At 42.7% G+C, this 539,221-nt stretch overlaps 12 protein-coding genes across 20 annotated transcripts; 7 read left to right on the forward strand and 5 right to left on the reverse strand.

The window, feature by feature from the left end:
- The first annotated feature begins 26,881 nt into the window (after window positions 1–26,881).
- On the forward strand, window positions 26,882–28,707 carry SNU13 (small nuclear ribonucleoprotein 13). The gene is made up of 3 exons (XM_075286906.1): window positions 26,882–27,012; window positions 27,130–27,250; window positions 28,180–28,707. The coding sequence occupies exons 1-3, from the start codon at window positions 27,010–27,012 to the stop codon at window positions 28,440–28,442; spliced, it is 387 nt and encodes a 128-aa protein (XP_075143007.1). The 5' UTR covers window positions 26,882–27,009; the 3' UTR covers window positions 28,443–28,707.
- A 7,257-nt stretch (window positions 28,708–35,964) lies between these two features.
- XRCC6 (X-ray repair cross complementing 6) lies at window positions 35,965–107,820 on the reverse strand. 2 transcript variants are annotated; one of them, XM_075286835.1, is made up of 13 exons: window positions 107,789–107,820; window positions 73,805–73,898; window positions 58,708–58,817; window positions 56,152–56,290; window positions 54,985–55,239; window positions 54,465–54,648; window positions 52,680–52,866; window positions 52,170–52,338; window positions 46,864–47,025; window positions 45,378–45,507; window positions 38,022–38,122; window positions 37,151–37,264; window positions 35,965–36,268 (listed from the first exon to the last, which is right to left on the reverse strand). In XM_075286835.1, the coding sequence occupies exons 2-13, from the start codon at window positions 73,884–73,886 to the stop codon at window positions 36,066–36,068; spliced, it is 1,836 nt and encodes a 611-aa protein (XP_075142936.1). In that variant the 5' UTR covers window positions 73,887–73,898; window positions 107,789–107,820; the 3' UTR covers window positions 35,965–36,065. The 2 variants fall into 2 exon arrangements, with proteins under 2 accessions (XP_075142936.1, XP_075142935.1); XM_075286834.1 differs by lacking the exon at window positions 107,789–107,820 and adding an exon at window positions 79,634–79,746.
- Window positions 80,225–96,003, forward strand: DESI1 (desumoylating isopeptidase 1). Of its 2 annotated transcripts, none has more exons than XM_075286896.1 (7): window positions 80,225–80,287; window positions 80,816–81,080; window positions 81,344–81,365; window positions 82,742–82,811; window positions 87,488–87,597; window positions 91,148–91,270; window positions 94,952–96,003. In XM_075286896.1, the coding sequence occupies exons 2-7, from the start codon at window positions 80,990–80,992 to the stop codon at window positions 95,043–95,045; spliced, it is 510 nt and encodes a 169-aa protein (XP_075142997.1). In that variant the 5' UTR covers window positions 80,225–80,287; window positions 80,816–80,989; the 3' UTR covers window positions 95,046–96,003. The 2 variants fall into 2 exon arrangements, with proteins under 2 accessions (XP_075142997.1, XP_075142998.1); XM_075286897.1 differs by having other exon boundaries at window positions 80,898–81,080.
- Window positions 104,522–235,824, forward strand: PMM1 (phosphomannomutase 1). 2 transcript variants are annotated; one of them, XR_012717458.1, is made up of 9 exons: window positions 104,522–104,872; window positions 115,238–115,355; window positions 119,649–119,725; window positions 121,799–121,890; window positions 123,135–123,234; window positions 124,377–124,452; window positions 125,064–125,179; window positions 125,290–126,105; window positions 235,813–235,824. XR_012717458.1 is itself a non-coding variant. In XM_075286877.1 (8 exons), exons 1-8 carry the CDS (start codon window positions 104,792–104,794, stop codon window positions 125,410–125,412), a joined length of 783 nt encoding a protein of 260 aa, XP_075142978.1. In that variant the 5' UTR covers window positions 104,522–104,791; the 3' UTR covers window positions 125,413–126,710. The 2 variants fall into 2 exon arrangements, 1 of the variants encoding a protein (XP_075142978.1); XM_075286877.1 differs by lacking the exon at window positions 235,813–235,824 and having other exon boundaries at window positions 125,290–126,710.
- CSDC2 (cold shock domain containing C2) lies at window positions 137,205–164,698 on the reverse strand. Of its 4 annotated transcripts, none has more exons than XM_075286901.1 (4): window positions 164,602–164,698; window positions 151,379–151,556; window positions 146,439–146,561; window positions 137,205–141,145 (listed from the first exon to the last, which is right to left on the reverse strand). In XM_075286901.1, the coding sequence occupies exons 2-4, from the start codon at window positions 151,546–151,548 to the stop codon at window positions 140,983–140,985; spliced, it is 456 nt and encodes a 151-aa protein (XP_075143002.1). In that variant the 5' UTR covers window positions 151,549–151,556; window positions 164,602–164,698; the 3' UTR covers window positions 137,205–140,982. The 4 variants fall into 4 exon arrangements, with proteins under 4 accessions (XP_075143002.1, XP_075143000.1, XP_075143001.1 ...); XM_075286899.1 differs by having other exon boundaries at window positions 151,379–151,590; XM_075286900.1 differs by having other exon boundaries at window positions 164,500–164,698.
- On the forward strand, window positions 169,020–182,796 carry POLR3H (RNA polymerase III subunit H). The gene is made up of 7 exons (XM_075287347.1): window positions 169,020–169,094; window positions 170,376–170,504; window positions 171,753–171,849; window positions 175,407–175,493; window positions 177,409–177,472; window positions 178,268–178,472; window positions 179,704–182,796. The coding sequence occupies exons 2-7, from the start codon at window positions 170,394–170,396 to the stop codon at window positions 179,755–179,757; spliced, it is 618 nt and encodes a 205-aa protein (XP_075143448.1). The 5' UTR covers window positions 169,020–169,094; window positions 170,376–170,393; the 3' UTR covers window positions 179,758–182,796.
- On the reverse strand, window positions 190,744–204,965 carry ACO2 (aconitase 2). Its single transcript, XM_075286818.1, has 17 exons — window positions 204,875–204,965; window positions 199,008–199,150; window positions 198,613–198,871; window positions 198,415–198,507; window positions 198,026–198,184; window positions 197,299–197,554; window positions 196,425–196,516; window positions 196,029–196,134; window positions 195,789–195,946; window positions 194,591–194,664; window positions 194,388–194,499; window positions 193,721–193,843; window positions 193,327–193,482; window positions 192,447–192,638; window positions 191,540–191,672; window positions 191,343–191,464; window positions 190,744–191,220 (listed from the first exon to the last, which is right to left on the reverse strand). The coding sequence occupies exons 1-17, from the start codon at window positions 204,908–204,910 to the stop codon at window positions 191,086–191,088; spliced, it is 2,349 nt and encodes a 782-aa protein (XP_075142919.1). The 5' UTR covers window positions 204,911–204,965; the 3' UTR covers window positions 190,744–191,085.
- GTPBP1 (GTP binding protein 1) lies at window positions 204,410–348,726 on the reverse strand. Of its 2 annotated transcripts, XR_012717456.1 has the most exons (13): window positions 348,551–348,726; window positions 337,481–337,592; window positions 334,607–334,787; window positions 331,325–331,673; window positions 330,491–330,614; window positions 329,266–329,380; window positions 328,923–329,067; window positions 328,492–328,674; window positions 327,532–327,667; window positions 326,784–326,962; window positions 324,730–324,912; window positions 321,424–322,873; window positions 204,410–204,419 (listed from the first exon to the last, which is right to left on the reverse strand). XR_012717456.1 is itself a non-coding variant. In XM_075286833.1 (12 exons), the coding sequence occupies exons 1-12, from the start codon at window positions 348,707–348,709 to the stop codon at window positions 322,784–322,786; spliced, it is 1,956 nt and encodes a 651-aa protein (XP_075142934.1). In that variant the 5' UTR covers window positions 348,710–348,726; the 3' UTR covers window positions 317,490–322,783. The 2 variants fall into 2 exon arrangements, 1 of the variants encoding a protein (XP_075142934.1); XM_075286833.1 differs by lacking the exon at window positions 204,410–204,419 and having other exon boundaries at window positions 317,490–322,873.
- On the forward strand, window positions 212,488–218,941 carry PHF5A (PHD finger protein 5A). Its single transcript, XM_075287865.1, has 4 exons — window positions 212,488–212,591; window positions 213,821–213,844; window positions 216,856–217,022; window positions 218,815–218,941. The coding sequence occupies exons 1-4, from the start codon at window positions 212,540–212,542 to the stop codon at window positions 218,902–218,904; spliced, it is 333 nt and encodes a 110-aa protein (XP_075143966.1). The 5' UTR covers window positions 212,488–212,539; the 3' UTR covers window positions 218,905–218,941.
- TOB2 (transducer of ERBB2, 2) lies at window positions 253,233–264,344 on the forward strand. Its single transcript, XM_075287125.1, has 2 exons — window positions 253,233–253,462; window positions 258,139–264,344. The coding sequence occupies exon 2, from the start codon at window positions 258,144–258,146 to the stop codon at window positions 259,038–259,040; it is 897 nt and encodes a 298-aa protein (XP_075143226.1). The 5' UTR covers window positions 253,233–253,462; window positions 258,139–258,143; the 3' UTR covers window positions 259,041–264,344.
- Window positions 348,727–361,750: 13,024 nt separating the features above from the next.
- On the forward strand, window positions 361,751–379,202 carry JOSD1 (Josephin domain containing 1). 2 transcript variants are annotated; one of them, XM_075286886.1, is made up of 5 exons: window positions 361,751–361,930; window positions 366,511–367,030; window positions 369,457–369,585; window positions 372,889–373,083; window positions 375,687–379,202. In XM_075286886.1, the coding sequence occupies exons 2-5, from the start codon at window positions 366,849–366,851 to the stop codon at window positions 375,784–375,786; spliced, it is 606 nt and encodes a 201-aa protein (XP_075142987.1). In that variant the 5' UTR covers window positions 361,751–361,930; window positions 366,511–366,848; the 3' UTR covers window positions 375,787–379,202. The 2 variants fall into 2 exon arrangements, with proteins under 2 accessions (XP_075142987.1, XP_075142988.1); XM_075286887.1 differs by having other exon boundaries at window positions 366,516–367,030.
- A 10,637-nt stretch (window positions 379,203–389,839) lies between these two features.
- Window positions 389,840–394,049, reverse strand: TOMM22 (translocase of outer mitochondrial membrane 22). Its single transcript, XM_075287388.1, has 4 exons — window positions 393,911–394,049; window positions 391,970–392,088; window positions 391,643–391,760; window positions 389,840–390,846 (listed from the first exon to the last, which is right to left on the reverse strand). Exons 1-4 carry the CDS (start codon window positions 393,998–394,000, stop codon window positions 390,784–390,786), a joined length of 390 nt encoding a protein of 129 aa, XP_075143489.1. The 5' UTR covers window positions 394,001–394,049; the 3' UTR covers window positions 389,840–390,783.
- Window positions 394,050–539,221: the final 145,172 nt, after the last annotated feature.

The raw sequence follows: 539,221 nt of genomic DNA on the forward strand, positions 1-539,221 counted from the left end.
ACATTCCATGGAGTCTCATCTTCCTCTTAGTTGGTGACCGCTGTATGGGGGGGGGTTGGAGTATAACAGTCCTCTTCCTCTTGTTTGGTGACAGCTGGACACGTATTGGGCAGCGATCTCCACAGTGGCCTCTTCTTCTCCCAGTAGGATGTAGAGTTTCCTCTTCTTGTCTGCAGATATGATGTCTGGGATGTGGGCAGAGAGTCTTTGGTAGTAGACGGCCCTCATAGCTGAGTATTTGGTGCAGTGTAGCAGGAAGTGGGTCTCGTCTTCTAGGGCCCCCTGGTCACAGTGCTGACACAGTCTGTTCTCCTGTGGCTTGTACGTCTGCCTGTGTCGCCCCGTCATCATCTACAGGTTGTGGGCGCTCAGTCTATACCGGCTCAGGCTCTGTCTGTGTTTGTGGTGGCGTATTCTCTCCAGGTAGGTGGCCATGGTGTTGTCCCTTTGTAGGGATTGGTACATGGTGAGTTTCTTGGAGTTATTTATTTTGTTTCTCCATTCTTCAATGTACCGCTCTCTTTTTGCCTCTGTGGTCGCCTTTATTTTGGCCTTGGTTATCATCTGTTGGTGTTTTTGGTTTGGTGGTTGGCTGTTGTTTGGTTGGGGGGTGTCTGGTTTGCTCAGGTGGCTTAGCCATGCTTGGTGGTGGTAGGAGTCGGGGTTCCTCCCCTGGATGTGTGCCTGGAAAGCTAGCGCCCTCTTCTGTATGGTGAGCCATAGGGGGAGTCTGCCTAGCTCTGCCCTGCAGGCCATGTTGGAGGTGTTGCGATGGACATGGAGCAGGTATTTGCAGAACTCCAGGTGGAAGGTCTCTGTTGGGCTAGAGTCCCATTTTGGCTGGTCTGGGTAGGTGGCTGGGCCCCAAACCTCACTGCCATAGAGAAGGATCGGGGCAATGACTGCATCAAATATCTTTAGCCAGACCCTCACCGGTGGTTTGAGGTGGTACAGTTGTCTTCTGATGGCATAGAAGGTTCTGCAGGCTTTTGCTTTCAGGGTTTCTATTGCTGATTTGAAGCTTCTTGATTGGCTGAGCTCCAGTCCCAGGTAGGTGTAGCTGTTGGTTTTCTCCAGAGTGGAGCCGTTCAGTGTGAATTGTGGGGTGGGGGCTTTGTTGTGGCCCTTCTTTTGAAATACCATGACTTTGGTCTTCTTGTGGTTGATGGGTAGAGCCCATGTGGTGCTGAATTTTTCCAGCACTGACAGGCTTTCTTGGAGGTCTTTCTCGGTGGGGTACAGGAGTAGGAGGTCATCGGCGTATAGCAGGAACTTCACCTCCCGATTGTTCAGGGTGAGGCCTGGGGTTGGTGAGGCCTCCAAGGCTGTAGCCAGTTCATTGATGTAGATGTTGAAGAGCGTTGGGCTCAGGCTACAGCCTTGTCTGTCCCAATGCTGTTCTTTTCCCATTCACCTTCACACTGCACTTGTTTCCGGTGTAGGAGCTCTTGATGACGTCATACGTTCTTCCTCCTATTCCACTCTCTAGGAGTTTTAGGAGCAGGCCTGGGTGCCATACTGAGTCGAACACCTCCTTAAAGTCCATGAAGCAGGCGAATATCTTGACTCTTCTGGTGTTGTGGACGTGCGTCTTGGTGAGGCTGTGCAGGGTGTAAATATGGTCTGTGGTGCGGTGGTTTGGCATGAACCCTGCTTGGCTCTTGCTGAGGACCCCGTGTTGTGTGAGGAAGGTGAGGATTCTGTTATTGATGATGCTGTTGAACAGTTTCCCCAGCGTGCTGCTGACGCAGATCTCTCTGTAGTTGTTGGAGTCGTATTGGTCTCCATTCTTGTGGATGGGGGTTATGAGGCCTTTGTTCCAGTCTTCGGAGAAGTGTCCTGCATTGAGGATGAAGGTGAATAGCTTTGCCAGTGCTGCGTGTATTGCTGGAGGGCTGTATTTGATCATCTCTGGTAGGATGCCGTCAGGGCCGCTGGCTTTTTTGCCTTTCATGAGGGCAATTCTTTCCTGTATGTCTTTTATGGTGATTGGTGAGTCCAGAGGGTTCTGGAAGTCTTTGATGACTTTCTCCGTGTCCCTCAGTTTGGTGTACTTGAAATTGCAGTGTTTTATTCACAAACGTAACAAGGTGTAGAGTAATGTTTTGGCCCTATTATATGGCCTTCATCAGACTCAAGTAGAGAAAATCCCATAGAAATATTCACACTATCAGGTAGTTGAAAGAGACTGCAAAACTTAGCAGGCAGATAAGAACGGTCAGACAAGGGTTAATAGCCCAGATTGGGGGTATACTGTGCTTCCATAAGCTCCTTGTTGCATAGTAAAGGTGCATACAGGAAAGTGTTGGTCTCAGGAGTAGATGGGCGCCCATCTGAAATGTATTGATGGGGATAGGGGAGGAGAAGAAGTAATAGTGATGTTCCGTTTCGGAAGTGGTGAAACGGAACGTCACCAGATTTTGAGAAAGTGTCCCTGAGGAAATCACATGACCGCTCCAGGAAAATGGGTAATTATAGATTTTTTTAATAGAAAGTAAAGTTAGGCGGGGAGAAGGGGGTTTAGTTGTTAATTCTGAGTTTATCTTGGACAACTCCTTTAACTATTTAAATTTCCCTATATCAAAAAAAGGTTGCTACCAGGTCTGGCTCCAGGTTTGTGTGGGCCCTTGGGAGACAAAGCCCCAGTGGGCCTCTTTTGGAGTAACTCATGCATACTGCATATCAAAAAAAAAAAAAAACAATTGAAATTGGGTGTTTTTTGCTAAGGGAAACCTACTGGAGTCGACTCTATACAAGTAGTCACAACCTGCTCAGACATCAGAAAGTAAAGAGGAATTTGAGGGCTCTGATTCTTGTTTATTTTCTCACAGTCCAGAACATCATCATTCTGTTGCAGTTTTCCACCACTAATTAGGTCACAATGAGTGAGTCTAATCAGTGGGGACTCTCAAGCATCCGAATCAGAATAAGGGGCAGAATGAGGGAGGAATCTGCTGCTGATTTAGGTGCGAAATCTGCTGCAAAATCAGTGCCAGACTCCACTGTGTGAGCAGAGCTGGATACTGTTAATAGTGCCACTCCACAGTGACCTACACACAGTATCAAATGCTCCTCAAAACCCCCACACAATATTATATGCTCTGCAGTGGCTTCCACACAGTATCATATGCTCCACAACGGCTACCTACACAAATCATATGTTCCGTAGTGGCCCCCACACAGCATCATAGGCTCTACAGTGGCCCACACACAGTATTATATGCTCCACAGTAGCCCCCACACAGCATTATATGCTCCAAAGTGGCCCCCACACAGCAGTATAAGCTGTGCAGTGGCCCCCACACAGCATTATATGCTCCGCAGTAGCCCAACATAGCATTATAAGTTCCGCAGTGTCCCCCACACAGCATTATATGCTCCACAGTTGACCCCACATAGCATTATATGCTCCACAGTTGACCACACACAGCATTATATGCTCTGCAGTGGCCCCCACACAGTATTATAGGCTCTGCAGTGCCCCCACACAGTATTATAGGCTCCACAGTGGCCCCTACACAATATTTAAGGCATCACAGTGGACCCCCACACAGTATTATAGGCTCCACAGTGGCCCCCCACACAGTATTATATTCCCCGCAGTGGCCCCCCAAACAGTATTATATGCTGCACAGTGGTCCCCACATAGTGTTACATACCCCACAGTGGCCCCCACATAGTATTATACAATCCCAAGAGCTCCCCTCCAGAGCTAATGTTATTATTATACTCTGGGGTCACCTCAAACCCCTCAGTATAATCATCAGAGGCCCAGGGGAAATGATTAAAAATAACAAACACTTATACCCACCTTTCCTCACTTCTCCTGGGCATCCTCGCTCCTTTCTTGGTCCTCTTCTGCCTTACAACTGAAATCCTGCTCCCCAGATGTCACTGCTAGGGCCTGTGATTGGACCTCAACGATTACATCTGGCACAATGATGTCATTACACTGGATCACCCCACATGACCGCTGGGGCCCAATCACAAGCCCTAGCAGTGAGGCCTGTGAACCAGATTTCCCCGACCATTATCATGGTGGCCCGGAGCCATCTCCAGCTGGCCGCGGGCCGCATACCCTACGTCACTGCCAAGTGGGGCCCCGGGGCTTGCCTGGGTAAGCCATGTGCTGACGCTGATTCCTACAATAACCCCTTCTAAGTTCTAGACTACCAGGGATACTGGAATAGTCCTTTCTACTGCCCTAGACCCCCAAAGATAATAGATTCATCTCTTCACTCTCTTAGGCCACAGGTATACTGACATTAACCTTTTTACTGTCCTAAACTACTAGGGATATTGACACATTTCAGGTGGGTTTTTTTTTTTTAATTCAAGTAACTTTATTGAACAGTTTTTTACATTTTACAGAGAAAAAATAGCAAAAATCTTACATAACAATGTAAGGGTGCATTCACACTGAGTAAACGCTAGCTTATTCTGAACGTAAAACACGTTCAGAATAAGCGGCGTCTAAAGCAGCTCCATTCATTTCTATGGGAGCGGGGATACGAGCGCTCCCCATAGAAATGAATGGGCTGCTTCTTTCACTCCGTGCAGTCCCATTGAAGTGAATGGGGAGTGCCGGCGTGTACGCTCCGGCATGAGCAGAGCTTGCCGTATACGCCGGCACTCCCCATTCACTTCAATGGGACTGCACGGAGTGAAAGAAGCAGCCCATTCATTTCTATGGGGAGCGCTCGTATCCCCGCTCCCATAGAAATGAATGGAGCTGCTTTAGACGCCGCTTATTCTGAATGTGTTTTACGTTCAGAATAAGCTAGCGTTTACTCAGTGTGAATTCACCCTTAGCAATTACAGATGAGCGAACAGTGTTCTATCGAACTCATGTTCGATCGGATATTAGGCTGTTCGGCATGTTCGAATCGAATCGAACACCGCGTGGTAAAGTGCGCCATTACTCGATTCCCCTCCCACCTTCCCTGGCGCCTTTTTTGCTCCAATTACAGCGCAGGGTAGGTGGGACAGGAACTACGACACCGGTGACGTTGAAAAAAGTAGGCAAAACCCATTGGCTGCCGAAAACATGTGACCTCTAATTTAAAAGAACAGCGACGCCCAGCTTCGCGTCATTCTGAGCTTGCAATTCACCGGGGACGGAGGTTTCCGTCCAGTTAGCTAGGGCTTAGATTCTGGGTAGGCAGGGACAGGCTAGGATAGGAAGGAGAAGACAACCAACAGCTCTTATAAGAGCTAAATTCCAGGGAGAAGCTTGTCAGTGTAACGTGGCACTGACGGGCTCAATCGCCGCAACCCAGCTTTCCCAGGATCCTGAATGGAATACACTGTCAGTGTATTCCCGTATACCCGATATATACCCCCGATACCCGTTCCAACGGTGTGCCCCCCCACCTTCACCCCAGAAATACCCTGCAAGTCCCCTAGCAATAGAATTGGGGCTATATACACCCACTATTTTTGCTACTGCCATATAGTGCCATTGTCTCACTGGGAATTCAAAGAATATATTGGGCTTACATATAACTTCAATTCCAGGGAGAAGCTTGTCAGTGTAACGTGGCACTGACGGGCTCAATCGCCGCAACCCAGCTTTCCCAGGATCCTGAATGGAACACACTGACAGTGTATTCCCGTATACCCCATATATACACCCCAAATCCCCGTTCCAACGCTGTGCCCCCCACCTTCACCTCAGAAATACCCTGCAAGTCCCCTAGCAATAGAATTAGGGCTATATACACCCACTATTTTTGCTACTGGTATATAGTGCCATTGTCTGACTGGGAATTCAAAGAATATATTGGGGTTACGTGCACCCACAATTTTTGCTACTGGTATATAGTACCATTGTCTCACTGGGAATTCAAAGAATATATTGGGGTTACGTGCACCCACAATTTTTGCTACTGGTATATAGTGCCATTGTCTGACTGGGAATTCAAAGAATATATTGGGGTTACAAATACCCTCATTTCTTGCTACTGGTATATAGTGCCATTGTCTGACTGGGAATTCAAAGAATATATTGGGGTTATAAATACCCTCATTTCTTGCTACTGGTATATAGTGCCATTGTCTGACTGGGAATTCAAAGAATATATTGGGGTTACGTGCACCCACAATTTTTGCTACTGGTATATAGTGCCATTGTCTCACTGGGAATTCAAAGAATATATTGGGGTTACGTGCACCCACAATTTTTGCTACTGGTATATAGTGCCATTGTCTGACTGGGAATTCAAAGAATATATTGGGGTTACAAATACCCTCATTTCTTGCTACTGCCATATAGTGCCAGTTTCTGACTGGTAATTCAAAGAATATATTGGGGATACGTGCACCCACAATTTTTGCTACTGGTATATAGTGCCATTGTCTGACTGGGAATTCAAAGAATATATTGGGGTTACAAATACCCTCATTTCTTGCTACTGGTATATAGTGCCATTGTCTGACTGGGAATTCAAAGAATATATTGGGGTTACAAATACCCTCATTTCTTGCTACTGCCATATAGTGCCAGTTTCTGACTGGTAATTCAAAGAATATATTGGGGTTATAAATACCCTAATTTCTTGCTACTGGTATATAGTGCCATTGTCTGACTGGGAATTCAAAGAATATATTGGGGTTATAAATACCCTCATTTCTTGCTACTGGTATATAGTGCCATTGTCTGACTGGGAATTCAAAGAATATATTGGGGTTACAAATACCCTCATTTCTTGCTACTGCCATATAGTGCCAGTTTCTGACTGGTAATTCAAAGAATATATTGGGGTTACGTGCACCCACAATTTTTGCTACTGGTATATAGTGCCATTGTCTGACTGGGAATTCAAAGAATATATTGGGGTTACAAATACCCTCATTTCTTGCTACTGGTATATAGTGCCATTGTCTGACTGGGAATTCAAAGAATATATTGGGGTTACAAATACCCTCATTTCTTGCTACTGGTATATAGTGCCATTGTCTGACTGGGAATTCAAAGAATATATTGGGGTTATAAATACCCTCATTTCTTGCTACTGGTATATAGTGCCATTGTCTGACTGGGAATTCAAAGAATATATTGGGGTTACGTGCACCCACAATTTTTGCTACTGGTATATAGTGCCATTGTCTCACTGGGAATTCAAAGAATATATTGGGGTTACGTGCACCCACAATTTTTGCTACTGGTATATAGTGCCATTGTCTGACTGGGAATTCAAAGAATATATTGGGGTTACAAATACCCTCATTTCTTGCTACTGCCATATAGTGCCAGTTTCTGACTGGTAATTCAAAGAATATATTGGGGTTACGTGCACCCACAATTTTTGCTACTGGTATATAGTGCCATTGTCTGACTGGGAATTCAAAGAATATATTGGGGTTACAAATACCCTCATTTCTTGCTACTGGTATATAGTGCCATTGTCTGACTGGGAATTCAAAGAATATATTGGGGTTATAAATACCCTCATTTCTTGCTACTGGTATATAGTGCCATTGTCTGACTGGGAATTCAAAGAATATATTGGGGTTATAAATACCCTCATTTCTTGCTACTGGTATATAGTGCCATTGTCTGACTGGGAATTCAAAGAATATATTGGGGTTACAAATACCCTCATTTCTTGCTACTGCCATATAGTGCCAGTTTCTGACTAGTAATTCAAAGAATATATTGGGGTTATAAATACCCTCATTTCTTGCTACTGGTATATAGTGCCATTGTCTGACTGGGAATTCAAAGAATATATTGGGGTTATAAATACCCTCATTTCTTGCTACTGGTATATAGTGCCATTGTCTGACTGGGAATTCAAAGAATATATTGGGGTTACAAATACCCTCATTTCTTGCTACTGCCATATTGTGCCAGTTTCTGACTGGTAATTCAAAGAATATATTGGGGTTACGTGCACCCACAATTTTTGCTACTGGTATATAGTGCCATTGTCTGACTGGGAATTCAAAGAATATATTGGGGTTACAAATACCCTCATTTCTTGCTACTGCCATATAGTGCCAGTTTCTGACTGGTAATTCAAAGAATATATTGGGGTTACGTGCACCCACAATTTTTGCTACTGGTATATAGTGCCATTGTCTCACTGGGAATTCAAAGAATATATTGGGGTTACGTGCACCCACAATTTTTGCTACTGGTATATAGTGCCATTGTCTGACTGGGAATTCAAAGAATATATTGGGGTTACAAATACCCTCATTTCTTGCTACTGCCATATAGTGCCAGTTTCTGACTGGTAATTCAAAGAATATATTGGGGTTACGTGCACCCACAATTTTTGCTACTGGTATATAGTGCCATTGTCTGACTGGGAATTCAAAGAATATATTGGGGTTACAAATACCCTCATTTCTTGCTACTGGTATATAGTGCCATTGTCTGACTGGGAATTCAAAGAATATATTGGGGTTATAAATACCCTCATTTCTTGCTACTGGTATATAGTGCCATTGTCTGACTGGGAATTCAAAGAATATATTGGGGTTATAAATACCCTCATTTCTTGCTACTGGTATATAGTGCCATTGTCTGACTGGGAATTCAAAGAATATATTGGGGTTACAAATACCCTCATTTCTTGCTACTGCCATATAGTGCCAGTTTCTGACTAGTAATTCAAAGAATATATTGGGGTTATAAATACCCTCATTTCTTGCTACTGGTATATAGTGCCATTGTCTGACTGGGAATTCAAAGAATATATTGGGGTTATAAATACCCTCATTTCTTGCTACTGGTATATAGTGCCATTGTCTGACTGGGAATTCAAAGAATATATTGGGGTTACAAATACCCTCATTTCTTGCTACTGCCATATTGTGCCAGTTTCTGACTGGTAATTCAAAGAATATATTGGGGTTACGTGCACCCACAATTTTTGCTACTGGTATATAGTGCCATTGTCTGACTGGGAATTCAAAGAATATATTGGGGTTACAAATACCCTCATTTCTTGCTACTGCCATATAGTGCCAGTTTCTGACTGGTAATTCAAAGAATATATTGGGGTTACGTGCACCCACAATTTTTGCTACTGGTATATAGTGCCATTGTCTGACTGGGAATTCAAAGAATATATTGGGGTTACAAATACCCTCATTTCTTGCTACTGGTATATAGTGCCATTGTCTGACTGGGAATTCAAAGAATATATTGGGGTTACAAATACCCTCATTTCTTGCTACTGGTATATAGTGCCATTGTCTGACTGGGAATTCAAAGAATATATTGGGGATATAAATACCCTCATTTCTTGCTACTGGTATATAGTGCCATTGTCTGACTGGGAATTCAAAGAATATATTGGGGTTACGTGCACCCACAATTTTTGCTACTGGTATATAGTGCCATTGTCTGACTGGGAATATAAAGAATATATTGGGGTTACAAATACCCTCATTTCTTGCTACTGCCATATAGTGCCAGTTTCTGACTGGTAATTCAAAGAATATATTGGGGTTACGTGCACCCACAATTTTTGCTACTGGTATATAGTGCCATTGTCTGACTGGGAATTCAAAGAATATATTGGGGTTACGTGCACCCACAATTTTTGCTACTGGTATATAGTGCCATTGTCTGACTGGGAATTCAAAGAATATATTGGGGTTACAAATACCCTCATTTCTTGCTACTGCCATATAGTGCCAGTTTCTGACTGGTAATTCAAAGAATATATTGGGGTTACGTGCACCCACAATTTTTGCTACTGGTATATAGTGCCATTGTCTGACTGGGAATTCAAAGAATATATTGGGGTTACAAATACCCTCATTTCTTGCTACTGCCATATAGTGCCAGTTTCTGACTGGTAATTCAAAGAATATATTGGGGTTACGTGCACCCACAATTTTTGCTACTGGTATATAGTGCCATTGTCTAACTGGGAATTCAAAGAATATATTGGGGTTACAAATACCCTCATTTCTTGCTACTGGTATATAGTGCCATTGTCTGACTGGGAATTCAAAGAATTTATTGGGGTTACAAATACCCTCATTTCTTGCTACTGGTATATAGTGCCATTGTTTGACTGGGAATTCAAAGAATATATTGGGGTTATAAATACCCTCATTTCTTGCTACTGGTATATAGTGCCATTGTCTGACTGGGAATTCAAAGAATATATTGGGGTTACGTGCACCCACAATTTTTGCTACTGGTATATAGTGCCATTGTCTGACTGGGAATTCAAAGAATATATTGGGGTTACAAATACCCTCATTTCTTGCTACTGGTATATAGTGCCATTGTCTGACTGGGAATTCAAAGAATATATTGGGGTTACAAATACCCTCATTTCTTGCTACTGGTATATAGTGCCATTGTCTGACTGGGAATTCAAAGAATATATTGGGGTTATAAATACCCTCATTTCTTGCTACTGGTATATAGTGCCATTGTCTGACTGGGAATTCAAAGAATATATTGGGGTTACGTGCACCCACAATTTTTGCTACTGGTATATAGTGCCAATTTCTAACTGGGAATTCAAAATGCGCAAGGCTCCCGGAAAGGGACGTGGACGAGGCCGTGGGCGAGGTCGGGGGAATGGTTCTGGGGAGCAAGGTAGCAGTGAAGCCACAGGGCGTCCCGTGCCTACTCCTGTGGGGCAGCAAGCATTGCGCCACTCCACAGTGCCAGGGTTGCTTGCCACATTAACTAAAATGCAGGGTACAAACCTTAGTAGGCCCGAGAACCAGGAACAGGTCTTGCAATGGCTGTCAGAGAACGCTTACAGCACATTGTCCAGCAGCCAGTCAGACTCTGCCTCCTCTCCTCCTATTACCCAACAGTCTTGTCCTCCTTCCTCCCAAAATTCCCAAGCTTCACAGAACAATAACCCCAACTGTCCCTGCTCCCCAGAGCTGTTCTCCGCTCCTTTCATTGTCCCTCAACCTGCCTCTCCACGTCACGATTCCACGAACCTAACAGAGGAGCATCTGTGTCCAGATGCTCAAACACTAGAGTCTCCTCCATCTCCGTTCGATTTGGTGGTGGATGACCAGCAACCCACCCTCATCGACGATGATGTGACGCAGTTGCCGTCAGGGCATCCAGTTGACCGGCACATTGTGCGGGAGGAGGAGATGAGACAAGAGTTGGAAGAGGAAGTGGTAGATGATGAGGACACTGACCCGACCTGGACAGGGGGGATGTCAAGTGGGGAAAGTAGTGTGGATGTTGAGGCAGGTGCAGCACCAAAAAGGGTAGCTAGAGGCAGAGGCAAAGGTCAGCAGCTTAGGCGAAGCCAGGCCACACCCGGAATCTCCCAAGATGTTCCAGTTCGTACCCAGCCCCGAAAAACTCCCACCTCGAGGGCACGTTTCTCGAAGGTGTGGAGTTTTTTCAAGGAATGCGCCGAGGACAGATATAGTGTCTGCACAATTTGCCTCTCGAAATTGATTAGGGGCTCTGAGAAGAGCAACCTGTCCACCACTTTAATGCGCCGTCATTTGGAATCCAAGCACTGGAATCAGTGGCAGGCAGCAACGGCAGGACAAAGGCCGCCTGCCGTTCACGCCACTGCCACTGCCTCTGCCACTGCCTCTGCCTCTGCCACTGCCACTGCTGACTGTGCTGGCGATGCACTCCAGAGGACGAGCCAGGACACCACTTCATCTGCCTCCGCCACTTTGTTGACTTCTCCCTCATCCTCCCCTGTTCCTGTCTTATCTCCTTCTCCTGCACCATCAAAGGCTCCATCAGGCGCTTCTTTACAACAACCCACCATCTCTCAGACATTGGAGCGGCGGCAGAAATACACTGCTAACCACCCACACGCGCAAGCCTTGAACGCCAACATCGCTAAACTGCTGGCCCAGGAGATGTTGGCGTTCCGGCTTGTTGAAACTCCCGCCTTCCTGGACCTGATGGCAACTGCGGCACCTCGCTATGCCGTCCCTAGCCGTCACTACTTCTCCCGGTGTGCCGTCCCCGCCTTGCACCAGCACGTGTCACTCAACATCAGGCGGGCCCTTAGTTCCGCGCTTTGCACAAAGGTCCACTTGACCACCGACGCGTGGACAAGTGCATGCGGACAGGGACGCTACATTTCACTGACGGCACACTGGGTGAATGTAGTTGAGGCTGGGACTGCTTCCCAAACTGGCCCGGTGTACCTCGTCTCCCCGCCTAACATTCCTGGCAGGGACACGAGAAGAACACCCCCCTCCTCCTCCTCCGCCACCGCCTCCTCCTCCGCCACCGCCTCCTCCTCCGCTGTTAGATTGACCCCAGCTACGAGTTGGAAACGTTGCAGCACTGGCGTTGGTAGACGTCAGCAGGCTGTGCTGAAGCTGATCAGCTTGGGGGACAGACAGCACACTGCCTCCGAGGTGAGGGATGCCCTCCTCAATGAGACGGCAATATGGTTTGAGCCGCTGCACCTGGGCCCAGGCATGGTCGTTTGTGATAACGGCCGGAACCTGGTAGCAGCTCTGGAGCTTGCCGGACTCCAACATGTTCCATGCCTGGCCCACGTCTTCAACCTAGTGGTGCAACGTTTCCTAAAGAGCTACCCCAATGTTCCAGAGCTACTGGTGAAAGTGCGGTGCATGTGCGCCCACTTTCGCAAGTCGACAGTAGCCGCTGCTAGCTTAAAATCTCTCCAGCAACGCCTGCATGTGCCACAACACCGGCTTTTGTGCGACGTCCCCACACGCTGGAACTCAACGTTTCAGATGTTGAATAGAGTGGTTGAGCAGCAGAGACCTTTGATGGAATACCAGCTACAAAACCCTAGGGTGCCACAAAGTCAGCTGCCTCAGTTTCACATCCATGAGTGGCCATGGATGAGAGACCTTTGTGACATCCTACGGGTCTTTGAGGAGTCCACAAGGAGGGTGAGCTCTGAGGATGCGATGGTGAGCCTTACAATCCCGCTCTTGTGTGTTCTGAGAGAATCCCTGATTGACATCAGGGATAACTCAGATTACACAGAGGAGTTAGGGATAGCATCCGATCCGTCACAGCTGGAGAGTAGGTCCACACATCTGTCCGCTTCACTGCGTTTAATGGAGGAGGAGGAGGAGGAGGAGGAGTTGGAAGAAGAGTTGTCCGATGATGTGATGGTGATACAGGAGGCTTCCGGGCAACTTCGAATCGTCCCATTGTTGCAGCGCGGATGGGTAGACATGGAGGATGAGGAGGAAATGGAGATTGAACTTTCCGGTGGGGCCAGAGGAGTCATGCCAACTAACACTGTGGCAGACATGGCTGAGTTCATGTTGGGGTGCTTTACAACCGACAAGCGTATTGTCAAAATCATGGAGGACAACCAGTACTGGATCTTTGCTATCCTTGACCCCCGGTATAAAAACAACATCTCGTCTTTTATTCCGATAGAGGGGAGGGCCAATCGCATCAATGCTTGCCACAGGCAATTGGTGCAGAATATGATGGAGATGTTTCCAGCATGTGACGTTGGCGTCAGAGAGGGCAGTTCCTCCAGTAGGCAACCAAGTTCTCACCGTCCACACAAACGAGGGGCACACTGTCTAAGGTCTGGGACACCTTGATGGCACCCCCTCGCCAAAGTGCCGCCACGGAGGGTCCTAGTGTCACCAGGCGTGAGAAGTATAGGCGCATGTTGCGGGAATACCTTTCCGACCACAGCCCTGTCCTCTCCGACCCCTCTGCGCCCTACACGTATTGGGTGTCGAAGTTGGACCTGTGGCTTGAACTTGCCCTATATGCCTTGGAGGTGCTGTCCTGTCCTGCCGCCAGCGTCCTATCTGAGAGGGTGTTCAGTGCAGCCGGTGGCATCATCACTGACAAGCGCACCCGTCTGTCAGCTGAGAGTGCCGACCGGCTCACTTTGATAAAAATGAACCACCACTGGATAGAGCCTTCATTTTTGTGCCCACCTGTGTAAAGCACCCCAACATGAAACTCCATGTCTGTACTCAACCTCTCCAATTCCTCCGCATCCTCATACTCATCCACCATAAGCGTTGCACAATTCTGCTAATACTAGGCTCCCTCCACCCTGATTTCCCCCAACTCTGCTGGTTAGAGGCTCCCTCCACCCTGATTTCCACCAACTCTGCTGGTTAGAGGCTCCCTCCACCCTGCTTTCCCACAACTCTGCTGGTTAGAGGCTCCCTCCACCCTGATTTCCACCAACTCTGCTGGTTAGAGGCTCCCTCCACCATGAATTGGTCCAAACTGGGGTTTTTAGAGGCTCCCTCCACCATGAATTGATCCAAACTGGGCTGTTTAGAGGCTCCCTCCACCATGAATTGGTCCAAACTGGGCTGGTTAGAGGCTCCCTCCACCATGAATTGGTCCAAACTGGGCTGTTTAGAGGCTCCCTCCACTATGAATTGGTCCAAACTGGGGTTTTTAGAGGCTCCCTCCACCATGAATTGGTCCAAACTGGGGTTTTTAGAGGCTCCCTCCACCATGAATTGGTCCAAACTGGGCTGTTTATAGGCTCCCTCCACCATGAATTGGTCCAAACTGGGGTTTTTAGAGGCTCCCTCCACCATGAATTGGTCCAAACTGGGGTTTTTAGAGGCTCCCTCCACCATGAATTGGTCCAAACTGGGGTTTTTAGAGGCTCCCTCCACCATGAATTTGCCGAAACTGGGCTGTTTAGAGGCTCCCTCCACTATGAATTGGTCCAAACTGGGGTTTTTAGAGGCTCCCTCCACCATGAATTGGTCCAAACTGGGGTTTTTAGAGGCTCCCTCCACCATGAATTTGCCCAAACTGGGCTAGTTAGAGGCTCCCTCCACCATGAATTGGTCCAAACTGGGGTTTTTAGAGGCTCCCTCCACCATGAATTGGTCCAAACTGGGGTTTTTAGAGGCTCCCTCCACTATGAATTTGCCCAAACTGGGCTGTTTAGAGGCTCCCTCCACCATGAATTTGCCCAAACTGGGCTGTTTAGAGGCTCCCTCCACCATGAATTGGTCCAAACTGGGGTTTTTAGAGGCTCCCTCCACCATGAATTGGTCCAAACTGGGGTTTTTAGAGGCTCCCTCCACCATGAATCTGCCCAAACTGGGCTAGTTAGAGGCTCCCTCCACCATGAATTGGTCCAAACTGGGGTTTTTAGAGGCTCCCTCCACCATGAATTGGTCCAAACTGGGGTTTTTAGAGGCTCCCTCCACCATAAATTTGCCCAAACTGGGCTGTTTAGAGGCTCCCTCCACCATGAATTTGCCCAAACTGGGCTGTTTAGAGGCTCCCTCCACCATGAATTGGTCCAAACTGGGGTTTTTAGAGGCTCCCTCCACCATGAATTGGTCCAAACTGGGCTGTTTATAGGCTCCCTCCACCATGAATTGGTCCAAACTGGGGTTTTTAGAGGCTCCCTCCACCATGAATTGGTCCAAACTGGGGTTTTTAGAGGCTCCCTCCACCATGAATTGGTCCAAACTGGGCTGTTTAGAGGCTCCCTCCACCATGAATTGGTCAAAACTGGGGTTTTTAGAGGCTCCCTCCACCATGAATTGGTCCAAACTGGGGTTTTTAGAGGCTCCCTCCACCATGAATTGGTCCAAACTGGGGTTTTTAGAGGCTCCCTCCACCATGAATTGGTCCAAACTGGGGTTTTTAGAGGCTCCCTCCACCATGAATTTGCCCAAACTCTGCTGGTTAGAGGCTCAATCCACCCTGATTTTCAAAACAAATGTTGGTGCCAACCTCAACTTACTACAAGGGCCAAATTCACTGCTGGTGACAAGCTCTCCTCACTGCAAGTGCCAAATACACATGTTTCAAGGTGTTTTCCTACTGTCAGAGAGGTGGTATTGAGTGTGTAAAGTGTGTAGTTGTTAGGCTGTGATGTTGGGGTAATAGAGGGTCTTTGGTGTGTTAGATGCCCCCAGACATGCTTCCCCTGCTGTCCCAGTGTCATTCCAGAGGTGTTGGCATCATTTCCTGGGGTGTCATAGTGGACTTGGTGACCCTCCAGACACGGATTTGGGTTTCCCCCTTAACGAGTATCTGTTCCCCATAGACTATAATGGGGTTCGAAACCCGTTCGAACACACGAACATTGAGCGGCTGTTCGAATCGAATTTGAACCTCGAACATTTTAGTGTTCGCTCATCTCTATTAGCAATGAACAGGCAAAAAGAATGTATAAACGGCATACAGTTGTATTAATGAACACCAATCAGGTCAGAAATAGAATCATATGATGGGCTAGGTGGATAGCTGATCGGAATCAGAGTATGTAAGGGATATGGGAGAGATAAACTAGTAAGAGGAGGAGGCGAGGTCTCGCAATCTCTAATGATTGTGTGATGCGAGACGTGAGACATAGGAGTACTTCAATTGTCTTCTATCTCCCTCTCTCGTCCTCTCCCTAAGTCCAGTGGCGGGGTTGGGATAAGGAACGGGGGAGTATGGGGGAGGGGGGGAGGTTGTGGAGGGGTGAGACACAAAAGGAGGGGGGGGTAAGACAAGGGGCACAAGAAAGACAATAAGAAAGGGGGGGGGGAAGAGTCAGTAAGTGAGAAGGGGAGGAGAGGGTGGGGGGGGGGGGGGTAGAAATATTAGCACCTTGAATACTCCAGGAATGGTCTCCAGATTTTTTGGAAAGTGTCATGTCTCCTTCGGGATTTGCTCAATAACTCCTCAAAGCGGGCGATTTCACGTGTTTTTTCCCACCAGAGTGAAATTGGTGGAGAGGAAGGCTGAAGCCAATATCGAGGTATAAGCGTCTTTGCCGCTGAGAGAAGGTGTGAGGCTAGAATGTGAGTTTGCGGTTGAAAAGAGGTGGATGGGAGAGAGAGAAAAATAATTTCAGGGGAGATGGTCAGTTTGGATCTCGTAATGCGTCTGATATGAAGTTGTATCGTCTCCCAGAAGTCTCTAATTACCGGGCAGGTCCACCACAGGTGGAGGTATGTGCCCTGAGCAGAGTTGCAACGCCAGCATTTGTCAGTGTCGGAGAGGCGTTTGTTGTATAGCCAGTCGGGGGTGCGGTACCAGCGAGTGAGGAGTTTATAATGCGATTCTTGGATTCTGATGCATGGCGATGGGCCATGGGATTGGCGGAGCACAGATTTAATCTCCTCCTCAGTAAGAGTCCGGTGAAGCTTCATTTCCCAGCTCGAGATGAATGCCAGTTTGGAAGGTTTGGAAGGGTGGATGTGTTTGTGTAGGAGGGTAGAGGTCTTCCTCAGGAGACCTGTTTTGGAAACCAATGTCTTTTCAAAGAGAGTGAGGGAGGTACGTAAAGGAGAAGTGGCATTGAACTTGTCTATGTGGAACTTAAGAGTTCGAAGGTGTAGAAAGGAAAGCTTTCTAGATGGGAGTAGTGGAACGCATTTCTCCCAAGACAATAGGCCGTCTGGAGAGGCAATATCCAATAGTGTGACATGCATCAAAGATCGCCAGGGATCATCGTCTATTGACGAGGGGAACAGCTGGAGGCAAGGTAAGAGTCCCACTGGAAGTAGCGGAGATGGGGACGGCGCAAGCGAGTGCGCCAAGGATCTCCAGATTTCTAGAGCACCACGGAGTAGGAGCGAGGAAAAAATGAGGTTGATATGCGCGGGGGTGGGAGCCAAAGCATCGACAGCGTACGAGCATCTCTTTCACAAGTTGTGGGTCGAATAGGAGAGGTAAGGGTTGACCACCATCGCAATTGAGCGGCCGCATAGTAGTGCGATATGTCTGGTAGGCCTATACCACCTTCAGCTTTCGGTTTAACCAGTAACGCCCATGAGAGTCTCGGGGGTTTATTTCTCCAGATAAACCGGGAGAAGAGCTGCCGAATTTTAACAAAAAATATCTTAGGGAGGAAGATGGGAAGCATATTCAATTTATATAAGATCTTAGGGACTAGATAAGTCTGGATGAGGTTTTTGCGACCAAACCACGAAAGTGGGAGGGAGGAGTACGTGTCAAGGTCTTTTCGGAGATCTCGGAGCAACGGCGCGAAGTTTAAGTTGTAGAGGTCTGCCAGGTTTGGGGCCAGGTAAATTCCAAGGTACTTAAGGGATGTGTCAGCCCATTGATAGGGGGTTGAAGTCTGTAAGGTGGTCTTGAGAGATGGCGGTAAATAGACAGGTAAGATCTCAGATTTTGATAAATTGGCTTTGTATTTGGAAATAGTACCATATGCAGTGAGGATGTCCGTAACGGCTTGAAGGCCAGTAAGGGGGTTGGATATAATAAAAAGTACGTCGTCCGCAAATGCTGACGCTTTAAATGTGCGACCTTTGATGGAGACTCCCTGAACAAGATCAGACTGGCGAACGGCTTGCAGGAGCGTTTTCAAAACTAAAATGAAAAGGGAGGGAGAGAGGGGGCATCCCTGGCGTGTACCGTTAGAGATAGAGAATGGGCTAGAGAGCGTGCCATTGATTCGTATCCGTGCGTGGGGATGGGCGTAGAGCGTAAATATGGCAGCTATAAAGGGCGGTGGGAAGCCAAACTTGAGTAGCGTTGAGCGCATGAAATCCCAATCCACCCTATCGAACGCCTTTTCCGCGTCCACTCCTAGCAGTATCAAGGGTTCTTTGAGGGTGGTTGCCTGTTGTATCAGTGGTAGAAGAATCGCTGTATTATCTCTGCCTTCCCTGCCACGAACAAATCCGGCCTGCTCGTCATGGATCAAGTTTGGGAGAAGGGGCCTAATGCGAAGGGCGAGTAGCTTGGCCCAGATTTTAAGGTCTACGTTAAGTAAAGATATCGGGCGGTAGCTCCCACATTGGGTTGGATCTTTGCCTTCTTTTGGGATAAGGGTTATATAAGCCTCCTGGGATTGGGATGGGAGGGACCCTCCCAGGAGGAGTGCGTTACACAATCTGACAAGGTGCGGTGAGAGAATATTAAGAAACTTTTTAAAATACTGAAGAGGAAAGCCGTCCGGGCCAGGGCTTTTACCTATGGGAAAGCTATGTATGACTCAGTTTAGTTCACTGGCCGTAACAGGGGCTAGCAGGGCTGCTGTGTCAGTGGGGGACAGGGTAGGGAGGTTAAGTGAGTTCAAGAATTTAGTGGTGAGGCGTGCCCTATCCGTCTCGGGGCAGTCGGTGGGGGAGTTTTTTAAGTTATACAGATCGGTATAAAACTGGACAAATGCTGTGGCAATATCCTGAGTGGAGGTAACTAGAGCTCCAGTACGCGACTTAACAGAGGTGATGAAGGATTTCGATTTCGCTTTCTTGATGAGGGCTGACATAAGTTTGTTTCCTCTGTCCCCATGTGCATATAAAAGGGATCGGAAGTGTAGGTGGTGTTTGGCCTGTCTGGCGTTGAGGAGGTCTTTAAGTTCCTCACGTAAGGCAGTAAGAGAGGGCAAGGACTGTATGGCCAGGGATCGTTTGTGAGATCTTTCCAGCTGAGCAATACGGATGAGAAGTCCGTCTAACCTTCTCTGCTTTTCCTTCTTGCGTATCGAAGCGTGTCTAATAAGGTGGCCACGAATGAAGGCCTTATGCGCTTGCCATACTATAGCAGGGGAAATGTCAGGTTGCGCGTTTAGTTCAAAGTATTCAGACAGAGAGGCTTCAAGGTCTGTGACAAGGTCAGTGTCTTCCAATAGGGACACATTTAGTGTACAAGTTCATTGGGGTTTGGGGAGGGATTTGAGTTCCAGTGTAGCGGAGACAGGGGCGTGGTCCGAAATCGAGATCATGCCGATAGACGTGTTTAGGAGGGTAGGAAGTAAATCCGAGGGGATGAAGATATAATCTAGGCGGTGGTACGAGTTTTGTGGGTGCGAAAAGAACGTGTAGTCCCTATCAGACGGATGAGAGGCACGCCAGGCATCCAGTAGGTGTAGATCATTAAGAGCTCGGGCCAAGCTGCCTAGGAGACGTTGAGAGATAGGAGTTGATTTGGATGTGGAGTCCAGGAGGGGGTTGAGCGAGAGGTTGAAATCTCCCCCTAGGACCAGGAATCCCTCCTTAAAGGAGGCGAGAGTAGAAAGGGCGTTTAAGAGCCATGGTACTTGGCGTTTGTTAGGCGCATAAACCGACGCGAAGGTAAAGACAGTGGAGGCTATCGTGCCTTTTATGAAGAGAGCTCTGCCATCCGGGACTGAGTACAATTGACGAAGTTGAAAGGGGGTGTTTTTATGAATGAGTATGGAAACGCCACATGTTTTACTTAGTGGGTGAGGTGAATGAAAGCATTGATTATAGTCTTTAGACGGGAATTTAGGTATATTGTCTGCTTTAAAATGGGTCTCTTGTAAAAAGACAACAGAAGATTTAAGCTTTCGAAGTAGGAGGAGAACATGGTGCCTCTTCTGTGGAGAGTTTAAACCTTTGGCATTGTAAGAGGTGTAAGTAAGAGTCGCGAAGTCAGGAGTCGACATACTCGATGCAAGGGGTAAAGGGTTATTGACCGGGGGGGGGGGAGGATGCGATGTGGGACACAGTAAAGACGCATATGATACTGAAAACATCTAAACATGCAATTCGAGTACGTACGATATATGAGGATGACGATAATATGGCGGGTGGTGGCGACGGAGCGCATGAGCGGGTGCCGCCTTATGAAAGAAGGGGATAAGGAAAGAACAGGGGGGGGCAGAACCAAAAATTAGGGGAAGGAGAGAGCAGGAAGTAGAAAGCAGGGGGGAAGAGAAGAAATGAAGCCAAAGGGGGAAGGATGAGATGAGTAGGAGGAGCTTAAGGAGGGGAGTGGTGAAAGGAAGAGAGGGAGCGAAAAAGGGGAGAGGTAATTGGGTGGAGGGGAGCGAATAGGAAAGTAGGAGAATGTTGGGCTAGGAGAAAGAAAGTTGAAGATAAACAGAGACGAAGATGAAGGCGGGAAAAAGCCCGCTCAAAAAGTGGAGAAGAAGTAAACAAATAACAAAACAACGTCCTCCATTTTGGGACCACACAAAATATGATGAACAAAGTCCAGTGACACAGATCTCCTGATTATTGAATGAAACAGTCCAATGAGAGTTATACACCAAAATCATGCAGTTAAAACACTAATAACACAAAACAACATAAAATATGGTTGAGCGGGGAAGGGGAAGGGAGGCCGGTAGGGGATATAAGGGCAGTGGGACGGTAGAAGGGATCCGGTGGGGCAAGTTCGTAACGCCAGGAGGTCAGAGGGAAACAAAAAGGAAAGAGTTAGTAACTCACATGTCACCTATCTGGCTTTCTGGGAGCCAGTTTTTGGCTTCTCAAGCGGCTTGCGGTTAGCAGGGGATTTCAAGCGCCGGGGGGTTCGAGGGATCCCCGTGTCATGGAGCGGGAAGGAAGGTATCTGCAGCGGGTCATCTTGGATAGGCATCCACGAGGGAAGCTGTATCGGTGGAATCCCAAGGACCTCCCAGAGAGGCTCCAGGTCCGCCGGCTGATGAACGGTGAGACGTCTGCCATCTTTCAAAATAGATATCCCAAAGGGAAAGAGCCATGCATAGGGGATGTTTTGGGCCCTCAGCTTTTCCAGGAGCAGTTTAAATAGTCTCCTTTTCTGCAGGGTGGACGGTGCGAGATCCTGGAAAAGCTGCACCGTGTGGCCATCATAAGAGAGATCCGTCTTTCCTCTGGCAACACGCAGGAGTTCAGCGGTATCGGAGGAGGAAAGGAGGGCGCATATAATGTCTCTCGGAGGTTCGTCTGGGGAGGGTTTTGGACGGGCCGCACGGTGAGTGCGCTCGATACTGATTTTAGTTGCTGCTTCTCGTCCTATTAGGGAGGATATAAGGGACATAGCTACCGTTTGGAGGGAGTCTGGAAAGAACGACTCCGGAAGGCCTCGGATCCTGAAGTTGCGCCTGCGAGCTCTATTTTCCAGGTCTTCCATAAGCAGGTAGGTATTATTAAAATGTGCGGAGTAAGAGTCCATGCGATCCGCCATGGAGACTGCTGTCTTTAGAAGCTCATTTTGTCCCTCCTCTAGATGGTCGACTCTGCGAGTGGTGGACTTGAATTCGGCCCGGAATTCTGCAAACTCTGCGACCAGAGGAGCTACTGCTTGGGTGAGAACTTTACGCAGGTAAGTCTTAGAAATTGGAGCTGGGTTGGAGTCGGTTAGGGATCCTTCCCCATCGGAGTCAATCGCTGCGTCAGCGACATTGGAGATATCTTCCGGCGCCATTTTTGAGGTAGATGCGGCCGGGCTGAAGAGCTGCTTTTTGAGATATTTATGCATGGCCGCCTGGTGTGGGAGCAAACCCTTCGTCTCCTGGGAGTCTGTAGGCTTGTCACGACCAATTTTGACCATGGTGGAGGCTGGTGTTCGCTATAAAATGGCAAATAAGAGGACACACGCTACGGAGCTCACAGGCTAAGCGTCCATAGCCACATTTCAGGTGGTTTAACCACTTCCAGGCCGTGCATAGTCTATTTATGTCCAGAAAGGTGTTGCCTTGTTCTGACAGGACGTACCGGTATGTCCTGTCAGAACACAGCAGCTGCACAAGATCATGCAGCTGCTGATACTGGGAGCCGGCTGTAATTTCAGCCAGAGCTTCCAGAGAGAAGGCAAGGAAGGTTTGTTGCCTTTCCTGCCTTCTCGATTGCTGTGTATACAGCGCTCAATGAGCGCTGTATACAGTGTTGGCCAAAAGTATTGGCACCCCTGCAATTCTGTCAGATAATACTCATTTTCTTCCAGAAAATTATTGCAATCACAAATTCTTTGGTATTATTATCTTCATTTAATTTGTCTTCAATGGAAAACCACAAAAAGAATTGTCAAAAAAACAAATTGGATATAAATCCACAGCAAACATAAAAAAGGAGGTGGACAAAAGTATTGACAATGTTTGAAAAATCATATGATGCTTCTCTAATTTGTGTAATTAACAGCAGCTGTTACTTACCTGAGGCACCTAACAGGTGGTGGCAATAACTAAATCACACTTGCAGCCAGTTGAAATGGATTAAAGTTGACTCAACCTCTGTCCTGTGTCCTTGTGTGTACCACATTGAGCATGGAGAAAAGAAAAAAGACCAAAGAACTGTCTGAGGACTTGAGAAGCAAAATTGTGAGGAAGCATGAGCAATCTCAAGGCTACAAGTCCATCTCCAAAGACCTGAATGTTCCTGTGTCAAGAAGTTTAAAACCCATGGCACTGTGGCTAACCTCCCTAGACGTGGACGGAAAAGAAAAATTGACGAGAGATTTCAACGCAAAATTGTGCGGATGGTGGATAAAGAACCTCGATTAAAATCCAAACAAGTTCAAGCTTCCCTGCAGTCCGAGGGTACAACAGTGTCAACCCGTACTATCCGTCGGTGTCTGAATGAAAAGGGACTGTATGGTAGGATACCCAGGAAGACCCCACTTCTTATCCAGTCAAATATGGCGGAGGTTCCCTGATGTTTTGGGGTTGCTTTGCTGCCTCTGGCACTGGACTGCTTAACCGTGTGCATGGCGTTATGAACTCTGAAGACTACCAACAAATTTTGCAGCATAATGTAGGGCTCAGTGTGAGAAAGCTGGGTCTCCCTCAGAGGTCATGGGGCTTCCAGCAGGACAATGACCCAAAACACACTTCAAAAAGCACTAGAAAATGGTTTGAGAGAAAGCACTGGAGACTTCTAAAGTGACCAGCAATGAGTCCAGACCTGAATGCCATAGAACACCTGTGGAGAGATCTCAGAATGGCAGTTTGGAGAAGGCACCCTTCACATCTCAGGGACCTGGAGCAGTTTGCCAAAGAAGAATGGTCTAAAATTCCAGCAGAGCATTGTAAGAAACTCATTGCTGGTTACCGGAAGCGGTTGTTCGCAGTTATTTTGTCTAAAGGTTGTGCTACCAAGTATTAGGCTGAGGGTGCCAATACTTTTGTCCGGCCCATTTTTGAAGTTTTGTGTAAAATGATCAATGATTTGACTTTTTTTTCATTCTCTTTTGTGTTTTTTCATTGCAAGCAAAATAAATGAAGATATTAATAGCGAAAAGTTTGTGCTTGCAATCATTTTCTGGAAGAAAATGAGTATTATCTGACAGAACTGCAGGGGTGCCAATATTTTTGGACAACACTGTACACAGCTATGCGTGCCACCATGATGGGGTTGCCCTCTGACCCAGCAGTCACGTGATCCGACGGTGTCAGCATCTCACAAGAGCTGTGGGTCATACAGGCCCCAGATCAGCTCTGTAAGTCTAAAGAATAGCGTGCAGGAGGCTGTATTCCTCCTGCAATTGGGGCTAAATGTACCAGCCCCAGTTACAGGGGAAATCAGCCTCCCTAACAAAGAAAAAAGTTATCAGATGTCCCCAAAGGTCTCTTATGACCTTATGGGGACACAATCTGAAAAAGTAAAATGAAAAAAAAAAATATATATATATATATATATATATATATATATATATATATATATATATATATGTATATATATATATATATAAAAAAAGATTAAAAAAAAAACTATAAATAAAATAATATAAATAAATAAATAAATAAAATAATGCTCCAATAAAATGTCATTAGTAAAGGTTATAGCAGCACCCCTGATTACATTATACAAAATAAAAATGACCGTAACGAAGAAGAAAAACTATTTTATAAAAATTTTTTAGTAGCACTTTGTGTTATTAAATTAAAAAAAGAAAAAGAAAAGTGAAAAACAGACACAATTTTCCTCCTATTTTGTTTATATTTTCCTGGATATAAAAAAACCCAAAACACATTCAAATATAAAAACAACATATAAATAAAGCCCTATGTGTCACTGAAAAAAAAAAGATGCAAAAATTAGTTGAGTGAGACATATGAGAAAAATGTTACACCCCTCAAAACTGCACATACAAAAAAAAACCTAAAATGTGTCTGGTCCTGGACCAAAAATGGGCCCGGTACTGAAGTGGTTAAGGCCGTAACGGCAGTATGTTTTACTGACCTAAACAACCAGAAATAATGAACAACCCTTTTACAGCTCTAGGGTATCAGGAATGCTGACAATCACAACTTTTTACTCAAATATGTTACACAGGCGTCCATTCACTGTCCTATTATGATTCACTTCTAGAGAACCATTAATTCCATGATGCTGTACTTGTGAAAAAGGCTTGCCTACATAGTACAAAACAGATATAATAAATTATCTTAGTCAGATTGGTACAATGTGACATAGGAGTTTGCCTGTAAAGACCTAAAATCTATGAGGAAAAGTAGGTGAGAATACAAGCTGTTTGGATGATGGTGGGTTGACAATAGGGTTATTGAAGGTTGTAAGTTTTCCTGAAGAGCTGGGTTTTCAGGTTGCTGTTGAAGCATGCATTTGTGGGGGACAGTATTATGTATCATGGGAGTGAGTTCCAGAGTATAGGAAGTGAAGAAATCTTGGAGATAGTTATGTGCAGATAAGAGCAGAGCAAAGAATGAGGATCAGAGATTATATGTGGTGAGATAGCGGAAGCAGTAGTGCATAGAGATGAGCGATTTCTATTGGAAACTCCCGTTTCTCCTGGCTCCCGGAAAAAAGAAGCGAGATGTTCATTCTTCAGGCCGAGACGCCTCGTGATTCGGCCTGAAGAAATTCCTTCCTAAGGACTAGGCCCATTCATTGGGCCTAATCCGGAGCGGAGTGCGAGGCTGGATGCCGGTACCGTGCACTGGCTTTCAGTCGAGGCGACCTGGCTTTTGGATCGGAACCTGAGGTGGCCTTCGGCTCAGGTTCCGATCCAAAAACCTCCATGTGAACTTACCCTTAACCACTTCCAGACCGCCCATAGACTATAAACGTCCAGGAAGTGGTTGCCTAGTTCTAGTCCAGTCAGAACACAGCAGCTGCACGGAGATTGTGCAGCTACTGAAGCTGGGAGCCGGCTGTAACTTCAGCCGGCGCTCCCAGAGAGATGGCAGGGAAGGTTTATTCCCTTCCCTGCCTTCTCGATCGCTGTGTATACAGCGCTCAATGAGCGCTGTATAAATGGCTATGGGCGCCGCCATGATTCCGCTGCCCTCTGACCCAGCAGTCACATGATCCGCCAGGAGCAGCGTCTTGCAAGAGCTGCTGGGTCCTGCAGGACCCAGATCAGCTCTGTATACCGTGTATAGCAGCGTGCAGGAAGCTGTATTCATCCTGCAACTGGAGCTAAATGTACCAGCCTCAGTTTCAGGGGAAATCAGCCTCCAATACAAAAAAAAAAAAAGTGATCAGATGTCCCCAAAGGTCTCTTATGACCTTATGGGGACACGATCTGAAAAAAATAAAATAAAAATATAATAAAAATATAAAAATATTCCGACGTGTTACCTAGAAAAAATAGTTTTTTAATGGTAGAATCCCTTTAATCCTCCCAGTTGTTTTTGAATGAGCCTGTGTTTATTGATTTGCTGATTATCCAGCACGGAGCACCCAGAAATCTCTGTGATGTTCTCTGAGCTCGTGTGCGCTGTGCATATTTTTCTGCAAGGTGTGGATGGGATTCACTAGAACACCATCCACCTTGCAGTGACTGAAAAACAACTCATTTTCTACACTGAGTGACATCACGTGGGGCCTAAGCCCTTCTATGGCTCTGTGAACAGAAAAATAACAAAAGTTTTGGGGTTTGGAAGCAGGGGAGCGAGTCAAAAACAATAATCAACGAATGCCTACAGCAGGAAGTGGTTAACAGAGGTGTTTAATAAAGATTCCCATCTGCAGGACATATTCCACTTTATACCACTGAAGTATACGCAGGTCTTGGGAAAAACTGCTAAATTCGGGCCTGTCCTGCCAGGCTTACAAGCACGTGAAGTTTACTTTAAATCCTGTTGCCTGCATTAATCCAGACGCCCAGCCGAGGGCGCTGTGGAACAGTCAGATCCTCGCTTTATAGTCTGGCCCATGCATAATATGTACCAAGAGTCACATGGCACAAGGAGAGCACGCGCGTCGCTGTAAGGAGAGGCGGTGCTTATTCCGGACAGTCCGCCGACAATAGGACAAGCTTTGAAAATGGAGAACACGTGGGCGGCTTTAACCGGAAGTTCCTCCCTTTCCGGTGAGGTTGGTCGGAAGTTAGAAACACGTTGCTGGCGCATTGCGATCTTAGAGCACATTTACCTTTCCTCCGTGAAGCTTCCGAGCCGAGGGGACTAGGAGAGCGCGTACCTGAGTACAATCATGGTAAGGGACGCTTTTGTGGCCGGTCCTGGCTGGCTTAGTGTAGAGATGTGTGCCCACTGTACCTCGCACGTTGTAGTTCTATTACTTCATCTTACGCAAATCACTATTATTTTACAGACTGACCCCGAAGTGAACCCCAAAGCCTACCCACTGGCTGATGCCCAGATGACCAAGATTATCCTGGACCTTGTGCAGCAGTCCTGCAATTACAAGCAGCTTCGCAAAGGAGCAAACGAAGGTATGTGTGGACCGGGGACTAATTCAGGCCTGGTTACAGTATACTGTTCCTGTACTTATTAATGAGATGTTATAGGGTCTGGACCTTGCTTTACATCTGGCTCCTGCATGGAGTGGTGGTATAACCTTGTGCTCAGAGCCTCGCTATACAAGAGCCATACAACTGACCATACTTTACCTTATGTTGATGCAGCCCAAACCTGGCCATGTGTATAAGATTGGCCCTTAATGGTTGATTAATGATCATTGCTAATATAGTGAAATTCTTACTGCTCATTGACTGACCACTGCCTAACTGGGTCATACTAGTGATATAAATCCATGTGAACTACTGCAACACAGGTGAACCCAACACAATATAGCAATACACATTTACTGTCACTTGACTGCACCATAAATGGTTTTGTGTGTTAATTTCAATGTGAGGACTTGAATTAGGCATCTCAGACTTATCTGACTGCAGCTTATCTCCCACTAGAACCAAAAGCATTGGTTATCTTGAAATCCATCTTGCCAAATTTTGTTTTGGAAGTCCCAATACATAATCACATTGATATCAAAAAGTTTGGCTAGCTTTTCTGTGTATGCTCAGTATAATGTCTAGCTAGATTTGGGATAATAAATGCCAGAAACAAAGTCAATTGAGCCGCAGTGTTTGACTTTTTTTTTTTTTTTTAACCCTTTCCTAAATATTCTCCAATTCAGTAGTAAACATGAGTGCTCTAGTTATATTGATGAACAATTCCAGCACAGTAGGGTGTTTTGTTTTTTTAAATTCAGAACTGTAAAATCACTTTATCTTCATTGTTAGCTCTAGTATAGGAGCCTAGAACACACAAGTGTTTGCTCTGTGCTACTATTGTAATCATTTTGGCAGTTTCTGTTTATGCAGGTATTGTAACAAACTTTAATGAAATTCTTTATTTACAGCCACAAAAACTTTGAACAGAGGAATTGCTGAGTTCATTGCTATGGCAGCTGATGCAGAACCTTTGGAAATCATTCTTCACCTTCCTCTGTTGTGTGAAGATAAAAATGTTCCTTATGTGTTTGTACGATCCAAGCAAGCCTTAGGAAGAGCCTGTGGGGTCTCCAGACCAGTCATTGCTTGTGCAGTCACCATCAAGGAGGGATCTCAACTGAAGCCTCAGATCCAGTCTGTCCAGCAAGCCATTGAGAGACTACTGGTGTAAACCACATTTTCAGTTTATGGCAGAAGCCTATTCATTTTCATTTGCTATTGTACAGTTTATTAAGGTAGAAAGAGTTAACAGTCTAGCTTGAATACTTGTAACAAATCTACATATGTGATGTTTCCATATTGAACCACTAGGTAGTAGTCTTCAAAATTATACCTATGTTGGTAAAATGTTCAGCTGTTGCAAGTATATTTTTTTTTTAACCAGAAAGGATCTGTGATATTACAACTTTTTCTTTGTTGACTTGTATTATGTATTTTTTAATTAAACAACATACATGTAAAAGTCAATTTGTTTTTGTTTTTTTTTATGTAGACATAGCCTTACAATATGTTTATGATTTACATTTACTTTAATAGCCCGGTTTTGTTACTAAAATATCACTTTCGAATGAATTCTAGTCCACAAAATACGATTGAAAGAAAAATGAAAGAGAAATGTTAAAAGGGTTGTATGACTATTAAATAAATCAAAACTTTTTTTTTTTTATTAGCTATGTAAGATAGTCAGTGTAGTAGATTCTGCTGTTGCCACTGGGAAAAATAATAGGGGTATGGTGAACCTGAAGTGAAGAAAGTGTAAAGTTTGGAGTCCACAGTAAGGTTTGCAGAGAAATTGGGGTTGCCAGTGCTGATTCCAATGTGACCTATAGTGGGCAGTCTATTATATTATGGATAGCACTAAGTTGGGAGAGCATGAAAGCAACATAGTATTTATAGAGGGGCTGATAACCCTCCTAATATCTTATGGTGATACATAATGTTCCTGCAAATACACGGCCCATATAAAATTAAACCTTCCTTTCTGAAGTGGCTGCTATGGGGCCTTTTATTTTTTTTTTGGATTGGCTGTTACCTGTTGGAGCAAACCCAGCAGGTAACAGGCCCTATTTACTTACTGATGCCTCTTACTTCTCATGGCCACCTCTGCTACCCCTTCTGCTCTCCAGGGCGCTCTGTGCGTTCTAGCAACGTGATGTGGGATAGCAACGTGATGTGGGATGCATACCCCCCCCCCCCCCCCCCCCCCCCCCGGAAGGCAGATGGGGAATCTGAGGTATCTGTGAGCAGAAGTGAGAAATGGTGAAGGAAGGTTGCAGTCCCGCAACAAACACCAAGAAAAACTGCTTTTATACTCTGGGGTTCTTCCAGCGGGAGTCTTGCTGGAACCCAGAAGTACCTCTGTTTTTTATGTTAAGTCATCTCTTCTAGGCCTCCAGGCTGCGGTCATTATACGCTGGGTTCTGAAAAGTGTGATGTACACTAAAAATGGTTACAATATTTGAAACTAACACTGTAGGTGTCATGGTATGACATAATACTGAGTAGAGGGGCCGCTATGTAGAGGCAAATTAGATAAATTAGAAGCCTCCCTAGGGCACAGATTGTGCTGCACCTCAGAAGGGATGAGACTAGGACAGTCTGCAATGAGTATATGTTGTTGGTCGAGTATAAGAACAAGAGGGATGTCCTTGTACTGATCACTATTCATGGTAATGGCAGCACCTCTGTTCCCCTATGTGACACCAGTATTCTTACCCCCAAAACAGACTGCATCTTGGAATACAGTAAGTACAGGAGAGGAGTTGACATATCTCATCTAGTCCTGAAGCCATACAGTGCGATGAGGAAAAAAAAAAAGTGGTACAAAAAGCTAGCCATGCATATCAGAGATGGCAATGTACGGTATAATGCTTATGTGCTATTGCAATGTGCAGAAAGGACATGAACTTTCCTTGAGTTTCAAGCGGATGTTATTAAGACACTGGTATTTAGGGACCAGGAAGGGCCAGATCTTAGTACTTCTGGAACTGAAGGTGTCCATAATGTACCAGGCAACCGTTTCATAGTTAAGTTCTACAAGCTGCAAAGAAAGGGAAGAACCAAAAAAGATGGAGGATGTTTCAAAAGGTGGATAGGATGCAATTTATCAGTGAGACACCTGCCCCAAAAACCCATTACAGTGCTTCAGACTACCACACGTCCATGGATTATTAAGTTTATAATGTAATTGCCCTGGTATATCACCACCTTATACCGTGATGTACTCTGCACAGATTTAAAGAGGACCTTTCACCACTTTTGGGCACATGCAGTGTTATATACTGCTGGAAAGCTGACAGTGCGCTGAATTCAGCGCACTGTCGGCTTTCCCGATCTGTGCCCGCTGTAAAGAGCTTACGGTGCCGGTACCGTAGTGCTCTATGGTCAGAAGGGCGTTTCTGACCATTAGCCAGAGACGTCCTTCTGCCTCGCGGCGCCTATCGCGCTGTGCTGTGGAGCGGGGAGGAACGCCCCCTCCCTCTGCTCACACAGCTCGTCCATAGAGCATTAAACTTTTTTTTGCGGTTTTTCAATGTGCATTTAATTTCTAGAGAAATATAGAGACTATATGCTGTAAACCTAAAATATGGATTCATATACCTATGTACTATCATTACTTAATAGGTGCATATTTGCTTATTGCTCGCATGATGGTGTATGCTCTAAGGCAGGGGTGGGCAATTAATTTTCCCATGGGGCCACATGAGAAATTGTAACAGTTCTAGAGGGCCATGCGTGCTGCTGCAAATTTAGCTCCATCCGCTTCTCTGTTGACTCCGCCCATTCTCAAATCATTTTTCCATGTGCCCCACAAAGTAAAATCCTCCTACAGTCACCTTAACATTGTACACCCCCCACATTATAACGTTTCCCTCCAAATGTCCCACAGTATTAAGTCCCTCTCCTGGTTCCCCAGTATAAACTAGCAGAAACTAGAGGGGACATTAAACTGGGGGCAACTAGAGGCACAGATGTCCCCCTCCAGGTACCCCCATGGTTTAATATCTTCCTCCAGCTGCCCCAGTTTAATGTCACCCTCCATCTGTCCATTAGTTTAATGTCCCCTCTCCATGTGCATTCAGTTTAACTGCCCCCCTACTACTGCCCCTAGTTCCAACCTCTTCCTCACACATGTCTCTTCTCTCTTTATCATCCAGCAGCCCCAATGCCGGCAGCTTGCATCAAGCACACAGTCCCGTGTGGCTCTGCCCATTAACGAGTCATAGCCTATTCTGGTGATAGGCTGTGATGACATCATCACAGGTCCTTGAAAAATCTTCCACTAGCTATGCAGGCCGGATAGAAGCAGTCAGAGGGCCGGATGGACGCGTTTCGAGGTCTAGAGGGCCTCTTAAAAAAAGAGGTTAATAAGGTCCATCTGGCAGTACATGTGGTTCTCATGGTCCATCCACATGGAAGAAGTTTCTAAACTTCATCCTGGACTCCATCTGCTTGAAAATCTCCCGCCTCTAAGGTGGGAAAATATCATATCAGCAGGCCATTATCTATAGGTGAAACAGCAGGTTTCCATCCTAACTGCCATAGGGTACTGGGTCTTATGTCAGAGTCTGGAGTTGCAGTTCCTTGAGCCATATAGCACATGCGGCCTGCAGAAGGTAAGTCTGAGGCCTGGAATCACAACCTGCTGGGCCTGGAGGGGCACCATCTCAAGGGCTGGATGTCCATGGTCCAGCTAGTCTGGACTCTGTTGACCACAGATACAGTCCTCTCCGGTAGAGAGCACATCTACAGGAGATTCCCTTAATGGCAACGAGGAATTGGATGGAGGAAGCTGTCATCCAGCTGACAAAAACTCAGAGCAGTCCGGATCAAGTCAATTGATTTAGTTATTCCTCAAGATCCGTCTTTCATACAAGTGGTGTTTCATCTTAAGGACGGGATGCCCAAGGTCCAGCTAACGACAGACCCTGTTGACTATCAATGCCTCTCTCTCTAGTGGAGAGTGCATCTAGAGAAGAGTTCCATAGGAAGAACGTGGAATTGGAGGAAGAGTGCACGGACCAGTTCACCTGGACTCTGTTGTCCACTCATGCATTTCTCTCTGGTGGAGAGTGTCCATGGTCCAGCTAAGGCCGGACCCTGTTGATTATCTATGCCTCCCTCTCCAGTGGAGAGCACAGCTAGAGAAGAGTTCCATAGTAGGAACGTGGAATTGATTGTAGAGTCCACGGTCCAGTTCTCTTGGACCCTGTTGACCACTGATGCATTCTTCTCTGGTGGAGAGAATCCACGGTCCAGCTAACACTGGACCCTGTTTACTACCTATGCATCCCTCTATGGTGGAGAGTGTCCATGGTCCTGCTAAAGCCGGACCCTGTTGACTATCAATGCCTCTCTCTCTGGTGGAGAGCGCATCTAGAGAGGAGTTCCATAAGAGGAACATGAAATAGGATAAAGGGTCCAAGGTCCAGTTCACCTGGACCCTGTTGACCACTGATGCATCCCTCTCTGGTAGAGAGTGTCCACGGTCCAGCTAAGGCTAGACCCTGTTGTCTACCGATGCCTCCCTCTCCAGTGGAGAGCGCATCTAAAGAAGAGTTCCATAAGAGGAACGTGAAATTGGATGAAGGGTCCACGGTCCAGTTCACCTGGACCCTGTTGACCACTGATTTATGCTTCTCTGGTGGAAAGTGTCCACAGTCCAGCTAATGCCGGACCCTGTTTACTACCAAGGCATCCCTCTCTGGTGGAGAGTGTCCACGGTCCAGCTAAAGCCGGACCCTATTGTTTATCGATGCCTTCCTCTCCGGTGGAGAGCGTATCTAGAGGAGATTCCCATAAGGGAAATGTGAAATTGGAGGGAGAAAGCCATGTCATCCAACGGACTAGAACTCAGAGCTGTCCACTGGGACAAGTCAATTCAAGTATCCCTCATGACCATCTTTCACTTAGGTGGTGGTTCCATCTCAAGGAGGGGATGTCCACTGTCCTGCTGGTCAGGACAATGTTGACCACTGTTGTATCCCCCTGGGGAGCACGTCTAGAAGAGATTCCCATAAGAGGAACCTGGAACTGGTTGGATGACCATGTCGTCCGAATGGCACAAGCTCAAAGCAGTCCGCCTGGCGCTCCGGCATTTTGATCCACTTCTCTTCAGAAGAGCAGTGAAGATCTGACTAGGGTCCTCTACCTGAACATTCAGGGGACACCAGATCACCATCCCTTAGAGAGTGGGATCTCATATTCTCTCGGACAGAGAAGAATTTGACGCATCTCTCAGCGGTGCACATCAGGGGATCCTTAAACATTCTGACGGAGCAGCTACTGTATGTCGGGGTTTCGTGGTGTCGGGCGAGTGGTCCATCAACGAGAATATATTCCACTAATTCAGAACCTGGTAGCCCAGGGAGTCCGGCTCTACCAAGACCTGAAGATATTCAACTTGACGGCCTGGAAATTGACCAGTTCTTATGCGAACATAGAGGACTATAAGAGTCTGTCTGGAAGACCTTATTCTGCTCCAGAGCAGCTTCTACTACCACGAGCTACCAAATGATTGGTAGATTTTTTTTCAAGAGTTGGTGTTCTGAGAAACAAGTCTCTCTCTCTCTCCACCACAGAATCTATTTTAGAATTTCTCCAGAGCGGCCTAAGTCGAAGGGCTTACCCTTGCCACTCTGGAGACTCATGTGTTTGCTTTATCAGCTTGCCTAGGCAAACTCCTATCCTGGGAGCCTCTTGACCCTATTTTTTCTCAAGGGGGCAGCTAAGCTTCGGCCTTGTGTGCAGGCCTCTGTACCTTAGTGAGATCTGTCTGCGGTCCTTCAGGGGCTTTGCGGACCTCCGTTGAGCCTCTGGAGGAGGTAGACTTTAAACTCTTGTCCTACAGGATGACCTTCCTCCAGGTGGTCACTTCTGCCAAGAGAGAAGATTTCCAAAGGAGTACGTAGACATGGGTGGCACTACTCACACAGAGATATACATCTGCACGGGAGACAAAGAAACGCTAAATGTGGTGGTGCTCTAAGTCCAGAACAAAGTAGCATATGGAAAAATAAATAGAAAAAATTGCTTGGCACTCACCAACAGTAGCTCGTACGAGCTTGAAAAAGTATATTCTGTATACGAAACAGCTGTCGCCCGGTTGCTGAGCGTGCCTCCACCCGCTTTTAAAACTTTGTATGGACATTCTTCAATAAAGTTTCAACTTTTTACGCTACTGTTGGTGAGTGCCAAGCAATTTTTTCTATTTATTTTTCCATATATTACTTCTGCCAAGAGAGTTGGTGAGCTTCAAGCTCCAGCTACCTTCTCTTTTTTTTCCAGACGGGGTGCAGCTGAGATTCCTTCCTGGTTTTCTCCCTTTTTGTCCAGATGGATAAAGTAGGCATTACCTGCCTCCTTCCGTTCTCAAGGGCTCTCTGTCCCAGAATGTGGGCGAGCCCACTCCACCAGAACGGTTTCTGCCTCTTGGGTAAAAGATGTTCAGTTTTGCTAGTACAGATTTGCGCTGTTGCTACCTGGAAAGCTCATTTAACCTTTTTAGACATGATAGGTTGGATTGGAGTAATTCGGAGGCAACTGCATTCGGACGTTCGATCTTGTTAACAGCATGCCAAGGGGTCCCCTCCCTAAGGGGGTTACTTGCTACATCCCCATGTGTTGTGCTGCGCTTTGGACTAAGGGAAAACAGATTATCTACATAATCCTCCATTGTTCGAACACCTTAGGGCTCAGCGAATGTGACATGGAAACTGAAATCTATTACAGCAAAATATAGTTCTGTCCCACTGTGTGACCATACAGCAGTTTACACCCACTTGAGGGGCATTTATTTAGCACCATTGACGCTAGGAAGTGCCGTATGTTAGCCTATAAACAAAGCTGGCTTATCCCCATGGAAGGGGAAAGCATCGGTAGCTTCATACATCCTTGTTCCCAAAGTGGAAGTACACGCATGCGCACTTCACTCAAACATCAAGGGGCCATTAAAACATAGGGCGCATGCAGCAACATCATACTGCGCATGCCCATATGCTGATTCACCTTGCATGTTGTTATATATATTTGATCAACGGGGTTTCCACTGATTTGGCACCTTGAGAGCTCTGTAAATGGGATATGAAAACTTCCTGCAAAATCTGCCCTCCAAAACCCAATTAGTACTCATTCCGTTCTGAGCGCTGCTGTGTGCCCGTACCTCAGTGTACCAGCACATATGGGGGATTGTTGTTTTCAGGAGAAATTGTATATTAAAATGTGGGGTGCAATTTCTCCTTTAACCTCTTGTGAATGTGAAAACGTTGGGGCTAAGTTGACATATTGTAAAAAAGTAATTTTTCATTTTCACATCTTAACGGTAAAAAAAAAAAAAAAAAAAATCTGTAAAAAAATCTGTAAGGTCAAAGTGCTCAATATCCCCCTTGATAAATTCCTTGAGCGGTCTAGTTTTCAAAATGGGGTGAACTGGAAACTGTTCTGGACACTCTAACACCAATCACTACTGTTTTTTGAGTAACCATTCAGATTTGATTAGCCAATGGCAGTGATCGCCAGAAATCCTAGAGTGTTTTCCAAGTGGGGATACAGTGAACATTGATCGTTGAGTGTTCGTTGCCTAGGGGTTAAACGTATTTATTCCAGGTCTGAATTGATTTACATCTGAATATAGGCAGAAGATTGTAATATTTTGTCACCTTTTATATAAGCTCCATTTATTACTTCTTCTGTGGTTATATTAGAAATAACATAGCATTTGTAAAAAAAAAAACCAAAAACTATAGAATGTCATACAAAAACATATATATATTTTTTCAACATATGGAATGAAGGTTCAATGTTTACTAAAATATTCCACGAGTGCATCCACAAGCTCCTGCTTTTTTCCACCCTTCAGCCCATAAATACGACACGATTCCTTCAACACTGGAACGGTCAGCTTTCCCAACGTTCCATTCTTCACATAGTCTCTAAGTTCTGCTTCAGAAATGGAGGTTTCTGTCTTAGGCTTCTTTCCAGCTTGGCTGTTACCATCACCTACAAAAAGTGAAATACAATTTAAAGTCTTTATGGAGGTATGAACATCTTATGTTATTACACATTGCCAAGGTATGAAGTAATGTTATGGTTGGGGAAAACTGGACTTATGAAACTTCATCAATACTTATCAATAAAAAAAACAAAAACATATCTTGATAAACATTCACCATTTTTTTTTCTTGTAAGTCTTCTTCCTCTTAGTTCTCAATTTGCTTGCATATCTACACTGAGGAAAGTGGCAGTGCTGTATCACTCCATAAGACCACCACTTTACACTACGGTACTCTGAAGCATCCTGTGTCTTCTTCCGACCAGTCCCTACTGATTCCTCAGATTATATAGGGAGAGAGCTACTTTACAGACAAGACAGCCATCCATTATGCAGGCTGCACCATGACAGCTACTGGAGGACGTAACTAGTAGCAACAAGGTGCAAGCTACAAAACAGAATGAGATAATGGGGAAGCATGGCTAAAAACCAGTTTAAATTTTGAAAAATGAATGTACTTGCAGACTTTACTCATTTTGCAAATACTGGACAATGAATTGGGTTTATTATTCTGAGAGTACCCCTTTAACTGACTGAGTGACCCCCTTTATTGTGAGAACTGTGGTAAATTCATGGTAAAAAAAACAACAACAACAAACACTTTTTTTTTTAACCCCTTAGCACATGACGTCCTGCAACTAATTCTCATTGCCTTAAATGCTGGTGCGGTACATGCAGATGGACTCCCACAAATCCGCAGATGACAAGATATCCTATCTAAATAGTATCAATTTCCCTGGGTAAAATAAGTCATCAGATTTCTATTTATTGCATTTAATGCAAAATTATTAACTGAAAAAGAAATATCAATAAACCATGGCATATGTTACCTTGTTTCCGTTTCACTGCTTTGCTTTCTGGGTTATAACCAGGTGGATAAACCAGTTCTTTAAATTCGTCAGGCAGAGAGCCCAAACGCTTATCTATCATGTCTGTCTTTGGCACTAGAATTTAAAAAAAAAAAAAAAACTCATTAAGTCCCATCCCAATCACCACCGTGTTCACCGCATTTCAGGGACTCACTTTAACCCATTGTATATCTTTTTAGTAGAAGTAATACATTTTATTTATATAGCGCCAACATATTCCAAAGCACTTTACAAGTTTGTTGATGTTTCCCTGAACAATTTGGCGATTTTCTTGAATATATCGACTTGTTCAAAAGAACATATAGGCTATATGTGTACTAAATCTTATTCTTCAACTGGATGGTGACCTTTTGGATTTCTAAGAGAAAATAAAAGCTTACCACTCACTGCCATATGAGCCACTGTGATTCCCCAAAATGGTTGTGAGAGGATTTGTGGTTGTAGTGTAGGAGAGGATTCGGGTAGGGTCTAAACAAGACTGAACTGATGACAGTGATACTATCCATCAGCAGTACAAGGCATGTGTGCAAAAGATAATTTGGGAATAAAGGGGTGTGAGGACACTGATGGGACGGTGTGATCAGGTGGTACCTTAGTGGTTTAAAAAGGTGAGAACAAGGGGAGTGGGATGGTTAGTAAAATTTTTGAGTTGCCTGCCCTCACACCTTTACACTAAGGCAGGGACAGCAGTGATGATAAGAGGTAAAGTGTCCCCTACATCAATATATCACCTTCCCTCTATGGGTTAGATGGCAGATCAGCTTAGTGCTGTTGTTACTATTAACACCCTTAAAGGTAAAGACAAATGAGCAGAATGCTGAGTAAATCTTACATGTTAAATCTTCAATGGGTTCAGGCTCCAACATATCAAGAGCAAGTGCTTCCAAGTTCCGAAAGTGTTGTTGTAGCACGGGGTTCTCAAATGACTCACTCCTAGACAGTAACCAACAGTATGGGTTATTTAGAGCAATGTCAGCAAATTATAACACTAGACACTGAAGAAATCTATGTCTTAATCACATTCATATACCCTTATTAAAAATTTCAATAATTTTCAATACAGACAATCTTTATTCATTATAATTAAATACGGTGACTAAAATTAATTTTGCAACCAAAATTTTTCAGTTTAGGAGCCAATGGCTGCTTGCTACTTTTTTTTCCCTAAATATCCCATTTAAAGAATTGCTCAAGCAAAAAAAAATGTCCCCTTTGTTTACAAGAGTCTGTGCATAGAGTATGGTTATTAAATAACTTACAGAAATCTGCTATACTAAACTGTATAACTCCCCCCCCCCCCCACCTGCTGACCCTGACTTAAAGGGATTTTCTGGGCAAAAATACTTTTTGAAAAAAAATTGGATTTTTTTGTACTCACCGTAAAATCTATTTCTCGTTGTTTCACTGGGGGACACAGCACCTTGAGTATAGACCCGGCCTCTAGGAAAACTAAGGCTATCGGCTCCGCCTACATAGTCTATACCCTCTCACAGACATTGCAATAATGCAGTTTTGTGCCACAGTAGTAGGAAAGAGTCCAAAGAACAATACAGAACCAACAACTACCAAAAATCGTAAACCCATGAAGAAACAAACAAAAAACCCAGTGCAGAAAAAAAAAGTGGGATCTGTGTCCCCCAAGGAAACAACGAGAAAGGGATTTTATGCTGAGAACAAAAAAAATCCCATTTTCTCACATATTTAACTGGGACGTCCAAAAGCAGTCCCTGAGGGAGGGAAAACAGACAGATATGTGAACATTCTAGCGCACAGCCGCCTACAGAACCTTACGATCCAAGCTGGCATCGGCAGAAGACACAGATTGGATCTGATAAAACTTAATGAAAATGTGAATAGAAGCCCATATGGAAGTCTTACAGACCTGAGCAACAGAAGACGGATGCCGAACCGCTCACGAGCCACCAGCAGCCCTAGCAAAGTTAGCCGTTGCACAGAAGGGCGGATCGTTAATCTTAAGTCGATAGATTCCCTTTAAGGAAGCTTATCATTGACTATAGTGATTTTTTAACTAACCATATATTTGCATAGCCTTTAGACAGGCTATTTCAGGCATACCTTTCATTCATTAATCCTCCCAACTTTTTAAATTAGCCCACTGGGATCTGGCCACGTAGAGGGGGAGCCTGTGATTAAAATGGGAGGCGAAGAGGTTGACAACCAGAAAGCCCCACCTGGATCATAGCTGAAGATTTTCTGATGAAGGGACCAATCGCCTGGATCGAGACTCTCTCGGCTGAGAGAGTCCACTACCCAACTGTCCACACCTGGGATGTGGAGTGCTGAAAGAGGAGGGACGTGAAGCTCTGCCCACCTGAGAGAGAGAGGCCTCCAGAAAGGCCGCACGGCTCCTGGTCCCGCTCTGGTGGTTCAGGTAGGCGATGGTGGTGGAGTTGTCAGACTGAATTCGGACAGGCTGACCCTGGAGGAGGGAGATCCAGTCACACTGAGCAAGAAAGATGGCCTTCAGTTCCAGCAGGTTGATCTGGAGAGAGACTTCCTTCGTAGACCACTGGCCACGAACATTCAGGACACCGAATACCGCACCCCAGCCCAAAAGGCTGGCGTCGGTGGTGAAGAAAGGAATGAGAAGAAAGGAATTACCCAGATAAATTCCCAGGAGGAGAGCCACTAGAGAAGCTGGTGACGAACCTGAAGAGGCAGAACACAGGGACTGGGCTGTCCATTGTCTCCCCTTATCTTTGCTGTCTGTATAGAACCCCTAGTGTCCCACATTAGTTCTAATTCAGATATTACCGGGGTAGCAGTTAAGAGACCGTAAATTTAAGATTAGTTTAGTTTATTTGCAGACGATGTCCTGCTGACCCACACCAACCCTCATATCCCTTTCCTGAACCTCCTACGATCCCTTTGGGACTATGGGGGCTATCCAGTTATAAAGTAAACCCCTCTAAAACTGAAGCCCTCCCCTGGAACATCATAGATTCCACTCTTTAATTGCTATGTTCCAGCTATGATTTCCAGTGGAGAGATGGTTCTCTCCGCTATGTGGGCATCCAACTCTTCTCTTATTCCTCCCTATAGTCCGTTAATTTCCCTCTTCTGTTCCATGAGCTTTGCTCCCTTTTGGACAGATGGCACTCTCTCCATATCTCACTCATTGGCCACATCACGTTGATTAAGATGACACTTCACTCGAAACTCCTTTACTTTTTTGAGATGCTTCTGATGATGGGCCGGCGTTCTGAAATACGTTCCCTTCAAAAAGCAATATTTCAGTTTATCTGGAACGTTAAACGTCAATGTATTCCTCAATCGGTGATATTGGCTGGCAAGGCAGAAGGGAGACTGGCGGTGCCACACATCCTACATTACTACTGGGTGGCCCATTTGCAAACTATTCCATTTATACCAAATGGGTTGAAATTGAGAAGCTATGTTTGGGTTCCTGTCCACCCCAATGCATTCTTGTAATGCCGCTCCTCCCCCCTCACTTGCCACCCTTCTCTTAGGGCCCATCTGTTTCACATGTGCAGTATGGATCTGCTGCATTAAAATGTTTCCCTTGACCTTCCAACGCTCCTCTATGGTATCATTTGAAGGGTATGGTAGATACGCGCGTATCTAATCCTTTTCCTTCCCACTCCTCCCGGGGATGATTGACTTCTGCCATGATTTGACCATGGAGTAGACTGAGTCTGTTCCATCTTGCCAATTCTTTGACCTTGGAGCTCAGGCTTTTCGTCCATTTTACATAATTTCTGCACTTACCTGCCTCAGAATGGTTCCATTACCAAGCCATTCAATTCTCATTTCCTACGGTCTTTGAAAGACTACGCTGAGCTGGCACCTCTACTAAAGAGCTTATCTCTGACATCCACAGACTTCTGTCTCGTCTGGAGGGAAGACCCTCTCAGCCTCATAAATATATGGATAAGTGGGCAGAGGTTCTGAATAGGCAGATCTCACCCAGTCAGTGGCAGATTACATGGTCCCGAGAGGCTAAGTCCTCTTCTTGTATCACGTTTCGGGAAACCCAATACTTATGCATTAGTATCATACCCCTATTCTGCTCCACAAAATTAATCCCAACATCCCCCTCCTCATGCTGCCAGACCTCAGTGGGCACTATGTACCACATCTTCTGGGATTGCCTGCTAATCCGCCCTTTTGGACAGAAGTTAAACTTCTTACTGCTGCCCTCTTCGTACAAGGTATCCCATTAGACCCTCTTACATACCTGCTCAATTTGGCCCCCAGACACATCAGTAAAAAGACTTCCAAGTTGTTTATCTACTTATGCACAGCCGCAAAGACTCTTATAGCTCTTCACTGGAAGAAAGCTCTCCCGCCTTCTGGGTCTGAGTTACTAGCCAGTATGAAAGATGTCTGTAGTCTAGAGTTCCTGACTGCCTCCTTCAATCATACCATCGATGCCATCTATCTTCAATGTCATCGATGTATTCTACATGGTCTCTGACTCCTGTCCTTATTTCCCGTCCTCCATTCTCTCCTATTATCCTATTTGTCTCCCACTTGTTGCTTCTTGTTGTACTCTCTTTTTTTATAATTTTTCATTTAAAGCGTTTCACCTTGTCTCACTGTTCCGTTTATAGCAGTGATGGCGAACCTATGGCACGCGTGCCAGAGAGGGCACACAGAGCCCCCTCTGCTGGCACGCGTGCTGTCGCCCTGATCGCTCACTAACGGCAAATCCGATGCAGGATACCCTGTTAGTGAGCGATCGCTGCCTTCAGCTGGTTGTGCAAATGCGCATCCAGCTGAAAGCTGTCAGTGTAGCTCAGTGTAGGCCACGCGTACTACGCGGCCTACACTGACTACAGAGTGTGACCTCTGAACAAGCGCGGGCGTGATGACGTAAGTCATCAGCGCGCACAGTGAACAGAAGAGAGAACACCCGGCAGCTCTTCAGGTAACTATATTGTGTTTGTTTGCACTGTCAGGGGAGGGGGGCAACGGTGGACATTTCATGTTGTGTAGGAGGGGGCTACTGTAGACTTTCATGCTGTGTGGGTAGGGGGCTACTGTGGACCATTTTATGCTGTATGGGAGGGGGCTACTGTGGACCTTTCATGTTGTGTGGGAGGGGGCTACTGTAGACTTTCATGCTGTGCGGGTAGGAGGCTACTGTGGATCTTTCATGCTCTGTGGGAGGGGGCTACTGTGGACCAGTTCATGTTGTGTGGGAGGGGGCTACTCTGGACCATTTTATGCTGTATGGGAGGGGACTACTGTGGACCTTTCATGTTGTGTGGGAGGGGGCTACTGTAGACTTTCATGCTGTGCGGGTAGGAGGCTACTGTGGACCATTTTATGCTGTGTGGGAGGGAGCTACTGTGGATCTTTCATGCTCTGTGGGAGGGGGCTACTGTGGACCAGTTCATGTTGTGTGGGAGGGGGCTACTCTGGACCATTTCATGCTGTGTGGGAGGGGGCTACTGTGGACCATTTCATGTTGTGTGGGAGGGGGCTACTGTGGACCATTTCATGTTGTGTAGGAGGGGGCTACTGTGGATCTTTCATGCTCTGTGGGAGGGGGCTACTGTGGACCAGTTCCTGTTGTGTGGGAGGGGGCTACTCTGGACCATTTCATGTTGTGTGGGAGGGGGCTACTGTGGACCATTTCATGTTGTGTAGGAGGGGGCTACTGTGGATCTTTCATGCTCTGTGGGAGGGGGCTACTCTGGACCATTTCATGCTGTGTGGGAGGGGGCTACTGTGGACCATTTCATGCTGTGTGGAAGGGGGCTACTGTGGACCATTTCATGTTGTGTGGGAGGGGGCTATTGTGGACCATTTCATGTTGTGTGGGAGGGGGCTACTGTGGACCAGTTCATGTTGTGTGGGAGGGGGCTACTGTGGACCAGTTCATGCTGTGTGGGAGGGGGCTACTGTGGACCAGTTCATGCTGTGTGGGAGGGGGCTACTGTGGACCAGTTCATGCTGTGTGGGAGGGGGCTACTGTGGACCAGTTCATGCTGTGTGGGAGGGGGCTACTGTGGAGTATACAGGTATAATCCTGTGTGGGGGCCACTGTGGGCCAGATTGTACTGTGTGGGGGGCCACTGAGGGGCAGATTGTACTGTGTGGGGTCCCCTCACTATGTATATCACACAGTATTTGTTTTATAGCAGACGTGAAATTAGTACAGGATGTAATAACATTGCACGGTTAACTATAAAACAGATCCTGTGCGATGTAAATAGTGAAAATTAATTGTTTAAAAGTACAGAATGCAGAGACCTTTACCTTTCAGTACAAGATCTGTAAAGCCCCAGTCACATGACTGTAATTTGTGGGTCCGCAATTGTGGACCCACAGAGTTTTAAGGTTAAATTGCCGTGTTGGCACTCCGTGATAATTTATTTGGTTTTGGGTTGCAGTTTAGGCACTCGGTCTCAAAAAGGTTCGCCATCACTGGTTTATAGTGTTGTAGCACTATATTTCCACTTGCCTACGTCTTATTGTTTACTAGCAGAGGACCCAGCTTCGCACAGGTATATTTCATATTTTGTTTGTGTAGTGGCCCCATAACAATTGGCCAGTTTGTGAATTGGTGTATTTTGTATATTGTATGCATGTGTGTCCATAAGTATGATGTGATCATGTGTATCTCATTTCGGATATTAGTGACAAACAAGGGTTCGGTTGTCCTGGAGAACTGGAGTGAAGCTATATCGCACGTATGTAATTGTTGGGCATGTGGAACTGTGTGCAGACGCACATATATGTAATCCTGCAGCGTGTGGAACTGTGTGCAGACGCACGTATATGTAATCCTGCAGCGTGTGGAACTGTGTGCAGACGTGCGTTTCTAATTCTCTGTGTATCTAATCCTCTTGCGTGTGGTAATTGGGCAGATGCGCTTATGTAATCCTTTGTCATGTGGAACTGTGTGTAGATGCATGTATCTAATCCTCTGGCGTGTGATACTGTGTGCTGACCTGTGTATGTAATCCTCTGGCGTGCGGTACTGTGTGCAGATGTGCGCATCTAATCTTCTGGTGTGTGGTACTTTGTGCAAACGCGCATATGTAATCCTCTGGCATGTGGAACCTGTGTAGACGCGCGTATCTAATCCTTTTCCAATCCTACACCGTGTGGTACTGTGTCCATTGGTGTGTATGCAATCCCTCCGGCTTGTGGTACTGTGTGCAGACGTGCGTATGTAATGCTCTGGCGTGTGATATTGTGTGCTGACCTATGTATTTAATTCTCTGGCGTGTGGTACTGTCTGCAGATGCGCGTATGTAATCTTTCAGCACGTGGTACTTTGTTCAGATACGTGTATGTAACTCATGACCCCTGGCCCGCGTGGCTCCGGCCCACCCAAACCCCTGTAGCGCAGCCCCCTCCTCCCATGCGCACCTCCAAACTCTACCCCCGCAGCATCCCTGGTAAGGAGGCCCTGGGCACCCTTCTGGCTCCCCAAACTACTGTTGCGCGGCCTCCTCCCCTCCTGCGCGACCCCCTGCGTGTCCAAAGTCCTATTCAAAGCACTGTCTTGCGGCCCCCTCCCCTCCTGCGCGACCCCCTCGGCCCCGCAAGTCCTATACCGCGGCCCCCGGCCCCGAACACTAAAGTCCCCCATGGTTACTCACACACAGCGAGTGAGGCCGCATGTCCGCTTCACTCCGCAGCTGTGGGTATGCAGCGTTGTGTCCGGAGCGCTGGGCGGGCACACCTGAGCGGCTCGTCCTGCACCGCACAGCCAGCCTACATGTCAGTGTTGAGCCGGAGCGGGGAGCCGCCGCCATGTTTTCCGGCTGGCGCTTCATCCATTGCACCGCCCACAGGATGCAGGCAGACCTATCGGAGCCCTGATGAAGCCGGGGATGACGTCCTCTTAGGTCCTGCAGCGTAGCAGGACCATACGTTCTCCGGTCGCGGTCGTGATGTCGGGGGATGGAGCGGCCTATGAAGTAGCCTATGTTTCCTTCCCGGTCACCATCCAGGTATGTGTGCAATACATCCAAACTCACAAACATACAAACATCCAAACACACAAACTTTCACATTTATAATATTAGTAGGATTGTAAAAACTTGCAATAAAAAATTACAGTTTTAAAACCCCCCCCCCAAAAAAAAAAAAAAAAACAACCAAAAAAAAACCCCAAAAAACCTGACAACATACTTAAAAAGGGAATGCACCCCAATTTTTAAAGTAGAAATCACCCATCTCATACCTGTATTTAAATCTCATCTTATGGATAATTTCTTTCATCTTATCTGTCTGCTCATCATTAGCTGGCACAATCTCGGGGTAGTCAAGTTTACGAATATCATCAGCAAAAGGGATGAAAATTAAATTGAAACCTAAATGAAACAGACAGGAACATTAGCATTAATGACACTCCTTCAGGTAAAGAAACAAAATATTATGTGAGTAGGTGAATCTCTAAAAAGAAAGACATACATTTCTTAAAGGGGTTTTCCAGGCAATTTATTATTTTTTTTTTAAAAGGTCTGTTAGTGCTATTAATGGGTTAATAAATGCACCCATATACCTTTAACCTTGTTTTAAGTGATTTCTGAGAGCTCCTGGTATCTTCTGCATTTGTTTACTTGGTTTAGCTTCCTGCTATGTAAATTCCATGCTAGCTACCTCTCACCTCACTCCCCACCTCCTCTCTCACAATCCTGCCCCCTACTACTAGCTCTTCCCTACCTACTTAGCCTAACCCCTGACCCCATAATATACTTACCTCTCTTCTTTCCTTCCAGGTTTCTTCCTGTGGGACAGGCCATCCTTCTATTCCGATTGCTGGCGCATGCTCTAGTCTTTGCACTGCTCTGTAGCGACAATCCACCTCTACTGCACAGGCATGTAGGAGTGGATTATCAGCAGCAGTGCGTAGAGCAGTGCTAAGACAAGTGACTGCAGTCAGAAAAGAAGGAGGAGCTGTCCCACAGCATGTCTGGACAGCAAGTATGATGGAGTGGATTGGAAGGTCGGGGGGTAGTAGTAGTGATGTTCCAGAAATGGGGAAAAGGATCGTCACGGGAAAACCAGCAAATGTCCGCCCATCCAAATGACCACCCCAGAGACTTTTTTGCTTATCTCTTTCATCTAGACTTCTTTCTGCAGGACGGTCCCTCCTTTTCTGATCCTACCAGCACGCGCAATAATCCCGATGCTGATCTGTGCTCTGCAGCCGACAATCCACCACTACTGCGCAGGCGTGGGAGCTGCTCCCACTGCACAGTAGAGGTGGATTATCTGCTGTAGAACACAGAGCAGCACTAGGACTTTTGTGCGTGCTGGCAGAATCAGAAAAGAGAGAGGGGCCGTCCCACAGGAGGAAGTCTGGAAAGAAGACAGCTAAGTATAATGGAGTTAGGGGGGTGGGCTGAGTTAGTTGAGAAGGGCAAGTTGTGGGCGGGATAGCTAGAGAGACAGGGAGGGGGTATATGGGAGGGAGAGAGGAAGGGCGGAGGAGTGAGGTGAGAGGGAGCTAGTGTGGAAGCTACATAGCAGGAAGCTGCACAAAGTAAACAAATACAGAAGATGCCAGGAGCTCTCAGAGAAACACAGAAATCACTCAAAACATAGATAAAGGTATTTGGGAGCATTTATTAACCAATTAATAGCACTAACGGACTTTTAAAAAAAAAAAAAAAAAAGACAAAACAAAACATTTTTTGTCCAGAAAACCCCTTTAATGCACTCACCTGGAGGTTTAACCTGTACATTTTCGTCATCCAATTTCTCTTCCTGTGGCACCAATGCAACAAAACGAGGTGGGGTATTTTTGCGAGGGGTATACCTGCAAATGGCCATCACTTGTCGTTCCAGGCATTTAATCAGCAGAGCCTGAAATAATGTACTGCTACCTAAAGATAAAATATACTTCAATTTATGTACAAGCTAGAACATATCTTCAACAAGAGTTCAATATATTCAGTCCATTTGTAGTTCAAGCAGTTTTATTCTACAAATATGAAATCCAATTAAATTCAAAAATAAATTTAAAAATTGGATTTTAGTATTTACTGTAAAATCCCTTTCCCAAGCATGGCCAGAGGAATAAGATCTGAATCGACAAGTGGGTCCTGATGCAATAAGCCACAAATGGATCCTGATGCAGTCAGATGATGCAAACCACCTCAGGTAAAGCAAACACACTCCCTAGGATGGGGGAGGCATGGAGAAAGTAAAAAAAACAAACAAAAAAACAAAAAACAGAGACCCTATACCATCGGATGAAGGGAAAAGGAAGAGGCGTGGGCTCCAGCCAATGATGTGTCAATCCAGACATCCTGTTTAGGAGAGAATGTCAGGAAGGGAACCGGCAGGGTTTAAGCAGTAATTAAGGAATCTGAACTAAGTGCACAGCAGCAGAGTACCTCCAACAAAGGAGCAACACTCCAAGGCAGGATGCCAGAGATATGGAAAGACTAAGCATGGGACCATAAGGAAGCCAGAAAAGTCCCAAAGGTGAGAAAGGCCCAAGGTTCAGCAGTCCCTGTGGCAAACCTAGTTAGTCTGTTGTCATGCTTAAAGGGATTCTATCATTGGGAAAGCTCATTTTTAACGAAGCAAATATTTGCATAGCCTTTAGAAAGGCTATTCCAGACATACCTTTAATTTGTTAATCCTCTCAGCCGTTTTTGAATTAGCCCACTTTTATTGATATGCTAATTAGGCAGCATGTTTATTAGGTTACAAGTCTGTGTAGTGCACGAATATTGTCTTTGATTCACTATGCAATGTAATGGAGGTGATCACAGTGTAAAGGTCATATACTATCTGGGCCTTGTATAGAGGTGTTGTTGGTCTATACATTATGTGTATGGTCTAGTAATCGTCAGTATAGTACTAATAATTCTCCCCAGTATATCGGTACACACATAGCCGTTTCACAACTATATACACTGTCTACCAATAAGTATTTGGACACCTGTAATCCAAGCAGCACAAGCGGCAATTACAGCCTGAACCCTCCGAGGCATGCTTTCCACAAGTCTTTGTATGACGGCTAGTGGTATTTTATTGTATTCGACTTGGAGAAGACAGGTAAGTTCTTTCACCGATTTTGGTCGCCTGCTGCACCCCTTTAGTTTGGCGATCCAACTCGTCCTAGAAGTGCTCGATAGGGTTCAAGTCTGGGCTCTGGGCAGGCCAGCCCAGTCGGTTAACCTGATTGTCACTGTACCAAGCCATGTTAGACATTGCTACATGACAGCTGGCATTGTCATCCTGGAAGTAACATTGGTCCATCCCAAAGAACCGCCATAATGTAGGAAGCACACTGTTATCTAAAATAGTGCAATAGGCGTCAGCATTGAGTTTACCATGCACTGGGACTCTGCAGAACTTTACTGGGTGTCCAAATACTTATTGGTAGACAGTGTATATCTTTACAATTTTTTTGTATTCCTGATCTTTTGAAACTATATCAATGCCGCTGGAAGTACAGCCCTGACTTCTGAAATGACTGAATATGATGGTCTTGGTATGTAAGGAGATGGGGACCCCACTTTTAATTTTGCCCAGGGCCAAACTTTGTCTAAAACCGGACCTGCATATAATGTCCCTACCTAATAACCTGTCCACAGTAACTAAACCTTGATTTGGTTTCTGACAAGTCCCAAACCATAGAAAGTTCCAGCATTCATGGTCATATCTACTGGCACCAACAAAAGACTGTCACTACTACGAAAATCTCTAAGACTCTAAATTTTTTAATAACACATATTTGCAAAAATATTCAACTATTAATTGTCTACAAATTTAAATATGGTTATAATCGTGGAAATACCCATTTAAAGGGGAACATCCAGTTATATAATGAATGTTCACAACATCATTCGTTACAAAATGAGTGGGATCATGTAAATGTCGCACATGGTTGGCTTCTATCCAAGGCTCCAGTGGGGCACAGCAAGAACACATACAAGCTCAGAATAGCAGATAAAAAAGATACTAGGAGTCATAGCAACTAAAAGGAAAAGAAAGACTTCAGGATCATTTAGTTCTCTGTGCAGTGATCTTCACTTAGCCTGATGTTGATTATACAGCCTGACTGCGGTTGGGAGTAAGTACTTCGATAACACTCCTTCTCACACTTGGGATGAAGCAGTCGGTCACTGACAGTACTGCACAGTGCTGTCACAGACACATACATAGGATGGGAGTTGTTCTCCAGCATGGAGCTCCCCACAGACAGTATCATTCTGTCAACCACAACCTCCACTGGGTCCAGGGGCCTCCTCAGGACAGAGCTGGCCCTTCTAATCTGTCAACTCTATTTCTATCCCTGGTTATGCTACTCCTCCAGCAGGCCACTCCGAAAATGGCTGTTGCTACCACAGAGTTGAAAAAGGCCCTAAGAAGTGCCCCCTGGACTCCAAAGGCCCTCAGCCTCCTGTGATCCTTTCTGTGCAGTACATCCAGGTTATCAGCCCAGTCCAGCTTATTATTGAGGAGCACACCCAGATACTTATAGGTCTTAACTATCTCAATGCCTGTCTCCTGGATGTCCACCGGATTCGGGGCACTCCTCCACTTATTAATGTCCACCACCATCTCATTGGTCTTCCCAGCATTAATCCTGAGGTGGTTCCGCTGACACCATTCCACAAAGTCCCGGTTAAGTCTCTGTACTCCCTGTCGTCTCAGTCTGTGATGAGGCCTATTGCAGAGTCACCGGAGTACTTTTGCAAGTAACAGCTAAAAGAGTTGCACCTAAAGTCAGCAGTGTACAGTGTGAAGAGGAAAGGGGCAAGAACTGTACCTTGTAGTGCTCCTGTCTGACACACAGCCCCAGTCTCTCACATAGTAAGGTTGGTTTGTGAGGTAGTCTAGGATCCAGTTGGACTGGTGATGGTCCACTCCAACAAGGTCCAGCTTGTCTCTCAGTAGCCCTGGCTGAATGGTGTGAAAAGCACTAGAACATTCAAAGAACATTATTCTCACAGTGTTCCCTGGTTACGTCACGTGAAAAAGAGCTCTGTGAAGAAGGTGGATGATGGCATCATCCACCCCAATGCCTGGGCGATAGGCAAAGTGGAGAGGGTCCATAGTAGAGCTCACTAGAGGTCGGCAATGTGTCAGGACCAATCCCTCTAGGGCAGGGGTGCTCACACTTTTTCAGCATGTGAGCTACTTTATAAACTGACCAAGGGATAAGATCTACTACCCACTTCTTGTGGGCGAGGCCTGTGGGCAGGCCGGGGCGGGGCGTGAGAGCAGGAGACAGCTCTCTAGTGTCTGCTTGTTCACAGCGCAGGCTGAGAATCATCTCTGGACACTGGCCGGTCGGGGCCTTGCACTCGTTCGCAGTCAGGGCTGCCGCAGCCCCGCCTGCCAGTGTCCAGAGATGACTCTCAGCCTGCGCTGTCAACAAGCAGCACCCTGGCTCCCTTCATCCCTAAGAGCGGGGAGCGCGTCATCCCCCGGAGCTGCTGCTGCCCAGCCTGCAAGTGTCCGGAGTGCTTGTTCACAGCGCAGGCTGAGAGTCTTATCCGGACACTTGCAGGCGGGGCCTGCAGACACCGGGGATCCCTGGCTGCATCCCGCGATCGACCCATACGTCCTTCGCAATCTACCGGTAGATCGCGATCGACGTATTGGGCACCCCTGCTCTGGGACCTTCATCAAGTGGGATGTCAGTGCTACAGGTCTGTAGCCATTGAGGTCCATTGGATGAGGTGTCTTTGGAACTGGTACCACACTAGACGTTTTTTACGTTGTGGTAGCATACCCAGCTTCAGGCTCATATTGTACATGTGTGTAATAACCCCACAGAGCTGGTCTTCACACATTTTAAGAACTCTTGCGCTAATCCCATCGGGTCTTCCAGCCTTCTCTGCTTTTATCTTCCTGATTTCCCTATACACTTGAGACTCAGGGCAGATCAGATTGTAACCAGATGACAGTTGAGTGCAAGAAGGTGGAGGTGGGGCCTTGGTGTGGGGAGGGGGCTGAATGACATGCTGGAGTGGGAGGAGCTGGTATGCAATCAAATCTGTTGAAGAATAGATTTAGTTCATTAAGCCATTTTGTGTCTCCTTCTGCCTGAGAGACTGGTTGTCTGTGTCCAGAAATGTAACTATTCCAAACTTTACTAACACATCCTTCAGCCATTTGCCATTTCCATCCACCTCCTGTAATTGGCTTTCCTCTCCCTAATCTGTCACCTCAATTCCTTTTGCACAACCCCAACGACTACAGAGCTGCATGCAATTGCTTTATTCACCAAGCACACTCTATTATCTTGACGAAACCGTGGAAATCAGGAAAAAAAAACATGAGACACCTGAGAAGGAAAATGGGTAGGTCAGGGCAGAGGTCCTACTGTAGATGAACCCCAAGGAACCCAAAACTGCTTTGAGGACAGTCAAGGACACAAGACCCAAGTATCCAGGAGTAAAAGTACAAGCTAACAAACTAACAGGGCCATGCTAAAAAAATCCCGTTGGGATGGAAAGAGTGACCACAAAACAGCAGGGAACCTAGGAGGAAAGAGGACTATGCAGCAAGGCTGCTCACCAAGGCATGGAGTGCTTGAGGAAAGAGCCCCAGCACATAAAGGGTTGCTGCTATAAATACTAGGTTCAGTGGCACCTTCCATGGAGTTTTGGTATGGGAAAACTACGCACTATAGCCAAGGATGGCAAGGGAACAGGGATAGTTGAAAGAGAGGCCACAGGAGCAGCAATAGCATGCAGAGGTAATAGGCACTCTGGGGGCTGAAAGTCCACCCCTTGGGAGAGTCTGTGTTGCAATATGAAGACCTGCCCCCTGGAAATCATTGATGAGGCCAAAATAACTCCATATAATATGGTCCTGTTCATATACTAGTAATTGCTGAAGAGGTAAAAATAAATAAAGCAGAAATACAGTGGATATCAGAATCACATAGAAGTTTGTAGGTAGATATTATGTAATGCTTTGGTGTTGGTAGTAAGGCTTGTTGCCATGTGATACATAAGAAAAAACAATTGTACGGTTTCAAGTTCAGAATTGAACTTACCTGTAATGAGAGATTCTTCCGGATACACAAACTGTGCGGGTCGGATAAAATGGTGTTTCTTCAGCAAACTGACCGGTTTAAACCCAATGAGCACAAGACCAGGATCATCAAACCTCCTCAGCTCTTCTGTCTCTTCATTCTCCAGCACAATCTGACGATTTCCATAAGTCTGCCCAGAGAGACATCAATGAGTAAAGGTACACCAATGCTAGCATCAGTCACAGATCAGTCCCCACTACCATAACATTTCTGACATCTTCTAATCATCATAAGAAAAAGCATTTATTTTATAACCCATATTTCCAAACATCACAACAAATTAGGATGAAGCCATCAACCCAAACATCAATGCCACTTTTGGGAATTTTCTGTTAGAACTCATTATGTGTAACCTCTGCCTCAGAGCAATATGAAACAGAAAGATACATTTTCTGCTATTTCAGAATCTTATGAAATGAGTGAAAGTGACCTTTGAAAGTTCACTGCACTTCTGCCATCACCCTAGAGTACCTGAGCTTTCTTTGAGTCACTGGGAAGGAGGAGACTACCCGTCTCCCTGTTGAACGTTCTCGTTTTTGTTTTTACAGGCTCATTGCTCTCTCGATACAACTTTACAGGAGGTGGTTTTATAGCTTTTTGGATTAAGTTGTACACTCCGACTGTAAGGTAGAGGTCATCACTCAGCTTTAGAGGGATTCTGCAAAGGGAAAAAAGTTATAGGAAGAAAGTATTAAAGTTGGTTTTCTTATCTGGATGAAATCCACCTCTGGGACCAGCACCTCTCTCAAGATCAGGGTCAAGGACCTCTAAACTACAGCCCTCTCCATATACTGTGATTGTGGAATAGGGATTTAAAAAAACAATTATAGTGTAAACATGCTCAGCTGTTCTCAGACTTTATATAGTGCATACAAAAACACACACATGAAAATTAGATAATTGGTTAACATTTATAGAAGACTGTCTTCCAGCAACAAGACATTCTCTTTAAATGGAACCATACACTACAATGACTCAACTCTCTCTAGACCTCCTCCCCCAATAAATTTAGGGCAAGTGTATTTCAGTCATATTATGCTTGGCATATACAGCAAATAAACTGCTCTCTGGTCATGGGCCTCCAAATGAATTAAGAGAAAGTGTAGTTCACCCATATTATGTGCTAAATAAAATAAGCCTCGGCCAGATGGGTGACATGCACAACCACAATGGAGTCAGTCACACCACAAAAATGCACAAAGTAATAAAACACTAAAAAATAGCCAACAGTGTAGAAAAAGTGATGTCCAGAAGCATGATCAATGTAAAGAGAGGACAAAACAGCTAACGCTGGGTTCATACCAGCGCCCGATCTACGTTTTCAGGTTTCCGTCTTCTGCCAGCAGAAGATGGAAACCTGGCAGACCATGTCCGGCCGTGAGCGCCGGGGAGCGTTTTGTGCTCTCCGCGGCAAAACCGTTTTTTTTTTAACCGGACACAAAGTCCTGCATGTCCAACTTTGTGTCCGGTTATAAAAAAAACAAAAAAACAAAACAAAACAAAAAACAGTTTCGCCGTATAGTGTAATAATTGTTCATGGGTGGTCCACTACTATGGGACTAAATTTTATTTGCTGAAGTGTACAGAGAAAGCCGTCTGCAGAGGTGTAGAGGCTGTGAGGAGAAATATGCCCCTCCCCTTTCCATTCACATTGTAAAGACAGAACAGACCAACCCCTCCCACCCACTGTGAACCTGTATTAAAGAGGTTGTCCAAGCAAAAAATAAAAAATATTTAAAATAGGCCATGGGAGGTGAAAATAAATATATCAAACTCACCTGTCCCCGATGCTCCGGTTCTTCCTAGCGCGGTCCAGTCATGTTGCTCATCTCTCTTATTGAAATTAAATTCCTTGACGGCTGCTGATTGGCCTCAGTGGTTATGTATGGCAGGGACTTTGGTCGGAAGACAAGAAGGTAAGACAGGACCGGACCTCGCTGGGAGGAACCAGAGCACCGGGGACAGGAGAGTATCATTTTTTATTTTTTTTTAATTTTCACCTCTCCTGGCCTATTTAAAAAAAATAACGTTTTTGCCCAGACAACTCCTTTAAGCTTGCAACTTGTCATGATCTTTCAGGTAGCCATTAACTACGGAAGACTATCAATTTTTATGTTTTACTTCTACTGGCTAATACGGTACAAAGACATATTTTTCACTTTATGAATGATTAAAAATGAGTCTCCTTTTCAAATTACGTTGGCATTGAAGGTCAGTTAACTCAACTATGAAGGAAGTTAAACATTGGTCTTTTACCTGCACAAAGATCTCTTCTTGCTTTCCTTGGCTCTCACTTTCCTCATGAGGTCATCTAGCTTACTGGAAGCTTTAAACTGCACACCAGGGTCTTCATCATTGTCAGTATTCACAATATCACAATAGAAGAGAGAGACGTCAAAACCACCTTCTTTTTCAAGATGCATGAGATCCAAGAAAATCCCTAAAAATACCCCAAAAACATGTTAAGCTGAGTTAGCAAACTTGCACCTCCATGGATTTCATCTGCATAAACGTGCATTTGGCTGCTTTTAGTTCTCAGCTTTGATAAGCCATCACAGCTTATATGGGACATCTATGGGTATGTTCACACAGCAGAAACCTTTTCCGCCATGTGAACTCTCCGCGCAGCTAACCGCAACGGGATGCCGAGCAGTGCAAAATCACAGGCAACTGTGATAACTATGATGTAGCTCTGTGTTCACACACTGTCTGCTACTGCTCACCAATAGATTTTCCATTTAAGTGGGGCAAACTAATATGCCTAGCCATTGCTTACCCAGATCTCTCAGGTCTTTTGCCTTAGTTATGGACTGTGTGATTTTGGCAGAGTCTCCAGCATGTGGATTGTCTTCATTAGTAAACAACATTATACGCTTGTGACTCATTTTCATCTTAATGTTGCTGAAGAGTTTCTCACAGCGCCAGAGAACATCCCCTAGTGAGAAGTCCACTGAATGTCCAATGGTTTCAGAAAAGTACAACCTTCCTTTCTCTTCTCTGTATTTATCCAAGTCCAAAACTCGCTTTGCACCTATATACAAATACAAGAGCAAAAAAACGGAACACATCCCAAAGACATTTCTTAGTCCGACTTTATATAAGAATGAATGCACAGTTATAAGATGTAAGGGTTAGTGAAAGGTGTTTTCTCATATCACAGCATATGGACATCCCAATGAATGCCCTATCATCCAGACCCATCTAGTCTATGCATTAGATGGAAGGCTATTCTTTGAATTGAATGAAATTAACCCTTTTCACTGCCAAGGATGTAGCTCTACGTCCTCCCAGAGTGTCCCTTGTCTAGCGGAGGATGTAGCTGCTACGTCCTTACTTCTAATGGCCATATGTCTGGTCTCGTTTGGGCTATGAAGATAATTTTACAATCATTTTAAAGATGAGAATCTCATCTTTAAAATAATAACAAGTCCTTCATGTTAACCCCTATTGCAATTCACTGTTGAAAATGCTATTGGGGATTCAAATCTCGTAGAAAATCTCAATTCCCGACAGCGTTTTTAACAGCAATTCGCTAAAAATCTGTAAGGGTTATTATGAAGATCTTGGTATCATTTTAAAGATGAGATTCCAGAGACCCTTGGCAGTGAAAGGGTTAAATGGTATATATGGCCAAAACTGTCTTCCCATTCACTGAATTGCAATTAGAAAGTTGTTGCCTTCATGAGAAGATCTGTAACCATTATTATTCTAGATCCAACTCAAGACAGAACAATACATTTGTTAAAAATGATAAGGCTTAACCCCTATATTGGGGATCATAACCAAATCCTACCACTACGTATCTTGGCAACAAAGTATATATTTTTACATCCAGAGACTGAGATTTTGTATAAAAAAACAACTGCATTTGAAAGTCACACATTTGACAACCTCTTCAAAATATACAATACACTTAGGGGATTCATTCTAAAATATACCTCACCTGGGGTATCCAAATCATGAAGAACATAAATGTGCTTGATAGAATCACTGCCTTTGCTTTCCCTAGTACCAAAGAACACCACAGCTAGGAGATCATGCTCACTGCTGATGATCTTGCTGGTATAGACACTTCGAATACACTAAGAAGAGCAAGATAAAAAACATGAATAGTTTAATAAGAATACCCCTTAATAATATGGGTATTCCAGCTATGACAAGAGTCAACATATCAGTGGGACTCGCACCCATTGCTAGAATGAGCAACAGCTAGAAAGAGGCTGTTCTGTGAAGAAACAAGGATTCATCTGAACTGTTCCCTGCACAGCACCTTGGTTGTCCAGGGTTTGCGTAAGTACTGTTGTGCCTCATCCTCTTCACCCCAGTTGAAGACATACCCTAGTGATAAGACTTACTGCAGCTAAAATACCCTTTAAACTACAAAGTCTATTTTCACAAAACTGACAAACAAGTTATACAATAAAAAAAAAATAAAAATAAAAAAAAAAAAAATTATATATATATATATATATATATATATATATATATATATATATATATACACAGTATATATACACTGTATATTAAACATTCCAAATATACATTTCCTAACAGCAGATACCTGACATATTGTGAAAATACTGCCCAATTTTTTTTGCATCAAACATACGGTTATATATATATATATATATATATATATATATATATATATATATATATGTGCATTTTTTTGTGGCTAAAAGTCTGAAAAAAACTTTAGGCACTGAAACTACTAAATATAAAACGTACAAGATGGAAGAGTTCATACATTCCACTCAAGAGTGCTCAAGACAGCTGAGGGTCAATGTTAAAGAACAATTACCGTATAGGCCGCTTACTTTTCAGAACCTAAACATCCAGCACACCCCCTAATTTCTCTCTGAAAATCCATTAGTAATTTCTAGCCACGAGGTTCAGTAGCTTGGGAATTCTCATGTGTAGGTTACTACACCACTGTCTCACCAAAGATACCTACCACTACCATAAATAGTACAAAGCTGCAGTGCCAGATTCAGCCACAATTGAATGTATGTTGTTAGCCTATTGAAACATGGTACATAAAGTTAACTGATGGGAGTCTTGGGAAGCAGACTATCCCTGTCATGCATTGGTATCTTAAAGGGGTATTCCCATGTCGCATACTTACCCGTCTTCGTACCTCTAAAATCTTCTGTCTTCTGGCTTTGTCTCGTCATTGGTGGGCGGGGTCACATATGCAAAGCCAAGCGGCGAGATGCTGCCGGCCCTGAGTGCGCGCTCATACACCAGTCTAGCCTTCACAATGCGAATACAAGACCCGACACCCTGCGGGTCTGTATTAGCATTGTGAAGGCTAGACTGGTGTATGAGCTTGCACGCAGGGCCGGCGGCATCTCGCCGCTTGGCTTTGCATATGTGACCCCGGAGCGGAACAGCATCGCTTCTGCCGCTGCTGTCTTCATGCAGGGCAGAAGCATAGCGATGTGCCTGTGCCGGCGTCTAACTGTCCCCAGCATCCGCCTATTACAGCGAATGCCGGGGAGTTAGATGCCGGCACAAGCGAAGCCAGCAACATCGCTATGTGCCTGCCCTGCATGAAGCCAGCAGCGGCAGAAGCGATGCTGTTATTCTGCTCCTCCGCCGCCCCACCCTGGAATAGCAGCATCGCTTCTGCCGCTGCTGGCTTCATGCAGGGCAGAAGCATAGCGATGTTGCTGGCTTCACCTGTCACCCAAAGGGTAAACTACCCCCCACCTCCAGGCTCGCTCTCGTGTACTTAGCCCCTCCTCCCTCCCCCCTGAGAGCAGGCAGACATCACTTGACTCAGGTCAGGGCTGTGGGCACAAAAAAATGAATAAAGTGATATAGTGGCCAAACAAAGCAGTTTTGCTGAAGCAGTGTATTTAGGAAAAGTCTTACATTCACATTTACAAGCATTATAGATAGGATCCTTGTGACGGGACAACCCCTTTAAAGGGGTTGTCCCATCTCAAGGATCCTATTTATACTGGTAAATTGAAGATTTTTTCTAAATATATTGCTTTAGAAATTCTGCTTTCTTTGCCTGCAATGTGACCCTATTCCTCCCATTGTTCCCTTCGGGTTTTTTTGTTTTTGTTTTTGCTTTCTGACCATGTGCAGAAAAAACGGGTGCAAAATAACGGACAGTAACTGATGGCCCATAGACTTCAATGTTAAAAAAATAAATAACAGACACTTGCCATCCGTTTTTCCTAACAGACTGAAAAGTCCCATATGTAGGATTTTTTTGTCCGCTGGAAAAAAATGGACTTCTGACAGATTGGGTCTAAACGGACAAGATGAAATCCCACTGAATGGAAATTTTAACGGATTTCTGACGGTTCAGCTAGTGTCTGTTGCTAAAACCTTGTAACAGACAATATCTACGGACACTGCTGATGGTCACCAATGGTAGTGTGTATGCCCCTTTCACCAATGGTAGTGTGAATGCCCCTTTAATGTCTTAAAATTGCTTACAGATTCCCTTTAAGTATCTCATAAATCCAATGTAATAAATTACCTGCAGAGCGATGTCAAACGGTGTTAAATCATCATCAGTCGTAGTCTTAAACATCTGTTTAGAGGCATCAACAAGGAAGATTAGACTATCCCTGCCTCCATAGCGAAACTCTACTCCGGCATGGAAGGGGGGAGGGGGGGAGAGAAAGAAAATAAATGCTATTTTACAGGGAAAGCTAAATACATACACATTGTATAAACACAATATCTCGAAGAAAAAGAAATATGGAAAGTCCGATTGTTTTCTGAAGAAGAAAATATTCCATGCACACTTGATATAAAACAAAGCACTAAAACAACTCACACATTACCTGGTAAGCAAAGAAAAATCATCAAACAATAACAAGCAAAACCCCTGCTGAAAATGTCACCACCAAGGCTAAAAACTAGTTATAGAGTGTAGCTATAGGAAGCATTATTATTTATACAGTTTATAATCAATTACAAATAAATATCTCAATCGGGTGTAAGAAATCAAAGCAGAGCTGTCAAACACCATGATCCTTTTCTTAACTTATCATTCAGGGCTGTAAAGTCAATGTTGGGGGGGAAGAGAGGTGTCGTAAAAAGAAAAAAGTTACTGACTCCAGCTTCAAAATACAATGACTGGCGGTACGTGGCCTGAAGCTGAAGACAGTCATCCATTAATTATTATTATTATTATTTATTTATATAGCACCATTAATTTCATGGTGCTTTACATTTGGTGGTTACATACAGTACACAAATTATACAGGTAGATATAATACTAACAGTGACCAACTGGCACAGTGGGGTAGAGGGCCCTGCCCGCGAGGGCTTACAGTCTATGTGGGAAGGGGGTAGAGACAGAAGGAGAGGGGGAGACTGTATAGATGGTGGTGCGGTGATAGTGTTATTGGAGGTTGTAGGCCTTCCTGAATAGGTGAGTCTTCAGGGCCTTCTTGAATCCTGTGATTGTGGGGGTCAGTCTTATGTGTCTTGGTAAGGAGTTCCAGAGTATGGGGAATGCAAGGGAGAAATCTTGGAGCCGGTTGTGTGAGGAGCGGATGAGAGAGGAGCGGAGTAGGAGGTCATTGGAGGATCTGAGGTTACGTGTGGGCAGGTAGCGGGAGATGTGTTGCTTCAGCTCAGTTTCTGCCTTGGTTTAATTGCTTGACATTGGGGTCTCCACATGAGTTCTCAACCTCTTGTTTCCTATGACTTCATTGCTAAACCAGCGGGCTTCAGGCGAAGGGGACTGAAAGCATGCTGGCACCTGCTCTCCAGCTAACACAGCATGCAGTTTGTCCATGAGGCACAGCCGCCATCTTGATTACACCGAAGCGGCCCTGACTGATCTATCTGCTGGATGTCCTCCTGAAGTTCTTCTTGGTACCATTGGTCCGCTGCAAGTGTTCTCACGGCATCTTTCTGCTGTGTGCCCGGGACCTGAGTGCTCCTCAGCCACCTACCAATCTGCTTCTGAGTGGCAAAGGTATACAGCTATGCCCCCCTACATCTTCTAGGGTATGTGCTTCTGCTTAAACTATACCTGTGAGCTTGTTGTCCTTAGCTTCCTTCCTCTTGGATATTAAGAACTCCTTAGTGCTGGCTACTGGGTGCTGACAATGCCTTAGCTGTATTGTCCTGCTGCAGGTGACTGACTTTGCACTAATGACTTTGTACTACTAATGACTTTGTACTAAAACCTACTTGATTTCTAAGTGGCTACATGCTTTCAAACACCAGAAACCTGCAAACGTAGAAAAGACTCCGATGCTTGGCACACTCTACCTAAACTTTTCAGATCACTGTGCCAATGGACTTCGCTGGAGGTGGTTCTCCCCACTGCAGCATTACCTCCCTCGCCATTTCTGAGCAAGAACCCATGTTTGGTTTGACACTTGGGCAACTGGTAGACTCTGTTACCCCTTTCACAAAAATTAAACAACTATTTTCTACTAAACTCTCCAAGGACCTTGGCTACAGGGTATCAAAGGTGGAGGATAGAATGGATGGGGTGTCTGATGCTCTGGAAGACTATAAGACCATTTGCTCAGTATGAATAACATTCACAGAGCAGCAGGTTGACCTAAGAACCCAAATGTATGGTACTTTATTCTCAAGTTCTACTATTTGGAGCTTCATAATCAAATCTTGTCTGCAGCCCATAACCACCAGTCTCTAACAGGAATAACGTTATCTGTTCAACTCTTCGCTGATCTGGTACCAGCTACCTTGGATAGACACAGAGTCATGCCCCTGGATACAAAAGGCACAGATGCGCTACCGATGGGGCTTCCCCTTCCACACTGCGTGCTCTCTCAACAACAAGGCCTATACCATTCGCTCCTTAAAAGAAAGTATTTTTCCAAGTGAAGGACTCTAAGGGTACGACCTGGATCCTGCTGACCCTCTTCCTCAGAGACACCTACGTATCTGGCAACCGAAACACAAGCAGCCATCGGCCCTTACCCAATCTCCACATCCTGCAGAGGCTGTTGTACCTCCTCAATAAGTATACGAACACTTGTCTTGCTGCTTTTCTTGTTAGAACAATTAGATTTTTCTAAACTGATCTGGTGTAGAGATTTTAATTTCATCGTTAATGTAACACGAGACCGCTCCTCCCCCTCTGCATATAAACGTTATTCTAAAGGTTAAGCGAGGGATACGTACTGTGCTCCAGTCCCTTTACGTTGCCTATGCTTGGCATGACTTTAATAGAAATAAGAGAGGATATACATATTTTTCTCTGGCCCATCACCATTACCATTGATAGGATACTCCACTCTATCTCAATGCTCCCTGACTTCACATATGCTCGACATGTGCCTAAGTGGATCACGACATAGTCACGATTGACATTAAATTTCCATTCTCCTTCTGCTATCCCTTCCCCTTGGCTGTAAAATGAGCCTCTACTAACAAATCCTGGCACTAAACAATGGATCTCAAATGCTCTTACCGAATTCATTACACACAAGAATGCCTGGGATACAGGTATGTTTAACTTGCTTGTATTTTGCCTTGCTAATTCAATAAATAATTTTGAAACCAAAATAAGATGATTAATTATTAGAGATGAGCGAACAGTGTTCTATCGAACTCATGTTCGATCGGATATTAGGCTGTTCGGCATGTTCGAATCGAATCGAACACCGCGTGGTAAAGTGCGCCATTACTCGATTCCCCTCCCACCTTCCCTGGCGCCTTTTTTGCTCCAATAACAGCGCAGGGTAGGTGGGACAGGAACTACGACACCGGTGACGTTGAAAAAAGTAGGCAAAACCCATTGGCTGCCGAAAACATGTGACCTCTAATTTAAAAGAACAGCGACGCCCAGCTTCGCGTCATTCTGATCTTGCAATTCACCGGGGACGGAGGTTTCCGTCCAGCTAGCTAGGGCTTAGATTCTGGGTAGGCAGGGACAGGCTAGGATAGGAAGGAGAAGACAACCAACAGCTCTTATAAGAGCTAAATTCCAGGGAGAAGCTTGTCAGTGTAACGTGGCACTGACGGGCTCAATCGCCGCAACCCAGCTTTCCCAGGATCCTGAATGGAATACACTGTCAGTGTATTCCCGTATACCCGATATATACCCCCGATACCCGTTCCAACGGTGTGCCCCCCCACCTTCACCCCAGAAATACCCTGCAAGTCCCCTAGCAATAGAATTGGGGCTATATACACCCACTATTTTTGCTACTGCCATATAGTGCCATTGTCTCACTGGGAATTCAAAGAATATATTGGGCTTACATATAACTTCAATTCCAGGGAGAAGCTTGTCAGTGTAACGTGGCACTGACGGGCTCAATCGCCGCAACCCAGCTTTCCCAGGATCCTGAATAGAATACACTGACAGTGTATTCCCGTATACCCGATATATACCCCCGATACCCGTTCCAACGGTGTGCCCCCCCACCTTCACCCCAGAAATACACTGCAAGTCCCCTAGCAATAGAATTGGGGCTATATACACCCACTATTTTTGCTACTGCCATATAGTGCCATTGTCTGACTGGGAATTCAAAGAATATATTGGGGTTACGTGCACCCACAATTTTTGCTACTGGTATATAGTGCCATTGTCTGAATGGGAATTCAAAGAATATATTGGGGTTATAAATACCCTCATTTCTTGCTACTGGTATATAGTGCCATTGTCTGACTGGGAATTCAAAGAATATATTGGGGTTACAAATACCCTCATTTCTTGCTACTGCCATATAGTGCCAGTTTCTGACTGGTAATTCAAAGAATATATTGGGGTTATAAATACCCTCATTTCTTGCTACTGGTATATAGTGCCATTGTCTGACTGGGAATTCAAAGAATATATTGGGGTTATAAATACCCTCATTTCTTGCTACTGGTATATAGTGCCATTGTCTGACTGGGAATTCAAAGAATATATTGGGGTTACAAATACCCTCATTTCTTGCTACTGCCATATAGTGCCAGTTTCTGACTGGTAATTCAAAGAATATATTGGGGTTATAAATACCCTCATTTCTTGCTACTGGTATATAGTGCCATTGTCTGACTGGGAATTCAAAGAATATATTGGGGTTACAAATACCCTCATTTCTTGCTACTGCCATATAGTGCCAGTTTCTGACTGGTAATTCAAAGAATATATTGGGGTTACGTGCACCCACAATTTTTGCTACTGGTATATAGTGCCATTGTCTGACTGGGAATTCAAAGAATATATTGGGGTTACAAATACCCTCATTTCTTGCTACTGGTATATAGTGCCATTGTCTGACTGGGAATTCAAAGAATATATTGGGGTTACAAATACCCTCATTTCTTGCTACTGGTATATAGTGCCATTGTCTGACTGGGAATTCAAAGAATATATTGGGGTTATAAATACCCTCATTTCTTGCTACTGCCATATAGTGCCAGTTTCTGACTGGGAATTCAAAGAATATATTGGGGTTATAAATACCCTCATTTCTTGCTACTGCCATATAGTGCCATTGTCTGACTGGTAATTCAAAGAATATATTGGGGTTATAAACACCCTCATTTCTTGCTACTGGTATATAGTGCCATTGTCTGACTGGGAATTCAAAGAATATATTGGGGTTACAAATACCCTCATTTCTTGCTACTGCCATATAGTGCCAGTTTCTGACTGGTAATTCAAAGAATATATTGGGGTTACGTGCACCCACAATTTTTGCTACTGGTATATAGTGCCATTGTCTGACTGGGAATTCAAAGAATATATTGGGGTTACAAATACCCTCATTTCTTGCTACTGGTATATAGTGCCATTGTCTGACTGGGAATTCAAAGAATATATTGGGGTTACAAATACCCTCATTTCTTGCTACTGGTATATAGTGCCAGTTTCTGACTGGTAATTCAAAGAATATATTGGGGTTATAAATACCCTCATTTCTTGCTACTGGTATATAGTGCCATTGTCTGACTGGGAATTCAAAGAATATATTGGGGTTATAAATACCCTCATTTCTTGCTACTGGTATATAGTGCCATTGTCTGACTGGGAATTCAAAGAATATATTGGGGTTATAAATACCCTCATTTCTTGCTACTGGTATATAGTGCCATTGTCTGACTGGGAATTCAAAGAATATATTGGGGTTACAAATACCCTCATTTCTTGCTACTGCCATATAGTGCCAGTTTCTGACTGGTAATTCAAAGAATATATTGGGGTTACGTGCACCCACAATTTTTGCTACTGGTATATAGTGCCATTGTCTGACTGGGAATTCAAAGAATATATTGGGGTTACAAATACCCTCATTTCTTGCTACTGCCATATAGTGCCAGTTTCTGACTGGTAATTCAAAGAATATATTGGGGTTATAAATACCCTCATTTCTTGCTACTGGTATATAGTGCCATGGTCTGACTGGGAATTCAAAGAATATATTGGGGTTATAAATACCCTCATTTCTTGCTACTGGTATATAGTGCCATTGTCTGACTGGGAATTCAAAGAATATATTGGGGTTATAAATACCCTCATTTCTTGCTACTGGTATATAGTGCCATTGTCTGACTGGGAATTCAAAGAATATATTGGGGTTACAAATACCCTCATTTCTTGCTACTGCCATATAGTGCCAGTTTCTGACTGGTAATTCAAAGAATATATTGGGGTTATAAATACCCTCATTTCTTGCTACTGGTATATAGTGCCATTGTCTGACTGGGAATTCAAAGAATATATTGGGGTTACAAATACCCTCATTTCTTGCTACTGCCATATAGTGCCAGTTTCTGACTGGTAATTCAAAGAATATATTGGGGTTATAAATACCCTCATTTCTTGCTACTGGTATATAGTGCCATTGTCTGACTGGGAATTCAAAGAATATATTGGGGTTACAAATACCCTCATTTCTTGCTACTGCCATATAGTGCCAGTTTCTGACTGGTAATTCAAAGAATATATTGGGGTTACGTGCACCCACAATTTTTGCTACTGGTATATAGTGCCATTGTCTGACTGGGAATTCAAAGAATATATTGGGGTTACAAATACCCTCATTTCTTGCTACTGGTATATAGTGCCATTGTCTGACTGGGAATTCAAAGAATATATTGGGGTTACAAATACCCTCATTTCTTGCTACTGGTATATAGTGCCATTGTCTGACTGGGAATTCAAAGAATATATTGGGGTTATAAATACCCTCATTTCTTGCTACTGCCATATAGTGCCAGTTTCTGACTGGTAATTCAAAGAATATATTGGGGTTATAAATACCCTCATTTCTTGCTACTGCCATATAGTGCCATTGTCTGACTGGTAATTCAAAGAATATATTGGGGTTATAAATACCCTCATTTCTTGCTACTGGTATATAGTGCCATTGTCTGACTGGGAATTCAAAGAATATATTGGGGTTATAAATACCCTCATTTCTTGCTACTGGTATATAGTGCCATTGTCTGACTGGGAATTCAAAGAATATATTGGGGTTACAAATACCCTCATTTCTTGCTACTGCCATATAGTGCCAGTTTCTGACTGGTAATTCAAAGAATATATTGGGGTTATAAATACCCTCATTTCTTGCTACTGGTATATAGTGCCATTGTCTGACTGGGAATTCAAAGAATATATTGGGGTTACGTGCACCCACAATTTTTGCTACTGGTATATAGTGCCAATTTCTAACTGGGAATTCAAAATGCGCAAGGCTCCCGGAAAGGGACGTGGACGAAGCCGTGGGCGAGGTCGGGGGAATGGTTCTGGGGAGCAAGGTAGCAGTGAAGCCACAGGGTGTCCCGTGCCTACTCCTGTGGGGCAGCAAGCATTGCGCCACTCCACAGTGCCAGGGTTGCTTGCCACATTAACTAAACTGCAGGGTACAAACCTTAGTAGGCCCGAGAACCAGGAACAGGTCTTGCAATGGCTGTCAGAGAACGCTTACAGCACATTGTCCAGCAGCCAGTCAGACTCTGCCTCCTCTCCTCCTATTACCCAACAGTCTTGTCCTCCTTCCTCCCAAAATTCCCAAGCTTCACAGAACAATAACCCCAACTGTCCCTGCTCCCCAGAGCTGTTCTCCGCTCCTTTCATTGTCCCTCAACCTGCCTCTCCACGTCACGATTCCACAAACCTAACAGAGGAGCATCTGTGTCCAGATGCTCAAACACTAGAGTCTCCTCCATCTCCGTTCGATTTGGTGGTGGATGACCAGCAACCCACCCTCATCGACGATGATGTGACGCAGTTGCCGTCAGGGCATCCAGTTGACCGGCGCATTGTGCGGGAGGAGGAGATGAGACAGGAGTTGGAAGAGGAAGTGGTGGATGATGAGGACACTGACCCGACCTGGACAGGGGGGATGTCAAGCGGGGAAAGTAGTGTGGATGTTGAGGCAGGTGCAGCACCAAAAAGGGTAGCTAGAGGCAGAGGCAGAGGTCAGCAGCTTAGGCGAAGCCAGGCCAAACCCGGAATCTCCCAAGATGTTCCAGTTCGTACCCAGCCCCGAAAAACTCCCACCTCGAGGGCACGTTTCTCGAAGGTGTGGAGTTTTTTCAAGGAATGCGCCGAGGACAGATATAGTGTTGTCTGCACAATTTGCCTCTCGAAATTGATTAGGGGCTCTGAGAAGAGCAACCTGTCCACCACTTCAATGCGCCGTCATTTGGAATCCAAGCACTGGAATCAATGGCAGGCAGCAACGGCAGGACAAAAGCCGCCTGCCGTTCACGCCACTGCCACTGCCTCTGCCTCTGCCACTGCTGACTGCTGGCGATGCACTCCAGAGGATGAGCCAGGACACCACTTCATCTGCCTCTGCCACTTTGTTGACTTCTCCCTCATCCTCCCCTGTTCCTGTCTTATCTCCTTCTCCTGCACCATCAAAGGCACCATCAGGCGCTTCTTTACAACAACCCACCATCTCTCAGACATTGGAGCGGCGGCAGAAATACACTGCTAACCACCCACACGCGCAAGCCTTGAACGCCAACATCGCTAAACTGCTGGCCCAGGAGATGTTGGCGTTCCGGCTTGTTGAAACTCCCGCCTTCCTGGACCTGATGGCAACTGCGGCACCTCGCTATGCCGTCCCTAGCCGTCACTACTTCTCCCGGAGTGCCGTCCCCGCCTTGCACCAGCACGTGTCACTCAACATCAGGCGGGCCCTTAGTTCCGCGCTTTGCACAAAGGTCCACTTGACCACCGACGCGTGGACAAGTGCATGCGGACAGGGACGCTACATTTCACTGACGGCACACTGGGTGAATGTAGTTGAGGCTGGGACTGCTTCCCAAACTGGCCCGGTGTACCTCGTCTCCCCGCCTAACATTCCTGGCAGGGACACGAGAAGAACACCCCCCTCCTCCTCCTGCTCTACCGCCTCCTCCTCCGCCACCGCCTCCTCCTCCGCTGTTAGATTGACCCCAGCTACGAGTTGGAAACGTTGCAGCACTGGCGTTGGTAGACGTCAGCAGGCTGTGCTGAAGCTGATCAGCTTGGGGGACAGACAGCACACTGCCTCTGAGGTGAGGGATGCCCTCCTCGATGAGACGGCAATATGGTTTGAGCCGCTGCACCTGGGCCCAGGCATGGTCGTTTGTGATAATGGCCGGAACCTGGTAGCAGCTCTGGAGCTTGCCAGACTCCAACATGTTCCATGCCTGGCCCACGTCTTCAACCTAGTGGTGCAACGTTTCCTAAAGAGCTACCCCAATGTTCCAGAGCTACTGGTGAAAGTGCGGCGCATGTGCGCCCACTTTCGCAAGTCGACAGTAGCCGCTGCTAGCTTAAAATCTCTCCAGCAACGCCTGCATGTGCCACAACACCGGCTTTTGTGCGACGTCCCCACACGCTGGAACTCAACGTTTCAGATGTTGAATAGAGTGGTTGAGCAGCAGAGACCTTTGATGGAATACCAGCTACAAAACCCTAGGGTGCCACAAAGTCAGCTGCCTCAGTTTCACATCCATGAGTGGCCATGGATGAGAGACCTTTGTGACATCCTACGGGTCTTTGAGGAGTCCACAAGGAGGGTGAGCTCTGAGGATGCGATGGTGAGCCTTACAATCCCGCTCTTGTGTGTTCTGAGAGAATCCCTGATTGACATCAGGGATAACCCAGATCACACAGAGGAGTTAGGGATAGCATCCGATCCGTCACAGCTGGAGAGTAGGTCCACACATCTGTCCGCTTCACTGCGTTTAATGGAGGAGGAGGAGGAGGAGGAAGAAGAGTTGTCCGATGATGTGATGGTGATACAGGAGGCTTCCGGGCAACTTCGAATCGTCCCATTGTTGCAGCGCGGATGGGTAGACATGGAGGATGAGGAGGAAATGGAGATTGAACTTTCCGGTGGGGCCAGAGGAGTCAAGCCAACTAACACTGTGGCAGACATGGCTGAGTTCATGTTGGGGTGCTTTACAACCGACAAGCGTATTGTCAAAATCATGGAGGACAACCAGTACTGGATCTTTGCTATCCTTGACCCCCGGTATAAAAACAACATCTCGTCTTTTATTCCGGTAGAGGGGAGGGCCAATCGCATCAATGCTTGCCACAGGCAATTGGTGCAGAATATGATGGAGATGTTTCCAGCATGTAACGTTGGCGGCAGGGAGGGCAGTTCCTCCAGTAGGCAACCAAGTTCTCACCGGTCCACACAAACGAGGGGCACACTGTCTAAGGTCTGGGACACCTTGATGGCACCCCCTCGCCAAAGTGCCGCCACGGAGGGTCCTAGTGTCACCAGGCGTGAGAAGTATAGGCGCATGTTGCGGGAATACCTTTCCGACCACAGCCCTGTCCTCTCCGACCCCTCTGCGCCCTATACGTATTGGGTGTCGAAGTTGGACCTGTGGCTTGAACTTGCCCTATATGCCTTGGAGGTGCTGTCCTGTCCTGCCGCCAGCGTCCTATCTGAGAGGGTGTTCAGTGCAGCCGGTGGCATCATCACTGACAAGCGCACCCGTCTGTCAGCGGAGAGTGCCGACCGGCTCACTTTGATAAAAATGAACCACCACTGGATAGAGCCTTCATTTTTGTGCCCACCTGTGTAAAGCACCCCAACATGAAACTCCATGTCTGTACTCAACCTCTCCAATTCCTCCGCATCCTCATACTCATCCACCATAAGCGTTGCACAATTCTGCTAATACTAGGCTCCCTCCACCCTGATTTCCCCCAACTCTGCTGGTTAGAGGCTCCCTCCACCCTGATTTCCACCAACTCTGCTGGTTAGAGGCTCCCTCCACCCTGCTTTCCCACAACTCTGCTGGTTAGAGGCTCCCTCCACCCTGCTTTCCCACAACTCTGCTGGTTAGAGGCTCCCTCCACCCTGCTTTCCCACAACTCTGCTGGTTAGAGGCTCCCTCCACCCTGATTTCCACCAACTCTGCTGGTTAGAGGCTCCCTCCACCCTGCTTTCCCACAACTCTGCTGGTTAGAGGCTCCCTCCACCCTGATTTCCACCAACTCTGCTGGTTAGAGACTCCCTCCACCATGAATTGGTCCAAACTGGGCTGTTTAGAGGCTCCCTCCACCATGAATTGGTCCAAACTGGGCTGTTTAGAGGCTCCCTCCACCATGAATTGGTCCAAACTGGGGTTTTTAGAGGCTCCCTCCACCATGAATTGGTCCAAACTGGGCTGGTTAGAGGCTCCCTCCACCATGAATTTGCCCAAACTGGGCTGTTTAGAGGCTCCCTCCACCATGAATTTGCCCAAACTGGGCTGTTTAGAGGCTCCCTCCACCATGAATTGGTCCAAACTGGGGTTTTTAGAGGCTCCCTCCACCATGAATTGGTCCAAACTGGGCTGGTTAGAGGCTCCCTCCACCATGAATTGGTCCAAACTGGGGTTTTTAGAGGCTCCCTCCACCATGAATTGGTCCAAACTGGGCTGGTTAGAGGCTCCCTCCACCATGAATTTGCCCAAACTGGGCTGTTTAGAGGCTCCCTCCACCATGAATTTGCCCAAACTGGGGTTTTTAGAGGCTCCCTCCACCATGAATTGGTCCAAACTGGGCTGTTTAGAGGCTCCCTCCACCATGAATTGGTCCAAACTGGGCTGTTTAGAGGCTCCCTCCACCATGAATTGGTCCAAACTGGGGTTTTTAGAGGCTCCCTCCACCATGAATTGGTCCAAACTGGGCTGGTTAGAGGCTCCCTCCACCATGAATTTGCCCAAACTGGGCTGGTTAGAGGCTCCCTCCACCATGAATTTGCCCAAACTGGGCTGTTTAGAGGCTCCCTCCACCATGAATTGGTCCAAACTGGGGTTTTTAGAGTCTCCCTCCACCATGAATTGGTCCAAACTGGGCTGTTTAGAGGCTCCCTCCACCATGAATTGGTCCAAACTGGGGTTTTTAGAGGCTCCCTCCACCATGAATTGGTCCAAACTGGGCTGGTTAGAGGCTCCCTCCACCATGAATTTGCCCAAACTGGGCTGTTTAGAGGCTCCCTCCACCATGAATTTGCCCAAACTGGGGTTTTTAGAGGCTCCCTCCACCATGAATTGGTCCAAACTGGGCTGTTTAGAGGCTCCCTCCACCATGAATTGGTCCAAACTGGGGTTTTTAGAGGCTCCCTCCACCATGAATTGGTCCAAACTGGGCTGGTTAGAGGCTCCCTCCACCATGAATTTGCCCAAACTGGGCTGTTTAGAGGCTCCCTCCACCATGAATTGGTCCAAACTGGGGTTTTTAGAGGCTCCCTCCACCATGAATTGGCTCCCTCCACCATGAATTTGCCCAAACTGGGCTGTTTAGAGGCTCCCTCCACCATGAATTGGTCCAAACTGGGGTTTTTAGAGGCTCCCTTCACCATGAATTGGTCCAAACTGGGGGTTTTTAGAGGCTCCCTCCACCATGAATTTGCCCAAACTCTGCTGGTTAGAGGCTCAATCCACCCTGATTTTCAAAACAAATGTTGGTGCCAACCTCAACTTACTACAAGGGCCAAATTCACTGCTGGTGACAAGCTCTCCTCACTGCAAGTGCCAAATACACATGTTTCAAGGTGTTTTCCTACTGTCAGAGAGGTGGTATTGAGTGTGTAAAGTGTGTAGTTGTTAGGCTGTGATGTTGGGGTAATAGAGGGTCTTTGGTGTGTTAGATGCCCCCAGACATGCTTCCCCTGCTGTCCCAGTGTCATTCCAGAGGTGTTGGCATCATTTCCTGGGGTGTCATAGTGGACTTGGTGACCCTCCAGACACGGATTTGGGTTTCCCCCTTAACGAGTATCTGTTCCCCATAGACTATAATGGGGTTCGAAACCCGTTCGAACACACGAACATTGAGCGGCTGTTCGAATCGAATTTCGAACCTCGAACATTTTAGTGTTCGCTCATCTCTATTAATTATATAATGCAATTATCGGGATTGTATAATTAGATGCATAATTTATTGTATAGTTACGGTCATGTGAAGTAGTTCACTAGCTTTTTAATGAATTAAGGGATTTTTACTGTGTCTGACAGCATGGCCATCACCAGGTTATAAAGGACTCTGAATCGGGCTGTTGAAAATTAGAGGTGGCGGAGTCAGAGGCCTGGACTCCAGATCCCTGCTATCATGTCTTCAATGTAGAATATAGAACATATAACAAACCCTTCTAATGTGACACAAAGATAAAAAATCATTTGCATGAAAACTGACCATCACAGAATTATTACTTGTCTATTTAAAAGGTTTGTGCGAGGTGTACAAGCAACCATTGAACATCAGGATAGGTCAATTTCTCACCAATTTCTCTTCAGCACTGCCATAAAGATAAATAAAGCAACAGCACAACATCCTGACTGCACTTCTATTCTGACAGGGTTACAAGGGATCCACATTCTCTAGATCAGGGGTCTCTAACTCAATTTACCCGGAGGCCGCTGGAGGTAGAGTCTGGGTGAGGCTGGGCTGCATCAAGTTTTCCACAAGCTATGTGTGCCACAGCAAATTTAGCTACGCCCACTTTTAGGTTGACTCCGCCCATTCTCATTCATTTTTCATGTGCCCCCACACAGTATAATCCTCCTACAGTCACCCCTACACTATATGTCCCCACATTATAATGTTCCCTTCCAACTGCCCCACAGTATTAAGTCCTTCTCCTGGTGCCCAAGTTTAAACTGGGAGAAACCAGAGAGGACATGAAACTGGGGTAGCTGGAGGGGGACATTAAATAGTGGGAGTAGTTGGAGGGGGGCAATAAATTAATGGCAGCTGAAGTGGGACATTAAACTCTGGCAGCTAGAAGCACATATTAAACCGTAGGGGTAGCTGGACAGTGATATTAAACTGGGGGCAATTAGAGGCAGACAGGTCCCCCTACAGTTACTCCCATGGTTTAATGCCCCCTCCAGTTGTCCCCAGTTTAAGTTCATCTACCCCCAATTTCATCTCCCCCCACCATTTCTCCCCCAGTTTCATATGCTCCTTCATCTGCCCCATTTCATGTCCCCCCTCCATCTGCCCCCAGTTTCATGTCCCCCCTCCATCTGCCCCCATTTCCATGTCCCCCCTCATCTCTGCCCCCAGTTTCATGTTCCCCTTCCATCTGTGGCCCTAGTTTCATGTCCCCCCCCCCATCTCTGCCCACAGTATAACGTTCCCCTAGGTTACTAAGAGACACACACACACTCTCCACCCTGCATCTCACATTCCCCTCCCCTCTCAGTACCTTTAGACGGCACATCCCTTCATCTTCCGGCCGGCACACTAAGACATACCTCCCTAGGCATGTGACGTCTGACGTCACACACAAGTCCTGCAGTTTACAGTAGTACAAGCTTTCCACTGATCACCCATCGCTTTTATCGCTGCTATAAGAGCGGAGGGGGGGGGGGGGGGGTGATTGGAGGAAAGTTTGTTAATTACAACACTAAAGGGACGTAGCGGGCCATGCAGGGAGCTGCACGGGACAGGAGTATAAAAACTGGACTTTCCCGCTAAATGCGAGATGGTTGGGAGCTATGTATTGAGGTGGGGGCCGCAAACTATTGTCCCGAGGGCCGCAGTTGGCCCCCGAGTTTGAGACCACTGCTCTAGATCTATCAGATACTTATTTATCCTGTGGATAGGCAATAAGAGGTAAACTTGGCACAACTCCTTTAACCCCTTTCCGGCTTTCGCCGTACTGATTTTCACTGATTTTGATAACAATTTGAATAATAAGTGATCAAAGCAATAGCAATTCCCCAAAATGATATAACTAAAAAGTACATCTGGTCCTGCAAAAAAAGACGTCCTATCTATCCCTATGACGCCCTATGTATAAAAAAAAAAAAAAAAAAATGTTACAGGTTACAGAATATGGCGACTTTTAGAAAAAAAATTTTGGCAAACTTTTGGATTTTTGTTAAAGGATTAAAATACAAATAAAACCATATACATTTGGTATCCTCGGAATCGTACCAAAACATAGAATACAGATGACGTAATTTTGGCTGCACAGTGAACTCTGTAAAAACAAAGTCCGTAAGAAAGTCACATAAATGCACTCTCTCTTCAAATCCCCCCCCCCCCCATTCTGAATTTTTTTCCAGCTTCCCAGTACATTGTACAGAATAATTAATAGTGGCATCATGAAGAACAATTTGTCCTGCAAACATTAAGACCTCATATAGAAAAATGCCCGCGGCGGGAAGAGGTTAAGGACTCTTACCACCAGAGTCTCCTTCTCCATCTTCATGTTCTTCATTCCCATCACCCTCTTCTTTAACGTAATAGGATTGCCAATCAGCCATTATTTCAGATACCTGCAAGGAATGATTATATAAGAATAAAATTGTGTAAAATAATGAGAACCATACAATACATGGTAAGTTCTTTAAAGTCAGCCATACCACAGTAGATGTATGCACTATAACACAACACTAACAGTCACTCCGACATCTTTTGATTTTTAAGACATTACCACCAATATCAGCCTTCAGCTGTTTTTTTTCCCAATGTTATCTGACCACATTATGTGCAGGATGAAGTCATTCACTTTCCCATCATTGCCTTTCTATAGTCTTTCTGTTGCAGCAAAGTAACGTTATAAATATTTGAAAGTATAAAAGGTCATATGTAAAGTAAAGAAAACCTTTCATGTCCTCGCATATAATACCGCCAATCTGTAAGGACATGATAGGTTCTCTTTAAGTAGTCACAGTAAGCCTAGTTATGTTGTTCACCTATTAGTCAAATGTCCTGGGCATGAACGACATACTCCTCACAGTGTCCCCACCTCTTGATGTCCAAGGGAGATTTCATTCAAGGAAGTATGAAGAATTGCTCTAAGGCCTACCTTGTGTAGTTATTTTTTGTTTTTTTAGGGGGAGAGGGCCAGTGGTGTAATTAAAGGGATTCTACCATAAAAATACTTTTTTTTCCTGGTTTACACGTAGGAAGCCTATTCTTCTCCTACCTTTAGATGTCTTCTCTGCACCGCCGCTCCATAGAAATCTCGTTTTTTGTCAGTATGCAAATGAGTTCTCAAACAGCACTGGGGGCGTAACCAATGCTGCGAGAGAACTCTCCAGCGCTGCCTCCATCTTCATCAGGAATGTCCTCTTCACGTGTCTTCTTCCAGCACAGGCAGTGAAGCATGTAGACCTCGGGCAGAGCTGACTGCGCATGCCCGCGGCCACAAGAAAATTGGCCACTTACACAGAAAGTAAGCAGCCATTTTCTTGTGGCCTGTGAACTGCATTTTATTCCAGACAACCCCTTTAAGAACGAGCTATAGCAGCATTTGAGATATAACGAATTAAAAACATACCGTATAAACTTGAGTATAAGCCGGGGGGCTTTTTCAGCACAAAAACTGTGCTGAAAAATTTGGCTTATACTCGAGTCAGCAAAAAAAAAAAAAAAAATTTTTTTTTTTTTTTTTAGGGGAGGAGGTCTATGACCAGCAGCAATATCAATGTATAGACTCTCCCATAAAATAGTGGGGGAAAAAAGAAGCTTTAAAAAAAAAATAAAAATTAAAAGTTCTAAATCCCTCCTTTCCCTAGAATAGACACAAAAGTAGAAAATGACTGTGAAACACATTATACACATTAGGTATCCCTGTGTCTGAAAGTGCCCGGTCTACTGAATATAGGGTATCTGCAGTGCTCCTGTTCTGTCAGGAAGGGGTTAATAGGAGCACTGCAGATACCCTATATTCAGCCAGACTGAATTCCAATTGGGGAAAAAAAAAACAGCCCTCAAGCTCAGGGAAGGGACAGACAGACAACCAAAACACCCCCTCCCCTTTCCCAGCAACTACTGCACCCAAAAACCATTTTAAGTTTTTAAATTTTCTAGTAGCTGCTGCATTTCCCCCTCTCGGCTTATACTCGAGTCAATAAGTTTTCCCAGGTTTTTGTGGTAAAATTAGGGGCCTCAGCTTATATTTGAGTCGGCTTACACTTGAGTATATACAGTAACTCCAAAAAAGCAGGCGGCACACCAAAAATTGTGAAAAAAGTGAAGGAGGTTTATTGCCTCATACTGCGACGAGCCAAAACATCGCAGTATGAGGCAATAAAGCTCCTTCACTTTTTTTCACAATTTTTGTTGTGCCGCCTGCTTTTGGAGTTATATTGAACGGGACAAATCCTTTTCCCATTGGTGAGCACCCTATGCCTAGACTGGTGCGGTCATATATATGTGTTGTGTAATTAAAAACATAGTCGCAAATGTAATTTTATATGCAGCATGAACTGCTGCATATTAAGTTGTAATTCCTGACTGTGTTTTTAACTAGTGATAACTGAAATTCAGTTATAGCTCCTTCTTAAATCCTGGAAATAATATGAAAGAATCTCCTCTTTCTTATGATACTAGAGGTGGTATAAAACCAGAAATTAAAAGCTGTAAGTCTGGACAGAATGTCTGCAAGACTCTACTGGTGATTTCAGGGGCATTGGAACAAGGCATGCCCCACCCCCACCCTATTACCTATGGATATGGAAAAGACGTATGACCATGTGCACTTGGGTTTCCAGCGAGCTGCAACCAGGTGAGCATAGGACTCTGGTTTATGGGAAAAATCCTTGCCTATATGGGCTCGTGTGAGGGTTAATGGGATTCTGTCTTGGCTCTTTATGGTCCAGAACGGAACCAGCCTCGTATTCCATTCGAGGTGATCTTAAAAGAGTTCCAGCACTTCAGTAACTTTAGTTGACCTGTGTAAAATGGAGGATCTTAATATAACCCTAACTCTGAGTGAAGTTGCGGCCTTGGCTGGTCAATTCTGTTTCCAATGACAAAACACATTAAACTCCTGGGAATTCAGATCCTCGAAACCCGTCCTCCTTGGACTTTTCCCACTTTTAACACCTCAACTACCTCTCATTACTAGAGTCACCTTTAGCAGACTTGAGATAGTACGATTCCCTCAAGTTATCTTGGTCAGGTCGAATTAATGCTCTCAAAATGGATGTTGTCACCCAACTTATATATGTGTTTCAGGCCCTATCCATAAGTCTCCCATGATCAGCCATTGCTCATCTACAGTAGGCCTTTGGCAAGTTTGTTTGGGGCTTGGCCCACAGTAGGCTTAAATTTAGGACAATGCAACTTAAGTGTGATGGGAGACAGACCTTTTGGATCCTAAGCTGTACTATACTGCTTCAGCCTTACTGTGAATGTTCGATTGGCATTACAGATGTTTTGATAGGCAATGGGTAGCCATTGAGTCGGACCTGTTCTCCCTTCTCTTCCCAGGATCCTAGCCTACTAACGCCTGAGGGAGCTCAAACACACACTAGTGTCTGCTCACTTCCTTTCTTTATGGGGCTTGAGGGGTCTGTAGAGGCACCATTTCATGAGTGCCTCTCTTCTGTAGCACAATGTTCCTACCAGGCTGCTCTGCTCAGAAGTTTCTGAAGTGTTCTGCTCACAACAAAGTGCAATTATACAGAGTTGCTGGGAATACCCCCTTACCTTCTCAGCACAGATGCAATCCGCATGCCCTGAGACCCAACTATCCTGACTAGAATACAATCAACTCCTTGCATTCATACTCCCACGGAACTGGAAAGGGTTTTTGCGAACATGGTGACCTTGTGTGAACCCTCTCTCTATGGTATGGTCGGCTTCACCAGGTAGAACTCCCTGTGTTCATCTAACCGATCAGGATCTGCACAAGGACTGTCTTCCCTGCCGACTGGAGTAGATTTTTTTTTTTGCTCACCAACTACCTATGCCATATAGCACTCAAAAGAAGAGTTTCAAATGGTTGACCTGAAGGGACCTCCTCCAGAGGTCTTATCCTGAAGTATCGGAGCAATGTTGGCACTGTGGGTCCAAGAGAGATACCCAACTGCAAAAATGGTGGGAGTGGGCAACAATAAAACCTTTTGGGGACCACGTGTTTGTTCTTTACACCAAGGTTAGTGGCTGTTCTGTCCTTACCTTCCCCTCAACTGGCTCTCCTGTCTATTATCCCAGGAAAGATCTCCAGCAAACCCCTCCAGCAACACTTACTGACAGCTGCCAGATTGGTCATTTCTAGACACTGGCACAATACAGACACCCATTCACTGTTGGAGTTGCTCCAGGAGCTTATTCGCATAAGGAGAATGGAGGCCTTGGCAGAAGACTCTCCTGAATCTTCCAGGGTGAAGAAGCTTGTCCAGGCTAAAAAAAATGTTTTTAATTAGGACAGGGGAAGTGGAAACCCCCCCCCCCCCCCCCCGTGCCATCCCGGGTCCTTACAATGAGGCCGCTGATTAGCCACCATGGTCACATAACCACTGAGGCCAAGCAGTAGCCTAAGGAAGGGACCTGAAGATGTCAAAGGTAGTGATTGGCCTCAGCGGTCACGTGCAGCAAGAACTTCCACTGGAAGAAAACAATGAAGTTGCAGGACCATACCATACTGGGAGACACAGGCTGTTTTTTCTCCCCAAACCTAATTAAAAAAAAACATTTTAGCCTGGATATCCCTTTTAACTTACTCCCCACCCTACCTTGTTGGTTCTCTCCTCTGTATCATTGTCTGTCACCTCTTCTGTTCGTGGCTCCCTGAAAACAGCGAGGGAGCTAATTCCAGCCCTCACCTGTCTCTCCCTCCACTGGTCCTGGTGGCCAATTCAGAACAAGAATTCCCATTTCACTTTCAGAAGACTCCATCCCTAATGAAAGACCAAGCCCCGAAGAAGATTACCTGCAACAAGGAGGCAATGATGGTGCGCCACAGTCAACAGGTATTTGAGGTGACACACTGAAGACAAGGCAGTGATCAGCATGAAGGTGGCAGCGGCACTATCGTTGTAATCTTTTTGGCAAACTTATTAGCTCTGCCACTAATTCCTTACAAGCTTTTGGGCCATCAAAGAAGGACACAGTTTACCACTAGCACAGATGTAGTTTATTTTCTCAGCAGAGCTAGGCATGTAAATAGAAAATCATCCACCAATAGACAATAATTGTTTTCAGAACAAAAAGGTGACGTTTTAGTCACAGTGGACCTTTTTCAAGTTAGATTTGTACAAGAAAAGTTATAATTCCTGCAGCCTTTGGCCCCCTGGACTCAGTACAGTAGGTGGGTGACAGAAGGATACTGCCCCTGGTGAGCTCCATGCTGGAAAACCACTCCCATCCTATGTATGAGATTGTGACAGCACTGGGCAGTACTCTAACTGACTGCTTCGTCCCAAGTATGAGAAGGAGCGTTATCAAAGATCTTTCCTCCCAACTGCGGTCAGGCTGTATAATCAACATCAGGCGAAACGAAGATCACTCCGCACAGAGAACTAAATAATCCTGAAGTTTTTCTTTTTAGTCGTTATGACTCCTAGTATCTTTTCTTATCTTTTAAATATCACACCAACTGTGAATAAATTAGACTTGGTTCAGATCTGTGTTCGGTATTCCGATCGGAGAGTCCACTTGGGGATCCCTGGAATGGGATACCGAATGCATTAAAAAGCAGTGAGCAATGAAAGCACAAGGTCCCCATAGAGAGAAACATACTTCAAGCACTACTTTCCTCTCCGCATGACTCATGTGAACACTGTGCAGACAACACATGGACCCTAATATAGTCTATGGGGTCCATGTGCTTTCATTGCTCATCGCTTTTTAATGTGTTTGCTATTCCAACCGGGGGCTCCCCAAGTGGACTCCCCGAACGCAGATGTGAACTAGGCCTTGTACATACCGTATATGCATCCAGATCTAATCACCACAAAGGACCCATGTAAACAGAAAAATGTAGTTCAGATTCACAAGCTATGGTATCCAGAGAAACACTACATATATAGTAAGTATGGGAAATGAGTCATCTATGGTAGTTCTAGACAGGTTGGGCTATATATATATATGTATAGTTGGTATATATTGTATAGCAACACAAGCTGAGTTACATGATAAGACACATCAGGCACATACAAGGTTGTACACAAAAACCAAGTGTGCAGGTTTATATGGTAAGAATCCACAAGAGGTATTCTCAGCTATGTCAGTACTGACGTCTTAAGTTGAATAGAGCTACGTCATTACTTTCATTTACCTGTGTATAAAGTGATGAATCAGGCAAGATGGAGTTGAACTGTTCATATATTTACTGTGAGGACCTGGAAAGCGTGTGGAAACTAGAAAGAGGCGGCAGGGTATCAGCCTCGGTCCCAGAAGCTATGGGCGTGGCCTACGTGAAGATGCGGCCCACCTGGATTAGCCCATCCTGATGTAATGATCACATGAGCAAAAGTCGGCTGGAGCATGCGCAGTGGTGGTTGGCATGTGTAGAAACAGTGGATGGCACCAGTTAAAGCGTGTAACTACATTAAGGACACCAGAGACGCGAAAATAAGTAAGAAAGCGATTACTGAGAAGTGACAGTATTGGGAAGTATACAAGTATCCAAGAGAGGGGCTCTTATGTTCTCAATGCAGTTTCACTCTTTAACTCTTGGTGCCATCCACAGTTTATACACATACCAACCACCACTGCGCATGCTCCAGAATACTTTTGATCATGTGATCATTACATCAGGATGGGCTGACCCAGGTAGGCCGCATCTTCACGCAGGCCACGCCCATAGCTTCCGGAACCGAGGCTGATACACTGCAGCCTCTTTCTAGTTAGACACGCCTTCCAGGCCCTCACAGTATATATATGAACAGTGTTCAGCTGTATCCTGCCTGATTCATCACTTTATACACAGGTAAATGAAAGTCATTAGTGCTGACATAGCTGTGACACTCAGCTCTTATGGGCACTTACTATATTAACCTGTACACTTGGCTTTTGTGCCCAGTCTTGTGTGTCTTACCATGTAACTCATCTTCTTGTGTTTCTATGCATAATACTATGTATACCAGCATAATAATAGTACCGCACTATAGTGGCTGTAAGTTTATTGGCTTATATAATATTACTACCTTCTTTTGTATGATAGTTTGGCTATTTTATTTTTATTGTTATATTACACCTATATAGAACCACTGTATATATCTTGTACTCTACGCTATACTATACCTATGTAGATCTACCATAGGTGACTCATTACTATTGCACTTACCTGTATATAACGGTGACTCTGTATATGTCTTATTTCTATTTACTATACTTTATATATGTAATCATTCCTCTGGATACATAATGTTTTGTATATGGATTGTTTCTTCACTATTGTGACTTTTATCTCCCATTGGTCACAATGATTGTAATTTATCTATACGTTTTCTTGTAGAGCTCTGATGTGAAAAAGGAAGTTCCCTTTTTGATTGGAAATCATATAAACTTCATTTGTGCTTGGTTTCCTCTACATATAGAGTGAGTTGGAGAACACTATCACGCAGCACCATCAACAAACAGAAGTGTGTGGCACCATTGTCTTCCTATTGAGAGAAATTGTAGCGTTGCCATGGAACCTGGCCAGGGCCCACAGCCGGTGCAGCTCTACGTGTATGACCTCTCGCGTGGCCTTGCCCGCCGTCTTAGTCCTGTCATGCTTGGTATGTTGTGCCTTACATGAGGTGTGTAGGTGCACTTTATAAATGTCAATTTGTTAGTTGTGTTCAGAACATGGTGGTAGGGTTCTAGTGGTTGTGGGTGTGTGTCTTGGTCACTGTCAGGTGAGGTAGAATCCTAGAAAATTGATAAGGAGAGGGACTAGTGTGAGTTAGAATGTTCTGTAAATTATTCTAAGCTTTTTTTTTTTTTATTGATCTGTTTTTCTTTTTTTTTTTTTTTTTTTTTTTTTTTTTTTTTCTTCAAGGAAAACAGCTGGAAGGTATCTGGTAAGTGTTCACGTTTATTACCACACTTGGGTTGATTGTACATAAATGGTGGTGTATTTGTATATATGATGGAAGTTTACTATCAGACAAGCATAACTAACATCATACATACAGGTGTATACTGTTATACATACAAGCATGTCTACAGTTATACGTACAACAGTATATACCTGTATGTATGGTGGTATTTTTGTATGTCTGATAATATACTTATGTATATACTGTGCCCTACTTGGCTGGGATGCATGGGTCAGAATTCTGTTTGAATTTTTGTAACAAATAGTGGACTATATATTCTTGGACTGTAATTCGGAAGACAGGGCTACATGGTAGGAGGGGAAATAACAGGAATCAAATCTTACAAGTGTTTATTCGGCCGATTGGCCCATGGTTAAGGACCTTTCAAGCTGTCTTGCTTTGACCCCAATGAGACATGTCACCAGAGATGACTAGGCGTAGTTGTTTTTTTGTTTTTTTACCACTTGCTGTAAGTGTTAATCCAGAGGAAGACAAAACCCCATGAGACTGATGTCAATTGCCCCATGCCGGAGGAAGGAATTCCTTCCCAACTCCAAATCCATTAATGTAAAACTGTGGCTCAACTTGTTTAAAAAAAAAAAAAAAAAAAAAAAAAATTCCAAAACTTTATAATATTTTTGTGTACAAGAAAGACATCCGGGCCCTTTTTGAACAATCACAATGAATTCGCCTTCACAACATCCTGTGGCAGCAAGTGCCATAAACTCACACATTTTGGAAATCACAGCACTTCTTTAATATGCGGATGGGATTTGCTGTGAGGAGCCTGCCTAAAAATATTATTTTGTAACCTAAGCAGAGTTGCCCTGATAAAGCTTACCTCTGCTGTAAATGCAGTGTCCAGCAGGGGGAGTTTTTCTGTGTGTAAGATGACTAAGCAAATCATTACATTGTTGCCTGGTGTCATGCTACAGTCCTCACAGAATTGTACAGTACTTAGCAGCTTAAGACTAAGGCCCCACATAGCAAGCCGCAGCAAAAAAGAGCTACAGGAAAACCCACGGCAGCAACGCATCAGTTTTTCCCATAGCACAGGAAACTTCTTCAGACATTGTTTCCATTATACCTATAGGGAATCTGCCAGCGTTTCTATAGGTACAACTGATGTGCTGTGACTTCCAAAATCGCAACAGTTTTGGAAATTCCAGCTTGTTCACTAGGCATATTTTTACGCAGATTGTGGATTGATTGACTAGAATCCTGTCCACTTTGCAGAGACTGTAAAATTTTTTTTTTTTTTTTTTTTTCTCCACATGGGCCTAAAGGTGCAATTGAAACTGTTCAGGGAACATAAATTTCCCCATCACACATTTATAATTGTTTGGTTTATTTCCCAGGCACACCTCCATTATTGTTTTTAAAGAGGAATTCTTCTATGGTGGAGGAGGCATCACTAGCTGTGTGCCGGTAAGAACTGATTGACTGCTTTTTATAACCTCCACAAAGCCATGTTGTTTCATTGTTTGTTGCACGTGTTATTAAAGCTGTCATTTTGTTGTAATCATGAAAATGACAAAAAATCAGGCACTTCTATATTTAGATAGATATCAGTATTATTCCCTACCTAATCAGACTCTAAGTGCATTATAACCAGTAGTTCTCAACCTTTCTAATGCTGTGACCCCCGCAATACAGTTCCTCATGTTGCGGTGACCCCAAACAAAAAATAAAATAATTTTGGTGGCTACTTCAAAACTGTGTAATTTTGCTACAGTTATAATTTGGAATGTAAATACCTGATATGCATTATGTATTCTTACTGCTACAAATCGCTCATTGCTATGCCCCCCACACCACTGTTATATAATCCTCATATCACCCCGCCACTGTATATGTTCCTCAGTACCCCCCCACCCACTGTATTATATGCTCCTCGATACCACACACACACACACACACACACACACACACTGTATTATATACTCCTCAGTACCACCTCCCTCACTGTATTATATGCTCCTCAGTACAACACACACTCTATCATACTTACCCATGAAGAGCCTCCGCGCGTCGTCCTCCAGACTGCAGGAGCGATGACGTCGGGGCAGAGGTCACTCTCTGTAGGCTGTGGTCACGTGGCCTAAAATGACAGCTTTCAGTTGTTTGTGCATTTGCACAGACAACTGAAAGCAGCGATCTGCTCACTAACAGGAAATCGGATTCCCTGTTAGTGAGCGATCCAGCAGTGGCGCAATTTGAGAAGTAGAGTAATTGATGATCACATTTATATAAGCTAAATGGCATCAGTAGAGCAATTGCAAAATAAAAAGTGAATAGTGTGTGTGTGTGGGGGGGAGTCAGAGGGTTAAAAGCAGGTCAGGGAAGAGTAGGTATTCATGGTAAGACCGTTTCTTTTTACCTTTGTGTACTCCATGAGGCAGACTGCATTACACGGGCAGACTGTGAGTAATATCTAGCTTGATTGTATTAGGCAGACTATATGTATTGATGAGGTGTGGCTGTTATACACTCAACGGCCACTTTATTAGGTACACCTGTCCAACTGCTCGTTAACACTTAATTTCTAATCAGCCAATCACATGGCGGCAACTCAGTGCATTTAGACATGGTCAAGACAATCTCCTGCAGTTCAAACCGAGCATCAGTATGGGGAAGAAAGGTGATTTGAGTGCCTTTGAATGTGGCATGGTTGTTGGTGCCAGAAGGGCTGGTCTGAGTATTTCAGAAACTGCTGATCTACTGGGATTTTCACGCACAACCATCTCTAGGGTTTACAGAGAATGGTCCGAAAAAGAAAAAACATCCAGTGAGCGGCAATTCTGTGGGCGGAAATGCATTGTTGATGCCAGAGGTCAGAGGAGAATGGCCAGACTGGTTCGAGCTGATAGAAAGGCAACAGTGACTCAAATAGCCACCCGTTACAACCAAGGTAGCCAGAAGAGCATCTCTGAACGCACAGTACGTCGAACTTTGAGGCAGATGGGCTACAGCAGCAGAAGACCACACCAGGTGCCACTCCTTTCAGCTAAGAAGAGGAAACTGAGGCTACAATTTGCACAAGCTCATCGAAATTGGACAATTGAAGATTGGAAAAACGTTGCCTGGTCTGATGAGTCTCGATTTCTGCTGCGACATTCGGATGGTAGGGTCAGAATTTGGTGTCAACAACATGAAAGCATGGATCCATCCTGCCTTGTATCAACGGTTCAGGCTGGTGGTGGTGGTGTCATGGTGTGGGGAATATTTTCTTGGCACTCTTTGGGCCCCTTGGTACCAATTGAGCATCGTTGCAACGCCAAAGCCTACCTGAGTATTGTTGCTGACCATGTCCATCCCTTTATGACCACAATGTACCCAACATCTGATGGCTACTTTCAGCAGGATAATGCGCCATGTCATAAAGCTGGAATCATCTCAGACTGGTTTCTTGAACATGACAATGAGTTCACTGTACTCCAATGGCCTCCACAGTCACCAGATCTCAATCCAATAGAGCATCTTTGGGATGTGGTGGAACGGGAGATTCGCATCATGGATGTGCAGCCGACAAATCTGCGGCAACTGTGTGATGCCATCATGTCAATATGGACCAAAATCTCTGAGGAATGCTTCCAGCACCTTGTTGAATCTATGCCACGAAGAATTGAGGCAGTTCTGAAGGCAAAAGGGGGTCCAACCCGTTACTAGCATGGTGTACCTAATAAAGTGGCCGGTGAGTGTACGTGGATACCTCGTCTGCTTATACAGTGACAGGGTGCCTTATGTTTAACATGGATGACTGTGACCACTTTATATATCCCCCTGTGGGATTTGTTGGTATTTTAATACTTATGTCCAAGAACTTGGTTTTAATGTATCTATTTAAATGTTAAGTTTTATTTGCATCAGTGCTTTTTTTTTTTTTTTTTTTTTTTGTTTAATCTGTTGCATTGCACGTGCCTTCTATATTACAATACTGTGCACGTCTTAGCTCATATTTTGCTTGTTCTGAGAACACTAGAGGATAAAAGAGTATAGGGGAGAGAGGAGTAAACTTGGTTATTTGTTAGTCAGTAGTGGAGCAAGATCAGGCAAGCTGAAACAAGAGACCTCCTGATGGAGCGGTAGGGGGTGGAGAAAAAATGCTGAAAAACCAGGTAAGAAAGAAAGGGTGACTAGTTTAAGTAGTGTGCAGTCAAGCCAAGGTGACAATGCTTTCCAGAATTTGTGGTGGGATCACCTTTGCCAACTAGAGAGTTCTTCAAAACAGGCAATTTGAGAAACTTTAGAAAGCCATAACTGCTTGGTGGGAATGTCAGTTTGGAGTCAGAATTGCAGGATGAGCAGGAACTTATTGGGGATGAGCATTTTAAGATAATCCTTTTGGGATTATCCCACTGTGGGGAAACTTCAGTGTGTTTCAGCAGCATGATATACAGATACAGGATAATAACAGTAATATATTACAGAAGGAGACACACATTGTCAGGTGTTAAGACAAAGGACCAGCTTGTAATTTGTTGGATTGTTACCTGCACATCCTTCCAGAAAGGCTGTATGACTGAGCAATGCTACCAGATATGTGTAAACAGGGCCGCCATCAGGAATTTTGGGGCCCCATACAGCCTAAGTGTCTGGCTCCCCCCCCCCCCCCCCTGCCATTTTAAAACTACTTTATTTTGCGACATACCAATTATGTATTAAATCTACCTTTATTTAGCAGCATTACAAGGCTTAATCAAATTATATTTGCAGGTAAAATCTGTTACGTGTGAAAGTGCCTATAGAGAGCCAACACCATTTATAAGAGCCCTCTTAGTAAATCCTCAGGGCTTTTTCACATTGTGTTTTTGGCCTCCCTTGCCAGGATACGTTGGTAACCAGTCAGAATCAGCTGTCAACTTATCCCTGCACGAAGAACTGGCCATTAAAAAAAAAAAAGGGGGGGGGGCCTGCAGTTCTCCGTGCAGGGATAAGTTGACAGCTGATTCTGACTGGTTAATACTGGCTTATCAGCGGCCCTGTGTGTAAACGTGCCATCCTGAGACTTGCAGTGCCAACAAATATTTGAAGAGGATAGTGAGTGATGAAATAACCGTGCGGGTGTTTGATACACCCAGCTTTTTTTTTTTTTTTTTTTTTTTTTTTTTTTTTTTTTTTGCATAGTTTGCTGCAGTTTGAGCTAAAGCCAAGAGTGACTACAAAAGGAATAGGAAATATATAGGATGTTCTTATACTCCCTTCTGCTCAATCCACTCCTGGCTTTGGCTCCAAAAAAGCTGCATTTTTGCAATGTGGGGCTTCATTCAGCCTTAGTGTTTTATGGGGGTGATCATATTTGTAAAGAACATGTGAGATTTTCCCCAAAAGCTGGGAGGTCGCAGATAGGGCTCTTCTGAAAGGCATGAGGTGTCTCCCAAACCCTTTCAGATGTAGGAGGGAATGTAATCCAAATGGTTCCGATGGAGGAAGGAAAGGTTAAGATCTCCAATAAAGGGATAGTGTTTACGTTGCTAGATCAGGTCCATTTTGAGTGAGGAAGGTGGTCCTTTCTGTGACAGCTCTCTGTATACACAGTCATAGAGGCTCTTCAAAATGAAGAAAGTCAGTGGATAAATGACAAGTTGTTCTGAATCTTTTCTCACAAAACTATATAAATCCATTTGCTCCACTATGCCTTGTCTCTAACTTGCTACCTGCAGATTGCACTGCATTTTCCTGCTGACAGGTTCCCTTAGAATCCATTAGTGGGACTAAAAATAAAAGTGAAAATATATTTTAAAACAATTAAACACTTTAAAGTACATTTCATTCCCAGTTTTACCTATAAAATGAATTGTATATTTAAAAAAAAAAGTAAATCTACGGTAATTTATATTGCCACATCTGAAAATACCTGAGCTAACAGTGTATTAAATTAAATATAATTAAAACATATTTATCTCAGTGCACACTGTAATGGGGGGGGGGGGGGGGAGAATCTGAGATTCCAAACAGTTTTCCAAAATGTTACCAGCAAAAATTACGTCTCCCTGCAAAAAGGCAAGCCCTTAGGCTAGGGTCACATTTGTGCTGGGCGCTCCATTGCATTGCATCATTTGTTAAAATAAAAGTTTATAACTTAGTGACATGTTTTTTCTTAGGGGGGCACAATGCTGGGTGAACCAGACAATGTAATAGACCTTGGTACCACTGAAGTGACAGAAGAGATCTTTCTAGAGTACCTGTCTTCTCTCGGAGAGTCTGGTTTCAGGTAGGCATTTGTCGCTATGAATGGGGAAAAAATGATGTATGAATGCTGATGATGCACTTTCTGTATACATATCTCTTCCACTGAATTTTTATTTTATTTTTTTTTGTTCTCTGTAAAGTCAGCATAACCTCTGTAAACTCATTTTACAACGGCTGATGTGAGGCCCAGAAGAAACACCAATCAGAGGGGGCCACACGGTGGCTCAGTGGTTAGCACTGCAGCCTTGCAGTGCTGGGGTCCTGGTGTTCAAATCCCACCAAGGGCAAAAAAAACATCTGCAAGGAGTTTGTATGTTCTCTCCGTGTTTGGATGGATTTCCATCCCATATTCCAAAAAAAGACATACTGATAGGGGGAAAAATGTACATTGTGAGCTCTGTGGGCTCACAATCTACATTTAAACAAAAAAAAAAAAACACAGATCAGTGATTGTTGAATGGGCATTCACTTAGCTCAATGTAAAGTGTATAGGAGCCAAGTGATCATTAACGCCCTTGTTTATCTCCTATCCATTTTAAGATGTTGGTAGGATAACCCCTATTCATACAGATATGTACAGCTGAACATTCTCCATACATTGTCATAAAAGATGCAATCAGCCCTTGAGTTACTGCTGACTTATTCATTGGCCTTGTCTGGACTGGCTAAAGAGTGCTACTTGAATATGTTGGCACTATATAAATGTTTTATTAGTGCCCCTTTGGACACCTCTTGGGGAAGGTATTACATCAGGGCTGTGGAGTCAGCAGGTCAAACCAGGCTCTTGACTATTTTCCCACAGCATAATTCTAGGACTGGCTCAGCGTTCCTCAATATTATGACAGAACAGTTAAAAATAGTAAATTTTTATTTAAAAAAAAAAATAAAAAAAATAAAGCAAGCAAATTATGTATGAAACTTATACATCTAATTATACAATATTACAAATAGGGCCTAGAATGAACTCTGCTGTGTGCATAGGAGTCACTGCATGCATCATAGTCAGTTATCATGTGATGAGCTCCCAAATGGCCAGATCACTACAGTAATAAACTGATGGCATTATATGATTACATAACTGTTCAGGAGCTCACTGCATCTTAACTATGATGTAGTGACTCCTATGCATATGGCCCAGTTCAGTCCAGGTGTTTCCCACAGATGGGACTCAGTTGTGTTCAAGGGCCCTACAAGTTACAGAACAAACTCTGAGAAATCTCACACGCTTTGAGTGTTTGGGCCTGTTCTCACAAAGTAACGCGGCGCTCATTCTGACACGTAAACGCGCATCAGCGTGAGCGCTTCAAAACAGAATCCCATTTACTTCAATGGGTTAAAAAGCCTCCCAGTGACTTCAATGTGTAGCATGCGTAAGAATGCACCCATTGAAGTCAATGGGATTCTGTTTTGGTGCACTCACTCTGATGCGTGTTTACGTGTCAGATTGGGTGCTGTTACTTCGTGAGAAGGGGTCCTTTAACCTAAGTGTCTAATGCTGTTTGATAAATTGGTCCTCATTATTGGACTGTCTAATCCAGTGGTTCTTAACCAGGGTTCAATCGAACCCCTGGCCCATATGCACGGTTCATTTTGTGTACCAGTGAAAAAACATATACCTGTGTCTTGAATTTTGAAATAAATCATATTTGATTAATCACTAAAGAAGGGTTCGGTGAATGTGCATATGAAACTGGTGGTTTCGGTACTTCAAACAAGGTTAAGAACCACTGGTCTAGTCTAAATAACAAAGTTCATAATGGTCTAAAACGCTTCATAAATATACAGCATGGCATATAGACAGCATTTTGCTGTACATTACACTATAGGGGCCCCTTCATACAGAGTATACGCTCACTGATTCTGAATGTGTAACACGTTCCAAATCAGCGGCGTTAAAACAGATCCCATTGCTTTCTATGGGAGCTGGCATACGTGCGCTCCCCATAGAAATTAATGGGTAGCCCATTCAAATATGGAAACATTTGTTCCTAGTAAAGGTCTTTGAAAGCCTAGGTACACTTTAAACAACTTTTTGCTTTTCTGGCAGCATTTTTGTAATTAAAGGGGTTGGCCACTTTCAGACCAATATTGTCAAACAAATGTGCAATAAAAAGATATACAGTTTTCCAATATACTTTCTGTATCAATTCCTCACGGTTTTCTAGATCTCGGCTTGCTGTCATTCATTCTGTTACTTCTAGTGGATAAAACTCTGACCATGGTCATGTGATTTCCGGTCCATGGTCATGTGATGTACACACATGTGCACAGCTGATTACCAGGCAGATGTCTGATTACTGTGCTGTGACTATAACGAGCGGCACCTGTGTACTCATCACATGACCATGGACTGTAAATCACATGACCATGGTCAGAGTTTTATCCTCTAGAAGTAACAATGAATGGCAGCAAGCAGAGATCTAGAAAACCGCGAGGAATTGATACAGAAAGTATATTGGAAAACTGTATATCTTTTTATTGTACATTTGTCAATATTGGTCTGAAAGTGGTCAACCCCTTTAATGTTGTCAACTACTAAATAGATTTTGGCTCCTTTACATGACATTGTGCTGAAATCCACTCTCTTCAATATTTTTTTTTTTTTTTTCCTTGTTTCTCTGATTATAAACTGTAAAATGATGATGGCTTTGGCATCATATGATGACATTCCAGAGAAGTCTTATGCATGTGTATATATCGAAGATCAGTATGAGACTGTTAACCACCCACAGGTCCAGTGGTTTAGTGTCCCATAGAGGCATCTAGTAATTCCATTCATGCCCGCATTGAAAAAAATGTGTAATTGCCTAGCAATGAGTTTGCAGAAGACTCCTTTCTGGTGTACTTGGTTCCTGAGCAGTTCTTTAGTGAAGTCAGGGGTGTACACCCTGGCTTCACTGTATATGTGCACCGAACTGTGCCAGGAATACAGGAGGTGTGTGTGGTTTTCCTCCCCACACTGACAGGTTCCCTTTAAGGATTGGTTGTGAAGAATATGCATTGCACAAATTGTTAGGGCACATTCACACTGAGCTTTTGGGTGCTGATTTTGACGCTGAATCAGTGTCAGAATCCACGTGGAAAAAAAGCCTCCTCATAGAGTTCTATGGGTTCTGCTTGCTATTTTTCCGCTAGCGGAAAAAAAGCTTCCTTCAGGTGGATTCTGCCTGCAAAAACCAATGCAGTCAATGGGAGGCGAAAAATCCATGTTGCGGAACTGGAAAAAAACACTAGCTTTTTTTTTTTTTTTAATCAAGGTCCATACACTGTTCTGGAGGGAAAAAACGCCTGAAAACTGTTTTCTAATTCCTGAAGCGTATATTTTTTATTTATTTTTTTTTTTATTTTTTCCTCGCCAAAAAATCTGTGTGAATGGACCCTAAGAGGTGGGTTTGTGTGTTGGTTGTGGAGTTTTTGTTTTCCAATTAAAAATTAAAACCTGCTACAGAAATAATCTGAACACCCCCTGCTTTTACCTACCCTTTTCATAAAATGTGCACTCTTTTTGGTATCAAGTGTATTGCATAGAACAGTGCTAGGTGTCAGTTTGCTATATACTCTTTTCACCACAGTGGGGAGTCCTACCAGCTATTTGATCACAACTGTAATACGTTCAGCAATGAAGTCGCTCAATTTCTGACTGGGAGGAAGATTCCTTCATATATTACAGAGCTGCCGTCTGAAGTCCTGTCTACGTAAGTATATGGACTTTTTCTTCAGTTCATGAATATTATAACTTTGTGCAGAGTATCAGGTTGTAAAATATTAAAGTAAGGGACATTCTCAGAGAAATAGTTTCTTCAGTGTAAAAGCTGCTTCATGGTCTTAAAATATAGTCTGAGCGCACTGCAGTATTATAATGCCAAAGTATGGTGTTACTATTGTCTCTGGTGACTAGAACATCTTCTACAATTACAGCACCCTATGTAAGTTACAAGATTTTGCCTGCTGCTGTTTTGTCTCCATTGGAGAGTTGCACTGTTACACCACAGCAAAACGTATATAGTGGTGAATTGGGCTTTTAATTTCCTGTGGTTAGAAAAGAATGACACTCAGGGTACACAGGGGCTGACTTCATATGCCTTGTACACTGTATTCTGGCATAAAGGCAATGTCAAGTCAGTGTTTTGCATGCAGATACATTTGTGCAAATAATTGTGCTACTTTGTTTCACACATTGGCAGTTTTAACATAATTTTCACCAGAAAACTGGCACAAACAATGGCTGAAATCTATGGCAACCCCTATCTGGTATAGCATTTAATTTATGGCACACAGACCAGACTAGATGCGCCAAAATAGAGGCATGGGTCCCTTGATCTATTTTGGCACATCTCACTCCAGTGTGGCTGTTCATTAAGTCTAGCACAGTTTACATTAATCTTAATGGGATTTTCTAGATCTCTAGCATAGGTCATCAACTGAAGATCTGTGGGAGACTGACACATGGGATCCCCTTAGGTCAACTGTTTAATGTAGCAGCTCACTGAGCATCTCTGTCACTGAACATGACATCACTTTCACCAATAAATGGACTGAGCTGTGATGCCAAGCACAGCCCCTGCACAAATGTAAGTCTGTACGCTTGCTAAGTACTAAGGAGGCTGCAGCTACTTCAGACAGCTGATTGGTCAGAGACCCAGGTATTGACCCCTTCCTCTCTTTAATTGATGACCTATCCTAAGGAAAAACCTTTTAATAAATTGGCCCTTCAGTGTTCATTTTGTTATGTTCATACTACAGCATGCCTTATTTATCCATTACAGCTACATTTAGGGTTCCCTGACTTGTTCTAGACCACTCTATCCTGGATAGTGGACCTTCACTCAACTAGCTGGGGTTAGTTGGACCCAGGCACCTGGCCAGTCCTCCTTTTGAACTAGAGTTTTTGTGCTGTGGTGGGTGCTATAGAGTAGTTGTGCTTTCCTGCTGGGCTAGAGTCTCTTTTCTCAGCTGACTGTACTCCCAATCTATATGACTCCTAAATTTCTTCACACAAAACAAATCTAAAGTTTTTACCGAACTCCCTCTTTAATATTTGAAGTTCAAAATCAATTCACTTAGATTTGTGGCCTTCAAGTTGGAGTGGTAGCAGTCTTCCTGCTCTTCCAATAGCAGAACTGGGTCTGCAGTGCCACTTCTCCCTAGTTCAGTTGTTAAAGCTGAAATGTCAGAACCTGGGTTGAACCTGGCTGCATTTAGTTACCACTCCCTGCTCCTGCTTGCAGCCTCCTCTTCAGCCTTCAATGTGCCTTGTGTGATGCACATCAGGTCTTGGTGATGTAATGTGCATTGGGGAAGGGGGGGGGCCTTGAAGGCTTAAGAGGGAAGAAAAGACCTCCACTATGTGTGAAAAAAAAACAGTGAAGATCCATTAAGGCTACCCTAAGGCACTGGGGCCAACAGGTGATTAACTGGTACCCTGGCAGGCCAGTCCAAGCTTGCTGTGGTTAACAGTGCTGGCAGGCTATATATTGTTTTAGACAGGGCCTGCAGGTTGGTAGAAATTTCAACACTGGCTGCAATTGGTCCCCAGGCTGGTCTTTAGGGTTTAGGAACCCCCCCAGGTGAAGCTCATTCATTGCTTTTATATCTGGTACAGAGCATTACACAGATATTTTCTTTGAATTCCCATCAACCTGTAAAGTGTGTGTGTGTGTGTTCACACAATGGGACTGTGGGCCCTGCTTACAATCTGAGATAGTGGGGGTCAACACAACAGGTAGCAGGGGCGGCATCAAAGGCATTACACAAACACAAAACTTTGAGCCGTCACCAGACGTGTCCTTTATAGGTCCAAACACAAGCCACATGTTAGTTAGCCTGAAATGGCATCATATCATGTGGGGGAGCGGGAACAGAGACAGGTTAATTTTAGGGATTCTAATTACAGTACGGAAGGGTTTACATTAGGAATTGTGATAGGCCTGTCTGAAAAGATTTGTCTTAGTTTGGGCTTGAAGCTGTAGAAATTGGAAGTTAATCTGATTGTTTGGTGTAGAGCATTCCAAAGAAGTGGTGCAGCTCGGGAGAAGTCTTGTATACGAGCGTGGGAGGTTCTGATAATAGAGGATGTAAGTGTTAGGTCATTGAGTGAGCGGAGAACAGGTTGGGCGGTAGACAGATGAGGGAGGAAATGTTATTGAGGTGCAGCATTATGGAGAGCTTTGTGGATAAGGGTGATTAAAATATAAAGTTATTCTATAATGAATAGACAGCCAATGTAGCGACTGGCACTGACCGGAGGCATTGCTGTAGCTTCTAGACCATTGGTTCTACACCTTGTTTGAGGCACCGAACCCACCAGTTTTATATGCACATTCACTGAACCCTTCTTTAGTGATATATCAAATGTGGTGTTTTTTTTTCTGGTACACAAAATGAACCATGCATATGGCCTAGGGTTCGCTCGAACCCTAGTTAAGAACCACTGGTCTAGACTGATGGATGAGCCTGGTCGCTGTATTCAGAATAGATTGTAGAGGGGACCGTTTAGTAAGGGGAAGACCGATTAGTAAGGAATTACAGTAGTCAAGGTAAGAATGAATCAGACAAGAAGTATCTTTCTTTAATGTATCTCTGGGACGGAAAGGGTGTATTCTGGAGATGTTTTTGAGGTGGAGGTGACATGAGCGTGCGAGTGATTCAATATGGGGGGGTGAAGGAAAGGTCTGAGTCAAACATAACCCTGAGGCAGCGGGCCTGCTGCCTAGGAGTTATAGTAAGGCCTGAGACTGCAATGGATATATCCGAGACAGCTCTATTAGATGGTGGAAACAGTAGTAGTTCAAGTCTTGGAGAGATTTAGATTCAGACAGAGCGAAGACATGATAGTTGAGACAGCAGAAACACACTGGTGTTCTGTATTAGTGCAGGGGTGATGTCACGGGAAGATGTGTATAATTGGGCATCAGCATAAAGATGGTACCAGAAGCCAAATGTGGTGATGGTTTGTCTAATGGGGGCTGTGTAGAGAGAAGAGCAGGGGGCCTAGGACCAAGCCCTGAGGAACCCCAACAGCAAGGGAAAGAGGGGAGGAAACAGAGCCGGCAAATGATGCACTGAAAGTGCAATCTGAGAGGAGAGCGCAGTGTCGTTGAGGCCGACTGAGCGGAGCATAGTGAGGAGAAGTTGATGGTCAACAGTGTCAAATGCTGCAGAGGTCCAGAAGAGTAAGAGAAGTCACCATTAGATTTAGCCATCAGGAGATCATTGGAGACTTTTGTGATACTTCGTTCCTTTTTATCCTCAGGGGGTGGAGTTATTTTTGCCTCCCTTTAATGTCCTTGCAAGTAAAGCATTTACCATTTCAGGAAACCAAACTCTAATGTACTTATTATAAACTTTTTTTTTTTTTTTTCCCTTCTCTTCCCCAGACCCTTTGGACAAGCCCTCCGTCCTCTGCTAGATTCTGTTCAAATTCAACCCCCTGGAGGAAACAGTTTTAACAGGCAAAATGGACCAAGCTAACCAGGATGGAATGGAGTGTTCCCTGTTGTGGGCAGTGCCCCAGTTCTTAATTTAATATAATTTTATTATATATTTCTGACCACATTGTTGTTTTACAGTCACCTTCTGCAGTAGGAGAATATATTCTGAATGTTCATCTATGGTTTAAGTTGCATCAAACAACTCTATCCAAACAAAAGTAAAGGTGCATCAAATATATATATGGGGGGGGGGGTCTGGTAAGTCACAAAAGTTTGAGGGAAACTGATGCTAGAACAGATCCCATAGTTTTTCTATGGGATCCATTCCTGCGTCAGTTATGAGGACCTGTCCAGGACTTTTCAGGACTTTTTTTTTTTTTTTTTTTTTCTTCTCCCTCCCCCTCAGCTCTTGCAGGCCTGGGTCAGTACTTGGAACAGCAGAAAGATGCTGTGTCTCCATTATTGGCATATGTTTCCCTCTAGCTTTTCTGTACCATGTTGGTGCGAAACTACCACAGGGGGTGACTGATACGTTAACACACCCCAAATAGTTTTAGTTACTGAGCCATCAGTTAAGGTGGCCATACACACTACATTAGATGAATGTAGGCTTAAACCACCAATTTCACTAGGAGAAGCCATCCATCTAATCTGCATGTGGATGTCCAGGGACAGGATGTTGGATTTCAATATGGCCAGCCCTTTTGCTCTCAAGGAAGTTAGGTTGCTGCCAGGCCCCTGGCTTATTATAATCTTCACAATGAGACCATATGCATGTTTGGCTAAGGGTGCATTCACACTACTGATACGCTGACTGATTCTGAACGTTATAACACGTTCAGAATCAGTGGCGTATAAAGCAGATCCCATTCATTTCAATGGGAGCTGTCATACGAGCGCTCCCCATTGAAATGAATGGGCTGCTTTTTGCTCTACGAGCGCTCCCATTGAAGTGAATAGGAAGCGCTCGCGTGGACAGCTTGCCGTGTGAAGGGGCCCGGCGCTTGGCTCAGTCCGAGCCGTACACGCAAGCGCTTCCCATTCACTTCAATGGGAGCGCTTGTAGAGTAAAAAGCAGCCCATTCATTTCAATGGGGAGCGCCCGTATGCCAGCTCCCATTGAAATGAATGGAATCTGCTTTATACGCGCTGATTCTGAACGTGTTAATGTTCAGAATCGGTCAGCGTATCCATAGAAGTGTGAATGCACCCTTAGCCAAATTTGTATGGGATGGGGGGAATTGAAGGAATAGCTGATGACCGATCTATAGGTTTATGGCCAGCTTCAGAGTTTAAGCACAGAACTTACTCCCTGCTTTTGTTTCTGGTGTGTGGTTTTTGTTTTTTCTTCTTCTACCCCTTTTCATTCTTCTTTTCTTAAACCTATTAGGTAAAGGCTGAGTAGTTTTTATTCATTTTATATGTGAAGTTGATTTTCTGGATAAAGTAAGAAGGGTAAAGCGTGTTTCACACTACTTGCCACAAGGCGGTATCAGGAGCCGCCTCAAATACTCCATAAGTTGTAGCTATCCTTTCCATCTAGGTGTTATAGTCCTTGGAACTTAAACCAGTTGAAAAGGCAGTAAAGGGGAGACCTGGACCAATGTGCACACAAACAACCCATAGTTTTACAGCACACAGTGTTTTCGAAGTGGTTTTTCATCTTGACCATTGAGTATCTGAACTTTGTCATTCTGTCTTTACTGAACAATGAAGGAGCAAAGTGCAGTAAAATTGTCAGTGTTTTTCTTCATCCACACGGGTTGTTTTTCTGCAAGTTAATTTTTAATGTATGTTATCTCTCTTCATTGTTCTGATTTATTGGCATTACATTGTTTTGCTAATACAAGCACACAGCACTCTAGTAGCTTTCAACTGTGCAGTGCATGGCTTAAGCTTGATGATTTTTTTTTTTTTTTTATTTCATTGGAAAGAAAAACATAAAATGGCAAGTTGCACATGTTCCTCCATGGAGTTGCATGCAGATCAGTGCAGTGTATTACTGTACTAGAAAAGTGAATGAGACTTTACAGTATGTGGCATGAATGTGATATCTGCAGCGTGTCAGAGTGTTACCGGTATTCATTGTTTGCAAAGCACAAGGTGAGATCTGCAGCAAATCCACAAGTATTACAAAATAAACGCTCTTGTTTTTTTGCCACTGCAGATTTCTTCTGCAAAAAATCTCCAGAATATCAGCCCTGTGTGGATATATGCAAAAGTCATACATACTATCCTTACATGTTCATTGTATTTACCTCAGAACTAACTTAAATTCATTGAACTGTTTCTGTGGAAGCTTCTAATACCTCATTTTCTTCTTCTAAAGGAATGATATGTATTATCGGGATAGGTGGCCATATTTTAATTCTTCTGACATGGCAGTCTTCTATATGAGAATCTTCTTATACTATGACAGTTCTGCTATACTAGACTTATCTCAAGATCTCATGATCTTCATGCTCTCATTTGTATGAATGTTTCATCTGCAAACTAAAACCATATATGCGTGTGCTCTTCCAGTAACGTGGCTTATGTATATACTATATATAGCTAGATTTTGATGCAGGAGTCTCTCTGGGGGAAAAAAAAAATTATTGACATCTGTGCCAACTACAGCATTACCTATCCTATGCTATTAACTATTTGTTTGAGAACCTGTACCACTGTTAAATTGTATTACTCTGATGTGCTTTGGTAATGCTAGGTTCACACTGAACAACAGAGGTGGACCCTATTGACTATATACGATAATAGTCTGGTAGATGTCTGTAGTCTTTAATCTGAAAACGACAGATGAAAAATACTGATATGTGAACGTAGCATAAGATGGACACACTTATGTTCTCAATTTGTATTAGACTTCTCTGCCTCACAATCTATGATGGCATTGTGAATCACATAATTCATCTCCATATGTAATTTGTTGAGCCTTACAGTCCTTGTGTTGAAAGCTAAATTCTTACTTTGTTCAGTGCGACTAGTCCTGATAAATACATGGCCAGACCTATTATTGTGTCTATATAAAATAAAAATCTACTTTTCTTTAGCATCCTGACATGTACTGGCCAAATGTGTGCCAAACCAACACCTTTTTGGTATCATGCGTATGCAGAGATGGAGTGTCTTGTTCATGTTGCAGCTTTCCTTGGGAGTCTGCATGCCCCCTGCTCCTTAGTTTTCTTGGAAGTAAAATGTGACCAGAGGTGTCTCGTAGAAGCTTATCTGCTAGTCTCATGAAGCTATTCCATAATGTGCCAGTTCACATTGGTAGAATGAATAGATCTTCTGATGTGCTTTTAATAAATGTTTTTGATGTTTCCAATAAAAGAAAGAAGTTTATATAGTAGTAATTTAAAATATAAAATATATATTAACTTAATTCTCACTAGTTTGATTGCTATTACTGGATAAACCGTCCACATTAGAGCATGCATGTTTAGGTCTCATGCAGGAATCCTGGCTATATTGTGTACAGGGCACCTATAACTGTGATGCAATATATGGGGCATTACTGGAGGTTTGTCAGATTCTAAACTGATCTGTAAGTTCTCTTATGGCATGCTCCATCATGGGTGGTTGATTCATAGCTTTTCTTCCCTAACTTCTTTTTGAGGAGAATAGCTTTGTACAGAGTCCCATATGTAGTACAAAACCATTCAGGACACAGGGTGCCATAATACAACCTAATTGACGTGTGCATGAGACCTTAGGATAGGGATCAGAAATCTTTGGCACACCAGCTCTTTTGAATCCACAACTCCTAGCTTTAACACTCACTCGGGTGTTCACTGAACTTTCACAGATGGGAATGGAGGAAACTGGAAGTTGTAGTTTCACAACAGCTGGAGTGTCAAATATTGCTGGCCCTGTCTAGTTGTCTGAAGTCTGCAGCAGCTGCTAAAGCAGCGTGTAAATGGGAATCTCAAACATTCTCAAGAAGTTACTTTGTACATCCCCCTTGAAACAGCAAGTGAAGGTGGCATTAGAACGTTGCTGCCCCACTTTTATTCTCCTTATAAATAGTCAAGGTGATGTCATTGTGAATTTAAACCTATTTTTCTACAATACTAGCTCAGTATAAATGTTAATAGATCTTCTCCTTTCTTGTGTCCTGACATAAGTGAAGGTTACATGCTCTTATATACACTTATACCTCTGTCATATCCTTACAACATAACAGTGGATATATATTACATCTTTCATGATGTAGTATTATTATGTGAAAATTATTTTTTTTTTCCCCATGTCTAATTTTAGTATCTGTGTAATATGGTCTCATTCCTTATGTATTTTTATCATGGAAAGATGGGAATTGAATGTATAATAAATATAATATGTTTCACTATCCGAATGTCTTGCTCATTCTTTACATGATACTACGGTATTGAAGATGACATTGAACTTGGCAGTATGACAGCTTACATGTTAATGGTATATCTATAGGCTGACAGCGGTTTCTATTTATTCCTCTTGTGGCTGTTAAGTCAAGTAGGCCAAAGTTAAGATGACTCTAATTTTACACTCCCTGACTCCTCCTGACAGAGGCTGCAAAGCTCCTTATTCACAAAAAAGCTTGTGGTTGATTTTAGATGAAAGGAAATATGCAGCTAACTATATATTGAATTAAACTATACCAATAATTATATAATACAATTAAAAATCACGATTTTGAAGTCTGTCATTATTTAATAAAAAAAAAAAAAAAACTTACACAAAGTCCCTGACCGTCTCAATAATTTCAGTTTGTTTATTTCAAAGGAGAATATGTTCCTACTAGATAATGCAACCTCTATGGGCTCATGGCGGGTGGAGGGGATGGGGTGGTTTCTGTATTTTGTCGGTTTTTGTTTTCTGCGGCTACTGCTTAGGAGTTCACTGGAGAGAGTTTTACAAGTGGTTGCAGAAAAGGAATTGTATACTTTAAGGTTAAGGCCCCACAGGCTGGAACTACTGCGCTAAAGCGCTGCGGGAACGACTGTGGCATGAACTCATTGCGGTTCTTCCCACAGCGCTTTGAACAAAGTTCACTGACCTTTCCTCTGGACTTTCTGTTACAATTATATCTATGGCAAAGCTGCCGGCGTTTCCGTAGATATAATTGACATGCTGCGATTTTCAAAACTGCATAAAGGAGTTTTCCAGGACTATATCTAATCTCCTTCAGGGTAGGAGCCAATATCAGATTGTTGGGAATTTAACCTAACAATCAGCTAATTTAAAGGGATTGTGGTATTTAAACAAGTGCTGTGACCTCTTCGCTGCTTTTTAAGCACAAAACTATATATTCTATAGTGGCTGTGCTTGGTGTTGTAGCTCAGACCTATCCATTAGAATGGAACTGCAGCATGGTCATGTGGCCAATGGACGTGATGTCAAGGGCCTGAGACGTGGAAGCCTAACACTTCAAGTTCTTCAAACGGGTGATCGGTGGGGTCAGACTTTATAGTCTGATATTGAATTTCTTTCCTAAGCATGGGTTATTTGTATCATAGTCCTGGAAAACCATTTAATTGTATGACTCTAAAAGGGAAGAAGTGTGTGTGTGTGTGTGTGTGTGTGTGTGTTCCCTTTATTTTATAGATATCAGAGCCACTGCTGACCCACATGACCTCCTCTGCCCTGCTGCATCAAAATGTATTTTGGTGAACCAAGTCAGGAATCAAAGGAAAGTGGTGTTGGCCAACTGTTGCACAATAATAGTATCTCAAAACACATACATTGTTTGTTCTGCTGGAGTTTGGACCCTCCCAATATCACTGGTAGAGCAACTTTACCCTATTCTCACTCTATTGGCATTTGGTTTACATTTAAAACAAAAAATGCAGCATAAAACATTACAGGAATTGACTCTGTGGTGCCAGTAGCGTGGCTTGTGACCAATGCAGTCATTGAATGCTGTTAACATGTAAACAGACTGGGGGTCTAGTACTAGAGTGCCAGAGAAGCAAAGAGGTGGCACTGATGCAGTTGTTTCTAATGCAGTTTGCTTCTGCTTTTACATACTTGTGAGGTGGATAATCACTTTAATCCTCTTCTGTTTTAACCTTCTCTAAATCCATCACTGATCAAAGGGACTAGGTCAATAACACAAGTATGCTGGGTCTAACATAGCAAAGTTAACCTGTAGCCTTTTACTTTAAGGCTACGACCCCATGTAATGAAGTGCCACTAAAAAAAAAAAAAGTGGCAAAAAACATGGCATATGCTGTACTGCTTGCTTTCCTTTTGTGTGTGTGGTTTGTCTTTTTTCATTTCTTTTCCATCCCCCACAATGTGTAGACCAAGTTTAAAGAAAATGTCATTCCTTTGCTGGTATTGGAAAAACTCAGCATTTTTCCTGCAGTAGTCAAAAACGCTGCAACTGCACGATATTGGGCCAAGTCTAAGGAATGGAAATCTCTAGGGCTAGGTTCACACCTGCGTCTGTATTCTACTTTGGGGTTTTGGTCCCTGAACCTTTCAAATATAATTTTTTTTTTTTTTTTTTTTTTTTTTTTTTTTTTTTTTGTGGAAACTCAGCAGACCTCACCATGATCTGTGGGTAAGCAGCAGAAATGCTGTGACTTAAAAAAAAAAAAAAAAAAAAAAAGTTTTTGTAAATTGCAACAAAATGCTGAGGTTTTCTATAGAAGTATAATAGAGACAAGGTACGCGGATGAGAACTATGCTGACTTTTTAAGAAAAAAAAAAAGTGATGCGTTTCCATTATGGTGTTTAAGGCCACGGCCCCACGGGACGTAAAAGCCACGATCTGCCTGCAGCGGAAATGTTGCGGGAAGAATCGCGGCATTGTACAGTGCAAGCAAAGGGATGGGATTAATGCGAATCCCATGCCCACTTTGCGGAAAAAAACGCAGTGCAGACACACTGTGATTTGCAAAGCCGTTGCGGCTTTGCAAATCGTAGCATGTCAATCCTATTAATATTATAAATGTGAAAGTTTGGATGTTTGTGGGTTTGTGTGTTTGGATGTTTGGATGTTTGTTCCTCAATCACGCAAAACCCGCTTGACCGACTTGGCTGAAATTTTCCACAAACATAGTCACTACACTCGATTGCGCAATAGGCTACTTTTCGTCACAACAGCGCACATACGTTTGTGCCAGGACCCCCACAAAACCCAAACTCACACCACCATCTCTGCAATCTCACACACTTTGGACCATAGCAAGCCACAAAATTCATATTGCCCTCTACAGCCTAGCCCCTAACCCCACACAATCTCATATACATATACTTTACCACTTTGCCCCTCCCCTTAACGATACTCCAGGAGGTTCTCTTTAACGCTCCGGAGCAGCCATGTTTGCCGACCCCCACTGCTCTGACAATCCGTGACACCGCCCACCCATGTCAATACCCCTAGGAAGTCTAATAAATGCAAAAAAAAAAAAGTTTAAAAAAAAGTAAAAAAAAATTAAAAACAAATAAAAAGGATTAAAAATTCAAATCACCCCCCTTTCCCTAGAACACATATAAAAGTAGTTAAAAACTGTGAAACACATACATGTTAGGTATCCCCACGTCCGAAATCGCCCGCTCTACAAAGCTAGATAAATATTTTTCCTGTTCGGTAAACGCCGTAGCGGGAAAAATGGTCAAAAGTGCCAAACCGCCGTTTTTTCACTCTTTTGATTCTGATAAAAATTTGAATAAAAAGTGATCAAAGCAATAACATTTCCCGAAAATGGTAGAACTAAAAAGTACACCCGACCCCGCAAAAAAGGACGCCCTATACATCCCCGTACACGCACGTATAAAAAAGTTACGGCTGTTGGAATATGACGACTTTTCAAAAAAAAAAAATGTTTTAACACAGTTTTGGATTTTTTTAAGGGGTCAAAATGTAAATAAAACCATATAAATTTGGTATCCCTGGAATCGTAACGAAACACAGAATACAGGGGACAGGTCATTTTGGTTGCACAGTGAACGCCGTAAAACCAAAGCCCCTAAGAAAGTCGCAGAAATGCATTTTTTTGTCAAATCCACCCCATTCAGAATTTTTTCCCTGCTTCCCAGTACATTATATAGAATAATTAATGGTGGCATCATGAAGAAAAATTTGTCCCAAGAAAAATTAAGACCTCATATGGCTCTGGGAGCGGAGAAATAAAAAAACTTATGGGGTTTAGAAGGAGGGGAGTCAAAAATGAAAAACCAAAATCAAAAAATGCCATCGACGGGAAGGGGTTAACTTCAAATACCTCTGTCCCAAAGTCACTATGTAAAGTTTCTCACAACACCGTATAGCAGCTCAAATACAAAGTAACTTCAACACAAAAGTCTCACGTGTTCTCTGAATTACAGCAAAAATAAGATACAAACTTACATTTCATATCCCATCCCTTATACACAGTACGAAAACCTTACCCACACCTGTATATACCCACTTCTACAATCACCGCAGACGAAGTCGCGGGTACCAGCTAGTTATATCTATGGAAACGCCGGTGGCTTTCCCGTAGATATAATGTTAAGAGAAAGTCCGTGGAGGAAAACTCTGAACTTTCTCTTAAAAGTGCTGCAGAAAGAACCGCAATATGTTCACACAGTGGTTCTTCCCACAGCGCTTTAGTGCTGTGGATATGGCCCGTGGGGCCTTAGCCTTATATAGCGATTTGCTGCATGTTATCTTAGCCTAAACCTTCCAGTGTTGCCCTGGTACTTTGTTCAACAAGATTGCTGTAAAGAAATGGAAGCAAAGAAACCATACAGAGTCAACATAGGTAAATACATTGAATTTAACAGGTGCATGCAGCCTTCTGTTCTTTCTACATATCCATAGATAATATATTGGTCCATTTTGTGAACCATATTTGCCCCCCTTTGTCCTTAATACACATACTGTGTCCAAAGATTTCAGGAGTGCCCATCCCCCTCTCACAACACTGTTACACATTTACAATGCTATGCCTTTGGGAAAGTTTTCAGACACATTCCTGTGAAAGAACTGGACTTGAAGGTGATGTCTCTTCTGATCAGTTGTTACCTTTCTCACTTGTCTGTTGATTCAATGGGGACCCTTGAAAACAATAGTGCCTGTTACTCTGTACCATATTATTTTGGTGCCCCTTCCATACTATCTCCTAATCTTGCCTTAACCCCTAACCTCAGGATTGTATCTCACTTTGTTCCCTTCCCAGGATCATATCATATATATGTGGTATACAGTGTACCCAAAATGAATACTGTCATTCAATGTACATATAAAAAATATCTCCTTATAATACATTGTGCTTTTTTACGTAAACTATGAAACCACCATATTCTGCGTACAGAAATAATACAACCTTCTACTATATACACATATAATACTTCCATATAGTATACACAAATATCATACTGCTATTTACTATACAACAATCCCCAGCAGTTCTCTACTACGGATTTACAGATGTTTGCGTCCTGATGTTATCGCTCAGTAGTGCACGCTGTACATGGCTTGTGTCGTGTGTTTGTCAGTGGAATGATGAAGAGACAGCGTGTCCTGTATTTTTGTTTGGTTTTTGGGTTTTTCTTTGCATACAGTAGGTGTAAGGTCATAGTCCTCTCTACGCAGTGACCCTTAACCTACTTGGCTCTGGTGTTTTTGTGACATGCTGCAGGAAGAAGTCTGTGCTACGTGATGTCTATCTTGTTTACCATTACCATCTGACTGTAAGGCTGCGGTATCATTGGCCAGGAAGGCTACCACACCTCCCATCCTCCTGAACCAGCCTCTAGCACACCCACATACTTCCATTCATTGCACAGGCAGCGGCCTCTGCAGATGGAGAGGCAATGGAAGATACAAGGAACCAAAAGCAGAGAGACATTCTGTGTCTCTTTGATGTGGACGGGACATTAACCCCTGCACGAAAGGTATGTGATGGCCATAATACTATTAAGACATCAAGCACACTACAAGTTAATCTCTAATGGGCCTGTAATGAAAACACTGTTGTCAGATTCACACGATGAATGAAAATTTTAGCACAGATAAGTCATGGTCCAAAGACGAAGAATTAGAATTACATTGCGGTTACAGGTGGTTGTTTATTCAGATGGTGAAGAACTCTCATAAGATCTTCAGGTCAGTTTAGATATTTCCATCCTGTAATACCAATTCCTTTCCTACATTGTGATGCGGTGATTCTACTTTGTTATCTTCAGGTCTCATTCAGATAGCTGAAACAGGGCAGAAGTTTAGGGTCTTTATTAACTGAAACTAACAATATTATTGGACTCCATGAAGCTCAGTGGATCATTAGATCTGAGAACGACTGAACTGAGCATCTGTAATAGAAACGCTAAAATGTGGATGAGTATTATCTGAACTAAGTAAAAGTTCCTTTTCTTAGGACAACTTACTGCCCAAACCACCAGACCTTCTTAAACAACTTGATATTCTTGGGATGAGTTCATGAGTTTAATAAGGACAGCATCTGCATGGAATTTGTATATTCTCGGTTTTTCCAAGAGTGTTCCCCGGTTAGACTAGATTCAGATGACCCAGTTTCACCTATGAAACTCAGTCCACGTGTGTGCTAAATTTACCAGTCTGATGTTCATGTTGGGAAGGGGACTCCTAGCAGTATAGCTCTCTATGACGCTAGGACTCTGCACGGGACAGTATGTTGCTGGGGGGCAGAGACTCCGACTATAGTACAGGACAGTATGTCACTGGGAGGTAGAGACTCCTAGTATCATAGATAACCATCTGTTGAGCATACTCATATTGCCGAGACGTAGAGGACTGTAAGGGTAAGTTCACACAGAGGAATTTGCTGTGGATTTGGGGGTTGATTCCCTCCCCAAATCAGCGGCAGAATCTGCCCAGATTATTATTCACCGGCAGGTTCTGTAGATTGAGACTCCCTGCTTATTACATCCATTCATCTGGGCTTAATCAGCAGCAGAAAGTTGCGACTGAATGCTAATGCCCTGTATCGGCATCTTGTTGTGGGTACTCCATGGCTGGAAAACGGCAGCGGAAAATGAAAAGTAATTCCTCTTCATTTTCTGCAGTGTGAATTTACCCTAACCCTGCATATCAGGTTCATGCATATCAACTCGAAAACTCTTCTTGATGAGGGATATTTTCGCTAATCTCTGGTTTGTTATCTATAATTAAATTAGTATATACTTAAGATGTATGTGTATGCCACCTGATATGAAGGGCAGAAGGGACTAAACTATCCCCAGACTCTTCTGGCATCGGCTTATCTCCACTAGAAGAAAAGGATTGGGCAGTCTGATCCTTATCTTCTCTGACATCTGCAATTGGGTGAGAGTCAAAAGGTTCCTATACACATTAGATGCTCGACTGGTATATACAGTACATGCTGCTTTAGCTGGAGTGTGTTTATATAGGGTTCAATAGCAGGAAAGCTGATAGCAAGCACTACAGCCAGAGCACCCGTGTAACAGTTCCAGTCAATGTGCCCTTCATAAAAGTTGCAGTTCCCAATAGTTATCATTGTGAAGTAGTGTGCCTTGTACAACAGGAAATACCATGAACAAAGACATAAATGGGTGAATATCCTACCACTAAACCGCATTGATACTGATGAGGCAATAACATGAGTGTGTTTTTAGTAGGTGCTCAGTAACTTCCCTTTCTTTAGCTGATATTTTTTTATGTCTGGAAGTGTTTTTCTTGGCAGATGTGAATTATAACTGCTGACATACACAAAGACAGAAGAGGGGTTTAGTGTACTTTTGTAGATTTGCTGTGCTGTGATACATGAAGACATTAAAGAGGTATCCCAATCAGATAACATTACTGACCTATCCTTGGAGAAGTCCATCAATATTAGGTTGGTGGGGTCTGACTCTGTGCACCCTCACTGATCAGCTGGTGCATGCTGCAGCTCCTCCAGTGATCACAGTTGCAAAATGCCATCAAAGTCCATAGCAGCTGTGAGTGGTATTAAAGGTTTCCCATTCGCTTCAAAGGGGATACGGTAATACCACGCACAAATCATGATTATGTTTTGAAAGTGTGAGCAATGAAGGGGATGCCTCATTCATAAAAACGCTGTAGCCCATACAAACAGCTGATCATCATGGGTACCAAGAGTAGGTCCATTCATCAAATATTGATGCCCTATGCTGAGGAAAGACCATCAATCTTATCTGGTTGGAAAACAGCTTTAACTATAGAATAGTGGTTTATATACTGTACATACTGTATCAGGATAATCAAAAAAGTATGAAATAGAAAAAAAAATGATAGAAGTTACAAGTTGATACAAATAGAAAAAACAATAGATTTTTTTTTTTTACGTGGTATTATTGGTCTAAGTACAACTGGGTGACAACTTATGGGAGAAATAATGACGCTGAGGTTAGGGTCTGTGACTAAAGAAATAATAGGGCAGATTGAATAATTGGGTCTCATTTTTAGACATTACAGCGCACCTGAAAATGCAATAAATGTATCATTTTGACTCATGTTATACTATACTACATAACACACCTTTTAGATGCTTTTGTTTAACTTTATACAATTGTTTAGGTTGGCCTAGTTTTTGGAACAGTGAGGCAAACATTGTCACACTTTAAAGTATAGCTGCCGCTTCATTTGACTTCAGGATAAGCTGTTATATATATGTACATATGTAGTAGTAACACTATTTCTGGTAGGATGCTAGATTTTAGTTCTTTTTGAGCTGGTGAGTGGAAACTATTTGCCATACAGTGCACACAGTGAGTACAGGAGAATCTGCTCTATAAAGTCCTCTCATTCAGAAACAGCCCCAGGAACATGCAGGACCTATATAGAGAAGTACTGACCTGTGCTGATGTGAGTAGAGTGTTTTGGTTGTGATAGCTTTCATTCCAAGTCTTTCTTTTCATATCAGCTGCACTTACTGTTTACTCCTCCCCCTCTACTCTCCAATCTTCTATAGACATGACATGTTATGCAAGTCACCTCCAGACAAATTTAGCAGGGATCTTCTTACTGCAGATTAGCAGAGGAAGGAGGAGCAGGGAAGCAACCTGAGGATCAGACATTGGCATTTCTGTCTGATAAGAAATATCACAAAGTTTCTTATAATTGCTTGTATCATTAATTTATGCAGAGCTTGTTGAAATGACTTGTCTTGGCACATTTGAAAACAGTTTGTCTGTTGGTAACCTCAGGTTTTTTTGGTATATTTGTTTAATTAATAAGTCTAAATCAAAATGTGATATTTTACAACAAAAATGCACCTTATTTAGGTGCAGAGTTAGCCAGACTCACAATCAGAATAGTATGTGTGGGCCATTCGTCCTATGTAGAAGACCAAGATGGCTAGAATGGCTAAAAATATAACCATGTTTTTACTATTATCACATCCTGTGTGTATTGGAGCATCCAAAATACTTTCTCATAACCATAATCCTAGTCAAACACAGCCATTGATAACATAGCGCACAACATCATTAAGCAGAGAATACAGCGATATATCAAATCATTTTCCATCATGGCTGAGAGATTTTACATGTAATTACAAGATGATATTCTGCTTGGCTGCATATATTCAGTGCAGGCAATGCTTTTCCTCTGTATCTTTATTACTCATCCTAGTTTATCATGTATAAAACATAAAGGTAATGTATTAGTGCCAATGTTTTTCATCTATTGGTTATACATCTCTGTTCACACTGACATTATATTCAAGTCTATCACCCATTTAAATAAGTAGATAAAATAAGTCATCACATGCAACATTGCTTCAATTTTCAGTATAATTTATTAGCTTTTATAAGAACATTGCATACAGATTTCAGAATTTGAAACTGCAATATTGTGACATACTGGGCACATGTATGGCAAAAGAAAATCCGGCTTGCAAACTTTGAGCCATTGAAGTCTATGGACACAACAGAATATATAACAAAAGATTTTCTTGACAGCATCTGTGTATCACAGACATGACTTGAGCCTCACTTGCTCTCCAAGCCTTATGTATTCAATTGGATCTTTACTGCATTCTGCTGTTTTCTATAATCTGTAGATTTACCTTGTCAGATCATAATTTATTGCACAGGTTTTGTCCCTTTTGCGTCAGCTATCTAATCTGTAAACCAAAATGATCCATGCTGGATTTATTGAGCTACAACCAATGACAGCAATGCAGTAAAATTGTTACAGCGCCTTCATTGGTCTGTAAAGTGACGAGCTGCTTGCTGTGACTAGGCGTTCTGCTTACCTTTGCCTGCAGTGACGTCCGACCTTTGGACTATTCATTACTTTGTTTTTGTTATTCATCTGGTAAAGGCGTCGTCTCACCTACTTATGCATCATATGTTTACTAAATGTACAGACGCATGGTAACTTTTTAACCAGTATTATGAAATATGTGCTGATAATACATTGATAATGTTTTCTGCATATCTACACTACATACATAGTAAGCTAGCTATAGCCAGCCATCAATCACTATAGAATAGTTTACGGCCAAAACAAGCCTGACAAATGAAATCAATTAAGACTTAGATATATTTTCTGGTATAATCTATTAATAATTCATAGCCAGAGATGACATAAGCGCACTCTTCACTCTCTATTACTGCCTGACAGAATAGTAGTTACTATGTGTTTGTTTCTGGGAAAAAGAAGTTGTCACTTTTCTTCCCTCTAATTTACTGTCACCTCTCCTGACATGTCTTGTATTTACTGTCATAATACAATCCTGGAACATCTTTTCTTGTAACTCTACTTTGTACAGTTCCTGTTATTCTTCCTAGAATGTTCTGAATGAATTAACAATTTGTTGTTACCATTCTCCTTGTCAAAAGGATGTGTCCCTACACAGACAGCACAGATAGGACGATGCTGGACTTTGTATGGGCACCCCCAATTTGTAACCCCTAGTTGTCTATTTACTTATAACATTTTAGCAGGAATAACAAAGTAAAGTGTCATGTAGCGATCTAAAGAAAGATCTGTAAAGACTCCAGTATGTATACCTCTATAAACAATGCATCCTATCCTACTAATATCCTATCCTACTTCCTATCCTACTAATATTATAAATGTGAAAGTTTGGATGTTTGTGTGTTTGGATGTTTGTTATTCAATCATGCAAAAACGGCTGAACAGATTTGAATGAAATTTGGCACATACTTTTTATCCCGGTAAATGACATGGTTTCACTACTCTTATGAATTTATGTTCCCATACTATATTACACTGCTCTTGCAGTAACTTATCTCAGGTCCCAAATCTGTTATCTCTCTATGTAAACACTCAGCTAACCCTCAGTGGATTGTGTACTACATTTGCATATTATCTGATTAGCTCCAGGCAACATGCTGACACACTGACATGGGAAAACACCTTTAATCCAAATTGGCAGTGTGCTACTTTTAAACATGCTGGGAAAAAGAAAATATAATTTGTTACAAAATTCTAAAATAACAAGAGCTATGAAGGTAGCCAGAAGTCACAGAGCTCTCCTCAGGTGGAGCTGACGGGGATCATCGTGCCAACAACACACTCATTATATGGCATCCCAGTGAGCTTCTGAGATGCCAGAACAATCACGGGCACAGCATGAGGAATGTGTTCAGTGGCAGTCCAGCTTAACAGCTGCTGAAACACCGGAGCAGGTGGATCATCAACGCTAACAACATGCTCATTATATGGAGTCCCAGCGAGCTGCTGAGATATCGGGACAATCACAGGCACGGCGTGAGGAACAAGTTCAGCAGCAGGACATCTTAAGAGCTGCTGGACGCCGGAGCAGGCAAACTATCAATGGCAGGAATTTGCTGAATATAGACAGATCATCGACGCCAACAGCACGCAGACGAAGTTGCAGGCAGAGACACACACACACAAACCACAAACAAAATACACGAGTGCAAAACTGGGCAATTGTTATAGGGCCAGTACGCAAACAAAAAATGAAATATACCCGTGCGAAGCCGAGTCCTCCTGCTAGTATAAAATAAATTGAAAAAGCAACATTGAAATAGAAGGTTGTGTTGTCACCTGTCCCCCTGCTGCTGCTATATTTCTTGAAGAATCAAGCTGGTTTCGCACTACCGATTATTGAATATGAGATCGGATATCAGATTTATCGGTCTTTACATTATGCCAGGAGACGGACTCCTAGCCTTATTGTTATCGCTGACTCTTTGCTACACTCTTTCCTGCACTGCAATAACTATAGCACACAAGGACTGAGTATCACATCTAACATGAAACATGAACATAACATGAAAACAGCCTGAGGCCTCACATAGCAAAAAGCAGCTAGAAAAAAACTCTACAGGGAAAAAAATGCTATGAAAGCCATTGACTTTGGCAGCAAAATCTGGAACAAAAAAAAGTTTGTTCCAGATTAATCCCATTTTATTCTTCTCGATTCCACAATTCTCCTTCTCCGCTCTCTGAAGTGAACTGCATGATTTCCAGCAGCAAGCTAACTTTAAAATGAATGATCAGAAGTCAGAGGCCCTAAATATCTGCCTCCCCTGCACTCTGATACCCTCTTTAAAGAGTTTGTTCCCATTCTGCTGGGCACTGGAAGATATTAAATACCTGGGTCTGAGAATCTTCGCCAACCTGTGCGAACTCTTCCCGCTGCACTATTTATGATTTATTTAGTGTTACAGGGCCAGACCAGACCATATCAGATATGCAACACTGGTCCAAAGACCTTTACACCTGGTTCAGGCTCTGTGGTATCTATAAAATGAATGTTCTACTTTCCTCCTTTATACTGTATGTTTCAGATGAATATGTATTCCCTTAATGTTCTTCACAGCACTATCCCATGACTTGCCTCCTAGGCTAGCCAAATCACTGTTATATCTTCCTAAGTTACTTGGTCTTCATTATGCCAAGAGGTGCTATGAGGCTGCTCTCTGTCAGAGGTTGATGGACAACTAACGATGGGAATCTCCCTTTTCTGTCCCCTGGCTTGACTTCTCTCTCCCAGCTGCCCTTAGGACACATCTGATCGGGCCTACACTAGATGTCTCTGTGTAATCTCTTTAAGAGGGAATCAATTTCAACCCCCTTCACCCCTGTTTCCAATACAGGAAAATTCCACTTTTGCTTCAGGACTGGGCCCTGGGCCATTCTGCTCTTGGCGAGAGGCAGACATGTTTCGACAAAGAATTTCTGATGTAGATAGTCCTGGATTCTCTACACAGATCGGGAGGGCTCTACAATTGTCACACTTCCTGCCTTCCCTTGCCTCCCTGGAGGAAAATTACAGACCGCTGACTCTGTTTTGAAGAGGTTTGCCCTGGGATAGGTAAATATCGCCGTGCTCTGTCAGAATTCTACCTGCTTCTGATCTTGGTTTCCTTTGCCCCCCCAAAGCAGTAGGATTCTGGAATTCACTCACTGCACATCTTCTATTACTAGTAAGTATCAAGCAGCAGGGTATAAACTCCTGACATGCTGGTACCACATCCCCTCCAAGTTGCATATGATGTTCCCACATACCTCCCCTCTCTGCTGGAGGCAGTGGTGTAACTACTGCCATAGCAGCAGAGGCAGCTGCCAAAGGGCCCGGGACATTAGGGGCCCGGTGACAGCCGCTACCACTGCTATCATTATACTCAGGGGTCTTTTCGGACCCCCGAGTATAATGATTGGCGGACCGGGAGAGGTAAGAAACATAAAAAACACTGTTACTTACCTCTCCACGATCCTGCCAGGCCTCCTTCCTTGTTGTCTGACGACTCTGACGTCACATGAACCCGGCCTGCGTCCCGGGTCATGTGACGTCCGACGTCATTGCAGAAGGATGGCAGCGGAGGCCGACAGCGTAGGAGCCGGGGGACAGGTAAAAAACAGTAGTTTTTTATGTGTTTATTCCCCCAGGTCTCCGATTATTATACTCTGGGGTCTGAAAAGACCCCAGAGTATAATAATTGTTTATGGGTGTCCACAGTGGGACATAATACTGTGTGCAGGGGCCACTATGGGGGATAATAGTGTTTGCAGGGGCCGCTATGGGGGATAATACTGTGTGCAGGGGCCGCTATTGGAGAATAATACTGTGTGCAGGGGCCACTATGGGGGATAATACTGTGTTCAGGGGCCACTATGGGGGATAATAGAACGCGCAGGAATGCGTAGGAGGGGGTCGGTCGAGGTCTTCAGCGTCGGTGTCGGTCAGGGGGGGGGCCATGTCAAAAGTTTGCCACAGGGCCCCACCATTCCTAGTTACCCCACTGGCTGGAGGTATGGATCCCCAGAGGGCAATCTCATCCACATCTTCTGGTCGTGCCTCTTACTGAAGCTCTACTGGGACAGAGTACATCTTATATTTATAAGAGTCAAATTTCCATACCAAGCACCTGGGCCTTCTTCCTGTTACATGTCTCCAATCTCTCCCTAAGAGCTTACTATTAATCCCTTAAGAATTTTGTAAACGTGGCCAGAACCTGTATTCCAACCCTCTGGCTGTTCTCCACTCCTTCCACCTTGACCCTTTAGATTTGTAAAGTAGAGTAGATCCAAAAAAAAGAGGACTTTATGTCATCCCTCTGGAATACACATGACTCCTTTATTTCTGACTGGCCTCCCAAGTCGTTTTCAAAGACTCGCAAGATTACCGAGACCTTATGTGGATCTGAGGGATACTAGGTGGCCAACTGATCTAAACCCTCGTCATCCCCTTTTTTTTCTTTTTCTTCTTCTTTTTCCTTTTCCTCTTATCTACCCTCACTTTCCTTTATATTCTACATTTCCCCATCTCCAGGATGCAAAAGCGCCGGTAGTTACCTGTATTGAGGATGCCTGTAGTTACAGAAGGCATCTTCCTGTTATTTTCCTATGCTCTTTATTGTTATTTGGCCTTTAAGCCTTTACTGTTCCTTTATGCTGATTGTAAAAAACCAAAAGGACCGCGCTCACAGGTCAATAGATTTATTGGGAAAAAACTGGAGTGCACTCCAGTTTTTTCCCAATAAATCTATTGACCTGTGAGCGCGGTCCTTTTGGTTTTTTACATTTCTTTCACACCTGGTCCTTTCCTATTGGTGTTCCTGTGACGTGCTGCTCCCTCCACCTAGTCATCAATCTTCTAAACGTAACTGTGAACGGGATCACAGTCACATTAGGTGAGAGGCCAATCAGGTCTTTTTGTCACTTGTGGGTTTTTCAAATTGCCACAGAATATTTATGATTATCTGCACTATGAGTGTGCTCGGTGTCTACTTTTTGTTCTAGTTCCCTTTATGCTGATTGGCGCTCACAGGCACATAACACTTTAGTCTACATACCGTATATAATTCTTTTGTTCGACTGTTTTGATTTCCTGTTTATTGGAAAATTGAAATAAAGATTTTTATAAAAAAAACGATAATGGGCCTTGGACTGTTAATAAAATGCATCATTGACTTCTGGGCACTTCTGAGAAACACTACACAATGATGCCAATACATATTCACGTACTTGAATAGAAGCGGAACTTTCCATTATAAAACAACTCCAAGGTTGTGTGTCTGACGTGAATGTAGATTAGCTGCACAGCACCATAGTGAACACACATAATGAGGGTCCATAAGGTCAGCGGACTTTAGCCTTCCTGCTAGGAAACAAAAATTCTCATTACTTAATTCATTTTTGCCATTCTACTTTTATTACAAACATATAAATATAAATATTCACACAAACGTCAAAAACAGCCGCTGGACATCCATTTTTGTAATGGCCGTCACATGGACGTTTTTAGTATGCATTAATTACAATGGGGCTATTCACATGTCTGAGATTTTTTATTTCCAACAAAAATAGAACATGTCTATATTTATTTGTTTTCACAAATCCCTGAATAGACTCAAGTTTTTAAGGAATCCATTAAAGGGCCCCTTCACACGGCGTAAGCGCTCGGCTCATTCCGAGCCGTACACGTGAGCGCTTCTAAACACTTCCCATTCACTTCAATGGGAGTGCTCCTTTACGAGCGCTCCCATTGAAGTGAATGGGAAGTGTTTAGAAGCGCTCGTGTGTACGGCTCGGAATAAGCCGAGCGCTTACGCCGTGTGAAGGGGCCCAAAGGCTGAAGCCCCATGTTGCAGAAAAGCTGCTTGCTTTGTTGCAGATTTTGCTGCGTTTTTTTGAGCCAAACCTAGAATAGGCTACAAATGGAATGAGAAATTTAAAGGAAGCTCTAATACGTCTCCTTTCTGCTCAACCACTCCTGACTTTGGCTCAAAAAAATTCAGCAAAATCTGCGACAAAAATGAATTGAAAACAGGTACAAACTTGTTTCTTTTCTCTGACAGAAAGTAGACCCCGAGGTGGACCTGTTTTTAAAGGAGCTCCGACAAAGAGTAAAGATTGGTGTGGTGGGTGGATCCGATTATTCAAAGATTGCAGAGCAACTTGGAGATGGAGATGAAGGTAAATATTTGAGCTTACAAACAGCATTGTTGGATCTGTGCCCGAGATTTCAGGATATCGCCAGTAATGCAAATATATATGGGCTAGTTCTGTGCAGTCACATTGTTACAGCTGATACATCAGCTTCACCTGAATCTTCATTACCCGAATGGTGTTTGCAGAAATCTAGAAACACAATCCTGAAACAACCCTATTCAGATATATGATATGGAATTGTAGCAAATCTGCCATATGTGATCATACCCTTCGCATTGGTGTTTGTGATGTAGATCCAACACATCCTTGATTTTTGTTGTTCTGGTTCTTTGATGGAGTAGAACAACAAAAATCTCTGGCACTGATGCAACCAAGTCTAGCAAAGTACATGGCAAAGGGGTGGAGAATAATATTCAGAAGAAAAACTAATAGGAGTGTTAATTTAAGGAAACTATTAAGTGGTGCTATAATCTTCCAGAGGTAGAAAGGTAATGTGATGTTCTCATTCTGGCCCTTTTCTGCAGCTTTTCCACCTTTTGGCTGCAGCTCGCTACGTGCGGCGTTAACCTTGGGGTGCTTTCACGCTACCATTATTTGAGTGGACTATAATAAAGGTAGTGTGATCTTCCCCTTGGACTTAAAAGGATAGATTTCCTAATAGTGTGGAATTATTAGACAATGCAAACTTAGACTAACTTAGCCACAGCCCAAAAAAATGCGGTGGAAATGCATCACTTTTTTTCTGCAACATTTTTCATTGTGACTTAGCAGTTTTCCTCTGCGGACTTTCTGCCTCTATTATACCTATACAGAAAGCAGCATCTTTTCTATAGGTATAATTGACATGTTGTGATTTACAAAAATGTCAGCGTTCTTGAAATTGTAGCATTTCCGCTGCGGATATTTTTTTGCAATATTTGGGTGGGATTAGCCAGAATCCCATCAACTTTGCAGGTACTGTAAAATGCTGTGGTTTTCGCAACATAGGGCCTGGGTTTAAACAGTCTTATCAAAGTATGTAATGCTGTTGGTATATCCATCTCCTATCAGTTGACTTAGTTTACTCCAGAAGAACATGCCAAAATTTGGTGAATTTATTGGTGCATGATGTTGCAACTTAGGCCACACCTACTTATAGTGAAGCCACGCCTCTTTCCCCACATAGCCTCACTTTTTGATACAAGTCATAAGTGATTAAAAACACTTGATAAATGTGGTGCTGTTATCCAGAGCTTTATTTACAATACTGCAGACCACATAAGTGAATTTTCCCAGCATCCCTTGAGTTAATCTATATATATATATATAAATCAAAATCTGTAGTAGTCTGCTCTATACAAATCCACAGTTCCCACCCGATTTGGGTGAAAATTGGCATGCCTGCTCTTCACCCACAGGAGCAGAATACTGTGCACGTTACATCTCGTTAGCGTCCCCCGTCATGAGATTTGGGCCCCCCGAAGTTAGGCCCTATACATATAATGGGGAAAAGTGAAGGTGAAAGTGAAAGTGCTGAGGGGAAAACAACAGTTTTGATTGATAGGGTCAGATCATAGCGATGGCACCAATGAGTCGCTGCTAAAGGGGCCCCACCACCACACAGAACACACAAAGACCATATAAACATCACACAGATAACACACATACACCAACCCGCAAGCACAACACCACACAAATGCCACAACACACCACACAAACACCAGACCACTCTAGATACACACAACACAAACACCACCCCAAAAAATACCCCGACATCACCCCATAAATAACACAGGCAGCCCACACACACACACATGCACAGACCACACACGCATGCAAACACACTCAGATGGATGCACACTACGCACACGGACGAACAGAGCACATGTGTACTCACACACAACTACCGCACGCATGTTCACTTGCACTGCCTACGCACAACACATGGATCACATGCGCACACACATACATATACATGGACCACATATGTGCATGGACACATGCATACATACACATGGATCACACACGTACATGCGCATACATATACACGGGCCACACAAGTACATGCACACACGCATACATATACGTGGATCACACGCTTACACACACACATACATGCATGCACTGACAAAACACATCTAGTATCCTTAGTGGCTGCTTTCACACTGCAGTATTTTTCACAGGCCTCCAGGCCATGGATTTGGCAGTTCCATAGACTTCTTTGTGCACAAAGCTGTGAATTTTGCAGGGTCCATAGAAGTCTATGGAGCTGTAGAATCCACAGCCCGGAGACCCGTGAAAAATACTGTAGTGTGCAAGCAGCCTGACAGAATAGCAATATTGGTCAGGTGAAAACTGCCTCAAAATAAGATTGTCATTATTGCTTACTATACAGGGATCTTTCATCACTGAAGCTGCTGAGGTAAAGGGAAAGCTGAGCTCTGATTTGTTGCTATGGGCAACTACACAAGTCTGCCTATAGCTAAAGCCCACATAGTGGAAACGCAACTTTTTTTTTGTTGCAGATTTTGCTGCAGTTTTTTGAGCCAAAGTCAGGAGTGAATGGAGCAGAAGGGAGAAGTATAAGAACTTCCTATATATTTCTCATTCCTTTTGTAGCCATTCTTGATTTTGGCTCAAAAGACCGCAACAAAATCTGCAACAAAAAAGCTGCATTTCTGCAATGTGAGGCCTCAGCCTGTAAGGCAGTTTTCATTACTGAGATGTGAGCTCCTTCAGGTCATAGTAATACTGTGTGAGGCTGCTCTGTATTTACTCTTCATCCTATTACATCTCTTATCAGTGTCAGGTGAATACTAAAGGGTCATAGTTTCATAGCGCCAACCGTCCTGCATTTCACAGGACAGTCCTGATTTTAGACCTCTGTCCCGCACAGCTTACTACATGTCCCACTCTTCCCATGAAGTGTTTTGCTTATTAACAAACTTTCCCCCAATCACCATCTGCTCTTATAAAAGATAAAAAGTTGTAACTGGGATAAGAGTGGGTGGTGATCGGGAAAAGTCTAACTACTCTACTCAGAAGGACCTGTGTGACATCAGACGGTTATGTGACTAGGTAGACGTGTCTTTGTATCCAGTGCAGTGCAGTCCAGGAAGAGATGGAGAGATGTGTTGGCTAAGGTACTGGGGAGGGGGGAGATGTGAGATGCAGGGTGGACTGTGTGTGAGGGGAGATGTGGGATGCTGGGTGGACTGTGTGAGGGGGAGATGTGGGATGCTGGGTGGACTGTGTGAGGGGAGATGTGAGATGCAGGGTGGACTGTGTGTGGGAGAGATCTGGGATGCAGGGTGTACAATGTGTGGTGGAGAGATGTGAGATGCAAGATGGACTGTGTGTGATGGAGAGATGTGAGATTCAGGGTTTAATGTGTGTGGGGGAGATGTGGGATGCAGGGTATACTGTGTGTGGTGGAGAGATGTGGGGTTCATGGTGTACTGTAGGGTGCATGGTGTACTGTGGGGGGAGAGATGTGGGGTGCAGGGTGTACCCAATGAGAAATGGATGACAATGGGCAGAGTCAATTTAGAAGTGGGTGGAGATAAATTTGCCGCAGCCCGCCAACATTTTGTCCCTCTTTCTGTCCTTTAAAAGTTGGGTGGTATGTAGTTTATACTAATAAACTACATAATATGTATTGAATATCTAAAATCAATAAAAATGTTGAAATAAAAAAAAAAGTTGTTGTTCACATTAATGTTATGAGTCATAACAGTCCATAACTTATGACAAATTAGTAAAATGCCAAATAAGAAACATTTAAAGTGGAAAAAAAAGATTTACTGTAGCACTCTTAAAATGTCAATTTCAGTGTGACACTAAAAAGTTTACGTTTGCTAGCATAACCAACAATTTAACATATTTTTTGTGAGCAAAGCCGCAGGTATTCTACTGGTATATACATAGAGCTTAATCTTCATTTTGTATTGTGATAGTGTCATTTGTAATGCAGACACTACAACGTAACTCAAGTGACTTGCAATACCAAGCACAGCCCCTACACAATGGCCTCTTCAACTAGCTTATCCTGGGTGTTGGACTCACAGATCACATATTCAAGTCTAATATGTAAATTACAGAAAACCCTTTTATGCTAGGTTAGATGTGTCTGTCATCCAGTTTACTGACTAGTTCCAATAGAGACCAGCAGAACTGTGAATGTAGCTCTGGGATATATAGTCTGTAGCTCACTGTTGGCGCAAGATAATGAAAGGATTAGCAAAGTGGTTCCAATATTATCTATGTATCATGCTTATATGTGTTCCTACTACAGTACTTACAGTGGTGGTCACTTATATCTTGTGTCTTTCCATGCAGTAATTCAAAAATTTGATTACGTATTTGCTGAGAATGGGACCGTTCAGTACAAAGATGGCCGGCTTCTATCAACACAGGTAGGAATACCATATTTCCAAATACTACTGCAAATAAGTACTGATGTCTCCTTCCTTGCTATTTCTCAAGATTGGCTCAAGATATTCCAAGATGTGTGGTGAGAGAAGAGCAGCTTTTAAAAATAACAACAACAAAAAACCTTTAGTGTTACTCTGTGAAATGCCTGGTTACTATCAGCATCACCTGCCACCCTGACAACTATGCCTAGCTCATTTATATGCCTGATGAAGGGCATTTATGCCCGAAACGTTGCTTCTTGATCCAAGGAATAATTGTTGATCTTTAAAGGGGCTGTATTAAAATGTTTGGATCCTGGCATTTGACCTAAAAAAAAAGCAAGCTTATCAAAATCATTTAGACTGCTGTCCTACTCTTTTTTGTTCAGTTACAAACACAGTATGATATCATATATAATTTCTGGGTACACAAAAACATACAATGATTCATAAAGACTTAAGCATTCAGTGTCATTTACGTTATTATTGAAAAGAATGTATTTAACAAATGGGAGGATTCCCAACAGGAGAATCACACTGTATGTGTGACAGCCAACATGAAACAACCAAAAGGCAGAAGGCACGGTGTGACTGATCAGGGGGAAGAGACGGTGTAGACAGTGCCCCCAGGTCATACAGAGAGATACAGTCCAGGGTCAATAGCTCTTGGTGGCATCTCAGAAGTACCTACCCAGGGCCCTCAAATTTTAATGAACCTGTCAGGGCACCCCCTGGCTGTGTAGCTACTAATGTGTTTTGTTGACAAATGACTGGCTTGATGGAATACAATGTGCCGGAATAACAGTGCTAGTACACATGCTGGTTTTACTTCTGCTAACAGATGCTTATTTATACTCCATAAATGAAAATGACTAACGCTGATCAAAAATGTGAACACAAGTAGTTTAAAAAAAATCATACATTGGCTTTAGTAAAATGTATATGTGTAATAAAACCTCTAAGCTAAGGTCCCACATAGCGAAGTGCAGCAACAAAATACTGCGGAAAAAAGGGGTGGAAACACATTGCGTTTTCTATGCAATGTTTTTCATTGCGATTTCACAGACTTTTCCTCTGTGGACTTCCTACCCCTATCATACCTATATGGGGAAAAAAAGGCAGCATTTCCACTGCAGATTTGGACCAGTCTGACCATTTTTCACATCCAATTTAATTTGTATTTAACGGAGTTATCAACTTTCTGCTATTAATGGCCTTACAATAGTCTTTCAATATTGGATCTATGAGGATCAAACACCCAGTATCCCCACAGATCAGGACTGCTGATCCCAGTAATGTTTGCATGCTGCTCTCTCACCATGCAAAGTGTAGTGAAGCCCTGTCCAATAGATTTTAATGGGGCAGCACTGTAGTACCTAAAGCCACTGCTACACTTTCTAAGGCATGTGGTCAGTGCGGCTCCTGGCATGTAAACATTACCGGGAGCTGCGCTGTACCGGAACAACTGATCTTTGGAGGTCCCAGGTGTTGGAACCTCATAATTCTAATATTGATGGCCTATCCTAAGGATAGGTCATAAATATTAGAAAGTGGATAATCTCTTTAACAGCCCGTTAAAAAATGGATAATTTTTTTATTTATTTATTTATTTATTTATTTATTTATTTTAACCCAATCCACTGATCTGTTTTTAACATTCATCACTCAGATGCAAATACATTTGGATAGACATTAAAAACAGACCCAGTGGCTTATATAGGCCGTGTTCTATTTAGTGACAGACATCAATCGGTCATAGGGTTTCATCGCTCTGAACTCGGCCATTTGCCTGCGTCCTAAGTCTTTACAGGTTTTTAGCCTGGTTTTCATCTACCGTATATGATAGGAAACATGAATGTATTTCAGAAGGTGGCAGAGATTTCTATACATTGGTGGCACTTTATCAGCATAAAACAGAACAGATTTTTCTAATCTTGTTAATTCTGAATTATAAATATGAATACATTGAATCAGTTCATAAGGATTCTTTTTATCCTGTATCTGTAATGTGCAATAAACATAATGCCTTTGCAATATATCATAAATGTTCATAACACACTATTATATTTTTTCTAGGCCATCCAAAATCATCTTGGAGAAGAACTGCTACAAGATCTCATAAATTTCTGCCTCAGTTATATTGCTATGCTCAAGCTGCCCAAGAAACGGTAATGAAATGTATAGTGAATCCAACTCTCTACATCAGAAAATGATGCGACTGTCTCATGGAATACAGTGCACAAAACACAAACAAATGTATCAAACAGCGCCCACAACTCCAACAATGTCTTGGACCTTTTGTTATATAAGGTTTGGACTGGTCATCTCAGGCACATGTCTATCTTCACTAGTAAATATGACTCCTTGCAACTTTTTAGCATCTTTGTCTCAACAGCAAATATAAAATATAGTAGTTTGTCGCAGAATCAGGCAGAAAATATGACAAACGGCCTTATAGAAATCCTGCAGGTATTCTCAGAAGTTATTTTCTTCCTGATCATTTCCATCTTTGGCTGGTTAGAGAGTAAAGGGGCGGGGCTTAACAAAGGAGGTGTGGTTTAATGTTATTTTGTCCTACTGCAGACAAGGCACAGCAGGAAGGTTCCTGATCCAGCCAGTTGTCTTACAGTTACACATGGGAGGAGGGAGCACCAGGGACACAGAAGGAAGATTTCTTTATATGGTTTTTTTTTTTTTTTTGGGGGGGGGGGGTTGTTTTAATATGAGTTAAAATAGGACCAAGGGAACTGATAAGATGAGTGTGGGATATTTTTGTGCATCTTCTGTGTTTCTTGTTCATTTAATAAATAACTCGCTTTGTTATACATGTGAGAAAGTCAGAGCACAATAAGGAGGATTTTTTAAAACGGGTGCATACTGACCCTGGTCAGTAGTTACCAAATACAGCACCATACATTTGTTCAACAGCTGTACTCTGCATCGCAACTCAGCCTGACTTGACTTGACTTGACTCACTTGACCTGGGACTGAGCTGCGATCAGACCATATGACCTATGAACCGGACGTTGCATGGCCTGTAAAGCAGAAGTGTCTCTCAAGGAGTGCTTCTTCAAATAGGTGATATGCAGGGTCTCAGGTGTCAGACCACCACATATCTTTAATTGATGAGCTATCTTAAGGGAATGAATCCTATATCATTATAGTAATTGGACTTTAGAATAAGATGACACCTGGCATAGTTTGTCACTGCCAGTACTGATTTTACAGTGTCAGAATATACAAGGGCAAATCACATGTAGTAATCCCAGTTGTTGGTTTATTCAGAAATGTCTAGTACTAATAACAGAGTAACACACAACATAGTTATACAAAATGATCCTTCAGAATTGTTATATGATATGCAATATGCAAATATGTGTTATATTCCACCATTATACTTGTCATTCTACAGGGGGACATTCATTGAATTTCGGAATGGAATGTTGAATGTTTCACCCATTGGCCGTAGCTGCAGTCAAGACGAAAGGGTTGAATTCTGTGAATTGGATAAAGTAAGTTATTAAACTAAATATTACATGCTAAGATAGAAATATTCAATAGAGATGAGCAAACAGTAAAATGTCCGAGGTTCGATATTAGTTTCGAGTAGCCCCTCAATATTCGACCACTCGAATCGAATATCGAACCCTATTATAGTCTATGGGGGGAAAATGCTCGTTTCAGGTGTAGGCAATGTTCGATCAAATTATACTTACCAAGTCCATGAGTGAGGGTCGGGCTGGATCCTCCGAGCAGTCTTCTCCTTGCAGCATCCCCGCGGCGTCTTCCGACTCTTCATTCACTCTGCCAGGCATCGGGCCTGGGCAGAGCCGACTCCGCATGCCCGCACTACAAGCGGACATGCGCAGTCGGCTCTGCCCAGGCCCGATGCCTGGCAGAGTGAATGAAGAGCCGGAAGACGCCGCGGGGACGCTGCAAGGAGAAGACTTCTAAAGGTAGGAGATGAACCAGCGTTGATTGGCCGACTGTATAGCATTCGGCCAATCAATGCTGATTCTGCATCGAACTTTTACATTCGAACAGCGAGTGGTACTCGATCGAGTACGAGTATTTTGAATACCTTAGTATTCGATCGAATACCTACTCGATCGAGTACTACTCACTCATCTCTAATATTCAATAATATCTACATATATATCTACATATATTTACTCTGTCTATTCTAAGTTTATACCATCTGTTAGTTGGCTAACATTCAGCCAGAATTTTTGTATGACAAAACTTTGCAGCATTTTGGGGCTCAAACCAGATATGCTAAGATGTGCCAAGTTGTTCTAGTTCTAGTGCCAAGTTCTAGTTATAACTACAATAGTAAATGTGGGCCAATGGCTCTGATTCATTATTGCTTATTGTGATGTTATCAGTCTTGTATTACTTACTATAGAAAAAAGTATTTCTTATCCTGGAACATTTTGCGTTGTCGTCCTAAAATGATGAAACTGAGTTTCTTAGCTTGAGCTTATAGACGTCTTCCCATAAAGATCCTCAGGAGCCGAGTACATACACCATCAATGCCTGTATTGTACAGTTTCTTAGAAGTCAATTGTAGAACAAGGTAGAAAAATAAGCAGATTGATCATGTCAATGAACAACAAGTATGGTCAGTCTCTTATCACTGAATTATTGTTTGCAGAAAGAAAAAATCAGGGAGAAATTTGTGACAGCTCTAAAGAAAGAATTTGCAGGGAAAGGCTTACGTTTTACTAGAGGTAACATGAATGTTTCCCTTAATTTTACCGTATATTCATGTGTAAGCTGTTCTCATTATCCTTTTATGGCTGAGTTCACACTGAGTTATTTGGTCAGGAATCCGCCTCAAAATCAGCTTAAAAAAAACCTCCCAATAGAGGCTTGGGAGGTTTTTTTTGGAGGTTGATTCTGAGGCGGATTCCTGACCAAAAAACTCTGTGTGAACTCAGCCTATATGTTAGCCCATGTTTTATTTTTCAGTAGTTTATTTATACTCATTGTCAAACACTGTACGTAGTTTAAAGGGATTATTTCAGAAAAAAAGCTTTGTAAGGGGTTATTCCACAGATATCTACGTAATAGATGATAAATGTATGATCAGTGGAGCGTCACTGCTGGAACCCCCATAATAACTGCAAAGGTGGCCCCAAGCACCTCTTCATGAGGCAATGGAAAAGTGCTTAACACATCATGTAAGATTTATACAGCAGAACCAACCTAGCAATTTACCCCAAATATTAATCTTCTCCTTTAATATTTGGAGTCTTCCCTCTCCACCACTTTATCATTTCCAAACACCTGTCTCTAAAACCTGACTGTACCATATTGATCTCTGTTCCTATCGCTCTAGGTGGAATGATCAGCTTTGACATTTTTCCTGAAGGTTGGGACAAGCGTTACTGTCTGGATGTTCTGGAGGAGGAACGGTTTCTAAGCATTCACTTCTTTGGCAATGAGACTTCCCCGGTGAGGTTTAACTCATTTTCCCAAACTTTTTGAATAACAATATCATAAGCCCCAAGGCTATGTAAACCATTGATGTGCAACTGGTCACTCAACCACTATATTCTTTACAGGGAGGTAATGACTATGAGATCTATATTGACCCAAGGACAGTTGGACATACGGTTGAATCACCTGAGGACACCGTACGGAGGTGCCGGCAACTCTTTTTCCCAGAAAGAAACAATGAACTTTGAAATGGCTTCCTTAGGTTGTATTGCGAACTGGACCAGTGAATAATGTATAAATCCTTTCTGCTAGAAACATCTAACCATCGCTGTGGACTAGGGTGGACAAGGTACCATGGATCATTGTGATCACTGAGGAATTCCTAGCAAAATCCGGAACTACACATTCATTGGCTGACTCAAGAAGAGTCTCCAGTATTTTGGCATTAAAGAACAACTTAAGGGATTTCATGAGATGCTTCACTATTATTAGAACTACTGTAGATGAGAAACAGTAATGTTACAGAAACAATATATTAATGACATGCTCTCACAGATTTACCCCAAGTGCTATATATGCAGGATAATACGATTTTGGGGCAACACGGTGGCTCAGTGGTTAGCACTTCAGCCTTGCAGCACTGAAGTCCTGGGCTTGAATCCCACCAGGAACAACATCTTCAAGGAGTCTGTATGCTCTCCCCGTGCTTGCGTGGATTTCCTCCCATTCTACAAAGACATGCTGATAGGAAAAAAATGTACATTGTGATTCCTATATGGGACTCACAATCTACATTTAAAAAAAAAAAAAAAAAAAAGATAATATGATTGTTTACATACAGCAAATCTAACATTATGGTAATCACTAGAATCGGTTGTGTGGTGTAATAAATGGTGTTTGCTTGTATTTGTAGCACATAAGCCACATGTACACACATCTATGTACTGCATGTCTAACGTACAACGGCCATCTTTATATTTGTTAGTGTTCATAACCTGTCATAGTGTTAGTTGTTGCTACTTAATATTTTGGAAAATGCTTAGTGTCAATGTAGTTTAGCAGTAAGTTTATCAACATTTTCTATACTGCAGTTACTTATTTTTCTTCTTTAATGTATATCTTCCTCTTACGTCCCTTTGTTAACCCCACAGATCAAAATGGCTTACACTTCACAGGTCACCAATATCCTGTTCGTACACCACATGTCCTGTTTGCAGCGCAACTCCATTCAAATGAATGTGGCTGAGCTGTAATACCAAGCATAGCTCCTATGGTGCTGTACTTGGTGAAAAGTGAAGAGGCCACAGGTCTGATACAAACACTACAAGTCTCTTCAAACTGCTGAAGAGTTGGGGTCATCAGTATTGAGGGGTCCCCACTAGAGATGAGCGAACAGTAAAATGTTCAAGGTTCGATATTCGTTTCGAGTAGCCCATCAATATTCGACTACTCGAATCGAATATCGAACCCTATTATAGTCTATGGGGGAAAATGCTCGTTTCAGGGGTTTCGATCAAATTATACTTACCAAGTCCACGAGTGAGGGTCGGGCTGGATCCTCCGAGAAGTCTTCTCCTTCCAGTGTCCCCGCGGAATCTTCCGGCTCTGAATTCACTCTCCTAGGCATCGGGCCTGGGCAGAGCCGACTGCGCATGTCCGCACTACAAGCGGGCATGCGCAGTCGGCTCTGCCCAGGCCCGATGCCTAGGCAGAGTGAATTCAGAGCCGGAAGACGCCGCGGGGAAGCTGCACGGAGAAGACTTCTAAAGGTAGGAGACTGCATAGCATTCGGCCAATCAATGCTGGTTCTGCATCGAACTTTTCCATTCGAACAGCGAGTGGTACTCGATCGAGTACGAGTATTTCGAATACCGTAGTACTCGAACGAATACTACTCGCTCATCTCTAGTCCCCACCAATCTGATATTGGTATTTCATCAACTTCTTAGTCTCTTAAAATCCCTTTAAATTAATAAAAGGGGTTTGAGAAGAAGATGCATGTTCACATATGCACGGAACAGAAGTAATAGCAGTATGTATATATGCTCAATTTTACCCAGGAAAATCCTGATATTTTTAAATAGGGTTGGAAATTGCCAAAAAATAATGTATAAATATAAAGTCAAGATTTAAAAGTAGAACATTAAATGAATCTTCCAATGACACAACGACACCAGAAACAGATCCATTGAATACATTGTGCACCAGTTTACAATTTCTTTGTTCTTAGATACCTCTTTTGTGCTAAAGTAAAATGGCCATGTCTGAAAACGTTTTTTTCTTATCTTTTATGCCCCTTATATTGACTTATATGTAAGATATAACTATTTTCTGTAGAATGCCATTATTAACCATTGTTCTATTGTTTATATTGCTTTTCCACTGTTTTATCTCAGTATTTTTCCTGCAGCTTTTTTGTGCCTTTACCTTTCCACAGGTTGTGTCTGGTATTGTAGCTCAGCTCCATTTTGAAGTGAATGTGGGGATAAGCTGCAATACCATACACAACCTGAGGACAGGCATGTCACTGTTTTTCCAAGGAGGCAGCCATGATTTTTTATTCATGCGCAAACCCTTTGAATAATACCGGCATTGGATTCATTCCAGAAACTGTAGCTACAGCTCAACTTCACTGGAGGTTTTCTCCTTATGGGACAAACTATATTAAAATCATATAAACTAGATATATAAATTTGCGTCAGTGTGGTCCAGTAAATGGAACTTTAGGCCTATTGAAGGATTGTGAGAAGGGTGAAGTGAACAGTAGAGTTTTCTAGTAGAAGTTGAGCCAGTAATTTTAGTAAATGAAACCTATATGTGTAGCCTGGGAAGCTAAAACCAGTAAACTGCCAATATATAAGCATATAATAATTTGGGACCATATTTATACCACATGCTAACTGTGGTTATGTCTACTGCGGATCCCATTATAGTCTATGGGGTCTGCAGGTACCTGCTTTTTTACGTGGCTTAGGTTTCCAAAAGCAGGTGTGAACCTCGCATAAATGTGCTTAGAAGGTATCTAAGTAACTCAGTGTTGATAATAGGGAACCACTTATTGCCTTTTTTCATTGCAAACCATGTGCCTGAGGAATGGAAGAAAACTGATAAACAGATATTTAGAAGATGCTATATGTGAGAGTTTGTAAATACACACGTGAAGTATATGTAATACTGGGAATACATTTTATATTTGTGTAAATGCTGCTAAAAATACTTTAGAAAAAATACATTGTCACTTTATTGCGATCTGTGAAAAATAAAATGATTTATTTGTAAATGTACTCTATTGTAATTTTTTTTAGTCAGTGCAACAATGTTACAGAAAACGCAAAATAATACACATCATCACAAAGGTCAGTAAGGCTAGGTTCATATCTATGTTCGGTTTTCCATTTGTGGGGGTCCCATAGACTATAATGGATAATGGGAAGGACCATAGATTAAAGAGGATCACCGCGCTCAGCCAAATGTCAAATGGATAAGCTTTATTTCAGTTGGAGGAACACTACGCGTTTTGGGTACATGTCCTTTTTCAAGTGTATAGGCTTACTTGCGTCGAACTGGATGCGCATACAGGAAGAGTAATAAAGACATTCCACAGCTGCCACACTTCCTGATGGACACTGTCACTGGTCTAGGCCTTCCATCCCCCACATGCACAGGATCAACTGGAGCCACTCTGACAAGAATTGGGGGGTAGTGGTCTTCAATCGACTGGGATGACCGACCTGGCCACTATCAACTGATAACTGACCAGTTTGCGAACATGCTTCTAAATCTTTTGAGAGAAGATTGAGAGGAGGAGAAGGGAGACTGGGTCATCCTCTAGTGCTACCCTAGTAATGTCCCTGATGACTCTGTGAACTTCATGCCAAAACGGGAGGAGACAAGGGCAGTTCCAACAGACATGCAGAATTGTACCCGGTCCTGAGGAGAATCGCCAGCAGAGATCAGTGGTCGATGGGAAAATGCTGTGGGACTCTGGACCACCTGCACACTATCTTGTAGTTAGTTTCCTGCCCTTAACAAGTAATGGAGAATTTATGGCAGGATCGGAAGGCAGCCAGTGACACGTCAGGTGAAATCTCTCTCTCCCAATCGGTTACGTAAGCAGGTAGGGGAATCTTTTTCAGCTGCAAACAGGTTTTGTCTTTTTTTTTTTTTTAACACTGATGTCTATGTAAACAGATGACCAACTGTTGCATCCGTTTGCTTTTGTAATATACAGCTGTAGCAGTGTTAACCTGAACTTCTGCAATTGGCTGCTGCAGCGTGATATTTTATCACAGAAGACTACAACAAAACAATGAAAAGTCATTGAAAAATATTTTTCAAATGACTTTTTATTGTTTTTTTTTTTTGTTGTCTTCTAAGATTTAAGGTAATTAGAAGCCCAGCTCAATTCATATTATTGTAAAAGAGGATAAGCTATTTTGATGAAATGGTTTATATGTTTTATTTATGTTTACACAATGTGTTAACGTGGAATCATGCACACATACCTTGTGGGAGGGGAGAAACACAGTTCTATATATTTGGGTGAGGATTGATATGTGACTTTTTCCTGCCTACTCTAAACCTGATGAAGGGAATCCCGAAACACATTGTGATAGAAGTGGCTGAATAAAGGATTGTCTACAAGCTAACCTCTGGTAAGTGCAGATTATTTCTCTATAGAACTGGAAAGTGTTGGTCCGTTTTTGATTATCTGTATTTTCATCCTGGTGATGGTTCACTGGTCCTGCGAATACCGTTGAAGGAGGTCTTTGATTGTTATTCCACTATAAAGGTGTTCTGACTATATCACAACCCTTTGAGGCGAGCATATTTCTTTGGTTGGAGGAGAGTGCCTACTTATGGTAATGCACTAGGTACCTGGGCAGTACTGTTTTTAGTTTTTGTAATAGTCGGCCCGTGTAAGGGTGCAGCCACATAACATGGCACCTATTGTTCTCCAGGCTGTATCGCCCCTCTTACATCCTAAACATTCGTGATATAGCATTTTAAAGGGGGAGAGGGGTGCAAGACAAAATGAATGACACTCTTGCATTAGAAGTGATCTTGTTCAAAGAAGAGAAGAATATCATTGTGTTCTACTTATTTGTAGCCCTTTAAATTTCTCTGTATTCATTTTAAATACACAATACAGTGCAAACAACAATTGGGAATTAACCTAAAAAAATTGGTCCCATTTACAAAAAAACTGATGCAAACAAGAACTGGAGCAGCCCGTGACGTAACAAAAGTCTTGTGGGTCCTGCTGCAATCTTTTATCCGGGGCTCCTACCTCATACCTACAGCTAATTCTTGATAGTGATGGTTACGGGGGCTAAGGAGTTTGATAAACCTTAGTGTGGTTAGGGTAATCTGTGGCTCTCCTTAGTTTATGGGCCAGATAGGATCTGCAATCTCAATACTGATGCCAGTGCTTTGGGCGTCATAAGGTTCCTGGGCCCCGATGCAACTGCACCCTCTGCACCCCCTCAAGTTACGCTCCTGGGAGCAGATGCCCATAGTCATTAGCCAGACGCCAGACTTTGACTATGATCTCAAGTATTTTTAGAATAATACAAAAAAAGGAGTTTGTTTTATTGCATTTTTATTTATTGCCAACACATAAACAGTAAAACAGACAGACATGAGTTTAGATGCAAACAAATGTATCCAACAATTCTCAAAAAAAAAAAAATCCTTGCTACAAGAGAAAGACATTAGCATATGGCATTCATATGTGAATGAGGATACAGATCAGTTCTATATTTCTATCCGCTTATGACATTATGGAGCAATCATATACTGAGAATAGTGACAAGAAATGAATGTGCCTGGAAATGGGAAAATGGCAATAGCACAAGTATTGAGAAGTTAGAGAAACAGCCAGAGTTTGATATTTGATGTTTTCTGCCTTTTCTTTTGTCTCATATAGCTATTGGGCTCTTTAGATTTCTTTGCAATAGCTATTTTTGACTACAGAAAATGCAGCGATATTGGCAGAAGCTATACAATATTTCCCAGCTACTAATAGTAAAACTGAACATGGTGGTATTGTCGTCTGCTTTGTAAAAAGGGATGACTAAGGCCGGTTGTAGACGACCCTGTGCCGCCGGCCATGAATTAAATGCAGGCGCGGCGCACGGGGGACACAGGGATGTCACATGTCCGCAGCCCCTTTCCTTAAATGAATAGGAGCCACAGAAGCAAGGGCCGCAAAATAGGACAGAAATAGGACCTGTTCTAAATTCTGTGGCCGGGGCTGTCAGCCTGCACACGTGACTGTGTAATTTATCTTCGTGTGTACGGGCCCATAGAAATGAATGGGTCATTGTAAAATACACGGATAGCACATTGATCACGGCCATGGTCGTCTGCAAGGGGCCTAAAAGATTCACAGAACTAATATACCTGTATTAATAATGATATAAAAAAAAATCAGAATTACCAAATTCTGGCTCTTGCTCTTCTTTCTGATCTAGTGACATTCACACACTGAATTTTGGGAGAAAATCTTCTTTAATGAGTAATAATAAGTCACCTCTTCATATCTGTGTCTAAAAATACATCAATATCAGTAAAGAAATTAGAATAAATCCATACAGATATCCCAGCACTTCTGTAGTGAATAAGGCTTCATACATATTGGAAACAGATCTTTCTCATTGTAAAAAGTGTCATTATTGTGCAACAGCTTCAAGATCAATAGAGATAGAAATACAATTTAGATGAACATTGGCTGAACCTGTCGAATGTGATGGGATTGGTGAAACATTTAATGTGTATGATGATGTCCCACCGCTCGCCTGACTGCAGATATGAGGGGCATGGATGGTTAGGCATGCTGAATGTCAATGTGGGTGTCTAGAAGCTGCTTATTCTTCCCATGGGCTGAGCCCAGTATGCATGTGTATAGGGGGATGAGAGGAATAGCTGTCTGCCAAAGTGTATGCCCGTTTTAAGCCTAGCTGATAGCAAAGAGTTTATATGAACACATCATATCAGTAAAAAGCTGCATTTTCTATTAAAGTTACACAAGATACCTACTGAAACATGACCGTCCCTCTAACATTATCCAAAGGCACAGATCAACCATAGGTTTTTTTTTACAAATATGAATAATTTGGATTTATTCCGAATAAATTGTGCTGACATCTGCTACAGGTTATATGTATTGTAAGGAGGATTTCATTGTCTCTCCTTTTGTATTAGCGGAATCTGCGACCTATACAAGACTGGAGGCAACCATTTTTCAGAAATTGTTATCTAGAATAATCTGTTTAGTCTAGAGTATTTTCTATTAGATGTCACTAGTTACAAAGAATCTGGCACACGAACATACAGTGCAATGCTGAACTACACAGTAAGATATATAGTTTTGTGGGAAAAGATTAAGTATAACTTGTCATTTATTCATTTAACCCCCTCCTGACATCTGCTGTATATACACAGCAGATGTTGGGGGCTTAGGAGCCGTTTATCACAGCAGACATCCACTGACGGGTCCGATCATGGATATTTAACCTCTTAGATGCCTTAATTAGTTGTAACCGCTGTATTTGAGGAGGGGTAAACAAGTTTTAATGAATAGGATTGAATAGGAATTCAAAATTTAAAAACACCTCCTTTTCCCCAAATTCAAGAAAGAAATACAAGGTATCACCACGTCTCAAAATGCCCAAACTATTACAATATAAAAGCATTTATCCCATATGGTTAATGCTGTAAGGAAAAAAGGTCCAACTGCCTAAATCGGCACTTTTTGGCCCCCTTAGCTCTCACAAAATGAAATAATACATGTTGAGAATAACATACATTCCTCCCAAATGATATCCATAAAAAATACAACTTGCACTACCAAAAAATAAATACACTAACACAGATCCATAGATGGAAATATAATAAGTTATGGGTGTCAAAGGTATGTTTTAAAGGCATTCAAATAAACAATCTAAATTTGACTTTGCTATAATGATACTGACCCACAGAATAAAGGTAACATGTCATTTTTACTTTAAAGTAAACGCCTTACAAATTAAACCAATTAAAAGATGTCGGAAAAGGTTTTTTTTTCCTATTTTACCCCATTTCTAATGTTTTTCCAGCCTTTTAGTACATTGTATGGAATATAAAGGCATAACTAAACTTTCCAACATATGGATCTCCTGTTATCATGTATTTAATTAATAAATGTTATAATATGTTTTTTTTCACAAGTATTGGCACATAACAAATATACAGCTTCTATATCCTGGCTGTATATACACAGGTGATATTACCAGAAATGAAGGTATACAGGTTATTACACCAATACTCCCTGGCCGAAGCAGTGAAGATTTCTAATGCCAATACGTAAATGGGCTAGAAAGTGGATTTGAGTATAGGATTTCATGGAAAGAAGACAGATTCTGAACATAGGCGTTCAGTGGGTGATCCTACTCAGAGATCAGCAGCTTTCAGGTTTAGCTGTCCTGTTGACAATCCTGTCAGCCACTAACTAGGACTTTCCACAACTAAAGCTGGCCTTATACATTAGATTTTACACTGCCATTGCTCATCTGAAACAAACTGTGGTTCATTGTTCATACGGCCAATTGTTCCAAACAACCACAAGCTCCCCCACACACTTTGCAACAATTTACAGATGAAATTCGATCAATGCTAATGAATTGTTGAAAATTAGAAATTACAAGATGTTTCAACATATAAAAATACAAAAATCGCGAAAAGGTCCATCATTCTAGCTTACACACATAAGATGAACAATCGACAACAGAGAGTCCAAAATCTTCCACTTCAGCAGTCTACAATCTACTGTATATGGACATCTTAAGCTCATTACAAGCAGATTTGCATGAATAAATGACATGTTATACTGATCTTACCAGGGCATGCCCCTTGCAGCTTGCACTGCATTTTCATGTCACTGGCTCGGTTAACAATGAAATGACAATGGCATATTATGAAGATTTTTGGGAATAGATAATGTCTGCTTTAACTGTGTGCTAGCAACTAGTGCACTTTATTTATGAATGCATTCCTCTGCTAATGTACCCTGTATTTCACCAAACCCCCAAAAAACTCATTACAACGCAATAATATAACAGAATTCTCAGAAATTTGGCTACATAAATGTAGTGGCTTTAAATTCTCATTAGTTGATGTCTCTGCCAATAAGGATAATAATGAAAACATGCAATATCATTTTTCCTAGTAGTTTATATTGGCATTATAAAATTAGATTTCAGATTTGGAAGTTTGTGCATCATGAATTATTGGTAAATTAAAAAACAAACCAAAAGAAAAAAAAAATCACACATCACACAGCTAAGGCAATTTTTGCCACAAAAGAAACTGTGTATGTGCTCTATTATTATAACTGGCTTTTGTACTGGTGAATGAATGACTTCTGGTTCTTAGTTTTTTATCTCTTTCACTCAGTTCTATCTTAACCTTGCGCTAAGCAAAGGCAGAAGCTTTATTGTTTTTAAGGCACTGGCCTGGTTCACATCTGCATTCGGGATTCTGTTCGGGGAGTCTCCAAACGAACGCATTGACAAGCAGTGAGCATATGAAAGCACACGGACCCCATAGACTATAATGGGATCAGTGTGTTTTCCACATGCTGTCCGCACGAGTCATGCGGAGAGAAAAGTACTTCAAGAACTACTTTCCCCTCCGCATGACTCGTGCTGACAGTGCTACATTATAGTCTATGGGGTCCGTGTGCTTTCATTGCTCACCGCTTGTCAATGCGTTTGGTATTCCATTTGGGGGGGGGTGTCCTCATGCGGACTTCCCAAACGAAAATGTGAACCAGGCCTTACAATACTAGGATAATGGAGACGTTATAAAATTTCAGAAAGGAGAAACAAATGTTTCATTTGTTTGTTTCATTTCTGTTGGAATTTATAGCACAGATTGATATATGCTTTGTAATCCTATTAAAGATATTGAAAAAGAACACAAACTGCTTATTGCCCAAGCATATAAAGACAATGGCTGACTTCCACAACAGATACATATCTCTTTGCAGCAAAAAAACCCATGCAAATAAGGCATTATTTACATAAAAAACTGCATGTGATGGAGATTATTTTATGGCTGCAGTAAAATCAATGCAATTCTCTGGACCTATTCACATGTCCATTTTTGAAATGGACTGTTTTAATAGACAAGACAATTTTTGCTTGTTTGTTTATCACAGAGTCTCAAGTCTATGAAGGGCTGTAAAACAGATGCCACATGGATGGAAATTTAACTTTGTCTCTAAGGAAAAAATAGAAACAAACTGAATAGGAATTTATTTATATAGCATATCTATTCTCCATAGATATATATAACACGTATAAAACAGATGAGATTTAAAGAACACATGCAGTTTTTTCCATGCATTTATTCTAGCATTTTTGTTGTGTGTTTAGATGTGTATTTTAGAAAGAATGACTTTTTGCTTTCTTTGTTGCTTTTTTTCCTTATATATAAATAATTTTACATGGGTTTCAAGCTATAAAGGGGTAGTCCGGCCTCACTTTTTTATGGCCTATCCTTAGAAAACCCGGCCCCCAGACCAATCATCTGTGCAGAGCCGCTTCTGTTGCCTGTCCAGTACACAATATGAGGCTGAAAGCAGAAAGCTGCATACCCCGTATAACGGCCTGGCCCCTTCACTGAAGTCAGTGGGAGCTGATCTGCAGTAAAGGAGCCAGGCCTCTAGAATACAGATGGAACTTTCTGCTTCTAGTCTATTGTTTACAGGACGGGCACTGGAAGCAGATCCGTACGACTGGCAGGTTGTATGATAAAACTGGAACATAGACTGCCTGTTGTATAAGTTTACGTCACCTAAGGGTTGCCCAAGTCTGCTGCCATATTTGACACCAAAATTTGGCATTACAAGCCACACTGCCTTTTATACAAGTTACGCCCTCTCGTTGAGCTACATGAAACATTTTGTTTCAGAATGTGTCAGATTTTAGTGCATTTACTTCTTATTCCAGATCTGACCTACTGTCCTTTACACATAATGCTTTATAGGAAAGAATTTATAGTCCATTACAGCTCATTGAGAAAAAAGCTCAAAAATGGCAGAGCTAGAGCATGCCGACAACGTATCCCAAGTGCCAATATCACAAAAACCCTAAATGCATATTCTTTTACAAATGATTAATAGGGTTTTTTCAGCCAGAAACTGTTAAAATGCTTAACAAGTTTGACCTACATTAAATACTGCGCGTGTCTCTGATCCTAAAATGTCACATTTCATTCTCTCAACCGATCTGACATTAGCCATGAAGAGAAAGCAGGAAGCGTACGCTGTGTCGTACAGTTACCAAAGAAACCATATAAGTCTGAAGAGTCTCCTATTAATTAGAATAGGACCCATGCCTAAGACTCTTTGGGCATTGTACAGTTGCCTGAGCAACTATGCCATCCTTAGCAACACTCTTTGGGCTCTGATCACATTTGCTTTGTGGCTTCTGTGTATAATGCATGCTACAATGTTGTAACAGATCCAAGCATGGATCCCAATATAATGTAGCTTTCCTTTAGACGGCGTTCACATTACAGTTGGTGACCGTCAGCAGTGCCAATAGCTATTGTCCTCTACAAGATTTTAGCAACGGACACTAGATGAACGGTCAGAAATCCGTTAAAATTTCCATTCATTTTAATGGTATATTATCTTGTGTCCGTTAGTGTCCGTTTACACCCAATTCGTCACAAGTCCGTTTTTTTCCGCAGGCCAAAAAATCCTACATGCAGGACTTTTGTGTCTGTAAGGGAGCATTCACACGGTGTAACGTCCCGCGAGATTTGGCACGTGTACGCCGCGTGACCCTTTGCATGCCGTACACGCTCCCATTGAGTTCAATGGGAGCGGGGAGCGTATGCGCCGCGCTAGTTTGCGGCCGTGAATAAATGCATGGCCGCAAACTAGCACGGCGCATACGCTCCCCGCTCCCATTGAACTCAATGGGAGCGTGTACGGCATGCAAAGGGTCACGCGGCGTACACGTGCCAAATCTCGCGGGACGTTACACCGTGTGAATGCTCCCTTAAAAGAAAAAAAAAATGGGTTGAAATGAATGGATTTTTAAAATGACCGCCGGCAAGTCATCCCCAAGCAGTTTTGCCTGGCTTTTCGGTGGAATCACAAAGGGCGAACAGCAACGCTAGTGTGAACGCCCCTTACTTGTACACTCCCCTGTATAGCGGTTATATGTGCTGTTAGCTCCAGCACTCATAGCAGTAAGATTAGGTTTACACAATGGCATTCCACTCCGCATTCCTCTGGGTGAACGCTTACTAATTAGCCAACCGGGAAATACCTAATACTCATTAATAACGGAAGCACTAGGGACTTCCCAGATGGAAGGCTGTCTGCTATCAGTTTTGGAGCTTATGGTACTAAAAACAGCTGAATGGAAAGAGAGGACGAAAACCACCAATGGCACCTCTAGAAATCAGCGACTGTCACAGTATACTGATTTCTAAAAGGTTCTCTTTCACATCAAAAATGGAGCTGCAGGCAACATGATACTTGCTGGCAAATTTGACAGAATTGGCAACAAAGCCTGTGAATGACGCCTCCAAAAGAAATGTGAATGCAGCATCTGCTTCTTATGAATATGTTATTATGACTATGAATATGACAAATCTGTTCTAAGTTCCGGTTGATTGTCCTGAAAACATTTAACAAATGTGCAAAGGGTAGTTAAAGGGAATGTACCATCAGAATTTTTTTTTTTTTTAATAAAGTTTTTAGAATTTCCCATTGCCTTTCCCATGCCACTATTTTTTGCAGCAGTCACTTCATTATCAGGGCAGACAGAATTACAATGACAGACATCTATCTATAGATATGGACCACCATTCATAGTAGGTAAAGGTGGCTCACAATGTATCCGGTCCACTTTACTATACAATGACCTATGGCCAGGTCACTGAGTATATTTAGAAATGTCTCCCATAGACCTCAATGAACAAACTACTGTGTATAGTCCATGTGATTGCTCTAAAGCATATCTGTAAATGTTTTTAACAACAGCTCGGGCAAGATGGCTGCTTCTATAGTCATGTACGGAAAATGAAAAATTTACAAACTAAAAATAAAAACTCATTAGATAAAAAGTAATATGGTTTTATTAAGGAAAAAAACCCCCACAAAGGAGATACATTCCGTTTACATTACCCTATGGGGTAGTTCTGAGTGCGGCACAACAGAAAGAAGGCATTACACTCCAGTTTAGCATATTGTCAATTCAGTGTCTGGTGGCAGGAAATAGTTGTCTTCTTTATCCTTATATTCTCCATTATAATTTGGAATATCAGACTGAAAACACTTTAAAGTGTATATGGCCAATATATAATAGAACACATTCAGTATTTAGCTGTAAAAGAAAGATTTACAAGTAAAGGAATAAAACGCATTAACAAAGCAGGTAATGTTACTTGTGCATGCTTCTTTTCAATGATTTTATATTAATTTATTTTACCTTTATGCTTCACAAATAATCACCTTCTGATGGTAGGGTCCCTTTATACACAGTCCAGTCATATTAATGTGACTATCGTCTACTTTTGACGTCAATGTTAAATAACCCATCGCAGAAGGCACGTGTCATCAGCCATCTGGGTGCACTCATCATTGTGGCAGGCACGATGGATCAGCACAAGTATACATCTATCCTTGCGGACCATGTTCACCCCTACATGCAAATTGTTTTTGCTCAGGATGATGGCATTTACCAGCAGGACAATGCGACGTGTCATAAAGCTCGCAGTGTACGTGTGTGGTTCGAGGAGCTCCAGGATGAGTTTACTGTACTCCCTTGGCCAGCAAATTCCCTGAACTTGAACCCAATTGAGAATCTGTGGGACCACCTTGATTGGGTTGTTTGCGCCATGGATGCTCAACCGAGTAACCTAGCGCAGCTGGACACGGCACTGGAGTCGGCATGGCTCAACATCCCAGTGACCATCATCACAGCATCCCCTCTCTTCCTGCAGGTCTCGCAACAGTCCGCTCTGCCAAAGGTGGTTATTCTGGATTTTGACAGTTGGTCACATTAATGTAACTAGACTGTGTATCTTGTCCTTTATGTCTGACGGATTATTACATTCCCTTAATAATATACTAGATAGTCTTCACAGAATAGAAGCTAGTCCTCACATTTCCTGAACTGATGTGTTTTTGCCATATAATGGTCTGAACCTACTGATAGGTAATAACCTTTAATAGAAAGCTTAAGAAATAACAGCAGTATTACAGTATATGAAAAAGAAAATAACTGAAGCTCTAAAAACATGCTATCATTTCCTACTACATGGAAGAAGGTCACGGCCAGCAAGCATACGAGCACTGACTGCTTCTATTTTATCTGTAGGCGAATCTGACTCAGAACCTAAATGAAAGAAGCATTAGTAACTTCATGCTTTTGCAAGTATAGTTCACGTTGTAACAACTTCTAGAAAATCATACAATACACATAAAGGAAATTGACCATAGGTCACATGCACTTACTATCATACCATTGAAGCACTAAGTAATCCAGTGTTTGATGGAATTCAGTACTTTGTATGCACTTACAAAAATATCCAAGGATCTATACGATAAATACCATTTTATTCAAACTGACTCTTGTGAATTACTAAATTATTTTTAATGGATCAACTGTTGCAGTAAAGAAAGTGTTTTATGATAGGTAGCTAAATATCACTGCCAGTATAATCTAAAGGGAACATGTCAAATTAGACTTCTTTAGCTATACTTTGCATCCAATACAGTATTACCAATAAATCAGTAAGTGGTAACCTGCTATAGTATGGACCTGCACTATGGTACTGACTGTGATTGACAAGTTACATCATTAATGAACACATATAAAAACCTCTCATCAAGCAAAACAAGCAAAACCAAATGTATTCAAATCCAACCAAACTTATGTAAAATAAGAGGGAAAAAGCATAGCTTTCAATACAAAACAGTGCACAATACTACGAGAATTAAGGCACTCACACACAAAATATTTATAAAAAAATCACAATAACATCTTTTCAACAGTATTAAAACCGACGGGAATATTCTGAAATCTGGAAGCAGGTCATATTTACGCCAGCTAAGAATATATAAGCTCAGTTCTCCTTCCACCACTGTAGTCAAGTGTACTGTATATGAAACCCATAAAATGAACAAATGCAGTGTTAATCATATATGGTATAATGATGCAGTACGAGATTGTAGAATACAAATGTTAACATAGCAATTGTGACTTGATGATACAAAATCTAGAAATGCAGCCATTGTTACGGTTTTAAAACCTGAAGTCTCAAGAACTGTTGAAAGCTCATATAAAAGCATAGAACTCTCTAAAGAGTGAGAAAAGGTTGGCTCGGAATTAGAGTGAAAACTTAGTTATTTTACATTTCACTGAATTACAGCAATAACAAATAAAAGAGTCAAATGATATGATACCGGAAGAGTGATAAAAAGATGGCAACACGTCCTACTACTATTGACTGATATATGCTGATATGCTGAGAATCAGGAGGATCCTGATAGTATATTGGTTGACATCCAGCTCAATAATATCAACATTAGTACAAGTGAAAAGCCTGGGAATTAAGATATTACAGATCTTAGGGATAGCTTGAACCAGTCTTTAGTCCTCATGTTCATTACTAAAGAAAAAAATATCCCAGCATGACTGGCTCAACCTTTCCAGAAGATCTGGTATGACTCTTGAAGGTGTAGACACTGGTTCAATATGGCAGTTTTATGTCTCTTGGTCCCCACCACCTATGGAAGGCTTTGATATATTCTAAGAACTAATTATCTGTCCTGACCAGGTCTCATGCTTTGTATGAGGAGAAAGGTGAGTCAGGACAACTTCCACAGCTTGAAATTTCTGGTTCTTGGGTGGGATTGGGCACATCTTGTACGTTACCTCATCTCCTTCCACAGGCACATATTCCCCCTCAATGCTGTAAGTTGAAAAAAAAAGAAAAGCAATAAGACTAAATGTTTGTCTTTGACAGAATTTCAGCCCTGCAAATAATCAAAAATATCCTGGTTTATAGAATTTATAGAATGAAACACTTTGCAGAAGTACCTTAGATCAGAGTCTAAAAATCATAACAGTCCCCAGCCCACACCCTCCCCAAAGCAAAAGAAAGGAACATCCGAAAAGAGCCATAGAGGGCTGTAGAGGGCAGACCTAAAGCGCCAAGCTAGGCCCCATAAATTGCCTCATACCTGTTTGGGACCTTTTCATGTGGGACCCTGCACTACAGTAATAATGTGGTTCACCTTGGTCTTTATCTTAGAAATGGTTGGGGTGGAGAGTATTAGTAATTAGTAGGATGCTATTTGGGCAGGAACAGTATGTACAGGATCTCAAGAGCCACAGAGGATTCCATATCAATTGCCTCTTCCAAAAAATCCAATAGAAGTGAAGTTTTATACCACAGACCCGCTCAACTAGGACAAGCACATGTCTCCAAAAAAGTCCAATGGAAGTGCACTCACAGAAGATGTGAACACGATGAGCATCCTCATGGCCACAACGGGGACACTTCACAACCAGGCTAAACTAAACAACTTACTAGGGGTAGGGGTACGATAAATCTTGTGTAACATATATAGATAGGAGAGTCTCTGCGCATCACAGAGTGACATTTTTGGGGTGATCTCAAGAACCTCATTGTCTTGCTCATCTGTCGATATCTCCCACCCATCTAGCCCAAGCTCACAGTGGGAATTTAGATAAATGATGGGATAAGAGGTTTTTATATATACTTCAAATACTTGAAATCTGCAGACAGAATGGCGTCCACTGTGGCATGATGAGTCACTGTCAGATCATGAAATCTCTACTGAACCAAATAGACATGTCTAAGCTGAAGACACTGCAAAAGAACCTACTGTATATGATAGAGAATAATCGGACTGTATTTGCTCAAAGTTTTGAAAGGTTCCATGCACTAACATGTGTATTGTGTGCAACCCTTTATCCTCCCAAGTATGAAAGTCGGTTAACTTATTACATTCAGGGAGCTGTGGATTCCGCCAGAATGGCGCATATTATGTACAACTCATTATCCCCAATATATAGTACAAAGAGTCTGTCCCATCACCTGCCTCACCCCTGTCTTTCTGCACAGAAAGTCTACAGAGGTTTCATCTGCAGACTTTCTTCTTCAATGATACCTATAGGCAAACCATTGGCATTTCCGTAGGTATAATAGTGTCCACTGCATATATCTTTCTGCAATTTGTACCTGGAATATGCTAGAATCCAGTTTGCAGTGACTGTAAAGTGCTGCGTTTTTTTTCTGTGCCGTTTACACTGTGGTATTTATGCTGAGGTGAAACCTCTGCGTTTACGCCATGTGGTGCCCTGGCCTAAAAATTTTTATCTATTTTTTTTCAAGCTAAACAATCTCTATTTTTCTGGGTTTTCATTATCTAACCCTTTTGCTGCCTATCCCGTTGGTACCGTTGTCCGACCCTCTTGCATCGCATTTTCCCCTCTGTGTCGGACGAGTGTTGGCGCTGTGGTTCCACTGTGGGATCCTTCCTCCATATCTGGTGGGACTGTGGAAAGATTCAGGAGTTTTGGTCATCTGTCTTTTCCCTGTACTCTAAGGTCAGTGGTCGCTCTGTGTCCCCCCTCCCCTCAACTGGCCCTCCTCTCTCTTATCCCTGGTAAGATTTCTAGGGTCAAAGGTGACTTACTACGCCATTTTCTGACGGCCGCCAGGACGGTCATTCCACGCCATTGGCGTAGCTCGGTGGTTCCCTCCCTGTTGGAGTGGCTCCAGGAATTCCTCCTCATTAGAAGGATGGAGGCTATTGTAGCGGAGGATCTTGTGGATTCGTCTAAATTCGAGACCCTCTGGCGGCCGTGGATTGTGTTTCAAGATTCGACTGAGTTCTCTTCGCTTTTTCCTTAACCCTTTTTTCTGGTGGTTCCCCTTTTGGAGTCTATGAGTGTCTTTCGTCCCACTCTTCTTCTGTCTCATTCTGTTCCTCTCTTCTAAGTTAGATGTTGTTCTCCTTCCCTCCTTTCGTTTCCTGTCCTCGTGGTGTCTTGTCTTCCCCTAGTCCTGTGTTATTCTGGTATCGCTCTTGGGGCCGTGTTGTGTCTGCAGATGTTCTTTTTGATTTGTTTTGATTTGTGTTCTGCTGGCACATTTGCCTCTTGTTTAGCCCGTCCAGGGCACTGTTTTGCTATTTTCCTGTTATTGGACTTGCTTTCAGTTAGTCTTCATTTTGCTATTTTGTAATGTTCTGTGATTCTGTTTCTTTATTTTGATAATTTCAATAAAATTCAGTTTACACCTAACCCTTTTGCTGCCATTGGCTTCTAGACAGTTTTCACACTTTTAACACAAATCTGAATCATTAAATAAAAGGGCGATATTGTTTTTATTGTTCTCAAACTCGCAGCCCCCACCCCTTCCCTAGACAAACAAAGAACAGAGAAGCAAAAATTCTCACCCTGCTTTCTAACTAGAGTTTCAGCCTCCCAAGCTGCATTCTGTAAACTTCTGGGTCCCCGGGGACCAACATAGTAATAAAGTTTAACCAGTAGCGGGAGGGCACTGATAAGCTTTATTGTTCTCTGGATAACCCCTTAGAGTATCACAAACACTAATGGCCTTCTCTACTTATGTCCCCATATACATCCACACTCCGCTTTGTGGACAATGTATATTTACTTCAATAGCGAGTGGAACTTAAGCCACTTTTAGAAATTTCTAGCAGTGGTTTGACTTTTTTGGGAAAAAGGGATTGAGTATGTTGGATTTTCTACACCAGCAGATGGATGCTGCAACAAAAATGACATCCTTAAATGATATTGCTGAAATTGCTAGGTTTGCCTAAATTTAATGCAGTTCATATGGGAATCTTACCAATGTATACTGGAAGAGAGTGGTTGAAGTGATATATACCTCAGTAACAAAGTTACAAATATAATAAAGTGAGCACTGCTGATTTGGAGAAGAACAACAGTGTTCTCCTTCATACAGCTAAGAAGTAGGGTCCTGGCTAGCTCAAATGATCTGGGATTTATACCCTGGATCTTTTGTTCAGCGTCCCCAATGTACGCTACCCCACAACCAACTATATCACTATGCTTAGGATGGTTTGCCTCCCTCAGGACAGCCGCTCTCCATCCTCATATTCCACAGCCTTGTAGTCAGTAAGAAGGCAGATTATTTATCATAGCCAACTGAGCCAGGTCGCAGGACAAGAGCCTCTCAGGCTGAAGGTCTGCACCACATAACAAAATGGATGTCCGGTGAGTATATGATTTAATTCTCTTGTAAACTCTAGGTGATGTGTTTTATTAAAGGGCTTTTTTGGGGGGAGAGCAATATTACTATTGGGGACACCAATGAAGGCATTATTACCAATACTCCTAGTGACACCCCCTAGGGCACTATTATTAATGGCACATTTATTTTCAAGAGCACTATATGGAACCAACTACTGTGGGGAGCCCTATCAATATGGTACCAATAAGTATTTGGACACTTGTGGTAGAATAGAAAAACAACATTTATTCATATTGAATAGTTGGTAGAACCCAGCAGATGCTTCCTTATGGATGGTATGGATCATCACAATACTCCCAGATGCCTGTTGAAACTCCAGGTGTATGTGAGCCATCGGTTGGTTGTGGTTTCTGTGGCCAGCACTTGTCGGTCTTTATCTCCCAATTTCAGGGGTCTGCCAAATCTGGGCATATTCTGACAATCACCGTTCACCTTCCACTTCATAATCACATAGGCCACTGTCGATTTTGGGTAATTCAGTTCGCTTGCTACCACTGTTTTGGGGGTGACTGGGGATCTTGGCGAGATGACTTGATCCGATTTATCTATTATAACTCACAATTATTATAACTCATGTTTTATAACTCAAGTTTTCTGGTGTGAGTTAGAATGGACATCGACACAAGCTCATACCTGGCGTAAATTTGCATTCTGGCACTGGGATGTCCTACAGATTTATGTATTTTAATAAAAATTAAGTTTCATTATAAATGCCAATATTGTAAATATATTCACTGTATTGGAGGTAAAGCAACAAGTGAGCATTGATTGTCTTTTGGCAATTTGTGTGAACCTATGGATAAATAATGTTGTTTGTGGGAGAATGGGAGAAACCCTTTACGGTGTGTTATATATTCAAGTTTTTCAGAAGTAGTTTTTTTTTAGCCAACACCTGGAGTGAATAAAAAAAGTAGAAGTAGCACCGTCACTCCTTTTATGACCCACACCTTGTTCTGGCTTCATCTGAAAACCTGAATATGTAAGTATGCCCCGCAGCTATTATCATTAGGGCGCTACCACATAGTGCTCTGAATGTAGTCATAGCCGCATTCAGTGCTGGATAAATCACTACTTTCCCTTATAAGTAAATGGAACAGTGATTAATTCCAGGCCATCTCTGATTACTAGCCATTATTATTGGTTATGCTGTTACTACATGGCCAGTAATGAGAAACAGCCTGTAAGTAACCCTCCTACTATTAAGGTGGATGTCGGAACTTTAAACATAGCCACTGGGTCTCTTCTCTATTATACAGATTGTGGACACTAATCCTACTGATGCCTTGGTCAAACCTGACCAAGACACCATTTTACTGGTGACACGTGGGCTCCTACATTTTGTCTGGGATTGCTGTCCACTGGAATTTGATCCAGGGGTGGTGATCTGTTGCCTAGACAGCCGGAAACCTATGGAAGACTCCCAGGCTTGTCTTCAATATACTATTACAGACTACCTAACACAGTATTTATGTAATTTACAATACTTTGCAGTTTATTGTATAAGTGATCCCATTGCTCCCACCATAAAGCTAAATGAAGCTTTTTAGGTAAGTGCCAATCTGGTCCTGCTGCTCTGATGGGTGTTTTTGAGGCAGAAGTCGCTGCTGCATGTGTCATCCCGTGTCTGTTTCCTTAGGCGTGTGATTGGCCTTAAAGGTCAAGTGTGGTGTGGTCTTCCACCTAAAGAAAACACCAGATCAGTAGGACCAGACCATGTTGGGAGATACCAGAGCACCGGGGATAAGAGAGTATGTTTTGTTTTTTTCTTCTCACCTTCCCCAGCTTAATATATATATATATATTATATATATATATATATAAATTATCCTGGACAACCCCTTTAAAACAATCAGAGAGATAAGCATCTCTCCAAAAATACATGACATTATCACATCTAATAAATAACGTTTTAAAACGAATATGATACACTTACTCGGAAATGTGTACAAATATGTCTTCTGTTCCATTTTCAGGAGTAATGAACCCATGACCCTGAGAACGGGAGAACTGCTTGCAGACACCCTTGTAGATTGGTCCTGCAGAAGCTCTTGCAGTGCTAATGAGAACATAGGAATGTATGGTCAACACTATCCTTATGCCTTAACTGCAAACTCATCACATATTTCAGCAATTACATATATATATATATATATATATATATATATATATATATATATATATATTTTTTTTTTTTTTAATTTTTTTTTTTGGGAGTCCATAGTCCCTGGATTTCCTATATTATAGTCATTTGAGCATTTTTCAGCTATTTGTTTGCTGTTTTACAGTTACTCCTGGCAAATTTACATTTATTAAAAAAAAACAGTAGTAGTAATAATAGATAGGGGTTGCTCTGTATTGTATACCCAGCAAGAGCAACAGTTATTTCAACTTTGATACAATCTCAGATAACCTTTAACATTGAAGTGAATGTCTTCCATTTGTATCTGTCATAAGTAAAACATTTTTTTCTGTTTTTCTGATCTTCTGAGCAACAGAAAAGAGATCAGTAGTGTGAATATATCCCTGATACATTATTTAATCTCAAAAATTTTACAAAAGATTAAACCAAACACCAACAAATCTTGACATTTTAAATACACAACCTGTTTACCAACTTGATTTAAAATTTGCTGAACTGTGAAAATGTATACTCTCCTTCCTTTTCAGCATCAAATAAAGAAACATTTATGCATACATGTTTTCACATGTTATTTGTACATCAGCATTCTGAAATGATTTCACAATATCCTTGGAAGCTAGTAGCAGCCTAGGGCAGTGAAAGCCTTGTGTTTGTTTAACACCCTCAGTATATAGGAGAAATGTATTATATAATGTACGGTGACTTCACATGCATCAGTTTGCTCCGTCTATGCTGCTTTCATACATGAGTGCAGTGGGCAGATTTTACACAAGTGAATAAGATTTCTAACCACAGATTTTTAGGACATGCTGCAGTTTTAACTCAGTCTTTTATTTAGTTAGTGTGGCAGATTTATTAAGACAGGCACATGAAAAAACCCTGAGAGGTGCAAGGTGTGCCCAAATTATCAAGAGGCTCAGCCTCTTAATAAATTGCCAAAGTGCTAAATCACCCATCTACAATCCAGAAACCACAAAGATGCTAGTCCGTGCCCTCATAATCTCCCACTTAGATTACTGTAACACCCTTCTCTATGGCCTCCCAGCGACTACTCTCACCCCCTCAAGTCTACCTTAAACTGTGCTGCTCACTTAATACACCTCTCCAACAGCTCCTCATCCTCCGCTCCCCTCTGCCAATCCTTTCACTAGCTACCCGTTGCTCCGCGAATTGAGTTCAAGTTACTAATGCATCAAGTTACTAATGCATACTAATACAAAGCCATCCACAACCTGTCCCCTCCATACATCTCTGACCTAGTCTCACACTACCTGCCCACACGTAACCTCAGATCCTCCAAAGACCTCCTACTCTGCTTGGCTCTAATACGCTTTTCACACAACCGTCTCCAAGATTTCTCTTGTGCATCCCCCATACTCTGTAACTCCTTACTAAGACACATAAGACTGACCCCCACAATCACAGGCTTCAAGAAGGCCCTGAAGACTCACCTATTCAGGAAGGCCTACAACCCCCAATAACACTACTGTTACTACAGCACCACCTGAACAGTCTCTACCCTCTCCTTCTGTCTCTATCCCTCTTCCCTCATAGATTGTAAGCCGTTGCGGGCAGGGTGTTCTATACCACTGTGCTAGTCAGTCATTGTTAGTATTATATTTGCCTGTATATTTTGTGTACTCAGGGCCGGCTCCAGGTTTTTATGGGCCCTTGGGCGACAGAGCCTCAGTGGGCCCTCTTGTAAAGGAGGTGGGGGAGTCGAGACACTGTGCGTTGCAGATGAAGCGAGTGACGTCATGCAGGAGTGTGGCGTCACCAACGCCATACCTCCCAATCTTTTAAAGAGTAGAAAGAGGGGCAAAATGTGCGGCGCGCTCTGCGCGCCGCGGCAAATTTAGTTCCACCCACTTTTATGTTGATTCCACCCATTCTCATTCATTTATTATGTGCTCCCACACAGTATAATCCTCCTACAGTCACCCGTAAATTATATGCCCCCCCTCCATCTCTCCCCCAGTTTCATATACACCCTTCCTCTGCCCCCAGTTTCATGTCCCCCCTCCATCTCTGTCCCCAGTTTCATCACGTTCTCCCCCTTCATCTGCCCACAGTTTAATGTCCCCCGTCTCTGCCCCAGTGTCATGCCGTCCTCCCCCCCTTCATTTGCCCCCTCAGTTTCATTGGGCCCCCTCCATCTCTGTCCCCAGTTCCATGCCGTTCTCTCCCCACCCCCTCCATCTGCCCCAGTGTCATGCTGTTCTCCCCCCCTCCATCTGCCCCAGTGTCATGCTGTTCCCCCCTCCCCTTCATTTGCCCCCCAGTTTCTTTGGGCCCCCTCCATCTCTGTCCCCAGTTTCATGCCGTTCTCTCCCCATCCCATTCATCTTCCCCATTGTCATGCCGTTCCCCCCTCCCCTTCATTTGCCCCCCAGTTTCATGGGCCCCCTTCATTATGTTTCACCTTAATATGTAATGTAATACAAAACAAACACTTACATCACTCACCTTCTATCACTCACCTTCCCTCGTTCCCCCGATGCTCCTCTCTAGTCACATACGCGATGCAGGAGCTGTGAGATCAGCTCCTGCTTAGCTCCGGACCGGCTTGCATGTGTAGGCGTGATGCGATGACGTCATCGCGCCTACACACGCAAGCCGGGGCCGGAGCTTTAAAGCAGGAGCTGATCTCACAGCTCCTGCATCGCGTATGTATTTCAGCTCATCAGCGGACGGACGCCGATGAGCTGAAATTGTGACAGGCAAGTGCCGGGGGGCCCCCAGAGGCTCTGTGGGCCCCGGCACTTGCCCGACTATGCCGTGCGCTGACGCCGGCCCTGTGTGTACTGTATGTAACCCCCAAATGTAAAGCACCATGGAATTAATATAATAATGTAAAGCACCATGGAATTAATGGTGCTATATAAATAAATAAATAAATAAATAAGAATAATAATAATTGACGATGGGCTGATAAATTTGCTCTACTGTGTTGAGGGTCTTTCTGGAAACAATTCTAAGTAATGCTTTCCTATAATTGTTACAAAAAGGCAACCAATACAGAGGCAAAATTGTAATGCAAAAAAAAAATCTGTTGTGTCAGTGGTGTCAGGCATCGCCAATAGGATCTTATCATATTTACCTTAACATATCAGAACATTTTTAAATAAAGGACTTGATTCATTTTTGAGAAACATTTTTGTTGTATTTTAGATTTTTACATTTAACATTTAATTTATTTAGTAAGATTATTTTTTGATGGAGGAATGAAAAAATGCAATTTTGCTATGTTGTTTCGAGTCTTTTATGCTGTTTGCCGTAAGGTAGGAAAAACTTGTTAACTCTTACCTGGGGTTGATACAATTGCAGAAATTCAAAGTATATATATATATATATATATTTTTTTTTTTTGCATGTACAATAAAATCTTGTTTTTCAATATACTTTAACCTTTTAGGTTAGAAGAGTACATCAACGCGCTATTGCCTCTATAATCCACCTGGAACTAGGAGTTTTATGAGGCCCATAAGGTGTTTCTTCCCAATATGAGGGGGCCAATTACTATAAACAATACATTAAATTTGAGGGGCTGGTACAGATTTAAGATTTGGACCCAGAAGCTTCATGTTACGCCTCTGCTAGTATCACACAATGTTATCACAGTGAAACACATGGTTTTTAACAATGTTTAACAAGGTTTTTAACAAAAAGTTGAACTTGCAAGACAATTTTCAAAAGTCACTACGACAAAGTTTCTGAATGAAAACTGAGCTGTGAATCTAGTCTTAGTTCAAGGTCTGGATCAGAGTCATCTCTAACAAGCTGCTGTTGAAGCAGGATGTCGGCTGCATATTAACGCCAACAACTACTGGTGACAAAGCAGGCACACGTCTTCATTACAGAGAGTCTACCACCTCACCCAAGCATACTCAACTGCTACTACCACGTTACAGTGATAAATAACATTCCTTTCTTATGTATGTTATTTGGAATGAAAACAACATTGAAGTGTTATACAAATGAGACAGTGCACTGGGAGCAGGCCTCCAACTCTGGGAACACTGTTTTAGCTGCTCAAGTAGGATGGGCGATGGCACAGCAGTGGGAGGAGTGGTCCAGACAGAAGATTGTAGAGGTCTGACTTACAATAGCAGTGCTCCAGGGAGCTATAGGCCCACCCTCAGTACAATAAGATATGTTATTTATAACTATGATGTGCTCTGCAATATGGTGGTAGCAGATCAATATACTTGGAGGAGGTGATAGACTCCCTTTAAAAACTGTTAGTGTTGGCATCGCCATCCTTTCACCATCAGAAGGGAAGGCCTTACTGCTCAGCGTCATCGCTAGGGAACACCCCCTCTGACAGTATAATGCTATGGAAAAGTACTGTCTGGGCATTCCATACTGCCCAGCAATAACGCTAGGCAGTAAGACCTGATTTTCTGACTGTGGGGAGATATCAGTGCCAAAATTGACAGCACTGATATTTCCTGCACCCCAACACACATTGGTTAAGCTGACATTACGCTGACTTCAGTGTGCTGTCAGCTTTCTGGCGTTTTAGAACAGCACGGGTTCCAGAGGACGTAAAAGGTCTTTAAATATATTGCAATTTTTGGAACTAGACTTTTTATTATGCACATACCCTCTAAAAGTATAATATTCAGGTCAAATGTCTGCTCTATTTTTATTCATTTGCATTGATCAATTTTAGAATAATAAAGTCATAAAATTACTACATTTTCTCAATGCTGGTACATTATAATACATACGCTGAATATGTCCGAGTTCTCTTCGTCGGAAGAGGGCTGGGAAGTTCTCCTAGAAAAAGATGACTCCTCTCCCAGAGTCGACTTCCTTCTCTGTGGAACGGGTATGATGGAGTTATCGGTGACTTCGGTGACTGAAGGGGTTGCGGTGGAGTGGTGGGATTAGAAGACATGTCTGCACCTATCAAGATGAGGAATATTCTACCCGTCTGTTACTAAACACAAACAAAAAAGATTATGAAGGAATAGCAGAATATAACTACATTGCATTTATCATATATAAACAGCTTAGCTATTGTTCTGCTTTTCAATGATGTAGTTCAATGACATAAGTATGTAGCACTCTGGCAGGCAGCAGTGCAACCTTGACAGATAATATGCAACCAGGGCAGAAAGCCAGGAAAACAGGACGAAAATAAAAAACATATAAAACAAAATATGATTGGTATAAAGTTTTAAACATATATCGGGTCACAGATTAGATATACAAACATCGAAACAGAACAAAATTATAGAAGACAAAGCACAGACATGCTGAAATACACTTGAACCCAAATGGCAGCAGCAGCACACATAATGGTGTTTATATTACATATTCCTTATGTTATCATTGTAACTTATCATTAGTAATATTTATAAAACAAAATACTAATGACTTCTGATCTGAATACACATTCTTGGAGCACCTCTGTACAGGTGACAGCCTCCTACTCCATTCACTCACATCTACTTATAGACTTCTGATCCAACCTCCTTTATATTGTCCCCTTTATATTGAAGTGGGAGATGGACTTGAACCTTTCTCTCAACCATGTATAAAGAGAGCATCTATTTCGTTTCACTCATGAAGCCTCGATTAGTTCCCGCTACCAGAAAGCCAGCTTTAAGATCTTGACTAGGTGGTACATGCGCTCGTTCTGCAGGTGTTGGAGGTATGGACTAGAGGATGGAACTATGCTTCATGTTTTCTGGTCCTGTGACGCTCTCTCCCTATTTTGGGATGGTGTTAAAAGGATTATCTTGCAGGTTACTGATACCTCCCATAATTTAGGCTCTGCCCTTTTCCTTCTCCATCTTTACCAGTATCTGGTGTGAACATATAAGAGTTCTCTACTGTACCTCCTGGTCCTTGCAACCTGGGCTTACATCCTGCAATTTTGGAAACGAGCGGAACCTCCACCTCTCTCCTTCTGGTTCTTGAAGGTCAATAGTTTATGGCGAACCTGACCTCTTTCCTGCATCACAATGTTGAGGTCTGATACCACCTCACGGGATTAGACTGCGACATTCTGTGTCCTCCCGATGTAGGGGGCTTTGCCCTTCTTCTGCTCTCCCCCCATCTTTCTTCTCTTATTTTTCTCCGAATCCCTCTCTCTACTCATTGTCTATTCTTACTGTAATCTACCTTTTCCTCTATTGACTGTCGCAGCCTTCTTGGTTGCTCTGCCTGGTGGCTTCTGGGTCACCTTGTTTATGTTTGTTATATATGTTCTTGTACTTTATACTTTTGAATTGAACAAAAAAATAAAATACTGATGTATGTGGGGTGTCAGGAGTCATTATCTCACTGTCCAACCACAATCAAGCTTCAGTCTTCTCAACAAGGAATATATTGGGCCCAAATATCTTCTTATTTAGAAGAATCTATTATGCTATTTATTTTCCAGATACCAGAAGTTGCTATTGGACAGGAAGCACATACAGCAGCGCTCCTATACAAGTTATAGTAGCAGAGATACCATTTCCAGAACCAACACTATGCAGTGAATGCGGCTGCTGTGCCTTTCATGTTTTGGAATTTGCAACATGTTAATTACACCTATGGAAACGCAGGTGGTTTCCCTATACGTATAATGGAAGGAGAAAATCCGCAGAGGTTTCCTTTCTGTGAAAAGCGCTGCAGGAAAAACCGCAATGCATTTATGCTGTGTTTTTTTCCCACAACTTTTTTTCGCTGCAGCCTTCTATGTAGAGTCATAGCCTATGGGAGGTGACCTGTCAGGAGATATATAACTGACAGCTATTGACCATGTATGTTGATCTTCAAAGAGTAGTAAATGTGTTACCTAAACTAACCAGCATTCACATATTCAAAGCCTATAATTTCAGCCCCTCAGTGCTCACTGCCTCTGTTGCTTGCTGCAGAGGTAAAATACCCATATGAGCATGACGGCCATTCACTGGTGTCAAAAGTGTTGTCTATATGTACAGTACAAGACTGCAAAGCCTAGTAACTGGCTGCTTCAATCATGTGCGTGAGTGCATGACACATCACAACTGCAGTAAACAAAGACTAGTGGAGACTACATGACTACATGGGAATTGAAAATTTGTTATTTTAACACTTCTCCTGTTTCTAGCCAATCTCTTAAAATTCTTAGACTGCTTTTTTTTTTTTTTTAAAGAGGAGCTTTCACCATTCCACATAGTTACATAGTCACTACAGTTGAATAAGGACATATGTCTATCAAGTTCAACTAACTCCAATATGCCAACTAGCATATTGGGTGTTGAAACTAACAAAATTATTGATTGGGAACAATGAGGGCAAGAGGACAAATTCGAACGGAGCTGGAATTAGTGAACTGCTGCTTATTGCAGGATGCAAAGGACTGGAGTTGGTGGAGGTGTGACAGGTCCCATTTTAAATGGATGGTCTGGTGCTGCCCATTGCAGACCAATCCTGCCAGTCCACTGATGTCTTTCTGTGCAAGTCCCAGGATCACTTTCTGATGCCGCTAATTTGCCTCAGTTATCATGTGACCACTGAGGCCAGTCAGCAGCTTCAGTGGAAGGGATCCTGGACATCACCGCCAATCGAGAAGCTGCACTTCAAGAAGACACTGGAGCAGCAGGACTGTGCTGGGAGGACACAGGAGCACCGGAGACAGGTGAGAATGATTTTTTTTATATTATTTTTTTTTCACCTATTTTAAAATTAATTTTTTGCATGAACAACCTCTTTAAGTGTGTAGTGTTACAAATACTGAGCCTCTCAGAAATAATTTATGGAAAAATCATTTCTGCAAAGATATACATTTCTTGACAGTTTTGTGAAGGAGACGTATGTAATCTGCTGATTTCAGACCTGACTTCTGCCTAAGTCTTAAGTACCAATAGCTCACAATCAACTTAATCTTATCACGTTATAGGTTATAGGTTGGACTTGATGGACTAATGTCCAACCTCATCAACTATGTAACATATGCATATAATATGATATGCAAAGAAAATTGAAACATAATGGGTTTGAAGCACAGGGCAGAGAACGAAGGCAAAACCTGATGTTCTTTCTTCACCTCCCAAGCAGCTATTATGATTACTGGAGCAACCACCAGCAGGGGCCAATACTGTACACTCCACTTATGAGCAGCAGGGATGACATCTCACACCAATCCCCTGCCTGTACCATATGCTCACTCCAGAAAAGATAAGTGATCCCCATTGAGAAGACAAAGGATCTAATAAAGATTCTGGCCATCCTAAGTCTATAGTATACTACATTATCAACTACAAGCTTTTCTGTATACATAGAACACTTGAAGCAAATCTGTAAGTGATTTCTGCTGCCCTATCTGAGAGCAGGATATGACAGCTGCAGAGAAGCTGATCTCAGTGATCTATAGGTTTATATGATTCGGACAGGATTTCTGAGTAAAAAAGGAAGAGTATGTCCTCAAAGGACTTCTAGAAGAGACAGCGATAGTCCTGCTTACACGCAGTGATTGACAACTCTCCCTGCATAGGTGCATAGGCGGAGTATATAGGACTCTCACTGACTCTCCTAGGAGTCCTGTCAAGCATTCATTCTACTTGCTCAGAAATCTTTCTCTAAATCACAGAGCTCAGTTTCTGTCCCTCTTTCAGAATTTTCCTTCATATTAGACTGAAAAAGGTGCGGCATATTATAACACATCATATAATAGACAATAACAATAATACCATTAATTACTCTGTATCACTTAATATTATTGGAGCTATAGAAGGTTCCTCAGACAACTGACTGAAATTTGCATAAAATGGAGTGAACACAGTGAGTACTTATAATCTACTATTTGTATACGCTATATTCTCATATGGTACAATTTTGATTCCCACTGTGATTGTAAAGCTATGGCATTCCTTGATAGATAAATAGGTTACCTGTAGAATATTCTATGATGGTGTGGCTACTGATACTTCCCAGAGGAGACAAGCAAGAGGAGAGAATCCACCTTCCCCCAGAAGGACTGTATATATGGACAGGTCCAAAGTAAGTGGATAACGTCAGTATTACAGGGCTGGCATCTATGACATCTAGAATGAGGCAGACTGCACATTTTTTGTAGATGGGCTGGAGTGAGGTAACATTAAAATATCCTGAATATTTGTATTAATCTATTTTTAGCTGAAGGAGAGACTTGAGAATGTGACTCCAATATCTTACTCCACTTCTCTTCTGTAAGACATGAGAGGAGTTGCTTATATAGGGTAAATATCAGACCTATGATGTCTTGTGTCTTAACAACCCCTATCAAGTGGAAGTCAGAGACTGGTGCCTGCCAGGAGATGGGGCTTCCACCTCATGGCAAAGTTATCTATACTGTAGAAGAATTGTCTGCTTATTTCGGAGCCTTGTGGTGACCTCTTCAAGCCTGCCTTTGCTATGGAGCCACACACTGCCCCAGCTGCTGGTGTGATGATCTGGGGAGCCATCAATGTGACAGTTGGTCATCCCTAGTAGTGATACCAGACACGTACAGCTGAGCGATATGTACAGGATATCCTACAGCCACATCTGCTGTCTCTTGTGGCGGGGCTTCCAACTGGTATTTCTCAGCAGAATAATGCTCTCACATACAAAACACGGATTTCCAGGACCATCTGGCAAATGTGTCATAAGAATCCATACAGAACCTTTATGCCTCTATATCCTACTGTACCCAACACTGTACTTGAGCATCCTTTTAATTTTATCCTTTTCCCCAATAAACTTCTCATTTTGTAACCTCTTACATATATCATCATTACATTTACAGGCAGACAGTATCTTTCCATTCCAACAACTGCTTGGTGTGTAACTTATTTTTGACAATGAGCTTATGTTTTAAACCTTTAAATACTTTGACTTTCCAAACTATATATTATTTTCTTGAGAATTGAGCGTTGATATTCTTGTACACGTTACTTTCTGCAATGTTACAAGAGATGCATTGTATGTCAACCCAAGTCCTATATGTACGCTTGTGTTTATATACCAGAAGTCTTTGCGGTTTTCATTTGTATATTGTCAAGTCCTTCTGGCAATGTACATATCACACTCTGTGATTTTACATAATAGACAGTTGTGCTAACACATAGGCTGTAAATCTTAAGCAAGTTTCCACATGTCAGTTATTTTGAAATAATGTTTGCTCTTCAAAATCCTACACGCATCCTTTGCAAAATCTGGAATTAAAAACACGTATATCTACAAGATCTTATAAGATAGTTCCAATTTTCTATTTAAAGAAATGGGATGATTTTTCAAGGGACTCCTTATTGGGAATGTGTAACCGGGAAACTGGATAATCAAGCCGGCAACAGTGAAAGTAGGGGAGATAAAGCAGAGCATCATCATACCTCAGTCCAGTAGATGTACAATGTGCCTGAAAATTTGTTAATATACAAATAAGATTCAAGTGCAATGGGGTCTCCGAGGGCTTTGTATTTGGTTTGAAAACATTTGAATTGGGTAACTTGTCTTGATACAGCATCACTGTTTTGCAAACAGGGCTGTTATTGGTAATGAGCACTCTTAGGCTAAGGCCCCACATTGCGGAAAGGCATCTTTTTTTGTTGCAGATTTTGTTGCGGTTTTTTGAGCTAAAGCCAAGAATGGCTACAAAAAAAAATAGGAAATATATATAAAAAAATACTTATACTTTTATCTTTTGCTCAATCCATTCCTGGCTTTGACACAGAAAACCGCAACAAAATCTGCAACAAAAAAAAGCTACGATTCTGCAATGTGGGGCCTTAGCCTTAGGTACACTTGTCTCCAATAATAGCCATGTCTAATAGTCCTGTCGACCACCTGACCTAAGTGCAAATGCTTACAGGGTGGTTGATTGCACCTTCTATTGAGCAGAAAAGATGCAGATTATTGGCAGAACATCTCTCTGTGTGATCATTGCAATGCTGATGATAATCCATGCAGCTGAATGGCACAGAAACAATGTACTAATATCTGGCAGAGTAATACAGCCCTTACTGTATATAAGACTGACCCCCACAATCACAAGCTTCAATAAGGCCCTGAAGACTCACCTATTCAGGAAGGCCTACAAGTTCCAATAACACTACTGTCACCACACCACCATCTGAACAGTCTCCCCTCACCTTCTGTCTCTATCCCTCTTCGCTCATAGATTGTATGCCCTTGCGGGCAGGGCCCTCTATCCCACTGTGCCAGTTGGTCCTTGTTAGTATTATATTTGTTTGTATATTATTTGTTTGTATATTTTGTGTACTGTATGTAAACCCCCAAATGTAAAGCACCATGGAATTAATATAATAATGTACAGCACCATGGAATTAATGGTGCTATATAGATAAGATAAAATAAATAAATAAATAATAATAATAATAATATTTGCTTGGTTACAAACAAACTCTTGTACCCCAGTCCTGCACTATTCCAGCGGTTTTCACTAGTCTATATTACATGCTGCACTGCATGCAGGTCCTCCATGCCCAGGGTGGATGCCCAGGGAGTGAGTGTTGATCTGCATTCATCACTTGCTCCCCACTTCCTATCTGCAGAATGCGCCAAATTCCAACATCATAGCAGGCCCCGAAGCACAGTGTAAGCATGGAGCAGAGTGGTAAGTGATAGATGCAGCTCACCACCAGCTCTCCAATGAGCAGATGGCATATGTAGTACAGAATGTATTATAGACATCACTAGGTGTGGGGCACTGTTGGGCCATTATGTTACATGTGGGTTCAGACATGTGGCTTTCCCAAGCGTTTCCCAGTTTTCAGGCCCCCTTACCTGATGAGTGTTCACTTTCACCTGGGTGCTGGTGAGGACACAGTGAAGTGAATACTAATGCATCCCGTAAAATTTTATTTGTGATTGGAGACCCACAATCACACCTGATGATGGGGTTTTATTTTACTATTTTTAATATTATATGTTACTAACAGGAAAACCTACCATTGAGAGTAATGGAAACAGTGACCCAAGCAGCAGAGGGGTGTCTTTACATGTATCGTCATTGAGTATGATCCTGGCTTCAAAAAATTTTTTGTTTTAGTGACTGGGGAAGACTTGGTAAAGGCTCATTGTTAGAGATGAGCGAGTACTGTTTGGATCAGCCGATCCGAACAGCATGCTCCATGGAAATGAATGGATGCACCTGGTACTTCCGCTTTGACAGCGGCCGGCTGCTTAACCCCCCGCGCGCCGGCTACGTCCATTCATTTCTATGCGAGCGTGCTGTTCGGATCGGCTGATCCGAACAGTACTTGCTCATCTCTACTCATTGTAAGATGGTTATTGTATTGAATGCTGCCACATATTTAGAAATGCAATTTAAATGTAACTGCATGTGACCACTGAGGCCAATCAGCACCTAAGGGAAGGGACCCTGGACGTTACAGCCAGTGAGGACATCCGGCAAAAGAAGACAGCCTAGCAGTAGGACTGGATCGCACTACGGCAGGTGAGTATGCTTTGTTTATTAATTTGCACCTTCCCTGGTCCAATAATAAAAAAAAATATATATGCTGGACGACTTCTTTAATATCGAGTTTAGTTTGAAGCCAGAATGGGCTTTATTTGGTATATTTATGTAGATTGATGGTCAATGTAGCGTTCCATAATACCAAGAAAACCAACTCTTAATATTAGAGACTTGAAAAACTATACTTCACACTTGGATCTCCCCCAAAGCACCATCCGTTAATCTGTTCCTGGGGTATTTAATAAATATGGATAGAATGTTTTTTTTATAGCCTAAACTGAGCATAATCCATAAATATATATGATCGATAATGGGCAAACACCTTGACCCTGGACCAATTCTTTGTGCGAAGCTGTTTCCGGAGACCACATGAGTCGGAAACAAAGCTCTATCCGTTGTATTGCGGCCTGGCGCCTTCACTGCAGCTCTACTCCCACCCAGCTGAGCCACAGGTAGCAAATACAGACTTATGAAAAAAATATGTGTACATGATCAGGGAACAGAGAACTGGTAGTCAGTAACCACAGAATATTATTATAGCTGTTATAAGGCAGTGCATTAGGTAGTTGTCATTATCTTTCCATCAAATGGCAGTGATGTAAGAAGAGAGATTTCCTACATAGAAATTAGTCAAGCAAAGAATTTATATTTGGGATCTACAAAAAGGATTCATGATCCCAAATTTAGGATTCAACAAGAATGCCAACTTATTTAGCAGACATTCACTAGCAATGTCATGTGAATTTCTGTTGCTCTCAACCGTCACAGGATGAGAGCAACAGACTTTAACTGTGCAGAGTGACGGACATAGATGGAGCCCCCTCTGTCTGTGTCTGTTTCTACCGACTCCCATTGAATTTCGATTGTTCCCAAGACAGAAGCTTTCTTCTATCATGATTTTTAACACGAGAGTGAATGCAGATGAACACCAGAGGGTGCTTTGTCTCCATTATACAATGAATGTCCGTTGCTCTCATCCTATGATGGACAAGAGCAACAGACATTAATAATAGTCGTGAAAACCCTGAACTGAACATCACCTGTTTCTTTCAATTTTTAAGTGGTGTTCATCTGTAAAGAATAGGATATGCATCTGCAACGGGGATTACAAACAACCATAAGATAGCTTCTACCTGTGTTTTCTTGACCCTTCCTCTTTCTTTCCTCCACATTGGTCAAGTTCTTTCCTGTTTAATGAACCATAGCTGAAATTTGTTCCAGTCAGGTTCTTATGACACCAAGATGCTCCACTACAAGCAAAAAGATGATATATTCTGTTCTTTGGAGGAATACAGTGTTCAAACGACCAAGCTCTTTCACTTTTCTGTCGAGTCTCAGAGACAAACACATAGGGAAGAGGTAGAAAAATAACTTTGCAGCAAAGGAGAAGGTCTAGCCAATCTAATATGATCTTATAGAAGATATATTGTACTGTAAAGAGGATAAAGAAAAAGCTGTAATCAGTTTCCCTGCTGACACAAGAAAGGCCATTAGCAAGAGGTTCCGCATAGATTGCAGCTATAACTCATACCAGGTATCTGAAGAATCCCTGACCAATCATGGTCTTAAAAAGTGGCAAGTGAGACACAAAGTGGACACATTGGTACATCTTTGATTCTTCTCAATGCTATGTGACAAAGAAGTGACTAGTATTCTGGAGTAAGCAAGTTGTTAAAGGGGCTCTATCATTCAGAAAATGGATTTTAAGATAAGCATATGCCTGAATAGCTGCCTCCAGTTCTTCTAAAGACACCCCTCCCCCGTTTTTAGTAAAAATCGGTAAAAACAATATGCTTATGAGGCTCACCGAGCACCCAGGGCAATCGAGCATCCCCACGTCATACCTCAGTAACGCCCCTTGGTGGCTTGTGCTCCGTTATTCCCTCCTCATCCACACTTGCCGTAACACCTACATCCTCTGTTGTCTCACTCCTGGCGCTTCAAATCCCATGCATGAAGTAGTAGCACTCCATTCTGAGCGCTACAGCACATGCCCGAGCGCCATTTTCTTGCAGCTACCTATAGAACTCAACATACTGCTCAATATGCTGTTCTATTGCGAGCTACGCCATAATGGCACTCGGGCATGCGCAGTAGCACTCAGAGCGGAGCGTTACTGCGCATGCATGGGATTTGAAGCGCCAGGAGCGAGACAACAGAGGATGTAGGCGGTACAGCAAGTACGGAGGAGGATGGAATACTAGAGCACATGCCAAGGAAGGGCGTTACTGAGGTATGACACAGGGGGTGCTTGCTGACCCTGGGGAATGCCCAGGGTGCTTGGTGAGCCTCATTAACATATCATTTTTACTAAAAACAGGTGGCGGGGGCTTTGGAATAACTGGAGGCAGCACCTGAATAGCCTTTTTCAAGGTTATTCAGGCATATGCTTAGCTCAAAATCAGTTTTCTGAGTGATAGAGCCCCTTAAAAGGAAGTCTGTCAACAGGAAAATCAGTATCATGCTAATAGGGCTACTTCCACTCTTTCTAAAGATGCCATTCTTACGCCGGGTTCACACCAGCGCCTGAACTCCGTTTTCAGGTTTCCGTCTTCTGCATGCAGAAGACGGAAACCTGTCATGCTGAGTCCGGCTGTGAGTGCCAGTGAGTGTTTTATGCACTCCGCGGAGCGCATAAAACGCTCACCAGCGCACACAGCCCGAGACTTTTCAAGCCCATTCAAATGAATGGGATTGAAACATGCCGGCAGGTTTCCGTCTCCTGCCTGTTTTGTGCAGGAAACGGAAACCTGCATAACGGAGTATGAAACATCCCGGCAGGTTTCCGTCTCCTGCCTGTTTTGTGCAGGAAACGGAAACCTGCATAACGGAGTATGGGCGCAGATGTGAACGAGCCCTTATTCTGCATTGCAGCTACATTTGAATGAAAATCAAGGTTTTATTCTTATGCAAATTACCTGAAAAGGGCTTTAAGGGCGTTTCTTCTGTGTCTGGGGCTTCACTCTCTGTTTTAGATAACCACCCCTAACTGCTGCAGCCCCGCCACAAATTGTTTGAGTGACATCTCTGTCATACTTTGTCTGCAGTTATGGGCAGCTATCTAGAATGGAGAGCCTTTTTCTAGAAAATGTAGCTTCAACGCAGAATAAGAAAGGCAATCTTTGGTAAGCGTAGAAGGCGGCCTACAAGGTACTAATATTAGTTTGATACCAATTTTCCTGATGACAGACATCAAAGCTTGCAGCTCTTGCAGACTGGTCAACGTGCCCACACTGGCTACTGTATAGAGCTGAAAGTGACTGCAGTGGGCACCCAAGCAGAATTGTACAAAACAGCAATATAAAAAACTGGTCGGTCTGATGAATCAAGTTTTATTTTACATCATGTAGATGGCTGGGTGTGTGTGGGCTACTTACCTAAGGAGAAGATGTTACATGGATCTGGTGAAGCAGTCTGAAGAACTGGACAATGGTCTATTGGAAGGGCAGCATGGTGGCTCAGTGGTTAGCACTGCAACCTTGCAGTGTTAGAGTCCTAGGTTCAAATCCAACCAAGGACAACATCTGCAAGGAGTTTGTGTTCTCCTTGTGTTTGAGTGCTTCCCCCCCAAAGACACACTGATAGAGAATTGTAGATTGTCAGCCCTATATGGGAAATTGACTTACAGTGTCTATAAAAGTAATATGATGGCGTTATGCTAGTAAATAGACTTGAAAACCTTGAATTCTAACATTTATGTGGATGCTACATTAACACATTCCACCTAAACATAGTTGCAGGTCAAATACAAGTGTAAAGGAGTTAGAGGTGTTGAACTTGCCTATGAGTTCCCCATATTCAGTGGGATGTAGTGAGAAAGCAAGTGCAATCTGACAATTCACAGAATCTGGTGCCAGAAACCAAAGAACATCTACAGAGATCTTGTAAAATTTATACCTTGATGGGTCAAAGCAGTTTAAGAGAAGAAAACGGGAACCTACACATTATTAGATTTTAATGCCTTGGCTGATCAGTTATCAATACACTTATCTACATAAAGCTGCTAGAATCGATCACTTCCATTTAGATAGTAGGATTGGAAAGAACTATGCATCAAGTACATAAGAACAGCAGCCTGTATCTGTCACCAGTAAGATTTCTTCATACATAATCATGCAGGATATCTCTATAATATAGTGGACACTATATACAGTACTGCAAGAGATGTTTGTCATTCCTATGCGGAAATGTAAATGGACAAAATAATTATTAAAAGTGCCATGCATTAAAGAGGATATAGCCGCAAAACCTTTCTCCAAGGATTTTTAAGAATCCTCCACAATGGATCATCCAGTATATTTCTGTCTCATACAGAACTGGCTAAGCCACAATACATAAGAGCCAGCCAAGCTTTTAGGATCACAGCATAGACTATATTATTGCTTAGGCCTGTGATTCAGTTCGTTTCTGAAATGAGTCATTTGTTCAACCAGAATTGTGTTTACACCTCTCGGATCTACAGGACCAAGGCATTATCTGTATGCTGCACTAGGGAAGCTGCCAGCCATTTAATAAGTATTGTGTTTAGAGCCGCTCTGCCTGCTTTGATTATTAGGACTGTCCCTGGGGGTGTTATTGCGAAAGGATTTGTCACCAGATTATTTTTAACGCCCTATTATACACTGTCTGGATCTTCTTTGTGTCTCATTTTAGTAGCAGGTGGATTCTGTATCTTACTGAAGAAATCATATCCTTTATACAGAAGGTATATAACAGCTAGAGTTGTTTTCCTGAACCACACAAGGCAGCTAAAAAGGCAATACTACTGCAATGACTCGGATCTACTAGGATTGTGACACATGAAGAAATCCGCCCTTATCTGGCCAGCAGGAAGAAACAAAATCTGGCTTCAGAAGGGCAGAACAAACCTGTCCCAGTCTCTGTGGATCTGTGTACGGAACAATCACTGTTTTGGGTGTAAGCCTTTTGTTTTAGGGATACATAACATATTACAGTCTTGACAGTTTATGGTTGTAGTAGATGTTCATTTCCCAGCATGAGCAATGTATCTTCTTATTAGCCTCTGTGTTTAGCTAAGCATACACAGCAAGGTTTGCTACTACACTGCAAACATAGGGACCAAAATACATGACATTTAGATAGGTCTAGTATGCTGTGGATGGTAATTTTAGCCTTTTGCTATCAGGTCGCATGATCTCTCTTATTTATCACCACAGGCAATGGGCATCGTACACATTCTGATACATATAATTGATCCACATTCAGAAAAAACCAAATATGATTTTTGCACCGTGTATTGTCAGCAGAGAATAGCTGTGTATACACATTTTGCATGGGCTGAAAATGTTATGGGATATAATGATCCATGCATCGCTACATGTCTTGACACCCTTTGCATACCACAGCTGATTTGGACGATAACAAGATATGGTGGATTTAAAGGGTCTTCCTTACCTTGTCTTCCCCCACTCACAGATGACAGGCTCAGCTGTCATTCAGGTCTCCTCCTCCCAAAACAGATATGAACACTGTATGTATGTAATCCCTAGTCCTCACCTTCTAGAGACACTTAAAGGGCACCGTTCTCCTAGATCCAAATCTTCCTTGTTATTTTGCATCTAAATTCTCTTGCACACCCCTCAGTGGTGACGTCTGTGACAGGAGGAAAAGAAGAAGGAGGAGTTTTGCAGGGCTGTCCCATTAAAGCCACAGTCTGAATAGCAATGTGCCAGGCTGCAGCGAATACCTAGCTAACACACTTGTCTGTGCTAAGAGGGTATGGCATACTAACCCATTGCCCACCAGGCCTCCTGCCACCTTCATTTCATGTGCTTTTATATTATTAACAACCATTTTTTTCAGATAGGAATAATATCAATGTAAATAACCCATATGTATGAGGAAAGGCATTTCTTTACGTTTTTAAGGTGTTTCCTGATGTTGCTGAAATGTTCTTAATAAAGCCAGGTTCACACAAGTTTTTATGTGTTTAAAACTGCATTACAATTTTCTTAAATGACAGTTGGCTTCTGAAGGTGTAAGCATTTTAAGGGTATTTTGGGGTCACACACAGCAGAAACCTGCCCACATGTGGTAGCCAATAGTTCCAAAATTGTGCATCTAGTGCCAGCCGCAGGTGAGCGGTGTCTCGGGGCATGTGGATACTGAAACATTTTTAGGCTCAACTGGGGTTCAAGAAATTGGACCAACAGGGCATGTCTTGTGGATAAAGCGACAGTGTGAGGGGGCATTCACACTACGTATACTGAAGCTTATTCTGAACGAAAAACACGTTCAGAATAAGCGGCGTATAAAGCAGCTCCATTCATTTCTATGGGAGCCGGCATACGAGCGCTCCCCATAGAAATGAATGGGCTGCTTCTTTCACTACGAGCAGTCCCATTGAAGTGAATGGGAAGTGCCAGCGTGTACGCCGCTTATTCTGAACGTGTTTTACGTTCAGAATAAGCTTCAGTATACGTAGTGTGAATGCCCCCTTAACCAGTTTTGGCCCCATGCCGTACATTTGTGGCACAATGATGTTGATGGCTCAGTAACTTAGCCTGCACCATTAGATACACCCATGACTGGAGAAAACTCAGATGTCTAATTCCTTAGATGGTGGAGTCTATGTTATTTTACAGTACGACCTGCTCACTCATCCTCCTCTCCCCTCCCGCGATAGTCCTTCTGTTAGGTTCTGCTGGAGATGGTATATTGACAGCCATTGGTTTTGCAGGGTATTATGTCAATGATCAGAAGATGCTTTATTATGAAAAAAAAATAAAAACCAATACAATACCAGACATGGTTTACCCTTTGTTGGCCCATGTCTTGTCACCCTCTGTCTGTCCCTACATCCAGACAGAAATTTACAGCAGCATAGCTGGCATAGATTTCAGTCATCGTTTACGTCACAAAACTGGCGTCCGTTATGATAAATTTGTCTGGCCTGTCCACACCATGACTTTGTCATGCCCTCCTTTCAGAACGTGAGGAGGGTGACAAGGAAAAATGATGTGCAAATGGCGTTTAAAGTGAGTCTGTCAGCAGTAAATTTGTTATGAACTAGTCCCATTACTTTGCAGCGGTAATTCCACAGTATGTTCTACAAAATGTCTCTGTTATTCAGCTTTGGAGACCCATTTTCATGTAAATTTCAATTTTAATCATATGCACAATAGGAAAGTGCCAGGCATAGCATTTTCCCCATCATTTGCATATGAATGAAACAGGAAAATAAGGCTCCATATTTGGAAAATATAGAATCACCTCTACAAGGTAATGTGGTTTGGTTTAGGACTAAATTCTAGTGTTTTTTTCCTTCAAAAAAGTGTTGTAAGGAAACTATACATCTTCTCAAGTGTGTTTTAAAGATAAAAAGCACAAACTAAATATTACAATAAAATAACATGAAAGGGGGTAAGAGGGGGGTTAAGCTTTTTATGGCCTACCCTCAGGATAGGCCAAACATACCAGATTTGTACAACCCCTATAACCCCTTCCTGCTCTGTTCAGGAAACTACACCAAGTAAACAAATGCAGAGAATGCCGGGAGCGCCCAGAGAAACTTAGAAATCACTGAAAACACTGCTGAAGGTATTTGGGTGCATTTATTAACCCATTAATAGCACGTTCTTTAAAAAAAACAAACCAAAAAACAATTTTTTGCCTGGAAAACCCCTTTAAGGTTAAACCTCCATGTAGCAGGCCACAGCAAAAAATGTCGTGGTAGCGCATTGCAGTTTTTCCTGCAAAGGTTTTCACAGAGAGACAGACTTTCTGCTTCTATTATACTAATAGGGAAACCGCCGGTGTTTACTTAGGTATAATTGACATGCTGCGATTTCTATTTCCATATTTTTCCGTAACGTGTGGATGGGATTCCAAGTGTATGAGACTGATAACCTATCCTTAGGGTAGGTCATCAATATAAAATAAGACGTGGTCTGATATCCGAGAACCCCGCCAATCAGCTGTTCTCCGTAATTATTGTACAGAGAGCAGAGCTGGAAGCAGGTAGCTCTGTTCGCTGGTTGCTCTGAGTTACTTCAGCTCAGGAGTAAGCAAATGGGAGCTAAGGGTGCATTCACACTACGTATACGGCAGCTTATTCTGAACGTAAAACACGTTCAGAATCAGCGGCATATAAAGCAGTTCCATTCATTTCTATGGGAGCCGGCATACGTATAATGGGCTGCTTTTTTCACTACGAGCAGTCCCATTGAAGTGAATGGGAAGTGCCCGTGTGTACAGCTAGCTCTGCTCATGCCGAGCCGTACACGCGAGCACATCCTATTCACTTCAATGGGACTGCTTGTAGTGAAAAAAGCAGCCCATTAATTTCTATGGGGAACGCTCGTATGCTGGCTCCCATAGAAATGAATGGAACTGCTTTATACGCTGCTGATTCTGAACGTGATTTACGTTCAGAATAAGCTGCCGTATACGTAGTGTGAATGCACCCTAAGACCCAATAACTTAGCACAGTCACTACACCGAAAACAACTATCTGCTTCTGGCTCTGTAAAGTGACTGTTGACTCTGTGGGCATGCGCAGTCTGCTCTGCCCAAGGATCAAGGCCTAGAAGTTACAAGCCACCCCCGGAAGAAGAGGATGCCGCTGACGAAGATGAAGGTGGTGCTGATGAGAGTTCTCTCACAAAGAAACAAAGAAAGCACTGACACTTCTCCCTTCTGCTAAATCCACTCATGAGTTCCAGGCCCAGGTGTTTTTTTTTCCGCAGACTGTTGACCTATCTGCAGCATAGGCTAGCAGTATCGGACTGGTGGGGCTCCCACACTGAATTTGGTAACACGCATCTCTGGTCCTGGCACCACCACTGCCACTTCGCTTGGACTGATGTAGATTATACAGCCTGGTCACGGTTGGAAGGAAGGACTTGCGATAGCGCTCCTTCTCACACTTGGGGTGAAGCAGATGGTCACTTACAGTGCTGCCAAGTTCCATCAGGGTCCCATACATGGGGTGGGACTTGTTCTCCAGGATGGAGGTCACCACAGACAGTATCCTTCTGTCACCCACCACCTGTACTGGGTCCAGGGGGTTCCCCAGGACAGAGCTGGCCCTCCTGATCAGCCTGTCAAGTCTATTCTGTCCCTGGTTGATATACTGCTCCCCCAGCAGGCCACACTGAAAAAGATGGCTGAAGCAACCACAGAGTTGAAAAGGCCCTAAGAAGTGTTCCCTGGCCTCTGAAGGCCCTCAGCCTCCTGAGTAGGTAGAGTCTGCTGTGGCCCTTTCTGTGCAGCAACTCCAGGTGATCAACCCAGTCTAGTTTATTATTGAGGCGCACGCCCAGGTACTTATAGGTCCTGACTATATCAATGCATGTCCCTTGGATCTCCACCGGGGTCGGAGCACCTCTCTGTTTACTAAAGTCCACCACCATCTCCTTGGTTTTCCCAGCATTAATCCTGAGCTGGTTCTGCTGGCACTATTCAACAAAATCCTGGTTTAAGATAAGGCCATCAGTATAAAAAAAAACAAAACCCACCTGAGGGCCCATAAACATTCTTTGTACAATATCCCGCATACACTATTAACCCTCATATTTTAAGGGTTTGTTCACACAGTTGGCCGCTGCTTATTTTCTGTCTTGGGAATGTATAATGTACAGCAGAGCCTGATATGCTGAGACAGACCTACACCACGTGTGGAGTTATGCTGCAGGTATACTATGCAGAATGTGCACAAATCTGCTGCCATTGTACAACACAGCAGTTACCACCAGCGCCTGTGCGCCCCGTGTGCACACTACAGAAGGGGAAGGCGATGTCTAAGGCTGCACCCTGCCCCTTCTACACATACAGCACCTCTGTACAACATATCACATACACAGCTCTGCACCATGCGCAGTCCACACAACACACAGCTCCTCCAGCACAACAGCAAGCCCTGACTCCGCCTACACACGTGACTGATCACATGCTATGACATCATCATAGGTCCTTTCGCTTTACTTCCTAAGATCCAGCACCTACATGAAACCTGTTACACGTGCAGTAGGAGGCTAGCAGGACTGCAGGTACGGAAGGCTCACTTCTTACCGCACCGAGAGTAATGGACGTGGGGTGCACAGCAGCCTATAGGAGCACTGACCCTACAAAATTGCATTGCATCAGTACTGTCTGTCAGCTCAAGTTTCATCTCTGATGAAATTGCTGCAGAGGGAGAGTGGAGAAGTACTGGTAGCAGCATTGATAGCGGTAGTAGTAGTAGAGCATTGATAGCGGTAGTAGTAGTGTATTGATAGTAGTAGTAGAGCATTGATAGCGGTAGTAGAGTATTGATAGTAGTAGTAGTAGAGCATTGATAGCGGTAGTAGTAGTGGAGTATTGTAGCAGTAGTTAAGGGAGCCTTCACACGGAGTAACAAGCCGCTCGTTTTGTCCCAAATACACGTGTAAAATCTAGTAAGCCATTGAGTTCAATGTTTTTTTTTTTTTCGTATAACGCGCGTAATTATGTGCATGTAAATTTACGCACGTTATAAAAAAAAAAACAACCCAAAACCATTGACCTCAATGGCTTACTAGATTTTACACGTGTATATGGGACAAAATGAGTGGCGCGTTACTCCGTGTGAAGGCTCCTTTATAGTATTAGTAAAAGTATTGTTATTAGTATCAGTAGCATTGGTGGTGGTAGTAGTAGTATTGGTAGTAGTATTGATAGCGGTATTATTGATAGTAGTATTAGCAGCAGTAGTATTGGTAGTTGTATCGATAGCTGTAGTACAAAGTTGACAGAGGTTTCCTCTGCGAACTTTGATTCAATTATACCTATAGGGAAACCGCCAGGGTTTCCGTAGGCATAATTAAAATGCTACGATTTATAAAACCACGCCGGTTTCTTTGTTGCAGATTTTGTTTCATTTTTTTGATTCAAAGCCAGGAGTGGATTAAGCAGAAGTTATAAGTACAAGAACTTCTTTTATATGTTCCATTCCTTTTATAGCCACACCTGGATTTTGCTCAAACACAGCAAAATCTTAAAAGCCTTATGTGCACCCAACCTGACCATCTGAATACAAACTAAGTCCTGCAGATACAAAGTGTAGCTAAACTAAACCTGCCGTATACGATACTGCTTACAAGCTGGAAAATATTAGGGACCTCCGGGCTACGATTTTATCATCCTCTGTGGTTGAGAACGTTGACTCTTATTACAGTAATGAGATGCAGGACAGTGCTGGTATTATTACATTGTTTTCTTATTGTATTTACTAACATCCACAGAATGTATTTCTAAACTTAAGGGTTTTATTACTAATATTTTGTTATATATTTTGTTTTCTCTATTTTCAGCCCTGGTCAGTTTCCAGTATGTTTGTCCTAGTAGAAATGGTGGACACTGTTCGGACAACACCATGGCAGTTTGAACGCAAACTAAATGACTCAATTGCTGAAGAACTAAACAAGAAATTGGCCAATAAGGTGGAATATGGTGCAAGATAATTTGTGAAAGTGTATGTATGTATATATATATATATATATATATATATATATATATATATATATATATATATATATTTTGTGTATGTCAGGGGTTGCTAGGTGGGGTGGCATAGACACACAAGTCCAGTTTCTTTAGTCCAAAACAAAGGTAGAGTTTTAGTTTCACTCAAAAATATAGTCCAGCAACAAAAGGAAACAATACAAAAATAAATCCCTGCCCGGCTAGGCTCTAACTAAACATAGAATAGGTTACCTCACCTAGGATAACAGAAATCAAAAGCCAGTAGAATCACTCAGGACACAGCTCCATAAATATGACTTCTCTGTTGGCTCTCCAGCCAAGCTCTGCCCCCCCCGCTGCTGGAGCTGGCTTCTTAAACCTCCTTGACGAGCAGATTCTCTGCAGCCGAGTCGCTGCCGGAACATCCCCAAAGTGTAGACTGGAGGGGGGTGGAATGACAGGTCCCACTACCAACAAACATTCCTTCTGGAGTTTTCTCATCCCACCCACCTTAGTAGTCTGGGTGAGCTGTACACCCCCCTCCATTACCTGACCAGCCATCTGCTTACAATATATATATATATATATATATATATATATTATATATCTGGTATCATCAGTTTTTAAACTTTTGATTGACTTCTATAACATGTGAAAAAGTGACCCTAAATGGCAGTAAATCACTGTATTAGTCTAAGGCTGCACAGTACAGGCCCTTACGCACTGTGACTCTCAATCCCCAGTGCAGCTGGCTCATGGTTGAAAACCATGACTAAACACATAGTAATAATTTCAGAACCCATAGTCCAGTGCCAGGATGGAATATCTTCAAATCCCACTTACTACACTGCTACTGTACATTGCAGCCAGTTAGCCTCCTTCTGTTTTGCCTTGACTAAACCACTGCTAACTCACCCCTGTGTGTCACTGGCCTAAGGGTATCCAAAATCTACTGTAACCAGCTGTTAGCTTTTAGGCAAATATTTACTGCACACTTCACTGCATTTATTGTGCCACCTTTGTGTGTTTGTGGATCAGTGGTGAAGCAGACAGGCAATATCCAGCATGTTTTCTCCATCAGAAGCTCCAAAATTGATGTTTTGGAGTTTTTGCTTCTGGTCAGTTCATGGCAGACTACCAGTAGACTATCACCCCGGTGACGGAGATATCGGTGCCTTTAGTTTGACATCACAATAAATGGTATTCACAATGCTCTTTTCAACCAGGTTGTGTATAACGTGGGCCTCTGCATTTGCCTCTATGACATCACGAAGCTGGAGGACTCCTACATCTTTCCTGGTGATGGAGCTTCTCACACCAAAGGTTAGTCTTAGATGTTAGCCTTGTTCTCTCCTTTTAGAGGGTTTGGTTGCAGCACTTTGCTATTATAATGAAATCTTTCAACCTAAAAATCGCTTGAATATAACCTAGAAATGAAATAGAAAACAGCAGACATGTGCCTGTTTATTTGTAAGGCCTTTTTGTGAATTGTTGTAGGAAAGTGCCAGAGAAAAAGTCTCTTTTCACGTCTTTGGTCTCTCTATGCGGCATAATTACTAATATTGTCTAATATTTAGACTGGGCAATCTGATAATTCATGAGATTTATTGCATTGGCTGATACTGGATGATGAATGTGGTGCATCTGTAGTTTAAAGAAGACCTGTCAGTAGGAGAATTATCTGATAAGACACCTTAACCCTGAGCATTTTGATGTTTTGTTTATCCAAATCTGTTCAGTCATTCCAAAGATATAAGCCCTCTTAGTATTGATGCAAATTTAGGGTCTGCTAGCCAAGTGGGTGGTTAAAATGCATGACATACAACACTAAGACCCCAGCACCAAGGAAACCACAGAATTACCCCTCATTTTGCTAACCTAATATGAATCAACACAAAAAGTTTGGGCTAAGTTCACATCAGTTTGTATAGTCTGTTCCTATCCATCATTGGATGAGAGCAACAGACTTTTAGGACGCTGGAATGACAGATGCAGATGGAGCACCCTTCATGTAGGACTTTCTCTTCCATTATAGAAGTAAACAAACAGGATAAAAGAAAGCTTCCATCATTTTTTTTTTTTTCACAGTGGAGTAAATTCAGATGAAGGGGTCTCTGTCTGCATCTGTTATTCCAGTGGGGTTATGATGGATAAGAGCAATAGACTTTTCAATCTAATCTTGAAAAGTTTATATCACCTATTCATTGCATAACACATACCGTAAGCTGTTGGTCTTATCGGATCTCCACTGTGTATTTATCAAAAAAAAAGTTTTTTCCATTTTGGTGGATCCCCCCAATCTTCATTCTACGTTGCTGTCCATCAAGTATCCTTATTTTTTTGGGATGGAACAAAAGTGCTCTGCATATCCAACTTTTGTCTCCAAACAAGAGCAAATACATGGTGGAAATGCTCCAAACGCACACCTTGGATGGTTTTAAAAACTCATTGAAATCCTTGAGTCTTTTAAATGAGCTGTTCTAATGAAAAGATCACAGAAACTGATTATCTGCGGAGACACCAACGCACATGTGAGCCCAGTATCTTATCGGCATGTGCACCAGCTCTTAGGCACCAGAATTTTGACAAATGTTTTTGTTAGTAAATCTGACCCTTTGTTTCAACTACCATATATACTCGAGTATAAGCCGAATTTTTCAGCCCAGTTTTTGTGCTGAAAAAGCCCCCCTCGGCTTATACTTGAGTCAGCAAAAAAAAATAAATTTTTTCTTTAAGGAGGGAGGGTCTATGATCAGCCACAATATTAATGTATAGAATCTCCCATAAAATAGTGCAAAAGAAAAAAAAAAAGAAGATTTTAAAAACATAAAAGTTCTAAAACACTCCTTTTCCTAGAATACATACAAAAGTAGAAAATTACTGTGAAACGCATACACATTAGGTATCCCTGTGTCTGAAAGTGCCCGGTCTACTGAATATAGGGGATCTGCAGTGCTCCTGTTCCGTCGGGAAGGGGTTTATAGAAGCACTGCAGATACCCTATATTCAGCCAGACTGAATTCCAAGTGGGGGGGAAGAAAAAACCCAGTCCTGAAGCTCAGGGAAGGGGCAGACAGACAACCAAAACACCCCCTCCCCTTTCCAAGCAACTACTGCACCCAAAAACTCCGGCCATTTTAATTTTTGAAATTTTCAAGTAGCTGCTGCATTTCCCCCCCTAGGCTTATACTCGAGTCAATAAGTTTTCCCAGTTTTTTTGTGGTAAAATTAGGGGGGTCGGCTTATATTCGGGTCGGCTTATACTCGAGTATATACGGTAGTTTGTCAGAAGTCATCATGGCTTTGCTTGGAGTTGGTTGCATTTTTTGCAGTAGAGGAAGGGTATAGGTTACTTTCTCCCAACCCTGTTTTTGGTACTTTTTGAATATTGTGGTACTTTATTATAGAAATACTGTTTTTTAGTTAATGAAATATTTTTAACATTTCTCATTGTTCGTTTTCCAGTATTTACAAAATGCAGGATCTGTGCACAAAATTTATTGAAGGCTGTGGGAGGCCTAAAAAAATTTGTTTTTTTATTATGTCTTGTATGCCAAATAACTGGGATGCAATGCATAACAAATCTGCCCCTTAGAGTGAGCTCAAACTGCTTAGAAATTCTGCACATTTTTTGGCTCCTTTTTTGTCACACTTTGGTGTGACAAAAAAGGAGCCAAAAAATGTGCAGAATTTCTAAGCAGTTTGAGCTCACTCTAAGGGGCAGATTTGTTATGCATTGCACCCCAGTTATTTGGCATACAAGACATAATAAAGCCACAATTAGGCCAGAGCCCCATGGGCCCGAACTGCCGCGCTAAAACCCTGCGGCAACAACCGCGGCGTGAACGCATTGCTGTTCTTCCTACTGCACTTTGAACAGAAAGTTTTCCTCCACGGACGTTCTTTTACAATTATATCTATGGGAAAGCCGATGGTTTTTGGAAATCGCACCGTGTCCACGCTGCAATTTTTTTCCCCGCAAAGTGGGCATGGGATTGGCATGAATCCCATCCACTTTGCAAGTACTGTAAACCGCCACGATTTTTCCCGCTGTGTTTCCGTCGCGGCCTTTCCGGCCCGTGGGGCCCCGATCTAATTCGTTTTTTTTGCGCAAAGATTTGCAACTTTTTCTGTTGTTCCACCCACGCCACTTTCATCGACTGGGCATGGGGGCATTAGTTTACTGTCTGTTTCTCCAGTTTACTGGCTCAAATGATAACTGAAATATACGCCAGCTACAAGCAGTTGTCTGTGTACAGGTGCATGTCCTATACAAGAAAAAATATGTACACTGCAGCTCATGGCTGAGGTTAAAACTTCTCCCATTGCCTGCAGAACTCCTGATTCATAGATAGATTTTGATGAACTTTATTTAATTGTTTCAATTCCATGCGTTAGACATGAGAAAGGACTATTGTCCTGCCGCTCAACCCCCTGCGCGCCGGCCGCTCCCATTCATTCCTATGGGAGCATGCTATTCGAAACTAGCAGCTTTACGCTGGTTTCACACCAGCGTCTGGACTCCGTTATCAGGTTTCTGTCTTCTGCATGCAGAAGACGGAAACCTGTCATGTAGAGTCCGTCCGTGAGCGCTGGTGAGGCTATATAGGCTTTCAATCTTTCTGTCACTGTTTGGTTTTTTTTTTTTTTGTTTGGTTTTTTTTTTTTTTAAGTTGCCTCAACAGAGAATTTCAAGGCAAAGCAAAAGTGCCAGATCTTATTTTTCTGAGGTCCTCTTTTTAAATGCAACGTAAATGGTTGCTATTGGTAACATTTCCTTTCTTTTTTTTCCTTCGTACATATTTTTGACAATTCTCCTTCTTTTGTATTTGCAGTAGTTAAGTGCTTGATTTCTCCTTGTTCTTTTGTTTGTCTTTTAGTCCATTTCCGGTATGTTGTCTTTCATCCTTTTCTTGATGAGATCCTAATGGGAAAAATCAAAGGCTGTAGCCCTGAAGGAGTTCATGGTAAGTGTGCGAAATACAAATGGAGATCACCGAGCCGATCCTTGTGTATTACCTTCTGTATAAACGGTAATAAGTACAGACAAAAATGCCTGTTCACCTTAGCGAGTTGTAAGGATGTCACAACAACCTGTATGCGTTATAACACCAATCCCAATGTCCAAGAAAGGAGAGGGGAAGGAAGCAGCTGGAAAGACGTCACAGGTACATGGAAGTGAAGAACAAATAGGACCAGCCTAATCCAAAGATTTGGCGAAAGGACCAGCGCTCACCCAGGGATGAATAAAAGAACTTCTTTATTACGTAACAGCACACAATGCGTTTTGTGCCTAATATGGCCCTTTCCATAATATCCACACAGTATTATATGCTCCACAGCAGTTCCTTACATACATATATACATACATACACACAAACACACAGTATTATACTTACCTGAAGTCCCATGAATTGCACCTGGGCGTCGTCCTTCTTTTTCCTGCAGGCGCTGATGACTTGCGTTATCATGCCTGCGTTGGGGCAGAGGTCACACTCTGCAGTCAGTGTAGGCCACAGACCGCGGCATCCACTGACAGTTTTCAGCTGTATGTGCATTTGCACATGCAGCTGATAGCAGCGATCGTTCACCAACAGGGAATCCTGTACCAGACTCCCCACCCTTCGGTCAAGGGCAATATAATACAACAAAGAAGAAAAACTGACTTACGCGTTTCGGAATTTAAAGTTCCTTACTGATGCTACTGTTTTAGTTAGGAACTTTAGGTTCCGAAACACGTAAGCCAGTGTTATGCTTCCTTCCAATTGTTGGTGTTTTTGCATACTTATTTGAATATGGATACAATAAAAGTTAAGTTTTTACTTTTGAGATACTCATGGACTGCTAGATCTCCATTTTTTTTTTTTTTATTCTTTCATGCATAAAATAAGGCCCCGCACAACTGTATGAACACAAAAATAAAGTCCACAATGAAAAATGGCTGCAGAGTGAATGGAAAAAGGCTGTTATTACATTGAATGAAACGGTGAAGGTCATGGTACTCTAGTGTCTCAGGTCCTTCAGAAAGCTACATTCTTATCATTGCCCTATCCTGAGGATAGTTCATCAGTAGGACTGGACAACGCATTTAATTTTCTTTCTATGCATGCAGAACAGTAATGTTTTCCCTATATAAATAATGTGTGTATTATTTATTTGCTTTGCTGCAAACTTTGCACTTCTCTTTTACTCTTCTGGAAAAAAATGTAGTTCTATCTCTGATGGCTGCTTTTACATGTGAATCTGTGGGTTACGTATGAATCTGTATGGTCAGGGGTTTACCTTGGACATGCGTGCTGGGAGATTTTCCGGGTGCATTCACACTGCGTTTTGTGGCGCTGTTTTTGCCACAAAACTCATGTGAAGTATCAGCGCTGTAAAACAGAATCCCATTGAGTTCAATGGGTTCCGTCTTACACGTGCTACACATTGAACTCAATGGGAGGCTTTTTTTACCCATTGATTTCAATGTGTCATGTGTAACACACATTGAAATCAATGGGTAAAAAAAAAAAGCCTTCCATTAAGTTCAATGTGTAGCGCGCGTAAGACTGAACCCGTTGAACTCAATGGGATTCTGTTTTACAGCGCTGATACTTCACACAAGTTTTGTGCCAAAAACAGCGCCACAAAACTCCGTGTGAATGCACCCTAATAGTATGTAGACTTCAGAGTAGATATTATATTTGACATGCTTGTGGCAAATATTCTGTGTACTTGTCATTTTCTGTAGTTGGCAGTCTTATGTAAGCATTGCGTTCCCTGAAGAAATGGATTTTCTTGGCAGGAAGTAGCTGTAAGCAGCTATTTCATTCGACATCTGTCTTATTTTGTGTCTTTTGAGAAATGGCAGGATACTAATTCATTCTTATTTCTCCTCAGTATCTCTTGGCTTTTTTGATGATATCGTTATACCACCCGAGTCCTTGCAGCAGCCGGCTAAATTGTATCCTTTCCAAACCTTCTCTGCCTTATGTATAAATAGGAATGTAATATTCATGTACTCAGAATCTGTTCCTAGGAGTCGCTTACTCTGATTATTTCATATAGCATGGATTAGAGTCACCATAAGCAATGAGAAAGAATGATCTTGAGAAATTTCAATAGGTTTGAGATGACAAGTTTTTACAACTAGCCCCGTTTTTATAGGAAATCTCCACCTGTAATGGCACTGACATCTTTTGGGTCTGTAATTTTCCTTCATTTCTTAGTATTTTCTAATATTACTTTGGAGCTTTTTTTTACACAGAGCTCTAGATTTTCTACATAGATATACAGTCATTAGAAAATCAAAGTTCACCATCTTTGAATTGTATGGGTTTACTTTTCAGAAAATATAACAAAAAAATGTGATATTTGTGGTTTGAGGACATTTACGTATAGGCATTTCAGTAAAGAACGGGAAAAAAACCACACTTATCCACACTTTGTTAAAAACCACACAGAAGTCGACCTGCGGTGTGAATGCTAAACCTGCAGCATATCGGCTTATTTTGTACATTTCATGAGCATCTGCAGCAAAGTGTCTGAAAAGTATACATGTATACTATTTGTGGCAAATCTGCAGCATTGTTTCCAGCTAAACTTACATTTTCTGTTGATTTACCTTAAAGGGGTTAGCTTAAATACCAAGGGAAAACATGGTTGCTTTCCTCCAGGACCAGTGTTGCAACTCATCCTAGACAACCCTTCTAAATGTTTCTAAAATGGCTTGTATTTGTCCCTTAAACAATTACTCCAGTGATGAGGCCGAACAAGTTTGGGTTTGGGAGTATGAAACAGAGGAAGGAGCTCATGACTTGTACATGGATATTGGGGAAGATATCCGGTTCCGTGTTGTAGATGAAACCTTCATAGACACCTCTCCAACTGGACCGAGTGCTAGTGAGTCCTCTTCCACAGCTACAGAGGAAACCCAGCGCAAAGAAGCACCATACACACTAGTGGTAAGGGGCAAGATAATTGAACTAATGTTACAATGAGGAAAAAAAACTGTCAGCATTTGTTTCTTATGGAAGCTTCCCGTCTAACTTCCATAACAGAAGTTGATGTGGAGAGTATGGGAGTGTTACCTGACCCCACACTACAGATATTGAAGTGACTAAATGTACAGGCGATCCAACAACACCCACAACCAGCTGCCTAAGTGGGGTAACAGAGTTTTCCTTCTTCTTCATTGTTTAACAAGCACAGAATTTTTCATGGTGCCTGCGCCTGCTACACCACCATTCTATATAAAGGGGTTTTCTGATGACCTATCCACAAGATAAGAAGGTACCGCTGGGAGCCCTACCAATCTCGAGAACTGCAGAGACTGATCAGAAATTGAATGCCACTGCTCCATTCATTTTAATGGGAGTGTCATAAAAAGTTGAAACTAAACTATCTTGGGTAGTTTTATTTAAATCAATGGAGCTGGCAGACATTTACGACCAACTACTTCAGCCATACCAGTCTGTAAAAAGAGCCCAAACCATCAGATCTTCTGATCGATGTACATCCGAGCTGTCAGAACTCCACAAGTTAGCAAGTCACCCCCTGTCCTATGGTTAGGACTAACTTGTTTTAAATTTCTTGTTACCAGACAACCCTTGTAAATGGGATAGGGTTGTAGTGGGATGTAGTACCAGGCACAACTCCTACAAAAAGCATAGACCTGTGCCTGGTAAACAGAAGAGGACACACCAGGAGGACCCCTCCAGTCACCTGATTTGAGGGTTCAAGGAGTTGGCCACGTTTATTCTGAAATTGATGCCATGTTGTCTGCTTTCAACAAATACACAGCTTAACACTAAAATAGCAACACCAAGGAGGACACATCTCGGAATTATGGAAATCACAGGATCGATAGACATGTTAATGATATGTAAATGCTTAAAAAAAAAAAAAAAGGAAAACGTCTCGACTTATTTAGTATTGAGTATGATTGCCACAAGTAAAAATACACATATATGCCTTGGAACACTATCAATTAAGTTACTAATGGTTGTCTGAGAAAAGTTACATCGCCCTGAATGCAAATCTACTGTACGTTGTTTTTTTTTTTTGTTAGGTTTTATTGTAAGTGTGAAAATTGTATGGTGAATGGCTTGATATCTGTGAATGAAACATTAGGTTTTTTTTTATTGACATTATTATTATTATTGATAATAATGGCTTATGTTTCTGATTCCATAGGGGTCCATAAGTGAGCCTGGACTGGGACTTCTTTCCTGGTGGACAAACAACTGAAGATCTAGGAATCTATTTACTGCTAAACACTAGAGAAACTTTTTATTGAACAAATCGAGCCAGCCTAATGTTTCCAGGATTATATCCTCATCGTTACACCTCATGGAATCACAATTTATGGAAAATAATATATTGTGAATATGAGTTTAGGCTGGGAGTGCTCAAGGGACAGTCTTGTGAGAACTCTTTATACTAGAAGGGCTTTTTATTTATCGTTGTTATATGAACATATATGTTTATTTAAGAAATCTTTTGACACATGTACATTTACTTTTCTAAAATTATATAATGCAATGTAATTATGTTTAGTTTTTTTTTTTTTTTTTTTTTTTTAAACCTTAGCATTGTGAATGAAGAAAATTGTCTTCGCAATGTCTTGGGGTACAGTAACATCTACCAGGCATTGCAAAAGTGTATGCTCAGTACTCAGGAATGGCTTTACTATGGTAAAGAAACGCCATACTAATATTTTTTTATAGCGCCAACATATCCCACTGCATTTAATAAAATAGAGGGTACACATGCAGACAAAATAGAATATAACAGACTAATAAATTAATTTACAGTATTGTATATAGTAGTGAAAGCCCTAGTCATAGGAACTTACAATCTATGAGAGGAGGAAGAAGGGGTTACACAAAAGGAAAAAGTGATTGTACACTGTAAGATGAAGAAACACAAATAAAGTGACATCTGAATTACAGATATGAAGTGCCTTGGGTTGTGAGGTTACTGTTAGGTGAAGCCATCAGGTTTCCAATAAATAATGTAAAAGGGCAAAGTAAACAGAGAAGTATTATCTTGGGGAGATTAGATTAGGTTATATGATAAGCCTGCCTAAAAATGTGGGTTTTCATGTTTGAAAGTTCTACGTTAATCTGATGGTCCAGGATAGCTTATTCCAGAGAATTGGTGCAACTCAAGAGAGTTCTTGGAAACTGGATTGGGAGACTTGGATTATGAAAGCAGAACATAGAGCAAGTACAGTTGGAGACAGAGGAGATGTAGGAAAGTACAGCACGGAGGAGAGGTAAACCTAGAAGTCATGGAAAGTAAATAAATAAGCTTGTTCACAGTATTTTCCATCTGCAGAATTTTCTACAGGTTCTTGAAGCAAGTAAGAGGATACAGTAGAAATAGTAATAATATACTCATTAAAATCTTCGGAGTATTTAGAGTGGGTGTGCAGATGATAAGACAGTGCCTAGATGGCTACATGATGGGGGATAGAAGAGTACAGGGACTTTACGTCACATGTTAACCATTTGTGCTCAGAAGTCCAGGTGAAATCTTTGAATATACGTAGAAGATCTTTTGTGTCTTTAACCCCTTCCTGCCGATGGCATTTTTTGATTTTCGTTTTTGACTCCCCTCCTTCTAAACCCCATAACTTTTTTTATTTCTCCGCTCCCAGAGCCATATGAGGTCTTAATTTTTGCGGGACAAATTTTTCTTCATGATGCCACCATTAATTATTCTACATAATGTACTGAGAAGCAGGAAAAAAAATTCAGAATGGGGTGGATTTGAAGAAAAAATGCATTTCTGCGACTTTCTTACGGGCTTTGGTTTTACGGCATTCACTGTGCAGCCAAAATGACATGTCCCCTGTATTCTGTGTTTCGGTGTGGTTCCAGGGATACCAAATTTATATGGTTTTATGTACATTTTGACCCCTTAAAAAAAAAATCCAAAACTGTGTTAATTTTTTTTTCTCTAAAAGTCGCCATATTCCGACGGCCGTAACTTTTTTATACGTAAGTGTACAGGGATGCATAGGGCGTCTTTTTTTGCGGGGCCGGGTGTACTTTTTAGTTCTACCATTTTCGGGAAATGTTATTGCTTTGATCACTTTTTATTCAAATTTTTATCAGAATCAAAACAGTGAAAAAACGGCGGTTTGGCACTTTTGACTTTTTCCCGCTACAGCGTTTACCAAACAGGAGATAGAGTGGGCGATTTCGGACGCAGGGATACCTAACGTATATGTTTCACAGTTTTTAACTACTTTTATATGTGTTCTAGGGAAAGGAGGGTGATTTGAACCTTTTAATACTTTTTTTTTTTGGATTTATTAGACCCCCTAGGGGTGTTGAACACCAGGGGGTCTGATCACTAATGCAATGCATTACAATGCTAATGCATTGCAAAAAATCATCCTTTCTTTTGCAGGCTGCATAGACCAGCCTGCAAAAGAGAGAATTTGCAGACAAGCCTGGGAGCCTTGTAAAGGCTCCCGGCTGTCATGGCAACGTGACGTCGGCCCTGGATCATGCTCCAGGAGCCGGCGATCCCGGGCAAAATGGCGGCGCCGGCGCTTTTGACCATGGCGCCGGAGGGGTTAATGCTACTGCTTAAAGCAGTAGACACCCGGCGGCTATGGCGGTCGCCATAGTTACAGACCCGACATGCGCCGTACAATTACGGCGCATGTCGGGAAGGGGTTAATAAAGCCTGGAGTTCTGACCACCAAATGCTGTAACAGTGTCAATCCAGGAGCTCACTCGTTCACTAAGTGAGTCGATCCCTGAAATAATCAGTCTGAGAGGAGGTGGAAACTTGTCCATATGCACTTTCGGTAGACCGTGAAAAATCGGTGTAACAGGGTCCTGTACATGTAAAAACTCCATCTCCTATCAGTAATTAGACCTAATTCTACACCTTCTTTTAGAATGTTAAAAAGGTTGTTAGAGTAAATCCTAGTCAGATCTGATGTTAGTTTTTCATATGTTGTAATGTCATTCCTGTACACTATCTCCGTAGTCTACAGTATTAAGGACAACCACCTTCCCTCCCTTGTCAGCCATTCTCACAACTAATCTGGTATCATCCTGTAAATCCTGCAGACAATTCCTCTCTTCTATAGTTAGGTTTTGCATGTGTATGCGTCTTTTACTATGTAGTTTAACAAGGTCCTGTTCTACCACATTTTGGAAATATTCCAGGGCTGGTACTCTGGACGATATGGGATAGTACCTGGGATTAGAAATGAACACTTTGGAACTTCGTATGTCCCTGATTTCTGGGGTAATATTTTATAGGGATTGCATATCAACTAAACAGACTTGTTCCTGAAAACTTAATTTATCAAATTCATTTCTTGTGGTTATGTCTATGTTGTTTTCTGTATTTTTACTTTCATGTTGAGTAAAGAAGTGTCGTTTGACGGTTAAAGACCTTACAAATTTATTTGCATCCAATAGTGTATCAAAAATATAGAATTTTTTGGTCAGTACGAAACCCAGACCCTTATCTAATAATTTGTAGCATGTTTCAGAGAGTGGCATGTTAGAAAGATTTAATACTCTATATTTATTTTCAAGAGAGGATTGGGAGATACATTGTGCAGATAAATCTGGAAACAATCATTTTTATTCTGTACCATGTCTTCTGTCTCTTTATGTCCGACACACATTTGCAACCTGTTGTTACCTAATTATGTCTGTCTGTGTGTGTAGACGGGAGTGTCCTTTCATTGTTTTAGTTTGCTATATATACTTACTGTTTGTAACCTACTATTAGCCATGACTAAGGGGCCGTATTACTTACTTGGATTCTGCAGGTATTTACAGTGAGAGACTTCAGCAGAGGGATCCACTCCCCATTTTGCCCTCCTGTCTCATGTTCATTAGTATTACCTGTCCAATTGCAAGCAATCATTGTAAAAGTAAAACCAGCCCTCATAGTACAGGCAGTGGTATAACAATTGGGGTCGCAGAGGGTGTGACAAAGACCAGAGGGGTACGGGGACACGGACCATCATGATAGTTCCTCAACCACTATACATATTGTTAATGGAAAGGGGTACAGCTATTGTCAGGCCACTTTCCAGTTAATGCCAGACCAGTGGAGATGACAAAAAATAAAAAAAATTTAGACTCCGCATCCTTTCTGGGGCTCTTCCTGCCAGTGACTCAGGGCACAAATCCCGCCCTTCCCCCACCATCACTACTGGGGCCCAAGCAGTGACGTCTAGAGCACTTGACCTCAGTCGTCAAGCAGAAGAGGAGCAGGCAAGATGCTGAAGACAAGTCGGGTGGTGCTAGGATGTGGTGTGTGGGAGGGGACGCCAGCTATTGGGGAGGGGGGCACTGTGGAGCATATTACACTGCCACAGTATTCTTACGTGCTAGGCACTTCACTGTTGACTCCCTGTATTATTGGTAACTGCAGTTGTGGGTAACTCAGCTGTATCCCCTTCAAGTATCTGAGATATCACTGCAGCACCCATAACAGTCACCAAGAATTCGCTCTAGGAAGGAAGCTTCGGACAAATGTATGAACGGGGGCTCACAAGACTTTAGGTACACCACAGAGTACCTAAAACCAGTGAACATCCAGGGGACGGGCAATGAGATAGTCAACACATATAAGTATGTGTGTGTGTTCCTCAATCATAAGCTGGACTGGACAGATCACATGGATGCACTGTACAAAAAAAAATCCAACAGTAGCCTCTACCTGCTCAGGGCCTTTGGAGTCCAGGGCACACTTCTTAGGGTCTTTTTCAACTCTAGTGGAATTGGCCATCTTCTTTGGAGTGGCCTGCTGGGGAAGTAGTAAATCAACCAGGGATAGGAATAGGCTTGACAAGCTGATTAGAAGGGCCACCTCTGTCCTGGGAAGGGCCCTGAACCCAGTACAGGTGGTGGGTGACAGAAGGATACTGTCCGTGGTGAGAATGGAGAATGGATCTGGAGAATAACTCCCATCCCAAGCATGAGACAGGAATAGCAGTGACCGACAACTTCACCCTAAATGTGACAATGAGCGCTATTGGAAGTCTTTACTCCCTGCTGCCGTTAGGCTGTACAACCATCACCAAACTAAGTAGACATCATTCCATACAGATAACTGAAAGATCCTTAAGTTGTAATAGTCCTACTACTATTTTTATCTGTACCTATTGTCACTATAATGCTTCTACCGTGGAGCATTTGTATTATCTATGATGCTGTAACACACTGAATTTCCCCATGGTGGGACAATTAAAGGATTAGCTTATCAACTACCCGTGAATACAGATCAACTTGGGTTCTAGTTCCAATCACATAACCTTTAATTGAGGAAATAAACTGGGGTGGAGCCCTAGGTAGCACTATAATTTCACCCTCCAATCCCATCCTATTCCTACCCCTTTTTCAATTGGTATTGCTCAAACCAGCTGTAAAGTCCTATTTAGGTTGCATTCACACAGTGTTTTTTTTGGTCAGGAATCTGCCTCAAAATCCTGACCAAAAAACGCCTCACAATACAGTCCTATGTAATTTTTATTTTTAAATTCTGCTAGCGGATTTTCCACTAGCGACACGTCCATTCTTCAGGCAGATTCCACCTCAGGAAATCAATACAAGTCAATGGGAAGCTGAAAACCATTAGCGGTTTTTGACAAAAAAAAAAAAAACACCTCAAGAAACACCAGGTGGATTTTCCCCCTCCCATTGATTTTTTTTTTTTTCAGGCAGAAACACCACATGAATTTTCCTGAAGAGGATTTTTCCTGACCAAATAACCCCGTGTGAACGCAGCCTTACACCAAGTCATCATGATTCAGGCCACTCCCAGTCATACGTTATCTGCAATATAAGCACTGGTTCTTCTGGCATTCAGCTTTCCTTTTGGTTTGCACATTAAATGGAAATGAATGTTTGGAAAGGAGGGGGTGGTGTGGAGAGGGGAAAGAAAAAAAAAAACCCAAAAAACTTTTGGAATATCATAAAAACTTGCTCTGGATTATACGCTATAAAAAAAAAAAATCTAAGACAATTATCTGAGTTTAATGACATGGTTGTGCCAAAACATTTTTCATAAACAGGAACATCATCGATGCCTCAAAAGTAAAATATGTGTCAACTTTTCCCACTTTGAGCAAGACTGCCTTGGGAGTGTCTGTTCTGCATACTTTGTTGTCGTGTCCATAGTTTCCTATTAATCCCAGACCACTGACCTATTGGGTATGTTTGCATCCCCTGTATGTTAGATGCAGCCATGTATTGTAGTTTTGTGTATAAACTGAAGCCAAACTCCAGATGTCAGAGCTAAAAAATAGAAAATCTAAACTTTAGGACCTCAAAAAACGTAAAATATAGGATGTAGTTTTTGTGATAAAAATAAAAGGTGGAGGGAAAAAAAAAAAAAAAAAAAAAGGGATTTTGTATACTCACCTGTAAAATCCTTTTCTTGTTGTTTCACTGGGGGACACAGTAACCATGGGTATAGACCTGGCCACTAGGAGGCGGACACTAGGGAAATGGAAAAAGTTGGCTCTGCCCACACAGGCTATACCCTCCCCACTGACCGTGCACTCAGGCAGTTTTGTACCACAGCAGTAGGAGAGAGTCCAAGAACAGGAATATGGAGCCAACCACCAAAATTCGTAAAGAATTCCAACAAAAAAAAAATCCCGTATAAATAAATACAACGGGTGGGACCTGTGTCCCTCAGTGAAACAACAAGAAAAGGATTTTTACAGGCCAGTACACAAAAATCCCTTTTTCTCACAATATTTCACTGGGGGACACAGTAACCATGGGATGTACAACAGCAGTCCCAGAGGGAGGGAAAAAACTTAGACAACTTTGCAAGCCCTGGTCGCATGAGCCATCACACGGCAAGGCGAATCCCTGCCCTGTAACTGTAAAGCTCTCTAGGACAGACCGAATCCACCTAGAGATGGATACCCTGGAAGAGACAGGCCCTTCCTAGAGTTCCCTGGAAATCACAAAAGAGCATCAAAGAACGGTTCCGTGAGAGCTAGTCAATCCAGCCGCCTGAACACATCTTGGCGGTGCGTGGTGCCCATGAGGATGCTCAGGTTCTGGACAAAAAGACGGCAAGACAATGTCCTCATGAACAAGAAAAGGAGGACTCCACCCTAGAAGCAAAGAAGGTGGAGGACAAAGAACAACCCTATTCCGTGAGAAATCAAGAAGGGAGACTGGCGCAGAAGCAGCCAGCTCAGAACCCTGCAAGTAGAAGTGGTTGCAACAAGAAAGCGAACTTGCTTTAGAGGCTCAAGGAGGAACCTAAGGTACCTCAATAATAAGGCAAAAAAACAAAAACAAGGATCACAAAAGCCAGTAAGGAGTGACACCATGAGTCCTGCCCTAGAAGAACGGTCTTACTTGAGTAAGGACAACCAGGGCCACTGGAAGAAAAGAAGCACAAATATCTGACCTTTCAGAAAAAAAACCAAGAGTCTGATCTAATCCAGACTGAGAAAAACCTGGCTCCTGGACAAAGAAAAAAGGACCAAAGACTTCAGCTCCCCACCAGCGGACATAAGATTACCAAAAGTGATCCCACTTTAGCTGATTGTGGCTCCCTGGCCTAGGACGTAGACTGCAATAACAGACTCAGAAAGACTCGCCCTCAACAGTCTCATCAATAAAACTGGCAAATGTAAGGTGGAGTGGAATCTTTGAGAGAGCAAATCCTCCCGCCGAAAAGCAAGTCCGGGGAGTCTGCCAACCGAACTATAAGGTCTGTGAAGTAGCCTAGATGAGGTCAGACTGGAGCTACCCGGATGGCAGGAATCCTTACCCAGAGTTCCTGAGGACCTTAGAAGGAGGGAGAAAGGGAGGAACAGAAACAGAAGCTGAAACCCTCCACCAGGGAGTCCAAAGGCGTTGGCACAAATGCCTGAGGATCCTTGTGCCTGGCCGTATACAGGGACCTTGTGGTTAAACTAGTACTCTGAATTGCTGAGGGAGCAGTGACTGAAAATTCTTCCCAGGAAACCTCCGGAAGTCGCCAGGCGCTTGGTTCCGCCCTGGGGATTCAAGAAGACGACGGTGGTGTAATAGCCGAACTGAAGAGAACTAGCCAACCCTCAGGGTGCAGATCTCGACAGATGGCCCCCCGATACAAGAGATTGATTAGAGGGAAGATCCCCCGGACCATAGTTCCAGAACTTTCTGCACTCCGAACCCCGTCTCCTCCAGAAAAGCTGGCGATGGAAGTGGCAACTGCCAGAGGAACCCCCCCCCCCTCCCAGGAGGAGCATCATCCATGAAGCTTAAGACAAACTCGAGTACAGGAAAGTTAGGTGCCCCAGGCTGGGGTGGCACCGGCCCCAACGTGCCAAGTTTGGCAGCAGAAAGGACAGCTATTGGCACTGGACAAGGGTCACGGCTACAAAGAAGCAACCATCAAGCCACCTCCACCACTGTGACATACTGGATTGAAGAGATCAAATCTCGGTTATTGGAGGAAAAATTTTACCTGACAGATATCCAGAACCTACATGCTTCAAAAAGAAAGCACAAGGCAGGACTTCCATCGTAAATGAGCCAGCTGGACCTCTGAAGAAGATCCAGAGATATCAGCAATCTGAGAATTGTCTGTCCCGGAAGAGCCTTCACCTGAGGATCCCTGTTGCCCAGGGATCCACCAAATACAGGCCACACCTCCGGCAGAACATAATGGATCCGCAGAATGCACGACAGCAGAGTGGAGTACGCGACCCAGATAATGAAGGACAACAGGATATGCCTGGTTCCATAAAGCCAACCACGGTATGCAGAAAAGACAGGAAGAACCATCCCCCCTTTGAAAAGTAACAGGCTGGAAAATAATCCCTAGCCGATTTGGAGTTAACCAGTACCAGACCAGAAAAGCCAGAGCAGGAATGCCAGGCAGGTCTAAACTAAAAACGGAGGGCTATTTGGAACACAAACTCCTAGGAAATTGCCCCTGCAGAGGAAGATCTGAATGTCCCTGAGCAAACCGGAAACTTAACCAGTCGCTACTCCAAGCTCTTCCCAAGGGACAGCCCTGCTCACCAAACAACAAATGTAGATCAACCATAATCCTTTTAGGATCAGGTTCAAAGCTCCGGAACGGAACAGTGTGACTCATAGCCACAACATCATCAGCGGTTTCCAAACGGCGAGCCACTTAGACAGAAACATCATATAGGAAATTAGGATCATATTTGATCTACTGCCCAGCAGCTGGAAGTCCTGCAGAGCTCACCCATCAGCAAAAAACAGCACTCAGCTGTTTGCCCCAGGCAAAACCATTAATCCAGGATGCACAGAACCAGCCACAACCAAAGGCCATCTGGCCAATGAATCTAGCCTACTAACAGAGAAATCACTGGAAGAGGCAGAGTTACCTAGAGGAAAGAACAGCCCTAGAAAAACTGGCAATGGCCAGACCCACAAAGGACACTGTCCACCTAGAAATGCATAAATTCAGAAAAAGAAACAGAACATCTGACCTCCTGGAACAACCAGGGGACAGACCGGAAACTGCACGGGCAACTTCTAAATAGTAGTTGCTACTAGAGATGAGTGAGTACTGTTCGGATCAGCCGATCCAAACAGCACGCACGCATTGAAATGAATGGAAGCACTTGGTACTTCCGCTTGACGGTGGCCGGCCACTTAACCCCCAGCGTGCCGGCTACGTCCATTCATTTCAATGCGTGCGTGCTCGCTCATCTCTAGTTGCTACCAATGTGCCTGACTGTAACTCTGGCTAGGAGTCAGAGGAGTCTACCGAAACAAATAGAGCAAGCAGGAAGAGACATTCTTCTGAGCAACAGCCCTTGAGTTCTCTGTATCCGAAGAGAATCACAAACAGTACGGACAAACTCCTGCATATTAGTTGCTCTCATGAACAAAACATGCAGAAGAAGAATCACCAGGCTGCAGTAGAGCTAGGACTGCAACAAACAACAGACCAGGAAGAGACCTAAAACAAGACCCTCCCTACAGGGCTACTGCACAAAGAGGCAGGAAAACACCACCAGGCCCGCCCTCCGCCCCATGGGGCAGCCTCCCGGACTCAGGAAAGACCGGGGATGAGGCAGGGCCTAGTGAGGCCTACACGCCGGCGAAGCCGCGGCCACCACCTGGAGCCCGTTGCCGGCTGCGTGGACCACGCTGTCTGCCAGCCAGCTGGTGCCCCAAAACACAAGAAGAAGGCAAGACAGGCCCCAGGGAGGAAGAAGGGGAAGAAAAGGGGAACATACTCACCTATGTTCACCTGCTTATACTTAACAGTCCTAAGTCTTCAGGCGCCGCAAACTCACCCCTTCGGTGATAGCTCACATGCAACTGTGGGGTTGCCGGAATATCCTGCCGCAAAAGAGGGGGACTAGGTGACTTCGGGGTGCTCTATAATAGAGCGCTTGCGCCCGCAGGGGTACGACTAGTGTTGCAAAACACCGACAACCCCCTGCCCCTGAAAGAAAAGAAAAAATAAAAACATTGTAAGACAGAAAGACCTGACTCAAGTTGTGACTGCCTCCTATGACACTAGGTAAAAAAAACTGCCTGAGTGCACGGTCAGTGGGAAGGTATAGCCTGTGTCGGCGGAGCCAACTTTTTTCATTTCCCTAGTGTCCGCCTCATAGTGGCCAGGTCTATACCCATGGTTACTGTGTCCCCCAGTGAAATATGGCGAGAAAAAATGGTTTACAGAGACATCAAACTTCAGAAATATAGGGGAAAGTAACATGATAAGCATCCTCCTTGTTGATCGTGCGCAAGATTTCTTGACACACACATTACTCCCATTGTGTCAGACAAAGCTGTAGAAGAAAGCAGAGTCTCTTTAGCTCTCCTCGGCAGGTTACACAGGGCTGGAATTTGGAGAGATAGAGATGGAAGGCCTCACTTAACCTAAAGATACACCACATTTATCATCAAGCATCAACCACAGTCATAAATTGGTGCATTTTCAAATTGCCAGTCAAGGATTTCAGTGAGGTTATTTCACATATCTGCATTTTTTGACTAGCCATTTTAACAGACTGTTCCCAAAAATCATTGCATCAGTTTTTAGCAACACTAGTGCATCTAGTTTTCAGCGCATAAATTATACGAAAAGCAGTCATAATCCGTTAAAGCATATGATAAAACGCATGAATGGCACAAAGGTTGTTTGAAAGTAAAAGCAAGCTTTGTATTGCATGTGACATCACATTTCTCCAAATACTCTAGAGCCACATGGAAATTGACCACTAGATACCAGATGTCCAATCACAGATTTTAATATCAAGTCTGTTCTGAAATAAAATGTTTATATTAATAATGCAGCATGATTCATTTTAAACATTTCACAGACTGGAGAGCTTTACAGCAGCGTGATCAATCGAAAAACAAGACTGCCAATAAATACAAGAAACTGTATGACTGACCATGTAAGTAACAGAATGGCAGCTCCTGCAAGAACAAAAACATTGAAGAGATTTTATTGTTTTGATACAGGTAACGGTTTAAGTGCCATTTATCTAAATGACCGACGTGTTGGCAAGGTTAATTGTTCTGGGATCAAATAGTCTGTTAGTGGCAAAGAACAACATGGCCCAAAGCACTTCTACTTCTGGAGTTCTTTCATACGGTTGAGAGCGCTGCCTGCTTGGAACCATTCAATCTGTGTCTCATTGAACGTATGGTTCAGCACAATAGTCTCTTGGCTGCCATTCTGATGTGTGATGATACATTTGACAGGCTGCAATAAAGGAGATAAAGTACACTTAATATTCTAACTATGTGCCAACAATGAATAAGAATTCCTATCAAAATGAACATGAATGAGCAAGAGGATCCTTTAATTTTGCCAGAATTCATTACCTTTCCTGGTGCCAAATCCTTCAGCCCTACAAGTGAGATCTTGTCCTCAGGATGAATTTTATCATAATCTGCTGGGTCAGAGAAAGTAAGAGGCAGGAGTCCCTGTTTCTTCAGGTTGGTTTCTGGAATGATATCGTTATAGAATTAGTATAATGAACACACACATACTAACTGAGCTCCTCTTTATTGAAACTCACCATGGATTCGTGCAAAGCTCTTGGTAATGATGGCTCTGCCTCCCAAATGCCTTGGTTCCAGGGCTGCATGCTCTCTACTAGATCCTTCCCCATAGTTCTCATCACCAACAACAACCCAATTGATGCCATGAGCCTACAACATGTAAAAGACAATAGAGATAAAATAATCCTTGACATCTTAAGTACATCCTGTCACAATAAGGGCATGTTAAACAGATGCATCTAAGTTGGAACCTTACTTAGGCCAGGGCCCCACAGGACGTAAACACCGCAGACGCTGTGGACAAATCGCGGCATTGTACAGTGCAGGCAAAGTGGATGGGATTCATGCGAATCCCATCCCCACTTTGCGGAAGAAATCGCAGCGCAGACACGCTGTGATTTACAAAGCTGTTGCGGCTTTGCAAATTGCAGCATGTCAATTATATCTACGGAAACGCTGGTGTCTTTCCCGTAGATATGTTAAGAGAAAGTCTGCAGAGGAAAACTCTGAACTTTCTCTTAAAGCGCTGCGGAAAGAGTCGCAATGCGTTCATGCTGCAGTTCTTTCCACAGCACTTTAGCGCTGCGATTATGGCCCGTGGAGCCTTAGGGAGTTTATCACCTCTGCAATTTGGATGGCTTTAGGATCTGAGCCACACAGGAAGGGCACTCACTAGTGCAGACAGATTATATATATATATATATATATATATATATATATATATATATATATATATATATATATATATATATATATTTTACAGATTAGCTAGCATTTAACACATTACTGATTCTAAAAGGCAGCTCCAGGCTTAAGACTGATTGAAACGGGTGTTTCAGATGACAGGTGGAAGTAGACTAGCTTCTTTGTCACCCTTTATTCCTCATCTGTCCCACATCTTATTTAGAACTAGAAAAATGTTACCTTGTAGTAGCGAGCAGTGTCAGGGACTGGTCCATATTCCTGAGTTACAGCATTTTTCACATTATTGGCCTTGTTATTCTCAATGTTGATGGCACCAATAAGCAAGTTATTGGAAATGTTGTCCAGGTGACCTCTAAATTTCAGCCAAGGTCCAGCTGCAGAAATGTGATCTGTTGTACATTTGCCCTTCACCTGTCATTGGGGGGGGGGGGGGGGGGGGAGACAACAAAATTTAGACTTTTTTCCAATGTTCACCTACATAGCGGTATGAAGTTTTGTTATTTGTGGATCACTGTTTTTTTTTTTCTCATAGCAGCATAATCGTGCCACTTCTTGAACATCAAATTACAATAGACAATAAAAAAAAAAAAACACCACTGTCCGCAGTGCAGTATAGACAGTATGGTAAAAAGGAACCTGGCTTTTGCTTTCTGGACATCAAATTGCATAAAAAAAACCCATAAGAAAGTTGCTCAAATGCACTTTCATCAAATCCACCCCATTCAGAATTTTTTTTTCCAGCTTCCCAGTACATTGCACATAATAGTTAATGGTAGCATTATGAAGAAGAATTTGTACTACAATATGAAGACATCATATGGCCCAGAACGGAAAAATAAACTTTTGGAGGGGAAGGGGGGTGCCAAAAACAAAACAAAAAAAAAACGCCTGCAGAGGGAAGGGGTTAAAAAGGTGAAAGTAAAATACAGCATGAAAAGAATCTCCATTTAGACCACACGCCCTTTTCGCAACTAGAAGCAAAAGTGGTTAAAGAATCATAACATCGGGGGGGGGGGGGGGGGGGGGGGGGGGGGGTTGGCACATAAGTAGCTTAGTAAATGTGACCCAACAAGAAAGTGCTAAGGCTGCTAAGTTTTACCTTAATAAGAATCTGCATATTTTCCAGATCTTTTCCATTCCACTTATCAAAAGGCTCTAAAAGTTGCAGACGGTTGCTTGAGGGGTTCACATCTACAGATTCCGAAACTCCATCTTTAGGTGGGTACTGGTAGGTGTCTTGACCTGGATCAAAATTCTGCAGGACAAAAAGAGTAGATATAATGTAAAGTGGAAAATGTAAGGTCACAGCAAGGCACTCAAGTGACTTTGGGAAAAAAAAACTACACTTTGGATAATCCCATTCATGTCACAAATCTGCTCAAACCTGTATAAACATTCATTTAGTATCTAGAGATAAATGCAATATCTTATTTGATAAAAGTAAATCTAGCATCTAGAGAGGAAAAAAAGAAAAAACAAACAAAACCACTCACAGATTTTGGCAGCTCATCTGCATCTGGTGCCTCCAGCTTAAACTTCTTTCCATCAGCTCCTGTGAGAAAGTCTCTTTCTGGGTCAAACTTCAAGGTTCCCGCAATTGACAAAGCTGTGACTATCTAAAATCAAAACACCAAATTTTATTAAAGAAAATTTCCATTCACTGACATTGAAAAACAACAATTTATGAACATGGAAAATTAACTTTTTTTTATTTTTCTGTCGACATAGCTATGTGAGGGCTCTGTGGAATGAGTTGTACCATTTCAGAGTACATATGTTTTGATTAGTTTTAATTAAAGCTTTTGCAGGGTCCATGTGACAAAAGAAGCCATGCAATTATATTATTGCATTTTGTCCTAATGGCATTTACTCTAAATTAACCATTTAAAAATGGTTACCACTCAGGAGATCGGCGATCTATTGCCATCACAGCCAGGAGACTTGTGAAGGCTTAGGCTTGTCTCTCCATTACTTCTATTACAGGCTGTTCTATGCAGCGCTTTAGTTTTCAGACGCACATTTGAGGCTAATAATAGATTTATTATTTTTCTAAAGTGTTAAATACCAATTAGGAATAACTTATCTACTACCTCTTGTATCATGTCCTGCAGAGCTGAACATACTTACATATGTATATGTTGCTTCAAATAAACTACATACCTCTGGGGATGTGACAAATGCATGCGTTTCGGGATTTGCATCATTTCTTCCGGTGAAATTTCTGTTGTATGATGTGACAATTGTATTCTTCTCTCCCTTCTTAATATCCTTCCTGCAAAGCATATGTGTATCAAATCTTTACTATGTTGTACTGAGAGACGAAAACAACCCAACACCAAACATCTGAATATAGCTTACAGTACCTGTCCCACTGCCCAATACAAGGTCCACAGGCATTTGCAAGTACTACACCACCTACTTCACGAAGAGTGGCAGCCTACAATACAGGCAACACAGAGAAATATCAATAGGCAGCAATACATTATATCTGAATGCAGTCACAGAATCCATGTACTACATCGCTGAAGGTAATTTTAAAGTTTCTGAACAAGTTTGCTTGAAATATTTAATTTATTTTGCTCACTTGGATAATGCCATCATATTCCTAAGCACTTTAGATATATTGTCCCAAGCAGAGCTCACAATCTAGATTCTCTATCAATAGGTCTGCATATTTCAAATACATTGTGCAATGAGGAAATCTAAAAATACACGTGGCTAGAAGGATATAAGACACATTTAAGATGAGCATTACATAAGTTGCCTGGCTACAAGATTAACAGACAAAACCTGAACTGAGGGAGTAAACATGCTCAAAAAGTTGCTGCCATTGTAACTTCCAATATTCCCCCAATGTCTGGGTTTAGATTAAGGGTAAGCAGAATGGAATCAGATACATCTGAGGCATAATCTTATTTGAAGTGTTTGCTAGGCTATGTCAAACTGCTGGTGCTGTCAAACTGCCTTTACTGACAGTTTGACAGCACTAGCACCATTTATCTTCAGATAAACTGTAGCTCACTAAGGGGGAACTTGGGGCCCTCTGTCAAGGACGGTTCATAGAGACAAGTTAGGCAAGCATGATTGTTCAGTGGTTTGAACTGTTGTCTTGCAGTGGTTAGTCCTGTGTTCAAATCCTGCAAGGAGTTTGTATATTCCCCACAGGTTTGCTTGGGATTTCTTCCGAGTACTCCAATTTCCTATTACTACTAGTAGGGAGTTACATTGTGAGACTTATTTAGTAAAATATTGGCTATATGATGGCACTGTAGAAACTAAACTAATTTTCTCATCATCAGAAAGTTACACGTCAGAGGCGAAAATAGATTTTTAGGTCATTATTTTAATGTACCATTATGACGCTTTTAATGAATGTATTAGTAAAAGCAAATAAAACATTTTAAGCAGTAGACAGGCAAATAGAAGAACTGTATTAAATTCCAGTACCAATACCTCTATTAATTACTGTCCAAAGTAAGAATTATAGAAGATGAGAAATTACAGCTCTAAAATCCATCATCACAGGGTTCTGCCATTAGGAAGACACAGCCCAATACTTACATAACCGTCTCGCTCAATGGTGGCTCGGATCTGTTCAGAACCTGGAGTGATTGTAAACTGAGATTTACATTTCAGTCCATGTGCCAACGCTTGCTTTGCTACAGCAGCTGCCCGGCCCATATCCTCATAGCTGGAATTTGTACAGCTGCCAATGAGACCTGGCAGGAGCAGAGAAATTTCGGTTACACATCAGCATGTGATTTAGGGACTTTATTTTTCGTCTTTTTCTGGATAACCTACCAACTCTGATATCCAAAGGCCATCCTTTTTGTTCTGCAATAGCTCCCACCTCAGATACAGGGTTTGCCAAGTCTGGTGTAAAAGGTCCATTAATATGTGGTTTTAGCTACAAAGAAAAAAGAAAATATATTATAAAATTACAACAAACAAGCTTAATATGATACATTGTTACAACACTGCTACCAAAATGACAAAAAATAACTAAAGAAAATTATTGTGCAAGCTTTGCTTTTTTTTCTCTCATAGCCAGGTTACGTTTGTGAGAAGAAATTGGAATATTTGTAATGTATTTTCTGCATGTATACATTTATTGTTATACTAAGGCCCACTGGTTGATATGGGTTTAGTCTTTAAAGGCAAAAAAAAAAAAAAAAAATTCTAATAGATAACACCCACCTCATCCAAATTAATTTCGATCAGTTGATCATATTGAGCGCCATCATCTGGTACCAAATTGGTCTTGAACTCATCTGCTAGAGATGCAATTTCTGGAAGAGGAAAAAAATAAGTCAAAATTAATTTCTGCAGGAAATGACATTGCCAAGCACAGCTTTATGATGTATAATCAATCACCTACATATACTGCTAGTGTCTCACTGTACTATAACTACTGTCTTGTGTGGTTAAGGAACCTTGAATCACATACACCATAGCTGCCCTTTTCACACTTGGATCTCTCCAGATGAAATGGTGAAAGGCGGTCACAGTGTAATAAATGGAGATTGGAAGTCTCCCAATATTAGCAGTGTACTTGTGACTCTGCCCAGCTTTTTCCAGATAACGCAGGATAAAGCCACGCTAGATACTCAGGTTGGCATAGTATGTAATGATTAATAGGATTTACCTGGATACAATCCTAAGGATGGCGAAACGACCCTTGCCTGAGTACTGGACTCCTCCTCTCTCCACTATCGCTGCAGATTTTGTTCTTTTTTACTAGGTTCTGAGTTTTTAGCTTTACTGACACCAACACCAGCTACTGTGCCCCATTGTATGTGCTTTTTTGTGCTCCAATGTGGAGTTTTCCTTCTGTTTGTGCGTTCTCTGTTTCTATGTACATTAATTTACAGAATGCCTCCTTATAGCCCTCTAGATGTACTTTTACAGTTCCTTACCCAATTATATATATATATATATATATATATATATAATTTTTTTTTTTTTTTATTACAAACTATACCACTTTGTCACTTCCACTTCTCAAATACAGTTACTATGTTAGGTCTTACAGTGAAACAATGCTTTGTTATTCTTGAACAAAATGGCACACCTGAACGCCCAGTTTTTTCCAAATATTTTTTCATGCGATGGTTGTAAGGAAACACAGACGTGGTTGCTCCAATTTCAGCTCCCATATTACAGATTGTGGCCATTCCAGTACATGAAATGGAGTCTACCCCAGGTCCATGATATTCCACAATGGCTCCGGTACCGCCTTTCACAGTCAAAACGCCAGCTACTTTTAAAATAACATCTTTTGGAGAAGTCCAACCAGACAGCCTTCCGGTCAATTTCACACCGATAACCTAAGAGAAATAAGAATTGAATATTTACGCTCTTTTTATAATTATACAAGATTACGTAATGTGCATTACCTGGCAGCTAATTTTACAAAGTCTACCATTTAATATTTTCAGCAACGAAGCTGAAAAAGATAATGGTTTGAAGGGGATATTTAAGCGAAAACCTATCCTAATACAGAACATCAGCATCACAACAGTTGCGATTCAACTCCAGACACAGCCGCAAATGGATTGACCAAACAGGATGTGGTGCTCAGGTGAGCACAAGGTTTCTTCATTGTTTACAAGGCAGCACAATACCGTGCCTGTGTCCCAATTTGCAGCTGTCTCCTTCAGTCAGATGATCGGCAGGATGGCCTGTAAAGGTCATTGGTATTATGATCCCAGAAAACCCCATAGCGATCAATTGTTTAGGGGGCAGGTAATACATGTTAATAGAAAATGCAAAGTAACACTAAAGAGAGAGCGACTCACCTTTGGGCATTTCAGTTCCCAGGGAATCCCAGCCATAACATCGACAGCATCAGCACCACCTACACCAATGCAGATTCCACCTAAGCCGCCGCCATTAGGAGTGTGGGAATCGGTACCAATAAGAAGCACTCCAGGATATGCATAGTTTTCCAGGATAATCTGAATCAGGTAATAAAGACAAAATACAGTTTATAGTGTGACACAGGTATATAGTTCCTGCATAACTGAATCATAGAAGGGAGGACAAAATTCTATCCGTCTCTGCACAGCTGTATACCCCCCCCCCCCCAGTCCAAAGTCCACAGAAAAATCTCCAACAAGAAATAAATAAAGTTTCTGAAATGTGTGGCATGCTTCAGCCTAAATTAACATAGTTTAACATGTCTCACCTGATGGATGATGCCTGACCCTGGTTTCCAAAAACCAACACCGTATTTAGCTGCAGCAGTTGCCAAAAAGTTATAAACTTCCTGATTGATCTCCTAAAGGGGGGGAAAAAAAAGTCAGGTTCTATACACAAAGAAATACATAGTATGGAAATCTATAGTTATAACCTATAGGATGGATTTGTATAATGCTGCCCGTACCTTCGCCCTTTTAAGATCCTTATCTCCGCCAAGCTGGGCTTCAATCAAATGGTCACAGTGGATGGTTGAAGGCACAGCAACTCGGGGCAACCCACTGCTAATAAACTGAAGCATGGCCATCTGGGCTGTGGCATCTTGCATAGCCACCCTGTCTGGTCGTAGACGAAGGTAAGTCTTTCCACGCTCTATATCCTGTTTAACTGGGTCATCAAGATGGCCATATACAATCTTCTCTGATAGGGTAAGGGGACGGTCCAAACTTATAATGTAATAGAAGACGACATTTAGCATTTGCTTATTTTATAAACAGGATATTTAAAAATTAAATACGGTAAATAAATCCCTTTAATAATGACTAATGTTAGAACTGAAACGCACACATGCTGTACACTCACCGCTTGCGAACAATGTTGATATTTTTATCCACTTTTTCATAGTTGATGTATTCATTGGTCTCAAAGTGGCTCATGGCCACTTTGGCTCTCTGGCACAGGACGGCTGAAACATGGTACTTGCGTGCTCCATGACCCAAGGCTTGCTGTCAGTTAAAAAGGTAGAATGTTAAGGTTGAATAAAGATATAACATTGTAATAATCGCATTGTAGTGATGCATTTTAACATAGACGTCTTCGATGTCTGTGGTTGACAAGAAACTCATTTACAAGAAATCTGACTCTCAAGCACATTCTGCTCCATTTGTAAACATGACAGACAGAGGATACGCTACTTGCAACAGTCATTGTGATCCTATGATCAAACTCCTGCTGAGTTTCTTATGATCATTTGTAATATTAATTTATGAAAGTTGGTTGAAACAAAGCATATTTATTTATTTATTTTACTACCGAAGCACTTTAGCCGGGTTCACCTATTGCAGTGATGGCGAACCTTTGGAAGACCTAATTGTCAAAACTGCAGCCCACTAATTTATTAAAAGTGCCAACACAGTAATTTGTCATTAATACTGAGTTTTTGGTTTTTTTTTTTTTTTTTTAGAAAAAGCAACTCTACATTACCATGTTTTGTATTAAAAGAAAAAAAACACAATAAGGCCTCATTTATATGACCGTAGCCATGTTGGCAGGCTGCATTTGCTGCTCTGCAAATGCAGACCGTATAATGACATAAATAAATAAAAAATACCCAAATAGGGCATTGAAATGAAGGAGTCAATAAAAATTGCCAAACTGCAAAATATGGTTGTGTGAATGGGGTGTTACAGAGCTTTCAATGCTACAAACCAATGACCCCCACACAGTACAATATGCCCTCCTAGAACAGCTTCATGTGAACCTCCCAACGTTTGTTTTGGTGCTATTAATATACTCTGGGATCTGATGAGATAAATGGAAGCCCAGGGGAGAAGAGTAAAAACAAACAACATACGATTAATGGCCAATAAATCCCAGGGGGGGGGGGGGGGAAGGGGAACACAAACAAGACACCCTCCAAAAGCAATTCACCTCCCCTGAGCAGGCTTCTATTGTTAAGGGGCCCTGTAGCATGTACATATATCATATAATGCCAGGTCCCTTTCCATTAGCGATATGCATGGCAGTCGGGAAACTAGTCTTTTCCTGAACCACTATCATAGAGCTGCAGGGGCCCCGTCCATCTCCAGCTAGCCATGAGCCCCACACACTTCTGGGTATGGTTGCAGGGAGACAGAACGCATGCCATAGGTTCACTACCATGGACCCATAGTATATTTGTATCAAATGCTATACTGTACGAAGACTAAAATAATTCACAAATGGCATAAAATAGAAATAAAATAAATATAATCTCAAATACTTCCCTATTCTTTACAATCCACTCCTGACACTGACACAAACTATATCAAAAAGTCAAGAGAAAACTCCCTCATACTCCAGTTACAATATAGATGTGGCTGTATACAAGTTCCCCAAGAAAGGTCAGCTGACCAAATGTTAGGAAAGTCATACAGAGGATGATCAGCTGATCACAAGGTGACATTTCATGTGGTTTCCCAAGGTGGTTTTAAAGGGAGTCTGCCATCAAGAAACTGTATATCAAACCAACTACAGTGCATTGTAGGGGCATTATGCCACGCACACCATCACACAAATAGATAGTCTAATGCATCCTCCATTTTCTGGAAACATTTTATTTTTTAATTAAGTAGTCCAATAAGTTTGCAGTACAATGAAGGCATGCCAGAAACTCAGGTTTTCAAACTTGAATCCAAAGCCTCTGAAGGCCTCAGCACGCCCCACATGCAGGCATTTGCATATTTCTACAACACAGCCTTTTCAAGGTAGTAGTGCCTCTAGTGGACTATCTAAAGGTATGACAGCGCTCAGCATAAGGTCACCAAGGCTGGTTTGATATTAAAGGCAACCTGTCAGGAGTTTTTTCTCCGCTGTAAACTGATACCTGTGCATATGGCATCATACACACCTTTGAGCTGCCCCTCACTAAGCTTTCTATTGCTGAAAAGGGCAAGCTTTTTGAACGTTATGCAAGTTTACCTTAAAGGGGTTGTCCCATCACAAGGATCCTATCTATACTGCTTGTTAATGTGGATGTAAAACCTTTCCTAAATACACTGCTTCAGCAAAACTGTTCTGTTTGTCCACTATCTTACTTTATTCAATTCATTGTTGACACAGCCCTTGACTTCTCTGCTCAAAAGTCAAGTGATGTATCTGCTGCTCTCAGGGGGGAGGGAGGAGGGGCTAAGTGCACGGGAGTGAGCCTGTGTTTCTAGCTATTCCTGTGTCTACACCACGTGACCTAGGTCCTGCACTCAGATAGGGGAGAGGAGCTGCTTTAATTTCTGAACTGTCTTCTGTTCTCCCAGTTATCAGGCTAGCTAATTCAATTGTGTTCACTATGGCAGAGACAGGCAGTCTCTGTATGTAACACCGAATGGAGTTGCTCCTGCCTGTACTTCATAGTCCAATATTGTGCATATAGTGTTGTTTGAGGATCTTTGATGACATCACAGGCCCTTCAGCCGCCCCATAGGATCATACCATATGGAGGGCGGAGCTACACACTATTTTGGGGTGGAGCTAAACCGCAGGTTGCACGTGAAACTCCGCCCACCAAATGATGCAAGAAACCAGGAAGAAAGAAGATTTTGCAGCAGTGAAGACTGGTGAGTATGCAACGTGGGAATACCCCTTTAACTAGTCACAGGGACCGCTTCATCTAGTCTACCCTACCTACCTGCCAGCTCTGCACAGGATGTTATTTAGTGTGAGGACTCCATGAATACATGAAGCTGATAGTTCAGGTAAATTAATGTGTGTCAGTCTAAGGTTTTCAAAGCCTATAACTTGACTTTTCAGTAAGAGAATGCTTAGTGAGGGACATCACAGGAAAGGTCATCACTTTATGCTACACACACTGTGTAGTAAAAAAGTAAAAAAAAACAAAAAAACACCTGACCTTTTAAGTTTTCTGATTGCAGACACCCCACCTTTCAAACAGTACAGTGTGTATATATGGGGAATAATGTTATTTATGGCCATTATATGGCTTGTATTCTGCATTTTACCAGTTTTCCCCTTTGTAGGCTTCCCCTCTAATTTTCCGTTTGTGGAGACTAGTATTTATGAGAGTAGAATACATGGGACAAGACAGACTGCTGGCGCTAAATGGGAGGTTTGTCTCCATCTCTCTGGTCTCACATCATTCTTCCCTTCTCCACAGAAGTCTAACCCCGATACCTCTGTGACCTTCAGTTCATCTTGCGCTAGTAAAACCATCTTAGGCTGAAGACCCACATTGCAGAAAAGCTCCTTTTTTGTTGTTGCAGATTCTGTTGAGGTTTTTTTAAGCCAGAGCCAGGAGTGGATTAAGCAGAAGGGAGAAGTATAAGAACGTCCTATATATTTACCATTCCCTGTGTAGCCATTCTTGGCTTTGGCTCAAAAACCGCAACAAAATCTGCAACAAGAAAAGCTGCATTTCCACAACGTGGGTCTTAGCTTTAGGGCTAGTTCACACGTAAATTACGTGTGGCTTATTTTGGTCCAGAAAAACCCCACTTCCTAATTAGGAAGCTGTTTTTGGACCTTGCCGCATCTTTTGGTAAAAACAACTTCAAAAAATGCCTAAAGTGAAAGTGAACTGCCAAAAAACGCAACGTGTTTTTCGCCTCCCATTCACTTCTATTGCTTTCCTCAAGCGGAAAACGCCTGAAGAAAGGCCATGCCACTTTTTTCTGCTAGCGGCGAAAAACTGTTAGCATAAAAACAAAAGCTAGCGGCCTCCATAGACCACCATTCTATGGAGGCGGATTTTGAGGCGAAATCCACTGTCAAAATTCGCCTCCTTGCCCCTCCCCCCCCCCGTGTGAACTAGCCCTTAGGCTGAAGCCCCGCATTGCAGAAAAGCTGCTTTGTGTGTTGCAAATTTTGCTGTGTTTTTTTTGAGCCAAACCCAATAGTGACCACAGAAGGTATGGGAAAAAGGAAGTTCTTATATTTCTCCGTTCTGCTGTATCCACTCCCAACTTTGGCTCAAAAAAATTTGCAGCAAAATCTGAATTTAAAAAAAAAACAAAAAAAAAAACAAACCCACGCAACCTAAAGGCTCGTTCACCGTTCATACAGGTTTCCGTTTCCTGCACAAAACAGGGCAGGAGACGGAAAGCTGCAGGACTCTTTTAAACCCATTCATTTGAATGGGTTTGAAAGATGTCCGGCTGCGAGCGCCGGAGAGCGTTTTATGCTCTCCGCCGCAAAACGTTTTTTTTTTTTTTTAAACCGGACACAGAGTTAGACATGGAATTTGTGCAAAATTAAAAGCAATGTAACCAAGTACAATGATTAATTGTGCTGATCCTTTCCCCACTGAATCTTTCCCCACAAACCTATACATCTGCTCAGCTCCTGCTGCTCTATAACATGCTGCTCACAGGCTGGACTGCATTTTCCATTTCACAGGTTCCCTTTAAGTTCTGAAAAAGCCCTTCTGAAGTTCCGAAAAAGTCTTCCTCCGGCGCTCGCGAATTGACATTGCTAAAAAAAAAATGGCCTAGACGCATGCGCAGTAGCGGAAGCAGCATGCTACTGTGAATGCGCCCAGGCCATTTCTTTTTAGCAATGTCAGTTTGCGAGCACCGGAGGAAGACGGGACCCGAGGACATCGCAGGAAGAGGAGACATGGATGAAGAAGACAGAGGACAGCCCGCCCCCATGCACGATGGGTAAGTTGATCACATTCTGTTTTAGGGTTTTACTTTAAAAGGCTATTCACGCATATGTGGGGTTCTATCAGCATGATTTTGCTGATAGAGCCCCTTTAAAGGAACAGGCTTTTTCAAAGTATAGGTGGAACAATATGATTGTTGAAGGTCTAACTAGTGAGAGCCCCACTGATCAGGTGAATGGGGGAGAGCGTGGCAGGATGTGACTGGGTACTGCTGCCCTACTCATTCTCTATAAGAGGGGCAGGACAGGGGATGAAGTAGTTGGGGGAGTGAGGAGAGAAGTGTGTTAGTTTCTCTTATCTAGTTCACATAATGTCCCAGCCATTACCACAATACAGACAGCCATCACACAGAACAAATACACCATTGTATACAAGTGATCACTTGGATGACTAGAATAGTAAGGAAGCATTGGCTGGAGCTTTACCTCGATCCAAAAAAAGAAACCCTCTTAAGTTTAAGAGCATATTCACACAGTTTTTTAATCCGTTTTATATGCTGATTTTGAAGCTAAATCCCGACTGGGTAGAAAGGAAAAAAAAAAAAAAACAACACAACCCTAAGAAAGCCACAGACCAGGAGCCCTTCCCCTTCATAGTTTATCTCCTTTAAAGAACCACATCTGGTTCCAAACTGCAGGAAAACCTAAGTGTGTGAATACACCCTACACGACACATTTACTTCTAAGCTTCCATGTGCAGTGAAGTGACGACTTGCGGTAGGACAGCCCCCACTTTAAGGCCTCCTTCACACTGCAGCCCCAACAACGCAGCTGCGGTCACCTTGGGGTCACCTTGAACATTACAGTAAAGGGAAAACCGGTTCCCCCCGAAAAGCGCAGTAACCAGCAAACTGCCGCAATACACCGCTGTCTGCGCACCACACAAGTCCGTTGCCATGGATACAGGACAGGGTCAGTGACAGGCGCAGAATATCGGCTACCTCATGGCAAGGACATTCAGACAGCTGCGGCACAGCCACAATATGGATGAGCCAGATCACTGTGCCCGCTCTCCATGTACCAACTACAACTCCCAGCAGCCTCGCTAAATCATTCCAAGCGATACGCCCGCTCACCTGAAACCGGCCAGCTAAGAAGCAGTAGGACGCCATTTTGTTCACTGACAAAGATGAGGTCACATGGATGTGACGTCAGGACAGCGCTTCTTATAGAACGTAAAGTGGGCGGAGTGTGGGCGGGGCAGGGCGTGAGCACAGAAGGTCTTGTCAGATCGGTAACAAATCGTACAGGAGGATTATCGCAAAGTCTCTGTCTAGTAATACAAGAGCACGAGTCTTAAGACGCTGTTCACATAAAAGTAGTATAGACGCGTATAGAAGCGTTATTTGTATTTATATTCAGGCCATGTTATACAGCATGTTGTATCTACCTGCAAGGATGTCTGACTACTGCCCCCTGAAGGTGACCAGATGTGTCCTTCTCTGACAATGAGGGCGCATACAGGGCAATGTGGAGGGTTATATACCATTCCAGGACTGACAAGTACTTCTAGATACATCACATCTACCATAAGCCTTTACTGCTGGGTGTAATGTAACGTTTGTATCAGAACACTCTCCTATAGGGTTATTGCTCACACAATATGGAACATTTTCTGCATTTACACTTATACATAAATATATTCTAGAAGTAATGTTAGAATAGCGCCACCTGCGGTTTCTATGAATAGCCTTTACAGTGACCACCTCAGGCTTCACTGCACCTATCCATAATAATACATGTTATATAGCGCCAACATATGCCGCAGCACTTTACAAAGTGTAAGGTTCATGTACAGACAGATACATTACAGAGTAATATACGGTAGTCACGTCACACAATGGGACTGAGGGCTCTGCTCAAAAGAGCTTACAATCTAAGAGGTAGAGGGGGTGACAAGAGGGAGCAGGACTGGCATTGGAGGTAGCATTGTTTATACAGTGGTCCAGACATCTTTGTGATAGAGGTTACTGTCATTACAAAAACATAAAACTGTATGAGCCGTCACCAGTCGTGTCCTTTAAAGGGATTCAATCATTAAAATACATTTCTTTTTGTCCCCAACACATAGGAATAGCCTTAAGAAAGGCTATTCTTCTCCTACCTTTAGATGTCTTCTCTGCACCACCATTTGGAAGAAATCCCGGTTTTCTTCTGTATGCAAATGAGTTCTCTCGCAGCACTGGGGACGGTCCTCAGCACTCAAATAGAAATCTCCAGCACCGCCTTTATCTTTGCCTGGAACAGCCTCTCCCTGCGTTTTTTCCAGCGCTGGCTTCAAACTTCTAGGCATGTGCAGTCAGCTCTGCCGTCAGGCCTTGGGCAAAGCCGACTGCGTATGCTTGCAGCAATTTTCCTGTGGCCGCTTACACAGTAAACTGGTGTAAGCGGCCATTTTCTTGTGGCTGCTTACACAGTAAGCTGGGCAGAGCTGACTGCACATGCCTAGAAGTTTGAAGCCTGCACCGGAAGAAGACACAGGGAGAGACCGTTCCAGGTGAAGATAAAGGCGGAGCTGGAGATTTCTCTCACAGCATTGGGGACGCCCCCAGTGCTGTTTGAGTGCTGAGAACCGCCCCCCAGTGCTGTGAGAGAACTCATTTGCATACAGAAGAAAACCAGGATTTCTACCGAACGGCAGTGCGGAGAAGACATCTAAAGGTACGAGAAGAATAGCCTTTCTTAAGACTATTCCTTCGTGTTAGGGACAAAAAAAAAATTAATTTTAATGATTGAATCCCTTTAACATGCAATTGGTGTATGGACATATAAAGTTACAGTCTGATACGGCATCATATCGTGTGAGGTAATGTGGAAGCGTGAAAAGGGGAGGGTTCCTTTTGGGGATTCTAATTGTGGAAGAGATAATTCTGTGAGCCAATGGCTCGCAAATCCTCTTGATGCGCTCCTCTTGGATTGAAACAATAAATGCCTTAGGATATGATGAAACCAGGCTTTTATTTAATTATGTGTCACAGATAGATAATGCGTTTCAGGGTTTCACCTGCGAACATAAGGTACACACCCATTCTTCAGATTTACACAAATGACAGTAAAAAAAAAAAAAGAAAAAAAAAAAAAAAAAGAATCAGAAAATGTAGAATAAATTTCACCTACACATATACAATACTAAAACACATCTATTTTGTGGGATGATCTGTATATATAGCACATCAGACAGTGTCAGACTTAGGGTCAGTTCACATGTGAACCGTCCGCGCGGGTTTTGACACAGAGAGAGAAGCGGCGAGCCGCGTCTCTCTCTGGTCAAAACCCGCCTACCGCGACCATTGCGGTCGCGGCTTTCCCCTCCTATGTCCGCTAGCGGAAAAAAGAAGCCCGGCGGTCTGCATAGACCACCATTGTAAAGGGGCGGATTTTGAAGCGAAATCCGCTGTCAAAATCCGCTCCTTTGCCCACGTGTGAATGAGCCCTTACTGTAACAAGATGTAAATTTGTCAGTATTCTGAACAGCAAGATTTAAAATGATAAACACATATGTTATGTCAATAGCAATTATTAGTAGCAGTTTTTAGCATTCTTTTGTATATATTGATTCACAATATTCTTTACTTCCTAATTAGGAAGCGGTTTTTGAACCTTGACGCGTTTTTTGGAGCGGTTTTTAGTAAAAACCCGCTTCAGAGAACGCCAGGCAGTTTTCCCCTCCCCTCAAGTGAATAGACCATAAAAAAACGAGTTGCGTTTTTTGGTTGCCTCTTTTGCAAAAAAAAAAAAAAAAAAAAAGCACCAAAAAAATGCACCACGTTATTTTGCAAAAAAACACGATGCAGTTTTCACCTCCTATTCACTTCTATTGCTTTCCTCAGGCGAAATCCGCCTGAAGAAAAGTCATGTCGCTAGCGGAAAAACAAACGTTAGTCTCCATAGACCACCATTGTATGGAGGCGGATTTTGAGGTGAAATCTGTGGTCAAAATCTGCCTCATTGCCCCCGTGTGAAGTAGCCCTTAGAGAAATATAACAACCATCCAGACTTCATTAGGATAAGCCAGGACCTGTGAACTCTAACGCACAACATAGAGTGGAACATCTTTGAAGTAAAAAACAATACACTTAAAGGGATCCTATCACTCACACACAATTTTTTTCTAGGTACCATGTCGGAATAGGCTTAAGAAAGGCTACTCTTCTCCTACCTTCCGTCGTCTTTTTCGCACCGCCGTTCGCCTACAATCCCTTTTTTTCTCGGTATGCAAATTAGCTCTCTCGCAGCACTGGGGACGGGCCCCAGCGCTCAAACAGCACTGGGGGCGTCCCCAATGCTGCTAGAGAACTCTCTCCAGCACCGCCTCAATCTTTGTTAGCAGCATCCTCTTCTTCTGGCGGTGTCTTGTAACTTCTAGGCCTCGGGCAGAGCAGACTGTGCATGCCCACAGGCCACGAGAAAATGGCCGCTTGCACAGCATTGTAAGACTACGAAAGGTAGGAGAAGAATAGCCTTTATTAAGGCTATTCCAACGTGGTACCTAGAAAAAATTGTGTGTGAGTGATAGTATCCCTTTAATAGGGACCATAGACATTATGTAGAAAATGATATAAAATTTTGTTCCAAACCCAAATCTAAGACACACCTGCCTGATAATATTCTATATCCACCACTAGTCAGAAGCACACATTCTCCAAACAGTCAGCCACACATTCAGTAAGGAAAAGAGCTCTACAACAACAGGTCAAATATGGGGAAAACAAAACAAATTATTTTCCAATAAACCCTTCCATAAATCCCTGATACCCTTTCCATTATATCAGGTGAAATGCCTTTTATTACCTCCTCCTTCCAAGAGGAATTTGAACATAATGTCTGTAAAGGGAAGTCTATAAATACATTTATACAATTTAATATTATACAGAAGATTATAAATAGAGATGAGCGAATATACTTGATCAAATACCTTGGTCGCATAGCTTCCGGTGCAAAAACACTTCTGGGGCTTAGAATTTTTACTGCCCCTCCCACCTTCCCTCCACCGGGAGCTATGCGGCCGAGGTATTCAATCAAGTATATTCACTCATCTCTAAATAAAAATTCCATGAAAATGAATAAATGAAAGTTAGACATTGCTTTTCAACCATGCTTCAACAGAATTTTTTTTATTTTAATAAAAATCATGAAACAGGCCTGGATAGAAATGACGGTTCCTGTAACTTAATATTTTGTTGCTCAACCTTTTAAGGCAGGTATTTTGGCCCCCTCCTCATGAGCAAACTGCTCCAGTTGTCTCAGGTTTGAAGGGTACCTTTTCCAGAGGGCTTGTTTCAGCTCCTTCCAAAGATGCTCTATAGGATTTAGGCCAGGGCTCATAGAAGGCCACTTCAGAATAGTCCAATCTTTTCCTCTTAGCCATTCTTGGATGTTTTAGCTTGTGTGTTTTGGGTCATTGCCCTGTTGAAAGACCCATAACTAAGACCAAGCTTTCTGACACTGGGTAGCACATTTCTCTCTAGAATCCCTTAATAGTCTTGAGATTTCATTGTACCCTGCACAGATACAAGACACCCTGTGCCAGATGCAGCAAAGCAGCCCCAGAATATAACAGAGCCTCCATGTTTCACAGTAGGGACAGGGTTCTTTTCAAGATATGCTTCATTTTTCCGTCTTTGAACAAAGAGCTGATGTGCCTTGCCAAAAAGTTAGATTTTTGTCTCATCTGTCCATAGGACATTCTCCCAGAAGCTTTGTGGCTTGTCACAACAATTATTTATTATTTCTTTTGTCAGATTAAAGTTATTTCTGTGACCATTGTGGGTTCTTCTTTCATTAAACGAGGGGTACCAACAATTTTGTCCATGTGTTATATATCCCTTTCCCCTTAACCCCTCAAAGACACAGCCCAAAAGTGCGTTAGGGACCAGGCCTCTTTGTTCAAAACTGACATGTGTCACTTTAAATGGCAATAACTTTGAGATGCTTTAACTTACACCAGTAATTTTGAGATTGTTTTTTTTGCATTTATTTAAAAAAAATAGAAAATTTGATGGAAATTTGGAAAAAAAAAAATTGTGAAATTCTCTGCTTTTCAGGCAGATAGTCATACCACCCAAATACATGATTAAATATTATCTCCCATATCTCTGCTTTATATCGGCATCATCTTTTGATTGTTTTTTAAATTTATTTTGGACGTCACAAGGCTTACAAGTGTAACAGCGATTTTCCAGATTTAGAAGAAAATTCCCAAAACTAATTTTTTTTTTAGGGACCACTTAAGTTCTGAAAGGAATTGTAAAGGCCTATATAATAGAAATCTCCCCAAATCACCCCATTTTCAAAACTGCACCCCTCAAAATTATTCAAAACAGCATTTGGGATGTTTGTTAACCCTTTAAGCATTTCATAAGAATAAAAATAATATGGAGGTGAAATTTAGACATTTCATTTTTTTCACTAATACATTAATTTAGACCTAAAATTATCACATTCACAAAGGGTTAAAGGAGAAAATGCATATGGCAGTTTATTGTGCAATTTCTCGCGTGCACAGAAATACCCCACATGTGGATGTAAACTTATTTTTGGACACACGGCAGCGCATGGAAGGGAAGGAGCGACACATGGCGTTTGAACAGCAGATGGTGCTGGAATAGTTTTAATGCACCATATCTCAATTGCAGAGCCCCTAAAGTACCAAAACAATGGAAACCCCCCAAAAGTAACCCCATTTTAGAAACTACACCCCTCACAGAATTCATCAAGGGGTATAGTAAGCACTTTGGGTACATGGCGGGGCTTGGAATGAAAGGAGCGCTATTTGGTTTTTGGAAGGCAGATTTTGCTGGAATAATTTTCACATCCCATGTCGCATTTGCAGAGCCCCTAGAGTACCAATACAATGGAAACCCCTAAAAGTGACCCCATTTTGGAAACTACACCCCTCATAGAATTTATCTAGGGGTAGAGAGAGCATTTTGACCTAACAGCTGTTTCATAGATTTTATTAACAATGGGACGTAAAAATGAAAAATTACTTTTTCTTCCAATAAATCCTCCAAAACCGTTGCGGTTTTGAAAATCAGAGCATATCAATTATATCTATGGAAACGCCGGCGGCTTTCTCACAGATATAATTGAAACAATAACACATACTTGTAACACGTCACATATTTGGCTTGAGAAAGTGCCCGTGCGCAAAACGGCTGTTGCCCACACATTGCATGTCAATCCTCCCTCCTGGTTTGTTTTACTACATGATGTTCTCATAAAGAATAAAGTTTTTAAGAAAAACTCTTCGAATGGGTGAGTTCCCCCCTTTTTCCTCCATATACTTTACCTTACTTCATATTGGGATGTAGAGCACCACCCAGGAGTTTGTTTTTGTGACAGTATCCATATGCTATTAAGAAATATAAGGTGCATAACAGCACAGCATAAATACAATATAAGCGACAGTGCCACTTACTTCTGGACTCTTTTCATAATTGTAACAAAGTTCATGCCACGGTTGTTCCTGCAGCGCTTTAGCACAGTGGTTTCGGCCTATGGGGCCTTAGCCTAACAGATTACAGTGCAGCACCTGCATGCAGCGGCTCTGTCCGGAGCATAATATCAGAGTCTATAACTTTTATGCCATCTTGTGGCAGTTTATATAACTGCATTCTACATTGTACAGCAATCCAACAATTCTTTTAGGGCGCCTTTTGTCAATAAGGGTAAAAATCTGGCTAGAAATACTGTTACATCTTATGTACACACATGGTAGCTTATCCTGAAAAATCCTGTGAAACGGCAGGTACGCATTAAGGATCTGTTCACACAGAGGAGTTTGGAGCGGATTTTGAGGTCATGCTGCTTACTCACTGCAGCAGAGTCCTTAGGTACGCAAGCGCTGTCCCACTGAGGTCCATAAGGCAGCACTACAGTACCAAAAACTGCCACTAGAATTTGTAAGTTTGCATGGTGAGAGTATATAAGAAGAGCGCCATCCGGTATGATCCATCAAGACAATCCGCCTCTACTGCACATGGTGAATTATTGGCAGCAGTGCACAGAGCAGGATTGGGAGAGGCAGCGATAGTTAGAAAAGGAGCCATCCTGCAGGAAGAAGCCTGGAAAGCAAGTATAATGGAGTAGATGGGAAGGGTGGGGGGTTGTTGGGGAGTATTCATGACAATCCCATCAGTCAGAGAGTGTCCCTGGGATATGGGTAACGATACATTTTTGCTTAGTTATGTTATTTAGAAGGTAGGAGGGCGTTTAGATTAGTGGAGGGATTTCTATTGATCACAGGCAACCCCTTTAAGTGAGTGGGGCTGAGGTTTAATAGTGGGTCTGAATCATGAAAAATAAAGTACTATCAAGCTTTACAAAATAGTAGAGTCCTGTCCCCTATTGCTGCCATATTTAATAAACATGTTGTATTAAGTAAAATAACACCTTCACACAAACCTACACATAAATGCTCCTGTAAGGCAGCACAGCCTCATACAGCACCACACCAGCCACATCTCTTCACCGGCCTGTACAGCTTACACAACATACAAGAGAAAGCCGTGCACTATATATGCCCCTGGAAGAGTCACATGACTTTATAGCACGTGACTCCCCCTATCATAGTGTCCTCCAGCCTGCGACCCAGCGAGAGCGGATGGCATTAGCCACGTGAGCGGGAATTCAGTGAGGTCATAGGTCACTGTACGTGGCGTCCAATCAGCAGTGAGTATTGGATCGAGGCTAGAGACGCAGAACTGGCGTGCTGAATCTGGCCTTGTCAAGAGAGCGACATGGCGAAACATCACCCTGATCTTATTTTCTGTAGGAAACAAGCTGGCGTGGGTAAGTTCACACAGATCCGGAGAGTAACGTTTAGAGGCTGTGCGTTAGTTTGGGCATTCGGTTGTCAGTGTGGTTCTAGGCAGCAGATATGGCGCGGTTTTCATTCATAAGCCGGGACTTGGTTCTGTGTGTGTGCCGTGTCCTGCCTGGAGTATTCATAGTGACGTGTCCGGGCTGTAGGCGCAGAAATTGACGCAAAGGCTGCCAACTTTACATCAACAAAAACCTGCCACAGTCTAGAAAAAGAAGGGAGGGGGGGGGGGGTGTTAGGACATAATGTGCTCCAGGGACAAAGATTTTGGTGTAAGCAGGGAATTGTGTAAAATAAAAACAAGCAGTTTTCTTTGTATATTTTCTCTGCCATGACTGCTGTAGCTATGTGTGTGAGCCACTAATGTCAGCGCTACAGGCCAGCACCAGAGACGCACTACTGGAGGAGAGGAGGCCGCTACACCATGAATTACTGTCACTGTAGAAAAGATGTATGTGAATAGGGTTGTGGAAACCTATTCACTTGCATTGGAGATGGACTAAGTACTATTAGCATATCAAATCCTAGACATATGACCTCATTCTTAATGCTGAGGCTCAACTTCTGTGGTCCCCAATTCTTGCGGCAATCTCTGCCTCCTATTGAAAACAATGGCAGGCAGATTCGGGACTGAATCCATCTCCAAATACAAGGCAGATTCCTACGTGTGAACTTTCCCTTAATAGTTTTTATTACAGTTGGCTTTTCTTTGACTGTTTATCAACCACTTTACACACCCTGATGTAAATGTACATCATTTGTAAAAGGTATTTCCTTCAGGATGCTCCAAATGTAAGCCATGTTGTTGGCAGCTGTGCAAGTGTGATCACCAGTGAGAGGTGATTATTATACACTTTCATCCCTCAAGAGAAACTATTTTTATCGGTAAAAACCTTATATTACTATTTATTATATTACATATTATATATTAAATACTTGTAATAAATAATTGGTATCTTGTAATATTAGATTTGTATGACCCCCCCCCCCCTCCCCCTTCCTTATTTATCCTGTACATGTGAGACTTAAATTTTACTGCTTACCTGTAAAATTTTGTTGCTGGAGGGATTTTCTATCTGCACGAATATTCTAAGTGTGGCTTTATTGAGTTTTGTTGCAGTGTGAATTTTGTACTTGAAGATCATGGTTATTATTAATCTGCTGTCATCTTTTAACTTTTTTATTATTTCAATTTCAGCTATAGGAAGACTATGCGAAAAATGTAAGTACTTTAAATATAATGTATATGATAAATAATTGGTACAAGTTTGGTGATTACATTAAAGAGAACCTTTCATATCCTTGGGCACCTGTTGTTTTGATTTACCGCTAGAAAACCAACAGCGATGACGCTAAACGGTGAGGAACCCCCTCCCCCCCAGTACTAGTCTGTGCAGTAAGGAACACCCCCTCTGACAGTACAGCACATTGGACTCTACTGTGAGGAGCGGTGTTCCTCACAGTCTGTCAGAAACGCCCTTCTGACACTGAAGAGCTACAGTAACCGCACCGATGGCCCTTCACCAGGGGCACATAATGGGAAAGCTGATAGTGAGCGGAATTCAGCGCACAGTCGGCTTTCTAGTGATATATAAAACCGCGTGTGCCCGAGGACATGAAAGGTCCCCTTTAAGCTGGCCATACGTATAATATGGTTGGTGGCCCCCAATAAAAGTCAATGTACTGGAACATTTATCATTCAGGCTATACAATTTTCATGTTTTTAAAATAACATTTATGCCAGGGCCACACTAGCATTTGGGGACTCCGTCCCCATTTCTGCTTAAAACTGGCAAGTCTGGCAAGCATAGCTCCAGTATTGTGTATGGTTTCCACAGGTAACCACTTTTTAAGCAGATAGGTTTCCATCTTTCGGGTTTCCAAGCAGACCCGAAGGATGGAAGCCTTAGTGTTAGTGTTAGTTTACTGTCCCTGAAGAAATACATTGTTAGCAATACACGAATTTATTAGCTCCCAACAAAGTGGTAGGTTTTGGAGCACTGCTTTATGTCTGTGGTCAACTTTAATCTTAATCCATAGTCATCTTCTGATTTTCTTGACCACCTTTTACAAAGTTTTAGGCTAGGGCCACACCTACATTTGACACAAAGCTATCTCAAGTGAGTGACTTGCTTAAGGGCTCATTCACATTTGTGTGCTCGGTTGTGTGAATAAGGCCTAATTGTTGTGATTTACCTGTACATTGTACAGAATTGCTGTGAAATATTAGAAGAGGCTGATGCTTTACGTGGAAGCATAATAGGTCCCTCTCCATGCAGTGGACTTTGCTTTATTTTGAGGGTGCTTTCTGATTTGCCGTTTTTTGAAGCTAAAATTAGGAGTAGAATGTATTTAAATAAGAAAAAAAGTAGAATCTTGTCTATACAGTATCTTATACCTTCTTTTACTTCTGGCATTGGCATTAGAAACTGCATCCAAAAAGAGTATATGAAAGCACTCGTGTGTGTGTGTGTGTGTATATATATATATATATATATATATATATATATATATATATACACACAGTGGGGCAACAAAGTATTTAGTCAATCACCAATAGTGCAAGTTCCACCACTTAAAAAGATGAGAGGCGTCTGTAATTTACATCATAGGTAGACCTCAACTATGAGAGACAAAATGAGAAAACAAATCCAGAAAATCACATTGTCTGATTTTGTAAGAATTTATTTGCAAATTATGGTGGAAAATAAGTATTTGGTCAGTAACAAAATTTCATCTCAATACTTTGTTATATATCCTTTGTTGGCAATGACAGAGGTCAAACATTTTCTGTAAGTCTTCACAAGGTTGGCACACACTGTTGTTGGTATGTTGGCCCATTCCTCCATGCAGATCTCCTCTAGAGCAGTGATGTTTTGGGGCTGTCGCTTGGCAACACAGACTTTCAACTCCCTCCAAAGGTTTTCTATAGGGTTGAGATCTGGAGACTGGCTAGGCCACTCCAGGACCTTGAAATGCTTCTTACAAAGCCACTCCTTCGTTGCCCTGGCGGTGTGCTTTGGATCATTGTCATGTTGAAAGACCCAGCCACGTTTCATCTTCAATGCCCTTGCTGATGGAAGGAGGTTTGCACTCAAAATCTCATGATACATGGCCCCATTCATTCTTTCATGTACCCGGATCAGTCGTCCTGGCCCCTTTGCAGAGAAACAGCCCCAAAGCATGATGTTTCCACCCCCATGCTTTACAGTAGGTATGGTGTTTGATGGATGCAACTCAGTATTCTTTTTCCTCCAAACACGAAAAGTTGTGTTTCTACCAAACAGTTCCAGTTTGGTTTCATCAAACCATAGGACATTCTCCCAATACTCTTCTGGATCATCCAAATGCTCTCTAGCAAACTTCAGACGGGCCCGGACATGTACTGGCTTAAGCAGTGGGACACGTCTGGCACTGCAGGATCTGAGTCCCTGGCGGCGTAGTGTGTTACTGATGGTAGGCTTTGTTACATTGGTCCCAGCTCTCTGCAGTTCATTCACTAGGTCCCCCCGCGTGGTTCTGGGGTTTTTGCTCACCGTTCTTGTGATCATTTTGACCCCACGGGGTGAGATTTTGCGTGGTGCCCCCAGATCGAGGGAGATTATCAGTGGTCTTGTATGTCTTCCATTTTCTAATTATTGCTCCAACAGTTGATTTCTTCAATCCAAGCTGGTTGCCTATTGCAGATTCAGTCTTCCCAGCCTGGTGTAGGGCTACAATTTTGTTTCTGGTGTCCTTTGACAGCTCTTTGGTCTTCACCATAGTGGAGTTTGGAGTCTGACTGTTTGAGGGTGTGCACAGGTGTCTTTTTATACTGATAACAAGTTTAAACAGGTGCCATTACTACAGGTAATGAGTGGAGGAAAGAGGAGACTCTTAAAGAAGAAGTTACAGGTCTGTGAGAGCCAGAAATCTTGATTGCTTGTAGGTGACCAAATACTTATTTTCCACCATAATTTGCAAATAAATTCTTACAAAATCAGACAATATGATTTTCTGGATTTGTTTTCTCATTTTGTCTCTCATAGTTGAGGTCTACCTATGATGTAAATTACAGACGCCTCTCATCTTTTTAAGTGGTGGAACTTGCACTATTGGTGACTGACTAAATACTTTTTTGCCCCACTATATATATATATATATATATATATATATATATATGTTACTGTTAGCGGCATTATTGATTGTGCTCAGCTAAAAAAAAAAAATGTTTTCTTTGTATTTTTTTTGTAGGTGATGGAAAGTGTGTGATTTGTGACTCTTATGTGCGCCCTTGTACGCTAGTGCGGATCTGTGATGAATGTAACTATGGTTCCTACCAAGGTCGTTGTGTCATCTGCGGAGGCCCTGGAGTATCAGACGCTTACTATTGCAAGGAGTGCACCATTCAAGAGAAAGATGTGAGCAACTGAAAAATTAGATGCATTTACATTGCTTAAAATATAGCAAATATTTGATGAATAACCACAGTCCCAGCTATGGTGGTATCATATGAGCTTTTCAACCTCCCTCCCATCTGATTTTGTAATTGCATAGCTTAAAAAAAACAAAACCTCACTTCTGCTAAAGACCAAACCTTGATGAAGTGTCCAAGAGAAATAGCCATAGCGGAGAAGAAAAATGTTTAGTACCATGTTAGCCAGTTGAAAAATGTAGCATTGCTATCACTATGAGACACAAAGTGGAAGTCTTGGGACTATGGTACCTTTAATGAATAACTGAAATAAAAGGGGTTACAAAGCAAGCAAGGCAGTTGTACAGTAACAAGACGTGAAATATATACATTGGGTATTGCCAAAATTGTAGTGATGCCCTGTTTAAAGGTAAATTTAAAGTATTCCAGAATTGGTGTTTTTAATCTGATGCTGAAAGAGTTCATAACCTCTAGTCAATAAGTTATAGTTACCCCAAAATGATGCCATCCAAAAATATAACTTTCAGAATACAACAAATGGGGAAAAAAAACGAAAAAAGTTGTTTTGTCTTGAAAGCCAAAACTGGCTTTGTCCTAAGGTATTAAAGGGATTATGCAGGAATTGGACAAATCCCTGAGGAGGCTGGGAAAGGCTAAGTTCACATCTGCACCCAAAGCACTTTGTTGGAGACTCTGTCGCAGTGTCTGCCTGAGCAGAGGAAATCTGCAGAATTAAAATTCCTGCATGGAGGACTTTTTCCTCCATTTTCTTATAAAACAGACCCCCTTATACTTCAATGGACCAAAAGAGGAAATGTTAGTGTTAGGTGTAACCTATAAAAAGAAAACATACTCCTCTGTCCCCGGCCCTCCGGGTTACACTGCTGCTGGAAGTCCTGGGCCGCATGTGACTGCCAATCAGTTGCCTCAGCAGTGGCTGCAAATGACCTGGTGATGTTACTCAGATTTGTTACTAGCCACACTTTTTATTTTATTTTTTTAAATAACGTCAATTAGAAGTTAGGCAGGGTGGGGTAACACGGTGGCTCAGTGGTTAGCACTGCAGCCTTGCAGCACTGAAGTCCTGGGTTCGAATCCTGCCAAGGACAACATCTGCAAGGAGTTTGTATGTTCACTCCCTGTTTGTGTGGATTTCCTCCTATACTCCAAAGACATATTGATAGGGAAAAAATGAACGTTGTGAGCCCTATATGGGGCTCACAATTTACATTAAAAGAAAAAAAAAAAGCCCTCTCCAGTGTTTAGTACAGGGCATACTACAGTATAATGAAGGGTGAGATTTCTCAGCTCATTCGTCATTAAAAAAAAAAAAAAAAAAGTTAGGTGGAGGAGGGGGTTTAGTTTAAGGATTAAATTTCTATTTTTGGGGGAGAACCACTTTAAGCTTTATTTTTATAACTCCAAAAGACTCCAGTTGCAGGGAACCTGCTGACTTTCTTGACTCGTCTGTTAAGAAGAACAGTACAACACAGTGCTCATTCTCCTTCAAATGTGTGGCTACAATAGGTGTGTGGATACAACTAGTTGTTACCATTCCTTAGTGGAAAGTGCTTCTTACACGCTTTGTCACTGTCTACACTCAGTTTGTTCATACATTTTCAGGAGGTACATCACTGACCTGACGAAAGGCTAACATGATTTTTATTTATTTTGGGGATTACACAAAAATAAATAACGTTTTAGGTGAACAAAAATTATTTTTTTATTTGATTGAGCCTTTTGCTGATTTTAACCATTAACTTCTGTTTTTTTTGCAGAGAGATGGTTGCCCCAAAATTGTAAACTTGGGCAGTTCCAAAACAGATCTCTTTTATGAGAGAAAGAAGTACGGTTTCAAGAAGAGGTAGTTCAGAGTCTGGCTCTAGAGAAGACCCTGTACTTTTTTTTTTTTTTTAATTTGTTTTTTTTATGCTTTGATAATTAGATCAATAAATTCTGTTTCTACAACCATCTATTTATTTTATTTTTAACAAGTCTTGAGTTCACAGATCTATCCAAAACGTCTAAGTATACCTAGTTGTTTGACATTTAAGGTAAGTTCAGATGGAGGAATTTGCTGCGGATTTGGGGGTGGATTTCCCCCCAAATCAGCTGCAGATTCTTTCTAGCTCCTGTGCCCGCGGCATTACAGTACTGTAATATTACTGCTTGCAATAACCACAGTAGTCGGTCCTTACTATGTAGTGTGTAACTGTGTGCTTCACTTTGAAAACTACATTTCTTAGGTGCACCCTGCTCTATCCATTCTTCGTACCAGAAATGATTCATATAGTGGGAGAAAAAATTATTTAGTCAGCCACCAATTGTGCACGTTCTCCCACTTAAAAAAGATGAGAGGCGTCTGTAATTTACATCATAGGTAGACCTCAACTATGAGAGATAAAATGAGAGAACAAATCCAGAAAATCACACTGTCTGATTTGGAAAGGATTTATTTGCAAATTTTGGTGGAAAATAAGTATTTGGTCAATAACAAAAGTTCATCTCAATACTTTGTTATATATCCTTTCTTAGCATGACAGAGGTCAAACACTTTTTGTAAGTCTTCACAAGGTTGGCACACACTGTTGTTGGTATGTTGGCCCATTTCTCCATGGGCTCCTCTAGAGCAGTGATGTTTTGGGGCTGTCGCTTGGCAACATGGACTTTCAACTCCAAAGGTTTTCTATAGGGTTGAGATCTTAAGACTAGCTAAGCCAATCCAGGACCTTGAAATCCTCCTTACGAAGCCACTCCTTTGTTGCCCTGATGGTGTGCTTGGGATCGTTGTCATACTGAAAGACCCAGCCACGTTTCATCTTCAATGCCCTTGCTGATGGAAGGAGGTTTGCACTCAAAATCTCACGATACATGGCCCCATTCATTCTTTCATGGACACAGATAAGTCGTCCTGTTCCCTTTGCAGAGAAACAGCCCCAAAGCATGATGTTTCCACCCCCATGCTTTACAGTAGGTATGGTGTTCTTTGGATGCATGTTTCTCCTTCAAACACGACGAGTTGTGTTTCTACCAACACTTCTACTTTGGTTTCATCTGACCATATGGCATTCTCCCAATACTCTACTGGATCATCCTAATGCTATCTAGCAAACTTCAGACGGGCCTGAATATGTACTGGCTTAAACAGGGGGACACGTCTGGCACTGCAGGATCTGAGTCCCTGGCAGTGAAGTGTGTTACTCAGCATAGCCTTTGTTACGTTAGTCCCATCTCTCTGCAGGTCATTCACTATGTCCCCCCTGTGTGGTTCTTTGCTCACCGTTCTTGTGATCATTTTGACCCCACGGGGTGAGATTTTGCGTAGAGCCTCAGATCGAGGAAGATTATCAGTGGTCTTCCATTCTCTAATTATTGCTCCCACCGTTGATTTCTTCACACCAAGCTGGTTGCCTATTGCAGATTCAGTCTTCCCATCCTGGTGCAAGGTTACAATTTTCTTTTTGGTGTCCTTTGACAGCTCTTTGGTCTTCACCATAGTGGAGCTTGGAGTCTGACTGTTTGAGGGTGTGCACAGGTGTCTTTTATATTAATTACAAGTTCAAACACTAGCACTTGCACAATTGGTGGCTGACTAAATACTCCCCCCCCCCCCAATGTACATCATACATAATCCATCTGTTGGCATAGTGCATGCATGGCTATGAAGCCCTGATCTATTAAGTAGATCTAGGGAAGGAGGAGCGCTTTCACGCTATCTGGAATTTGTGGGATGTGTTTTGGGCCTCCCAGCCTTTGTGATTACCCTATCCACTGGAACATCACGTTTCTTGTTTCTTACCCCCGTATTTTCTTGTCTTGTCTTGCCCTTGTCTGTGGGTTTTGCCTTACTCCTTGTGACATGTTATTTATTTTCCCATTGCATTGAAACTGTGTTTGTTTGTTTGTTTGTGGATTAGCATTGGCCTTTCGGCCATGATGTGTTCCTATATTGAAAAACCTTTTAAATAAACAATTTAAAAAAAAGTAGATCTAGGGAAATCCAAGACAAACTGAGCATGCTCATCCTGGATGAAGATGGACTACAGGTCATATATATTGGCAACAGTGCACAAATTGACAGAGAGCGAATTCACTGGGCTTTTCTTAGTGACTTTTGCTAATTGTTTTCAATGGATGACAGAAATTTTGTCAAGTAGTTTTATATGAAATATGATTAATTTTGTGGAAATACTCATAAGTCTCAGGAAAACTTTTTTTAAGTTGTGAACTGTAGTTACCACCAGGGGTGCTTACTGCATTTGCAGGTTTTAAGCTCTTATTGAGGTCAAGACAGACATCCATAATCGTATCAATCTATCACTGTATGAATGGACAAAGGGGATTTTGGGTTCTGTGTTAATGGTGGTTTTTATACACCACTTACATAGTTGCTATTTCAATTATTTTTATCTCTGTTTTCTTTTGGAGGATGGGCTTTTTCTCTGTTGTCCCTAGTGTTGTTGTCATATGGTGGCATCTAATTTATGCAAAGCATTATGCAACAATGGATGCATTACCGCTTATGATGGCATCATCTGTCCACCATGTTCATGTAGCATCACTTTGAAGATGTACGGAAGGTGGCAGTGGACAGATAACAAGTGCACGTTATGCTCATTCCTAATTGTGTACATTCTATTCTCTTAGTTAGGTCCTGCTAGAGTGACTATGATCCATGGATATACTTGTACCTACAAGGAAATTATGTGGAACTCCTTAAAGGGGCTCTATCACTGGGAAGAGTCATTTTTACCTAATCACATCCTTGCATAGCCTTTAGAAAGTCTATTCCACACCTACCTATAGTATATAGATTGCCTCAGTGGTTTCTGAATAAGTCAGTTTTTATTCATATGCTAATTAGACTGTTGCACGATACATCGTGCACTCCTCTCCTGTTGTTTCCTATGGGAGACTGCTGCTGCTGATGATGACTCAGCTTCCTGTTTGCCTCACACACATAGGAGATAATAGAAGAGAGGAGGCTGCTGGGATCTTCCTGTACTTGCTGGAGGCTCATTAGCATATGAATAAAAACGGACTTATTCAGAAACCACTGAGGCAATCTACATACTAAAGATAGGTGTGAAGTAGCATTTCTAAAGCCTATGCAAACATGTGTTTAGATAAAAATGACTTTTCCCAGTGATAGAGCCCCTTTAACAACTGACCTCAGGGGAGCACGAGGGGGATTTCCTAAAACAATGGTCACCTGTTGCAATGTAGCTATACTTGAGCTTTGCACATTTCTACTCCATTTAAAGCCTATGGAAATGACCTAGCTGGTCAATTATAGCACTTGACTGTTCACCATCATTGCTCTAGTTTGGTGTTTCTTTTTTTTTTTTTTTTTTTTTTTTCTAATTTTTATAAAATTTTTCAAGAAGATTTACAACAAAGAGAAAAAATATGCATGTAAAACAGCAACAACACAAAGAAAATGTGAAATCAACTACGGCCACTGCGACCGCATCGAAAAATCAACAGGATACAAAGGAAAGAACAGACACGGGAACAGATAGGAAATGCATTCCAAATTGCTCTGGTGAACCGAATAGGACCTAGAAGCGGAGTGGCAAGTGAGGAGGGCAGCGAGACCAGAGGAGTGCATTAGGACGGACAGGAGCCATCCAAAGCTTCTCCACCTCAACCCACCTGGTGTAAGCCTTTGAGGCCGCCCAAAACGGGATAACCTGCAGATGGGCTGCCCAGTAATAAAATAGCAAATGCAGGACAGCCAGTCCACCCTCTCCCTTGCCAGCAAGCATCACGGATTTGGGGATGAGGTAACATTTAGCATTTCAAATGAAACAAAACACACTTTTCTGGAGAGACTGCAACTTGCCTCTAGGCACTGCAACAGGAAGGGCCTCAAAATAATAAAGGAGTTTGGGGAGGAGGGACATCTTTACTTCTGAGATTCTCCCCATAAGGGAAATATGGAGAGGACGCCACCTATCTAGCATCAAGTGAAGCTCACCAAATAGACGCGGGTAATTAGCAGAGTATAAACCAGCATAGGAGGAAGAGAGCTGCACACCCAGATACTTAAGGGATGTAACACGCCACTGAGAGTCCTAATTACTCTTGAGTAGTTCCAGGAAGGTGGCGGGGATATTAATCGGGAGAGCTTTGGTTTTAGTAGGATTCACTTTGTAGCCATAAAGACCCCCAAACTCTGTTAGAGTAGCCAATAAATTTGGGAGGGTAGTGTGGAGGAAAGTCCGAGTAAGAAGAACATCGCCCACAAACAAGGAGATCTTAAATTCCCTATCACACACCTTGACCACAGCAATATCCGGATTCAACCTAATTCTGGCAGCTAACGGTACTATACAGAGGGCAAAAATTAAAGGGGAAAGGGGGCAACCCTGCCGAGTCCCATTCTGTATGGGAAAGAGATGAGGCTGCATTTGGAAGCTTAACATCAGCGTAAGGGACTGAGTATAAGGAATGGATTGCAGTCAAGAATGCTCCTGAATGACTAAATCGTTTAAGAGTGGCAAACATAAAGGACTAATCAAGTCGGTCAAATGCCTTTTCTGCATCAAGACTCAGCACCAGGGTAGGAATAGACAAGCGGTTAGCCACATCAATCAAGTCCACAGCCCTTCTGGTATTATCTCCACCCTGCCTATAGGGGACGAAACCCACCTGGTCCTTTTGAATGAGGGCAGCCAACCGCTAAGCCTATTGGCTGTGATCTTGGTAAATAGTTTAAGATCAGTATTAAGCAAGGCGATTGGTCGATAATTGGATTACCCCTGAAGGTCCTTGCCTGGTTTAGGGACTAAAGATAAATGAGATTGAAGCATGGTTGGAGGGATTGGGGCACCCTTCAAAAAACATTAAACAGGTTACATAGATGGGGCACAAGCTCTTCCTGGAAAATCTTATAATACAGGTAGGTAAAGTCATCAGGGCCAGGAGCCTTACCACTGGGCAAACTTTTTAGTATATCAGTAACCTCAGCAGAAACCTGAACATTAAGGGTCTCCAAAGCCAAGGCTGGTAGTTTGGGTAGATCACAGGCTGCCAAATAATCCTCCAAGTCACGAAATCTCTGTTCAGGATTCCGAGACTCAGGGGGATGGAGGTTATACAACTTAGTATAGAAATTCCCAAAAAGAGAGGCGATTTCATCCGGATGGTGGCGGGGAACTCCCCCACGGTCACGTATCGCATGGGGGACCAACGAAGCCTGGCGGTCCCGCAACATCTTAGCTTGTAACGTGTGTGCCTTATTACCCCGCTCATAATACCTTTTGTTGACTATACAATAAGAGGCGTTGAGTAGCCTGAGAACCTCCTTTAGTGTAGCCCGAGCAACAACCAATTGACGGAGTAAAGTAACAGACGGATGGGTTGCTAGACTTTCAACTAAGGATTGTATTAGAGCACGCAAGGCTACTTCCCTAGCTAGCCTATCCTTTTTCATACGGGTAGCTAGGGCGATGCAATGTCCCCTCATCACAGCCTTATGGGCTTCCCAAAGAACAGAGTGTGATTGGACCGAACCTGCATTAGTAGTAAAATAATCTGAGAGATGCTGGCAAAGAGTTTCACGGGAAGGAAGTGAGTGCAGCAGAGATTCATTGAGGCGCCAATGACATCTCCTAGAAGGGGGAGGGGTAGGGAACAAAGTAACCGAGACAGAACCATGGTCAGAACAGGAAATGGGCCCTTTGACAAAAAACGAAATGTCAGCGTATTACCAAAGAAGCAATCTATCCAGGTATGTGTTTTATGAGGGTGAGAGTAGAAGGTATAAGAACGAGCAGTGGGGTTATCGACCCTCCAAAGGTCATAAAGAGCCGCAGATCGAACAAGACTTCGGAACTCTCGGGCTAAGCGCAACTGAGAAGCATTTAAAGGGGCATCAGCAAGAGACAAACGGTCTACACGCTCGGAGAAAATCATATTGAAATCACTTCCCAAACGGAGTGCCACACCCGAGAAATTCCGAAGTCGCTGTAGGACCTGTTTAAGGAAAGGAATCTGTGCAGTGTTAGGAGCATAAATGTTACAGAGGACAATTGGGCGTCCATGAAGCTGACCTTATATAACAAAGCGCCCACGGGGATTTAGATGAGAAGTCGTAATAGAGCTAGGGCACGATCTGGACAACAATATAGCAACCCCACCCTTCCTCCGACTATCAGATGCCGAATAAGCTGCGGGGTAGTAGTGGCGAGCAAAATTAAAAGCGCCTGTCTGGTTGAAGTGGGTCTCCTGTAAGAAGGCCACATCCACCCGGAGGGACCGAAGTTCACGAAGAACCATGCGGCGCTTGACATTGGAACCCAGACCCTTCATATTCAAAGTGACACAATTAACCATTAAAAAGCAACAAAAAGGAGACTGAAAATAATATGGTAGAAAAAGCACAGAGGGATCTCACCCAACGCAGGGCCACTAAAGCAAGAATCCACGGATGGGGATCGGAGAAGCACAGCAGAAACCGCCAAAGTAGACGTCCTAGGGTACTACACCTGTAAAAACAGAAACAAAAGAAAAACACAAAAGGGAAGAAGACCAACAAGGGAACACAAGACAGGTAAAGAAGACAAAAAACATGAAATATAAACATGTCGATCAGAGCTAACTCCCCCGACCAGGGCTAAAAAGTGCCCTAAACGGATGCAGTCCCCAATGCACCCTACGAGGCCTGACTAAAGCCTCGCCGCTAGGCCAAGCCCTATAAGAGGGAATGGGAGGAGTGAGCAATACACTGCCAGGAGACCAAACAAGAAAAGAAAGAAGGCCAAAAATCTTGCAGGAAGAGGGGGTGTGGTAAAAGAAAAGGGGAACAAGAGATGGAAAACTCACACCCCGCTCCACCCGCCAGGCAAATTACAGCTAATGAAGGCAAAATACAGGACCAACCGAAATGAGTACATATGCAGGAAAAGCAATGTAGACAACCCACAGGGAGAAAACTAGAAGTCACACATCTCAAGGAGGCAATGCAGTCCTCAGCTGGGTTCCAGATGCAGAGCGTTGTCGTGGAGACTGGCAAGAACGACGCCTAGGGGGGACCACAGTCCACCCGGTGGAGGAGGCGGTGGTGGGGCCACCAACTCCCAATTAGGCAAGTCCGGAGAAGTCAAGTCCATGAGGAGTTAAGTCATGTCTCGCAAAATTGAGCTAGATCAGCGTGAACACGAAGGGTAGCACAGCGATCATTCTCTGAGCAGTCAAGGCAAAAGGGAAACCTCAGCGATAAGGTATTTGGGCATCCTGCAACAGTTGAAGCAAGGGGCGAAGGTTTCTCCGCTTCTGCAAGGTAATCCAGGAAAGATCTTGGTAGATATGTATCTTAGCCCCATCAAACTCAGTCTTTGAGATTTCGGGTCTTAGACAAAATAGCTTCCTTCGTGGTGAAGTCGTGCAGGCAGCAAATAACATCTCTAGGAGAAGAGCTTGTTGAGCTTGAAAAAGTGCTACCAACACAAAATGGCTGTCGCTCTCCTCTCCCAGGTGTGCCTTCTCCCGTATTGTGTTTTAACATGAATTTCTGAAATAAAGATTCAAAAATTTTTATACTCTTCCAACGGTGAGTGCCCAGCTTTTTCTACTTTTTGGAACATCTCTAGGAGAAGAACCCACACCTTTAGGACGCAGAGCACGATGTGCTCTGTCAAACTTGATTTTGTGAGTCGGGGGTTCCTCCAGAATGGAATTAAATATCCCCTCCAAAGTGGCCTGTAAATCCTTTGCTTGAGTAGCCTCCGGTAGACCATTAATCCAAATGTTGTTACGTCTCCCCCTATTATCCAAGTCCTCCAAGTGATGCTGCATGTCCAGGATGACCTGACACTGTGAAGAAGCAAAGTCCTGCAACTGGGAAACTGAAGAGCGAGTTTGATCATGGTCACTCTCAAGGGTCTCGACCCTATTTGCAATGACTTGAAGGTCCTGTCGCAACGTGGAGATCTCTGCACGTATTTCAGCCCGACAGACAGTCTTTACTTCAGAAACAAGAGCATGAAATCATCCCTGGAAGGCAAATTAGCGAGCAACTGATGCCATGGAGCAGAGGCTGGAAAGTCAGCGGGCACAAATTCACTATGCGGGCCAGATAGGGTGGCAGGGGGAGACCGGGAAGGAGAACAGATAGCATATGGAGACAAAGATGGAGTGGCTCCTATATCAGTCTCAGCAACATTTGGGGGGAGCAAGACTATCTGAGGAGGGTGAGACACTGGGAGTCCAGAGGGGGAGGACTGTACTCCCTGACAGGACTGTGTTCTCCAGGGCAGCAGCAGGTTGTTTCACATGGTTTGAGGGAGAGCCCCTAGCAGAGTGCAGTATAGGCAGCTTAGAGCCCAGCGGGGAGCTCAGGGAAGATGGCTTCCCGCTCATGCTACAGTCCAATGGGGGGAGGGGGAGCACTCACCAGAGAGGGATGCTGAAGGCATGAAGTCCCTGAAGCTGAATTCGGCAGCAGCGTCAACGTTAGAGCTGGAGAACCAGCAGCAGTTTCGGGCTCCGAAGGAGGCAAGTTATCCACAGGTTATGCAGCGCTGGCAGGCTGAGAGGAGCGCTGTACCTTGACGTTTGGGGCCGGCAGGGCCGGGCAAGATGGCCGCCGCCTCGTGTTAGGCCGCAAGGTAGATGGAGCCAGGCGGAGGAGCCGCCGCAGGGAAGCTTGACCAGAGGCCCCCGGAGATGCGAGGGAAGTTTCAGGGACTGCCCGGGGTCATTTCTTCCCCATAGGAGCCGGAATCCAGGCAGTTGGTCCAAGTATGCCGGCGGGGAGAGCAGGAGCCGAGAGTTATGCGTCTGCTCTCATGAAGGTGCAGGCCACGCCACCCCTAGACCAGTATTTCTAAACCTTTTCAAGCAATACCCCAAATTATCTATGTATTATAAGTGACTTCTAACAGTTCTGTAGCCCATTCAGTGTTCTCATAAATATAATGACTCCCTAAAATAACCCCGAGAGTGCTCCTTTGTGTCAAATAATGGCCTCCACAGGTCTCCTACATGTGACATAATGATTCCAACAGTGTCCCACACCCAATGATGTCTATATTACATGCTGTACTGCACATAGATTCCCCCCGCCCAGGATGGCCACTGGCACTGCCCTTACTTTAGAAGCATAATGAGCCCTCATTATGTGGGGAGCTGCATTTTTCATTTACCACTTTGCTCCATGTTTCCTCCTTACTACTGTCAGTACTAGGTGGCCAGCCGCAGATACAAAGTGGAGAACAGAATTATCGATGCAGCTCCCCAGGAGTTCATCTTGGACACTGGGTAAGACTGCTGTGAAGACTTGTTTATATGTCTGCTTTCATGTGTCCCATCATTCACATCCCCCTGGTAGTGCTCCTACATTGTAACCATACCCCTTTTTGTGCCACAGCCTCCCACACACAATCCCTCCTTGACTATATGATGCTGATAAGCTGCTATATTGTTGCCATTAAATGGTTTTCTCCTTTCTTACAGTGGAAGGCTGTGAATGATAAATTTTCTCAATCCAGCTCTCCAGAGGGTAAAGGTAAAACAATTTACTATGCACAAGCTGACAGAAAGTAGATTAAAGATGTTTATCCTGCCTTAGTGTGCTGGCGTTGATCTTTTGACCTCCTCTGGACTTCCAGTAGGTTATTAGATCTAGAATTATGACACACCAATGCAGTACTGATGAACTACAGGAACTTCAGAAGTTGTCTATAATATGTAAGCAATAAATGGCCATGCTATGCCAATCTGGAACCGGCCCTAATTATCACATTAGTTAGGTACAGGGAGTAGACTTATTCATTAGAGTTACAATTTTTATAGGAGGATAAAAATTATATTCTTATATAAGCTCCTATTTAATTTGCCTGCACAAACCATCACATGCACACTGTCAGGATCTGGGGTTGCTAGGTGGGGTGGCATAGACACACAGATCCAGTTTGTTTAGTCCAAAACAAAGGTAGAGTTTATTTTCACTCAAAAAAGTAGTGCAGCAACAAAAGGAAACAACACAAAAATAAATAAATACCTGCCTGTCTAGGCTCTAACTAAACATAGAATAGGTTACCTCACCTAGAATAACAGAAATCCAAAAAAAAAATAGTAGAATCATTCAGGACACAGCTAAAAAAATATGACCTCTCTGTCAGCTCTCCAGCCAAGCTCTGCCAAAGTGTTGCTGTTGGAGCTGGCTTCTTAAGCCTCCTTGACGAGGAGACTCTCTGCAGCTGAGTCACTGCCGGAACATCCCCAAAGTGTGGACTGGAAGGGGGTGGAATGACAGGTCCCACTACCAATCCTACCTGTCATTCCTAAAAATCCAGCCCAGTACTGAGCATTTACTAAAATGCTCAGCAGACGAAAGTTGTCTGCTGAGAACAAACATTCCTGGAGTTTTCTCATCTCACCCACCTGAGTAGTCTGGGTGAGCTGTACACCCCCTCCATTACCTGACCAGCCATCGGCTTGCAGCACACACCATAGCACTCCCTTTCCTGGCCTCCACATGGTATATCTCCCCATTTACACATACTATAATGTCCCACAGTGCCCCCTTCACAAGGTATAATATCCCATAGCGATCAGAAACGTTTGGGGTTTCATCATCCACAAACTATTATGTTCTGGGGGTCTCTTCGGACCCCAGAGTATAATGGACAAAAGCCCAGGGGAGGTGAGCAAACATAAAAAATAGTTTTACTCATCTCTCTTGGGCTCTCCCTGCTGTCTTCAACGCTTCTAATTGACATCACAGAAAGGGGACCGGTAAGTTAACAGGGCCCCTTAGCTGCTGGAAAAGAAAACATCAGGGGTCTACCATCAATTGGGGACATTATGGAGTTTCATTCATAACATCTTCCCTCCCATGGACTCCCCCCCTGTTGTTAAAAAAACCCCCAAAACACTATTAGTATCACCACATACATAACAACCCATAAAATTTGTATCTTATTTATTCTAGATGATAAATGCCATAAACATTAAAATTCAGATGCCAGAATTGATGTTTTCTGTTCATCTTGCCTCTCAAAAATAAAAATTGATCAAAAAGTCTTTTGTACCCAAAAAATACAAAGTCTCATACAGCAACATTAATATAAAATGTAAAAAGTTATGAAAGCTTTGTTCCCCCATAGTCCTACATTCCAGTATCTGATCAGAGAGTGTGGTGTTTATTTGGTGGAGATTTGTTCAGTGCTTTGTTAATTATGATGACATGAAAACCTGCCGGTGCCTCAAAAGCACACGATAGTAAGTATGTAATTTTTTTTTTTAATGATTATGGACATGCTGCATTAATTAATTATTGTGTTTCTACTTACATATTAGAAACTGTTGAACTCTGCACCATAATGAATATACAACCTGGACCTTCTGGGCCTAAACGAGCCAGAAATAACTTTTTATAAAATTGTTGCTTTTTATAATGCAAAGCCAAAACAAATTATATTGTAAAGGTTCTATGCTAATGTAGGAAGTCTAAGAGCAAAATAGAGGGGGACAATAGAGGAATCCCACAGACACCTTGATAGTACTTATGTGAGAAATCCTGATGATAGTATCTAAGGATTAATAGAACAGCTGATTGTCATTGCATGCTGTTATCTATTCTATGATCTACAAGTACACCCAGGTCCTTCTCCACCAGTGACTCTCCCAGCTTTATACCCCCTAGAACAGGGGTGGGCAATTAATTTTCCCATGGGGCCGCATAAGAAATTAAAACTATTTTAGAGGGCCGCGTTGTGGCAAATTTAGCTCCACCCACTTCTACATGGACTCCGCCCATTCTCAATCATCTCTCCATGTGCCCCCACACAGTATAATTCTCCTACAGTCACCCGTACATTATATGTCTCCACATTATAATGTTTCCTTCCAACTGCCCCACAGTATTAGGTCCCTCTCTTGGTGCCCCAGTTTAAACTGGTGGAAACCAGAGGGGACATGAAACTGGAGCAGCTGGAGGGGGACACTAAACAGTGGGGGTAGTTGGAGGGGACAATAAATTAATGGCAGCTGGAGTGGGACATAAAACTGGGGGCAACTAGAAGGGGACATGAAACTGGACTATCTGGAGGGGGTCGTTAGCAGTAGGGGTAGTTGGAGGGGAACATTAAATTAATGGCAGATAAAGTGGGACATTAAACTCGGGGCAACTAGAGGGGGACATTAAACTCGGGCAGCTGGAAGCAGACATTAAACCGTAGGGGTAGCTGGAGGGTGACATTAAACTGGGGGCAACTAGAGGCAGACAGGTCCCCCTCCAGCTACCTCCACGGTTTAATGCCCCCTCCAGCTGTTCCCAGTTTCATGTCCTCCCAGTTTCATGTCCTCCCCTCCATTTCTCCCCCCAGTTTCATATCCCACAGGGAGAAAATATGTGTTCTCTATATAAAAGAATTCACTGAAAAGCGGAGGACACCATCCGCTCATAGAACATCTAAAATATAACTTTTATTAAGCTCATTAAAAGTATAGAGCATGAATATTACACACCGTGCTCAGTGTATCTGATTTGTGAGATAAATAAAAGGGATAGGGTAAATTGATTCACTCCACTTGGGAAAACCCTCACTCCCTAAAAATCAATAAGTGGCTTGCTCCAAATACTGCTTGTCACATAAAACAGCTATTGGAGGCTCTAGGATCCAACACACACCCCCCTCTGAGGTTACTGGCCTAATGCCACGCCAACAGAGAGGGAAATGGTCTCCAAGGCCAGGTGTTCTCAGAGGCAGTACCAGGAAAAGCAAGACCACCACCAGCTTAGGAAAGACCCTACGCGTTTCCTCTACATAGGAGATTCATCAGGGGTCAAGTAACATTCCTCACAAAAGGAAGCGGTAACATCCGCTATATATATTATATTGTGCATTCTGACCGCCGGCAGGACCGCCGCTCACATTCAATGCTGAGTTGCCCTGCCGTCTTCCGGCCTTTTAAACACACTGCCACACCTACCAAAGAATCATCCTCCAATCAGGCTTGCGTTTCGCTCGCACCTTCAACACGCCCACAGAGTTCAGAACATGCCCACTGCTGTAAGTCACAATGTCCGGTCCTACCTTCAACAGGATCATGTGATCTAATAATTCCGCCCACAACCAGAGCCAAGGTACGTGCAGCAAGATCACATGATCGGACCTCATGTGATGCAGTTGTCAAAAACTTCGTCCATACCACCTCAAGCACATCTAAAACTTTGTCCATACCACCTCAAGTACATCTAAAACTTCGTCCATACCACCTCATGTGATGCAGCTGTCAAGTACATCTAAAACTTCGTCCATACCACAACTTATTAACCCATTCGGGTATTGGTATCTCACGCTCTAGTGGCTGTACACGAACAAGTACATCTAAAACTTCGTCCATACCACAACTTATTAACCCATTCGGGTATTGGTATCTCACGCTTTAGTAGCTCTACACGACCAATAAGATCACATACCCAGACTTCATATAATATAGCTACTAGGTACATCTCGGGCTTTATACTACGATCTCTATTAACACTACCAGGCACTTACGCACAGATAATAAAATCATTATGGCATTATGACCTACCTAGATATTGATGTATAGGTATGATATGGAAGTATAAATGAATCTACTGGGCATTGATATTGGGCAGTGATTTATATCATTTTAGGATACACAGCATTTTTGCTGAGTAACGGGATTCGTATAGCGGCCGATACCATCCACAAAAAATATAGGTTCTCCGCATTAGTATTCTCAAAAGTTAAGATGTCAGATTATACGAACTCAAGGTTAAGGTGTTATATTGTAAAAGATAAATTATTCTATAAAGCATGTGTAATCGGCCTGTTCATTCAAGCCATTAGGTGACATAGTATCCAAACGAAAAATCCATTGTAATTCTTTTTTTAGGCTAAACCTATCCCAGTCACCCCCTCATAGCAACCTGACGCTGGCCCCAGAGACTCCTCCGGGTGCCGGCATCAGTGGAGTGAGAGAGCGGCGAGGGAGCGTGGGAAGGTAAGTACAACTATTTATTTGTGTTACACATACAAGGGGGACATAATCTAAGGGACCTATGAAACTGAGGCCACATAACGAGCAGGAAAGAGAACAGCATGACACTGGGGCACAAAACTGGAGGCAGAGATGGGGGGACATGAAACTGAAAGAAGACATGGGGGGATATGAAACTGGGAGCACACATGGGGGGACATGAAACTGGAGGCAGAGATGGGGGACATGAAACTGGAGGCAGAGATGGGGGACAACAAACTGGAAGCAGAGATAGGGGGACATGAAACTGGAGGCAGAGATGGGGGACAACAAACTGGAGGCAGAGATGGGGGGACATGAAACCCCATCAAGTATCCCCCAGCAAGTAGCAGCATATTTACCAACTTCCCCGGACCTGTTGACTGCTGCCCCTGCTTCCCCTTGTATTATAGGCCGTGGAGGGCGGTAGTGAATAGGCCCAGGCCGCGATCCCACTACTGCTATTATTATACTCAGGGGTCTTTTCAGTATAATAATCGGAGCCCCAGGGGAGGTGAGGGAACACAATAAACAGTGTTACTCACCTCTCCAGGATCCGATGTTAATCCTAGCAGGCTTCGGGCCTATATGGTAATGTCCCAGATGTCACGTGGTCTGGGATATTACCATTTAGGCCCAAAGCCTGAGCTAGCAGTACCATATAGGCCTGAAGCCTGTGCTAGTAGTAATAGCCTGTTACTGCTAGCACAGACTTTGGGTCTGTATGGCACCAGGCTGTTACTGCTACCACAAACTTTTCAAACCTGAACCCCCTAAATAATTCAAAACAGCATTTTTTTAACCCTTAAGAGATGCAGACATTTTTCATTTTTGTGTTTTTGTTTTTTATTCCTTTCCTTTCCAAAAGGCATAACTTTATCAATTTCCTGTCTACGTAGTCCAATGGTGGCTTAATTTTTGCGTGACAAGTACTTCAAAATGGCACCATTTATTATTTTGTACAATGTAGTAGGAAGTGGAAAAAAATTCAGAATGAGGTGGAATTGAGAAAAAATGCAGTATTGATGTTTTCTTATGGGTTTTGTTTTTATGGCTTCCACTCTACGGTAAAAATGCTATATAAGCTTTATTCTCCAGGTCGATACGATCATGGGGATACTAAATTTATATAGTTTTTTTCATGTTTCATGTTTAAATAACTTCTAAATTCTAAATTTTGAAGAAAAAAAAAATAGAAATCTTTGAATCGCCATATTCTAACCCCTGCAACTTTTGTATATTTCAGCATACAGAGCTGTGTAAGTTTGTTTTTTTTGCGGGACAATATGTAGTTTTAATTGGTACCATGATGGAGATTGTATGTTTTTTGATCACTTCTTATTTGATTGTTTTAGGGAGGTAATTTAGCAAAAAAAACGCCTAATGTGTTAATGTTTGCTTTTATTTATTTATAATTATATGTGATCTGGGGAAAGGGGGGGGGTTAATTTATTTATTTTTTAACTTTTTTTTTCTTAACTCTTCATATTGCCCCCCCTAGGGGCCTAGAATGTGTTATCATTAGATCACCTGTGCCATAAACTGCAATACTACTGTATTGCAATCTATGGCAGATTCGCTTCAATAGTTACAATACTATGGCAGCGCCTACAGCCTTCAGAAGGCTCCAGGCTGCCATAGTAACGGGATGACACCCGCGATCGCGCTGTGGTGGGGCCATCCCGTTACCTGGAAGAAAATAGAAACTGAAAGTAACCACTCAGATGCCGTCGTCCCTGCTGTATGAAACCCGGCAGCTAGTTTCAGAGTGGCTGCCATGTTTTTCACACGCACCAGGATGTAACTGTACATCCTAGTGCGCCTAAGGTATGCGCCTAATGATATGGAGATAAAATTTAGACTTTTTTTTTTTCAATAATATGCTCATTTACCACAAAAGTTTACAAATTCACAAGGGGTTAAAGGAGAAAATGCATCCCACAATTTGTTAGAAATTTTTTCCTGAGCATGGAAATATCCCATATGAGGATGTAACCTGTTGTTCGGGCACATGGTAGAGCACCAAAAGGAATGTTCTCCCCTGGGTATTTGAAAATTAGATTTTGCCAGGAATAGTTTTCAGGTGTAATTCCTCATTTGCAGTTCCAGTACAATGAACCCCCCCCCAAAAAAAAATTGATCCCATTTTGGAACTACACCCCTCAAGGAATTTATCAAGGGGTATAGTGAGCATTTTGACCCCACAGCTGTTTCACAGATTTTATTAACATTGGGGATAAAGTGACATTTAGTCATTATTCATTTACACTTCTCAAAGTTTTCATTTTCACAAGAGTTAAAGGAGAAAAAGCCCCCACATTTTATTACACAATTTCTCTTGAACACGACAATATCCCATATGTGCAGAGTAAATGGGGAACACCAAATTCCCTATTATTTTGTTACCAACAGTTGGAGGTAGAATGAGGGCAAAATCTGCCACTGATTTTGGAGAAATCAACCGCAAAATCAGAGCTAGATTCTGTCATGTGAATGCGGCCTGATAATCTTAGGGGCCATTCACACAGAGTAAACGTGAGCTGATTATGGCAAAATACACGTGTAAAAAATAGCATTGAAGTCAATGGGAGTCTGATTTTTACACGTGTATTTTTTACACGTGTAGTTTGCCATAATCAGCTCGCGTTTACTCTATGTAAACGGCCCCTTAGGTTGGGGCCCCATGTGGCGTAAACACTGTGGAAAAAAATGCAGCATTTTACAGTCAGAGCAAAATGGATAGGATTCCAGTAAATGCCATCCCCACTTTGCATTAGAATATGTACTGCGGACACGCGGTGAATTCCAAAACCGTGGGTGGTTTTGGAAATCGCAGCATGTCAATTGTACCTATAATAACACCGGTGGTTTCCCTATAGGTATAATTGAAGCAGAGAGTCCAAAGAGGAAACCTCTGCGAACTTTCTGTCAAAAGTGGTGCGGGCACAATTATGATGCGTTCCCAACGCAATTTTTTCCGCAGCTTTTTTTTGCTGTGGATGCCACGAGGGGCCTTAGCCATAATCTGTTTTAATAGATAACCTAAGTGTGGCCCAGGGCGGATCTTGAGTAGGCCTTAGCCCGGGTGTGGGTCCTTGGCTCATTACTGGGCCATAAAAGGCTGCAGAGCCTGCAGTTCAGGGCAGATCCTGAGAGTGAGAGTAAGTGCCTGGGTCTGCCCTGACAAGGAGTCTGCTGAGACAGTTTTGTGCTATTTTTGGTTGATTCATGTGGCTAGTAGCAAGCCCTACGTACAGTTAGTATTTTCTGTTAGCGCTCAGACGAGCAGGAATTTGATTCATACTATTTTTGCCTGAAGTTAAGGTGGTAATTTATTTTGCTCATTTTTACGACTGTCATGAAGGTTGATTTATTGTGCAGGGTTTTTTTTTTTTTTTTTTTAATAAATAAACCTGTTTGCTACAGTTTTGTGTCCCTGTCTCTGACTGGTTGGGTCCACATCATTGCTGCTACCGAGATACCTTCTCTACAATACTATATATTTATAAATACACACAAGACACAGCATATACCTGAAGCCGAGTTATAGACAGTTTGCATCGGTTTGCCACAACCCAATCTAATCGAATATCCTCTGCAGTACAAGACTCTGTGAGCTGGAGGAAGCTGTCTGTCTGCAGGGATAATTATAATAAACATGAAAGGTAAGTAACAGTACAGTAAGTAAGGATAAACTGGAACAGTCAGGACGCTGGCCCTGACACCCAGATAGAAATGTCGGATTGCTGCAAAACTCGCCATGCACTTATGTCTCAGGCAAATATATAAATGATTGCAGGTCTGGTCTTATTAGACACTTGCTCTTGCAACAGTGTACATCTCGCTTAGAGATTTCCGACTGCTAAAGATGCCTTTACAATGCATCACACATTTTTCCCAGTTGGCAGCCTTGGAGAAGGGACACATCATTGGACTGAGAGTTGCCTGCCATCTAGGCTCTTCTGACCTAGCATTTAGGAGGTACTAGAAACAATGATTATACGACTCTAGACAGCCCAGACAGATCAGCAGTAGAGTTTAATTCCCAGACAAGCATGAGCTGCTTCCACAGTTTCCTTGTCTACCATTCAGAGACACATGGCACTTTCATTATATACCCCTATCTTTGCTTTGAATATTTTTAGGCACTTAGCAGGAGGAAAAATGGTATCACGACACCAATTACGTGTCCTGCCCTTGACCACCAGCAGTTGCCTTTATTTGAGATGGTGTCGTGACCAACAAACCTGAACTGCTTTGGACTGGAATTATATAGTTCTTTTTTTTTTTTTTTTTTTTTTTTTTGGGGGGGGGGGGGGTTTAGCAAAAAAAACAAAAAAACAAATGATTTGGGATGCCAGCTTCAGTTACCAATGAGTGTGCAGGATCTACTGGCCCAGCTACAACTTTTCAGGACAAAACTGCCACAGGATACCATATGAAACCTACTGTATATACCTCCATGCCAAACCATATGTAAACTTGAATCCAAGCTAGAGGAAGTTTAATTCAATTCCAAAAACTCCTTCTTGGTGCATTATGCTTTTGTTTTGTCAATTAGTTTAATATGTATTAAGTAATTTGGGTGGTCTGCCTATCTATTTCAAAAGAGGTACTATGTCTCTTTAACGCCTTCCCACCGTAGCCATTTTTCGATTTTCATTTTTATCTCTGCCTTCCAAAAGCCATAACTTTTTTATTTTTCCGTTCACAGAGCTATATGAGGGCTTAATGTTTGTGAGACAAATTGTATTTTGTAGTGGTACTAGTTAATATTCCATACAATGTGCAAGGAAGCTAGAAAAAAATTCAGAATGAGGTGTAATTGGAGAAAAACTGCATTTGCGCAACTTTCTTAGCTCCTTTCTGAGCGGCTGCCATATTTAAATATCCATCATTCACCATACTATTATGGCAGATGTTAGGATAGGGTTAAGGAGATGTCACCATTCATGTCTGTCATCATCTATTAACAAATATATCTAGTGCCTGGGAATAAGGAATATACAAATATATCCTCCTTAGTGGAAAAGGGGAGCTTACTCTAGTAACAGAGTATTTAAAATTTTAAATATTGTGTTTTTTCCAAATTTTTTGTAAATCTCTGAATTTTTCAAAAATAAACACTAAACATTTCGCAAATTAAACTACCCTGTGTGTCTTCTATGTTTTTTTTTCTGTATATGTTGTTACATTTTGCTTTTCTGAAAATGCAATAAAATATTTGTTTAAAAAAAAAAAAAGAGTTTTTAACAAACAAACACTATTTGATAAAATCGTGAGAACCCACCTACCTCAACCAGGCAACCTCATTCAGGCCTGGTTCAAATATGCACATGGGTTTCTGTTTGGGGACCCCCCCTGAACGGAAATCTAATCCGCATTAAAAAAAAAACAACAAAACGGTTACCTTAGGAAACTGGCGGACCCCATAGACTATAATGGGGTCTGTGTGGTATCCGCATGAAAAATGCCAAGAGAAAAGTGCTGCTTGCAGGAGAGGGGAACAGAATGGGCCGAACGCGGATGTGAACTGGGCCTCAGATGACAACTTACACTAAACAGACATACCTCTCTTGGGCTTGGGTTTAGACCTACAATGTAAACTGATCCAAATATACTCTGTTGATATATATTCTAATTATACATACTATATAGAATGATATTATATAATATTATAAGTACTATATAGGACATTATATACTATATAGTAGTACATAGTGCTATACAGTTGGATCCTAATATAAATAAATACAGTGGGGCAAAAAAGTATTTAGTCAGTCACCAATAGTGCAAGTTCCACCACTTAAAAAGATGAGAGGTGTCTGTAATTTACATCATAGGTAGACCTCAACTATGAGAGACAAAATGAGAAAACAAATCCAGAAAATCACATTGTCTGATTTTGTAAGAATTTATTTGCAAATTATGGTGGAAAATAAGTATTTGGTCACCTACAAACAATCAAGATTTCTGGCTCTCACAGACCTGTAACTTCTTCTTTAAGAGTCTCCTCTTTCCTCCACTCATTACCTGTAGTAATGGCACCTGTTTAAACTTGTTATCAGTATAAAAAGACACCTGTGCACACCCTCAAACAGACAGACTCCAAACTCCACTATGGTGAAGACCAAAGAGCTGTCAAAGGACACCAGAAACAAAATTGTAGCCCTGCACCAGGCTGGGAAGACTGAATCTGCAATAGGCAACCAGCTTGGATTGAAGAAATCAACTGTGGGAGCAATAATTAGAAAATGGAAGACATACAAGACCACTGATAATCTCCCTCGATCTGGGGCTCCACGCAAAATCTCACCCCGTGGGGTCAAAATGATCACAAGAACGGTGAGCCAAAATCCCAGAACCACGTGGGGGGACCTAGTGAATGAACTGCAGAGAGCTGGGACCAATGTAACAAAGCCTACCATCAGTAACACACTACGCCGCCAGGGACTCAGATCCTGCAGTGCCAGACGTGTCCCACTGCTTAAGCCAGTACATGTCCGGGCCCGTCTGAAGTTTGCTAGAGAGCATTTGGATGATCCAGAAGAGTATTGGGAGAATGTCCTATGGTCTGATGAAACCAAACTGGAACTGTTTGGTAGAAACACAACTTTTCGTGTTTGGAGGAAAAAGAATACTGAGTTGCATCCATCAAACACCATACCTACTGTAAAGCATGGGGGTGGAAACATCATGCTTTGGGGCTGTTTCTCTGCAAAGGGGCCAGGACGACTGATCCGGGTACATGAAAGTATGAATGGGGCCATGTATCGTGAGATTTTGAGTGCAAACCTCCTTCCATCAGCAAGGGCATTGAAGATGAAACATGGCTGGGTCTTTCAACATGACAATGATCCAAAGCACACCGCCAAGGCAACGAAGGAGTGGCTTTGTAAGAAGCATTTCAAGGTCCTGGAGTGGCCTAGCCAGTCTCCAGATCTCAACCCTATAGAAAACCTTTGGAGGGAGTTGAAAGTCCGTGTTGCCAAGCGACAGCCCCAAAACATCACTGCTCTAGAGGAGATCTGCATGGAGGAATGGGCAAACATACCAACAACAGTGTGTGCCAACCTTGTGAAGACTTACAGAAAACGTTTGACCTCTGTCATTGTCAACAAAGGATATAGAACAAAGTATTGAGATGAAATTTTGTTACTGACCAAATACTTATTTTCCACCATAATTTGCAAATAAATTCTTACAAAATCAGACAATGTGATTTTCTGGATTTGTTTTCTCATTTTGTCTCTCATAGTTGAGGTCTACCTACGATGTAAATTACAGACGCCTCTCATCTTTTTAAGTGGTGGAACTTGCACTATTGGTGACTGACTAAATACTTTTTTGCCCCACTGTATTTAGTATATATACTCTAATTTAAAAAGCCTTGGGTAAAAGGAAGGAGTGAACTTCATATACTTAATGTTTGCATATGTCTAAGCGTCTTCTACAGAGCGCTACTACATTTTTTTGTGTTTGTTTGTATTGTAGTCATAGCAGTCGGCACCTGTGTACATGTATTTTACTATGGAGGTGTCACATTTTGAGACTGTATGTATCATACACATTACATTACATTACAAATTAACCAAACTATTTTATATCACACCTGATAGGGAGGAGACTTCTCTATAGGAGAAATAATTTATCAACCATAAAATATGCTGTACCTGTATTACTCTCTTATTATGTGGGTGTGTGGTATTTAAGTATTGCTGAGTCTGCTACTTAAAATCCACCCTGTTTTGACTAGAAGCTCGCTGATACCAGCAGAAATCACGCTACTGGTTTTACTAGATCTTCTCCACCCTTAAAAAAAAAAAAAAATTGTTGCTTTGTAATTTTGGAAATAATTTATATAATAATAATTTGTCTCAGAAACAATTTATGGTAATAATGAAACATGAAACATTCCCATTTGAATGCAGTCTTACCCTTGGTTCACATCTGCGTTTAGTAATCCGTTTGGGGAGTCTGCATGAGGACCCCCCGAATGGACTACCGAACGCATTTGCAAGTGCTGTGCAGTGAGAGCACACAGATCTCCATAGACTATAATGGGGTCCGTGTGCTTGCCGCAAGATCTCCACACGAGTCATGTGTACAGAAAAGTAGATTGTGAAGGGGGCAACACGGTGGCTCAGTGGTTAGCACTTCAGCCTTGCAGCACTGGGGTCATGGGCTTGAATCCTGCCAGGAACAACATCTGCAAGGAGTTTATATGTTCTCCCTGTGTTTGCGTGGATTTCCTCCCTTTCTACAAAGACATACTGAAAAAAAAGTACACTATGTACCCTAAAAATAAAAAAAATGTACCCTATATGGGGCTTACAATCTACATTAAAAAAAGTAGATTGTGAAGTACTTTTCTGTCCGCATATTCCCTGCTGAGATCTCGCGGCAAGCACACGGACCCCATTACAGTCTATGGGGATCCGTGTGCTTCACTGCACACTGCTTGCAAATGTGTTCGGTAGTCTGTTCGGGGGGTCCCCATGCAGACTCCCCCAAACGTATTACCGACGCAGATGTGAACCAGGCCTTAGGCTTGGTTCAGATTTGCCTTTTTGGCTTCTCTATATAGGAAAGCGTAATGGACTGTTCTTTGCTATGCAGGGAAAAAAAATAATGTCGATGCATTCCAGATCAACATATGTCAAAAAGACATTTATATGGCATATAAAGAGAGAAAAGGAGAGAAGGAAAGATATAGATTAAACATGTACATTTAAGAATACATATGGCTAAGTGATTCTACAAATGAATTGGCCTATAAAATATTGTATATTTGATAAACCTGAAATACAGTACTGAAGTACAGTGCAGTGTTATTTATGAAAATTTTTATTAATATATATTAACATACATATACCAAAATTAAGAACAAAAATATACCACTACAATCTAATCCATTAACAATCATTAACCTACACATATTATTTTTATACAGAACACATCTAAAGCGCTGGCGGATTAGCTAAATAACCCCTCAGTTCATTAACCCATTAAATACACAAGGCAGTCCCCCACAGACAATCAGTCCCCCTACTACATAGTTTCTGGAACCAGAGCTTTAATAGCCTTATGACGTTACTGCATTTCAGCATTATTGACGTCAACAGGAGCTCCAGCCATATACGGTATATGGACCTAATGAGTTCTGCAGGTGAAATGTATAGTGCAAGGGTCGGACACAGCCCGATCATAATTCGTATGGGATCAGATATGAATGGTCTACCCTAAGAATATGCCATAAAAAAAATTCCAGAACAACCCATTTAATAAATTACAGAATTTCATTCCATGAGTTCCCTATTCATATACTCCCACATCATATGCCATAAATGTGCTTTCTCTACTGGAAAGTGGGCAGATGGTGTCCCAAAGTTTTATTAAGTCCAATGGGTGTCCTATATACTCTGTGTATAAAATATAAATGAGAGCCTGTGGGTTTCTGACAATTATAATGTAGGGATCATATTCCAAGGTATTCACCCACTGCTCATCAGGGATGAGATCCAGGTCAGAGTCTCTCTCATATTTTCAATAGATAGACGTTATCCCTTCAATCCTGGCTCCAACATCTGGCTATATAAATATCAGATAGCCCCCCTGGGAGTAGACTGTCGTGGGTACACTCCTTGCTTGGGATTCAAAGGCATGCCGAAGTTGTAAAAACCTGTGTAATTGTTCACTAGGAAGGGTGTAAGTATGTGGTTCCTTTATATTTGCCATTTCTTCTGTAGCCACTCCTGGATTTGGCTCAAAAAAGCAGGTTTTCCGCAGCGTGGGGCCTTAGCCTCAGTCGTTACAAGATAAAAGAGACCTGTCAAGAAGTTAAATCAGAAGCATGTTAATTCATGTTGTAGATTAATGGGGCAAAATCTATGACAAATTTATGTTATAATCTGCATGTCAAACATGCCATGGATTTTTTAGTCATAATTTACTACCCCAATTCCAAAAACTTGTGATGTTGTGTAAAATGTAAAGAAAACAAGAATGCAGTGATTTGAAAATCTCATATATCTAGGGATGAGTGAAACGATTTGGATAAAACCGGACTTGACCTGAAACTTCTGGAATTTGTCACCCACAAAACCCTTATTATATTCTGAGGTCTCCTCAAACTCATCCAATTTGGCCAAGGAGTTTTTAATTAGGAGACTGCATAAGGGTGCATTCACACTGAGGAAAATAGCGCTGAATTTGGTGTGGAATCCGCGTCAGATTCAGCGCTGAAAAAAAAAGCCTCTCATTACGCGCATATCACATTGAAAGCAATAGGTAAAAAAGCCTCCCATTGATTTCAATGGGTAGCGCGCATAAGCCGGCACACATTGAAGTCAATGGGATCTGTTTTGAAGTGGCTCACTCTGACACGTGTTACGTGTCAGAATGAGCGGCGTGTTACTCCGTGGGAACGGAGCCTTAGACAGTCAACAGAGAAAGGTGGAAAACTAGGTGCGCTGGGGCAGGGACCACCAAATTTACTATTACTCATGACAGAAAACTGGCGTGAGTTATACCACAAATACAGATCTACGACCAGGTGATCCTACATGCGCTAATATTACTAAGAAACCAGAGCCTCTTAGTAATTCTAGCAAGTCATGTGTCTGGCAGGGAAATAATTAAGATGCAAGAATCGCCAGTCTAGGTTCTTGGTAGCTCTCTGGCCACATATTGTCATGTGCTCCTGAGACCTGCTTACGTGAGATGGCTCAGTATTTGTGTTTTCTCCGCTCTTACGTTATGGTCACAACTGCGTTTGGGTTTCTGTTCAGGGGGGTCTGCTTGAGGACCCCTGAACGGAAACCTAATCTGCTTACAAAAGGCGGTTACCTGCAGAAACCCGTAGACCCCATAATAGACTATAATGAAGTCCGCTGGGTTCCCGCCCTAAAAAGGCAAAAAATGAGAAGAGAAAAGCGCTGCTTGCAGTGCTTTCCTCTCTGCCATTTTTAAATAGGTTCGGAGACGAAAACCCCAAATGTAATTCAAGCACTGGTGTGAACCCAGCCTTAGACTAGCTTTGATCGAGGTATGTTTTGGGGTTATATTTGTCTCTGTCAATGCAAATTTGCTGTCTTCTGTGGTTGCCACTATTGATATCTCGTCACCTTATGTTGCATGTGCATGTTGTAATGTTTGTTTGCTGGCTCTTATTTGATTGGAGTCTGTTTGTGTACTGTTTAATATTTTTTCTATATATGATATAAATAAAGGATTTATAAGAAAAAAAAATTGCCAATCTTAAAGGGGCTCTATCAGCAAAATCATGCTGATAGAGCCCCACATATGCGTGAATAGCCTTTAAAAAGGCTATTCAGGCACCGTAAATGTTATATTAAACTACTCCCCAGTTTTAAAATAAAACCCTAAAAAATAATGTTATCTACTTACGCTTCGTGCACTGTGGACGGGCATTCAGGGTGTTTTCTTCTTCATCCACGCCTCTTCTTCCTCCGACGTCTTCGGGTCCCGTCCTCCTCCGACGCTCGCGAACTGACATGGATATAAAAAAATGGCCTGGGCGCCTGCGCAGTAGCATGCGGTTTCTACTACAGCTACTGCGCAGGCGCCCAGGCCATTTTTTTTTTATTAGTGTCAGTTCGCGAGCGCCGGAGGAGGACGGGACCGGAGGACATCGGAGGAAGAAGAGGCGTGGATGAAGAAGACGGCGCACCCTGAATGCCCACCAACCGTGCACGATGCGTAAGTAGATAACATTCTTTTTTAGGGTTTTATTTTAAAACTGGGGTTTAGTTTAATATAACTTTTACGGTGCCTGAATAGCCTTTTTAAAGGCTATTCACGCATATGTGGGGCTCTATCAGCATGATTTTGCTGATAGAGCCCCATTAAATAAATTCTCTCCCTTAGTATTTCACAAATTAGTTAACCTCTAATCTACTTCACTTATGACAGACTCTGCCACTCTAAGGGCTAGTTCACACGTGAATATAAGGGGAGGTTTTTGACAGCGGATTTCGCGTCCAAAACCTCCCCTTATAATGGTGGTCTATGCAGACCGCCAGGCTTCCTTTCTCCGCTAGCGGCGGGCTGCTGCTAGCGGAGAAAAGAAAGGACATGTCCTTTCTTCAGGCGGAAGCCGCGCAGGCTCAGCCGCGCAGCTTCCGCCCCCGGCAGCTCCCTCCTATGTTGGCTCAGTCATTTGAGCCGACAGCAGAGGGTTAAGCTGCGACAGCGATGGTCGCGGCGGGTGGGTTTTGACAAGAGAGAGACGCAGCTCGCCGCGTCTCTCTCTGTGTCAAAACCCGCGCGGGCAGTTCACGTGTGAACTAGCCCTAACATATTCTTTTCATACAGTCATTTGGCTTAATTTGAGATTGACCCTTCATTAGCACAACTTACTTTTCCATCCTTTTGTTAACCTTTTCCCAACTTGTTGGAGAAGTATTGCTACCGTCTATTACTAAATATTTTTAAAATTAAATGGAAAAAATTAGAAAACAATAGAAAACAAACAAACGTGACAGTGAAGACACACAAAGGTGTATTAAAAACCCATAATAAAGGTCTGGCTGACCTTTATTATGGGTTTTTAATACACCTTTGTGTGTCTTCACTGTCATGTTTGTTTTCTATTGTACTTACCCATTTTACATGGAAGATTAAAAGTTAAATTTTAAAGGACATCTCAGGAGTGCGGACTGGAATATATTTTGTACAATTCGTGCTATCGTCTACCCCAAGAGTCCGAGATTTTCTAGCCGTGCACCCTGAAGATTGGGCCATACAACATTTACATGGTGAGCTACTCCTTTACTACTATTTTTTATGTTATTGACTTTAAAAAACGCAGCAAAACCTGTACAAAATAAAACAAAAAAACCCCAAAACAATCCTTAACATATGTCTTCAGCCTCAAATAGTTGATTTCGTCATTCTGAAAAGAATGTACTTTAGCAGAAAGAACAGTAGTGGCCTCCAGGTGTCACTGTGCTTGCATGTCTGTAATTACACTTCCATTCCTAGAAGGAGGACTCAGACAAGCTGGATCTTAGGGAGATTTATGGCTACCTTCAATAAAAGAGCTGTCTCTGACTCACCACACAAACAGGTTAGTTCTCATAACTTTATTTAAATAGCAGGATCTCAACTTGAAGATGTATTTGTTTTATTAAATGAATTTACGTGTCCTGACAAGTAAATGGAAATGAAGCAAATTCAGTAGGTGGGTGTTGGTTGTAAAGCTCTTGCGCTCACTTTTTCACACACCTTGGTCAGTGGGACATAATACACCAATGCAAGAATGACACTGGAAATGAGAGCGCCGATTGCACAGCATTTCTTCTAGTTTATAACAGCATTTCAATTATATGTTAAACATCCCATACATAGAGTTCAGCTAGGTTCACACTAGTGTTGTGGTTTCCATTCTTGACCCAAAAAACGAAAACCCTATCCGCTTAAATAGTGGTTACATGCGGACCCCATAGAACGCTAGTGTGAACCAACCGTAATTTGTATGAGATCCCCTCACCTCTCCCCAATGGCAGGAGATAACACGATATTGAAATCTACTTATAACTGGTTTTCCATGTCCGTAATGACCAAAACTAAATTTGTCCCGTTATTTTGTAACGTTGTATACAAAAACAATGCTTGAATTTTGTTTTTTTGCTAGTTCTGTTCCCCCCCCCCCCCCAAAAAAAGAATGAAATAAAAAAAAAAATCATCAAAAATCCATACATACCCCAAAATGGTAGCAATAAAATAATAAAACAATCAACACATTATATTTCAAGCTACTACATACTTAAAACATACTCCATTAAAAAAGAACAACTCACACAGATGCAATGCAGTCTGATGGTAAGGCAGATTAAGGCCAGGGCCCCACATAGCATAAGCGGCGTGATTTTACAAAAACAGTGGAGTTTTACATTAACTGCAAAGTGGATGGGATTCTGGCTAATCCCATCCACACATTGCAGAAAAAAATCCACAGAAGAAATGCTGTAATTTGATTAATACTCATGTTTTGCAAATTACAGCGAGTCAATTATACCTACGGAAATGCTGGCATTCTCCGTATAGATATAATGGAATCAGAAAGTATGCAGAGGAAAATTCTGCAGTCTTTGGGAGCCTTCACATGGAGTAAACGTGCGTGTATTTTTGCAGGTCAAGATATTAAATGGATTGGTGGCTGACACTGAGCACCCACCAAGCAGCTGTTTGGAAGGCTGGGAAGGCTTGGAAGGCTGGGAGTCAAAAATCGAAAATAAAAAAATTCCTGCAGCGGGAAGGGGTTAAGTAAGTAATATATTGGAACACATTTATTACAGTTCCTTTCACATCCTCTGGCACCTATAGAAACACCACTCAAATATATCACTGGAAAGCTTTGACTGTATGCACCCAGTTGCCTCTCATAGTACTTTGTTATGGAAGAATGCTGTCTGGGGGGGGCAAATATACCGTCCAGCGATGACGCTGAGTGTTAAGGCCCGTCCTTCTGACACGAGAGAGATATTGGTGCTGAAACTAACTGCAGCCGTTTCTCCTACACCCGGGCACAAATCAGGAAAGCTAGTGGTATAAAGTACCGCGAGTGCCAGAGGATATGAAAGGTCCAATTTGGGCACAGGCAGTTGTATATACTGCTGCAAAGCTGACAGTGCGCTGAACTGTCGGCTATCCGGATCTGTGCCCCGGGTGAAGAGCTATGTGTCTCGATACCGTAGCTCTTTACAGTCAGAATGGCGTTTCTGACAGTCAGTCAGGAACGTCCTTCTTCTCAGCAGCACCTATTGCGCTGTGCTGTGTGAGCGGGGAGGAACGCCCCCCTCCCCTCCTGATAATACTCGTCTATGGATGAGCACTGTGAGTAGAGGGAGGAGGCGTTCCTCCCCGCTCACACTGTACAGCGCGATAAGCGCTGCTGTGAAGAAGGACGTTCCTGACTGACTGTCAGAAACTCCGTTCTGACTGTAAAGCACTACGGTACCAGGACCGATAGCGCTTTACCCGGGGCACAGATTGGGAAAGCCGACAGTGCGCTGAATCCAGCGCACTGTCAGCTTTCCAGCAGTATATAGAACTGCCTGTGCCCAAATTGGTGAAAGGTCCTCTTTAAGCTACATTAAGGTACCTTTTTGGGCGTAAATGGCAAATACACATCTAAGGGCTCGTTCACATCTGCGCCCCGGCCTCCGTTCTGCAGGTTTCCATTTCCCGCCCGAAACTGGGCAGGAGATGAAAACCTGCAGGCATTTTTCAAACCTATTCATTTGAATGGTTTGAAAAGTGTCCAGTCGTGAGCATTTTGTGCGCACCGCGGCAAAACCATTTTTTTTTAACTGGACACAGAGTCGGACATGCAGAACTTTGTGTCTAGTTTTTAAAAAACGGTTTCGCTGCGGAGAGCACAAAACACTCACCGGCGCTCACGGCCGGACTCGGTCTGACAGAAGACGGAAACCTGACACGGGGCACGGAGACCCGAACGCTGGTGTGAACCCAGCGTAAGCTAAAACGTGCACAGCATTATAACAGGGAGGTGCCGCTACAGCATAAATAGGCACCACAGTAACACTAGTCTAGTTCAAGAACAGAATTGAATCCAGTTAAATGGGTGAATTCCTCTGTAATTTACCCTATATTGTTAGGGCAGGCGAGGAATAGCAGCAGGACACAGTGAGGGTTTACCAGCGCACTATATAATGATAAGCCTATGTAATAACGTGTACACCGTATCTCTGCCACACGTTACAAATACAATAAGACAACGCACAGGCCCCTGCCTACGCAAACTAACACAAGCTCTACTACAAGTCCCGTCAGCCACTACGTGGTGATTTACGTAGGCTTGACGTATTAGACAACTCACTCTACCATTGGCCGAGCTTCCTGACCAATAGGCTGTCGACTTTGACAATCGTTCGTCCAATTAGAAAGCTGTTGCTAGCAGCAATTTTTATTTTTAGCACTTGCTCGTGTCACTAGAATGGTGTCTGAGAGTTCACTTCATCCAGCAGTATCAGTGCGCTCATTCCCAAAAAGGACAAAGTAGTCCTTCTGACATCAGCAGTTAACTCTCTCATACCCATCTCCTAAATGAAGTGGGATTTCTTAGTTTGGGAGCCTCTTCCTGTACATACAGTGGTGTTGTTAGGGGCTGAGGGACACTGAGGTGTTCATGCTGAAGTGACTGAGATGTACTGGTCTATTTACCTCAGGAAGAAATAAAGCTTTGAGGCTGAGTGACAGAAGAGTGTTGTCCAGACTTTCCCAAAGCATTGCTGGTTTCCTATAATGTATGAAGGTGCATGTACACAGATATACTGCAGCCGCCTTGCATGATGTCTTATCATGGCATCTGTAGCCTCTTAGGGACTGTGATGTATTTTTCGGGGTGCTGAGGTAATGCACAAATCCTGCTGAATCTGCACAGGGAAATGTAGGCATGCTGTCCAATGTCTAATCTTTCGGGGTAGAACCGCCCCAAATCCGGTGATCTTTGCTGGGTTTCCCCCATAACCTTTACATTCTAAAGATCTATAAATCTGCGGTTAAAACCCCTGTAATAATTGGCATTTTGAGCTGCAAGTTTTTCCACATCATTTCTATGGGATTTTGTTTAATCTCACCAACTAGTGCTGGTGTGTTCCCCGTTTTAGGCTAAGTTCACATCTGCGCGCGACTCTCCATTGGGTCCTCTGAGGGACAGAGAGATGGATGCTAAAACAGCAGTAACGTGCTATAGACTGTCATGGGGTCTGTGAGGTGGTCACTATTTGTATACTGAAACCTCTGTGTTGGACATTGCTTTCTGGCGATTTCCAATAAAGACTACGGTGCAGATGTGAACTTAATTTACATGGTGCATTTTTGCTAAAAAAACGCATGCGGTTTTTCATTAAAAAGCTGCAGTTTCTTCTTTATATAAAGATGCATGCATTTTTGAGCCTAAACACTGTGTGAACTCAGCCTAATGAGTTTTTTTTATCCATTGAATTCCTTGTAAGTGGAATATCCATCCATTGCATGATATATTACAGCGTTCTTGTACCCTAGAGTCATTGCTTTCAAAGGAATGACTATTATGTTGCCATACAGAGGTACAATATGGTGGCAGACAGTGCGCCTCTATAGCTCTCTACTACTTAGCTTTAGTATGGCGCTGTACAGACTTCGTGCATATGGCACTGATTGGAATATAATTTGGTTTGTTTGTGCGTGGCGTTTTATGACCGGTATAGGAATGTGAGGATCCGTTCCCACGGAGGAAAATGGCGCTTTATTTGGTGCTGAATTTTCACTTCTGAAAAAAAGCCTCCCATTGAGTTCAATGGGTTTTTTTTTAGCTTTGTTTTCCACTAGCGGAATTTTCCGCTAGAGGAAAATAAAGCTAGTGGTACCCATCTTTTTACAGTGTGGAAAATTTTTCTCCGTGTGAATGGACCCTTAGGGCCCATTCACATGGGCACAAAGGGGGCGGATTATGGCGCGTATTCCACGCCATAATCCGCCCCCTCACAATGGTGGTCTATGGAGGGCTGCCCTCTCTTCAGGCGGATTCCGCAACTCAGTGAGCCGCGACGTCCGCTTGGCGGCAGCAACCTCTAGAATTTTTTTTTTTTTTTTTTTTGGGGGGGGGGGGGGTAGCGTCGTTTCACTATGTGGGGCCTCAGCTAAAAATATGGTCATGTGAGACCATCAACTTGGTCTCTCACGATTCAAGGGACTCAGAATACAATGTGAGAGAACTGCCAAGGATAAGAGTGGTTTATCACATCTTTAGCGCGTACATTACATTTTTCTCCATAGATATGCTGCTTTGATCTTTCTGTGCCCCACCCACCACTTTTCATGAAAGCAGACAGAGCAGGGTCTGGGGCCTAGTAGCGACTACTACAACCCCAATAGCTACGTCCTTGCTTGTGTTACTGTTATTCTCACACCCAGATACATTGCAGCGTGCAGGAAAAGAATTCATGAAATTGATCTGTATTTTTCTATGTGATAAACCATGAAGAGCCCACACCCGAATGATAAAGCAGAAGATGTACTGTCTGTGTCTACATGGACATCAAATGTGGACGTGTGAATAAGCCATAAGGATGGAATAACACTTTTGTCAGGCTTCAAAAAGACAGCATCAAAAAAAAATTATTCCTTTTTTTGATGCATAAAATTCAGTGCATTTTTGGGTGATTTATTTATTTATTTTATAGTGTTTGTTTAGGTCTCCCATTGATTTAAATAGGAATAAGGCTGAATCCCCACATTGCGAAAATGCAACGTTTTACAGTCCTGCAAAGTGAATGGGAAAAAAATCTGCCGTGGAAAAACTGCATATGTTCGATAACGACAACGGTTTGGAACATTGCAGCATGTCAATTATACCTGCGGAAACGTTGATGTTTTCCGTATGAGTATGATATGGGCAGAGAGTCAGGAGAGGAAAACTGTGAAATTGTGAATCCCATGCCCACTTTGCGTTTCAAACTGCAGCATGGACATGCTGCGATTTCCAAAACTGGTGTGGTTTTGGAAATCGCAGCATGTCAATTATATCTACAGAAACGCCAATGGCTTTCCTGTAGATATAAGGGTCAGTTCACACGTGAAAACCGCCTAGCTTATTTGTGCGAGGTAAAAAACCTCGGGGAGTTTTTTTGACGCTGTTTTTTGCATTCCACGCGGTTTTTGACGCGGTTTTCGCTAGCGGTTTTCGCTAGGTTTTTTTTTCCTATATGTGCTATAGAAACTGCAGGCGAAAACCGCGCGTTTTTGTGTGCGGTTTTTTACCGCGCGGTTTTCGCCTCCCATTCACTTCTATGCATTTCTTCAGGCGTTTTCCGCCTGAAGAAAGGTCATGTCGCTTCTTCAGGCGGAAAACGCTAGGAGGAAAAAAAAAGCTAGTGGTCTACATAGACCACCATGTTAAAGGAGCGGTTTTTGAAGCGAATTCCGCTGTCAAAAACCTCCCCTTTGCCCACGTGTGAACTAGCCCTAATGGTAACAGAAAGTCCGCAGAGGAATACTCTGTGAACTTTCTGCTCAAAGCGCTGCAGGAAGAACCGTGATACATTCCTGCAACGCTTTAGTGCTGCGTATCGTCCTGTGGGCCTTAACCTAAGGGCAAGTTCAGATGGGTAGCCATGACTGAAAGCCGGTGCAGTGCTCCGGCATCCAGCCGCACACTCTGCTCTGGATTAGGCCCAATGAATGGGCCTAGTCCGGAGGAGGGAGTGTCTTCAGGCCAAATTGCGAGGCGAAACAACGGCCTGAAGAATGAGCACCTCGCTTCTTTTTCCAGGAGCCGGAACAAACCAGCTCCCAGAAAAAAGACCCGGGTGGCTCCCATTGATTTCAATGGGAGCGTCTTTTTGGTCAGGATTTTGAGGCGGATACGGCCTCAAAATCCTGACCAAAATTCTCCTTGTGAACTTGCCCTTTTTTGGAGGATGATTTTGAGGCAGATTCAGCGTCGAAATCCTCGCCAAAAAACTCAGTGTGAACTGACGCTGAGTGTTTTTTTCTCCTGACTCAAGATGGAGTAGGACACTTCTTGCTTCGCCTACCAGAAAAAAACAGTGTCGTAAACAGAAGCCACCCGGCTGCTTTTGATATCTAGGGGAGAAGTTATGGCGATGTTTTGTGGAGTGAGTGGTGGAAAAATGCAAAAAGTTCCACATTTTTTTGCGGAAATCCTAATTTTGTGCCATTTTTTACGCCAGAATTCTGTAGTGAAGGACTTCAGACATCTGAGGTGTGTACGCTACAGAAGGTGTGTAGGGAGTAGGTCCCCCCCAAAAAAAAAAAAAAAAAATTAAAAAAAAATTGAGTAGTTTGTGCGACAACCTCCTAACATAAAGACATTTGTCATCTAGTAAGGTTGCAGCGAACAAGTGGAAGCACATGAAGGGGCACAGGGCATGCACCATCCTCCATGTTCCCCAATATGCTAGCTTTATTCAACATTAGTGCTCCTAGCAAACCGGTAGACAGGGCTGTGTTCACACATAGAAGTTTTATTATATGCTGAAGACGACAATTTAACCTCCTCGTGACTGTGTTGTGACTGTAGCTATACAATATCTTCTTGCTCACAAGTAGTAATGAAGCAGTTAACATTGCAGGGGGAGAGCTTCAGAATATAGATCCGTCAGCTCCACTCTCCCAAGCCACAGCACGCTGGGTGTGTGAATGTGAGATCCGTCCGCAGGGTTGCTAAGGGTGAAACTTTTCCCCTGACTTCCTTCACTTTGGGCCAGGAGGAGGGAGGCTGCGGGATCCCGGTGGACTCTGTCAACCCCCTGAAACAACACCCAACAAAATACACTAAGGGACCCCCAAAAAGATTAGGCACCCATTTTACGACATCTCCTCCCCCTCCTCCTGCTGCTCCGAACCGACGGATTCTGACCTACAACTACCGACCAAGTAAGACTTGTTTACGAGAGGCTCAGTCCGGGTGTGTGTGCTGGGTGTGAGGCAGCAGCCCGGGGGTCTGGGGCTGTGGAGGGGGAGGTGGATGGCAGTAAACATGTAATGTTCTGTCTAGAAGAAGGTAAAGTCACCTTCACCATGTATATGAGTCGGAGTGACAGATGTCAGGGCTGCCCTAGTAGCCATTTCTCACACACGGTTGGTTAGTCTTCTGGTTTGTCTATTCTATCTTATGTATAGAGGATACAATGGCTTCTATTGACTCCTTGTCTTGTGTGCTTGCCATCTCTTCTTGGTAAACACGTATCCAGGGCATTGGGTGTTGTAGATGTTGGTAGGCAGCGCACGTCTCCTGGAAGTAAAGGTGTAATTCTGGTGCTTGTAGCTATTTATAGGCAGCACAAGATCCACAATGTACCATTTTAGTTTATTTGTAGGAATCCCAATCCTGCTGGAAGTAAAGGTTTCCGATGTACAATGCTTTTCTCAGTGATCTATATGCAGCACACTTCTGCTGGAAGTAAAGGTATACAATGTACAATTTTAGTTTTCTCAGTTAATCTAATATGGCCGCCACAGAGGGAGCATCTGTGTAATCTTGTGCTGTGGGCATAGGCCTGGGTATCTGGCACCTTACTGGCCATCTCACTTTTCTGGTGATTATTGAAGATCAGTCAGCACTATTATACTGTAATACACTTGGTGGGTTGTTGATCTCTCGTTCGCTGTCAGAATTGCCTCTTTTTATTTGTTTTGTTTGCAGTGATGGTTAGAATATAAACCCAATGTCTAATGTAGTAGTTTTCTGAGTATTTGACCATTTAGCGTTGTAGATTTAGTATTGTATATTTCAATTACGTATTATTTAATAAGCATCGAGATGTGGTGGTGGTTTTTTTCTCTCCCCTGGTGCCATGAATTCTAGTAGATGACAGGAAGAGGCAGACATTTTAGCAGCTCCAGCACCAGATCAGACACTGCACAGTATCCGTGGTTTTATCTCCATTTTGTTTTCATGTTCCATGGACTTGTACTTACTGTAGATTGATATTTATTTTTCTTCATCTGATAGAGGACAGACCACGTACAGTGGAGGACATTGTGCAGCGTATGTTAAGATGTGTATGTTCTGATCTATATTCTCATGTTAATGACATGTGATGTTTTCTGACACTTATACATATCGCACAACGAAAGAGATCTGTCATAGGAACAGAGATCAGAGTACAAGGTTATTGGCCTCCTCCCTCTCACCTTGTTTAATGTGTAAACAGCCATTTAATGTCAGCTGCGCCAGCCCTTTAAGCATGCAGCTCAGGGCACCTGCGATTGGCTGCGCTCCTCCACACCCCGCCTGACATGTCCATCTAGAATGTTTTTCTTGTTATTTTAACTCTTGCTGACAAAGGCCTCTTCATCTGCTTCATAAAGGGCAGAGATGACCATTAAGCAAGCTACATATCAAGCCACCTTATGTCATGTCCAGGCTTTCAGGTCACTCTCTTTACCTTTAACCACGGTGATACAGAACTGGAATACCAATACTTGCATAAAATATACAAAATTACATATCTAAAAATGGAGAAATACAAAGAAAATGACAACATATAATCTTAGAGGGTATATTATTCCTGTACTTGTTGCAGTTGCCCTCACAACTAAAGTACTTGTAATGGTGACCACTGATATGACGGCAAACACAATATCCTTCTGAATAGTCAGTAATACGGAGAAATTGTATCAGCACATTCCATAATAATCAGTAATCTGTCCACAACTCAGATGGCTGTCACTGAATGTATCTGATCACAGTATATATTGCTTTCTATTGTTGCAATGGATATTCCAATAACAAAAATAGATTCCTTATAGCACATATAGTATACATATAGTTTACATAATGCACAAATGGCTATTATAACAATCCATATCATACAGAAGTAGCAGCACAGGTTAAAGTGCATGGATAGATAAAAATAATCTAAGAATCCAACCCAGTGAATATCTGGTTATTGTATAACTTTTATAGCTATTGGCAAATAAATCAATTTGTTTCAGATGTGGAGTTATCAATAGAAGAATAAGGCATACAATATGTATTTTAATATAGTGTATTTGTAATCTCAGAGATCAATAGCCATCGGTTTCCTCGTACAGTACTACAACCCCCAGAATGTTCTTGCCACTTTAGTGTGGGTGCTGGGAAGTGAAGCCTCACAATAGCTGGAGTGCTGAGGGTTTATATTTGTGTGTCTATACAGATTTAGAGAGAGAATTATATTGGGAAGTTCTCCCCTAGGGCTTCTGGACCCTCTTCACCCCATGAGTGAAGAGAAATAATCATGTTTATCTACGATCAGTCACAGGACGAGCTTCTCATACAATATATACTGTATGTAAACCTCAGGCACTCTACAACATATTTGCTGTATTATGAACTACTATTGCATGCTACATCACATCCTATTGGTAATCTGACTTCTGCCCCCTAGAAGGAATTAATAGGGGAGGGGGAAAGCAAGTTGTAACACTTTAGCCATATATTATATTTACATTGCATGTTCATATGTACACACATACACACACACACACACACTGTGCAGGGCTAACAATGTAACCTCCATTATGCTTGCACAGTATAGATGGACTTGTATAAGCCGCACACCTTTTTATTTTCATTAAACTGTCAGAAAGCTCTAGCTGTACGCTGACTCTCTGCTGTAGTCAGTTCATTTTGTAGAATAGTTCCCCATGGATAATGGGGCTGCAGCTTTGTGGAAAGTCCTCGACTCCCTTCAAGCCTGACTGATGTTCACAAGCCGCCACTGTCAGGAGGTGCTCAGTCTGTACAGTCAGCACTGGATGCACATATGACCCCTTTACTCCGTGTTTGTCCTTCCCCTAATTATTGATGATTCATCCTATACATTCATGAAAAATCTTTGACTTGTTATGAAAGTATATGTAACAAACGATGCATCTAATTATACAATATCAATTTTATTAAAAATAATTTTATTGTGAAGCTAGCCCCAACTTTGGCTCCTTAACTCCACAGACTCCATAACCTTGCATCCCTGAACCAATTAATATGTAACTAAAAGGCCAGCGCATCTGAATGATATATTTGTAACCATGGTAAAGCTTCTTCTGAAAATGGTCAAATAGTTGTTTAATAAGAATGTATTGGCATCTGTGTCGGGGGCTCTGTCAGTAGTGAAATACACCCAGAATAGCAGAGCGTGCTGCACTGTTATACCTTGTAAAGTTATTAGATCCCATGACTGAAACTCTGTGGACCTCATCATATTTGGTATCAATTCTAAATATAATTAGTATTTTTATTACTGTTGTTCTACTTGTATGATGGAGCAGAACAAAGCAGATCACTAGTGTTAATGTGAACAGTACTTAAACGTTTACAGTCAGTTTGGTAACACCTATTGCTAACAAGTGCCGGGAAGCAATTGTAAAAACCTAAAATATCAAGAATTCTTAGCAGTACACTGGAAGTTATCAAAGGCCTCATTGAATCCGCAACACAGACTGGTCAGCCTCACCTGAATGGAACTTAGTTTATTTCACAATATGCAGTCTGGAGCAACTAGGATGTCTCTGTGGCTCCCAACTGCTATCCCCGCACAGATCTAATACTACTTCCTCTTCCACCTTTCCTTCTTGGAGATGCTGAAATCTTCCCTTTACCTTGTGTTCTCACAATCACACCAAACTAGCAGTGTGGGGTTTAGTAGCTTGTAGCAAGGGAACCACCCTCTTAGCTCCAGATTGTAAAAGAAATGTAATATCTCTGCAACAGAGGCCTGCATTTTTGTTGGGAATGAGGCATTACTTTCAAGTGTACCTGACCTATCTGTACTGCTGATGCTCCACCCTGGCAACAGACTCACTTTAGGCTAAGGCCCCACATAACAAGCTGCAGACAAAACATACTGTGGCAGAAACGCATCGTTCTGAGAAGAAAACTCTCTGCTTCAATTGTACCTATATGGAGAACACCAGCATTTCCATAGGTATAATTGACAAATCGCTATTTACAAAAATGCTTGTGTTCTTGAAATCACAGCACTTCTGTAGCAGATTTTTTTTTTTTTTTCTTCTTCCTGTAACGTGTGGATGGGATTTGTCGGAATCCCTTCTACTTTGCAGGTACGGTAAAACGATGTGTTTTAGCAACGTGAGGCCTCTGCCTTAAAGTGGCTCTGGTGTTTTAGCTTTCCAACAGATGACAGCTGGGAACCAGTAATCCTCACAAGAAGGGGCTGTTGAGTCCTGCAGCACATAACAAATACAAATTCTGTTACTACTGTCTCTTCTGTATTCTGCCTTTGAAAATATCCTGATCATTTCGATCTTTCACAGTACCATTTATATGGCGGCGTCACATGTTCCCTATGTCATCTTCACGCACAGTTTCAGGGTTTTTTTTTTCTTTGAAAAAAGAATGCCATTAGTTTAATCCATTTTCTATGCATGAATTCTCAATAGTATTCTATATTTCATTATAAGCATATAGTGGTTTTGGGCGACTCAAATGATAAAAAGCATAGAGAACATGCTGCATTTAAATCAAATAACTTAGAACTATTGTATAATTCATACATATATTTATATTCTTATATGCACACATAATCTATTTCTTTTGTCTGCAGAGAATATGCATCTGGAGATTAAGGTCGCCCTGAATTTTATTATCTCATACCTATACAATAAGCTTCCAAGAAGAAGAGCAGATCTGTTTGGTGAAGAACTAGAGAGGCTTTTAAAAGGCAAATATGAAGGTCACTGGTACCCTGAAAAGCCACTGAAGGGCTCTGGCTATCGCTGTGTTCACATTGGTGAAACGGTTGATCCAGTAGTGGAGCAAGCTGCACGCAGAAGTGGTCTTGATATAGAAGATGTAAGAGCAAATGTACCAGAAGAGCTGAGTGTTTGGATTGATCCATTTGAAGTGTCTTACCAAATTGGGGAGAAGGGAACAGTAAAAGTCTTGTATTTAGAAGATGTAGAGAGCAGCACAGAGCTGGATAAAGAGATAAAAAGTAGCTTCAATCCTGAGGCCCAAGCATTCATCCCAATTACAAACCAAGAGACCTCCTTGTCAAACTCTCCATCTCCTTCCTTTGGTCAGTCTCCAAGTCCAACTTTCATCCCTCGTGCCACTCAGCCAATTACCTTTACTACTGCCACATTTGCAGCCACCAAATTTGGTTCCACTAAAATGAAGAAAGGAGGTCAACGCATGGCACGATCACCCACTAACAACCTCGCAAAGCACAAGGGTCTGTCGCTTTCCATGCATTCACTGAACTTCAGTCCAGCCCAGGGACCCCCATCCCAGCTTTCTCCAAACGCCAAGGAGTTTGTCTTCAGCGGTCCACCCGGGTTATTTTATGAGGGGGATAGCCAGAACCTTCCAAGCCCTGGTCAGTTTGCAACATCCTTCAGCACTGGGAGCAGCCTGTTTAATGAGAAATCACCTTTTGTGGACGGATTAAACTTCAGCCTCCCCTATCCAAGCCAGCCGTTCCAGCCTGTTGTCCTGGCTAATTGAGGTTATTGAAGAGAATATTATTTTGAAGAATTGAAGATCAAGATCTAAAAAAATGTAAACCTTTTTTATTTTTTTTCCCTCCTTTTGTCTCTCAGAAAAGATAAATAAACACAAGTAGATATTACTGGGATACACAGTACTTGGGTTGCGTTGCTACTGGACACTTGTGAAGTTCTCACCTTTTTTTACAAAAAATGAAAATATGTGAATATAATAAGAGATTATATGGATACATTTTTTTTTCCCCCTTTACAACTGGCTGCTTCAGAGTAAACCTCGGATGGTTTTGAATTCTTCTCAGTATGCACAAGAGGAAGAAAAAAATAACTTTTGGTCTGCATGGTCATATCAAAAGAATGGTGCCTGTGGCAGGATTGCCATGCTTGGAGTTTTATATTTTGATTCGCTCTTTTACAACTTCGCCCTCTGCCAGCCTGGGGGAACATCTCTTCTTACATTTTGTTATTGGGGGTTAGAATTCTTATTTATTTCTGTATGAGTTCCTTTTCTATTGCTACTTACTTTTTTTTTTTTTCTGTTGTCTGTTCGTAGTGTGTTTTTTTTTTTTTTTTTTTTTTTTCTTGTCTAAATCATATTTTATTTAATTTCCATACACCATTGCCATGTATTGGTACTTCAATCTGGAGAAGGCATTACACGTATTACAAGAATACTTTGTAGCATCAGGAGGAAATTGCCCAATTTTATTCAATATTAACCAAATACCTTAACATTTAAATTTAACACATTCACTCTATACACTGAATATAAAGCTGATGGAAGAAACTGCAGTCCTTGAGTAAGTACTGCCAACTTTACATTGGTATCCATTTCGTACTGGCTTTACCTGGTTCTCCAGCTCCAACACATCAAAGTGAATTGGACTGGGTTTGATATCGGGCACAGCTGGCTTACAGTATATAGGGCTGTGCCTGGCAATGAAGAGGCTGCAAGTTCCTTGGCCACTTCAATTGGTTGGTGGTAGAGGGGTTGGACCCCACTGATAGATTATCCTTAGGCTTAGGTAATCGATTGTAAAGGCCTGGAACACCCCCTATAAGATTTAATGAGGTTTGCTAAGGTATAATAGCAGTATTAAACCCTTTATTTGCAGAGGGCTCAAAAACTGGATTTGAAGTTTTTTTTGGTTCATTTCTTTCAGCCAAAGCTAGAAGTAGATCCACCAGGAAAGAAGCAGCAGAAGTCATTCCTTTTATTAAAATTTAAAATAAATATATATTTATTTTTTCTTAGCAGTCCACTTCTAGCCTTGGCCAAATAAGCCCAGCATAAACTGCTTCAAAAACTGCATGTGTGATTCTAGCCTAAGTTAATCATGGAGAAGTTATAAAGCACGCACACTGAAAAGATGCCAGTCAAGCCTTGACTCTGCCTCTATAAAGGTACAGTGAAACCTTTCCAAAAGACCATTTGTTAAAAAAGAAAATCCCTCTGTATGTGATTGTCTGAAATGTTTCACTGGCCCCTCTAAATTTGGTGTTGCTACCTTCTCCAGATATGAAGAGGGTGCCACAGAGCAAATGGGAAGACGATATCTCGCACTTTTATTTGAAGCTGAATGTTTTTGTTATGAAGAACAGTATTAAAAAGACCGAAGTTTCTTATTACTCCATTTTTTTTTTTTACTTAAAGGAAATATCCTGCTGTAAAAGACCATATTATGGGTTTAGTTGTTTTTTTTTCCCATTGTCTTTTCTTATCAGTCCTCTTTGTATAGAAGGCATATTTAGATATGTAAAACTTATGATATTCCTTGTCCAAAATAGGCCAGCTGAGCCAAACAATGGCATTGGGGGAAAATAATATATAAACAAATTTTATATTATATATATAAATATATTTTTAAAAAGTTTATAAATTCACTTTTATTTATTTTATTTTCTAAGACCTTTTGGAATAAAAATAGCAAGAATCCGTAATCAAAATATTATATATATATTATAGAAAAATCTAAGAGAAAAAAGAACAAAAACATATATACAGCCCATGGTAAGCTAACTCTTTTTTTTTTCTTTTAATTTCTCAATGTGCTCTTAACAGTGTAGATTAACTTTTTTTTTTTTTTTTTTTTTTTGATGGCTGAACATCTTTGTTGGAATTTTGAAATAAGGAACTCTTAAATTACAAACTGGAAGATCCTTCCTTTAGTCAAACTTTAGCATTTATTTGTTTAATGGAAATTAGACAACTGCTGCCTGACGCTCATTTTCCAATTTTTAGGGAAATTACTTGGAATTAGGCTAGGTTCACACCTGTATCTGCTCTACATGCCCGAATCTGCTTAAAAAATGCAGAGGAAACTCTCTATTTTTCCGGAGGAAACCCAGCAGAGACCCCATTATAGCCTGTGAAGTCTGCAGGTTTCTGTGGGTAACCTGTTAAGCGGATTAGGTTTTCCATTCTTCAGGTGCCCAAGCGGACCTGAAGAACAGAAACCAGATGTGAACCTAGCGTGACTTGAATTATACCCTATGTAGTCAGCAATGCACAACGTTAGGGTTTGTGGATATTGCATTATCGCTAATTCCCTTGACTGTCTAACGTCCTAAAATTTAGAATTGAAATATTAAGTTCTCCACGCATGCTAGGCCTGTTTTTTCCAAAATCCCGATTTTTATTTTTTTAAAATTTACTGTAGTTATCTACACCCAACAGTTTCCGGTTTCACTTCAGTAAACTGAACAAAAGACTTTACAGTAATGGTTGTAAAAACAACTGCATTGTTAAAAAAAAAAAATCAATTTTTCAGCAGAATTATTGCAGTGACTACAAGACTTACTGCAAGATTGAGCTGCAAGCTTCTACCGCAAAATTAATATATTTGCATACAGTTGTATAGACCTGCAAGGATCTGCCAATAGTGCGTACTTGTGGATTTTGAAGGGGGCACCTGAATTGTCATTGTGCAACAAAGATTCTCCTCAGAGGTGGTGTCTCCGGGACCTGTTATACTGCATTTGATAAAACCTGGCTTCCCCCCCCCCCCCCACATGCCCACTGTAGGTCATTCAAAATTATGTATATGAGCCGTATGACCTTACTGTATGTGTGTGTAATAAATATATACATACACTTATTTTTTATTTCTTTTTGTAAAACTGTTTGCAGGTTTCCAGTTTTGCAATATTGATAGCAAAGGTTAGGCTCTCAATATTGTACACCCTGAAAACCCTTTTCATTTTTAGCAGCATAGGTGAGATTTTAACTAAAATCTTCAGCACTTTGTGACCTGTTCTGCTGGTTTTAAACAGGCCCTATGTCATTGTGGCAGGTTTTGCGAACAGTCTTCAGCCTTTGCAGTGGAAAAGTTGAAAGCTCAGTCTTGCAGGTGCGGCGGTTGCAGCAATTTTTTTTTTTTGTTTTTCCTTTCAGGAGAATACACTGATGGATTTTCCTGATGGACATCAATATTGCATTGTAGGGGGGATTAGCACCTCATATCCCCCTCCCACACAATCATTTGTTGAAAAGGCTGAGGCACTCGAGTGAATGCTGCAGTCTCTTCATTACCATGCCCAGTGCCATACATTTGATAGTGGCTGTGCCTAGTTCTGCATTCACTTGTGTGACAGTGGCTAGTGTACTTCTTTTGTGAAGGTGCCCGATATGCTATTTAAGCTCTCTATTGTCAGTTGGGTTGTGTCAGGCAGGAGACATCAGAGCTCAAAACGGATGTGGGCAGTGTCAGAGCTCAGAATCACACCCATTGCCTGAGACTGCCCAACTGACAGTACAGAGCTTAACTGGCATATCAGGCACCAAAACTAACTGCACTTATTGCTCGAACTATGGAGGGTTATGGAAATTCCAATGGTGCATTTTAACAGATGATACTCCACTGATTTTGACAAAGAACTTGGTAAAAGATGCTTTTTAAGGCTGAGGCCACATTTTATGAAAACACAGCAATTTTAGAAATGCAGCAGTTAAAACAAAGTGTTTTATAGTCCTAGCAAAGCAAATGACCTCTTTGTTTAATCTTACCCACACATTGTGGACGGAAATGCTGTTTTGTTTTTAAATGAAGCCTATTAATTTTTCTCTGTGGAAACGCTGCATTTTTTTTTGCTTTAGACAAAAATGAAAAGTACTGCAACAAAGCAGGTTTTTTTTTTTTTTTTTTTATTCTCCGTCATGCCCCCCCCCCCCCTTCCCTGTGCATTTGGTCTTATGCCCCTTAGCTTGAAGGAAAAGCTAGACTACACTTCATTACTATCACAATTAAGTGTAGCATTGTCAAGTATAAAACTCCAAGACACACACAAGCCTTTGTAATTTTCTTCCTGCTAAATTTGGAAATAAACTTTTTGCAGCTAGCCTATCTATTTCACATTTTGACCCCTTCACCTTCCTACTGAAGGGGGGACGAAACGAGGCACTTGGATGCGTACTAGCAGTACCAGCAGGCCTTATTTACATGCCAGTGTTTTCCATCAGTAATTGTGAACTAAAGCCAGGAGTGGAAATTAGAGGTGGAATAATGGAAGCTCATGTTCTGTACCTGCAAAATGCTCCTGGTTGTGGCACTGACATATAGAGAAGGCCTTAGATTAAATCCATGAGAGGCCCTTCAGCTATTGAACTTCGTGTTATGCTCAAACTTAATTTATATGACTTCACAAGTTTGAAACTACTACAATTTCAGGTTGCAAAACGGCAATCTTCTCCTCTGGCAACTTTTTTTTTTTTTTTTTTATTGAACACTAGTATTTTTTTTCTTCTTCTTTTGGGTTTTTATTTGCATTTATAAGAAAAATAGAAAACAAAAAAATAAAGTTTGCTACATTTGTAAAATGTGAGAGGAATATATTCTAAATATATATTTCTAACGTGCATTTAAGCTACACTTCTGTTCAGGTTTTTTTTCTTAAGGAAAATAAAAAAAATCCCAAGGATTAAATATTTTTGCAAAAAAGTAAAATGATAAAAAAAAAAATACAGAAAACTGCCTCTTCTCAAAGCGGATACAGTGTCTAATCTTGTACAGTAATGCAGATTTAAAGATATAATCTTTCTATTAAATCAAGATATTGACTTATAAATGTTTAAACTATAACAGGTTTTGTTTTACCTTTTTGTTTAACGCAGGTCGATGGGTGGGATAGGGAAAATTTTTAGTTTATTTACTTAAAAATAAAATTATAAAATTAACTTGATTTTTTTTGTGTAATTTGTTTTGGAACATTGTGCAATATTTGATGGCCTAATGGAGTGTTAAGTTTCAGATGTACAGTTTATATTGTTCCAAGGTTTTTTAAGTTTGTATTAAAAGCATGATATTAAGATCTGTAGTTTTGTGGCGTTATTCATTCCTTTGTTGAATTAAAGGATGTCTGTCTCCTCCCCCTAAACCAACATATTAATCTCACCACCATGTTATAGATCACATTACAGTGAACAGCAAAAGTCTACTATTTAACTTTTGTATCCCTTAAAGGGAAACTACTCTGAAGTCTTATGTAAATCATGTAGTTGTACTCTGAGGGTTGGCTGTCAACTACCAGGAACAATGTAGTGGGATCTTTCCATTCCTAGGATATCATCCATTCTAACTCAACAACAAGAACTGGGTGCTGAAGACCCATCCCCAGGGCTTTGACTGTATCATTTGCATGAGGCTTCAAAGTAGTCTTTAAATCTACATAAAGATGTCACTAATGTAGTGGTGGTAGTTGAATATGCTTTGGGGAAGTGGAAGACTCCCTTTAACAGGGACATTATATTCCCTTGCCGCTGTAACAATTATCAGCCTGATCAAATAAGATTTATCTTTAAGTTATCCCATTCCTTCCCAAACTACACAATCGTTTACGAAAACAAACCTCAGATTTATTTTTTATTTTTTGGAACCAGTCGTCATAGTAGCTGGTCCATATAAACAGTAGTGCTTGTTACTGCCGCTAGTCTTACATTTACTTCTACAACTCAAACATTAGTACCCTATCCTAAGGAAAGACTTAATGTTTTAGTCACAGAGAACTCCTTTTATCTTTAAGGAACCACTTTCCCTTTGGAGCACCTTTCAAATATCAATCGCTTACTTTTTGTGTACTGTGAAAGGGATTTGAATATCAATTTTAATATACTATAATGGGACATGCATTTTTTGTTTTTTGAGAAAATTTGCCCCTGAAGTGACCTTGTACTTCATGAAGTGCGGCTGAGGAATATTTGCATTTGCCATGTGCCATGAATAACAATATACACAGCAGCAAGTGTCTTATCTCGCCTCCACTTTGCCTCAATAAGTACTATGCTTTTTATGTCCACCCCATGACAGTCTACGTTTTATATATATATATATATATATATATATATATATATATATATATATATACAGTCCTATGAAAAAGTTTGGGCACCCCTATTAATCTTAATCATTTTTAGTTCTAAATATTTTGGTATTTGCAACAGCCATTTCAGTTTGATATATCTAATAACTGATGGACACAGTAATATTTCAGGATTGAAATGAGGTTTATTGTACTAACAGAAAATGTGCAATATGCATTAAACCAAAATTTGACCGGTGCAAAAGTATGGGCACCTCAACAGAAAAGTGACATTAATATTTAGTAGATCCTCCTTTTGCAAAGATAACAGCCTCTAGTCGCTTCCTGTAGCTTTTAATCAGTTCCTGGATCCTGGATAAAGGTATTTTGGACAAACAATTCAAGTTCAGTTAAGTTAGATGGTCGCCGAGCATGGACAGCCCGCTTCAAATCATCCCACAGATGTTCAATGATATTCAGGTCTGGGGACTGGGATGGCCATTCCAGAACATTGTAATTGTTCCTCTGCATGAATGCCTGAGGATTTGGAGCGGTGTTTTGGATCATTGTCTTGCTGAAATATCCATCCCCGGCGTAACTTCAACTTCGTCACTGATTCTTGAACATTATTCTCAAGAATCTGCTGATACTGAGTGGAATCCATGCGACTCTCAACTTTAACAAGATTCCCGATGCCGGCATTGGCCACACAGCCCCAAAGCATGATGGAACCTCCACCAAATTTTACAGTGGGTAGCATGTGTTTTTCTTGGAATGCTGTTTCTTTTTGGACGCCATGCATAACGCCTTTTTTTATAACCAAACAACTCAATTTTTGTTTCCAAAATGAAGCTGCCTTGTCCAAATGTGCTTTTTCATACCTCAGGCAACTCTATTTGTGGCGTACGTGCAGAAACGGCTTCTTTCTCATCACTCTCCCATACAGCTTCTATTTGTGCAAAGTGCGCTGTATAGTTGACCGATGCACAGTGACACCATCTGCAGCAAGATGATGCTGCAGCTCTTTGGAGGTGGTCTGTGGATTGTCCTTGACTGTTCTCACCATTCTTCTTCTCTGCACTTCTGATATTTTTCTTGGCCTGCCACTTCTGGGCTTAACAAGAACTGTCCCTGTGGTCTTCCATTTCCTTACTATGTTCCTCACAGTGGAAACTGACAGGTTAAATCTCTGAGACAACTTTTTGTATCCTTCCCCTGAACAACTATGTTGAACAATCTTTGTTTTCAGATCATTTGAGAGTTGTTTTGAGTAGCCCATGATGCCACTCTTCAGAGGAGATTCAAATAGGAGATCAACTTGCAATTGGCCACCTTAAATACCTTTTCTTATGATTGGATACATCTGGCTATGAAGTTCAAAGCTCACTGAGGTTACAAAACCAATTTTGTGCTTCAGTAAGTCAGTAAAAAGTAGTTAGGGGAATTCAAATCAATAAAATGATAAGGGTGTCCATACTTTTGCACCGGTCAAATTTTGGTTTAATGCATATTGCACATTTTCTGTTAGTACAATAAACCTCATTTCAATCCTGAAATATTACTGTGTCCATCAGTTATTAGATATATCAAACTGAAATGGCTGTTGCAAACACCAAAATATTTAGAACAAAAAATGATTAAGATTAATAGGGGTGCCCAAACTTTTTCATAGGACTGTATATATATATATATATATATATATATATATATATATATTTAATTTTTTTTTTTTTCCTTTCTCCTCTGGTCACTACCGATGGCCCCAGTTCAATATTTGTTTTTGGTCCTTAAGTGATTGTGAAGGAAAGCAGGACTATCAGTGGTTTGCATACGGTGAGTTTGTTTGGGCTAACAGGAAACCTAGTTCTTATGGAAGCAGCAGCGAGAGGAGCGGTATGTATAGTACACGCTGAATAAGGATGTTCAACAGTGAAGTACTAGGCGGACACTTCATAGTAACATTAAAAATAAGGTTGGATAAGTACACAAATCCATCAAGTCTACTTTACCAAGTTGATCCTGTGGAAGGCAAAAAAAAAAAAAACCCAATATGGTTGATGCCAATTGCACGTCAAAGAAAACAAAAAGGAAAAAAAAAAAAAAAAACACCCTCCAAATATGGCAATTGCATTAGATTAGAAACTCTATCCCAAGAATTTCTAGCTCCCATATCCTGTGATCTTCTATTTTCAATGACCTCCAGGCTTCTCTTAAACTTGTGTAAGTTATCAGATGTCACCACATCATGTGGCAATGAGTTCCATGATCTCCCCACACCCCCAAGAATCCTGGTCTATGACTGTAGTAAAACCTTTTTCCTCTGGACATGGAGGATGCCCCCCTGTCACAGTTTCTGGCCTCTATATAGAGAGATCATTGGAAAGTTCTCTGTACTATCTTTTCATAAATTTGTACAACTTAATTGAGTGACCCCTAAGATGTCTCTTTTCCAAACTAGACAACCCCAAGTTTGATAACCTGTCTTTATACTGTAATGCACCCATCCTTTGGTTGACCGCCTCTGCACTTGCTCCAGCTCAACTTTATCTCTTTCCTGTAAACAGGTGCACAGTAGTCTACATGTGATCTGACCAGTGACTTGTATAGCAGTAAAGTAATATTCTTCTTGTGAGCATCTATATCTCTTAATGCAGCCCATCATTTTATTTTGCTTTGGCATCAGCTCCCTGGCACTGGTTGCTAAAATTAAGTAACCTGTTAACCAATTTACTTAAAGGGGTTGTCCGGGATAAAAAAAAAAAAAAAAATTAACATTAAACTAGACACCACTCCCCTCAATCTACTTTATAAATTACTTTAATTCGCAAAACGTCATATTTACCTTTATTATTGGGATGGTCACATGACTGCACCAGGCAGTATCCTGTGATGCTTCCAGAGACGGGGGTCACACACCATTTACCTTCCCTCTCTTCTCCTGTCTCCACCCCTCACTTCCTGTTCCCTCCCCTTACTACACTCCTCCCTGTCATACTTACTTGTGCATACACAAGCTGCCTGGCGACGTCACCAGGATGACTGTTGGTGGTGAAGTGGGCGGGCTAGCTAGGGAAAAAGAGAGGGACTGTTTTGAAAGGGAGGGTGGCGTCTTAGTATATTCTATAGAATAGGCTCCCTCTAGTGGTGCCTGTGGCTTGTGCTATGTTAGGCCCCATCTAGTAGTCACCATGGCCAGTGGTACGTTGCTATCTCATATGGCATAGGATCATTTAGTGGTGACAGCAGCATGTTACTATATATTTTGAATAGGCTCCCTATTGGAGTGTCTGCAGCCGGCGTTGATTTCCTGTACGTTACGACATAGACAGGGTCCCTTTTTTGGCTCTATTTTCACTCTACCTTCTGCTTCTACATTTACCTCTCATCATGTATTTTACTGCGAGTGCCTCACACATTGTCCATATGTTTGTTTGTTATTGACCCTCCATAATGTGGTTTAGCATCTGCGGTTTGTTTGGAGATTGGCTTTATATTGTTTTTTACTTCCTGTATTTTCGTTTGCTTTTTTTGCTTATAAATAAAGAATTTATTTAATAAAAAAAAAAGGAGGCAAAATCAATTAAATCCAGTGAGTGCTGCCATTTATACAGAACATTATTTCTGCTTCCTTCTTGTTTGTAACATTGAATACAAATGAGAGGGTGCACTGTCTGGTTATGTCATTCTGTCAGAACAACAAAATGCAGTTATCATATGTAGAAAATATTAATTGTAGTCTCAATACATTTTTTAACCTTTAACCCCTTCCCGTCAATGGCATTATTTGATTTTCATTTTTCGTTTTTGACTCCCTTCCTTCCAAACCCCATAACTTTTTTATTTTTCGAGTCTCAAAGCCATATGAGGTCTTAATGTTTGCAGGACAAATTTTTCTTCATGATGCTGCCATAAATTATTTTGTATAATGTACTGGGAAGCTGGAAAAAAATTCAGAATGGGGTGGATTTGAAGAAAAAGTGCATTTGTGTGACTTTCTTACGGGCTTTGATTTTACGGTGTTCACTGTGCAGCCAAACTGACATGTCACCTGTATTCTATGTTTCGGTACAATTCCAAGGATACCAAATTTATATGGTTTTATTAACATTTTAACCCCTTAATAAAAATCCAAAACTGGGCCAAAAATGTTTTTTTCTAAAAGTCGCCATATTCTGACACCCGTAACTTTTTTATACTTCTGTGTATGGGGATGCATAGGTGTCTTTTTCTGCGGGGCCTGGTATACTTTTTAGTTCTACCATTTTGGGGAATTGATATTGCTTTGATCACTTTGGAAAAAAACGGTGGTTTTGCACTTTTGACTTTTTTTCCCGCTACAGCGTTTACCGTACAGGAAAAATATTTTTACAGATTTATAGAGCGGGCATTTTCAGACACAGGGATACCTAATTTCACAGTATTTAAGTACTTTTATATGTGTTCTAGGGAAAGGGGAAGTGATTTGAATTTTTATTATTTTTTTTATATGTATATATTTTTTTTACTTTTGTAAAAAAAAAAAAAAAAAAAAAGTATGCATTTATTAGACCCCCTAGGGGTCTTGAACCCCAGGGGGTCTGATCACTAATGCAATACATTACAATGCTAATGCATTGCAATAACATGGCTCTTGCAAAACGCGGCAATAAAATCCATTGAATGACAGGCCAGGGAGCCTTCACAAGGCTCCTCGCTGTCATGACAACGTGATCCCGGCCCCGGAGCTTGCTCTGGGCGCCGGCGATAGCTGGCAAAATGGCGGCGCATGGGAAAATGGCGCCTCGGTCAGCTTTGACCGAGGCGCTGAAGGGGTTAATGCCCATGATCAGTGGTATAAAACAGTAGACACCCAGCGTCTATGGCGGCTGCCCGGCTCGGGTAGTTTGTACATAAATGCTTAGCGACTTTCTTCATATTTTCCTTCCCCGCCTTCCAAAATGACTTTTTTATTTTTTCTGATGACATAGCTAAGTGAGGGCTTATTCTTTGCATGTCCATTTGTACTTTCATTTGGCACCCGTGTTGCACACTGCGGTAATTTTTTAATTTTTTTTTGTTATGCCATTCACCGTACAGGATAAATTTTTTTGGACAGTGGGAGGATTTTACACACATAGATATACTGAACAAATACATTTTATTGCAGGGGATCTGAGGGGTGACAGGGGGACGATCTTGCCCAGATTGTTTTGTATCTTTGCACAGCAGCTAAAACCCTCATAACTAGGTATTGGAGGGATGTGCCTCCCACAGGATCTGAATTGATGGCCAGGATGAAGGATGTGCGGAGCCTTGAGTTCCTTACGGCGAGTTATAACAACGCTCTCGATGCTTTTCAGTCTACTTGGATCCCTTAGGATGCTTATTATATCCTACAGGGCATTTGATCTTGGTCTCCCTCCCCCTTTCTTTCTCTCCTTCCCTCTTGTTCCCTCCCCTTGTCTTTCGTCTTGTTTTTGTCATTCCCCCTCCCTGTTCTTTCATTGTTTTGTTGTTTTTTCTTAGGTAAGTGCCCTCTTGGTTAGATGGTTCATTTGTATTTGCTGTTTGGAGGTTGGGGGTGTTCGCGCCTTCCTTCTTATTGTTTCATCGTTTCCTTCTTATATTTTCTACTCTTGTATTTAAATTTTTTTAATAAAAATACAGTTGAAAAAAAAAAAGTTTTGCACAAAGGGATAAAACCAACAAAACTCACAACTGAATGTGAAGGGGGAGAGCGAGGACCGAAGGATGTTAGAGGTACAGTCAATAGGAGGGTAGGCAAGGGGGTGAGGGGGAGGGGACAAGCAGATACTCTGGCGCAGCAGAGTAAAACATTATATCAAAAGAAATAATTAAACGGACAATCAAAACAAATGATGAATAAGAGGTGCGTAACCCAACTACAAATAAAGGGAAAAAAGGAAGGCATGACCACCCTTCCTAGAATCAGCGGGACAGTGGGATAACTGCAGCCTTGCAGCGCTGGAGTCCTGGTGTTCAAAGGGGGGGAATGTACACTGTGAGCTCTATGTGGGGCTCACAATCTACATTAAAAAAATTTAAAAAAAAAGGGAAAGAGTCAGCAGGAGTAAGAAGCTTTATTTTTACAGCATTCACTGTTATACCGAAATGACATGTCACCTGTATTCTGTGAGTCGCTACTATTTTGGAGCTACCAAGTTTATATAGCTTTTTTTTTTTTACATTTTATAATAGGTTCACCCCTGCCTGCATTCGGGTTTCCCTTCTTTGGGTCTGCTTGTGGACCTGAAGAACTGAAACCTAATCCACTTAAAAAGTGGTTACTTATAGACTATAATGGGATCCATTGGGATACATTAATATAGACTATAATGGGATCTGTTGAGTTTCTGCCCCAAAAAAAGACAGAAAAATGCAGAAAGAAAAGCCGTCAGCATTTTTTTAGTGGATTCGAGGACAGAAACCCCAAACGTAGAACAGGCACCTGTTAATTTTGCAAACAAAACAATCTTGCCATATTCTGACATCTTTAAAATATTTATATTTCTGTGTATAGGGATGCATAAGCTGTCTTTTTTTGCAGGACCACATGTACTTTTTATTATTATTATTATTATTATTATTATACCATTTTGAGGAATGTCTGATATTTTGATTGTTGTTTATTCAAATTTATATGGGAGGCGAAACAACAAAAAAATTGGCGATTTGGCTATTTAGATTTTTTTCCTTCTACAGTATTCCCTTTGAAGACTATGAAGCAGTGCTGCAGTGCCTACACTGGTCGCTACAGTTTGAGCAGTGAGTGAGCAGTGTGTCTGTCTGATGTTGCATCAGTACCGGTGATCTGCAGGGGTCCTGGGTGTCAGACCTTCACAGATCTACTGTAAGGTTAATCTAAGGAATCTTAGAAACCGGATAAGACCTTTAATAATCCATACAATGTACTGGGAAGTTATAAAAAAATATTGGTTTTATTCACTGTGCAGTAAAAATGACAAGTTTCTTACATCATTTGGGTTGGCACAATCACAGCAATACCAATTTTATATAGAATACCTTTACAAAAAAAAAATTTTAGTTGCCATATTGTGGCACAAAACTTTTTTTTTTAAGTTTCCGTTTCCTGAGGTATGTACGGCATCATTTTTTGCAGCCAAGATATAGTTTTTATTTATACTATTTTGGGGAATGCCTGATGTTTTGATCCCTCTTTATTTTGGGAGGCAATATCGGGTAAAAAGGTGATTCAGTGATTTTTAACTTTTTTACTTCTATGGTGTTCGCCATATCAGAAAGAACATTATTATAGTTCAGGCATTTTCAGATGTGCGGACACATAATTTGTTTATATTTGCTTTTGTTTATTTTTTGTTGTGATCTATGGAAATGGGAAGTTTTTAATTGTTATGTTTTTATTTGTTTACTGTGTTTGTTTTCATTTGCTATTTCTGATCAGTAAATTGTTATAATCCGTTACATGTATTTACTATCATATGGTTGTAGGAAATCAAGTGGGTTTTTTGGGTGAATTTATTTTTTCTAATAGGGCCAGGAGGATGATGGGAGGACATGGTCTGTGTGATTTAAATATTCGTCTATATGTAGATGGTATTATACAGACCATTTTAAAGTTGCAAAACTTGCCCTGACTGTGGATCTAATGACTTCAACTTTCTACACTATATTTCTGTATGAACCAGAATAAAATCAAGAGTCACTCAGAACAACATTAAGAGAAAGCACAAGTGTGGGCAAAACAGCCACTGGCTAATGGGATTTAATAAATAAGTTATTAAGTTTAATAAAAGTTTGTTTTTTTGAGGTGAGTGCCTTGAACTTACTCTCTTCTCTTTCATTTTGGAACGTTAATTGCTTTGGTAAAATCTTGCAATAGGCGCGGAACGAGAAATAAGAAGTGTGGAGTAGGAAGAAGGCTGGTGTAGAAGGGATGGGGGTCTGGAAAATCTAACCCAGTAACCTGTGTACACCATCCCAAAATTCCCTTAGCACTGGGCAACTCCAGAAAATATGCAAAAGCGTTCCCTCCTCCGAGCCACAGCGCCAACAGGCGGGAGAAGAGGTTGGGCAAAACCTGTGTAACTTACATGAGACATGATACCATCTGGTCAAGAGTTTGTATTCCGCCTCCTGGCACTTGCTAGCAACCGAGCTCTTATGAGCAAACTTGAGGATCTTAGTGCAATGCGAGTCCGTAAAGGACATGTTCAGATCCGCCTCCCATCTAGCCAAAAAAGAGAGTCTGTGGCTCGAAGGAGGGGAGACCAAGAGTAAGTAAAATTCAGAGACAGAATTCCTGACCAGCCCAGAGCCGGAACAGGCCTTTTCAAAGCTCGTGAGGGATCTATCAAAGCCCGCGGAGTCGGGGAGTGAGGAGAGAAAATGGGAAAGTTGTAGAGCACACCATGGGCCCAGGGAAGGAAAGTCTGGGTCCTAGAGAGCTCACGGTGGGAACACCATCTGCCCCGTCCCGAAAATGCATGGCCCTCTGCCTGCCCGCCTCAGCCATTTCTGGAATGGGCCAGGAGAAAGACCTGGTGTGAAAGCTGGGTTACCTAAGACTGGAAACATAGGAGAGGGAAAGGGAGATATCTGCTGCTTATGGAAGAGCAACTGGCAAACCTGGAGAGTTGGCCCAATAGTAGGATGGGCTCTCAAGGATGTACAGTCCCGCTAGGGGAGCAGATGGAGAGGAGTTCCAGAGAAGGCGTTTTCTAGGGAGATCCACTGCTTAAAGGAGGAGTGACGGCACCAGTCGAGCACTCTGTGAAGCATGGAAGCATTGTAATATCTACTGAGGTCAGGGAGACCCAGACCCCCCATTGCTTCGGCAAAAAGAGGACCAACCGGGCTAGTCTGGCACGCTTACCCTGCCAGACAAAGTACAAGAGGTCACTCTACAATAATTTGAAGAAGCTGGGTGGAATATGAATCAGGAGGGCCAGGAACAGTTAAAGTAAGCGAGGCATCACATTCATCTTATAAATGGCACACCGACCAAACCACGTGTACAAACCCTTAGACCAACGTTTCAAGTCAGTTCTAATCAAATGGAGGAGGGGGAGGTAATTCAAGTCATAGATATCGCCTAAGGAGCCAGTGATCCAGACCCCAAGGTACATAATAGCTGATTAGGACTACTTAAAAGGGAAGGAAGTTTCCAGGGAAGATCGGACCTATCTCGGGAAAGAGACGTTAAGCGCTTCTGACTTCTGAAAGTTAATTTTGAAATTACACTCACCGGCCACTTTATTAGGTACACCTGTCCAACTGCTCGTTAACACTTAATTTCTAATCAGCCAATCACATGGCGGAAACTCAGTGCATTTAGGCATGTAGACATGGTCAAGACAATCTCCTGCAGTTCAAACCGAGCATCAGTATGGGGAAGAAAGGTGATTTGAGTGCCTTTGAACGTGGCATGGTTGTTGGTGCCAGAAGGGCTGGTCTGAGTATTTCAGAAACTGCTGATCTACTGGGATTTTCACGCACAACCATCTCTAGGGTTTACAGAGAATGGTCCGAAAAAGAAAAAACATCCAGTGAGCGGCAGTTCTGTGGGCGGAAATGCGTTGTTGATGCCAGAGGTCAGAGGAGAATGGCCAGACTGGTTCGAGCTGATAGAAAGGCAACAGTGACTCAAATAGCCACCCGTTACAACCAAGGTAGCCAGAAGAGCATCTCTGAACGCACAGTACGTCGAACTTTGAGGCAGATGGGCTACAGCAGCAGAAGACCACACCGGGTGCCACTCCTTTCAGCTAAGAACAGGAAACTGAGGCTACAATTTGCACAAGCTCATTGAAATTGGACACTTGAAGATTGGAAAAACGTTGCCTGGTCTGATGAGTCTCGATTTCTGCTGCGACATTCGGATGGTAGGGTCAGAATTTGGCGTCAACAACATGAAAGCATGGATCCATCCTGCCTTGTATCAATGGTTCAGGCTGGTGGTGGTGGTGTCATGGTGTGGGGAATATTTTCTTGGCACTCTTTGGGCCACTTGGTACCAATTGAGCATCGTTGCAATGCCAAAGCCTACCTGAGTATTGTTGCTGACCATGTCCATCCCTTTATGACCACAATGTACCCAACATCTGATGGCTACTTTCAGCAGGATAATGCGCCATGTCATAAAGCTGGAATCATCTCAGACTGGTTTCTTGAACATGACAATGAGTTCACTGTACTCCAATGGCCTCCATAGTCACCAGATCTCAATCCAATAGAGCATCTTTGGGATGTGGTGGAACGGAAGATTCGCATCATGGATGTGCAGCCGACAAATCTGCGGCAACTGTGTGATGCCATCATGTCAATATGGACCAAAATCTCTGAGGAATGCTTCCAGCACCTTGTTGAATCTATGCCACGAAGAATTGAGGCAGTTCTGAAGGCAAAAGGGGGTCCAACCCGTTACTAGCATGGTGTACCTAATAAAGTGGCCGGTGAGTGTAGTTAGGCTATGGAACTCACTGAGTTCAGACATCAGGGGAGGGAGGGATGAGGTCGGGTCCCGAAGGAAAAACAAGAGATCATCCGTGTAAGCTGCAATTTTGAAGTGATACCCTCCCAACCTGATGCCCACTATGTTGGGATTTGCTCTAATTTTACGGAGAAGAGGCTCTAGGGTCAGAACAAAAATCAGGGGAGAGAGGGGACATCCCTGGAGCGTGCCGTTCCCTATTGGGAAGGAAGAGGACAGGACTCCATTGATTCTGGTGGAAGCCGACGGATTGGTATACAAAGAAGAGATCCAGGCTCGCATGGACGGACCCAGGCAAACATGAAAGGCCAACCCACACAATCAAATGCCTTTTCGGCATCAGTGGAGAGGAGAGAGAGCGAAAGATTGTGTGTGAGAGTGAGCAAAGTCAAAGGCGTTAATCACCTTCACGGTATTGTCCCTGGCCTCTCGAGTAGGTATGAATCCAACTTGGTCAGCATGCACCAGGTCAGGGAGGAAAGAGGCCAGTCTTGTCGCCAAGACTTTGGAAAAAAGTTTCAAGTCTACATTAGGGAGAGAAATGGACTGGTAACTTGCACAAAGCGCCGGGTCCTTTTCCTCCTTATGTATGACAACAATGTGGGCTCTAGTAAGATCCGCCGGGAGAATCTCACCCACCAGCAGGGTATTTAAGGCATGCACCAGGGGACCCAGGAGAACAGAGGAATACTTCCTATAATAGGAGGCTGTGAGGCCATCCGGTCTGGGGGCCTTGCTGGGTTGCGTCGATTTAAGCGCCAGAGCAACTTCCTCCCCCGTGATAGGAAGATCAAGTGCAGACCTAGCTTTGTCAGGGATCCTAGGCAGGCCCGACGCCTCGACGTACTGCTGGAAAGTGGAATTTATCGAGGAAGTGGTAGAGGAGGGAGGTAGGTTATACAGTTGGTGGTAAAACCGAGCAAACTCTTCCACAATAGGGTACAGGTCAGATAAACGGCAACCTGAATCATTAGCCACAGAGGGGACATAGTTACGGGATCTTTGCTCCCTGAGCGACCTGGCCAAAATGCATCTACAATTATTCCCAAATTTATAGAAATGGCGGCAGCCAGTGGCGTAACTAGGAATGGCGGGGCCCCGTGGCGAACTTTTGACATGGGGCCCCCCCGACACTGAAGATCTCGACCGAGTCCCTCCTACGCATTCCTGCGCGCTCTATTATGTCCCATAGTGGCCCCTGCACACAGTATTATGTCCCTAAGTGGCCCCTGCACACAGTATTATGTCCCTTAGTGGCCCCTGCACACAGTATTATACCCAATAGTGGCCCCTGCACACAGTATTATACCCAATAGTGGCCCCTGCACACAGTATTATGTCCCTTAGTGGCCCCTGCACACAGTATTATGTCCCTTAGTGGCCCCTGCACACAGTATTATACCCAATAGTGGCCCCCTGCACACAGTATTATGTCCCTTAGTGGCCCCTACAGGACTAAATACTGTCACCGCTGACCGCTATACCAGGACAAATTGTGGATAAAAAAAAATCTGGTCCTGTGCATTACAATTTAGTAACTCCATGTGCCTCATATTAATAGCAGTTAACCCCATCATCTCCCTCACATTAACCCCTGTCTGTCTCACCATAAGAGTTACTGATATGTGAGAGACATGGAGGTAATAATAAAGTATCTTCATTACTATTACCCCCAAATGTCTCACATATCAGTAACTCTTATGGTGAGACAAACGGGTTAATGTGAGGGAGATGATGGGGTTAACTGCTATTACTATGAGGCACATGGAGTTACTAAAACACAAGTAATCCCCCCAAATGCCTGATAGTAATAAGTATAGTAACCCCAGTACGTACCTGTGTAGCTTCAGTTTCATTTTCCTAGAGCAGCTTCTTCCTCTTCTCTTCTGTGCTGGACGGCAGGGATAAGCCCCGCCTCCTCCTCTCATTGGTGGGCAGAGGACAGCAGAGAAAGGGAGGGGGGAGAGAGGGGGAGCATCTGAAGCGCTGACAGGAGCCAGACCTGCAGCTCCTGTGTCTCAGCCGTTGCTGCAGCTTCGGGGCCCCCTGTTGGTGGAAAGTATTCCACCAACAGGGGGCCCCGATCATTATACTCGGGGGTCCGAAAAGACCTCCGAGCATAATGATAGCAGCGGTAGCAGCTGTCACCGGGCCCCTAATGTCCCGGGCCCTGTGGCAGCTGCTACCGCTGCTATGGTGGTAGTTACGCCACTGGCGGCAGCCCCTAGCCAGGAGACATTTTGTATGAATGTCCAGATGTTCACGCAGTCGTTTATGGGCCAGAAGAAAGGCCGATCAGGTGTCAGAGGTGTGAGTGCGTTTATGGGACTGCTCCAGAGAGACAATATCAGCGATCAGGACAATGACTTCCCGGGACCTCTCTTTCTTGAGACGGGACAAACACCCCCTGAACCACACATTTATGAGCTGCCCAAAGTGTAACGGGGCACACATTGGCCATATCATTTTCTTTGAAGTAAAGGTCGAGAGAAGAAGCTACAGCCTGAGAAGTTGGAATATCCTGGAGCAGAGTCTCATTGAGGCGCCACTGCCAGGACCGAGGTCTTGTGGCAGGGGATGCCAGAACAGCATGGACCATCGCATGGTCTGCAAAAGTAATGAAGTCGATAGTCGACCCCCTAATCAGGGGAACGTCGGCATGCTTGATGAAGAAGTAGTCCAGCCTGGAGTATACATCCCGAGGATGAGAATAAAAAGAATTGTCCGGCGCATCAGGATGAACCGTGCGCCAGACGTCAATCAATCGGTGGGAGCGGAGCAATCCATGGAGACGCCAAAGGATCCTGCCAGGGAGGTATGACAGGCCCTTGGAAACGTCAACCAACGGATCTAGGACTAGGTTGAAGTCCCCTTCCACCAAGAGAGTGCCCTCTGCAAACTCGGCCAACTTAGCCAGAATACTCTCAAAGACAACCAAAATTACAATAAACATAGCACACACAAAGGGAAGAAAAAACGCAGGTTTTATACACATAGTGTGATCCCAATAGTAGGTCCCAACTCAGGTAACGTGTCTATACCAAACAAGATAATAAGATAGCCAAAAATAGGTATAGTGACACTCAAAGTATTTTTAGTCAGGGCGACCATGACTAATATTAAATAAAACATGAATTTTATTAATAATACATTTAAATATTGTACAAAAATAGAATACAAATGACACAGTAATAATACAAAAAAAGAGTACGGCAAAGTACTCCGGAAGGGGGCCGGGGGCCCGGGTGGGGGAAAAGGGGAGGGCTGTAGGTGCAGCAGCAGGGCCGTGGGGTCCCAGCCCATGATGCTGTGGGAGGGCCCAGCGCTGGCCGCAAGTAAAGGGCCGTGGGAGGCCACAGGCCGCGCTGCAGGTGGTTCGCGTAAGGGTGAGGGGACAGTGGACGAAGTCGCGGGTTATAGCTAGTGAAGTAATAAATGAGGACAAGGAAGGAAGAGCACTACTAGGAGCCGCCGGTGGCTCCTTGTAGTGCTCTTCCTTCCTTATCCTCATATATTACTTCATCATGGGTAAGCCCTATTTTGTGCTATGAATGTTGCTTGATTAACATTTGTGTGGCCGTATATGGTTCTATAAATTTCTTTTGAGCCGGTTTTTCAATGGTATGTGTACACACTTTATGTGACAAATCTTTTTACTTCCTGCTCAATAATACTGTACGTATGTAGGATCGGCCACAACTTATTGCCATTTACATGAGGACTAGTCCACCATTTGGTAGCTATTTCATACATGTTTGTATTAATGAATGACATTTGTGGCGCTACTTGGTACTTTGCCGTACTCTTTTTTTGTATTAATACTGTGTCATTTGCATTCTATTTTTGTACAATTTTTAAATGTATTATTAATAAAAATTTATATGTTTTATTTAATACTAGCTGGTACCCGCGACTTCGTCTGCGGTGATTGTAGTAGTGGGTATATACAGGCGCGGGTAAGGTTTTCGTACTGTGTATAAGGTATGGGAAAGGGTAAAGGAAAAAAAAAGGGGTGGGGAGGGAAAAGAGAAATGAGCTGAAGTAATGGAAGAGGTAAAGAAATAGAACAACAACACAACAGTAAACAATTAATCCCGGTCACAGCTAGCCTGAGAATGGGTCACAAAAAACAGTGAGTATCAGCAGGGAGGGGGACCGGTACCTTGAGCTGAGACGCCGTTCCTCCCTCTGTTGACATCAGCAGAGGCCCGGGAGAGCTGAGGCAGGCGCAGGAGCCGGCTGGAAGAGCGGAGGTGCCACTGACAGTGGAAGGAGTGAGTCCCCTCTCTCTGCGTCGGCACGCACCGGCGCCATCTTGGTCCCGCCGGCAGGAACAGAGGAAAGGACCGAAGATAGGAGAAACCGCACCATTTGTGGATCCACCCGAGGTGCAGTGATGCTCCTGCGACCAGGGCGACGGACCATCGCTGGCAGAGGGGCTAGAGGAAGATACAGACCACCGAGGGTGAGTAAAGGCTGCTTGGGGTCCAGGAGCTGCTGTGAAAGCCGACTTTACATGTTCATGGCCAGGCCATGCCCTCCCAGTGGTTTGACTTTTACCGCCAGGCGCATAAAAAGTGCTGTGATAAAGTATTTATCTACTTAAAGATTTATTTTGTTTTTGCACATTTGTCATATTTTCATCCTTCAGATTATCAAACAAATATTCGATAAAGATAACTGTAGTAAATACAAAATGCATTGTGTAAAGGATTATTTAATTTATTATGAGTAAAAACTATACCTAATAAACTGGCCCTATGCAAAAAAATAATTGCCCCTTCCATGAGATAACTCTGATTAACCACATTTTTTTGAAAGCTGAGTTCAGTTTCACTAGCCACACCAGGCCTGTTTACTGCCAGACCTGTAAGAATCAAGAAGTCACTTAAATGGAATCTCTTTGACAACATTAAGTAAGTATAAAGATCTCAAACACATTATGCCTCCATCGGAAGAACTCAAGAACAGGTGAGGAACAAAGTCATTGACATCTATTAGTCTGGAAAAGGCTGCAAAGGAAATTTCTTTTCTTTTTTTTAAACTGTAGTTTTTATTATGATTTTCAAGAAGGTTCATACAAAAAGGTACAGCAAAACATAAACTGTCAGGATGAATCAGAAAAACACAAGGAATGGTTAAAAACAAACAAAAAATCCAGAGTAACAAGTGACACAGACCACAAGAGTCCAGAGGAACATACAGAAGGGAGAGGATAGGAGAGGGACCAGTGCCGCACCTCCCATGAGGCGACCTGAAGCGAGCGCTTCAGGCGGCACTATGCCAGGGCCTCAGGGAGGGTGGCATTTTTGCTAACCTAAGCCAGTCCAGGACAAGCTGTCCTGGACTGGCTTATCACTGAGCGGTGGTTTGGGGAGGCCGCTGGAGCAGCGCTGCTCCAGCAGCCTCCCCTCACGCTCAGGCAGAGTGCAGGCAGTCTCCGGGCCTACTCTCTGCCGGCGAACGGGGCTAAGCCCCGCCCCTTCACTCGGACACGCCCCGATCCGCCGGCCACGCCCCCGATCCGCCCCCTCCTCCCGGCGGGGGGGGCAGCTTTCTGCAGTTAGCCTCGGGCGGCGAAAGGAGCAGGCTCACCCCTGAGAGGGACACAGGGAGGGGAGTCCTCAGAGACCTTGTAAGACACAGTAGGTATCCCATGGAGACCAATGGATTGAAATGCCTCCGCTGTGTTATTGAGGGTTGCAATCAAGTATTGCAGGCTGTGGAAGTCCTTCACATGAGCTACAAATTCAGGACCTGAAGGAGAATTTACACTTTTCCAGTGCAAAGCTATGAGGGTTTTGGCAGTTGTGCACAAATAAAGGAATAATCTGGGAGGTGTTTTTTTCCCCCAAAATACTCTGGGGGGTAAGATGAGCATGTAAGTAAGTGGGTTCAGGGGGACACCCTGCAAAAAGAGGAGCTTTGTCTGCCCCTTCACCTCTGTCCAAAAAGGTCATATCCGAGGGCAATTCCAAAAAATGTGTACAATGTATCCAAAGCGGAGAGGAATCTCCAGCAAGTAGAGGGGATGGGAGAAATTCATGGAATGCAAGAGAGCAGGGGTGTGGTACCAATGCATCAGGATTTATACTGTTTCTCTAAACCCTTAAATTAATGCAGGACTTTGAAACACAAGACCATATAATGTGCCACTGACTGGGTGAGCTCTGCTTGCCAAGGGCCTCATTCCATTTTATCATATACCTATAGGGAAGGGGGTCCGTCCCACCAAAGAAGTCCTTTCGTAGAGGTACAGGCTTTGCATAATCTTCTTTGGAAGCAAGGTCATCTTGACCACCATTGTGCATCCAATAAGGGAGATATGCAAGGGGCGCCACTTATTTAGTAATGTTTTGAAGAGTTCACCTTATAGCCTGAGAGTCTACCATAATTTTGAAGTGTATGCATGAGATTTGGCAGGGCAGTATGAGGGTTCCCTGTCATCCTACAACAGCACAATACGGGGTATTTTCTTTCCCTGTGTGCTGGTAGAACAGGTGGAATTTTTAATCAGCCATTTAAATATGCATGGCTATGACCCTATAATAGAGCACAGAAACCTCCCCCTGCATGTTTTTTCTGTCCTGTGTATCTGGACAGGTGGGGAGGACTCTGTGTCCTCCTAGGGGTCAGGGCCTGGGTACCTACCTGGGCTCCTGTCTCCATTTTTTTATTCCTTCTTCTGTCTTCTGCCTACATTTTTGCAGTCCTCTGTTATCCTCTTCTTCCTGTAAGAGAAAGGAAAAGAGCAGTTTAGGAGCCTTGCTCCTGATTTTGTTGGTTGCTCGTTTCCCCCACCCGCACCCCCACGCCTTCTCCTCCCCACTCTGTATCAAGGCCTTCCCCTCTTCCTGTCTTCTAGTAGTGGGCGGAATAGGTTAGCTTGGGAGACGGGGAGGGTGGAAGGGGCTAGTAATGTGCAGGATCAATAGTCAGAGAGGGTGGGATGGGCTAAGCTAATGAGACAGAAGGTGTTGTCATGGAGTGAGAGGGGGGGGGCTGAATGAGAGGGAGATAGTGCAGGAGCTTACACAGGAAGCTGCACAATAGGAAGCTACACCATGTAAACAAACACAGAGGATGCAGCAGCTGCCGGAGACACCCAGAAATCACTCCAATAACTGCTAAAGGCATATGGGTGTTAATAAACCCATCACTAGCACTAACAGACCTTTAAGATTTTATGCCCGGGGAAAACCCCTTTAACCTTGTAGAGTAGTTCCATGGCAGATGGATGCTATTCGTTGTGTGCATTCATTTTTTTTTTATTTTTAAGTTTAGTGTAGTTGTTCCTATTGTAGTTTATGTTAGGGACTCACAAAAAAATTAGGACCCTTAATATGGATTGCAAGAGTAAATATGTATGTGTGTTCCATTTTTTACTTTTTCACTCTTTACTTTGTAATGTTTAATCGCTTCATCCCCCCCCCCCCAAAAAAAAAAGGTTACTATGTAGAAATACAAACAAATACCTCATGTCGTGCTTGCTGAAATCCTTTTGGAGTTCTTTTTTTTTTTTTTTAAATAATGAACATTTTTAAAAGTGCAAAAAACACAACACACTGCAATAACTGTGGTAAGTGATATATAATGTAAAACCATAACACCACATGTAAAATAGAGAAAGTAAAGCAACAACAAAATCAAACATCAGCCATGACATGATAGCCCTCTAAAAGTCTCCTGAAGTTCAAGCTTCTGCCCATGACAGTGGTGCATGTAGGCTCTGATGTTTATATGGGCTGCATGTAGGCTGCTGGTGCTTATAGGTGATGCCCAGTTATATACTGATGCCTAAATGTACAGTAGGTGGCAGCAGACCGGAGGTGTAGTGATATAGCATCTTGGTGTCCATACCAGAGGTAAGCAACCCCAGCACCCCCAAAATTGCAAAGTGACAGCAGAGCCTTTCAGGCTCCACCACTAGTGTCCATTCAGTCTCATGCTAACTCCTCATTACTGGAATTCCAGCACCCCATGTGACCACTGAAAGCAAAAAGTGGGCTCAGGGGTCACTGGAGAGTGACTTGTGACATTACTCATATGCATCACCAGCTAGCTGCCCACATGAGGAGCAGGACTCCCAGCAAAATGTGGCTGACACAAGACTGTATGAACACTGGTAGTGAACAATGGAGCGGCAGGGACAGGTGAGTATGGTTCCTCAAAGATCCTGCGCAACACCTTTGACGGGTTTATCTTCCTTTTGAATATTGATGGCCTATCCTTTGGATTCTTATCAATTTTTCCAGGGCAGTGTGGTAACTGGTAATGTAAGAAATCCCATGAGCAATGCTGCTCATACAATGTGTAGTCATGGGTTTAGGTATTTCATTGGTGAACATCTTATGGTGGGTGAGAAGCATGGCTTCAGACATGTTATTACCTGTAGCTGTGCTGTCTTGGTACAGCTGGTTTGCAGGTGTCCTGGCTAGGCTTTCAGACCTACACAAACGGTAGCCAATGACTATTAAGAAAGGTAAATAACCTGATGTCCTTCTCACTCTGACCTCTCTTCACACTACTCTTCCCAACCTTTTAGTCACTCTGAGGGAGTTTGGTAGTTTTTCGGGATATAAGGTTAATCCTACTAAAACTGAGGCCCTTCCTATTAATATACCAGCACCTTCTTTACAGCTGCTTAAGGGTAATTTCGATTTTCAGTGGCGTGTTACATCTCTTCGGTACTTAGGAGTTCAGATTTCCTCTTCCTATGCGGGTTTATATTCTGCTAATTACCTGCGTCTGTTTAGCAAGCTTTGCTCAATGTTGGATAAATGGCGCCCCCTTCCTATTTCTCTTCTGGGTAGAATCTCAGCGGTTACAGTCCTATGAAAAAGTTTGGGCACCCCTATTAATCTTAATCATTTTTAGTTCTAAATATTTTGGTGTATACAACAGCCATTTCAGTTTGATATATCTAATAACTGATGGACACAGTAATATTTCAGGATTGAAATGAGGTTTATTGTACTAACAGAAAATGTGCAATATGCATTACCCAAAATTTGACCGATGCAAAAGTATGGGCACCTCAACAGAAAAGTGACATTAATATTTAGTAGCTCCTCCTTTTGCCTCTAGTCGCTTCCTGTAGCTTTTAATCAGTTCCTGGATCCTGGATGAAGGTATTTTGGACCATTCCTCTTTACAAAACAATTCAAGTTCAGTTACGTTTGATGGTCGCCGAGCATGGACAGCCCGCTCTCTAATGATCTGAAAACAAAGATTGTTCAACATAGTTGTTGAGGGGAAGGATACAAATAGTTGTCTCAGAGATTTAACCTGTCAGTTTCCACTGTGAGGAACATAGTAAGGAAATGGAAGACCACAGGGACAGTTCTTGTTAAGCCCAGAAGTGGCAGGCCAAGAAAAATATCAGAAAGGCAGAGAAGAAGAATGGTGAGAACAGTCAAGGACAATCCACAGACCACCTCCAAAGACCTGCAGCATCATCTTGCTGCAGATGGTGTCACTGTGCATCGGTCAATAATACAGCGCACTTTGCACAAGGAGAAGCTGTATGGGAGAGTGATGAGAAAGAAGCCGTTTCTGCAAGCACACCACAAACAGAGTCACCTGAGGTATGCAAAAGCACATTTGGACAAGCCAGCTTCATTTTGGAAGAAGGTCCTGTGGACTGATGAAACAAAGATTGAGTTGTTAGGTCATACAAAAAGGCGTTATGCATGGCGTCCAAAAAACAGCATTCCAAGAAAAACACTTGCTACCTACTGTAAAATTTGGTGGCGGTTCCATCATGCTTTGGGGCTGTGTGGCCAATGCTGGCACCGGGAATCTTGTTAAAGTTGAGGGTCGCATGGATTCCACTCAGTATCAGCAGATTCTTGAGAATAACGTTCAAGAATCAGTGACGAAGTTGAAGTTACGCCAGGGATGGATATTTCAGCAAGACAATGATCCAAAACACTGCTCCAAATCGACTTAGGCATTCATGCAGAGGAACAATTACAATGTTCTGGAATGGCCATCCCAGTCCCCAGACCTGAATATCATTGAACATCTGTGGGATGATGTGAAGCGGGCTGTCCATGCTCGGCGACCATCAAACTTAACTGAACTTGAATTGTTTTGTAAAGAGGAATGGTCCAAAATACCTTCATCCAGGATCCAGGAACTGATTAAAAGCTACAGGAAGCGACTAGAGGCAAAAGGAGGAGCTACTAAATATTAATGTCACTTTTCTGTTGAGGTGCCCATACTTTTGCACCGGTCAAATTTTGGTTTAATGCATATTGCACATTTTCTGTTAGTACAATAAACCTCATTTCAATCCTGAAATATTACTGTGTCCATCAGTTATTAGATATATCAAACTGAAATGGCTGCTGCAAACACCAAAATATTTAGAACTAAAAATGATTAAGATTAATAGGGATGCCCAAACTTTTTCATAGGACTGTAAAATGTCCCTCCTCCCTAAACTCCTCTATTACTTTGAGACTCTTCCTGTAGCAGTACCTAGGGGTGAGCAGGGCCGCCATCAGGAATTTTGGGGCCCCATACAGCCTAAGTGTCTGCCCCCCCCCCCGGCTGCCGCCATTTTAAAACTACTTTATTTTGCGACATACCAATTCTGTATTACATTTCCCTTTATTTAGCAGCATTACAAGGCTTAATCAGATTCTATTTTCAGGTAAAATCTTCTCCGTGTGACAGCGCCTATAGAGAGCCAACACCATCTATAAGAGCCCTCCTAGTAAATCCTCAGGGCTTATTCACATTGCGTTTTTGGCCTCCCTTGCCGGGATACGTTGGTAACCAGTCAGAATCAGCTGTCAACTTATCCCTGCACGAAGAACTGGCCATTAAAAAAAAAGGGGGGGGCCTGCAGTTCTCCGTGCAGGGATAAGTGGGGAGCTGATTGTGACTGGTTACCAACGTATCCCGGCAAGGGAGGCCAAAAACGCAATGTGAACACTCCTTTAAAGTGAAAGTCCCACCCCCAAACAGGCTGCTATGCTAGTAGCATAGCCGCTTACATCGTTATTAATACAAAGCACACATACCTTTGGAGGTCTTTTGGAGCTAAAAACTTATATATTATATATTATTGCCCCAGACGTTCCCTCTCCTCAGTGCCGCACACCCGATGCCCCAACAATCCCCCTTCCCCCCCCCGTCCACCTTCTAACATCTTTCCACTGCCCCCTGTACCCATACCTCCCAACCTTTGAAGAACCAAAAGAGGGACAAAATGTGCGGCGCGGCAAATTTAGCCCCACCCACCGTTATGTTGACTCCACCCATTCTCATTAATTTTTCATGTGCCCGCACACAGTATAATCCTCCTACAGTCACCCGTACATTATATGTCCCCCTCTATCTCTCCCCCAGCTTCATATACACCCTTCATATGCCCCCAGATTCATGTCTGCCCATCCATTTCTGCCCCCAGTTTCATGTTCCCCCCCTCCATCTCTGCCCCCAGTTTCATGTCCCCTCCATCTCTACCCCAAGATTCATGCCCTCCATCTCTGCCCCCATATTCATGTCCCCTCCATCTCTGTCCCCATATTCATGTCCCCTCCATCTCTGCCCCCATATTCATGTCCCCTCCATCTCTGCCCCCATATTCATGTCCCCTCCATCTCTGCCCCCATATTCATGTCCCTCCATCTCTGCCCCCATTGTCATGCCGTCCTCTCCATCTCTGCCCCCATATTCATGTCCCCTCCATCTCTGTCCCCATATTCATGTCCCCTCCATCTCTGCCCCCATATTCATGTCCCCTCCATCTCTGCCCCCATATTCATGTCCCCTCCATCTCTGCCCCCATATTCATGTCCCCTCCATCTCTGCCCCCATATTCATGTCCCTCCATCTCTGCCCCCATTGTCATGCCGTCCTCTCCATCTCTGCCCCCATATTCATGTCCCCGCCATCTCTGCCCCCATATTCATGTCCCTCCATCTCTGCCCCCATATTCATGTCCCCTCCATCTCTGCCCCCATATTCATGTCCCCGCCATCTCTGCCCCCATATTCATGTCCCCTCCATCTCTGTCCCCATATTCATGTCCCCTCCATCTCTGCCCCCATATTCATGTCCTCTCCATCTCTGTCCCCATATTCATGTCCCCTCCATCTCTGCCCCCATATTCATGTCCCCTCCATCTCTGCCCCCATATTCATGTCCTCTCCATCTCTGCCCCCAGTGTAATGCCGTTCTCTCTCTGCCCCCAGTTTCACGTTCCACATTACACTGACTGACTTACCTTCTCCTTCGTTCCCCCGCTGCTCTCTGCGCGCCTCTCTCTCACACTGGCACACAGTTATAGACGTCATCACATCGCGTCTACAAGCCAGTAGCGGAGGCGGCGAAGCGAGGAGCTGACACAGGTCAGCTCCTCGCTTCAGCCGCATATGTGACAGCGAGAGAGGCGCGCAGCGGCGAAGCAAGGAGCTGACCTGTGTCAGTTCCTCGCTTCGCCGCCGGCTACTGGCTTGTAGACGCGATGGCTGAAGCGAGGAGCTGACCTGTGTCAGCTCCTCGCTTCACCGCTGCCGCCGGCTACTGGCTTTTAGACGCGATGTGATCACATCTCGTCTACAAGCCAGTAGCAGCGGCGGCGAAGCGAGGAGCTGACACATGTCAGCTCCTCGCTTCAGCTGCATATGTGTCAGGGAGAGAGGCACGCAGCGGCGAAGCGAGAAGCTGACCTGTGTCAGCTCCTTGCTTCAGCCGTGTATGTCTTCAACTCAGATCTGCGTCCTCTGGATGCAGATCTGAGTTGAAATAGGACATACAATGACTGCTACGGGCGCCAGGGGGCCGGCACACGGTGGCGGGCCAAAACCGGGCCCCCCCCATTTTTCAATTTGGCCGGGCCCCTGACGCCAGTACCAGTAGTACTGCCCTATCGGCGGCCCTGGGGGTGAGCTTCGGTCCCTTCAGAAGAGTGTATTTCATTTTATCTGGAATGCTAAGCGACATCGCATTCCCAAGTCCGTAATGCTTGCTGGCAAGGGAGAGGGGGGACTGGCATCTACTATGCAGTCCCGAATCTACTATTATACTATTGGGCGGCTCATCTTCGGGTTATCCCGTTCTGGGCAGCTCCCCAGGCTTATACTAAGTGGGTCGAGGTGGAGAAGCTTTGGATGGCTCCTGTTCATCCTAATGCGCTCTTATGGACATGATCCCCTCCCTCAATTGCCACTCCACTTCTTGGTCCTATTAGGTTCTCCAGGGAAATTTGGAATGTGTGCTCCAAATGTTTCTCTTTGGCTTCTCATTCGTCCTCTATGGTCTCCTTTCTTTTTAATCCCCTTCTCCCAGGGGGGCTTTCCTCTGCAATGGTGCGTCCATGGGGTGGGCGGGGTCTGTTTCGTATTGCTGATTTGGTGGATCCTTTGACATTGGAGCTCAGGCCTTTTGAGTATTTCACCTCGACATTGGGCATGCCAGTTACTGAATGGCTGCACTATCGACAGATAGCGCATTTTGTTAAAGCTCAGTTTGGTTCTCTACGGGTCTCACCCCCCACAGAGTTCGAAAAGTTATGTTGAGCGGGTGTCTCTACTAGAGGTCTTATCTCTGCCATATATAGGCTTCTCTCTGTGTCTGAGTTGTCGTCCTCCCTACCTCATAAGTATATGACCAGGTGGGAAGAGGTTTTGGGGCGTCCAATCCCCTTGGGTTCTTGGCAAACTATTTGGTCCCGGGCTGCTAAATCCTCCACATGTATTACCTTCCGGGAAACCCAGTATAAAATCCTCATGTCCTGGTATCATACCCCTGTATTGTTGCATAAACTTAACCCTGCCCTTTCTCCTTTATGTTGGCGCTGCCAGTCCTCATTGATCTCGATTTTTCACATATTTTGGGATTGTCCCCTTCTCCGCCCTTTTTGGGAGGAGGTGCAACTTATTACGGAAGATCTTTTTATCCAGGGGGTCCCGCTAGATCCAATGATTTATCTACTTAATTTGCCTCCTAAGCAACTGGGTAAGAAGACCTCTCATTTGTTTTTGTACCTGTGTACTGCGGCAAAAACTCTTATTGCCCGCCATTGGAAGGATGTGCTTCCCCCTACCAAACCTGAATTGATTGCACGTCTCAAAGATGTGCGCAGCCTCGAATATATGACAGCCACGCTGAACCACTCAGTTGAGGGTTATGTCAGTCTCTTTTGTCTGCTCTTTGTAATGTGTTGTTTTATGCGGTTGTGGAAGGCCATTACTGTTCCAGGCTTTTCCTTTGTTTTATTGTATTTTGTATGTCTATTTTTTATGGTTGTATATCTTGTTTAAAAATTTGATAAAAATTACAGTTTTTTTTTTTAAAAAAAGAAAGGTAAATAACCAAAATAATACACTGTCTACCAATAAGTATTTGCACTCCCATGCAAATGAAAATATCTGCAGTCGTGATGTACGTCACGCCTTCCGCTGTTAAATAGGAAACAGCACTGGCATTAGTGCATTGGCATTACAAGATGCCACGAAGTGCAGAGTTGTCTGATTTCGAGAAAGGGGTAATTGTGGTTGATCCTTAAGGGACATAGCAAGCAAACTGAATTACACAAAATTGACAGTGGCCTGTATGATTACGAAGTGGAAGGTGAACAGTGATTGTCAGAATGTACCCTGAGTCAGCAGATCCCCGAAACTGGGAGATAGAGACTGACGAGTGCTGGCCAGAGAAATGGCACCCAACCGATGGCTCACATACATCAGGAGTTTCACCAGGCATCCGGGAGTATTGTGTCGATCAGTACCATCCATAAGGAAGCATCTGCTGGGTTCTACCAACTATTGAATATGAATAAATGTTGTTTTTCTATACTACCACAGGTATTAGTAGACAGTGTATATGGAGCCATCATTTATATTAGGGGGACAGAGAACACTCTGCATGACTGTGAGGGGGGCATGAAGGTGGGTATTATACCATGTGTGGGCCAGTAAAGGGCTGATGAGTTGCAGAAGCTTTACTTTTGCTTGGCATCACAAAGAGCTGGAGGACCAGAAAAATAAGAGGAATTGATGCAGAAATACGCATCAACTCCTCAACATCATCTGAACAGGCTTTCATAACCCCCCACCTCCCCCTTTAGATCTTCTTGACCTGCTGAGAGTTGTTATTCTTGACAACTACTGTTACATTAAACTGCAGTGATATTCCTGCTGTAATGGCTAAAACAATCTCAGTCCTGTAACCCTTCAGATTTCACAGTCAATGAAGCCTGCAACATTTCTGAGTCATAATATAGAAAATATTAACGGGCTGATTTAGCCCTAAAATTTTTCATGCCGTAAGAGTTAGCAACTCATTTTATAATGAAGTTCACATTCCTCATAAATTATGCACATCATCCGGGGTCCGTGCACCTCAGAACTCACCAACAGCTCCTTGATGTTGGAGAATTCAGGCATCATTTATGTGAGAAAACTGTCATAAATTATTAAAATGTGACCTGGCCAGAAAAGTGGTGGGACTTTTTTTAATTTATTTATTTTTTTATACCTGTTATGTCAGGAGTAGTAGGGTGAGCTCCTTGAGTCTATTCCCAGTCTGAAAATACATCGTAGCACATCCCCATTCAACATTATTGAACATGAGGCAGTAACAATATATCTGCAAAAATGGCCCTATATTCATGATGTCATGTAAGAAAGCAGCTGTTAGGTGTATATGTATGGCCATTGTCCCCAACATCCTGTTCCACTTGCCCCCTTTTCTTTGAGTTTCATCTTAAAACATGAAGACGTGCTGTGTAAGCCACATGGCGGTTACATATACTATGGTAACAACATTACAGGGGACAATTATATTGTAGGAAGCTATAAACACTCACCAAGAATAATCTATAAAGAACATTCAGGGGAACAAATTGGAGAACTGCCTAAATTTACAGAAATAAATGCTGTGTAGGCCACAAGACAGTTACATATATTGTGGTAGCAACATGGAGGGAGGGGAGGAAAATGGACTGAGGGAGGGAAATACACCTGCACTAGGACAATGAGATAGTCCACAATTTCATGAGACATGCTGGAACCCTAGATACAGCTGCATACAGACTACTAATCTGTATAGACCAGCTCTGTACAATGGGGTGACCTACAGACAGGAATGTGCATCTGTAGCTTCTCCACAATTTCAACATATCCATTAACTTAATGGGCTCTTCTGTGACGTAAATGGACGAATTTGTGGTCCTTGGATATGCCATAGACATGCGGCTGCAAAAAATGCAGTTGTGTGTATGGGCCCATAGAAATGGATGGGACTGAACTCTTACAAAAAAATGTGGATAAAAATGATGATCGCGTGTATGAGGCCTTAGGCTTTACCATCAAACAGGAGCTTTTTTGCTATAGAACTGCACACACTTTTTTGATGGCAGTAAGGAATCACACACATTACTATGCATCTCACCTGTATGCTACCGGCCAGTATACCTAAGCTATTGATTATAAATGGACACATGTAGGCATATGTGTTTTTTAATAAACCATTTGTCCGTGGAAAAAAACAGATATGCTGGTCAGATTTGTGGACCATTGTTTGCCATTAAAGTGTATGGGTTTGTGAAAATCACGAATAGCACATTGATGCCAAAGTAATTTTGTTAAATAAATGCTTAATCCATTTTATACTGACACGAAAAAAGATCAACTACAGACAAAACACGTCAAAAAAATCAATAGGATCAATGATAAACAACCATGTGAAAAAGCCGTAAGGCTGGTTCTCCTATGATAGCCATAGGGCAGTAGTGTGTAGTATGGCCAATGAAACGCAGCGCTTAAACATCATGTACTTTACCATGAACTGCTGCAGTGCCCAGCAGATACAGGGGAAGGACAAGTACATTGTTTTTTTACAACAGTGTATGCTGTTTTGCCACACATTTCGTGGGCCCGCTGCATACTTCTGCCCCGCAGTTGCTATGAAAACACCGAGCCTAATATGAGTATTTAACTGACTAAAGCACTTTCAGACTTTATGTTGATGAAAATGGCTCCGCATGGGGCAAAATTGTCTGAAGATTTCAGAAAGAAAATCATTTCATTGCACAAAAGAGAACAAGGGTACATAAAAATTATCACATCGATGCTGTTAAGTCAGAGCACTGTAGCAAAAGTAATACAGAAATGAAAGATATGACATATTCTGAAATGTTCAGCTCTCGCCATAAGTTATTTACTTGTAAAGTTAGGTTCAGTGTAAAAACAACGGACACCCAGCAGATCCCATTATAATCTATGGCAGGGGTTGGCAACTTTTTTTGTACAGCGTTCACAAAAAAAAATAATCAAAGATAAGGTACGTGGAGTGCCAGGCAATAATTGTAAGGACCCCGATATTAAAGTCATATACCACAAACCACAACACAGAAGTGCTGCCACTAAATGGACACAGACATTTACTGCTATTTCCTGGCATACACATGTACTTTCCCATTGAAAGTACATGTGGTAAATGTATGTGCCTGGAAGTACTGGCTGGCAGCACCCTTGCAACAGGCCCTATGGTAGCGGGCCAGTCCTGCATTTGCTGTCCCGTTGTCCAGAGAATGGATCAGAGCTACCCCAATGCTGATGAGTTGAAGTCAGTGATGAATAAGGGAGCCGTCCCCTCCCTGCTTTATCATCCAGCCGCTTTTTTTCTCCTCGGTGTTCTGGGAGCACAACTACAACTACATTCACCTGACCTGTCATTACAGAGAAGCTGTGTCCCTGACCGCAGGCGCTTGGCTATGCGTCGGTGGTCAAGTGGACCTTACAGAAAAGCGCGGAACTCAGGGCCCGACTTGGAGACACTAGGGGACACGTGGTGGCGCAAGGCGGGGATGGCACACCAACAGAGGTAGTGACGTCTAAGGGCATCATAGCGAGGTGCCGCACCTGCCAGCAGGTAACAGAAGGCCTGAGTCTCCAGAAGCTGGGACGGTGAGCCCGTTGAAGCCTTGGGCATGTGGGTGGGTTGTGCTGTACTTGTGCCTGTGATTACAGGCCTTGGGAGATGGGGAGTTGCTGGGAAGAGGCGCATGATGGTGCAGGTGAGAGGAGCAGAGGCAGGAAAAGGTACAGATGAGGGTAAACTCCTGAAAGTGTCAGAGGCAGATGTTGAGGTGTCCAGGCTGGTGGTTTTTCTCAGGTGCCTAGAAGAGGAAACATCTTGGGCCTTGCTGCCTCTGGCCTGGCTTCTGAGATTCAGCTGTCCTGTGCCTCTGGACATGCCTCTGCCTCTAGCCACCCTCTTTGGTGCTGCACTTCCCTCCACATCTACACTGCTTTCCCCACGTAGACATAACCCCTGTCCATGTCTCTGCCTCTAACCCCCTTTTTTCCTGCTTAGCTTGCCTCCACATCTACACTGCTTTCCCCATGTAGACATAACCCCTGGACATGCCTCTGCCTCTAGCCCCCTTTTTTCCTGCTTAGCTTGCCTCAATATCAACGCTGCTTTCCCTGCTAGATATCACCTCTGTCCATGTTGGGTCGGTGGCCTCGTCGGCCACCAACTCCTCTTCCAATTGCTCACTCTCCTCATACTGGAAACCACACATAACCACCGCTTGCCCTGATGGCAACAGTGTCTCGTCATCATCACTGAGGCCAAGAAACGCTGGTTGCGGGTCCACAACCACATAATTGACAAGAAATGGCGGATGCTCCAGTATTTGGGCATCCGGACACGCAATGTCGTCTGGTAGCTCCTGGGATTGGTGAAGTGGTTGGACAGAGTGAGGGACAGTTAAAGGACCTGAAAACCTCTCCTGGGAGGTGGGAAAATGTGGGATCACTGTCCTGGGAAGATTGGGCATGTTGGGAGGAAGATGGACCATACTCTTGGCAAGGAAGAGGACTTCAGGTAGTGGCTGAGTGGCTGGTGGATAAGGAGCTGTAAGCATTATCTGCTAGCTATTGTAACACCTGTTCCTGGTGCTCGGGCCTGGACTGCGTTGTACCCTGCACCCTGCTTAATGCATCTGTCATATCAGGAATTGTGAGGAACGCATGCTAATCTTTCTTTAGCTTAAAATTTGGGTTTCTGTCCATATAATTGGGGAGGAAAGAAGGTTTCCAGGTATTTTTCCAGTTTCCATAGAGGTTGTATTGAGTGTGTAAAGTGTGTAGTTGTTAGGCTGTGATAGTGGGGTAATACAGTGACTTGGGCTTGTTAGATGCCCCCAGACATGCTTCCCCTGCTGTCCCAGTTGCATTCCAGAGGTGTTGTCATCATTTGCTGAGGTGTCATAGTGGACTTGGTGACCCTCCTGAGTCGAATAGTGGTTTCCCCTTAACGAGTATTTTTCCCCCACAGACTATAATGGGGTTCGATATTCGATCGAACAGTCGAGTATTGAGCGGCTACTCTAATCGAATTTTGAACTTCGAACATTTCACTGTTCGCTCATCTCTAGTTATAACTAAAAAGTACACCTGACCCTGTAAAAAAAAAAGATGCCCTATGCATCCCCGTACAACTGCAGGGTCACAGCTGTTGCAAAACTACAATTCCCAAATGTTATCTAGGTTATTAAATATTTTACATCAAGTTTTTTTTCCCTATTTTCCCCCTCTAAAACATAAAGTGCGTCTTAAGGTCTGAAAAATACGGTATATATACTTTCTAGTCATACATATATAAAGCTAGATATATATATATATATATAGTACAGCTGCATGTAATTTTTGTGGTATATTTTTGGTGTGTTTTTTGGAAACAGAAAGTGAATTTAGGATGAGATGATCTGGTTTTAGATAATGTTATCTCTATATATCATTTAGTAATAATTCCAGAGCTGTGCTTTGCGTCTACGCTTGTAAAATCAATGTGGTAATTGTATATTCATAGGGGATAGATGGAAAGGCGCAAACACTTTCATGGCCCTGTAACTTCTCCAGTTGTTAATGAGATACACGTTATGCATTAAATTGTGGATTAGGAGGATTGAATCCACTTGTCCTCAATTTACTTGCATCCTCTGAGCCACTGACCCTTTAATACTTATGGCATTCTGAGAATTAAACTGAGGTAATACACGTCTGTGTCCGCCTGTCACTGCCTGTCACCTGCTGGGTGTTAGAACAATCCATTTATGTGCTGTCCTCCAAGGGAAATATGTACAAATGTTCCTTTGGCGTCATCAGGAGTGTGTCCCCCTCACGCTTCATTATGTAAGACCTGTTAAATATAGATCAGTACTGAGCAAAAGCAGATGGCGTAGGGGGTTGGGTAACCCCTTGCAGGAGATGGAAATGTTAAGGAAGAGTGAAAGGTTTAATCCTTTGCTACAGCTGTCCCTCCCGTCCCCTCCCCGTAATTATCCTTTAGCTTCCAGGACTTTGAGACACAACAGCAGGGAAAAGTTAGTATGAAGGATGATGCTAAAAATACCCTGGATATAGTGTGATCTACAGCAGCAAAAGGTATAAAGAATTAGAAAAGAACTTTATACCGGCTCTCTCCTTTATAAGTCCATAAGCTAAACAGCTGACTGTGTTGTGACAGCGCCATCACAATGTGACATAACATGCCGCTCAATTCTCTTTTATAGGCACAGGCTAGACATACGCAATGTGTCTAACAGATGGGATACAGATGCAGTGACATGTTCCCATATCAAATAATAATATTGTCATGTCACATAGAACTTTATTTCCTAGTTCGATTCTGTAGAAAGAAATAAAACCAGTGTGTTTTGGCAATACAGTTGCATTATGTTGTAGGTTTGGCAGCCCTACTATCTATGAATACAATCTCCTACATTCATCTTGGACACACCGTCCTATTTTGTGGCAAAGCTTGACCATATTGTTGGTTGTCACTTTTTATGATAGTAGATGGAGGCACCTGGGTCTGAAAGCTCTACTACAAGTCATGCCAGAAAATTGGAACTATTATACGTGAAAACTACATTAGTCTCTGACGGCCATAGATTTCAGTTCTGATGCACTGGAGAACGCCAGAATTCTTAAGAAGATGGAGCCTCTTAATAATTCAGGCCCATCTCGCAACACCAAAGCAACTGATTAAGAATGGTGTAGGAAATGCCAGTGTTAATAAATTACCCCCAGATATGAGGAATTTCACAGACGTGTGTATAAGTATACTTATGTACTAACCTATGTATGACCTAAGTCTATTAGCCATTCACAAAATCACAAGCATCATAGCACAATACAGATCCACATGAAATTATATACATGGGGCAAATTAAAGAGGCAAGGTGTACATTTCTAGAGATGAGCGAACACTGTTCGGAACAGCCGTTCCGAACAGCACGCTCCCATAGAAATGAATGGAAGTGGCCAGCACGCGGGGGGTTAAGCGGCCGGCCGCCAGCAAAGTCTGCGTGCCAGGTGCTTCCATTCATTTCTATGGGAGCGTGCTGTTTGGATCGGCTGATCCGAACAGTGTTCGCTCATCTCTAGTAGAAACTATAGATAAAGTAGTACCACCGGTATAGAATCATATAAATGCATGCAATATATTATCAAAAAAAGAGAACTCCAAAAATGCAGGCGGCTCACTAAAAATTGTGAAAAAAAGTGAAGGAGGTTTATTGTCTCATACTGTGACGTTTCGGCTCCAAGAGCCTGTTTCAAGCATTACAATAGTAATAGTATGCACATACATATAGTGCAAACAAAATTTATCAACAATCAATTAATTAGCATATCCATGTGTCATGTGACGTCCGACGTCATAAAAGAAGGACGAGAGCGGCGGCCAACAGCATAGGAGCCGGGGGACGGGTAAGCAACTGTTTTTTTAAATGTTTTTATTCCCCCGGGTCTCCGATTATTATACTCTGGGGTCTGAAAAGACCCCAGAGTATAATAATTGTTTATGGGTGTCCACAGTGGGACATAATACGGTGTGAAGGGGGCACTACTGGGGATAATACTGTGTGCAGGGGCCACTATTGGGGATAATGCTGTGTGCAGGGGCCACTAAGGGACATAATGCTGTGTGCAGGGACCACTAAGGGACATAATACTGTGTGCAGGGGCCACTAAGGGACATAATAGTGTGTGCAGGGGCCACTAAGGGACATAATAGTGTGTGCAGGGGCCAGTAAGAGACATAATACTGTGTGCAGGGACCACTAAGGGACATAATACTGTGTGCAGGGGCCACTAATGGACATAATACTGTGTGCAGAGGCCACTATGGGGATATGATACTGTGTGCAGAGGCCACTATGGGGACATAATACTGTGTGCAGGGGCCACTATTGGGTATAATACTGTGTGCAAGGGCCACTATGGGACATAATACTGTGTGCAGGGGCCACTATGAGACATAATACTGTGTGCAGGGCCACTAAGGGACATAATAGAGTGCGGAGGAGGGGGTCGGTCGAGGTCTTCGGCGTCGGTATCGGTTGGGGGGGGGGCATGTCAAAAGTTCGCCACGGGGCCCCGCCATTCCTAGTTACACCACTGATAAGGTCATTATATTTATATTATTTTCCAGGAAAAATAGAGACAGAATTGGCAAATATGGACATTGACTTGTGCTCTGTGAGCAGAGTCATGCAGGAACAGAAAGGCCTTCCCCAAACTGTTCCCACAAAGTTGGAAGCCTACAATTGTCCAGGAAGTCTTGGTTTGCTGAAGCATTCAGATTCCCCCTCATTGCAACTAGGGGGTCCTAGACCAATGCCTGAAAAACAACCCCATAGCATTAGCCATCTTCCATCAAACTTTATACTTGGCACCATGCAGACAGACAGGTAATGTTATTTTTAAAATTTGCCAAACCCAGACTCGTCCATCAAACTGCCACAGAAGCGTAATGCTTTATTCCACATAACAGCAACATTTCCACTGCTGCAGAGTATAGTGGTGGTCTGCTTGGTGGTTTTTGGCTTGCGTGCATCTTCTTCACCTTGGAAATCTATGCTGTGAGGATCCCAACCAGTGGTGAACCTAGCCTCTCTGCTGCCTGAGGCGGATGATCGAAAGACGTCCCCCCCCCATTTAGTCTTGGAGGGAGGGTGTTCATCTTTTGATCGTCCGCCTCAGACAGCGGGGGCGGGACATTACAATAAATACAATGCAGTAATACTCACAGGAGACGTCTCCCCACATTTCCCGTCTCTTATCGTTGGACCGCCATGACCACTTCTTTCAGCTGTGTCTTGACTCTGTAAAGCAGGGGTCCTCAAACTTTTTAAACAGTGGGCCGGAGGCAGAGCAGGTCGCACAGACATCGGGAGCGGTGCCTTCCAATAGGTAAAGTGAAGTGCGCTCCATGGCCTTGCCCGATCTCCCCAGGAGCTTCATTATAAATGCACGCCTGCCGGCGTTGTCGGCGGGGCCAGACAGAAGTTCTTGGTGGGCCGCATGTGGCCCGTAGGCCGCAGTTTGAGGACCCCTGCTGTAAAGGTTGACACTTAGACATCTTTGACTCCTCACTTCTCCACACACCCGACCCCTATATTATATCCCACAGTGGTCCCTGCAGCCTATATTATTCCCCACAGTGGCACAATAGATTGTGGGGCATAATAGAGGTTACAGGGGGCCACAGTGGACCCTTCAAGCTCTATTATTATAGTCAGGGGTCTTTTTAGACCCCCGAGTATAATAATCGGAGCCCCAGGGGAGATGAGGGAACATAATAAACACTGTTACTCACCTCTCCGGGATCCGATGTTAAAGGGGACCTTTCATGGGTTTGGGCAATGGCAGTTTTATATATCGCTGGAAAGCTGACAGTGCGCTGAATTCAGTGCACTGTCAGCTTTCACGATCTGTGCCCCGGGTGAAGCGCTATTGGTGCCAGTACCATAGCTCTTCAGTCAGAAGGGTGTTTCTGACATTCTGTCAGGAACGTCCTTATTCCCAGCAGTGCCTATCGCCAATAGGCTCTGCTAGGAAGAAGGACGTTCCTGACAGACTGTCAGGAATGCCCTTCTAACTGTGAAGAACTATGGTACCGGCACCGATAGCTCTTCACCCCGGGAACAGACCGGGAAAGCCGACAGTGTGCTGAATTCAGCACACTGTTGGCTTTCCAGCAATATATACGTATATACAACTACCTGTGCCCAAACCCATCAAAGGTCCTCTTTAATCCTAGCAGGCTTTGGGCCTATATGGTAATATCCCAGACCACGTGACCTCTGGGATATTACTACCGTATTTTACGGACTATAAGGCGCACTGGACTATAAGGCGCATTGCCCATGAGCGCCTTATAGTCCGTCTCGGTTCATATATAAGGCGCACCGGACTATAAGCCGCAGTCCGGTGCGCATTATATGTTATTGAAAGCGACGGCAGGCAGACTTTGCCAGTGGCCGCTTAACCCCCCGCGTGCCAGCCGCTTCTATTGGAAGTGCTCGGCAGGCGAGGAGGGGCTCTATCAGCAAAATCATGCTGATAGAGCCCAACCGTAAAAGTTAGATTAAACTACCCCCCCCCCGTTTTAAAATAAAAGCCTGAAACAGAATGTGAAACTTACTGAGCGGTGCAGGGTGGGCGGGCATTCAGGCCTCCTCTTCCTCCGATGTTCCGTCCTCCTCCTCCGGCGCTCGCTAACTGATAATGGCCTGGGCGCATGCGCAGTAGCCGTAGTAGAACCATTATGATATTGTGCATGCGCCCAGGCCATTATCAGATCGCGAGCGCCGGAGGAAGTTGTTAGGACATCGGAGGAAGAGGAGGCCTGAATGCCCGCCCGCCCGCCCTGCACCGCTCGGTAAGTTTCACGTTCTGTTTCAGGCCGGCGTGACAGCAGGGCTGCCGGACACTTCCCATTCATTTCTATGGGAGCCGGCATGTGAGCGCTCCCCATAGAAATGAATGGACTGCTTTTTTCCATTCATTTCTATGGGGAGCGCTCGCATGCTGGCTCCCATAGAAATGAATGGGAAGTGTCTGTCCATTCATTTCTATGGGGAGCGCTCGCATGCCGGCTTCCATAGAAATGAATGGGAAGTGTCTGTCCATTCATTTCTATGGGGAGCGCTCGCATGCCGGCTCTCATAGAAATGAATAGGAAGTGTCCGGCAGCCCTGCTGTAACGCCGGCGTGTACGGCTGTGATACACGCCGGCGTTCCGTAGTGTGAATGCACCCTTACGGTGCCTTTTATGTATGTATGGAAGCGGCACGCAGACTTTGCCGCTGCTTCCATCCATATATAAGGCGCACCGGACTATAAGCCGCACTTACGATTCCTGAGGAAATCGTAGGATTTTATGTGCGCCTTATAGTCCGGAAAATACGGTATATAGGCCCAAAGCCTGCTATGATTAACATCGGATCCCGGAGAGGTAAGTAACACTGTTTATTATGTTCCCTCACCTCCTCTGGGGCTCCGATTATTATACTCAGGGGTCTGAAAAGATCCCAGAGTATAATAATAGCGGCAGTGGGATCGCGGCCTGGCCCGGGCCTATTCACTGCCAGCCTCAGTGGCCTATAGTACAAGGGGAAGCGGGGGCAGCAGTGAGCAAGTCCGGGGAGGTTGGTAAATAGGCCGCTACCTGCTGGAGATACTCCAGCAGGTAGCGGCCTATTATAAAACAAAACAATTTTTTATTATACTTACCGATCGAGCTGCTGCTGCTCCCTCGATCCTCTTCTCTCGGCAGTCAGACATCTACATAAATTCATAACAGTTGTGAAGCCATGTCATTTACCGGATAAAAGGTAGCCTATGTGTTAATCCAGGTTATAATCTATGTGCCAAATTTCACTCAAATCATTTCAGCCAAACATCCAAACACACAAACTTTCACATTTATAATATTAGTAGGCTAGTGAATAGATACGGATGTAGATGGAAGATGCTTTATCCGCATCAGTCATTCTGTTGGTGAGAAATTAGAACAATAGACTTGAGTGGCTACAGTGTGAATGTAGCCTTACATGAAAATGAAGAGATGGCAGGTCCTCTTTAATAAGTAGCAAAAATAATCCTTCTTTCATGACACCAAGGCGGCTCATTTCACATCCTCTTCTAAACAGTAACATCCTTCACTGTGTCTCTGCCCCCTACCTCCTGATTTAGACACATTTCTTTGTACGTCATCGATATATGAGGCACTAGGTCATGTACTCCAGATACAGCTGCTGTAACTGAGCACCAGCCATGAAATAGAGCTCGGTCGCAAGGGAGAACCTTTCTAAAGTTACCAGGCAGTTTAACTCCTCTTTTACCAAAAGAAACTTGAACTGTACAAAAACAAGTCAGTTGTTCCTGAGCTCCTGCGTAGTTTGTCAAGTTATTTATTTTACTGCTTGCATATTATAGAAACTGGTTGGAACATTACTGTCTAGGAAATAACTATTATATACCAAAAAACAAATATTAAAAGGTGGTTATAATTTTTTTCCATTATCAACAAGACAATTTTAGATTCGCACAAATGTCCCTTATTCAGAGGAGCAGTTTAGCATAATGATGTCTTCAGCTTCATAACATCACTTGCACACTAAATATATGGGTGCACATATAGGTATAGGTGACCTAATTTATACAAATTCCTCCTTGTTGAGGAGGAGAGAAGCGCAGGATTGTGGGGCAGTAAGTGATTAGTATTACATGGGCCTTGTGGTACGCATACCTCCCAACCGTCCCGATTTCCGCGGGACATTCACGATTTGGGTGACATGTCCCGCGGTCCCGGTTGGAGGGAGGTATGTCCCGATTTCAACTCAGATCTGCGTCCAGAGGACGCAGATCTGAGTTGAACACATATGCGGCTGAAGCAAGGAGCTGACACAGGTCAGCTCCTCCTGCGCGCCTCTCCCACTGACACATATGCGGCTGAAGCGAGGAGCTGACCTGTGTCAGCTCCTCGCTTCACCGCTGCCGCCGGCTACTGGCTTGTAAACGCGATGTGATGATCGCGTCTACAAGCCAGTAGCCGGTGGCAGCGGCGAAGCGAGGAGCTGACACAGGTCAGCTCCTCGCTTCAGCCACATATGTGTCAGCGGGAGAGGCGCGCAGGAGGAGCTGACCTGTGTCAGCTCCTTGCTTCAGCCGCATATGTGTCAGCGAGAGAGGTGCGCAGAGAGCTGCGAGGGAGCGGAGGAGAAGGTAAGTGTAATGTGGAGATGGAACGTGAAACTGGGGGCAGATGAAGGAGAGGACGGCATGACACTGGGGGCAGAGATGGAGAGGACGGCATGACACTGGGGGCAGAGATGGAGAGGACGGCATGACACTGGGGGCAGAGATGGAAAGGACGGCATGACACTGGGGGCAGAGATGGAGAGGACGGCATGACACTGGGGGCAGATGAAGGAGGGGACGGCATGACACTGGGGGCAGAGATGGAGAGGACGGCATGACACTGGGGGCAGAGATGGAGAGGACAGCATGACACTGGGGGCAGAGATGGGGGACATGAATCTGGGGGCAGAGATGGAGGGACATGAATCTGGGGGCAGAGATGGAGGGGACATGAATCTGGGGGCAGAGATGGGGGGACATGAATCTGGGGGCAGAGATGGGGGGACATGAATCTGGGGGCAGAGATGGGGGGACATGAATCTGGGGGCAGAGATTGAGGGGACATGAATCTGGGGGCAGAGATTGAGGGGACATGAAACTGGGGGCAGAGATGGAGGGGACATGAATCTGGGGGCAGAGATGGAGGGGACATGAATCTGGGGGCAGAGATGGAGGGACATGAAACTGGGGGCAGATGAAGGGTGTATATAAAACTGGGGGAGAGATAGAGGGGGGACATATAATTTACGGTTGACTGTAGGAGGATTATACTGTGTGCGGCACATGAAAAATTAACGAGTGGGCGGAGTCAACACAAAAGTGGGTGGGGCTAAATGTGCCGCTATGCGCGCCGCACATTTTGTCCCTCTTTCGGTTCTTCAAAAGTTGGGAGATATGGGTACGTATTGATATGGAGCACCATGGTTTACACTGTTATGCGGGCACTGAGGTTGGATGTATAATAGGCCACTGACTTGCACTTTTACAGAGGTCTTTAGTAAGTAAATTGATCACATCTGAGAACATTATAGGGCACTGACTGTACAGAATGTCAGGCTAAACTTCCTCCTTGGACAAATCCTCCAGATATTCCAGACTAAGGCTTAGTTCACACAGTTTTTTGGTCAGGGTTTTGAGGCCGTATCCGCCTCAAAACCCTGACCAAAAAGATGGCTCCCATTGAAATCAATGGGAGCCGCGCAGGAGCTTTTTCCGGAAGCGAGGTGTTCATTCTTCAGGCCCCCTCAGAATCCCCTTTCCCAGCTAGCAGCGTCAGATGAGTTACAACACAACAGTTGGTGATTGTTCAATGTTATGTTTGGATATTGGCATGCCTATCGCTATGTAATATTGTATATTTCATGAAGCATGGACTTATTGAACAGTATGTTTTACAAAACAGAGATATTGATTACCCTTGTTATAGTCTATTATTGTACGTACTCTGTGTCCATGCTCCAATTCATGGACAACCCCTTTAATATTACCCCCTAATGCCACACACAATTTAATATTCCCTGCACAGGATATTGACCCCCATCACTGCCCCCACACTCAAAAAATAAATTGTAAGCTTGTTTTGATAGCTGGAAGGAATTTGCTGGCTAATAATGTTTGTATGCAAAATTTCTCTATCTGTAGTGTGATAGAGGGAGGCATAATGCTTGAACAGTGTCCATGACTGGGCTGCAGCTGTACTATATCTGTAAGGCTAGAGACTCTGTCACAGGGACCTACGAAAACTGTCGGAGGAAAAAAAAAGGTGCAGTTGTGAGTTTAGACCAGTCTCTTATATTTGACTAGGTACACAAAGGAAGAATATATTACAATGTATTTGAGAGATGTGGACGTGGTCTTGATGGTCAGGTTGGGGTCTGCTGAGGACTTTGGAAACTGTGTTGAATAGCTCAATAAGGTCAACACAATGAACATGTAGTTCACCTTTAAGATTACTGACCATCAACTCAAATTCTTGGTGATTGTTGAGAAAGGGGAATAAAAAAACCCCGCAACCAATGCCCTTTTCCCCCTTACTAGTTACAGTCCAGACCATACCGGAAAAGTAGTTACTTGTACACAAATTTCATGTGAATGTTGAATGGTCCCTGCTGAGGCAAACTAGCTACAGCACTCAGCAACAGAAATGACCAGGTTGCCAATGCTGGGACAGAGGACCTTTAAGGGTGCATTCACACTGAGTAAACGCTAGCTTATTTTGTAGAGTAAAATTACACTTGTAAATTTTGCTATTCCATTGACTTCAATGACATTTTACAGGCGTATTTTTTACAGGCGTATTTTTTACAGGCGTATTTTTTACAGGCGTATTTTTACACTTGTAAAAAAATATCATTGAAGTCAATGGGATAGCAAAATTTACAAGTGTAATTTTACTCTACAAAATAAGCTAGCGTTTACTCAGTGTGAATGCACCCTAACTGGTAAATTAGCGTAAATAAAAAAAAATAAAATAAAATGTAAAAGCAATTTGTAGGCACTATAAAGATGAAATGTTATTTTAATTATATATCTCCTTTAACTTAAAGGGGTTTTCCCACAGTATACACATGCCTTTATGCACAGAGGGTGATTCCCTTCACAGCAGTCAGAGTACTTGTTCTCATGATCACTTGGGGTCCCAGCAGTTATCCTCATCCCCAGCAATGAGGCATCTACGCACTATCCTTAAAGGCCATTTAAAAATGGTGCAATCTTTTAAGTTGTACCCATGAGTATTTTGCGGTGTTACTTTTAAAATACATAAATAAATAAATCGAGCAAAATGTTTTTGTTTTTTTTTTGTAATATGGCTCTACTTTGAAATTTCTGGAAAATAAATTCAGTTGATGCTTGAGTGCCACCTAGTGTCTGTTGCAGTAACTGTAAGTCACTGTTTTCCTGAAATGGAATGGTATCCTACTAATATTATAAAGAAAGTTTGTGTGTTTGGATGTATGTGTGTTTGGATGTTTGTTCCTCAATCACGCAAAAACCGCTCAACCGATTCGCATGAAATTTTCCAAAAACATAGTTCATGTGCAGGATTGAAAGATTTCGAAACAATCACGGACATACGTTCTTGGCAGGGGCCGCCGAAAACCAGAACTCATAGCAGCAGGCCTGCAATCCAACACACTTCTTAGCATAGCAAGCCACAAACTCCCTATTGCCGCCTCCGGGCTAGCCCCTAACACCAGGCAATAACATTTACATATGCTTTCACACTTCCCCGCTCACGTTAAGGTTACTCCAGCGGCCTACCTCTTCCATGCTCTGAACCCAGCATCTTTGCCGAACACCAGCGCAATCGGGATCCGTGACACCGCCCGGCCTGCCACAGCAACTACACTGTATTTGCAGGCGCATGCGCACATTTCTGACGTATACAACGTCTTCCGGGATGCCACAACTTTGCGGCTGTAGCCTAGGTCACAGCGCCACAAGTTCTCGGCAGCACACAACAGTCCCCGACGCCGCACTCAGCTTAGCTATGGTGAGTACGCCATGTCATTCGGCAGCGGGACAGTGCATGTGCCGGCAGGGGAGTTAGGGGATTTTGCGAAGGGGGCTAAACAGGGGGTTTTGGGGTGGGTGTCCGACAGGTGGGGTACATGGGGGGGGGGGGGGAGGTTGACACAGGGGCCGAGGGAGAGGAGGTCTGGCGTGCTGCAGGGGGAGAGGGGCAGTGGAGAGGATGAGGGCGTAGGGGGTGCTGTGGGGGTCTGGTCAAGGCCATGGGAGAGAGAGGGCAGCCGGGGGCAGCGGGGCGTGAAGGGGCATGAGTGCGGGGGATGAGGGTGGCTGCAGGCTGCCATCTTGCTTTCAGAGATATGGAGAAGATTGTAACCACCACCTATATTGTGAATGGAGGAATTGTGTGTTATTTTTCACTGTGATCCTGTCTGTGTTGATAATGGGACGACTAATGACAAATGATCTCTACAGAACAGGAAGAGTCAGCCTATTCTAAAGCTTCATACCCAGAGTAAAAACCACAAAACTTTAGGATTTTACAATAACTGAGCATTGGAGTGCGGCTAACAACCTATAACTGCTTCTAAAAGGAAATAAAACTCAAGTTTTCCATCTGACATTATTCTGCTGATCAGGCAATTCATCTGGGTTGGATGGGTCATGAGGATAGTTTTATGACAGTGGGCACATCCCAGGGCTACTAGGCTGCACTTAAAGAACAAAATAGTTTTACCTATGGAGAAGTATGAGACTACAATTCTTTGACCATGAGAATATACATGTCTGAATAGCTATGAGTGGTGGATTTTATTCCAGGCATATCCACTCATAAACCCTCCAGAATATCAGACAAGCAGTAGCCATTTGAAGTGTGAAACTAACACTATTTATGTGATTGATCTGGGATCTAATAGGTGCATTTATGTATTATGCTCATACTCCTGTATCATCTTCCTGATGAATTATGGTAAAATAAATGCATTTACGTGTAGCGCCCCACAGAGTGGGTCACTACAAATGTCATCTTATGTGATCTACACTGTGTACTGTGAAGGTATAGTGAGATTCAGTCAACCTGTTAGCACACACAAAGTTCCACAGCCATTATCGCTTTAAGAAAAGGGGTGGAGCTACAGACTGGAAGAGGGTCTCTCTCTTTCAGTTCCAGATCAGAGTGTGCAGGAGAGAGGAGCAGGTGTGTGGATGTGCAGTGGGTGCTGCAGCCTCATGGTGTGATAGAACAGCACAGGAGGCCGGAGACCTGCAGAGGTGAGATGAGACCTCACAGGCACGGAGCTGCAGTTATAGGACCATCAATTCCTAACTAGTGTGAGAAACACTAAGAACATTGAGAGACTCACTGGACCGAGGCCTAGTGAATGCAAGATTCCTGGAGGCTCAGTAACATACAGAGTTGGTGTGAGTGTATCCAGCATCCCAAAGAACTCGCGTTACCTGTTGTCCAGAAGGGGGATCTACCCAGTTGTAATTAACCTTTGAGCTCCTGGAACCCAGGACCAGAGGAAGTCTATTGGAGAGTGTGAGCAGCAGTGGAAGGCTGAATCATACTAGTGTTAAAAGGGAAAACTGGCATCTCACTATACTGGAGCAAGGTGAATCCCCCTGTAACATCTGTTATCTCCTGCTGACTACAGAAGTAAACTGTAAGTGTTTGGTTAACCCCTGTCTGGACTGTATTCTTGCATCGATCCTCTGTTACTCCTCCTGGAAATCACCCCTTCTTCACCTATATCATATATCATCCGGCCCTGGGACCTGCCCTGGTTGGGGAGGGTATAACATCTGGCACTGCATCACCACCTATTCCCAGAGGCCCTATCTACAGTGCCCGGCTTCACCTCAAGCCCAAACCCCAACTGGCGTCACGACAAACTTTTATTTTTCTTTATTTTTCTTTAATCCATTTTTGCTTAAAACTCCCCTTTTTCAAGGCGCTGCCGCCCCCGGTGTCGGGCCTGCTCGCACCGTGAATCTACATAGGCCGAGCCGGGGCGACTCATATGCATTACATTTGTACTCCTATATTATCCTCCTGATGAGCTACAGCAAAATGCATTGAGGAACATTATTAAAGGAACAATATTTTTGTTTCATCTGGCACACCTTTCATTTAAAATGTGAACTGAGCTCTATTTTTATCTGAATATATTAGTAAAAGTTATGTTTTAGTGAATTGCCTTTCTTATAGTCAGCTATCTCCACAGCATAGGTAAGTTTCCTTTGAGAGCAGGAGAGATGGAAGCAACACCCTGATTTGTATCACAATCACCTGAACCCATGGGTCCATCATCTGCATCATCTTCCCAGGATCAAGTAAGTATATTAATACTTCCCAGACAACCCCTTTATCAGTGAATGAGATTACTGAAAAGTAGACCATTTAGGAACCACAGCAACTCACAAAGTTAGAGTAGGGTTGGCGTGTGCCGATATGTATATTACATCAATGTCACCAACACTCTGCTGACTGACAAACTGCAGTTTCAAACCTACTGTGGCATTAACATCAACAGAAATATTGTGTATAGCATAGCATGGGTATTCAAGGCCTAGCAGCTGCATGAAAGCCTTAACATAACCAAGCACAATGCCAAGCTATAGGCCGCAGTGGAGTCTGGAGCAGTGAAGAGGTGTTCTGTGTAGTGAGGAATCTTATACAATTTGTCAAAGCTCTAGAAGAGTTGACAGACTTCACATACCTTTAACACTTTTTTTTGCTGAGCTGTCTATGGCATAGCTCAAAGCAGAAATCTATCAGAGAATAGAGAAGTTTCTCCTAGTATGCAAGAAAATCCTCACACCGCCGTAATATCTTGCACTTTTTTGGTTTTGAGAAACTTCACTTTGATTCAATATGAAAATGACAGAGTTGGTGCATTGGGAAGGCTCCTTTAGGTTTGGACTCCAAGCAGAGGTGTAGTTAGGGGTTCAGTACAGGGAAGGTGGGGACAAACATATCCAAGCGGGCCCCCAACACAGTTATACTGATACTATCACTATACGGTGACCATATAGTGGAAGGTATTCTCTCTACACAGGGCTTTACAGACCATTTAGGTGAATACAGTGCAGTAATATTTTGTGACTTACAGGTGACGTGTCTGACTACTCGTTCACATTTCTTGACTCTTCCCTCTAGGCCACCATGACCACTTCTTCCAGCAGCGACTTGTCTCTGTAAAAATTGCAGCACGGACAGCTTTGGATCGTTACTTTTCTAGACACCCAACCCACATTATCCTCACGTACATAATGTCCCCATCCTGCTATTACTCCTAATTATAAAAGATACTGAACGAAAGTCCCCTGTAAATTAATATTGTCCCCGTGTGCCCCCTCAGTTAATAATACCTCCTGTATACCCTTAGAGGTCTCGATGATCATACATTTTAATGCATTACCTGCATGCGCCACTCTGTTCCTGCACTGGACCACCTATCACCTTCACTATTCTGTGTACGGCGCAACTGCAGCAGTAACGTCAAGCTAATGGGACCTCTACAGCCAATCCCTATGCTCAGCAGTTCAGTAACATACAGTGTTTCCTGCCCATGGTCTTGTCAACATCACCACTGCAGTGGTTCTGTATACATACGAGGTGACAGCTGACCCAACGCAGGTAAAGAGGGAACAATACATTATATCCCTCCCCTGTTGTCTGCATTAAAGGTTATGAACTGGGAAGACACCTTTAAAGAGGACCTTTCATGGTTTGAAGCGCAGGCAGTTCTATATACTGCTGGAAAGCCGACAGTGCGCTGAATTCAGCACACTGTCGGCTTTCCCGATCTGTGCCCCGGGTAAACAGTTTTCAGTCCCGGTACCATAGCTCTTTACAGTCAAAAGGGCATTACTGACAGTCAGTCAGGTACGTCCTTCTTCAAAGCAGCGCTTATCGCGCTGTACAGTGTAAGCGGGGAGGAACGCCCCCTCCCTCTGCTCACAGTGCTTGCCCATAGACGAGTATTATCAGGAGGGGAGGGGGCGTTCCACCCCACTCACACTGTATAGCGCGATAGGCGCTGCTTTGAAGAAGGACGTACCTGATTGTCTGTTAGGAACGCCCTTCTGACTGTAAAGAGCTACGGTACCGGGACCGAAAGCTCTTTACCCGGGGCACAGATCGGAAAAGCCGACAGTGCACTGAATTCAACCCAAACCATGAAAGGTCCACTTTAAATTAAGATTGGCCATCAACTAATAACGTGCATTGTGTTCCCCCTAATTAATAATACTCCTGCGTATCCCCTTAAAGGGGTTGGCCACGATAAACCGTTTTTGGCAAGGAGGCCAGAGAGAAAGGAAAAACACAACACGCTCCCCTGTCCCTAGTGTCCGGTCCTGCTGCTCCCAGGGTCTTGTTCCTGTAGAAGTCTCTGCCGCTGAGGCCAATTAGTAGCCTAAAGAAAAGTACATGAGACGTTACGGTTTCTTTCCCTAGGCCACTTATCGACCTAAGTGGTCACATGTGGTTAAGGCTTCTGCTAGAAGAGGAATTGCGGTGCTGCTGTACTGGACACACTGGAGCCAGGCGAGTATGGCTCTGGATTTAGATTTTTTTTGTCACCTCACCAAAAATTAAAGGAATTGTCCAGGAATTTCAGAATTCAGGGAGGTGGTCGGGGATATAAAAAACATACTCCCCCGTTTCCAGTGCTCCAGTCCAGTGTGCACCATGCCTTTGCCAGCTGAAGTCTCGCACCACATGTGACAACTAAGCCAACTGTTGGCCACAGGAGAGGAACTGCTGATGTATGTGAGTGACCTTTCCTATCGATGATTAGTGTCAGCAGTGATGTGCAGCACAAGACTTCCATATGGCAAAAGCAAAACGCACACTGGACTGAACATTGGCGGCAGACACCGGAACTCCAGAGACAGGTTATCCTCCTCCCTGAAATTCCTGGACAACACCTTTAACCCCTTCCCGCCGATGGCATTTTTTGATTTTCGTTTTTCGTTTTTGACTCCCCTCCTTCTAAACCCCATAACTTTTTTTATTTCTCCGCTCCCAGAGTCATATGAGGTCTTAATTTTTGCGGGACAATTTTTTCTTCATGATGCCACCATTAATTATTCTATATAATGTACTGGGAAGCAGGAAAAAAATTCAGAATGGGGTGGATTTGAAGAAAAAATGCATTTCTGCGACTTTCTTACGGGCTTTGGTTTTACCGCGTTCACTGTGCAGCCAAAATGACATGTCCCCTGTATTCTGTGTTTCGGTACGGTTCCAGGGATACCAAATTTATATGGTTTTATTTACATTTTGACCCCTAAAAAAAATTCCAAAACGGTGTTAAAAAATTTTTTTTCTAAAAGTCGCCATATTCCGACGGCCGTAACTTTTTTTTATACATAGGTGTACAGGGATGCATAGGGCGTCTTTTTTTTGCGGGGCCGGGTGTACTTTTTAGTTCTACCATTTTCGGGAAATGTTATTGCTTTGATCACTTTTTATTAAAATTTTTATCAGAATTAAAACAGTGAAAAAACGGCGGTTTGGCACTTTTGACTATTTTTCCTGCTACGGCGTTTACCGAACAGGAAAAATATTTTTATAGATTTGTAGAGCGGGTGATTTCGGACGCCGGGAGACCTAACATGTATATGTTTCACAGTTTTTAACTACTTTTATATTTGTTCTAGGGAAAGGGGGGTGATTTGAACTTTTAATACTTTTTATATTTTTTTATATTTTTTTTTTTGCATTTATTAGACCCCCTAGGGGTGTTGAACCCCAGGGGGTCTGATCACTAATGCAATGCATTACAATGCTAATGCATTGCAATGCATTGCAAAAAATCATCATCTCTTTTGCAGGCTGTATACACCAGCCTGCAAAAGAGAGAATTTGCAGACCGGCTGGGAGCCTTTAACAAGGCTCCCGGCTGTCATGGCAACGGGGGGGGGGGGGTCGGCCCTGGAGCATGCTCCAGGAGCCGGCGATCCCTGCCAAAATGGCGGCGCCCATGCGCCGGCGGGAAGATGGCGCCTCCGGCGCCTTTGACAGCAGCGCCGGAGGGGTTAATGCCTCCGATCGGTCCGGGGACCGATCGGAGGCATTAGAGCCGGTTGTCTACTGCTTAAAGCAGTAGACACCCGGCGGCTATGGCGGCCGCCCGGCTCCCGGGCGGTCGCCATAGTTACAGACCCGACACGCGCCGTACTATTACGGCGCATGTCGGGAAGGGGTTAAATAAATAATGTGCACGTTTAATTCATATAGCCTAATACTCCATAGGTCAACACTAACTTACCAATGCCCCCTTATATTAACAATGATCTATTTGTATTACCAATACTTGGCCCAATGACCCCTTATAGTAATAACACCCCATTTATTTAGTTGTCCCTAAAATTAAGCTACTCTTAGCCCCCCCCCCCAAAAAAAAAAAAAAAAAAAAAAACCACTTACCTGCCTTCACTTACCTAGTGCACAGAGTTGTCACTTCTCCTGGCACCAGAGTCCCGGGTCAGACGCTGACGTTTTAGGATTGCGCTGGCATTACTAGGATAACTGGAGGCCACAAGCTCCTATTGGCATGTGGCCTCCAAGTTAACGGAATAGTAGAGCAGGAGGCTGGTTTTCCTGCTCTACTATGTATTTCAACTGTATTGGTGTCCTGGAGACGCCAATAAAATACCTGTGTGTTTGCAGCAGCTCCGGAGTGGGCCCAAGGTTAGTGAGCCCGGGGCCACTGTCACCCCCCATAACCAATGCATAACTAATTAACTCATTTAATGAATGAATTTTAAATGATTGTGTTTCCACTTATACATTAGAAACTGTTGAACTCTGCACCATAATGAATATACAACCTGGTCCTTCTTGGCCTGAATGAGCCAGAAATGAATTTTTTTATAACATTTTTGGTTTTTATAATGCAAAGCCAAAGCAAATTATATTGTAAGATTTTTTTTTTTTTAAACTGTAATTTTTATTGAAAGGATTTTTGTAAAATACAACACAAGAGTTGAAACCATTAAAAAAAACATGAACGTGAAGCAATGCACATACCGTCAAATAGACTGGGAATGTATACACATAACAAAAACCTGAGAGTGGAAATGAGGGGGTGGGGGAGGAAGGGAAGCAGAAGGAGTCAGAGACCATTCAAGATACAGTAGTAAGATTTCTATATGAATGTAGGAAGTCTAACAGCAAAATAGAGAACTTTTTTTAAATTCAAAAAAGTGGGACAATAGAGGAATTCCAGACACCTTGATCTAAGGGTTAATGAAGAAAATTTTTTACAGAAATATTGTATCACTGAAAAGTATGTTCCATATATGCACTCCATACTTGGTCAGGGCTCCTTTTACATGAATTACTGCACCAATTTGAGTGCCTGTGGCACTGCTGAGGTTGCTTTGATAGCGGCCTTCAGCTGATTTCCATTGTTGGGTCTGGCATTTCATCTTCCTCTTAACAATACCCAATAGATTCAAGTTGGGTGCACTGACCAATAAAGCACCATTGTTATTAATCCCTTCAGCCATCTTTTTGGTGTGGCCTGCTGGGGGAGCAGTATATCAACCAGGGACAGAAATAGACTTGACAGGCTGATCAGGAGGGCCAGCTCTGTCCTGGGGAGCCCCTTGGACCCAGTACAGGTGGTGGATGACAGAAGGATACTGTCCGTGGTGACCTCCATGCGGGAGAACAAATCCCACCCCATGTATGGGACCACTGTAAGTAACTGTCTGCTTCACCCCAAGTGTGAGAGGGAGCGCTAATCGCAGGTCCTTCCTTCCAACCGCGATCAGGCGTATAATCTACATCAGAACAAGCGAAGATCACTCCGCACAGAGAACTAATGATTATGAAGTCTTCCTTCTTTCTCTTCCGCTCCTTAGCTGCTAAAGACTCCTAGTATATCTTCTCAGCATATGTGTGCCTACATCTGTAATATATTACTGTGTATTATCCGATATCTGTATTACTATGCTGCTGTAACATGCTGAATTTCCCCCACTGTTGGACTATTAAAGGATTTTCTTATCTTAAGAACGCAGGGTAGTTTGGGCCTTAAGGCTCAGACCCTGTTTTTCAAATATGACATCTTTTACTTTATTTGAGGATAGCTTCATATTGCATTTACCTATCCAAGTGATTCCAAGATTGTTTTTTCGTGACACATTGTACTTTATGTTGGTGATAAATTTTGGTCATTATACTTTGCGTTTGCTTGTTAAAAAAAGGACAATATACTGAAAATTTCATAAAATTATCAATTTTGAAAGTGTGTTATTGTAAAAACACAGACAGTCATATTACACAAAATTCTTACTAATTAACATTTCCCATATGTCTACTTTGTATTGTCATTGTTTCTTCAATGTCTTTTTACTTTTCTAGGAAGTTAGAAGGCTTATAATTTTAGTAGCAAATTGTCAGATTTTCAAGAAAATTTAAAGATTGTTTTCTAGGGACCTATTTAGTTGTGAAGTGACTTTGAGGGGCCAATATAATAGAAAACTCCAATAAATGACCTCATTTTAGAAACTGTAGTCTTCAAACTATTCAAAATTGTATATAGGAACTTTATTAACCCTTTAGTTGTTCCACAGGAATTAATGCAAAATGGAGGTGACATTTCCAAATGTCACTTTTTTATGCACATTTTCCATTTTAAACTACATTTTTCCGTAACAATCTAGGGGTTAACAGCAAAACATACCATAATATTTATTTCTCTGATTCTGCAGTTTGTAGAAATATCCCATATGTGGCCCTACTGTGCAACGTGACTCAGTACGTGTCCTCAGAAATCAAAGAGCACCATTAGGTATTTCAGCAGCAATTTCATTAGGATGGTTTTTAGACACCATGTTGCACTTACAGAGCCCTAGAAGTACCACAATAGTGGGAAATCCCCACAAGTGACCCCATTTTGGAAACTGCACCCCTCAAAGAATTTATCAGGGGGTGTAGTGAGTATTAGTATCCCAGACGTGACTGCACAGCGGATGGTGAAGAGGTAATACGTAAGCTGTGCGGAGGACATTGGGAGCACCACAATTCCCTACTACGCCCCAGTAACGCCTATGATTTTTTATTTATTTATTTATTTTTTTTTTGGGGGGGGTCTCTTCTATTGTATTTACTCTTGTAAGCTACAAAACTGGTCTGTACACTGATATACTCTAGCACCGCTTATATATTCCCCTCCTGATGCATTTGGCAATTGTTTTTTTTTGTCTTCACATTATTCAAGCTATATTTTTTTATTTTTGTGTTGTGTTTTTGTGTTAACTTTTTTGATGGAGAAAAAAAAAAAATAAAAAATCAATTCTGACATTGCATTTTACCTTTTAAATGTTATTCCACATAGCGTACAGCGTAAGTGTCATGTGAACTTTATTCTGCGGGTCGGTACGGTTACAGCGATACCTCATTTATATATTTTATGAGTTAGTAATTTTGCAGAACAAAACAAACATTTGGGGACATAAATCAATGTTTTTTGCATTGCCATCTTCTGAGATGCGTAACATTTTTATTTTTTCGGTTGACAGTTGGTTGAGGGTTTATTTTTAGCAGCACAACCTGTGCTTTTTATTGGTACTGTTTTGGTGTACATATGACTTTTTGATCACTTTTTATAGCATATTTTCTAAGGCAAGATGGCAAAAAAATTATTTCCGGCGTTTTTTTTTTTCTCGACGTTTACCATATAGGTGAAATGTTTTAGTTTTATTGTACAGGTTGTTACGGACGCCGCAAATACCAAATATGCATTGTTTTTATTAATTTTTAGTTTTTTTTTTTATAGAACTCATTTGATATAGGGAAAAGGAATTTTGGGGATGTATTCTTTTATATATTTCATACACTTTATTAATTTATTTTTACACTTTTTTTTTTTTCACACTTTTTATTTGTTGTATAAGTACACTTGGACCAGCAATACTCTGATTGCTGGTCCAGTACTATAGCCTGCAATACACGTGTATTGCAGGCTATAGAGGAAGCGTGTCTATGGAGAAGCATAGGCACACTTCCGGGATCACGGCAGGATCAACCAGGTACGCGGGGGTCGTAGCAGCCCGGGGTCACTAGCCAGATCCCGGGTTGCATAAAATGCATCAGGGCACCCCCTGATCTTGCCGCCCCCCACACATAGTGCAACTCTCTCAATGTCACGGACATGTGTCTGCAGCATCGAAAGGGTTAATACCGCCAATCGGAGCGAAGTTCTAACCGGCAATTTAGCGGGGAAGCTCGTCCTGGCTCTCGGCTGTATAACGCAGCTGAGTGCCGGGTGTAATGGCGCGGGCACAACAGGTCAGTAATAGTACTGAGCTGAGCGCTAACATGCCACTTGCGAGGATGTACTATTACTGAGCTGAGCGTTAAGGGGTTAAACCATGTATTGGTACTTTTGTTAGTGTGGGGAGGTGCCAAGGTCTGCTGGAAATGAAATCAATATCCCCATAAACATTGTCAGCAGAAGAATAAAGTGCTCTAAAATTTCATAGTAAAGGGTTCTGCCTACCTTGGACTAGATATAACACAATGGACCAACACCAGCAGATGACTGCAGAATCTTCACGCTGGACCTCAAGCAACTAGGATTGTGCACCTCTGCACTTTTCCTCCAGACTCTGAGATGGCAAATGAAAGGCAAAATGTATTTCACCAGAAAACAAGACTTTGACCCACTGCCTTGTCTCTCCTTTGCCCAGATAAAACGCTTTTGACATGGTCTCTGGGTCACGAGTGGCTTGACACAAGGAATACAACAGTTGTAGCCCATGTACTGGATACGTCAGTGTGTGGTGGTTCTTAAAGCCCTGACTCCAGCCACAGTCCACTCCTTGAGAATCTCACCCAAATTCTTGAATAATGCTTGAATATAGCACTCTGAACAGCCAGTTTCTTCAGCAATCACCTTTTGACACTTACCTGCCTTGTTGTTGCTGTCAATGACGGTCTTCTGGACAACTGTTAAGTCAGCAACCTTCCCCATGATTGTATATACTACTGAACCAGACTGAGGGACCATTTAAGGCCGGGTTCAGACAGGGTATTTTGGTCCGGAATTTTAAGTGGAGGCTGCCTCAGGTTCCAATCCAAAATACGGTTAGCCACAACTGGATGCCAGTGCAGTGCATAGGATATATGCATAGGAGCTCCTGCTATAAAATATACATTCCCTTAGAGTGAAGTGCAGTTTTTACCTTCATTAGCCATACAGAATGTAACAGACAAACAAGTGAGAAGAAAATTTTTCTTTTTATTTCTCAATATTCCATGCCAAGAATCAGTCCGCTAGAGAAGCAAAGACATTCCCCAGCCTTCCGCCAACCATAATCTTAGTGCAGCAAAGCTTTGGGTGATGTTCCACAGGCACTGTTTCAATGCTGCACATTTACATTACATATTATGGCACAAAAGACTGCAGAATTACAGATAGAAAAACAATGGGAGGTATTGGTGACATTTTTTTATAGCATATAGTCAATTGTAAGAAAACATTACAGTAGGACCTGGTTTTAAAACTTCCTGTGAAAAACAAAAACAAAAAAAGGGGCTGTAAATATCATTAACTTAAGTTGACAAGAACACTATATATACCCTTGGATAAACGTGTCAGGACCCAGTCTCATAGACCATATCTTTATATACATAGACTGAAGTTATGCACATGAGGGCAAGGTTTCTGCATGAATAGGAGAAGTATATTGAAATTCACACACTCACAGACCTATCCAATCAGCTCTCAGGGAACACTTTAGGTTCAGGTAATTACTTGCCTTGGGGCTTCTATCAAATCACCCACTAACGGCAGCATCGGAACTTTGGTGACTAATATTTGGAATCCATGGGGTATCACTGTGGTACCCGTTATGTTGCTGTACATGTCACTATTTTTTTTCCTACCAAACGTGAACAAGAATTTAGAAGACCAAAAGGACTAATACATGAGTCAAATTTTCATTAAAAAAAAAAAATTACAAAGCAGGAAGGAGGATATAGCCAGTCAATCTTGAGAAACAGATTTAATGATTACAAGTCTTTAAAGCATTTTTGATAAATTATTTTCCATATGTAAAATGTTCAACAACAGATGCGTTAAAAAATGGTTGCCAAAATAATTTTTATAATGGAATATAAATATTCAAAAAGGAACTATATTAATTTTGTAAATAGAAATAAAAAGTAATTTATTACCACAGATCTGAGACTAAATGGTTAAAACAACATGTCACATTTATAGCAAGATGTTACCATAGCAGATATCACTGGGGCAATTTATTTTTATGGATTTGTAACAATTCTTAATAAAGCTGTTCAGGATTTTAAAAAGATGTGACCCCCCCTCCTCCCTTCCCCCCACAAATTTCCATATTCATTGAGAAAAAAAAACAACATTTCTGGACAACTCCTTTTAGGAACTAAAACCTGCCAAGGTGATAATACATCACCTGGATCAGCATCAGAAAACATTGCTAGCATGAATTATCAATTTTCAGTCAAGAACAGATGTAAAACAAAGCCCAATGCTATAAGGGCCCGCCTCAAACTCCGCTGCCAAAACAGGCTCCTATTGACTTCTTTTATCAGCTACCTAGTAGCGGAAAAAAAAAGAAAAAAAAAAAAAAAAAAAAAAGAGGAGACCTGACCCTCTTACCGCAGATTCCGCGGCTGAATCAGCCACGGCGTCCGTGGCGTGAGGCCCCCTCCTGATTAGGTCTGTTCATTTGGGCCTAATTCGGAGCGGTATGCAGCAACGGGATGCCGTCGCGGCTAGTTGCATGTAATGTTCACACATGGAATGCAAATTCCGCCGTGTGAACATACTCTAAGAGCACTACAGCAATGAGTTTGGCTGCATTCAGATAGCAGTATAATGGCTGCAAATTAGAGATGAGCGAACACTGTTCGGATCAGCCGATCCGAACAGCACGCCCCCATAGAAATGAATGGAAGCACCTGTGACGCTGACTTTGCCGGCGGCCGGCCGGCGTCACAGGTGCTTCCATTCATTTCTATGGGTGCGTGCTGTTCAGATCGGCTGATCCGAACAGTGTTCGCTCATCTCTACTGCAAATCCAAACCTGACCACAGGTGTAATGAGAGACTAGCAGTACCATAAATGCTGCTAGTTCGAAACATTAGATCTACAACTGGAATGGAGCTTGTGGCCGGATAATGGCTTTCTCAAAGCAGCCTAATACTGGGCACAATTTATAACCTACCACCAACTCCCTATTCTGAGGCAATTTATGAGACCCTATGTTCTACACAGCACATTATAAGTCTTGGGATCAACATACAGAGACCCACAGGGACAGAACTCTAGTGCAAATAGAGCTATATACAAACATATTAAACGGTTCTCCCTGCTTAACAATGAGCTGCTTCAACACAAAAAGACCCTCAAATTATCTAATAGTCACTAGGTCACTGTAGAAAATTGTGGCAAAGAAAAAAAAAAAATATTTATATGGTTATATGACATTTGAAATAATATAGGAAAACCTATTTTTCTTTCTTCAATACAATTGCCTTTAAGGAAAGAACGACACAGCAGAACTGACTGCTGGGGACGAGTACAGGTGTTGGGCACGAGTACAGGTGCTGGGGACGAGTACAGGTGCTGGGGACGAGTACAGGTGCTGGGGACGAGTACAGGTGCTGGGCACGAGTACAGGTGCTGGGCACGAGTACAGGTGCTGGGGTTCAGTGGATTTAATGCACATTTGCAGTGCAGAAACAGTATGGCATTTGAAACACGATGTGGATTTTTAAGGGCACCTGTGCACAGCAGTTACATTCTGGAAAATATAGAATATAGTTCCATATAGAGCCCATATACCAGTGTTATTTCCTAGCCTACACTGCCTGGAGACCTTAAAGTACCATACTTGTCTAGGACAATGGGAGGCACTGCCTCGCCACAGGACTGCTATCCCTTCACAATCACCAAGGTATTGTGAATCTGGGTCTATAGTGTAGTCCAGGAAATATGGCCAATATACAGACCTTTTTCTCCAGAGAGGAACTAACCTTGTGCGGGGACCCTTAACCTGCTGTAGGCTTATTCTGTTTCAGAAACACGCAAAAAAACCTTTAACCAATGTGTTGGGAATTAACTGCCAAATCTGAACTAAGCCAATGAAAAACAAAAACAGTGGGTTCCCTCTTAATTTGCATGTCAATCAGAATCACATGGACTGTTTATTTTGAGGGTAGACTCATGTTCGATGCTCCATTATTTATCCTTAAAACATTATAAGTGGAAACAACCAAACATTGCTTCTCTTCTAATCCTGTACAAACAAGAAACATTGATTTAACCCTATGTTACCACACTGGCAGGAAAACAGTCTGTAAGCAACTTGGAAAAATGTTGTGTTGTTCTATGCCGATGTCTCTTACTCAGAAGGGGAGTCCTGGGTCTCCTTACACTGCAGAGAGCTCCTATGTTGAAATGGCAGCTAAAGGTTTGGGGGAGAGGGGAGGGGGGAGAAGTTATATGATCAGACCCATCCACCACACGTGCTAGTTTGCCATTCACTTCGTTTAATGGAGGAGGAAGATGGACAGGTCTATTGGCTCCATTGGCAGCCATTTTGATATGAGAGCTCCTTGAAGTCTGAGAAGACTACCATTCAGTAGTGCTGCCCCCATGAGCAGACTTCAATAGAACCTTTATTAATATTTTAATCTGCTTACAGACCTCTTTTCCTTGAAATATAATAAAGTAAAAGACGTTGACAGTGGCCATCCCCTTTAAACGAGAACTGGTATTTGAAGGCAGAGGTGACCTTGCTTTACAGAACAGCAATCTGTACAAATGTTACAGAAAACATTCATTTGCACCAAGCGCAGTTACGTAAAAGAAAAAAAGGCTAAATTGTAAAGGAATTTCTACATTTTCATTGACAGACTAATTCTATGCAAATAGGTCGCAGTAAGCCAAAAAGGAGATGGCTTTATAGAGCTACCCAGTAAATCAATGTAGTCCTCCATAAAGGGGTCGGGATATTTAGTGTTCTAGGGTTGCACATTCTGGCCTACTCCCTCTTGAGCAGGACACATGGTGTCTTTTTGGAGTCTTATCAATCGGTGCTCACACATTAGAACTGAGGCATTATATTCATATCATGGCTATAATATATCTGTATTATAATAAGGACCATATCACAGCAGCAAAACCTGTCAAAACTATGGACCTAATGATCCGAACCTACAGTACCATAGGGATGCTGTAAAGTTGGTTCATTAGATCCATGGCCTGGATAGCATTTGTTGCTGTAATACGATCTGCATATAGTTAAGATATATTCCAGCTGCGTAATCCATGTTTATAAGAGGTAGCCCCATCTATTAATGCCATTACCTTATATTTATAGGATGTGCCATCACATTATGAACAGCAGGGGTCCTAGAACTCAGCGAGCACTTGGGGATTCCGTTTCCCATTTTTCAGCTGGAAACCTGGCAGACCCCATTATAGTGTATACTGGGTAACCAGTTTTTAAGTGGCTTGGTTTCCGTTTTTAGGGTCCCCAAGCAGACCTGAATAACGGAAACCCGAACGCAGGTGTGAATTTAGCGTCATGTTGTAGTTTCCTGCACGGTGTGTGGCCAGGAGAACTGCTGGGTAGGTCATGGAACAATGGAGCTACAAGGTTTAACCAGCACTATGGCGCCATCATTCTAAGGATTAGCGAGTTGCCTACAACATACAAACTACAGAAGTCAAATGGTAGAGGTTTCTGCCTAAACAACAAATAGTGTTTCAAGCCACATGACTACCTCCCATCTAAAACAATGCAACAGAATAAAAATAAATACAGCTTACCTGACTGAGCCTTATGATCTATTAGCTTCTACAGTTTACCGTAGTCAGAAAATTGAGACACAAAGTACGAGAGTTACAGAAGCTGCCATGACACAAGTGTTTAAAGAGTAAACTGTTCTTCTGCACGTGACTGCTAGTAAAACAGACTAGCCAGGCTGAATGTGAAAATTAAATTAAAACAGAGGTGGAAGTAAAATTAAAACACTTATATTTATCTTAAATAATCTTTTGAACGTCTCTTCGCTTAGAAATGTTAGGAAAGTAACATTTTTAACCATATGAGTGGAGAAGTGCTGCCATGCTGTCACAGTAGGTGTCTGCCTCATTTTACACAGGACGATTAATCTGCTTCTCAAGGAGGAAAAAAAACCAAAAAACAAAAAAAACATTAAGACCATTCCTTAAAATCCCATTGAATTTATACAGCTACAATCAGACTGTGCCTGAAATTCATGTGCTCTTTACCATCCTGAAGCCAGTCAACAGCGAATCAGGACCAAAGCAAACAAACAAAAAAAAACCAAAAACTTGTCAATGGCTACTGGAATAGCCATTGATCGGTAGTAAATCGGTGGGGATTCACTGGGAAGATGTATATGGAATTGCAGGATAGCTGGGAGTGTCTGCTGCTTTCCATTAAACAATGACTGGGGCATGATGATCAAGGTGTTGGAAGGACGCAGGAGTCAAGCAGTCATATTCAACAACCCCCTGCTGGGGCACATGTCCCTTGAGATTTCACTTTGTGCCTCTGTCCACCACGACGTCTGCCCCCTCCTCCTGTCTTCGGCTGTAAATAGAAAGGTTTTAAATGTAACAAGCTCATGTAATCTGTGGGAAAACAGCAGATAAATGTTCAGTTCAACTAACATGAGATTTGTGTCTGTGGATCCCATTAACAACCTCAAGTATATGGTGACAAATATTGGCTGTATATATTGGACCACAATCTGTACAACTGTAATGTGACCCTACCCTCCAAATAAATAAGCACAATAGGTGTCTGGGCAGTGCATATGCATCAATTTCAATGGCTCATAGCTGGTGTAGATTCCAGGCATCTGGTAGGGCTGGCAAGTCCTCCCTTACCACGCCACTTCTCAGGAAAGTGCAATGGGCAGAGAACTGGCATAAAAGGCATTTAAAATCACCTCCATTAAAAGAGTTGTCCAGGAATTAAAGGTTTCTGCCAGAAGACCAGAGAATGAAAATATAACAATAAACCTATACTTGCCTGTCCCCCATGGTACCGATGTAAATCCTCGCCGAACGTGATTACAGAGGCCAATCAGCAGCCTAAGGAAAGTAGGCAAGTGACGTTCTAGTTCCTTTCCTCTGGTCGCCGATTGGCCTCATCTGTCATGTGTGCTGAGGATTTCTGCCAGAACAAGTTCCTGGAGCGGACTCCATCCCCACCCAACCTTCCCCAGCCTCCTGGCAGAAATTTGGAATTCCTGGACAACCCCTATTTAGTCTGTTTGGTCAAGAAGGAGGGTACTAATTATAATAGGGGGGTGGGGGGAATCATAAAAGAAGGCTGTTTGCTAAATTATGATATATTGCTATATTTTCACCTTACAGATTAGATAGGTCATATGACTGACGGCTTGCCGGCAGTCATTTTAAAAACCCATTCATTTCAATGGGTTTTTAAAGGAAACAGCCGGTGTCCATATGCAGCCTCTACGCTGTGAAACAGTTTTTTTTTTTTTTTCACGGACACAAAGTTGAACATGCAGGATTATGTGTCTGTGCAAAAAAAAAAAAAAAAAAAAAAAAAAAAAAAAAAAAATGGTTTCATGGCGGAGAGGCTGCATACAGACACCGACTGTTTGCTTTAAAAAACCCATTGATATGAATGGGTTTTTAAAATGACTGCCGGCAAGCCGTCCCTGAGCAGTTTTGCATGTCAATTCACACGACCAAGTTTGAGCCGTGAAACGCAGTCCGGGTGTTGGCCGAATTTGCCAGCTTGCCCCTTATGCCAGGGGAGAGACTCCTAGAAGTATAATTATTGATTACAGTATGGGAGCGCATGTTTCTGGCAGCCAGGAACTCCTGGCAACATAGATAAGTATAATGCTAGGAGTCCCTTCCGTGCCATAAGGTTCAGGCGGGTAAATCCAGCCAACAGACAGACTTAGTTTAATGGCTTAAACTTGCTCATGTGAATCATATATGATATCATATACAATTAATATGTCACATTACAACATTCAGTTTGTATTTAAGTTGGGTCTTGGTAAGAGAGGGCTCTGACAGACAGACATAAGGTGTGCCAGATTTATTAAGAGACATGAGCTGCTTAAAAGGTAGTCTTAAAATCAGTTTTTGATTGATTCCAAAGGTACCTTTGTTATCGTGTTCTGGTGCTCCAATGCTCAGAAATTGGATAAGAGTCAGCACACTTGAATCTAACGTAGCACCACAACCGCATGTCAAGACTCAATACTTACAGAAAACAGAATTTCTCAGCATTGGAGCATGGGCTCACAATAATAAAAAATATATACGATTTTAAAGACTTCATCTCATGAAGATCCCAGGAGGGCTGGTTTTTCTTTTCTTTTACATATATATGAATGAATTAATGAAATGCTGGTCTTAATAAGTGACCCCCAAAGTGTTTTTATCTTTCCCCTGTACCTGTGCTGGCAGTGGGGTTGCACCGGAGGTTGCCACAGCATTAGCTGTGGGGGGAACCTCATCCGTTACTGCTGCCCCTGGGCTTGGTTCATCCTTCTTTCCAAGCGGGCTCTTTTTGGTGGACTGCATCTTCACTTGTTGTGGCTTTGAGTTCATCGGCAAGTTGTTTGTGCTCTGTAACAACTAGAGAATACAAATCAGAGATGTTATATTATGGTTTTCTTAGTTATATGCTTCATTATATACTGACATACTATTATGTCAGCAGTAGGAACTTGGTCCCATGTATTGACAATAGTACATCATGAAGATTTGATTTGAGTTTGCTCCCCTCATCAGCACTGCTGCAATTGCGGGGTGCTGATGGGTGGCCATGGGGACAGGGTAATTGAAGAACCCCATGTCACTCATATGTATTTCAATACGGGTTTTAAGTTTTAGGAGTGTTCAAACGTAGGAATTTGATGCTGAATTTGAGGTGGAATCCATCTCAAATTCCGCCTAAAATCAGCATTACATTAGTTTCTATGGGAGGTAGTAGCAGTTTCTTCCACTAGATAAAAAAAAATAAATAAAATAAAAATAATAAAAAAAATTATATATATATATATATATATATATATATATATATATATATATATATATATTATACATACACACACTCACCGGCCACTTTATTAGGTACACCATGCTAGTAACGGGTTGGACCCCCTTTTGCCTTCAGAACTGCCTCAAAACGATGCTCAATTGGTACCAAGGGGCCCAAAGAGTGCCAAGAAAATATTCCCCACACCATGACACCACCACCACCAGCCTGAACCGTTGATACAAGGCAGGATGGATCCATGCTTTCATGTTGTTGACGCCAAACTCTGACCCTACCATCCGAATGTCGCAGCAGAAATCGAGACTCATCAGACCAGGCAACGTTTTTCCAATCTTCAATTGTCCAATTTCGATGAGCTGGTGCAAATTGTAGCCTCAGTTTCCTGTTCTTAGCTGAAAGGAGTGGCACCCGGTGTGGTCTTCTGCTGCTGTAGCCCATCTGCCTCAAAGTTCGACGTACTGTGCGTTCAGAGATGCTCTTCTGGCTACCTTGGTTGTAACGGGTGGCTATTTGAGTCACTGTTGCCTTTCTATCAGCTCGAACCAGTCTGGCCATTCTCCTCTGACCTCTGGCATCAACAACGCATTTCCGCCCACAGAACTGCCGCTCACTGGATGTTTTTTCTTTTTCGGACCATTCTCTGTAAACCCTAGAGATGGTTGTGCGTGAAAATCCCAGTAGATCAGCAGTTTCTGAAATACTCAGACCAGCCCTTCTGGCACCAACAACCATGCCACGTTCAAAGGCACTCAAATCACCTTTCTTCCCCATACTGATGCTCGGTTTGAACTGCAGGAGATTGTCTTGACCATGTCTACATGCCTAAATGCACTGAGTTGCCGCCATGTGATTGGCTGATTAGAAATTAAGTGTTAACGAGCAGTTGGACAGGTGTACCTAATAAAGTGGCCGGTGAGTGTATATATGCGCTTGTTATTCAGAATTCCCACTGAAATGAATGGATGGTAAAAAATACATCTTATCCATTGGCACGGAACTTGGTCCTGCCCAATAAAGGCAAAATATAGTGGTGCTCTTCAAATTTCATGTGAAAATCTACATAGTTTTTTGTCAAAGTTTTAAATTCCTTTCATTTTGGAGTAGCATTGCAATGTATTCTAGTAGCAATTTCGCCACCTAGTGTTCAAGTCGTGCATGGGCCAAGGAAAAATGTCAAAGAAATAAAAAGGTGTGTGTATGGGGGTGGGGTGGAATATCCTTTAGTATCAAACTAGGCCATGTTCTTAATGGGTGAACAGAGCTTCCTATACTCATTACATTTATTTGTTTAGTGCTTCAGGCAAAGCAAAAGAATTTGAGTAAGGGCCCTAGAACACACATGGGTAATCCATAAGAAAGAGCAAGTAATCATGGTCTCATATCATGATAGATTGCGGAAGAGGAGCCATATGAAACCTCTCAGACACTTTCGCTCAGGAAATAATACCTTAGTTATGGTGCCCACAGCTTTGGTTCGTCCCTCTCTAAAAACCAGCCTTTGGTCTATATGCAAGTACTCAGGAGTCTTAATGAATCTGAAGTGAACTGTAGCTTTGTCACCAGTACGTAAGCAGTCGCGGCTCATGCTCAAGATGGTGGCAGTTTGGCGAATACTTCCACAATGTACTAAAAGAGAACATCTCATTAGTGTGTATTAGAATATATAACACATAAAGGTCACCAACTGAGTAAAAGGTTAATTTTTCACTTAACAAGTGAAAGGAATGAAAACAGATATAGACAATTGAAGTATATAATTCTGGCCTCAGCATCACTTAAAGGGATACTATCTTTCAAACCCCTTTTTTTTTTTTCCTAACACATCGGCTTGCCCTAAGCCTGAGGCCTAGAAGTTAGAAGCCACCACCAGAAGACGCAGTGAAGACCTCGTTCCAGACGAAGATGGAGGTGTCGCTGGAGAGTTCTCTCGCAGCATTCGGGCCGCCCCCAGTGCTGTTTGAGCACTGAGGCCCGCCCCAGTGCTGTGAAAGAAATCATTTACATACCGACAAAAAACGGGATTTTAGACAAACGGCGGCGCAGAGAAGACAATGAAAGGTAGCAGATGACTAGCCTTTCTTAAGGCTATTCCGTCGTGTTAGAAAAGAAAGGGTTTGAAAGATAGGATCCCTTTAAGCAGACTATATAGTATAACTGATACTACTTATATTTTACAGATGGAAAAAACATAATACCCATTGCCTGGTATCGCGGGCTGATCGTGGTTGGATGATGTAAAACCAAGATCTCAGCTTCAAACTCCCAGGATGCCTGAGGATTAAGCCGTGGGGAAACCATCACCATGCCCTTCCTGATAGAAGAGCGTTTAATCTAAAGAAGATGAAACACAGTATTAGAAGCCTGGGATATCAATGCAGTGCCACCAATAAGCAGAACACTAAGTTCACACTAACATCGCGCTTTGTTTTTCTGGTTTGGATGAGGACCCAATGGGTGTCCATTGTTTTTAAACAATGCAGTGTGCAGGACTTTTTCGTCTGCAGATTTCAGGAATACATTGCAATGGGGTCTCTTAATGGTTAACATAGCCTTAACTATTTTGGACTGTTCCCGCCTTAAAGGGGTTGTCCCATCACAAGGATCCTATCTATACTGCTTGTTAATATGGATGTAAGACTTTTCCTAAATTCACTGCTTCAGCAAAACTGCTTTGTTTGTCCATTATCTTACTTTATTCAATTCTTTGTGGCCACAGCCCTGACTTAGCTGCTCATGAGTCAAGTGATGTATCTGCTGCTCTCAGGGGGGAGGAAGGAGGGGCTAAGTGCAGGGGAGCGAGCCTGTGTATCTAGCTATTCCTGTGTCTACACCACGTGACCTAGCTTCCTGTTAGCAGATAGAGGAGAGGAGCTGCTTTCATTTCTTCTGTTCTCCCAGTTATCAGGCTAGCTAATTCAATTGTGTTCATTATGGCAGAGACAGGCAGTCTCTGTATGTAACACAGAATGGAGTTGCTGCTGCCTGTACTTCATAGTCCAATATGGGTGGGCGGAGCTAAACGGCAGGTTGCATGTGAAACCCCGCCCACCAAATGATGCAAGAAACCAGGAAAAAAGAAGATTTTACAGCAGTAAAGACTGATGAGTATGTGACGTGGGAATACCCCTTTAAGTTTTTCTTTTCTGGATACTCACCTTCTTCAAAGCAAAAGATGCTGTCTGGCCACCACGTACTTCTTTAACAGGCATTCGCTTTCGATGTATTGACTTCACTGCAATTGATGTAAAGTTTCCCAGGGGGTCTGGTCCTAGCAGCAGCAGATCATTTAGCTTAATCAGGCCCCTTAAGGTCGTTCCAGACACTACAGTGCCCACACCCTAAAGAAAGATACATTAAGAGCCACTGCAAACAAAACTGACCCCAAAACTTCACGGAGAACACAGCCTTACAATTATTCTTCTATAGTTAACACACAATGCCAATAACCATTACATGCACTGTACTAGGTGCTCTATTTTTTGGACATTTTTTTTATTTTTAAATAATTGGTGTGTGTACCCACACATCTCTGAGGAGTCTATAACACATTCCTGCTTCTTCTGTACAGAGATCTCTTTGACCTTACCGGTACTGAGTAAGTATCATCAATCTGAAACTCTGCAGGTTCTTCCTCCCTGGAGCTAGTACGTGGAGATAGTAAATTAAGGAACATCTTAAGGAGATCCAGATTCTCCCCTGTTACATTTGAGATCTGAAAGATCGGACACATCCTGTGAAGAAGGTTATAACAAGTATAGGTTAGCATCACAACAAAAAAATGCAACTGTAGCACTGCAGACAATACTACCAACAAACCCAATAAAATAGACTAAAGAGAATGTGAATAAAGTTTAAAAATGCTACAAATCCCAAAGTTCCCTCCGAATTTCAACACATGGGGAATATCCATTTTTACTAGAGACTTGTACCTTTCTGAGCTGAAGTTGGAAGCGGTGACAATAACATCATCTTTGTTCTGAACCAAGACTGGGATCTTTCTGCAACCAGGAGACTTAAGAAGCCTCTGCAGCAGCTTCAGGGTTTCTACAAAGTTAAACAACCCAAAACTTTATTTGTAATTTCTTTACAGCAAATGAAAAGTTGTTTTTTTTTTTTCATTTGGTTTTATACAGAAATCAAGGGACATGTCAGGAATTCTGTGCTTGGAAAACCTGACCTGAACACCAGCATTTTAATCCAGTTGGTACACAGATTTTGTGATACATGAAGATTTTGCAGCAGATTTTTACCTTTTTCATTCCACAGTAAAATGTAGATTTTTTTTCCCCACCATATGGGCACATGTCTGAATGAGGCTTTACAGGACATGATTGCTTCTACAGTTTGATATGATAGCAGTGAAGAGGTCACCAACTTCCTAGTCAAATTTCTCAAGTGTTCTAAAATATGGTTTTCTTACATGTAAGGGAGCCTTCACACGATGTAACGCTGTGCTCATTCTGATCGTAAAAACACGTTCAGAATGAGTGCGTAAAAAGCAGCTCCCATTGACTTGAATGGGAGCCGGCATATGTGCGCTCCCCATTGAAATCAATGGGAGGCTTTTTTCCCTATGCTTTCAATGCATTATGCGTGTAATACATTGAAAGCATAGGGGAAAAAAAGCCTCCCATTGATTTCAATGGGGAGCGCACGTATGCCGGCTCTCATTCAAGTCAATGGGAGCTGCTTTTTACGTGCTCATTCTGAACGTGTTCTTACATCGTGTGAAGGCTTCCTAATAGCCAACAACAGCTTACCCATGCTGAATTTCACGACTCATTGCTACCATAGATCATGTGGCAGCGGTCACGCAATTTACACATGTTCAGTACATGAGCAGGTGCAGGAAATTCTGCTGCCTGTATCTGGCTGAATACATTCAGCTAGTACACAGTGTTCAAATGGTTAAAACCATGTGACCATTGCCTAGTCCACTAAACCATACATAGCTGATCCACGGGAGCAACAGTCCTTGAAACAGTCCTTGAGTACGGGGTAATAATAATTGTTGTTTCCTGACATAACCAATGTATGATCTAATGGAGGTGCTGAGATCTAATGCTTCAAAACTGTCACCTCAGCAAAGACCCCATTATGTTAAAATTCAACTGGAAATTCATGTAGGATATGAAGTATTACTATTTTTTTTACCTTGCAATATGTTTGATGGACACATGTCAATCTTTGTTACTACTACAAAGACTGGGACGTTCAAAGCCAATGCCAGACCCAGGTGCTCCTTTGTCATACCCACAATACCAGCATTACTGCCCACCTAAAAAATTTAAAACAATTCTGCATTACAGGCCATCATTATTATTATTATGAAATAGTCGCATACCTTACATTAGAAATAAAACAGCACCAAGTCTTGTTGGAGGCGTCAGAATTTTGTTGAAAAATTACAATTAATAATCCTGTGCCCGTATACTGTTTGTATTTAGGGCCCCAAGTCCGGTACCTTCAGCTCCAACAGGATTATTACCTTAGAAGACACCAGGAACGAGCCCTGGACACCTCTCCAGTGGCTGCCAGTACACGTGCATTGTGCCACTGAAGATCACCCAGTTCTCCATTTGCTGTTATGCATAGATATAAACAGTAGAACTTCACAATGCAGATCAGACACAAAAGGTGACCCAAGATTATTTTATGGAGCTTACAAATATTTGCCAAAATATGTCAGGAGAGGAGACAGAGCCCCCCTCTAACAGTGCTGTGTATCACAAATGATTGGGATTAAAATCCTCACAATTTCGTATATATAAAAATCGGAAAAAGTGACGCAGGCTGCATAAATAGAACAATGAAAGATATGATTTCCGGAGACAGTTTAATTATGCCAGAAAACCGACTCATTTCACGAACAGCAAACTATATTCAAAAGGTGTCCAGTAAGAAAGGAAATAAGAATAGGGTAAAAATTAGGTTCAATAAAAACAATATAAATAAATGGAATAGCACAGACACCCATTATATTCTCACCATGAGCATACAGAAGTCTGGCAGATGGCCAGTCATTCCAAACACAGTGGTCTTCAAGTATTTTTCATGTCCAGCTAGATCAATAAAAGTAATGATTTTTGAAGACTTCTCGCATATCTTGGTCCACTCCAAACTTCCACCATGACTGTCTGGCTTATTGACAACATGACCATGGCTATCAAATCCTAAAATGTCGTTGCCAACACTGCTGGTGCGACCCGACTCAATCTCATGTTTGTGCCGAAACAGCTTCTGCCTGGCAAAGCCACGCCCATTGTCCAGTTCTCCATGAGTCAAAACTCCCAAGAGTGTGCTTTTTCCAGCATCCACATTACCTACTACAGCAACCCTATTAGAGAAAATAAAAGGGTACAGCTTTACCACTATATGAATACTGTAGTCATGAAGCTATTGAAATGGACATTACATTGCACTGACATCTTTGGACTCCAGGGATCAACTGTACCTCATCAGTAATGTAGTTCTCAGCTCAGCAGGTAGCCAGGAATTTCACTGTGCAGGGAAAAAACAGTGAAACGACAGCAGTGCTTAACCAGGTTTCTGTAGGGGCTCCCTGAATCACTAGGTGATGGCCAATCCCAGTAATACACCAACAGTACTGTGCAAAACCCCTTGGAAAGTGTACCTGGAGTTAAATAAGCTTCACAGTTCTCCATGCTGTACATGGAGGCTTGCTCCTCAAACTGTGCTGCAGACTTTGCTTTCTTCCAAATTCACCCAACTAACAGGAACTTTCTACCGTTGCTTGCAGTTTTACAGATACAGGCAGTATAAAGATACCCCAGATTTATCATCCAGCAGCAGTCACTGTGATAAATGTGGGGTATTTTCAGACCGTCTTCGCTTGTACTGTTTATTACCAAATCTGGACCACTGAGTCTATAGAAAAATCTGGCTTCAATCAATGGCAATGCTGCTGTAATCACAAGACCTTATCAATGAGCAAGTTCTCACTACAGAAAGCTTGTATTTCAAAGTTTGGCTATATTAGTTAAAAGGTAAGGGTCACCAGGAAATGACTAAATGTTTAAATTACATTTGTAATTTAAACATATTTTGCAAGAATTTTTGATGATACTCTTCAATTTTCAATTCCAAAAACAAATTCAAATTCTCAAAATGTCACTGCACAGAGGGGGGAGTAGAAAAGCTGTAAAATCACCTCTCCACAGAAAATAGGAAGTCTCAGCTTATTATTTGGCTTAGTTGCCAAAGTCAGAACTGCAGGCTTTCTAGGGATTTTTTCCTCTAATTCAGACTCCTCACCAAAAATTATTTAACAATATGTTTAACATAAAACTTGATTAAAAATTTAGGTCACTTCTCGCGGCACATTCCCTTTATGTTATTTTCTGTAACATACAGTATCACTATCTCAGCAGGAAGAACAGAAAGAGCTGCAGAAAGAGGTTCAAGTGTCTTAAAGGGGGTAAAGCACATTATTTGCACTGGTTATGCTTTATTATAACAGTGCAGAGGGTAACAGGGGAAACCACAACTCCTGTTCCTCGGCTTCTGCTCCAACTTGATGACATCATCACCTCTCCAGCCACCGCGTCATGCTTCAAGAACACATGAGCCTACACCTAAAATATAAGCAATTCTTTCTACTGTCTATAATAATAGCCCCCCCCCACAACACTTCTAGGCTCTCTGGTTTACAGCCTTTTTTTATGCCAGATAAGCTATGCTTAAAAGAATCCCGATTTACAGAAACTTCTAATAGGTAATCAGAACTTATAACAAGCTTTCTTTCATTAGTGTTGGTCTGGAGGTCTAGACACCGAGACCCCACTCCCAACCTCTGTAGAATGAAGCTGGCAGGGTGCCCGGTACTGAGTATAGCAGCTGTCTTTCTATAGGCTTCTGTGCTTCTCCTGTACACTAGAGAGGTAATGCTGAGCTCTTCCGAGAAAGTCTGGAAAGGCTGCAATACAAACTGAACAAGCAGTTTAGCTGCTACGGTCTGCCAAAGATTGGCGTTTAGAACCCTGATCCAACCAGTGAAAACCTCTTATATTTTGAGACATAATTCTTTTGTAACAATATTTTATGCTTTACAAACCTCAATCTGTGACTGGGAGGTAGCCCCTTACACTCTGTTTTGAGACAACTTAGTGATTCTAAATGAAAATATAATCCACTTTATTAAAACATGTACTTGTTTGCTGCTTGAAAAACTTCTGTAAAAGATCCTGCAACTAGGAGTCTCCCTACTAGCTAATTTGCTGCTCACTCCCTGTTACTAAGGAAGATCTGTCAATAGATACCATTAAAAAAGCAAGACAGGTTCGCAGTGAATGCAGGGGAGGGAGGGGCTGGGATTTCTTCACACAGTGACTGGAGAAGGAAAGATTCCACACGGCTTTCCCAGCTTCTACATTGCGCAGAAGATTCTCACAGGTCATACTGAGTACTTTTATTTCTGAATAGATAGATGCTTGTGTTATTACTGATGATATCTTAGTCATTGACAGTATGCAGCTTTCCTTATTGTTATCAAATCTCTCTTTTTCTGTGTCAGAGATCTGTTTAGTTGCATCATAACCTGGATCTTAAGTCCAGTGTTCATGGATCTTCTATATGAGAGCCACTAGGGCTTTTTACGGCACTTTCCTAGTTATGGTAACTCCTAGCAAAATTAGGCTAGGTTTGCATATTTGTCGGAGTCTCCACGTCTGGAGGTTCTGCCAAAAATTTCAGAGAATAAAAGTCCTGCACAGTATAAAAATGGCACCCACTAGACCTAACCATAGTCTATGGGTTCCGTGGGTGACCACTGTTTTAGCGGATGGGCCCTCTTTCACTTGCGTCCACATGGTGGACCAGAACAACAGAGAGCCTGATGCAAGTGTAAACTTAGCTTTACAAGCAAAAAAACTCACTTACTGTACCTGTATGTAGTATTTATAATGGATGTGTGTTGTGGTGGTGGTGGTGGGGTGGGGTGTGGGGGCAAACTGTACACCCCCAGCCATAGACAAAAATTGAAAATGTGCAGCAGACTTAATTGACATAGCAAAAAAATTAAATATACAAGGCCTATACAGCCAGCGAACAGATTGCCCAACAAAACCCTGCAAATATTTAAACTTCTAATGAAAAAACTCAGGAGTCCTTTAACTACTGTTCATATTGGGAGAACCACTAAAAACATCAATTAGGAAAATCTTCATGTCAAAAATGTGACCAGGCCACAGTTACAGTTATAAAGACACACAAATATAATTTAGCAGAAGCCACCTCACCCACAAGTCTCACCTTACTTCCAAGAAGTCATTATCTCCTACACATTTGCGCACCAAATAGTCTCGAACTTTGCCTCCAGCCTCCTGGTGCTCTCGTAGTAGGATCATATCAGCACCAATTTGCTCTGCCATGCTAGTTACTGTAGCAACAGATGCCTCCATATCAGCTTCATTTAGGCCATATTCTGTCCCATCTGAGTAAAGGAAAAAATTGTTACATGATCAAACATATGACGTGAATCGTGGACATGCTAGTTTGACCCCCCCCCCCCCCCCCGTTATTATATTTTTCATATGCCATGGGACAGCTACATAATATTTTGAGATGTTCAGTACCCAAAGACAAACATGGTGCTCATACAATAAGGCCATGTAAGATTATATTATATATATATAAATAAAGAAAAAGTATGCAAGTATGCCAAATGGACAATACTGGCATAAAGCTAACCCATATACACCTATGACTACCGTAGACTACCGTACTGTATAAGTCTCAATACTTTGCGAGTCAGGTGTCCGATGTAGTGACCAAATGTAGTGTGAACCTAGTCTATAAAGAACAGTTGAAAGAATAATAAACCGTAGCATTTGCACTACTCCAAATGGGACACTTGACTCTCTGGTAAGGCTCATACATCAAGTCCCAGCAGAGAGCAACATTCCTGTTTTAGACTGAGGCCCCAGGGTTTTTTGCTGTTGTTGTTGCAGATTTAGGCTTGAATTCCGTTCGGGGATTCTAACGAGTGGAAACCCAGTGGCCAACATTATAGCCTATGGGGTACACTGTTAACCGTTTTGTAAGCAAATTGGGTTTCTGTTTTTCGGTTCCCCAAGCAGACCCGAAGAATGGAAATCCTAACGCAAGTGTGAACCTAGAGTCAGCTGCGTTCTTTTGAGCTAATGCCAAGAATGGTTACAAAAAGGAAAATATCTTGGAAGTTCTTACACATCTCCCTTTCGCTTAATCCACAACAACAAAAAATAGCCGCCTTTCCACAACGTGGGGCCTCAGCCTTAGGCTTGGTGCATCTAAGTTTGCATGTGTATGAGGGTGTATGTGCATCTTTACTGCAAGTCTAACGACTCAAGTAGCAGAATCACAAGGATCAATGATGCTGTAAGTTCTCATTTTAAGACCTGTTTTTTGGGACGGGATCTGTGGCATTAATATGGAGGCTAGAATTTGTACACATTATTACTCCACAACAGTATAGTATGCACAGACAGCCTTCTATAGGAAAGTGGGCTGTATTTACATACTGTATAAACAGAAAGGAAAATTACAGGAAGATCTTATTAAATGAAGTACACATGGACAGCAACATTTAGTGACACTGTGTTAAGAAACAGATAATCTGGATGTTAAAATTTACATTAGTAGGATCATACGCATAAAAAGTACTTTGTACTTTATCAATTCCCAACACAGGCTGTAAATAGGACAAGGTCAGCAGGACCAGCCCTACATGGTCTTTGAGATTAGAAGTCATGGCCTAGTGATTAGGTAAAGAAAAGAAAAAGACCGCTTCAGCAATGTCTTATTCACACACGCGTGAGCTGGTATGGACATATAATTAGGGAGTTGTAAAGGACTATTGTACTACATGCTGATCTCCAGCAATACCAAAGGTGAAAACTACTGCAAAATGCAGCAAAACGCATTACGTATATTATAGAACAGGAATTCTCCTCCGGCCTCATCAATGCATCTGTTGTGATGCCACAGTCTTTACCAGCAATGAAATAATACCGCATAGTGCCGACCAAATGCCATTGTGCTGTATATACAATATCTTCTCCAGTGGCAACCAAATACTACAGTACAGGACACACAATACCAGTGTTCAGCAGAAAATGCCTCCCAGAAGAGCCAGACACCAAAGTACAAAATACTGCTCCGAATGTGCCAAACACTACAATGCAGCACTAGATTGCACCCCAGCAGCACCAAACTAATACTACTGAGCACCACAAAATACCTCCACAGAAGCTCCAGATGCCACTGTACAGCTGCACTTGTAGCAGTATTGCCCCCCCAATCCTCCCCTCTGCGTATGACCAGTACAGTCTTCCTCCATTCAACCTCTAACTCCTCAAATTTTCCCCAATATACCCCCCCCAACACCCACTGTCAGGGACATCCCCACAACAGAGGGATAAGGTAAGAGAAGGTAGAGTCTGGCATGTAGTGGTTAAAATAAGGTATGGCATGGACTCAGTAGGTGACGCTGTCTCAGCTCCGTGGGTGTTAGCTGTGTTTCTGGTGGATGAAACCTGCTAGCCAGTCACTGTTAACACACAGGCCACCCCAGCATTTTTGGGTACAATATGGTCCAACTAGAAGCCAAATATGCCTCTCAAAGGAAAACAACCTGCCAGGTGGTGCCTCATACTAACATTCACCATGCAGAGCCCTCTTGTGGATTCTCAGCAAATCAGGCAGCACCTTAGGTCACCTATTCCATAAAATAAAGCCCCAACAAAGTATAAAAGTATAATTACCCATATCCCTGGGGCAGTCATATTACCGCCCCAGGGACACTTTCTGATAATCCGGTATCATCAATACTTACGTGCCTTCATGTCTGGGAATGGCTCCTCCCCTCTTCAAGTGCTTGCTGGAGACTGGAGACACTGCGTCTGCGAAACATGTGCAGTAGAGATGGCAATCCATCTCTACTGCACATGGAGTAGTGACAGGGAGGTAGTGTGGAAGGTACACAGAAGGAAGCCAGCACCAGTAAACAAATGCAGAAGATGCAAGGAGCTCCCATTAGTAGATTTTTATTCCCTCCCCCCCCCAGTCAAGAAAACTGATAAAATAATGGAGGTGGGCAGTAGCAAGAGGGAAAATACATGTATTGCTCTGAGGACAGAAACTTACCAGACCCTTGTCCTATTACATATATTGTTTCTCCCCTTCCCTCGTCCATTCGATCTCGTAGCTGATGTAGTAGACTGTCATACTGCTCTGCGCTGGGGCTCACCAAGACATGCTGAAAATAATAGACAGGGTCAATGTGTGAACTTCAAAATACACAGACCACAAGGCCGTGACTTTCATGATCCTCTAGCAGGTCTCCATTATAATATGTATCCCACAACTTCATCAATATCCATTCAGAAACATCATCGCTTGCACAGGGCCTCAACCTCAGAAAATTTTGGTAATGACAGCACTGAGCTTCCAGACCAGGGGGAAAGGTAAAATGAACGACAAAAAATAAAAATAAAAATGAATGAATGAATGTATGAATGTATGTACATACGCATACATGTATGATCAGTCAGTCTTTAATTGTTTCCTATTTGGATTCTATATTCAAAGCTCTCTGCCTTAGACAATAAAACCAGGATAAACTGATTTGTCTTAACATCTCTTAACAGGTCTTTAAACCGCATAACAGAATTACTGGTCACCCATCCCATATATTTTACAACTTACATGTTCCATATAACATACAAACAGGTTTACCAAGAATAATGGATTACAAGAAAGTCATTCAAGAGAAATACACAAGCAATAAATGTGCTCCACCTGGCAGACCCAGAGATTTCACTCACCTAAGCCTTAGAGACGAGGATCTGACTTCACTGACCACTCAAACTAGTAGTGAAATGCCTTCTGATCCCCCAGTCCCATATATAATGTACTGTGCAAAAGTTTTACTTAAATGTAGGAAGAAAATGCTGCATAGTAAGAATGCTTTCAAAAATCGAGTGTGACGTCTGTGCCCATTTCCCTCACACTGTAGGCAAATACACCCCGAGGAATTTTACTTCATCCTTCTGACCATGGCTCTTGGCCTACCAACTTCACAGCTCTGATTCATGAGATAACTAGTGATCGATTTATAAAAAGCAAAAATGTCTGACAAGCTGTATATCTAATTATACAATACCAATAATACTAGAATATTATTAAAATGACTAATCGTCTTCCTTAGGCCTTGGCTCACCTTGGAGCCTCTCTGGGGCCCCGAGGCACATTTGTGGAGTTGCTTGGTTATACATGACTTCTGGAGGGAGGTGGTAGATCTCCTGACAGCTGTCCTAAATTGCCCTGTCCCGTTTTCTCCCAAGGTTTGTCTATTTGGTGTACTGGATGAGGAGGTGTGGCTGCATCATACTCGGATTTTCCTTCGGGAGTGTTTATTCTACGCCAGGAAGGCCATCGCCCTGCAGTGGATGGCCTCACGATCCCAGTCTGTGTCTCAATGGAGGAAATTGGTTAATTTGATCCTTCCGTTCAACCAGATTATATACACTCACCGGCCACTTTATTAGGTACACCTGTCCAACTGCTCGTTAACACTTAATTTCTAATCAGCCAATCACATGGCGGCAACTCAGTGCATTTAGGCATGTAGACATGGTCAAGACAATCTCCTGCAGTTCAAACCGAGCATCAGTATGGGGAAGAAAGGTGATTTGAGTGCCTTTGAACGTGGCATGGTTGTTGGTGCCAGAAGGGCTGGTCTGAGTATTTCAGAAACTGCTGATCTACTGGGATTTTCACGCACAACCATCTCTAGGGTTTACAGAGAATGGTCCGAAAAAGAAAAAAACATCCAGTGAGCGGCAGTTCTGTGGGCGGAAATGCATTGTTGATGCCAGAGGTCAGAGGAGAATGGCCAGACTGGTTCGAGCTGATAGAAAGGCAACAGTGACTCAAATAGCCACCCGTTACAACCAAGGTAGCCAGAAGAGCATCTCTGAACGCACAGTACATCGAACTTTGAGGCAGATGGGCTACAGCAGCAGAAGACCACACCGGGTGCCACTCCTTTCAGCTAAGAACAGGAAACTGAGGCTACAATTTGCACAAGCTCATCGAAATTGGACAACTGAAGATTGGAAAAACGTTGCCTGGTCTGATGAGTCTCGATTTCTGCTGCGACATTCGGATGGTAGGGTCAGAATTTGGCGTCAACAACATGAAAGCATGGATCCATCCTGCCTTGTATCAACGGTTCAGGCTGGTGGTGGTGGTGTCATGGTGTGGGGAATATTTTCTTGGCACTCTTTGGGCCCCTTGGTACCAATTGAGCATCGTTGCAACGCCAAAGCCTACCTGAGTATTGTTGCTGACCATGTCCATCCCTTTATGACCACAATGTACCCAATATCTGATGGCTACTTTCAGCAGGATAATGCGCCATGTCATAAAGCTGGAATCATCTCAGACTGGTTTCTTGAACATGACAATGAGTTCACTGTACTCCAATGGCCTCCACAGTCACCAGATCTCAATCCAATAGAGCATCTTTGGGATGTGGTGGAACGGGAGATTCGCATCATGGATGTGCAGCCGACAAATCTGCGGCAACTGTGTGATGCCATCATGTCAATATGGACCAAAATCTCTGAGGAATGCTTCCAGCACCTTGTTGAATCTATGCCACGAAGAATTGAGGCAGTTCTGAAGGCAAAAGGGGTCCAACCCGTTACTAGCATGGTGTACTTAATAAAGTGGCCGGTGAGTGTATATAAAAGGTCGGGGCTGCCCCCAGATATTGGTCAAGGTTTGGGGAGCGTGGTGTGACTCTCCTCTTACCCAGTACTCTGCCCCCTTGATGCACTCAGCATTGGGCGCCTTTTAATCCTGAGAGGGAGACTTGTTGAATGGGCTGTAGCCCCCTTCTGTTGGGTTTCTATGCGGCCGCCGAGGTGCTTCATTCCTGTTTCACTTCTTTTGTGCGAAATGGTCAGGCCTGGGTTGGGGTGGCGCGGTGGCAGATCTTTGTTTGTTTGTAACCCTTTTCTTTTCCTTAATTTTGTATTGTGTATGCACTCTCCTGATTGTATTGTTTATTTTGTTATATCTTCTTCAATAAAACGAGTTAAAAAAAAAAAAAAAAGACTGATCGTGGCATTTTGAACACAGAATTGGCAACCTGATCCCCCAACTCACGGCCCTGGTGGGGCTGTCTTGTGTGCTTGTTGTTCAGAGATTGAACTGCGTAGTGATATAACCAGGGACCATAGGAAAAATCCTAACTAAGGCAGACAAATTTTTTTTTTTTTTTTTTTTTAAAAAGTGTCGTTTTACAGTCACTATGTAGTAGATTGGATTCTAGTGTATCCCCTCCCCACACAGCTGTAAAATACAGGCAACAGACACGCTGCCATTTCCAAAACCGCTGCGGTTTTGGAAATTGCAGCAAGTCAATTAAACCTACGTCAACACTGGCGATTTTCCTATAGATATGATTGAAGCAGAAAGTCAACAGTTTTAGTCAGGTCTGAAGAAAGTTCTGTATAGTAAGAATGCTTGCAAAAATAGAAGTGTTAAAATGGTGCTCCAAGACATTATTATTATTTATTTTATTTGTTCATATGGCAGCTAGTGGACCAGGAAACATAAAGAAGCACTCACCTGTCCCCTGGCCTTCATCTTTAGCAGTCTGTCTGTATACAAGTCCTTTGGCCGTTTGTGCTTGGTGCCCGCACAGACAATTACAGGCCTCGGTCCTCAGCAGTCACCTCATCACAAACAGCACATCAAAGAGGTCTCGTGCAGTTTGTGAAGAGGTTGTTGCCAAAGCCTGCGATTGGCTGCAGTGGTGCCCTTGCACAAATGGGACGCGACTGGTGACGTCTTCAAGGGACCTGTATACAGAAGAATGGTGCTCCTGCTGCTGGAAACTAAGGCTCAGGGAGAGAGGAATAATGGTTTGTTGTGGTTGTCAACTTGCTGCAGTTTTAAATAAAATGTGTCTTGGAACACCCCTTTAATAGTTTATTTCTGCTAGTTTTCAACAGTGAATGTACAAACAGAAATCTAAAAATCACTATTTGATGTGACTTTTGCCCTTTGCATTCAAAAACAGCAATTCTTCTCTGTACATTTGCAGACAGGTTTTTTTTTTAATTCGGCAGGGAAAATGTTTCAAAGTGTTTCTCAAATCCTTCTGACGTCATATAATCCCAGACAGACTGAAGTTGAGATCAGGGTTCTGTGGGGCCAGATCACTTCCAGGGCTCCTTGTTCTCTTTATGGTGTATATTTGGGTTACTGTCTGCATCAGCAAGGACTCTATCAGCCAAAGATTTCACAGCAGACTAGGGTTCAAGATGTGCTCATGACCTAGCTCACACTGTCAACAACCGGGGGAGGGAGACCTGCTTCTCCATCTACCCTAAGCCACCTCAGGTACCACTAAACCCAGCCTTACAGAGGTGTTCATCCCTCCCCAATAGCGTGATGCAACCCCATAAGCATCATCTGCATGGCAAAACATGGAGACATCCCAACCCAGTGAACCCCTCGTATTCACGGTTACCACCTCCTTCTCCTCTCCAGGCACAGTATATTCACTACCCCATAAAAAGTCAGTATTTCACAATAACCCTGGTTAATATATCGAGGATTGGGCCAGAACCCAACTGAGTTGGGCCATTCAGGAAAGCTCTTTCTCTGTTGGAAAGGTGAGGTTTTAGTGTAAATTTCTTCATTCTGAAAGGAGTTAAATCTCCAGTCAAAATCTGCTAAATAAAAGCACCATGCTGTGAATTTTAGAATCCACAAAGGAGGGCAATCTACAAGCAGAACATTTCGACAGAACGTAGATAAGACAAATTAAAATGCTGGAGCTTTATAGATTAAGATTAAAGGCACAAGTAGAATATTAAAAGTGTTACTATAAATCATTGGGGGGAGGGGTAAACAAAAAAATAAATAAATTAAACCACACCATGAAACACTGATTCTGTGGGGCTAGAAGACACTCACGTCCTATATAAAAATTCTACTAGGAGGAAACTTCCAAAAACTATAGTCCGTGTGTCATTGTGCAGCTTGGTTTTAATCTTAAAACAACCAAATAGCAAGACCAACAATAATGTATCCCCATCCCCCCAACTTGTTCAAAGGTCCCATGCTGAAGCATATATAAAAATATATCGTAAAGGGTGAATAAACATATACAGTATTTGTCCAGGCTTTGAAAAGAACTGTCACCTGTTTCTGACTTACTACTGGTTCCCACGGTTCACTTCTAGGAATTTTTCACTCACTTTAGTGAAAACCAATTGGCCACGTCACAACTTCACGTACAAGCACTTATCTTCTAGATTAAGTAAGAAAGGCCACAGCGGCTGGAGAAGGAACTTCACTGAGGCAGAGAGAAATTGCCCACTTTGGCTTGCAAATACTAATGCAAAATACCAAAACATTATTGTGAAAGGAACTGTAGGCCGTATTCACACACAATATTCTACATGGCATTACATTGACACTATACTGAAAGTTGGTACTCTGTATGACTGCCAGTCTGCCTCCCCCAAATCACATGACCATGGTAAGAGTTTTATCCTCTAGAAGTAACAGAATGAACGACAGCAAGCAGAGATCTAGAAAACCGTGAGGAATTGATACAGAAAGTATATTGGAAAATATCTTTTTATATCTATGTATATATCTTTTTATTGTACATTTGTTTGTCAATATTGGTCTGAAAGTGGCCAACCCCTTTAAGTATTGTTAAAGCAGAAAACCCCCTTAATGCGAATGACCATCCTTATAAATATCATATCCTGTGGAGACTAACTCTCCGCACCCCATCTGTTTGAAGGGGCTGTGAAGCTCAAGTGCTGCAGCCTCTTTATTGTTTAGATGGGTTAGTCTGCCTACACCCTGTCGACTTGCAGCGTTAGCACAGGGAATTACAGCGTGTCCCATTCATTTACATGAGACAAAGCTGAAATACTCTATAGAGCTGATACCAAGAAGACAGACTCATGTAAACAACGCTGGCATATCCTACACTAGCAGTTACTCGCGACTTCGTCTGTGGGATGGCGGTGGCGTTGAACCGCCTATATGTGTTGTCCCCCATCTCTGCCCCCAGTTTCTTGTCCCCCCCATCCCTGCCCCCAGTTTGGGCTGCCGCCATCTTGTTCACTGTGTCCCTGCTCAATCGGCACGCCCACATTCAGCCCCCAACCTATGGTGCCGCAGCCCTGGCTCTATAGCCCGCCCACAGCCTGCCATGCACCAATAGGAGGTGTGTGGACAGACCAGCGCTGGCGGAATGCCAACTTCTACAGCCGAGCCTGGAGGGGTCTTTGGAGGATCACGGTGGCGATTTGGGGGTGAGTGGCCCACATTTTAAGTAGCCTACTACCTTTTCCTGGCAAATATGTGTGTGTGTGTGTGTGTGAAATTTCCCCAAAATCCATTCAGCCGTTTGGCTGTGATTGAGGAACAAACATCCAAACACACAAACCCACAAACTTTCACCTTTATAATATTAGTAGGATATAATGTATGTGGCCTACAGCATATGACTGTTTGTACCAAAATATGTGACTTTGGCATATTTGCACCATACACACCACTTTTCTGAAAAGTGCACCGTTCATGGAAGGCACATTGCCTCTTGTGGTCTAGAAGATTTACTATGTCTTACACCAGAAATTGGCAGAGATCCACTCCAGTTCCTAGCTGGCATAGATTTGAGTTTCTTGTGAACAGAGGACAAAAGACGCACCCAATTCCTGAGGAGGCATATACCACTGATTCTGGAGCTAGATACAAGGTGTACAACTTAAAGCCACTTTGCAAGGCCCTTCCAACTTCCAGCATCCTTCCCAGAGCTCCGCCATGTTTGAAGCTGAGCCAGAGGTGGGCAGCAAGTTTTACGTATAGGAATACGGATTTGTGTCAGGTAGGGTCAATCTATTATTTTTCTTAGTGGTTTTCTAAACGTATAAGAGGTTTTGCCCTAGCACTGGTCTCAGTGTCCCATGTAAATGTGCCGTTACTACTAGGGGGAAAGCCTGGGCTTCAACATTCCCAATCTCAGAGATCTGACTATGATATATCATCTCCTGATTTAAGGATGTCGAACATATTACCAAGTATAAAAGTACTGCAAATGAATGGAGACAAACTATGTAATAAAAGATAATCACGGTACAGTCAGTCATTCATTCCACATATTTAAAGGGGCTCTATCACTGGATTTTCGCTATTTTAGACATATGCCTGAATAGCCTTTAAAAAGGCTATTCAAGTCCTGCTAATCGTTTGTTAAAAGACCCCCCCCCCGCCCCGTTTTAATGAATTACCTTTTAAACGTATATGTAAATGCACCGTGGGCGTTCCCGTGCACCCCACTGTTCACGCCCCCCTCTCTTGGTTCTTGTAAGCAAATCCCTCCTCCTGCTTTCGATTCACAGCCTCTAACTATCTCTTCCCTGCTAGTGGCACAGGACCTGTAATAATGTCACTACTGCTCTGTGATTGGCTTGTCCCTGTGATGACATCACTACAAGGTCCTTCTAAATAGTGATCTATGCACAGCATGGGCTGCAGCTCCCTGTGTCTATCATAGATCTCCATGTGTATAGTAGATCTATGCTATGATAGAAAAAGGGAGCTGCAGCCCCTGCGCTGCATAATCACTACTTAGAAGGACATTGTAGTGATGTCATCACAGGGACAAGCCAATCACAGAGCAGTAGTGACATCATCAGAGGTCCTGTGCCACTAGCAGGGAAGAGACGTGAAGGCTGTGAATCGAAAGCAGGAGGAGGGACTTACATACAAGAACCAAGAGAGGCGGGTGTGAACAGAGGGGTGCACGGGAACGCCCACTGTGCATTTACATATACGTTTAAAAGGTAAGTCATTAAAATGGGGGGGGGGGGGGTGTCTTTTAACAAACGATTAGCAGGACTTGAATAGCCTTTTAAAAGGCTATTCGGGTATAGGTTTATCTAAAATAGCGAAAATCCAGTGATAGAGCCCCTTTAAGTACATGAGGAGTCCTCTTTTTGCTACAATTAGTTATTCATGGCCTAGGCATCATAGTCAACAGTGTCCTGTGAATCTCATTCACTTCTTTGTCTTACTTGAAAATCATTTTTTTGTTGCATCTATTTTTTTTTCTTCTTTTCAGTTTTTCCCTATCAGTAGGTCTTTGGAGTATGGGAAGAAATCCACGCAAACAGGGGGAAAACATACAAACTCCTTGCAGATGTTGTCCGTGGCAAGATTCAAACCCAGGACTCCAGCGCTGTAAGGCTAACCACTGAGCCACCGTGTTGCCCCCCACATTTCTTATTTGTGATTTTGTAATAGCCCACAAGTAGTCTATGGGGTTAAAATCCGGTTAATGCTTTTCAGAATGGCCAAATATTTTTGGCCATGCCTTCAACATAAGGCGTCTCTGGTCTAACAGCTGTAAATGCATGCCAAAACATTGCTATGTATGGGGTGTATTGGGGTTTGTGGATTTAGTTAGGGTCTCTAGGTGAGTGTTGAAAATACCTTGACCTATGCCCTTGGACTTTAATGCTAGTGTCAATAGGAAAAAAAACAAAAACACAACAAGTGTATATCACAGTCCAGGCTTCTTTCCCCATGACAGGCTCTTCACCATAGCAGTTCATTCATAACAGTTCTAGTGCTGCGGCAACATTTCAGAAGTTGGTGATGAACCACCAAGCCACAAACATCAACCCTACAGGAGGCCATTTCTTTCAGCACCATTCGGCCTCAAAAGAGAGAAACTTATTATTCCCTGAATCAGGAGTAGTTTTTATTTCCCTTCCACAGCGTCCTTTCCAGAAAGTTTCTTTTGTACCCAATACTTTATTCAGTTTCAGTCTCTTACCCCCTCAAATCATCATTTCAGTATTTTCTTTCAAAGTAACAATGTTGTGCATTTTCAGGACTGACACCATGTTTACACCAGAAGTCACACAAGGACAGAAATTATAAATGACAACCTCAATGACAAACAGCTTTAGGTCAGACTGATATAGAGAAAATGTAATCTAATATTAGTCACTGACAAGTGCAGACACGTACTAATAATATATACACACACACACACACAAACACATTCAAACCAATATGCATGAAAAGTTAAAGAAAATAGGGGGCGCTAAGGAGTTGTCCAGACAGCCAGAACTCTCCCAGGTCTGACATCATAGATCTTCTATTATGCCCTGCTTTAGGGTGATGCCCAGTCTATTAAAATATAGAAGACTTCCTTCCAAATGGTGAATGACATAACCATAAGAAAGAAAAAAAAATCATAATTCAGAAATTGTAGTTTTAATAATAATGATACCAAGAAAAAGGTCAGCTCATCCCATGAAAAGTGAAAGAACATAATTAAAAAATAATGGGTGACAGAAGAAAAAAAAAAAAAAAAGTTTTAATACTGTAAAAACAAAACAGCTATTGGAAAAGCAACCGAACAGCTGGTGGGAAAGGGTTAATAGACTGTAAATAAGTTATCTGATAATGAATCATAAAAAGTAACAATAGTCTCACTTTCAGGATATTTATGACCTAGGAGATATAAATAGAGAAAGGTTTGTTTAGAAACTAAGTTACAGGAGGAATGTGAACAGCGCTCCACCCACCACTGTCATCCTATTGCCGGCACATTTCATCAGCCTATCGAGTCAATCATATTGGATTGTCCATCACATGTAGGAAACTGCCAGCAGCAAATAAAGCTTCCTGCATCATATATAATGGACGAGCAGAGCCATATAATGGAAATGTGCACGGCTCAGGAGAAATGACAGGCATTCAGGTTCTAGCCCATTCATAGAATAAAGCACAATGTCAACCAGCAGTGAGCGGCTTCATGGTGCCTGTCAGCTCTCTCATTATGTGACCTATAGTATGGGAACAAGAATTACACCTTCATACACAGCAAGTAACCTACAACAGATGCTAAGAGATGAACTGTACACACCAAAGATAGCAAAACATTCCATACCATGATATTACAGGCATGGATTACTGGATATATAGTACTAATACCATCTAATAAGGAATCCTGACCCCCCCCCCCCAAAAAAAAAAAAAAAAAAAAGAATATGGCCACTGGTTTCATGAACTGGGTTTTCAGAACATTATAGGGGTTGAACAAGTTTAACACAAAAAAAAAAACCCACACAATACTTCAAAGGTAGAATAGGAAACCATTTAAAATAATTTCTAAAAGGGTGAGAAGCTTTAAATGTCCTGCTGTTAATCTTAGATATCCTCTTTAATATAGATGACCTATACTCAGGACTAGTCATCACTATAAGATTGTTGGGTGTCCGGCTAAGAGTCTACTTAGCATATTGGATGCTGACACTAGTAGAAACGATTGCCCAGGAAAATTGGGGTCTAGTGGAGCTGAACCTATTGAAGGATGGAGATGGAGTTTGTGAAAATGACAAAATGTAGCCAGGGACACATTGTGTATTTTCCTCAGGTTAGCTGCTGTGAAGTATGGTAGCAGTATAATGAATGGGACAGCATCTACACACTGCTGAAAAAAAACAAAAAAACTTGCAGTGTGAAATGTTGCCAAGGGTGAAAGCCAGGTCAGACGACCAAGTATGTGCGGCTGATGGTGGCAAATCCCAGACATCCCGCAGCGGACCTGTCCTGTAGGAGATAAACCTTTTATGTTCAGAGAAGTAGCCAATACAAGTTAGAGCTGGCCACAAGACTGGGCATCTATATTGGTAAGTGAGCCCACGTCTGTGGCACATCAGATGTACGTGACACTGCCGCGGTCCTGTCTATAGTAGTGAAATATTCCCACTGACCCAGATATGGCAGAGGAGTGTAAGAAAGTTGTGGAGAAGACAAGTCCATGATGTGCTCTGGGTCTTCCACCTGCAGGGGAGGCTGCTCTATTCATTCTCAGTACCAAGGGACAAAATGGACTTAAAAAGTACAAAAATGCCCATAGAGCAGAAAGGAGCAGTGACCAAGTATAGAAGAGACTTCACACAAAGCTGCCACATCTACCCAGGAGTCACATCCATAGCACAGACCCGGCACCATACACAGCAGTGCTGGCAGGTACACATGGTAACCAGAGGCCCACATCCCCGCCCTCTCTTATGTGACACGTCCACTTGCCCCTACACTTAGCCGGGGGCCCTGCTGTCATACAGAATCCCGGGATATCTGGGTGCTTACTTTACTAGTCAGGTCGACTTCAGACTCTCCATTCCTCAGAGGCTCCCCGTCCAGGCTACAGTCCGAATCCTCCGCGTCAGGTTCTGGGGAGAACATTGAAGCTGGGACTGGGGACTCGCATAGATTCGGCTCCGGCTGCGATGCTGATGGAGACGCCATCTTGGAAATACTGCTTACCTTCCTGCAGCTCATTACCAGACTTTCTAACGGCCGCCCCCGTCTCCTCATTCTGATTCCCGATTGGCTGTTGCTGTGCGAGACCGACAAAAGTGACATTAGTAAAACACGCCCAGTATTAAACTGCTCATATTCAGAAATATTAAGCAGGCTCCGCCCCTTTGTGGGCGGTGTAAACGCTTCACGCGGCTCATTGTAAACAGTTCTGCTCTGTGTGCCTGTCTGACACCTTCATATAGCTATAATAGGGTCTATAGCCCCCCCCCCCCCACCGAGCACGCACTCACCAGTAATACCTGTAATAGTCCATAGAGCCGTCACAGAGAGGGCGCTCACCAGTAATAGTCTATAGGGCTCCCCCACAGAGAGAGGGCACTCCCCCATAATATCTGTAATAGTCTATAGCCCCACACACACACAGGGAGGGCACTCACCAGTAATAGTCTATAGGCCCCCCACAGAGAGGGCACTCAGTAATAATACCTGTAATAGTCTATGTTTTTCAATACCATTGCTACGCTGATGACCCAAATATAGCTCTCTTGACCAGATATTACCTGTCTGTTGACCAGAGTTCCAGAATGTTTAGCGACCGTAGCCTCCTTCCTCTCCTCCCGCTTTCTCAAACTCAACATGGAGTTCATCATCTTCGCCCCACCCCGTACGGCCCCTCTACCTGATCCATCTATCAAAGTTAACAGAACCACACTTACCCTGTCCCACCTGTCCAATGTTTTGGGATAACCCTGGACTCCGACCTATCCTTCAAGTTGCACATTCAAACCCTCAATACCTCCTGCTGCCCCGCCTTCAACTCAAGAACATCCATGGAATCCGCTCCTTCCTCATCCCTGAAACTGCTAAAACGCTAGTCCATGCCCTCATAATCTCTCACTTAGATTACTGCAACACTCTTCTCAATGGACTCCCAGCAAACACCCTCGCCCCCCTCCAGTCCACCTAACTGCACGGCTTGCTTAATTCACCCCCCCCCCTTCAGCTGTCCCCCTCTGCCAATCCCTTCACTGGCTACCCGTTGCCCAGTGAATTGAGTTTAAGTTACAAACGCCGACATACAAAGCAACCCACAACCTGTCCCCTCCATATATCTCTGAACTAATCTCCCGCTACCTGCCCACACGTAACCTCAGATCCTCCAAAGACCTTCTACTCAGCTCTGCTCTCATCTGCTCCGCACACAACAGTCTCCAAGAATTCTCTTGTGCATCCCCCATAACTCCTTACGAAGACACAAGACTGACTCCTACAATCACAGGCTCCAAGAAGGCCCTGAAGACTCCCCTATTCAGGAAGGCCAATAACATTACTGTCACCGCACCACCATCTGAACAGTCTCTCCCCTCACCTTCTGTCTCTATCCCTCTTCCCTCATAGATTGTAAGTCCTTGCAGGCAGGGCCCTCTACCCCACTCTGCCAGTAAGTCCTTGTTAGTATTATATCTGTTAGTATATTTTGTGTATTGTATGTAAAACCCCAAATTTAAAGCACCATGGAATTAATGGTGCTATATAAATAATAGTCTACTGGGGCCCCCACAGGGAGGGCACTCACTAATAATACCTGTAATAATCTATAGGGCTGTCACAGAGAGAGCAGGTTTTGTGAAGGCTCCCAGGCCTGTCTTTCAGTACATTATATTTCAGGCTACTCCATGTAGCCTGCAATAGAAATGCTGGATTTTTGTCATGCATCAACATTGTAATGCATTGCATTAGTGCAAAAACCCTAGGGGGGGTCTAATAAATGAAAAAAAAAAAAAAAAAAAAAATTGTAACAAATTATATATATATATATATATATATATAATATTAAAAGGGATCCCATCATTAAAACGCAAATTTATGTGACTAACACGTAGGAAGGCTATTCTTCTATCTTTAGATGTCTTCCCCACACTGCCGTTCGGTAGAAATCCCAGTTTTTGTTGGTATACAAATGAGTTCTCTCACAGCACTGGGGGTGTCCTCAATGCTGCGAGAGAACTCTCCAGCGCCGCCTCCATCATCTTCACGAACGGCCTCTTCACGCGTCTTCTTCCGGCGCTGGGGGTCAAACTTCTAGGCCTCAGGCAGAGCCGACTGCGCATGCCCACAGGCCACAAGAATAATGGCTGCTTACACACGTACGGTACGGTACCGTACAGTAAACGCCATAACGGAAAAGTTTAATAAGTTTTGCCTCTAATAAAAATTTGAATAAAAAGTGATCAAAGCAAAAGCAATTCCCCAAAATGGTACAACTAAAAAGTACACCCAGACCTACAAAAAAAAAAAAAGATAAAAAAAAAAACGACACCCTTAGAATATGGCGACTTTAAAAAACAAAATAAAACATTTTGGCCCAGTTTTGGATTTTTGTTAAGGGTTAAAATGTAAATAAAACTATACAAATTTGGTATCCCCAGATTCGTAATGAAACAGACTACAGATGACATTTTGGCTGCACAGTGAACGCCGTAAAAACAAAGCCCGTAAGAAAGTCACACAAATGCACTTTTTCTTCTAATCCACCCCATTCTGATTTTTTTTCCAGCTTCCTAGTACATTGTACAGAATAATTAATGGTAGCATTGCAGCAACTCAGTGGAGGAGATCAGAGAGTGTGGAATGAGACGACACTTGCTGAGCCACCTACTAGTAGAGTCCTCGTTTCCCCCCCGATGTACTCCTTGTTGGAGAGGGGACCTCTCAATACTGAGCTGGTGTGGAAGTTGTTCAGGAGATGCAGGCAATAACTGAGGAGTCCAGGATTGCATGGTAAACCAAATAACTTTTATTGAACAACGCCAACAGATGCTCCAGCAGCTTTGCAAGATGAATACAGCATACAGTTCAATATACCGTATTTTCCAGACTATAAGGCGCACATAAAAACCTACGATTTCCTCAGAAATCGTAAGTGCGGCTTAAAGTCCGGTGCGCCTTATATATGGATGGAAGCGGCGGCAAAGTCTGCGTGCCACTTCCATACATACATAAAAGGCACCGTAAGGGTGCATTCACACTACGGAACGCCGGCGTGTATCACAGCCGTACACGCCGGCGTTACAGCAGGGCTGCCGGACACTTCCCATTCATTTCTATGGGAGCCGGCATGCGAGCGCTCCCCATAGAAATGAATGGACAGACACTTCCCATTCATTTCTATGGGAGCCGGCATGCGAGCGCTCCCCATAGAAATGAATGGAAAAAAGCAGTCCATTCATTTCTATGGGGAGCGCTCGCATGCCGGCTCCCATAGAAATGAATGGGAAGTGTCCGGCAGCCCTGCTGTCACGCCGGCCTGAAACAGAACGTGAAACTTACCGAGCGGTGCAGGGCGGGCGGGCATTCAGGCCTCCTCTTCCTCCGATGTCCTGACCACTTCCTCCGGCGCTCGCGAACTAATGGCCTGGGCGCATGCGCAATATCATAATGCTTCTACTACTGCGCATGCGCCCAGGCCATTATGAGCGAGCGGCGCCGGAGGAAGTGGTCAGGACATCAGAGGAAGAGGAGGCCTGAATGCCCGCCCACCCTGCACCGCTCGGTAAGTTTCACATTCTGTTTCAGGCTTTTATTTTAAAACGGGGGGGGGGGGGGGGGGGGTAGTTTAATCTAACTTTTACGGTTGGGCTCTATCAGCATGATTTTGCTGATAGAGCCCCTCCTCGCCTGCCGAGCGCTTCCAATAGAAGCGGCTGGCACGCGGGGGGTTAAGCGGCCGCTGGCAAAGTCTGCCTGCCGCCGCTTTCAATAACATATAATGCGCACCGGACTGCGGCTTATAGTCCGGTGCGCCTTATATATGAACCGAGACGGACTATAAGGCGCTCATGGGCAATGCGGCTTATAGTCCAGTGCGCCTTATAGTCCGTAAATACGGTAAAATGTCCAGGACTTAAGAGTTTAGACAAGGCAATACACTCGTAGACACTTTAGTACTCGACGTATTTTTCTCCTCTCCTCCTTTCGTACCACTCCCTAAATTAGTTAGGGGATGAAGCAGGGCTAAGAGTCCTGATAGTGAAACCGGGTTCCTGGAAGGCAGACCCGTATTCACTACTTCTGTAACTACTATTGGCACGGATAGAGATGTCACTCGGGCAACCCCAAAGTTCTCTCACCGACTCCGGGGCAGCCTTCGGATGTACCTTGGAATAAAATAGCTTCACTTCTAGAACCTGGGCTGATGACTGAATTCTATCAGTCTCACAGCAGAGTGTATGTAAGATGGCTGATGCTGGAACTCTTTTCTCAGCAACTAGATGCTGGATCTGGACTGCACTAATCCTGGACTAACTTTGGCTGCCTAAACACTGTCACTTCACGGACGGCTAAAGAGGAGCGCACATGCCGGCGGCTGGTGCACCCGACACACCACATAACTGATCAGTGCAGCGGATACAGGGAGATGGATGGGGGGCCGGCCGGTGTCCCCAGGGATCAACCACATTCACCCTGAACACATTTCCTCCGTCGGCACAGCCATGTCCCCTCTCCACCCGGAGGAGTCTCCGAGTCCGGCGTCAGGTTGCTATTACAAGCCTGCGTAGTCTGCAATAGAGGCGCTGGTATTATGCAGTGCATTGCATAAAACCGGCGCTTCAATTGCAGTCTACCTGCCATAGGCTGCAATCGAAGTGAAAAACTGACAGGCTGGGGAGACAGCGCAAGGCTCCCGGCTGCCATAGCAACGTGACGCCGCGACCCGCCTCAACCTCTGGGAGCCGGCGATAACAGCGATCACGGCAGCGCCCACGCGCTGCCGGAGGAACTGCATACAACCTGTCGGTGGCCGCAATGATCGGCGATATTAACCCTTCCTGCACCTCAGTAACCCTGCTGGTCACCGGCAGGTATTATGCAATGCACTGCATTAAACCGATCCTTCTATTGTGGACTATGCTACGTGGCCTGCAATAGAAGCTCCGGTATTATGAAATGCATTACAATGCATAAGCATTGTAATGCATTGCGTTGCTCATCACACACCCTGGGGTTCAAGACCACAAAACACAGTGTAGGAAATGCACAAACAATTTTTTTTTTTTAAAAAAAAATAAAAAATAAAAACAGCAACCAAGAATAAACACAAAAACATTCACCACCCCTATCCCTAGAACACATACAAAAGTTATTAAAGGGATTCTACCATTAAAAAACTTTTTTCTGTGGATAACACGTCAGAATAGCCTTTAGAAAGGCTATTTGTCTCCTACCTTTAGATGGAATCTCCGCCGCGCCGTTCCTTAGTAATACAGTTTTTTTACCGGTATGTAAATTAGTTCTCTGGCAGCGATGGGGGCGGGCCCCAGCGCTGAAAATGCGATGAGGGCGTCCCCACCGCTGCCCGAGAACAGGATCCTGCGCCGCCTCTGTCTTCTGCTGGATCCTCCCCTTTTTTCTTCAGCAGCGTCACCTCTGTCGGCTCTTACAGTAGTAGAGCCGACTGCGCATGCTCGCAATTGCGGCCTCGGAACTATGGCCGTGCATGCGCAGTGTAAGAGCCGACAGAGGTGACGCTGCTGAAGAAAGAAGGGGAGGATCCAGCAGAAGACAGAGGCGGCGCAGGATCCTGTTCTCGGGCAGCAGTGGGGATGCCCTCATCGCATTTTCAGCGCTGGGGCCCGCCCCATCGCTGCCAGAGAACTAGTTTACATACCGGTAAAAAACGGTATTACTAAGGAACGGCGCGGCGGAGATCCCATCTAAAGGTAGGAGACAAATAGCCTTTCTAAAGGCTATTCCGACGTGTTAGCCACAGAAAAAAGTTTTTTAATGGTAGAATCCCTTTAAATACATATTAGGAATCCCTGTCTCCCAATGCCGCCAACTTCCGTCTCTTATACACCACCCAGAGTAAGCTCTGGCCTCGCCTGAGGGGCATGTGTGGAGCCTTTGGAGAGAGGGATTAGGGGGGGACAGTGGGGTGCACAGGGCTTTAGAGTAGGGAGGACACAGAGGAGGGTTTTCAGGGCCGCGCAAGATAACTTTCGGTGGCCCGCACGTACTACAGTGGCACGCGGCCTGTGGGGGAGGAGTTCACGGTGTGCTGTGTGAGAGGGGCCGGCGCAAAAGAGGGATTTGTGAGTCAGCGGGGGTCCGCGGGCACCGCGACATCATCCCCAACCGCGACCCGCCGACGAAGTCGCGGGTAAATGCTAGTGTAATATACATCTTATAGATGTAAGATATCTGCATTTATATTAGATTTCTAGCAATGATAAATAATGGTAAATGCAATGTCTAAATCTAGCAAGGTGATTCATAGTGTTCTGTTCAAACAGGCAAAGCCTACCCATCAACTTGCTGAAGAATACAGGGAGTGAGAAAAAGAGATAACAGGCAATGCTGCTCAGAGAGGGAGTTTGGAAAACCCTTGAGTGGATTGCTCACACAAACCGTAAAAAAATAAATAAATTGTGTGAATAGAGCTATCAATTTCTATGGGGTAGCATGCTGAGAGAAAAAACAGCAAGTACTTTAAAGACATACTGAAAGAGAACTTATTGTGGGAGCTCTACCTGGGACAGTAACTGAATGTCTAAATTGCAGCAGAATATGTTGGTACTATAAAAATAAAAGTGAAATCGGCAGCAGAAATGTGGGGTTCCCCCCCATGTTTGTAACGGAAGATAAAGTCCTGCATGCACGACTATCTTCCGTTACAAAATTAAAAAAACATTGATGGAAGATCGCTCTGGTCATGTTGTTAATATTAATGCCACAATAGGAGTAATGTAGCATTCCCTCTACAACAGAAAATTGGCATAGAGAGAAGTAGTAGGCACATGACTTTTTTTTTTCCACCCTGCTCACTACTTTTGGTAAAAGTGAGCAGGGTCATTGGGTGACACCTGACCCTGATATATTTACTACAAAAACTGGTATGAGTAAGAGTCGATTCACACACGGAGGAAAATGGTGAAAAATTTGGTGTGGAATTTTACACGCTGGAGAAAAAAAAAAAAAAAAAGCTGTCGGGAGCCTTCACACAGTTTACGCTTGCTCATTCTGAACGTAAAACTCGTTCAGAGTAAGCGGCGTAACAAACAGATCCCATTGACTTCAATGGGTGCCGGCAAACGCGCGCCACCCATTGAAATCAATGGGAGGCTTTTTTACCTATTCCTTTCAATGTGATACGCGCGTGATAAGGCTCCCTTCCATTGATTTCAATGGGTTCTGCTAGCTTTTTTTCCCCCCACTAGCTAGCAGTGCCAGTTAGCAGAACCCATTGAAATCAATGGGAGGCTTTTTTTTTTCCACACCAAATTCCTCACCATTTTCCTCTATGTGTGAATGGACCCCAATACCCCTACTCTGCACCAGCCCCTGACTGGCATAGACTTCAATTGTGGCACAGAGGAGTATACCAAATTTATTAAAAGACAGGAACCTCTAATAATCCAGGCAAATCTCGGTCACGCAGGAAGTGGATTAAGACTGGGGTAGTTTTCAAATGCAATTTTTTTTTTTTTTTTGTGTCTTATCAGTATGTCTTTGTAGACTGGGAGGAAATCCATGCAAACACGGGGAGAACATACAAACTCCTTGCAGATGTTGTTCCTGGCAGGATTCAAACTCCAGCGCTGCAAGGCTGCAGTGCTAAACACTGAGCCACTGTGTTGGCCCTTTTCAAATGCAATTCTCAAAGCCTATATTCAGACAAATGTGGTATAAACAGTGTGAAAAAAATTTACATTTTTTTAATGGCCATTTTGCACACAAGGGGCACCTGTTTTCATAGAAATTGGTCAGGTGAATACCGCCCATTCACATACACTGGGGTACATTTATCAACCTGTTTGGGCCTGATTTTGGCATGAGCTGCGCATTTGTGTTTTTAGAAAGAAAAGTAGGTGTGGCTACATAGGCAAACACGTGTTAGCCAGATTTATTATTTGTGCCTTACGTCGGGTTCACATCTGCACCCCGGTCTCCGTTTCCTGTCCAAAACTAGACAAGAGACAGAAACCTGCAGTCATTTTTCAAACTCATTCATTTGAATAGGTTTGGAAAGAGTACGGCCGTGAGCGCCTGTGATTGTTTTGTGCTCTCCGTGGCGAAAATGTTTTTTTTTTTTTTTTTTTTTTTTTTTTTTTAACCGGACACAAAGTCCTGCATGTCTGACTTTGTGTCTGGTTAAAAAAAAAAAAAAAACGGTTTCGGCGCGAAGAGCACAAAGCGCTCACAGGCGCTCATGGCCAGACACTGTCTGCCAGGTTTCCGTCTTCTGCCAACAGAAAACGGAGTTCGGGTGCTGGTGTGAACCCGCCCTTATTAACAAAAAACAAACAGACAAAAACTTAAACACAATTGCAGAAAAATTAGAAACAAAACTAGGCAAAGTTAGCAGACTTAACATTTAAAACAATTTTATAAATCCTATTCATCAATTAGGGCTCGTTCACATCTGCGTTCTTCTTTCCTTATTGCAGGTTTCCGTTTCCTGCATAAAACAGATGCAGGAGACGGAAGCCTGCAGGAGACTTTCTCACCCATTCATTTGAACGGGTGAGAAAGCTGTCCGGCCGTGCGCGGCAGTGAGCGTTTTGCACTCTCCGCCGCGAAACCGGGTTTTATAATCCGGACACAGAGTCGGACATGCAGTACTCTGTGTCCGGATAAAAAAATCCGGTTTCGCGGCGGAGAGCCTAAAACGCTCACCGCCGCGCACGGCCGGACCCGGTCTATGGTTTCCGTCTTCTGCCATGCAGAAGACGGAAACCATAGTACGGACACATTGAACGCAGGTGTGAACCCAGCGTTATTTGTATCAAATCTTAAAATGCATTACAGAGGTGTAACTAGGGGGCGGCGGACCTGGCCACACTCTTCCTTTACAAAATTAGTTTTCATTTTGGATATGGTTGCCAAAGTTTGTCCAAATACAGAAAAATCTGAGGAGCTCTCTTCAATGGACAAGCTGAAAGGATTTTAAGCTATCTTTGCTGATACAGAGAAGTTTCTGCTTCTTTACATACAATTCTGTTCTGTGTCTGCACCTAATTTATTATGTAGGCGCAAAAAAAGGCACAAGACACACAGCAAGCACAGGCGCATAGAATTTATCAACTGCTTGCTCTCAATTAGTGAATCACACCAGACATTAAAAGGGCGCAACTGTGTATAATTTCAGAGAAAAGCGGCGCATTAGATAAATAATATATATAATATATATTGTATAATATAAATACCCCACTGAATTTAATGCTCTCAGTTGAACATAGAATAAGGTGACAAGAACCTAGCCTTCTCCAAATAGCAGAAAACTTACCTCTTTCCAGACTTAGTCTACAAATAATAAGCAGTAGAAAGATTCCTATAATCTACTCTAATTAAAGTCACCTATAGCTAATTTGGAGGAGGCAGTCTCTGAATTTAACCCCTTCCTATAGCAGCCATTTTCTGTGAGGCTAAGGATTGGGTCACACTGGTGTATGTATTCCGTCCGGGGAGAGTCCGCATGGAGACCCCCCGGACGGAATACAATCGCAATTGCAAGCGCTGTGCTGTCAAAGCACAGGGACCCCATACACTGTAATCTTTGTATTGTCCCTTCATGTATTTGTACATTGTTATTAGATCTCCCCGTAGACATCTTTTCTCTAAACTGAATAACCCCAAGTTTGTTAATCTATCGTTGTACTCCAGTCCACCCATTCCCATAATCATTTTGGTTGCCCGTCTTTGCACTTTTTCAAGTTCACTTATGTCTGTCTTGTATATCAAGGCCCAAAATTGTGCACAATATTCTAAGTGTGGCCGTACCAGTGATTTGTATAGAGGCATAACTATGTCCTTGTCATGAGAATCTATATCTCTTTTGATGCATCCCATAATTTGATTTGCCTTGGCAGCAGCTGCCTGGTACTGGTAACTAAAGGTAAGCTTGCTGTCCACCAAAATCCCTAAGTCTTTTCCATTGGCAGTCTTACCCAGTAATTTACTATTAAGTACATAGTTGAGGGGATATCGTCACTCCATAGGGAGAGAACCACCATTTAGGTGTGTGGAGTCTTATTAAGCCATGAGCACTCCACTGTGCAAAGGAACATGGGAAGAATATGCAAATATGACTTCCATGATGTAATTAGTAAAAGAAAAAAAATATCCTTGTACCGTGATAGCCAGGGGATATGAAATGAAATAATTTTTTGAGAGAATTTCTCAGTAGTTGATACCTTTATCAACTACTGAGAAATTCTTTCAAAAAATTCTTTCACATGATGTAATTAGGAAGCCAGTGCTTCAAGAATGCACACAAATAGAGGGCGCTCACTGAGAATGTGCAAGTATATCTTCCATGATGTAATTAGGAAGACAGAGTCTCAGTCAAGAAAACCAATAGAGGGCGCTCCCTTTAAAGAGGACCTTTCACCATTTTTCCCAAAGGCAGTGTTATATACTGCCGGAAAGCTGACAGTGCGCTGAGTTCAGCGCACTGTCGGCTTTCCCGATCTGTGCCCGGTGTGAAGAGCTTACGGTCCGGTACCGTAGCTCTTCTATGGTCAGAAGGGCGTTTCTGACCATTAGCCAGGAACGTCCTTCTGCCTCGCGGCGCCAATCGCGCTGTACTGTGGAGCGGGGAGGAACGCCCCCTCCCTCTGCTCACACAGCTCGTCCATAGACGAGTATTATCAGGAGCGGGAGGGGGCGTTCCTCCCCGCTCCACAGTACAGCGTGATAGGTGTTGCTGGGCAGAAGGGCGTCCCTGGCTAAGTGTCAGAAACGCTCTTCTGACTGTAAAGCCTTACGGTACCGGGACCAATAGTGCTTCACCCGGGGCACAGAACGGGAAAGCCGACAGTGCGCTAAATTCAGCACACTGTCAGCTTTCCAGCAGTATATACCGGTAGAACTTCCTGTGCCCAATCTGATGAAAAGTCCTCTTTAAATATTAGATACAAGGGTCTATCTATGACCATGCTTAATTCCCTCAGAACTCATCATGAAAAAAAGACATGACCAACATGTGAAGTCCATGGAACAATAAAGTGTATTACACTATATCCCAAAAGGAGGGGAGCAGTCTTACCCAAAATATTTGCACACTGTTCTCCCTGATCTCTAATACTGTATTAGAAAGTATGATTAATGAGAGACAAATTATCTTAAAGGGGTTGTCTAGGGAATATTTAATCACTTACCCATGTTTTTGATGGTCAGCTCTGCAGGTCAGTCCAGTCATTAACTACCTGTGAGATTGGAGAAGGAGGCAAAATGACCCAGGGAGCTGTCACATGACCTCTGGGTCCATCAAATGCATCTCCAGAGCAGGTAACTGAATAAATACGCCCAAAACAATCCGTCTAAGGACTTGTTCACACGGCAGAAAAGTTTTCCGCCATGTGGTTTTTGGGCTAGTTCACACAGAGTTTTTTGGCAGCAGATTTTGACGCGGAATCTGCTTCAAAATCCTCTAGCAAAAAACGGCTCCCATTGAAATCAATCTAGCGGAAAAAAGAAGCGACATGCGCTTTCTTTCCGTGGCTGACTCGTCCGCGGCACGAGACTCCCTCTCGATTAGGCCCTAATCGGAGCAGAATGCCGCAACGGATGCCAGTGCACTGCATCAGTACGCCGCTCCTGATTAAGCCAGAACGAATGGGCCTAAACTGGAGTGTGTCTTGAGCTGTGGTATCCGCAGCAAGATAGGGCTTGTCGCTTCTTTTTTTCCGCTACTAGCTAGCGGATAAAAAAACGCGAGCAACTCCCATTGAAGTCAATGGGAGCCATTTTTGCAGGCAGATTTTGAGGCGAATTCCACGTCGAAATCCGCCTGCAAAAAACTTTGTGTGAACATACCCTAATACATACATAAGAACTTGCTAAACTTTTCAGTAAAGTACTTTGGTACTATTCCGTTATCGGGCCAGCAGCAGCGCAGTTCAGCAGCAGCTTTCGGGACAGCAGTTCAGCAGCGGGAATTACAATGACATCCGAGGACTGCTGGCCCGATGCTTGTGCCCAGTAACCAGTACATCGATGACCCCCCTCCCCCATCCTTCTCCTCCTGCCAGTGCTGCCCCCCAGCTCTCCTTACATCTTCCCCGTACCCTCTCCCCGCCACACGACTAGGCCTCACCTCAGCGCTAGTACCGAGACCGAAAGGAAAGACACCGGGGCTCAATCCAGGCCCTGACAAGAAACACGCCGACTATAGGAACGGTGAGCTACAGCGAGCCGGAGGGACAAACTTTCTGCAGCGTCCGGCGGCTATCTAGTAGCATTCATTGCTCAAGATTTACGGTGAGGCCTATTACAGGGAGAGGGTACGGGGCAGATGTAAGAAGAGCTGGGGGGCAGCACTGGAAGGAAGAGGAGGATGAGGGCATCGATCGATGTACTGCCTACTACACACAAGCACGGCCTCTATCATCGGGCCAGCATCGGCTTAGTCATGTGGCGGGGAGAGGGTACGGGGTAGATGTAAGGAGAGCTGGGGGGCAGCACTGGAAGGAGGAGGAGATGGAGGGGGGGTCATTGATGTACTGGCTACTGGGCACAAGCATCGGGCCAGCAGTCCTCGGATGTCATTGTAATTCCCGCTGCTGAACTGAACTGCTGTCCCGAAAGCTGGTGCTGAAATGCGCTGCTGCTGGCCCGATAACGGAATAGTACCAGTACTTTCTCTGCATGTGCTTTACAACTGCATTTATTTAACGTCTGGAAGTCGCAAAAAAGAAAAAAAAAATCGCAGCAAAACATTACGTCTGAACTTATTTTAAGTGCTATTAGCTAACCTGTAAAACCAAAAGTAAGAGGCTTGTATTGGTATGAGGACAGATTGAGCCTGCGCTGTCAGTGACGCAAATATGTGAATAATAGTAAGAAAATCAGGCAAAACTTTGCGCCTTGAGGCGACAAAACAAAGCACGAAAGCGGAAGTTAGAAGTTTCAAGTAGTTAGCAGACCCCACCCACCGCAGGCAATCACTGAGCCAATTAGGTTGGAGATCGCAAGCGAGGCGTGGAACTCTTGTGATGTCATCACACCTCCAATCAGCGCAAGGAACCAAAGCGATAGGGCTGGTTCTGTTGAAATGCTAGGACCAGTGACGTCACACAGCTGGTGAACTGCACGGGAACGGCGCTAGTGGCGGACGAGAGAGGGGGGAAGGATGTGAACTTGTGCGGCTTGTGGAGATCGAGGTTCTGGGAAGGAGTGTCTGCACGAGGTGGTGAGCCGGAGGAGGTCAGTGCACAAGTCTGTTCTATGTAGTAATGTGGCTAGTGGTGGAGACATAGGCCATGTACCCGGGCGGCACTGTATGTGCACATAGGGCACAGTGCAGGACCTCAGTGGCCATTCACAATACAGCAGCTGCTTAGCCCATGTTCTCCTCCACCATCAGCCAGAACCTTCTCTGCTGACAACTTCCCCTTGTAGCTCACTGGTCGCCCCTCCTGACAACTTCTAGTAGTATGTGCTCCATGAATGGCTCAGCTGACACATAGAATTCTCCCATTGTTGGCAACTTTACCAACTATGAAAGCCATGTATTTGGGTAATGCCTCATAGTAGAGGTTTATATAGCACCAGTGTATTCTATAGTGCTGTACTGATATACTATCTGTATACTACACTGCAGAGGGCTGTCTGGTGGACTCTTGTTCCTGTCTCTTCCTTACAGCCCTTGCTACTCTTTTCTGTCTCCAGCTTGGCTATACTAGAGTCAGGGCATACAAGGGGAGGCAGAGGAAAGAGACTTGTGGCCTCCCTAGCAATCCTCTGCAGACAGGGCTTTAGAGGGCCTGGACTGTGGATTACTCCTAAAGCTTAACCAGTGTATGGACTGCCGTGGTAAGTCTTATTATTCCACAGATAACCCCTTTAAATGTGTTTTCTGGCCCCAAATAGATTATTCATACAGATGACCTATTCACACTACCTATGGATAAGTCAAGTCTTGAGTATGAAAAGTTGATTTGGGGCCTGAAAACCTCTTCAATTACTTTAGATTATTTGAGTACCATAGAATTATTCTCCAGCGCTGTAGATGGAAGGAAAACAACTTCCAGTGATCATGTTTACATTGGTCATATTTCATGGACTTCCAATACCATGGTTAGGTGGCGTTCATACTACCATTGGTGTCCTCTCAGCAGTGTCTGTGGCTATTGTCTGTATAGGATTTTGGCAATGGACACTAGCTGGTCTGTTAGCAATGTCCATTCACTTCAATGGGATTTTATCTTGTGTCCGTTTACACCCAAGTCCATTTTTTTTTTTAACATTGATATCTATGGGCAACGGACAGTAACTGATAACCATCAGTTATTGTCCGTTATGATAGGTGTCTGTTTTTGTTTTTTTTAAACGGACACCTTCTGAGCGGACACCAACAATAGTGTGAACCCTACCTTACCTACAATGCTGTGAATCACCTGTCCCATTGTGATTACAGTATGAAACAGTAGTCCAGTAGTGAGGCAGTGACCTACAGCTTTTCTATGTTGACTGTCGGCTTAAAAAATAAATTTCCCTTTCCAAGGCGGAAAGACCAAGCAAAAATGGGTGAGTGCTTACAAGCTGTGAAAAAGGAAGTGTGCCTCGCTCAATGGGATCTCTTCCCCAGTGAGTTTATGCACCCCGGGAGTCCCTGTCTCCTGGAGAACTTAAGCAGCTAGAGTCCCAACAGACTGTTTATTGCAACCTCAAAGGGGAACCTGTCATTTGAGTAAATATGGAACACTAAAGTATGGACAAGTGGATTAGTGTCCCAAACAGAAATGCTGTCAGTGCCCATAGTCAAACAAACAATGAACATAAAAATTGCACGTATGCACAATTCAGTAACAAAATTGGGGCACTACACCCCAGCCTCACTGCTCATGTGCCATAGAGGAATCTGAAAAACTACCAGGTACAGACAGGCCTTCTATAGGGAATAAACCATTGGTCCATGTGGAGTTGTTGGTGGTTTACTGTCCCAAATTTACATGACAGATTCCCTTTTGGGCACTTTTGCATTGCTGATAAGGTGAACCAATGTGCAAACATTGCCGTGATCAGCCAAAAAAATGAGCAACCCCTGGTTTTGCTACAGTAAGGAGTTGTCCTTTTTTGGGGTTCCCCATGATCGTTGTTTACAAGGTAGTATCTTTAAAGGGATTCTATCTTTCAAACACATTTTTTTTCTAACACGTTAGAGTAGCATTAAAAGGTTATTCTTCTCCTACCTTTGGATGTCTTCTCCGCGCTGCCGTTCGTTTGAAATTCTGGTTTTTGTCGGTATGTAAATGAGTTTTCGCAGCACTGGGGGCGGGCCCCAGCATTCAAACAGCACTGGGGACGTCCCCAATGCTGCCAGAGAACTCTCCAGCGCTGCCTCCATCTTCTTCTGAAACAAGGTCTTCACCGCGTCTTCTTCCGGCGGTGGCTTCTAACTTCTAGGCGTAGGGCAAAGCCGACTGCGCATGCTTGTGGCCACAAGAAAAATGGCCATTTACACAGTATTGAAGCCACCGCTGGTGAAGACGTCGTTCCAGAAGAAGATGAAGGCAGTGCTTGAGAGTTCTCTGGCAGCATTGGGGACGCCCCTAGTGCTGTTTGAATGCTGGGGCCTGCTCCCAGTGCTGCAAAAGAACTCCTTTACATACTGACAATAAAACGTGATTTCAAGAGAACGGCGGTGCGGAGAAGACAACGAAAGATAGGAGAAGAATAGCCTTTCACAAGGCTATTCTGATGTGTTAGTTTGAAAAAAAAATGTGTTTGAAAGATAGGATCCATTTAAGTTTATATTATGAGATCAAAAGCTGTTGATTTCAGCTGACCACGGCTTATATTTTTTTAGGTGAAATATTGTTTGCAGTGGTGGACTTCTGTCTGCTGAAAATGTCATCTGACAGGTTGGCAAACTATGCCAAGGTTATTGAAAGTACAAAAGTAGGTCACATTTGGCCACTTTGTATAGTCTAGACAGTCTATTGTTTTGCTGGTTGTACATTTGTACAAATTAAAGAGGACCTTTCACCACCTGGGGCACATGCAGTTTTATACACCGCTAGAAAGCCGACAGTGTGCTGAATTCAGCACACTGTCGGCTTTCACGATCTGTGCCCCGGGTGAAGAGCTATCGGTGCTGATACCATAGCTCTTCACCATCAGAAGTGCGTTTCTGACAGTCAGTCTATAGTGCTGTACTGTGAGAGAGAGGAGGGGGCGTTCCTCACCGCTCTCACAGTACAGCGCTATAGGCGCTACTGTGAGGAAGGGCATTCCTGACTGACTGTCAGAAACGCACTTCTGATGGTGAAGAGCTACGGTATCGGCACCGATAGCTCTTCACCCGGGGCACAGATCGTGTAAGCCGACAGTGCGCTGAATTCAGCGCACTGTCAGCTTTCTAGCAGTGTATAAAACCGCATGTGCCCCAGGCGGTGAAAGGTCCTCTTTAACACCTGGATGATTGATCTGCTGCATTGTGTCCCATCAAAATCTGATGTGTATCACATAGTTATATGTTCACACAGAGAATCTTGATGTCTTTTTTCCTGTCAGTTTTGGGGTGAAAAAAACGCCTGCTATCTGCCCTTTACTGCCTGTGGTTTCAACACAGATACAACACTGAATACTTGACTGTGTGTGGAGCTGTGCTTGTTCCAAATGATAAACTGTGGCAGATATGAGGCTTACCCTCGGATGTCTTCTGTTGATTCAACTGCAAATACACACAGAATAATTTTTTGGCTGTGTACTTGTTTCATATCTGCATATCCTTGGGCTACATTCATATAACCGAGCTGCACCTGAATACATACGTTAGAGTGTATGGAGGGATCCGTGAAAATAGATAAAAATAGAACATGCCGTATATTTAGATGGTCCGTTAGAAAGGGTCATCAAATAACGGTCATGTGATTTCCATTAAAAAACAGACATTATTCATTGTTATGTGAATATAACTTAAAGGGGTATTCCCATGAACATAACTATTTTTAAATTTATAGATGGTTAAAAGTTAAACATTTTTGCGAATATAAGTAATTAAAGATTTTGCAGAGTTTTAAAGATTTTCTCTAAAGATCTTGTGGTTAGTTTGTTGTCTTGATCGGTTGCTAGTGGATACGACCATGAATGCCGGGCTTTTCTAGGGTCAGATCAGCCATGATTTCCTTATTGTGGCCGAGATATCTTCTGATACATGTAGTGTCCCTGCCTGATAACACAGCTACAATAAGAAAGTCATTGCTGGGTTACTGACAAGTCTTAGACCATAGAAAGTTTCTGCACTTGTGGGTGTATCCATTGACAACAGACTCGCTACTAAGATGGTTAGAAAAAATCTTTAAAACTCTGCAGAATTTTTAACTACTTATATTTGCAAAAATGTTTAACTTTTAATTACCTACAAATATAGATATAATTACTGTATGTTATTGGGAATATTCATTTAACAGAAGACCTTTCACAACCTCTACCAACTCTGTCTCTTTCCATAATCTGAAAGATGCCACTACAGTGATTCTGGTGCAGTTAGATATTCTTTTCTATAGCCCCTAGTGGTCCTGAACAACTGGAGACTTTCTACTGTCAGGTGGGTGGAGCCAACAGTGTGGGTACCGCCTACCTGACAAAAGATCCTAATTAGTGTGTGCTTAAACTAAGCAGGGTAATTCCTAAGGAAAAGTGGGGGCTAGGAATTTCAGCTGTGTCCGTGTGTGTGTGTGTGTGTGTGTGTGTATATATATATATATATATATATGTATCTAGATAAAAATAAGTTTAACCATATTGTGAATTTTAACCATCTTTTTTTGATTTGGCAGTTTAGAAACCCATGTAAAACGGTGTGAAGCCATTGTGATTGTGCCAGCCCAAAGAGCACGGTGGCATGGAGGAAAAAGAGAGATGTGGAGAAAGAATCCTGTCTTAAAGATTTAACCCTCTGCTTCTGTTCTCACACCTTACAAGGAATACTGCTCCAAGACACTTTCATAAAAGAATACAGGACCATTTTGTCTTTTTGTTACCTGTATGGAGGAGCATGGGATATAAATCACATGAGCCATACTAGGACCCCTCGTGGACACTCGTACTAAAGGGCTTTTCTGGGACATACTCATTGTTACTTACTGTGCTTTGGCCCCAACACTTATTTACAGCCATGAGCTGTGTACCATGGAAAGGGGATAAGGCAAAATCTGAAAGCGAGTCTCAGGAGCCTCTGCCAGCACACATATATCACGAAAAGCAGCGCCGGGAGCTCTGCGCCCTCCATGCCTTGAATAATGTCTTCCAGGATGCTGGAGCTTTCACTCGGGAAGCCCTTCAGGAAATATTCCAGAGGTGAGGGATGTAGGAAGACTATACTATGTGTATATAGTTAATCTTGATTCTCATTCACGTAAGAACATTGGTAGAAAATCTTTTGTAAGTATCACTGATCATAGATCTCTGTAAACTATTCATTTTTTTTGTGTGTGTGTGTTGTAAGGCCTCAGGCACACACATGTACCGTAGCTTGCTGCTGTATGTTATCTGCAATTATATTAATTGCTTAAAGAGATCCTATCATTCAATCACTTTTTTTTCTCCCTAACACGTCAGAATTGCCTTAAGAAAGGCTATTCGTCTCCTACCTTTCGTTGTCTTCTCCGCGCCGCCATTCGCCAAAAGTCCCGTTTTTTTCTCTGTATGTAAATAGCACTGGGGGCGGCCCCAATGCTGCGAGATAACTCTCCAGCGCCACCTCCATCTTCTTCTGGAACGAGGTCTTCACCACGTCTTCTTCCGGTGGTGGCTTCTAACTTCTAGGCCTTGTATTTAAGGGGGTAATTTAATACTTTATTAACCTATGTAACTTCCTTTTAATAGAAAATAGGCTGCGACATTCTCATTAGCAATACTCTAAGCATTGCCAGGGAATCTCTCTCTGTATGCCGGTAGTCAGTGCAGCATGTAGAGCTTGAAGAATTTTCCAAAGGGGCATGATCCCTTCAAATAGCTATATCTCTGGTTTTATTCCACCTAGAAAAATAGTTATAAATATCACAAGAAAGCTGGCAAGAGTGCAGTAATAGCTATAACACAACCTTAGATATCACTTGTTAAAAGCAGAGTCGGGAATATCTGCTATAGCTAGAACCGCAGCTTTCTTCTCATATCAAAATCATTTTTTTTTTTTTTTTTTTTTTTTTTTGCATGGTAGGAGATACAGCCAAGAGAAGTGACATATACCTCCTTAGCGGGCGTTCACACTACCGTTATTGTCCGACAGGTAGTGTCCGCAGCTAGTGTACGTTCAAAATCTCGCGCAACACTAGCTGTGTCCGTGACACTTTTCATTCATTTAAATGGCGATCGGGTGCGTTCTTCTGCACTCCGTGCCTGTCCTTACCTGTCCGTAAAGATGTCCGACTTTTCAAGCGGATAGAAAAACCTACATGTCGGGTTTTGCTACTATCAAGTGGGTGGTGTCAGGCAGGAGCAGGCAAGGGGGCGTGATACGGTTTATCTCTGACTAGATATTGTCAGAGTCCCAAATCCCGTCCCCTTTGTGCCTTCTGCCTGAATGTAGAGAGCCGAATTAGTATATCAGGCACCAAAACTAGCAGCAATTATTTGTTGGAGATGGTGGGAGCTATAGAGAAAATTCAACAGGATTTATTGAAGGATGTAAGGAACTAGATTTGGGAAGGTGGTGGAAGATTCTCTTTATGTTACACAGTTACATCTTTGTATTTTGATGTATTCATCTATTATCTGTAGTTCCTTTAAGGTTAAGGCCCCACATTGCGGAAATTCAGTGTTCTTCCTGTTGCAGAAATGCATTTTACTGTACCATCAAAATTAATGAGATTCTGGCTAATCCCAACCACACATTGCATTAAAAAAAACCTTCTGTGACTAAGCCACATTTTCAAAAGTGCACAAGTTTTGGAAAAATACAGCATGTCAATTTTACCTGTGGAACCGCTTGTGTTTTCCCTATGTATTTAATAAGGGAAGAAACTCTGTAACGAAACATGAAAAACGTTTGTTTAGTTTTTTTTATCTGCATTCCACAATGTACGGCCTTAGCCTGAAGATTGCCTGATCTTCCTAACTATTGTCTATGGTCCTCTACAACTTGGGTCATTTCTTCATGAATTTAAAAAGGATTTGTCACCAACTACAAGACACCAAATGCCATACATCTTCATTCGTGCCCCTGATCATATAGACATTTTTAATTGTAAATTCCGTCCCCCCCCCCCCTCAAAAGATATGGTCCCTAGAATATTACATGTAAATTAGCTCTGATTCACAAATGGGCGGTAACCTCTTGTTTATCTTGTAGAGAATAAAGGGTTCCCGCCCACTTGTTGAATCAGAACTACTTTACTTGTATTATTCCAGGAGCCGCATGTATTGAAGGGTTGGACGGATCCTACATATAAATATGTCTATTGGATCAGGAGCACAGCGAGAGGAATGTGGCATTTACTGTGCTGTACTTGGCAGATCCTCTTTAATGCTAAGAAGTGAGTCTTTTCTCAGGATAGATAGGTATTCCTGTTCTCCAAGGATGCTATCTGATCCCATTCTTCGGTAATGCACAGAAGATGAAACATGGCTACGTGCATGAACTGTTACTGTGTTTCTCATGTACACATATGATCACATTGTACCCAATTGGTCTTGTTTATTATAGAAATATGCTATTGCCTTATATTTTGAGCATTTGTGTTAACCATTTATTTACCTTGTAATGAATATTTTATTTATTGCAGGTTGTCCCCTAATACATTGGTGACCCCACATAAGAAGAACATGTTGGGAAACGGAAACTATGATGTTAATGTTATTATGGCTGCATTGCAAACAAAGGGTTATGAAGCTGTATGGTGGGATAAGAGAAGGTAATAATCTAACACCAAGTATCATTAAAGTAGTTCTCTAACAATGGGGGGGGGGAAGGAAGTTGTACAGCTAGGTACATGTGCATGTTCGCACACATATATTTGTTGCAGAAATTCCTGTGCTGATACTGATCATCTGATTTGGAGTTTGCAGAAATACATGCACATGCTGCAGATAAAACCACATTCAGATTATGGAACTTGTATTCATTTGCAGAAACTACTGCAACATATTAGCATGGCAATTGGTTATTGGGATCAAGTCCTGAGATTGAAGCTTTGGCTTATTAATGTTTTGTCAATATCCTACTGGTTTGCAGTTTGCATGTGTATTCATATGATCTTTTATTTGTCCTTGGAATTGGTTACATTTGCAAAAAAAAAATCCTACTTTCCCTTGAATTCCTCCTTCTCCACTGGTAGTGTTGGCATCACAACTGATGGCTGCAATTTAGTGTCATTATGGCAAATCATGGCTGAAGCAAAAATGGATGTTGATACCGCAATGGCAGTACTGGAATAGCTGGGGAGGAGGAGGCTCTTTAACAAAAAAACAAAAACAAAAAAACCCTATCTAAGTTATTCTGTTAGAAGCCCCCCTACTAGAACTCAATCTGATCACAACATCTTGCTTATTTGGATTCAGTGCACTACCACTCCATTCATCTTTATGGGGCTGCCAAAGATAGCTGAGCGCTGGGTTTGACTTCTCTTTGGTAGTCCCATCGGGATCAATGTAGTAGGCAGGTAGTCCACAAGCTGTTTGCTGCTCCATTCTTATGAGGGACACAGAGTTTAAAGTTAGTTGCAACCCCTTGGTGTATTGATAGGTCCTATTAACATACAGCAGATGTTGATTTTGAGTTCATATGAATGAAGGCAACATTAATACTTGCATTATGCAGCTTTCTGGTTCTGTCTTCCTGAGTAGCAGCATCTGGATGTGTAAACCCAGTCAAATCTCTGTGCAAGGGACCTGCGTATAAAGATAGAAATACTCCAACCTAAAGTATGGGGGAGACTACTGAAGCAATAGGGTAGTCTGAGACGCCGGCAGCCACTTTACATACATGGAGAGGGAAGGAGATGAACCAAGACGGCAACATTGGAAAATAAAATGATTTTACATGGACGTCTACTAGTAGCAAAGTCATAGCAAATACACTTTTACGTGAGGTCACACAGTGATCTGTGGAAAATTTTTTAGTAAAATCTTTTTCTCAGCTCTCACTAAATATGGTGTGTGGTGGGTGATATCTCCAGAGATGTACTTTAGACTTTATTTATTAAGAAAAATAGAGGCCTAACCAAATTATATATACATAGGACAGGTCATCAATGAAAGGTCAGTGGGGGTCTGACACCTGGGCCCTGGCAGATCAGCATATGTTTGATCCAGTGAAGTGCAGGTGGTGCTTCAGATTCCTGATCTGCAGGGTTGTGGGTGTTGGATCTTCACAGATCTTCAATTGAAAATCCATCTTTCCTCATCTAATAGTGATTAAACAATTCTCAGCAAAATCGGAGTGATTAAAGTCACTAATGATTCCAATTAATTGCTTGGCCCTATGCTCACACTTACCAATATTAATATCAGGGAATCTGGGTGCTTGATTTTCCTTTTTAAGACCTCAACACCCCCTTTTTGTGATGTAGACCTAAAGTTTGCTGCCCACGTCTCTTTTTGGGATGTTCACGTCTGATATAAATGACTGCTAGCTTGGTGGATGTGGGAACATGGAGATTTGTCTGCTCTTCTCAGTCTTCACGAGGTTGCACATTTTTTGAGTCTCCTGTACATTTTGGGAGAGTTAATGAATGGAACCGTGGGCCTCACTGAAACAAACTGTAGGGATTTTCTTAATTTCTCTGCCTCACATGTCTTTATTATTGCGTTATATGACTCATTGTGAAATATTTTTATGATGGAATTTGCAGACGTCAGTGGGAGTGACACACCTAAGTTTAACACATTAAGAATTTGCAAATGTGTGTATGATTTTTGTTTTGTGGGTTTTGTTTTTGTTTTTTTGTTTTTTTTAACAAAAAACAAAAACTGAGAGGATTTAGTCAGAGTATCCGATATTTCTAAATTTTCTCCAATCATCTTACCATTCATTCTCTAGTCTGTACAAGTTGTCTGACCACTTGACCCTACTGGGCGGTTTTTGGAGATACTTTTCTTCATAGTAATTGTTTGTGTCTTATTTTTGTTTGGTCCACGTTCTTTTAGCTAGATCATTGTATTTAGAAGTCACGGTGTAGGTCACAATAATGATTCTGTCTATAAAGACTTATTTGTGCTACTTTTATTTTTTTTTCTCCCCAGTAAAATACTGGACAATACAGAAAGCCAATCCTTCATTTTAAGGGGAATAAACCCCATTGACTAGAAGATGTGTCTGGTTTGTCTTGTAATCACATTGTCTGGCCAGTTAAAGGTTCTCACATTGATTTATAGCATAGCTACCTTCCAACAAGTGGTGCTAGAGGTATACAGTTCGCAGTCCGACAGACCAAAACAACAGAGAGGTGACATTAGTGTGATCTGAGTGCATGAAAATGACTACAACACATTATACTAGATTTATACAGTGATTTATATTTTTATATTTTTTTTGCCCACCATAGAGATTATTACATATTACTGGGAAGAATAGACATTTTATCAATTTCATGAGCCAGTTAGACTATATGAAGCACCAATGTTGCTTTGCTTGGTTGTTACAATAAGATGTGTACACATTACACTGGGTTCACAGACAGAAGACAGAAACCTGGCAGACCGTGCCCGGCCGTGAGCGTTTTGTGCTGTCCGCGGCGAAACTTTTTTTTTTTTTTTTAACCGATAACAAAGTCCTGCATGTCCAACTTAGTGTCCGGTTAAAAAAAACAAAACAGTTTTGGCGCGGAGCGCACAAAGCACTCACGGCCGGACACTTTTCAAACCCATTCAAATGACTGCAGGTTTCCGTCTCCTGTCCAGTTTCAGGCAGGAAATGGAAACCTGTATAACGGAGATCCGAAGCGCAGATGTGAACGAGCCCTTAGTAGAAAAACACTTAGAATAAGAACTTCTACACTGTCACCGGCTCTTGTGATCACGCTCTGGTTTAGGGACACCTATAGTAATAGCTGGTATTCTGATATATAAATTCCTTCTTTTAGTTATCATCTACCACACCATGTGAAAGCCACCATACAGTGTTTAATGTAAATGCTCGTGTTTATTAATGATATAAAATTCTGCTTTTACTTATTAGATTTTTTTTCTCCTAACCTCCTTTTCCATGCTTTCTGTAGGGATGTCGGCCTGATTTCTCTGTCGAACGTTACTGGATTCATTATGAATCTTCCATCCAGTCTTTCATGGGGACCTCTGAAACTGCCACTTAAGAGGCAGCACTGGATATGTGTACGGGAGGTCAGTGGAACTTATTTCAACCTGGACTCCAAACTAAAAAGGCCTGTGCGGATTGGAAATGACGATGACCTAAGGTAAGCTGGTTGTCTAGTCGCCTGTAAACCATGGGATTCCAGCAGAGTCACTAGTAGTTTGCTTACAGCGGTAACGCATGCTTGAGTAGGTGACTGGTGACTACTAGAGGTTGTCATTTTCCTCATTTTCATCTTTTGGTAGGAAAGATGGACTGGACATCCTGTTGTTGTGATTGTCAGTGGTCCAGTAAGTGCACTATACCTTTAGGGAAATGCCAGTAGTTTCCTATAGCTATATTGGAAGCAGAAAGTCCACAGAAGAAACCTCTTATGAAAAGCGCTGCGGGACGCTACATGGGGCCTTAGCGTTAAAGTGTATTGCCTATATTAGAAAACCATTATATATACCCTAATGGGGGATTCTGAGATGATAGATGAGCACAGTGGATAGAATAGTAACAATGAACAGCTCTTGGACACGATCAGTCCTGCATTGCACAGCCAACATGTTAATGTGAATGGACACTGTGTATTGCTTTCTTTTCCCCATGGTGATGTTGCAGGTCTGTACCTTGTTTGCAACAGGACAAAGCTGCAATACCAAGCTCACAGCTTAGGCCAATGACAAGTCTGCTATTGCTGGGACTTCAGTCCCGTAGCACAGGAAACTAAGGTTACGGGCACATGTACCGATCTATGATAAAACAGCACACGGATGATATGTGCTGTTGGGAATCTCTATGGACCCATACATTTCATTAATGGGCCGGGTCACAAAACGGGCAAGAATAGAACATGTCCTGAGTTTTGCCTCCAGGCTTACAGACCCTGATAATAGTTATGTGTGTGGGGCCATAACAAAAGATTGTCTTAGTGTGTTAACAGTTAAAAACACAGCTAGTTCACTGATAAAGCAAAGGGTCATATACATGGGACCAAAGGCTGGCGAGGAAAAGTGTGGCAGCAACACTAGAACTGCAGGGGATCTTCTTCATTTATTACTTAATACAGTATCCTGTCACTACCCCATTTTTATATTTGTTTTTTTAATCTTGGCAAATCCTAGTCACCCCCTTCTAACTATCACATGATTCCAGAATCCCAGGCCCTTCCTCAGCAGTTGTGCCTGCTTAACGTTAGATACCCTTTTTCCTGCACATACATTCATGCTGTTTCATTGACTAATATGAAGACCTGCGTTTTGTGCTGTCATCACTCTGTTAGGATGTTTGGATTTCATTGTATACCTACTCAGTATAGGGTGTATTGTTTTGTAACTATGTGTCTGAACCTTTGTACTATGGAATATATGATAGTAAAAACAGTATTAAGCACACTCAGTTTCTAAATGTATTATCTCTGGAAAGGAGGCACAGATTTTATGGGGGAAGGAAAAAAGTATTGCATGCAGGTGAGCCTGACCTACCTAACTGTGTTACTGGTTTAATATGCTTCACCGTGGTTGGTGACACTCCCTTTTATAAGACTACTAAAAGACTCCGGCCTCTCAGTAATTCTACACCATGTAGGTGCGCAGGATCGTAAATCTACATCAGTAAGGAACTGGCATAGATTCGTGATATTACTCACACAGGGCTTGAAGGACGTGTCAGTAGCTGTATCCAATCAGGATTGCTGATACATGAATGTAAACAAGAGTGTCCTTCATTAATCGTAATCTGGGTAAAAAGATCAATTTAATCATGATTTTGATTTGGGTCATAATCTCCTCGCTCAGCCCACTCTAGTGCGAGTTATAGTAAACCTTGCAGACCAGGGGTCTTCCACGCTGGCTCGCTTAGATACTTGCCCTGCTCCTCTCACTGTCTAAAATAGTGGCAAGTGGGACACAGAGGCTCAGATGCGCCAATTTGAGGCACTTTTTTGGCTATTTTCGAAGCTTATTCGCCTTGGCACACTTAGTTCCCATCTGCGCTTGGTGACCGCTCAGGGATTATGTTCCCCATTCTGCTTTAAAAATGCAGAGAGAAAATCCCTGCATGCATTTTTTTGGGGCGGAAATACGTCAAACCCTATTACAGTCTATGGGGTCAGTGCAAGTAACCGCTTTTAAAGCAGATTGGATTTCTATATTTTCGGGTCCCCAAGCACACCTGAACAATGGGAAACCCAGGTGCAGATGTGAACTTAACCTAAATCTGGACCACTGTGTGTCAACTGGCAAGCCCCCAGTGTAGACCCTATGTTCATACAGGAAACCCAAAATGGAAATGATATTGGGCAGAATTTTTAAAATCTCTTTTTATACTCCAGGGAAAAGATTTTTCAAGATATTCCAGAAAAATTTTACCTGGACTTGAAAAAACAGTGAAATCTGAAAACTTACAAATTAGCATTTTTTTTTTTTTTTTTTTTTTTTGCATTGTTCTAAATTTTAGGCATTTTCTGGCATGAAATTGACATCAGAGTATGATCTGTGAGAGTCTGACACCCAGACCCCACACAGATCAGCTGTTGCAGCACCCTCTGAGTGCCAGAAGCCAATGGTGAATGGGGAGGAAGAGGCGTGCATCACTGATCCTATTGAAGTATGAAAAATTGATTTGGGGCCATTAAACTTTTTTTTAGAACAAATCTCTAATTATTTTTTTTTTAAAGAAATTGCCAACTTACTGAAATGTCTACAACTTCTCTCTTGGTAGAAAATTTTTACATCAGCAACTACGGGGCAAAAACTGTGAGCTGCTGTTGGTGGTCCCCGAAGAGGTTGAAGTTCATCAGCGTTGGCGGACTGATCTGTAACCCACCTTGGACTTCTTTTTTTTATTATTATTATTATCATTATTATTATTATTCTGATCTCTCATTCACTACAGTTTTATTACCTGTTGTTGACAATCTCTGTTAAGGGTGGAGTTTCGGTCTCCTCCAAGTCAAAGAATCAGATGAAGTCGAGCCTATGGGGCTTTTTCCTTTTGTATCTGACTGTGCAATATCCAGGAGTAACCTAGAGGTTACATTCACTTGTCTGTATGGATGCAAGACAACACGGTTTCATCTCAGTATTTTCTAAAGAACGAGAGTGCAATGAAAACAACGCACCCACGGGTCAAGATGTGAACTTGGCATACAGTCAGTGCATATGCCCACGCACTCCGGGAGCTATACGGTGCAATTTTCAAACCTTTTTTTTTTTTTTTGCTGTATCACCATTATGGATTTATGCTGTACAATGTACAAGGTATCTATGTGCTATGTATTAACTGGCCGAACAGAAAACATGAGAGATATATATATATATATTTTTTGATCTATGAAACATCTTATACGTCATTATAAAGAAACTGAGCCATCCTATTGTATGCACGATATCTAAATGCCTAAGCTGTTGTTCTCAACTAATAAGTGCTCTTTTTTTAAGAAAAATGAAAATGCAGACATGACTTTGTTTGTATATAGCACAGCCCCATATATGCAGATGTTACTCACATGTCAGGACAGATATAATAGTGCAGTCACAGGAGTTTACATGTGCGGCCAAATTATGTCCCATTTCAGATACTTGAACATGTTTCTAGAAATCCATACGGAACGATATGCAGTGACAGATGATAAAAGCAGACTTGTTCGCAGGTGCCCATCTATAAACTGTTCAGAGTAGCAGCTTGCTCATTAAAGCCATTAATATGGTGTATGAGAGGAAGAAACCTGGAACATGGTGTTCTCCGTTCTGTCTGTGTACACTTGTTGCACCAAGAAACACTTCTTGCTTTTGCTTGCACCATGACTTGCCAGTCCTCATCACTTGTGATGTGGTATGCTGCCTTTTTATAAGACCTAATTATTTGACATATCTGTGTATTATTATATGTAGGAAATCATACCTAAGTGTTACATATCCAAGCCTTGGCACGCAGAACAGCTGGATCGTATCCAGAAAATGAGATTTCGACCAAAGTGAGTTCTGTTACAAGAAGGCAACGTTCATATTTGAAGCCAGTATTTTGTGGGTCAGGGATGGCAGATTAAATTATTTTTGCTTAAAAGTATATACATTTTTTTTTTCTTTTAAATGATCCATCATTATTTAGATTTTTTTTAAAGTTAAATGAAGTAATTTTGCAGATTATATTAATTTCCTAATCCCTGTGTATATAGCACCTATGTCTTGATTACACAAAATAAAATCCTGTTTGCAAGCAAATTGTGCAGCCATGTGTTACTCCCATCCATCTGACTCCTCTACAGGAAGTAAAGTAACACATAGGACTGCAATTACAGATAACACATGGGTTTGCATAGGAGCTATATAGACAATACTAAGAAGATTGTTTTTTTTTTTATTGAGGTTATTTGGAAAGTTACTTTTATTTTCTTTAGTTTATGATGTGTTGAGGCAATAACTATAAAAAAAATAAATTGCAAAAGTACACGGCCTTTGAAAGGGTTGTCCCAAGGTTGAAACTTTGACATGAATGGTGATAATTGTCTGTGGTGACCCTCCCCCTTCAAATGTCAGGAATAGGGTCCTCTGTCCCCCATTAGAATTGAGATGTGATCAAGCGTGCACATTGCTGCTCCATTTAAAGTCTGGAGGACTGCTGAAGATGGCAGAGTACAGCACGCCACTATCTTCCATGGTGCTTTGGATGTTGAATGGAGTAGAAGAATACATATTCAACCATCACTCATTCTTATCAATAGGGGAGAGGTTGATCCCAGTGGTTGGGCCACACTGATCAACCATCCTATGGATAGGTGACTTGCTTCAATCTTGGGACAACACTGTTTAAAGAGTCTACCACCTCCACAAGCATATTTTACTCCTACCATTGCATTACAGTAGTAAACATACCTTTGTATCACTTTTGTAGATTTGGAGAAAACCAACTTTAAAATCTTGGTGCACTGGGGGTGGGCCTTCTGCTCCCTGGAGCACTGCATTTACTGCTGAAATGGGATGGTGATGTCATAACAGTGGGAGGTTCACAGGCAGGGAATGATGGGAGTCAGGGTGGCAAAATCAATGCTCCAGGGAGCTGAAGGACTGTCCCCAGCGCGCCAGCTGTCTCCTTTACATAAGACTTCTGAGTTTTCTTTCCTCTAACCTACAAATGTATATGGTTTATCACTGTAATGTGCTCTGTAACATGGTGACAATTGCATAGGCTTGGGGGAGATGACTGATGTTATAAAAATCTCATTCTGGAGGAGAGAACGGCTGTCAACACTAAATATTCTGCCACTTGAAACAAAAGCGTCTTAATTTTGGTTTCCATAAGTTTCTACGCTATATTTTCCATTGTCTTGTCACACACCAGTTCTTGCAAAATTGCTAAAATGGTCAGTTTACTTTATAAGATTTAGAAAGACGTCCTTCAATGCTGCTATTTATCAAACAGAAGAAACCGTTTGATATAAAAGTCTCAGCAGAAACGTTTGTCAGTGAATTTGGACTAGTTTGATTTGCCCTTGAACCACAGGCCATGGTTATGGGGCCATTGGTTTGTATTACCAATGCTTTAAATTGGGGATAGCATTAAGCATAGCATTACTATTGTAATGATTGTTCACCTATTTTTTTCGGTTGTCCTTTTGTGTGTGTTTTTGGTATGCTGAGTTTCTGTGCCAGCACAGGTTGCAATAAACTATGGTATCAGCTGTATACTACAAACCGCTAGATCTCATGCTACACTTTGCTGGTTTTATCATTGCAGGAACTGGTGTGTAAAATACATCCTGGTTTATCTGTACCTCCAAATAGATATTCTAATAAACTGGCTTAAGTTTGGGCTCCATGGCTATATTCTGCAGAGCAATGTATCACACTTATGATTGCGGTAGAATGCGGTGTTATTGCAGCTAATAGTCACATATGGTGGTGCATGAATTTACATGCACACATGCTGTTTCATGTGGTCCAACAATGAACACAGTCATTCCACCCCCCCCCCCCATTCCTCCCAAATTTTAGGAGCAATGACGTGATATCTACTGCAGTTGAAGAGCATAATCTCCATGAGTTACGCTATAGCCATGGAGGCCAGGCCTTATTAGTAAATGGTTTACAGCATGTATGATCTAGACTGTAAAAGTTAAACTTCTCTGAAGTTCATTTTCTATGGAGTCTGAAAATGGAGCAGAAAATATAAAATGGTTGAACTTTTTTATGCTATTTTCTGTGCTATTTGTTTACAGAGAAAATGTATTTTGTTATCCAAATATAAAATAAAGTAAGAATATAACCCTGCTGTGTTTTTATCCCTTACACACATTATGGGTGATCAGTATGTTATACTTCGAGATGATCTATCCTGGGATGTAGAGTTGGGAACACATTTTGGGTGAAGTCAGAAAAAGTTACTGACTTAGACTTTGACTCCAAAATAAAATAATGAATTTAAATTATATTATACAATTCTACAAATAAATACATGTATAATTTGTTGTATATTTGCTTCCATAGGAATTCAATAACTGGCATTACATGAATTGGAGGAATGACCATGCCTGGGTATATATGCAGTGTCAGTACTGGCTCATTGGTCTTATAACTTGTCCATTTCAAGTTGCATCCCCATAAATTCCAACTGTAATCCCCAAAAAGTTGGGATGTTGTGTTAAATGTAAAGAAAGCAAGAATGTCATGATTTGGAAATCTTATATAACCATATTTGACAGTAGAACATAAAATACATATCAGAAGATAAATGTTTAGGGGGTTTTTTTTGTGTGTTTTATGAAATGGAAAAATGTCTCCTTTTAAAAATTGGTGGCAGCAATACATCTCAAAGTTCAGGTAAAAGTAAGTGGTGGTACTAGTGAAGAAACATCTGGAGCCACAAAGGCAATGGCAGTCAGAAGCTCACCAATCTATTCTGTAATTTCTTAGATACAGTTTTTCACAATTTAAAAAAAATTCCTTAGTGGGATATTCAAAGCCTGTACAATTTTACTATCTACAGTACATAATATAATTAAAAGGATCCTGAGAATCTGGATAAATCCATATGCACAAGGGACAAGGCCATGTCATTGTTGGATGCTCATGATCTATGGGTCCTCAGATGGCACAGTTTTATGGCATGAATTGATAGTGCAAATCCCTGCATGGGCTCAGGAATACGTCCAGAAATGTATGTAAACACTGTTTACCATTCAATCCACAAATGCAAGTTGAGGCTGTCTCTTGCAACAAAGCCATATATTAACATAATCCAGAAATGCTGCTTTCTAGCCTGGGCCAAACAGACTGATGCAAAATAGAAAACTATTCAGTGGTTATATGAATTAAAAAAATTGGTTCCCTATCGTCCATACCAGTGGCACAATATGGGGTATTTTCTGCCCCTGTGTGCTGGTAGGACAGGCGGAATGTTTTAATTAGCCAATAAAGTACATGGCTTGCCCTATAAGAGGGCACAAGAACCTCCCCCCCCCCGAGTGTTTTTTTTTTTTCTGTCCTGTGTGACTGGACAGGTGGTGAGGAGGCCCTGTGGCCTCCGGTAGGGGTTGGAAGAAGGTGTCTGTTAACCCCTTTTTCTTTCCCTTTTTCTTTCTTTCTGAGAGAAAGATTTAGGTTTTGTCTTACCTGCTCTGCAGGGTGTTCTGATTGTTCAGCTGTGCACGGCTCATTCACTGCCCAGTAAGGTAAGCTGAGTCCTCTCCAGCTTTCCTCTGTGTTTAGTGCAAACTAAAAGCACTGATACTTTTTTTTGCTACAGGCACTCTGTCAACTTATCTGTGCTGCAGTGTAGCGTGGCCTGTCTGTGTTACAGTCGCAGGCATGGAAATTGTGTGGGAGCTTTCAGCTTTCCCTTTATGCTTAGTGCACAGTCTGAGCACTTATATCGATTGTTATGGCTTGTGCGCACATGTCTGGCCGAGCTTCGTCCGCTGCCCTAAAGCGCAGCTAATGTGAACAGCATCCTGTGAGATGGCAGTGAGTTTTTTTCCAGCAACTCCCACAGCCCAGGTGAGGTAAGCTGAAGGTGCACCAAGGAGTTTTTTTGTATGTCAGTCTGTAAGGAAACAGACATTTATTTTGAGTGCAGCAGGTCTAGAGGTCAATACTGTTTGTACTCTACCCGAAGGCTAGATCTGCCTGCTGCCATCTGTGGCATCTGCCAGTGGGCTGCCTGCCACTTGCCTACTAACACCCACTTTGTTGGCTTGACTACCTGGCTCATCTCACTGTTGCCTTCGTGGGCAGCCATCTGCAGCATCTGCCTGACTCGGCTACTGGCCTCCTAGAGGTGGCTACCTGCCTTGAGTACCTGCTACCTCTGCTCCTGTAGGAGCATCATGAGCAGAAGCATCTTGCTGGTGTAGATTATAGAACCTCTACAAGAAGGTGGTTTGGTGAGTACAGATCCGGAATAAAAGTGAAAGTATCTCCTCTCTTCTGATAGATATCCGTACTTCCGTGTCTCAGCTCGCAAAGAAGCCATGTCATGAAAAGCTTTCCCTGTCGCTCCCCTCTATGGAGAGGCTCTAGGTGGGCGACGACTCAGAATCATCTGATAATGAATCTATTCATTCCAGCAGACCTATCTTCTATTATGCTACGAGGCTGCTGAAGTCCATCCGGTCTACAGTTGACCAGGATGTTGACGGGGAAGCCTCCATGTCCACCTCTGGGGGGCACATTACCTTCCATTCGGACTCCTCTCTGGCCAGCATCATGCATCAGCAATGGAAACAACCTGAGAAGGGACAATTCCTCTACGAGAGTCTTCAGGTCCCTGTTCCCCATGGACCCATCACAATGGGACAAGTGGGGGCATCCCCTGAAGGTCGACCTTGCGGTGGCTAAACTATCACGTCAGACTCTAGTCCCCTTAGAAGATGGCTTGAATCCTTTGGACCTCCTGGATTGCAAAGCGGACTCCAACCTAAAGAAGGTGTATTCCGCCAGTTCAGCTCAGGCCTCAGTAGCCATAGCCTCAGCTGCTGTGTCTGATTATCTGTGGACCTGTCTTTCTCAACTTAAATGGGACATCGACTCGGGAGTACCTCGGAGTACCTAGCTTCCATGGGTAACCTCCACAGAGCAATGGACTACATCTCGGAGTCATCCAGACAACAGCTAAAGCTCGCCTATAAATCCATGGCTATGTCTACGGCCGCCATGAGGCCTCTATGGCTAAAACCCTGGAGAGCTGATCTCTCCTCAAATTTGCGCTCTGCTCCCTTCCCTTTGAGCCTGGAAAGGTATTCGGCCAAGGGCTGGATGACCTCATGGAAGGTCTAGCTGAGGGCAAAGGGAAATCCCTGCCGCAAGCCTCCAGAGGTAGGAGACCTCCCCCTCCTAGGGGTCGAGGTTCAACATCTGGCCTTAGACGCCAGCAACAACGGCGATCTAGATACAGTCCTAGAGGCGCGGGTCGTGGTAATCCAGGGATGACCCCAAAAAGAAGCCTGAATTTTAATGGGGTGCCTCTCTCTGTGGCCATAATTCACATTGGAGGATGTCTTTTCCATTCTTTCAGCGGCATGGAGAACCCACATAGAAGATCTTTGGGTTCTACAGGTGGTAGAACAGTTACTCCATAGAGTTTAATCATCTACATCCCGACTGGTTGTCATCACCTGGCTTCTTCCCGTTGCTCAGCAAGCCATCCAGGAAGCTTCGGGTGCGGAGTATATCGCAAAAGGAGCTCTAGAAAGGGTTCGGTTTACTCTCCAGTCTTCCTAGTTCCAAAACCTTCAGGAGACTAGAGAATGATTATCGATCTAAGGTACCTCAACCGATGCATAAAAAGAAAATCTTTCCGGCTGGAGTCGGTAGACACTGTAACATCTTTTCTACAGCAGAGAGAAGTAATGATCACCCTAGATCTCAAAGACGCGTATTTCCCTATTTTTCGTCCTCACAGGAAGTATACCAGAATCACCATTTATATGGCCGACCACAGAGAGCATTATCAGTTCACCGCATTGCCGTTCTGCATTTCCTCAGCCCCATTCATATTCATCAAGGTGATCGCGCCGGTCGCCGCTAAGACTACAAGGCCTATTCATCGTTCCCTTCTTGAATGACTGACTGGCTCATAAAAGCTCAGTCTGCTGCAATACTCCAACATCATCTCCAGATAGCTATCAACTTCCTACAGAAGTTAGGTTGGATAGTCATTTGGGAGAAATCAGAGATCGTGCCAGCTACCTGGAAGAAGTTCCTGGGTTTCATTGTGGATTCAGAGTCGATGCAGATCTTCCTTTCCAACCCAAGGAGGTTGAGAATAGAGGCTGTCGCCCGCTTCCTATTTCGGACCCAGTGAGTTAACATCCGCACTGCCATGAGAGTCCTCTGCCTGAGATCATCCTTGGCCAGGGCGGTCCCTTGGGCTTTATGGCATTTGCGTCCCCTTCAGACAGAAGTGTTGAGAACCTGGAATGGCTCTCCACTGGAATTGCACAAGAAGATCTGACTTTCTCCCAGTACCCGTCTTTCCCTTAGTTGGTGGATACACCTAAAAGATGGAAGGTCCTCAGTCCCGACAGTGTGGACCCTGTTCACAACAGATGCATCCCATCTGGGATGGGGAGCCCACCTGGAAGAGAAGACTTTGCAAGGACGTTGGAGGAGACCAGAGTTGGGAACGTCTACCTGGCACTTCTTCACTTTGCTCAGGATCTCAGAGGCAAAGCAGTGAAGGTTCATTCAGACAACATGACCACTGTAATCTATCTGAACAAAAAAGACGGCACCAGATCTCCAGCCCTGCTCAGAGAGGCGAATTTTATATTCTCCTGGGCAGAAAAGAATCTGACCCAGTTATCCGCTGTTCACAGCAAGGGATCCCTGAACATAGTAGCGGATCAGTTGAGTTGGGGTATCACCATATCAGGAGAATGGTCAGTCCTGAACAAGACGGCCTAGACAGGGGTCTGGCTGCAGCCACATTGAAGGTACATGTAGCCGCTCTGTCCACCTATCTGGGGAGGCATTTGTCTCAGGATCCTTTAGTGAGAACCTTTATCAAAGGAGCAACTAGGTTGAGACTGGTACTTACTACCCCTGTCCACCAATGGGGCCTTAGTACGGTCCTTACTGTGTTATTTGCACACCCATTTGAGCCTCTGGAAGAAGTCCCACTTAAGTTTTAACTTTATAAAGCGTTTTTTTTGTTGGCAATAACTTCTGCCAAAAGGGTCAGTGAGCTGCAAGCATTGTCGTCAGAGGAGCCTTATATCTCCTTCTTCCCTGACCGTGTGCAGCTGCGATTTCTCCCAGGGTTTAGACCCAAAGTCCCATCTACAGCGAACATCAATCAGCTGATTTTCCTTCCAGCTTTTTTTTTTTTCCCTCTCCCACCTCACCTGAGGAGGAGAAATTCCACACGCTGGACTCGGTGAGGTGCTTACAGATTTACCTGCGTCGCACCCGCTCTTTCAGGAAGTCAGAGAATCTCATTAATTATCTGGGAAAGCACAGGGGCTCAAAGCCTCTAAGGCTTCAATATCGCGATGGGTCAGGGAGACGATTAAGGTCACCTATGCCTCCCAAGGGCCATCTCCTCCAGCCCTTCTTCAAACCCATTCAACGAGGGCGGTTTCCACCTCCTGTGCAGAAAGCAAGGCACTATCTTTGGACCAGTTCCGTGCTGCTGCTTCATGGTCCTCTGAGTTTACCTTCATATCCCACTATCATTTAAAGAACTGTGTCTCAGAATCTACGGCCTTTGCTCATACTGCCCTAAAAGGGGATTACTTGCTATCTCCCCATATTGTGCCGCTGGTACGGACGACGGGGAACAAGTGATTATAAAGATAATCTTGTTTCCTTTAGTCCTAACAGCGGCACAAGACTTCCTACCCAGGGAGTCAATTTGATTGTATGCAGCTTCTTATTTGTTGTTGTTTTATGTATTACTTTTGTATAAACACGTAGGATGGAGGTTCTTGTGCCCTCTTAGGGCTCACTCACACGGAGGGCGGTGGGGCAGATTTTGACTCGGGGAGCCAAGTCAAAATATGGTCAAAACCCGCCTGCCATGATGTCGCGGCTTCCCCCACCCCGGAGTCGGCCCAAACGAATGGGCCGACACCGGAGGTTGCGGCTGTCAGGCGGAAGCCACAGCTCAGCGAGCCGCGGAATCTGCCTGAAGGGCAGCTCGCAGTTGCCGATAGCGTAAAAGAAAAAGTTAGTGGTCTCTATAGACCACCATTGTAAAGGGGCGGATTATGACGTGGATTCCGCTGTCAAAATCCACCTCTTTGGCCCCGTGTGAGCTAGCCCTTATAGGGCAAGCCATGTACTTTATTGGCTAATTAAAACATTCCGCTTGTCCTACCAGCACACAGGGGCAGAAAATACCCCATATTGTGCCGCTGTTAGGACTAAGGGAAACAAGATTATCTTCATAATCACTTGAAATTCTTCATGTACATTGCAGACTTGAGAGGAACCATCCAGCTGATCAGTGCACAGTTTAAAAGAGGTGCAAACACAACAGCATAGTTTTGCAATGGAGTGCTAAAGTGACCGGGCCTGGCCAGACGTTTTGCCAATAGACAACATGCCGGAGATTTCAGAAAGTAATTTGTTTCCTGATTATCCAGATGTTTATGGATTGTGGGTTTTTTTTTTTTTTGTTTTTTTTAGAAAGGAGATATTTCACAGTAGTTGACTTGTCCCTATCTCAACTTTTTGTGAAGTGTTGCTGCCATCAATTTCTGAATTGATTTTTTTTTTTTTTTTTAATGTAGAAACGACTGACGTTAGCCTTCTGATATGTGTTGTATTGTGAAAAAAATACGTAATTATAATAGATTGATAAATAATTGCATTCTTGCTTTATTTACACTGCTCAAAAAAAATGAAGGGAACACTCAACACATCCTAAATCTGAATTAATGAAATATTCTCATTGAATACTTTGTTCTGTACAAAGTTGAATGTGTGGTCATCACATTCACACAAAAATCATCAATGGAAATAAGATTTATTAACCAATGGAGGACTTGATTTAAAGTCACCCCCAAAATTAAAGTGGAAAAACACACTATAGGCTGATTCAACTTTGATGTAATGCCCTTAAAACATGTCAAAATGAGGCTCAGTAGTGTGTGTGGCCTTCACGTGCCTGTATGACCTCCCTACAACTCCTGGGCAAGCTCCTGATGAAGCTGTGGATGGTCTCCTGAGGGATCTACTCCCAGACCTGAACTAAAGCATCTGCCAACTCTTGGACAGTCTGTGGTGCAATGTGACGTTGGTGCATGGAGTGAGACATGATGTCCCAGATGTGCTCAATCGGATTCAGGTCTGGGGAACAGGTGGGCCAGTCCATAGCTTCAATGCCTTCATCTTGCAGGAACTGCTGACACACTCCAGCCACATGAGGTCTGGCATTGTCCTGCATTAGGAGGAATCCAGAGCCAACCGCACCAGCATATGGTCTCACAAGGGGTCTGAGGACCTCATCTCGGTACCTAATGGCAGTCAGGCTACCTCTTGTGAGCACATCGAGGGCTGTGCGGCCCTCTAAAGAAATGCCACCCGACCCCGTTACTGACCCACTGCCAAACCGTTCATGCTGAAGGATGTTGCAGGCAGCAGATCGCTCTCCATGGCGTCTCCAGACTCTGTCACATGTGCTCAGTGTGAACCTGCTTTCATCTGTGAAGAGCACAGGGCACCAGTGGCGAAGTTGCCAATCCTGGTGTTCTGTGGCAAATGCAAAGAAAACGGCCGCTTACAATACTGTGTAAGTGGCCATTTTCTTGTGGGCATGCGCAGTCGGCTTTGTCCTAGGCCTAGAAGTTTGAAGCCAACCCCCGGAAGAAGACGCGTCAATACCCCGTTCCTAAAGAAGATGGAAGCAGCGCTGGAGAGTTCTCTTGCAGCATTAGGGATGTCCCCAGTGCTGCGAGAGAACTCATTTGCATACCGGGGGTTAAACGGGATTTTAACCGAACGGCTGGGCGGAGAACACATCTAAAGGTAGGAGACAAATAGCCTATCTTAAGGCTATTCCGACGTGTTGGGAGAAAAAAAAAAGAATCCCTTTAACACAGAGTCTTTTAAACTGATTTTGAGGCAGATAGCTCTTTGCCTTGTAAAGCAGCCATACTCAGAGTATTACAGCTATGCTGCTATTGGACGCATTTGACAACGGTCAGTTTGGAGCAATTTTTCTGCAAGAAAGGTAATTCGGCAGGATCCAAAAAATGTATAATTTTATCCAGAGAAATAGAAATAGTATTTCCTATAATGAGGAAGATTGTAAAGCCTGGGACAGCTGAAAAATACTCAAGGGCGATTTTTAGGTTTTCTTCTCTGGTGGGAACAGGGAGGCCCCTGATTTTTAGAGTGGCATGCAAAAGTGTTCATACCCTTAGAACTTTTTCACATTTTGTCACCTTACAACCCAAACACAAAGTAGCAAATAATTGTGAAATGTCACATGGTTTTCAAAATTTTAATCAAATAAAAATCTGAAAAGTGTGACATGAAAAAGTATTCAGCTGCCATACTCCAATATCCCTAAATGAAATCCAGTACGCACAACTGCCTTCAGAAGTCACGTAATTATTTAATAGAGTCCAGATGTGTATAATTTAGTCTCAGTATAAATACACCTGTTCTGTGAAGGCCTCTGATTTGTAAGAGAACACCAGTGAACAAACAGCATCATGAAGACCAAGGAACTCACCAGACAGGTCAGAGATAAAGTTGTGTAGAAGTTTAAAGCAGGTTTAGGTTATAAAAACATTAGTTCAAGCTTTGAGCATCAGAAGAAGCACTGTTCAATCCATCATCCCAAAAATGGAAAAGTATTCTACAACTGCAAACCGACCAATACATGGCTGTCCACTTAAACTGACAAAGTGAGCAAGGAGAGGACTGGTCAGAGAAGCAGCCAAGAGGCCCATGCCCACTCTGGAGAAGCTGCAGAGATCCACAGCTCAGGTGGGAGAATCTGTCTGCAAGACAACTAACTTATAATCCATGTATTCTGCAAATCTGGCATTTATGGAAGTGTGGCAAAAAGAAAACCATTCTTGAAATAAAGACATAAGAAGTGCCGTTTGCCATAAGCCATATAGGGGATACAGCAAACTTATTGGAAGAAGGTATTCTGGTCAGAGGAGGCTAAAGTTGAACTTTTTGGAACAAAATGCAAAGCGCTGTGTGTGGCAGAAAAGTAACACTGCTCTGAACATACAAGGGCATCGCAATAAATTAGAATATCATCAAAAAAATTTTTTTTTTTAGTATTTCAATTGAAAAGGTGAAACACATATATAGAGTCAATACAAACAGAGTGAGGCCTGGTTCACATCTACGTTTGTTATTCCTTTTGGGGAGTCCGCTTGGAGACACCCCCCACCGAACGGAATACCATAAGCATTAAAAAGCGGTTAGCCTTAGAAACTACACATACCTCAGACACTTCTGGCGTTGTTTATTGGTCATGAGTGGTTTGACACATGGAATGCAACACTTGTATCCATGTCCTGTGTGTGGTGGCTTTTGAAGCACTGACTCCAGCAGCAGTCCTCTCCTTATGACTCTCCTCCCAAATTTTTAAATGGCCTTTTCTTAACAACCCTATCAAGGTTGCGGTTATCCCGGTTGCTTGTGCGCCTTTTTACCACACTTTTCCCTTCCACTCAACTTTCCATTAATATGCTTAGATACAACACTCTGTGAATAGCCAACTTCCTTAGTGATGACTTTTTGTGGCTTACCCCCCCTTGTGGAGTGTATCACTGACTGCCTTCTGGACATCTGTCAAGTTAGCAGTCTTCCCCATGATTGTGTCGCCTATTGAACCTTTTTAAACGTGTAGAAAGCCTTTACCTGTTTTTAGTTAATTATTCAAATTTTCTGAGAAAATGACATTTCGGTTTTCCTTTGCTGTAAGCCATAATCAACATTAACATAAATCTCGGTCTCTAGATGCGCAAAGCTGGTAGAGACATACCCCAAAAGACTTGAAGCTGTAATTGAAGTGATAGGTGGCTCTACAAAGTATTAATATAGGGGGCTGAATACTTTTGCATATCATACTTTTCAGATTTTTATTTAAAATTTTGAAAACCATGTCTCATTTTTGTTCCATTTCACAATTATGTGCTACTTTCGGTTGGTCTATCGCTTGAAATCTCAATAAAATACATTTTAGTTTGAGGATGTAAGGTGACAAAATGTGAAAAAGTTCAAGGGTTATGAATACAGGGCATTCAAGGTTGCCACCTCCTGCAAGTGAGCGAGTCAGAACTTCAGAAGCAGAGTCTGAGAGGGCAACCACTTGAGTGTCTACAGCGCTGGATGTTATGGAGGAGGCTGGTAGGGGCCACTCTGGACAGCAGACCTACAAATGACTTATGTCGGTGCACTGTAGATGCTTACGGTAGGAGTGTTCCTGGGGAGAAGGGCTGTTGCAGAAAGGGGCAGTCAGGAGAAAGAGGAGGAGGCCATTGGGCTCACCTGCAGCTCCGTTGGTGTATGCAGGGCCTGGGGAGAAGATGGCATCGGCCAGTCTCCATGTGGTTGAAACTCCAGCACTCCAGGAGGCAAGGGCCGCTGGAGATGGCGGTGCAGATAAAGATGGAGAAAGTTCCTGGAGTCCAGACGCTGCAAAGAGGGCTGAGATAGAGATCGCTCAGGTGCCTGGATGTTCACTGGCGCCAGATTGTGTGCCCTGGGAGGACGCTGGAGGTAGATCTCCATGGCTGGAACCCAGTGTCTTTTTGGGGAACCCTTTCTTCCCCACAACAGCAGAACTGAAAGTTGTAATGGAGAGTCCGTGAGCTACAGCTGTAAGCGGCCATCATGCTCAGCTTCCAAACACATCTCTCAAAGCAAAAGCTTTTTTCCACTTTAGTAAAATGACAGACATGCTTCACATTTATCCTTATAGATTTAATAATTTCAAAAATAAAATAGAAAACACAAAAACATGAAACGTTCTAAAACAATCATCTCTTCAGGTAAATATCCTGCAGACTACAGTTGTTACGCACTAGTGGATATAACCTCCTCCCTCAATTGTCAGCCTATAAGGGTATATTTATAAACAGCAGCTTTTGTTGCAAAAAATTCTGCAATTATCCTATTTATCATCAGAGCTGTAAAAATCTATGTGCTTGCTGCAAAACAACCCCACGCAGATGAATAGAAATTTTGCAGTAAATCTGCCAAATATGAATCTACATCTACAATATTGAGGACGCCTTACAATTAGATACTGCCAATAAGTAGCACGTCTATGTTAGAGACAAGCTACCACTTGCATTCAACAAACCACGGGAGGTTTCTTTCCGAATAGGCACAATGCAGGTAATGGTACAGTCATTGGTCAGGTACTGCACTGCCACTCACCATTTTACAAGTAAAACGGTTTTTCACATTTTTATTGTTTGGATGGAGCAAACATATTCCTAGTAATACAACATTTCTTTGAGAGGGACAAACACAAATATTTATGCCTTGAAGAAGTGAAAGGCACCTGCATAAAATCTATGTACAATATACAACCTTTCATGACATCAAATTTTGCATAAAGGAATGACTGCATTGGAGTGGACCAGAAAAAAAAAATCCCCAAGTATGGCAAGTCATGCTATGAAAGGGTTTTCTCAATATTTCTCAATAACCTGCATGACCAAGTAGTGCAGATTTGCATTATTTCAGAGGACAGTATTCTAGACCAATGGAGAGAGGACATGCGGAGCACCAAAAAAAGGCGGCTGAGGAGAGATCAGTCTTCTACTTTCTTGTTCTCATAGTCATCGAAACAAAATAATAAAAAAAAAAAAATCTCAAAATGACTATTATTTTGGAAATTATACTTTTCCAGGCATTGCAGGGAGAGCACCAGACATCCCCGTTGATGGTCCTAGGAGAATCTAAGTAAAAAGACAAACATTTAGGATCAGCGTACAGCAAGCGTAGACAATAATATCAATCTTTTCTCTAAGCCATTGTGTCTACTTTTTCAGATGCTCCTGCCCAACTACTTCAGTCTCAGGACTAAAGCAATAATTCTAATTCCCCTTTCTTACTTGTACCATTAAGGCAGGGGCCCCATCTGGCATACATGATGTAGTGGAAATTGTGGCGTTTTACAGTCACTACAAAGTGGATGGAATTCTAGCAAATCTCATCCACATGTTGCACAAAAAAATATGCACAGCAGACACTGCAATTTCCAAAACTTTAGTGGTTTTGGAAATTGCAACATGTCAACTATACCTAAGGAAATGCTGGTGGTTTCCTTGGTGTAATGGAAGAAGAAAATTAGGACACCTCTGCGGACTTTCTGTGAAAAGTGCTGTGGGGAAAAAATGTGATGCGTTGCCGTCACGTTTTTTTTCCCACGGGATATGTGACAAGTGTCACATCAAGCAGAATGCTTATTTTTTTCAGCTTTCTGCTTTGATCTCTACCACCTAATGGGAGGCAGACTTTCAGACTAAATCCAATGTGTGAACATACCCAAAATATCCCTGTACCATTTTTAATTAATGCCAACTCTGAGCTCTCCAGAGCAGGAGCTGCTTTTCGCCACACCACTAAGCCATGTCCCAATTATCCCCACTGAGTTATAATAGGGTCTGTTTGGGTTCTGTCTTGTGTCTACGGTGCTGCATTCTACACTATGTATGCTATCATATGGGACAGTGCCATTTTATAAAACATTACCTGTCTCTGTTGTAGCTGCTGCTGCTGTTCCATTTGCAGTTTTTCTGTCTCAAACACTACGGGCAATACTAGAATCATGAAGGAAGTGGTTCCTATCCATAGCGCAGAGCGGGAAAAGCTGCAGAGAGCACAAGGTAATAAGCAAACAAGTACAACAAATATATTGCAATTACCATATTCTAAGGTATCAAAATCTTATGCTAAAAACTTTATGCATGTCACTGACTGGAGATGAAGTGCACTAAGCTGTTTAAGTATTTCCTATTCACTGTAAGAAAGAAGACCCTGAATGTATTTTACTCCTTGTTATCCAGGTAAGTCACCTACCTATACATTTTTTTGGCAGCACAAACTGAGAAATCAAAAGTCACTCCAGCAGCATTTCGGAGACCTTCAGGAAACATCTCTGTCAGGCCCCATAGTCTTTCTGATAGAGTCTCATCCAGCTAAATAAAAGAACACAAACATCATTGGCCATCACAAATTACTTTCTAACACCCACCCACTAACTAAAGGAAATATATTAAAAACAAAAAAAATTAACAAGAAAGTCTAGAGTTCTAGCCCACAACAACCCGTAGTATCACATCACAGTACACATTTGTGCTTGTCTTGGAGCATTGATTTTGCTGGTCTTTGATAAAGGGGTTTTCTGGGATTATTATATTGATGAAGTATGATGTCCTCCAGCTGTGGTGGTACCATGAGTGGCACATGTTATCTGAAGACAATGATTGAACGCAGCAGTGACTTGCAGATCCATGGTCAGCAACACCATTACTGCAGCAGAGTTTCCATATGGTGGTGAGACCATTGAGGAATGGTGGATTCACCAAGAGATTTAATCACATTCTCTACTTTCATCAATTTTAAAAAAAATCCAAGGACAACCCTTTTATGAAATAAATACTAAAATAATACATTCTGAAAGGTCGCTGAATTTTATGCCTATTGCTCTAGGTCACATCATGGAGGATGTGTGTATTATACACTAGCACTAAAATGTGCAAGGGACTTATCTTGACCGTTTCCCATAGCACACATTTTTCGATTTTCAATTTTGACTTTCTATTTTATAAGAGCCATGACGTTTTTTATTTTTTCCATTCACAGAGACATATCAGCAGTTAATTTTTGCAGTACAAATTGTACACCATAATGGGGTGTAATTAGAGCAAAAACGTGGTTGTGCGACTTTCTTATGGTCTTCATTTTTGCGCTGTTCACTGTGCAGCCAAAGTAACATTGTCACCTATATTCTATGGCTCAGTAAGATTCCAGGGATATCAAACTTAAGTGTTTTTATGTTTAGCCCCTTTTTTTAAAAAAAAATAAAAAATCCCAAACTGTGCAAAAAAAATTCATTGGCATAGCCATATTCTGACACCATAAGTTTTTTTTATATTTCATGTAAAGAGATGCATAGGGTGTTTTTTTTGTAGGGCTAAATGTATTTTTCAGTTATACACAGTGAGACAACAGACCTGGTTGAGATAAGCTGCTGCAGTGTAATATACTATGTGAACATAAATTCATAACAGTTGTGAAGCCACGTCATTTACAGGGATAAAAAGTAGCCTGTGTTTTAATTGAGGTTACAATCTATCTATGGGCTGAATTTCATTCAAATCCATATATATATATATATATATATATATATATATATATATATATATATATATATAGGAAGTAGGATAGGATTGAGATGTTACTGCGTCATAGGACTGATGACCATGATATCAGCAGCACAGGAGAGAGATTACAAGTGCTCATGTGTTGTGTGCCCTTGTCAAACATCTATTCAGCAGGGCGCCCAGGTGTCAGACCCCCAATATATCACATATCAATGATCTATTATAAGTGTAAGACATCAATATGTAACTCCTGAAAAAAATAATCCAGAGAGTTATTACCACCAAGCTCCACTTTCATTGTGACCTGTACAATAACACTGAGGTGGTGTGAAAGATTCAGGTACTGCAGCCCTATGGAACGTTTGCTACTGATACAAGCGGAGAACCCTTTACATGTAATATGGCCGTCCTCCTACAACCTCAGGTATAGATGTCATCTTACTGCCTTTATACTGCTACATGGGGTGAAAACTAAATGTCACTCTGCAGAAATGTCCCGACATGATGATCGGCCAGACACCATCCTCATGGCCACTATGTAGGATCTGCAGCTACAAGGATGTGGTAAGTGCAGACAGCCAGTGACAAGACGTTACTATAACAGCACCGACACAACCAGAAACCACAAAGTCACCTCCTCGTCGTCTTCGTCCTCTTCTTCGGTGTCCGGGTTCCTGTCTCCACTGAGCGAGGTTTCCAGGGGCAGCTCAGACGGGGAAGCCATGTCTTCTCAGCGTGCGAGAACACTCAGGGGTCAGAGCGCCGGAACTACGTCATCGGAAACTAACCGGCAAAACACTATAGAGCGGAGCAGTGGGACGGTTAGACTAGCGAGAGCCATCGTGTGGTGTGTTTCAGAACTGCATGTCAGCTACATCTGATAGAGCCGATACTGCAGTATAGGAAAAGGACATTTGTGTGATTAGCTGCAGATTTCAGCTTTTGTAATAAAAATCATTGAAGGCCGCGGAGAAATGTGCAGGCCAAGATACCACAACTTACAGTGTCCCTGTTGTAGTGGACAATACAGCTGTCCCTGTGGAGATTCATCAGTATCTTCTCTGTGCGTCGCCTGAGGATACATTCACAAATGTGACGCAATGTGCGTCTGAAATCTGCGGACAGGAAAGTCCTGCTCACACAACTTTCTCATCTAGCGCTTTGCTTAAAAATAATGGACACCCAATAGACCTCATTACACTCAATAGGATCCATTGGGCTCCCTATCTGTCCACTAGTTTACAGTTTTTCTGATCCTCTGACAGACAGCCTGATGTCGGTGTGAACTGAGCATAAGGCTAAAGTCAAGCAGCGGAAAATAAAGAGGAATATGAGACAGACGTCCACTTCAGATTCCTCTTTATTTTCTGCCCTATAGGAAGGGCATAGATTTGGATTTGTGCCACTGGTTAGGCTCAGATGAATGAGCCAAATCATCAGGAAGTCTCAAGCCGCTGAATGAGCAGGATCCTTATTTTATTAGTGTTCTGCTTTGACCTCTGCCACCCATTGAAAACAACTGGAGGCAGAATCAGGACGGACTCTGATGCCGATTTTGAGGGAAATCTTTCTCAAAATCAGTGTGAGATTCTGCTACACTACCAGGCCCTCAAGCTTTAATCAAATGACAGTGAGTATCAGCCATGTGACTGATGTTTTTTTTTTTTAACAGCCATCACATGGCAGCATTGAATTCACTGCAAGTCTCCTAGGCAGGAGCAGGGACTGGTGAGTAAATATCAGCCACTACCCATTGGCATAATCCATACCTCCAATTTATAAAGAGTAGAAAGAGGGATAAAAATGTGCAGCCAATTTAGCTCTGCCCACTTTATGTTGACTCCGCCCATTCTCATTAATTTTTCATGTGCTCCCACACAGTATAATCCTCCTATAGTCATCCGTAAATTAATGTTCCCCCTCCATCTCTCCCCCAGTTTCATGTCCCCCCTCCATCTCTCCCCCAGTTTCATGTAACTCCTTAATCTGCTCCCAGTTTCATGTCCCCCCTCCATCTCTGTCCCCCGTTTCATGTCCCCTCCATCTCTGCCCCCAGTTTCATGTCCCCCCTCAATCTCTGTCCTCAGTTTCATGTTCTACCATCTTTGCCCAGTTTCATGTCCCTCCATCTCTCCCCCAGTTTCTTGTCCCCCCATCTCTGCCCAGTTTCATGTTCCCCCTCCATCTCTCCCCCAGTTTCATATAACTCCTTCATCTGCTCCCAGTTTCATGTCACCCCTCAATCTCTGTCCTCAGTTTCATGTTCTACCATCTTTGCCCAGTTTCATGTCCCTCCATCTCTCCCCCAGTTTCTTGTCCTCCCATCTCTGCCCAGTTTCATGTCCCCCCTCCATCTCTCCCCCAGTTTCATATAACTCCTTCATCTGCTCCCAGTTTCATGTCACCCCTCCATCTCTGTCCCCCGTTTCATGTCCCCTCCATCTCTGTCCCCCGTTTCATGTCCCCTCCATCTCTGCCCCCAGTTTCATGTCCCCCCTCAATCTCTGTCCTTAGTTTCATGTTCCACCATCTTTGCCCAGTTTCATGTCCCCCCATCTCTGCCCAGTTTCATGTCTCCCCATCTCTGCCCACAGTTTCATGCCGTTCCCCCCTTCATCTGCCCCAGTGTCATGCCGCTCTCCCTCCCCCTTCATCTGCCCACAGTTTCATGGGACCCCTTCATTACGTTCCCCTCAATGTTTAACACAAAAAAACACTTATACTCACCTTCCAACGCTCCCCCGCCGCTCTCTCTGTGGTCACTCACATAGTTGTTGGTGCGATGACGTCATCACATTGTGCCTACACATGCAGAAGCCGGAGCGCAACGGTAAGGCAGGAGCTGAGCTGTGACAGCCCCTGACGGTTGGGAGGTATGACAATCTAATAGGTAGCGACCTAATGTGTCACTATGTGAGTGGCATAAAGGGGACATCTTCTGCGGGGCCAGTAAAGGGGGCGTTACTTTGTGTGGAGCAATGCTTTTACTGGACATGATAGCACAACATACTGCACTATTTATTAAAGAGGACCTTTCATCAGATTGGGCACAGGCAGTTCTATATACTGCTGGAAAGCTGAATTCAGTGCACTGAATCGGCTTTCCCGATCTGTTCTCCGGGTAAAGTGCTATCGGTCCCGGTACTGTAGCGCTTTACAGTCAGAAGGGCATTTCTGACAGTTAGCCAGGGATGCCCTTCTACACAGCAGCGCCTATCGCGCTGTACAGTGTGAGCGGGGAGGAACGCCACTTTGGGACATAATTCTGTGTGCAGGGGCCACTGTGGGTCATAATACTGTGTGCAGGGGCCACTATGGGGCATAATACTGTGTGCAGGGGCCACTATGGGGCATAATACTGTGTGCAGGGGCCACTGTGGGGCATAATACTGTGTGCAGGGGCCACTATGGGGGATAATACTGTGTGCAGGGGCCACTATGGGGGATAATACTGTGTGCAGGGGACACTATGGGGTATAATACTGTGTGCAGGGGCCACTATGGGGGATAATACTGTGTGCAGGGGCAACTATGGGGCATAATACTTTGTGCAGGGGCCACTATGGGAGATAATACTGTGTGCAGGGGCCACTATGGGGCATAATACTATGTGCAGGGGCCACTATGGGACATAATACTGTGTGCATATAATATAGTGAGTACAAAACTTATACACTCATATAGACACCCAATAGTTTATATATCAATACAACCCCTCTACAATAATGGATTTAACTATTTCTTCCATAAATGCTAAAGGACTTAACAGTCCTTACAAACGCCATTTACTATGGAAAGAGGCCCTAGCTCTCAAGTGCGACGTACTGTTCACACAGGAGACGACCTTGTCGAATTACTAAAACCCCTAAAATAACTCACCCTAAATTCCCACATGTTTACTTGTCATCAGCTGATACAAAAAAGAAAGGAGTTCTGATAGCCATTGCTAACTCAGTGGTATTCAAACTCGAACAAATCATCACTGACACACAGGGAAGCTTCATTTTTATAATCTGTCACATTAATAATTTTCAGTACACTTTATCCAACATCTATGCCCCAAATATGAAACAAAATGAATTTCTAGCAAAAATTTATGCGAAATTGCGGAAAAAAGCAAAAGGCATAGTAATAATAGGTGGTGATTTAAATGATATTATGTTCCCGAACCTAGACTCCACATCTACCTCTAGGCACATGTCATCCATTCGTAACTTGTCACTCAAGGAGGGATATGTCGATGCCTGGAGGTGTACACATGGAACTGAAAGAGACTACACATTTTTCTCTTCCCCTCACCAAACATACTCTAGGATCGACATGTTCCTTCTAAATCACTTTAATCTCAACCTAATTAAATCCACGAAGATTGGCTCAATAACATGGTCAGACCATGCTCCTATCTCTATAACACTTCACCAACATTCCTACCCACCGAATATGTACCTCTGGAGACTAGATGATTCTCTACTTCACCACTCCGATTACCAAACCGTCCTAACAGAACGTATCTCCGAATACTTTCAGCTTAACTCTATTAGTCAAACAGAAAATTCTATTGTTTGGAATGCACATAAGGCGTTTCTTCGTGGTATACTCATACAGCTCGCATCAATCAGGAAAAAACTGAGACATAAAGAATCTCAACAATTATTAAAAAGTATATCTGAACTGGAGAATGAATACAAGCGCAATCCCACCAATCTTGTTACTTCCAAACTAAGAGACTTAAGAACTCAACTACAATTACTTTCTGACTCTTATAATAAATTACTGACCAGATACAAGTTAAATTATTACGCACATGTAGCGCCCCACAGAGTGGGTCACTACAAATGTCATCTTATGTGATCTATACTGTGTACTGTGAAGGTATAGTGAGATCCAGTTATCCTGTTAGCATACACAAAGTTCCACAGCCATTATCTCTTTAAGAAAAGGGGTGGAGCTACAGACTGGAAGAGGGTCTCTCTCTTTCAGTTCCAGATCAGAGTGTGCAGGAGAGAGGAGCAGGTGTGTGGAGGTGCAGTGGGTGCTGCAGCCTCATGGTGTGATAGAATAGCACAGGAGGCCGGAGACCTGCAGAGGTGAGATGAGACCTCACAGGCACGGAGCTGCAGTTATAGGAGCATCAATTACTAACTTGTGTGAGAAACACTAAGAACATTGAGAGATTCACTGGACTGAGGCCTAGTGAATGCAAGATTCCTGGAGGCTCAGTAACATACAGAGTTGGTGTGAGTGTATCCAGCATCCCAAAGAACTCGCGTTACCTGTTGTCCAGAAGGGGGATCTACCCAGTTGTACTTAACCTCTGAGCTCCTGGAACCCAGGACCAGAGGAAATCTATTAGAGAGTTTGAGCAGCAGTGGAAGGCTGAATCATACTAGTGGTAAAAGGGAAGACTGGCATCTCACTATACTGGAGCAAGGAGAATCCTCCTGTAACATCTGTTATCTCCTGCTGACTACAGAAGTAAACTGTAAGTGTTTGGTTAACCCCTGTCTGGACTGTGTTCTTTCATCAATCCTCTGTTACTCCTGGAAATCATCCCTTCCTCACCTATATCATCTGGCCCTGGGACCTGCCCTGGTTGGGGAGGGTATAACATCTGGCACTGCATCACCACCTAATCCCAGAGGCCCTATCTACAGTGCCCGGCTTCACCTCAAGCCGAAACCCCAACTGGCGTCACGACAAACTTTTATTTTTCTTTATTTTTCTTTAATCCATTTTTGCTTAAAACTCCCCATTTTCAAGGCGCTGCCGCCCCCGGTGTCGGGCCTGCTCGCACCGTGAATCCACATAGGCCGAGCCGGGGCGACTCACCTTTTTGGCGTCACGAACAGGATTGTGAAAGTGCGCAAAACTTTTATTTTCGTTGAAAAAGACTTTGCATTTTTCAAAATTTTCCCTGCTTTCCACAATAGCAATGAACAGCAGTTGCATGATTCATGTTACATTGAGCTGCAGGGTTGGTGTCTCTTCCTTGCAAGCCATGCTGAGTGCAAAACATGTGACATGCCTGTGCAAGAAGCAGTGAAAGATACAGATTGCATCATCCCCAATTGCAGTCTACCCCTGACAACTGTAGGAGTCTCTGTAGCAGCCGGACCAGCATCCCCTGCAGTGATAAGTCATCCATCCATCCATCTGGATCAACGCCTTACAGTATCAAGTCCGGTGAGTGTGGCCCTGCTGGGGTTAACAAGGGAGGGTGATGTATCAAGCAATTGGATCCTCATCTCCAGGCCCCTCTGATTCCCCCATAGACTCTAACCGTGGTCACAACCAAGTAACTATGGCACCTATATTGCCATTAACAATGCCGTACATTCCAGGTGCATCCTGGCTGCCCCAGTATACAGGCGAGTCCCATAGCCTCAGAGACTTTAAAGAAAAGCTGAGTAGCCTGTTTGACCTATACCCTATGGCAGAGGAGCAAAAGGTTGCAATATTAATAAGTCAACTTGGTGGTGCAGCACAAAGGGAAGTGAAATCCTGGCCATTGAGTGATAAAAGAACTGTAAAGGACATTTTTACCAAACTCAGGATCACCTTTGACACCCGCACTACAGCTGAGATAAAGATGCGGTTTTTCAGCTGTAAGCAAAAACCGCAGGACACTGTGAGAGATTTTGCCCTTAATCTGCAAGAAGCCTTGTGGGTTATTAAACAAGTAGATCCAGATAGTATTCAGGATGAGGACCGGATGCTAAAAGAACAGTTTGTAGAAGGCCTATTGTCAGAATCCGGTAAGGCCCAACTGCGCATGATGGCGCTGCAGAATCCTGATATGAGCTTTATTGAATTTAAGGACAGATCCATCCGTATCCTGAGGGAACCTGTCTATCCATGCGGACAGACGGAGGAGCAACAAGTTGCTCTCCACAGGCAAACACCTGTGAGCCCTGCAAGTGCTCAATCAGTAAAGGTATACTAACCCAATGTGTTTGCAGATAGTTGTGTTGTATTTGTATATGTTCAATTCAGTTTATGCAACGTTAAAGGTTTAATTTCAGTGCCGACTCCCTAACGGATTGCACTAGTAGGTGAGTCAGAAATACGGACTGTGCATTAATATTTACTCTCCTGAGCATGGCGTTACCAAGAGAGAATGGACTAAAGGAACTGTGCCAGTGGTTAACATGTTTAGTTTTTCAGGGTTCCTACCACAATAACTTTCTTGTGGGATTGAAACTTTCAAACTCCCATTTGCCTACCAACCTCTTCAAGTGCATGGAATGCAATTTATGCAGGTGCACCAACACTCTCGGGGGTTGGGGAATGTTTCAAATATGGCGGCCTGTCGGATAGGAGCCATCAAAACAGCCTGTCCAGTGAAGAATTTTGAATGTTCCAAAATACTCCGCAGCTGCACTCGGAGTTAAGGAGTTGGACTAGCGGTTTGGGGCTGTAATCCGCAAGGAGAGCAACCGTGAATGTTGCTGGGTTGTAAGGAATACTCATCCAGAGACTTTAATGGGTTACAAAAATTGTGTTTACTTGAACGTTTTTGTCAAAGTTCAAATTGTTTTTCTTTATTTTTCTTTAATCCATTTTTGCTTAAAACTCCCCATTTTCAAGGCGCTGCCGCCCCCGGTGTCGGGCCTGCTCGCACCGTGAATCCACATAGGCCGAGCCGGGGCGACTCACACATAGCAACCGACCCGGTAAATTTCTGGCCAGTCAGGTGAAAAGAAGATCTGTAAACCAACAAATTTCCTATCTGATGAACCAGAACAAAGAAAAAATTATAAACCCCCCCAACTAATAGTAAACCATTTCAAACAATATTACGATAAACTATATAACCTAAAAAATGATAAGAGTATTTATCAACCATCTGCTGAAGACATTTCCACATTTCTAGACGGGCTAAATCTTCCCCAAATTTCTAACTCTCAACTTGAAACTCTATTCATGCCTATTACATCACATGAAACACTTCAGGCAATTGCAACATTAAAAAATGGTAAAGCTCCTGGTCCGGACGGATTTACGAACAGTTACTACAAAAAATTTGCTGACCCGATGTCAAGATTGTCGCAAAAATCCTGGCTAAAAGATTAGTATCAATATTGCCAACTATTATTCATCCAGACCAGGTAGGCTTTATTGCTGGCAGACAAACAACAGATGGTACACGCAGGTTCATAGACTTAGTTCAACATGCAGAGCTGACCCGAACGCCTTCTCTGCTTCTGGCCTTAGATGCAGAGAAGGCGTTTGATAGAGTGCATTGGAATTTCCTGAAAAAAGTACTGATAAAATTTGGATTTATAGGAAACATCCAAGACACTATATTGGCACTGTATTCCAACCCCTCGGGCAGAGTATACAACTCAGGCTACATTTCAGATAAATTTATTATCACAAATGGCACCCGTCAGGGATGTCCATTATCTCCTATCATCTTTGCTATGATTATGGAACCACTAGCGGAGCATATAAGACAAAATCAAAACATCTCGGGTCTTAAGGTAGGGAAGACTATCCACAAAATTGGCCTGTACGCTGATGATATCATTCTAGCCATTACCGACCCTGTTAAGTCACTCCCTATAATCCAACAAACACTTAAACTATTCGGCAACATGTCCTATTATAAGGTCAATGAAAACAAATCGCACATACTTAATCTTGGCGTCTCTAACTCTTGCAGAACCAAGCTTTTAACTATGTCTGCTTTTCAATGGAATGAAAAGAAAATTAAATACTTAGGTATTAATCTGACATCTCCCAGTTCTATCCTCTATAAAGAAAACTTTCCGCATCTATTAGACACGGTTAAGAAAAAACTGGATTGTTATCACAAACTACCCCTATCCTGGATAGGCAGAATCTCCATCCTTAAAATGTTAGTTCTCCCTATAATTTTGTATCAGCTCAGAACACTTCCAATCCTATCTCCTTCTTTAATAATATCCAAAAAGCACTAAACAATTTCATCTGGAGCTATAAGAAACCCAGAATTAATGTCAGAACTATGACTACGTCCTGGAGGGTCGGAGGCATGGGGCTGCCCGATATACGTAAGTATCAGATAGCATCCTTATTAGATCAAGCTAAGTCTTGGTGGCATCAACTCCAAAACAGATGGTCACAGATAGAAGACTTCTATGTTCGCGGACATTCCATCCGCCTTCTAACACCAAAGAACGAAGTGGATAACATAACTCACACTAAACCCTCTTCCCCTACCCTATATAGTATTAAAGCTACATATAATGCGTGGATAACCTACTCTAAAATGACTCCAGAGATACAGTCCTATGAAAAAGTTTGGGCACCCCTATTAATCTTAATCATTTTTTGTTCTAAATATTTTGGTGTTTGCAACAGCCATTTCAGTTTGATATATCTAATAACTGATGGACACAGTAATATTTCAGGATTGAAATTAGGTTTATTGTACTAACAGAAAATGTGCAATATGCATTAAACCAAAATTTGACCGGTGCAAAAGTATGGGCACCCTTATCATTTTATTGATTTGAATTCCCCTAACTACTTTTTACTGACTTACTGAAGCACAAAATTGGTTTTGTAACCTCAGTGAGCTTTGAACTTCATAGCCAGATGTATCCAATCATAAGAAAAGGTATTTAAGATGGCCAATTGCAAGTTGATCTCCTATTTGAATCTCCTCTGAAGAGTGGCATCATGGGCTACTCAAAACAACTCTCAAATGATCTGAAAACAAAGATTGTTCAACATAGTTGTTCAGGGGAAGGATACAAAAAGTTGTCTCAGAGATTTAACCTGTCAGTTTCCACTGTGAGGAACATAGTAAGGAAATGGAAGACCACAGGGACAGTTCTTGTTAAGCCCAGAAGTGGCAGGCCAAGAAAAATATCAGAAAGGCAGAGAAGAAGAATGGTGAGAACAGTCAAGGACAATCCACAGACCACCTCCAAAGAGCTGCAGCATCATCTTGCTGCAGATGGTGTCACTGTGCATCGGTCAACTATACAGCGCACTTTGCACAAATAGAAGCTGTATGGGAGAGTGATGAGAAAGAAGCCGTTTCTGCACGTACGCCACAAATAGAGTTGCCTGAGGTATGAAAAAGCACATTTGGACAAGGCAGCTTCATTTTGGAAACAAAAATTGAGTTGTTTGGTTATAAAAAAAGGCGTTATGCATGGCGTCCAAAAAGAAACAGCATTCCAAGAAAAACACATGCTACCCACTGTAAAATTTGGTGGAGGTTCCATCATGCTTTGGGGCTGTGTGGCCAATGCCGGCATCGGGAATCTTGTTAAAGTTGAGAGTCGCATGGATTCCACTCAGTATCAGCAGATTCTTGAGAATAATGTTCAAGAATCAGTGACGAAGTTGAAGTTACGCCGGGGATGGATATTTCAGCAAGACAATGATCCAAAACACCGCTCCAAATCCTCAGGCATTCATGCAGAGGAACAATTACAATGTTCTGGAATGGCCATCCCAGTCCCCAGACCTGAATATCATTGAACATCTGTGGGATGATTTGAAGCGGGCTGTCCATGCTCGGCGACCATCTAACTTAACTTGAATTGTTTGTCCAAAATACCTTTATCCAGGATCCAGGAACTGATTAAAAGCTACAGGAAGCGACTAGAGGCTGTTATCTTTGCAAAAGGAGGATCTACTAAATATTAATGTCACTTTTCTGTTGAGGTGCCCATACTTTCGCACCGGTCAAATTTTGGTTTAATGCATATTGCACATTTTCTGTTAGTACAATAAACCTCATTTCAATCCTGAAATATTACTGTGTCCATCAGTTATTAGATATATCAAACTGAAATGGCTGTTATAAACACCAAAATATTTAGAACTAAAAATGATTAAGATTAATAGGGGTGCCCAAACTTTTTCATAGGACTGTAGATACAATACCAGTGACCTCCCTGCCAATTCGTTATCTTTACACTATCGTCCCTGATCTTGACCTCTCCACATGGGAAGACAAAGGAATTCGAAATATTGCTGATATTCTGGATTGTGGTTCCTTTTGTAATCCTAACCTCGAAGTTTCATATACCAAACAGAGACTTCTTCAAATACCTACAAATTCGTCATGCCTTAGCGTCTCACCAGTTCACCACCTACACCTTCCCTAGAACTGCTTATCTCTACTTCATGAACTCTAAGAAACCTTCTGGGGGGATATCACTTTTTTATGGAAGTCTCACTACACCCATCGATGATGCAAAACCTAAACATATTGTGCGTTGGGAAACCGACCTGGAGCAAGTGTTTGATCTTTCATTATGGCACAAAGCCTTCATGTGGACAAATCGCATATCTAAGGGCATGCACCATATTGAACTGTCTCGTAAGATTCTATTACGTTGGCACATTACGCCAGATAAGCTAGCCAAAATGGATTTAAACTATCCTGATCTATGCTGGAGAGGATGCGGCAACAAAGGTACTGTTGGGGACATTAAGGGGTCCCCATGATAGAGTATGTTGCTGAGTTCCAAATTAAATATCAGGCCTGAAGTAATTACGCCCATTATCAGGTCTGGAGAAGCCACACACACACAACTGATGGTGTATCAAGTGAGTTCTAATTTAATGGTGCACAAAGGTGGTTTAAATACAATACAGACAAGAGCAGGTTGGACTATTCTAATAACATAACATGGTTGGCATAAAATGATTGGTTATAAGATAAACCTGGCACATGACTATTGGCTGAGGCCTTATGTATTTTGCATATCATTACAGCTTAATGGACTTTGTACTTTGTCCTGAAACAAAGAAAGCTTCAAAAACACTTATGTGTGAACTAGCAGCTTACACTATGTCTATATGCATATATCATGGAAACAGAGATAAGATGTCATGTTGGTGCTAAATGAGTCTCAGTGACCTCCATATACCATGAAGATAAGATATACAAATAGCCAGCTGCGACTTACTTACACAGTTTATGTGTGAAAGGTTACAAGATGACTGACAAAATACAAAGATGGAGGATTTGACTCTAACATTCCCCCATTTTGAGATGGCTGAATACAGGAATTCATATTTAGGTACTTCAGTGACCTAATGTCTACTGCCGGACTTTACCAGATTCCCCTCATATGTTCCTGTATTCTAACCTAATCTCAATCATAGTTCTGGCCTTTTATATCTTGGTCTGCTCATCCTTTTGTATATGTTTTGTATTAAACAAACAAAATGAAGATAAGATTTTTACTACAACTTGCTGATATTTACTTGTTTATACTATGTATCGTTCCTAAAATATGAGGTGGTATTTTCTTAACTATATACTTCAAACATTTCCTGTTGCGTCAAAGAAACAGCTATATATGACATGACTTAGGCTAATATGGGGTTATGAGGACATATCCTACAATCTGACACATTCAGATCTTCGATCAAGATCATATGATGTTTAAGAAACTTATTGTCCCACTTCATTGTTAAATGTTCTATGCAGGCTTATCGTCAGGACCATCTGTAACAGCATTATCAGGAGAATCTTCATCGCTTTATGTTAGATACTTTCTTGCAATATGAAGCATGGATACAATTAGGCTCTCCTTCAAATATCACAGAAGGACTGGTTATCAGCAGCATTTGGAATGGACCATCAAATCTTGGCTCCAAGGTTTTTCTCACGTGTCTCTTCATCACCATCAATCTCTTGGCTCAAATGAATAGGTCCCGCCCACTCACTTAAAATCTGAGAAGGAGAGAAAACTCAAAACTATACATTAGTCAAATGTTTTTGCCAATACATCACATAGTCAGTCAGTACACCATACCACATCTGTAGGAGTTGCCAAGAATACAACCCCCAAAGAAAGTTTGACATGGGCTAAAGCCAATTCTTCTGTCAGGAGGGTACCTTACAGAAAATACCAATACAAGTGACACACTACATCTTCAGTAGCCGTCTATCTGCAGCCCCGTTTGTGATGGCTTTCTTCACCAGATATGCCTCAGACTTTTCTGAAGATAGATAACTATACACACAAGCACGTACTTATACCGTCTCACCTTTAGTAACTACATATAGTTAACCTGCAATCTCTGGAACGGGTACAAGGGCTCTGGGCCTGGCTCTGAGAAACTTTTCACTTTTTGGCCTACTTTGCATTTAACACATGCCATGCAGTGTCTGTAGTGATGTTAAATCCTGCAGCCGCCCATCCTCTGCTTACCAGGTCACACATGGCTACTTCTAAACACTGCTTTATGCCATCAGTGGGGACAATGCACTCAGTAAATATATTCTCTTACCACCGGAGATCAGGACTTGTACATCCTCTTTTACTGTAGTCCTGGACCATTTTTGGTGCCTCAGTGTTGTAAAACCTGAAAAGAGAGCTAAAAGGGGGGTTTGGGTCGAGTATAGTGACCAATTATCAGTAAGGCATATCCCCTAGGCCTCTGCAGCTGGGTTAGCGGCAGTGTCTGCCCACAAGTTACCTCTACTTTCCTTCGTATCAGCCTTAGTGTGTGTCCTGACTTTTGACTATACCCACCTGTGTGGAGGTGGCAGCATCACTACCTGAACAGCCTGGAAATCCTTTTAGGCTTAACATTAACCCTACAGAAAGCTCTCGCTCTCCAGATTGGACCATAGTCCCACTATATCAAACACCTACCCTCAGACATTGTACCCTGTCTCAGTGATGGCTTCTAGTTCAGCTTCATGAGCTGAGACCCATACAGTTCCATAATGGTTCTACTTTGTGCTTGGTTTTACCCTTGGTTTACCTCATATTCAGTGACCATGACATATCTGGTGCAGAATCCACCATCATTCCCAAATCGAGAATCATCTAAAATAAAAGAATTCTCATCAGAGTTAACAATAGATTCATCATTTACATAACCAAATCAGCAAAAGTAAAATTAATTTTAAGTTATCTGACTCTCCTTACTCCTCCCCTGAAACTATTGTTAACAGGTTAGAAGGGACTTGTAGTGCAGCACAGAATGCAAAGCTTACATTTAGAAGACATAGATAAGACACACTGCAGCCTGAGATATCCAGCCATTGTCATCTTTGTTTCCAATGAAAGATTTATTACCCCTTTGTCTTATCATGGAAGCAGCTGCGCTGGCTCTCCCCACACTTGTCATAGCTGTAGTACTACATATCCCAGCAGACTTATTTATACAATCCCAAGTAAATTCAGTTCTTTAAAACTTCTAAACACTCCAAAAATTCATTAAGGTAAGTAAATACTCAACATATATCAGCAGAGAAGGCGGAAGCCTTAAATTACAGAGCAGATATGCGAGTGACTTCTGATCTACTTACACAGCTATCTAACACCTTGTAGCAAACAATGACCCAGAAACACCACTTTAATTTTGTAGAACTGCAATTTATCTTTACCTGCGTGTACATGTTAGGGGCGTTCTGTGCCCCTTGTGGCAAGATAGTTCACATGTATTGCCTACCCCTATGGGGCCTAATCCCATATCAGAAGGAACATCTGAATAACTTTTTCACACAATAAATCCCGATTGTTAACATTCATGGATTTATAGTATAAACCCATAACAAATATTTATGTTACAAGTGTAAAGCCCATCTGATATAATTGATACACATACGCACCAATAAACACTGAGTGCATAATACATGTACATGGTATATCAAGTACATCTCATTTACACCAGAACACACATATATGTATTCAACAATGGAAAGAACTTTTATGCCTCCCTCTCATATCTACTTGTCACCACCCTCTGTGGTTATCAGCATTCAATATCTGCTTGCTGTGGAGACTGAAAATGTAACAATACAGACATGGACAAACAGAACATGTACACATAGCAGACACATGTAACATGTACATATAACTGACACACATATATGGGCCCATTCACTTTTCTGAACCTTCCATACAAACATGCAACGTCACACTGGAGCTCCAGACAAAACAAAACAAATGTCAATTAAATCAAAAAGAACTTGTCTGAACTAAAATAAAAATTTTCATATATTTTGTACCGTGATATCACTTATCGTCTCGGGACGGCCAAATCTTATTCCTACAAATAGGCACAGAGTTAGTTATAATTCCCGCACAGCTAAATATTGAGGAGAAAACAAACCAAAACATGTAAATAGTTGCCTTCATCTTCTTACCAATTTGCATATTACTATAAAATAAACATAATAATGTTGATCTCATATTTATGCCATTTATCCAATTTTAAAAACATTACCATGAGAGGAGCATTCTCAAAATGGGAAACCTTTCCTGAATAAAAGGACACTATAGACATTCTAGAAATTCCTTAATGTCCACCCCCAAGCCTATATACACACATATGTGTATACACATACCTACACTTAACCTGCAGTATCCTCACCACAAAACATATCATGTTTCCACTTTCCACTAACCAACAAACTAACAACACAATGCTAAGTGCCGAGCACATTAACCCTTTAGCTGGACTGTCACTGGATGCTCACTATACATTTCCTTACACTCAAAGCCTTTGTCCTTCGCTTAGGACACCAGCAATCTCTAGCCAAGTGTCCCTGGTCTCCACAATTAAAACACTTCCTGGTTACCCTCTATCCCTGTATCTGTCCTGCCTATTCTCCATTGGTAACTCCTGCTCTTTTTTTTTTTTTTTTTTTTTTTTCTTGAGCGGCATCTTCTTCTCTCTCTCCCATTCCTATTAGTTCATATGGGGGTATACCCTACCTCAGAGGGTCCCTCCCCCATAATAGCTGATGGCCAGTCAGCCGTGAGCATCCCACTCCTCTAGGGCAATTAAGACAATAGAGGGTCACTTTTGACTCACCTAGTGGGACCTCCCAAACAGTCACTCTGTTTTCATTGAACTAATCTCTAATGTGCATGTTCTGGCGTAGTGCTCAGGGCAAAACCCTCATTTGGTTTCCACAGACTCCACTTTGTCTGTGTCCCTCTATCGAACACCCCTGAATCATTGCATGTACTTACTCAGATTCTACTCAGTCCTTAGTGTCCAAAACAAGGACTTTTCAATCACTCAGTACTTCCACTCTCGCAACTCTAGGGATTAAGGATGAAGAATAACTCTCTCTTCTGCACCACTTTTTACACTCTATAACAGATGTAACAACCAAATGACAGCATGGACAGTAGACAAAGAATGAGGTATAACATTTCCCACCCCACTACAGACAACATACTATTCAGGTTCTTGCACACTATATAATATGGCATCGATTGTTATAACATATGCAGCACTAATCTTCACTCACCGACACACAGGATCCGGGACACGTAGGAACTCAGATTAGTTATTTGGCAAGAAAAGGACTTACCGTTACAGCGCCGTTTTATTCATCTGAGGTCCTCCGGGCCCGTCTCCAAATCGGTTGGTGAGTGGATCAGTACACTATCGGCTGCACATTAAACGATTATCGATTCCCCACGATGGGCGTCAGGTTCTGTTGGGGACATTAAGGGGTCCCCATGATAGAGTATGTTGCTGAGTTCCAAATTAAATATCAGGCCTGAAGTAATTACGCCCATTATCAGGTCTGGAGAAGCCACACACACACAACTGATGGTGTATCAAGTGAGTTCTAATTTAATGGTGCACAAAGGTGGTTTAAATACAATACAGACAAGAGCAGGTTGGACTATTCTAATAACATAACATGGTTGGCATAAAATGATTGGTTATAAGATAAACCTGGCACATGACTATTGGCTGAGGCCTTATGTATTTTGCATATCATTACAGCTTAATGGACTTTGTACTTTGTCCTGAAACAAAGAAAGCTTCAAAAACACTTATGTGTGAACTAGCAGCTTACACTATGTCTATATGCATATATCATGGAAACAGAGATAAGATGTCATGTTGGTGCTAAATGAGTCTCAGTGACCTCCATATACCATGAAGATAAGATATACAAATAGCCAGCTGCGACTTACTTACACAGTTTATGTGTGAAAGGTTACAAGATGACTGACAAAATACAAAGATGGAGGATTTGACTCTAACAGTACTTATTTTCACGCCTGGTGGTCTTGCCCTATAGTTCACACTTTTTGGCTTACTGTTTTCTCTGCTCTCAACAACTCACTTAACCTTCACCTAACACCTGCCCCAAGTCTAGCTCTATGCTTCCTCAATACTGAACTTCTACAAAAACCCACTGCTACAGTTGTCTCCCATATTATACTGGCATCTAGAAGTATTATTGCATCTTCCTGGAAAAGTTCAAAACCCCTGCACATCTCCGAAGTCAGAGAAAGAGTCAACGGTGCAAAAGAATTGGAACTAAAATTTGCCTCACAAAATAAGCGTTGGTTACTAGAAAAAGAGAAATGGCAATCTTGGAACCCGGCTACTTTCCTCTAATACAGTAACTTTTTGTGTACATTTAAAGCCTTCCTACCATAGAGTATACATAGGAACATAGATGGGCATATTTGCCTGATACTCTGCTTCTCTTTCCTCCTTTCCACTGAATGTACTCCTTTTATAACTCGGTTATGTCAATCAAAGATATGCTTCAATATTGTCCTCTCTTATATTTTCACTCACTAATCTACCACATTGCGGTGCTACTACTGTTACACCTTACTATTGTCATACGGTTCTATATTTATAAGCTGTTGCTATAAATTTCCTGTTTGTATTCTAAAAAAATTTTTCAAAAAAAATAAATTTGAAAAAAAAAAAAAATTCTTTGAATTCCCAGTCAGAAAATAGCACTATATACCATAGCAAAAATTGAGGGTGTATATAGCCCCAATTCTATTGTTAGGGGACTTCCAGTGTATTCAAGTTAGTTTCTGGGGTGGAGGTGGGGGGGCACAACGTTGGAACGTGGATCAGGGGTATATAGGGTATACGGGAATACACTTTCAGTGTATTCCATTCAGGATCCTGGGAAAGCTGGGTTGCGGCGATTGAGCCCGTCAGTGCCACGTTACACTGACAAGCTTCTCCCTGGAATTTAGCTCTTACAAGAGCTGTTGGTTATCTTCTCCTTCCTATCCTAGCCTGTCCCTGCCTACCAGAATCTAAGCCCTAGCTAACTGGGCGGAAACTTCCGTCCCCGGTGAATTGCAAGCTCAGATTGACGCGAACCTGGGCGGCGCTGTTCTTTTAAATCAGAGTTCACATGTTTTTGGCAGCCAATGGGTTTTCCCTATTTTTTTCAACGTCACCGGTGTCGTAGTTCCTGTCCCACCTACCCTGCGCTGTTATTGGAGCAAAAAAGGCGCCAGGGAAGGTGGGAGGGGAATCGAGTAATGGCGCACTTTACCACACAGTGTTCGATTTGAACATGGCGAACAGCGTGATATCCGATCGAACATGTGTTCGATAGAACACTGTTCGCTCATCTCTAGTAACGACCCCTAGGAAACGAGCATTGGCGGTCTGATGTAAGTTTTTGTTCTAATAGGAACATTGTAATATTCTTAGGTACCCGGAAATTCCCCTAAACCTCCAGACCTAAGTCACCTGTGACTATTCACTACATTACATAGGTATTTGAGACATATTATTCTATTCTATATATAGCATGACTTCCTGTATATAGTATCCACATTCTATATATAGTACTACTTCATGTATATAACATGATGGTTCATTTAGCACTGATCTTTCTGTGGCATATTCTACATGATTTAGACCATATCAGCTTCTATTTAGATATATGGATCACTTTTATCATTTTGAGACTGCTACACTGTTTTATGACATGTTGCCTATTTATCTTGATTGAGCATTTCCTATATGATTTTCTCCAAGTGAAACTTGCCGATAACACCCGGATGGTTGTTCTTACATGGTTCCTTTTTGTATATAATGTATATTATACTTGTAGATAGGTGTATATAGTGTCGTTGATCTAGGTGCATATATTGTTATTGATATTGTTATGGGTCACATGTCATAATCACTGTAATCCCTTGGGGCCTAGTGCTGGCATCCATTGTTTACTGTTGTGTAGAGCCTGAGGAAGGTCTATAGAGACCGAAAAACGTTCGCTCTACCAATAAACACACTTGATTGCTTGGCATATAATTCGTGTGAAGTTCCTTTTTTACCTATCGATACAGGGTGGGACCCTAGCTTCACCACTGGGACGTCTGTATCCCTTGAAATAATAAGGGGTTAAATATGTTATGGAGATGTTATGAAATGTTATTAAAATGTTACGAAAATTTTATGCAAATTCATGTTAATGAGGTCATGTTTCTTTTGCTAAATGGTGGTTATGGTAATTTGGGTAATTGGGTTGTAATTAATAAATGCCGCTGTGGCCTTTACATCCAACCTTGGTGTTGTGTCTTTTATGGGGAATATAAGGGATGGTTAGGTTGGGGTTAGCCACTCAGCTCAACTAGCACATTTTCCTTAGTCATGGGGAACGTGATATAAAGGGGGGCTTGTTAATGTTTGTTGAGCTTAAATTGGGGTTTGTGTCCCTCCATTTGGGGAGTAAAGAAGGTTTCCCGGTATTTTCCCACTTTCATAGAGGTTGTAGTGAGTGTGTATAGTGTGTAGTTGTTAGACTGTGATAGTGGGGTAATAGAGGGACTTTGGTGTGTTAGATGCCCCCAGGCATGCTTCCCCTGCTGTCCCAGTTGCATTGCAGAGGTGTTGGCATCATTTCCTGGGTGTCATAGTGGACTTGGTGACCCTCCTGAGTCGCATGGTGGGATCCCCTGAAACGAAGCATCTTCTCCCATAGACTATAATGGTGTTCCATATTCGTTCCAATAGTCCAATATTGAGATGCTATTCGTAACGAATAACTAACATCGAATATTTTACTGTTCGCTCATCTCTATTCAATACATATTATGTAGTATAAATTATTTCAACTATTTTTTTTATCAAAAATTAGAATTTACCTTCCACAAACATATAAAACAATTACAGCAGGGACGTAACTACTGGAGTAGCAGCAGTATTGGCTGCCACAGGGCCCGGGACATTAGGGGGCCCAGCGACAGTCTGTTACCGCCAGGAATTACTCCAGACGGTAATGGGGCCTGTTTACTTACCAATCCTGGCAGCGGTAAGTGACGCCGCGGGCCCTACAAACAGTATTATTATACTCGAGGGTCTGAAAAGACCGTCAAGTATAATGACCAGAGGCCCAGGAGAGGTGAGGGAACATAGGAGCCAGGAATAGGTAAGTAACAGTGTTTGTTTATGGTTGTTTCCCTCCTGGATCTCCAAAAGCTCCCAGAGTATAATAATTGTTCATGGGTGTCCACAATGGGGCATAATGCTGGGTGAAGGGGCCACAATGGGGCATAATGCTGGGTGAAGGGGCCACAATGGGGCATAATGCTGGGTGAAGGGGCCACAATGGGGCATAATGCTGGGTGAAGGGGCCACAATGGGGCATAATGCTGGGTGAAGGGGCCACAATGGGGCATAATGCTGGGTGAAGGGGCCACAATGGGGCATAATGCTGGGTGAAGGGGCCACTATGAGGTATAATGCTGTGGGCAGGGGCCACTATGGGGTATAATATTGTGTGCAGGGGCCACTAAGGGGTATAATGGTGCGTGCAGGAATGTGGGGGAGAGGGTCGGTTGGGGTCTTCGGGGGGCATGGCAAAAGTTCGCCACAGGGCCCCGCCATTCCTAGTTATGCCACTGATTTACTTCCCATAGTGCAGCCCTTCCCCCTCCCTCCAGTGTAATCTATAAGTAGTATACGGAGTACAATTGGTTTCCAGTTACACGACTATCTATAGTCGGGCTCAGTGATTCGGCTCCTGTATAGTCAGCAATAATGACAATCTTACTATCAGACAGTTTTCGCCTGACCAATATGGCTGCTCAGTAAGGCTGCTTGCACACTACAGTAACACTACAGTCTCCGGGTTGTGGATTGTACAGCTCCAAAGACTTCTATGGAGCCTGCAAAATTCACAGCTTTGTGAACAAAGAAGTCAATGGAACCGCCAAATCCATGGCCCGGAGGCCCATGAAAAATACTATAGTGTGCAAGCAGCCAGGGTCGGACTGGGGTGCCTAGGGCCCACCAGTGGGATTATTTCCAGGGGCCCACCCTACTGCCATATGTAATATCGCCTGTCCAGTTTTTGCCATTATGCATGTTTAAAGTGCATTTTCACGCACAATACAGTGTGCAAAACAGCTATGGCTACACTACTACTTCCTTCATGCAACCAAAGATCGCAGTGTCCCTTTGGGAATCTTTCACACTAGTGAATGGAGTCGCATTGGGTCCCTCAGGTTGCAATGTGACTCCATTCACTAACATGAGTGAAAGAATCCCAGGGCGACACATCTTTGGTTGTATGACGGAAGTTATAGTGTAGCCATAGCCTTATGCTAGGTTCACAACAGCAGAAAGCTCTCCGTCATACAGGTCCACCATGGGACCAGAATGACGGAGAGTTGGACTATCAAAATGGCGGTTACACACAGACAGTGGCAGACCTCATTAACATAATGAGGTCTGCCAGGTGTCAGCCATTTTCAGGCATTGTCAGGCAGATAAGTCCTCAGTGGTTTCTGAAACTTGGGAATTGTTATGCTGGAGCCCTAGAAAAGGGCACCAGCATAACAATAGAATGGGACATTATCTATGGGGTGGGTGGACTACAACTCTCAACAGCTCCAGGTGAACCTAGCCTCTCTGCTGCCTGAGGCGGACAATCAAAAGACGCCCCCCCCCCGCGTTCAGTCCAGGGGGAGGGGGGTTGTTCATCTTTCGATCGTCCGCCTCAGACAGCGGGGGGATTGGGGGTGCTAGCAGTACCATTACAATAAATTACAACATTACAATAAATACAATGCAATGTGATATTTTGTGCAGTAATACTCACAGGAGACGTCTTCCCACATTTCCTGTCTCTTCCCTTTGGACCGCCACGACCACTTCTTCCAGCTGTGACTTGACTCTGTAAAGTTTGAAACAGACATCTTTGACTCCTCACTTCTCCACACATCCAATATATATATATATATATATATATATATATATATATATATATATATATATCACAGTAGCCCCTGCAGCCTATATTATGCCCCACAGTGACACAATAGACTGAGGGGCATAATAGAGGTTGCAGGGGGGCCGCTGTGGGGCATAATAGAGGTTACAGGGGCCACAATGGACCCTTCAAGCTCTATTATGCCCCACAGTTACACATCCATGAACTATTATTATACTCAGGGGTCTTTTCAGACCCCGGGTATAATAATTGGAGCCCCAGGGGAGGTACTCCTAGCAGGCTTCGGGCCTAAATGGTAATGTGTCAGACGTCACATGGCCTGGGATACTACCATATAGGCCCGAAGCCTGTTCTAGCAGTACCATATAGGCCCAAAGCCTTTGGTAGCAGTAACAGCCTGTTACCATACAGGCCAAAAGCCTGTGCTAGCAGTAACACGTTATTACTACTACCACAGGCTTCGGGCCTATATAGTACTGCTAGAACAGGCTTCGGGCCTATATGGTAATATCCCAGACCACATGACGTCTGACACATCACCATTTAGGCCCGAAGCCTGCTTGGATCAACATCGGACAGTAACACTGTTTATTATGTTCCCTCACCTTCCCTGGGGCTCCGATTATTATACTCGGGGGTCTGAAAAGACCCCCGAGCATAATATTAGCGGCAGTGGAATCGCGGCCTGGTCCGGGCCTATTCACTACCGCCCGCCACGGCCTAAAGTACAAGGGGAAGCGGGGGCGGCAGTGAGCAGGTCCGGGTTGGTAAATAGGCCGCTGCCTGCTGGTAGATACTCCAGCAGGCAGCGGCCTATTATAAAACAAAAAAAGTTATTATACTTACCGACCAACCGTGCGCTGCTGCTTCCTCTTCTTTCACAGGACGTCTGTGTATCAGCGTAGGCGGCGTCATCACGCCGCCTATGCTGACACGTAGATGGCTGAACAAGCGCAAGGAGAGCGGCAGCTCTCCTTGTGCTGGTTCTTAGGAAAAAAAATAAAAATCAGCGCCTCACCTAATCCTCCTCTGACCTGGGCAGGGGCCCGATTGAAATGTCAGGGCCCCGATCGGGCCCCTAACCATCCCGATCCGGCCCATGATCATCAAGATCGGGCCCCTGCCTATGTTATATTAAGATGAGCAGCAGTATAGTCGGGGCCAGGGCCCACCAGGGGATTCCCCGGTGCCCCGGCGGGCCAGTCCGACCCTGCAAGCAGCCATGAGGGGGCATTCACACGGAGTAACGCCGGGCGTGTATCACAGCCGTACACGCCGGCGTTACGGCAGACTGCTGAACACTTCCTATTCACTTCAATGGGAGCGCTCGTAACAGCGGCGTTTACGAGCGCTCCCATTGAAGTGAATGGGAAGTGTTCGGCAGTCTGCCGTAATGCCGGCATGTATGTGTGAGTATGCATGTGCTCTTTTTGTCCGTGTGCGTAGTGTGCATCCATCTGAGTGTGTTTGCGTGTGTGTGTGTGGTATTTATAGGGTGGTGTTGTGGTATTTGTGGGGTGGTGTTTGTTTTTTTTTTTTTTTTTTTGTTTTTTTTTTTAAATGTAGATTGTGAGCCCCACATAGCGCTCACAATGTACATTTTTCCCTATCAGTATGTCTTTTTTTGGACTATGGGATGGAAATCCATGCAAACACGGGGAGAACATACAAACTCCTTGCAGATGGTTTTATGCCCTTGGCGGGATTTGAACACCAGGACTCCAGTGCTGCAAGGCTGCAGTGCTAACCACTGAGCCACCGTGTGGCCCCCGTGGGGTGGTGTTTGTGTTGTGTGTGTCTAGAGTGGTTTGGTGTTTGTGTGGTGTGTTGTGGTTGTGTGTTGGTGTATGTGTGCTGTCTGTGTGATGTATATATGGTGTTTGTGTGTTGTGGTGCGGCCCCTTCAGCAGCGACTCTTTGGCGCCGTCGCTATAATCTGTCCCTGTCAGTCACAAGTGTTGTTTTCCCCTCAGCGCTTTCACTTCCACATTTCCCCATTATATGTATAGGGCCTAAATTTAGGGGCCTCAAATTCATGACGGGGGGGCGATAGCGAGATGTTACGTGCGCAGTATTCTGCTCCTGTGGGTGGAGAGGAGGCGTGCCAAATTTCACCCAAATCGGGCAAGAACTGTGGATTTGTATAGAGCAGATACTACAGGATTTGGGTTTTATATCTATATATAAATTAGTTTTTTCATACACTATTTTCTCACTTTTTCATGCCTCCATTTAGGACACTTCAATCAGCAATACTTGGAATGCTGATATAGTATGCAATGTGAGACACAGCCTGATGTCAGAAGGTCCTGGCAGGATCACTAGGTATGTGGGGGCTCCGAGCAGCCTGGGGTCACTGGCCAGACCCCAGGCTGCCTTTTACTGATATCGGCACCCCCCAAACATACCGTGGGGGGTGCCAATCGTGACATATTGTTGGCGGATCCCTTTCGATCACGCCATTAAAAATTCAGCACCACATGGGCCCTACCCATCAACCAGAAGAAGACCAAAGTCATGGTATTTCAGAAGAAGGGCCACAATAAAGCCCCCACCCCACAATTCACACTGAATGGCTCCACACTGGAGAAAACCAACAGCTACACCTACCTGGGGCTGGAGCTCAGCCAATCAGGAAGCTTCAAAGCAGCAGTAGAAACCCTGAAAGCAAAAGCCTGCAGAACCTTCTACGCCATCAGAAGACAACTGTACCACCTCCAACCACCGGTGAGGGTCTGACTGAAGATATTTGACGCAGTCATCTCCCTGATCCTTCTCTATGGCAGCGAGGTTTGGGGCCCAGCCACCTACCCAGACCAGCCAAAGTGGGATTCCAGCCCAACAGAGAACTTCCACCTGGAGTTCTGCAAATACCTGCTCCATGTCCATCGCACCACCTCCAACATGGCCTGCAGGGCAGAGCTAGGCAGACTCCCCCTATGGCTCACCATACAGAAGAGGGCGCTAGCTTTCCAGGCGCACATCCAGGGGAGCAAGCCCGACTCCTACCACCACCAAGCTTGGCTAAGCCACCTGAGCAAACCAGACACTCACCAACCAAACAGCCAACCACCAAACCAAAAACACCAACAGATGATAACCAAGGCCGAAATAAAGGCGACCACAGAGGCAGAGAGCGGTACATTGAAGAATGGAGAAACGAAATAAATAACTCCAAGAAACTCACCGTGTACCAATTTGGCAATCCAGCGTGCAATCCAAGTGTGCATCTAAGTGTAGTCTTCAGAATTATGCCAGAATGAAGTAGACTGTCATCTACCATCCATTTTTGTCATCTGACCCTCTTTGCATTCTCCGTCCACAGGTATGTGTATCTCACATGATCATATAACTTCAGCCTCACTCCAGTGTCCTGTTTAACTGTATCCCTGCCTGCTATTATCATTCATTAATTCTGCTGGTATGTGTATCTCACTCTGTAACCATTATATCAGTTGTGATACCCGTCTGTAATCCCTGCTGTGTACTCATTTCCTCTTCTTTGATTCTGGCCTGATTGCGTCTGCTTATATGCACACCCCATTCACACCTGATAGACATCTTACAAACTTTGGCTTGTATAAATGTAATAGCTCAGGTCATTTGGCAATTCAGTGTGCAATCCAGTGTGCATCTAAGTGTAATCTTCAGAATTATGCCAGAATTGAACCAGAAGGGAACAGAAGGTAACATAATCCAACTACTGTAAACTGCTCACTTGTCTAACAGAAATGTTTCTCACTTTAATCACTGTTGTTCTGCCAATCCTTGTAAAAGCCACCTTTCCACCCCAAACCAGCCTGGTCAGTAAAGAAATCCTCATCTCTCCCTCTCTCCTACCCCACCATATAACTTTCTCTGCACAGCTCCTCACAAACCTACAGGCTTTCCGGCCCAGACACATACAACCCCTCCCGCAGCCTCTCCTACCTACACCTGCTGTCACTCTCCCTACTCCTCCTTACTTTTGGTGACATATCTCCTAACCCTGGACCTCCCCAGCAAATCCCCACACCTGGGGACCTCCCCACTCCGAAATCTCAAACCAATCACACTCCCCCCTACCTCTCCCCCTTCCCTCCCTGGTGCACTATGGAATGCCCGCTCCGTATGTAATAAACTTACCTACATCCACGACCTTTTTATTCTTCATAAACTTACATTTCTCTGTCTCACAGAAACATGGCTGACACCCTCAGACACAGCCTCTTCCACCGCCCTCTCCTATGGAGGTCTGCACTTCTCACATACTCCCCGCCCCAACAAAAAACCTGGTGGAGGTGTAGGTGTCCTCCTGTCAGACAAGTGCTCATTTGCCCCTGTCACGGGATGGTTAGAGTCTATACTATAGGCAATGTGTAATATATATTTCATGTGGAATGTATTCTCTAACCTGTTGTAAACATCAGTGTGTAGTTGGCTGATTAGGGTCTAGTGTGTTAGCACATTGTATGCAAATCCCTCTAACTAGTGAGGACCAGTGAGGACAATGGGTGGAGATAATCTGATCAGTGTCTCCAAGAAGATGTTGGACTGTGCATTGTTCAAAAGAGACAGGGAGTCTGCTCTCCTTGGCATAGGTGAGGGGGGAAGGATCTGTGACTCAGCCCTTCCCACCCCCAGGTATAGGAAGTAACAGTTTAGTATATAGATGTAGCTAGCAGTTAGTATGTGTTAGCCGGCCTGTGCACAGCTCTGTAGAGAGCCAGGATTTAGTTACAGGACCAAGGAGCCAAAGCTATCATTGGATTGTGACTTCTGTGGACTTATTGTTATTACGGTTGATGTGACCGCCACCGGCTACTAACTTTGTGGATTACAATAAATTGCTGTTGTCTCCTGACCTCTTGCGTCCGTGTTGATTCAAGATATCCTCCAGAGGAAGACGTATACCTTTGCTCCGTGACAACTGGTTGGCAGCGGTGGGATCAACAGCGGACAGCGAGATGGACTACAGCAGCCCAGCGATTAATGGAGCCACAACCTCAGAATACAGGAACTGGACTATGGCAAGTCTAAAATTAAGGGCCCGGGAACTAAACCTGAGTTACCAGGGAAGAACGAAAGAGCAACTGATCGAGGCACTGAAGGAGATGACCCTGCATAGCGACCATGAGGAGGGCTGCCCCCAGGAGACAGTAGAGATACGGGAGTGGCAGGTACAGACCCAAAAGAGCAGATGGGTTGTTTTGTATGAGGAGGAATTGGCAGTGCTGGGGCTAGAAGCAACTGCAGAGCAAAGGAGTAGAGCGTTACAGAGGGCTCAGGAAACGGAGAAGGAGGAACAGAGAATGGCGTATGAAAAGGAAAGAATGGCGCATGAAATGCGAATGGCTGAGATAACTGCGCGGAATTATAATCAAACGTCGACCCCCAGCCCAACAGTGAGAGAACCACCATATGTCTCCCATAAACACTTCAAGACCTTTGATGAAGCGGCTGGGGATGTTGATGGATATTTTCAGGACTTCGAACACCAGTGCCGCCTGATGGAAGTCCCAGAGAAGGATTGGGTCCGGTATCTGGTGGGGCACCTACGAGATGGGGCTGCCGAAGCTCTCAGAGCCATGGACCCTAGTGATCAGCGGGACTATGAGGCCATTAAAAGAGCGGTGCAGAAGTATTATGCAGTCACTCCAGAGACCTACCGAGTTCAGTTCCGCTCTTTGTCTTACAATGGGGGAAGCTCCTTCCACATGTTCGCCCACAAGTTGAAGCAAGCATGCAAGCACTGGCTAGAAGGAGAGGAGGCTGTCACAGTCGATAAGATCCTCCAAGTCATACTTAAGGAACAGTTCTTTTCCCAGTGCCCCGCTGAGATCCGTGAGTGGGTGCTGGAACTGAACCCAGCCACAGTTGAGCAAGCTGCTTCTCTTGCAGATGAGGGCCTGACCATCAAGCCGCAGTGGAAGAGGTTGTTTGCAGAGGAGCGGAAAACTACCACAGTCCGCCAGACACCCTTCAGCCAGCCACCCACCTTTCGTGCCCGGCCTCAGGATTACAATTCCCCCTCTACCCTTGCCCCAGCCTATCGGCCTCCAGCTATGAACAACCCTGTCCCTAGACAACGACCTACTGGAAGAATGCTAGAGCGCAGATGTTTTGGTTGCGGGCGGCCTGGACATTTGCAAGCTAGTTGCCCTGTTAACATGGGGGCACGGGCCACCGTGGCATCTCGGCCTATTCACTACCTGGGAACCACCCCTAGGACAGAAAGTTTGGCCCCATTTCCAGATGACTCCATGAATGACCCATCTGTTCCACCTCCAGGGGTCTATGGGATTCAGCCTTCTGCCACACATCCTGCAAACCTTCAGCGGAAGCACTTGCAGGAGGTCCTCCTGGATGGCCGAACAGTTGTTGGATTCCGGGACTCGGGAGCTTTCCTAACGGTAGCGGACCCCCGAGTTGTGCGACCCGAGGCCCTAGAGGAGGGCCCTGGCATTTCTATCGAGTTGGCAGAGGGTACTCGGAGACGTATTCCTAAAGCTACCGTGGAACTTGACTATGGTTATGGACCAAAACGATGCACAATTGGTGTGATGAGCGGGCTGCCGGCCGATGTTCTGTTAGGCAACGATGTTGGAAATCTACAGTGCCACTTTGTGGGAGCAGTGACCCGAAGCCAAGCTCAGGGAGAAGCCAACATGGATCCACCGGATTTTCTGACAGATGCCAGCCCTTCAACCCTACAACTTTACCATTCAGTACCGCCGAGGGAACCAACACCAGAACACAGATGGGTTATCCCGGCAGGAGGAAACATGAGCTATAGAGACTGATGTGCATTCCCCAATTTACCTGTGTAGGCCAATTGTGTCATGCACATGTTTTGAGAGGGGGAGGGGTTGTCACGGGATGGTTAGAGTCTATACTATAGGCAATGTGTAATATATATTTCATGTGGAATGTATTCTCTAACCTGTTGTAAACATCAGTGTGTAGTTGGCTGATTAGGGTCTAGTGTGTTAGCACATTGTATGCAAATCCCTCTAACTAGTGAGGACCAGTGAGGACAATGGGTGGAGATAATCTGATCAGTGTCTCCAAGAAGATGTTGGACTGTGCATTGTTCAAAAGAGACAGGGAGTCTGCTCTCCTTGGCATAGGTGAGGGGGGAAGGATCTGTGACTCAGCCCTTCCCACCCCCAGGTATAGGAAGTAACAGTTTAGTATATAGATGTAGCTAGCAGTTAGTATGTGTTAGCCGGCCTGTGCACAGCTCTGTAGAGAGCCAGGATTTAGTTACAGGACCAAGGAGCCAAAGCTATCATTGGATTGTGACTTCTGTGGACTTATTGTTATTACGGTTGATGTGACCGCCACCGGCTACTAACTTTGTGGATTACAATAAATTGCTGTTGTCTCCTGACCTCTTGCGTCCGTGTTGATTCAAGATATCCTCCGGAGGAAGACGTATACCTTTGCTCCGTGACAGCCCCTATCCAGGCGTTACCTGCCCTCACCCCCCCTCCTTTGAAGTACACGCTGTTCGTATCTACTCACCCTCCAACCTCCAACTGGCCGTCATATATCAACCGCTGGGACCTACCGCTGCCTTTATCGACCACTTCACCACCTGGCTCACACACTTCCTATCCACAGACACCCCCACCATCATCATGGGTGACTTCAACATCCACATTAACACAGACCACCCCCCCACCTCCAGTCTCTTGTCCCTCACCGCCTCCTTTGGTCTCTCCCAATGGTCCTCCTCTGCCACCCACATAAAAGGGGGCACACTAGACCTAATATTCACCCGCCTCTGCTCTATATGCAACCTTTCTAACTCTCCATCCACGCTCTCTGACCACAACCTGCTGATATTCTCTGCCCTCTCCTCTCCAATAGACACCCCAACCTCTAAACCAACACGCCCCCGCAGGAACCTCAACCGCCTTGACATCTGCACCCTCTCAGACTCTCTCCTACTACTCGCTGACATATCCTCACTCCAGGACACAGATGCCGCTGCTGCCTTCTATAATACCACCATTACCTCAGCCCTTGATTCTGTGGCCCCCTACACATACACCAGAGCCCGACCGATCAATAGACAACCCTGGCACACTGACCTGACTAAAAAACTGAAACGTGCCTCGCGGGTTGCAGAACGCCTCTGGAAGAAAAGCCACTCCAAGGAGGATTTCCTCAGGTACAAAGAAGCAGTTCTCTTATTTAAGAACGCACTCACCTCTGCAAAGCAGGTCTACTTCACCACACTCATATCTGCACTCTCTCGCAACCCCAAACAGCTATTCTCCACCTTCAACTCCCTCCTCCGTCCTCCCGCCCCCCCCCTCCGACATCACTTCTCTCAGCTGACGACTTTGCCGCTTACTTTAAAACTAAAATTGACACCATCAGAGACAGTCTCACCCTACTCCCCTGACAACCCTTCTACCCAACTACTTACTGCTCCTCATCCCTGACCTGTTTCTCCTCCATAACTGACGAAAAACTCTCCTACCTAATCTCCAAATCCCACCTCACCTCCTGCGTGCTCGACCCGATCCAGTCACAACTCATCCCCAAACTCGCTGAAGTCATTACTCCAGCCCTAACCCATCTCTTCAATCTATCCCTAACCAATGGATCCTTCCACTTAGCCTTCAAACACGCCACTGTCACTCCTATACTTAAGAAACCGTCCCTAGACCCGTCCTCTCCTGCCAACTATCGTCCCATCTCACTGCTCCCGTACGCCTCAAAACTGCTTGAGCAGCACGTCCACTCCGAACTCTCCTCCTATTTCTCATCCAACCTGCTCTTTGACAGACTTCAGTCAGGCTTCAGCCCCCGGGCACTCCACTGACACTGCCCTAACAAAAGTCACTAACGACCTGCTAACCGCCAAAGCCAAGCACCATTACTCTGTCCTCCTCCTCCTTGACCTCTCCTCTGCCTTTGACACAGTTGACCACTCCCTCCTGTTAAAAATTCTCTCATCCCTTGGTATCTCAGACCTGGCCCATTTCTGGATCTCCTCATACCTCACCGACCGCACATTCAGCGTCTCCCACTCGCACACCACCTCCTCACCTCGCCCTCTCTCTGTAGGTTTCCCCCAGGGCTCCGTCCTAGGACCCCTCCTGTTATCCATCTACACCCTTGGCCTGGGCCAACTCATAGAATCTCATGGCTTTCAGTACCACTGCTATGCCGATGACACCCAAATCTACATCTCTGGACCAGACATTACCTCCCTGCTGGCCAGAATTCCAGATTGTCTAGCGGCCGTAGCCTCCTTCCTCTCCTCCCCCTTTCTCAAACTCAACATGGAGAAAACAGAGTTTATCATCTTCAGCCCATCCTGTATGGCCCCTCCACCTGACCCATCTATCAAAGTTAATGGAACCACAATTACCCCTGTCCCACAGGCCCAATGCCTTGGGGTAACCCTGGACTCTGACCTATCCTTCAAGCCACATATTCAAGCCCTCAACACCTCCAGCTCAAGAACATCCACTGAATTCGCCCCTTCCTCACCCAGGAAACTACCAAGATGCTCGTCCAGGCCCTCATAATCTCCCACCTAGACTACTGCAACACCCTTCTCCATGGACTCCCAGCAAACACCCTCGCCCCCTCCAGTCCACCTTAAACTGCGCTGCTCGCTTAATCCACCTCACCCCCCGATCTTCATCGGCTGCTCCCCTCTGCCAGTCCCTCCACTGGCTACCTATAGCCCAGCGAATTAAGTTCAAGCTACTAACGCTAACATACAAAGCCATCCCTAACCTGTCCCCTCCATATATCTCTGACCTAATCTCCCGCTACCTGCCCACACGTAACCTCAGATCCTCCAATGACCTCCTACTCTGCTCTGCTCTCATCCACTCCTCACACAACCGTCTCCAAGATTTCTCTCGTGCGATTTCTCTCGTGCATCCCCCATACTCTGGAACTCCTTACCACAACACATAAGACTGACCCCCACAATCACAGGCTTCAAGAAGGCCCTGAAGACTCCCCTATTCAGGAAGGCCTACAACCTCCAATAACACTATCACCGCACCCCCATCTGTACAGTCTCCCCCTCTCCTTCTGTCTCTACCCCCCTTCCCCCATAGATTGTAAGCCCTCGCGGGCAGGGCCCTCTACCCCACTGTGCCAGTCGGTCATTGTTAGTATTATATATCTACCTGTATATTCTGTGTATTGTATGTAACCCCCAAAATGTAAAGCACCATGGAATTAATGGTGCTATATAAATAAATAATAATAATAATAATAATAATCTCTACAAAGGGACTACACCATGGCCACCTACCTGGAGAGAATACGGCACCCCAAACACAGACAGACCCTGAGCCGGTACAGACTGAGTGCCCACAACCTAGAGATAGAGACGGGGCGACACAGGCAGACGTACAAGCCACAGGAGAACAGACTGTGCCACCATTGTGACCAGGAGGCCCTAGAAGACGAGGCCCACTTCCTGCTACACTGCACCAAATACTCAGCTGTGAGGGCCGTCTACTACCAAAGACTCTCTGCCCACATCCCAGACGAGAAGAGGAAACTCTACATCCTACTGGGAGAAGAAGAGACCACTGTGGAGATCGCTGCCCAATACGTGTCCAGCTGTCACCAAACAAGAGGAAGATGAGACTCCACGGACTGTTATACCCCAAATCACCCCCTTCCCCCCCGCCATGCTCTCCCCCTCGACTCCAACTCCCCCCCACCCCCACTTTACTAGCTTTGGCAATGCCGAATATCCATTTGGACATGCCAAAAAGCCTATTTGATTTGATATACACATATATACATACATTATATAAATCAAATCAAACAAGCTTTATTGGCACGTCCGAATGGATATTTGGCATTGCCAAAGCTAGTAAAGTGTGTGGGGGGGTGGTGGCTGATTTGGGGTATAACAGTGTGTGGAGTCTCATCTTCCTCTTAGTTGGTGACTGCTATATGGGGAGGTGGGGGTGGGGCAGGTGGTTTGGGGTATAACAGTCAGTGGAGTCTCATCTTCCTCTTAGTTGGTGACCGCTATATGGGGAGGTGGGGTGGGTGATTTGGGATATAACAGTCCGTGGAGTCTCATCTTCCTCTTGTTTGGTGACAGCTGGACACGTATTGGGCAGCGATCTCCACAGTGGCCTCTTCTTCTCCCAGTAGGATGTAGAGTTTCCTCTTCTCGTCTGCAGATATGAAGTCTGGGATGTGGGCAGAGAGTCTTTGGTAGTAGACGGCCCTCACAGCTGAGTATTTGGTGCAGTGTAGCAGGAAATGGGCCCATATATATATATATATATATATATATATATATATATATATATATACACTAGAGATGAGTGAACAGTAAAATGTTCGATATTCATTTCGAATAGCCGCTCAATATTGGACTATTGGAACGAATATGGAACCCAATTATAGTCTATGGGAGAAAATGCTTCGTTTCAGGAGATCCCACCATTCGCCTCAGGAGAGTCACCAAGTCCACTATGACACCCCAGGAAATTATGCCAACACCTCTGCAATGCAACAGGGACAGCAGGGGGATCATGTCTGGGGGCATCAAGTACCTTTATTATGTCAGGATCCCTGTCAGCTTGCGATATGCCAGAGATGACTTTTTTCCCATAGGAATGCATTGACCAGCGTTGATTGGCCAGTGTACTGCATTCGGCCAATCAACGCTGGTTCTACCTGAGGAGGTGGAGTCTAAAATCGGTCCACAGCAGTTTCCATTCTGGTCCGATTTTAGACTCCACCTCCTCAGGCAGAACCAGCGTTGATTGGCCGAATGCATTACACTGGTCAATCAATGCTGGTCAATGCATTCCTATGGCGAGATGAAGCAGAGCTAGCCATGCGGTTAGCTCAGCTACTCCGGACACCGGAGATGAAGCAGAGCTCAGCTCTGCTACACCCAACCATCCCTCCAACTACTCCTCCTGTCACACACACAGCTCTGCTACACCCAACCATCCCTCCAACTAATCCTCCTGTCACACACAGCTCTGTTAAACCCAACCATCCCTCCAGCTACTCCTCCTGTCACACACACAGCTCTGCACTACTGCCAACCATCCCTCCAGCTACTCCTCCTGTCACACACAGCTCTGCACTACTGCCAACCATCCCTCCAGCTACTCCTCCTGTCACACACACACAGCTCTGCACTACTGTCAACCATCCCTCCAGCTACTCCTCCTGTCACACACACAGCTCTGCACTACTGCCAACCATCCCTCCAGCTACTCCTCCTGTCACACACAGCTCTGCTACACCCAACCATCCCTCCAGCTACTCCTCCTGTCACACACACAGCTCTGCACTACTGTCAACCATCCCTCCAGCTACTCCTCCTGTCACACACATCTCTGGTGTAACAGAGCTTAGCGCACACTCAGCTGTGCTACATCTCTACACTCTGTTGTAGAGATGTAGCAGAGCTGATTGTGTGCTGAGCTCTGCTACACACAAGATGTGTGTGACAGGAGGAGTAGCTGGAGGGATGGTTGGGACTAGTGCAGAGCTGTGTGTGTGACAGGAGGAGTAGCTGGAGGGATGGTTGGCAGTAGTGCAGAGCTGTGTGTGACAGGAGGAGTAGCTGGAGGGATGGTTGGCAGTAGTGCAATTACCTCTATATACAATATGTGTACACATATATAATATGTGTACAGGGTGTGTATGTATGTATATATATATATATATATATATATAATATATATATTTATATCTGCACATTTAAGTATCTCTCAGCAATAATTCCCTTTGTATACAGTGAGTAAGGGGTCAGTAAATATCTGGAAATATAGTCAGAGATGTAATGTTAGTGATTCATATTTCAATATACAGTATTTTGTATAGAAAGGCCGGACCCGGGGCGCAGCATAGGGGGAGGCCGCCATGACAGGGCCACAGGGGTCAGCGGAAGATGGTTGCTAGGGATGGGGGGGGAGTGGCTGGCTGCTGGCGGGAGTTGCTATGGGGAAGGGATAAAGCTCCCTGCAGCTTCCGCCGGGGGTCAGTCGCATAGCAGAGGAGCAACAGTCCCGCCCACCCCTTTCTCTGGGGGTTGTTGGGTGGTGTTGCTTGATCGTTGCAGCAGTTGGCGGGGTGGGAGGTCCTTGGAGTTGCTAAAATTTTGGGGGTGGGGAAAAGACATAGTGTGTAATTCTTCCCAATTATATCATTACTGTGGATGTGTGGTCTGGCCGCTTTTTGACTTTTGGCTTTTGTGTTAGAGTTTGGTACTGCCATCGGTTTATGGTGCCCCCGTGCCTGTGGTTGCGGCTGGGGGTAACTTGTTTTATGATGGTCAGTCTGGCGGTCAGATCCTTTTACCTCCAAGGGCTTCCCCCCTCTTTGTTACATTTATTACACGGTTATTTATATATTTATTTAGGTAAGAAAAGGGGGGGATGGGTTACTCAGAAAGGAGGTTTATTACAGAAATGGTGAAACTTCATGTTTGTAATTTTCATGTAATAAAACGGCTGCTGTGGCCAATTTATCCGGCCTCTCTTGTTTTGTTTTCATTTAGGTAAGAAGCGGAGGGGGGAAGGTGGGTGAGAGAGGGAACGGGGTAGGGCTGCAGTAAGGGTAAGTATGAAGATCAGGAGGGAGAGCGGACATCCTCAGTGCCATTGTCAGGGGGACACTGCCTGGAAAGCTGTGTTGAACGTATATAGCTGTACTAATTGCTCTGTATCCCTTAGTTTATGGGGGGACACCGTCTGGAAAGTTGTGTTGATCATATATATCCGGACTGAATTGCTCTGTATCCCTGTTAGGTGTTTGGGTGGACACCGCCTGTAAAGCTGGGTTGAGTGTATATAACCGGACCTAATTGCTCCGTATTCCTGTTATGTTTTCTGTTGGGACACCGCCTACAAATTCATAACAACATGACATAACATAAATCCATAACAGTAGTGAAGCCATGTCAGTTACTGGGATGAATAATGCCTGTGTGTTACTCGACGATACAAACTATCTATGCGCCAAATTTCATCCAAATCCATTCAGCCATTTTTGTGTGCTTGAAGAACAAACATCCAAACACAGAAACCTTCACCTCTCTAATATTAGTTGGATATGAAAGCATTATTATCTATCACAGGCATGTCAAACATGCAGCCCTTTACAGGCATATCTGCGGCCCGCACAAAAGTCTCAAACTCTGTCTCTAAACTATAATGCGGGCCGCAGATGTACAAGGAAAGTGAGCGGTGCATTGGGGCGGCCCTGCTGGACGCAGCGCTGCTCCTGCGGCCGCCCCTCACCCTTCGCAGAGAACAGGTCTCCCTGCCTGCTCTCTGCCTGCTCCTCTCCACCCCCTCCTCCCTCCGCTCCGCTCCCTTCTCCCTCCACTACGCCCCCTCCTCCCCACACGCCGGGTGACGTGGCCACGTAATCAGGCCCACACCCAACGTGTGCCTGCGTCCTACGCGGTCTCATAAGACCGCTGCGCAGGCTGAAGAGCAGAAGCAGGTAAGCTTCTTGCAGAAGAAAGTGTGATTTTTCAAGTGTGATTTTTCAAGTGTGATTTATGATGATGGGGGGGGGGGGGTTTGGAGTGCTGGGGAAGGGTTGGGGTGCTGGGGGAGGGGGGCTTCTCGATGTCTGTCTGGCCCTTCCTTGGGCTTGAGGATTGTTTTTTTTCCCACCCACCTTGTAATTCTTTCACTTGGAGGTTAATTGGAGCATTACAGTCTGTGAGGCTCCAGCCTGTCATTCTATACTTTCTATTGTAGGCTACTCTATGTAGCCTGCAATAGAAATGCTGGATTTTTGCGATGCATGCTATTAGTGATCAGTCCCCTAGGCTCTAGCCATTAGCTGCTGTGTGCGGCCTTTGCAACAACCTCTTGTTACTCATGTGGCCCTCGGGGTACCCTGAGTTTGACATGCCTGATCTATCAGCATAAACTGACAGGCATTCTATTAGGACGAGCCTCTGGTGTGGAAGACATTGTGAGGCCCCTGCTGCCATGACAACCATTATGACATCACAAAGCACATGACATCATCAGTTCTATAACAGAACCTTCCTGTCCTGAGTCTGACAGATTGTAGAGGTCCGGGCCAGGTAAGTCGCACAGATATTCTCTCCCATAACAAATGCTTGGCCGCAGCGCCATTCATACAGGAGACATTGGCGTTCTTACACGGATAATGGCGAGGCATTGCTGTGGGCAGATAAATCATCATTGACGCCAGTTTTTGGACATAAATGATGAGTGAAATCTACAGATAAGATAGGGAGAGAGATCCGGGCCCTTGTGTATTCTCCTATAGGCGCGCTCCATACAGTATACAGAGGAGGACAAGTGGACGTATATATATATATATATAGACGACATATAGGTGTATCAAATGGCTATATTCTCCTATAGGCACGCTCCGTACGGTATGCAGAGGAGGACAACTGGACGTATATATATAGATGACATATAGGTGTATCTAATGGCAGTATAATCCTATAGGCGCGCTCCGTACAGTATGCAGAGGAGGACAACTGGACGTATATATAAATGACATATAGATGTATCTATTGGCTGTATTCTCCTATAGGCGCGCTCCATACAGTATGCAGAGGAGGACAAGTGGACGTATATATATATAGATGACATATAGGTATATCTAATGGCTGAATTCTCCTATAGGTGCGCTCCATAAAATATGCAGAGGAGGACAAGTGGACGTATATATATATAGATGACATATATGTGTATCTAATGGCTGTATTCTCCTATAGGCGTGCTCCATACAGAATGCAGAGGAGGACAAATGGACGTATATATATAGAGACGACATATAGGTGTATCTAATGGCTTTATTCTCCTATAGGAGCGCTCTATACGGTATGCAGAGGAGGACAAGTGGACGTATATATATAGACGACATATAGGTGTATCTAATGGCTGTATTCTCCTATAGGTGCGCTCCATATAGTATGCAGAGGAGGACAACTGGACGTATATATATATATATATATATATATATATATATATATATATGACATATAGGTGTATCTAATGGCTGTATTATCCTATAAGAGCGCTCTATACGGTATGCAGAGGAGGACAAGTGGACGTATATATGTAGACGACATATAGGTGTATCTAATGGCTGTATTCTCCTATAGGTGCGCTCCATACAGTATGCAGAGGAGGATAACTGGACGTATATATATAGATGACATATAGGGGTATCTAATGGCTGTATTCTCCTATAGACGCAATCCATACAGTATGCAGAGTTGGACAACTGGACGTATATATATAGACGACATATAGGTGTATCTAATGGCTGAATTCTCCTATAGTTGCGCTCCATACAGTATGCAGAGTTGGACAACTGGACGTGTATATATATAGACGACATGTAGGTGTATCTAAGGGCTGTATTATTATTATTATTATTGTTATTATTTATTTATATAGCACCATTAATTCCATGGTGCTTTACATTTGGGGGATATATACAGTACACAAAATGTACAGGTAGATATAATGCTAACAATGACCGACTGGCACAGTGGAGTAGAGACAGAAGGAGAGGGGGAGACTGTACAGATGGTGGTGCAGTGATAGTGTTATTGGAGGTTGTAGGCCTTCCTGAATAGATGAGTCTTCAGGGCCTTCTTGAAGCCTGTGATTGTGGGGGTCAGTCTTATGTGTCTTGGCAAGGAGTTCCAGAGTATGGGGGATGCACGAGAGAAATCTTGGAGACGGTTGTGTGAGGAGCGGATGAGAGCAGAGCGGAGTAGGAGGTCATTGGAGGATCTGAGGTTACATGTGGGCAGGTAGCGGGAGATTAGTTCAGAGATATATGGAGGGGACAGGTTGTGGATGGCTTTGTATGTTAGTGTTAGTAGCTTGAACTCAATTCGCTGGGCAATAGGTAGCCAGTGGAGGGACTGGCAGAGGGGAGCAGCTGATGAAGATCGGGGCGTGAGGTGGATTAAGCGAGCAGCGCAGTTTAAAGTGGACTGGAGGGGGGCGAGGGTGTTAGCTGGGAGTCCATGGAGAAGGGTGTTGCAGTAGTCTAGGTGGGAGATTATGAGGGCCTGGACAAGCATCTTGGTAGTTTCCTGGGTGAGGAAGGGGCGAATTCGGTGGATGTTCTTGAGCTGGAGGCGGCAGGAGGTGTTGAGGGCTTGAATATGTGGCTTGAAGGATAGGTCAGAGTCCAGGGTTACCCCAAGGCATCGGGCCTGTGGGACAGGGGTAATTGTGGTTCCATTAACTTTGATAGATGGGTCAGGTGGAGGGGCCATACAGGATGGGCTGAAGATGATAAACTCATATAGGTGCTCTCCATACAGTATGCAGAGGAGGCCAAGTGGACATATACACTCACCGGCCACTTTATTAGGTACACCATGCTAGTACCGGGTTGGACCCCCCTTTTGCCTTCAGAACTGCCTCAATTCTTCGTAGCATAGATTCAACAAGGTGCTGGAAGCATTCCTCAGAGATTTTGGTCCATATTGACATGATGGCATCACACAGTTGCCGCAGATTTGTCGGCTGCACATCCATGATGCGAATCTCCCGTTCCACCACATCCCAAAGATGCTCTATTGGATTGAGATCTGGTGACTGTGGAGGCCATTGGAGTACAGTGAACTCATTGTCATGTTCAAGAAACCAGTCTGAGATGATTCCAGCTTTATGACATGGCGCATTATCCTGCTGAAAGTAGCCATCAGATGTTGGGTACATTGTGGTCATAAAGGGATGGACATGGTCAGCAACAATACTCAGGTAGGCTTTGGCGTTGCAACGATGCTCAATTGGTACCAAGGGGCCCAAAGAGTGCCAAGAAAATATTCCCCACACCATGACACCACCACCACCAGCCTGAACCGTTACCGATACAAGGCAGGATGGATCCATGCTTTCATGTTGTTGACGCCAAATTCTGACCCTACCATCCGAATGTCGCAGCAGAAATCGAGACTCATCAGACCAGGCAACGTTTTTCCAATCGTCAATTGTCCAATTTCGATGAGCTTGTGCAAATTGTAGCCTCAGTTTCCTGTTCTTAGTTGAAAGGAGTGGCACCCGGTGTGGTCTTCTGCTGCTGTAGCCCATCTGCCTCAAAGTTCGACGTACTGTGCGTTCAGAGATGCTCTTCTGGCTACCTTGGTTGTAACGGGTGGCTATTTGAGTCACTGTTGCCTTTCTATCAGCTCGAACCAGTCTGGCCATTCTCCTCTGACCTCTGGCATCAACAACGCATTTCCGCCCACAGAACTGCCGCTCACAGGATGTTTTTTCTTTTTCGGACCATTCTCTGTAAACCCTAGAGATGGTTGTGCGTGAAAATCCCAGTAGATCAGTAGTTTCTGAAATACTCAGACCAGCCCTTCTGGCACCAACAACCATGCCACGTTCAAAGGCACTCAAATCACCTTTCTTCCCCATACTGATGCTCGGTTTGAACTGCAGGAGATTGTCTTGACCATGTCTACATGCCTAAATGCACTGAGTTGCCGCCATGTGATTGGCTGATTAGAAATTAAGTGTTAACGAGTAGAGATGAGCGAACACTAAAATGTTCGAGGTTCGAAATTCGAATCGAACAGCCGCTCACTGTTCGTGTGTTCGAACGGGTTTCGAACCCCATTATAGTCTATGGGGAACATATACTCGTTAAGGGGGAAACCCAAATCCGTGTCTGGAGGGTCACCAAGTCCACTATGACACCCCAGGAAATGATGCCAACACCTCTGGAATGACACTGGGACAGCAGGGGAAGCATGTCTGGGGGCATCTAACACACCAAAGACCCTCTATTACCCCAACATCACAGCCTAACAACTACACACTTTACACATTCCAAAAAACCTCTATCAAAGTGGGAAAATACCTGGAAACCTTCTTTACTCCCCAAATGGATGGACACAAACCCCAATTTAAGCTCAACAAACAGTAACAACCACCCCTTTAAATCACGTTCCCTATGACAACCACGGATGGAATAGACAATGGGAAATCCAAAAGCCCTCACCCTTAACTGTCATTTTGAGTGTGTGTGTGTGTGTGTGTGTGATGTGGTAAGACCTTCCAAAATTCACTTTTCTAGCCCTTAACATGAGCCCTTCCAAACAAAGTTACAGGACCTTAAGCTGAGCTACCAGCAGAGATTGAGGCCCTTGGCATGAGTAGAGCCTTGCACCAGCAGTGTTTTTTGGCACTTAGGGTGAGTTGAGCCTTGTACCAGTGTGTGTCCCTTAACATCAGGCGGGCCCTAAGTTCTGCGCTTTGCACAAAAGTTCCACATTAACTAGGCTGAATGGTACAAAGATTAGTAGGCCCGAGAACCAGGAACAGGTCTTGCAATGGCTGTCGGATAACGCTTAAAGCACATTGTCCACCAGCCAGTCAGCCTCTACCTCCTCTTACCCAACAGTCTTGTCCTCCTTCCACCCAAAATTCCCAATCTTCCCAGAACAATAACCCCAACTGTCCCTGCTCCCCAGAGCTGTTCTCCCTTCCTTTGACTGTACTGCAACCTGCCCCTCCATTTCGCGATTCCACGGACCTAACAGACGAGTATCTGTGTCCAGATGCTCAAACACTAGAGTCTCCTCTATTCCATCTCCGGTCGATTTGGTGGCGGATGACCAGCAACCCACCCTCATCGACGACGATGAGACGCAGTTGCTGTCAGGGCAGCCAGTTGACATGCGCATTGTGCAGGAGGAGGAGGCGAGACAGGAGTTGGAAGAGGAGGTGGTGGACGACGAGGACACCGACCCCACCTGGACAAGGCGGATGTCAAGCTGGGAAAGTAGTGTGGATGTTGAGGCAGGTGCAGCACCAAAAAGGGTAGCTAGAGGCAGAGACATGTCCAGAGGCAGAGGTCAGCTGCTTTGCCGAAGCCAGGCCAGACCCGGAATGTCCGAAGATGTTCCCTTTTGTACCCAGCCCAGAAAAACTCCCCCATCGAGGGCACGTTTCTTGAAGGTGTAGAGTTTTTTCAAGGAATGCGCCGAGGACAGATATAGTGTCGTCTACACAATTTGCCTCTCGAAATCAAGTAGGGGCCCTGAGAAGAGCAACCTGTCCACCACTTCAATGCACCGTCATTTGGAATCCAAGCAATGGAATCAGTGGCAGGCAGCAACGGCAGGACAAACGTCGCCCGCCGTTCATGCCACTGCCTCTGCTCACAGTGCTGGCGATGCACTCCAGAGGACGAGCCAGGACATCACTTCATCTGCCTCCGCCACTTTGTTGACTTCTCCCTCATCCTCCCCTGTTTCTGTCTTATCTCCTTCTCCTGCACCATCAAAGGCACCATCAGGCGCTTCTTTACAACAACCCACCATCTCTCAGACATTGGAGCGCCGGCAGAAATACACCGCTAACCACCCACCCACGCAAGCCTAGAACGCCAACATCGCTAAACTGCTGGCCCAGGAGAGGTTGGCGTTCCGGCTTGTTGAAACTCCCGCCTTCCCGGACCTGATGGCAACTGTGGCACCTCAACATCAGGTGGGCCCTTAGTTCCACGCTTTGCTGCAAGGTCCACTTGACCACCGACACTTGGACAAGCGCCTGTGGTCAGGGATGCTGCTTATCTTTAAGGACAGGCAGGGTGAATGTGGTGGAGTCTGGTCCCGGGGTGCAAACTGAGGTACCCTATCTCCTCTCCCAGGCCAAAATTCATGGCAGGAGTAGACTGAAACCCTATGACGCTGCAACCTCCACCCCAGCTACTAGCGGCAAACGCTAAAACACTGGTGTGGGGAGACGTCAGCAGGCGGTGCTGAAGCTCATCAGCTTGGGGGACAGACAGCACAGTGCCTCCAAGGTCAGGGATGCCATCCTGGCTGAGATGGCATTTTTTTTTCCCTGCTACACCTGGGGCCTGGCATTTTTACGCCTGTGATAATGGCTGGAACCTGGTAGCGGCTCTGGAGCTTGCCAGCCTCCAACACGTTCCATGTTTGGCCCACGTCTAACTTAGTGGTGCAACGTTTTTTGAAAACATACCCAAATGTACCGAAGCTACTGTTGAAAATGCGGCGCTTGTGCGCCCACTTTTGCAAGTGTACAGGAGTCGCTGCTAGCCTAAAAACACTCTAGCAAGGCCTACATCTGTCCAAACACAGGCTGTTGTCCGTCATTCACACACGCTGAAACCCTACAATACCATATCTTGAGCAGGGTGTGTGAGCTGCACAGACCTTTGATGGAGTTCCATCTACAAAACCCAAGGGTTCCTCAAAGTCAGCTCCCAAAGTTTCTGCACCATGAGTTTCCAGGGGTGGCAGAGTTATGGCTAGGGGCAGAGGCATGGATAGGGATGATGTCTAGGGGCAAAAGCAGTGTGGATGTGGAGGCAAGCTAAGCAGAAAAAACTGGGGGTACAAGCAGAGGCATGGACTGGGGTGATATCTAGGGGCAAAAGCAGTGTGGATGTGGAGGCAAGCTAAGCAGCAAAAACTGGGGGTACAAGCTAAGACATGGACTGGGGTGATGTATAGGGGCAAAAGCAGTGTGGATGTGGAGGCAAGCTAAGCAGCAAAAACTGGGGGTACAAGCTAAGGCATGGACTGGGGTGATGTCTAGGGGCAAAAGCAGTGTGGATGTGGAGGCAAGCTAAGCAGGGAAAAAGGTGGCTAGAGGCAAAGGGATGTCCAGAGGCAGAAGACAGCTGCATGACAGAAGCTAGACCTGAGCCAGCAAGGCCCAAGATGCCCTCTTTTCTAGCTTCCTTAGAAAAATTCCCCCATCGAGGCCACGTTCCTCGCTGGGGGAGATAATTTCTAAATGTATAGGTCGAGGACAAACTGAGTGTGGTTTACACACTTTGCAATGCGACTCCCCATCTCCCAGGCCTTTCATTCCAGGCTAAAGTACAGCACAACCCACCCACATGCCCAAGGCTTCAACGGCCTCATCTCAAAAATTCTGGCCCAGGAGATGTTGGGGTCCCAGCTTGTGGACACTCTGCCCTTTTTGGGCCTGCTGGCTACTGCGCCACCTCACTGTGCCGTCCACACCAGCACTTTTCCCCAAACATGAGGCGGTCCCTAAGTTCAGCGCTTTGCCCAAAAGATCCACGTGACCAGCTACGAATGGACAAGTGCATGCGGACAGGGACGCTACCTTTCAATCTTGGCACAGTGGTTGAATGTACTTGAGGCATGGACCGGGTCGCAAAATGTGGTGGACTGACTTGTCTCCCCACACAACATTCCTGGGAGGAGGGCTGAAACACCACCCTCCTCCTCCGCTGTTAGATTGACCCCAGCTACGAGCTGGAAACGCTGCAACACTGGTGTGGGGAGACGTCAGCAGGCTGGGCTGAAGCTCATCAGCTTGGGGGACGGACAGCACACTGCCACTGAGGTCAGGGATGCCATCCTGGATGAGATGGCAATTTGTTTATCCCCGCTGCCCCTGGGGCCAGGCTTTTTTGTCTTGTTGGAGGGCTCTGGAGCTTGCCAGCCTCCAACACGTTCCATGCCTGGCCCACGTGTTCAATGTAGTGGTGCAACGATTTTTAAAAACATACCCCAAATTAGCTGAGCTAAGGGTGAAAGTGCGGCACTTGGACACCCACTTTCCCAAGTCTACAGTACCTGGAGCTAGCCGCAATACACTCCAGCAAGGCCTACATCTGCCTGAAGCACCTACTGTTGTGCGAGGTCACCACACGCTCTAACCCTAGATACCGTATGTTGAGCAGGGTGTGTGAGCAGCAGAGACCTTTGATGGAGTACCAGCTACAAAACCCAAGGGTTCCTCAGAGTCAGCTCCCTCACTTTCTGCACCATGAGTTTCCATGGGTGGCAGACTTATGGCTAGAGGCACAGGCATGGATAGGGGTGATGTGTAGGGGCAAAAGCAGTGTGGATGTGGAGGCAAGCTAAGCAGCAAAAACTGGGGGTACAAGCAGCCGGTGGCATCATCACTGACAAGCACAGCTGTCTGTCAGCTGACAGGCTGACTTTCACCAAAATGAACAGACAATGGATAGACTCATCATATACATGTCAGTTACATGACAAATTTAGTGCAATTTGCAAGTCCAAGATGGGTTGGAGATCTGCAGAGAGGAATCTCACCACCTCTTGCGGGTGCCATCATTTGGAAGGCAAGCCCTGGGCTCAGTGGGTGAGAGCAAGCGCAGGATAATCGTCGTTTGGCCTGGCGGCCACTGCCTCTCCCACTGTTGACAGGGCTGGCGCTGCAGTCCAGACCAGCAGCCAGGACACCTCCACATCTGCCTCTGACACTTTGGGGAGTTCACCCTCATCCTCACCTTTTCCTGCCATTTCTCCTTTTGCCCGCGCCATCATGCGCCTCTTCCCAGCAACTCCCCATCTCCCAAGCCTTTCATTTCATGCTAAAGTACAGCGCAACCCACCCACATGCCCAAGGCTTCAACGGCCTCATCTCAAGAAATCTGGCCCAGGAGATGTTGGAATCCTGGCTGGGGGACACTCTGCCCTTTTTGGGCAGAGTGTCTACTGCGCCACCGCACTGTATGTTAGGAGTATTTAGGTTCATTACTTTCTATTTTTCTTACCTGGGGAGTTTTTGGCTGCGCAGTGTCTGGGGTGGCATCCTGGCGCTGCGGGGATGTCCTGTCGTGGGTATTGGTGCACACCTTCTGACTTGCACGCGCGCACTGCTGGTAGGCAGCTTTATTTCCTGGTTGATTAGTCTGTCCTCCCATTTGCACCTGGGAGGAGTGGTCTCTACTCTGTATTTAAACCCATGCCTCCCATGGTTCTGTGCTGAGTGTCTCTTTTACAGTGCTAGGCCTTAGCAGGAGGAGTAGGTGGTTATCTTGGATAGAGGAACTTCCGTGGTTGGTTTTTGGGAGGTTTGGGTGAACGAGTTGGTTTGTGTGTTTTCCCTTCTGTGTTCACCAATCCTCCCTCTGTGTATAATTGACTGTGTGAGTGAATTGCCTTATCCTTTGATTTCTACTCAGTTTCCCTGTGTTTGTTTCCTAGTGTAAGGTTCCTTCCCATATTGGTGTAGGGGAATCCTTTCCCACATGTTACCTGTGTGCTGCTTGTGTTGTTAGTCAGCGCACACCCTTGTCAGTCCCTGTCAGTAGCAGCTTCACTTGTTCGTTAGGGGTGACCCCTTTAGTCTCCAGTCCCTAGAGTTCTTATAGGGCATTCCTTCTCCCACTTAATAATAATAATAATAATACATTTTATTTATATAGCGCCAACATATTCCGCAGCACTGTACAATTTATAGGGTTCAGATACAGACAGACATACATAACAAAGAACGTCATTTCACGCAATGGGACTGAGGGCCCTGCTCAAAAGAGCTTACAATCTATGAGGTAGAGGGGGTGACACAAGAGGTAGCAGGGGCGGCATTGCTTATACAGTGTTCAGACAATTTTGTGCATTAGGAATTGTGATAGGCCTGTCTGAAAAGATGCGTCTTTAGTTTGCGTTTGAAACTGTAGAAGTTGGGAGTTAATCTTATTGTCCGTGGTAGAGCATTCCAGAGAAGTGGTGCAGCTCGGGAGAAGTCTTGTATACGAGCGTGGGAGGTTCTGATAATAGAGGATGTAAGTGTTAGGTCATTGAGTGAGCGGAGAACACGGGTTGGGCGGTAGACAGAGATGAGGGAAGAAATGTAGGGAGGTGCGGCTTTATGGAGAGCCTTGTGGATGAGAGTAATAACTTTATATTTTATTCTAAAATGAATAGGCAGCCAGTGTAGTGACTGGCACAGACCAGAGGCATCACTGTAGCGTCTAGCCTGATAGATGAGCCTGGCCGCTGCATTCAGAATAGATTGTAGAGGGGAAAGTTTAGTGAGGGGAAGACCGATTAGTAAGGAGTTACAGTAGTCAAGGCGAGAATGAATCAGAGAGACAGTAAGTGTCTTTAGTGTATCTCTGGTAAGGAAAGGGCGTATTCTGGAGATGTTTTTGAGTTGGAGGTGACATGAACGTGCGAGTGATTCAATATGAGGGGTGAAGGAAAGGTCTGCGTCAAATATGACCCCGAGGCAGCGGGCATGCTGCCTAGGAGTTATAGTAAGGCCTGAGACTGCAATGGATATATCAGGGACAGATCTGTTAGATGGTGGAAACAGTAGTAGTTCAGTCTTCCCTCTAGGCCTACGGTATCAGTGAGAGAGGAGCTGTCGGGGTCAGGCTTAGCCTGAGTACAGCCGACCCACACCCGTGAGGCAGGGACCGGGATAGCTAGTGGGAGTAGTGCAGGGCGAGATTCCCTACTGCTATTCCTTAGCCCCGTTGCAGCTACCTGGACTGACATAACAGTACACTCAGCCGGTAAAAAAAAAAAAAAAAAAAAAAAAAAGGTTCGTTTGCATTATGACGGACCTGAAACAGTTGTACCAGGCGGTGCAGCAGATTTCCACTGAGATGGAGGGGATCAAGCTACGAATGGATGCCATCCAAGCTTCTGGCGTATCTCAGTTACAGCAGTTGGCTCAACACACAGCCTCTCAGGTGGAGGGCATACAGAGGCAGGTGAGTAGCGCCCCTGTGGGTCGGCCTCTGGAGCCAAAAGTCAGCTTACCTGAACCCTTCCGAGGTAAGAGGTCAGATTTTTTCCTATTTCAAAAGGACTGTCTTTTGTATTTCCGGCTACGGCCGTTTTCCTCCGGTTCTGAGGTACAGAGAGTTGGGATTATTATTACTTTATTGAGAGATGATCCCCTCATCTGGGCACATTCGTTACCAGCCGACTCAGCTTGCTTACTAACTGTAGAGGCGTTTTTCTCCACAATGGGGTTACTGTATGACGACCCAGACAGGGTACGCACGGCTGAGTATAACCTACGACGTGTGGTGCAAGGGGATCACGCTATAGAGAAATATTGCACAGAGTTTCGTAGGTGGGCAGCAGAAGTACACTGGAATGACCCCGCTCTACTTAGTCAGTTTGAGACAGGGCTCTCGGACCAGGTTAAAGACCATCTAGTTTCTCACCCTGTTCCGGGAGATCTAGATGAGGCCATGCAGCTGTCAATTAGAGTTGGACGGCGCCTCCGGGAGCGTGGAGACAAGAGTCCTGGGGGGCTTAGCCCTCCTCAATTCTCTGTTTTTAGAGAGGACCCGGGGGACCAACCCATGCAGATTGGGGCCACTGTGCGAAGTGCTAGACCCAAGAGTGAAGGGTCCCGCACAGTACGTTGTTTTGTGTGTGGAGGGATGGGACATGTAGCAAGGGTATGCCCCTCCAGAGAATGGTTCGCCAAGGAGAGTAATAACTCCAGGTCTATTGAGGGTAAAGGGAGAAAACCTACTAAGGAGGGAGGTGTGCATATTTCCTGTACTCAGACTGCCGGGTTGATCCTTGAAGGATGGGTAAATGGGCAGAAGTGCCGGATTTTGGTTGATTGTGGTTCGGCAGTCAACCTTATTGACTCAGAGTTTTGCGAGCAACTAAGCGTGAGTCCTTTGGTCTTGAATTCTCAGATACCGGTGTGGGCTATTGATAAGACCCCTCTACAGCAAGCTGTCATCTCCAAACAGGTGGAGGGTCTGGAGTTTATTGTAGGTGGCCACAGGGAAGAGATTGACTTGTTCTTGTTGTCTAAGTTACCAGCACAAGTAGTGTTGGGGTGGCCCTGGCTGAAGCAGCATAACCCTATTATCAACTGGGAGACCGAGTCAGTAGTTTCTTGGGGGCAGGGGTGTAATGGTCGATGTCTGCCCATATCCGTTACGTCTTTGTCTATAGACAATTTGCCTCAAGAAATATGTGAGTTCAGGGAGGTCTTTGAGGAAAGGGCAGCCAAGACATTACCACCACATCGCACCTATTGATTGCTCGATTAAATTTATACCTAATGCAGTGCTCCCCAAGACACGGTTGTACAATCTCACTATTCCGGAGAGGGAGGTGCTCAAGGAGTATATTGAGGGGAGTCTAGAGGTGGGGCATATTCGCCCATCTAAGTCCCCAATAGCAGTGGGGTTTTTCTTTGTAAAGAAGAAAGATGGAGGGTTGCGCCCTTGTTTGGATTTTAGGGAGATTAACAAAATCACGGTGCGGAATCCCTATCCCATTCCGTTGATCTCGGATCTATTCAGCCAGATTACGGGAGCCCGCTGGTTTAGTAAAATAGATTTACGTGGGGCGTATAACTTGCTGAGAATCAAGAAGGGGGATGAGTGGAAAACAGCGTTTAACACACCCCTAGGACACTTTGAGAATCTTGTGATGCCTTTCGGTCTAACCAATGCGCCTGCGTTTTTTCAGAATTTTATTAATGATGTACTAAGTGCCGTCATAGGGAGGGGGGTTGTGGTCTATCTGGACAATATACTCATTTACACCCCGGATTTGGAGACTCATTGTGAGAGAGTGAGAGAGGTTTTAGATCTCCTGAGGGTTAACCAATTAAGTGCTAAGCTGGAGAAATGTGTGTTCGCGGTCAATAAATTATGTTTCCTTGGCTATATCCTATCGGAAAAGGGATTCGAGATGGACCCTGAGAAGGTCAGGGCAGTCTTGGAGTGGCCGCGACCCGAGAACCTAAAGGCGGTCCAACGGTTCTTGGGGTTCTTCAACTATTATCGCCAGTTTATCAAGGGATTTTCTGAGGTTGTGAAACCTATCTCGGACTTGACTAAGAAGGGGGCTGACTGTGCTAAGTGGTCGCCAGAGGCGCTAGCTGCGTTTGAAGAACTGAAGAAGCGATTCTCGTCCGCTCCCATTTTGAGGCAACCGGATGAGAGGTTGGCCTTCCGAGTGGAGGTGGATGCCTCCTCGGTGGGGGTGGGAGCAGTACTTTCTCAGGAGTTCGAGGAGGGTACGCATCCCTGTGCCTTCTTTTCTAAGAAATTCTCTGCCTCTGAACGGAATTATGACATCGGAGATAGGGAACTACTGGCAATAAAACTAGCGTTCAAACATTGGCGTCATTTCCTGGAGGGGGCCAGAAGGCCAGTCCAGGTATTTACTGACCACAAGAATTTGGTTTATCTTGGGTCGGCGAAGAGATTAAATGCACGGCAGGCCAGATGGGCTCTATTTTTTGCGCGGTTCCATTTTACCGTGACTTATGTGCCGGGTTTAAAGAATGTTAAGGCTGATGCTTTATCCCGGTATATGTCGACTGAGGAGGAACGAGAGGCGCCTGCCACTATTCTTGGGGATGGAGTGGTGGTAGCAGTATTGGGCGCGAAATTGGAGAAGGCCTTGATCGAAGCGCAACACGCTGCACCTTCCAAGATACCTAGAAACAAGCTTTTTGTCCCAACTACTCTCCGACAAAGTCTCCTGAGGGAGTGTCACGAGTCGGTTCTTGCTGGTCACCCGGGGGTTTCAGAGACCATGAGATTGGTGTCTAGGAATTTTTGGTGGCCAGGGTGGAGTAAGGATGTCTTGCAGTTTGTTCAAAATTGTTCGGTCTGTGCAAGAGCCAAGGCGTCGCATACCCGTCCCCACGGTCTTCTACATCCATTGGAACCTCCTAAGGCACCTTGGACTCATCTGTCTATGGATTTCATCACGGGCCTTCCGGTGTCTAAGGGTTTCACGGTCATTTGGGTAGTCGTTGACCGCTTCACGAAAATGTGCCATTTGATCCTGTTTTCCAGGCTGCCATGTGCCAAGACACTATCAGAGGCGTTTATTAAAGAAATTGTAAGGTTGCATGGTCTTCCTGAGGAGATCGTTTCGGACAGGGTACCGCAATTTGTGGCTAAATTCTGGCGGGCTTTTTGCAGCAGGTTGGGAGTTACACTGTCGTTTTCCTCCGGGTTTCACCCAGAGTCTAACGGACAAACAGAGAGGAAGAATCAGGATGTGGAACAGTTTTTGAGGTGTTTTGTTCGAGAGAACCAGAATAATTGGGCTGCCTTTCTCCCCCTGGCAGAATTTTCCCTAAACAACCATGATTCCAATGCCACAGGTACCACACCTTTTTTTTGCTCCGGTGGTAGACATCCTGTTTTCGGAGTATTTTCTTCCATTTCTTCCCCAGTTCCGGAGGAGGAGCTATTTTCTAAAAAGCTGCAAGGGGTATGGTCCCGTATCCGAGAGAATCTGGTGCGGGCGTCGCACCAGGCTAAGGTCCAGGCGGATCGGAAGAGAGGAGAGTTGCAGTTCTTCCCTGGTGAGATGGTTTGGTTGTCCACCAAGAATATCAGGTTGAAGGTTCCTAGCAAGAAGCTGGGTCCCAGGTTTGTGGGTCCTTTTAAGATCATCAAGATGGTAAATGAAGTGGCGGCGCAGCTGCAACTACCTAAAAGGTGGAAGATAAACCGGGTGTTCCATGTCTCCTTGTTAAAGAAGGCCAAGAAGGGAACGTCTCCAGTTAAGGTTCCACCAGTTTCTGAGTCCGGGGAGTATGAGATATCCCGAGTTCTGGATAGCAAATATGTTCGGGGGAAGCTACGGTATCTGGTGGCATGGAAGGGATACGGTCCTGAGGATAATTCTTGGGTCCTGGAGTCGGATATGTCAGCCCCCAGACTCGTGGAGAAATTCCACAAGGAGTTCCCGAAGAAGGATGCTCCTAGAGAATCCGGAGTCTTCTCCTTGAGGGGAGGATCCTGTTAGGAGTATTTAGGTTCATTACTTTCTATTTTTCTTACCTGGGGAGTTTTTGGCTGCGCAGTGTCTGGGGTGGCATCCTGGCGCTGCGGGGATGTCCTGTCGTGGGTATTGGTGCACACCTTCTGACTTGCACGCGCGCACTGCTGGTAGGCAGCTTTATTTCCTGGTTGATTAGTCTGTCCTCCCATTTGCACCTGGGAGGAGTGGTCTCTACTCTGTATTTAAACCCATGCCTCCCATGGTTCTGTGCTGAGTGTCGCTTTTACAGAGCTAGGCCTTAGCAGGAGGAGTAGGTGGTTATCTTGGATAGAGGAACTTCCGTGGTTGGTTTTTGGGAGGTTTGGGTGAACAAGTTGGTTTGTGTGTTTTCCCTTTTGTGTTCACCAATCCTCCCTCTGTGTATAATTGACTGTGTGAGTGAATTGCCTTATCCTTTGATTTCTACTCAGTTTCCCTGTGTTTGTTTCCTAGTGTAAGGTTCCTTCCCATATTGGTTTGGGGGAATCCTTTCCCACATTTTTCCTGTGTGCTGCTTGTGTTGTTAGTCAGCGCACACCCTTGTCAGTCCCTGTCAGTAGCAGCTTCACTTGTTCGTTAGGGGTGACCCCTTTAGTCTCCAGTCCCTAGAGTTCTTATAGGGCATTCCTTCTCCCACTTAATAATAATAATAATACATTTTATTTATATAGCGCCAACATATTCCGCAGCACTGTACAATTTATAGGGTTCAGATACAGACAGACATACATAACAAAGAACGTCATTTCACGCAATGGGACTGAGGGCCCTGCTCAAAAGAGCTTACAATCTATGAGGTAGAGGGGGTGACACAAGAGGTAGCAGGGGCGGCATTGCTTATACAGTGTTCAGACAATTTTGTGCATTAGGAATTGTGATAGGCCTGTCTGAAAAGATGCGTCTTTAGTTTGCGTTTGAAACTGTAGAAGTTGGGAGTTAATCTTATTGTCCGTGGTAGAGCATTCCAGAGAAGTGGTGCAGCTCGGGAGAAGTCTTGTATACGAGTGTGGGAGGTTCTGATAATAGAGGATGTAAGTGTTAGATCATTGAGTGAGCGGAGAACACGGGTTGGGCGGTAGACAGAGATGAGGGAAGAAATGTAGGGAGGTGCGGCTTTATGGAGAGCCTTGTGGATGAGAGTAATAACTTTATATTTTATTCTAAAATGAATAGGCAGCCAGTGTAGTGACTGGCACAGACCAGAGGCATCACTGTAGCGTCTAGCCTGATAGATGAGCCTGGCCGCTGCATTCAGAATAGATTGTAGAGGGGAAAGTTTAGTGAGGGGAAGACCGATTAGTAAGGAGTTACAGTAGTCAAGGCGAGAATGAATCAGAGAGACAGTAAGTGTCTTTAGTGTATCTCTGGTAAGGAAAGGGCGTATTCTGGAGATGTTTTTGAGTTGGAGGTGACATGAACGTGCGAGTGATTCAATATGAGGGGTGAAGGAAAGGTCTGCGTCAAATATGACCCCGAGGCAGCGGGCATGCTGCCTAGGAGTTATAGTAAGGCCTGAGACTGCAATGGATATATCAGGGACAGATCTGTTAGATGGTGGAAACAGTAGTAGTTCAGTCTTCCCTCTAGGCCTACGGTATCAGTGAGAGAGGAGCTGTCGGGGTCAGGCTTAGCCTGAGTACAGCCGACCCACACCCGTGAGGCAGGGACCGGGATAGCTAGTGGGAGTAGTGCAGGGCGAGATTCCCTACTGCTATTCCTTAGCCCTGTTGCAGCTACCTGGACTGACATAACACTGTGCCGTCCACACCAGCACTTTCCCCCAAACATGAGGCGGTCCCTAAATTCAGCCCTTAGCCCTAAAGTTCCACGTGACCAGTTACGAATGGACAAGTGCATGCGGACAGGGACGCTACCTTTCAATTTTGGCACAGTGGTTGAATGTAGTTGAGGCGTGGACCGGGTCACAAAATGTGGTGGCCTGACTTGTCTCCCCACACAAAATTCCTGGGAGGAGGGCTGAAACACCACCCTCCTCCGCTGTTAAATTGACCCCAGCTATGAGCTGGAAACGCTGCAACACTGGTGTGGGGAGACGTCAGCGGGCCGTGCTGAAGCTCATCAGCTTGGGGGCCAGACAGCACACTGCCTACAAAGTGAGTCATGCCATCCTCGATGAGACGGCAATGTGGTTTTTGCCACTGCACCTGGGCCCAGGCATGTTGTCATGTGTGATAATGGCCGTAACCTGGGATCGGCTCTGTAGCTTGGCAGCCTGCAACATATTCCATGCCTGGGCCACGTTTTAAACTCATTGCTGCTAATCATTTTAAAAAGGTACCCCAATGTTCCTGAGCTACTGGTGAAAGTGTGGCGCTTGTGCGGATAGTTTTTAAAGTCTATAGTTGCCGCTGCTAGCCTCTATGCACTCCTACAACGCCTGTACCTGCTGGAACAACGGCTGTTGTGCGACGTCTCCACACTGCTGGCACTAAACATATCATGTGTTGAGCAGAGTGTGTGAGCAGCACAGACCTTTGATGTAGTTCCAACTCCAAAACCCTCGGGTTCATCAAAGTCAACTCCCTCAGTTGCTCAACCATGAGTGGCCATGGGTGGCAGACTTATGTGAAATCCCATCCCATCCATTGCAGTGGACACGAAACATCAGCATGCGCTCATCACAACTCCGGATATGGCAGCTGCGTTAAGCAGGGTGCAGGTTACAACACAGACCAGGCCCGAGCACCAGGAACAGGTGTTAGAAATACTGCAGCATCCGCCATTTCCTTCCAATTTTGGGGTTTTGGACCTGCCACCGACTTGTCTGGACCTAAGTGGGGATCATGAGACACAGTTGCCATCAGGGCAAGCTGTGGTCATGTGCGGTTTGCAGTAAGGGGGCAGTGCGCAATTGGAAGAGGAGTTGGTGGATGACGAGGCCACCGACCCCACATGGACAGGGGTGATGTCTAGGGGCTAAAGCAGTGTAGATGTAGAGGGAAGCTAAATCAACAAAAAACCTGGGTAGAAGCAAAGGCATAAACTGGGGTGATGTTTAGGGGCTAAAGCAGTGTAGATGTGGAGGGAAGCTAATTCAACAAAAAAACAGGGTAGAAGCAAAGGCATAAACTGGGGTGATGTTTAGGGGTGAAAGCAGTGTAGATGTGGAGGGAAGCTAATTCAACAAAAAAACAGGGTAGAAGCAGATGCATAAACTGGGGTGATGTTTAGGGGCGAAAGCAGTGTAGATGTGGAGGGAAGCTAAGCAGCAAAAACAGTGGGTAGAAGCAAAGGCATGCAAAACTCTACCCTGTTGGAAGACTTATTCCTAGGTCTGGAACACGTTAATGGCCCCCCTGGACAAATTACTGCCACTCAGGGGCCTAGTGTCACCAGGAGGGACAAGTATAGGCGCATGTTGTGGGAATACCTGGCCGACACCAGCTCTGTCCTCTCCGATCCCTCTGTGCTCTACAGCCTACACTTATTTTCTCATCTTTTTTTCTGCACTGCACATCTCTTGCCTGCTTCCTTTGGGATCTTAGAAGTGGTGGTCCACTTCCACAGATGGTAACTTCAGTGCTGGAGTTGTCAATAGACAGTGTAACGGGAGTAGCTGAGGGATCGCTGTCTTAACCACTTTTTGGCACAAAATTAACTTCCAAAGCCAAATATGGTGCAAGTATATGATGCAAGGACACCTACACACCTATCTCTGACACATTGGGGAGTTCACCCTCATGCGCCCTTTTGGCCTGCACCATCATGCGCCTCTTCCCAGCCACTCCACATTTCCCAAGCTTTTCATTGCAGGCAGAAGTACAACACAACCCACCCCCATGCCCAAGCCTTTAACAGCCTCATCGATAAACTGCTGGCCCTGGAGATGTTGGTGTTTGTTTATGCTTCTGGATACCCAGGCCTTCCGTCAGCAGATGGCAGCTGGGGCACCTCCCTATGCTGGGCCTAGCCGTTACTACTTCTCTTGGTGTGCTGTCCCTGCCTTGCGCCTGCATGTGTCCCATAACATCAGTCGGGCCCAGAGCTCTGCGCTTTGCTGCAAGGTCCACTTGACCACCGACACATGGACAAGCGCCTGTGGTCAGGGATGCTGCAGTGCTTATCTTTAATGACAGGCAGGGTGAATGTAGTGGAGACTGGTCCCCGGGTGCAAACTGGGGTGGCCTATCTCCTCTCCCAGGCCAAAATTCATGGCAGGAGTAGACTGAAACCCTACGATGCTGCAACCTCCACCCCAGCTACTAGCGGCAAACACTGTAACACTGGCGTGGGGAGATGTCAGCAGGCCGTGCTGAAACTGATCAGCTTGGGGGACAGACAGCACAGTGGTCAGGGATGCCATCCTGGCTGAGATGGCATTTTTTTTTCCCTGCTACACCTGGGGCCTGGCATTTTTGCGCCTGTGATAATGGCTGGAACCTGGTAGCAGATCTGGAGCTTGCCAGACTCAAACACGGTCCACACATGGCCCACGTTTTTCAACTTGTTGGTGCCATGTTTCTTTGAAACCTACACCATTGTGCCTGATATACAGGTCAAAGTGGGGCCATTTTCGTAAGTGAGAACTAGCCTATGCTAGGCAGAAAACATTCAGAGCACACTCCTCTCATATTCGCACCGTTGGCTGGCGGAGGAAGACGAGGGGTTTGGAGTGGCATCTGACGTCCCTGTCCCACACGAGGCTAGAGGGTGCACTTCAGTGCATCCCATTGCTTCACCACAAATGGTGTGAAGGGGAGTGGAAAATGGAGGAAATGGAGAGTGACCCTTACAGTTGGGGCCAGCAAAGGCATGCCAAGTAACACACTGGCACACATGGCTGACTTAATCTTGGGTTGCTTTTCAACACATATTTCACATAATGAAGAACAAATAATACTGGATTTTTACAAGCCTCGAACCCCGGTCTAGGTCTAATGTCTGTTCCTTTCTTATATTAGGGGAGAGGGAAAAAAAATTACTTCAGTGATACGTTTAGCGTACATAGACTGACTATTAATGTGTATCCCACTTAGTGTTGTTAGGGTTACACACCGTCACAACCTGGCCAAAGCTTCTATAGCTGTTAATAAAGTCAACATAACTTTACGGTATCCAAAAAGACAGCTGGTACCGACAGAGAGCAAGACAAATGTCAACCGAAGCTGTGAGCTCTGAACACCCACAGTGACTTTGGCGTCATCATCATTATAAGGGAGCGGGTGGTAATAAATAACTTGGCAGTGCCTAAAACCCAAAAAGCTTATACAACTATATTTACATTAAGATACACAAATGACACTTTTTAGTAGCATGTCATGAGACAAGCTGATAAGATCTTCCTTTGTGCAGTGCTATTTGAAAGTTAAACGCTGCCATTATTTTAATTCTGGAGAAGGTTCAGACATTAGATTTAGAACATGTTGTCTTCATTGTCCAAATCCTCTATATAGGTAATGTGTTTTTCGGGCCGAGCTGTCTGGGAACGAGCTGGTGCAGCACTGACAACCTGGGTGAATATGGCAAGAGACTGAGATGTAGGGTGAATGAATCCCCAAATTATTTGGGGAATTTCCACTCAGAAACTGGCACTATATACCAGTAGCAAAAATTGTGGGTGAACGTAACCCCAATATATTCTTTGAATTCCCAGTCAGACAATGGCACTATATACCAGTAGCAAAAATTGTGGGTAAAACGTAACCCCAATATATTCTTTGAATTCCCAGTCAGACAATGGCACTATATAGCAGTAGCAAAAATTGTGGGTGCACGTAACCCCAATATATTCTTTGAATTCCCAGTCAGAAACTGGCACTATATACCAGTAGCAAAAATTGTGGGTGCACGTAACCCCAATATATTCTTTGAATTCACAGTCAGACAATGGCACTATATACCAGTAGCAAAAATTGTGGGTGCACGTAACCCCAATATATTCTTTGAATTCCCAGTCAGACAATGGCACTATATACCAGTAGCAAAAACTGTGGGTGCACGTAACCCCATTATATTCTTTGAATTCCCAGTCAGACAATGGCACTATATACCAGTAGCAAAAATTGTGGGTGCACGTAACCCCAATATATTCTTTGAATTCCCAGTCAGACAATGGCACTATATACCAGTAGCAAAAATTGTGGGTGCACGTAACCCCAATATATTCTTTGAATTACCAGTCAGAAACTGGCACTATATACCAGTAGCAAAAATTGTGGGTGCACGTAACCCCAATATATTCTTTGAATTCCCAGTCAGACAATGGCACTATATACCAGTAGCAAAAATTGTGGGTGCACATAACCCCAATATATTCTTTGAATTCCCAGTCAGAAACTGGCACTATATACCAGTAGCAAAAATTGTGGGTGCACGTAACCCCAATATATTCTTTGAATTCCCAGTCAGACAATGGCACTATATACCAGTAGCAAAAATTGTGGGTGCACGTAACCCCAATATATTCTTTGAATTCCCAGTCAGACAATGGCACTATATACCAGTAGCAAAAATTGTGGGTGTACGTAACCCCAATATATTCTTTGAATTCCCAGTCAGACAATGGCACTATATAGCAGTAGCAAAAATTGTGGGTGCACGTAACCCCAATATATTCTTTGAATTCCCAGTCAGAAACTGGCACTATATACCAGTAGCAAAAATTGTGGGTGCACATAACCCCAATATATTCTTTGAATTCACAGTCAGACAATGGCACTATATACCAGTAGCAAAAATTGTGGGTGCACGTAACCCCAATATATTCTTTGAATTCCCAGTCAGACAATGGCACTATATACCAGTAGCAAAAATTATGGGTGCACGTAACCCCAATATATTCTTTGAATTCCCATTCAGAAACTGGCACTATATACCAGTAGAAAAATTGTGGGTGCACGTAACCCCAATATATTCTTTGAATTCCCAGTCAGACAATGGCACTATATACCAGTAGCAAAAATTGTGGGTGCACATAACCCCAATATATTCTTTGAATTCCCAGTCAGAAACTGGCACTATATACCAGTAGCAAAAATTGTGGGTGCACGTAACCCCAATATATTCTTTGAATTCCCAGTCAGAAACTGGCACTATATACCAGTAGCAAAAATTGTGGGTGCACGTAACCCCAATATATTCTTTGAATTACCAGTCAGAAACTGGCACTATATACCAGTAGCAAAAATTGTGGGTGCACGTAACCCCAATATATTCTTTGAATTCCCAGTCAGACAATGGCACTATATACCAGTAGCAAAAATTGTGGGTGCACATAACCCCAATATATTCTTTGAATTCCCAGTCAGAAACTGGCACTATATACCAGTAGCAAAAATTGTGGGTGCACGTAACCCCAATATATTCTTTGAATTCCCAGTCAGACAATGGCACTATATACCAGTAGCAAAAATTGTGGGTGCACGTAACCCCAATATATTCTTTGAATTCCCAGTCAGACAATGGCACTATATACCAGTAGCAAAAATTGTGGGTGTACGTAACCCCAATATATTCTTTGAATTCCCAGTCAGACAATGGCACTATATAGCAGTAGCAAAAATTGTGGGTGCACGTAACCCCAATATATTCTTTGAATTCCCAGTCAGAAACTGGCACTATATACCAGTAGCAAAAATTGTGGGTGCACATAACCCCAATATATTCTTTGAATTCACAGTCAGACAATGGCACTATATACCAGTAGCAAAAATTGTGGGTGCACGTAACCCCAATATATTCTTTGAATTCCCAGTCAGAAAATGGCACTATATACCAGTAGCAAAAATTGTGGGTGCACGTAACCCCAATATATTCTTTGAATTCCCAGTCAGACAATGGCACTATATACCAGTAGCAAAAATTGTGGGTGCACATAACCCCAATATATTCTTTGAATTCCCAGTCAGAAACTGGCACTATATACCAGTAGCAAAAATTGTGGGTGCACGTAACCCCAATATATTCTTTGAATTCCCAGTCAGACAATGGCACTATATACCAGTAGCAAAAATTGTGGGTGCACGTAACCCCAATATATTCTTTGAATTCCCAGTCAGACAATGGCACTATATACCAGTAGCAAAAATTGTGGGTGCACGTAACCCCAATATATTCTTTGAATTCCCAGTCAGACAATGGCACTATATAGCAGTAGCAAAAATTGTGGGTGCACGTAACCCCAATATATTCTTTGAATTCCCAGTCAGAAACTGGCACTATATACCAGTAGCAAAAATTGTGGGTGCACATAACCCCAATATATTCTTTGAATTCACAGTCAGACAATGGCACTATATACCAGTAGCAAAAATTGTGGGTGCACGTAACCCCAATATATTCTTTGAATTCCCAGTCAGACAATGGCACTATATACCAGTAGCAAAAATTGTGGGTGCACGTAACCCCAATATATTCTTTGAATTCCCAGTCAGACAATGGCACTATATAGCAGTAGCAAAAATTGTGGGTGCACGTAACCCCAATATATTCTTTCAATTCTTAGTCAGACAATGGCACTATATACCAGTAGCAAAAATTGTGGGTGCACGTAACCCCAATATATTCTTTGAATTCCCAGTCAGACAATGGCACTATATACCAGTAGCAAAAATTGTGGGTGCACGTAACCCCAATATATTCTTTGAATTCCCAGTCAGACAATGGCACTATATACCAGTAGCAAAAATTGTGGGTGCACGTAACCCCAATATATTCTTTGAATTCCCAGTCAGACAATGGCACTATATAGCAGTAGCAAAAATTGTGGGTGCACGTAACCCCAATATATTCTTTGAATTCCCAGTCAGACAATGGCACTATATAGCAGTAGCAAAAATTGTGGGTGCACGTAACCCCAATATATTCTTTGAATTCCCAGTCAGAAACTGGCACTATATACCAGTAGCAAAAATTGTGGGTGCACGTAACCCCAATATATTCTTTGAATTACCAGTCAGAAACTGGCACTATATACCAGAAGCAAAAATTGTGGGTGCATGTAACCCCAATATATTCTTTGAATTCCCAGTCAGACAATGGCACTATATACCAGTAGCAAAAATTGTGGGTGCACGTAACCCCAATATATTCTTTGAATTCCCAGTCAGACAATGGCACTATATACCAGTAGCAAAAATTGTGGGTGCACGTTACCCCAATATATTCTTTGAATTCCCAGTCAGACAATGGCACTATATACCAGTAGCAAAAATTGTGGGTGCACGTAACCCCAATACATTCTTTGAATTCCCAGTCAGACAATGGCACTATATAGCAGTAGCAAAAATTGTGGGTGCACGTAACCCCAATATATTCTTTGAATTCCCAGTCAGAAACTGGCACTATATACCAGTAGCAAAAATTGTGGGTGCACGTAACCCCAATATATTCTTTGAATTATCAGTCAGAAACTGGCACTATATACCAGTAGCAAAAATTGTGGGTGCACGTAACCCCAATATATTCTTTGAATTCCCAGTCAGACAATGGCACTATATACCAGTAGCAAAAAATTGTGGGTGCACGTAACCCCAATATATTCTTTGAATTACCAGTCGGAAACTGGCACTATATACCAGTAGCAAAAATTGTGGGTGCACGTAACCCCAATATATTCTTTGAATTCCCAGTCAGACAATGGCACTATATACCAGTAGCAAAAATTGTGGGTGCACGTAACCCCAATATATTCTTTGAATTCCCAGTCAGACAATGGCACTATAAACCAGTAGTAAAAATTGTGGGTGCACGAAACCCCAATATATTCTTTGAATTCCCAGTCAGACAATGTCACTATATACCAGTAGCAAAAATTGTGGGTGCACGTAACCCCAATATATTCTTTGAATTCCCAGTCGGACAATGGCACTATATAGCAGTAGCAAAAATTGTGGGTGCACGTAACCCCAATATATTCTTTGAATTCCCAGTCAGAAACTGGCACTATATACCAGTAGCAAAAATTGTGGGTGCACGTAACCCCAATATATTCTTTGAATTCCCAGTCAGACAATGGCACTATATACCAGTAGTAAAAATTGTGGGTGTATGTAACCCCAATATATTCTTTGAATTCCCAGTCAGACAATGGCACTATATAGCAGTAGCAAAAATTGTGGGTGCACGTAACCCCAATATATTCTTTGAATTCCCAGTCAGACAATGGCACTATATAGCAGTAGCAAAAATTGTGGGTGCACGTAACCCCAATATATTCTTTGAATTCCAAGTCCGAAACTGGCACTATATACCAGTAGCAAAAATTGTGGGTGCACGTAACCCCAATATATTCTTTGAATTACCAGTCAGAAACTGGCACTATATACCAGTAGCAAAAATTGTGGGTGCACGTAACCCCAATATATTCTTTGAATTCCCAGTTAGACAATGGCACTATGTACCAGTAGCAAAAATTGTGGGTGCACATAACCCCAATATATTCTTTGAATTCCCAGTCAGAAACTGGCACTATATACCAGTAGCAAAAATTGTGGGTGCACGTAACCCCAATATATTCTTTGAATTCCCAGTCAGACAATGGCACTATATACCAGTAGCAAAAATTGTGGGTGCACGTATCCCCAATATATTCTTTGAATTCCCAGTCAGACAATGGCACTATATACCAGTAGCAAAAATTGTGGGTGCACGTAACCCCAATATATTCTTTGAATTCCCAGTCAGACAATGGCACTATATAGCAGTAGCAAAAATTGTGGGTGCACGTAACCCCAATATATTCTTTGAATTCCCAGTCAGAAACTGGCACTATATACCAGTAGCAAATATTGTGGGTGCACATAACCCCAATATATTCTTTGAATTCCCAGTCAGACAATGGCACTATATACCAGTAGCAAAAATTGTGGGTGCACGTAACCCCAATATATTCTTTGAATTATCAGTCAGAAATTGGCACTATATACCAGTAGCAAAAATTGTGGGTGCACGTAACCCCAATATATTCTTTGAATTCCCAGTCAGACAATGGCACTATATACCAGTAGCAAAAATTGTGGGTGCACGTAACCCCAATATATTCTTTGAATTACCAGTCAGAAACTGGCACTATATACCAGTAGCAAAAATTGTGGGTGCACGTAACCCCAATATATTCTTTGAATTCCCAGTCAGACAATGGCACTATATACCAGTAGCAAAAATTGTGGGTGCACGTAACCCCAATATATTCTTTGAATTCCCAGTCAGACAATGGCACTATATACCAGGAGCAAAAATTGTGGGCGCACGTAACCCCAATATATTCTTTGAATTCCCAGTCAGACAATGGCACTATAAACCAGTAGTAAAAATTGTGGGTGCACGAAACCCCAATATATTCTTTGAATTCCCAGTCAGACAATGTCACTATATACCAGTAGCAAAAATTGTGGGTGCACGTAACCCCAATATATTCTTTGAATTCCCAGTCGGACAATGGCACTATATAGCAGTAGCAAAAATTGTGGGTGCACGTAACCACAATATATTCTTTGAATTCCCAGTCAGAAACAGGCACTATATACCAGTAGCAAAAATTGTGGGTGCACGTAACCCCAATATATTCTTTGAATTCCCAGTCAGACAATGGCACTATATACCAGTAGCAAAAATTGTGGGTGCATGTAACCCCAATATATTCTTTGAATTCCCAGTCAGACAATGGCACTATATAGCAGTAGCAAAAATTGTGGGTGCACGTAACCCCAATATATTCTTTGAATTCCCAGTCAGACAATGGCACTATATAGCAGTAGCAAAAATTGTGGGTGCACGTAACCCCAATATATTCTTTGAATTCCAAGTCAGAAACTGGCACTATATACCAGTAGCAAAAATTGTGGGTGCACGTAACCCCAATATATTCTTTGAATTCCCAGTCAGACAATGGCACTATATACCAGTAGCAAAAATTGTGGGTGCACATAACCCCAATATATTCTTTGAATTCCCAGTCAGAAACTGGCACTATATACCAGTAGCAAAAATTGTGGGTGCACGTAACCCCAATATATTCTTTGAATTCCCAGTCAGACAATGGCACTATATACCAGTAGCAAAAATTGTGGGTGCACGTAACCCCAATATATTCTTTGAATTCCCAGTCAGACAATGGCACTATATAGCAGTAGCAAAAATTGTGGGTGCACGTAACCCCAATATATTCTTTGAATTCCCAGTCAGAAACTGGCACTATATACCAGTAGCAAAAATTGTGGGTGCACATAACCCCAATATATTCTTTGAATTCACAGTCAGACAATGGCACTATATACCAGTAGCAAAAATTGTGGGTGCACGTAACCCCAATATATTCTTTGAATTCCCAGTCAGACAATGGCACTATATACCAGTAGCAAAAATTGTGGGTGCACGTAACCCCAATATATTCTTTGAAATCCCAGTCAGAAACTGGCACTATATACCAGTAGCAAAAATTGTGGGTGCACGTAACCCCAATATATTCTTTGAATTCCCAGTCAGACAATGTCACTATATACCAGTAGCAAAAATTGTGGGTGCACGTAACCCCAATATATTCTTTGAATTCCCAGTCAGACAATGGCACTATATACCAGTAGCAAAAATTGTGGGTGCACGTAACCCCAATATATTCTTTGAATTCCCAGTCAGACAATGGCACTATATAGCAGTAGCAAAAATTGTGGGTGCACGTAACCCCAATATATTCTTTGAATTCCCAGTCAGAAACTGGCACTATATACCAGTAGCAAATATTGTGGGTGCACATAACCCCAATATATTCTTTGAATTCCCAGTCAGACAATGGCACTATATACCAGTAGCAAAAATTGTGGGTGCACGTAACCCCAATATTTTCTTTGAATTATCAGTCAGAAACTGGCACTATATACCAGTAGCAAAAATTGTGGGTGCACGTAACCCCAATATATTCTTTGAATTCCCAGTCAGACAATGGCACTATATACCAGTAGCAAAAATTGTGGGTGCACGTAACCCCAATATATTCTTTAAATTACCAGTCAGAAACTGGCACTATATACCAGTAGCAAAAATTGTGGGTGCACGTAACCCCAATATATTCTTTGAAATCCCAGTCAGACAATGGCACTATATACCAGGAGCAAAAATTGTGGGCGCACGTAACCCCAATATATTCTTTGAATTCCCAGTCAGACAATGGCACTATAAACCAGTAGCAAAAATTGTGGGTGCACGTAACCCCAATATATTCTTTGAAATCCCAGTCAGACAATGGCACTATATACCAGGAGCAAAAATTGTGGGCGCACGTAACCCCAATATATTCTTTGAATTCCCAGTCAGACAATGGCACTATAAACCAGTAGTAAAAATTGTGGGTGCACGAAACCCCAATATATTCTTTGAATTCCCAGTCAGACAATGTCACTATATACCAGTAGCAAAAATTGTGGGTGCACGTAACCCCAATATATTCTTTGAATTCCCAGTCGGACAATGGCACTATATAGCAGTAGCAAAAATTGTGGGTGCACGTAACCCCAATATATTCTTTGAATTCCCAGTCAGAAACTGGCACTATATACCAGTAGCAAAAATTGTGGGTGCACGTAACCCCAATATATTCTTTGAATTCCCAGTCAGACAATGGCACTATATACCAGTAGCAAAAATTGTGGGTGCATGTAACCCCAATATATTCTTTGAATTCCCAGTCAGACAATGGCACTATATAGCAGTAGCAAAAATTGTGGGTGCACGTAACCCCAATATATTCTTTGAATTCCCAGTCAGACAATGGCACTATATAGCAGTAGCAAAAATTGTGGGTGCACGTAACCCCAATATATTCTTTGAATTCCAAGTCAGAAACTGGCACTATATACCAGTAGCAAAAATTGTGGGTGCACGTAACCCCAATATATTCTTTGAATTCCCAGTCAGACAATGGCACTATATACCAGTAGCAAAAATTGTGGGTGCACATAACCCCAATATATTCTTTGAATTCCCAGTCAGAAACTGGCACTATATACCAATAGCAAAAATTGTGGGTGCACGTAACCCCAATATATTCTTTGAATTCCCAGTCAGACAATGGCACTATATACCAGTAGCAAAAATTGTGGGTGCACGTAACCCCAATATATTCTTTGAATTCCCAGTCAGACAATGGCACTATATAGCAGTAGCAAAAATTGTGGGTGCACGTAACCCCAATATATTCTTTGAATTCCCAGTCAGAAACTGGCACTATATACCAGTAGCAAAAATTGTGGGTGCACATAACCCCAATATATTCTTTGAATTCACAGTCAGACAATGGCACTATATACCAGTAGCAAAAATTGTCGGTGCACGTAACCCCAATATATTCTTTGAATTCCCAGTCAGACAATGGCACTATATACCAGTAGCAAAAATTGTGGGTGCACGTAACCCCAATATATTCTTTGAATTCCCAGTCAGAAACTGGCACTATATACCAGTAGCAAAAATTGTGGGTGCACGTAACCCCAATATATTCTTTGAATTCCCAGTCAGACAATGGCACTATATACCAGTAGCAAAAATTGTGGGTGCACGTAACCCCAATATATTCTTTGAATTCCCAGTCAGACAATGGCACTATATACCAGTAGCAAAAATTGTGGGTGCACGTAACCCCAATATATTCTTTGAATTCCCAGTCAGACAATGGCACTATATAGGAGTAGCAAAAATTGTGGGTGCACGTAACCCCAATATATTCTTTGAATTCCCAGTCAGAAACTGGCACTATATACCAGTAGCAAAAATTGTGGGTGCACATAACCCCAATATATTCTTTGAATTCACAGTCAGACAATGGCACTATATACCAGTAGCAAAAATTGTGGGTGCACATAACCCCAATATATTCTTTGAATTCCCAGTCAGACAATGGCAGTATATAGGAGTAGCAAAAATTGTGGGTGCACGTAACCCCAATATATTCTTTGAATTCCCAGTCAGAAACTGGCACTATATACCAGTAGCAAAAATTGTGGGTGCACATAACTCCAATATAATCTTTGAATTCACAGTCAGACAATGGCACTATATACCAGTAGCAAAAATTGTGGGTGCACATAACCCCAATATATTCTTCGAATTCCCAGTCAGACAATGGCACTATATACCAGTAGCAAAAATTGTGGGTGCACGTAACCCCAATATATTCTTTGAATTCCCAGTCAGAAACTGGCACTATATACCAGTAGCAAAAATTGTGGGTGCACGTAACCCCAATATATTCTTTGAATTCCCAGTCAGAAAATGGCACTATATACCAGTAGCAAAAATTGTGGGTGCACATAACCCCAATATATTCTTTGAATTCCCAGTCAGAAACTGGCACTATATACCAGTAGCAAAAATTGTGGGTGCACGTAACCCCAATATATTCTTTGAATTCCCAGTCAGACAATGGCACTATATAGCAGTAGCAAAAATTGTGGGTGCACGTAACCCCAATATATTCTTTGAATTCCCAGTCAGACAATGGCACTATATAGCAGTAGCAAAAATTGTGGGTGCACATAACCCCAATATATTCTTTGAATTCCCAGTCAGAAACTGGCACTATATACCAGTAGCAAAAATTGTGGGTGCACATAACCCCAATATATTCTTTGAATTCACAGTCAGACAATGGCACTATATACCAGTAGCAAAAATTGTGGGTGCACGTAACCCCAATATATTCTTTGAATTCCCAGTCAGACAATGGCACTATATACCAGTAGCAAAAATTGTGGGTGCACGTAACCCCAATATATTCTTTGAATTCCCAGTCAGACAATGACACTATATAGCAGTAGCAAAAATTGTGGGTGCACGTAACCCCAATATATTCTTTGAATTCCCAGTCAGAAAATGGCACTATATACCAGTAGCAAAAATTGTGGGTGCACGTAACCCCAATATATTCTTTGAATTCCCAGTCAGACAATGGCACTATATACCAGTAGCAAAAATTGTGGGTGCACGTAACCCCAATATATTCTTTGAATTCCCAGTCAGACAATGGCACTATATACCAGTAGCAAAAATTGTGGGTGCACGTAACCCCAATATATTCTTTGAATTCCCAGTCAGACAATGGCACTATATACCAGTAGCAAAAATTGTGGGTGCATGTAACCCCAATATATTCTTTGAATTCCCAGTCAGACAATGGCACTATATAGCAGTAGCAAAAATTGTGGGTGCACGTAACCCCAATATATTCTTTGAATTCCCAGTCAGAAACTGGCACTATATACCAGTAGCAAAAATTGTGGGTGCACATAACCCCAATATATTCTTTGAATTCACAGTCAGACAATGGCACTATATACCAGTAGCAAAAATTGTGGGTGCACGTAACCCCAATATATTCTTTGAATTCCCAGTCAGACAATGGCACTATATACCAGTAGCAAAAATTGTGGGTGCACGTAACCCCAATATATTCTTTGAATTCCCAATCAGAAACTGGCACTATATACCAGTAGCAAAAATTGTGGGTGCACGTAACCCCAATATATTCTTTGAATTACCAGTCAGAAACTGGCACTATATGGCAGTAGCAAGAAATGAGGGTATTTGTAACCCCAATATATTCTTTGAATTCCCAGTCAGACAATGGCACTATATAGCAGTAGCAAAAATTGTGGGTGCACGTAACCCCAATATATTCTTTGAATTCCCAGTCAGACAATGGCAGTATATAGGAGTAGCAAAAATTGTGGGTGCACGTAACCCCAATATATTCTTTGAATTCCCAGTCAGAAACTGGCACTATATACCAGTAGCAAAAATTGTGGGTGCACATAACCCCAATATATTCTTTGAATTCACAGTCAGACAATGGCACTATATAGCAGTAGCAAAAATTGTGGGTGCACATAACCCCAATATATTCTTTGAATTCCCAGTCAGACAATGGCACTATATACAAGTAGCAAAAATTGTGGGTGCACGTAACCCCAATATATTCTTTGAATTCCCAGTCAGAAACTGGCACTATATACCAGTAGCAAAAATTGTGGGTGCACGTAACCCCAATATATTCTTTGAATTCCCAGTCAGAAAATGGCACTATATACCAGTAGCAAAAATTGTGGGTGCACATAACCCCAATATATTCTTTGAATTCCCAGTCAGAAACTGGCACTATATACCAGTAGCAAAAATTGTGGGTGCACGTAACCCCAATATATTCTTTGAATTCCCAGTCAGACAATGGCACTATATAGCAGTAGCAAAAATTGTGGGTGCACGTAACCCCAATATATTCTTTGAATTCCCAGTCAGACAATGGCACTATATAGCAGTAGCAAAAATTGTGGGTGCACATAACCCCAATATATTCTTTGAATTCCCAGTCAGAAACTGGCACTATATACCAGTAGCAAAAATTGTGGGTGCACATAACCCCAATATATTCTTTGAATTCACAGTCAGACAATGGCACTATATACCAGTAGCAAAAATTGTGGGTGCACGTAACCCCAATATATTCTTTGAATTCCCAGTCAGACAATGGCACTATATACCAGTAGCAAAAATTGTGGGTGCACGTAACCCCAATATATTCTTTGAATTCCCAGTCAGACAATGGCACTATAAACCAGGAGCAAAAATTGTGGGTGCACGTAACCCCAATATATTCTTTGAATTCCCAGTCAGACAATGGCACTATAAACCAGTAGTAAAAATTGTGGGTGCACGAAACCCCAATATATTCTTTGAATTCCCAGTCAGACAATGTCACTATATACCAGTAGCAAAAATTGAGGGTGCACGTAACCCCAATATATTCTTTGAATTCCCAGTCAGACAATGGCACTATATAGCAGTAGCAAAAATTGTGGGTGCACGTAACCCCAATATATTCTTTGAATTCCCAGTCAGAAACTGGCACTATATACCAATAGCAAAAATTGTGGGTGCACATAACCCCAATATATTCTTTGAATTCCCAGTCAGACAATGGCACTATATACCAGTAGCAAAAATTGTGGGTGCACGTAACCCCAATATATTCTTTGAATTACCAGTCAGAAACTGGCACTATATACCAGTAGCAAAAATTGTGGGTGCACGTAACCCCAGTATATTCTTTGAATTCCCAGTCAGACAATGGCACTATATACCAGTAGAAAAAATTGTGGGTGCACGTAACCCCAATATATTCTTTGAATTCCCAGTCAGACAATGGCACTATATACCAGGAGCAAAAATTGTGGGTGCGCGTAACCCCAATATATTCTTTGAATTCCCAGTCAGACAATGGCACTATAAACCAGTAGTAAAAATTGTGGGTGCACGAAACCCCAATATATTCTTTGAATTCCCAGTCAGACAATGTCACTATATACCAGTAGCAAAAATTGAGGGTGCACGTAACCCCAATATATTCTTTGAATTCCCAGTCAGACAATGGCACTATATAGCAGTAGCAAAAATTGTGGGTGCACGTAACCCCAATATATTCTTTGAATTCCCAGTCAGAAACTGGCACTGTATACCAATAGCAAAAATTGTGGGTGCACATAACCCCAATATATTCTTTGAATTCCCAGTCAGACAATGGCACTATATACCAGTAGCAAAAATTGTGGGTGCACGTAACCCCAATATATTCTTTGAATTACCAGTCAGAAACTGGCACTATATACCAGTAGCAAAAATTTTGGGTGCACGTAACCCCAATATATTCTTTGAATTCCCAGTCAGACAATGGCACTATATACCAGTAGCAAAAATTGTGGGTGCACATAACCCCAATATATTCTTTGAATTCCCAGTCAGAAACTGGCACTATATACCAGTAGCAAAAATTGTGGGTGCACGTAACCCCAATATATTCTTTGAATTCCCAGTCAGACAATGGCACTATATACCAGTAGCAAAAATTGTGGGTGCACGTAACCCCAATATATTCTTTGAATTCCCAGTCAGACAATGGCACTATATACCAGTAGCAAAAATTGTGGGTGCACGTAACCCCAATATATTCTTTGAATTCCCAGTCAGACAATGGCACTATATAGCAGTAGCAAAAATTGTGGGTGCACGTAACCCCAATATATTCTTTGAATTCCCAGTCAGAAACTGGCACTATATACCAGTAGCAAAAATTGTGGGTGCACATAACCCCAATATATTCTTTGAATTCACAGTCAGACAATGGCACTATATACCAGTAGCAAAAATTGTGGGTGCACGTAACCCCAATATATTCTTTGAATTCCCAGTCAGAAACTGGCACTATATACCAGTAGCAAAAATTGTGGGTGCACATAACCCCAATATATTCTTTGAATTCACAGTCAGACAATGGCACTATATACCAGTAGCAAAAATTGTGGGTGCACGTAACCCCAATATATTCTTTGAATTCCCAGTCAGACAATGGCACTATATACCAGTAGCAAAAATTGTGGGTGCACGTAACCCCAATATATTCTTTGAATTCCCAATCAGAAACTGGCACTATATACCAGTAGCAAAAATTGTGGGTGCACGTAACCCCAATATATTCTTTGAATTACCAGTCAGAAACTGGCACTATATGGCAGTAGCAAGAAATGAGGGTATTTGTAACCCCAATATATTCTTTGAATTCCCAGTCAGACAATGGCACTATATACAAGTAGCAAAAATTGTGGGTGCACGTAACCCCAATATATTCTTTGAATTCCCAGTCAGAAACTGGCACTATATACCAGTAGCAAAAATTGTGGGTGCACGTAACCCCAATATATTCTTTGAATTCCCAGTCAGAAAATGGCACTATATACCAGTAGCAAAAATTGTGGGTGCACATAACCCCAATATATTCTTTGAATTCCCAGTCAGAAACTGGCACTATATACCAGTAGCAAAAATTGTGGGTGCACGTAACCCCAATATATTCTTTGAATTCCCAGTCAGACAATGGCACTATATACCAGTAGCAAAATTTGTGGGTGCACGTAACCCCAATATATTCTTTGAATTCCCAGTCAGACAATGGCACTATATAGCAGTAGCAAAAATTGTGGGTGCACGTAACCCCAATATATTCTTTGAATTCCCAGTCAGAAACTGGCACTATATACCAGTAGCAAAAATTGTGGGTGCACATAACCCCAATATATTCTTTGAATTCACAGTCAGACAATGGCACTATATACCAGTAGCAAAAATTGTGGGTGCACGTAACCCCAATATATTCTTTGAATTCCCAGTCAGACAATGGCACTATATACCAGTAGCAAAAATTGTGGGTGCACGTAACCCCAATATATTCTTTGAATTCCCAGTCAGACAATGGCACTATAAACCAGGAGCAAAAATTGTGGGTGCACGTAACCCCAATATATTCTTTGAATTCCCAGTCAGACAATGGCACTATAAACCAGTAGTAAAAATTGTGGGTGCACGAAACCCCAATATATTCTTTGAATTCCCAGTCAGACAATGTCACTATATACCAGTAGCAAAAATTGAGGGTGCACGTAACCCCAATATATTCTTTGAATTCCCAGTCAGACAATGGCACTATATAGCAGTAGCAAAAATTGTGGGTGCACGTAACCCCAATATATTCTTTGAATTCCCAGTCAGAAACTGGCACTATATACCAATAGCAAAAATTGTGGGTGCACATAACCCCAATATATTCTTTGAATTCCCAGTCAGACAATGGCACTATATACCAGTAGCAAAAATTGTGGGTGCACGTAACCCCAATATATTCTTTGAATTACCAGTCAGAAACTGGCACTATATACCAGTAGCAAAAATTGTGGGTGCACGTAACCCCAATATATTCTTTGAATTCCCAGTCAGACAATGGCACTATATACCAGTAGAAAAAATTGTGGGTGCACGTAACCCCAATATATTCTTTGAATTCCCAGTCAGACAATGGCACTATATACCAGGAGCAAAAATTGTGGGTGCGCGTAACCCCAATATATTCTTTGAATTCCCAGTCAGACAATGGCACTATAAACCAGTAGTAAAAATTGTGGGTGCACGAAACCCCAATATATTCTTTGAATTCCCAGTCAGACAATGGCACTATATACCAGTAGCAAAAATTGTGGGTGCACGTAACCCCAATATATTCTTTGAATTCCCAGTCAGACAATGGCATTATATACCAGTAGCAATAATTGTGGGTGCACGTAACCCCAATATATTCTTTGAATTCCCAGTCAGACAATGGCACTATATAGCAGTAGCAAAAATTGTGGGTGCACGTAACCCCAATATATTCTTTGAATTCCCAGTCAGACAATGGCACTATATAGCAGTAGCAAAAATTGTGGGTGCACGTAACCCCAATATATTCTTTGAATTCTAAGTCAGAAACTGGCACTATATACCAGTAGCAAAAATTGTGGGTGCACGTAACCCCAATATATTCTTTGAATTACCAGTCAGAAACTGGCACTATATACCAGTTTCAAAAATTGTGGGTGCACGTAACCCCAATATATTCTTTGAATTACCAGTCAGAAACTGGCACTATATACCAGTAGCAAAAATTGTGGGTGCACGTAACCCCAATATATTCTTTGAATTCCCAGTCAGACAATGGCACTATATACCAGTAGCAAAAATTGTGGGTGCACATAACCCCAATATATTCTTTGAATTCCCAGTCAGAAACTGGCACTATATACCAGTAGCAAAAATTGTGGGTGCACGTAACCCCAATATATTCTTTGAATTCCCAGTCAGACAATGGCACTATATACCAGTAGCAAAAATTGTGGGTGCACGTAACCCCAATATATTCTTTGAATTCCCAGTCAGACAATGGCACTATATACCAGTAGCAAAAATTGTGGGTGCACGTATCCCCAATATATTCTTTGAATTCCCAGTCAGACAATGGCACTATATACCAGTAGCAAAAATTGTGGGTGCACGTAACCCCAATATATTCTTTGAATTCCCAGTCAGACAATGGCACTATATAGCAGTAGCAAAAATTGTGGGTGCACGTAACCCCAATATATTCTTTGAATTCCCAGTCAGAAACTGGCACTATATACCAGTAGCAAATATTGTGGGTGCACATAACCCCAATATATTCTTTGAATTCCCAGTCAGACAATGGCACTATATACCAGTAGCAAAAATTGTGGGTGCACGTAACCCCAATATATTCTTTGAATTATCAGTCAGAAACTGGCACTATATACCAGTAGCAAAAATTGTGGGTGCACGTAACCCCAATATATTCTTTGAATTCCCAGTCAGACAATGGCACTATATACCAGTAGCAAAAATTGTGGGTGCACGTAACCCCAATATATTCTTTGAATTACCAGTCAGAAACTGGCACTATATACCAGTAGCAAAAATTGTGGGTGCACGTAACCCCAATATATTCTTTGAATTCCCAGTCAGACAATGGCACTATATACCAGTAGCAAAAATTGTGGGTGCACGTAACCCCAATATATTCTTTGAATTCCCAGTCAGACAATGGCACTATATACCAGGAGCAAAAATTGTGGGCGCACGTAACCCCAATATATTCTTTGAATTCCCAGTCAGACAATGGCACTATAAACCAGTAGTAAAAATTGTGGGTGCACGAAACCCCAATATATTCTTTGAATTCCCAGTCAGACAATGTCACTATATACCAGTAGCAAAAATTGTGGGTGCACGTAACCCCAATATATTCTTTGAATTCCCAGTCGGACAATGGCACTATATAGCAGTAGCAAAAATTGTGGGTGCACGTAACCCCAATATATTCTTTGAATTCCCAGTCAGAAACAGGCACTATATACCAGTAGCAAAAATTGTGGGTGCACGTAACCCCAATATATTCTTTGAATTCCCAGTCAGACAATGGCACTATATACCAGTAGCAAAAATTGTGGGTGCATGTAACCCCAATATATTCTTTGAATTCCCAGTCAGACAATGGCACTATATAGCAGTAGCAAAAATTGTGGGTGCACGTAACCCCAATATATTCTTTGAATTCCCAGTCAGACAATGGCACTATATAGCAGTAGCAAAAATTGTGGGTGCACGTAACCCCAATATATTCTTTGAATTCCAAGTCAGAAACTGGCACTATATACCAGTAGCAAAAATTGTGGGTGCACGTAACCCCAATATATTCTTTGAATTCCCAGTCAGACAATGGCACTATATACCAGTAGCAAAAATTGTGGGTGCACATAACCCCAATATATTCTTTGAATTCCCAGTCAGAAACTGGCACTATATACCAGTAGCAAAAATTGTGGGTGCACGTAACCCCAATATATTCTTTGAATTCCCAGTCAGACAATGGCACTATATACCAGTAGCAAAAATTGTGGGTGCACGTAACCCCAATATATTCTTTGAATTCCCAGTCAGACAATGGCACTATATAGCAGTAGCAAAAATTGTGGGTGCACGTAACCCCAATATATTCTTTGAATTCCCAGTCAGAAACTGGCACTATATACCAGTAGCAAAAATTGTGGGTGCACATAACCCCAATATATTCTTTGAATTCACAGTCAGACAATGGCACTATATACCAGTAGCAAAAATTGTGGGTGCACGTAACCCCAATATATTCTTTGAATTCCCAGTCAGACAATGGCACTATATACCAGTAGCAAAAATTGTGGGTGCACGTAACCCCAATATATTCTTTGAAATCCCAGTCAGAAACTGGCACTATATACCAGTAGCAAAAATTGTGGGTGCACGTAACCCCAATATATTCTTTGAATTCCCAGTCAGACAATGGCACTATATACCAGTAGCAAAAATTGTGGGTGCACGTAACCCCAATATATTCTTTGAATTCCCAGTCAGACAATGGCACTATATACCAGTAGCAAAAATTGTGGGTGCACGTAACCCCAATATATTCTTTGAATTCCCAGTCAGACAATGGCACTATATAGCAGTAGCAAAAATTGTGGGTGCACGTAACCCCAATATATTCTTTGAATTCCCAGTCAGAAACTGGCACTATATACCAGTAGCAAATATTGTGGGTGCACATAACCCCAATATATTCTTTGAATTCCCAGTCAGACAATGGCACTATATACCAGTAGCAAAAATTGTGGGTGCACGTAACCCCAATATTTTCTTTGAATTATCAGTCAGAAACTGGCACTATATACCAGTAGCAAAAATTGTGGGTGCACGTAACCCCAATATATTCTTTGAATTCCCAGTCAGACAATGGCACTATATACCAGTAGCAAAAATTGTGGGTGCACGTAACCCCAATATATTCTTTAAATTACCAGTCAGAAACTGGCACTATATACCAGTAGCAAAAATTGTGGGTGCACGTAACCCCAATATATTCTTTGAATTCCCAGTCAGACAATGGCACTATATACCAGTAGCAAAAATTGTGGGTGCACGTAACCCCAATATATTCTTTGAATTCCCAGTCAGACAATGGCACTATATACCAGGAGCAAAAATTGTGGGCGCACGTAACCCCAATATATTCTTTGAATTCCCAGTCAGACAATGGCACTATAAACCAGTAGTAAAAATTGTGGGTGCACGAAACCCCAATATATTCTTTGAATTCCCAGTCAGACAATGTCACTATATACCAGTAGCAAAAATTGTGGGTGCACGTAACCCCAATATATTCTTTGAATTCCCAGTCGGACAATGGCACTATATAGCAGTAGCAAAAATTGTGGGTGCACGTAACCCCAATATATTCTTTGAATTCCCAGTCAGAAACTGGCACTATATACCAGTAGCAAAAATTGTGGGTGCACGTAACCCCAATATATTCTTTGAATTCCCAGTCAGACAATGGCACTATATACCAGTAGCAAAAATTGTGGGTGCATGTAACCCCAATATATTCTTTGAATTCCCAGTCAGACAATGGCACTATATAGCAGTAGCAAAAATTGTGGGTGCACGTAACCCCAATATTTTCTTTGAATTCCCAGTCAGACAATGGCACTATATAGCAGTAGCAAAAATTGTGGGTGCACGTAACCCCAATATATTCTTTGAATTCCAAGTCAGAAACTGGCACTATATACCAGTAGCAAAAATTGTGGGTGCACGTAACCCCAATATATTCTTTGAATTCCCAGTCAGACAATGGCACTATATACCAGTAGCAAAAATTGTGGGTGCACATAACCCCAATATATTCTTTGAATTCCCAGTCAGAAACTGGCACTATATACCAATAGCAAAAATTGTGGGTGCACGTAACCCCAATATATTCTTTGAATTCCCAGTCAGACAATGGCACTATATACCAGTAGCAAAAATTGTGGGTGCACGTAACCCCAATATATTCTTTGAATTCCCAGTCAGACAATGGCACTATATAGCAGTAGCAAAAATTGTGGGTGCACGTAACCCCAATATATTCTTTGAATTCCCAGTCAGAAACTGGCACTATATACCAGTAGCAAAAATTGTGGGTGCACATAACCCCAATATATTCTTTGAATTCACAGTCAGACAATGGCACTATATACCAGTAGCAAAAATTGTCGGTGCACATAACCCCAATATATTCTTTGAATTCCCAGTCAGACAATGGCACTATATACCAGTAGCAAAAATTGTGGGTGCACGTAACCCCAATATATTCTTTGAATTTCCAGTCAGAAACTGGCACTATATACCAGTAGCAAAAATTGTGGGTGCACGTAACCCCAATATATTCTTTGAATTCCCAGTCAGAAACTGGCACTATATACCAGTAGCAAAAATTGTGGGTGCACATAACCCCAATATATTCTTTGAATTCACAGTCAGACAATGGCACTATATACCAGTAGCAAAAATTGTGGGTGCACATAACCCCAATATATTCTTTGAATTCTCAGTCAGACAATGGCAGTATATAGGAGTAGCAAAAATTGTGGGTGCACGTAACCCCAATATATTCTTTGAATTCCCAGTCAGAAACTGGCACTATATACCAGTAGCAAAAATTGTGGGTGCACATAACTCCAATATAATCTTTGAATTCACAGTCAGACAATGGCACTATATACCAGTAGCAAAAATTGTGGGTGCACATAACCCCAATATATTCTTCGAATTCCCAGTCAGACAATGGCACTATATACCAGTAGCAAAAATTGTGGGTGCACGTAACCCCAATATATTCTTTGAATTCCCAGTCAGAAACTGGCACTATATACCAGTAGCAAAAATTGTGGGTGCACGTAACCCCAATATATTCTTTGAATTCCCAGTCAGAAAATGGCACTATATACCAGTAGCAAAAATTGTGGGTGCACATAACCCCAATATATTCTTTGAATTCCCAGTCAGAAACTGGCACTATATACCAGTAGCAAAAATTGTGGGTGCACGTAACCCCAATATATTCTTTGAATTCCCAGTCAGACAATGGCACTATATAGCAGTAGCAAAAATTGTGGGTGCACGTAACCCCAATATATTCTTTGAATTCCCAGTCAGACAATGGCACTATATAGCAGTAGCAAAAATTGTGGGTGCACATAACCCCAATATATTCTTTGAATTCCCAGTCAGAAACTGGCACTATATACCAGTAGCAAAAATTGTGGGTGCACATAACCCCAATATATTCTTTGAATTCACAGTCAGACAATGGCACTATATACCAGTAGCAAAAATTGTGGGTGCACGTAACCCCAATATATTCTTTGAATTCCCAGTCAGACAATGGCACTATATACCAGTAGCAAAAATTGTGGGTGCACGTAACCCCAATATATTCTTTGAATTCCCAGTCAGACAATGGCACTATATACCAGTAGCAAAAATTGTGGGTGCACGTAACCCCAATATATTCTTTGAATTCCCAGTCAGACAATGGCACTATATACCAGTAGCAAAAATTGTGGGTGCACGTAACCCCAATATATTCTTTGAATTCCCAGTCAGACAATGGCACTATATAGCAGTAGCAAAAATTGTGGGTGCACGTAACCCCAATATATTCTTTGAATTCCCAGTCAGAAACTGGCACTATATACCAGTAGCAAAAATTGTGGGTGCACATAACCCCAATATATTCTTTGAATTCACAGTCAGACAATGGCACTATATACCAGTAGCAAAAATTGTGGGTGCACGTAACCCCAATATATTCTTTGAATTCCCAGTCAGACAATGGCACTATATACCAGTAGCAAAAATTGTGGGTGCACGTAACCCCAATATATTCTTTGAATTCCCAATCAGAAACTGGCACTATATACCAGTAGCAAAAATTGTGGGTGCACGTAACCCCAATATATTCTTTGAATTACCAGTCAGAAACTGGCACTATATGGCAGTAGCAAGAAATGAGGGTATTTGTAACCCCAATATATTCTTTGAATTCCCAGTCAGACAATGGCACTATATAGCAGTAGCAAAAATTGTGGGTGCACGTAACCCCAATATATTCTTTGAATTCCCAGTCAGACAATGGCAGTATATAGGAGTAGCAAAAATTGTGGGTGCACGTAACCCCAATATATTCTTTGAATTCCCAGTCAGAAACTGGCACTATATACCAGTAGCAAAAATTGTGGGTGCACATAACCCCAATATATTCTTTGAATTCACAGTCAGACAATGGCACTATATACCAGTAGCAAAAATTGTGGGTGCACATAACCCCAATATATTCTTTGAATTCCCAGTCAGACAATGGCACTATATACAAGTAGCAAAAATTGTGGGTGCACGTAACCCCAATATATTCTTTGAATTCCCAGTCAGAAACTGGCACTATATACCAGTAGCAAAAATTGTGGGTGCACGTAACCCCAATATATTCTTTGAATTCCCAGTCAGAAAATGGCACTATATACCAGTAGCAAAAATTGTGGGTGCACATAACCCCAATATATTCTTTGAATTCCCAGTCAGAAACTGGCACTATATACCAGTAGCAAAAATTGTGGGTGCACGTAACCCCAATATATTCTTTGAATTCCCAGTCAGACAATGGCACTATATAGCAGTAGCAAAAATTGTGGGTGCACGTAACCCCAATATATTCTTTGAATTCCCAGTCAGACAATGGCACTATATAGCAGTAGCAAAAATTGTGGGTGCACATAACCCCAATATATTCTTTGAATTCCCAGTCAGAAACTGGCACTATATACCAGTAGCAAAAATTGTGGGTGCACATAACCCCAATATATTCTTTGAATTCACAGTCAGACAATGGCACTATATACCAGTAGCAAAAATTGTGGGTGCACGTAACCCCAATATATTCTTTGAATTCCCAGTCAGACAATGGCACTATATACCAGTAGCAAAAATTGTGGGTGCACGTAACCCCAATATATTCTTTGAATTCCCAGTCAGACAATGGCACTATAAACCAGGAGCAAAAATTGTGGGTGCACGTAACCCCAATATATTCTTTGAATTCCCAGTCAGACAATGGCACTATAAACCAGTAGTAAAAATTGTGGGTGCACGAAACCCCAATATATTCTTTGAATTCCCAGTCAGACAATGTCACTATATACCAGTAGCAAAAATTGAGGGTGCACGTAACCCCAATATATTCTTTGAATTCCCAGTCAGACAATGGCACTATATAGCAGTAGCAAAAATTGTGGGTGCACGTAACCCCAATATATTCTTTGAATTCCCAGTCAGAAACTGGCACTATATACCAATAGCAAAAATTGTGGGTGCACATAACCCCAATATATTCTTTGAATTCCCAGTCAGACAATGGCACTATATACCAGTAGCAAAAATTGTGGGTGCACGTAACCCCAATATATTCTTTGAATTACCAGTCAGAAACTGGCACTATATACCAGTAGCAAAAATTGTGGGTGCACGTAACCCCAATATATTCTTTGAATTCCCAGTCAGACAATGGCACTATATACCAGTAGAAAAAATTGTGGGTGCACGTAACCCCAATATATTCTTTGAATTCCCAGTCAGACAATGGCACTATATACCAGGAGCAAAAATTGTGGGTGCGCGTAACCCCAATATATTCTTTGAATTCCCAGTCAGACAATGGCACTATAAACCAGTAGTAAAAATTGTGGGTGCACGAAACCCCAATATATTCTTTGAATTCCCAGTCAGACAATGTCACTATATACCAGTAGCAAAAATTGAGGGTGCACGTAACCCCAATATATTCTTTGAATTCCCAGTCAGACAATGGCACTATATAGCAGTAGCAAAAATTGTGGGTGCACGTAACCCCAATATATTCTTTGAATTCCCAGTCAGAAACTGGCACTGTATACCAATAGCAAAAATTGTGGGTGCACATAACCCCAATATATTCTTTGAATTCCCAGTCAGACAATGGCACTATATACCAGTAGCAAAAATTGTGGGTGCACGTAACCCCAATATATTCTTTGAATTACCAGTCAGAAACTGGCACTATATACCAGTAGCAAAAATTTTGGGTGCACGTAACCCCAATATATTCTTTGAATTCCCAGTCAGACAATGGCACTATATACCAGTAGCAAAAATTGTGGGTGCACATAACCCCAATATATTCTTTGAATTCCCAGTCAGAAACTGGCACTATATACCAGTAGCAAAAATTGTGGGTGCACGTAACCCCAATATATTCTTTGAATTCCCAGTCAGACAATGGCACTATATACCAGTAGCAAAAATTGTGGGTGCACGTAACCCCAATATATTCTTTGAATTCCCAGTCAGACAATGGCACTATATACCAGTAGCAAAAATTGTGGGTGCACGTAACCCCAATATATTCTTTGAATTCCCAGTCAGACAATGGCACTATATAGCAGTAGCAAAAATTGTGGGTGCACGTAACCCCAATATATTCTTTGAATTCCCAGTCAGAAACTGGCACTATATACCAGTAGCAAAAATTGTGGGTGCACATAACCCCAATATATTCTTTGAATTCACAGTCAGACAATGGCACTATATACCAGTAGCAAAAATTGTGGGTGCACGTAACCCCAATATATTCTTTGAATTCCCAGTCAGAAACTGGCACTATATACCAGTAGCAAAAATTGTGGGTGCACATAACCCCAATATATTCTTTGAATTCACAGTCAGACAATGGCACTATATACCAGTAGCAAAAATTGTGGGTGCACGTAACCCCAATATATTCTTTGAATTCACAGTCAGACAATGGCACTATATACCAGTAGCAAAAATTGTGGGTGCACGTAACCCCAATATATTCTTTGAATTCCCAATCAGAAACTGGCACTATATACCAGTAGCAAAAATTGTGGGTGCACGTAACCCCAATATATTCTTTGAATTACCAGTCAGAAACTGGCACTATATGGCAGTAGCAAGAAATGAGGGTATTTGTAACCCCAATATATTCTTTGAATTCCCAGTCAGACAATGGCACTATATAGCAGTAGCAAAAATTGTGGGTGCACGTAACCCCAATATATTCTTTGAATTCCCAGTCAGACAATGGCAGTATATAGGAGTAGCAAAAATTGTGGGTGCACGTAACCCCAATATATTCTTTGAATTCCCAGTCAGAAACTGGCACTATATACCAGTAGCAAAAATTGTGGGTGCACATAACCCCAATATATTCTTTGAATTCACAGTCAGACAATGGCACTATATACCAGTAGCAAAAATTGTGGGTGCACATAACCCCAATATATTCTTTGAATTCCCAGTCAGACAATGGCACTATATACAAGTAGCAAAAATTGTGGGTGCACGTAACCCCAATATATTCTTTGAATTCCCAGTCAGAAACTGGCACTATATACCAGTAGCAAAAATTGTGGGTGCACGTAACCCCAATATATTCTTTGAATTCCCAGTCAGAAAATGGCACTATATACCAGTAGCAAAAATTGTGGGTGCACATAACCCCAATATATTCTTTGAATTCCCAGTCAGAAACTGGCACTATATACCAGTAGCAAAAATTTTGGGTGCACGTAACCCCAATATATTCTTTGAATTCCCAGTCAGACAATGGCACTATATAGCAGTAGCAAAAATTGTGGGTGCACGTAACCCCCTATATATTCTTTGAATTCCCAGTCAGACAATGGCACTATATAGCAGTAGCAAAAATTGTGGGTGCACATAACCCCAATATATTCTTTGAATTCCCAGTCAGAAACTGGCACTATATACCAGTAGCAAAAATTGTGGGTGCACATAATCCCAATATATTCTTTGAATTCACAGTCAGACAATGGCACTATATACCAGTAGCAAAAATTGTGGGTGCACGTAACCCCAATATATTCTTTGAATTCCCAGTCAGACAATGGCACTATATACCAGTAGCAAAAATTGTGGGTGCACGTAACCCCAATATATTCTTTGAATTCCCAGTCAGACAATGGCACTATAAACCAGGAGCAAAAATTGTGGGTGCACGTAACCCCAATATATTCTTTGAATTCCCAGTCAGACAATGGCACTATAAACCAGTAGTAAAAATTGTGGGTGCACGAAACCCCAATATATTCTTTGAATTCCCAGTCAGACAATGTCACTATATACCAGTAGCAAAAATTGAGGGTGCACGTAACCCCAATATATTCTTTGAATTCCCAGTCAGACAATGGCACTATATAGCAGTAGCAAAAATTGTGGGTGCACGTAACCCCAATATATTCTTTGAATTCCCAGTCAGAAACTGGCACTATATACCAATAGCAAAAATTGTGGGTGCACATAACCCCAATATATTCTTTGAATTCCCAGTCAGACAATGGCACTATATACCAGTAGCAAAAATTGTGGGTGCACGTAACCCCAATATATTCTTTGAATTACCAGTCAGAAACTGGCACTATATACCAGTAGCAAAAATTGTGGGTGCACGTAACCCCAATATATTCTTTGAATTCCCAGTCAGACAATGGCACTATATACCAGTAGAAAAAATTGTGGGTGCACGTAACCCCAATATATTCTTTGAATTCCCAGTCAGACAATGGCACTATATACCAGGAGCAAAAATTGTGGGTGCGCGTAACCCCAATATATTCTTTGAATTCCCAGTCAGACAATGGCACTATAAACCAGTAGTAAAAATTGTGGGTGCACGAAACCCCAATATATTCTTTGAATTCCCAGTCAGACAATGTCACTATATACCAGTAGCAAAAATTGAGGGTGCACGTAACCCCAATATATTCTTTGAATTCCCAGTCAGACAATGGCACTATATAGCAGTAGCAAAAATTGTGGGTGCACGTAACCCCAATATATTCTTTGAATTCCCAGTCAGAAACTGGCACTGTATACCAATAGCAAAAATTGTGGGTGCACATAACCCCAATATATTCTTTGAATTCCCAGTCAGACAATGGCACTATATACCAGTAGCAAAAATTGTGGGTGCACGTAACCCCAATATATTCTTTGAATTACCAGTCAGAAACTGGCACTATATACCAGTAGCAAAAATTGTGGGTGCACGTAACCCCAATATATTCTTTGAATTCCCAGTCAGACAATGGCACTATATACCAGTAGCAAAAATTGTGGGTGCACATAACCCCAATATATTCTTTGAATTCCCAGTCAGAAACTGGCACTATATACCAGTAGCAAAAATTGTGGGTGCACGTAACCCCAATATATTCTTTGAATTCCCAGTCAGACAATGGCACTATATACCAGTAGCAAAAATTGTGGGTGCACGTAACCCCAATATATTCTTTGAATTCCCAGTCAGACAATGGCACTATATACCAGTAGCAAAAATTGTGGGTGCACGTAACCCCAATATATTCTTTGAATTCCCAGTCAGACAATGGCACTATATAGCAGTAGCAAAAATTGTGGGTGCACGTAACCCCAATATATTCTTTGAATTCCCAGTCAGAAACTGGCACTATATACCAGTAGCAAAAATTCTGGGTGCACATAACCCCAATATATTCTTTGAATTCACAGTCAGACAATGGCACTATATACCAGTAGCAAAAATTGTGGGTGCACGTAACCCCAATATATTCTTTGAATTCCCAGTCAGACAATGGTACTATATACCAGTAGCAAAAATTGTGGGTGCACGTAACCCCAATATATTCTTTGAATTCCCAGTCAGACAATGGCACTATATACCAGTAGCAAAAATTGTGGGTGCACGTAACCCCAATATATTCTTTGAATTCCCAGTCAGACAATGGCACTATATACCAGTAGCAAAAATTGTGGGTGCACGTAACCCCAATATATTCTTTGAATTCCCAGTCAGATAATGGCACTATATACCAGTAGCAAAAATTGTGGGTGCACGTAACCCCAATATATTCTTTGAATTCCCAGTCAGACAATGGCACTATATAGCCGTAGCAAAAATTGTGGGTGCACGTAACCCCAATATATTCTTTGAATTCCCAGTCAGACAATGGCACTATATAGCAGTAGCAAAAATTGTGGGTGCACGTAACCCCAATATATTCTTTGAATTCCCAGTCAGACAATGGCACTATATAGCAGTAGCAAAAATTGTGGGTGCACGTAACCCCAATATATTCTTTGAATTCCAAGTCAGAAACTGGCACTATATACCAGTAGCAAAAATTGTGGGTGCACGTAACCCCAATATATTCTTTGAATTACCAGTCAGAAACTGGCACTATATACCAGTAGCAAAAATTGTGGGTGCACGTAACCCCAATATATTCTTTGAATTCCCAGTCAGACAATGGCACTATATACCAGTAGTAAAAATTGTGGGTGCACATAACCCCAATATATTCTTTGAATTCCCAGTCAGAAACTGGAACTATATACCAGTAGCAAAAATTGTGGGTGCACGTAACCCCAATATATTCTTTGAATTCCCAGTCAGACAATGGCACTATATACCAGTAGCAAAAATTGTGGGTGCACGTAACCCCAATATATTCTTTGAATTCCCAGTCAGACAATGGCACTATATACCAGTAGCAAAAATTGTGGGTGCACGTAACCCCAATATATTCTTTGAATTCCCAGTCAGACAATGGCACTATATAGCAGTAGCAAAAATTGTGGGTGCACGTAACCCCAATATATTCTTTGAATTCCCAGTCAGAAACTGGCACTATATACCAGTAGCAAAAATTGTGGGTGCACATAACCCCAATATATTCTTTGAATTCCCAGTCAGACAATGGCACTATATACCAGTAGCAAAAATTGTGGGTGCACGTAACCCCAATATATTCTTTGAATTCCCAGTCAGACAATGGCACTATATAGGAGTAGCAAAAATTGTGGGTGCACGTAACCCCAATATATTCTTTGAATTCCCAGTCAGAAACTGGCACTATATACCAGTAGCAAAAATTGTGGGTGCACGTAACCCCAATATATTCTTTGAATTCCCAGTCAGACAATGGCATTATATACCAGTAGCAAAGATTGTGGGTGCACGTAACCCCAATATATTCTTTGAATTCCCAGTCAGACAATGGCACTATATAGCAGTAGCAAAAATTGTGGGTGCACGTAACCCCAATATATTCTTTGAATTCCCAGTCAGACAATGGCACTATATAGCAGTAGCAAAAATTGTGGGTGCACGTAACCCCAATATATTCTTTGAATTCCCAGTCAGAAACTGGCACTATATACCAGTAGCAAAAATTGTGGGTGCACGTAACCCCAATATATTCTTTGAATTCCCAGTCAGACAATGGCACTTTATACCAGTAGCAAAAATTGTGGGTGCACGTAACCCCAATATATTCTTTGAATTCCCAGTCAGACAATGGCATTATATACCAGTAGCAATAATTGTGGGTGCACGTAACCCCAATATATTCTTTGAATTCCCAGTCAGACAATGGCACTATATAGCAGTAGCAAAAATTGTGGGTGCACGTAACCCCAATATATTCTTTGAATTCCCAGTCAGACAATGGCACTATATAGCAGTAGCAAAAATTGTGGGTGCACGTAACCCCAATATATTCTTTGAATTCTAAGTCAGAAACTGGCACTATATACCAGTAGCAAAAATTGTGGGTGCACGTAACCCCAATATATTCTTTGAATTACCAGTCAGAAACTGGCACTATATACCAGTAGCAAAAATTGTGGGTGCACGTAACCCCAATATATTCTTTGAATTACCAGTCAGAAACTGGCACTATATACCAGTAGCAAAAATTGTGGGTGCACGTAACCCCTATATATTCTTTGAATTCCCAGTCAGACAATGGCACTATATACCAGTAGCAAAAATTGTGGGTGCACATAACCCCAATATATTCTTTGAATTCCCAGTCAGAAACTGGCACTATATACCAGTAGCAAAAATTGTGGGTGCACGTAACCCCAATATATTCTTTGAATTCCCAGTCAGACAATGGCACTATATACCAGTAGCAAAAATTGTGGGTGCACGTAACCCCAATATATTCTTTGAATTACCAGTCAGAAACTGGCACTATATACCAGTAGCAAAAATTGTGGGTGCACGTAACCCCAATATATTCTTTGAATTCCCAGTCAGACAATGGCACTATATACCAGTAGCAAAAATTGTGGGTGCACGTAACCCCAATATATTCTTTGAATTCCCAGTCAGACAATGGCACTATATACCAGGAGCAAAAATTGTGGGCGCACGTAACCCCAATATATTCTTTGAATTCCCAGTCAGACAATGGCACTATAAACCAGTAGTAAAAATTGTGGGTGCACGAAACCCCAATATATTCTTTGAATTCCCAGTCAGACAATGTCACTATATTCCAGTAGCAAAAATTGTGGGTGCACGTAACCCCAATATATTCTTTGAATTCCCTGTCAGATAATGGCACTATATACCAGTAGCAAAAATTGTGGGTGCACGTAACCCCAATATATTCTTTGAATTCCCAGTCAGACAATGGCACTATATAGCAGTAGCAAAAATTGTGGGTGCACGTAACCCCAATATATTCTTTGAATTCCCAGTCAGAAACTGGCACTATATACCAGTAGCAAAAATTTTGGGTGCACATAACCCCAATATATTCTTTGAATTCACAGTCACACAATGGCACTATATACCAGTAGCAAAAATTGTGGGTGCACGTAACCCCAATATATTCTTTGAATTCCCAGTCAGACAATGGCACTATATACCAGTAGCAAAAATTGTGGGTGCACGTAACCCCAATATATTCTTTGAATTCCCAGTCAGAAACTGGCACTATATACCAGTAGCAAAAATTGTGGGTGCACGTAACCCCAATATATTCTTTGAATTCCCAGTCAGACAATGGCACTATATACCAGTAGCAAAAATTGTGGGTGCACGTAACCCCAATATATTCTTTGAATTCCCAGTCAGAAACTGGCACTATATGGCAGTAGCAAGAAATGAGGGTATTTGTAACCCCAATATATTCTTTGAATTCCCAGTCAGACAATGGCACTATATAGCAGTAGCAAAAATTGTGGGTTCACGTAACCCCAATATATTCTTTGAATTCCCAGTCAGACAATGGCAGTATATAGGAGTAGCAAAAATTGTGGGTGCACGTAACCCCAATATATTCTTTGAATTCCCAGTCAGAAACTGGCACTATATACCAGTAGCAAAAATTGTGGGTGCACATAACCCCAATATATTCTTTGAATTCACAGTCAGACAATGGCACTATATACCAGTAGCAAAAATTGTGGGTGCACATAACCCCAATATATTCTTTGAATTCCCAGTCAGACAATGGCACTATATACAAGTAGCAAAAATTGTGGGTGCACGTAACCCCAATATATTCTTTGAATTCCCAGTCAGAAACTGGCACTATATACCAGTAGCAAAAATTGTGGGTGCACGTAACCCCAATATATTCTTTGAATTCCCAGTCAGAAAATGGCACTATATACCAGTAGCAAAAATTGTGGGTGCACATAACCCCAATATATTCTTTGAATTCCCAGTCAGAAACTGGCACTATATACCAGTAGCAAAAATTGTGGGTGCACGTAACCCCAATATATTCTTTGAATTCCCAGTCAGACAATGGCACTATATAGCAGTAGCAAAAATTGTGGGTGCACGTAACCCCAATATATTCTTTGAATTCCCAGTCAGACAATGGCACTATATAGCAGTAGCAAAAATTGTGGGTGCACATAACCCCAATATATTCTTTGAATTCCCAGTCAGAAACTGGCACTATATACCAGTAGCAAAAATTGTGGGTGCACATAACCCCAATATATTCTTTGAATTCACAGTCAGACAATGGCACTATATACCAGTAGCAAAAATTGTGGGTGCACGTAACCCCAATATATTCTTTGAATTCCCAGTCAGACAATGGCACTATATACCAGTAGCAAAAATTGTGGGTGCACGTAACCCCAATATATTCTTTGAATTCCCAGTCAGACAATGGCACTATAAACCAGGAGCAAAAATTGTGGGTGCACGTAACCCCAATATATTCTTTGAATTCCCAGTCAGACAATGGCACTATAAACCAGTAGTAAAAATTGTGGGTGCACGAAACCCCAATATATTCTTTGAATTCCCAGTCAGACAATGTCACTATATACCAGTAGCAAAAATTGAGGGTGCACGTAACCCCAATATATTCTTTGAATTCCCAGTCAGACAATGGCACTATATAGCAGTAGCAAAAATTGTGGGTGCACGTAACCCCAATATATTCTTTGAATTCCCAGTCAGAAACTGGCACTATATACCAATAGCAAAAATTGTGGGTGCACATAACCCCAATATATTCTTTGAATTCCCAGTCAGACAATGGCACTATATACCAGTAGCAAAAATTGTGGGTGCACGTAACCCCAATATATTCTTTGAATTACCAGTCAGAAACTGGCACTATATACCAGTAGCAAAAATTGTGGGTGCACGTAACCCCAATATATTCTTTGAATTCCCAGTCAGACAATGGCACTATATACCAGTAGAAAAAATTGTGGGTGCACGTAACCCCAATATATTCTTTGAATTCCCAGTCAGACAATGGCACTATAAACCAGGAGCAAAAATTGTGGGTGCACGTAACCCCAATATATTCTTTGAATTCCCAGTCAGACAATGGCACTATAAACCAGTAGTAAAAATTGTGGGTGCACGAAACCCCAATATATTCTTTGAATTCCCAGTCAGACAATGTCACTATATACCAGTAGCAAAAATTGAGGGTGCACGTAACCCCAATATATTCTTTGAATTCCCAGTCAGACAATGGCACTATATAGCAGTAGCAAAAATTGTGGGTGCACGTAACCCCAATATATTCTTTGAATTCCCAGTCAGAAACTGGCACTATATACCAATAGCAAAAATTGTGGGTGCACATAACCCCAATATATTCTTTGAATTCCCAGTCAGACAATGGCACTATATACCAGTAGCAAAAATTGTGGGTGCACGTAACCCCAATATATTCTTTGAATTACCAGTCAGAAACTGGCACTATATACCAGTAGCAAAAATTGTGGGTGCACATAACCCCAATATATTCTTTGAATTCCCAGTCAGACAATGGCACTATATACAAGTAGCAAAAATTGTGGGTGCACGTAACCCCAATATATTCTTTGAATTCCCAGTCAGAAACTGGCACTATATACCAGTAGCAAAAATTGTGGGTGCACGTAACCCCAATATATTCTTTGAATTCCCAGTCAGAAAATGGCACTATATACCAGTAGCAAAAATTGTGGGTGCACATAACCCCAATATATTCTTTGAATTCCCAGTCAGAAACTGGCACTATATACCAGTAGCAAAAATTGTGGGTGCACGTAACCCCAATATATTCTTTGAATTCCCAGTCAGACAATGGCACTATATAGCAGTAGCAAAAATTGTGGGTGCACGTAACCCCAATATATTCTTTGAATTCCCAGTCAGACAATGGCACTATATAGCAGTAGCAAAAATTGTGGGTGCACATAACCCCAATATATTCTTTGAATTCCCAGTCAGAAACTGGCACTATATACCAGTAGCAAAAATTGTGGGTGCACATAACCCCAATATATTCTTTGAATTCACAGTCAGACAATGGCACTATATACCAGTAGCAAAAATTGTGGGTGCACGTAACCCCAATATATTCTTTGAATTCCCAGTCAGACAATGGCACTATATACCAGTAGCAAAAATTGTGGGTGCACGTAACCCCAATATATTCTTTGAATTCCCAGTCAGACAATGGCACTATAAACCAGGAGCAAAAATTGTGGGTGCACGTAACCCCAATATATTCTTTGAATTCCCAGTCAGACAATGGCACTATAAACCAGTAGTAAAAATTGTGGGTGCACGAAACCCCAATATATTCTTTGAATTCCCAGTCAGACAATGTCACTATATACCAGTAGCAAAAATTGAGGGTGCACGTAACCCCAATATATTCTTTGAATTCCCAGTCAGACAATGGCACTATATAGCAGTAGCAAAAATTGTGGGTGCACGTAACCCCAATATATTCTTTGAATTCCCAGTCAGAAACTGGCACTATATACCAATAGCAAAAATTGTGGGTGCACATAACCCCAATATATTCTTTGAATTCCCAGTCAGACAATGGCACTATATACCAGTAGCAAAAATTGTGGGTGCACGTAACCCCAATATATTCTTTGAATTACCAGTCAGAAACTGGCACTATATACCAGTAGCAAAAATTGTGGGTGCACGTAACCCCAATATATTCTTTGAATTCCCAGTCAGACAATGGCACTATATACCAGTAGAAAAAATTGTGGGTGCACGTAACCCCAATATATTCTTTGAATTCCCAGTCAGACAATGGCACTATAAACCAGGAGCAAAAATTGTGGGTGCACGTAACCCCAATATATTCTTTGAATTCCCAGTCAGACAATGGCACTATAAACCAGTAGTAAAAATTGTGGGTGCACGAAACCCCAATATATTCTTTGAATTCCCAGTCAGACAATGTCACTATATACCAGTAGCAAAAATTGAGGGTGCACGTAACCCCAATATATTCTTTGAATTCCCAGTCAGACAATGGCACTATATAGCAGTAGCAAAAATTGTGGGTGCACGTAACCCCAATATATTCTTTGAATTCCCAGTCAGAAACTGGCACTATATACCAATAGCAAAAATTGTGGGTGCACATAACCCCAATATATTCTTTGAATTCCCAGTCAGACAATGGCACTATATACCAGTAGCAAAAATTGTGGGTGCACGTAACCCCAATATATTCTTTGAATTACCAGTCAGAAACTGGCACTATATACCAGTAGCAAAAATTGTGGGTGCACGTAACCCCAATATATTCTTTGAATTCCCAGTCAGACAATGGCACTATATACCAGTAGAAAAAATTGTGGGTGCACGTAACCCCAATATATTCTTTGAATTCCCAGTCAGACAATGGCACTATATACCAGGAGCAAAAATTGTGGGTGCGCGTAACCCCAATATATTCTTTGAATTCCCAGTCAGACAATGGCACTATAAACCAGTAGTAAAAATTGTGGGTGCACGAAACCCCAATATATTCTTTGAATTCCCAGTCAGACAATGTCACTATATACCAGTAGCAAAAATTGAGGGTGCACGTAACCCCAATATATTCTTTGAATTCCCAGTCAGACAATGGCACTATATAGCAGTAGCAAAAATTGTGGGTGCACGTAACCCCAATATATTCTTTGAATTCCCAGTCAGAAACTGGCACTGTATACCAATAGCAAAAATTGTGGGTGCACATAACCCCAATATATTCTTTGAATTCCCAGTCAGACAATGGCACTATATACCAGTAGCAAAAATTGTGGGTGCACGTAACCCCAATATATTCTTTGAATTACCAGTCAGAAACTGGCACTATATACCAGTAGCAAAAATTGTGGGTGCACGTAACCCCAATATATTCTTTGAATTCCCAGTCAGACAATGGCACTATATACCAGTAGCAAAAATTGTGGGTGCACATAACCCCAATATATTCTTTGAATTCCCAGTCAGAAACTGGCACTATATACCAGTAGCAAAAATTGTGGGTGCACGTAACCCCAATATATTCTTTGAATTCCCAGTCAGACAATGGCACTATATACCAGTAGCAAAAATTGTGGGTGCACGTAACCCCAATATATTCTTTGAATTCCCAGTCAGACAATGGCACTATATACCAGTAGCAAAAATTGTGGGTGCACGTAACCCCAATATATTCTTTGAATTCCCAGTCAGACAATGGCACTATATAGCAGTAGCAAAAATTGTGGGTGCACGTAACCCCAATATATTCTTTGAATTCCCAGTCAGAAACTGGCACTATATACCAGTAGCAAAAATTCTGGGTGCACATAACCCCAATATATTCTTTGAATTCACAGTCAGACAATGGCACTATATACCAGTAGCAAAAATTGTGGGTGCACGTAACCCCAATATATTCTTTGAATTCCCAGTCAGACAATGGTACTATATACCAGTAGCAAAAATTGTGGGTGCACGTAACCCCAATATATTCTTTGAATTCCCAGTCAGACAATGGCACTATATACCAGTAGCAAAAATTGTGGGTGCACGTAACCCCAATATATTCTTTGAATTCCCAGTCAGACAATGGCACTATATACCAGTAGCAAAAATTGTGGGTGCACGTAACCCCAATATATTCTTTGAATTCCCAGTCAGATAATGGCACTATATACCAGTAGCAAAAATTGTGGGTGCACGTAACCCCAATATATTCTTTGAATTCCCAGTCAGACAATGGCACTATATAGCCGTAGCAAAAATTGTGGGTGCACGTAACCCCAATATATTCTTTGAATTCCCAGTCAGACAATGGCACTATATAGCAGTAGCAAAAATTGTGGGTGCACGTAACCCCAATATATTCTTTGAATTCCCAGTCAGACAATGGCACTATATAGCAGTAGCAAAAATTGTGGGTGCACGTAACCCCAATATATTCTTTGAATTCCAAGTCAGAAACTGGCACTATATACCAGTAGCAAAAATTGTGGGTGCACGTAACCCCAATATATTCTTTGAATTACCAGTCAGAAACTGGCACTATATACCAGTAGCAAAAATTGTGGGTGCACGTAACCCCAATATATTCTTTGAATTCCCAGTCAGACAATGGCACTATATACCAGTAGTAAAAATTGTGGGTGCACATAACCCCAATATATTCTTTGAATTCCCAGTCAGAAACTGGAACTATATACCAGTAGCAAAAATTGTGGGTGCACGTAACCCCAATATATTCTTTGAATTCCCAGTCAGACAATGGCACTATATACCAGTAGCAAAAATTGTGGGTGCACGTAACCCCAATATATTCTTTGAATTCCCAGTCAGACAATGGCACTATATACCAGTAGCAAAAATTGTGGGTGCACGTAACCCCAATATATTCTTTGAATTCCCAGTCAGACAATGGCACTATATAGCAGTAGCAAAAATTGTGGGTGCACGTAACCCCAATATATTCTTTGAATTCCCAGTCAGAAACTGGCACTATATACCAGTAGCAAAAATTGTGGGTGCACATAACCCCAATATATTCTTTGAATTCCCAGTCAGACAATGGCACTATATACCAGTAGCAAAAATTGTGGGTGCACGTAACCCCAATATATTCTTTGAATTCCCAGTCAGACAATGGCACTATATAGGAGTAGCAAAAATTGTGGGTGCACGTAACCCCAATATATTCTTTGAATTCCCAGTCAGAAACTGGCACTATATACCAGTAGCAAAAATTGTGGGTGCACGTAACCCCAATATATTCTTTGAATTCCCAGTCAGACAATGGCACTTTATACCAGTAGCAAAAATTGTGGGTGCACGTAACCCCAATATATTCTTTGAATTCCCAGTCAGACAATGGCATTATATACCAGTAGCAAAGATTGTGGGTGCACGTAACCCCAATATATTCTTTGAATTCCCAGTCAGACAATGGCACTATATAGCAGTAGCAAAAATTGTGGGTGCACGTAACCCCAATATATTCTTTGAATTCCCAGTCAGACAATGGCACTATATAGCAGTAGCAAAAATTGTGGGTGCACGTAACCCCAATATATTCTTTGAATTCCCAGTCAGAAACTGGCACTATATACCAGTAGCAAAAATTGTGGGTGCACGTAACCCCAATATATTCTTTGAATTCCCAGTCAGACAATGGCACTTTATACCAGTAGCAAAAATTGTGGGTGCACGTAACCCCAATATATTCTTTGAATTCCCAGTCAGACAATGGCATTATATACCAGTAGCAATAATTGTGGGTGCACGTAACCCCAATATATTCTTTGAATTCCCAGTCAGACAATGGCACTATATAGCAGTAGCAAAAATTGTGGGTGCACGTAACCCCAATATATTCTTTGAATTCCCAGTCAGACAATGGCACTATATAGCAGTAGCAAAAATTGTGGGTGCACGTAACCCCAATATATTCTTTGAATTCTAAGTCAGAAACTGGCACTATATACCAGTAGCAAAAATTGTGGGTGCACGTAACCCCAATATATTCTTTGAATTACCAGTCAGAAACTGGCACTATATACCAGTAGCAAAAATTGTGGGTGCACGTAACCCCAATATATTCTTTGAATTACCAGTCAGAAACTGGCACTATATACCAGTAGCAAAAATTGTGGGTGCACGTAACCCCTATATATTCTTTGAATTCCCAGTCAGACAATGGCACTATATACCAGTAGCAAAAATTGTGGGTGCACATAACCCCAATATATTCTTTGAATTCCCAGTCAGAAACTGGCACTATATACCAGTAGCAAAAATTGTGGGTGCACGTAACCCCAATATATTCTTTGAATTCCCAGTCAGACAATGGCACTATATACCAGTAGCAAAAATTGTGGGTGCACGTAACCCCAATATATTCTTTGAATTACCAGTCAGAAACTGGCACTATATACCAGTAGCAAAAATTGTGGGTGCACGTAACCCCAATATATTCTTTGAATTCCCAGTCAGACAATGGCACTATATACCAGTAGCAAAAATTGTGGGTGCACGTAACCCCAATATATTCTTTGAATTCCCAGTCAGACAATGGCACTATATACCAGGAGCAAAAATTGTGGGCGCACGTAACCCCAATATATTCTTTGAATTCCCAGTCAGACAATGGCACTATAAACCAGTAGTAAAAATTGTGGGTGCACGAAACCCCAATATATTCTTTGAATTCCCAGTCAGACAATGTCACTATATTCCAGTAGCAAAAATTGTGGGTGCACGTAACCCCAATATATTCTTTGAATTCCCTGTCAGATAATGGCACTATATACCAGTAGCAAAAATTGTGGGTGCACGTAACCCCAATATATTCTTTGAATTCCCAGTCAGACAATGGCACTATATAGCAGTAGCAAAAATTGTGGGTGCACGTAACCCCAATATATTCTTTGAATTCCCAGTCAGAAACTGGCACTATATACCAGTAGCAAAAATTTTGGGTGCACATAACCCCAATATATTCTTTGAATTCACAGTCACACAATGGCACTATATACCAGTAGCAAAAATTGTGGGTGCACGTAACCCCAATATATTCTTTGAATTCCCAGTCAGACAATGGCACTATATACCAGTAGCAAAAATTGTGGGTGCACGTAACCCCAATATATTCTTTGAATTCCCAGTCAGAAACTGGCACTATATACCAGTAGCAAAAATTGTGGGTGCACGTAACCCCAATATATTCTTTGAATTCCCAGTCAGACAATGGCACTATATACCAGTAGCAAAAATTGTGGGTGCACGTAACCCCAATATATTCTTTGAATTCCCAGTCAGAAACTGGCACTATATGGCAGTAGCAAGAAATGAGGGTATTTGTAACCCCAATATATTCTTTGAATTCCCAGTCAGACAATGGCACTATATAGCAGTAGCAAAAATTGTGGGTGCACGTAACCCCAATATATTCTTTGAATTCCCAGTCAGACAATGGCAGTATATAGGAGTAGCAAAAATTGTGGGTGCACGTAACCCCAATATATTCTTTGAATTCCCAGTCAGAAACTGGCACTATATACCAGTAGCAAAAATTGTGGGTGCACATAACCCCAATATATTCTTTGAATTCACAGTCAGACAATGGCACTATATACCAGTAGCAAAAATTGTGGGTGCACATAACCCCAATATATTCTTTGAATTCCCAGTCAGACAATGGCACTATATACAAGTAGCAAAAATTGTGGGTGCACGTAACCCCAATATATTCTTTGAATTCCCAGTCAGAAACTGGCACTATATACCAGTAGCAAAAATTGTGGGTGCACGTAACCCCAATATATTCTTTGAATTCCCAGTCAGAAAATGGCACTATATACCAGTAGCAAAAATTGTGGGTGCACATAACCCCAATATATTCTTTGAATTCCCAGTCAGAAACTGGCACTATATACCAGTAGCAAAAATTGTGGGTGCACGTAACCCCAATATATTCTTTGAATTCCCAGTCAGACAATGGCACTATATAGCAGTAGCAAAAATTGTGGGTGCACGTAACCCCAATATATTCTTTGAATTCCCAGTCAGACAATGGCACTATATAGCAGTAGCAAAAATTGTGGGTGCACATAACCCCAATATATTCTTTGAATTCCCAGTCAGAAACTGGCACTATATACCAGTAGCAAAAATTGTGGGTGCACATAACCCCAATATATTCTTTGAATTCACAGTCAGACAATGGCACTATATACCAGTAGCAAAAATTGTGGGTGCACGTAACCCCAATATATTCTTTGAATTCCCAGTCAGACAATGGCACTATATACCAGTAGCAAAAATTGTGGGTGCACGTAACCCCAATATATTCTTTGAATTCCCAGTCAGACAATGGCACTATAAACCAGGAGCAAAAATTGTGGGTGCACGTAACCCCAATATATTCTTTGAATTCCCAGTCAGACAATGGCACTATAAACCAGTAGTAAAAATTGTGGGTGCACGAAACCCCAATATATTCTTTGAATTCCCAGTCAGACAATGTCACTATATACCAGTAGCAAAAATTGAGGGTGCACGTAACCCCAATATATTCTTTGAATTCCCAGTCAGACAATGGCACTATATAGCAGTAGCAAAAATTGTGGGTGCACGTAACCCCAATATATTCTTTGAATTCCCAGTCAGAAACTGGCACTATATACCAATAGCAAAAATTGTGGGTGCACATAACCCCAATATATTCTTTGAATTCCCAGTCAGACAATGGCACTATATACCAGTAGCAAAAATTGTGGGTGCACGTAACCCCAATATATTCTTTGAATTACCAGTCAGAAACTGGCACTATATACCAGTAGCAAAAATTGTGGGTGCACGTAACCCCAATATATTCTTTGAATTCCCAGTCAGACAATGGCACTATATACCAGTAGAAAAAATTGTGGGTGCACGTAACCCCAATATATTCTTTGAATTCCCAGTCAGACAATGGCACTATATACCAGGAGCAAAAATTGTGGGTGCGCGTAACCCCAATATATTCTTTGAATTCCCAGTCAGACAATGGCACTATAAACCAGTAGTAAAAATTGTGGGTGCACGAAACCCCAATATATTCTTTGAATTCCCAGTCAGACAATGTCACTATATACCAGTAGCAAAAATTGAGGGTGCACGTAACCCCAATATATTCTTTGAATTCCCAGTCAGACAATGGCACTATATAGCAGTAGCAAAAATTGTGGGTGCACGTAACCCCAATATATTCTTTGAATTCCCAGTCAGAAACTGGCACTGTATACCAATAGCAAAAATTGTGGGTGCACATAACCCCAATATATTCTTTGAATTCCCAGTCAGACAATGGCACTATATACCAGTAGCAAAAATTGTGGGTGCACGTAACCCCAATATATTCTTTGAATTACCAGTCAGAAACTGGCACTATATACCAGTAGCAAAAATTTTGGGTGCACGTAACCCCAATATATTCTTTGAATTCCCAGTCAGACAATGGCACTATATACCAGTAGCAAAAATTGTGGGTGCACATAACCCCAATATATTCTTTGAATTCCCAGTCAGAAACTGGCACTATATACCAGTAGCAAAAATTGTGGGTGCACGTAACCCCAATATATTCTTTGAATTCCCAGTCAGACAATGGCACTATATACCAGTAGCAAAAATTGTGGGTGCACGTAACCCCAATATATTCTTTGAATTCCCAGTCAGACAATGGCACTATATACCAGTAGCAAAAATTGTGGGTGCACGTAACCCCAATATATTCTTTGAATTCCCAGTCAGACAATGGCACTATATAGCAGTAGCAAAAATTGTGGGTGCACGTAACCCCAATATATTCTTTGAATTCCCAGTCAGAAACTGGCACTATATACCAGTAGCAAAAATTGTGGGTGCACATAACCCCAATATATTCTTTGAATTCACAGTCAGACAATGGCACTATATACCAGTAGCAAAAATTGTGGGTGCACGTAACCCCAATATATTCTTTGAATTCCCAGTCAGAAACTGGCACTATATACCAGTAGCAAAAATTGTGGGTGCACATAACCCCAATATATTCTTTGAATTCACAGTCAGACAATGGCACTATATACCAGTAGCAAAAATTGTGGGTGCACGTAACCCCAATATATTCTTTGAATTCACAGTCAGACAATGGCACTATATACCAGTAGCAAAAATTGTGGGTGCACGTAACCCCAATATATTCTTTGAATTCCCAATCAGAAACTGGCACTATATACCAGTAGCAAAAATTGTGGGTGCACGTAACCCCAATATATTCTTTGAATTACCAGTCAGAAACTGGCACTATATGGCAGTAGCAAGAAATGAGGGTATTTGTAACCCCAATATATTCTTTGAATTCCCAGTCAGACAATGGCACTATATAGCAGTAGCAAAAATTGTGGGTGCACGTAACCCCAATATATTCTTTGAATTCCCAGTCAGACAATGGCAGTATATAGGAGTAGCAAAAATTGTGGGTGCACGTAACCCCAATATATTCTTTGAATTCCCAGTCAGAAACTGGCACTATATACCAGTAGCAAAAATTGTGGGTGCACATAACCCCAATATATTCTTTGAATTCACAGTCAGACAATGGCACTATATACCAGTAGCAAAAATTGTGGGTGCACATAACCCCAATATATTCTTTGAATTCCCAGTCAGACAATGGCACTATATACAAGTAGCAAAAATTGTGGGTGCACGTAACCCCAATATATTCTTTGAATTCCCAGTCAGAAACTGGCACTATATACCAGTAGCAAAAATTGTGGGTGCACGTAACCCCAATATATTCTTTGAATTCCCAGTCAGAAAATGGCACTATATACCAGTAGCAAAAATTGTGGGTGCACATAACCCCAATATATTCTTTGAATTCCCAGTCAGAAACTGGCACTATATACCAGTAGCAAAAATTGTGGGTGCACGTAACCCCAATATATTCTTTGAATTCCCAGTCAGACAATGGCACTATATAGCAGTAGCAAAAATTGTGGGTGCACGTAACCCCCTATATATTCTTTGAATTCCCAGTCAGACAATGGCACTATATAGCAGTAGCAAAAATTGTGGGTGCACATAACCCCAATATATTCTTTGAATTCCCAGTCAGAAACTGGCACTATATACCAGTAGCAAAAATTGTGGGTGCACATAATCCCAATATATTCTTTGAATTCACAGTCAGACAATGGCACTATATACCAGTAGCAAAAATTGTGGGTGCACGTAACCCCAATATATTCTTTGAATTCCCAGTCAGACAATGGCACTATATACCAGTAGCAAAAATTGTGGGTGCACGTAACCCCAATATATTCTTTGAATTCCCAGTCAGACAATGGCACTATAAACCAGGAGCAAAAATTGTGGGTGCACGTAACCCCAATATATTCTTTGAATTCCCAGTCAGACAATGGCACTATAAACCAGTAGTAAAAATTGTGGGTGCACGAAACCCCAATATATTCTTTGAATTCCCAGTCAGACAATGTCACTATATACCAGTAGCAAAAATTGAGGGTGCACGTAACCCCAATATATTCTTTGAATTCCCAGTCAGACAATGGCACTATATAGCAGTAGCAAAAATTGTGGGTGCACGTAACCCCAATATATTCTTTGAATTCCCAGTCAGAAACTGGCACTATATACCAATAGCAAAAATTGTGGGTGCACATAACCCCAATATATTCTTTGAATTCCCAGTCAGACAATGGCACTATATACCAGTAGCAAAAATTGTGGGTGCACGTAACCCCAATATATTCTTTGAATTACCAGTCAGAAACTGGCACTATATACCAGTAGCAAAAATTGTGGGTGCACGTAACCCCAATATATTCTTTGAATTCCCAGTCAGACAATGGCACTATATACCAGTAGAAAAAATTGTGGGTGCACGTAACCCCAATATATTCTTTGAATTCCCAGTCAGACAATGGCACTATATACCAGGAGCAAAAATTGTGGGTGCGCGTAACCCCAATATATTCTTTGAATTCCCAGTCAGACAATGGCACTATAAACCAGTAGTAAAAATTGTGGGTGCACGAAACCCCAATATATTCTTTGAATTCCCAGTCAGACAATGTCACTATATACCAGTAGCAAAAATTGAGGGTGCACGTAACCCCAATATATTCTTTGAATTCCCAGTCAGACAATGGCACTATATAGCAGTAGCAAAAATTGTGGGTGCACGTAACCCCAATATATTCTTTGAATTCCCAGTCAGAAACTGGCACTGTATACCAATAGCAAAAATTGTGGGTGCACATAACCCCAATATATTCTTTGAATTCCCAGTCAGACAATGGCACTATATACCAGTAGCAAAAATTGTGGGTGCACGTAACCCCAATATATTCTTTGAATTACCAGTCAGAAACTGGCACTATATACCAGTAGCAAAAATTGTGGGTGCACGTAACCCCAATATATTCTTTGAATTCCCAGTCAGACAATGGCACTATATACCAGTAGCAAAAATTGTGGGTGCACATAACCCCAATATATTCTTTGAATTCCCAGTCAGAAACTGGCACTATATACCAGTAGCAAAAATTGTGGGTGCACGTAACCCCAATATATTCTTTGAATTCCCAGTCAGACAATGGCACTATATACCAGTAGCAAAAATTGTGGGTGCACGTAACCCCAATATATTCTTTGAATTCCCAGTCAGACAATGGCACTATATACCAGTAGCAAAAATTGTGGGTGCACGTAACCCCAATATATTCTTTGAATTCCCAGTCAGACAATGGCACTATATAGCAGTAGCAAAAATTGTGGGTGCACGTAACCCCAATATATTCTTTGAATTCCCAGTCAGAAACTGGCACTATATACCAGTAGCAAAAATTCTGGGTGCACATAACCCCAATATATTCTTTGAATTCACAGTCAGACAATGGCACTATATACCAGTAGCAAAAATTGTGGGTGCACGTAACCCCAATATATTCTTTGAATTCCCAGTCAGACAATGGTACTATATACCAGTAGCAAAAATTGTGGGTGCACGTAACCCCAATATATTCTTTGAATTCCCAGTCAGACAATGGCACTATATACCAGTAGCAAAAATTGTGGGTGCACGTAACCCCAATATATTCTTTGAATTCCCAGTCAGACAATGGCACTATATACCAGTAGCAAAAATTGTGGGTGCACGTAACCCCAATATATTCTTTGAATTCCCAGTCAGATAATGGCACTATATACCAGTAGCAAAAATTGTGGGTGCACGTAACCCCAATATATTCTTTGAATTCCCAGTCAGACAATGGCACTATATAGCCGTAGCAAAAATTGTAGGTGCACGTAACCCCAATATATTCTTTGAATTCCCAGTCAGACAATGGCACTATATAGCAGTAGCAAAAATTGTGGGTGCACGTAACCCCAATATATTCTTTGAATTCCCAGTCAGACAATGGCACTATATAGCAGTAGCAAAAATTGTGGGTGCACGTAACCCCAATATATTCTTTGAATTCCAAGTCAGAAACTGGCACTATATACCAGTAGCAAAAATTGTGGGTGCACGTAACCCCAATATATTCTTTGAATTACCAGTCAGAAACTGGCACTATATACCAGTAGCAAAAATTGTGGGTGCACGTAACCCCAATATATTCTTTGAATTCCCAGTCAGACAATGGCACTATATACCAGTAGTAAAAATTGTGGGTGCACATAACCCCAATATATTCTTTGAATTCCCAGTCAGAAACTGGAACTATATACCAGTAGCAAAAATTGTGGGTGCACGTAACCCCAATATATTCTTTGAATTCCCAGTCAGACAATGGCACTATATACCAGTAGCAAAAATTGTGGGTGCACGTAACCCCAATATATTCTTTGAATTCCCAGTCAGACAATGGCACTATATACCAGTAGCAAAAATTGTGGGTGCACGTAACCCCAATATATTCTTTGAATTCCCAGTCAGACAATGGCACTATATAGCAGTAGCAAAAATTGTGGGTGCACGTAACCCCAATATATTCTTTGAATTCCCAGTCAGAAACTGGCACTATATACCAGTAGCAAAAATTGTGGGTGCACATAACCCCAATATATTCTTTGAATTCCCAGTCAGACAATGGCACTATATACCAGTAGCAAAAATTGTGGGTGCACGTAACCCCAATATATTCTTTGAATTCCCAGTCAGACAATGGCACTATATAGGAGTAGCAAAAATTGTGGGTGCACGTAACCCCAATATATTCTTTGAATTCCCAGTCAGAAACTGGCACTATATACCAGTAGCAAAAATTGTGGGTGCACGTAACCCCAATATATTCTTTGAATTCCCAGTCAGACAATGGCACTTTATACCAGTAGCAAAAATTGTGGGTGCACGTAACCCCAATATATTCTTTGAATTCCCAGTCAGACAATGGCATTATATACCAGTAGCAAAGATTGTGGGTGCACGTAACCCCAATATATTCTTTGAATTCCCAGTCAGACAATGGCACTATATAGCAGTAGCAAAAATTGTGGGTGCACGTAACCCCAATATATTCTTTGAATTCCCAGTCAGACAATGGCACTATATAGCAGTAGCAAAAATTGTGGGTGCACGTAACCCCAATATATTCTTTGAATTCCCAGTCAGAAACTGGCACTATATACCAGTAGCAAAAATTGTGGGTGCACGTAACCCCAATATATTCTTTGAATTCCCAGTCAGACAATGGCACTATATAGCAGTAGCAAAAATTGTGGGTGCACGTAACCCCAATATATTCTTTGAATTCCCAGTCAGACAATGGCACTATATAGCAGTAGCAAAAATTGTGGGTGCACGTAACCCCAATATATTCTTTGAATTCTAAGTCAGAAACTGGCACTATATACCAGTAGCAAAAATTGTGGGTGCACGTAACCCCAATATATTCTTTGAATTACCAGTCAGAAACTGGCACTATATACCAGTAGCAAAAATTGTGGGTGCACGTAACCCCAATATATTCTTTGAATTACCAGTCAGAAACTGGCACTATATACCAGTAGCAAAAATTGTGGGTGCACGTAACCCCTATATATTCTTTGAATTCCCAGTCAGACAATGGCACTATATACCAGTAGCAAAAATTGTGGGTGCACATAACCCCAATATATTCTTTGAATTCCCAGTCAGAAACTGGCACTATATACCAGTAGCAAAAATTGTGGGTGCACGTAACCCCAATATATTCTTTGAATTCCCAGTCAGACAATGGCACTATATACCAGTAGCAAAAATTGTGGGTGCACGTAACCCCAATATATTCTTTGAATTACCAGTCAGAAACTGGCACTATATACCAGTAGCAAAAATTGTGGGTGCACGTAACCCCAATATATTCTTTGAATTCCCAGTCAGACAATGGCACTATATACCAGTAGCAAAAATTGTGGGTGCACGTAACCCCAATATATTCTTTGAATTCCCAGTCAGACAATGGCACTATATACCAGGAGCAAAAATTGTGGGCGCACGTAACCCCAATATATTCTTTGAATTCCCAGTCAGACAATGGCACTATAAACCAGTAGTAAAAATTGTGGGTGCACGAAACCCCAATATATTCTTTGAATTCCCAGTCAGACAATGTCACTATATTCCAGTAGCAAAAATTGTGGGTGCACGTAACCCCAATATATTCTTTGAATTCCCTGTCAGATAATGGCACTATATACCAGTAGCAAAAATTGTGGGTGCACGTAACCCCAATATATTCTTTGAATTCCCAGTCAGACAATGGCACTATATAGCAGTAGCAAAAATTGTGGGTGCACGTAACCCCAATATATTCTTTGAATTCCCAGTCAGAAACTGGCACTATATACCAGTAGCAAAAATTTTGGGTGCACATAACCCCAATATATTCTTTGAATTCACAGTCACACAATGGCACTATATACCAGTAGCAAAAATTGTGGGTGCACGTAACCCCAATATATTCTTTGAATTCCCAGTCAGACAATGGCACTATATACCAGTAGCAAAAATTGTGGGTGCACGTAACCCCAATATATTCTTTGAATTCCCAGTCAGAAACTGGCACTATATACCAGTAGCAAAAATTGTGGGTGCACGTAACCCCAATATATTCTTTGAATTCCCAGTCAGACAATGGCACTATATACCAGTAGCAAAAATTGTGGGTGCACGTAACCCCAATATATTCTTTGAATTCCCAGTCAGACAATGGCACTATATACCAGTAGCAAAAATTGTGGGTGCTCGTAACCCCAATATATTCTTTGAATTCCCAGTCAGACAATGGCACTATATAGCAGTAGCAAAAATTGTGGGTGCACGTAACCCCAATATATTCTTTGAATTCCCAGTCAGACAATGGCACTATATAGCAGTAGCAAAAATTGTGGGTGCACGTAACCCCAATATATTCTTTGAATTCCAAGTCAGAAACTGGCACTATATACCAGTAGCAAAAATTGTGGGTGCACGTAACCCCAATATATTCTTTGAATTACCAGTCAGAAACTGGTACTATATACCAGTAGCAAAAATTGTGGGTGCACGTAACCCCAATATATTCTTTGAATTCCCAGTCAGACAATGGCACTATATACCAGTAGCAAAAATTGTGGGTGCACGTAACCCCAATATATTCTTTGAATTCCCAGTCAGAAACTGGCACTATATAGCAGTAGCAAAAATTGTGGGTGCACGTAACCCCAATATATTCTTTGAATTCCCAGTCAGACAATGGCACTATATACCAGTAGCAAAAATTGTGGGTGCACGTAACCCCAATATATTCTTTGAATTCCCAGTCAGACAATGGCACTATATACCAGTAGCAAAAATTGTGGGTGCACGTAACCCCAATATATTCTTTGAATTCCCAGTCGGACAATGGCACTATATAGCAGTAGCAAAAATTGTGGGTGCACGTAACCCCAATATATTCTTTGAATTCCCAGTCAGAAACTGGCACTATATACCAGTAGCAAAAATTGTGGGTGCACGTAACCCCAATATATTCTTTGAATTCCCAGTCAGACAATGGCACTATATACCAGTAGCAAAAATTGTGGGTGCATGTAACCCCAATATATTCTTTGAATTCCCAGTCAGACAATGGCACTATATAGCAGTAGCAAAAATTGTGGGTGCACGTAACCCCAATATATTCTTTGAATTCCCAGTCAGACAATGGCACTATATAGCAGTAGCAAAAATTGTGGGTGCACGTAACCCCAATATATTCTTTGAATTCCAAGTCAGAAACTGGCACTATATACCAGTAGCAAAAATTGTGGGTGCACGTAACCCCAATATATTCTTTGAATTCCCAGTCAGACAATGGCACTATATACCAGTAGCAAAAATTGTGGGTGCACATAACCCCAATATATTCTTTGAATTCCCAGTCAGAAACTGGCACTATATACCAGTAGCAAAAATTGTGGGTGCACGTAACCCCAATATATTCTTTGAATTCCCAGTCAGACAATGGCACTATATACCAGTAGCAAAAATTGTGGGTGCACGTAACCCCAATATATTCTTTGAATTCCCAGTCAGACAATGGCACTATATAGCAGTAGCAAAAATTGTGGGTGCACGTAACCCCAATATATTCTTTGAATTCCCAGTCAGAAACTGGCACTATATACCAGTAGCAAAAATTGTGGGTGCACATAACCCCAATATATTCTTTGAATTCACAGTCAGACAATGGCACTATATACCAGTAGCAAAAATTGTGGGTGCACGTAACCCCAATATATTCTTTGAATTCCCAGTCAGACAATGGCACTATATACCAGTAGCAAAAATTGTGGGTGCACGTAACCCCAATATATTCTTTGAATTCCCAGTCAGAAACTGGCACTATATACCAGTAGCAAAAATTGTGGGTGCACGTAACCCCAATATATTCTTTGAATTCCCAGTCAGACAATGGCACTATATACCAGTAGCAAAAATTGTGGGTGCACGTAACCCTAATATATTCTTTGAATTCCCAGTCAGACAATGGCACTATATACCAGTAGCAAAAATTGTGGGTGCACGTAACCCCAATATATTCTTTGAATTCCCAGTCAGACAATGGCACTATATAGGAGTAGCAAAAATTGTGGGTGCACGTAACCCCAATATATTCTTTGAATTCCCAGTCAGAAACTGGCACTATATACCAGTAGCAAAAATTGTGGGTGCACATAACCCCAATATATTCTTTGAATTCACAGTCAGACAATGGCACTATATACCAGTAGCAAAAATTGTGGGTGCACATAACCCCAATATATTCTTTGAATTCCCAGTCAGACAATGGCAGTATATAGGAGTAGCAAAAATTGTGGGTGCACGTAACCCCAATATATTCTTTGAATTCCCAGTCAGAAACTGGCACTATATACCAGTAGCAAAAATAGTGGGTGCACATAACTCCAATATATTCTTTGAATTCACAGTCAGACAATGGCACTATATACCAGTAGCAAAAATTGTGGGTGCACATAACCCCAATATATTCTTCGAATTCCCAGTCAGACAATGGCACTATATACCAGTAGCAAAAATTGTGGGTGCACGTAACCCCAATATATTCTTTGAATTCCCAGTCAGAAAATGGCACTATATACCAGTAGCAAAAATTGTGGGTGCACATAACCCCAATATATTCTTTGAATTCCCAGTCAGAAACTGGCACTATATACCAGTAGCAAAAATTGTGGGTGCACGTAACCCCAATATATTCTTTGAATTCCCAGTCAGACAATGGCACTATATAGCAGTAGCAAAAATTGTGGGTGCACGTAACCCCAATATATTCTTTGAATTCCCAGTCAGACAATGGCACTATATAGCAGTAGCAAAAATTGTGGGTGCACATAACCCCAATATATTCTTTGAATTCCCAGTCAGAAACTGGCACTATATACCAGTAGCAAAAATTGTGGGTGCACATAACCCCAATATATTCTTTGAATTCACAGTCAGACAATGGCACTATATACCAGTAGCAAAAATTGTGGGTGCACGTAACCCCAATATATTCTTTGAATTCCCAGTCAGACAATGGCACTATATACCAGTAGCAAAAATTGTGGGTGCACGTAACCCCAATATATTCTTTGAATTCCCAGTCAGACAATGACACTATATAGCAGTAGCAAAAATTGTGGGTGCACGTAACCCCAATATATTCTTTGAATTCCCAGTCAGAAAATGGCACTATATACCAGTAGCAAAAATTGTGGGTGCACGTAACCCCAATATATTCTTTGAATTCCCAGTCAGACAATGGCACTATATACCAGTAGCAAAAATTGTGGGTGCACGTAACCCCAATATATTCTTTGAATTCCCAGTCAGACAATGGCACTATATACCAGTAGCAAAAATTGTGGGTGCACGTAACCCCAATATATTCTTTGAATTCCCAGTCAGACAATGGCACTATATACCAGTAGCAAAAATTGTGGGTGCACGTAACCCCAATATATTCTTTGAATTCCCAGTCAGACAATGGCACTATATAGCAGTAGCAAAAATTGTGGGTGCACGTAACCCCAATATATTCTTTGAATTCCAAGTCAGAAACTGGCACTATATACCAGTAGCAAAAATTGTGGGTGCACGTAACCCCAATATATTCTTTGAATTACCAGTCAGAAACTGGCACTATATACCAGTAGCAAAAATTGTGGGTGCACGTAACCCCAATATATTCTTTGAATTCCCAGTCAGACAATGGCACTATATACCAGTAGCAAAAATTGTGGGTGCACATAACCCCAATATATTCTTTGAATTCCCAGTCAGAATCTGGCACTATATACCAGTAGCAAAAATTGTGGGTGCACGTAACCCCAATATATTCTTTGAATTACCAGTCAGAAACTGGCACTATATGGCAGTAGCAAGAAATGAGGGTATTTGTAACCCCAATATATTCTTTGAATTCCCAGTCAGACAATGGCACTATATAGCAGTAGCAAAAATTGTGGGTGCACGTAACCCCAATATATTCTTTGAATTCCCAGTCAGACAATGGCAGTATATAGGAGTAGCAAAAATTGTGGGTGCACGTAACCCCAATATATTCTTTGAATTCCCAGTCAGAAACTGGCACTATATACCAGTAGCAAAAATTGTGGGTGCACATAACCCCAATATATTCTTTGAATTCACAGTCAGACAATGGCACTATATACCAGTAGCAAAAATTGTGGGTGCACATAACCCCAATATATTCTTTGAATTCCCAGTCAGACAATGGCACTATATACAAGTAGCAAAAATTGTGGGTGCACGTAACCCCTATATATTCTTTGAATTCCCAGTCAGAAACTGGCACTATATACCAGTAGCAAAAATTGTGGGTGCACGTAACCCCAATATATTCTTTGAATTCCCAGTCAGAAAATGGCACTATATACCAGTAGCAAAAATTGTGGGTGCACATAACCCCAATATATTCTTTGAATTCCCAGTCAGAAACTGGCACTATATACCAGTAGCAAAAATTGTGGGTGCACGTAACCCCAATATATTCTTTGAATTCCCAGTCAGACAATGGCACTATATAACAGTAGCAAAAATTGTGGGTGCACGTAACCCCAATATATTCTTTGAATTCCCAGTCAGACAATGGCACTATATAGCAGTAGCAAAAATTGTGGGTGCACATAACCCCAATATATTCTTTGAATTCCCAGTCAGAAACTGGCACTATATACCAGTAGCAAAAATTGTGGGTGCACATAACCCCAACATATTCTTTGAATTCACAGTCGGACAATGGCACTATATACCAGTAGCAAAAATTGTGGGTGCACGTAACCCCAATATATTCTTTGAATTCCCAGTCAGACAATGGCACTATATACCAGTAGCAAAAATTGTGGGTGCACGTAACCCCAATATATTCTTTGAATTCCCAGTCAGACAATGGCACTATAAACCAGGAGCAAAAATTGTGGGTGCACGTAACCCCAATATATTCTTTGAATTCCCAGTCAGACAATGGCACTATAAACCAGTAGTAAAAATTGTGGGTGCACGAAACCCCAATATATTCTTTGAATTCCCAGTCAGACAATGTCACTATATACCAGTAGCAAAAATTGAGGGTGCACGTAACCCCAATATATTCTTTGAATTCCCAGTCAGACAATGGCACTATATAGCAGTAGCAAAAATTGTGGGTGCACGTAACCCCAATATATTCTTTGAATTCCCAGTCAGAAACTGGCACTATATACCAATAGCAAAAATTGTGGGTGCACATAACCCCAATATATTCTTTGAATTCCCAGTCAGACAATGGCACTATATACCAGTAGCAAAAATTGTGGGTGCACGTAACCCCAATATATTCTTTGAATTTCCAGTCAGACAATGGCACTATATACCAGTAGAAAAAATTGTGGGTGCACGTAACCCCAATATATTCTTTGAATTCCCAGTCAGACAATGGCACTATATACCAGGAGCAAAAATTGTGGGTGCGCGTAACCCCAATATATTCTTTGAATTCCCAGTCAGACAATGGCACTATAAACCAGTAGTAAAAATTGTGGGTGCACGAAACCCCAATATATTCTTTGAATTCCCAGTCAGACAATGTCACTATATACCAGTAGCAAAAATTGAGGGTGCACGTAACCCCAATATATTCTTTGAATTCCCAGTCAGACAATGGCACTATATAGCAGTAGCAAAAATTGTGGGTGCACGTAACCCCAATATATTCTTTGAATTCCCAGTCAGAAACTGGCACTATATACCAATAGCAAAAATTGTGGGTGCACATAACCCCAATATATTCTTTGAATTCCCAGTCAGACAATGGCACTATATACCAGTAGCAAAAATTGTGGGTGCACGTAACCCCAATATATTCTTTGAATTACCAGTCAGAAACTGGCACTATATACCAGTAGCAAAAATTGTGGGTGCACGTAACCCCAATATATTCTTTGAATTCCCAGTCAGACAATGGCACTATATACCAGTAGCAAAAATTGTGGGTGCACATAACCCCAATATATTCTTTGAATTCCCAGTCAGAAACTGGCACTATATACCAGTAGCAAAAATTGTGGGTGCACGTAACCCCAATATATTCTTTGAATTCCCAGTCAGACAATGGCACTATATACCAGTAGCAAAAATTGTGGGTGCACGTAACCCCAATATATTCTTTGAATTCCCAGTCAGACAATGGCACTATATACCAGTAGCAAAAATTGTGGGTGCACGTAACCCCAATATATTCTTTGAATTCCCAGTCAGACAATGGCACTATATAGCAGTAGCAAAAATTGTGGGTGCACGTAACCCCAATATATTCTTTGAATTCCCAGTCAGAAACTGGCACTATATACCAGTAGCAAAAATTGTGGGTGCACATAACCCCAATATATTCTTTGAATTCACAGTCAGACAATGGCACTATATACCAGTAGCAAAAATTGTGGGTGCACGTAACCCCAATATATTCTTTGAATTCCCAGTCAGACAATGGTACTATATACCAGTAGCAAAAATTGTGGGTGCACGTAACCCCAATATATTCTTTGAATTCCCAGTCAGACAATGGCACTATATACCAGTAGCAAAAATTGTGGGTGCACGTAACCCCAATATATTCTTTGAATTCCCAGTCAGACAATGGCACTATATACCAGTAGTAAAAATTGTGGGTGCACATAACCCCAATATATTCTTTGAATTCCCAGTCAGAAACTGGAACTATATACCAGTAGCAAAAATTGTGGGTGCACGTAACCCCAATATATTCTTTGAATTCCCAGTCAGACAATGGCACTATATACCAGTAGCAAAAATTGTGGGTGCACGTAACCCCAATATATTCTTTGAATTCCCAGTCAGACAATGGCACTATATAGCAGTAGCAAAAATTGTGGGTGCACGTAACCCCAATATATTCTTTGAATTCCCAGTCAGAAACTGGCACTATATACCAGTAGCAAAAATTGTGGGTGCACATAACCCCAATATATTCTTTGAATTCCCAGTCAGACAATGGCACTATATACCAGTAGCAAAAATTGTGGGTGCACGTAACCCCAATATATTCTTTGAATTCCCAGTCAGACAATGGCACTATATAGGAGTAGCAAAAATTGTGGGTGCACGTAACCCCAATATATTCTTTGAATTCCCAGTCAGAAACTGGCACTATATACCAGTAGCAAAAATTGTGGGTGCACGTAACCCCAATATATTCTTTGAATTCCCAGTCAGACAATGGCACTTTATACCAGTAGCAAAAATTGTGGGTGCACGTAACCCCAATATATTCTTTGAATTCCCAGTCAGACAATGGCATTATATACCAGTAGCAAAGATTGTGGGTGCACGTAACCCCAATATATTCTTTGAATTCCCAGTCAGACAATGGCACTATATAGCAGTAGCAAAAATTGTGGGTGCACGTAACCCCAATATATTCTTTGAATTACCAGTCAGAAACTGGCACTATATACCAGTAGCAAAAATTGTGGGTGCACGTAACCCCAATATATTCTTTGAATTCCCAGTCAGACAATGGCACTATATACCAGTAGCAAAAATTGTGGGTGCACATAACCCCAATATATTCTTTGAATTCCCAGTCAGAATCTGGCACTATATACCAGTAGCAAAAATTGTGGGTGCACGTAACCCCAATATATTCTTTGAATTACCAGTCAGAAACTGGCACTATATGGCAGTAGCAAGAAATGAGGGTATTTGTAACCCCAATATATTCTTTGAATTCCCAGTCAGACAATGGCACTATATAGCAGTAGCAAAAATTGTGGGTGCACGTAACCCCAATATATTCTTTGAATTCCCAGTCAGACAATGGCAGTATATAGGAGTAGCAAAAATTGTGGGTGCACGTAACCCCAATATATTCTTTGAATTCCCAGTCAGAAACTGGCACTATATACCAGTAGCAAAAATTGTGGGTGCACATAACCCCAATATATTCTTTGATTTCACAGTCAGACAATGGCACTATATACCAGTAGCAAAAATTGTGGGTGCACATAACCCCAATATATTCTTTGAATTCCCAGTCAGACAATGGCACTATATACAAGTAGCAAAAATTGTGGGTGCACGTAACCCCTATATATTCTTTGAATTCCCAGTCAGAAACTGGCACTATATACCAGTAGCAAAAATTGTGGGTGCACGTAACCCCAATATATTCTTTGAATTCCCAGTCAGAAAATGGCACTATATACCAGTAGCAAAAATTGTGGGTGCACATAACCCCAATATATTCTTTGAATTCCCAGTCAGAAACTGGCACTATATACCAGTAGCAAAAATTGTGGGTGCACGTAACCCCAATATATTCTTTGAATTCCCAGTCAGACAATGGCACTATATAGCAGTAGCAAAAATTGTGGGTGCACGTAACCCCAATATATTCTTTGAATTCCCAGTCAGACAATGGCACTATATAGCAGTAGCAAAAATTGTGGGTGCACATAACCCCAATATATTCTTTGAATTCCCAGTCAGAAACTGGCACTATATACCAGTAGCAAAAATTGTGGGTGCACATAACCCCAACATATTCTTTGAATTCACAGTCGGACAATGGCACTATATACCAGTAGCAAAAATTGTGGGTGCACGTAACCCCAATATATTCTTTGAATTCCCAGTCAGACAATGGCACTATATACCAGTAGCAAAAATTGTGGGTGCACGTAACCCCAATATATTCTTTGAATTCCCAGTCAGACAATGGCACTATAAACCAGGAGCAAAAATTGTGGGTGCACGTAACCCCAATATATTCTTTGAATTCCCAGTCAGACAATGGCACTATAAACCAGTAGTAAAAATTGTGGGTGCACGAAACCCCAATATATTCTTTGAATTCCCAGTCAGACAATGTCACTATATACCAGTAGCAAAAATTGAGGGTGCACGTAACCCCAATATATTCTTTGAATTCCCAGTCAGACAATGGCACTATATAGCAGTAGCAAAAATTGTGGGTGCACGTAACCCCAATATATTCTTTGAATTCCCAGTCAGAAACTGGCACTATATACCAATAGCAAAAATTGTGGGTGCACATAACCCCAATATATTCTTTGAATTCCCAGTCAGACAATGGCACTATATACCAGTAGCAAAAATTGTGGGTGCACGTAACCCCAATATATTCTTTGAATTTCCAGTCAGACAATGGCACTATATACCAGTAGAAAAAATTGTGGGTGCACGTAACCCCAATATATTCTTTGAATTCCCAGTCAGACAATGGCACTATATACCAGGAGCAAAAATTGTGGGTGCGCGTAACCCCAATATATTCTTTGAATTCCCAGTCAGACAATGGCACTATAAACCAGTAGTAAAAATTGTGGGTGCACGAAACCCCAATATATTCTTTGAATTCCCAGTCAGACAATGTCACTATATACCAGTAGCAAAAATTGAGGGTGCACGTAACCCCAATATATTCTTTGAATTCCCAGTCAGACAATGGCACTATATAGCAGTAGCAAAAATTGTGGGTGCACGTAACCCCAATATATTCTTTGAATTCCCAGTCAGAAACTGGCACTATATACCAATAGCAAAAATTGTGGGTGCACATAACCCCAATATATTCTTTGAATTCCCAGTCAGACAATGGCACTATATACCAGTAGCAAAAATTGTGGGTGCACGTAACCCCAATATATTCTTTGAATTACCAGTCAGAAACTGGCACTATATACCAGTAGCAAAAATTGTGGGTGCACGTAACCCCAATATATTCTTTGAATTCCCAGTCAGACAATGGCACTATATACCAGTAGCAAAAATTGTGGGTGCACATAACCCCAATATATTCTTTGAATTCCCAGTCAGAAACTGGCACTATATACCAGTAGCAAAAATTGTGGGTGCACGTAACCCCAATATATTCTTTGAATTCCCAGTCAGACAATGGCACTATATACCAGTAGCAAAAATTGTGGGTGCACGTAACCCCAATATATTCTTTGAATTCCCAGTCAGACAATGGCACTATATACCAGTAGCAAAAATTGTGGGTGCACGTAACCCCAATATATTCTTTGAATTCCCAGTCAGACAATGGCACTATATAGCAGTAGCAAAAATTGTGGGTGCACGTAACCCCAATATATTCTTTGAATTCCCAGTCAGAAACTGGCACTATATACCAGTAGCAAAAATTGTGGGTGCACATAACCCCAATATATTCTTTGAATTCACAGTCAGACAATGGCACTATATACCAGTAGCAAAAATTGTGGGTGCACGTAACCCCAATATATTCTTTGAATTCCCAGTCAGACAATGGTACTATATACCAGTAGCAAAAATTGTGGGTGCACGTAACCCCAATATATTCTTTGAATTCCCAGTCAGACAATGGCACTATATACCAGTAGCAAAAATTGTGGGTGCACGTAACCCCAATATATTCTTTGAATTCCCAGTCAGACAATGGCACTATATACCAGTAGTAAAAATTGTGGGTGCACATAACCCCAATATATTCTTTGAATTCCCAGTCAGAAACTGGAACTATATACCAGTAGCAAAAATTGTGGGTGCACGTAACCCCAATATATTCTTTGAATTCCCAGTCAGACAATGGCACTATATACCAGTAGCAAAAATTGTGGGTGCACGTAACCCCAATATATTCTTTGAATTCCCAGTCAGACAATGGCACTATATAGCAGTAGCAAAAATTGTGGGTGCACGTAACCCCAATATATTCTTTGAATTCCCAGTCAGAAACTGGCACTATATACCAGTAGCAAAAATTGTGGGTGCACATAACCCCAATATATTCTTTGAATTCCCAGTCAGACAATGGCACTATATACCAGTAGCAAAAATTGTGGGTGCACGTAACCCCAATATATTCTTTGAATTCCCAGTCAGACAATGGCACTATATAGGAGTAGCAAAAATTGTGGGTGCACGTAACCCCAATATATTCTTTGAATTCCCAGTCAGAAACTGGCACTATATACCAGTAGCAAAAATTGTGGGTGCACGTAACCCCAATATATTCTTTGAATTCCCAGTCAGACAATGGCACTTTATACCAGTAGCAAAAATTGTGGGTGCACGTAACCCCAATATATTCTTTGAATTCCCAGTCAGACAATGGCATTATATACCAGTAGCAAAGATTGTGGGTGCACGTAACCCCAATATATTCTTTGAATTCCCAGTCAGACAATGGCACTATATAGCAGTAGCAAAAATTGTGGGTGCACGTAACCCCAATATATTCTTTGAATTCCCAGTCAGACAATGGCACTATATAGCAGTAGCAAAAATTGTGGGTGCACGTAACCCCAATATATTCTTTGAATTCCCAGTCAGAAACTGGCACTATATACCAGTAGCAAAAATTGTGGGTGCACGTAACCCCAATATATTCTTTGAATTCCCAGTCAGACAATGGCACTTTATACCAGTAGCAAAAATTGTGGGTGCACGTAACCCCAATATATTCTTTGAATTCCCAGTCAGACAATGGCATTATATACCAGTAGCAATAATTGTGGGTGCACGTAACCCCAATATATTCTTTGAATTCCCAGTCAGACAATGGCACTATATAGCAGTAGCAAAAATTGTGGGTGCACGTAACCCCAATATATTCTTTGAATTCCCAGTCAGACAATGGCACTATATAGCAGTAGCAAAAATTGTGGGTGCACGTAACCCCAATATATTCTTTGAATTCTAAGTCAGAAACTGGCACTATATACCAGTAGCAAAAATTGTGGGTGCACGTAACCCCAATATATTCTTTGAATTACCAGTCAGAAACTGGCACTATGTACCAGTAGCAAAAATTGTGGGTGCACGTAACCCCAATATATTCTTTGAATTACCAGTCAGAAACTGGCACTATATACCAGTAGCAAAAATTGTGGGTGCACGTAACCCCTATATATTCTTTGAATTCCCAGTCAGACAATGGCACTATATACCAGTAGCAAAAATTGTGGGTGCACATAACCCCAATATATTCTTTGAATTCCCAATCAGAAACTGGCACTATATACCAGTAGCAAAAATTGTGGGTGCACGTAACCCCAATATATTCTTTGAATTCCCAGTCAGACAATGGCACTATATACCAGTAGCAAAAATTGTGGGTGCACGTAACCCCAATATATTCTTTAATTACCAGTCAGAAACTGGCACTATATACCAGTAGCAAAAATTGTGGGTGCACGTAACCCCAATATATTCTTTGAATTCCCAGTCAGACAATGGCACTATATACCAGTAGCAAAAATTGTGGGTGCACGTAACCCCAATATATTCTTTGAATTCCCAGTCAGACAATGGCACTATATACCAGGAGCAAAAATTGTGGGCGCACGTAACCCCAATATATTCTTTGAATTCCCAGTCAGACAATGGCACTATAAACCAGTAGTAAAAATTGTGGGTGCACGAAAACCCCAATATATTCTTTGAATTCCCAGTCAGACAATGTCACTATATTCCAGTAGCAAAAATTGTGGGTGCACGTAACCCCAATATATTCTTTGAATTCCCAGTCAGATAATGGCACTATATACCAGTAGCAAAAATTGTGGGTGCACGTAACCCCAATATATTCGTTGAATTCCCAGTCAGACAATGGCACTATATAGCAGTAACAAAAATTGTGGGTGCACGTAACCCCAATATATTCTTTGAATTCCCAGTCAGAAACTGGCACTATATACCAGTAGCAAAAATTGTGGGTGCACATAACCCCAATATATTCTTTGAATTCACAGTCACACAATGGCACTATAGACCAGTAGCAAAAATTGTGGGTGCACGTAACCCCAATATATTCTTTGAATTCCCAGTCAGACAATGGCACTATATACCAGTAGCAAAAATTGTGGGTGCACGTAACCCCAATATATTCTTTGAATTCCCAGTCAGAAACTGGCACTATATACCAGTAGCAAAAATTGTGGGTGCACGTAACCCCAATATATTCTTTGAATTCCCAGTCAGACAATGGCACTATATACCAGTAGCAAAAATTGTGGGTGCACGTAACCCCAATATATTCTTTGAATTCCCAGTCAGACAATGGCACTATATACCAGTAGCAAAAATTGTGGGTGCTCGTAACCCCAATATATTCTTTGAATTCCCAGTCAGACAATGGCACTATATAGCAGTAGCAAAAATTGTGGGTGCACGTAACCCCAATATATTCTTTGAATTCCCAGTCAGACAATGGCACTATATAGCAGTAGCAAAAATTGTGGGTGCACGTAACCCCAATATATTCTTTGAATTCCAAGTCAGAAACTGGCACTATATACCAGTAGCAAAAATTGTGGGTGCACGTAACCCCAATATATTCTTTGAATTACCAGTCAGAAACTGGTACTATATACCAGTAGCAAAAATTGTGGGTGCACGTAACCCCAATATATTCTTTGAATTCCCAGTCAGACAATGGCACTATATACCAGTAGCAAAAATTGTGGGTGCACGTAACCCCAATATATTCTTTGAATTCCCAGTCAGAAACTGGCACTATAAACCAGTAGCAAAAATTGTGGGTGCACGTAACCCCAATATATTCTTTGAATTCCCAGTCAGACAATGGCACTATATACCAGTAGCAAAAATTGTGGGTGCACGTAACCCCAATATATTCTTTGAATTCCCAGTCAGACAATGGCACTATATAGCAGTAGCAAAAATTGTGGGTGCACGTAACCCCAATATATTCTTTGAATTCCCAGTCAGACAATGGCACTATATACCAGTAGCAAAAATTGTGGGTGCACGTAACCCCAATATATTCTTTGAATTCCCAGTCAGAAACTGGCACTATATACCAGTAGCAAAAATTGTGGGTGCACGTAACCCCAATATATACTTTGAATTCCCAGTCAGACAATGGCACTATATACCAGTAGCAAAAATTGTGGGTGCACATAACCCCAATATATTCTTTGAATTCCCCCAGATCAGAAACTGGCACTATATACCAGTAGCAAAAATTGTGGGTGCACATAACCCCAATATATTCTTTGAATTCACAGTCAGACAATGGCACTATATACCAGTAGCAAAAATTGTGGGTGCACGTAACCCCAATATATTCTTTGAATTCCCAGTCAGGCAATGGCACTATATACCAGTAGCAAAAATTGTGGGAGCACGTAACCCCAATATATTCTTTGAATTCCCAGTCAGACAATGACACTATATAGCAGTAGCAAAAATTGTGGGTGCACGTAACCCCAATATATTCTTTCAATTCCCAGTCAGATAATGGCACTATATACCAGTAGCAAAAATTGTGGGTGCACGTAACCCCAATATATTCTTTGAATTCCCAGTCAGACAATGGCACTATATAGCAGTAGCAAAAATTATGGGTGCACGTAACCCCAATATATTCTTTGAATTCCAAGTCAGAAACTGGCACTATATACCAGTAGCAAAAATTGTGGGTGCACGTAACCCCAATATATTCTTTGAATTACCAGTCAGAAACTGGCACTATATACCAGTAGCAAAAATTGTGGGTGCACGTAACCCCAATATATTCTTTGAATTCCCAGTCAGACAATGGCACTATATACCAGTAGCAAAAATTGTGGGTGCACGTAACCCCAATATATTCTTTGAATTCCCAGTCAGAAACTGGCACTATATACCAGTAGCAAAAATTGTGGGTGCACGTAACCCCAATATATTCTTTGAATTCCCAGTCAGACAATGGCACTATATACCAGTAGCAAAAATTGTGGGTGCACGTAACCCCAATATATTCTTTGAATTCCCAGTCAGACAATGGCACTATATACCAGTAGCAAAAATTGTGGGTGCACGTAACCCCAATATATTCTTTGAATTCCCAGTCAGACAATGGCACTATATAGGCAGTAGCAAAAATTGTGGGTACACGTAACCCCAATATATTCTTTGAATTCTTAGTCAGAAACTGGCACTATATACCAGTAGCAAAAATTGTGGGTGCACATAACCCCAATATATTCTTTGAATTCACAGTCAGACAATGGCACTATATACCAGTAGCAAAAATTGTGGGTGCACGTAACCCCAATATATTCTTTGAATTCCCAGTCAGACAATGGCACTATATACCAGTAGCAAAAATTGTGGTGCACGTAACCCCAATATATTCTTTGAATTCCCAGTCAGAAACTGGCACTATATACCAGTAGCAAAAATTGTGGGTGCACGTAACCCCAATATATTCTTTGAATTACCAGTCAGAAACTGGCACTATATGGCAGTAGCAAGAAATGAGGGTATTTGTAACCCCAATATATTCTTTGAATTCCCAGTCAGACAATGGCACTATATAGCAGTAGCAAAAATTGTGGGTGCACGTAACCCCAATATATTCTTTGAATACCCAGTCAGACAATGGCACTATATACCAGTAGCAAAAATTGTGGGTGCACGTAACCCCAATATATTCTTTGAATTCCCAGTCAGACAATGGCACTATATAGCAGTAGCAAAAATTGTGGTGCACGTAACCCCAATATATTCTTTGAATTCCCAGTCAGAAACTGGCACTATATACCAGTAGCAAAAATTGTGGGTGCACATAACCCCAATATATTCTTTGAATTCCCAGTCAGACAATGGCACTATATACCAGTAGCAAAAATTGTGGGTGCACGTAACCCCAATATATTCTTTGAATTCCCAGTCAGACAATGGCACTATATAGCAGTAGCAAAAATTGTGGGTGCACGTAACCCCAATATATTCTTTGAATTCCCAGTCAGAAACTGGCACTATATACCAGTAGCAAAAATTGTGGGTGCACGTAACCCCAATATATTCTTTGAATTCCCAGTCAGACAATGGCACTTTATACCAGTAGCAAAAATTGTGGGTGCACGTAACCCCAATATATTCTTTGAATTCCCAGTCAGACAATGGCATTATATACCAGTAGCAATAATATTGGGTGCACGTAACCCCCAATATATTCTTTGAATTCCCAGTCAGACAATGGCACTATATAGCAGTAGCAAAAATTGTGGGTGCACGTAACCCCAATATATTCTTTGAATTCCCAGTCAGACAATGGCACTATATAGCAGTATCAAAAAATTGTGGGTGCACGTAACCCCAATATATTCTTTGAATTACCAGTCAGAAACTGGCACTATATACCAGTAGCAAAAATTGTGGGTGCACGTAACCCCAATATATTCTTTGAATTACCAGTCAGAAACTGGCACTATATACCAGTAGCAAAAATTGTGAGTGCACGTAACCCCTATATATTCTTTGAATTCCCCAGTCAGACAATGGCACTATATACCAGTAGCAAAAATTGTGGGTGCACATAACCCCAATATATTCTTTGAATTCCCAGTCAGAAACTGGCACTATATACCAGTAGCAAAAATTGTGGGTGCACGTAACCCCAATATATTCTTTGAATTCCCAGTCAGACAATGGCACTATATACCAGTAGCAAAAATTGTGGGTGCACATAACCCCAATATATTCTTTGAATTCCCAGTCAGAAACTGGCACTATATACCAGTAGCAAAAATTGTGGGTGCACGTAACCCCAATATATTCTTTGAATTCCCAGTCAGACAATGGCACTATATACCAGTAGCAAAAATTGTGGGTGCACGTAACCCCAATATATTCTTTGAATTCCCAGTCAGACAATGGCACTATATACGAGTAGCAAAAATTGTGGGTGCACGTAACCCCAATATATTCTTTGAATTCCCAGTCAGACAATGGCACTATATAGCAGTAGCAAAAATTGTGGGTGCACGTAACCCCAATATATTCTTTGAATTCCCAGTCAGAAACTGGCACTATATACCAGTAGCAAAAATTGTGGGTGCACGTAACCCCAATATATTCTTTGAATTCCCAGTCAGACAATGGCACTATATACCAGTAGCAAAATTGTGGGTGCACGTAACCCCAATATATTCTTTGAATTACCAGTCAGAAACTGGCACTATATACCAGTAGCAAAAATTGTGGGTGCACGTAACCCCAATATATTCTTTGAATTCCCAGTCAGACAATGGCACTATATACCAGTAGCAAAAATTGTGGGTGCACGTAACCCCAATATATTCTTTGAATTCCCAGTCAGACAATGGCACTATATACCAGGAGCAAAAATTGTGGGCGCACGTAACCCCAATATATTCTTTGAATTCCCAGTCAGACAATGGCACTATAAACCAGTAGTAAAAATTGTGGGTGCACGAAACCCCAATATATTCTTTGAATTCCCAGTCAGACAATGTCACTATATACCAGTAGCAAAAATTGTGGGTGCACGTAACCCCAATATATTCTTTGAATTCCCAGTCGGACAATGGCACTATATAGCAGTAGCAAAAATTGTGGGTGCACGTAACCCCAATATATTCTTTGAATTCCCAGTCAGAAACTGGCACTATATACCAGTAGCAAGAATTGTGGGTGCACGTAACCCCAATATATTCTTTGAATTCCAGTCAGACAATGGCACTATATACCAGTAGCAAAAATTGTGGGTGCATGTAACCCCAATATATTCTTTGAATTCCCAGTCAGTTAATGGCACTATATAGCAGTAGCAAAAAATTGTGGGTGCACGTAACCCCAATATATTCTTTGAATTCCCAGTCAGACAATGGCACTATATACCAGTAGCAAAAATTGTGGGTGCACGTAACCCCAATATATTCTTTGAATTCCCAGTCAGACAATGGCACTATATACCAGTAGCAAAAATTTTGGGTGCACGTAACCCCAATATATTCTTTGAATTCCCAGTCAGACAATGGCACTATATACCAGTAGCAAAAATTGTGGGTGCACGTAACCCCAATATATTCTTTGAATTCCAAGTCAGAAACTGGCACTATATACCAGTAGCAAAAATTGTGGGTGCACGTAACCCCAATATATTCTTTGAATTCCCAGTCAGACAATGGCACTATATACCAGTAGCAAAAATTGTGGGTGCACGTAACCCCAATATATTCTTTGAATTCCAAGTCAGAAACTGGCACTATATACCAGTAGCAAAAATTGTGGGTGCACGTAACCCCAATATATCCTTTGAATTACCAGTCAGAAACTGGCACTATATACCAGTAGCAAAAATTGTGGGTGCACGTAACCCCAATATATTCTTTGAATTCCCAGTCAGACAATGGCACTATATACCAGTAGCAAAAATTGTGGGTGCACGTAACCCCAATATATTCTTTGAATTTCAGTCAGACAATGGCACTATATAGGAGTAGCAAAAATTGTGGGTGCACGTAACCCCAATATATTCTTTGAATTCCCAGTCAGAAACTGGCACTATATACCAGTAGCAAAAATTGTGGGTGCACGTAACCCCAATATATTCTTTGAATTCCCAGTCAGACAATGGCACTTTATACCAGTAGCAAAAATTGTGGGTGCACGTAACCCCAATATATTCTTTGAATTCCCAGTCAGACAATGGCATTATATACCAGTAGCAAAGATTGTGGGTGCACGTAACCCCAATATATTCTTTGAATTCCCAGTCAGACAATGGCACTATATAGCAGTAGCAAAAATTGTGGGTGCACGTAACCCCAATATATTCTTTGAATTCCCAGTCAGACAATGGCACTATATAGCAGTAGCAAAAATTGTGGGTGCACGTAACCCCAATATATTCTTTGAATTCCCAATCAGAAACTGGCACTATATACCAGTAGCAAAAATTGTGGGTGCACGTAACCCCAATATATTCTTTGAATTCCCAGTCAGACAATGGCACTATATACCAGTAGCAAAAATTGTGGGTGCACGTAACCCCAATATATTCTTTGAATTACCAGTCAGAAACTGGCACTATATACCAGTAGCAAAAATTGTGGGTGCACGTAACCCCAATATATTCTTTGAATTCCAGTCAGACAATGGCACTATATACCAGTAGCAAAAATTGTGGGTGCACGTAACCCCAATATATTCTTTGAATTCCCAGTCAGACAATGGCACTATATACCAGGAGCAAAAATTGTGGGCGCACGTAACCCCAATATATTCTTTGAATTCCCAGTCAGACAATGGCACTATAAACCAGTAGTAAAAATTGTGGGTGCACGAAACCCCAATATATTCTTTGAATTCCCAGTCAGACAATGTCACTATATTCCAGTAGCAAAAATTGTGGGTGCACGTAACCCCAATATATTCTTTGAATTCCCTGTCAGATAATGGCACTATATACCAGTAGCAAAAATTGTGGGTGCACGTAACCCCAATATATTCTTTGAATTCCCAGTCAGACAATGGCACTATATAGCAGTAGCAAAAATTGTGGGTGCACGTAACCCCAATATATTCTTTGAATTCCCAGTCAGAAACTGGCACTATATACCAGTAGCAAAAATTTTGGGTGCACATAACCCCAATATATTCTTTGAATTCACAGTCACACAATGGCACTATATACCAGTAGCAAAAATTGTGGGTGCACGTAACCCCCAATATATTCTTTGAATTCCCAGTCAGACAATGGCACTATATACCAGTAGCAAAAATTGTGGGTGCACGTAACCCCAATATATTCTTTGAATTCCCAGTCAGAAACTGGCACTATATACCAGTAGCAAAAATTGTGGGTGCACGTAACCCCAATATATTCTTTGAATTCCCAGTCAGACAATGGCACTATATACCAGTAGCAAAAATTGTGGGTGCACGTAACCCCAATATATTCTTTGAATTCCCAGTCAGACAATGGCACTATATACCAGTAGCAAAAATTGTGGGTGCTCGTAACCCCAATATATTCTTTGAATTCCCAGTCAGACAATGGCACTATATAGCAGTAGCAAAATTGTGGGTGCACGTAACCCCAATATATTCTTTGAATTCCCAGTCAGACAATGGCACTATATAGCAGTAGCAAAAATTGTGGGTGCACGTAACCCCAATATATTCTTTGAATTCCAAGTCAGAAACTGGCACTATATACCAGTAGCAAAAATTGTGGGTGCACGTAACCCCAATATATTCTTTGAATTACCAGTCAGAAACTGGTACTATATACCAGTAGCAAAAATTGTGGGTGCACGTAACCCCAATATATTCTTTGAATTCCCAGTCAGACAATGGCACTATATACCAGTAGCAAAAATTGTGGGTGCACGTAACCCCAATATATTCTTTGAATTCCCAGTCAGAAACTGGCACTATATACCAGTAGCAAAAATTGTGGGTGCACGTAACCCCAATATATTCTTTGAATTCCCAGTCAGACAATGGCACTATATACCAGTAGCAAAAATTGTGGGTGCACGTAACCCCAATATATTCTTTGAATTCCCAGTCAGACAATGGCACTATATACCAGTAGCAAAAATTGTGGGTGCACGTAACCCCAATATATTCTTTGAATTCCCAGTCGGACAATGGCACTATATAGCAGTAGCAAAAATTGTGGGTGCACGTAACCCCCAATATATTCTTTGAATTCCCAGTCAGAAACTGGCACTATATACCAGTAGCAAAAATTGTGGGTGCACGTAACCCCAATATATTCTTTGAATTCCCAGTCAGACAATGGCACTATATACCAGTAGCAAAAATTGTGGGTGCATGTAACCCCAATATATTCTTTGAATTCCCAGTCAGACAATGGCACTATATAGCAGTAGCAAAAATTGTGGGTGCACGTAACCCCAATATATTCTTTGAATTCCCAGTCAGACAATGGCACTATATAGCAAGTAGCAAAAATTGTGGGTGCACGTAACCCCAATATATTCTTTGAATTCCAAGTCAGAAACTGGCACTATATACCAGTAGCAAAAATTGTGGGTGCACGTAACCCCAATATATTCTTTGAATTCCCAGTCAGACAATGGCACTATATACCAGTAGCAAAAATTGTGGGTGCACATAACCCCAATATATTCTTTGAATTCCCAGTCAGAAACTGGCACTATATACCAGTAGCAAAAATTGTGGGTGCACGTAACCCCAATATATTCTTTGAATTCCCAGTCAGACAATGGCACTATATACCAGTAGCAAAAATTGTGGGTGCACGTAACCCCAATATATTCTTTGAATTCCCAGTCAGACAATGGCACTATATAGCAGTAGCAAAAATTGTGGGTGCACGTAACCCAATATATTCTTTGAATTCCCAGTCAGAAACTGGCACTATATACCAGTAGCAAAAATTGTGGGTGCACATAACCCCAATATATTCTTTGAATTCACAGTCAGACAATGGCACTATATACCAGTAGCAAAAATTGTGGGTGCACGTAACCCCAATATATTCTTTGAATTCCCAGTCAGACAATGGCACTATATACCAGTAGCAAAAATTGTGGGTGCACGTAACCCCAATATATTCTTTGAATTCCCAGTCAGAAACTGGCACTATATACCAGTAGCAAAAATTGTGGGTGCACGTAACCCCAATATATTCTTTGAATTCCCAGTCAGACAATGGCACTATATACCAGTAGCAAAATCATTGTGGGTGCACGTAACCCTAATATATTCTTTGAATTCCCAGTCAGACAATGGCACTATATACCAGTAGCAAAAATTGTGGGTGCAACGTAACCCCAATATATTCTTTGAATTCCCAGTCAGACAATGGCACTATATAGGAGTAGCAAAAATTGTGGGTGCACGTAACCCCAATATATTCTTTGAATTCCCAGTCAGAAACTGGCACTATATACCAGTAGCAAAAATTGTGGGTGCACATAACCCCAATATATTCTTTGAATTCACAGTCAGACAATGGCACTATATACCAGTAGCAAAAATTGTGGGTGCACATAACCCCAATATATTCTTTGAATTCCCAGTCAGACAATGGCAGTATATAGGAGTAGCAAAAATTGTGGGTGCACGTAACCCCAATATATTCTTTGAATTCCCAGTCAGAAACTGGCACTATATACCAGTAGCAAAAATTGTGGGTGCACATAACTCCAATATATTCTTTGAATTCACAGTCAGACAATGGCACTATATACCAGTAGCAAAAATTGTGGGTGCACATAACCCCAATATATTCTTCGAATTCCCAGTCAGACAATGGCACTATATACCAGTAGCAAAAATTGTGGGTGCACGTAACCCCAATATATTCTTTGAATTCCCAGTCAGAAACTGGCACTATATACCAGTAGCAAAAATTGTGGGTGCACGTAACCCCAATATATTCTTTGAATTCCCAGTCAGAAAATGGCACTATATACCAGTAGCAAAAATTGTGGGTGCACATAACCCCAATATATTCTTTGAATTCCAGTCAGAAACTGGCACTATATACCAGTAGCAAAAATTGTGGGTGCACGTAACCCCAATATATTCTTTGAATTCCCAGTCAGACAATGGCACTATATAGCAGTAGCAAAAATTGTGGGTGCACGTAACCCCAATATATTCTTTGAATTCCCAGTCAGACAATGGCACTATATAGCAGTAGCAAAAATTGTGGTGCACATAACCCCAATATATTCTTTGAATTCCCAGTCAGAAACTGGCACTATATAGCAGTAGCAAAAATTGTGGGTGCACATAACCCCAATATATTCTTTGAATTCACAGTCAGACAATGGCACTATATACCAGTAGCAAAAATTGTGGGCGCACGTAACCCCAATATATTCTTTGAATTCCCAGTCAGACAATGGCACTATATACCAGTAGCAAAAATTGTGGGTGCACGTAACCCCAATATATTCTTTGAATTCCCAGTCAGACAATGACACTATATAGCAGTAGCAAAAATTGTGGGTGCACGTAACCCCAATATATTCTTTGAATTCCCAGTCAGAAACATGGCACTATATACCAGTAGCAAAAATTGTGGGTGCACGTAACCCCAATATATTCTTTGAATTCCCAGTCAGACAATGGCACTATATACCAGTAGCAAAAATTGTGGATGCACGTAACCCCAATATATTCTTTGAATTCCCAGTCAGACAATGGCACTATATACCAGTAGCAAAAATTGTGGGTGCACGTAACCCCAATATATTCTTGAATTCCCAGTCAGACAATGGCACTATATACCAGTAGCAAAAATTGTAGGTGCACGTAACCCCATATATTCTTTGAATTCCCAGTCAGACAATGGCACTATATAGCAGTAGCAAAAATTGTGGTGCACGTAACCCCAATATATTCTTTGAATTCCAAGTCAGAAACTGGCACTATAATACCAGTAGCAAAAATTGTGGGTGCACGTAACCCCAATATATTCTTTGAATTACCAGTCAGAAACTGGCACTATATACCAGTAGCAAAAATTGTGGGTGCACGTAACCCCAATATATTCTTTGAATTCCCAGTCAGACAATGGCACTATATACCAGTAGCAAAAATTGTGGGTGCACATAACCCCAATATATTCTTTGAATTCCCAGTCAGAATCTGGCACTAATATACCAGTAGCAAAAATTGTGGGTGCACGTAACCCCAATATATTCTTTGAATTACCAGTCAGAAACTGGCACTATATGGCAGTAGCAAGAAATGAGGGTATTTGTAACCCCAATATATTCTTTGAATTCCCAGTCAGACAATGGCACTATATAGCAGTAGCAAAAATTGTGGGTGCACGTAACCCCAATATATTCTTTGAATTCCCAGTCAGACAATGGCAGTATATAGGAGTAGCAAAAATTGTGGGTGCACGTAACCCCAATATATTCTTTGAATCAATTCTTCCAGTCAGAAACTGGCACTATATACCAGTAGCAAAAATTGTGGGTGCACATAACCCCAATATATTCTTTGAATTCACAGTCAGACAATGGCACTATATACCAGTAGCAAAAATTGTGGGTGCACATAACCCCAATATATTCTTTGAATTCCCAGTCAGACAATGGCACTATATACAAGTAGCAAAAATTGTGGGTGCACGTAACCCCCTATATATTCTTTGAATTCCAGTCAGAAACTGGCACTATATACCAGTAGCAAAAATTGTGGGTGCACGTAACCCCAATATATTCTTTGAATTCCCAGTCAAGAAAATGGCACTATATACCAGTAGCAAAAATTGTGGGTGCACATAACCCCAATATATTCTTTGAATTCCCAGTCAGAAACTGGCACTATATACCAGTAGCAAAAATTGTGGGTGCACGTAACCCCAATATATTCTTTGAATTCCCAGTCAGACAATGGCACTATATAGCAGTAGCAAAAATTGTGGGTGCACGTAACCCCAATATATTCTTTGAATTCCCAGTCAGACAATGGCACTATATAGCAGTAGCAAAAATTGTGGGTGCACATAACCCCAATATATTCTTTGAATTCCCAGTCAGAAACTGGCACTATATACCAGTAGCAAAAATTGTGGGTGCACATAACCCCAACATATTCTTTGAATTCACAGTCGGACAATGGCACTATATACCAGTAGCAAAAATTGTGGGGTGCACGTAACCCCAATATATTCTTTGAATTCCCCAGTCAGACAATGGCACTATATACCAGTAGCAAAAATTGTGGGTGCACGTAACCCCAATATATTCTTTGAATTCCCAGTCAGACAATGGCACTATAAACCAGGAGCAAAAATTGTGGGTGCACGTAACCCCAATATATTCTTTGAATTCCCAGTCAGACAATGGCACTATAAACCAGTAGTAAAAATTGTGGGTGCACGAAACCCCAATATATTCTTTGAATTCCCAGTCAGACAATGTCACTATATACCAGTAGCAAAAATTGAGGGTGCACGTAACCCCAATATATTCTTTGAATTCCCAGTCAGACAATGGCACTATATAGCAGTAGCAAAAATTGTGGGTGCACGTAACCCCAATATATTCTTTGAATTCCCAGTCAGAAACTGGCACTATATACCAATAGCAAAAATTGTGGGTGCACATAACCCCAATATATTCTTTGAATTCCCAGTCAGACAATGGCACTATATACCAGTAGCAAAATTGTGGGTGCACGTAACCCCAATATATTCTTTGAATTTCCAGTCAGACAATGGCACTATATACCAGTAGAAAAAATTGTGGGTGCACGTAACCCCAATATATTCTTTGAATTCCCAGTCAGACAATGGCACTATATACCAGGAGCAAAAATTGTGGGTGCGCGTAACCCCAATATATTCTTTGAATTCCCAGTCAGACAATGGCACTATAAACCAGTAGTAAAAATTGTGGGTGCACGAAACCCCAATATATTCTTTGAATTCCCAGTCAGACAATGTCACTATATACCAGTAGCAAAAATTGAGGGTGCACGTAACCCCAATATATTCTTTGAATTCCCAGTCAGACAATGGCACTATATAGCAGTAGCAAAAATTGTGGGTGCACGTAACCCCCAATATATTCTTTGAATTCCCAGTCAGAAACTGGCACTATATACCAATAGCAAAAATTGTGGGTGCACATAACCCCAATATATTCTTTGAATTCCAGTCAGACAATGGCACTATATACCAGTAGCAAAAATTGTGGGTGCACGTAACCCCAATATATTCTTTGAATTACCAGTCAGAAACTGGCACTATATACCAGTAGCAAAAATTGTGGGTGCACGTAACCCCAATATATTCTTTGAATTCCCAGTCAGACAATGGCACTATATACCAGTAGCAAAAATTGTGGGTGCACATAACCCCAATATATTCTTTGAATTCCCAGTCAGAAACTGGCACTATATACCAGTAGCAAAAATTGTGGGTGCACGTAACCCCAATATATTCTTTGAATTCCCAGTCAGACAATGGCACTATATACCAGTAGCAAAAATTGTGGGTGCACGTAACCCCAATATATTCTTTGAATTCCCAGTCAGACAATGGCACTATATACCAGTAGCAAAAATTGTGGGTGCACGTAACCCCAATATATTCTTTGAATTCCCAGTCAGACAATGGCACTATATAGCAGTAGCAAAAATTGTGGGTGCACGTAACCCCAATATATTCTTTGAATTCCCAGTCAGAACTGGCACTATATACCAGTAGCAAAAATTGTGGGTGCACATAACCCCAATATATTCTTTGAATTCACAGTCAGACAATGGCACTATATACCAGTAGCAAAAATTGTGGGGTGCACGTAACCCCAATATATTCTTTGAATTCCCAGTCAGACAATGGTACTATATACCAGTAGCAAAAATTGTGGGTGCACGTAACCCCAATATATTCTTTGAATTCCCAGTCAGACAATGGCACTATATACCAGTAGCAAAAATTGTGGGTGCACGTAACCCCAATATATTCTTTGAATTCCCAGTCAGACAATGGCACTATATACCAGTAGTAAAAATTGTGGGTGCACATAACCCCAATATATTCTTTGAATTCCCAGTCAGAAACTGGAACTATATACCAGTAGCAAAAATTGTGGGTGCACGTAACCCCAATATATTCTTTGAATTCCCAGTCAGACAATGGCACTATATACCAGTAGCAAAAATTGTGGGTGCACGTAACCCCAATATATTCTTTGAATTCCCAGTCAGACAATGGCACTATATAGCAGTAGCAAAAATTGTGGGTGCACGTAACCCCAATATATTCTTTGAATTCCCAGTCAGAAACTGGCACTATATACCAGTAGCAAAAATTGTGGGTGCACATAACCCCAATATATTCTTTGAATTCCCAGTCAGACAATGGCACTATATACCAGTAGCAAAAATTGTGGGTGCACGTAACCCCCCAATATATTCTTTGAATTCCCAGTCAGACAATGGCACTATATAGGAGTAGCAAAAATTGTGGGTGCACGTAACCCCAATATATTCTTTGAATTCCCAGTCAGAAACTGGCACTATATACCAGTAGCAAAAATTGTGGGTGCACATAACCCCAATATATTCTTTGAATTCCCAGTCAGACAATGGCACTTTATACCAGTAGCAAAAATTGTGGGTGCACGTAACCCCAATATATTCTTTGAATTCCCAGTCAGACAATGGCATTATATACCAGTAGCAAAGATTGTGGGTGCACGTAACCCCAATATATTCTTTGAATTCCCAGTCAGACAATGGCACTATATAGCAGTAGCAAAAATTGTGGGTGCACGTAACCCCAATATATTCTTTGAATTCCCAGTCAGACAATGGCACTATATAGCAGTAGCAAAAATTGTGGGTGCACGTAACCCCAATATATTCTTTGAATTCCCAGTCAGAAACTGGCACTATATACCAGTAGCAAAAATTGTGGGTGCACGTAACCCCAATATATTCTTTGAATTCCCAGTCAGACAATGGCACTTTATACCAGTAGCAAAAATTGTGGGTGCACGTAACCCCAATATATTCTTTGAATTCCCAGTCAGACAATGGCATTATATACCAGTAGCAATAATTGTGGGTGCACGTAACCCCAATATATTCTTTGAATTCCCAGTCAGACAATGGCACTATATAGCAGTAGCAAAAATTGTGGGTGCACGTAACCCAATATATTCTTTGAATTCCCAGTCAGACAATGGCACTATATAGCAGTAGCAAAAAATTGTGGGTGCACGTAACCCCAATATATTCTTTGAATTCTAAGTCAGAAACTGGCACTATATACCAGTAGCAAAAATTGTGGGTGCACGTAACCCCCAATATATTCTTTGAATTACCCAGTCAGAAACTGCACTATGTACCAGTAGCAAAAATTGTGGGTGCACGTAACCCCAATATATTCTTTGAATTACAGTCAGAAACTGGCACTATATACCAGTAGCAAAAATTGTGGGTGCACGTAACCCCTATATATTCTTTGAATTCCCAGTCAGACAATGGCACTATATACCAGTAGCAAAAATTGTGGGTGCACATAACCCCAATATATTCTTTGAATTCCCAGTCAGAAACTGGCACTATATACCAGTAGCAAAAATTGTGGGTGCACGTAACCCCAATATATTCTTTGAATTCCCAGTCAGACAATGGCACTATATACCAGTAGCAAAAATTGTGGGTGCACGTAACCCCAATATATTCTTTGAATTACCAGTCAGAAACTGGCACTATATACCAGTAGCAAAAATTGTGGGTGCACGTAACCCCAATATATTCTTTGAATTCCCAGTCAGACAATGGCACTATATACCAGTAGCAAAAATTGTGGGTGCACGTAACCCCAATATATTCTTTGAATTCCCAGTCAGACAATGGCACTATATACCAGGAGCAAAAATTGTGGGCGCACGTAACCCCAATATATTCTTTGAATTCCCAGTCAGACAATGGCACTATAAACCAGTAGTAAAAATTGTGGGTGCACGAAACCCCAATATATTCTTTGAATTCCCAGTCAGACAATGTCACTATATTCCAGTAGCAAAAATTGTGGGTGCACGTAACCCCAATATATTCTTTGAATTCCCAGTCAGATAATGGCACTATATACCAGTAGCAAAAATTGTGGGTGCACGTAACCCCAATATATTCGTTGAATTCCCAGTCAGACAATGGCACTATATAGCAGTAACAAAAATTGTGGGTGCACGTAACCCCCAATATATTCTTTGAATTCCCAGTCAGAAACTGGCACTATATACCAGTAGCAAAAATTGTGGGTGCACATAACCCCAATATATTCTTTGAATTCACAGTCACACAATGGCACTATAGACCAGTAGCAAAAATTGTGGGTGCACGTAACCCCAATATATTCTTTGAATTCCCAGTCAGACAATGGCACTATATACCAGTAGCAAAAATTGTGGGTGCACGTAACCCCAATATATTCTTTGAATTCCCAGTCAGAAACTGGCACTATATACCAGTAGCAAAAATTGTGGGTGCACGTAACCCCAATATATTCTTTGAATTCCAGTCAGACAATGGCACTATATACCAGTAGCAAAAATTGTGGGTGCACGTAACCCCAATATATTCTTTGAATTCCCAGTCAGACAATGGCACTATATACCAGTAGCAAAAATTGTGGGTGCTCGTAACCCCAATATATTCTTTGAATTCCAGTCAGACAATTACACTATATAGCAGTAGCAAAAATTGTGGGTGCACGTAACCCCAATATATTCTTTGAATTCCCAGTCAGACAATGGCACTATATAGCAGTAGCAAAAATTGTGGGTGCACGTAACCCCAATATATTCTTTGAATTCCAAGTCAGAAACTGGCACTATATACCAGTAGCAAAAATTGTGGGTGCACGTAACCCCAATATATTCTTTGAATTACCAGTCAGAAACTGGTACTATATACCAGTAAGCAAAAATTGTGGGTGCACGTAACCCCCAATATATTCTTTGAATTCCCAGTCAGACAATGGCACTATATACCAGTAGCAAAATTGTGGGTGCACGTAACCCCAATATATTCTTTGAATTCCCAGTCAGAAACTGGCACTATATACCAGTAGCAAAAATTGTGGGTGCACGTAACCCCAATATATTCTTTGAATTCCCAGTCAGACAATGGCACTATATACCAGTAGCAAAAATTGTGGGTGCACGTAACCCCAATATATTCTTTGAATTCCCAGTCAGACAATGGCACTATATAGCAGTAGCAAAAATTGTGGGTGCACGTAACCCCCAATATATTCTTTGAATTCCCAGTCAGACAATGGCACTATATACCAGTAGCAAAAATTGTGGGTGCACGTAACCCCAATATATTCTTTGAATTCCCAGTCAGAAACTGGCACTATATACCAGTACCAAAAATTGTGGGTGCACGTTAACCCCAATATATACTTTGAATTCCCAGTCAGACAATGGCACTATATACCAGTAGCAAAAATTGTGGGTGCACATAACCCCAATATATTCTTTGAATTCCCAGTCAGAAACTGGCACTATATACCAGTAGCAAAAATTGTGGGTGCACATAACCCCAATATATTCTTTGAATTCACAGTCAGACAATGGCACTATATACCAGTAGCAAAAATTGTGGGTGCACGTAACCCCAATATATTCTTTGAATTCCCAGTCAGGCAATGGCACTATATACCAGTAGCAAAAATTGTGGGAGCACGTAACCCAATATATTCTTTGAATTCCCAGTCAGACAATGACACTATATAGCAGTAGCAAAAATTGTGGGTGCACGTAACCCCAATATATTCTTTCAATTCCCAGTCAGATAATGGCACTATATACCAGTAGCAAAAATTGTGGGTGCACGTAACCCCCAATATATTCTTTGAATTCCCAGTCAGACAATGGCACTATATAGCAGTAGCAAAAATTATGGGTGCACGTAACCCCAATATATTCTTTGAATTCCAAGTCAGAAACTGGCACTATATACCAGTAGCAAAAATTGTGGGTGCACGTAACCCCAATATATTCTTTGAATTACCAGTCAGAAACTGGCACTATATACCAGTAGCAAAAATTGTGGGTGCACGTAACCCCAATATATTCTTTGAATTCCAGTCAGACAATGGCACTATATACCAGTAGCAAAAATTGTGGGTGCACGTAACCCCAATATATTCTTTGAATTCCCAGTCAGAAACTGGCACTATATACCAGTAGCAAAAATTGTGGGTGCACGTAACCCCCAATATATTCTTTGAATTCCCAGTCAGACAATGGCACTATATACCAGTAGCAAAAATTGTGGGTGCACGTAACCCCAATATATTCTTTGAATTCCCAGTCAGACAATGGCACTATATACCAGTAGCAAAAATTGTGGGTGCACGTACCCCAATATATTCTTTGAATTCCCAGTCAGACAATGGCACTATATAGCAGTAGCAAAAATTGTGGGTGCACGTAACCCCAATATATTCTTTGAATTCCCAGTCAGAAACTGGCACTATATACCAGTAGCAAAAATTGTGGGTGCACATCAACCCCAATATATTCTTTGAATTCACAGTCAGACAATGGCACTATATACAGTAGCAAAAATTGTGGGTGCACGTAACCCCAATATATTCTTTGAATTCCCAGTCAGACAATGGCACTATATACCAGTAGCAAAAATTGTGGGTGCACGTAACCCCAATATATTCTTTGAATTCCCAGTCAGAAACTGGCACTATATACCAGTAGCAAAAATTGTGGGTGCACGTAACCCCAATATATTCTTTGAATTACCAGTCAGAAACTGGCACTATATGGCAGTAGCAAGAAATGAGGGTATTTGTAACCCCAATATATTCTTTGAATTCCCAGTCAGACAATGGCACTATATAGCAGTAGCAAAAATTGTGGGTGCACGTAACCCCAATATATTCTTTGAATACCCAGTCAGACAATGGCACTATATACCAGTAGCAAAAATTGTGGGTGCACGTAACCCCAATATATTCTTTGAATTCCCAGTCAGACAATGGCACTATATAGCAGTAGCAAAAATTGTGGGTGCACGTAACCCCAATATATTCTTTGAATTCCCAGTCAGAAACTGGCACTATATACCAGTAGCAAAAATTGTGGGTGCACATAACCCCAATATATTCTTTGAATTCCCAGTCAGACAATGGCACTATATACCAGTAGCAAAAATTGTGGGTGCACGTAACCCCAATATATTCTTTGAATTCCCAGTCAGACAATGGCACTATATAGCAGTAGCAAAATTGTGGGTGCACGTAACCCCAATATATTCTTTGAATTCCAGTCAGAAACTGGCACTATATACCAGTAGCAAAAATTGTCGGTGCACGTAACCCCAATATATTCTTTGAATTCCCAGTCAGACAATGGCACTTTATACCAGTAGCAAAAATTGTGGGTGCACGTAACCCCAATATATTCTTTGAATTCCCAGTCAGACAATGGCATTATATACCAGTAGCAATAATATTGGGTGCACGTAACCCCAATATATTCTTTGAATTCCCAGTCAGACAATGGCACTATATAGCAGTATCAAAAATTGTGGGTGCACGTAACCCCAATATATTCTTTGAATTACCAGTCAGAAACTGGCACTATATACCAGTAGCAAAAATTGTGGGTGCACGTAACCCCAATATATTCTTTGAATTACCAGTCAGAAACTGGCACTATATACCAGTAGCAAAAATTGTGAGTGCACGTAACCCCTATATATTCTTTGAATTCCCAGTCAGACAATGGCACTATATACCAGTAGCAAAAATTGTGGGTGCACATAACCCCAATATATTCTTTGAATTCCCAGTCAGAAACTGGCACTATATACCAGTAGCAAAAATTGTGGGTGCACGTAACCCCAATATATTCTTTGAATTCCCAGTCAGACAATGGCACTATATACCAGTAGCAAAAATTGTGGGTGCACATAACCCCAATATATTCTTTGAATTCCCAGTCAGAAACTGGCACTATATACCAGTAGCAAAAATTGTGGGTGCACGTAACCCCAATATATTCTTTGAATTCCCAGTCAGACAATGGCACTATATACCAGTAGCAAAATTGTGGGTGCACGTAACCCCAATATATTCTTTGAATTCCCAGTCAGACAATGGCACTATATACGAGTAGCAAAAATTGTGGGTGCACGTAACCCCAATATATTCTTTGAATTCCCAGTCAGACAATGGCACTATATAGCAGTAGCAAAAATTGTGGGTGCACGTAACCCCAATATATTCTTTGAATTCCCAGTCAGAAACTGGCACTATATACCAGTAGCAAAAATTGTGGGTGCACGTAACCCCAATATATTCTTTGAATTCCCAGTCAGACAATGGCACTATATACCAGTAGCAAAAATTGTGGGTGCACGTAACCCCAATATATTCTTTGAATTACCAGTCAGAAACTGGCACTATATACAGTAGCAAAAATTGTGGGTGCACGTAACCCCAATATATTCTTTGAATTCCCAGTCAGACAATGGCACTATATACCAGTAGCAAAAATTGTGGGTGCACGTAACCCCAATATATTCTTTGAATTCCCAGTCAGACAATGGCACTATATACCAGGAGCAAAAATTGTGGGCGCACGTAACCACCAATATATTCTTTGAATTCCCAGTCAGACAATGGCACTATAAACCAGTAGTAAAAATTGTGGGTGCACGAAACCCCAATATATTCTTTGAATTCCCAGTCAGACAATGTCACTATATACCAGTAGCAAAAATTGTGGGTGCACGTAACCCCAATATATTCTTTGAATTCCCAGTCGGACAATGGCACTATATAGCAGTAGCAAAAATTGTGGGTGCACGTAACCCCAATATATTCTTTGAATTCCCAGTCAGAAACTGGCACTATATACCAGTAGCAAGAATTGTGGGTGCACGTAACCCCAATATATTCTTTGAATTCCCAGTCAGACAATGGCACTATATACCAGTAGCAAAAATTGTGGGTGCATGTAACCCCAATATATTCTTTGAATTCCCAGTCAGTTAATGGCACTATATAGCAGTAGCAAAAATTGTGGGTGCACGTAACCCCAATATATTCTTTGAATTCCCAGTCAGACAATGGCACTATATACCAGTAGCAAAAATTGTGGGTGCACGTAACCCCAATATATTCTTTGAATTCCCAGTCAGACAATGGCACTATATACCAGTAGCAAAATTTTGGGTGCACGTAACCCCAATATATTCTTTGAATTCCCAGTCAGACAATGGCACTATATACCAGTAGCAAAAATTGTGGGTGCACGTAACCCCAATATATTCTTTGAATTCCAAGTCAGAAACTGGCACTATATACCAGTAGCAAAAATTGTGGGTGCACGTAACCCCAATATATTCTTTGAATTACCAGTCAGAAACTGGCACTATATACCAGTAGCAAAAATTGTGGGTGCACGTAACCCCAATATATTCTTTGAATTCCCAGTCAGACAATGGCACTTTATACCAGTAGTAAAAATTGTGGGTGCACATAACCCCAATATATTCTTTGAATTCCCAGTCAGAAACTGGAACTATATACCAGTAGCAAAAATTGTGAGTGCACGTAACCCCAATATATTCTTTGAATTCCCAGTCAGACAATGGCACTATATACCAGTAGCAAAAATTGTGGGTGCACGTAACCCCAATATATTCTTTGAATTCCCAGTCAGACAATGGCACTATATACCAGTAGCAAAAATTGTGGGTGCACATAACCCCAATATATTCTTTGAATTCCCAGTCAGACAATGGCACTATATACCAGTAGCAAAAATTGTGGGTGCACGTAACCCCAATATATTCTTTGAATTTCCAGTCAGACAATGGCACTATATAGGAGTAGCAAAAATTGTGGGTGCACGTAACCCCAATATATTCTTTGAATTCCCAGTCAGAAACTGGCACTATATACCAGTAGCAAAAATTGTGGGTGCACGTAACCCCAATATATTCTTTGAATTCCCAGTCAGACAATGGCACTTTATACCAGTAGCAAAAATTGTGGGTGCACGTAACCCCAATATATTCTTTGAATTCCCAGTCAGACAATGGCATTATATACCAGTAGCAAAGATTGTGGGTGCACGTAACCCCAATATATTCTTTGAATTCCCAGTCAGACAATGGCACTATATAGCAGTAGCAAAAATTGTGGGTGCACGTAACCCCAATATATTCTTTGAATTCCCAGTCAGACAATGGCACTATATAGCAGTAGCAAAAATTGTGGGTGCACGTAACCCCAATATATTCTTTGAATTCCCAGTCAGAAACTGGCACTATATACCAGTAGCAAAAATTGTGGGTGCACGTAACCCCAATATATTCTTTGAATTCCAGTCAGACAATGGCACTTTATACCAGTAGCAAAAATTGTGGGTGCACGTAACCCCAATATATTCTTTGAATTCCCAGTCAGACAATGGCATTATATACCAGTAGCAATAATTGTGGGTGCACAGTAACCCCAATATATTCTTTGAATTCCCAGTCAGACAATGGCACTATATAGCAGTAGCAAAAATTGTGGGTGCACGTAACCCCAATATATTCTTTGAATTCCCAGTCAGACAATGGCACTATATAGCAGTAGCAAAAATTGTGGGTGCACGTAACCCCAATATATTCTTTGAATTCTAAGTCAGAAACTGGCACTATATACCAGTAGCAAAAATTGTGGGTGCACGTAACCCCAATATATTCTTTGAATTACCAGTCAGAAACTGGCACTATATACCAGTAGCAAAAATTGTGGGTGCACGTAACCCCAATATATTCTTTGAATTACCAGTCAGAAACTGGCACTATATACCAGTAGCAAAAATTGTGGGTGCACGTAACCCCTATATATTCTTTGAATTCCCAGTCAGACAATGGCACTATATACCAGTAGCAAAATTGTGGGTGCACATAACCCCAATATATTCTTTGAATTCCCAGTCAGAAACTGGCACTATATACCAGTAGCAAAAATTGTGGGTGCACGTAACCCCAATATATTCTTTGAATTCCCAGTCAGACAATGGCACTATATACCAGTAGCAAAAATTGTGGGTGCACGTAACCCCAATATATTCTTTGAATTACCAGTCAGAAACTGGCACTATATACCAGTAGCAAAAATTGTGGGTGCACGTAACCCCAATATATTCTTTGAATTCCCAGTCAGACAATGGCACTATATAACAGTAGCAAAAATTGTGGGTGCACGTAACCCCAATATATTCTTTGTGAATTCCCAGTCAGACAATGGCACTATATACCAGGAGCAAAAATTGTGGGCGCACGTAACCCCAATATATTCTTTGAATTCCCAGTCAGACAATGGCGACTATAAACCAGTAGTAAAAATTGTGGGTGCACCGAAACCCCAATATATTCTTTGAATTCCCAGTCAGACAATGTCACTATATACCAGTAGCAAAAATTGTGGGTGCACGTAACCCCAATATATTCTTTGAATTCCCAGTCAGATAATGGCACTATATACCAGTAGCAAAAATTGTGGGTGCTCGTAACCCCAATATATTCTTTGAATTCCCAGTCAGACAATGGCACTATATAGCAGTAGAAAAAATTGTGGGTGCACGTAACCCCAATATATTCTTTGAATTCCCAGTCAGAAACTGGCACTATATACCAGTAGCAAAAATTGTGGGTGCACATAACCCCAATATATTCTTTGAATTCACAGTCACACAATGGCACTATATACCAGTAGCAAAAATTGTGGGTGGACGTAACACCCAATATATTCTTTGAATTCCCAGTCAGACAATGGCACTATATACCAGTAGCAAAAATTGTGGGTGCACGTAACCCCAATATATTCTTTGAATTCCCAGTCAGAAACTGGCACTATATACCAGTAGCAAAAATTGTGGGTGCACGTAACCCCAATATATTCTTTGAATTCCCAGTCAGACAATGGCACTATATACCAGTAGCAAAAATTGTGGGTGCACGTAACCCCAATATATTCTTTGAATTCCCAGTCAGACAATGGCACTATATACCAGTAGCAAAAATTGTGGGTGCTCGTAACCCCAATATATTGTTTGAATTCCCAGTCAGACAATGGCACTATATAGCAGTAGCAAAAATTGTGGGTGCACGTAACCCCAATATATTCTTTGAATTCCCAGTCAGACAATGGCACTATATAGCAGTAGCAAAAATTGTGGGTGCACGTAACCCCAATATATTCTTTGAATTCCAAGTCAGAAACTGGCACTATATACCAGTAGCAAAAATTGTGGGTGCACGTAACCCCAATATATTCTTTGAATTACCAGTCAGAAACTGGTACTATATACCAGTAGCAAAAATTGTGGGTGCACGTAACCCCAATATATTCTTTGAATTCCCAGTCAGACAATGGCACTATATACCAGTAGCAAAAATTTTGGGTGCACATAACCCCAATATATTCTTTGAATTCCCAGTCAGAAACTGGCACTATATACCAGTAGTAAAAATTGTGGGTGCACGTAACCCCAATATATTCTTTGAATTCCCAGTCAGACAATGGCACTATATACCAGTAGCAAAAATTGTGGGTGCACGTAACCCCAATATATTCTTTGAATTCCCAGTCAGACAATGGCACTATATACCAGTAGCAAAAATTGTGGGTGCACGTAACCCCAATATATTCTTTGAATTCCCAGTCAGACAATGGCACTATATACCAGTAGCAAAAATTGTGGGTGCACGTAACCCCAATATATTCTTTGAATTCCCAGTCAGAAACTGGCACTATATACCAGTAGCAAAAATTGTGGGTGCACGTAACCCCAATATATTCTTTGAATTCCCAGTCAGACAATGGCACTATATACCAGTAGCAAAAATTGTGGGTGCACATAACCCCAATATATTCTTTGAATTCCCAGTCAGAAACTGGCACTATATACCAGTAGCAAAAATTGTGGGTGCACATAACCCCAATATATTCTTTGAATTCACAGTCAGACAATGGCACTATATACCAGTAGCAAAAATTGTGGTGCACGTAACCCCAATATATTCTTTGAATTCCAGTCAGACAATGACACTATATAGCAGTAGCAAAAATTGTGGGTGCACGTAACCCCAATATATTCTTTCAATTCCAGTCAGATAATGGCACTATATACCAGTAGCAAAAATTGTGGGTGCACGTAACCCCAATATATTCTTTGAATTCCCAGTCAGACAATGGCACTATATAGCAGTAGCAAAAATTATGGGTGCACGTAACCCCAATATATTCTTTTGAATTCCAAGTCAGAAACTGGCACTATATACCAGTAGCAAAAATTGTGGGTGCACGTAACCCCAATATATTCTTTGAATTACCAGTCAGAAACTGGCACTATATACCAGTAGCAAAAATTGTGGGTGCACGTAACCCCAATATATTCTTTGAATTCCCAGTCAGACAATGGCACTATATACCAGTAGCAAAAATTGTGGGTGCACATAACCCCAATATATTCTTTGAATACCCAGTCAGAAACTGGCACTATATACCAGTAGCAAAAATTGTGGGTGCACGTAACCCCAATATATTCTTTGAATTCCAGTCAGACAATGGCACTATATACCAGTAGCAAAAATTGTGGGTGCACGTAACCCCAATATATTCTTTGAATTCCCAGTCAGACAATGGCACTATATACCAGTAGCAAAAATTGTGGGTGCACGTAACCCCAATATATTCTTTGAATTCCCAGTCAGACAATGGCACTATATAGCAGTAGCAAAAATTGTGGGTGCACGTAACCCCAATATATTCTTTGAATTCCCAGTCAGAAACTGGCACTATATACCAGTAGCAAAAATTGTGGGTGCACATAACCCCAATATATTCTTTGAATTCACAGTCAGACAATGGCACTATATACCAGTAGCAAAAATTGTGGGTGCACGTAACCCCAATATATTCTTTGAATTCCCAGTCAGACAATGGCACTATATAGCAGTAGCAAAAATTGTGGGTGCACGTAACCCCAATATATTCTTTGAATTCCCAGTCAGAAACTGGCACTATATACCAGTAGCAAAAATTGTGGGTGCACGTAACCCCAATATATTCTTTGAATTCCCAGTCAGACAATGGCACTTTATACCAGTTGCAAAAATTGTGGGTGCACGTAACCCCAATATATTCTTTGAATTCCCAGTCAGACAATGGCATTATATACCAGTAGCAATAATATTGGGTGCACGTAACCCCAATATATTCTTTGAATTCCCAGTCAGACAATGGCACTATATAGCAGTAGCAAAAATTGTGGGTGCACGTAACCCCAATATATTCTTTGAATTCCCAGTCAGACAATGGCACTATATAGCAGTAGCAAAAATTGTGGGTGCACGTAACCCCAATATATTCTTTGAATTCTAAGTCAGAAACTGGCACTATATACCAGTAGCAAAATTGTGGGTGCACAGTAACCCCAATATATTCTTTGAATTACCAGTCAGAAACTGGCACTATATACCAGTAGCAAAAATTGTGGGTGCACGTAACCACCCAATATATTCTTTGAATTACCAGTCAGAAACTGGCACTATATACCAGTAGCAAAAATTGTGGGTGCACGTAACCCCTATATATTCTTTGAATTCCAGTCAGACAATGGCACTATATACCAGTAGCAAAAATTGTGGGTGCACATAACCCCAATATATTCTTTGAATTCCCAGTCAGAAACTGGCACTATATACCAGTAGCAAAAATTGTGGGTGCACGTAACCCCAATATATTCTTTGAATTCCAGTCAGACAATGGCACTATATACCAGTAGCAAAAATTGTGGGTGCACATAACCCCAATATATTCTTTGAATTCCCAGTCAGAAACTGGCACTATATACCAGTAGCAAAAATTGTGGGTGCACGTAACCCCAATATATTCTTTGAATTCCCAGTCAGAAACTGGCACTATATACCCAGTAGCAAAAATTGTGGGTGCACGTAACCCCAATATATTCTTTGAATTCCCAGTCAGACAATGGCACTTTATACCAGTAGCAAAAATTGTGGGTGCACGTAACCCCAATATATTCTTTGAATTCCCCAGTCAGACAATGGCATTATATACCAGTAGCAATAATATTGGGTGCACGTAACCCCAATATATTCTTTGAATTCCCAGTCAGACAATGGCACTATATAGCAGTATCAAAAATTGTGGGTGCACGTAACCCCAATATATTCTTTGAATTACCAGTCAGAAACTGGCACTATATACCAGTAGCAAAAATTGTGGGTGCACGTAACCCCAATATATTCTTTGAATTACCAGTCAGAAACTGGCACTATATACCAGTAGCAAAAATTGTGAGTGCACGTAACCCCTATATATTCTTTGAATTCCCAGTCAGACAATGGCACTATATACCAGTAGCAAAAATTGTGGGTGCACATAACCCCAATATATTCTTTGAATTCCCAGTCAGAAACTGGCACTATATACCAGTAGCAAAAATTGTGGGTGCACGTAACCCCAATATATTCTTTGAATTCCCAGTCAGACAATGGCACTTTATACCAGTTGCAAAAATTGTGGGTGCACGTAACCCCAATATATTCTTTGAATTCCCAGTCAGACAATGGCATTATATACCAGTAGCAATAATATTGGGTGCACGTAACCCCAATATATTCTTTGAATTCCCCAGTCAGACAATGGCACTATATAGCAGTAGCAAAAATTGTGGGTGCACGTAACCCCAATATATTCTTTGAATTCCCAGTCAGACAATGGCACTATATAGCAGTAGCAAAAATTTGTGGGTGCACGTAACCCCAATATATTCTTTGAATTCTAAGTCAGAAACTGGCACTATATACCAGTAGCAAAAATTGTGGGTGCACGTAACCCCAATATATTCTTTGAATTACCAGTCAGAAACTGGCACTATATACCAGTAGCAAAAATTGTGGGTGCACGTAACCCCAATATATTCTTTGAATTACCAGTCAGAAACTGGCACTATATACCAGTAGCAAAAATTGTGGGTGCACGTAACCCCTATATATTCTTTGAATTCCCAGTCAGACAATGGCACTATATACAGTAGCAAAAATTGTGGGTGCACATAACCCCAATATATTCTTTGAATTCCCAGTCAGAAACTGGCACTATATACCAGTAGCAAAAATTGTGGGTGCACGTAACCCCAATATATTCTTTGAATTCCCAGTCAGACAATGGCACTATATACCAGTAGCAAAAATTGTGGGTGCACATAACCCCAATATATTCTTTGAATTCCCAGTCAGAAAACTGGAACTATATACCAGTAGCAAAAATTGTGGGTGCACGTAACCCCAATATATTCTTTGAATTCCCAGTCAGAAACTGGCACTATATACCAGTAGCAAAAATTGTGGGTGCACGTAACCCCAATATATTCTTTGAATTCCCAGTCAGACAATGGCACTTTATACCAGTAGCAAAAATTGTGGGTGCACGTAACCCCAATATATTCTTTGAATTCCCAGTCAGACAATGGCATTATATACCAGTAGCAATAATATTGGGTGCACGTAACCCCAATATATTCTTTGAATTCCCAGTCAGACAATGGCACTATATAGCAGTATCAAAAATTGTGGGTGCACAGTTAACCCCAATATATTCTTTGAATTACCAGTCAGAAACTGGCACTATAA

The sequence above is a fragment of the Leptodactylus fuscus genome, chromosome 9 (assembly GCF_031893055.1).
Source record: "Leptodactylus fuscus isolate aLepFus1 chromosome 9, aLepFus1.hap2, whole genome shotgun sequence".
NCBI classification, from domain to species: domain Eukaryota; kingdom Metazoa; phylum Chordata; class Amphibia; order Anura; family Leptodactylidae; genus Leptodactylus; species Leptodactylus fuscus.

Coding starts and splice junctions, on each gene's coding strand:
- CSDC2 (XM_075286901.1), bottom strand. CDS start 151,548: ATGTCTTCTAATCCCACCACTCCACCGCAACCCCTTCAGTCACCGAAG. Junction 146,562..151,378: donor AGAACTCGGACATATTCAGC/GTATGTATTATA, acceptor TGTTCTCATTAG/CACTGCAAGAGCTTCTGCAG. Junction 141,146..146,438: donor ATATTTGTACACATTTCCGA/GTAAGTGTATCA, acceptor TTCAACTTACAG/CATTGAGGGGGAATATGTGC.
- PHF5A (XM_075287865.1), top strand. CDS start 212,540: ATGGCGAAACATCACCCTGATCTTATTTTCTGTAGGAAACAAGCTGGC. Junction 212,592..213,820: donor TAGGAAACAAGCTGGCGTGG/GTAAGTTCACAC, acceptor TTTCAATTTCAG/CTATAGGAAGACTATGCGAA. Junction 213,845..216,855: donor AGGAAGACTATGCGAAAAAT/GTAAGTACTTTA, acceptor TTTTTTTTGTAG/GTGATGGAAAGTGTGTGATT.
- JOSD1 (XM_075286886.1), top strand. CDS start 366,849: ATGAGCTGTGTACCATGGAAAGGGGATAAGGCAAAATCTGAAAGCGAG. Junction 367,031..369,456: donor CTTCAGGAAATATTCCAGAG/GTGAGGGATGTA, acceptor TATTTATTGCAG/GTTGTCCCCTAATACATTGG. Junction 369,586..372,888: donor GTATGGTGGGATAAGAGAAG/GTAATAATCTAA, acceptor TGCTTTCTGTAG/GGATGTCGGCCTGATTTCTC.
- ACO2 (XM_075286818.1), bottom strand. CDS start 204,910: ATGGCGTCCTACTGCTTCTTAGCTGGCCGGTTTCAG. Junction 199,151..204,874: donor TCTTAGCTGGCCGGTTTCAG/GTGAGCGGGCGT, acceptor TTTAACTGACAG/CAAGCCTTGGGTCATGGAGC. Junction 193,844..194,387: donor CATTTGTCACATCCCCAGAG/GTATGTAGTTTA, acceptor TTTTGATTTTAG/ATAGTCACAGCTTTGTCAAT.
- TOB2 (XM_075287125.1), top strand. CDS start 258,144: ATGCATCTGGAGATTAAGGTCGCCCTGAATTTTATTATCTCATACCTA.
- GTPBP1 (XM_075286833.1), bottom strand. CDS start 348,709: ATGGCGTCTCCATCAGCATCGCAGCCGGAGCCGAATCTATGCGAGTCC. Junction 329,381..330,490: donor TCCATCAAACATATTGCAAG/GTAAAAAAAATA, acceptor TTAACTTTGTAG/AAACCCTGAAGCTGCTGCAG. Junction 327,668..328,491: donor CATCTTTTGCTTTGAAGAAG/GTGAGTATCCAG, acceptor CATCTTCTTTAG/ATTAAACGCTCTTCTATCAG.
- TOMM22 (XM_075287388.1), bottom strand. CDS start 394,000: ATGGCTTCCCCGTCTGAGCTGCCCCTGGAAACCTCGCTCAGTGGAGAC. Junction 392,089..393,910: donor AGGACGAAGACGACGAGGAG/GTGACTTTGTGG, acceptor TCTTTTATTTAG/CTGGATGAGACTCTATCAGA. Junction 391,761..391,969: donor GCTGCCAAAAAAATGTATAG/GTAGGTGACTTA, acceptor TGCTCTCTGCAG/CTTTTCCCGCTCTGCGCTAT.
- XRCC6 (XM_075286835.1), bottom strand. CDS start 73,886: ATGGCTGATTGGCAATCCTATTACGTTAAAGAAGAGGGTGATGGGAAT. Junction 58,818..73,804: donor TGGAGAAGGAGACTCTGGTG/GTAAGAGTCCTT, acceptor ATGCCGGAGTAG/AGTTTCGCTATGGAGGCAGG. Junction 52,339..52,679: donor GTGACTCAAAGAAAGCTCAG/GTACTCTAGGGT, acceptor CTCTCTGGGCAG/ACTTATGGAAATCGTCAGAT.
- POLR3H (XM_075287347.1), top strand. CDS start 170,394: ATGTTTGTCCTAGTAGAAATGGTGGACACTGTTCGGACAACACCATGG. Junction 170,505..171,752: donor ACAAGAAATTGGCCAATAAG/GTGGAATATGGT, acceptor CTTTTCAACCAG/GTTGTGTATAACGTGGGCCT. Junction 175,494..177,408: donor TAGCCCTGAAGGAGTTCATG/GTAAGTGTGCGA, acceptor ATTTCTCCTCAG/TATCTCTTGGCTTTTTTGAT.
- PMM1 (XM_075286877.1), top strand. CDS start 104,792: ATGGAAGATACAAGGAACCAAAAGCAGAGAGACATTCTGTGTCTCTTT. Junction 119,726..121,798: donor GCCGGCTTCTATCAACACAG/GTAGGAATACCA, acceptor TATTTTTTCTAG/GCCATCCAAAATCATCTTGG. Junction 123,235..124,376: donor AATTCTGTGAATTGGATAAA/GTAAGTTATTAA, acceptor TATTGTTTGCAG/AAAGAAAAAATCAGGGAGAA.
- SNU13 (XM_075286906.1), top strand. Junction 27,251..28,179: donor TCGCAAAGGAGCAAACGAAG/GTATGTGTGGAC, acceptor CTTTATTTACAG/CCACAAAAACTTTGAACAGA.
- DESI1 (XM_075286896.1), top strand. CDS start 80,990: ATGGAACCTGGCCAGGGCCCACAGCCGGTGCAGCTCTACGTGTATGAC. Junction 82,812..87,487: donor GCATCACTAGCTGTGTGCCG/GTAAGAACTGAT, acceptor GTTTTTTCTTAG/GGGGGCACAATGCTGGGTGA. Junction 87,598..91,147: donor CTCGGAGAGTCTGGTTTCAG/GTAGGCATTTGT, acceptor TTTTCACCACAG/TGGGGAGTCCTACCAGCTAT.